Source organism: Ursus arctos, unplaced genomic scaffold (assembly GCF_023065955.2).
Source record: "Ursus arctos isolate Adak ecotype North America unplaced genomic scaffold, UrsArc2.0 scaffold_4, whole genome shotgun sequence".
Taxonomy (NCBI): Eukaryota; Metazoa; Chordata; class Mammalia; order Carnivora; family Ursidae; genus Ursus; species Ursus arctos.
The window spans coordinates 93,761,767-94,289,191 of record NW_026623056.1 but is presented as its reverse complement, the minus strand read 5'-3'; the positions used below and the strand labels follow the sequence as shown (position 1 = coordinate 94,289,191).

At 52.1% G+C, this 527,425-nt stretch overlaps 5 protein-coding genes and 1 long non-coding RNA gene across 27 annotated transcripts in view; 2 read left to right on the top strand and 4 right to left on the bottom strand.

Annotated features, from left to right (window-relative positions):
* COL6A1 (collagen type VI alpha 1 chain) overlaps positions 1-5,241 on the bottom strand; it is a 22,959-nt gene extending 17,718 nt beyond the window's left edge. Inside the window, 2 exon segments of the mRNA XM_057306677.1 lie at positions 3,020-3,123; positions 5,077-5,241. Of these exon segments, the coding sequence (XP_057162660.1) occupies positions 3,020-3,123; positions 5,077-5,241 (269 nt within the window).
* A 34,944-nt stretch (positions 5,242-40,185) lies between these two features.
* On the bottom strand, positions 40,186-310,018 carry PCBP3 (poly(rC) binding protein 3). Of its 6 annotated transcripts, none has more exons than XM_057306866.1 (16): positions 309,854-310,018; positions 222,362-222,397; positions 105,915-106,046; positions 72,141-72,295; positions 69,988-70,011; positions 69,143-69,175; positions 68,705-68,821; positions 67,590-67,721; positions 66,583-66,711; positions 63,309-63,383; positions 59,944-59,985; positions 49,348-49,426; positions 48,604-48,663; positions 45,718-45,770; positions 41,876-42,045; positions 40,186-40,939 (listed from the first exon to the last, which is right to left on the bottom strand). In XM_057306866.1, exons 3-16 carry the CDS (start codon positions 105,922-105,924, stop codon positions 40,903-40,905), a joined length of 1,116 nt encoding a protein of 371 aa, XP_057162849.1. In that variant the 5' UTR covers positions 105,925-106,046; positions 222,362-222,397; positions 309,854-310,018; the 3' UTR covers positions 40,186-40,902. The 6 variants fall into 6 exon arrangements, with proteins under 6 accessions (XP_057162849.1, XP_057162850.1, XP_057162851.1 ...); XM_057306867.1 differs by having other exon boundaries at positions 49,348-49,423; XM_057306868.1 differs by lacking the exon at positions 48,604-48,663.
* A 63,646-nt stretch (positions 310,019-373,664) lies between these two features.
* Positions 373,665-398,915, top strand: SLC19A1 (solute carrier family 19 member 1). 9 transcript variants are annotated; one of them, XM_057306863.1, is made up of 7 exons: positions 374,638-374,718; positions 379,504-379,718; positions 380,717-380,948; positions 384,594-385,332; positions 385,409-385,601; positions 388,051-388,192; positions 398,067-398,915. In XM_057306863.1, the coding sequence occupies exons 3-7, from the start codon at positions 380,760-380,762 to the stop codon at positions 398,310-398,312; spliced, it is 1,509 nt and encodes a 502-aa protein (XP_057162846.1). In that variant the 5' UTR covers positions 374,638-374,718; positions 379,504-379,718; positions 380,717-380,759; the 3' UTR covers positions 398,313-398,915. The 9 variants fall into 9 exon arrangements, with proteins under 9 accessions (XP_044241772.1, XP_048070943.1, XP_026339342.1 ...); XM_026481999.4 differs by lacking the exon at positions 374,638-374,718 and adding an exon at positions 374,782-378,476; XM_044385837.3 differs by lacking the exons at positions 374,638-374,718; positions 379,504-379,718 and adding an exon at positions 373,665-373,758.
* Positions 398,916-400,998: 2,083 nt separating this feature from the next.
* On the bottom strand, positions 400,999-489,110 carry COL18A1 (collagen type XVIII alpha 1 chain). 6 transcript variants are annotated; one of them, XM_026520494.4, is made up of 42 exons: positions 489,006-489,110; positions 488,821-488,915; positions 435,437-435,981; positions 428,077-428,163; positions 427,066-427,125; positions 424,972-425,101; positions 422,921-422,991; positions 422,498-422,608; positions 422,137-422,163; positions 420,942-421,004; positions 420,749-420,835; positions 420,340-420,393; positions 420,042-420,200; positions 419,206-419,268; positions 418,403-418,429; positions 417,231-417,362; positions 416,620-416,682; positions 415,440-415,466; positions 414,637-414,672; positions 413,946-414,017; positions 413,607-413,642; positions 413,222-413,311; positions 413,001-413,030; positions 412,893-412,919; positions 412,574-412,636; positions 412,253-412,327; positions 411,415-411,441; positions 411,141-411,194; positions 410,805-410,879; positions 409,717-409,785; positions 409,170-409,212; positions 408,615-408,677; positions 405,755-405,798; positions 405,412-405,534; positions 404,738-404,891; positions 404,580-404,653; positions 404,018-404,149; positions 403,577-403,609; positions 402,439-402,675; positions 402,009-402,206; positions 401,581-401,696; positions 400,999-401,400 (listed from the first exon to the last, which is right to left on the bottom strand). In XM_026520494.4, exons 1-42 carry the CDS (start codon positions 489,014-489,016, stop codon positions 401,187-401,189), a joined length of 3,897 nt encoding a protein of 1,298 aa, XP_026376279.2. In that variant the 5' UTR covers positions 489,017-489,110; the 3' UTR covers positions 400,999-401,186. The 6 variants fall into 6 exon arrangements, with proteins under 6 accessions (XP_026376279.2, XP_026372767.2, XP_026373407.2 ...); XM_026516982.4 differs by lacking the exons at positions 488,821-488,915; positions 489,006-489,110 and adding an exon at positions 446,852-448,256; XM_026517622.4 differs by lacking the exons at positions 488,821-488,915; positions 489,006-489,110 and adding an exon at positions 446,852-448,255 and having other exon boundaries at positions 404,018-404,146.
* LOC130542682 (uncharacterized) lies at positions 431,885-434,363 on the top strand. Its single transcript, XR_008957391.1, has 2 exons — positions 431,885-432,492; positions 433,425-434,363. It is a non-coding gene; the product is annotated as an uncharacterized LOC130542682 (long non-coding RNA).
* Positions 467,440-478,788, bottom strand: LOC113245642 (uncharacterized). Of its 4 annotated transcripts, XR_008957390.1 has the most exons (6): positions 472,095-478,788; positions 471,737-471,810; positions 470,635-470,715; positions 469,725-470,393; positions 469,277-469,442; positions 467,440-469,047 (listed from the first exon to the last, which is right to left on the bottom strand). XR_008957390.1 is itself a non-coding variant. In XM_057306871.1 (3 exons), the coding sequence occupies exon 3, from the start codon at positions 469,758-469,760 to the stop codon at positions 468,819-468,821; it is 942 nt and encodes a 313-aa protein (XP_057162854.1). In that variant the 5' UTR covers positions 469,761-470,715; positions 471,737-471,810; positions 472,095-474,808; the 3' UTR covers positions 468,029-468,818. The 4 variants fall into 4 exon arrangements, 3 of the variants coding, with proteins under 3 accessions (XP_057162854.1, XP_057162855.1, XP_057162853.1); XM_057306871.1 differs by having other exon boundaries at positions 468,029-470,715; positions 472,095-474,808; XM_057306872.1 differs by having other exon boundaries at positions 468,029-470,393; positions 470,635-474,808.
* Positions 489,111-527,425: the final 38,315 nt, after the last annotated feature.

Below are 527,425 nucleotides of genomic sequence, written 5' to 3'. Positions count from 1 at the left end.
GCTGAGAATGTGATTTTCCGGTCGGAATCAGACCAGAGGCTGGGCCTTGAGCACCATGGTTTGGAAGAAACACAGAGAAAGGGGGAAAGGGAGGGAGTGGGAGGGGGCGTCCGGACGACACTACCTGTGACGGACGCCCCGCCAGTGTCCTGGGTGGTGGAGAACCTGAGGCGTGGGGGCCGTGGGCGCCCCTTCGTGGTCCCTCGGGGGCTCCGGCGTCCTGGCAGCTCGGCCCCGCCTGGGCCTCCCTGCACAGGTGGGGGAGCCCCGGGTCAGTGGGACAGATGGTTCTAGGGGTAGTCGCCAACTGTTCTCTCCCGAGTCCCCACACCTTTTGGTGTCACAAACTTCCCAGCATCATGGTGGCCTCGTGTCTTTAGGGAGGGTGCCCCCATCCATCTGAGAAGGTCTTTCTTGGTTCTGAGTGACCTGGGGCGGGAGTGGGCGCAAGGACTCCATGGAGGACAGGCCAAGGTCGGTGGGGCTTGCCGGGGGACACGGACACGTCTGGTGGGCCCCAGGACAGGTCTCCAGGACATGGGGGGCTGGGGGACCCTGCAGGGAAGCCGGCAGACACGTGCCAAGGGCCATTGGTCGTGTGCGGGGTGGGGGCCAGATGTGGGGCCCGCGTCCGCCAGAGGCTGGGGCCCTGAGACCCAGGCCTGTGCAGGGCGCGTCTCCAGGCCACAGCCGGTCTTCCAGGCCTCAGGCAGGGCACCCACCCCAACCGACACGGGGACCCCGGCTGCGGGTCTGGATGGGTTAATCTTTTTCCAGTTACCTCATGCTGGCCTCTGCTTCCATGGAAAAAAGCAAAACATCTGGCAATGATATTTCTTTAATGGCTGTCTGAGCCGTGTGGGAGAAGGCTGGCTGCTTTCCCCAGAACCCAGTGCAGATGTGGGGAGGACCCCTGGGGGAGGGGGCTTCCCGGGAAGTGGCGACAACCCCGGGGCCACCCACCTCCAGGCCCCAGGGCCCACCCGCCGGGTCCCCATGGCCAGACCAGCCGGGGGAGGCGAGATTCCTGCGCACTTGAGTCATTTCCTGCGCTGCTGACCCTCTTGTGGGGTCCCCAAGGCACTGGGACGGCCTTGGGGCCCTGGGTTGTCCCCTGGGCAGTGGGGGTGGGGGAGTCCCAAGGCGGGTTAGGGTCACCCATGGGACCTGCATGTCCGGGGGCCTGTGCCCCCTGCCCCTCACCCCCAAGCCTCCCCAGCTCCTGCTGCCCTTGACCTCGTGAGGGGTGGGGCTCCCACTCTCACCCGCTGGGTGGGGTGCAGGACCCTGCCCCACTGGGCTGTCCTCCTCAGTGGGGTGGGGGACGAGGGAGTACCTGCAGGGTCTTCTCCCCTCCCGAGTTTCCTCAAAGGTGGAGAGCTGAAGGGACGTCAAAGCTGGGCTGGGGGGCCTTTACCCCACACTGGTCTCTAAGGCCATGACAAGGGGGCTTGCCTCAGGGCTGCCTTGGCCTGGGACTCCCCACCCCCCCAAATTATGCAGCAGCTCTGATGAGACTTGTAGGAAGGGGAGGGAGGGAGGGTGGAGCAGGGGCTCCTCACAGACCAGCAGCTCCCACCCCCTCACAGATGGCTCCCCCAGACTGCAGGACTCTGAGAAAAGAGAGCGTGCTCCCCCACTCTGCCAGGCACAGTTGACCCCACTGTGTCCCTGCGGGCCCGCCCCTCACTTCCTTCCCAGGCACTCCCCAGGACCACTGCATCTGCAAGCGGTCACTCAGTCCCTCTATCTCTGAGCCGGACCACAGCACGGGTCAGCGAAGCCCCGGGCATCCTGCCGCGGGGACCCCAGGGCCAGCCAGCCTGGGCGAGGTCCCCTGTGCACTCTGGGGAACATCTGGTGTTAGGAACACGGCTGGAGTCTGCCTGGCTCCCACTCATCCACTCGAACCCTGAAGAGAGTGCCAGGGGAATGCCACTGTTCCACGGGAGACGGTCCCTTCCAAGGGCTGGGGTTTAGAGTTTCCAGTCCCCACTGGCACCCCCACGGGCCCCGGGGTTGTGCAGCAGGCAGGGAGGGGAATGGGGTCATCCGTTCTGGGCCACAGTCTGGTCCCAGGGTTCAGCAAGGAGCTGAGGGATCTCCGTGGATGCTGACCCGCGTCCTCCCTGAACATGAGCTCCCAAGGTCCTGACTGTTGCTTCAGAGCAGAGGGAGCGTATAACACGGGACCCTCGCTCCTTCGAGCCGGGCCGGAGCTGCAGGATCTCCCCTGGGGACCCAAGGGTTGGAACACAAGCCACTCCTTCCATCTGCTCACATCCTCCACGGGCCAGGCACCCAGCCCCGGGGTCCCAGCACTGGGGGGGTCTCAGCCCCAGGATCCCAGCCCCAGGGGGTCCCGGCCCCGGGCTCGCAGCATTGGGGGGTCCCAGTCCTGGGTCGGAGGCTGTCCCCATAGTGGGAGGATAGCCCGGCTTTGATGTGAGTGTGGGACCCTGCCCCCCAGGGAGATGCAGCCCCTGTCCCTAGGGGCCCAGAGGGGTCAGTCTAGCCGGGGTACCCTCCTTCCCCTCCCTGATATCCCTGGACACCAGGACCAGAAATACCAGGGCCAGCGTTTTGGGCAGGGGTGTGTGTGGAGGGCCTCGGGCGCCCTCTGCTGCCCATGATGGGGGAAGCCCCGGAACCACGTCAACGCCCAGCCTGCCCAGAACGCAGGAGGTGGGAGAGGCTGCCAGCTGGGGACAGGCGGCTTGACCCCAGAGGCCCTGGGTCCCCAGCACGGGCGAAGAGCAGCACGGCTGGGTCGGGCACTTCCCTGAGCCCGACCAGCGCTGGCTACGCCAGGCATCCCTGGTCAGTCCTCGCCACCATACTAGACCAGAGTCAACCCAGCACCCAGCACCCTGGGCCCCACGGCCGTGGGGGGCGCTCAGGATGGGGCCCCGCCAGCCCCAGGACTGGGGTCACAGCCCAGGAGGGTGGGGGTGGGGGCTTCTGTGAGTGGGGGGTGCCGGTCAGATCGCACATCACTGTCACCACTCAGGGAACATACCCCTGACCTTCCAGCTTCACTGATGAGACGGAGACTTCCAGAAGGTCAGTGACGCCTCCAGGCCGAGCGTGGGGCCCCTCTTCTCCCACCTGGGTTCCCAGCCCCTGGCGAGGGCAGGTCAGCAAGAGGAGACCAGACCGGTCCGTCCAACCCCACAATGTGGGGGTCCTAGCCCGGATGCGATGGTTAGGAGGGGGGTCTCAGGAGGGCATTAGCGCTTGGGGGAGGAGCTCTAAGGAACGGGGTTAGCGAGAGGAATTAGTGAAAGGGGACCCCTCACCTCTCCCCCGTGAGGAACCCCCGAGAAGTCTGCAGCCCGGAAGGGGCCTCTCTGGTAGTGTGCCAGGGCAGCCCGAACAGACGAAGACCTACTGGAAATACGTGGACGGAAAGCAGTTTTTCCTTATTAGGGTTTTTAGAAGCACGTCCACACTGTCGATAGAGGCCCTGGCTGGGGTATGTGACAAGCAGTCAGCTAAGGAGGGAGGTCCGGCTCCCGCCCAGGCTCCATAAGGTACCTGTGTGTACCCTGGGAAAGGTGTGATGGCTCCGGGCCTCAGTTTACCCAGCTGTGCAATGGGTACAGTGTCTGGAAAACCAAACAGAAGAGAATACAGTGTAGGTTCTCCCACGTAATTCCTGACCCCTACCTCTGCCTCGAAAACTCCCGCACGTCGTGTCCCCATCAGAGGAGACCCCGAGCGGGGCCACTCCCACAGGTCACGCTAGGTCACACCTGGTGCCTTCCTTGCCGGAGTCAGGCCATCGTCCCGTGACCCCCACAGCCCTGCCTGGGGGCTTTACTCTGTGCTTCTCCGGGGCCCTCAGCCACGGCACTGGTGTCCCCGGACGCTGGGACATGCACCTGCCTGTCCTCCTCCCCCTCCTTTGCACACCTGCCGCCTTCCCCTGTTGTCTGCCCCCCACTCTTCAGTTAGCGTTCTTTACTTCTCTACAGAAACTTTCTAGGACACGGACCCCATCATGGAATTTCCTTGGCTGAAGGCATTAGGTGGTGCCGGGGCCTGTGGAACGCTGTTCAGATCCTGGGGGCTGGGGTTCCCCAACCTGGCCCCCTCCCTGCCCAGGACGAGCCCCCAGGAGCCCCCACCCCCACTAAGGGGCTCCCCACAGTTTACGGGCTCAAGAACAATGCAGGGAAAGCCAGCGTCTTCACACTGAAGAAGCCAGCAGTCTGAGAAGCGAGTGTTTCCGGGATGCGGTGGAGACGTGAGGTTCTGAGGTGTAGGTCTGCTCTCGGACGTTTCGTTGTCTTGTTTCTTAACTAGGACCGTAAGCGGGAAGCACTGCCAGCGTGTGTCGCCCACGGCTCCTGGTGCGTAAGGGCCTACGGACTCTGTGTTTGTTGCGGGCGTGTCTTTCTGTAAGTGCCCATCTGTCCGGACAGTCCTGTTGTTTCCCTGACCCCCTCGTGTGGTCCACGTGAGGCGCAGGACTTAGCCTCTGCGGGAGCCAGTGGCCGTGGCCGCGTTCGGGCCAGCTGGCGGGGACGTCTGTGGACGGCTGGACGGTGACTGCGGACCGCGAGCCCTTCTGAGCCCACGTGGGTGCGGCTGCATCAGGGGCTGAAGCCACCACCCCCCACTTGCTGGTTTGCCTGCAAACGTGTTCGGCACCTCTTTCTAGAAAGTGACCTTCAATGGTGCGTCTCCACCCGACAGACGATAATAAAGGAGCCATTCCACAAAATTTAGAAAATACAAGGGCAGCGGGATCTCCGTAATTGCGCCATCCAGGAAGAACACAGTGGAGCTCCTGCTCCCGGCCTCGATTTACATAAAAAGTAGGTGGCAGGAAGGCCACGTGATGACAACCAGTGGAATTCAGATTCTCCAACAGAGCGCCACGACTGAGCCCAGCTGCGCTTCCAACAGCACGCGGGCGTTTAAACGAACGCGCATCACACCGCGCGAGCTTCTCTGAAACGCGCGTGTCTCCAGAACAAGTCGTGAGCATTCTCTCGTGTTTTTGGCGGGGTGGTTTTCCCTTCCCCATGTCAGCGCTCTGCCGCTCTCCGTGCCATCACCTCCACTCACCGCCGTCGCCGCTGGGCTCCTCCCAGAGCAACTGCCATCCGGCGCCCCTGAGGCCACGTAAGAGGAAGCACAAAGGAAGCGGTCGGCGGAGCCAAAGCGGACAAGGCACACATCTGCGTGGCTGGCCTGCACCCAGCGCGGGGGCCGGCGGTCCCGGCGGGTCATGGGGTCGGTGCGTTCTCAGCTCAGCTGGAGGAACCCTCGGGATGCAGTGAGCACCAGCTGCGTTTGAGAGGAGACTTCCTGCCCCAAACAAAGTCTGGAGGGGCTGTTCTGGGACACGTATACAAATCACGGTTTCCCAGATCCTAGAAGTCAGCTCGGCCGGAACCTCCCCACATCCTGATCTCTGCAGCCCCGTTTCCCACCACGCTTTGCTCGTAATTCCTGTGTACCAGAAGAGGTTTTAACATCTCTGGAAGGAGTAAGAGAACAGGATGGCAGGAACTGGGGTCAGAAAGACAGTGGGGACCCCGACCCGTTCCCTCTGTGGCGGCCCCGGCCCCCCGGGCTGTGCGTCTCCTCTAACCACCCTGCAGGCACCCCTGAGTCCTAAAGCCCTTTGCTCCTGGTCTGCACTGCCTGCCCCTGCTCCCCAGACGCCCTGGAGCCCCAGCGAGGGTGCCTTCACCCCCGGGGGATGTACGCACTTGGAGCCTGTCGGCGCGTCGGCTTCCTACTCTGAGACGTTCTTCTCTGCTTTGAGGACGTTGTCTGCAGTATCGTTTCCTAGGGTTGCTGTGACCGATTACAGACTGGTGACCTTAAAGCAACAGAAAGTCATTCTCCCACAGTCTGGAGGCCAGAAGTCTGAGGTCCAGGTGTGGCTCTGAGGAACGGTCCCCGGGCCCCTCCAGCCCTGGTGGCGGTGGCCACAGCCCTCCGACCTTGGCCACCACCTCCCCGTGGCTGTCTTCACTGCACATCTTCTCATTCCCCGCAGTGTCCCCCAAGTCCAGTGTGACTCATTTTAACTTGATCACATCTGCAGAGACCCTATTTGGAAATAGGTCACAGTCACAGGCTCTAGGGGCTTGGCCTTCAACATGTCTCGGGGAATGTGATTCAGGCCACAACACCTGGTATCTCTGTTTTCCATCCTTTTCTTTTTTACCTTTCTGTGTCATATTTTTAGTATTTCACTTGGAAACAGCACATAGCTAGAATATTTATCCAATGTGAGAGTTTCTATTGCTTCAAGAATTAATGAATGAGTACACTTCATAAATGCAGTGAATTAACGACGTCATGAGTTTAACCTACTTCGCATGTGAGTGATTACGAGTACATTTATGCCTTCTTCCCTATCTTATTGGGTGATTTAAATTCACCATTTTTCCTTCCCCATTTACTAGTAGATTGGGCACATTTACTTTAATTCCTTCTTTTCATCAACCATTCAGAATATATAGCCCTATTTCTTTCTTGCATTTCTTCTTAATAAGATGTTTAGCCTGAGTACTCTGCCCTTCCTGAGACCCTATCTTGTTTGCTGCGTCTGTGCTTCTTTGCAGCGAGAGGAATCCAGTATGTTCCAACTTCCACCAGAGCCCCTGTCTGCGTCACCTTATCATTTTTGTCAAGAATTTTGGCTCCAAATGGAATTCTGGAATTTTTATTTTAATTTAGTTTTAGAGAGACAGGGAGAGAGAGAGAGCGAAAGTGCATGTACAAGCGGGGTGGAGGGGGTAGAGGGAGAGAGAATCCCAAGCAGACTCCATGCCCAGCATGGAGCCCCACGGGAGGCTCGATCCCACGACCCCGAGATCATGACCTGAGCCAAAATCAGGAGTCGGACGCTTCACTGATGAGCCACTGAGGCGGCCCTCCAAATGGAATTTTAAAGTATTATTTACAATTTGCAAACGAGAGTGCTCTTGTTATCATTCCTCTGCTCTAACTTACAGCCACGTTTCCCTCGTCTGCCTGTGCTTGTTTCGTAGTCTCCTGTTCTTATTTCATGGGTCTTGTTTTCCCCCTTATTTTTCTGAGGACTTAAATACTTATTTTGCGTCGTGTTCTCTGTATCCTTGGGAAGTGTTGCTCTATTTGCTGGGTGCTGAGGGCAGACTACACTGCTCGAAAACATACCACTTTGTCTATGGATTATGCAAAACTAAAGGAATGTGAAAACAGCAGGTTCCAAGACTTAAGGCAATTCTAACCCAAATCCCATCATGATTCTTTGGAATGCTGGCCTCCTGGGTATTAAGGGTTATGATGAGTCTGTGGCTCCTGATACAGTCTGCTCCGAGCAAGCAGCAAAGAGCCGGGAAGCAGATGTGAGTGCACGTGGACACCGGGATGTCTCACAAAGCAGGTCCCACCTCACACCGTGAGCAGGACCATTGCCCGAGGGAATAAGCACTTGGTGTCAGATTCCAAATGGAAAACTCAGAGGAGAAAATACTGGAGGGTACAGATAAGACCTCTGGGTAAGAAAGGGCTTTCTCAAACAAGACTCAAAAATTCACAAGCCATAAGGAAGAGATGGACAAATTGGACTCGGTGGTACAATCATCAAAAGATGCTGAAGATTTTCCTAGAGCACGCCGGAAACTGGGCAATAGAACTCCGGCACACTCAGCGGACAAATGATCAACACCCAACAAATGTAAGGAGCTCCTGAAGAGTCATGAGAAAGACAAACAATCTGGCAGAAAAACGGCAATAGCCGTGACCATGTGCTTCACTAAAAGGAAGCAGGATCCGTAGCGTAACGTAGGAAAGAGAATCGTATTTGGAGTCAGGGGATGCAGATTAAATCACAATAGGTACCACCAGAGAAGGACGATTAAAAACTCACCTAATCCCCGGGACCATGACCCACTGGTGACGGGACCAGGATTCTGCACGGCCACTTTGGGAGACAACTGGGCACGGTGCCGTTGCCTCCAGCAGGCCCACACCCTGGGCACACAGCCTCCACAGGGTCGCCGCAGGTGCGGCCCTGAGGCTGGCTGCAGGTGCGCCAGGACGGGGTCTCCCTCAGGCAGCCAGGAGGCCCCCCGGCCACAAGCGTCTTCATTCATTGTGCGTGGGGACAGTCCAAACGCTCGAATTTCTTGTGGAATATGAACCCTGTGCCTGTGCGCCAGGAGCCCCCAGAGGAATGTTTGTATCAGCAATCTTTGTAACTGCAAAAACAGAAACGCGGAACAACCCTGATTCCGTTGGCCCCGGCGCAGAGGCACGTGGCCACACCCTGGGATGCTGTCTGGCTGTGAAAATGTGTCTGTAGTGTCCTCCCACACATACAGCCACATGGAAGATGCTGGTCACAGGGAACTCCGTACGACGCTACTTGTCAACATTTAAAACTTGAAACGCTAAGCGTGGATGCCTACATGTGAGGTCAACCATAAGGGGCAAGCGGTAGAGTGATGAGCGCCAAGTTCAGGTGCGGCCCCAGCTGGCGCAGAGCACGGGCCTTCCAAGCCGCGTGGAGGGTCCTGTATGGCAGGGGCGGTGGGTTCTTTCTTCTCCATCCCTCACACTGTGCACGTACGTGAAGTGCTCTCCCTGAACGCATGAGACAGTGCATACATTTTTCTGGTATTTTAACAGCTTTATTGAGATACAATTTACATATCATGAAATTCACCCGTTTACAATGCACGGTTCAGTTGTTTCAGTCAGTACACAGCTGTGCAACTGTCTGATTTTAGAATACTTCATCACCCCCAGAAGAAACCCATTACTCGTCGGCACTGTCCCCGCAGCGCCGCCCGCTCCAACCTGGCAGCCACGAGTGCACGTTCGATTCCAAGAGCGGCCTATTCAGAGCATGTGCGTGAACGGATGCACACGGTGTGTGTGGCCTTTTGTGCCTGGCTTCTTTCCCGTTGCTCTCTGAGGCTCATCCATGTTGGAGCGTGTCTACGCACTACTCCTTTCTGTGGTCAAACAATATTCCATTGTGTGCCGTGTCACATTTCGTTTACGTGCTTAGCGGTTAAGGGACATCTGGGCTGTCTTCACACTCTGGCCGTTAGGAGTAACGCTGCCGTGACTATACGCGTGCAGGGTTGTCTGTGCACATGCTTTCACTTCGCTTGGACAGACATGAGTGGAATTACCAGGTCCTATGGAAACTGTTTCATCTTTTGAGAAGCTCTCAAACCTTTTCTCCCAGGGCCTGCACCATCTTACATTCGCACCAGCCGTGTGTGAGGACGGAACTTCTCTCCACACTCACTCACTCTCATTTCGTCTGTCATTTCATTAGAGCCGTCCTAGTGGGCGTGAAGTGGTGTTTCACTGTGGTCGTGATTTGCGTTTCCCCAATGACTGATATGTTCATTGTCTTTTCCTGTGCTTATTGGCCATTTGTTTATCTTCTTTGCAGAAATGTGTATTCAAATTATTTGCCATTTTAACATTGTTGTTTGTCTTTTTATTATTGAATTGTAAGCATTCATTATGTGTTCCAGATACAAGTCCCTTGTCATATATTCAATCTGCAAACATTGTCTCCTAGCGGACGGGTAGTCTTGACACTTTCTCAATGGTGTTCTTTGAAGCACAAAGGCTTAGTTTTGTTTAAATCCAAGCTATTGATTTTTTTCTTTTATAACACGCTCTTGTGTCATATCTAAGAAATCACTGCCTGGTCCAAGGTCACGCAAATTTACTCCTGTGTTTTCTGCTAAGAGTTTTAATCTTCCTTCTCACAATCACGTCTACTATTTATTTTGAGTTAATTTTTGTCTTTGGTGTGAGGCAGCGGTCAAAGTCGTTCTGTGTCTGGGAATACCTAGTTGATCGGCAGCACTGGTAGAAGAGACTCTCCTCTCACCCACCCAGTTATCTTGGCAGCTTTGTTGAAAGTCACTTGACAGTGAGCGTAAGGGATTTTTTCTGGACTGTCAATCCTATTGCACAGATCGGTATGTCTGTCCTTACCCCAGTGTCACATCACCATAGCTTCACAGTAAGTTTTGAAATCAGGACGCGATCCAGCTGCTTCTTCTGCTTGGCTTTAGTTTGCTCCTGTTTTTCTATTATTAGGGTGGGATGTTAGGTATTCAATTTGAGATCTTTCTTCTTTTCAAAAATATAAGTATCAGAGCTATAAATTTCCTTCTAAGTACTGCTTTTTTTTTGTATATTGTGTTTTCATTTTCATTCATCTCAAAGTATTTTCTATTTTTTCTGGTGATTCCTTCTCCGACTTGTTGATTATTTAGGACTGTGTTGCTTAGTTTCTACATATTTATGAATTTACCCAAAACTTTTTCTGTTGTTGATTTCTAATTTGATTTCACTGTGATCACAGAACATGCTTTATATGACTTCAATCTTTTTAAATTTATTGAGGTTGGTTTTATGGCCTCGCATGTGATCTATCCTGGAGAATGTTCAATGTGCCCCCAAGAAGAATGTATTCATTCTGCTGCCTGGGGAGTCTTTCTGACGTCTGTTAGGTCCAGCTGGTCTATAGTGTTGTTCAAGTTTTTGTTTATATCCTTGTTGATTTCCTACCTAGTGTTTCTATCCTTTATTGAAAGTGTGAAATTGAAGTCTCCAGCCATTATTGTTGAATTGTGTACTTCTCTCTAATTTCTTTCAGTTTATGTTGCATGTATTTTGTGGCTCTGTTATTGTTGCATGTATGTTTATAATTGTTATATCTTCTTGATAGATTGGCCTTTTATCAACATAAAGTGTCCCTCTTTATTTTTTAGTAAATTTTTGCTTTAAAGTTTATATTGTCCTATATTAGCATAGCTATTCCAGCTCCCATATATTTGCTGTTTGCATGATAAATTTTTTTCAGACTTTTACTTTTTAATTTCAACTATTTGTGTCTTTGAAGCTAATGTGTATCTCCCATAGGGAGCATCTGTTTGGGTCTTGTGTTTTATCTAGTCTGATCATCTTTGCCTTTTGATTACATTGTTTAATCCATTCACATTTAATGTTATTACTGACATGGTTGAATTTTTGCCTGCCAGTTCGTTTTTTTTTTTTTTTTCTTCATGTCTCATGTATTTTTTGGTCCTCTATTCCTACTTAGTGTATTTTTTATTGTTAACTGGATATCTTCCATTGTACCATTTACATTTATTTAATTATTTTTAGTATATATTTTAAATGATTTTCTTAGTGGTTGCTCTAGGGCTTACAATATTCACTTTAAGTTATATTCTATTTCAGATTTATATTAATTTCAGTGAGATACAGAAACTTTATTCCTTTGTAACTTTCTTCTTCTTCTTTATTTTTATACCTATTATAACTATATATGTTAAAAACCCATTAGGTTGTATATAATGTATCATTTAGAGAAACAAAGAGAAGAAAGGAAAGGAAGCAAATATGTTTATTGATTTTTTAATATTAACACAATTATTTATTATTTTTCATTCTCTCCATTTCCCCTGTGCATTTGAGGTGTTATCCAGTGTCATTTCTCTTCCAGGCGAGCTTCATTCCCACTCCTCTCCTTTGTGCTCCTGTTGTCAGACAGCATATGTATATATATGTCATAGGCCCAACAGTATAATATTGCTTTATGCAATTGATTTTTAAGTCAGTTAAGAGGAGAAAGGAGAAGAGGTATGCAACTGTACTATCTTTATAATTATGTAAACAATTACTTTTACTGGTACTCTTTGTTTTTGTGTGCGTGAATTTGAATCACTGTTTGGGGTCACATGTTTTAGCTCAAAGAAATTCCTTTAGCATTTCTAGTACAGCAGGTCGATGAGCAACAAACTGTCTCAGGTTTTGTTTACTTGCAGATATTGTTATTTCGTGTTCATTTCTGAATGATAGTTTTGCTGGCTACAAGATTCTTGGTTGACAGTTTTTTACTCTGGGTACTTCGAACAAGCCATTCAGCTGCCTTCTGACTGCCATAGCTTCTGATGAAGTCAGCTGTTCGTACTACTGGGATTCCCTTGTATGTGACAAGTCATTGTTCTCTTTTGGCTTTCAAGATTTTCTCTTTATTTTTGGACATCAGTGTTTTACTATAATGTGTCTGGATGTGTAGCTCTTTGTGTTTATTCTATTAGAAATTTGTTGAACTTCTTAAATATATAGGTTATTGTTTTTCATCAAATTTAGGATGTCTTCAGCCATTATTTCTTTGAATATTTTTTCTGCTTCCTTCTCTCCTCTCCTCTGGTAATCTTATTATGCACACATTGGTGCATTTAATGGTGTCCCACATTTCCCTGAGGCTCTTCTCCTTCTTCTCCTTTCCTTTTTATTTCAGTTCCTCAGGTTAAGTCATCTCTGTTAATGATTCAAGTTCAATGATTATTTTCTTCTGCCAGTTCAAATCTACTGCTGTGTTCCTCTAGTGAATTTTCCAATTCAATTATTACACTTTCAACTCCATTTCCAATTGTTTTTTTAATCATTTCTATTTCTTTATGTTCCCTAGTTGATGAGTCAGTGCTAATATATCTTCCTTGATTTCTTTAAACATATTTCTAGTATTTGTTTTCAGATCTTTATCTGCTAAATTCAACATCTGGGCCCCTCAGAGATAGTGTCTGATGTCTAGTTCTTTCCCTGTGTATAGGTCACATTTTTCTGTTTCTGAAAATGTCTTACATTTTTTTGTTGAAAATTGGGCATGTAGCCACTCTGGGTACTGATTCTGTGCCCTCACTTGGCTTGTCTGTCTGTTACTGACATGGTTAATTCAGTGAAGCCCATCTTCCCACAGGGTGCAGTCTCCACGTCAATACTCAGAACTCTCCTCTTGTTTTTATGTTTGAGCCTAGCTTCCCAGAAGTCATTGGTGTGTCAGCATGGCTTCACAGTCAGCCAGGATTCCTCAGAAGCTGTGGAAGCCCCAGAGCCAGCAAGGTTTAACCCTTTATTATTGGATCTGTGTTGGCTTGGAGGCTGCTCTCACAGTGTAGGCTTTGCCCCATGTTCAGCTGGGGACAACAGCTCAAAAATTCCCTCCTTGGCTGCTCCTAGAAGTACATGGCCTTAAGCATACGTGCAGTCCTATGGACGACCAGGAGTGACTGCACTTTAACCAGGGCCTCCTGACTGTCTCTTTCCTTGATTTCTCTGTGAAACTCCTGGCTGGTCTGTCTCAGTATTATGCTCAGCCATTATCTTCCATGGATTGCTAGCAATTGCTCTGGTTTTGGCAATGCCCTAGGACATAAATTCCTCCCCAGGCTGACTAAGTAAAGTCAAGTTCCTCGGGCAGGGCCGGAGTGTTACAGTGTCTGCAGCTTGCTCTGACCCCTGGCCCCAGAAGACCCTCTGTGTTTTGGAGTGGAAGTTGGGGTAAGAGTCTCGGTCTTCACCTTAGGATTCTCCCTGTGGAGCAGGGGCTATTAGTGTGGGGGAGACTAGTACCCCCACCCACACGGTACAGTTCTTCCCACAACATTTGGTGGGGAAGCAGGACCTCCCAATGTTCACTGGCTGCCATGCTGGCTTTTCCACCGGGATCTGGGGAGATGGGCATTGCCATTTACTGCCTGAGCCACAGAATATCTCCTACACAACCCAGAGCTGGCTGGTTGTATCCGTAGTGCAAATGGCCTCAATTACTCTTACTGAATTGCCATAGATTTTGTGAAATAAATGTTTTTAAATTTGTTTATTGGGCCCTTTGATTAATCTCCAAAGACTTCCCATGATTGCCTTTGCTAATTCTGACGATGATGTGCTTCTTTGGAGGGGAGCGTTGCTGAGCTCTGCACATTTCCGTTTCCGGAGTCCCCTCTACCAGTTTACACATTTTTAAAGGAAAAAAATTTTGAATTTCTTTTTTTTAAATTATTTGAATTTTAAAATGAACGTATACTGCTTAGACAGTAAAGAAGAAATAATCTCGTCTCAATGTTAGGACCTGTGGTGCTAAAGGAGTTGACCTGCTACCGCCACACTCTGCGTAACTCCACGTGGCTGGTTCCCACACCTGACAATACTTCCTCACTCCAGCCCCATTTATTTCGAGACTGGTAACGTTTACCCATAAGTTCTGTCCTCCAACCTGTTGTATTTTCCCGGGACCTCTTTGTGCCAGAAGTTGGGTCTTTCCAACACCTTCCTCCCTGGGTGGACTTGAGGCCAGGCTGACACGTCTCCACATTGTGAGGTGGCCAGTGGTAGGTGTGTCTTCCGCTCTGTGGTTGGTGCTGGGACACAAGGCCCCCTGCAGGAGGTACCCCCTGCCTTTCTGGGGTTCCCCCGAGGCACACAGTTCATCCTCAGCCTCCAAGGGAGTGCTTGGGCCCTTGGGAGTGCAGCAGTCTGTCTCTCTCACTGCATGTACGGAAGTGCCTGATGGTCACCTATTCTCTCCGTCCAGGAGGACAAAGGCAACTCCGGGCCCTCAGCGCACAGGGTCTGCCTGGCTTGGAGCTACCTGGAAATAGGAATCAGCCCCATCTGGAGGAAGCTGCCGGCAGCGTTTGGACGAGGGCAGTGCTGAGGGAGCATCAGGCTCAGGCTAGTTTGGAACCCGGTTCAGCAGTCCCTCGGCCTGTGGGAACCTGCCAGCCCAAGACCCTGTCAGGGAACAGCCCGCCTGCCCCACCTGCTCTGATCCGTCTGCAATTCACGCTTTAATTTCAGCTGTTTGTGTCAAAGTTTCTCCCCCGGGGCCTCACCGTAGGCGTTTCAACCTTGTTTATTTGAAGATCTGAAACACACCCAGGGAGCCGGGGATCCGGGAACCTCCCTTCTGTGTCAGCTCACAGATCCCCATTGTGAACTTGTGTGGCTGAAAGTGGGAGGCTGGGAGGCTGCCAAGTTTTCAAAGTCAGAACCAAATTTACACTTCGGCTGGATGTCATTTTGAATAGTCCTTAGGGCATAAATAGAAGCAAACAAAGCCCAGGAAAGCTTGTGAAAAAGGAATGCACGTGATTTGGGAATTAGAGAACTTTGTCCGGGAGCATGGTGAGTTACCCAGAAACCCCAGCAGGATTTCTACAGAAACCATGAGGTGTGCACAGCCAGGCACTCGGCGGCGACGGGCTGGAAACAAGCGGCAGAGCCCTGAGGCCTCTGTGCTGTCCCCAAGAGTCGGCGCGCTCTTCCTCTTCTGGTGTGATCTCTTCAAGGACAGGGGCTGCCCCGGCTGGACCCTAAAGCAGAGAACATTTCCACCCCCCGGGACAGAGGGGGAAAAAGGTGTTTACGTCCCCATCCTCCTTCAGGCTTTCCTGGTTTGTTGGGGCCTTCCTGCCACCTGGTGCTAGTCACAAGTCTCTGGGGGGAGTTCTGGTCATTTCCTGGGATCCAAACACTTTGGGCAGCCCCACGGAGCTATTGCCCACTCTTGCCTGCGTAGACCAAGCCCCCGACAGTCCCAGGGTGGCTGTTGGAGGAATTGAGGTGAAGTGGCCAGACCCTGTACAGCTTGACCTTTGACCCTAGCATTCTTGTCCCGGTGAGCCAGCTGTCTGTCCAGCCCTGCCACCCCTCCCTATTTGCTGTCTCTGGTGTGATGGACACATATGACGGGGGGCTGGGCAGGACAAGGTCCCGGCACGTGGAAGCTGCTCCATGCTTCTGGGGCAACCCTGGAGATGCTTCTGTGGACCCTTTACTTCCTCCTGAGTTCAGGAGGTGGTCCGGGAAATGTGGCTGGAGATTCCCTGCCTAGGGGGTTCGTGGCAGAAGGGGCTGGGACACAGCACAGAAGCTGGGGTTGTGCAGAGGGCTTGGTAATAGGCCACCGGCATAGCCCCCAGTGGCAGCCACCTGAGCAGGCGGGGCCAGAGCCCACACCCAGGGCAGGGGCTGAAGACACTGCTCCTGAGGCGCCCAGCCACCACCTGAGGTCCCCACCCCCTCGATATCAAAGGCCACTTGTCTGGGGCCAAGTGTCCGTGCTGGGAGCAAGCTCTGCATCCCCGTCTGTACGACGGGCGGATTGGCTCTGACTCTCGGGGTTGAGTGTGCGTTCGCGGGCCTGCGTGTGTCTCAGGACGGGGTTAGCACGCACTGCCCCGAAAGGGTGGGGTGCAGGTGTTTGCTCTGAAGCCTTGTGGCACCGCGGCCTGCACCCCTGCCGGCCACTGTGGGAGCAGCTGCCATCAGAGCCCCTGCTGTAATTTAGATAGGTGCTCCAGGCCATAGGAAATCCCGTAGGAGCTGCCGTCCTGGGGCCTCAAGGGCCCTTGTATGTGGGTGGGAGGACGGGAGCCAAGAGCTGGGGGACACCGTGGGCAGTGTGGCTGACCACTGTGGCCATTCCCGGAGGCAGCGGGACTGCAGCCTTGGCCTGACTCAGAGGGGTTGGGCCAGAATCCTGCCCCAGGGCCTCGCCCCCTCCGCCCACCCCAGATTTCCCATCAGAGCCCCCACGCGAGGCCTCGTCATAAGCAGTCGGGCAGCTCGGCCAAGCCTGGGCACCCTGCCCACCCAGACAGAGGCAGGGGCCGTGTCCCAGCCGCCTCTGCGCACCCTGGGCTGAGCACCCCCAAACCTTGGCACTAGCCCCACCCACCCATTGCTATTTGGGAAGAGAAGAAACAGACTTTCCTCTGACATTCTGTTCTCCTTCCTTTCCATCCCTGCCCTGGAGTGCAGGCGGTACTTGCAGGGCTGGGCATTTCCGGAGTCAGACGTGGGCCAGAGCCCAGCCGTTCTCCAGAGGCCCCTGCTGGGCGGGGGGCTGGCAGAGGTTCATGGTTTCCTCCAGGAACCTTGTCCAGGATGATGGGAAAAGCCCCTCTGGACAGTCCCAGGGGACACCGTGGCCTGTGAGGATTCCTGGCCTCCAGCCACCGTGCTGGGCGCCAGCCCTCACGCCAATACATCTCACTCCGTCCACAGTTAGACCCAGGTGGTGTGGGGCCGGACCTTCTTGCCCCCTGAACGGGCACTTTCGGGGAGCACATCTCAGGCCCCATCTCTGGGTGGCACATGGAGCCTCTTGGATGGCCCAGGCTGGCAGTAAAAATATTCAATTAGGTATCAATGTCAGTCTTCACATAAAAATTTCAATTTCCAGAAACTGGCCCTGCCAGGCCTCTGCCCTGTGAATGAGTCATTCTGAAGCTGTCCCAGTGCCTCCTGCTGCGTGACCTGAGCACGCTGGCTCCTTGTGGCCTCTGAGCCTCCCCTAAGCCGGTCAAGCCCTCTAGCGTTACAGATGTGACGCCTCCCCTCCTTCTCTGCAGGGGGTGGACTGGGCACTGCCTGCCAGACTGGGCCACCACATCCTCTGCAGTTGGCCTCAGTCACTGAGCTTGTGCCAGGCTGCACCCTCGGACGTCCAGAGGGATGGGCCCTTGAGGAAGGGTCTACCTGTGGGGCGGCTCTTGCTCCCTGGGAGTGGACAAGTGTTTCCAGGTGGTGCTGTGGCCTTTGGCCCAGGCAGAGTCTGAGGGTTGGGGATTATCAGACCAAACCTGCTCCCCCTACGGGACAGGGTAATGGGGGGGCCTCTGGCTGCAGCTGACCTGGTAAATCCGTACCCACAGGGTGAGGGCCTGGCTGGCCCAGGGACACCGGCAGAGGGGCTGCTTCCCAGGCAACAGAGGGAGCACCTGCTGGGGACATGATCTGCAGACACGCCCGCTGTACCACTGGGGCAACTTTCCACTGTGGATATGCCACAGAGCTCAGAGCTGTGGGCTAGGAACTCTCTGCCTTAAAAATCAATACTTCAGTCATTTAAACTGTGACCAGGTTGAAAATAGCAGCAGCGTCTTTGGACCTCACAAAGCGTGTGCCCTGATGATGGTCACTAGGACTTTTGTAAACTGTGGAGGGCACCTCCTCCCTGAGCCCCAGAACTTGTGATCCCCAGAGCCACGTGGCTAATTGTGCACAAGTTCCGGCTAAAGATACTCAAGGATAAGACAGATAAGCCACCTCCAGGATCACACAGTGCTGCTGGGGAAAGGGCTCGTCCCAGGAGCACTGAGCTGTGTTTCTCACAAGGGCATTTCCAAAAGGGGAGCCTTGGTTGAGACCTGCTCTGGCAGCTGCTCCTATCTTCCCTTCCCACTGATCTGGGGCAGAGTCACCATCACCCCCCCACATACAACAGAGGGTGTAGAAAGAAGTGGCCCTGGCACAGTGAGGGGAGCTGGGAAGGGGCAGATGGCCTGAAGACAGAGGATGGAGGGCGTGGGGGTGACCGGTCACAGGCAGCCAGACCCCCACACCCCGGCCTGGGTCCTTAGTTGGGATCCTGCTCCAAGGCCCGTCCCAGCTCCCAATGTATTCAATGAGGGGTCCTCTGGGCAAACGGAACCATACCTGCCCAATGTTGGGCCCCCAGCTCAGCTATGAGAACAGACGCAGTGAAAGGACCTGTCATCCTAAAGACTTGGAGCCCGAATCTGGCCTCCCTCCAGCTACACAAGTCATGGCTGCCATGGCCTCATGTCCCCAGCTGCCGGCCACAGGAGGACATGCTGACAAAGTGGGAGGAGAAGTGCCTGCTCCTTGGAGCATGGGGGTTACCCGGGCTGGGCTGCCAGTTATGGTTCCTCAGGGCAGGCCCACAGAATCCACTCGGGCCCCTGTACAGGCCTGAAGCTGTCAGTGCCAGGTGGGGACAGGTAGGGGCCAGCTAGGGCCAGGGGAGACAGTTGGCCCAAGCTCAGACACTAAGGGGGTTGCCCTCTTTCCCAGGCAGCGAGCTAAGCCAGCGTCGTTCCTGGGTTGCTTCTCCTCTCACTTAGCACCCCCACCAGGCAATGGACATACTTCTCATGTGGGGCTGGGGGGTCCCACAACTGAAAGGAGAAAGTGAAGAGGAGGAGCTAAGATGGTGGAGGAATAGGGGGACCCTGGGCTTGCCTGGTCCCTAGAACACAGCTGGACAAATCAAATCATTCTGAACATCCAGGAAATTGATCTGAGGACTGAGAGAACAGAATGCACAACTAGAGGTAGAAAAAGGGTCACCTCGTGGAGGGTAGGAACTGTGGAGAGTTGATTTGGGGGAGAGAAGAACTGTGGGTGCTGCAGAGGGGAGGGAGCCCTGATCATGGACAGAGCGAGAGAGACAGAGTGAAGCAGTACACAGGGGACTGCACAAGAAAAACTCGTCCCCAAAACCACTGACTGGGAAAAGGAGAGGAGCTGACCACCACAAGTCTTTATAAGCAGGGGGCTGCAAAGTCTGAAGTTTTGGAGGTCCGCACCATCACTGGGGTTGTGCCCGGCAGGCTTAGGGGTGACCCTGTGGGGAAGGCAGGCGGGGACCCAGAAGTGGGCAGTGTAGTCTGAGGATCCCCTGGGATCCTTCTTGGATCTTCTTGGGAACTGCATTTGGGAGACGTGACGCGCCTCTCTGGGGACAAAAGAGGTGGCAGGCACCAACGCGCTACCCTGTTCATCAGCACAGGAACAGACACACCTGCTGAAGGCTGGCTTTTTGCTGCGCTTTACCATAAGCTCTGCGCCCCCGTGCGGTCATGTGACTGCTTATTTGGGACAAACCAGCACTGCCACAGTGCAGCAAGGCCCTGCCCCAGGGGATCAGTGCAGGTCTGTGCCATGCCAGGTCCATAACATTTGGAATTTTGAAACCAAGCTGCGTGCCTAAGATAAAACACAGGAATGCTGTGGCACCTGGCAGGCAGACAGCTTGGAGGCAGACAGGGTGAGGGCAGGGATCTGACAGAAGCTGGGGACACAAGAGGGGCGATGATTTGCTCTTCTGTGAGGTCTTCCTGAAGAGCGGGAGGTGCAAACTTCCCATTCTGGGGTTGTGACAGCAGGGCAATGCCATTTCCCCCACCCCGCCCTGCCCCGATCAGCACTGGCTGAATTCAGTGAGCAACACAGTGCCCCCCAGAGAGGCCAGAGCAGCTTCCACCAGGCCCCACCTCCCTGCATCCCGCACGTGCATCTCTGCTAGGGCAAGTTCACCTGAGAATCAGCACAGCAGGCCCCTCTCCCAGAAGACCAGCACAAACCCCTCACATGCACCACATCTACTGACCATAGAGTGCCTCAAAGCTTCAGCTCTAGGGGAAATAGGATCTAGCTTCTTTCAACAAACAGACCAAAACACACTTGTTAAAACTTGCTACACACTGGACAAGGTCCAAACACTCCCCACTGCAGGTAAGGAGAAACTCTGGAGAGGACTGATCTGAGGGAAGGAGCAGCCAAAACACAACATCAGAGTGCACTCCGAAACACTTCCTGAGGCACCAGTCCCAAGACCGTATAGGACCTCTTCTGGATATAGGCATTACTCACAGGAGCAGGAAGATAACAGACTTTCCTAACGATGACACACACACACACACAATAGTGACCTAGACAAAATGACAAAATGGAGGAATTCACCCCAAAAGAAAGAACAGAAAGAAGTAATACTAGGGATTCAGTCAATACAGATATAAGTAAGATACCTGAACCAGAATTTAAAACGATGATCATAAGGATACTAACTGGGCCTCAGAAAAGCCTAGAAGACTCTAGAGAATCCCTTACTGCAGAGATAAAGGAACTAAAAACTAGTCACATACACACAAAGTGCTATAATGGAGCTGCAAATGACTGGATGCAATGACAACGAGGATAGACAAAGCAGGGGAATGAATTAGTGATATAAAAGATAAAATTATGGAAAATAATGAAGCTGAAGAGAAAAGGGAAAGAAAGGTATTGGATCACGAATGTAGACTTAGGGAACTCAGTGACTTTATAAAGTGTAATAACATTCATATCACAGGAGTCTTGGAAGAGAAGGAAAAGAGAAGGAAAAAAGGACAGAAGGTTTATTTGAGCAAATTATAGCTGAAAATGTCCCTAATCTGGGGGAAGGAAACAGACATCAAAATCCAAGAGGTGCAGAGGACTCCCATCAAAATCAACAAAAGTTGGCCAACACCAAGACATATCATACTCAAATTCACAAAATACACAGACAAGGAAAAATTCCTGAAAGTAGCAAGGGAAAAAAAGCCCTTAACCAACAAGGGAAGATCTGTCCATAGAAACTTGACATGCCAGAAGCAAGTGGCAGGAAATATTCAACATGCTGAATGGGAAATATATGCAGCCAAGAATACTTTATCCAGCAAGGCTGTCATTCAGAATAGGAGAGATAAAGAGTTTCCCAAACAAACAAAAACTAAAGGAGTTCATGACAACTAAAACAGCCCTGCAAGAAATATTAAAGGGGACCTTTAAGTGGGAAAGAAAGACCAAAAGCAACAAAGACTAGAAAGGAACAGAGAACATCACCAGAAACACCAACTTTACAGGTAATACAGTGGCACTAAATTCCTATCTATCAGTGATTGCTCTGAATATAAATGGACTAAATGCTCCAATCAAAAGATATGGGGTGTCAGATGGATTTAAAAAAAAAAAACCCAAGACCCAGCTATATGCTGTGTATGAGAGACTCATTTCAGACCTAAAGACACCTGCAGATTGAAGTGAGGGGATGGAAAACCATCTATCATGCTAATGGATGCGAAAAGAAAGCTGGAGTAGCCATCCTATCAAACAAACTAGATTTTAACCAAAGACTGTAACAAGAGATGAAGGACACTATATCATAATTAAAGGATTTATCCGTCAAGAAGATCTAACAATTGTAAATATCTATGCCCCCAACATGGAAGCATCCAAATATATAAATCAATTAATAACAAACATAAAGGAATTCATTGATAATAACACAATAATAGTAGGGGACTTTAACACCCAACTTAGAACAATGGACAGATCATCTAAGCAGAAGATCAACAAGGAAACAATGGCTTTGAATGACACACTGGACCAGATGGACTTAACAAGATATATTCAGAACATTTCATCCTAAAGCAGCAGAATACATCTTCTCGAGTGCACATGGAACATTCTCCAGAATAGATCACATACTGGGTCACAAATCAGCCCTCGACAAGTAGAAAAAAACTGAGATCACACCATGCATATTTTCAGACCACAACACTATGAAACTTGAAATCAAACACAAGAAACTATTTGGAAAGACCACAAATACATGTAGGGTAAAGAATATCTTACTAAAGAATGAATGGGCTAACCAGGCAATTAAAGAAGAAATTTAAAAAAAATACACGGAAGCAAATGAAAATGAAAACACAATAGTCCACATCCTTCAGGATGCAGCAAGGTGGTCCTAAGAGGGAAGTATATTGCAATATAAGCCTACCTCAAGAAACAAGACAAGTCTCAAATACACAACCTAATCTTACAACTAAAGGACTGGAAAAGAAACAGCAAATTAAGCCTAAAGCCAGTAGAAGATGGGAAATAATAAAGATTAGAGCAGAAATAAACAGTATAGAAATAAACAAAAAACCCTAGTAAAACAGTTCAACAAAACTGAGAGCTGATTCTTTGAAAGAATTAATAAAATTGATAAACCCCTAGCCAGACTTATCAAAAAGTAAAGAGAATGGACCCAAATAAATAAAATCAAGAATGAAATACAACCAACACCACAGAAATACAATCACAAGAGAATATTATGGAAAATTATATGGCAACAAACTGGGCATTCTGGAAGAAATGGATAAATTCCAAGAAACCTACAAACTACTAAAACTGAAACAGGAAGAAATAGAAAATTTGAAGACAACCAGCAAAGAATTGAATCAGTAATCAAAAGTCTCCCAACAAATAAAAGTCAGGACCATATGGCTTCTCAGGGGAATTCTATCAGACATTTAAAGAGTTAATACTTATTCTTCTTAAACTGTTCCAAAAATTAGAAAAGGAAGGAAAATTTCCAAACCCATTCTACGAGGCCAGCATTACCTTGATTCCAAAACCAGACAAAGACTCCACTAAAAAGGAGAATTACAGGCAAAGATCCCTGATGAACATGGATGCAAAAATTCTCAACAAGATCCCAGCAAATTGAATCCAATAGTGCATTAACAGAATTATTCACCACAATCAAGTGGGATTTATTCCTGGGCTACGGGTTGGTTCAAAGGATAAGAATCATAGGATCCTCTCCGTAGATGCAGAAAATGCAACTGACAAAATACAGAATCCTTTCTTGATAAAAACCCTCAACAAAGCAGGGATAGAAGGAACCTACTTCAACATCATAAAGAACATATACAAAAGACCCGCAGCTAATATCATCCTCAATAAGGAACAACTGAAAGCGTTTCCTCTATGGTCAGCAACAAAAGAGGGATGTCCACTCTCACCATTACTATTTAACATAGTACTGGAAGGCTTAGTCTCAGCAATCAGACAACAAAAAGAAATCAGAGGCATTCAAACCAGCAAGGAAGAAGTTAAGCTTTCACTATTTGCAGATGACATGATACTCTATATGGAAAACCCAAAAAGCTCCACCAAGAAATTGGTAGAACTGATACATGAATTCGGCAAAGTCACAGGATATAAAATCAACGTACAGAAATTTGTTGCATTTCTATACACCAATAATGAAGCAGCAGAGAAAGAAATCAAGGAATCGATCCCATTTACAATTCCATCAAAACCAGTAAGACACCAAGGAATAAACCCATCCAAAGAGGGAAAAGAATTGCATTGTGAAAACTATAGAATACTTAGGAAAGAAACTGAAGAGGACACAAAGAAATGGAAAAGCATTCCATGCTCATGGATTGGAAGAACAAATATTGTTAAAATATCTATACTACCCAAAGAAATCTATACATTTAATACAATCCCTAGCAAAATACCACCAGCATTTTTCACAGAACTGGAACAAACAATCCTAAAATTTCTATGGAACCACAAAAGACCCCAAATAGCCAAAGCGATCCTGAAAAAGAAAAGCAAAACTAGAGGCATGACGATTCTGGACTTCAAGCTGTATGACAAAGCTGTAGTCATCAAGACTGCATGGTACTGGCACAAAAACAGACACATAGATCAACAGAACAGAATAGCAAACACAGAAATGAACTCACAACTCTATGGTCAACTAATCTTCGACAAAGCAGAAAAAATAACCAATGGAAAAAGACAGTCTCTTCAACAAATGGCATTGGGAAAATTGGAGAGTCACATGCAGAAGAATGAAACTGGACCATTTTCTTAAACCATACACAAAAATAAAATCAAAATGGATGAAAGACCTAAATGTGAGACAGAAATCCATCAAAATCCCAGAGGAGAACACAGGCAGCAACCTCTTTGACCATGGCCACAGCAACTTCTCACTAGACACGTCTCCGAAGGCAAGGGAAACAAAGGCAAAAATGAACTATTGGGACTTCGTCAAAATAAAAACTTCTACATAGTGAAGGAAACAACCAACAAAACTAAAAGGCAACCTATGGAATGGAAGAAGATATTTGCAAATGACATATCAGATAAATGGTTAGTATCCCAAATATAAAAGAACTTACAAACTCAACACCCAAAAAGCACATAATCCAGTTAAGAAATGGTCAGAAGACATGAACAAACATTTCTCCAAAGAAGACATCCAGATGGCCAACAGACACATGAAAAAAATGCTAAACATAACTCAGCATCAGGGAAATGCAAATCAAAACCACAATGAGATCCCACCTCACACCAGTCAGAATTGTTAAAATTAACAAGACAGGAAACAAGTGTTGGTGAGGATATGGAGAAAGGGGATCCCTCTTACACTGTTGTGGGAATGCAAGCTGGTGCAGCCACTCTGGAAAACAGTATGGAGGCTCCTCAAAAAGTTAAAAATAGAGTTCCCCTACGACCCAGCAATTGCACTACTAGGTATTTACCGTGAAGATACAAACACAGTGATCCGAAGGGGCACCTGCACCCCAGTGTTCACAGCAACAATGTCCACAACAGCCAAAGTGTGGGAAGAGCCCAGACGTCCATCGACAGCTGAGTGGATAAAGATGTGGTGTATATATATACAATGGAATATTACTCAGTCACTAGAAAAAATGAAATCTTGCCATTTGCAATGACATGGATGGAACTAGAGGGTATTATGCTAAGTGAAATAAGTCAGAGAAAGACAAATAGTATATGATTTCACTCCTATGTGGAATTTAAGAAACAGAACAGAAGAACTTATGGAAAGAGGGGAAAAAAGAGAGAGGAAAGCAAACTCTAAGAGACTCTTAATGATGGAGAACAAACTGAGGGTTGGTGGAGGGATGTGGATGGGGGATGGGCTAGATGGATGATGGGCATTAAGGAGGGCACTTGTTGTGATGGGCATTGGGTGTTGTACGTAAGTGATGGATCATTAAATTCTACTCCTGAAACCAATTTTACCATATATGTTAACTAACTAGAATTTAAATAAAAATTTGAAAAAGAAAATGAAAGGAGAAAGCAGACGTCAGCCCCTGTCGGGGAGTTGAGGGTGTCCTGGTGTAGACACTCTGGGGTGGCCCAGGAGGGTGGGGGTTCAAAGGTCCAGCAGGGAAGGCTGCGTTCCGAACATCCCCAGCCATCCCTGGGAGTCCTTCTCATGCTGCCTGACTGCCGTCCTTCCTCTTCCTGCTCACTGTTTGTTAAAGAAAAGCACTTCTAGGGACACCAATTGTTCTGCAGGAAGCACATCTGAAAGTGGGTCACTGGTGGGGGCGTCGAACACAGGTGGAGAGGAGGTCACGATAGCTGGGGTCCGGTCAAGTGAGACAGGGAGACACTTCAGATGGTGAAGGATCTGCCACAGCTAAGATTTAGCTCCAGAACGGCAAAGCACCAGGTAATAGCGTCAAAACTCATGAGACAGAGGCCGCAGGTAAGAAGGAGCACTGAAAGGGGACGTAACAGACTGATGCCCTCTCAGTCCAAGACAGATGGAGGCAGACGCACAACTTCTAGTCAGCCCTGTGGCCGCTTAGAGCAACGAAAACCTTTGTGCACTTGGGTAATGGATTCTTTAGATCTTTATTATAAAGCATTTCATCTGAGAATTCCTTACCCTGAGAAAAAGGATATACTTTTCTCTTCAAGCATTTAAGGAGACAAGGAAACCAAGGCAAATTTAGAGACCACGTTCTCTACTTGAAGTGCAAACATTTTTAAAAAGCACTAATAATGAAAATAGGATCCCCCTCAAAAAACCCTCTCCAATAGTCACTGGATCTAAAAAGAAAGAAAGCCCCCGAAGTTTGTTGATTTGGAAAATAAGATATAAATAAAAACACTGCCCACTAGAACCTATGGGATACAGTTAAAATATCAGAAAAAAATGCATATTCGAAAATATCTACATTCCTGAAGGTGAAAAGAGCCTGCAGCATTTGCCTGTTTCTGTGATGTAAATACCTCCCCAGATGGCTGATTTCAACTCAAGAAAGTGAGGTTGCTAGAGGAGCCGTCCGGAGGGAAGGTGCATAGCTGGTCCTCACGTGGAGTGGTGCCTTGGGCACAGCACGACACACTGCTGTGTGGCACTCATGCACAGACCCAGCGACACGGACCCGCCAGGTTGTCCTTCACCCATTAGTCTGTCAAACAGAGAACGAAGACCCCGGCGCGTGCACCAGCAACAGCTCTCGGCCACCACTGCTTGGGCTAAGCCACATGCCCCCTGCTTGAGGCGTAGGAAACAAGGACCACTAAATACACAAATACAAATGTTTTGGAAAATTAACTCTTTTATCTTTTTTACTTCAGCATTTTCATTTTCTCAGTATGGAATCAATCAGACAGATCTGGGATATGGAGTATCTTCCAAGATACCTGTTCTGGAGTCGGCGTTACTTCAGGAATTACCACATGAACTACCACCTAAGTCCCAACCAACCCCTCAAGGTGCAGCTTTGCTGGGAAGACTCAAACAGCAGAGCAGAGGCTTTGAAAACTGAGCTGACATTAGGACCACCACACACAGAACATGGAGTCGGAATCGAAGCTGACTGGGTGCCGCCTAAACACAGCAACAAGGGCAACATTCTCCACAAGACTTTCACAGGACCCAGGATCTCACAACATAATCCACAATGTCCAGCATGTACCCCAAAATTACTCAACAGTGAAAGCCCCAAATGTGAAAGAGAAAAGACAGTCAACAGATGATAACTCCAAAATCACCCAGATGTTGGAATTGTCAAAGAATTTAACATAGCAGTTCTCAGTTCTAATGATCTTCTATCAGGTAAAAGCAAACACAAGAGATTAAGGGAGAGAGAGATGTCCTCAGCAGAGAAAAATAAATTATCAAAAGAAACAAATGGAAATTTTAGCAACAATACAGTATCTGGAAAAGATCTGCAAATCACATATCTGACAAAAGACTTGTATCCAGAATATATAATGAACTACTAAAACTCATCAATATGAAAATAAGCCACCCAATAAAAAAGCAAACTATTCTAATCATCACTTCACCATGGAAGACATACAGATGGCATACAAGCATAGGAAAAGGTGCTCCCCATAAAATTAGAGTAAGACGCCGCCACGTGTCTGTTGCACCGGCCAAATGCAAAACCAGCGCCTGGCCGCCCCAAGTGCAGGTGAGGGTGAGGGGAGCTGGGAGCGCACCTGCCCGCTGGTGGAAACAGAGGAGATGGGACAGCCATTCTGAAAACCCGCCTGCAAGTTTCTTCGGAACCTACACATACGCGCATCACACACCAAGACCACCGTGCTCTGGGGCATTTATCCTCAAGAATTGAAAACCCACGTCCGCAAAAAACCTGTACAGAGCTAGAAACAACCCAGGTGTCCTTCGTGGGTAAACGGTTGGAAAAACGTGCCACGAGTACTGCCCAGATTAAGGACACGGGAAAACAGCAGACCTTGGATGCATCTCAGTGGGGTCATGGAGTGAAAGCAACCAGTCTCAAAGGCTGCATGTTGTAGGACCCATTTGCAGGGCTCTCTGGCAAAGACCGGCCATGGAGAAGGACAGGCAGCTTGCAGCTGCGTGGCTGCCGTGGATTTGGAAGAGAGAAGGGTTGGACTGGAAAGGGCAGCACCAGGGAATTTTGAGGAGGTGATGAGGCTGGTTTCAATCTTGAGGGCTGGTGCATTTGTCAATACTCACAGAACTCAATGTCATGAAGGGTGGATTTAGAGTAGATAAGCTAAAAATAAAAATTTTTAAAGTCAGTGTCCCAAGGCAGGTTAGGAGAGACTAAAAGACATGTGCAATAATGTCACGTATGAACCTAGATTGCCCCCACGTGCAGCCACACTCAACGTGCTGGTGGCAAGTGGGGACAGCTGAAGATACATGAGTGCTTACCTTAAAGATAAAACGGTCAGTCATTTTACCTGCAAAATGGGCATGTTCAGGAACGGCAGAGAACTGCCGTTTGGGACGTGCAAGTCTGGCAAAACCACAGGGAGATCCAACAAAGAAGAGGGGCATAGTTTATGGGGAAGAGGGAGGAAGTTGGGAGGGGTTGTTTTGAACGAAAGTCCACGGGAGAAAAGCAAGAGTTCAGGGTGATGACGGTTTCTCATTGGCCGAGTTGCAGGGGTGGCTGATTCTTGTAGAAGATTCCGTGAACTTCCGCTGTTGGGGCCTGTCACTGGTCATTCTCTCCCGCGGAGGGTTCTTCTGTTGGGTCTGTGATTGGCCATTCTTCCCATAATTGGGGTTGAGTGTCAGGGCCCTCTTCCAGCCTCCAGACTCTGCTTGGGCAAGGTTTATCTTCATGAATTCTCACACTAGAAACTATATGAGCTTACAAATTTCTGAGAATTGTGATGAAGATTCTATGTTTTTGTTCTTCGGAGAAAAGGAGATTCACACTGAATGTGTCAGGGTGTCAAAGTATCTGCAAATTCCTTTCGAATAATGGGGGGGGAGGAGGGAATGAGAGAGAAGAGGGAGAGGGAGGGAGAGGGAGGGAGTCATAGACAGATGCAGGGACAGAACTAAAGCAAACCTGGGATGGGTGGTATGTGGGTTTTCATTATATAATTTTTTCAGATTTTCTGTATGTTTTAAAATTTTTAGTACAAAGTATATTTTTAAATGCCATGGGAAAAATAATTCTAGACAGGCCTTAATATCTGGGACTGAAATTAATTCTAAATTCCTAAGCAAAAATAATTCCACAGCATTTTCCAATCACTCCTTCCAAGCAGATGGATGTTCTCCTGGTTAATAGGCTCCACATCTGAAAAGTTCTAAAGACCAGAGCAAGAATGTGTTTTGCTTTCGGTCTTCCTTCTGTCCTCCGTGCTATGCTGCACGGGGCTGAGCAGGAAGCTGCTGCCGAGCTAGGGTCCTGGCAGCAGCGGGTCCTCAGCCTTCCCTGGGTAGAGTGCAACGGGGCAGTCTGAGATGTAAGGCCCTTTAAGGCCACGTTTAGAGGGCAGGGGAGGGCCCGTTCCCACGCTCCCCCCAACCACGTGGCAAGGTATGGCACCCCTTCCCATGGAGGGGGACCTGGGGGCTCACAGGGAAGTGAGCAAGGTGGGAACTGTTGGTTTTGACCACTGAGTTGACCACTAAGTTGACACTGAGCTGCTCGAGTCTGAGAGCCAGCAGCCCTCCTTGGCACCACCTTGCAGTTCAGCCCCCAGTCTGGCGACGGAAGGGAATGGGCAAGGGCTCTAGGAAGAGGGGTCCCGGGAGGTGAGCAGCCCCAGTCAAGGATGCACACCTGGTGAGCACCACGTCTGGGTTGGGCACACCAGCTCACGCATACAAACCACCACCCCATGCCTGTTGGGTCCCCCACGTCTGACTCCCACTGCCTCCCAAGAATCAAGAAGGGGGCACTGGTCCCATGGTGAGGAGCGCCGAGGTGAGCATTGCCCAGACAGGTTTGGGAGGCCTCCTGCCAAGACTCGCCGCCTTAGCCAGGAACCCAGGAATTTCCTGAAGATCGCAGATCCCAAGTATTGGGAAAGACAGCAAAACTAGCTGCCTTTTCCCTACTGTGCAAGCCCTGGGCTGGAATCAGCGAGGCACATTCAGAAATCTTTTCCGAATCCTTACTAAACATCGTCCATCTAGGCCACAGGGTTTAACGTTGTCTGCAAATGTTATGGTTCCCCTGACTGACGCCATTTAAGGACAGATCTTCCTTAAAGTTCCTTAAGATTTATTGCTTCTCTAGGCAAAATACACATCAGTTGATTTGACAGGGAAGTTTTAAGGTTTGTGGGCTTTCTGCAAGCTTATATATTAGCGGATGGTCTACTTTGACCAAGCACCCAAATACAGTTAAAAAGATACTGATTAGGGGCACCTGGGTGGCACAGTGGTTAAGCGTCTGCCTCCGGCTCAGGGCGTGATCCCGGCGTTATGGGATCGAGCCCCACGTCAGGCTCCTCCGCTGTGAGCCTGCTTCTTCCTCTCCCACTCCCCCTGCTTGTGTTCCCTCTCTCGCTGGCTGTCTCTATCTCTGTCAAATAAATAAATAAAATCTTTAAAAAAAAAAAAAAAGATACTGATTAAATCACAGCATATTCTTTATAAAACCCTTCTGAAATCAGCCCTTCTCTTTGGACATTTCTGCCCATCTGATGTGTTTGCCCATGTAGGTTAAATTCATGTTTCCCTCCCTATCAGCAGATCTCTCTTCTTCTTCTTCTCCATCTCCCTCTTCTCCATGAGTTTTTCTTTTAAAGCAATGATTCCTCTGCTGGGCTGAGGCAGTAGGGGCGACGTGGTGGGGCTACAGTGGGGGCTGCCCACGGGAAGGGAAGGGAAGGAGAATTACGGATGGATGAGGCAGGGAAGAAGTGCCAGGCCACAGCATCTCTGTGTGAGCTAGCAGGGAGTGTCCGGACGCCAGGAGGCCCTTTCCTTCTGGCCTGAGGACCAGCCCAGGCCTCTCACAAGCGTGGCTGTGGCTGATGGCATCTACTCAGGCTGTGTTCTCGGAGAAAGACTGGCCAGGGAGGGTGTCCCCATACCCACCCTGCTGTGCAAGGGTCCCCAAGGGCCTCCCTGCCAGGGGGTGCAAGTTACAGCCTGGGTGTGCTCTTCCTCTGAAATGGCTCCCCAAGTCCCTTGGAGCAGCAGGTCCAGCTCCTGGGCACTGCGGCTGGGTCCCAGCAGACCTACTCCTCCCTTCCTTCTCTCAGCGGGGCTGCCTGGCCATTCCATCCCACTGTGAGCTCATGGGGCCATTCCCTCGGCTGAGAAGACATGTTCCTCCCTGTGGCCTCACCGCGTGTAGCCTCTCATGGAATAGCAGCCCCCGGCAGTGATGGTCACATCCCAACAGCAGCAGGTAGAGGCTGGGTATGAGCTTGTGGGGTGAAACCACCTATGCCCATCCACGGGGCCAGCGCCCTGCACAGTGACCTTCTCCTCATTGGAGGAAGTGCCAAAAACAAACTGAATCCAAAAAGCCTTCTGGATCCAGCAGCCAGCGTGGAAGTCACGGAGGTCGGGTGTGCGGGTTTGCCACGGCCAGGAAGCGGTGACGCAGTCAGGAGTGTGTGCTGTGCTCCAGCAGACCAACCATGAAGACACGGGGCATAGGGGTCTACAGGATCAAGACTGGAGGCAGAGTGATTGCCGTCCTGCTTCCCCCCTTCCTGCATCCCAGGAAACCCTGGGTCTGGTCACCCCCCTTCGCACCCCCAGCAACATGGCGGCGCCTGGACGCCGACGCCCAGCCCAGGCTCTCAGTGCCTCTCAGGTGGAGACTAGTTAATAGCAATCCTAGACATTTTCCAAGTCTTCAGGAGACAAGAGGACGGGCCTCGGCCCTTCACACCGGCCCCCGTCCTCGTGCCAGGAGAGCCTCTCAGAGGCCCACCCCGGACCCACGTCGGGCTCCGTCTCCGGACCGTGGAGTGAAGAGAAGCGAAGGTGAGGGCAGCCAGGAGTGTTAGGGAAACGTAGGGTGCCAAATACAGGTGCTCATACTTTGCCTAATGGCGGCAAAGATCTGCTCAGGAGAGACTTGTTTTCATCTGTTGCCATGGTAACATACCCTTTAATCAACTGAACACAGCCTCCTCTTAATCCTCGCAGCGCGAGACTTCTTATTCTTGCCAAAGTAAGTCTTGCCCGAGTTTATGCTGTATGTTTGACCGTGCTGTGCGTTCTCGATCAAAGCCGCTCCCTGGGCACCACACTCCACAGTGCGGCGAGCAGGCGTCGACCTGTGTCTCACACGAAGCTGTAGTACCTGGGGCAAGCCGTGGCGCTGGTCTGTGGCCCTGACCCAACACCAGCCTGACGGCGTGGCTCCTACTGCCGTGGCTGTTCTTCCTCCCCTTGGAAGGGCACGTCTTCCCTGCCCCTCATTTTAGGTCAAGGTGAATTCAACCCAAGTTGGAGTGAATTAGGGATCGCCAGGGCAGAGAACTGTTTCTCGGCCTCTTGCCCAGGTTGACCCCCTCGGCCCAGCTCACACCGGAGCCACGTACCCTCTGTGGACCGTCCACATCTGGGGACACATCCCAGGGTTACATCGGGGACCAGTGCATGCAGCAAACACAAGCTGAAACCGAGCTATGAGTTTGGGGTGCTGCTTCCTGTCGAGCTGGGGCGTCTACCAACTTCCGTTGGTCCTGTCACTGGAAATACCTAAACGTGTGAACCGGTACTCGCGGCAAAACTCCAGCCACCCTGTCACCTCTGGGTCCGCTGGGGAATCGGGGGCTGGCCTGTGTCTGCAGTCCTCCTCTGTCCCCCCACCTTCTTGTCCTCCTTCCCACCGTGTCTACAGCTTACGAGACAGCCGGCCCCAGCAGTGTTTGGAACTGCACATTCGTCCCGAGGGAGGGCCTCCTGCCTCCTGCACAGCCTCACATAAAGGGGGCAGGCACCGACCCTGGACGGTGTCCATCTGGGTTAAGAAGACGTTCTCAACTGAGGGCCTCAGAGGGAAGGGGGGTGGGGGAATGGGATAGACCGGTGATGGGTAGTAAGGAGGGCATGTATTGCATGGTGCACTGGGTGTTATACGCAACTAATGAATCATCGAGCCTTACATCGGAAACCGGGGATGTACTGTGTGGCAACTAACATAATATAATAAAAAATCATTAAAAAAAAAAAAGAAGACGTTCTCAGACTCCTAACAAGAAGTCCACTTAAAGTCCATTTAATCCACTAAATACTAATATCTTCATTGCCCTAATTTTTTTAAAATCTAAAAATCCTGCCTCCTGAGATTTGTACATCAACCATGAAGTTCCCGAGCTGGGACAGGGCAGATCACAGGAGGCAAAACCCCACCAAGAACAATGAGAAAAACTAGATTTAAAAACAACTATCAAAGGTACTAGAGAGGTCCTGAAGTGGCCCAGCGTGGAGGGGGCTGCGGTCCCGGGGAGACGGGAAGCCTGCGGGGGGGAGGCCGGTGTTCTATGGCAGCTTCCCCTCTGGAACGAGGGGCTCAGAGAACGGGCCCCCCTTCGCCACACCGGCTCTCCCTTCAGGACATTTGCCGGCCCTCGATCCTCACACGGCAAGGGCCAGCCAGCCGCCAGAAAGCCGCTCAAACCTGGGCAGGGCCTTCCGTTGCCTGGCGGTGCTGGGGAGACAACTCAAGCTCAAAACCTTTCAGGGGGAAGGGCCTTGGTAAACAGCCGGGGCTTTCAACAGGGCCTCTGAGGTTATGCCTGCGTTGACGAGTCTCACAAAATCTGTAACCCGTCCCTTCTCTAGAGGAAAATGAAATCATCCAGCCCCTCCGAGCCTGCCACCCACCACGTTCACACGCAGCGCGTGTCTCACACTGTCAACAGCTACCGGGCACACCAAGACCTAGGACAAAGGACAGACATGAGACACAGACACGCTGGGTTTCCAGATTCTATGGTTTCCAGACAAGAACTCTAAGTGAACTGTGGTTGAAACCCATAAAAATTATCAAGTGGACATCTGAGAATTGAAAAACACAATGAATGAAGTTAAGGACTCAAAAGATCAGTGTGATGGCAGATTAGACCCCAAAAAATGAATGATTTCCAGAACGGAAGGACAGACAGAGGCTGGAAAGAGCAGAAAGAGCAGAGAGGGTGGAGGCTTGATACGCCACGTCGAACACGCTCGTCATCATGGAGATGAGGGCAGGTGTCCCTCCATCAGGCACAGAGAACCAGGAGCGAGGTGCGTGGTGTCAGGACACGTGGGGAACGCAGGAGAAGCACACTCTGAACGGTGCAGCATCTAAGCCAGTTGCTGGAAAATCCTCCCAGTCCCCAGGCGTGTAAAGGCGTGAGCTGTTCCCTGGTCCAAGGAGATGCCCTCCCCTGTCCAGAACATTCCAGAGCACAGAGCAGCAGCACGCGGGCAGCACACTGGCAGCGGTGCCGAGCGGCATGCACACGGTGAGGCCCCGGCTGACCGCAGCACGCCCGTGGCGTCTCACCCACGTGCGGTCCGTGGCTCAAGAGGACCTGAGAAGCAAATGCGCCCCGACCGGTGGTGTGAAGAGGCAAACATTTTAGCGATAAGACTCCCCACACACATCAGTTAGTGCTCGAGAACAGTCATGTGGGAGCGGACGCGACCGTGCGGCCGCAGCCCATGCAGCCGCAATTTAAAAATCGGTCTGCACTGCTCTTCATCAGGCCTTCACACGCATACACGTCAGCACGTGTATTTCCAGAATCAGTCCTCGGCTGCGGTTCCAGCCGAGGCCCACACGTCACCCAGAGAAAAAGGCTGGCGCAGGCTGCAAAACATTAGAGCTTTTCCTGTAAGAACAGGAACCAACCGCTGATGGTCAAAGACCACAGCAGTGGACGAGAACCACGGTTGCCGAGAAAATATAGAACGTTCGAATAACAAGAAGGAAGACGAAGACATTTTCTGGAAAAAGACACAAGCATGACAACAAGAGGCCCAGCCGCGTGGGCTCCGTGGGCACGGGTTCGATCTGACCGGGCTGCGCCTGCCCTGCATCCGCTCAGCGCTGGTCAGAGAAGCGTTGCACAGCGTGGAGGCTTGTGGAGTCACTGCGTTTATGCCTGGAACTAGTGTAACGTTGTGTGTCCACTGGGCTTCAACAACAACAACAACAACAATCTCAAAAAAAAGAGGTCAGCTTCATTTTACAAAACCATGATCCCAGTAATATTTTCAGAGGTTTCAACAATGGACAAATGAGATGCTTCTCAAAGAGATAATTGTAAAAAAAAAAAACAAAACTAGAAATGGTCAAACTATGTTGAGATCCCAACTGCCCGTGCTAGGTGTCCGAGGGGATGGGCTTGATCATGTCGTAGCCTTTCAGACTGAGAACCCGCACATGTCAGGTATATTCCTCAAGCAAAAGTCTCCGCTCGTCTGATGACGCACACGTCACAGATGAACGCACTGGGCGCAGAAGGAGCGGCTGGTACTAACACAAGGTGCTGTGATGGCTACATTTTAAAGAGGTTTATCTTTCGGGGGCATGATAAAAAAGTGGCAGTTTTCAAGTAATGGAAATTAGTAAACTAATTTTGAATTTGATACAATTTGTCAGAGCCCTCAGAGAAATGTAAACATGAAATAAACACTGTGATCAACTTATTCAAAACAGTTTATGAAGAATTAATCAAAAGAATGGGGAACGCCTATAACATGCAGCAAACAAAACAAACCGGGGGACTTTTGCTTCTCACCAAAACAGAATAACAAGGAATGGATTTATCCCCTGCCTGAAACAAGGAAAAAACAAATACAGAAAACAGAGAATACACGGAACAATTTTCAACACATTGGACATGGGCAGCAAAGGGGAGTGAGCCCCATCCCTGTCCCCGTTGGAGGCGTGGACAGTCTCCGGTTGGCGGTGCAGGCAGAGAGAACAAGACCTCGTCAACCGCCCGACAGACCAGGGTAGCTCGGGTCGGCAGGACAGACAGCTGGAGAGGACAGAGCTGAAGGGAGAGGCCTTGGGCCGCACAGGCCCCTCTCCCGCATTCACAGATCTGTCAGTATAGGATGTAAGAAAGGTACTCAAAGGAAAGGGAAGAACCATCTGGAAGGATTGGAGGGGAGGGCAGACTAGTTGCTCCTGTAGAAAACACGATGCACTTGAAGACACCTCTGTAAACTGTCAAAATGAAATATTCAGAGAAAAAAGAGTTAACAATAAGAAGAGCTGCAGGAAGCTGGGGACAACTCCGGGACGTCTCATAGATGTGTGACTGGAGACCCTGAGAGAGAGGAGGGTGTGGGATGGGGGCAAAAAATGTATCTGAAGAATTAATGGCTGAAAACCCCCCAATTCTTTTTTAAGATTGTATTTATTTGAGAGAGAAAGCGATCGAGCAGGTTAGGACAAAAGCAGGGGGGAGGGGCAGAGGCAGAGGGAGAAGCAGACTCCCCGCTGAGCAGGGAGCCCAACGTGGGGCTGGATCCCAGGACCCCGGGATCATGACCTGAGCTGAAGGCAGGCGCTTCACCGACTGAGCCACCCAGGTGCCCTGAAAACCCCCCCGTTTGATGAAAACCGAATCCCTGAAGGACCCGGAACACAAGCCACGTGAGAACACCACACTAGGGCACGCTGTACTGAAATGCTCAAACCCAGCGGTACAGGAAAGGCACTGACGCAGCTGGTAAAGGAAAGGGCGCCTCCCACACAGACCAAGACCAGGCTGCTTGTTTCCTGCTGCAAACAAGACGAGTGGCTGGGCAGTGGAGGACATCTGTAAAGTGTCGAACGGACCAAACCCAAACAAACCTGTCAAACTACACCTGCGAACCCAGCAGGAGTTCTCTCAGAAACAAAGATTGAGTGCAGATCTGTTTAGACATCGGATGCCTGAAGGAATTCATCGGGTGCGGGCCTGTGAGCGAGCAGTGGTCAAGGACGCCCTGTGAGCAGGACAGTGGTGCTGGGCAGAAATTGGAGTCTGTACACGGAAGAATGGTAACTATGTGCGTGGGGAAGTAGAAAAGATTTCTTCTTATATAATCTCTTTTAAAAATATAAGACATGAGTTTTCATACAAAAATAATGACCGTGTCCTGTGGAGTATACGACCTGTGTATACGTGAGACGTGTGACACAGTGTAAAGGCCGGGATGGGAGAGAAGACAGTGTGCGCCCAAGGCTCTCGTACTCCCTGTGGAGGGTCACTCGAAGGTGGGCTGCGGAAAGTCTATAAACCCGAGTTCAAAAATAACAAAATAAAGGGTGATGGCTAAGAAGCCAACAGAGGAGATACAAGGGAATCATAAAAATGTTAAGTCCAGACAAAGTCAGAAAATGAAGGGAAAAGGAACAAAGAATACGGGGGACCGATAGAAAACAAACAGCTGTGTGACAGACTTACATCTAAATACATTGATAACCACGTTGAGTGGAAATGGTCTCAGTACCGTAATGGGAGATTATCAGGTTGTATTAAAAAATCCAGACCTACAATAAATTAATTTTAAATATAAAACACAAATAGCTTAAGAGTAAAAGGATGAGGAAGATACCCCTGGGATTAGCTAACATGATGAGGAAGATACCTTAGATCAGCTAACACTAATCTAAAGAAAGCCGGAGTGGCTGTGTCAGCATCAGATAAAGCAGACCGCAGAGGCAAGGACCCTGCTAGAGATCCAGAAGGCCATTTCATAATAATAAGGCGGCCAACTGATCTGGAGGACATGACAATACTAAACATTTATGCACCCAACAACAGAGTTTCAAAACAAACAAAGCTTGGGGCGCCTGGGTGGTGCAGTCGTTAAGCGTCTGCCTTGGGCTCAGGGTGTGATCCCAGGGTCCTGGGATCGAGCCCCACATCAGGCTCCTCCGCTATGAGACTGCTTCTTCCTCTCCCACTCCCCCTGCTTGTGTTCCCTCTCTCGCTGGCTGTCTCTCTCTCTGTCGAATTAATAAATAAAATCTTTAAAAAACAAAACAAAACAAACAAAGCTAAAATGGATAGAACTTCAAGGAGAGAGAGACAAATCCACACCACACTGAGTTGCACCGGTTGTAAGATACAAGATTAACACACACAAATCCATTTTTTTCTATATACTAGCAATGAACAACTGTAAACTAATGTTAAAACATTTAAAGCAGTGTAGAAAACATGGCACACTTCAGGATAAGTCTGACAAAAGATCTGTAACCTGTACCTTGAGAACTGAAGACACGGCTGGAAGATAGTAAATGAGACACACCTAACTGGAGAGAGGTACCTGGCTCATGGGTCCAACGGCTCCATTCTGTTACGCTGTCATTGACCTTCAAATTAATCAACAAGTCCCACGCCATCCCAATCAAAACTCCAGAAGACATTTTGTGTGGAAAATTAGCAACTGATTCTAAAACTCATATGGAAATGCAGAAGGACCTAGAATAGTCAAAACAACTTTGAAAAAGAAGAAAAAGTTTGGAGGACTAACACTACCTGATTTCAAACTCGTTACAGGCCTGAAGTGATGAGGACTGTGTGGTACCGGCATGAAGATAAACACATAGATCAATGGAACAAAACAGAGAGCCCAGAAATAGACCTGCACATACACGGAGAACTGATTTTTGATAAAGGTGTAAAGGCAATTCAGTGGGGACATAAAATTACAAGACTTCTAGAAGAAGATACACAAGAAAATCACTGTGATCTTGGGCGAGTCAAGATTCCTTAGATACGACACTAAGAGCACAACCCATAGAAGGACAAAACGATAATGGGGACTGCATCAAGATTCAGCACTTGTGCAGTTCAAAGGGTGTCACTGTGAGAACAAAAAGAGCAGTCAGACTGGAAGGAGATACTCAGAGCATGTGTCCGATAAAGGACTCACACTCAGAATATGTAAAGGCTCTCAAAACCTCATCATTAAAAAAAACCACATTAATATTGGCAAAAATTTTGAACACACACTTCAGAAAGTAGGTATCGATGTCACGTGAGCACAAGAAAGGATGCAGGGCGAGCTGCCCCCCACGTGCCCTTGGATGGCTGAAGAGACCGAGATGGAGCAGCACCGCATGCTGCTGAGGACGGGGCGGACCCAGCCCTCCCACACGCTAGGGAGAGAATGTAAAATGGGACAGCCACTTTGGGAAGCAGTGTAGACATGTCTTAAACAGTTAAACATATACCTATCACACGGTCAGGTTGCTCCACTCCCAGTTCTTTATTTACTCAAGAGAAATGAAAGTATGTGTCCGCACCTCCGGAGACTCGTGGGAATGCTCACTGCAGTTGTGCGTGTGTGTGTGTGTGTGTGTGTGTGTGTCAGTGAGCCTGCCCCACTAACACCTCCTTGCTATGGTTTGGGGCCACTCCCTGGGGACCAGATCCTCACAGTGCCAGGCAACCCCTGGGTTCAGCGACACGCCAGGCACCCAGGCACCCTCTTCCTGATTCCTGGCGGGGGTCCTGCATGGAGCCCCCCACGGTGCTCCCCAAGTCACTCCTGGGCCGCTGCTTCCACGTCTCTGTGGCCTGGACTGTGCTCCCATCACAGACCTCAGAGCCCATGTCTTTAGTCACCCCCAGCCAAGTCCCAGCTGAGCTCCCATCCCTGGCCATTGCCGCAGGCCTGCCAGTCATGGATGGTGAGTCATCTTTCCAGAGCTCGGACCAAGAGCCTTCCTGCCCACTTGGACCCTCTCTTTCACAGCCCTCTTCTAATCTGTTAGCAATCCTTAGTTCTTCTTCAAGATACTTCTGGAACACGGCGCTCCCTGGCCCAAGCCCCACCTTCCGTCAGTCTCTGTAGCCTCCCATGCTCAGCGGCCCTAGAGGCTCCACTCCTGGGCCTCCTGCCCTCCTCTTTTTACCTGCACAAGCTCCAGACACCCCTTCGCTTGCTCTTCTTCGGAACGCCTCAGCTCAGGGGCCACACCTTGCCTGCCACTGTAAAACTGCACTTCTGACACTCTCCCCACCACAGCTTTCTCCTACTTCTGTGGCATCTTTTGGTTTCTAAGACATTTATTCAGCCCGTCCACGGGCCATCCACTGCCCCTGTGCTGGAGGAAGGCCTGGGTCCACCACAGACCTTGGTCCGTCCCACCAGCTCCTGGACCCTGGGCACCCACCCGCAGCCAGGCGGCCTGGGCACACAGGGCAGACAGGAAGGGCCTCCTGCTGAAAGGCAGGCATATGGCCAGGCCATCCTGGGCTACTGGATGTTTGCCCAGGGGCCTCGGGCCTTTCTTGTTTGCCCTGAGCGAGTGTGGGGGCTATCCACGGGTGGGCCTGTGTCCCACCCAGAGCTTCTGTGTCCAGAAGAGGCACAGAGGGCTTTCAAGGTGAGCACGGCGAGCAGCCCTGCGCGTTGCAAAGTGAGCAGAGCAGGAGCTCTGCAGGTGTGTGCGTGTGTGCACACGAGCCAGCGGTGCTGGGGGGGCACAGACAGGAGCCAGAGCCAGTGAGGGGCAGCGTACAACATTTATTGAACTCCAACGTGGTGCAGAGGCGCTTCCTGGCCAGCCGCCCCGGAAGACGCCTGGGGGCCCAAGTGTGCATCCCCAGCATGTGACCATTCAGTGAAGTCAGGACTCCAGCACCCCCCACCTTGCCTGCACCTTGGCCCAGGACCCTGTCCTCCATTCTCCCTCCCCGTAACAGAGGGAAAGATGCACCCTGCCCCCAGTGCAGACCTGTGTGGACACGAGGGCCGAGTGAGCACAGGCTTGGGGGGCAGAATCAGCGGGGGGTGCTGGGTGGGAGCAAACCCGTTCAAAGCAACCACAGTTCTAGGCGGTCTAGGAGAGACGGCTTGTGGGAAGTGCTGTCAAAATGTCAAACCAATTCTTAAACAGGTACACGGACACTAAGGGACAGTATTTCTAAAATGTCACAGATGGGAGCACCCCCAAAGCATTTAAAATAATTAACACTGCATGCCAATGCATGAACACGCGAGCATAAATTAATTCTGAGCGAAGTATCAGGGACAGAGCCTGGAGCCGACACAGAGATATAATATAGATTTGTTCTGTTGGTGTGTGTATGTCTATGGCATAGATAACTTCTGTTAGTAAAGAAAACCTCTATTTATATTTGTGACGAAGGGCAGGTGGGTGGTCTGTACAGAGTGTGCGAGCCGGGTGGAGATCGGGGTCATGGAGCAGAGGCCGTTGGGCAGGGTTAGAGCGCACCCATCCCAGTGACCTCAGATGTCAGCCTGGAAGACACAAAGGTACAGGGGAGACAGGTCACAACGTTCTCATAAAACGGGACCAGGAAGAAACGGCTCGCCCTATGTGCTCTCACTACCTTTGTACCCCCCTCCCTCTTGGTTATTAGATACGTGGCCATGAGTTGGAGACCAAAGTGGAGTGGAGAAAGGTAGACCCACCAGAGACCAGATTGGTGGGGTCTGCCTTCCCCGTCATCATGTCAGGGGTAGGACATTAACCACCTGGACAAGCATCGGTCACCACGACCATTTCTACGGCAGCTGCTCTGGGAGGGGCACTGGCATCACATTGCCCGCGGTGTGGAGTACAGGCTGCCTCCCCCATCCACCTGGGCCTCCCCAGAGCCCGGCTTGATATTCTGAGTTAAGGAGGAGGGTCTGGCCCCGAGTGTGTTCACACGATGTTCTCTGACACGCCCCTGGGCAGGGAAGCTGAGTTGCATGTTGAGCCCAGGACCTTCCCTGGCCCTAGGCATATCCTCCGACCCTCACACAGTTCCCAGACTCCCTGTTCGGCAAGGGTCTGGGAGGCATCGGCAGTGTCTTCACAACCGCAGAGCATGAGAGAGAGCAATGGTCTAGCAATGTGCTCTCTGAAACTCCATAACCCAAGTAACACAAGTGTGTGGCTGACCTCAGGCTATGTAACCGTGGCCTCCCTGGAAATGCTCTAGGCTGTAACCACCTCGCCCCCACCAACACACTCCAGGGTGAACGGTCAGGTGTGGACATGCAGAGCGGGTACAGGGCCCCAAGTCTGTGTGAAGACTGTCTCCACCGCATCCCAGCCTCATGCCCAGCCAGGAGAGAGCAGCCACCAGAGAGGACCGGGCAAGGTCTGGGCTCCCGCTGTGGCGAGCCAGTCCTCTGAGCATCCTATCTGGCCAGTGACACGTAGGACAGGGCCTTGTGAACACCCACCTGGCATTGATGAGGTACTGAGCAAGGCTGATGTTAGCTGGGGTCCCTGTGATGGTGATCTGGCGCTCGGATGACCCTTCTGTGGCATTGGCAATTTTGATCTGAGCTCCAGACATCTGTCGAATTTCATTGATTTTGGTCCCTTGGCGTCCAATTATGCAGCCTATTAGCTAGAAAAAGGACAGAGGACTTCCTTAGAGAAGAGCCTCCGACCCTGAGCTGAGTGTGTGCAGAGCCCCAGGGAGGCCCCAGAGGGAGGACAGCCCAGCCTTGGTGTCCACCCCACTCCACAAACCCCATCCTCCCAGAAGGATGAGGCACTGCCTCCCCCCCCCCCCCCCCGCCGCCTCCAGGAGGCAGGGCGCCAGGTAGCTTTCCTGCTGGGGGTGAGGCTGCGGATGCCCGGGCTCTGCCTGCTGCAGTGAGTCCTGACAAGTCCCAAAGGGGAGAGGCACCCGTTGCGTCACCTCCCCTGGTGTCCTTCGGGGGCCTGGGAGATGGGGAGCACTCAGGCGCCAGCACCAGGGCCCTCTTGGCCGTGTCCTTGGGGTGGAGGAATGTTTGTCTGATGCCAGAGTTTAAAGCTCTCTGCTGCCTGAAATCTGTCTTCTGATGAACTTGGGTGAAATTCCCAGGACATGTCAGATGTTCCCTATCCTTCCCACTGTGTGACCTCTGGCTGCCCTGGGCCATCTGAAGGAATGGTGGTCATCAAAAATCAAGCAGCCAGAAGGACAAGAGCCAGCGCTCCTCGGGACACAGAAGCAGCCCCGCGCAAGGCTGGACTGCAGCCCGAGTTCTAGACCTGCTCTCTGGGGCGGCCCCCCTGCTATGCGGGGACGACTCAGGCCCCAGAGAAGCCTCCACAGAAGAGGCAGCCGGCACTTCTCGATGTTCACTGTGGGCAGAACGGAGTCGCTCCCTGAGCCGGGGTTGCTGAGGTCAGCTCTGAGCACAGGGACAGAGCAGGGCAGGGCCAGTGCAGCCGGCTTCCAAGTCTGCCTCCTGTGACCCAGCGGCTAAGCAGTCAGCCGAGAGTGTCAGCAGTGCTAGGAGCACGCTTCTGTTCATGTGTCCGAGGCACTGGACAGAGGGGCTGGAGCCAGGTGCAGGAAGGAAGCCCACTGACAAAGACAGACACCTCTGGACCTGTGCTCTTGTCCCCGAGGTGACCTCTGCTTCTCAGCTCGGCTCTCCTTTCCTGGGTTAGGTCAGCTGCCTCGCTAGACCATCAGTCTCTCCAGATGTCCAGAGAAGCCTCCACCCCAGGAGACTCAGCTTCTTCCACCTCGGACCCCATCTCCCTAGGCCCCACCCCCACCACAAGGCCCCGCCCAACCTCTCAGACCCCACTCCCTTCCCCTTAGGCCCCACCCCTGACCCTACCCGCCTGGCCCTGAGGTCAGTGAGGGAGCTGCTACTGTCCCTGGCCTGGAGCCTTGACTGGTCCTTCTCTGGCAGCAGAGAAATCTTGAGGGCTGCCCGCTGACGTGGCAGGAAAGGCAGGGGACTGCTGGGCTCGGGGGCTGGCACGGGGGCAGCAGCACTGGCCCCTGATGGAGGGGGATGTGGGGCCAGCTGAGTCCCCAGAAGATGCCAGCACTCAGGAGGACCCTCACACTTCTGTGACCACTAGCAGCCCAATCTCCCTTCCAGAACCTTCCCCCTTCAGCGCGAGAACTGGCTTGTTTTCTCCTCTAATAACCCTATCCGAGGAAACCATCTCCTCTCTGGCACGCAGTCCCCACATTCCCTCAAACATCTTCCTTGTTCTGTTTTCTTACTGAGAATGTCCTCGCGCCCAGCCCTCTCTTCTTCCCTGGGGCCTCACCCCTGAGCGGCCCTGAGTTGCCCCCCAGCCGGCCTGGGGGCTCCTGAAGTCAACCCTCACTCCTTACTTATGTGGGACGTGTCCCTCTTCCAGATAAAGCTGGGAGGGTGTGGGTGCAGACACCGGGCTGAGCCCACGGCTCTCCTGCTGCCTCAGCAGCTAGAAAGGCCCCTCCGACCCGGCGGGAGTGGGGCCCTCCCAGTCCTGCTCTGCAACCCGTGGGCCATGCAGGCCCATACACTTGCCCTCCCGGGGTCTCCTGACCCCACGGGCATCCAGCCCACACCCAGCTCTCTCCTCTCACCCAGCGGGCTTCCACAGGGAGCCCAAAGGGAAGTGACAGAGACACTTTCAAGTACCATGGCCCCTCCTAACTGGACTTAGAGCTGCACCCCAGGGCTCCGTGGGGACACACCTGTCTCTCATCCCGGAGCTGCCTGTGTGGGCCCTTAGATCTCTGGGTGATTCTGGGGTTGGGCCCAGGGACGGGGCCCATGTGTGGAGTGACCACAGGCACAGGGACAGTGAGGGCCCAACGGTGACATCAGCCACAGAACCCAAGGCCAGGGGAGTCCAGAACACCACCCGAGGCAGCTCCACACATGGCTGCCGGCCCTGACCCAGCCTGGGTCCCTGTAGCCACGCTGGCAGGTGGCCGTGCTGTGGAACCTACGTGTGGTTTAGGTTACCACACGTGCCCTGCCATCCAGAAGGCCCTGCTGTGGCGACGTGCAGGTGCGGGTAGACTTCCCTTTGCACAGTGTAGCGCTGACCAGCAACACAGACGGGCGTTACGGCAGGTGCGTGTTGGAACATGGGCTCTGACACACGCACACCTCCCCTGGGGGGCCGGGGTGAGCCCGAGAAAGCCCCCTAGCAGTGCTGTCACCAAATCCTCCTCCCACGCAGGGCCCCCTCGGAGCACGCGGAGCCAAGAAGGTGGCCTCCCTCTGAGGGGCTCCCTGGGAGGAGGCGGGCGGTGCGGCGTGGCATGCGAGGCGGTGCCTGTGTGCCCCAGCGGGCCACACGAAGCAGGCGCCCTGCTTGCTCTCCAAACACGCCTCATCCTCTTCCCCTTGCTGTCTGGGCTCACCCCAGTTTTAGAATGCAGGCTGGACGAGAGAGAGACTCCTGTTGTTAGTGAAGCGGTCTCTGTAAAGGCTCCGAGGAGAAGCCCCACGGGCTCAGCATGGCACCTGCATTGACCACGTGGGTGAGGACTCGGGGGGCTGCCTGCAGCCAAGCTGCTCAAGGATCATCACGTGAGAAGACAGAGACGCAGGAGCGCGTCACCTGTAGCTGGCCGCCAGGGTCCCGATGAGGGTGGCGTCTCCTCAGGGGGGTGCGGAGGGCCCCCGCACCCCGTGCCTACGCCTCACTCCTCTCCCACCCCGCTGCTCATCCCTGTTCACACCCGGCACCGGCCATCCCCCTGAAGCCACAACTCTGCTTCTCTGAGGGAAGAGGCAGGGCCAGGACTTCCTGCCCGGCTGGTTCCGGGAGCAAAGCAGCAAAGGATCTGGAAGGCCTCAGTTCTAGGGCAGAAAAGGCCAAGTGACACGTGAGCTGGGAAGGCCATGTCGCCCAAGCAGCCACCTTCCTGTGCGAGCATGCGCCGCTGCCCCTCAAGGACTCATGGCCGACACCCGCCCTGCTGCCATGGCTTCGGATCAGAGTCAGCATCCTTAGGATAATCCCAGGGTTCAGAGGACAGGGCAGGGAGGGCTGAGCATGTGGAGAATGGCTCGTAAGGCCACTCTGTCCACTGAGTCCTGGGCAGGGACAGGCCCCGGGCACGAGATACGGGCATCCTGCTGCAGCAGACCCTCTGAGCGTTCCTGGCCCACCTGCTCTTCCAGGGCCGACCCTGAAGTCCCCTTGGCTCCTTTCCTGTCTAGTCTCTCAGGAGTGAGACATTGCATGCCTTTTATGGCCAGGATGCCCAGCTGTGGGAAGAGAGGGGAGCGGTCCCAGGCCGGTCAGGGCTGGCTGAGGGTTTGGGCATACTCACATCGTTGGGAATAGTGAGCTCGTGAGTGCTGGCCGGGGGGCTGGCGTCCAGACCTGGGCACACCAAGGGGACAAGGTTAGGCTGGCAGCAGGCTGCTCCCATTCCCCCGGCCCCGCCCACACGGCCCACATGGGTGGGGCACGTATGCCCCGGGGGCCCAGGCTCTGTGAGCTCTCAGTCTCAAACTGCAACCAATGTTTGGAGTCCCAGCTTCTCTCAAAACAAGGACAAAGAGCCTCGGCAGAATGACATTTCACGTTTTGGGCACATGGTATTTCACTCCTGTGCCACACCGTGTGATAGCTTGAGATGCCCTTCACAGACTCTGGGGGATCCCATGCTGAGCGGCCAAGAGTGCTCTTGGGCTCTTGGCCCCCTGCGCACTCCCAGTCAGGCTGCATGCCAGCTGCCCCTCCTGCCCTCTGCCCCAGAGCCAAGGGCCCCACACCGCCAGCTCCGCAGCCCAGCCCCACAGGCAGCTCTCCCACCCAGACGGCCCCGCTGATTCAACGGTCAACCAGTAAACCGCCCAGCGGAGACCGTGCGCTTCTGTGCCAAATGTGCAGACACAGGCCTAACTGGTCACCAGGCCCCCAGTTTTTATCTTTACAATTTCAGCTCGGGCCTGAGACAGCTTCTCACAGGACGAGATCTACTCTTGCTCCCGAAACAGGGACAACAGAACGTGCGGTGGGCTGCGACAGGGCCAGCAGGCTCCCCTGCCCTCAGCACCTCCGTCTCCTCATCCCAAGGCATCCCAAGCACTGAGTCCATCCACAGCAGACATCCCCATCCTCCCGGCAGGCGCCACGTGTACCTGGAACCTCCACCCACAGAACAACCATGGTAGCCCGGCTCCTACCGTCAGAATATCCCGGAGCCTGAGCCCTCTCTTCTCTCCCGCCTGGTTCCTGCCTCTCCCCTGCCCCTCGGTCTACTGTCCACAGGCCCAGAGAGGCCTAAGGAAATGCAAGTCAGAGGCCTTCAAGACTGTGTCAAACCCACCAGTGGGCTCCTGCTTCCACCGGCACCCACCCTTCCTCCCTGTGCTCCTGCCATTGGCCTCCCCACCCACCCCCTCCCCTCCCCTCTTCCTGCTTCTTCCTCCATGGCACTTGTGTCCCCAACACCAGACGCACTGCGGTCATCAGTCCCTGCCACGAGAGACCCCACCAGGGCCCGCCATGCTGGGGGGGGTTCCGTTGGCAAGTGCTGAATTAACTAATTCATCCCGAATTGTCATTTGCTTTCGCAGAGCTAAATCTAGAGTTTCTGTTCTTTATCTTCATTTCATAGAGGTATTTTCAATACAGTTACCTGGTTGTTCAACCATCTATACACATTCCACAAATAAAGACACGCAAAATGTCATCTAAGACATTGCCTCCGTCCTGTGTGCGTCCCAGACGGGAACTCCTGAACAGCCTGCTCTGGGACGGACGTAAAGCCGACAGTCCTATCCGTTCACCTTGGCAGATTCTGATGCAGGGGAGGAAAGTACTTTTCAAGAGAGTACTGAAATAAACTGCTGGTTTGGAGACCACCAGTTTGCAGCCGGCGTTCCTGTATCTGAGGACCACGTGCCCCGGTGGGGAGTCTCCCTCGCGAGATGCTGATGCCGCCCGCGCTGGGACAGGAGTCCAGCTTCGCCACGCGAGCCCGACCTGCTTTGCGAGCATCGGTGACGTGCCCCAGTCACCATGCGTTCTACCCCGCCAGCTGCTATGGTGGGACACGTGTGTGTGTGTGCATGCTCTCCCCACAGGTCCCACGGGGCCTTGGGGTGGGAGGTCATCACAGGGACGCCTGAAAGATGCCATGTGCACACATGTCCCACATCCTTGAGGCCCGCACGTGGTACCGGGAAAGCCAGGGCAGGGTCGGTGGGCGGCTGGCGGGGTGGGGGCTGTGTGTCCCGGGTAAGCCACACCCTTGGGTCCCCAGCTATCTCTGGAAGACCACTGCTGGGTAATTGTATGACATCACGTATGAAACTGCGGAGGGCTTACAGCCATTTGTGTGTTACCACCTAGATACTTTAAAAGGGTTGATACCCATTTCCATAATCAAATACATCCTATGTGTTTTTCTCTAATTTTCATTCATTAAGTTCTGCATTCACTGCATTAAAAGCTGCACTGAGACAGGACCCATCTGGGGTGCACGGAACCTCAGAGCCGGTCTGAGCCCAGGGCACACAGCTAGATTCTGGGGCCCAGAACACAGCGATGGGGTGAGAGGCAGCACCCACTGGAAGTGCTGCCCTCCTGCGTTCCCCTTCAGCTGGACACTTGCCCTTCTCCTCTGACCCCGAGTGGGACAGGAGAGCAGGCGGTGCCTCCCTCACCAGACCCGGCTCCGCCCTGCCATAAGCTCTCAAGTGGCATCACTCCCCAAACACCCAGCGTGATGGGATCTGCAGACCCGTGCCTGCCCTGCAACAGCCTAGGGGCAGATTAATGCAACCAGATGGGTGCAGACAAACTGGCCCAGGGAACTCTGCTCCTTGACCTTGTGCTGAATCTCCTACAAGACACATTTCCACAAAGCACACGTCACCATGAATTCTTCACCGCAGGCCCCCATACACCGTGCGGCCGACAACACAGATGACAGCTTGCCGCCTCTGGGCCTTCAGTGACGGGCAGCTCTGCTCCGAGCCTGCGACCTGCCACCACCTCCCAGCAGCGACCGGGGCTGACCCACAGGCCGGCCACATGGGCTCTGTCCCCTGACAGCACTGAGGCGCTCGCAGTCCCCAGGGCAGACGCGATCTGGCCTCCTTGCCCCTCCTCCCGCCAGGTCAAGTGAGCCGGAACCCGAGCAGGGGCGGGTGCACGGCCTTCTGGGCCTGCCCTCTCTCCATTTAGTGTGCTTCTGTTTTACCTGACGACTGGCCCATCAGATTTTGAGCTTCTTCGGAGGAGTGTAAAGGCAGCTTTTCTCCTGGAGAGCAAAGAAGAAACAGATTTAATGTTTTGCCCTCAAGGAGATAAGCAAGGTCACTTCAACTAGGGAAGCTCAAAATCTGACTGGCGCATGCAGGGCAGACCAGCGTGTCCAGTGTGTGGTCACCTGCACGGCTGCCGAGGCGATGCCCTGCCCTTATCAGGGAGGAACGCGTGCCCGGCTGGCCAGATGCAGCCGAGAGAAGGCCCACCCCCACCCTTGTGCCAAGTGGGGTACCGATAGTGACTGTGCCCTGGGCTGGGGGCTGGCTCATCTCAGTTCCCCCTGGGGCAGGGCCGGGTGCCGTCCTGGGCAGGTGTCACTCCTGGGCTGTGCACTGGCCTCCTATAGGAGGGCATCCCCATCTGCTTGTCTGAGCTCTTGCTCTTGGAGAGAACAGGCTTCAGGGCTGGCCAGATGGATGTGTTCAGCAGGAGGGGGCGGGGGCAGATGTCTCTTGGCAAGAAGGCCATCATGAGGTGACTAGCCTACTGCAGGAGACACGCAGACCTCCCTGCCCAGCCCCCTGCTACGTGCACACTGTGGCGTGTCTACACGGCATCCTTGGCATTCACAACTACAACTGTACCTGCTCTGCTCGCCGCCCTGAATAATGACAGTTCAGAAAGAGAGTCCCCAGGTGAGAAGAGAGGAGGTCAGAAAGGGCAGCTGGGTACGTACCGGGGAAAGCGGGGTTGGTCTGTCCGAGGGGAGGAAAGGGGGTTTGCTGCATGGCCAGCTGGTGGAGCTTGGTCAACTGCTGGGGTAGGAGGGACACGAGAGCTAAGAAGATTATTGTCATCGAGCACAAGTCACACCAAATTAAAAAGGCAGTAACAGAACGTTGTACAAATAGAGATAGAGGGGGCCATGCGGACACATGGCAGACGCAGCAGAACGCAAGGACTTGGCCTGGGAAACCAATGGGCCACTGGGAGGGAGCACCCAGTTCCTTTCCTCTCTTTGGCTCCCTGGCAGCTCACACAGGCCTGGTGGGCAGCAATCCCCAGACCGTACGAAGGCGAGAGAGGCCTGCAGAGGCCACTGGGCCCCTGGGCTCTGTGGGGAGGGTCTGAGAGCCACAGAACAGGACCCACTGGGCCCCTAGGGCCTTTGAGGTCATGCTGTCCTTACAGAATGCACACACCTTGTGAACAATGCCAACTTCTGCAAGCCTAGCCCCGCCCCAGCCCTGGCTAGGCCAGGACCTTGCCCCAGGGCCAGCCTTGCTCCCCAGCAGGGCCTCCCCAAGCTGGCCTCCAGGGACCCCCAGGATCACAGAATGTAGTGCCGGAAGGTTCTGTGGGGGCGGGAGAGCACCTCCAAGAGGCTGCGAGGGCTGTTAGAGTCTCACCTCTCCAACTGGCCGCTCTCTGTCCCCTTGTCCTCCACCTACAGTGCTTTCTCCAGTTGTCTTTATCTGGGTCTCATTTCTTTTTTCTTTCTTTTTTCTTTTCTTTTCTTTTCTTTTCTTTTCTTTTCTTTTCTTTTCTTTTTTTTTTAACTAGGCTCCACGCCCAGCCCAAGCCTGATGCGGGGAGTGAACTCACAACCCTGAGATCGTGACCCGAGCTGATATCAAGAGTCAGACACTCAACCGACTGAGCCACCAAGGGCACCCTATCTGGGCCTCATATCTTTTTTTTTTTTTTTTTTAAGATTTTATTTATTTATTCGACAGAGATAGAGACAGCCAGCGAGAGAGGGAACACAAGCAGGGGGAGTGGGAGAGGAAGAAGCAGGCTCATAGCAGAAGAGCCTGACGTGGGGCTCGATCCCAGATCGCCAGGATCACGCCCTGAGCCGAAGGCAGACGCTTAACCGCTGTGCCACCCAGGCGCCCCCTGGGCCTCATATCTTAAGTAAAAGCCCAAAATAGCAGAAGGTACAGGTAAATGTGGTGAGTCCTGGCCACGTTTTGGGAACCGAAGGCTAAGCGCTGGACACTAGGAGGGATGCCATCAGGCCTACCTCACCTGCAGGGCCTGCACCGCACACTCTGGGAAACGCACTCAGCTCCTCACCTGCTCCTGACAGCAGGCCCACGCCAAACGTGTCCCCGTGCTGCTCCAGGGCCAGCCCTGGACTCCTGTCTGGAGGTGAGGACAGGGTCCCCCTGGAGCTTCCAGGGGTCAGCGGGAGGGGCACTCAGGGAGGAGCTGGTCTCCCCATTGCAACGCAAGGATGTCAGGGAGGCGGTGGTTGTGCCCGAGGCACAGACACCCCCAGGACCCGAAGCATTCATAGATGCACCTCAAAGCAAGAGAGGAGTGGGTCACTGTGGGCCTTCAGCTACTCAGCCCCATACAAAGACAAACGCCAACCCCCTTCCCAGTGTGAGGAGGGTCACGGCTGCCCCGCCTGCCATGCCGTGGGTGCAGCTGTGGGCACAGGGGCGAGCGGCGTGTTGGCCATGCAGTCCAGCCTCTTGTCGCTCCCACAGTGGAGGTGTGTGGATCCCAGCTGCAGCTGGGAGCCACGCCATGACCAGCCTGTGGTCTCCTGGTCATCCCTTCGAGGTGGAGCCTTCGCCGTGTGAGCCCCTGGGATGTGAGGTGGGCTGCCGCAGCTGCAATGACTGCACCTGGTCTTTCCTGGCCCTCTCCTGTGACACTGCCATCACAGAGTGTCTGCTTTTCTCCCTCTGATCCTGGAGAGGGTGAGTGCCTCTAAACGCAGGCTTCCCCGTCTTCTGGGGCACTCCCTGACCTGTGGCGCACGGGCTGGGCCTGCCCAGGGAGCCTGGCCGCACGGACTCCATGAGGCCACTCGGGGTATGACTGTCTTGCCCAGGGGTCCTGAGAAGCACAGGCTAGGGGGTGTGGTGACCTGGGGTCAGATTCAGTTCTGAGAGTCCCTGATGAGGTGGTGCGTGTCAAGGTTGCACCTGGGGCTAGGAGCTGACCCTGCACGTGTCAGGTCTGCCCCATGACCTAACATCACTGAGCACAGTGTGACCCGAGCAGCCACTCGTCGAAGTCCCCCGAGGAAGCTGTCAGAAAAGCACACCCAGGAAATACTGGCACAGGGACACCCATTAAAGTCCCAGGGACAAGAGGTGATATGGGACCTGCACCCGCTGTGGCTCAGGCAAGATGACCCTGCAGGGAAGGGACTACAGGGGTCAGAGACCCTGCTGCATGGCTTGGGCAGCCCAGAAAAGGCTCCTCTTTCAGGGACAAGTAAGAAAGATGGCAAGTACCCAACGGCATCCTGGGGCATGAGGGATGAGGAGAGGGTGACGCTGTCTGTGGCTGAGGTGCTGCCTGGGGGCCGGACCACACAGACCAGGTCCCAGGAACCTGGGTCCAGCTTGATGGGACCAGGAGCCGCAGGGGCCGCAGGTGCTGTGCATAGCAAGCGCGAGTCCCAGCGGTCACCTGGCAGGGGTGTGCTCTGAACCCACCCTCAGGCTAAGGTTACAAGGCAGTAACTACGAGCTCCTAGGACGGAGGAGGAGACCCCACTTCTGGAGACAGCACATGGGAAGTTGAAGCACAAAGGCTGTGCGAGTCGGGCTCAGGGCTGCCGGGCGGTGGGGGGCTGGGCAGGCAGTGCGCTCTGACCGTCACTCAGGTTTCCATGAGACGCAGTGCTCACACAGGGACGGTGGCCTGGTGCATGACCAGCCCCTGAGGGCTCCAGCCCTTTGTCCAGGGGATGGGCCAGCAGGGAGCCTTGGGGGTGGCCCTGGTGCTGTGAGGTCTGCTGGCCCGGCTGCTCTGTGCTCCTGTCCTGCCACGTGTGCCGTCAGGTGCTTGGGCTCCTCCCGAGGGCAGGGTCCTCTCCTGTCCGTCCTGAGTCCCCAGGAACGCACAGCCGTGTGTTGCTCAGGACCGCAGGGGACAGCAGGGAAGAGCGGGGCCCTGACGGCGGGACTGGCCTGGGTCAGCTCCAGCACTGACCAGCTTATTGGAGGAGGGCTTGTCTGGTCTCCGCAGGCCTCCGTCCTGAGCTGTAGGGTAGGGGAATCAGGCGAGCAAGCAGCCGGCCACGAAGTCCACCTCCGTTGGGGAGCATCACCATCGTGAACAACCTAGGGCTTCCCTACCCACCTGTCCGCAGATCCGTTACCTCGGATGCTCCTCTGGTCTCTCTCTGTCGCCTCCCTGGCGGGTAAGCAGATGGGGTGCGTCCGGCGGGTCGGCTCCAGAGCCCAGGGCCACACACGCTACAGGCGCAGGCAGATGAAGCCTCCCCGAGGCTGGTGCACGTGGGCCGGAGAGTCGCTGCCCACAGGGAGCTTCAGCAGTCCTGGCCCTGAGCTCTCCTACTGCCAGGCATTGGCTGCTTTGTGTGAAGAAACGGCCAGCCTGGCGCTGAGTCTCCCTCATGCACGCACCATGAAGGAAAGTGATGTCTTGGGGAGACTGGCTGGGCACACGGTGGTGCCTGGATAACACCAGTCCAGGGAGCAGGTGGGCAGAGAGGCGGATGGAGGTGGATGTCAGCTGGCCTCCCTCTCGTCTTGGTTCTGTCCTTAATTAGTCCAGCATTTCATCTCCTTGGGATGCAATTTCTACATTTTTAAGGAAGGAGCAGAAAAAGTGCTAAGGGGATTCCTACTTTTTGAGATATTTTTGCCATTAAAAAATCAGACTCCCAGTACTCACAAGTGTCTCCAAATCACTGGGAGGGAGGGAGGCAGGGAGGAAGGAAAGGGAAGGCAGAGGGGGAGGGAGGGGCAGGTGTCCTGAGATGGACAGCTCTCTGTCCCTTGCCTTTTCCAGTGAATGTTGGATTGGAATAGAAAAACAGACCAATCCTAAATGCAGACAAAGGCTAAAACTCACTGAGTTCTCACCAAATGGGCGCACTGTGCACCTGCCACTCACTGTCAAGAACAGACCACCATGAGTCTCAGGATGTGTTCATGTTTCCTCTCCTGTGAAACGTTTGTGTCTTTGCCCGTTTTTCTATTGGACTGACGTTCGCTCACTCACAAAACATCCTTTTATATTTCAGATATTAATCCTATTTTAGTTGTATGTGCTGGGAAGATCTTTTCCCCACTCTCCTTTGGTGTCTTTACAGAAAGATAATTTTTTAATTTTAATGTAGTCAAATTCTTTTATATTTTCTTCATGGTTTGTGCTCACATTTTGTTTATGAAACCCTCCCCTGACTTGAGAAGAGAGAGATCTTCTCTATTTTCTTCTAAAATTGCTGTTTTCCCCTCTTGTGTTGAAGTTCTTGACACGTAAGAAGTGTTTGGTTCATTGCTCCCACGTGATGACCATGGCCACCTGTCCTTGCCCCCACCATCTGTACCTGCAGCTCCCTGGCTGGCGTGGGCAGACCCCGGGCTTTCTGGGTGGCACGGTGGCCCAGGTCACTCCTGGCGCCCAGACCCTGTGTGTCCAGCAGTATGGCTCTACAGCCAGTCCCCGCATCTGCTCGGACAGCTCTCCCAACCGTATGTGCTTTTCATGGATACCTTGATGATTCTTGGCCTTTGCTCTTCCCTATGAGTTTAAACAGCATGTGAAGTCCCCGTCAGGACTTTGATTGGAATCGAACTGCATTTGTACCTGGATCTGGGAGGAATTGACATTTTAAAGATATTTCATGTTCCTATCCATGAAATTGGTATGTCCCCCCCCCTTTTTTTTCCTTTTTGGTCTTCTTTAACTTTCAATAAAGACAAGTTCTTTATTTAAAGTCAACTTTTAGTTACTGATTTCAACTTAATTGCTTTGTGGTGAGAGAGTGTAGCCTGGAGGATATTTCTGATAGATGGTGAATTTTCTTTCTGGTGTGACGTGTGGCCCAGTGCCGTGGGCGTTTCTGGGACTCACTCGCATGTGGTGTAGAATTGTGTTCACTCTCCCTCAGTCACAGCAGAGTCATCTGCAGGCTCCCTACATGCCTGTCAAATTTTAACAAACTTTTATGGTTTGTTAGGTTTTTTTACATGTATTTGAAGATATGTTTCCAGTGCATACAAGTCTTGAATTTATATTTCTGGTGAACTGAGACTTAATCAATATATAAATGACTATAAATATAGAATTTGCCTTAAAGTCTTGTTCCCATCCCACTGATATTAATGTTGGTATATAAGGTTTCTTGCAGTTAGTCTTTTCCCAGGATAGCGTTTTCTATCCTTTCAATATTTCTGGGTCTTTCTTCTTTACGTGTGTCTCTTGGGGAAAAAAATGCTAGATTTTTTCCCTGTTTTGTTTGCTGTCTATTTGTTTAGGGTTTTTTTTTTTTCCTGTTTTTTTCTTTTTTAAAGTCTGACAGTCTTATTTTTTAACTGGAACCTTACTTTTACTTTGATCATAATTACACATATAGGGACTAATTTCTGCCATTTTGTTTTGCACCTGTAATTGTCCTGACTTTCTAAGGCTTCTTTCGTGTTTTTCACTCTTTTTCTTCTTTTGTAAGGATTAGATTCCCCCACCCCTCTCCCCTCTGCACCTCTTTTCTGTCATCAGTCACTTTGTCAATTTAACACGTACATTTAAAGTCTAAACTCCGTATCTTTGCCTCTTCTGGGACGACACAGGGACCGACAAGAAGTTCGAATTCCCGTTGGTCCACCTGAAGCATACATCTGCTATTTTTGTCCATCGTTCTGTTCTGTTAATTCCACAAATTACACAGCCTCGATGTTGACTTTACAATTTTTGCTTTCATTTACCTACATGTTTACATTTATATCAATATTTCCTTGGTCTGTTCTTATGTGGATGAAACAAGCCCCTCTTTTCTGCATCTCTAGTCTTTCCTCCGCAATCACTGTCCTCCCGAAGGGCGAAGGGCATCCATTACGAGCCTGCTGGTCACGGCTGTTTGTTTGAAAATGCTTGGATTTAGGTCCTTGGAAGATCGTCTCTTAAGATAGAAGACTGGGTTGACAATTACTTTCTTTATCATGCCATCACGTTCTAACTCCCAGGGCAGCGGGTGAGACATCCCCTCACCTTCTCTCTTGCTCCTTTGTAACATCCCTTCTCTTTCCACTTTGGAGATTTACTTTTGGTCTTGATGTTACGCAGTTTTACTTTGATATGTATAAACTGGATTTCTTTTTATTTATCTTGTTTGGGATTTGTTGGGATTCCTGAATGTGAGGATTGGCTTCTTTTATTAGTTGAAACATGCTTATCTCCTAGAATCTTCCCTCATTCCTCATTCCATGTGATGACCTCTTCTTAGGGCTTTGATGGGATGAAATCGCAGATTCTGCCTCTGAGGAGGGGCAGGCTGGGAGGAGGAAGCCAGGTCTCCGACGGCTCAGCAGGAGAGGGGGCTAACTGAGTTCACCTGGGCTGGGGGCAGGGAGACAGGGCAGATCTAAGGCAAGCTGGCCTCCTGCTTTTCCCACCCCAGGAAGTCGGTGTCCGGTGTGTGGGTACCTCCCCACCACTCCCAGCTGCAGGGTTCTGGAGGAAAGAGCGGGGCAGAGGTGATGCCCAGCAGCCGGGTGGCCTGCGAGTGCTGGCTACTCTCCCCACTGTTTCCACTGCGAGGTGCCAAGAGCAGGCTCTACGCCATCCCCACAGGGTTCTAGAAGAGGTGACTTGCGGTCATCAGGGGAGTTCCTGCACCCACAGTGACATGTGAGTGGACAGCTAGGAAACACTTTCCACGCAGGACCTAATGTGCATCTTCCCACTGATGTCTTTTACTTCTGTTACGACTCCCGTGTTACCGTCTCACTACTTACACGCTTTCTGTAACTCTGGTTACTGGGCGCCGCCGCTGGAGGCCAGCGGCTCTTTAGCTCTGGCCGTGAGCTTCTGAAGCGACCACCTCCTTGTGTGGTGGCCGTCCTGACCGCTACCCCGCAGTCAGCCCCAGGTGCAGGCGAAGAGGCAGAGGTGGCAAACCATTTGTTGTCACCTCTAACACACGGCTCAGTTTCTGCTTGCTTTCAGTGCCCCTTAAACGAGGGCATGTTACGTGAGGGAGTGACTAGGATACTCTGAAGACCAGCAAAGAAGAATGACACATGGGGGTCCGCCTGAAGCTGACTCATCCCTCCCGTGTGATCACATGGAGTAAGTGAAGAGACACAGGTACTGCGTGGGCAGGAGGACGGGGAGGTTCCCACGTCTGAGTCCCTGCTGCCTCCCCTGCCATGTCTGAAGCCACGAGGACCTGGGCAGGCTGCGTGGAGGTCAGAGGCAGCTGCCCAAGGGCTCCGGCTGTCAGGCCAGGGCTCGGGCCATCCTCCCCACACCCAGCGTCCTGGTGCCTCTCTCGGGCACGTCCAGGATTCAGGCAAAACAAGGGAGTGGCAGGCGTGACCCTGCACTGGCGACTCTCCAGGAAGGGTGAACCAGAATGCGCTCATCAATGCCAGGCACAGAAAAAACACGTACAGTTTAGTTCTAGATAAAGTAACACTCAGCTCAAGAAACATGTTTTCTCGCAGTCTGAGATTCGAATCACGGGCTGCTGGAAGACCCTGTGCTGTGTGTCAGCCCCCGTGGCTCAAGTATTTAAACTGCATTCAGTTATATCATAAAATAAAGTAGTTTTTCCTACCATTATTTTATCTGGGTTCTAAGAAACAAAGCCTTTAAAATCCCCACTGAATACTAAGCTCAGATAAAAGTTGCCTTCCTGGCCATCGCTGCCGGTGCCACCAGACAGTTGTTTTATTTTTTTGGATGGAGTATCGACATGATTGTGCAGTCTTCAACGTCATGAGCCTGCCAGCCATGCACTTCTCAGAGTTCCCAGTCCTGAGCCCCAGCAGCTGCCCGGCTCCTGGAGCCGCTCTACACAGCGGAGGGTCCCGCACAGAGAGCTGTTTCCTGAGAACAGCCGAGTATCTCAAGTCTCTACCAAACGTAACGAGGCAATTATGCAACAGTTAGTTATAAGTCAGTTTAACCAATCTGTGAAAAAAACCCGCAAAACGACCCACTTTTAAGAAGTTCTGAGAAAATCACATGGAAAGACACAACAACCAATTAATACAAAAATCAATCAGCCAGAATGACGTTCCCCAGCTTCCAACAGGTGCGCGTGCTCACAACCCTGGGAACTTCAGGCCAGAAACGCTTCTCTGTCAGCTCAGAGGCTACAGGAAGCCTCAGGTCTTTGTCAGTGGGTCTGTGGCTCCTGCCTCAACCTCAGAGCTGTTCTCTGGGGTCAAGTGCCCTTTACTAAGGGCCAGACCCCTGTGTTCCTGAGTTCCTGAGCTTTATAAGAGTCAACGAGCCGGGTTTTCTGATCTGCTCTCGCACGCATACCTGCACTTCTAGCGGCACAAGACCATCTGGCCCCACGTTAAACGAACACTGTGCCATCCCAGGAATTAGGCCTGTGACCCACTTGGCTTCCGTTCTGATTTCCCATCACTCCCACTCAGAGCCGTGTGTGAGGAGCCCTGGAGCCTACCATCGCAGTGTCCGACCCACCCCCTCGTGCGCTCACACTCTGCACGGCATTCCTACGCTGGGGACAGGCCACCCCTTCTCCCAGCCTCTAACATCTGCATCCCCTCAGTCACAGTTGGTGGTCAGCAGACATGATGAGGGACAGGGCATCACCCATCTGGAGCTACAGGGCCTGCCCCTGCCTCCTGTGGGGGGTCTTACAGACCGACCTCCACTGCTCCCTCATTTTCTTGGGCAATGCTGTCAACTTCCTTATGGCCTAAGACTTAACATGTTTTAAAGCTGCCGATGGTTCTTTCAAGAAGGCTGAGTGGGTTCACACCTTCACCACCTTCCCCACTGCTGGGATCTCTAAGAAGCTCACAGAAGAATGAAGAGCATCCCTGGTAACATGGAATGGGATGTGGGGGTCACCAGCAGAGGCCAGGCTTTGACACGTGTCTCACGGGGGAGATCGAGGTGGCTGTGGGCTCTGGTGGGCAGGCAGGGGACGGGAGTGAACAGGTGGACAGAACTGCTGTCGCCCCACCAACCAGCTGAATGCAGACAGCTGTGCCCCTGCCCGGCTTCTGTCCAACCAGGAGGTAGGGCCCTCACGGCATGTTCTGGGCAGGAGGAGAAGGACAGCTTCATGTGTGGGGGTGGCCACGGGCAGATAGGGCAACAGGTGACCGAGCGCTAAGGCCGTCACCACCTAAACCCAGGAGCCACTGGAAACGGCCTCAGGGCTGTGCCTGGTGGGGACAGCCTCCTGCTCAGCACGCTCTGCCCTTGAGGAGTTCTTCAAAAGGACACCTTGCCAGTGTGTCTCCTCTGCTCTGAGAGGTCCCTGCGACGCTAGTGAACTGAATCCCCGCGTCCCCCACACTCGTATTTAGCCTCGCTTCATTTTGAAAAGCCCTTGCCTGCTCTGCCTGTACATCTCACTGCCCACGTCCGCGCCTGCCCAGTTCAAATGTGCGGGGGTTTGCAGAAGACGCGAGCGCCCATCAGCCTGGCGGCACCTCCCAGATCCGAGTCTCAGACCACAGAGAACACAGGCAGGAAACGCTTTCTCGGGAGAGGCTGCGAAGCTCGGCAAGTTTCACACGGCTTAGAGAGCACCGAGGCTGATCCCCAGCTTGGCCTCCTTGCCCTGGCCTGCCCCCCCCCCCCCCTTGCTCTTCCCTTCCCGCATGACCAGCTCCCGCAGGCCTCCTGGCCTCTTGCCCAGCGCACGTCGAGATCCCAGTGGAGAGACACCCTTGGATCACGGCTGCTGCCCTGTAGCTGCTGCACACTGCGCCTCGGTCCCTGGGCCCCCATATGTGCATCCTGGGGTGTCCCCATCCTCAACTCTGATCCCATATTCAGACCGTGTGTGCTCAGGGATGGCTGAGCAGGCCCCCACGGCAGAGCGCGGGGCGTCAAGGCTAGAATGAAAACCAAGGCCCCTTCTGTTGGCTTTTGTCCTTGGGGGTGGGGGAGCGTGGGGGTGTTGTGTGGCTCCGGAAAGTGTAGCTTTACCGGACGTTCAAACACCCTCTCCAGCATCTCTTAGAGCACCTGTCTGATAGCGCGTCGCCTGACTTCTCAGGTGGGCGTAGGGCACCCTGCGGTCCCTGCCCGCTGGGGCGGGTGCCACGGGGAAAGCAGCCTTGTGGCCACCGCCCAAGGCCCTGTGTGTGGAGGAAAGCCCCAGAGTACAGCAACAATGAAAACAATTTGACATCAGGCCAAGTCCTCCACACGAGTAGAATTAGTACTAAGAGGTTAAAGGTTATTCAAGGTCATATGGATACGACACAGGTCAGGAACATTGAGAGAACGGTATTAATATTATTGTGTAATATTAATATTAGTAGCAAGTAACAGCAGCATGCAGGCGGGTAACAGTAATGAGAAGAGAGGCCAGGGAGGCAGAGTGGAGACTCACATCTGGGTGGGGGATGGCGTACTGTCCCTGGATCGTGTAGGCCTAGAAAGAGAGAGACACTGTCAGCTCATGAAGTGGCCAGCCACACTTGTGCCCCCTGGCAGCCCTCCCCTGGGGACAAGGGCTTTCTCAGGGCTGGGACTTCCCACGAACAGGCCCGAGGCCCCGTGGTCAGACCCTCCTCCTACAGCGCATCCCTGCTTTGGTCCCAGTAGCTTAGGGCACCGGGAGGTGCAGACTGGGGGCGTCCTGGTGCCAGGCCTCACTGGAGCCCACAGGTGGCTGGAGCTACAACCAGACGCATGAGCGGGGGAGGGGGGCGCACACCCCCCTCGCTGGACAGCTGCAGGCGCAGACACTGGCCAGTCAGCGGGGAGGGCAAGGAGGCTCCCCACTCCCTCGGGATTCTTTAAAGAAAACCCCTGCAAAGGATCACACCCTGTTATAGGGTAATTATTAACCTTTTGAAATTTTCATCAGCTTCCAGAGTCAACACTTTTTACAAAGTATTTATCCTAAGAAAACCAAACCAAAGAACCTTTAAAGGTGACTCAAAACCAATTTTGTGAAAGCAGATGAAGTAAGAAATGCGCCCAAATCAGTCACAAGAGGGATCGATTAGTATTGTAGCCTCAGAGGGCCAGGCAGCTATTCTCACAGGGGGGCTGCATGGTCACTGTACCGCTCCCGGGGGCCAGCGTGGGTCCCTGAGACTTTACCTTCAAGAACAGTGACTCAGACCAGCCACAGCGCGAGTGTGGGCCCGGTGCCTCCCCTACCCACACCCCCTCCTGCCTTGACAGTCCACCACCTACGGTGCTCCCAGAAACTCATGGCCAAAAACAAACGAACCATCACGTGTCAAAGGAGAGTAAAGACAAAGACTTGTCAGGCCTCACGTTCTCTGACATGCGATGTGCCAGACCAGCCCTGGGTAGCCGCATTTGAGGCCCCGGGCATGGGTGGCACAGGTGCAGAGGGACATTGCTTCCGGCACCTGGCCATGTGGGTTCCCATGCCACATCCTGAGTAGACACGTGATGCCCACCTGTGTCTGCACGTGTGCACCCGAGAGGGAAACCCCAGGTCAGTCCGAGTGTCACTTCCGTGGACTCCACACTGAGGAGTGGTGTCCAAGGTTCTGCCAAACCAAAGCTTTTGAATCTGCCGAGTTTTTGTCAAAAACAATCCAACCTGGGAGTTAAAGGTCAGCTAGGCACTGGACAGGGACCACTGGAGGCGAGGCCCCAGTCTGGGTCACGGTTCGCCAATGGCGTTGCATGGAGAAGTAAAGGGATCTTATCAGATGCAGCAGGGGTCCGAGTGGACCCCCCCCACCCCCGTACTTCTGTACACAGAACTTCGAGGCCTGGTCTTTAGGTTTTGTGGAGATGCCACCAGGCACGTGCTCCACTGGGTCACCACACGTAACAGCCCCCGGGACACAGGCTGCCCCACAGAGCCAGGCAGGTCTGAGTGAACGGCACACACTTCTCCATCCCAGACGCTTCTGACTTATCTTTTACTCACTTAGGTCATTCTTAGTTCTACCTGAAGTGTGTGACCGGTTTGCCGGGTTCTCCAGATAGCGGTGATAGCTAGACAGACAAAGGTTCCGTCTAGAAGAGACCTTTGCTATCTGTGACCTGCCTGAAATGCAGGGCTGGTGCTCCCTGGAGGGTCCCACAGCGAGGTCAGTCAGGGAGAGGGGCGCAGGCTCTCAGCTCTAGGTTCTGTGGCAGGTGGGGCCTGGGTTCCGAGGGGCCCCCTTGCTGCACTAACTCTCCCTCACACCCCATTTCTCAGCATGTGCTGCGGCTCCTCTGCCCCCACCCAACCAGGAAGGGCCACTGGTGAGACCAGACAGGGCCACAGGTGAGGTGCCTACAGCGAGAGAGGATGACGCAGATGGCCGGGGCTGCGCTGGGCTGGGCCTGTGTGTAACGTGCCTCCCTTCTGAATAAAGACCTGTGCTCTACCACACGGTGGCACTGTGGGTTTGTCTATGTGTCAAGGGAAAGGACGCCGTGCTCTCAACAAGGCCCCGTGTCTGGGTGTCCCCAACGGCCTCTGGCCTCGCCTTCTGACCTGTACAACGGGGGCACACCCACATTTTGGAGCTGCAATAGGAGCATACAGGGACATGAAGGGTCCAGACAAAGGGCAGCGCTACTGGGAGACTGCAGGGGTGAGGAGGGCTAGGAGCAGCGGCACGCCTAAGCCGGGCACCGTGGACAGCGGCCTGCCCTGAACCACACAGGCCCTGCAGGAGTCCCTCCCTGTGGGAGGCCGCCCACATGCTGCTCTTAGAAATGCAGGCCCCTGGCCCTCATCTAACGTGTGAAGTCAACCTGGAGGATCTGATAAGATTCCTTTAACATGTGGATAAACTTTAGTTTGCCGCTTTGTTAATGATAAAATCATGACCATTCTCGCCTGACCTGGGTCACCTCTGGGAGTTCTCTGTCTTCACTCTCCCTCGAACAAAGACACAAGTCACCGCCAACTGGACGCAAAGCTCCTCCAGGAACCACCTGCCAGGTGTCTCCCAGGGCCCCCCACCTATGCTGGTATGACCCCGAGGTGTGTGGCCCAGGTGCCCGATGGCAGGAGGTGGGCCCTTGTGGGGAAGTGGGTACAGCCCCTCTCCTGGGCTCCCTCCAGGCCTTACTAATGAACTGCTGGCCTCAGACACAAATTTCTCTGCAACCACTGGCCTCCCCAGGCTCCTTGTCGGTAAGTGAGAAAGGAGGTCAGGGGATCCGGCCACAGCAGCAGGTGTGCAAAGCAGGTGTTCTGGTCTGGCTGGTGCAGGGCCCAGCGGAGCACTAGGGCCATCACTGTGACCAGGAAGGCTCTTGCCTGGCTGGCCACCTCTGCCTTCCCTTGCTCCCAGAAACTCCTCTGTGGAAGGCCAGGAATGTGCATTTCAGGGGAAACGGGACCGTTGTTGCAGCTCCAAAGGCTTCAACCTAGAGCCACAGGGTCACCTGTAGTGCTCCTGGCCCTGCTACTCCACTTCTTAGAGACACTCAGGAGCTAGATTTGGGCGAACATTGCCTAGGCGGAACTGGAGTCCTTCTGTGCCAGGCCAGGGAGAAGATGCTTCCGGGGCCCGGCATCTGTGGACGCCTCCCGTGGCCCTGTCTGTGTGCCCGACCCTGGCCGGCCTGGCCTCTGCCTCGTGGCAGCTGCACCGGCCCTGTGCCTGGGAGTGGGCTGGGAGAGCTTTGCGTCCAGCGTGGGTGGGGTGGGAGACGTGCACGTGACAGGGGAGAAAACCTGAGTGCACTAACGGGCAGCGGCGGGGGCTGCAGTAAGAGGCTGAGGTTGGCAGTGGAGGCCGCGAGCGGGTCGGCTCTTACCTGACCACCTGCAAAAATGACAGGGGTGGAGGCGGGCTTTGGGCGGTAGGGGATGGTGGCACCTTTCGGTGGGGACTAGGAAAAGGGACAGGAGAGGGAGAGAGAGCATTAGAGCCGCTTTGCAGCGCCAGGACCTGATGACGGGGGGCCTCCTTCCCAAGCCTGCCCCCGCTGCGCCACCCACCCCGCCCTGTCCCCCAGGCTGCAGCAGCCCCGGAGGGTGGGGACCCTCCACAGGGCCACCTCTCTCCTCTGCGTAGCCACTGCCATAGATATGCCCCCATGTGGTGCCACCACCCCCGCAGGATGCGGGGAGGGAGGGCTCCATGGCAGTGTGCACTCTCAGTTCCCGACAAGCAAGGACGGAGACCGAGACCTTGCCTGCGCTGGTGGCTGCAGGCTGCGCAGATGGACAGGTGGCTGCCTGCGGACTAGGTGCTGTCGCCCCGCACTTGGGTCAGCCTGGCTGCTGTCCTCCGAGAAAATCTCCCTCCCTCTGTCCCATGTTTAGGGTAAAGCCGGGCTTTATGGGTGGCTCAGCCATGGGGGCTAATGCCCAGCGCCCCAAAGGCTTCGTGGGGCCAGGCTTGTGATGGTCAGTAGGCATCATCACAGCACAGCTAGAAACATCCCATTTCACTATGAACAAAAAGAAGCAACTTTTTAAAAAAGCTTAGAGTCCAAATTCAGTATTTTATCGTCGTGATGAGCTTTGCTATAATTTCCTTTGCTTATTCTGTGTCCAGAAGTATAGGATTTTTATCTTGGGGTGAATGATATTCTCAAGTACCAGAAGTCTGCCAGATTCTGATAGAGTCAGCCTAACTCCTTGGTCAGAGGCTATCCGGGTCCTCCCTTGTCCGGCCAGGTGGCAGTTTTCCCTGGGAGCAGAGGCCACAGGGCTGGGCCTCGGTCAGCAACACCACCAGCCAGAGGCAGAGAGCGGGGGCCAGGACGGCCTGTCCCTGCTGGGAGTTCTCAAGACCACGGCCCACTCAGGCCCAGCCCACGCCCTGGACTATGGGGTGTGACGTCATAGTGCCCCCACCTGAGAGACACATAGCAATGTGGGGCGGGCTCAGCACACTGGGTGGCGGCTTCAACTCTGCAGTCCAAGCCATGCTGTGCGATCACGGGCACACCGTGTGACCTCGACTACACGATATGACCTTGAACACATGGTTTGACCTTGACATCCTGCCTGACTTTGGGTGTGCTGTGTGACCTTGGCCAAGCTGTATGACCTTGGGAATGCTGTGCAGACTTGCGGTAAAGCAGGAAGGGCTGCTGAGGGGCCTGCGAGCTGACCCAGGTCTGGGCTGATGCTGGGCTCCCAGGGTGAGCCGGTCTTCAGTTTCTGCTATTTGTGACCAAATGCCTCCAGAATCCTCTCTGGGCAGACAGGGGTGGCTGTGGCCTCAGAGGAGACTCGGTTCACAGTGGCAGAACCATGACCAAACCAAGCTCGAGGGTGTGACGTTCTCACTGCACCAGCAGAGAGCTCAGTCCAGCTGTGCCCCGTCCCTGAGACGGGCACCTCACCCCATAGTGCCCTCTGGCCCCACTAGCCACAGCACCTGCCGTCCCAGTACCACGAGCTTGTGATTCTGGCGCTTGCTGATGTCCTCTGACAGGAGACGCCCTGTGAGCACAGCGCTCCTGGTTCCCCCTGGGGCACAGTGGGCACTGCCGGGCAGGCACTCCACGGGGCCCCATGGACATGCGTGCACCCGAGGGCAGCCCTCCCAGGGGCCATTTCAGGGTGTGGGGCCACCCCAGAGCTAAGTCTGAAAGTCCTTTAATCTTTGCTCTATTCGTGCAGCTATCCTTCACTTAGAAACGGGCCCAAACGTTTCCAGGTGCAGTGGCTGCTCCTCCTGTGGTGAGACAGCAGCTCCCCAGCCTCTGAGAGCTCCACGGCCCCAGTGAGAGGGAGGCGTCGCCTCGGCCCTGCGTCTGCCCTTCACATGTGCCACGTGCGCTTGCTTCACCGTCGAGTCTCGCGTGAGCCTCCATCTGGCGGGAACACAGCTAGTGGGGTCCACCTGTTTCTGCAGGCCACGTCTGACCACAAATGTGGTGCAGGCAATGCCACTTGGGAGGAGTCCTAGGAGACTGAGAGTTTTGTTCTAACCCTTGTGCATGGATGTGGGAGGCTATGTCCCTCCTGGCTCTGAGGGGGCCGCTGCCGCTCAAGACGCGTGCACTTTCTCGCCGCTGCAGGCACCCGCCAGTGCAAGGGAGCGCACGGCCTGCTCACTGCGTGCCCACATGGCACCTCCGGGGTCCCATCAGGAGGGGCCGGAAGGGAACACAGTGTCACCGTGACCAGTGGCTGGGGACCATCAGGACACCAATATTTAGAAAAATATTTTTGACCTCACAAAATAGTATACTTTGGGAAAATAAAACTACGCAATTTTTTTTTAAAGAGCTGGGCAGGAGTTTGAACACCAAACAAAGGACAAAAGAGGGGTGAGCCCACAGATACCGGCCGAGGCACAGTGCCTCCCTCACGGGGAGCCCAGGACCCCAGCATTGCTATTGGAGCCTTTTGTCGGAGGCCGAAGTCCTTCACTGTAGCTTGAAGACCAGCGACTGTGAGAGCTTTAGTGAATCTTGCTGTATTTGGGGTATTAGTTGAAATTTAAATCTCAGGGTTTTTTCCCCAAAAAATTTTGAGAGGCTTTTGTCTTGCTCAGCTGTATCTTCGCTTCTCCTTTGGTTTTAACCATTTTGTTTATTCCTCTCTGTCTTTACAGTTTGGGCATTCTCGTGTGCTTTTCCTCCTTTGTGCCTTGATGGGGCTCTGATGCCGGCAGGCGTGGTGAGGACAGGCCTCCTGCCTCCACTTCCTCCATGGGCCCAGGGCAGCAGGATCTGGCCCACAGCAGGCAGCGTGTCCAGCGCAGACTTGCACCGTGGGTAAGGCCCGACCCTTTACTGGATGCCTCTCCCACTGCAGACTAATGACTTCTCATCCAATTGCCTCCTGACACATCCCTTTCCCTGGCCCCCCAGACGAGATGATGGACATGCCCGAGGGGGCAGGCACCAGCAGCTGCCCCTCCCACGGCACCCGCAGGGCTTTCACTCAGGTCGCCTTGGGCCTGGGTGCAGTCTCGGGTCACGCTCCTGAAGCCTGTCCCCCATACAGCCTTGACGGTGTGAATTCTCAGGGCCCCAGCCATGTGCCACAGCCAACATGAAGAAGCCATGGCTGGTGTGGCATGAGGGGTAGGCTGGCGGTGAGCCCTGGATGCCCAGACTGTACCTCCAGCATGACCACACAGATCTGCTTGACGCACTGGATGATGGCGTCGGGGGTCCCCGAGATGGTCACTGCCCGCTCTGTGGAGTTGGGCAGCATGTCCCCGGCCACCTGGACCTGGGCACCTGTGGACTGCAGAAACAAGACATTGGAAGGGGAATGGCAGGGGAGGGGGCTGCTGGTGGTGGTGGCGGTGGCCTGGGTGCTCGGGAGGGCATCATGTCAAGGGTGCAGTGCACGGACACCAACCCCAACGGCACCATGCCCGCCTGGCACCTCAGCCCTCTGCTTGTTCCCTGGGGGCCCGTGGCAGGGCTGGTCCGCCTCAGCCCGCCGCTGCCCAGCACGGCCTGGCACAGAGACAATGACGCTGGACAAGAGGCGTCTTAACCTGCAAGTGGCATTTGCAGAGATGGAGACAGAAATGGAGTCACTTTTTTCCAGTACATGGAACTTTATCTCCCCTGTGGAGTTGTAGGTCATAAAGAAAGATGGATTCTAGAGGGGACTAAACTCCGTGGCTGTCTTTCCTTGATGGAATCATGACAGAGAAGCCGCCCTCCTTCTGGGAGAGGGAAGGATTCAGGCTTTCTTTGAGTAAAGGAACATGAACATAAAGTCTGCACCTTGCCCAGCCCTGCTGAGTCGGCTCAGGCCTGGTGGTCCCTGGAGGCACCTGCCTGGGGGCAAAGACCACAGCTTCCACAGCCTAGAGCCACATGACTGGGTGGCAGGTGCTGTCTCCCCTACCCTGTTATAGGAAGGCCCTGCCTGTGCCTGGTTGGGGTGCAGCTGCCCGGCACCTCTGCATGACACTATGAGGGGGTCTGTGCACATTCCAGGGGCTCCCACAGCCCACCCTTTGCTTTTTGGATGGTTCTCCCCTACCATAAGGTGTACGCTGCCAGGGTCTGCAGCACTGGGGCTCCCCAGACGCAGCTTGAGCTTCCCAGGGGTGGCCCTTACCCACCCAGTGGTGGGGCACCAGCAGCCAGAGAAGGTTCTGTTACCTCCCTGATCTCCTTGATCTTGGAGCCGCCTTTGCCGATAAGGGACCCACACTGGCTGGCAGGGACCACCAGCCTCAGCGTCACCGGAGGCTTGCTGGTGGCAGGGCTGTTGCTCATAGAGTTAATGATATCCTGGGGAGGGAGAAAGACACATGTGTGGGCCTGTCGTGTACACACCAGTGACTGCAAATGCCAGGCTCAGTGAGAAAGCATCTGAATGTGCTCCAAAGACTGGCGGGCCAGGGTCCCTGCCTCCAGAGGCCCACAGTCAGTGGGGGTGGGGGGGAGGACAAGTGTGGGAACTCGAATGCTCCCAGGCGGAGGTGCTTGTGAACACAGCGTGGCAAATGGCTGAGTGTCCAGAGGAAGGACACAGTGGACAGGCTGGCGGATTATAGAAGCTTGAAGGCCAGTCAAGCTCATGAAGAATATGAGAGGACAGCTGGACGGATGGAAGGGGACCCCGACATGCCAAGCACATGCAGACATGCAGGTCCATGGACGGAGGGGGGTGCAGGTGCAGACGACACCTGGACTCAGGCCCTGACCTCTGTCTTTAAGGCCTGGCGGGGCATGGAGGGGTGTGCTGGGGGAGGGCATAGTCTCAGAGTGGCACATTTTTGACAGAAAAACTTATTCCCCAGCTTGATCACCCTCTGAAAAAAAAACACTGAATACATCTCTAAATAACTTTGGCAACTTGAACGATACTGGAAACGCAGGAGAACCTTGATCTAAGTCGCTGATAGAGCACACAGACGTACCAGAGACACGTGCCTGCGTGTTTCTACGGGCCAGCACCACCGTGCCCAGGTCCGGCCCGTAGCCAAGCTCACATGCCGGGGCAGGAACCGTGGGGGGCGGCTGGGGCTCATGCTCGGAGCTGGCTCCCCGAATATGCGAGTACAGCAGCTGGCCATGACCAGGTGGCTGGCGGCCGGGGAGCCCCTGGGCAGCAGGGAGGTGACAGGGGAGAAGAAAAGTCCTCGCAGCCAAGTAGGGCAGCCCTGGTGGGCCAGGCTTGCCCACGTCCAGACACAGAGGATGTGGGGCTGGAGGACCAGCAGAGACTATGCCCTCCCCCAGCACACAGGGTCTCTGGGAGCGCATCTTACCTCCTCAAACTTGTAGGCGATCATGGCAAAGGCCTTGAAGATGGCATCTGTAGGGCCTGTGATGGTCACGATTCTTTCCGGGCAGTTCCCCTCAGAGATGTTGATCCTTGCGCCACTCTGGAAGGAGGTGAGCACACCCGGGCCAGGGTTAGAGCCTCGGGCAGTACCAGGCTGGGTTCTCCAGGTCCTGACAGCCACGGGCAAGCCTCCACACTAAGCAGTGAGGCCCCCTCCAGTGCTGTCCTTCAGAGTGCGGACAGCTGCCACACTGCACCCTCGCAGTCCCCCAAAACAGACGCCCAGACACAGGGGTGTGCAGGTCAGAGGGAAGGGGCCTGCTGCTGCTGGGAGGTGGCTGCGGCAAGGGCTCCCACAGAGCAGGACTCCTGGCCTCCCGCCTGCCCACAAACGGACGCCATTGAGGGCCGGCCAACTCACCTCTTCACGCATCTTCTTCACAGTTTCTCCTTTCTGGAACAAAGATTGAGACAACAGGCTGAGGCATCACTCCGGGCTTCTGCCGCAGGCATGCAGAGGTTTTGGTGTGGCAGCATGCGGGGTTGGGAGCACTGCCTCGTGTGCCAGGTGCCCCAGGCCAGCGAGCGGCAGCGCTCAAGGTGGGGGGGGATGAGAGCCTGACACGCCGCAGCTCCCTGAGCCACCCCCCCCAGGCTGGTGAGGGGCCCTGCAGAGGGGGCAGCCAGGGTGCTGGCCTGCTCGGCTCCTGCTCTGCGCTGGCTCTCACATCCCTCATCTTTGTCACGGGCAAAGCAGGGCCGGGTCGGGCCGGGGGGGGGGGGCACACCCCAAGGCCCTTGTGGGAAGACCTGGACTTGGACCACAGAGGTGCCCCCTGGACACCAGGGGGCCTGGAGACGGTGGGACGCCAGCCACAGGTAGGTGGCGCCCTGTCCCGGCTTCTGCCACAGGCTTTCGACTCCCAGATCCACCCTCTGTCCCCAAGGCACGCTTCTCTTACTTTGGAAGGGAGATACGAGCAACTCACCACCACTGGCCAGAGGGGAGACTGCTCTGGAGAATGCCAGTGAATCATGCTCACTGGAGCCTCACACCCGGGAAGGACAGGCCACAGGGCAGTGGGGCAGTGGGGGCAGGGCTGCCCTGGTGACCAGCTGGGGCCTTGTCAGGGCAGGGCCACAGGATTCCACTGGAATCCTTGGTGCGTGGTGGGATCCCTATGTGGCCCGCCACCCAGCGCAGGCCTGGTGGTCCTGTCACCTCCTCAGAGACCCCAGCAGAGGCAGAGTTCACTCAGTAGTTACCTTCCCGATGATGCTTCCAACTTCCTGTAGGAAAAGAATCACAGAAAGATGATGTCATGGAGCAGAAGGGGAGACGGGCTGTGACAGATACTGTGAGATCCATCTGCGCTGGGAGCGAGGACAGGGGATCAGGACAGTCAGGAGGGAGCATGGTCAGGCCACTTGTGCAAAGGCCCTGAGTCTGGGGGCTCCTGGGTCCCCGTCTGACCTCTGTGAGTCCCAGGCCCTGCTTCTGACAGACACACAGACGAACAGAGCTGGAGCCGCCGGCTCTCTACAAATAAGGCAGGAGGCACCACCTATGCTCTTAAGGCCTCAAGAAACACTGCAAGAAACAGATAAAACATAAACTCTCCCCCAATTTTGTGATGTTCAGGTAATCAAGCACTGCTACCGCTTTTTCACTTTTTAAAAAAGTAGAATATGCAAAGACACCCTTGAACACACCACCACGGCTCTGAAGCCTGGAGCCCATGGCGGTTTGGACACACACTCCTGCCTGGCTCAGACCCACACGGCACTATGAGCCAGCCCGCTTCTAGCCCCAAGAAGGACCCTCCAAAATCAAACTCATTTCCCTTATTATAGGGAAGTCCTCAGCAATTACAACATTCCCGGTGAAGGCCCTAAAAGCTGCTGGGTGGTGAGGAGGGCGTGTGCAGCCGGGGCCGCTGTGCAGCAAAGGGCAGCTGGGCATGGGGTAGTGAGCCCTCCAGTGGCCGCGGCGCCTCACCTCCTGGGGCAGTGTTGGTGCCTGTGGCTGCTGCTGCCCCAGGAGGTGAGGCTGAAGGCCAGACCTCACAGACCGCCCTCAGTGGTGCACTCCCAACTTCTGACGACCTTGAGCAAATGCCACTCACACTTGGGAGAAGCAAAGCCTGGTCGCCGTCTCTCCATCACAGAAAGGGATCTCTGGGTATGAGCCCTGCAGCACCCCCGGTGAGGGCGCTTCTCCTGCAAATCTGGGAGAAGTGGCACCGCAGGCACTGAGCGCAGGGCCCCCGCTGGCCCCGGGTCAGGAGACCACAAGGAAACCAGAAGTTGGGTTTCTCACGGCACAAATACAGGGCAGATGGAGGAGTCGGGATGAACCCTGTGCGGCTGGGCTGGAATTGGGGGGTAGGAACTCATGGGGTCCAGTCTATAAACATGGAAATAAATTTTATGCACGTGTGTATACACACATGTGATCGTATATACACATGCATACAACAAACATATGTGTAGATGTCCCCCACTCACAAGAGTCAGGGTTCTTTGGAGAAATGGCTGATTCCAGGATCGTGGCAGGGAGAGCACAAGGGAGCCACGAGAGTGTTTTGTGCCAAAAAGCGAGATAGCACTGGATGAATGACAGCTCGTGTCATGAGGACACAGGAGCCAGCTTGGAGGGGCTGCCGGTGGCCGAGTCAAGGGCAATACAAGCATCAAAACGAGTGATGACAGAATGGGAGTAGCCTGAATAAAACAGCAACTGAGTCCATGAGGACAGGCATGGACGCGCGGATGAATGAATGCCAAGGTCTGACGACAAGGGGTTCTCCCCAGTGTCCGTGGGCCCCCAGAAGCACTCTCTCACAGCAGCAGGAGAGGAACCCTGGGCGAAGGACCAAGGGCTCAGTAACGGGAAGCCCTGAAATCTGGGCCCTGATGGGAGAGCTCCTGTGACGCTCCCACCCATGGTGAGGAAACATCGGAAAAGCCGCCTTGAGGAAGGGCAGGAACTTTCAAAGGTGAAGGGCAAAGGGGGGAGCAGGGAGGTTCCTCCAGGCTGAAGACCACCAGAGACACGTCTGGGATGTGGAAGCCTGGCCGCTCCCCGCCCCCCAACCACGCATGTCCTGTTGTGAAGGGCGGGACGGGATGACTGGTGACCTGAACAGGGCCCAAGGTGAGTGGCTAGGACACCCTGGTGTTGGTATCCTGACGTGGATGGGGCACTGCGCCCTTGTTCATAGGAAATACACACTAAGGTGTTCGGTGACGGGGCATCAGGTGGGAATCAGTCACTAAGGGTTCCAGGAGAAATGTAATTTGGAGTGGGCTGCTTTGTCAGCTTGAGACGCTCAGGGTTTACAAAGCAGAGATGCCGGCATGGGCATGCCCTCCCTTGCCTCCCAGCTGGTCTGACAAAGTGGCCTTGGGCTCCATACCTTTCCATGCATCAGCAGACGGATTGTCAGGGTCACGTTCAGGCCGCCTTCTGAGACCTTCGACTCCATCTTTCTCCCAAAATGCGGCTGGGCGTAGTGGCTCAAGGTGCCGAGGGCGCCGTGAGGAAGGACAGACGGGGCCCAGATGGTGTCACCTGGAAAGGGAAGGCATAGCTGCTGCTAGCTGAGAACACTGTCAATGGCCAACACAGGTCGGGGGTGTCCTGGCCTGCAAGGACCTTTGGCCTCTGGGGGGTGGGTTGGTGTGGGGGGAGGTTGGAAGAGGGTGCTGCCTTTACTCTTGCTACTGGTGAGGCACCAAGGCTCAGGGAGGCAAAAGCTCCTGGGAGGGCAGCCCAGTCAGCAAGAAGGCGTAGCCCTGGGATGCGCCTGGTGTGACGTACTGGGGCTCGGGGCACATGGCAGTGGGAGGCATGGGTTTGGGGAAAACCCGGCAGAGACTAACTGTGTGATGCCAAGCAGGTCGTTCAAGCCCTCTGGCCTCAGCTTCTACCTCTGTAGGGAGGGAAACAGGAATGGCTTTCTCACCTGGAGAGGGAAAGGGCTCAAGTGAGCCAAGGGGTCCTTGCGTGTGGCTAGTGTCTGTTCCACTATCATGTTAGTTGATGTTAGTTCTGTGCTTTTCTACCCTCTGGCTATGACCCCTTAGCCCTTAAAAAGGCAGGACATTATAGGTCTTTTTAATGTCCCCGGCATGCTTAGAGTTAAGATTCCCTGGTAATCCCCATTTCTTCAGTGGATCTAGTGTCTATTAACTAACTGCCAAATAGCTGAGCATCCCCCCTTACAAAGTCTTTCCAGAAGATGCCTTACATACCTGTATCACTGGTCTATGTTTATTGTATAATTTCTGCAGACAATGGGTCTAGCACTTGGCCCACCAAACAAAATTAAGGCTGTACTTTATGACTTATAGGCCAAGCACGATGACAGACAGTAGACCTGACGGACCCATGGAAGAGGGACCAAACTGTCCTGGCTGTAGCCCCTTCTGGGGAGGGTCTAGGTTCTCCTCCAGGCTGGATCCTGAGGGACAGGTCACCCCACCACGGTGTACAGGGTGGCCTCCAAGACAGGCACCAGTGAGGATTAGAAGTGAAGGTCAGGTGGGGCCAGGGCTCAGGGCACAGCAAGGGGAGAGGGTAGGACCAGGAGAGGTTCCAGAACAGACGGGGGAGGGCTGCAAAGCCAGAATCTCAGGCAAGCCCAGGCCCAGATGCGGGAGGCCCTGTGGGCGCAACAGACCTGACTCCAGGCCTGGGAAGGGATGCTTCACTCTGCAGGCAACACAGGTCATAGTGGGTGGACTGTGTGGGTGGCCTTCCCAGGAGTGCCAGCAGTCAGGGCAGCAAACGGGAGCTGGAGAGCCACCAGCTTGGGTGCATGGGGATGTCTCAGGGTGCGGGGAAGTTGCTGGGTGCCAGGATCCACAAGGGTCAGAGAGGAGGGGGAATGAGGGCGGGATGGGACACGGGGCATGAGTGACCCCCCCCCGGGTGCAGAGGGTGGCCAGTCCTGGAGCGGGTGGGTAGGTAACAGGGCAGTGGTCACAGGGTCTGACAGCAGGGTGCTGCCTGGGGGACAAAGAGGGAAGGAGGCCTACTGGGGGAGATTCCAGATGACCTGGGGCCCAGGGGTTCCCAAGAGGGGAACCAGGTGGACCCTGTGGAACAGAGAATGCCACAGGCCTCCTGGAGCTGTGCATACCTGCCCAGGGGCACATCTGAGAGGTAGGTAGGGTCCTTGGGCCATGAAGGAAGGACGAGGCCTGGGGCCAACTCTGCTAGCACTCCCCACATATGACCCCATGCTTGGTCTAAGTCCCTCAAGAACAGTGAAACCTGGGCATGTCCCCTGTCTGGGGGTCTGGACACCAGCCCTTCGATGTGGCCTGTAAAGGTAAGGGAGGCTCCGTCCATATACAGGAGAGACCACAAGTTTAAAAAGCAAGATTTTCCTTTAACCTTATAGGTTTTGGGGGACAAAACTATTTCTTTTTCCTCATCAAAATATTTCTGCTGAAAAATATGCTTCAAGGAAAATACAAAAACAAAGCACAGAAACAGCACATTCTCACTATCTGCTGGTGGTTGAGGGCGTGTGCACAGATGACAGCTGCTGACACATTTCTGCATGAACAGACACGTGCGTGTGACAGCGTATCCACAGGTACCGTCAACAGCTCCAACTATTAGTCCTCATTATGGATAAGACAAGGATGCTTTTCGGGGCGCCTGGGTGGCACAGCGGTTAAGCGTCTGCCTTCGGCTCAGGGCGTGATCCCGGCGTTATAGGATCGAGCCCCACATCAGGCTCCTCTGCTGTGAGCCTGCTTCTTCCTCTCCCACTCCCCCTGCTTGTGTTCCCTCTCTCGCTGGCTGTCTCTATCTCTGTCGAATAAATAAATAAAATCTTTAAAAAAAAAAAAAAAGACAAGGATGCTTTTGAACAACAAGGATTCTGGCATGAAGCTCTAAGACCTAGCAAGGGCAAGTTTTGAAGACCACCCATACTTATTAATGTGGTCTGTCTCCACTGGCCAACGTGGGAGCCTCTGGCCACTTGTGCCTATTTACATTTGAAGTAAGAAACTCGCCAGCTGCACCGAGTGCTGAACACACAGCTCCATGCGGCTGGTGGCTGCACAGGGGAGAGCGCGGCAGAGAACACTTGTCCTGGGCGCATCTCTGCAGGACAGCGCAGGGCGCGTGAACAGGTCGGCAGGTCTGGCTGGAAGACGGTGCTCCAGAGAGAGACCCCAGGCAGGAGAGGAGACACTGGAGCTCAAGTGATTGGTGTGGCACCAAATTCACCGCGCTCCTTGTGCACAGACACCCGGCGGCAAACTGAGGTACCAGCACCAACAGAGCAGATCGGGCGCTGGCTACACTGGGATGCCAGGCCTCCTGTTTAATGAGAAACATCCCCTCCTATGTGGGGGACAGCAGGGCCCTGTGGCCGTGGTTACGTAAATGTTTCCAGCCACAGCTGAGAAAGTGGGTCAGCGAGCGCCAGGGTGCTTCAGGGTCCAGGCTGTCGACTGCCATCAGTCACACAGGCCAGCGAGCTGCCACGGAGGCCGCTGCCTGCCTTCATCACGCAGCTGAGGGCAAGCGGCACAGTGCCCTCTGTAGGCTGCTGGGGACAAGGAGCAGCCCTGGGTGGTGGTGAAGGTCACCGGCAACTCAGCGCCCTTGACCTTGAAGAACCCACCCTATGCCAGCCACTGAGGGGCACTGGGCAAGTGGCCCCCCCAGGATCACAAACTTGGGTACACAGGGCATCGTCCTCTGTCGGTCCTGCTGGGCCCTGGGACACCTGCTCATCAGGGGCAGCCCCCGAGAGTGCCTGGGCCTACTCCTACCTCGGGGCCACCCCTGCAGCAGAGTCCAGGGACAGCACTTGGGGTCACACTCACCCAAAACCAAGCTGTTGGGAAATGGTCAGAAAAGATCTCTTTCTGTGACTCACTCCTCCCTACACTTGGTGTCCCAGAAGGCAGATCTCTTGCGCCAGCAGGGACCCCACCTTCTGTTCTCTGCAGTGCTGGGAACTTAATATATTTGTAGTTCACCCAGTGGGAGGGAGAGGAGACACAGGCACGGTCCCCTGCAGGGCCGGGGAGGTGCACTCGTCAGAGGAAGCCTGCCCAGGGGGCCCTGTGCCGGTACCGTCCACGGATGTGTCTTGGCTGGAACACGGCCTGCGCCCAACTCCCACGGCCAGCCACAGCCGCCATGAGCGACCACAGCACTTCTGACCCAGTCGTCCATCTGTCTCTGCACTCCTGCTTTCCAGCTTCAGGCCCACACCTGGGACTGCAAGAGCTCCCCTCTGTGGCCCCCATTGCTGTCATTAGCAAATCCCAACACACAGATGCAGAGTTAATTAATTCATCTTCTCTAGTTTTTTACTTCTTGCCTAATAAAGGTGTTTTGTTCTATAAACTTCCTCTTGACATGGGGCTTTAGCTGCATCCTACTAATTTTGATATTTGTGTTCTTTTTGACTCATTTCAAAATACCATCAAATTTCTCTTTGTTTTTTTTATTCATGGGATATTGTGAAGTATGCTACTGAATTTTCAAATACTTAAGAGATTTTCTAGATGTCTTTCTCCCGTTGATCCGTAGTTAACTCTCTGATGGTTAGAAAACGCATCTTGTGACACCTCAGGTACGTCCCATGTCCTGAGACTTGCTTCACAAGTCTCTGCTGTCTCTGCTGAGACAGACTGTGGTCTGTCCTGGTAAACGTGCACTCCTGTGTTGGGGAGGAGTCTTCTCGCAACCTAGATGGTACCACTGCCAGTCCTCTGTGGTCTTGTCGGGTCGTGGGGGCGCCGAGGAGGGCCCTGCTCCTTACACTTCAAGCTCTGTCATCAGCATCGTACCACTGCGCTGTTGCCTCCGGCTGATGGACCGATGGACTCCTTTGTCGTCGTGAAACATTCCTCATGTCTGGCCGCATCAGCTCTGAAGTTTCTTTGTTATTAATGTAGTGACCCAGCTTTTTTCTGATTGGTGTTAGTGTGGCGTATCTCCTTCCATCTTTCATCTTGAACCTATGTGTGTCTTCATATTTAAGTGAGGTTCCTGTAGGCAGCGTACGGTTGAACCTTGCCTTTTTATCTCATTCGACAATCTGCCTTTTAATTGGGGATGTTTCGACCCTGACAGTGACTGCGGACATGGTGCAGTTTGCATCTATCGTTCTACTGCTTGTTTTCTACTTTACCATCTGTTCTTCGTTCCCGTTTTATCGTTTTCTCCTCCGCCGTCTTTTGGATGAACTGCATACCTTTGATGCTTCCACTTTACCTCCTTTGTCTGCTCATTAGTTACGACCGCTGTGATCTTAGTTACGACCTTTTGTGATCTTAGGGGTTGCTCTGTGCACACCTTCGTCTCATCACAGCACAGTGTGAGGGATCTGTCACTTAGCACAGTGTGGGAGGACCTGACATGGATGCTAACCGGGCCTCTGTTTCCCCTCTTGTCCTCTGCCCTGTTGCTGTGGTGCACTTTGGTTCTCCTAGGTTATAAACCAACATTCTTATTTCTGACATGAACAGTCAGTCATCTTCTGGAGGGACACAGATGACAAGAAAACATGTCTTTCTGCTTACCCCGTCGTGCGCAGGTAGCTTTCTGCCTGCTCTTGTTTTTCTTCTACCTGAAGAACTTCCTGAAATAATTGTTGTGGTACAAGTCTGCTGGTGATGCAGTCTCTGTTTCCGTGGGTCTGAAAGGTCTGTCTCACCTTCAGTGATGAAGGGGTCTCACCTGGCACAGAACTTCAGGTCAGCAGTGCTCTCTTTGGGTCCCGGAGAGACATGGCCCCCGAACCCTCGCCCGCGCTGCTGCCCCTGACCTCTCACCCACGCTGTTGGCATGGAGAAGCCCGCTGTGTTTGTTCTCACTTCCTTTCACCATCTGTAATGTGTCCTTTTCCACAGCACATGTAAAGGATTTCCTCCTAATCACTGGCTTTGAACAACTTACTTCAGCCTGTGCCTTGTTGCAGTTGCCTCATGACTCTTGGTGCTCATTGAGCTTCTTGGATTGGCAGCCTTAGAGTTTTCACTGAATTTGAAAATCGTGGCCACCGTTTCTCAAATACACTTCTCACCTTGCCCCTCCCCCACTCCCAGGGCCCCCGAACGCATGTATGTTCGCTGTCTTAGTTGAGCAAGCTCACTGATGCTCCGTCCACTTTCTCCCGCCTTTTGCCTCTGCATCTCACCTTGATAGGTTCTGTTTCTGCTCTGCAGCTCCCATGCTCTGGCTCATCCCACCCAGTGCACGTTTCACCTCAGACATACGTGTTCACTCTAAAAACTCAATCTGGGTATTGGTCATGTCTTCCATTGTCCCCATTTAACATGCTCCACCCTTAGCTTCTTAAACATGCCGTTTACAGTTTTGATAATGATTTCGACATCCACGTCTCGCAGGTATACAATCGTCACTTCTGAGTCTAGGTCAAGGAGGTGAACACCGAGCTGGGGGAGCACAGGCCACTGCTGACCTTGGCAAGAGCTTTTTCTCTGCGGCTCACACAGCAGGTGCTCAGCGGCCCTCCGTCAGACCTGGTCTCCCTGTGCCACACCGTCAGCAAGCTGGGAACCAAGGAGACGGAAGGCTGCCTCCCAGGAGCCCGCAGACAGGGCCACCTCTTCCAGCCTGGCCACTCCCTCTGTCCTGTGTGCAGGCGCATAGCTGGGGTGCAAGGGCAGACACAGGGCCCTACGCAGTTCCGTTTGATCCGTAATGCGACAGTCCAGATCTGAAACCCCCTGGTTTCCAAGTACACGAGAGACAGAAATCCATCTCCAACTGCTTTGTGCAGCCAGTCTGCTGGACAGCTGCAGGTCATCTGGCACTGCTGACGGGAAGCCTGAAACCAACCTTAAGGGAAGGTGTGGGGTAAGGCTGGGCTGCAGGAGCAAGAACTGGGAACTGGAGGCCTCAGCATGCTCCGTTCACTCCGGCAGAGAAAGTCTGGGGACGAGGCCACAGCAAAGGCTCCTGACACACGTCTTGTGTCTCCTGCCACCAGGCAGGAACTGACAGTTCCCATCGCAATGTCCTGAGGAAGGACTCCGGCTGTTCTGGTGTGGGTCATGGGCTGAGGTCCGAGGTGCCAGGTCATATGGCCCGAGTGCCACGTGAGACCCACTGCCCTGCGTGGAACATTTCCAGAGAAAGCGGGTGCCCTGGTTGGAGCTGGTCCCACCCCCAGGCAGGGCATCACCAGCCTTCGTGTGCGCATTCACTTGTAAGAGCTCCCCGCTTTTCAAAGATCCTTGCCCTCTAATGCCAGGCTGGAGGGAATCTGGGGGATGAAGGCGAGCACCGGGAGATGTCCTCCTCCATGTCTGGGTGAAGTCTCCAGGTGCTTAAATGTTCTTCCCGCGTGAGGCTGAGGAGCACATACAGCACGTATTTGCAGCTATCTTCAAAGTACTGCCACACGCACTGTGGGGGAGACTGGGACCCGCCCAGACAGCTCACAGTTGCGAAGCCAGTGGCAGAGTGCCAGGTCTCTCAGCACCATGGCAGGGTCTGGGACTGGGCGGGGGGGGAGAAGAACGCTGGGGCTGCTGGGAGGGACACCGGGTGAGCAGATGGAGTCCTCACGCTGCCACGCTGCCTGTTGGGACTACTGGGTAGGTCCATGCTAACAATCAGATTTTCTGCTCCTTAGCTCCTGTGAAGCCAGTCTGAAGCTGGAGGGGCCCTCTGAGTTGGGCTGCTGGAAAGCCAGATGCTCAGACCCCCACATTCATAACTGGACCACATCTTTGCAGGGGAGGCATCAGGAGGGAGGTGGACGGGAGAGTCCTTACGATTCTCAAATACACCCCAGGCTCTGGGTCACTTCCTGACCCCTCGCTAGTCAAAGGAAACACAAAGCAGAAAGTGCTGGTACCTGTACTGCAGCCCAGGCAGCCTGGGGTGGGGTGGGGGGGCTCGCACCGGACAAGAGCCCCCTCTCTGCCCTCTGCTGCCTGCAGCTCCTCTGAGCTTCTCTGTCAGACCCAGGATGGAACATTCAAGAAGCAAACATGCTAGGGTTATTTGCTATGCACACTTGATAACCATCACATGTCAGGTTCTGTCTACATATGTAAGATGCAGTCATTTGAATTTCACTTTAAATTCAGGATGGCTGTGAGAAGTCCACTTCCATGGGGGGGGGGGGTCTGTGTAGACAGCAGAGACTGCACTCAGGAGGGCCGGTGGATGGGTGACATTACACATGACGCCAAAGGCCCAGTCACCACACAGGGGACGCTGCTGCTGAGTAAGTATTTGCAACAGGGAAGGTGCCCGAGAATGCTTGCTGAGGGCCCCTGGAGACCAGCTCTGCGGAGCCACACAGCCTGTCTGCTGCTGTCGGTGTGGGCTATGCTGGAATCCAGCGGCCGCATGTGCACTGCTGATGAGCAAGGCCATCAGGATGGCCTCCCTGTGTGGGGAGTTCTGGCCTGCTGGCCCCGGCTGGACCTGTCCTCAGTGGTTGGCTCTGCTGATGCCTTTACTTCTCAACTGGGAGGTGTGGGTACCACCTGGCCCCACTTTACAGATGGAAGGACTGATGCTTTAAGAGGTAAAAGACCTGCCCAAGGGCCTGTGATAAGGGGGGCCCTGACAGCCAGCCCCAGCATCTGTGCTCTGAACTGTGATGTCTAAAAGAGGAGCATCAGGACTTCTGCTCCTGGCAAGATGGAGCAGAGGTACCTTCCCCTAAAACCAATGAAAACCTCAGGATATTCCACACAAAGCAAGCATAGGAAGATGCTGAAATGCTGAGAGGAGCAGGCAGACTAACACACCAGTGGCCCACGGAGTGACATGGTGGCGAATTTCTGGTTTTCTTTTTGCATCTTCATCAGACTTGGGGGAGGACAGCCAGCAACCTGGAAACGCCAATGGGCATAGACCAAAAAAAGCTCCAACAAAGCCCACTGCCTCCAGCCAAAGGACCAGTAAAGAGAAAGCCCAGAAAGACTGAAAACTTGAGACAATAGTGGCTCTGCTCCAGCCGGCACCATGGAAGACACTGTTAAGCCAGTCCTACCAATGCCAGCAAAGGCCCAATGGTGGGGGTGGGGGTGCCTCACCAGGCCAAAATGACACTCTCTAATCTCACACTGGGTGTTCCCAGAGAAGGCAGAGTGGGGAGCAGGAGCCTCATCCCCACCAGGGAATAAAAAGCCACTCCACCCCATAGCGTCCGGGCTGAGGAAGTATCAGTGGAGCCCCAGAGGGGAGCCACAACTGCCCCCCCCACAAGTAACGAGAAGTTCCTCAATCTCCAGACACCAACAGAGGCTGAGTGGGCAATCTGAACTCCTACCCCACCTCTAAGTAATGAGGCAGCACCCCTCCTTTCCTTGCTGGAACAGTATCAAAGGAAACCAGCTAAAGTAGGAGGTTTAAGTAATACTCAGATTCATAACATAATATCCAAAATGCCCAGGTTTCATATCAAGAACAAGAGAGATCTCAAACTAAATGAAAGATGATCAACAGACACCAACACTGAGATGACAGAGATGTTAGAATTATCTGACAAAAATTTCAAAGCAGCCATGATAAAAATGCTTCCATAAGCAATGAAGAATATTTTTAATCAAGTGAAAAAATATAAAGTCTCAGCAGAGAAACAGAATTTCTCACCAAAAAAACAGAAGATATAAAGAGCTAAATAGAAATTATAGTAGAGCTAAATAGAAATTATAGTACTGAAAAATACAGTAATGGAATGAAGGGGTCCAAGGAAAGAACCAGTGAACCTTAAGACAGAACAATTCTCATCTGAACAATAGAACAAAAATAGACTTGAAAAGAAAGAGAACAGAGCCTTAGAGACTGGTGACACTGTGACAAAAGATCTAGCATTACCTTCTTAGAGTCCCAGAGGAAGAAGAGAAAGGGGTTGGAAAAGATGCAGTATACATACACAATAGGATATTACTCAGCAATAAGAAAGAGTGAAAGCTTGTCATTTGTGACAATATGGATGGACCTTGAGAGTATTATGCTAAGTGAAATAAGTCAGAGAAAAACAAATATTGTATGATTTCGCATATATATGGAATCTAAAAAACAAAACTAATAAGCAGAAATAAACTCATACATACAGGAAACAAACTGTTGGTTACCAGAGAGGGGAGGGGTTGGTGGAGAGACCAAAATAGGTAAAAGGGATTAAAAGGGACCTTCTTTCAGTTATAAAATAAGTAAGTCATGGGGATGCAAAGTATAGCATAGGGAATAGGGTCAGCAATATTGTAATAACAGCATGGTGACAGATGGTTACTAGACTTACTGTAGGGATAATTTCATAATATACAAAAATATTAAATCTAAAAAAATTAAACCTATTAATCTAATTAAATATTAAAGCCATTTTGTACACCTGAATCCAACAGGATATTGTATATGAATTACACTTCAATTAAAATATAGACTTCAAAGCACTGCAAATTATCAGAGACAGATAAGGACATTGTATAACAGTAAAAGGATCAATCCATGAGGCAGCAACAGCAATCCTAAATGTGTATGAATCAAACACCAGAGCTGTAAAACATGTGAAACAAAAACTGATCGAACTAAAAGGAAAAATACACATATCCACAATTATAGCTGAAGATTTCAATACTGTATCTCAACAACTGAAAGAACTAGGCATAAAACCAGTAGGGATATAGAACTCACACCACTGTCAATCAATAGGACCTAGCTAACAATTATAGAATGCTACATCTGGCAACAGAAGAATACACGTTCATTTCAAGCACCCACAGAATATATACTAACACCCATCTCCTTCACCATCAAACAAACTTCAACAAGTTTAAAAGAATCAAAATTATATAGCGTGTTCTTTGATCACAATGGAATCAAACTAGAAATTAGTAACAGAGGATAACAGGAAAATCTCCAAGTACTTGGAAACTAAAACAAAATGCATCCAAACAACCCTTGGGAAAAAGAGGAAATCTCAAGGGTTATTAAAAAAAAAAATACATTGACCTGAATGAAAACAAAAATAAAAATACAACATACCAAAATTGTGGGACGCAACTGAAGCAGTGCCTACAGGAAAGTTTGTAGCACAAAATACATACATTGGAAAAAAGAAAGCCTCAAATCAATCATCTAAGCTCTAATTTTAAGATGTTAGAAAAAGAAGAACAAAATAAATACAAGCAAACAGAAGGAAAGAAATAAAAACAATCATTGATATTAGAAACAGAGGGGCACCTGAGTGGCTCAGTGAGTTATGGAGCCTCATATGGGCCTCCACGCTGGGCATGGAGCCTGCTTAAGATTCTCTCTCTCCCTCTCCTTCTGCCCCTCCCCCCTCCCTCAAAAAATAAAGAAAGAAAATAAAGAAAAAATAAAATGAAATTAGAAACAGAAAAACTAGAGAAAATCAACAAAATCAAGAGCTGATTCTTCGAAAAGATCAATAAAATTGACAAACTAATACAAAGACTGACAAAGAAAAAAGGTTAGACAGAACATTAATGTAAGGAATGAAACAGCAGCTATCACAAAGAGCTTGCAGACATCAAAGGGATGAGGAATACTAAGAGCAACTCTACACAGATAAATTGACTTAGACAAACGGACCTATTTCTGGAAAAAGACAAACTACCCCAACTCATTCAATATGAAATAGATAATTTGAATAGCCCTACATTAGTATTATGGAAATTGAATTCATAATTCTAAAACTTAAAAAAAAAAAGTCTCCAGACCCAGATGGTTTCACTGGAGAATTCTACCAACAGTTTTAAGAAGAATTAACATCAATTCTACATAATCTCCCTCAAAAAACAGAAGAAAAAAGGACACTTTGCAATTCATTTTATGAAGCCAGTATTACCCTAAAACAAAAATCAAAGTGGACAAAAGAAAAAAAAAATCCCTGCCCTTAAGAATATAGGTGCAAAAATCCTTTAAAAACATTAGCAAATAGAATTCAGCAAAATACAAGAATTATAAGCTGTGACTATTCTTCTAGTGATGCAAGGCTGGTTTACTATTTGAAAATCAATTAATGTAATCAATTATATTAATAGACTAAAGAAGAATATTTCATGATCATGTCAACACATGCAGAAAAGCATCTGACAAAAGTCAACACCCATTCATGATAAAAACTCTCAGGGAAAAAGTAGGAATAGAAGGGAATTTCCTCAACTTGATAAAGAGCTTTACAAACCCCACATCTAACATCATACTCCGGGTTGAACCCTTTCCCCTCTGAAGACAAGGAACAAGAAAAGGACATCTCCTCTCACCACTGTGATTCAACATAATGTTGGAGTTCTAGCCAGTATGACAAGGCAAGAAAAGGAAATAAAAGGCACACTGATGAAAAGGGAAGAAACAAAACTCTCTCTATTTGCAGATGACATGAAATACTTAGGTATAAACCTAACAAAACATGTGTAGGACTTACATGATGAAAACCGCAAAGTGCTTATGAAAGGAATAAAAGATCTAAATAAATGGGGAGATATACCATGTTCATGAACTGTGATTTATCACAGTAAAGATGTCAATTCTCTCCAAATTGATACATAGTTTTAACATAATTCCTATCAAAATCCAGCAATAATTTCATGGATATAGATAAGATTATTGCAAAATTTATATGAAAAAGCAAAGGAACTAGAATAGCTAAAACAATTTTGACAAAGAAAAATAAAATGGAAGGAATCAGTCTCCCCAATTTTAAGACTTACTACACAGCTACTGTAATCAAGATTGTGTGGTACTGGCAGAGGGAGAGACACACAGATCAATGGAACAGAACAGAGAACCAGAAATAGACCCACACAAATATGCCCAACTGATTTTTGACAAAGACGTAAATGCAGTTCAATGCAGGAAAGATGGCTTTTTTAACAAATCGTGCTAGGGCAATTGGATGTTCATGGGCAAAAAAATAACCTTTGACCTAAATTTCATATCTTATATAAAAATTAACTTGAAATGGATTATAGACTTACATGTAAAATGTAAAGCTGTAAAACTTCTGGGGGAAAAAAGGAAATAAATTCTAAAGATCTAGGGCAAGGCGGAATTCTTGGACTGACACTAAAAGCATGCTGTTCTCAAGGAAAAACTGATAAATCAGATGTTTTAGGAGTAAAAGCCTTTGCTTTGCAAAAAAACCATGTTTACAGGATGAAAAGATAAGCCATAGACTGGGAGAAAACATTTGCAAACCACACTTCGCGGTTTGACAAAGAGCTAACTTCTAAGATATATAAAGAATGATGACACTCAACAGTAAAAAACTAAGTAATCCAATTAGAAAATGGGCAAAAAATATGGTTATTTCGCCAAAGAAGATACATATGCAGATGGCAAATGAGCACGTGAGGTGCTCGATGTCACAGCCCTTGGGGAGATGCCCCTCAAAACCATATGGGACACCACTACACACCTGTGAGAACGGTTACAATGAACAACAGGGGTCACCCCAAAGGCTGGCGAGGATGCGGAGAAGCAGGTCACTCACACAGCTCATGGGAACGTAACAGGTGCAGCCAGCCCGGAAAACAGTCTCGTGGTTTCTTAAAAACTAAACATGAGTATTTATCCCAGAGAAATGAAAACTTACATCCTCACAAAAACTTGTATGTGATTTTCACAGCAGCTTTATTTATTTTAACTGCCCCAAACTAGAAGCACCTTCAATTGGTTGGTTAAATAGTCACAGGGCATGGGATGTGTGCCGCAGCGACAGGGAAAGAAGTCCTCAGCCATAAAGCAGAACAGATTACTGATGCACTCGACAACCTGGGTGAACCTCCAGAGAATCGGGCGGAGGGAAGTCAGTCAATCCCCGAAGATTACATACTGTGTGATTCCATTATGTAACAGTCTTGAAACGACAGAATTATAGGAGTGGAGAACAGATTGTTGGTCTCCAGGGTGAAGGAGGGGGTAGGAACAGAAGGGCAATGCCTGTGGCTCTGGGAGGACAACATGGGGATCCGTGTGGGGTACAAGGTTCTGCATCAACGCCAAGATCTTGGCGTTGGGGGGAACTGAGTAAAGGGTGCATGGAATCCCTCTGTTACTCCTTAAAACTGCATGTGAATCAACAGTTACCGCAAATACAAAATTTAATTTAAAAAAAAAGCAGCTGCTTTCACCGAGACTGTACCAGGCAACTCTCAATTCATGAAAGAGAAAGAGAAAGGGAGTCAAATATTTCCTCGAATAAGTCCAACAAAAGAACTATCCTGATGCTGTGATGAGACTGAAGTTATAACAAAATAAGCATCAGAGAGCAAAAACTCACGAGCTCCTTTTGAGGGACAGCGTTTCGACGAACCCCCTGACAGAGCAGCCACCTCATTCCTTCACCACCCACTCACTCACTCTCACACTCGCTCACACCCACACCCACTCATACTCAAGCTCACCCACACACCCACCTACTCACTCTCACCTATACACTCACTCCCCCTCACACATGCGCCCGTTTACTTGTACACACCTGCTCACACACTTGCACACATGTGGGTCTTTCCCCAGTGCCCACTTCTCCAGTCTGTGGTCCTGGGCAAGCAGGAAGTATGGCAGACACGTCCCTTGAGAACCTCTAGTACCAGCTCGGCCTTGGCTGTCCTGGGAGACGGGGTCCGGCCAGAGGACGCTGTGTGCCATCACCATGCTGCATAGCTCAGGGACCTTGGTTGTGCATGGAATGTTTGGGGCACACGGAATGTACCCAACTCTGAGAACTGCACACGGCCTGTGGTGGTGATGCGACTGTGCCTCCAAACATCACAAACAAAAGGAAAAAGGACTCCCAGCCCTTCCCATGAGGGTGCAGCCCAAGGCCCACCAGTGCAGGGCCCGTTCCACGTGCCCCTGGGAGGCACAGAGACTCTGCACCAATACCCTCCAGGGCAGGGAGAAGAGTGTGTGGACCCACTGGTCTGGACACAGTGTGCTGAGGTCACGGCCTCCTTACAGTCACGCTCTGTGGTCACTGACTGGCCCCCGGCCACGGTGCTTTCACTGGAGTATGTGGAGGATATGTCTTGCTACACATCACCAGTGACCTTCCAGAACCTCAAATCAGGCCATCATCCCCTTGCTGAAACTTGTGGGCATCTCCCCATCACCCCTGTCATTCCACCCAGGCTCCTTCCCTCCCAGAGCACTGCCCCAAGGCCTCTGGTGCCAGACTCCCTGGCCCCACTGCCTGCTTTCCTGGGACAGGCCAAGTCCGTGCGCCCGCCCTCTGGGCCTTCTGCCGAGGGCGTTCCCCGCCAGGCCTCTACCTGCACCCAGTCTCTGCTGGGCTCTGTCCTCCCCCACTGGCCTGGGCCTGTCACACTGTGGGCAGAGGACCTATTTAATGTCCTCACTCCTGAGATCTAGTTGGTGGACCGTGCCAGTCCCTACTTCTCTGCCCGTGCTGATGTTCCGTCTGCCTGTTCCACTGTTACTGACAGGGTGCGATCCAGTTGTAACTATGGCTTTGTCCTCTCTGCCTTTCCATTCTGTTTTTGTTTCGAGTACTGGAGGCCCTGCTACTCAATACACGTACATTTGGGACTGATAGGTCTTTTTGGTGAATTGGTCATTGTATATTGACACGATGTCCTTCCTTACCGCTGGTGATTTTCCTCGTCCTGAGCCCACTTCATCTGATACTAATGCAGGCTTTCCAGCTGTCTTCTGATTAGTGTTCACGTGACACACGTTCTGCCCTTTACCATCTCACGTACCGACGGTGCGGTTCATGTGGGTGTCTTCTTGACTGAACATAGATTGATCTTCTTTTTTAATACATTCTGATAATCTCTCACTTTTAATTGGTCTGTTTACACAATATTTTTATATTTGCAGACTGAATAATTGTCAATCTAATGTATATAGCGTGTGCAATTTTGAAATAATTTTAGATCCATGACTGGTTGCAAAAATAACACAGAGAGTTTCTGTGTGTCCCTCACTCCCTCGCCCTTGACCTAACTGTATGTGTGCTACCAGATGGTCACTGCCATTGGTAAGTGCTAAGGACGGTATGTACCTGTGTGCGTGTGCAGGTCTGTGAAGCCTGATCCCACGTCGGGTCTCTCTAACCACTTACAAAGCGGGAGCACCACAGAGACTCCTGGTGCTCTCCCCAACCCCAACCGCAGGCAATCACTACCATTTTGTCATTCCAAGAGCGTTGTATGAATCGAATCAAACACATGCCATCTTTGGTGATGGGTTTTCTTCCGCTCAGCATGTGGACGCGCTCGAGGGTCCCGAGTTGGGCACAGCAGCGCGTGCCCTCTTCCTGCCGCGCGGCATCCGCCACGGAGCTGCATCTCGGTTTGCGTAGCCAGTCCCCTCAAGAAGGACGTCTGCGTTGCTTCCAGGTTTTATCGATTACAAATAAAGCAGCTGGGAACAATAGCGTGCACGTTTGTGTGAAGTCAGAAGTGTGACTACTGGATCGCACGTCAAGTGTCTGTCGACCCTGATAGGAAACGGACACTGTTGGCCAAAGTGGCTGCACCACTTCCCACGCCCGCCAGCAGACAGTCCAGCTGCTCTGTGTTCTCCCCTAAACCTGGAGCTGGGGGCATTTTTACTTAAGCCACTTTCACAGGCAGTAGTGATTTAATCGGTTTTCTCTCATAGCTTCATGTACTCATTTCCCATCCACTCACCCTGTTTGGAAATGTGCCCATGTAGGTCTTTTGTCCATTTTCCATCCAGGGCCCTTGCTTTCTTGCCATGGAGTCTGAAGCACTCTTGGTACATTGTGAATTCACACCCTTTGTTGGAATGTGATTTACAAAGATTTCCTCTGAGCTCCTGATTTGTCTTCCACATCCTGACAGGGTCAGTCACAGAACAAATGGTTTTAACCGTGGCAAAGGTCAATTCTCAATTTAAGTTCTAAGGATGTGACTCTTTCTCCTAAAGAGTAGTTTTATGTTTTACATTCAGATATTTGATCCATTTTGAGTTAACTATTGTATAAGCTATGATGTTTAAGTCAAGGGTTTTTGTTTTGGGTTTAATTATTTGCATATAGATATCCAATAGTTTCAATGCCATGTCTTGCAAAGAGTACCCTTTCTGTATTAAATTGCTTTATTATCATTGTCCACACCCATGTGGGTGTGCCCTGGCCCCTGGTGTGTTTCGTTTACGTCTGTGCCTATCGACCCGCCACCTCCACATCTTGATCACCATAGCATTACCATGTCCTAAAATTACTCCAACTTGATTCTTTTTCAAAATAGTCTTGGGTTAACTAGTTCCTCTGTGTTTTCATGAAAATCTTAAAATCAACTTGTTTATATCTATAAACATTCCCACTGGGACTTTGACAGGAACGACATTAAACCTACAGACCTGCCTGGGAGACATCAACATCCTTGTTATGTTGAGTGTCCCAATATGTGAACACGATGTCTGATCTGGGTCTTCTTTGATTTCCCTCATTGGCATTTTGTAGTTTTCAGTATACAGAATCCTATGCATATTTTGTTAGATCCAGAGCAAGTATCTAACTTTTTGGAGTTCCTGTAAATGGTATTGCGTTTTGAATTCAGTTTCTGATTGCTCTTTCATGGTCTGCAGGATAGTACTGGCTTTCATATGCTGACCTTGCATTCCTAACAGGTGAACCTGCTTAGTGGTTCCAGGAGTTTCTTGTACACTTAATGGGATTTTTGATGCAGGCAATCATGTCATCTGCAAATAGAAGACGGGTTTATTTCTTCCTTCCAAATCTGTCTGCCTTTCATTTCTGTTTCCTGCCGTACTGAGCGGGCTAAAACTGGCAGCACGATGTTCAACAGAGTGGCGAGAGCAGACACCCTTGTTTTGCTAATGATTTTAGGGGGAGCATTAGTCTCTCACCATTAACTATAATGTTAGTTGGTAGCTATAGCTTATCCCACTTAAAAAAAAAAGATTTTATTTATTTATCTGAAGGAGAGAGACTGCACACAAGTCGGGGGGATGGGAAGAGGGGGAAGGAGAGGGACAATCACACTCTGCACTGAGCAGGGAGCAGGGAGCCCATGTGGGGCTCAATCTCACAATCCCAAGATCATGACCTGAGCCGAAACCAAGAGTTGGACACTTAACCGACTGAGCCACCCAGGAACCCCTCGCTTACTCCATTTTGATCAGAACCAAAACTTCATTCAATCGTTCATATTGATCAAACTGGCAAAATCTGTTTATAATCAGTACTACCTAGATAAATTCTGATAAATCACATTTTCAATCATTCTTTCTTAAAAGAATATTCAAATCAACAAAATTCTAGTAAAATAAATATCGTCAGGGGTGCCCTGGGTGGCTCAGTCAGTGAAGCGTCTGCCTTCAGCTCAGGTCATGATCTTGGGGTCCTGGGATCAAATCCCACGTTGGGATCCCTGCGGGGAGCCTGCTTTTCCCTCTTCCTCTGCCCCTTGCCCCCCACTCGTGCACACACACACACACACACACTCTCTCTCTCTCAAATAAGTAAATAAAATCTTTAAAAAAAAATACTGTCCTAGCGAGGTGCATGGCTGTAACAGCAGCAGGAGCAGTGATAGTGCCCTTATCCATGTGCTTTTACTGTGGAGACCCATCCAGTCCTCACGCTCAAGGGGCCATTCCCACCTGTTTGATGAGAAAAGCAGGAACACGACAGTGAACAACAAGCTAGTTGTAGAGCCCATGCCCCTGACCACTGGGCAGTTTTCATGCTGGTCAAATACAAAACCCAGTGATGGTGTTCGTTTCAGACATGAAGGAAAGACCGTCAATGTTTGAAAGTGGCAGGTACTCTCCCATTTGGCATGCTTGTTTCTTCAAGAGTAAATAGATTTGGATATTAAAGTAGAAGTTTTACGGCTGTCTGTGGAATTCACAGCAGCAATCCCACTCACTCAAGAGTACTACCCCGCTCTCTCCCGACATGAGACCTCTCACCCAGAGAAGGGAGCAGAAGTCCCGCCAGCAAACCTCCAGCTGAGGCTCACGCGGCTGCAGTGAGAGCCAGGGCAGGCCGACAGCCCTGCTGTGGCCACCTTAGCGGTGCTTTACCCAGGGCTCCACCCAGGGTCTCAGCTGTCTGGCGGGAGGGGACCATGGAAGGAACCTCGAGGGACAACCACAGACTTGATTTATTGTGTTTAACAGCTCAGTGCCCCGTTAGGCTGCAGGAGGCCAGGACAGCAGAAACCGACAGAGCCTATTAGCTGCTTTATGCTCCTTGAGAGACTCACAATGCAGATTATGTCCTTGAGGCCAGGAAGGGGAGGGGAGACTTCTGTAATGTAATGCTCTTGCCAGTCACAGTTAGCATTCGGCATTCGGAAGATGTTCAGCACGTATGCAACCCTGACATCAGTGAGCATTCTACACGGCCTGCGGGCTCATCACTCAGGTGTCCAGACAGACGAACCTGATGGGGCTGGGGGGCCTGCTCACCTTGCCCCCTCGCTCTAGAGGCTGCAGTGTGTTGGCCTCGTGTCCAGAACGCTGCAAAGCTTTTCTCTTTCTAGCAATGTGTGCTCTGCATCCAGGGATGCCGAGATTTCTCAGGCTTCCCTTTCGGTCCAAGGCATAGCCTACATCAGAGTGTATCTCTTACAAATGCTCCAGTTATTTCAAATATGTACTTCAAAATTTATAACATCTTTGCTGTGGAGACAGGGCAGGACTCCTGAGACCTGTGTCTGATCCTGTCTCTGACACCTCCACCCGCCCTGCACTGACAAACTGTGTGTGAACTTGACCCTCCCTGAGGCCATGGGTAACAGAGCCCTGGCTTCTGTGTGTCCAGTGTCCACGCTCAGTCTGTCTGCACATGCTTTATCTTCCCACAGACCCTGTGGCTGTGGCGGGAAGCCTATGGCGGCAGCGACCCACGACCCATGACCAGACACTCCGTTCTCACCAGGTGCTGGGCACAGGGTGTAGGATGGGGAAGCACAGTCCTTGAGTAGCTCTCAGTTTGGAGAAGAAATTGGACTATAGGCTGGGACAGCCAGCAATCCAAAAGGTTGAAATTCAACCTGCAATCCCTACCTTACCCTCCAGAGATACGTTCCAGATAGGTTAGAGATCCAAAGTTCCTCTTCTGGAAGGAAGGAAGGAAGGAAGGGAGGGCTTCTTATGGCCTCAGGGTCCAGGAGATGTGAAGAGGGAGAGGCTGGGCAATGGTCCAGTGCTTCTGCTGCAGTAGGAGGGCATGGAACGTCCCTCCTTCCTGCCCTGGCCCTGGTCAGCCTGTTCCTGGCAGACGTCTGAGACCACAGAGAGAAGCAGGCCTGGGTGAATTGGGCCCAAAGAAGCCAACAAAAGGGTAGAAACACATGTGGCCCACCTACCCGAGGGACCTGTGGACTCAGCACTCCGTAGGTGCCAGTCAAGGAACAACCCTCCTTTCCTGATGTCCTGTGACTCAGCCGCTGGACAACAGCAGGGACAGAGCTGTGTTTACTGATTCCCCTGTTCACTCACAAGGATGACAACACGACCCCGGGACCTGACCCGATCACCGAGGCGTCTGTAGTGATGTGGTGTCCCACCTGGGACATCGCAAGGAGCCAGGCATGTGGCACAGCACAGGAGCAGAGATGCCCTGTACCAGCTGGGACCTTCGGGAATGGAAGATGCTGAGTCGGGATGATCCAGGCGCTGGGATTAGTAACTTGCTTTTGTGACCTGTGCCCGCACAGCATACCTAACTATAGTTACCTCCATGGTGGGTCTGGACATCCTGAATTTTAGGGCCCCCAGTAAGTAGGTCCCCTCCAGAGCGTGCCCGGTAATACAGCGAGAGGCCAGCAAGGAGGACCGTCCACACCTTGAATGGGCACACAAAGCCCAGAATAATCTACAAATAACTTTAAGAAGGGGTAGGTGAATTTAATGGGGTGGCTACAAGCAAAAGCTAGAAAATGAATTTTTTAAAAAAAGATACCATTTACAAGAACATAAAAAAATCAGTTAGGACAAATCTAACAAAAGGTGTGTGAAATTTCTTTGTAGAAATCTGTAAAATATTACTAACAGAAATTAAAGACCCAATAGACTAAGCAGAAATTAAAGAAGACCTAATAGACTCAAACACTTAAAAATTAAGATGTTAATTCTCCCCAAACTGATTTCCAGATTTAATTCTATAGACAAGCTGGTTTCGAAATGTATGTGAAAAATTCATCAGGCCAAGAGCAGCCAAGACTTTCCCTAAGAAAAAGAACGAAGTGAAAGTCCTATTTACGAGAAAGTACTTTAGCCCGTGTGGTGGGGGCACAGGAGGAGATAAGCAGGCTGCCAGGACACAGGAGTCTGGGCACATGGACACTCAGGGAGCAGAGCGCGGTGCTCCCAACACACATGCCCAGCCGACAGCACTGGTGAGGGGAGATATGAGACCGGAGGCCCACCCCCAAATAAACTCCGGGGCCTGGGGCCCTCAATGAGAAGACCGCATAGGACACCGCCTGTACGATCGGGGGGAAGGACAGAGGCTTACGAGACATGAAGAGCTTTAGCGGGTAACACAAGGGCAACAGGATGTCAGAATCACAGTTTGTCAACTGACTGGAGAAAGGACAGTAGCCCACAACGGGGCAGAAGATCTCTGCAGCTCATGTACTCACCTGGGGCTCCCATCTGAAAAACACTTCTATGCTGCTACAGAAATGTGGGCACAGCCCAAGTGGCTAGCAACTGTGCCAGACGGCAGCGGGTGTCATCAGTGGTGAGCAAAGCGCAGACCACAGTCACAGTGCGACACCAGCCCAGCAGAAACTCCCACAACGCAACCCTGACCCTACTTCCCAGAGCTGGTGAGAGCGAGGCCGCTGGGGGCTGAGCCACTGCCCCCACAATTCACAGACGGCACACTCAGCGGGGAAGCTCGTCCCACCCGGGACGGGCGCCACGTGCCTCTGGTCAGCTAGAAATTCGAATATTCTGATCAAATATTAACAAATAGGATCAGCAACATAAGAAGACTAATAATACACAATACCCAGATGAGGTTTATTCTTGGAATGTATGTAACTCAATAGCAGGAATTCTGTTGAGAACATAAATCCAACGAGGAACTCCATAACCACACAAACAATAACAAACAGTGCCTAACACTGACGGGTGTCTCCGGGGGCAGGAGTGCAGGTACAGTCCTCCCCACAGCCCTGCAAGGAAGGTGCATCTCTAGGCTGGGCGGTGGCGGCGGGGGGCCGGGGGGGTTGTCAAGGGAGGAGCCTGCAGCTCACAGCTGGGAAGTGGGAAACAGAGCCCAAGGGCGCCCAGCTCTGCAGGTGCTGCTTCTCCGCAGGTGCGGAAAGGCCGTCAATAAGGCTCCACATGCCACGACAAGGGGAAGTAGGGACAGAAGAAACACCTCCGGTCAGGTAAAGATCATTTACCCCCCCCACAATTCAAATCTGTGTCCTCATGACCATTTTTTACTGGGGAAGAGGCAGGGCATGGAGCTCCTAATGCCAGCTTTTATTATACCAAAGTGGTAACTTACACCAAGAAGCCTGAGAATCTGGAAAGAATTTTAGATAAATACAACAAAAGAAAGGGTACGTCAAGGACCATCCTCTCCTGTCGCGTCTGAGGCTCTGAGGACTGGAGACGGTCCTACACATCGCTGTCTCCCACAGAATCCCAATGTGAGGAGAGGTCACTGTGGGGCCCCAGAGGGTCTGTCGGGGTGGCGGCTGCCCCTCATCCTTCTGAGCCTGGTTAGGGTCAGGGACACTTTGCTCACGCTGAAGCCCTGCCCTGGGATGCAGGGGTGAGGCAGACTGGCTGGCAGGGAGGGCAGAGGAGGCACCCACAAAGGGCACAGGAACAAAACCCCGAGGAGAAGCTCAGAGCCCCCTCTGCAGCCTTGGCCCTCAGGCCCCACGGAGAGGAGGGTCTTCTTACCTGAGGGGGCCCTGAGTGCAGGAGGGGCAAGCAGGCAGCCCAGGCCAGTCTCGGGCACCTGCTCTGCCAAGAGTCATCCAGAGGCCCCTTCCTCAGCAGGTGTCTTCGTGGGACACACAGGTGAAGGGTTCCCTTTATCGTGAGGGCTGGCTGCTCCATCCTAAGAGGACTGAGGGTCACCTCAGCCTCTAGAATATGAGAGCTCATGGGCACAGACCAGCCGTATGGTATGCAGATGCGATGCAGAGGCCAGAGGCAGCAAGTGGCTTGCCCTCGGTCACAGGTGTGCAGCAGGAGGGCCTGGGGCCTGGTGGACCAGCCTCGCCACCTCAGGGCCCAGAATCATGCAGCCAAATGATGGCTGTCCCCGGCCCAGCGGTCCTTGTGTAGCTGCCTGTGCAACAGGGAGCGAGTCTGTGGGGCCTGGGTGGGCCCACTCTCCTCTGCGCTAGCCCCAAGGCCCCTGTGGTCATGCTGGCAGGCCTCCTGGATGCACTGACTGATGCTGTTAGAGGATTCATCCAACAGCACAGGCAAAACCATGGATTACTCTTAACTATGTGGAAAATAAGCTAAAATCAGTTGAGTAAGTCATTTCTTTCAATGTATTAATATTTTTTTAAAGATTTAAAAAACTTTATTAATGGAGGGGGAGTGCGTGCACAAGCAGGGGTAGGGGCAGAGGCAGAGGGAGAAGCAGACTCCCTGCCAAGCAGGGAGCCTGACTCAGGGCTCAATCCCAGGACCTGGGCCGAAGGCAGACTCTTAACCAACTGAGCCACCTAGGCACCCCATCAGTGCCTTAATATTTTAATAATAACATCATTACGATGCTGAGAAGGGACATCTACTAAAAATAAAATAAAATAATTTTCAAAAAAAGATACAAGCGAAAGCAATGAAAACCATTAAGAAGACCCTTCCCAAATGAAGGGAAGGAAAATTGGGGGGGGGGGAGAGGAGGACAACACTCTATTAAAATAGAGACGACATATGTCAGTACAGGGGTATGGGAATGAAACGTGACGGAAGCCGCCAGCGCAAAGACACGAGGCGCTGACAGCAGACAAGCTCCACAGGATGAAGGAGGCCACAGCACGGAACTAAACAGTAACAAGAGTAACTCCAGGGAAAAAGCAAGGCAATTTCGATAAAAAAACAAAAAAAAGACAAAAAATTCAAGTGTAAAGTATGACTAAAACCTACAGGAAACCAGATTAAAAGCCTACGGACACCGTGACTTGGACCCTGAACCTTGCACTGCTGACGTGCCGAGGCCCAGGGAGGCGCTGGGGCCGAGGGATGAGAGTGCAAGGTGCAGCTGTGGGCACAGGGCGCAGGCGGCTGGGCACAGGCTCTGGGGAATACACACGCTCACACCGTGGTCTGGCCACTGGAGCCCACAGCCTGTGTCCCCTGCTGGGTGAGCTGCCTGCCCACGACGGAGGGCCCCCTGTGTGTCCTGGGATGAACCTGGAAGGCAGGAGGGGGATGGGTCAGGAGACAGCAAGGGGGCGTCAGTGGTGGACCTGCCCCTCCGGGCTCCTCGCTGTGCTGAGGGGTCTGCACCTGGAAGTGTGTCCCACGTGGCGGGAGCCGACATGCAGGAGGGAGCCTGAGGCACTGCCTGCGACTGCTGGGGTGGCCCCCTCCCTGTGCCAGACTGACCCTGGGGGAGAGGGAGGGAGCTGAAATGCCCCCTGGGCACCTGAGTAGTTGTGGCCCGGTGCAGGGGCCGGGGGCAGCCTCAGCAGTGGAATGGGGGGCAGTGAGGCCACGACCTCCCGGAGTCAGTGACCTCACTGACCACAGGCACCCCTCCCCCCAGCTGATGCTCCTGATGAGCTTTAATCCCCTGGACCTCAATCCCTGATGGGGCCTTAATCCTGCAAACCTGCAGCAGCCTGCCGCTGTGACATACGTGCCTCGGGCTGGGTTTGCTTTTAGTTCAGGGTGTGTCAGAGCAAGATGCGGACATGGACGACCTCTGACCTTTCCCACTTGCCAACACGCGAAGGCAGATTTATAAATCCATGCAGAGACAGCGCACAGGTGACCTGACGGAGCAGCCGGAGAAGGCTGTCCAGATCTCGAGCTTGTGTCACACGAGCTCTGTGAAGCGGGGAGTCACTGCTGCAGAGCCTAACATCTCAGGGGGCTGAGGTTCTGAGCCAGCCCACAGAGCTGACCCGGCCCCCACGGGCCCCCTGACGGGACATGCGACCCCGGTCTTCCTTCCCGCTCAGCCACAGTCTCTGCACACCTGGGGGTCACAGGATGGGGAGGGGGAGAGGGAGGGGGGCGCTGGCATTGCCCGGGGGACCAGGCGGCTGTTCGCCAGGCAGGTGCCGTGGACACAGCCAGGGGACAGGTCAGCAGGAATGCCTCCTGGCCCTGCGTCCTCCCTCCTCCAGCCCAGCCTGAGGGAGGAGCTCAGGAACAGACGCTCGGAAAGTCAAAGATACACATCGCTCGGTCACCAGGGCCAGTGGGTTTTTAAAGGTTTGATTATAACAGCAGCACACTCCTTTTTAAAACCAGTAAAAAGAGCAGAGTAAGAAGGCAAACATGCTAGCAGAGCTGGTCCAGCTGAGGTGTGCGGGCAGCAGAGCGGGCCCCGCGCTCTGAGACAAGCGGACAGGGGACAGAGCGCCCCTGACCGCCCCGCCCACCGAGGGGGATGCTCTCACCCGACCCTTTCCTTAGCATTTGCGGACACATACCGTCCTTTTGTTTTGCATAAATATCACACTACGTGTGCTCTGTGACTGGATTTTAAAATGCGGGGATAATTCACAGGCATGAAAATGCAGAGGCTGATTTTCACACATGCACTCACCCATCTGACCACCAATTCACGACACAGAACATTCCAGACCCGAGGAGAGGCGCCTCTGGCCCCGTCCTGCCGCCCCACCAGCCCACCCAGCACTGTTGGCTGGGGTCCGCACGGTGCCTTCCACTGTTACGCTCTCGCGTCCGGCTTCCCTCACACCGAACCATGTTCCCGAGAGCCGTCCGTGCTGTGCTAAGTGACAGTGGGGTTCTCTCTAGGACTCCAGGTACAAACACGGGCACTTGTGCCGGCCCTTCTCCAGTTTGAGGCTGAGGAACAAAGTCGGCGCATCGCGCACGTCTGTGTGGAGACAGGGGCCCTGCCGGGGGTGCAGGCGGGGCCGCTGCGGCTCCCGGGGTCTCGCCGCCCCCACCCGACACGTCTCCACGCAGGACGACCCGCTCACTTTCCCACCTACACGGCACCCGCCGTCCTGAGAGCAGGCACCTCCTGACCAGTGCGCACACACTGCGGTGAGACAGACCCGCCTGGCGCGGCCGGCGCACGGCCTCGCTGCCCTCCGGGCGGCCTTCCTCCGACACTCCCATCCAGGGTGCACAGTGGGAGCCGGCCTGCGTTTCTTAGAACTGGTCGTTTCTCTGCAGTTGCGGCTCCCATCCTGAGCGGTCCCCTCTACTGCGCTGCTACTGTTCCCCGGCCGGCCACTACGTGCAGGCGCGTGAGCGCGGTGCCCGGTCAGCTTTGTTGAGGATGCCCTTCCCCGGGAAAGACTGTTTTAGAAAACCCGACGCACATTTTCTGTGAATCTTCTATAGTTTTGTTACCGCCTCTCAAATACCCTAGTGTTGGGTGTAAGTCTAAATGTGGTGTTTTTAACTAGGGTGCTGATCAGCCCAACAGCATTTACTACCAGTCTATCCATTCCTACTGATTCAAACACCACTTTCATTAAAGCAAACCAAGCCCACCTCCCTGCAGCTCTGCCCCCACCCGTGACTCCCTCATTTTTTGCACCCAGTAGGATGTTTTTTACACAGATGCATTTTCTTTTTCCCCTCTTGGGTTCTTCCGGATGTTTTTAATGCTGCCCCTGCCCCTGCACACACATTAGTGCCGGCTGCCTGCTCGGGGATGGCGGCCTCAGGCAGGGAGCGGATGTGCACAGCTGGGAGCTCATCCCTTGCCCCCAGCCAGCCCCCAGAGATGCTGGACATGACAGCGACTCCTGGGGTCCCCTGGCCAGCCAGCAGACTGCCCAAGCTTACCCTGCTGCCCTGGGCTCCTGCCTCCACACCAGCCAGCGGGACCCCATTTTCCCCACGGTCCCTTCCTTTCTGGTTTTCCCGGAGTCTCAGCTCAGCAGCAGGGTCGACGGAGCACTGCTTGGTAGTGGGGTCTGCCGCACAGCAAGGCCACGGGCAGAACAGGTTCTAAGGCTCCAGCACGGTGAGGACTGACCTGCACACCAGGGTTGCACACCATATAAAACACGAAATCACCCTGAGGGGCTCCCCACAGGTGTGTCTGGTTCCTATCAGCCTGACAGATCATTAGACCTCTGTGCTCTGGAGCCCAACGGGTGCTCAGTAGGATGCTCTCAGCCTCCGATCCGGCCGTGTCCACAGACCACACGCTCCCTGCACCGGTCGTGCGTGACCACCATCCACACGTTCACTCCTGTGTGGTTGGCCCCAGTGGCTCCCACACCTACACGGCTGTCAACATCACCAGAAGGTTTGACAGATCACTGACCAGGCTCACCCAGGGTTCGGACAGATGGCCGGTGGTAGCTGAGAACCTGCCTCTCCCGGAGAATCCTTGGGTGATGGTGGTGGTGGTCTAGGACCCTCTCCAAGAACTGCACTATTCATTAAAATAACGCAGCCAGGGGGGCGCCTGGGTGGCACAGTGGTTGAGCGTCTGCCTTCGGCTCAGGGCGTGATCCCAGCGTTCTGGGATCGAGCCCCACATCAGGCTCCTCTGCTATGAGCCTGCTTCTTCCTCTCCCACTCCCCCTGCTTGTGTTCCCTCTCTTGCTGGCTGTCTCTATCCTGTCGAATAAATAAAATAAAATCTTAAAAAAAAAAAATAACGCAGCCAGGACCCAGGGAGAAGGCAACCCAGGGCTTTCCCCACAGGCACGCCACACACGCCAACTCTGCCCAAGGACGGCTCAGTGCCCTGACCTCTGAAGCCCCCACCTCAGCCAGAATGAAGATGTCTATCAAAGGCTCCTGCTGTGGGGTATGTGGGACCCTTCCTGAGGCTTCCTTGCTTCTTGGTGGTGGGCGTCTGCCTTCTTATGCAGAGCTGGGGGCTCACAGACACAGCACATGCCCTGGGCAAACCAAGCACGAAGGCCAGCCAGACCCAACACCAGTGTGGCCCTTTCAGTTTCCAGGCGAGTCAAGGGCAAAGCACTGAGTGTGCCGTTCAGAGACATCCCCTTCCCCACCGTGTGTTCTCTTCCCGGGTCAGCGGGAAAGAGAAGGCCGTGTACAGTGCGGGACCTCGTGGACGAGTTTGGAGCACCGCACCCTCTTGCTTTGTGTTAGGACACTTCTGAGAAGTACAAAGGGACATGGCCATTGCCTCTGCATTGTTATATCTATGTTATTTCTGGGAAAAAAAAATTATCTACTCCTCCAGTAAGTAAGAGAAAATAAACATCCCATAACAATGGCCGGAATGCTAGTTTTATTTCTAGAGACAACAGTTCTCATTTTCCTCCAATGGCAATAAATTGGGGGGGGCTGTTATGATTTTATAATTTCACATGAACACACATGCTTGTCATACTCGCGGATCTAGTCTCGGTCGCACCTAAGATGACCATGTGTGCACATCATCCTTGCCTTGGGGTGCGCGCCAGGCAAGGCAGGAAAGCGAGGTTGTTAAACACGGCACTGAAGTACGTGCGGCTTTCTGAGAGAAGCATTTACCACCACAGATAGTAACGACTTTGGAATTTTCTGCCCTATCTTAATGAAAAAGCAGAAATAATTTCTCTTTCTTCAAGAGTGTAAGGTGGATATTACATGTGATTTAGAAATATCACATGTGATTCTCTCAGAGGCTGCCAGTAAGGGGAGACGGGGATCACCCTCTCACGAAGGGAAGGGCTTCTTTTGCTACCGCGGGTACAACTGCTGCTTTACATCCAAACGTCAAGTAATCCATAATCCACACGTGTTTACATCTACTTCTGTGAACGTAGCCACGGGCCCATGTTTCCTGGAAAGCTACTTAAAATTCAAATTCTAAATATTGTATCTCAGAAAGGCAAAAAGCTTTTCTTCTGTAGAACACCCTCAGATCAAACACCATTATGACTTTGCTTCTGGAAGCCGACACACCCCCCCCCCCAAGCAAACCCACAGCAGAGCGTGTCTTTGTCTAAATACGGCGCCAGTGGTACCCACTGTACAGACATTGCAAACATTTTCCAGCCCGCTCATTACCTGCCAAAACAGGTCCGTCAGAAGGATACTGAGCTAACGGTATCTTAGTTCATGTATAGGACAGCAAGATCAATCAGTCTATAAAAGTTTGTTATTTATAAGCTACAAAACTCATGTTAGTTTTACAAACACTTTTAAATACACGTTCCGCATCTGCTTGGCCATGAAGGAATCACATTTGCCGGCCTTCCCACAGATAATACAGAGAACCACGTTCTTTCTCAGTAGAAGTAACAAGCCCCAACACTGCACGTTCTCTATACACAACGGCATGCGTGTGTTAACCTGGCTCCGATACACCGATTCCACGCTGCGTGCGGACTAGTGAAGCCAGGAGCTCACTTGTTTGGCGCAGAGGCTGACACTCTCACACAAAGGCGCTGGCCGCACTGACAGCACAGGGCCCCGGACTGTGGAGTGGCCAGTGTGTCTTAGGGGAGCCCTGTTCCCACCCCTCCCCAGTGTCACCGACAGAGAGCTGTAAGATTGCAATGCTCACCTTTTTACACACTAACACTTTAACACGAGAGTGGTAACAGTGGACCTTGATCCCTAAAAAGGAGCCATATTCTTAAAATAGAACTTAATGTAAGGATCTTCCTCTGAATGTCATGGAAAGTGCTGTGCCTGCCTCAGCAGGCCCTGCTAGCAGCTCCTGAGGACCCGCGCGTGCCCCACTCCTCGACACACAGCCTGTTCTCCTGGCCAGAGCGGCCTCCCCTGGCCCCAGCACCCCTTACCTCAGAACAAAGCGGCTCTGGGAGGTCAGGAAGAGCCGGCTGGATGCGGCTATCAGACAGATGGCCACCCTCCTTGTCTAGAGAAGATGAAATGCTAAAGGAGAAAAATCAGAGTGGGTTTTGTCCTAACCAAAGGAGGCTACAAATCCCATTGGCCTCAGGTTGGAAACCTCGTGACATACGACCGGGCACATGTGACCTACTTTTCGCCCAACTCCCCTCATTCCGTTGGAGGGGTGCACCCGGCACGGATGTGCTGTCATTTCAATGACTCCGTCCCCCAAACAGGGGCCAGCGCACACATCGGCATGCCTGCGGGACATGGGCCGCGGCAGCTCAGCCCTTGGACAGGAAGGCGTGGGTGGGCCCTAGTGATGGAAATGCAGCTCCTAGGGCCTGAGCTGTCACTGCTGCTGTCAGCTGTCTGCCACGGTTGGGCCTGGCACAAAGCTAGTCCTGTTGAAGCACTCGGTCCTGTAACTGCAGGATGAGGTGCCCGAAGCGGCACCAATTGCAAATTCTCCCCCTCCCCCTTTTTTTGGTGATCTAGGGCTGCTAGGTCCAGGCCTAGAAGCAAGCCGCACACACGTAAGCTTAGAAACGCATGAGCGCTGTATGTCCTTGAAAGCCATCCTGATGCAGGGCTCTGGTGTGGGCAGCGCTGATGGGAGGGCTGACGCAGCCCCGTGAGAAGTGGTGGGGAAGGCACATCTGCCACCGAGCAGGACAAAGTCGCCCTCAGTCCACCTTCTACTTAGCACTGTTAGCTCACCAGCTCACATGAAACCAGATGCAGACAAATGATAAAAACCTGTAACAGGCAGAGCTAAAAACACGGATGCAGAGAGGAATCGCTGGCTGTGAGGACAGGCTCTGGCTTTCTGGAGCCAACAAAGGAGCACAGAAAGTGGAGGCATGCAGGTGCTATTGACCAGTCAGCCTGATTGTTCATTACAGGAAAACAACTTAAAATAGCACAAATATTGGATGCTCACTGCAGAAAAAAACAGAAAATGCACTTATGAAAAAAATAACCTATATCATTATTCAGAAAGACCACCAGTGATAGTGGGGTATTTTGAGGTCCACTGAGTCAGACCTTTGTCTCGGTGGTGTGTGTCATTATATTTTTTAATAAAAATAGGAGAAACCACCCACGTTTGCCCTGTTTTTCTCATTTAACATTACATATGAAATTTTTCTATGTCAACATATTTAAACCTACATAACAATGATCAAGTTCCCCATATTTTACTATTCTTATTATGCATAAAATGTTATGCATTTTAATGTAGACAATGTAACCAAACTGCAATGCTTGTATTCCCAGGTTTTTGAGATGTTATATATTTTTTAAAAGATTTTACTTATTTATTTATTACCTGCGCCGGGGGAGGGGAGTGGCAGAGGGAGAGGAGGAAGACGACTCCCCTCTGAACAGCACGTCCAACTCAGGCTCGATCCCAGGACCCCGGGATCAGGACCTGAGCCAAAGGCAAACACTTAACTGACTGAGCCACCCAGGAGCCCTGCGTGGTTATGTCAAAGAATGTTTCCACAGCCCTCTGTGGGTGGACCTCTTCCTGCCCCTCTCTTGTTTCCTTGGAATACATATTTACAGATATCATTCCTCAGTGGAAGGATATACATGCTTGAAGCTCGGCACAAAGTGACAAAATGGCTCAGGCACTGTCACTGCCATGACAGGGGGCTGTTCCCTGTGCTCCCACAGCCTGGGCAGCTCTGTCCTCAGTGCCCGACTGAGCCCTGAGTCCTGGGGACATCAGCCGCTATTGGCCAAGCAAGGAGGAAGGTACTGAGATCTGGCCTGCAGACAGTCCTGCCATGCGTCTGGCCCTGCCGGCTACTTCCCACCTTGTAGCAGGTCTCTGTGGAGGACCCGTCCTTACTCCCGGACAGACGAGGGAAGGAGCAGCACAGTCACACATGGCTTGCTCCTGGTCATAAAGCTCGGGCCATGGAAACCCGGCTCTTGCCCACTGGGCAGCCGACAGCGTCAAGTGCTACTGAGGGCCTGGGGAGGACCAGACACTGGCTGGTGCGTCTGGCCAGCGCAGGCCTCAGCCCTCAACAGACAGGTCTGGTGCAAGGTAAGCAGGTGGTGACAGCAAGGCCAGCCATCTGGGGGGTTACCACAAGCAGATATACTGCCATGGGGCACGCCGGCCTGTTTTGTGCAGGTGGGAAGCAGAGAGAGCCTAGATGGAAAGGAAGTGGTATGAAGGAGGGACATGAAAGACCAGAGTCACCAGCCAAAAGGAAGTGGCTGAGGGTGTGGGGGCCACAAAAGAGAAGAAGGGAGTGGCCCAGAGGTCCAGAGAAACCAAGGGATGGGGGCACCCTGCGTGCCAGAGGCAGCCGAGAGAAACCACGCCTGGTGAGAACTTAGGACGTGAACTTGGGCAGTTTCTGGGTAGAGGGCGCACTGCAAATGGGGTGGGGGATCCCCGCCTGCAAGTGCCATACCACCCAGAGGTTGGCCAGCTGTGGGCACTCAGCGGCTTCAGGGTCACTGGGACATGTTGGGCTCAGTGGCCAGTCACCTCCTGGATAGCTGTGGGTTTCCTGTTCTCATGGGTTCCACCCACTGCTTCTGTAGCCATGTCCCACACCTGACATGGGGTCAGATGCCCAGACCATCAAGCACATGGGTACTTGGCAAATGCAGCCAGGCAGACGGCAGGCTAACAAGCAGTGCAGGGCTCCCCAGCATGCACCTGCCTGGGCTGGAAAAGAGGCAGAAAGCCCTGTGTGGGGTCCCCTCAGCTCCCAGCTTTGGTGAGCCGCAGCCTGGCCCAGGCTCCAGAGATACCTGAAGAATACCGGTCAGACCTGGCTCTGGTTTACATAGCTGGCCTCACTCTTGACCACAGCCTGGACACACCAGTCATGACAAAGGAGCCTTCCCATCGGCTCCCATCCAAACCCAGCAGAGTTCAAGTCCACTGTGACGAGTCACTGACATTCAGCCCAACCAGACACCTGGAAGTTGAAATGCTTTTAACCATCCTCAATGGGAGGAACAAAGAAAAGAGCGAAACAACACGGGCCCAGGCTTATGGAACTGGGTCAAGCACCACAGGATTAACACGCTGAGCTGCAATTAACAAACAAACCCAGACAGACAACATGCAGGCAGAAGAGAAGCTGCTACGGAGAACAATGAAAACATCTGGAAAGGCAGTGAGGAGCCCAGTGTCCCTTATTGTTAAGTTTTGTGACTTTTAAAAGATGCACATGTTTCTTTGACAGCCACCTGGAGGGGGGTACGTTAACTCAGAACCTATATAATATTTGTGTTGTGAATCTGGATTAATAAATTGCACAGCTTAAACATTCTCAATGGCCACCTTTGTGTCTCCAGGTGAGTAAAGCATCCTAGAATGTATTCTCAAGGACTGAGCAAAGCCTGTGTAACATAAAGACACAGATGAATAACCTACAAGCGACCTAGGGATGACCACGGCACGTGCGCCACGGAAGGAACTTGAGGCCTCAATCTGAGGCCAGAGAACGTGGGTTCTGCAGGCCCGGCAGAGAGAGTCTGGACCTCAGGGTCCCGGAGTGCACAGGGACACAGAACACACATGCTCTTGCACCTGTGCATGTCCCCACAGTCCCGTTCACAGGCACACAAACTCTGCACACGTGCACAGCCCCCCATTCCTGCACACGTGCTCCTCTATGCACGCACACACATGCCGGCCACACAGGCTCCTTCCCAGCACAGCCACACACAGCACTGCACCCTTGCACACACAGGACTGTCAGTAGGGCCAGGCTAGCAGGCTGTGCTTAGCACGAGGGCCCTGCATGAGGCTGGTGCACATTTATGGGGGACCCAATAAACAAGGTGACAGCAGACCCAGCTCTTCAGAGTCCCCATCCAGCATTCTTTGGCAAATGGTGGGAGAAGGGCCAGGAGGGGTAAAAGCAGGGAATACTTAGGGGAAAAACAGTTCTAAGGGTTCCCATCCTCTTCAAACATTCAAGGGAAAAAGCCATGGATAAACGTTCTGTCTCAGCTTAGACCTGCTTCTTCAAAGTGCACCTCGACTCCAGAATCAGCCAGGAAGGCCATTCCTACACGATCATGCACGGCGTCCACCGCCTTTCTTTGTTAAACTTCCTGGCGCTGCTCCCCAGTGGTATCACATCAGGGACAGAAGAGGGTCAAACACATGGCCTCACTGTTCTCAAGGCTGACTTTGACCTTGTTACCTATGTTCCTGGTACACAGACAAGCAAATAAAAGATACTTTGCAGTCACTCACCTTCCCCCATAAGCAGGCTCTAAGAGTCAGGGCAGGTCCATAGACAGCCAGTGTTCAGACTTATTGTGACTTAGAGCATCACAGCTGGAACTGGTGACTGACAGGGCTGACTTTGTCCAGGGGCTCACCTACCTAAAACACAGAACACAGGGTACGTGAGTGTGCACGTTCATGACCTTGCCCAGTAGGACTGAGCTTCCACAGCACTGTTTCTTGCATTCGACAGAGCAGTAGAGGCGTCTTAAGTATTCACATATAAGGCACATGCGGGATATGGAGACGAAATGCCAGTGAGAACTTGTCCTGGGAATACTGCCCTATATACCCCAAATGAGGCAGCTCTAAACGTGAGGAGGCTTCCATTTCATAAATGGGAAGTCCAAAAGAAGTTTTTTGGTGAAACTAGATCAACTTTGGAGAATGTAAATGGAACAGTCAACCTTCTACTGACATATTTAGTTCCACTCTCTCCTTCTCCCTCCCCCCTCTACTGATTTAAGAATAACAGTCATGAAATTACATATTAACTCAAATGCATTGCTGGTTTTCCACTCTCACAGGAAACGTACCCATGCTGTCCAAATACCCCACCCCATATCTTGGCACACACTCTCGTACGGGCAGACCTGCCTTCCATGTTGCCTGGTGTTTTTCCAGAGAGTGTCAGTTTTGCCTGGGTCTAAGTCTCCTGACTTTTTAGACTTTTTGAATTCACTTTGGTTGCCCAAACTGAAAATTTAATCCCTGGTCACAAGTACCTGTTTTCAAACGTTATCCTTTTTGCTGTGTTATAATTCTACTCCACAAGTGTATATTTACGATCTCTGTGAATTATTGTTACAGACACCTTAAAAGGCTTATTTACAACAGCATCTGACACTTGGAATTGTGAGGTCATAGCACCAAAAATAATTAGAAACCTATGTCCAATGTCTTTCCTTTTCCCCTAGTCAATCAGGTATCCACCTTAGGCAATAAACCACAGCACTGACTGACTTTTTTCCAAGCTAAAATGTCTTATCCATGTAATACATTGTGATTCAAAGTGAAACTAAATTGGAAAAAAACAAATTCAAGGAAATTCCATGAAAGGTACTATTGAGTAAGAACCTCCATCTTTCATATGGGCACACAATGCCTCAGTTGGGATGACAGTCACACATGAGTACAGTAAAAGGTTCAATGTGTTACTGATTGAAGGACCAGAGAGGCCCAATCTGTTGCATTAGTTCTTAAGGTCAGTCAGTGGGAACTCAACAGAAAGCACTGGAAGTATTTTGGAGAGGGATGCCATGACAATTCAATGGGGAAAGAATAGTCTTTGCAACATATGGTGTTGGGAAAACTGGACATTCACATGCAAAGAATGAACCTTACAACACATACAAACACTAAGTCAAAATGAACCAAAGACCTAGACTTAGGAGCTAAAACTACAAACGCTTATAGAAAACACTGGGAAAAATATTTATGACATTGGATTTGGCAATGAGGATTTCATGGATACAACCCCAAAAAGTATTGGCAACAACAGCAAAACACATAAAGTAGACTTAATCAAAATTAAGAACTTTTGTGCATCAAAGGGCACTAACAAGAGAGAGAAAATACAACCAGCAGAATCGGAGAAAATACTTGCAAATCATGTATCTGAGAAGGGATTAATATCCAGACCACATAGAGAACTCCTCAATAATAAAACTACTCAATAATAAAAATTTTTTTAAAATAATTTTTTATTATGTTATGTTAGTCACCATACAGTATATCCTTAGTTTTTGATGTAAAGTTCCATGATTCATTACTTGCGTATAACACCCAGTGCACCATGCAGTACGTGGCCTCCTTAATATCCATCACTGGCCTATCCCAATCCCCGACCCCCCTCCCCTTTGAAGCCCTCAGTTTGTTTCCCAGAGTCCATAGTCTCTCATGGTTCATTTCCCCTTCTGTTGATCTCTCCTTCATTCTTCCCTTCCTTCTCCTACTGATCTTCCTGCTATTTCTTATGTTCCATAAATGAGTGAAACCATATGATAATTGTCTTTCTCTGCTTGACTTATTTCGCTTAGCATAATCTCCTCCAGTCCAGTCCATGTTGCTGTAAATGTTGGGTAATTGTTCTTTCTGATGGCTGAGTAATATTCCATTGTATATATGGACCACATCTTCTTAATCCAGTCATCTGTTGAAGGGCATCTCGGCACCTTCCACAATTTAGCTATTGTGGACAATGCTGCTAGGAACATTGGGGTGCATATGGCCCTTCTCTTCACTACATCTGTATCTTTGGGGTAAATACCCAGGAGTGCAATTGCTGGATCATAGGGTAGCTCGATTTTTAACTTTTTAAGGGAACTCCACACTGATTTCCAAAGTGGCTGTACCAACTTGCATTCCCACCAACAGTGTAAGAGGGATCCCCTTTCTCCACATCCTCTCCAACATTTATTATTTCTTGCCTTGTCAATTTTTGCCATTCTAACTGGCATAAGGTGGTATCTCAATGTGGTTCTGATTTGAATTTCCCTGATGGCTAATGATTTTGAACATTTTTTCATGTGTCTGTTAGCCATTTGTATGTCTTCATTGGAAAAGTGTCTGTTCATATCTTCTGCCCATTTCTTGATTTGATTATTTGTTCTCGTGTATTGAGTTTGAGAAGTTCTTTGTAGATCTTGGATACCAGTCCTTTATCTGTAGTGTCATTTGCAAATATCTTCTCCCATTCCGTGGGCTGCCTCTTAGTTTTTTTTGACAGTTTCCTTAGCTATGCAGAAGCTTTTTATCTTGATGAAGTCTCACAAGTTCATTTTTTCTTTTGTTTCTCTTGCCTTTGGAGATGTGTCATGGAAAAAGTTGATGTGGCCGATGTCAAAGAGGTTGCAGCCTATGTTCTCCTCTATGATTTTGATGGATTCCTGTCTCACATTGAGGTCTTTCATCCATTGGAGTTTATCTTTGTGTATGGTGTGAGATAGTGGTCCCGTTTCATTCTTTTGCATATAGCTGTCCAATTTTCCCAACACCATTTACTGAGGAGACTGTCTTTTTTCCACTGGATGTTTTTTCCTGCTTTGTCAAAATTAGTTGCCCAAGCAGATCAACAGAAGTAGAAGCTGGTTCTTTGAAAGAATAAATAAGATCGATAAGACACTGGCCAGACTTATTCAAAAGAATAGAGGAAGGACCCAAATTAATAAAATTATGAATGAAAGGGGAGAGATCACAACCAGCACCAATGAAATAGGAAGGATCGTTAGAAACTTTTATCAACAGCTTTATGCCAATAAATTAAACAACCTGGAAGAAATGGATGCCTTCCTGGAAACCTATAAACTACCAAGACTGAAACAGGAAGAAATTGATTATTTAAACAGACCAATTAATTATGAAGAGATTGAAGCAGTGATCAAAAACCTCCCAAAAAACATGAGTCCAGGGCCTGACGGATTCCCCGGGGAATTCTACCAAACATTCAAAGAAGAAATAATACCTATCCTCCTTTTTTTAAATTATAATAATATTTTTTATTATATTGTTAGTAATAATATCTCCTGAAGCTGTTTCAAAAAATATAAACAGAAGAAAAACTACCAAACTCACTCTATGAGGCCAGTATTACCTTGATCCCCAAACCAGGAAAAGATCCTACCAAAAAGGAGAATTACAGACCGATATCCCTGATGAATACGGACGCCAAAATTCTCAACAAGATCCTAGCTAATAGGATCCAACAGTACATTAAAAGGATTATCCATTAAGACCAAGTGGGATTCATTTCTGGGATGCAAGGGTGATTCAACATTCGCAAATCGATCAGTGTGATAGATTATATCAACAAGAAAAGACTCAGGAGCCATATGATCCTCTCAATTGATGCAGAAAAAGCATTTGACAAAATACAGCATCCTTTCCTGATTAAAACCCTTCAGAGTGTAGGGATAGAGGGTACATTCTTCAATTTCATAAAAACCATCTATGAAAAGCCTATAGCAAATATCACTCTCAATGGGGAAAAGCTGAAAGCTTTCCCTTAAGATCAGGAACACGACAAGAATAATAGCCCACTCTCGCCACTATTATTCAACATAGTACGAGAAGTCCTCGCAACAGCAATCAGACAACAAAAAGGGATAAAAGGTATCCGAATCGGCAAAGAAAAAGTCAAACTGTCTCTCTTCGCAGATGACATGATACTCTATATGGAAAACCCAAAAGACTCCACCCCCAAATTACTAGAACTTATAGAGCAATTCAGTAATGTGGCGGGATACAAAATCAATGCTCAGAAATCAGTTGCATTTCTATACACGAACAATGAGACTGAAGAAAGAGAAATTAGGGAATCCATCCCATTTACAATAGCACCAAAAAGCATTCGTTATCTCGGAATTAACTTAACCAGAGAGGTAAAGGATCTATATTCTAGAAACTACAGATCACTCTTGAAAGACATTGAAGAAGACACAAAAAGATGGAAAAATATTCCATGCTCATGGATCAGAAGAATAAACATAGTTAAAATGTCTATGCTACCCAGAGCAATCTACACTTTCAATGCCATCCCGATCGAAATACCAATGACATTTTTCAAAGAGCTGGAACAAATAGCTCTCAAATTTGTGTGGAAACAGAAAAGGCCCTGAATCTCCAAGGAACTGTTGAAAAGGAAAAACAAAGCTGGGGGCATCACGTTGCCGGATTTCGAGCTGTACTACAAAGCTGTGATCACAAAGGCAGCATGGTACTGGCAGAAAAACAGACACATAGACCAGTGGAACAGAATAGAGAACCCAGAAATGGACCCTCGGCTCTTTGGGCAATAATACAAAAAATTTTTAAATGTGCAAAGGATTCAAATACATATTTCTCTAAGGAAGATGGACAAATGGCTAAAGCATATGAAAAAGATGCTCAACATCATTAGTCGTTAGAAAAATGCAAATGAAAACCACAATGAGACACCACTTTGTATCCACTTAGGATGGCAATAATAGTAATGACAGTAGCAACAGTGATATTGATAATAATGGGGAGGAGGGGGAGGAGGAGAAGGAAGAAGAAAAACAGAAAATTGCAGCATCAGATGGGATGTGGAGAAACCGGAACCCTCGTACACTGCTGGTGGAAATACAAAATGGCGTAGCCACTCTGTTAAACAGTCTCGCAGTTTGTCAAAAAGCTAAACATAGAGTTACCATATGACCTAGTGATCCCACTCCTAAGGATCTACACATGAGAAAACATATGTTCACACAAAAACTTGCACATCCGTGTTCATGGCAGCAATATTCACAGCAGCCAAAGAGTGGAAACAACCCAAATGCCCATCACTTAATGAAGGAATAGACAAAACGTGGTCTATTCACACAATGGAATATCATTTAGCCACATGAAAAAGGAATGAGCCTTTGAAATGCATCATGGATGAACCCGGAAAACACTGATGTGAGTGACAGAAGCCAGACACAGAAAGCCACACACTGTATGATCCCATGTAGATGAGATGCCCAGAAAGGCGAATCCACAGAGACAGGAAGTAGACTCATGGCTCCCAGGGCTGAGGAAAGGTGAACGGCGCTAGTGATGTGACTAGTGATGTAGATGGGGCTTCCTTTGGGCTGATGAAATGTCCTGTAGTCTGTAGTTAGACAGTGGTGATGGCTGCACACCTCTGTGAATATACAAGAAATTGCTAAAATGTATGCTTTAAAAGTGTGGAGTTTATGGTATATGAATTATACTCATTTAGAAAAAAACAAAGCCAGGGGCGCCTCGGTGGTTCAGCTGGTTAAGCGTCTGCCTTTGGCTCAGGTCCTGACCCCAGGCTCCTGGGATCGAGCCCTGCATCGGGCTCCCAGCTCTGCACAGAGCCGGCTTCCCCTTTTCCTTTTCCCTCTGCCCCTCCCCCGGCTCGTGCGCGCTCTCGCGCTCTCTCTCAAATAAATAAATAAATGAGATCTTTAAAAAAAAAAAGGCAATCAATACTCAAAAGTTAAAAAAAGGTAACGAAAGAAACCTCACACAAAACATGCAGAATTAACGTGTGTTTACCTCCCCTCTTACAGAAGGTGTACTTAAATCACACAAAATAAAAAGGCACAAACTCACAAGTACAAAAAGGTCAGGAGAAGAGAGAACAACCAACATGAGTCGTTAACACAATACTGGAGTCTGGCAAGTGGATGAAAACATGGTAAATAATTTGGAAAGGACAGGAAAGCTGAAACTCAAGCTTATAAGGGGAGAGGCCATCAGGAAAACAGCCAATTCTCACAAGTCTTCCAGAATGGCTGCAAAGGGAAGAGGCAGAGGCAGGTGAGTAAAAACGGGGGTAGTAATTAGAATTTTCTGTAAGGCATTAGGCCCCAGAAATCCTCTAGCTCTTTTCTTCCACGGATAACAGGAGGTTTCGTGTCTGTAGAGGGTGACTCATTCAGGATACAGACTCAACGACAAGCAGTTCTGAAGACAGTGAACTGCCAACAATAAAATGGGAGTGTAACACGGGAGAAAACAAATGGAACAATGAGAACTCCTGCCCCCCTCTCCCAAGAGGCTCTCAGAATTCCAGCAGGCAGGATTATTAGCTCAGTAAGTTACATAAAATAGAAACGGCAGAGACAGCAGTCTCTGATAACAATGCAACAAAACCAGAAATTAACGAACTTTAACCAAAGGATATTCCATTTGCAATTCATATCATTTTAGAAACATCTAAAGGGAACTAGTTTATTTAATACATATAGCCCTGATACGGCAGGAAACACAATGAGACCAGAAATCTTTAAAGCGGTGTGACAAACAGACCCATTCATGCAATGACCCACTTCTTCCAACATCACCAGCGAGTTTCGGGAGCCGGGGACACCAAGCACTCTGTGGAGTTAGACATGAGCTATGAGGAGAATCCCAGAAAGGAAATAGGCTGCCGTTCTCTTTTCAACACACAGTTGGTGTTAGGAAGGGAGGGAGACGGAGATGCAGTTGGGGACGTGATTCCTTTCCTCACCTCCACGGCCTTCCCTCGCTGTACGGCCCACTTAGCAACAACAGAAGCAGTGGTTTCAACGTCTTGCTGAACAGGCCGCCACAACAAATCAGCTTCAAAGGATGAGTCCCCAGGGACGTCATTGCCCCTTTTGGCACAGTGCAGACAAAAGCAGCCCATTCAGCTGCAAACTACACGTGTACACACATACTCATACACATGTGCGTGGGGCATAAGCAGCTCACACTGTTACCTGAGCTCAGTGAAGGGCTGGGCTTCACCAGAAGGTTTGAAACGTCAGACCACTACGAGGCCAAGTGCTCTCCTACCTGCTGTTTGCTGGGCTTCCTGCATGCTCTCCTCCTGCCAGGAGCATGAGTGCATGGGGCTTTGAGACGAAAAGAAGTGACTCAGACAAAAATGATACATCCTGATATTTTAACACAAGCAATCTGGCTCTGGTGTGGAAAACAGACTGACGGTGAAGAGGCACAGGAGCAAAGCCAGGAGAAGATTTAGGAGGCTAAGCCATAATCCAGCGCAGAGGTAACGTAACTGTCCACGGGCAGCGAAGAGGAACACAGATGCTATGAGGGCCCATCACTGGGGATTCAGTCTGAAGAGGGAACCCAGGCCAGAGCAGTGAACTGTCCATCTGAGGGGAGATGCCAACATACCTCTCAGGAACAGGCCACACAAACACAGTGAAGTCACAAGAAAGACACAGAACCCACGAATGACACCACAGATGTGGCATTGCGTGTTTGTGACATGCTGCACCTGACATTTGGAGGTACATGCTCCCCTAAAGCTCTCAGAGAACAAAACAAAAATTGGCAATATTCTAACTCAGTGCAAGTTTCAACAAATTTTGAAGACATGAAATCAACAGACTGTGCTCTCTACCCACTAGGCAATTAAATTAGAAATCATTAGCAAAAGGATAACTTTATAATCCCCCTGAACATAACATTTTTTAAAAGCTTCTGGGGGCGTCTGGGTGGCACAGTTGGTTAAGTGTCTGACTCTTGGTTTTGGGATAGGTCATGATCTCAGGGTTCTGAGATCAAGCCCCGCGGGGGCTCCCTGCTAGATGTGGACCTGCTTAAGATTCTCTCCTTCTCCCTCTGCCCCTCTCCACCCTGCTAATGCGCTCACTCTCTCTCAATAATAATAATGATAATAATAATAATAAAAACAAAAGCTTCTAAATAAGAAATGGATGGAATGACATAATGAAACTAGAAAATAACTAGACCAATAAACTTGCAACATGACAAACTTGGTGGCAAGTGGCTACAATAGAATTTGCAGAAAAACTTAGTCTTAAAAGCCTGTATTAGAAATAAAGGGAGGCCAAAAATTAGTGAGTAAAAAATCCAACTTAAGGATTTAGAAAATAACAAAGTATTCACAGAAAGTAGAGAAAAGGTAATAATAAGGAACAGATCAGAAGAAAAGACATGAGCCAGTTGAGAAAATGAACAGATATAAAATTCAGTTCTTTAACAAAGGTCTAGAAACACACAGCCCTCTGATGATAAAGGAAAATAATCAAGAAGGCACAGATGGTAATAGTGGCTATAAGGAAGACCAGGGCCTCTGGCTGTGGACACGATCCAGCAGACACGGTTCTCCCATTCGTCCTGCTAAGCACAATGAACTGGACATCAAACGTGAAGCAAACAAGGGAAAACTTGGGGAAGCAGAGAGAAGAAGGCGGACTGGCTAGCGGGCTCAGGATTTGAAGCATGCCACAGCAACGAGCTCACCACTTTGTTTTGTTTCATCTCGCTTCTCTCCTAGATATGCCATACTGGTCACTGGAAAAGCCTGCAACCTAAAAATGCTGCAGGACACAGAAAAACAAGTCTCAAGAAAAGTGTGCTCTCTCTCTAGGCCAGGAACTGGGAACAGGAAGCCTAGACAGCCAGAGAGCTTCTGACAGTGCCTGTCCTCCTGCAGGCGGCGCCCGCAGGAAACGCACACACACCTCTACCTGCCCTCATGCGGAGAGGCTGGAACGGCAGCCTAGCCTCCCACCCCTACCTGGCAGTACCAAGACACTCCCCTCCCCGCCCAGGTGTCAGGGGGATTGAGGGAGGGGCCTGGACCTCCACCCCAGTCTGCTGTGAACAAGGTGCCCCCACATGGGGTCAGCAGAGACCTGCTAAGATAGGAGATTTATAGCAGACACAGAATACCACAACACTATAACCAAAATTTCCAGGATACAAATGAAAATCACTTATCGTGCCCAAAACTAGGAAAACCTCAACATGAACAAGAAAAGAAAATCAGGGGCGCCTGGGTGGCTCAGTTGTTAAGTGTCTGCCTTCGGCTCAGGGCGTGATCCCAGAGTCCTGCGATCGAGCCCCGCACTGGGCTCCCTGCTCTACTGGGAGCCTGCTTCTCCCTCTCCCACTCCCCCTGCTTGTGTTCCCTCTCTCGCTGGCTGTCTGTCAAATAAATAAATCAAATCTTAAAAAACAAAAAAAGAAAACCAACAAATGCTGAACACTGCGATGACAGACCCGTGTGAGCCCTCTGACAAGGATCTTTAAAGCAGCCATTGCACAGACGCGTCAGTGAGCATTTAGGAACACGGTTAAAGCACATCCCTAAAAACTCACAAAGAAACAGAACCTGTGAAGAACCGTCAACAAACTACCAAAAACCAATCAACATGAAATCATCAATCTCATTATCCCTACAACCATTAAAGAAACTGAATTTGCAATAAAAAGCCATAGAAAAAGAAATCTCTGGGCCCAGATGGTTTCACCAGAGAATTTAATTTCAAAGAAGATGAACACCAACCTTAGACAACCTTTTAGAGAAGACAGATGGAGAATTCTTCCCAACTCATTTGGTGAGCCACTATCACCTTGATACCAAAACCAGAGCAATTTGCCTTATGAACATAGACACAAATAAACTAAAACAATTTTTAATTATCAAAATGAATCCAGCAATGTATAGAAGATTCATACACCATGACCACGTACGGTTCATCCAGGTATGCAAAGGTGGCTTCATATTGAAAAAATCAATCAATATAATCCACCATCATCTATAAACTAAAGCATGAAAACCACATGATCATATAAATTGATGCATAAAAAGCATTTAACAAAATTCAACACTTATTCATGAAAAAAAAAAAGCCAGTGAATTAAGGACACAGGAAAGTTACCACAACTTCTTAAACCGCATCTACAAAACCTATAGCTAACATCATAGCTAATGTTATGGGTAATGCTTTACCCTGCAGCTGGGAACAGGGCAAGGCTGTCCACAGTCGCCACTCTTAGGACACCAGAGTTTCAGTCACTGTCACAGGCAAGAAAAATGAACCAGAGACATACAGACTGGAAAAGAAGAAATAAAACTTTCTCTATTTGCAGATGATAATTTTCTACCTAGAAAACCCCAAGGAATTTATAAAACAAAACTTCTAGCCCTGATAATTGAATTCAGAAAGGTAGAATGTAAGAGTAATATACAAAAATTAACTGCATTTTTAGATGCTAACAGTGAACACACATAAACCAAAATTTAAAACACAGTATCATTTAAAATCATTCAAAATAAAATGAAATACTTATACACCTAACATATACAGGATCTGTATGCTAAAAACTGTGAAATGCTGATAAAGTAAACTTTAAAAACCTAAATAAATGGAGAGACATATCATATCCATGGATTGGAAGACTCAACATAGTGAAAATACCAATTCTCTCCAAATTGATCTAAAGGTCCAATGCAATTCCTATAAAAATCCCAGCAATGTAGGGGCGCCTGGGTGGCTCAGTACATTAAGCATCTGACTTTTGATCTCAGCTCAGGTCTGGATCTCAGGGTTGTGAGTTCAAGCCCTGTTTTGGGCTGCATACTGGGCATGGAGCCTACTTAAAAAATTAAAATTAAAAAACAAAAATCCCAGAAATGTTTTTTTGTAGGCATAAATATGCTTATTCTAAAATCTATATGGAAAGGCACAGACCCTAGAGTAGCTTTAAAAATCTTGGGGGGAAAAAAAGGACAAAGCAAAAAGAATCATTCAATTCGATAATAAGTCTTACTTTGTAACTACAGTTTTCAAGATACCATGGACCAACAGAATAGAATAAAGAACCTAGAAATAAACAACCCAAATATGACCAACTGATTTTTGAAAAGGTGGAAAAACAATTCAATGGAGAAAAAGTAGTCTTTTCAACAAATGGTTTTGGGACAACACATCAGTCGATAAAATGAACCTTGATCTAGGTCTCATACCTTACACAAACATTAAACCAAAATGGATCACAGACTTAGATATAAAACAAGAAACTAAAACTTTTAGAAAAAAACGCAAAGGAGAAAAATCTTCAGAATCTAGGCTAAGCAGAGTTCTTAGACTTAACACAGAAGGCATATTTTGTGAAAGGAAAAATCAACAGATTGGACTTAATGAAATTTAAAAACTTTTGCTAAGCAAAATCCCGTTAAGAGAGTGAAAAGACAAGCTATAAACTGGGAGAAAATATTTGCAAACCACACAGCCAACAAAAGACTAGCATATAGAATATATAAAGCATACTCAAAACTCAACAATAAAATTTTTAAAAAAAATCAATTAGAAAACAGCAGTACTGGGGAGCCCGGGTGGCTCAGTCAGTTACGCGTCTGATTCTTGATTTCAGCTCAGGTCGTGATCTCAGGGTCCTGGAATCGAATCTTGTGTTGGGCTCTGCACTCAGTGGAGAGTCTGCTTGAGGATTCTTGCTCCCTCTTCTTCTGCCCCTCCCGCCCTGCTCCGTCTCTTCCCTCTCTCTCTCAAATAAATAAATCTTTTTTAAAAAAGAAAGAAAACGGTAATATAGGCCTACCTCAAGAAGCATGAAAAGTCTCAAATAAACAACCTAACCTTGCACCTAAAGGAGTTGGAAAAAGAACAACAAATAAAACAAAACCAGCAGAAGGAAGGAAATAATTAAGATTAGAGCAGAAGCGAATGATATAGAACCTAAAAATACAGTAAAACAGATCAATGAAACCAAGAGCTGGTTCTTTGAAAAAAAAGTCAATAAAATTGATAAACCTCTAGCCATAAATACCAAGAAAAAAGAGAATAGGTTTAAATAAATAAAATCACAAATGAGAGAGGAGAAATAACAACCAACACCACAGAAATAAAAATAATCATAGGAGAATATTATGGAAGACTATATGACAACAAATTAACAACCTAGAAGAAATGGATAAATACCTAGAAACATACAAACTACCAAAACTCAAACAGGAATAGAAAATTTGAACAGATCAAAAACCAGCAAAGAAATTGAATCAATAATCAAAAATCTCCCAACAAACAAAAGTCCAGGACCAGATGGCTATACAGGCGAACTCTACCAGACATATAAAGAGTTACTACCCATTCTTTGCAAACTATTCCAAAAAACAGAAAAGGAAGGAAAACTTCCAAATTCATTCTATGAGGCCAGCATTACCTTGATTCCAAAACCAAAAACTCCACTAAAAAAGAAAACCATAGGCCAATATCCCTGATGAACGTGGATACAAAAATTCTCAACAAGGGTCATTTACTGCAATCAAATGGATTTTTAAAAAGATATCATTTATTTATTTGAGAGAGAGAGAGAGCGCGTGCAAGCATGAGCAGGGGGAGGAGTAGAGGGACGAGCAGACTCCCTGATGAGTAGGGAGCCCGAGGTGGGGCTGGATCCCAAGATCCTGAGATCATGACCTGAGCCAGAGGCAGACACTTAACAACTGAGCCACCCAGGCACCCCTCAAGTGGGATTTATTCCTGTGTTGCAAGGGTGGGTCAGTATTTGCAAATCAATCCATGTGATACACCACATCAACAAGAGAAAGGGTAAGAACCACGTGATCCTTTGAATAGACACAGAAAAAGCATTTGACAAAGTACAACATCCATTCATGATAAAAGCCCTCAACAAAGTAGGGATAGAGGGAACATACCTCAACATAATAAAGGCCATATATAAAAACCCCACAGGGAACATCATATTCAATGGTAAAAAACTGAGAGCTTTTCCCCTAAGGTTAGGGGCATGACAGGGAAGTCCATTCTCGCCACTGGTATTCAACATAGTACTAGAAGTCCTAGCCTCAGTAATCAGACAAAAAGAAATAAAAGGCATCCAAATCAGTAAGAAAGACGTAAAAAAATGTTCACTATTTTCAGATGACATGATACTGTATATAGAAAACCCAGAAGACTCCACCAAAAAATTGCTAGAACTGATAAATGAATTCAGTAAAGTTGCAGGATACAAAATCAACATACAGAAATCTATTGCATTTCTATATGCCAGTAATGAATCAGCAGAAAGAAAAATTAAGAAAACAATCCCATTTACAATTGCCTCAAAAAAATAAGATACCTAGGAATAACCCTAACCAAAGAGGTGAAAGACCCGTACCCTGAAAACTATAAAATGCTGATGAAAGAAATTGAAGAGGACACAAAGAAATGGAAAGACATTCCACACTCATGGATTGGAAGAACAAACAACATTAAAATGTCTATACTATCCAAAGCAATCTCCACATTTAATGCAATCCTTATCAAAATACCAACAGCATTTTTCACAGAACTAGAGCAAATAATCCTAAAATTTGTATGGAACCACAAAAGACCCTGAGTAACCAAAGTAATCTTGAAAAAGAAAAGCAAGGGGTATCACAATTCTGGATTTCAAGTTACATTACAAAGCTGTAATAATCAAAACAGCAGGGTATTGGCACAAAAATAGACATATAGATAAACAGAACAGAATAGAAAACCCAGAAATGAACCCACAATTAATCTTTGACCAAGTAGGAAAGAATATCCAATGGGAAAAGGACAGTCTCTTCAACAAATGTTGTTGGGAAAACTGGACAGCAGCATGCAGAATAATGAAACTGGACCACTTGCTTACACCATACACAAAAATAAATTCAAAATAGATGAAAGACCTAAATGTGAGACCTGAAACCATAAAAAATCTTAGAAGAGAACACAGGCAGTGACTTCTCTGTTATCAGTCGTAACATTTTTCTAGGTATATCTCCTGAGGCAAGAGAAATAAAAGCAAAAATAAACTACTGGGACTTCATCAAAATAAAAAGCTTCTGCCCAGAAAAGGAAACGACCAACAAAACTAAGAGGCAGACTGCACCTACAGAATGGGAGAAGATATTTGCAAATCACATACTTGATAAAAGGTTAGTATCCAAAATATATAAAGAACTTACACAATTCAACACCCAAAAACCAAATAATTTGATTAAAACATGGGCAGAAGTCATGAAGAGACATTTTTCCTAAGAAGACATCCAGATGCCAACAGACACATGAAAAGATGCTCAACACCGCTCAGCATCAGGGAAAGGCAGATCCAGACCACAATGAGACACCACCTCACACCAGTCAGAATGGCTAAAAACAAGTCAGGAAACGACAGATGTTGGCGAGGATGTGGAGAAAGGGGAGCCCTCTTATACTGCTGGTGGGAACGCAAGCTGGTGCAGCCACTGTGGAACAGTATGGAGGTTCCTCAAAAAGTTGAAAACAGAGCTACCCTATGACCCAGCGATTGCACTACTAGATATTCACCCGAATGATATAAAAATTCTGATTCGAAGGGGTACATGCATCCCTATGTTTACTGCAGCATTATTTACAATGGTCAAGATATGGAAACAGCCCAAATGTCCATCAACTGATGAATGGATAAAGAAGATGTGGTGTATACACAATGGGATATTACTCAGCCATAAAAAAAAGAAAATGAAATCTTGCCATTTGCTACAACGTGGATGGAGCTAGAGAGCATTATGCTAAGTGAAATAAGTCAGTCTGAGAATGACAAACATCATATGAGCTCACTCATATTTGTAATTTAAGGAACAAAATAAATAAGCAAAGGGAAAAAACAGAGACAGACAAAGCAAGAAACAGACTCTCAACTCTAGAAAATAAACTGATGGTCATCAGACGGAAGTTGGGTGGGGGGATGGGGGAAAGGGGTGATGGGGTTTAAAAAATCAATTAGAAAATGAGAAAAAGTCATGAACAGACATTTCCCCAAAGAAAATATATGGATGGAAAATAAGCACATGAAAATATTGTTCAACATCATTAGTTATCAGGGAAATGCAAATTAAGACCACCAGGCTACATACCTATTAGAACAGCTTTGAAAAACAGTGATAATACCAAATATTGTCAAGGACATGCAGAAATCGGATCTCTCATACATTTCCGTAGAAATGTGAAATGGTACAGCCACTCTGGAAAAATCATTTATTACAAAATGAACCATGTCCTTGCTATAGAACCCAGCAACTGTACTTTTGGCATTGATGCCAGAGAAATAAACACTTACGTCAACATGAAAACCTGTGCTTGAGCTTACACTGCAGCTTTATTCACAACAGGCAAAAATGGGAAACAACCCCGGTGTCCCTCAGTGGGCGTATGGTTTGACTGTGGTCATCCAGCACCATGGAATGAGACACAGCAGAAAAAGGAACAAACACTGATGTGCACAGCAACGGGGACGGACCTGTAGGGCCTTCCATGGAGTGAAAAAAGCCAAAGGTAAAAGGTTGCAAACTGTATGACTTCATTTCTATAACATTTTTGAAATGACATGAAGATTGAGAATTAATGACTGATTTCCAGGGGAGAGATGGGAGTGGGTGGAGGGTGACTATTTCAGGGCATTACAAGGCACTTCCTTACAGGTGATGAAGGGGGCAGTTCTGTATCTTAGACTGTGGGGGTGGTTACGCAAATCTGTGCAGGGTATAAAACTGCATAGACTCTAACTACTACTACTACTGTTACTACTATTCCTGTTATTGCTACTACCATTACAGTCCTGCTGTTACAACTTTACTACCAATGCCACGATGGCTGCTACTACTACTGCCTCTATTACTGCTGCTGCTGTCACTGCTGCTACTGTTACTACTACTATCACTACCACCACTGTTACTGCTACTCTTATACCACTGCCACTATTACTGCTACGATCACTACCACTACTACCACCATTTCCACTACTCTTGCTGCCATTATGACCGGCACCACTATTACCGCTACTGCTACTACTTCTGTTATTGCTGCTACTCTTACCACCACGGCTATTAGTACTATTGTTATTACTAATACTATTACTACTACCACCACTACTTCTGCTCCCCCTCCTACTACCACACACACACACACACACGAGTACAGGTAAAAAGTGGTAAAACTGGAATAAAGTTTGAAGTCTAATTAGCAGCACTGCACTGTATTATTTTCTGGGCTTTCATATTGTACTAAAGTTATGTAAGATGTTACCACTGGAAGAAGCTGGGTAAATGTTATAGGAGACTCTGTACTGTTCTTGCTACTCCCTATGAATCTGTGATTATTTCAGAATAAAGGTTAAAAATAATGCTACAGCAAAGTTGAAAGAAAGCACAGAGAAATTCTGAAACAAAAAGCTACAAAAGCCGGTTTCAAACTCAGCAAACACGTTTAACAACAGAACTGTGCAGAATTGAAGAGATTTTATGAGCCGAGAGCTAAGCCACAGGAGATGGTCCAAAATGTACCACCCAAAGAACCAGATGGGAAACGTGAGAGATCTCACACACACACACACACACACACACACACACACACACACACACACACGGAGCTGGCCACTGACCTACATTCACTGGGGCTCCGAGGAGAGGGCGGGGGTGGAGCAGAGGCTCTATCTACAGGGCAGAGCTGGTAAAAGACTCAGGCACCCAACCCATTGCAAGCAAGATTGACAGAGGAGCTCACACCAGAGAATCTCAAGAAAACAAAGACAAAGAAGAGATATTAAAAGCCAACAAAGAAATAAATGAGATTATTTTCAAAGGAGCAGTAGTTAGATGGAAGTCTTCCTTCCCAATAGTAACCATGCCGCGCACACAGAATGGAACGAGAGCCGTGGTGTGCTGGGAATGACCGTGCACGTAGACTTCTCTCCCGCAGATGGTCGTCCTGCACAGATGAAGGTGCATGAAGGCATTTCTGGACAATCAGAAAATGGGAACTTCTCCAGCGAACCCACTCCACAGTAGATTGTAAAGGCTATTGTTCAGGCAGAAGGAAAATGGCCACAGAAAGAAAACTGGATTTGCAGGAAGAAATGAAGAATAAAACATGTAAAAATATGAATAAAAGGAAATGAGTATCAACCATCTAGGATAATCATCATTACTTGTTATTCAGTTAACTAATTATTAAATCTCCCAGAATTTAAATATATGTAAAAATTCACTATGGTGGTCATGGAACAGGGTAGCTCTTTCTTTTAATTTTCAAAATTCCTTAAAAATCCCCAGATATGGTGACAAGATTAACAAAGAAAACCCCCCTGAGATCTCTTCAGTAGAATCAGATGTCAAGGAATCCATCAAACCCAGAGAATAGGGGTAGGTGTGGCCAAAATACAGCAGCAGGGTCCAAGTGAATCACCGAATGCACAGTGTTTATAGGAAATATTAAGTGGGGAACAGCCCTTTGAGACACAAAACTCGGAAACCCCCCAAAATAGTAATACCCCCACAAAGAAACAGGGACGCACACTAAGTGGGAATCTAGGTGAATATTCTGAGAGCAAATGGGAGAAACTCCAGGAAGTATGTGCTGAATCCAAGTCCCCAAGTTCTGGGAAAGTGAAAACAAAAGGAGAAAGAAAGGAGGAAGGGAGGGAAGGCAGGAAGGCAGGAAGGCAGGAAGGCAGGAAGGCAGGAAGGAAGGCAGGAAGGCAGGAAGGCAGGAAGGCAGGAAGGCAGGAAGGAAGGCAGGAAGGCAGGAAGGCAGGAAGGCAGGAAGGCAGGAAGGAAGGAAGGAAGGCAGGAAGGCAGGAAGGCAGGAAGGAAGGAAGGAAGGCAGGAAGGCAGGAAGGCAGGAAGGCAGGAAGGCAGGAAGGAAGGCAGGAAGGCAGGAAGGAAGGGGCAAGGAACCATTTAGGAGCTTGTAGGAAATGTAAACAGTGCCGAAGAGCTCTGAGTCCTCAGGAATCTCAAAAATATACAACAATATTCACTTTTGGAGAGAGAACCATCTGGAGAAAAAACAAACCCAACAAAAGACGAGAAACCCCATAGGAAGCTACTGGAACACAGGTTTCAGAGAAGGATGGTGGGGGGGGCAGTGGGCAGTCTCTGACTGTGCTGGCCCCGCACAGCCGATGGCTAAGGTGTGGGACAGAGCCCCTGGAGGGTGGTGTGGGAGGGGGGCATGGGAGGGGGCTGAACGCTGAGCCCTGTTCCTTTCCAGAGGGAGGAGGTCGTCCTGAAGCAGGAGTGATGCTCGCCACCAGGAAGGCCTGAGCGAGGCCACGTAAAAACTATTTCATGGCAGCAACAAAGGAGAAATCCCTGGAGCCCAAGGCTAGGAAAGTTATTCAGGCTCATTCCCAATTCCTATTCAGGTCCAGAAAACCCCTTATTTAAAATCAAGAGGCAAAGGATTATGATCGAATCCCATAAAAATATATTACCAAAAAGAAGTGAAAATAAATAACGTTGTAAAAGATGACAAAAATACACCAGAAAACTATGAACCCAAAGAAAATTATAGCCTAATTAATATGTCACATTGAACTAAAATTTGAGAAAATAATCAACATTTTAGAAGAACTTAATTTAAAATAGAATTAGAACATCTCAAAGTGACATGGCAAGAAAATAGGAGGATATAAAAAGGTGCCTAGAAAAGCTCAGGAACAAACTAGAATGTTTTTCAGAAGTGAGAAGCGGAAGAAACATAGGAGCAAAGAGACATCACAGAAGGCCCAGGAAAGCGTGTGGAGAACAGAAGTAAGGAAAGAAAATTATGAGACAGACATGCAGGAAGAAGACTCAAAAGAACATGACAGACACAACGCACGGGCAAGAGAGGGCCAACGCTCACGTACGCGTAAGTGCGACTCGCTGTACCTTCACGTGGACACGTGTGCATTCCAAAACACCTCCTGAAATAAAACACAGCCTGGATCTACACAGTGACTGGGCGCCCCGCGTTCCTGAAAAGTCAAGCCTGAGTAGTTAACAGCAAGTCATGCTTTGGGAAAATGATTAGCTGCTAGAGATGAAGTCTCCAGGGCGTCCAAAGCAAAAGGTCCCAAGTGCTTATGATGAAAAGAACATCTGAGTGAGGTCAGACTTCTCACCAGCAACGCAGAAGGAAAGCAACATTTTTAAGACACTACAGTGAAATAATATAAACTAAGGATTTTATGCAGCTTAATTACACCTGCATTGCAAAGGCTACAGATCAGAAGACGTGAACGGGCAGGAACATAGGGAATGCACGGCGAGCCTACGGCAAAGAACCTAACATAGAATGGGTCCCAGCAGGCCACAAAACAAGTGGAGGAACTTTGTCATAGGTATGGTGACAAGCATCGGATATATTTCACTCTAGAACCAGGACTAAACAACGCAGTTAATGGTGACAGAACAACAGACAAATGTTAAATGTGCTGAAGATAAACAGTTGATAAAGCTAATAAAGTGGGAGAAAAGGCAGGAGAGTAAATGAGGGGAGCCTTCTAGCTACCAAGAGGGAGTAATCATGTGGCACATGAAACAGACGCGGGGGTCTGGAGGGTCTGGAGGGACAGAAGACGCTTCCAGCCACCTGCAACACTCCCCATGGGAGCACATCAATAGACAAAAGAAAAAAAGAGGAGGGGTTTTTGTGAATTATACAGACAAATAATAGTATAAAGCCAAAAAATATATATATCTTCCCAAGAATCAAAAGAAATATGAACAAAAAGGAAATGTTTACTAAGTTAAGGAACTCATTTATACATTACACATACATATAAATGTATATATATATATATATATTTATATTTTCAAAAATATACGGAAAGATAAATTAAAAGCTACTTACTTGGGAACGGAGGGACCTGGATGGAAAGAGGGGTGGACATGAGATTTTTCTGAATAGACTGCAATAAATTTTTACTTTAGAATCATATAAATGTTTACATAATCAAAAACAAGATTTTTAAAAAATCCCTAAAAGCTTAAAAAAAAAATCTAAGTATACACGAAGTTGGTGATATAACCGCAGAGAGAAGAATTGTGGCAACTGACCTTAAAACACAGGACTCTGGCTGGATAGTCTCAGGGGTAGACAGACATGCAAGGAAATATACTAACCTTGATTAGTCATTTGTTGGCACCAATAATATTCCAAACCCATTATATGTACATTTAGGGTAAAGCACGCATGTAATAATGCTAACAAGACAAAAGAGAAACTAGTACAAAATTTAAAAATTTTAAGTTAAAACCCTGTAATCTTACATTTGGTTTAGAACTATTTCTGTGAACCCACGATTTCCCCTTCTTAACTCTCTCCACTGAAACTATGAAAGGGTGATGGCACTCCATTGCAATAAGCAGCCTCACCGCCTAGACTACGGCCTCTAAATGTTATCCCCAACTGGGGCAAAACAGGGCCCCTGAGAGAACTGGTTGATTCCAGGAGGTCTGGGAAAGCGAGGATCAAAGATGATACCGGAACATGTTACTCGACAGAGTCAAGGACACCATCAGAGACTTGTGTGGTTTTAACTGCACAGAAGCCAGCAAAATACAGAACAATTTGAATATAGAGAATAATTGTGGTGTGAACAAATTTACTGTATATATAAAACCCAAAAATTAATAATAATGCTTTAAAAAGAAAAAAAAGAATAGCAGAGAGAGAAATAAAACTCATTGGACAATGAAAAAAATGCTTAAATACAAAGAAATAAATACTTATCCTGCCTTTCTGGTAGAAACCATATTTTAGGGAACCAAATGGCCTTAGTGAATGAGAAAAGTTACTCCATATGGAATAATCCCAATGAATCCACGTGGAAAGGATCACACAGCCGTCAAGCCACCATTCAGCAGACCCTGGTCGAATAACGGATCCAGGCGGCAGTCGTCAGTGGACACCAAACCCCTGGGTGGACGGGGGGTGGGAAGCCTGGGAGAGCCCCTGTGTCCGAGGTGCTCGCAGCCCTGGCACACACAGTGCACGGCACCACCCACGACGTTTGTGTGTCTGAAAAACACAACTCAGGTGGAATAAAGCCGGGTTCTAGGAAATAGGGAGGATGGAGGAAGACGGTGAATGACCCTGCAAGGAAGCAACCGGCCGAACCCAGGACGTGGGACAGCCCACAAACCATCAGCAGTGAGAAGGCTGGGGGAACGTGCTCACATGGAAGGGGTCGCAGCACAGCATCGAGGGCCAGGCCTGGGCACTGCTTCCTGGGATTTCAACACGACGTCACAGGGGGGCCCAGATCCAAGGGCAGGGAACGCCGACGCCAATGGGAGGGAGGTGAAAGTCATGGCACAGTAGAAGCATGGGGGCTGGGGCCCTGCTGCACGAAGGCCTGGCACAGGCGGGCCTGGTGCTCCACCGTGAGGAGGCCACACCGCTGGGAGTCCCTAGTGGGGTGGGAGGGTGCGCCGAGCGGGAAGACGCCACACAAACAGGCAGGACTGTGAAGGTCGTCCTCGGCCGGGAACAGACCGATGCAGGCTAGTGACATGTGAGCAGCTACTCTTTTCCAAGGTCATTCTGGTTACTGGGAGGCTGTGATTGGTTCCATGATGGTGGCAGTCAGGACGGAGGCCGATTCAGAGGGGTGGTGTTGGGTCAGATGACAAGGAGGGAGGAGGTATCAAGAGCGACTCTGCGGCTCCATCTGATGGTATCTCCCACAGAGAACTGCCACCCGCAAGCCTGCCAGATGGCAGAAGTCAGCTCCTGGGCCAGTGCTGGCCACGGCCAGGCAGGCAGAGCTCTGGCCACGGGTGGGCAGACAGTAGCCACAGCGGGATGGAGCAGCAGGCTGCTCCGGGGGGCATGGCAACACTGCCCCTCTCCGCCCTCCCTTGCTCCTCTCAGGAACTCCTTCTAGGGTTCTGGAAGATCACACAGCTTTTTGTCTAGTGAGGTCACTGTGCCTGTGTCCGAGACTCCCTCTGTCACCCTGCTGTCCCCTCCTGTTGGACCAAAGTGCAAGTCCATCAGCTGGCTGGGGCCTGTCCTCCCAGGGCTGCCCGGGACACCGGCTCTCCACATGCTGTCCCCCCCTGGGCGGCCAGGCCCAGGCCTACCTCTCTAGGATGCCAGCACAGTCACACACAGAGCCCCGGGCCCCAGTCCATCTTCTCAGCCTTGCTGGCGGCTGTGCTGGCCCTGCCTCTGTTCTAATGCCGTTGAGCCCGGACTGGCACTGTCCAGTCCAGACAGCACGAGCTGGGGATCAGGCCACGTCCCAGTAGAGAGAGCATGGTTGCAGCCCCTGGTCACTGTGGCTCATGCGTCTGTCACCCACGAAGCCTCACACAGTGCAGTGTGGCCACACCAAGGGCCACCACACCCACAAGGAGCTCAGGACCCATCTTCCTGGACTGGAGCCCAGGAAGCATCCCTGCCTCAGGTTTCTCAGATGCACATGGAACGAAAAGAGCTGCTCCACGTTTCTCCTGGTCAGCAAGGGCGTGGCCCGGAACCTTGAGCCTGCCTGGGAAGCCACGGTGAGGAGCACTTACAGCATCTGGGCTCTGCCGTGGCATCCAAGCACATGGGCAGTGGCCTCCTCCACCACGGGGCACGATCCAGCGTGGGTGCCGTTGAAGGTCCGGTGGGGTGTCCCGCAGGAGGATCACGTGTGGGTTGGTGAGGGGCCGGAGTTGAACAGAACTCACTGGTTTGTCAAGAGGCACACTCCCGCAGCCTGCTTCAGCCCCAGCTCTGGCCACCCCACTTTGGCTGTTAGTTCTAGAAGATGCACACCTAGCTCCCATGATGACTAATTTCTCCTAAGCGTCCTTCATCAGAACATCTGCGGTGCCGAGAGTGCAGTGCAGCCCCTGGGTCCACGGAAGCCCGGGGGATGTGTGCTTCTCCCTCCGAGCCAGGCAGGCGGGGCCCATGACGGTGGACCCCGAGCTGACGTCCACGCCCCGTCTCGCCTTCTCTGTGCTGTTGCCGGCACTCTTAGCTTTCACCCGGCATTCGTTCCTTCTGGGTTTTGTTGTGAATGTGCACTTCACCATCTCCTCTCCGCCCCTCGCCAGTTCCAAGGCTGCTTTATGCCTCTTTTAAGAAATTGTTACACCATCTGTCTCTTGGCCTACACTATGAAAGACCATATCTAGTTTTTTAAAACAGGGTTTCTTTTGGAGTCTGTTAGCCCATTTTGCTCACAATTTTCTCTTTTGTCTGTGTAAAGTTTCAGCGATGCTATTATTTCAAGCTCTGTGCCCACAAGCACTCTTCCATGGCCTCTGGGACTCTGTGACCTGGGGAAGGACAGGGCTGCTGTGGTCGTTCTCTGTTGAGACGCCATCTGTAAGGTGCTGCCTTAGCAGACATGAACCGGACTGTGCTGAAGGGCCACCAAGAGCCTGGACCCAGAGCTGCCACCCCTGCCCAGCCGACGGGATTGCAGCCAATGTTGGGCAGTCTGCACGACTTGGGAGAAGGTGTCCAGCTCAACGCAGACTCTGGCTGGAAAGCAAAGACCTCTAGGTGGTGCATTTCCACCGTTATAGGTGACTCACGTACAGACTGCTAGTGAGCCACAGATCAAAGGCACCCATGCCTGGCATCATGACGCAGACACACCCAGGACGCACCAGCACCCCCAGCCCAGAGTAAGAAGCTCACGGCTGGGCCTTCACCGCTTCCCTCTGTCTTGGGGCCATGCCTTCAGGCCTCGTCAATCAGAGCCTCTGTGGCAGGACCAGGCAAAAAGGGACTGCAAGGCTCGCCAACCACAGAGAGCCAAGGACATGGGTCTGCCTCCGCACAGAGAGTGCTGACAGTCCCCACTCCCTCTGCTCACCCAACCATGTCCTGGCTCGGCTGGGCCTTCCCTGCATATGGGCTTTCATTCTGGTGACCAGACGACGTCTGTCTGACATGTGCTCACTGGTCCATGTGGTCTGAACTTGTTTCCGACATTTAAAAATCAGATTTCATATTCAAATCTCATTTTATGACTTTAAATGGGGGAGCAGAAGACCTAGCAACACTGAGTCTACAGGTCCAGGAGGCTACAAGTGCTCCCATCCCACTGAGGCGGTTTTCCGCTCATGGACAGCGGCCAGCCTGCTCCTTGATCACTGAGCCAGGCTCTGCACAGCCCTCTGTCCCTACCTGTTACGTCCACGCTGATGGCCACGCATGCCAGGCTGTGGTTGTGAATCCTCGTGAATCCTGGAGAAAGAGACTCTGCTCCTGTAAAGAGCAGCTCTGGCCCGGGGGCCTGCCTCCCTCTCCTGCGGCTCATCTAGCTCCTCAGGGCACAGCAGAACCTGACAGTCTGCTTGAAAAAGCTGCCAGAGGCCAAAGTGAAAAGTAACAAACAAAGAAAAGTACCAAATTTGGCATTTACAACAAATAGCAGTTTTCCTAGATTTTTTGAAGTTTTAAGGCTGTAGCATCAGATGGCCTGGAAAGTGACCCTCCAGGAGGCACTTCCTTCTCTATACATATGTCCCTCATCGGACCGATGATCTAAGGGTTCTTCCAGCCTTTGACTCCATGATACTAAGTATTTCACAAGAAAGTGCACAAGTGTTATGAACAGTGAAGGTAAGTGACAACTCAAGTTACATGTGATGTTAGCCATAGAAAGGCAGCTCCTGGCAGGGGGTGTGGTAGACACACTGAGGGCCTCACGAGCCCCTGGCCTCTGTCTGCAGGATGGACGGCCACTCTGACCAGCACACGCAAGGCCTGGGAGAGACCCCGGGTAGCACACGCTCAACGTGCCTGCCCCACGGTGTGCCCAGCTGGCAGTTTTTGTTAAACTCAGTCTGGCCCACTAGATTCTCATCCTGTCCCCAGAGCACTCGATGGCACCAAGGAAGCCACAGAGAGCTGGAGGGCCACAGCTCACCTTGGACTGTGACATATGCCAGGGGTGCTGGCAGGGGTCTCTGTAAGGCTGAGGCAGTTAATTCCCCAGAATCATTATGTTTCCAGGTTGTATAATAAGGTGTCATTCAGGGTGAAAAACTGACTCTCTTTAGAAAATTCTTTGATATCCATGATACTGAGAAGCAGACCCTCAATGGCTGACCCACCATCTGTATCCATAGAAAATTCTCTTATTGGCCTTAAATTAATTTTGTAAGCTAGAGAAATCAAGCAAGTTAAATTTACTAATCGGTTCTGCCAAACTCCGTGAAATGAAACATGACAGCAGAATGTTTCCAGCCTTCCCTTCTCTAAACAGATCTAAATACAAACCCTTTCTCTCCTGAAGAGCAGGGCACGCAGCACCCAGAGAGCTCATCAGCCTCACGGGCCACAGGCCACACAACATTTAACAAAAGCCAAGAGGACCAGAGGGTTGTCTGCACTCCAGAAAGGCAGAGCTGGAGCCTTGACTACCGCTTTTCTAGCAGCGGCATTAACACCCGTGGTTTGCTTTGCAGGGACGAGAGAAGAACAGGGATCACACTCTAGTGCGCCCGGACCGTGGGACACACTCCAAGACCCTGTGGGACAGGCCCAAACACGAGGAGTGCCATGCTCAGGGAGGGACCCTGCGGGAAGGCGGGGCTCTGACGGTGCAGCCCATGGCACAGGAGGATTTGTCACAAAGCGGCAAGCCCCAGCATCACCTGGACAGACTTCTTGGGTGAGGGGCCCTCCTTTCAGGGCTGAAGAGCAGTGCTAGGATGCAGGAAGGCCTTTCTGTGAAGCTTCGAGGCTGGGACAGTGCGGGGAGAAGGACCTCACTCCCAGGAGAAGACAGCGGGGAGGGGGACAAATAAGACCAGGAATACTCGCTGAGAAAAACAGCTGCTTCTTAGCGGCTGGGAGGAGGGGACCCTGGGCGTGGGCTTCTGGATGGCAGCAGGGAGGGGCTGCTTCGGAGTGAGAGAAGGCGAGGAGCCCACGCAGGGAGGGCAGAAAGCACAGAGCTACTTATGCATGTACAATGTGATGGGAGCAGATGGCAGTCATGCTCCTTGGACTCCCTTCCCTAGTGGAAAAGGCTAGTCATGGAATATTTGCAGCATCTTATAAAGTTAGCTTATAAAAGTTACTATCATGCCACACTCCCAAATTGTTAATTATCTTGTTTTATTAAAAATATGATTTACATAACTGTCAAAAGGCAGGTATTTAATTACACAAGCAGGGAGGGAACACAGTGGGCAAAGTGGAGCCGCTCCTGCCCAGTCCTGCTCTCCCTGCTCTGTCCCCTGAGACGCTCGAGCCCAGTACTGCACCCACTTCCTCACAAACCCTTCCCCTAGCTGTCCTGTTCCCGGCAGCACTGCCTGGGGGGGCTTCTGCTTCAGCCTTCCTGTCCTCTCCACCCCACGCTCTGAGCAACCTTGTTGTTGCAAGTGACCTTGAGGCATAGTGAGGAGGCTGCTTGGTGCTGCTGCAGAGGCCTTGGTAACGCTGTGTGTTCCAGAACCTTCCGGGAGAGGAGGTGCCCGGACTCCGCATGAACAAGGGGCTCTTCTGGGGCACCCTGATAAGCTGACATCACTCCAGGCACGGCTGGTGGGCCCAGGCCTACAAGGTCCCCACACAGATGCTAGGAGGCTGTGGGTAACTGGACAGGCTGTCTGTCCCCACCTAAGAGCTGATCTGAGCTCTGGGGGAAGACGTGGATCACAGCTGGGCTTCAGTGCATGCGCATCCCAGAAAGAGCCTGGGGACACAGAGATCCAGAGCTTGGGATGGTGCCTGGGGGCTGGAGCCCCCCACTTGCCCAGAGAAGCCGGCCTCTTGGAGCACAGGGGACATGGTGTTGCTGGGCAGACAGCACAGACAAGCACCCAGAGACAACAGGAGGCTGCAAACCTCCTATGAGACACCTGAGGCCACAGCTGGGGAGTCTTGACTCAATCCCAGGAGGCCTTGCTTGTTGCCTGCCCACCTAACCAATGCTTCCTACACCACGGACCTGTCTTCTCCTCTGCCGGAGCTCATGCCCGGTACATGGCTTCCTGCCCATGTCCCAAGACATGGCTCAGCTACCACTTCCCTACCCCCTGCCAGCTCTTCTCTGGGTCCCCAGCAGCCTTGCAGACTACCACCCCAGCAGTCAGCATGCAGAGCCCACTTTTCTGCTCACTTTCCCCTACCTCTAAATGTCCAGTGCATTATGTCCCCACTCCTAAAATAACTCCAAGCCTGGAGTAAAGGCATAATGCACATATGAGTGAGAATATAAGGAGATCAGGAAGCACAGAATGAGCCCTGGTGCACCCTGACAGCAGGGTGAGGCCCACACAGTGCCCCTGGCAGGCCACGGGCAGCCATGTGGCTGAGGAAGAGCCAACCTCTGGACCCTCTCATCAGGGCCCACCTGATACACCCTGGGACCCCCAGGGTGCTCTGACCCAGGCCATCACTCTCTTGGGCAGGGAGCATAAGCTGTAGAAGGGGCTGGGCCATTTCTTCTGACACCCGGAGGGAAGGCCAGAGTCAAACAGGGCTGATGATGGTCAGCAGCCTCCCCAGAGCAAGACACAAAATGCCCTGCCCAGTCCCAGTGCCCGAAACAGACACATGCAGATGACCTTCCAGCCGACAGTCCGAGGGACTGCTTGGAGGAAGTGGACAGGCCCTAAACGCAGTTCAGGGGCAGGGGAGAAAGGATGGAGGATGGAGGAAGAGGAGCCAAAGAATGATGGAAGGATTTCCTCCATGCTAAACTGACATCGCGCCTTCCAGTCAGAAGGCCCGTGTGTGCTCAACAAAGCCTCCGTCCCCCCCAGGTGCAGAGCATTTCCTATCCCACTGTGTCATGCTTGGCCATGGACTTGCTCTACCCAACCAAAGGTGAACAAAGGTGGCACATGTCACTTTTCTGTTCCAGTGACAAACATCCTAATGATGTCCAGCAGGACCGCAGCTAACCCAAGATTGACAGGTGACCCCAGCTCAGCCCAGGCCATGTTGACTGTTATGGAAGCCCCTGGGGGCCCAGGGGCCACCACAGCAGTGGGCCAGGAGTGATGTCAGAGGCTGGGATGACAAGAGAGCCCGCAAGCAATGGGCACAATTACTGTGTGCTGGAGCAGAGGCAGATGATTTCCGGAAGAGTCTGTGGCTTCAGGCAGAGAGTGAAGGGCAGCCAGGAGCAGTACTCATTCCCAGAGACTGTATTTGAGAAGGTACAGGAAAGAGAGTTAAGAAACCCAGGGACAGTGGGAGGTGGGCTGATGTGTGCACAAATGGAAAGGACAGAAGGAAGCTGACGGGACTGGCCTGGGAGGGCGGGAGGTGCAGCCACGGTCCCCACAGCCTGGAGGGAGTGGTCCTCAGCACTCTTAGCCTCAAGACTCCTTTGGTCTCATAAAAATCACTGCGGACACCAAAGTATTTTTATTTACGTGGGTCATATCTATCATTATTTACCTTATTAGAAATGAAAACTAGAACTTTAAGTATTTTATTTATTAATTCAGTTAAAAATAATAACAAGCCCATACAAGTTAACTATATTTTCCAAAACAAAAACTTAATGGGACTTGTGACACTGTTTCACATTTTCATCAGTCTCATTAACATCTGCCGAAGAGAAGACAGCTGCGCTCTCCTCTGCATTTAACCTATTACGATAATACTCATTTTGGCTGAAATGTGTGAAGTCCACTGGCCCCCCATAGACGTGCAGCTGTAAAAGGGAGAGGTATCTGCACAGCCTTTTCAGATAATTGGGGACACTCTTCTTTGTCACAACACCAAAACTCAACAGTGGTAATTGCTTAAAGATTAATTGAGAAGTGCAATCTGAACCCACAGAAGAGAACACATCAGAGAACTTCCTGAGCTCTATGAAAAACTCTATTTAAACTGAGGGCTACAGAAGGGAGGGGGGCTGGGGTAACCGGGGACGGGCATTAAGGAGGGCACGTGTGGTGATGGACACTGGGTGTTATACACAACTAATGAATCGTTGAACACGACATCAAAAACTAATGATCTACTATATGCTGGCTAACTGAACATAAAACAAAAAGGCCATTGGCCCACCCTAACTTTTGAACACATCTTTTACTCATGCATGATTTTTATATCATATAGGGGCCATTTGGAAGACACTGGTTCAGTGAGTTACGCAGATCTTCCAGATATTGACACATTTTACTATCCAACATCAAAAAAATCACATTTGTTAATATAACAACCAATCTCATCAGAAAAGTCACGTCTTAGATGTGAACAGTAGCAGATATAAATTTTGGGAAATTCTAATTTTCACTTAAGAGCTCAAAGCCCATCATTGGCAACAAACCCGTCGGTTGCTTTCCCTGAAGCGACGGGCTAATATAGTCATTTCTGAGAAAACGTCTGTCAAATACTCAGTATAAACAACTGTCCAACAGCCCACCACACGAAAGCACGAAAGCCGTCTCGTCACGAAGGCAGGCGCCTCCGGATTCCCTCTCCCCACACACAGTGTTGAAGGCTTACGGTTTGGTACAGTGAGTAACTCTGGCTTCACGATGCACATCACTGAGTGTGGCTGGCTTTTTATTTTGAGCACGAGTGAGGCAGGTTAAGAATACAGTGGCCAGCAGTAGAGCGCACCATCGCTCAAACCGCACACGTGGGAAGTCAAAGTCACAGTTCAGTGTGCTGACGAAAACAGTCATTTTTGACCTCACAGATCTCCTGAAAGGGTCTCAGGACACCACCAGGGGGCCACGGCAGTCAAGAATAAAGCTGGGAATGCCTCTGAGTAAGTGTTAAAATTCAACTAATCACCAGAATCTAATGAAGCATGGGGCCAACACACACAGTCTGTGCAGCGGCCGTAACTAAGTACCCCAGAGCGGGTGACACGACACAAGTCTATCTGTTCCCAGGGCTGGGGGCTGGACGTCCGTGGTCGGGGTGTGGGCAGGGCTGGCTCCTCCCAAGGCCTCTTTCCTGGGCTTGTAAATGGCCATCTTCTCCCTGTGTTCTCACATGGTTGTCCCTCTGTGTGTGTCTGTGTCCTGATCTCTTCTCACTGAGACACCAGTCCTACTGGATCAGGCCACCTTCTGACCTCATTTAATCCCCTTCAAGGCCCAGTCTCCAAATACGGTCACGTTGGGGGTTGGGCTTCAGCCTATGAATTTTGGGGGAAAACAATTCAGTCCACAGCACCCTGTATCCAAACTGCCGACGTGAGTAACACTTCCAGTTGGAAAGTGGGGGAAGCCGAAGGCTGGAGCTTCTCAGTGGAGCTTCGAGACTCCGGGTGCCAGCAATCCAGTCTGGAGAGAGGCGTGCCTCAGACAGCACGGTGCGGGGGGCCGGGGGGGGCGCCAGCACACAGCAGGGGCTGCGTGAGGGGCTAGGAGGCGAGTTGGCAAGGGTGCCACACTGACAAAGGGGCTGCTGAGGAGCAGTGGGTGCCAGGCCCGGGCAGGGCAGGCACAGGGGGGAACGACGCCTGGGCCCCAAGGAGCACAGGCTCCCCAGGGCCCTCCTCACCCTCTGAAGCCGGGGTCTGCAGACTATGGACGTGCAGACCCGCCCAGCACCTGCTCGCTCAAAGAAGTTTTACTGGCCTGCCTGTGCGTGCGTGTGTGCATGCCTGTGTGCGGGTGCGTGTGTCTGCGTGTGTGTGTGTGCACACGCGCAGCTCCCAGGGCTGCTTTCTCTCAACAACGCGGCTGCGGAGTACTCCACACAGCCTGGCACTGCTCACAAAGCCTAAGATATTGACCCACCCGTGTCCATTCGGGCGGAGAGGGTGGTCAGCAGCTCCTCAGGCCTCAGGACTCCTGAGCGAGAGGAGGCAGATGGAGAGCTAAGTAAGCCCGGGCTGTGGCTGGGTTGAGCATTTGGTCGTCTCCCCCGGACAGGGCTTCTTTTGCACCGGGAAAGGAGGGGAGTAAACAGTCATCGTGAGCAGAGTGGCAAACTGTGGTGGCTGTATTATCTGTCACTCCTGTCCCTGAGAGAAGACCACACTGGCCAAGCCCAGAGGTCAGGCCTGGCCACATAGTGCCTCCCGCGGGAAGCAGGTTTACAGGCCGGTGCACCACTCCCCTGCTCTCTTCCTTCCGCTACAGAGTAAGGAAAGGGTTAAGGTATAGGCAAGAGGGGAGTAGGGGGCCCCTGATTAGGTTCTGAAACCATTCCTGGCAGGCAGAAGTGCTAAGACAGAGTGAACAAGAGATAAACGAATAGACCAGACCACCTGGCCTTGGATGTTAGTGAGTATTTTTCTTTGGCGGCTACATGGTAATCACAGAAAATGACCACACCGCAAAGAAGTAAGTATTAAGGGGGTTATCGACAGACCTTGCTCAAACCAAGACAGCACAAAAATCTCAAGGCCACAAGCTTCCTGGTCACGTTTTCAATATAAGAGCAGCCCTAAAATCTCTCAGGGGCAACCCATTCGGGACCCCTCTCACTCTAGAGAGCTTTTTCTTTCCTTTCTGCTCTCATCTTCACTTAATAAACTTTCACTTCACTTCACCCTTTTGTGTCTGCGAGATTCGTTCTTTGACTCCATGGGACAAGAACCCTGCGATCCTGCAACACTCTTACATGACAATATTCCTGAGACAGGAGGCACTATTAGCCTGGGAACGGGGTGACGTCAAGACAGAAAGGGTCACAGCTGACCCAAATGACCAAAAAATAAACTGTATTTATAAGCCACTAAGATTTGAGAATCCTTTGTTACTGCAGCTCAACCAAGACCCCGAGAAGTCCCCACTGTGCTTCTCCGTGTGGTTCCTGGACCCGTAGCAGGAGCGACGCAAGCCTCAGCCCAGCCTCTCCATCCAGTCGCTCAAATTCCTTCCTTTCTCTCTGTTGGTATGACTCTGGTCATTTCCTCCACACCTTTCGTTTCAAACTTTCCGGCTCATGTATTTGAAGTGTCTTATAAAGAACATATCGTTAGACTTTAACAGGTTAATTGAGATATAAGTGGTGCACATAAAATTGCACATATTTCTGCAATTTGAGTTTTTGAAAATTGTGTTTATTGTATTTCTCGGTTCTCAAATTTCAATTTGGCACCTCACCAGAGCAGACACACAAGTGGGCAGTAAGTAAAGCTGCCCCACGTCACAGGTCACCGGGGAGCTGAAAATTAAAGCAGCGATCACACCGCTGCACACCTACGAGAACGGCCACAACCCGGAACACGGACACCGGCGAGCGCCGGCGAGGACGTGGCGCGGCAGGAGCGCTCACTCACGGCGGGTGGGAAAGCAGAGGGCGCGGCCGCCTCGGAAGGCGGTCTGGTGGTTTCTCACCACACGGAACGCGCTCTTCCCACATGACCCCGCGATCACGCTCCCCGGTGTTTCCCCAGAGGAGGTGAGAACACACGTCCACACAAAAACCTGCACACGCACGCTTATGGCAGCGTCACGCGTAACTGTCACACTCGGAAGCCACCAAGGTGCTCTTCAGTGGGTAGACAGACACCGGAACTGTCCATCCGGTCAATGGGAGAGTATCCAGGGGCGCCTGGGTGGCTCAGTCGTTAAGCGTCTGCCTTCGGCTCAGGGCGTGATCCCGGCGTTATGGGATCGAGCCCCACATCAGGCTCCTCTGCTGGGAGCCTGCTTCTTCCCCTCACACTCCACCTGCTTGTGTTCCCTCTCTCGCTGGCTGGCTGTCTCTATCTCTGTCAAATAAATAAATAAAATCTTAAAAAAAAAAAATGGGAGAGTATCCAGCGCTGAGAGGAAATGAGCCATCACGCCACGAGGAGACACGGAGGGACCGTAAGTGCGAATCGCTAAGGGACGGGAGCCGGTCTGAGAAGGCCATGTCCTGTGTGACTCCAGAGACAGGACTCTGCGGCGAAGGCACAGCTGTGGAGACGGTGACGGGTCCGTGGCTGCAGGGGTGGTGGGGAGGAGGGATGAAGAAGAGGAGCACAGGAGACTTAGAGGGCAGACTACTCTGTACGATGCCGTAGCGGTGGATGCCTGTCATTACACGGAACGCACGCTGCCAAGAGGGAACCTCACGTACACGATGGACTCTGGGTGATGGCGACGTGTCGGTGCAGGTCCATTCATGGTCACAGATGCACAACTGAGGTGCGGGATGTGGACAGTGGGGGAGGCTGTGCATGTGCGGGGACAGCAGGTATATGGGAAATCTCTGTACTTTCCTTTGAATTTTATTATGAACCTAAAAGTGCTCTGAAAAAATTGACTCTTAATAAAAAAAAATTCAATTTTGGTTCTTTCTTACAACTTCTATTTCTTTGCTGAAACTTTACAGTTTTTCATTTGTTTCAAGTATCTTTGTAATTGCCCATAAAACATTTTTATAAAGGGTTCTTTAAAAGCCTTGTCAGATCATTTTAACATCTGTGTCATCTCAGTGTTGGTGTCTGTTGATTGTATTAATTCAGTGAGAGATCTTCCTCATTCTTAGTATGTGGAATGGTTTTCAGATGAAATCTGGACACTCTGAAACTATGTTGTGAAACTCTGGATTTCACTTCAATCTTGTGTTTGCTCTAAACTTCTGACTCCATTTCGTCAAGGAAAGGGTAGGGTGCTGCCTCATTGTTGCCAGGTGAGGGCAGAAGACGTGGTTCCCCACTCGGCCTCCACTGATACCCAAGTGGGGGCCCCACTACTGCTGGGCAGGTGGGGGAGTGTGGGGCCCACACGGACACGGCAGTGGGGGTTCTTTAAGAGCCCAGAGGGATGAAAGTCCGGGATCTGCCTCCAGCCTCTCTGACATCAGCATGGCGGGGGCAGGAGTGCCTTGTTATACTCTGGCAAGGGTGGAGGCACAGTTTTGGGGGGATGTTTGGCCTGAGTAGAATGCTTCTTGTCTAAAGGCTTATCTGGCCAGGCTGGTTTGCTCAGAGAGAGCAGGGTTTATCTGGATTCTGTGTTTGACTTATTTTTGGTCTGTACTGCACCCGTGGGTGTTTCAGGTTTCTGACTTGTCCAGCACCAGTCCAGGCTATACGAGGTGAAAGGAAACTCCAGGGGCCGCACCACTGTGGCCTCCCTCGTTTCTGAGGCCCCCTGGCTGCTCTGCTTTTACCTCTCCACCTTTGAGCGTTTTATGCTTGTTTTATATGTAACGTCCAGGGTTTGGGCTGCACTCAGCGACTCTGTCTTCCAGGAAGCAGAAGTCAGCTGATCTGCTTTCTGTCCCTACAGATCAGTTTGCCCTTGTAGGAAATGTCACAGAAATGAGACGGCGGCATGTGGGTCTGCTCACGTCAGATGTGTGTGTCGGCACTTCTGTGTGCCAAGTCCAACCCTCTGCCAACGGACGATGCTTGGACTTGTCTCATTCTCATTGTTTTCTCCCTTATCTTTAGTTATATACTTTGTTTCACAGTGATTTGGGAGTAATTGTATCTTAATACTAGTGGTTAAAATAAGGAAAAAACACACTTGAATCTATTTTTCTGACAACATTAGATTGCGTACTGACGCCTCCATGTGAAATGAGGGATTCGACACACATCCCCACACCCCAAAGACAATGTCCCGTCTGCTGGAACGGCCTCACTGTTGTGCCCGACAGAGGCTGGGGGGCTACCCCCTACCCTCCCACCCCAGATGCTCAGCTGAAGCAACTCAGATGAAGTGAGGTTGGCAGTCCAAGCCTCCCCTTCTTCCAGTTCCTACCATTTCAGACTTCCCCCTGAAATCCTACCAAAACATGAAAAGAAAGGTAGACATAAAGCATGGTCTGCACAAGCCCTGAAAAGTAAGAACGGGCACCCCTACTCCCTCAAGGACCCTCAATTCCAGTGTCACTGGACTACAGTCTGGGGGACAGACCAATCACCCTCCTTGCCCCTTCTAGGATCTCCCAGCCCAGGCTGGCTGCGTGTTCAGGGCCTCAGGCCCCCCACAAGTACAGCATGCTCTGCTGACCTCCATCACCCACCAGCAGGGAAGCGAGGGTCAGTGCCCCCTCCCTTGCCACCTTTCCTCCCCCAGTCCCCTCTCCGCAAGGCCTGCTATCCACGAATCCACAAGAGCCTCTGAAACAGAGGAGGAGCTATGCTCCAAACAGCTGATGTTCCGGTCCATCTCAGACTAGACGCTGCAGCGACTGGCCCTGCTTCCACTAGAGAGTCACTGGGCTGCTCAGACGTCAGGGAGGCCGCACCAAAACCACATCAGTGAGAGTGCCGAGCAAGACCCTGGGCTCGGATCTGTAAAAACTGCTGGTGACGTATTGTGCAGCGCAGAAATGGGGGACAGGGCTGCTCTCAGGCTGTGGGGCTGAGGACTGCCGCCTGGCCTCAGGGACACTCCCAGGCACCAGAGATGCCTTCTCTTCAGTTGCCCTCCTCTGAAATGCGGGGCTTGGAGGTTTGCTAGCATTTCCCCAAGAGAAGCACATTCCCTTCCAATAAGATTGTGCCCAGATCCCAAACACACAACCCTGAGGCAGCCCCTCAGGAAGTTCTGATCGTTACTACTGAGGACAGTCTGCTCTCTTCTGATGGCCCCTAAGTCCCGCACCATTTTCTTGAGGGACCTCCTACATACCCAGGGTCATGTGTGTCCTTGCAGAAGCGACAGGCTGGACGGAAGAGAAGGACTTGGCACATGTGAAACGACAAAGCAGCAGCACCACCTGGGCGGCCAGCCCCCAACAGCTCTCAGAAAACCCCCCTCCACCCACAATGGCTGTGAAGACGAAGCCCAGGCAGGGAGGCGAGGGCTCACTGCTTGGTTGTGGAAGCAGAGTTTCACCGCACAATCCTAGGCCCCTCTGCCAATGCTTCACTGTAAATAAGCAAACCTGATTTGATTACGGGGCATGTGGAACATGACATAATGTGACCCTCTGCTTCCATGATTGGGTTTAAGAACTCTGGATGTGGCTTAATGCCCTAAGATTCTCTCAGAGAATACAAAGACTATGGAGAAAAAAGGAAACAAGAGATCCAAACAGTATAGCAAGAATCTGAGTGTTCTGAAACTCCAGATGCTTTATAAACGGATTTGCAGTTTGGATCAGTGCTCCTTAGAAATGTCTGAAGTATTTTGAGAGAAATAATGAGGGACATGGGACTGGGGGAAGGTGGAGTGAGGAGCTTGGCAAATCATCTCTCCCAAAACAATGACAAAACTAGACAAAAGTATAAAAAAAATAACCGTTTTAGGGTGCTGAAAATTAACCAATGGCATATAAAAAATTGAGAAGCATTTCTTCCAGAAAACCTATGGCACCTCGGACCCAATGGCCAAGGGCGTGACCCTTTCTGCCCCACATGCCGAGTGCAACCCTTGACCCGCCTTGGGTGGGGACAAGCTTGCCCACACTGGCCCAGTCCCAGGAAATCAGCCTTAAAAATAGAAACAAGGACACTGAGCAGAGAGCTCACGCTGTCAAGGAGACAGATTTCACAGTTTTTCAGTCAGCACAAAACTCTAAAAGGTGCAGTTGGTAAAGAAGAGTTACTGCCTTCCACTAAACCAGGCAATCCAACACAGCTCACTGGCACCGGCAGAAAGCGCCAGTGATCCTGGGTCACAGGCAGCCTGCTGACCTGTTCTGCTTTGTGTGTGTGAATGTACGTGCATGGATGTGTGCATGTGTGCAGGAGCCTGTGGCGTGTGCCCATGGTGGAGGCGTAACAGTACAACGAAACCCACAGAGACACCAGATGTGGAGAGAGCTCACTGGTGAGCTATGGCTGCTCACAGACGAGACCCCTAGGAGCAGTGACAAATCCCATCGCCTCTGAGTGATGTCACAGAGTGTGAGGCAGTGGGTTGCCAGAAAGGTGGTCCTTTTTGGTGAAAAGGATATTTCAATCTGTCAGTAGTAATCCAATGGAGGAAAAATATAAAATAAAGCAGTATTTTCAGGGAGTACCTGGCCAGGCATTTTGCTTTTACTCTGACCACTCCTGAACCCATGGACCACACGTGTGGACCCTGCAGCCTGGCCACCTCTGGCCTGGCCTCTGCTCTGCAGCAGCCTGGCCACAGCTCGGGGCTCAAGGGCTGGCTTCGCCATATGTCACTTCTGAACAGGGCTTTGCCTCAAGGCGACAGGAGCTAGAACGGACATCTAGCTTTGCCTCAAACCTAAAACCATCTTGTCAGCCCCCTTTATGCACTGGGTATGTGGAGACAGAGGTCAGTCAGTGGGGAGTAAATTCAAACTTGAAATGCCAAAATTCATATAGCTTTTGACCTTCAAAGAACAAGCAGAGAGAACCACGTACGTGTTTGGGTTGGCCAAGAACAAGAACATGGTGGGCTCTCATGAGGAAGACCTGTGCCAGTACATGGAAGCACATCATAAGAAAACGCCCCAAGCTCGCTGGGCTGTGGATCTAGAGGCTCCTGCCACCATCACTCCTGGGGAGTGGTCATCACACCCTCCCAGCCCCTGTGGGCGGCTGCCGGGCTGGCCGCTGCTTTGCAGAAGTCTGGCAGATGACAGGGCAAAGCCCTCGAGCCCTGCGGAGTACAGCATATGAAGAGCAGGGCGCGCCCTCTAGAAGGGCTGCCAGAGGGGCCCGCGCTGCGGGGAGAAGGGCCGCACCCCCGCAAGGGGCTCTGCGAAGACAGCAGACGCAATCCCAGCCGGGAGCCCAGCTGACTTCCACGCAGGCTCACTAAGTGCTGCGGTAGGTCACTTAAACAAATAAAGAGGCAATTTTTTAAAGACTGAACCTCTGTGCTCCTGGCGCAGCAGCACAGCGAGACCAGTGGAACCAATCAGAGGGCGTGCACACGCAGTGCGGGAAGGTACACGACAGTAAGCGTCCCCGGGAAGCTGAGAGATCCTTTAACAAAGGTGCTGGCACAGTTAGTTTTAGACCAAAAAGTAGAGAATTAAAGGCCGATTCTAATCTCACACACAATACCAATACAGATTTTAGCAGAAATTAAGTTTTTACCTCCGTCCTTAAGTGTGGGCTGCACACAGTGACATCCTACCAAGAGGGCAGTGCGGGAGGGCAGTGAGAAAACCTGACACCCATGACCTCAGCCAGCGGCTCAAGGTCAACATCAACAGTGATGAGCCACATTGAGAGTGTGCACCCTGGATGTGACGACCAGGGCACTTCACGTCTGTGGTCTTCCTGGAAACAACTCGTCCCCCCAGTCTCATCCAGAGACAGACATCAGGCAAATCCCAACAGAGGGACATTCTACAAAATCCCTGACCCCGTACTCCTTGAAACCTTCAATGTCATCGAAAATAAGGAGAGTCTAAGAAACTGTCCATGAAGAAGACCCTACAGAGACAGATGAATAACTGTAGTATGTGTCCTGGATGCGATTCTGAGACAGAAGGACATTAGGTAAAAACAGGAAATCTGAAGGCAGTGCGGACTATAGTTAATGATAACATCTCTTGGTTTATTAACTGTAACCAATGGACCACACTAACAGGTGTTAGTAACAGGGGCAGCTGGGTCTGGGGTGGGTGGGAAATCTCTATGCTGTCATTTAAATTTTTCTGTAAATCTAAAATGGTTCTGAAGTCTATTTTTAAAAATATATTTTCAACAAAACATAAGGGCAAATAACCTGAGAAAACATTTGCAACACAGACTTCAGGAAAGACTGTAAAGGCCTTTCGCACGCTGAAATGCCGACTGTGGAACGTGTAGCTGAGGTATGCAAGCTCACCAGAAGCAGAGGTGGGGCCAGAACCCGCGAACCTGCAGTCCGTGGGCAAGGCAGGGGGTGCACATCGTGCAGCACTGGGGCACAGGGGCTGCGTCACACCAGCAGGATCTGAGAGAGTCATCTCCTCGAAGCACCAGGGTCCGACATGCTGAAACGCTTCCCTAGGCTTTAATGGCCTTCCTGCGTCCTGCGTCCCTACTCTCAGGCTTCACATCAGCTTTCACACCTCCTCCTGGTTTGGCTGTTTAGGTTAATTATGCCATTTTAACTTTTATTGCTCTGTGAAATAGCATCACTCACAACTGTGCCTCGCTAGGTGGGGACATGGGGACTTTGTGAGTGCAAATGGCCCCACAGCAGTGCACACCCCTCCCACGGCCCTCTGGTCTGCACACAGCCCCTCCTTGACCCATGTGGGTGACACTCCACGCTGGCAGCAAGGCCTGGGAATACAGAGGGCAGGAGCCTGGGGCTGCCCCTTTCTGCTGCAGGGTGCACTGCGTGGTCAGCAGACACTGAAAACTGGGAGGGTGGGTGAGGTGCTGAGGGGTCTACAGATGGAGGCTGGCAGGGGCTAAAAAGGGCTGCTCCAGCCTGAAGCTTTGCCATGGTAGGAGGGGCCCAAGTGCTACCAGCCCTGCCACAGTGGGGTGGGGCGGGGGGCAAGCCCCTGGACGTGACACCAAAGGCAGACTCAGCTGGGGGTCTCCATCGTTGGCAGGTTGGGCACTCATCGTGCCACAGCCCAATAAGCCTGGTGAGGGGAACCCATGCCTGTCTTCAGGTCACGTAGTCCTCAAGACCACTGGGCAAGGAGTGGGGACCAGGGAAGGCTGACTGCCATCCATAGCAAAGGTCAACTGCCTGCCTCAGAACGGAAAGGCCCTCTGACCAGCATTCATGTGGACCCATCCCCAGGGGTTCTCACACATACTTCATCAATCTCCTGGTCACCAAGTTTCTGACTGTGTTGGTTCCAAGACCTGACCTCCTAGCCAAATGGCTAACAGGTGCCAATGAGTTAGCCTATCTTCTGGGTCACTGCCAATTTAGGACACTCCTTCTGTAATGGGTATTGACTGCCTATCACTTGGTCAACGCCTCGAGTTCACAGTTTGACTTTTCTGGGAGAATGTCTGGCCACACCGACATCCTTCTCTGTGTTGTGGGTTCACTTCCCGTGGCCTTGCACCAAGGGGCTGCCCCTTGAGCGGCAGCTTCACAAAACCTCCCAGGCCCCCACTTCCAGTAGCCCTGAGCCTCATCTCTTATTTCGGTCAGCCCAAATGCACGGAGATGGAAGCTCATGGTCCCAGAGTGGACCAGACAAGAGCAAGGCCCAGGCTGGCTGTGGCTTGTTCCTCCCCAAGCTCCCATGTACACTGCACCTGTGGCCTGTTCAGGCTCCTGTGTCCTTGCCAGCTCACAAGTATATTTAAAAGATAACTGCCAGCTGCCAGTCTTCCAGTTGTACAACAGCCATCACCAGTTGCCAGTCTTCCGGTTGTACAAGTCATCACCGGCTACCAGTCTTCCGGTTGTACAAGTCATCACCGGCTACCAGTCTTCCGGTTGTACAAGTCATCACCGGCTACCAGTCTTCCGGTTGTACAAGTCATCACCGGCTACCAGTCTTCCGGTTGTACAAGTCATCACCGGCTACCAGTCTTCCGGTTGTACAACAAGTCATCACAGGCTGCCAGTCTTCCGGTTGTACAAGAAGAGGGCCTGAACAAGAACCCTTTTTTCTGGACTGGTTCCATCAATGTTTTGTCCATGAAGTCAGGAAGTACCTTGCTAGTAAGGTATTGCCTTTTAAAGTTTTTCTGATACTGGACAATATTCCAGCCATCCAGATCCCCATGAGCTCAACACCAAAGGTGCTGAAGTGGTCTACTTGCCCCCAAACACAGTCTTTCTGATTTAGCCTCTAGACTGGGGGTCATTAAGGACCTTTAAGGCTCATTACACCCCATACTCTATGGAAAGGATTGTCCACGCTATGGAAAAGAACCCCACAAGAGAGAGCAGTCACGGAAGTCTAGAATGATTACACCTGTGAAGGTGCCAGTGTTGTTCTAGAAAAAGCCGTGAAAACCAGAGAGCCTGAAACTCAAATTCCTGCTGGAGGAAACCGTGTCCAGATGTGCATGACTTTGTAGGATTTATGACAGAGCCAATCAAGGAGAAATCCTAAGTGAGGTTGTAGACATGGCAAAAAAAGGTGAGGGGTGAAGGGTTTCAAGATCTGGATCTGGGAGAAATTCTGCCCCCCCAGAGGAATGAACAGAGATGAGAGCTTCTGGGCCAGTGCCAGATGACGCAGAGGAAAACACAGAAGCAGCAATGCCAGGAAACAAACCGACAGGGGACAATGACTCAGGCAGGTTCCAATTACTCAACACTATTTTTGACTTCTCTATGACATGGACGCTCCTATGATACAGGCACTGGGACTAAAGCGAACAGTGGAAGAAGGATTATCGCCATAGAGAGACATTCTTAGAGGAATGAAACAGCAAAAAAGACAGAAACAACACCGTATTTCCGTAAAGATATACCACACGCACTGCGTGTGCCGCCTCCCTTCCACGTCCTCCAGCCCTGAGACAGTGGGACCCCCTGTCCTCCTCCTCCTCAGCCTGTCACCACGAACACGACCAGGATGAGGCCTTGCATGAGGATCCACTTCCACCTAGTGACTGGTGAATAATCCTCACGCGCACAGGTAATAAATGTATCTGCTGTGTGCCTGCGAGTGTCCTCCTGTGCAAACCCCTCCACGGGACGCCAGGTACCATCTGAGACGCTTCCACCACCACCACCATCACATGAGTACTCACCCTGCAGGACGTCGTGGGCAAGACTCATGGAAGCAGACAGCCTATCCCCTACACAGCCATGACATGAGTCATATTTAACATAAAATTAATAATGCATTGGTTTTCTTAGTGTTTGATAACTTCTTTTATAACTTGCTTTCAAAGAATTCTATAACCAGGCAGTGCACCTCCCTCTCCAACTGGAGAAACTGCCCATCATCGATAGTTTTTTTAAAAAGTCACAATGTTTCCAGTGCTATATTATGGATATGACTGTAACACTGTATGCCATAAACATATTGTAACAATCTTTCATTAGTGTATAAGCGAGGCTTCTGTGAAGGCTACCATAAAGCAATCACAATGCTGAATGAATCGTTACACCTGTAAACACACACGAATGTATTTTTCACATGACCTTTCAGTTTTGATGTCTAGTGTTAGTGGTGCACATAACACCTACAGTGTTTTGTATCCTGTAAGACAATACTGACATAGGTACTGACAGCCAACTCATCTTGTGAACAGTTGGCATAAACTTATGATATCGATACAGTACAGTACCCTAAGTGTACTTTCTCTTCCTGATGATTTTCTTGATTCTGTTTTCTTTTTCCTACATTACCTCACTCTAAGAGTGCAATATATAACACACAATATGTGTGAATCGACTGTTTATGTCATCAGTAAAGCTTCCAGTCAACAGTAGGCTATTAGTAGTTAAGCTTTGGGGAGTCAAAAGCTACACGTGTATTTCTGACTGTGTGGTAGGGAGGGGATGCTAACCCCGAGTGTTCAAGGGTCAGCCGTACTCCCCATCCAGGTATCTTTTTAAAATTATTTTTTATTTTTGTTTTTTTATTGTGGTCAATTAGCCAACATATAATACATCATTAGTTTTGATATAGTGTTCAATGATTCATTAGTTGCATATAACACCCAGTGCCCATCAACACATGTGCCCTCCTTACTACCCATCACCTGGCTATACCATTCTCTCACCCCTTTCCCTCCGTAACCCTCATTTGTGTCCCCAAGTCCAGAGTCTCTCATGGTTTGTCTCCCTCTCTGATTTCTCCCCCTTCAGATTTCTCTCCCTTCCCGTTATCCTCCGCACTATTCCTTATGTTCCACATATGAGTGAAACCATATGATAATTGGCTTTCTCTGCTTGACTGATTTCACTTAGCATAATCCCCTCCAGTTCCATCCATGTCGATGCAAATGGTGGGTATTCATCCTTTCTGATGGCTGAGTAATACTCCATTGTATATATGTACCACATCTTCTTTATCCATTCATCTGCTGAAGGACATCTCAGCTTCTTCCACAGTTTGGCTATTGTCACATTGCTGCTATGAATATAGGAGTGCATGTGCCCCTTCTTTTCACTACCTCTGTGTCTATGGGGTAAATACCTAGCAGTACAATTGCTGGGTCATAAGGTAGCTCTATTTTTAACGTCTTGAGGAACCTCCATACTGTTTTCGAAAGTGGCTGCACCACCTTGCATTCTCACCAGCAGTGTAAGAGGGATCCCCTTTCTCCACATCCTCGCCAACATTTGTTGTTTCCTGTCTTGTTAATTTTTGCCATTCTAACTGGTTTGAGGTGGTATCTCATTGTGGTTTTGATTTGTATTTCCCCGATGGCTAATGATGTTGAACATTTTTTCATCTGTTAGCCACTTGTATGTCTTCTTTGGAGAGGTGTCTGTTCATGTCTTCTGCCCATTTCTTGACTGGATTGTTTGGGTGTTGAGTTTGAGAAGTTCTTTATAGATCTTGGGTATTAGCCCTTTATCTGTTAAGTCATTTACTAATATCTTCTCCCATTCTGTGGGTTGCCTCTTAGTTTTGTTGACTGTTTCCTTTGCTGTGCAAAAGCTTTTTATCTTGATGAAGTCCCAAAAGTTCATTTTTGCTTTTGTTTCCCTTGCCTTTGGAGACATGTCTTGAAAGAAGTCACTGTGGCCAGTGTCTAAGAGGTTACTGCCTATGTTCTCCTCCAGGATTTTGATGGATTCCTGTCTCACATTTAGGTCTTTCATCCATTTTGAGTTTATCTTTGTGTATGGTGTCAATTGTAAATATCTATGCCCCCAACATGGGAGCACCCAACTACCTAAACCAACTATTAACCAAATTAAAGAATCATATTGACAATAATACCTTAATAGTAGGAGACTTCAACACGCCACTCACAGCAACAGACAGATCATCTAAGCAGAAGATCAACAAAGAAACAAGACCTTTGAAGGACACACTGGACCAGATGGACTTTGTAGATATATCCAGAACATTCCATCCTAAAACAACTGAACACTCTTTCTTCTCGAGTGCACATGGAACTTTCTCCAGAATAGATCACATACTGGGTCACAAATCAGGTTTCAACTGATACCAAAAGACTGAGATTATTCCCTGCATATTTTCAGACCACAATGCATTGAAACTGGAACTGAAATACAAGGAAAATTTTGGAAAGAACACAAACATTTGGAGGTTAAAAAGAATCCTGCTAAAGAATGAATGGATCAACCAGGAAATTAAAAAGGAACTTAAACAGTTCATGAAAACCAATGAAAATGAAAACACATAGGTTCAGAACCTATGGGATACTGCAAAGGCGGTCCTTAGAGGGAAGTGCATAGCCATCCAAGCCTCTCTCAAAAAATTAGAAAAATCCCAAATGCATAAGCTAACCTTACACCTAAAGGATCTGGAGAAAGAACAGCAAATCAAGCGTAAACCAAGCAGGAGAAGAGAAATAATAAAGATTAGAGCAGAAACCCATCCAGGTATCTTAAGAAGCTTTCCAGAGGAAAGGAGCTGACCTCATGTAGGCACATCCTCACCACTGGGTGGCAGCAGACCTCAACGGTCCCACTGCAGAGCGGCAGAGAAACCTCTCCCGACCCTCAAGCAGGATGTGTTTCTGGGACCAACCCAGCCCCAGCCTATTTCTGTGGTTCAAGTTTTATGCACACGCAGCCACGCCCTCCCACTCACTGGTCTGCAGCTGGTTTTCACATGTGTTCAGGCTGAGAGGGCAGAGTGCAGTAGGTGCCACAAAGATTGCACGGCCCACAAAACTGAACCAGTTCTCACCGGTACAGAGCACGTACTGGCCCGGCTCTGATTCATGCCTGCAGGGTCTCCAAGCGTCCTAGCAACACACAGTGTCCCTCCAACCTGGCGACCAGCCATGCATGGCCAAGCGGTGTCCTGTCTGCTGCAGGTGGGTCCTCACAGCCCCCATGGGTTTCCCAGAGGAGCAGCTGAGGGAGGCGCAGGCTGTGTGTGCCTAAGGGCTGGGGCTCACCCCCCCACCCACTGGTAGGAAGCTTGCTCGGGGCAGCTTTCACCTGCAGCTCGCTGGGACAGGGAGCACTCCCCCCTGCCCCAGAGGAATCCACAGCTTCTCTACTCCTTTCAGAAAACGATGTCCCCTTAAGCCTGAACTCAGTCTCTCCTGAGTTGCCAGGAGCCACCCAGGCCTGAAGACAGAACTCCAGGCCAGCCCGAGGGGCACCCCTGAGCTGCATCAGCAGTGGACGGTGTGGAGAATGGGTGTAACTGCTGAACTGTGTCCTGGGGAAGGGGCAGGGGTCGGCCTCTGAGCACTGCTGGGGGCGGCCTGGAGCAGTGACCCCCAGAAGACAGGCCACCTTCCAGGGAAGCACAGGGGCCTAAGTGGCAGGAAGCAGGACCAGTGCAGCAAGAGTGGTTCCAGCACCATGAGTAGAGCCTGGATGATCCAAGAAGAGCCAAACGTAAATGGGGTGGGCATGCGGAACGGGGCAGTATATGGTGTTGGGTGTCCTGCCAGTGTTTCCTGAAGGCCCTTCAAGGAGGCAGTGAGGGACGAACTGGAAGCAGCAGAGCTCAATGCAGTGTTTTGTCAACCTGGCTGCAGGGGAGACACAATTCCAGGACAGCAAAGGCCAAGGGACCCCACGTGGCCAATGAGGCTAGGTGGGCAGAACTATGTAACAGGCAGCAAGGCCAGGGGCCAGCAGGGCGTGCTGACCCACAGAGCTCTAGGGCCACCATAAGTGGACTAGGGTGTGCCCAGGACAGAGGTGCCCTTGCCTTGGGCACGCTAAAGAAAACCTGTGAACTGGAAGGAGGCCGACATCACCCACTTCCAAGGAGGGTCAGGATGGCTGGCCCCAGCCTCTAGGCCCGAGCCGCCCACATGGCAGACCCCACGACGAAGGGAGACCCTGCAACAGCCTGTGGCACAGAACAGGCGTTTGCCCGACCCCAATGGACAGCGTGACAGGGTTGTGGAGAGAGAGAACCCCTAGGCCTTCTCCAGGCTGCTGGGGACCGAGCCTGAGCTCTCCTCAATTCCAGGGGATGCAAACACCGCCACAGACCCCTAGTTGACATGGCGAGTGGAACCCTGGCCCTTGTGTGTTTCAGGGGTCCCTGGGCCTGCACATGCAACTAGGGGATGTCAACCTAATCCCTGAGAGCATAATTGGGTGAGATACTTAGCAGCTGCCAGAACACCCCTTGTGGTCCCCTGGTCTTGGACACTGAAGTAGTAATGGCCAAGTGCAACTCCTCACTACCCAAGCTGGGGCAGTGTGCAGGAAAAGCTGCAGTCAGGGCCATCATGACAGACTTCAGGGTTTACAGGGTGCTGAACCCCAGAGCACCCCTTTCTACTTTCTGCCATGAAACCAGACAGACCGTGGCTGGTGACAGTGGACTGCTGTGGTCCCAGCCAAGTTGCAGCCCCAGTGCCTGTGCTATGTGGCCTCTACACTTGTGTCAATGACTTGCCTGGGACACATCTATCTCTGTCCCGTCAGGACAGAGGGTGAACTTCAGTCAGCCTTTCCAGGGAGGACAGCAGAACGCAGTCTCTTGGGGCTGCAGTAAGTCTGCTTGCTTGACCACATGTCATCTTCAGGAACCCTGGTCACATGTTAACACAGCACAGACATCATGCTGGACCATTTCTGGCTGGTGCTTCTTACATGGACACAGCAATCAGGCAACAGCAAGCTGTCTGGATGCTCTGGGAGGCACGGGGGGCAGACAGTAGAAGGTAACTTACAGGGTCTCAGGGGCCTGCGTGTCAGCACCGTGTGTAAGAGGGGCAGTTATCATGCCAGGACTTCTCCTCTCAGTGAAGGACACACTTTGTTGTGTCCCACAAGCTTGCAGAAAAGGGCATGCCTCATAGGGACCCTGTATGGGTTTTGCCGGCCACCTCTGCGGCCCTTGGGAAAACTGCTCCAACAACCACGGGTGTCCTGGAGGCTACATGCGGTACTTGCAGCCTATGACCTATGGCCACATGCCCCAAAAGAGGCACAGCTGCTGGAGGAACCTGGGGTGGATAAGCCAGCTGTGCAGAGGCCCCAGCAAGTCCCACTGACAGCGATATGGTGCCGATGGCTTGGGTGCTGGAGCAGGGCCATGCCTCCTGCAACAGAGAATCTGTCACTCTACAAAGTAGCTCCTGCTCAACTCCTGGGACAAGAAGTGAGTACGTGACAACGAACAGCTCCCTGCAGGCGTCACTATCCACCACGACCTAAGGCCCGTCACACTTGGTCCTGGACGTGCAGAGGGGCAAGGGCTCAAATAAGCTGCATGGACAGGTGGCCCAGACCCCATGTCACCCCGGAACAGGACTGATGTCTCTAATTCAACTCCCATGTCAGGACGGCTACAGAGAGCTCCTCACGGCCTGCTCCCAGAGAGGAAGCAAACTGGAGTCAGCTTGTGGGGGGAGGGGAAGGCCCTGCAGTAGGAAGGCAGGATTCTGACACCATTCCCAGTGCAGGGTTTCCCACAGCAAGCAGCCCTCCAACCCCAGTGGGGTGTCCCACATTCAACTCATTTCTGACACCATCTACCTGGGCTTAGCATCTGATCCCACAGGCTAGGAGCTCAGTTATACGAGACCGCCCTTCCCCCAAGTCTGATGTCAGTTTCAAGTACTGCTGTCCCATGTGGTTCCGACAACCAGCTATCAGTCAAGGTTCCCATGACCCCAGCCTCAGGTTCAATAAATTTGCTACAGCAGCTCAGAGATCTCAGACCATTTACGCACTAGGTCACCAGCTCATTATACAAGAATGGAACCCAGGAACAGCCAGATGAAGATGTGCAGGACCAGGGATGGGGAAGTGGTGAGGGGCTTCCACGCCCAGGGGCCACTCTCCCCACACCTCCGTGTCTTCCACAATCCAGTCCTTTGGGGTTGTTTAGGGAGGCTTTATTACATAGGTCTGACTGATGAACTCATTGGCCATTGGCAACTAATTCAACCTCCATCTCCGCTCCCTTCCCCGGAGCTCAGGGAGGTGGGACTGAAAGTTCTAATCTCTGCTCATGGGCTGGTTCCCATGGCCACCAGCCCCCTCACTTCCTCACTTCGGTGTTTTCCAAAAGTCATCTCTCTAACATAACAAAAGACACCTTTATGCTCTCCTCACTTAGGACATTCCGAAGTTAAAACTCTTGGTGTTCTGGGCCAGGAATAGGGACGAAGACCAAATATGTATTTCTTACCATAAATCACAATGTTCCGGAAGCCCCCTGTGTGTGGGGAGAAGGGCCCTGATGTACAGACACACAAATGGCGTGGGCGGCGGCAAAGGCCTGGGCTTGCTGGCCTGGCACCTGCCACAGTGAGACTGGAGAGGGCCCGTGGGAAAAGGAGGGCAGGTGGACCTCCGGGAGCAGACGCAAGTCCTGCAGGCTCTGGCCCCCCCGCCAGGCAGGCTGCTGGGCCAGAGCCTGGCCGGCTGGGACTCCCACTAGGACAGGTCTCCCCCCTGGCTTCAATCGCAGCTTCCTCTTCACTCAGCAGAGAGTGCCCTCAGTAATGGATTTTAACTTACTTTTTCTTTTTTTTTAAAGATTTTATTTATTTATTTGACAGAGATAGAGACAGCCAGCGAGAGAGGGAACACAAGCAGGGGGAGTGGGAGAGGAAGAAGCAGGCTCATAGCGGAAGAGCCTGATGTGGGGCTCGATCCCATAACGCCGGGATCACGCCCTGAGCCGAAGGCAGACACTTAACCGCTGTGCCACCCAGGCACCCCGGATTTTAACTTACTTTTAACAGGGGTGTGGACCAGGCTCCCATGTCACACAACTCCCCCGGCACACCGGCCCCCCGTCCAGCTCCTGCACCCATGCACAGCTACCCCGGGCCGGTTTACACTCAGCTTGCTTAGGCAGCTGTTCTGCCCCCATCCAGGCTGTTCCGACTCAGCCCATCAAGGCGGAGGCCTCATGGCCGCATCACACAGCAGCTTCCCTGCGAGGCGCACCCCACTGCCGCAGAGCCTCCCTTGGGTGTCAGCCTCACCACACAGCCACAGTCCCCAGGTCCCTGGAGTGGTCCCCTGCCCGCCCTGGAGAGCCCCCAGTGCTCTACACTGTGGCACAGCTCCACATCTAAATGCTCCCAGGACACCTGGTTAGGAAAAAACAATTTCTTCTAAATAGCATGTGCTCTCCCAACTCCTCCGAGCCACAGAACCCTTTCTCTGGACACAGCTCTCTGCAAACGCTCAGTACATGAAGCAGTTTGGGTGCGCTGCCCTGGCAGATGCCTGAGTGGGACCCGGAGGCCACCTCATGGCCCTGCCACACGTTCTGGAAAGCACCAGGAGAGAATCAGAGGCCCAGCACCAGCTCTGCCAACTGCGCCCCAGAAGTGGCACTGTCTCACGTGGAAAATGGGTGGAATTCCACTCTGCCACTAAAGGTCTTCAGGGAGAGCCCAGTGAGGAAAGGGATGAACACATGCTCTGAAATGAGCAAGTGCAGCATGTGCTCCTGTTCTCTCCCAGCTCATTTCAAAGAAAACATTCTGCATCAATTCAACAAGGAAATGAAACAATTATTGCAGAAACTGCTTATTGTCTGTCTTTCTTGTTCCCACTAATAATATTCAAATAAACGACACTTTTTAAAATTTTTTGTGAAAACGGTTTCCCTGAAGATGCCGGCAAAATATGCAGTCCAGCCAGTGCCTAGGACCACTGGCAGGAAGGGGTATGCCCCTGACCTCCCACACCCCTTGGCCTCAGGGCTTGGTAGCTACACAAAGCGGACATGTGGCCAGAGGCCTTGTTCACCCATCCACAGGTTGAGTGCTTTCATTCAGTGAGCTGGGATCCAGGGCCAGAGCTTGAGGCATGTCGGTGTGACAGGACCCCAGTCTAGATAGGCAGGAAAGCAGGCTGCAGGGGCCCCTCCAAGGACCCCACCAGGCTGTAGGCGGCAGATGAAAGTCCCCCTTTGGCATCGTCCTCTCTCCCAACATGGCTCTTCGAGGCTCACCAGGCTCACGGAGCCCTAGGAGGTTCAGCTCCCACCCCTGGATGGCTGCCCACAGGCATGAGGTCCTGTGTGGGCCTCACCCACGGTGCTGTGACTTCGCTGGTGCATGCCTCCACTCCCTCCCCGGCCATGACATCCACCCACTCCCAATTTCTTAAATCCAGGCACACTCAGAAGACCTCTTGTCTGTCTCTATCTTCACTTTAAAAACAGTGTCTCCCTGCAGTCGCTGAAGGCTCACAGCCCTCAGAAGCCCAGGGTGCGCCGCTGGCATATGCCTGTTCCTCGTGCACAGCGCCACGGAGCACACCAGCGACGTGAACTCCAACACACCTATTCTCTCCTAAGTCCTGTCAGAAGAAAACAGACTTCGGTACATTCCAGAATCAACAAGTGACATGTGACAGGATCCACGAGGAAGAACCCGAACGCCAGCTGAAGCCAGCCACATTCAGTTCCTGTGTGACGTCACTCAGGCCAGGAAAGCTCTGGAACTGTCATCCAGAAGCTCCACGAGGGTGCCAGCCCTTGATTTCCAGCCAGGCTGAAGACAGACACAAGCACGCACGCGGCGTGCCTCATCTGGACTGGAGAACAGACACAGACAGGAACAGAAGCCCTGCCCCCTGGCTCATAGGAAAGAAACTTCCCGACATGACCTCCTGGCACATGCTGCACCCCCCCCCCCAAGCACCAAGGGGAGTGTGAGGTCTTGACCTTTAACCAGAATTGCTGTCGGGGAACACCACCCCATGGGCCTCACTCTGCTAGACTCCATTCTGTCCGTGAGGGCCCGTGCCCTACTGCCCCAGGCACTCAGAACAGACCAGCCGTCTCCTGCAGCCAGCCGTGTGCTGAGCCGGGAGATAGGTGCATCCCTGCCTGACAACGATCTATCAAGCAGACCCTGAATGAAAGAGCATCAGACTACACGAGATTTGAAGACGGTCAGAGGGCATGGGAGAGCCGCTGCCTGGACGTGCAGGTGCTCAGAGCGCTGCACAGATGTCCGCCTCAATCCCATCCGCAGCTCACGTTCCTCTTGAAGCCTCGGGGGCTCAGGAGAACCCCTTGGAAAAACAGGACTGGCTTTCTTTCTTGTCCTGCTCAAAGTGGCGGGCAATGAGAGATGAGCAAATGCTGCGACACTTGAGGCCGTCCCTAATTCTCTCCTAGCACACTCTCCTAGCCCTCTCTGAGGATAGGTACAGAGGGCCCATGGGGCCAAACGTGGCACGACCCGCTTTCCGTTCAAAGACAGATGCTGATCCCCCAGCACAGGAGCCATGTGCACCCAGCAGCTCAGCCCAGGGCCCCAGAGCCCCTTCCAGCCAGCAGCACATGGCTTCTGCCTGCCTCCCCTCCCAGAGATGGCAGGCAAACTCTGCACAGAACACAACAACTTCCTGAAGTCATGACAATATCCAACAGCAGGCAGGTCCCTTGAAGAAGGGACCTACACTGGGCAAATTCCCCATTTTTTGTGGCTTTCAGCCTAAGGGCAGCTGACACTCAAGGAGAAAGTCCCCAACCACACTGGCTTGAGGGACCAAGGACAACAGCAGCTGGAAAGGAGAGAGCCAAGGGGGAGAGCCCCAAGTTCTGTGCATATGCTCTGCCCAAATACGGGGGGGGGGAGGTTTGCCTGTGTGCAAGGCTATGGGGGGGGCAGTCCTGGATTGCACATGTGCAAGGCTATGGGGAGGTGGGAGGGGGTCCTGGATTGCATGTGTGCAAGGCTAAGGGGGGGCGTCCTGGATTGCACATGTGCGAGGCTACGGGGGGGGGAGGAGGTCCTGGATTGCATGTGTGCAAGGCTACCGGGGGGGGGGGGGGTCCTGGATTGCACAGGTGCAAGGCTACAGGGGGTGGGAGGGGATCCCGGATTGCACGTGTGCAAGGCTACGGGGGGGGGGGGCTAGACTGCAAGTATGCAAGGCTATGGGAGGTGGGAGGGGGTCCTGGATTGCATGTATGCAAGGCTACGGGGGGGGGGGGTGTCCTGGATTGCATGTGTGCAATGCTAAACAGGTTCCAGCTGCAGCCACCACAGGAAGCACCGGGTTCACAAAGTGATGCCCACAAGGGGCCTGCCTTGGTTAAAAGAGAGCCGCCTCCCACTGTTAGGGGAAATGGGACTGCTGTGGACTGAACTGCACCTCCCCCCTCCAGGGTTCAAATGTTGGAGCCCTAACCCCCCAAGTCACTGCATTTGGAGATAGGGCCTCTGAGGAGGAGATTAAGGTTAAATGAGGTCATAGGGTAGGACCCTGATAGGACGGGATTAGTGTCCCTGGAAGAGGAAACACTAGAGAGCCAGCACTCCCCGCACCCGCCCTCCTGTCCCTGTCTCACTGCCTCTGTGTCTCTCCCCACAGGAAGGCACCGAGGAAAAGCCGTGGGAGGACACAGGGAGAAGACAGACGTCTGTGAGTCAGGAGGGGAGGCCTCACTGAAAACCAACCCCGCTGACATCTTCATCTTGGACATCCAGCCTCCAGAGCTGCGGGAGAACACGTGTCTGTGGTTCCAGCGGCCTGACCTGCAGAGGTTTGCCACGGCGACCCGGCAGCCTGAGACAGCAGTCTGACAATGTAACAGCAAAACATTCAGAAATAGAACCGAAATGACTCAGCATACAAAGAAACAGGGGAAAAAAATAGAATTGACAGATATTGACTCCAAAGCGGCCACATGTTGGAATAAACATGAATTAAACAAACAGGTTATAAAAATAAATAGACGGGGTTTTGGAAAAGCTGTTATAACTAAGTTAAGGAGGATGAGGAAAACATTCATGGAAGGAACAAAAATAGAACAAAACTCAACAAAGAAACAGAATTTTTAAAAGACCCTTATTAGCTTTCTATGGCTACTGTAACGAATCGCCACAGGCCAAGGACAAGACTCAAAGCGCCGAAGTAGAGCTTGCTTTCTCTTGGCTCTGAGAGCCGGAAGTCCACAATCAGTGCTCCTGGGCCCACGTCACGGTGGGGGCAGGACCACGCTCTCTCCGGAGGGCACAAGGGAGCATCTGTCCCTTTCCTCTTGAGCTTCCAGCACCTGCGCACTCCTCGGCTTGCAGCTGCGCGACCTTCTCGAGATCTCTCTGCCCTGTCTTCACATGGCCGTCTCTGGGTGTGAGCAAATCTGTCTCTGCCTCCTCCCGTACGGACCCTGGCGACTGCATGTGGGGCCCACGGGCAGCAGAATTCTCCCCCTCACGCGGGGCGGTGGAAGCACATCAAGGTGGGAAAGGCACTACATGGCGCCTGCCTTTTCCTGCTATCGGTGGAGCAGAGCCCAACCTCATCAGCCCCAACCCAGCAGCAACAGGGCAGGTTTCTGGGGGTGGAGCGGGGAGCAGAACCGCAACAAGAGGGGAGGAGGGTGAACAGGGACAGGGGTGGGGCAGGGGCAAGTGTTGCTGTCCTGTGCTTATCCTTGTCTAGGCCAGAGGAGCTCCGTTGGAGCTGCACACAGCCCCACCTGGACCATCGCGCCAGGGTCTCATGAGTGATAGCCAATGTGCAGGAGACAAGCAACCAAAAGCTCACCAGACTCAAACCAGGAAAATCTCTACTTGAATAAGAAAAGATCATCCATAGAAGCTAGCACTGAAATGACACAGATGTTGGAATGATCTGACACGGATTTTAAAGCAGACATAATAAAAATGCTTCAATGAGCAATGTCTACATGCTTAAAACAAATGGGGGGAAAAATCTCAGCAAAGAAATAGAAGGTAAAAAGAAGAACCAGATGGGAAACGTAGACTCTACAAAGGAGAGGGTAGTGATGTGAACGGAGGTGAGGCCTCTATTATTTACTCAAGCCAGTAAATATTGACACCATATGATGGTAAGTTACCATGTTAATATGTACAGCATAATATGTAAAGGAACCACTTAAAAATCTGTACAAAGACATACACTGAAAAACAGTATAGATAAATCAAATGGAATTCTAACAAAATGGTCGAGTAACCCAAAAGGAGGCAGGAGGAGTAAACAGAAAACAAAACCAGAAAGAACAAACACAAAACAAACAATAAGATGACAACTTTAAGCCCTAACAAAGCAAAATTATCACACTATGATATAAATGATCTGAATACACCAATTACTAGAGATTGGCAGAATGCATTAAAGAAAAAATATGTCCCAACTATATGCTGTCTAAGGTAAACATTAATTAAAAAAAAATATATCAGGAATGGCTAAATTAATACCAGATACAGCAGACTTCTGAGCACAGAAAATAATAAGCAAAGATAAAGAAGGAAAATAAATATAAAAAATAAAATGATAAAATGAAAATAACGATTTTTAAAAAGTCTCTCCATCAAAAAGCAAGCAATCCTAAATTTGTGTGGGCCAAAGACACAAAATTCATGAAGCAAAAACTGATAGAATTAACGGGGAAACAGACAATCCAAAATTATGTTTGGAGACTTGAACACACTTCTCTCAACAAATGGTAGAACAGGTAGACAGAAAATCAACAGCAACCTGGAAGAATTTAACATCGTCCATCAAAATGCAGTGTCTGACATTTGCAGAACTCTACCGGACAACAGCAGGGCATACATTCTTTATAAGCAAGGAATATTCTCCAAGATATACTGTAATCTGGGCCATGAAATTAATCTCAACAAATTTAAAAGAATTAAAATCACACAAAATGCATTCTTTGATTACAATTAAGGGCCAGTCTGCATGCCATGAAATTTAGATACCAAGCTTTTTCACCAATAAATTCTTCAGTATACATTTAATCTAGAAACAGTTTTCATAACCACCATGCAATTCTCACATATAACAAAATCAAGAAAAATTCTTTAATGCCACCTAACACCAGATGCCATTCAAATTTCCATTTACGTCAAAGTGGTCTCTTTTTACAATTGCTCTGTTTAACAATAATCCAAATAAACTTTACAGAATGACTTTTCTCTAATATTATTCTGTAACTGCTCTGTCTTTCTACATGCATTTTATCTGTTGAACATCCATGTCGTCTGTCTTAGAATCCTCCAAATTCTGCATCTGGCCGACTGCCTGCTCATGATATCTTCTCATGTCTTCTAGCCTTGAATTTCTGTAAACTGGCAGTCAACTCCGGAGTCTTGCTTGGGCCACAGGCTCAATTCCTCCCTCACAGTTGATGCTGTGGACTTCCCACGGTATCAGAGCACAAGGCGGAGCTGACCGTGGACTGTCTCACCTTCCTCGTGTGATGCTGAGGTTTACAGGCAGCCACAGTGCTGTCAGCCCGACTCCTCCACTGCGAACTTCCCTGTGAACTTTTCAGCTCATGGGGTAGCAGGCAATGATGTCATCAGGGATTCCAAAATGGTGATTTTCTAATTCTGTACTTCAATCTATAACAATTAGCTTCTATAAGTAAGAACTTTACCCCATCCACTGTTTGCTACACTGTCTGCAATACAGTCTCCATAGGAAAGGAAGGACGCAAGCTGGATTTTTCACTATTATTTACTGATGATCGAAACACAAAGTAGATTTATCCTAACAAGCTCCAGAAAAGAACGACTTACTTCTGTTCTTGTTCTTCAGACCTGGTATGACTCGTGGATTGTTACGAGTTTGCTGTCTCTCACTGCACAGTAGTACTATTACTTTTCATGTTCAAAATGTCACATCTCTGGGGCCCAGGGTCTGTCAAGGTGGACCATGTCTGACTTTGGAATTACCTCCTTAGTCCCTAATAGCTCCCTTACCTGTAGTCAAAACCAGAGGTTACAGGCTCATCTTGCACATTTCCTTGAGTGTGTAAGAAACCATTTCTCCAGGAAACCTGCCCTTCTAGTAAAATAAAATAGTACCTAGAGACCACAATCAGGGGTGTTTACAACTACTATTTTGTGACTGCTCCTAGAACTCTTCCCATTAGCTGCGCTAGAATACATTTTTTAAAGTAAATCCTATGGTCCATCCAGATAATGGGAGAATATTCAGCACTAGGAGGAAATGAGCTATCACGCCATGAGAAGACACGGAGGGACCTTGAATGCATATTACTAAGTGACAGAAGCCCATCTGAAAAGGCTGCGTACTATAGTATTATAGCCCATAAACAGATCCAGTAATTTAGGAAGACTGAAATCACACAGGGTATGTCTGTGGCCACAACAGAATTAAACTAAAAATCAATAACAAAAAGATATCCTGAACTCTCCAAATATCTGAAAATTAAACAACACATTCTACATAACTTACAGGTCAAAGAAAAAAAATTGTAAGAAAAGTTAAAAATATTTTGGTAATTAAATGATGAGAAATACCACCTGTCAGAATCTGTGAGGTGCAGCCAAAGCACAGCTTAGAGAGAAGTATATCACATTAAAAAAGAAGAAAAGTCTAAAGAATCAGTGATATAAGCTCCTACCTTAAGAATCTAGAAAAAGTAGAGCAAATTAAGTCCAAAGTAAGTAGAAGGCAGGTGTGGCAGGCAGAGTAACCCCCACCCTGGTCCCTGTGGATGTGTGACCTTACAGGGCAAAAGGCTTTGCAGACACAACAAAGGTCAGCCCTGGATATGGGGGAGGCTACCTGGGTTATATGAGTGGGTGCAGGATAACCATGTGAGTTCTGTCAGGTGGAGAGCCTTTCCAGGATAGGTTAGAGAGAAAAGTAATGGGGAGGAAGGCTTGGAGACAGACAAGTGGTGCAGAGGTGGGAGACAGAGGAAAGGGTCAGGAGCCGGGACGAGAAGCCTCTGGAAACTGGAAAAAGCAAGGAAATGGGTTGTCCCAGATCCTCCAGAAAGGAATGCAGGCCTACGACAATCTAACTGCAGCCCAGTGAGACTGTGCTGGGATTCTGCCCCACAGAACCGTTAAGATGATAACTCTGTGCTGTTTTCAGCCACTGAGTTGGTGGTAACATTTTAGGGCAGTTATAGGAAACAAATACAGCTGGAAATAATTAATATATATGGGAGTCAATGAAAACACAGACAATAAGAAAAATTAAAATAAAATTAGTAATCTGTAAATATGTAAACAAATGGAAAACCATAGATAAAGAGAAAAAGAAAGAAAACAAAAATCTGGAATAACAAATATGAAAGATCAGCTGTCAGAACAGATCCTACAGATATTAAAACAACAGTGTGGGATTATTATGATGAACAACTTCAGGCCAACATATGTATCATCTTAGATAAACTGGACCAATTTGGAGCCACAACGCTCAAAAGGGCACAAACCCTAGGGATATTGAAAAGACTGAATCTGTTGTCAAACACCTTCCCATCAAGAAGGCTCCAGGCGCTGGGAAATTCCAGCATATGCATTAAGAGGTGACAACACCAATCTCACACAAACTCCTTCAAAAAGCAGAGGAAGAGGAAGTCATTCCAAAGTCATTGTACAAGGCAAACGTAACTCTGATTTTTAAGTCTGACAAAGATAAGATAAAGACGAAAATTGCAGCCCTCTCTCGTGACTACAGGTATAAAATTCCTCACCAAAATATTAGCAAAACAAAACAAAACAAAAACCAAGAATCAAGGCCAAGGAGGAACAGTTGAACATTTGTGATGTGTGTCAATGTAATTTTACCACATTAAGAGGGTAAAGCAGAAAATGATCATTTCAATTAATGCAGGAAAAATCATTTAACAATATTCCATACCATGCATGATAAAAATCAACCAACATTATCTTTTTCTATTAAACTAAAACCTCTTGTTTTCTGATGACATCAGTCTGATTAATGACTCGCTTGATCCCTTAGCACGTAGGTTGTGACACTTAGGGTTGGGCCACAATCAGGGGAATCCACAGTAAGAGCTGGACGACAAACACAGGGCTATCATCATCAGGAAGGCAGACACTGGAGGCGAGCCCCGCATTCACCCTGCTTGCACCCTGATTCTAAAATCAGGGTGTTTTCTAGGCTGGTGTGCAGAGATTGTATTTGGGGGCTGCTAAGTCAGCTCTGGAGAAGGAAACCTAAAAATTTGTGTGAAATATTCTTCCTGTCTTTAGTGAATTCTTAAACTGTGTCTGCATAAAGTGAGACTCTGGGACTCAGGGACAGTCACCAGGTGGCAAGGGTCACACTGCTGGTTCAGGGGGAGCCAGTGTGGGCAGCTGGAGTGGAGAGACCCCAGCTGATAAGCAGGCCAGGCTTTCTGCTGAAGTCATACGAAGGTGTTTAGGAGGGAGGGCAATGGCCTGGGACTCAGGCAAAATAGAAACAGATCTGTCCTAACAGAACTGGAGCCCTGAGAAGGCCCAGTTGCCATTTCTGTCCCTGCCAGAGCACAGGGGACCCATGGAGAGTCCTGCCATGCTTCCCCCCACCCCATGATGCCCAGCCACTGCTGAGAATTCCCAGTCAGGCAGCAGAAGAGCAAAAGAAGGCTGGGCCAAGGAGACAAAGCAATGGCAGGAGCACGTGTGGAGGTGGGCCAGACAATCAGGTCAGCAGATAGAGACCTCAAAATGGCTATGACGATGATGTGACAGAAAGTGGAGGAAATGGAAGACAAAATGAACATGGACTGTCTCAACAAAGAATGAAAATTTAAAGGAAAAAAATACATCTAAAACTGAAAATTTCCAAAATATGAAAGAAGAAACTCAATGTGTGGACATAGCAGAAGCCTGGGTGGACAGAAAAGGTCCAAATGGAGCAGAGAGAGGGCAAACGGTCAGGAAAATATAAAACCCCAGAAAAGGACGAAAGATGGGGCAGATCAAAAGGATTTGCCCAAATATAAAGGCCAGTTTGAAAGCAACAGTGACCATATTATTACCAGCAGTCTACAGAGCTCCGTGACAGAGTGGCACTGCCATGCGGACAGTCACTTGCAGGGACTTATCTGTCCCATTTGGTTGCATCACCAACTTGACATTTATACATTTAGACTAATTAATTTCCATATATTTTCATTATTTAGGACTTGCTTTCTCATTTTTTTCTTGATTTATGTGTTTATTATCTAAAATCTTCACATAATTCTGTGGTCAAGATTATACAAAATTTTCACTCATAGAAATCTTCCCATTTCTGGGGCATCCGGGTGGCTCAGTCGGTTAGGTGACTGACTTGATTTCGGCTCAGGTCATGACCTCAGGGTCTTGAGATCAAGCCCCGCACTGGGCTCCACGCTCAGCATGGAGTCTGCTTGTCCCTCTCCCTCTGCTCCTCCCCCTGCTCTCTCTCTTCCTCTCATAAATAAAAATAAAATCTTAAAAAAAAAGAATTCTTCCCATTTCTGTCCCCTTTTGGTTCCTTCCTTCCTTCCAATATAAGTAACATAAGTAACCGAAAACTAGTTTCTGGTATATTCTTCCATTGTTTCTTTTAGAAAATGTAAGTGACTACATTACGTACATATACGTGTCTTTGTTGAAATCCACCTTTTTATACCAAAAGCCGTCTGTATCTTGCTTGCTTTCTTTTTTATTTACTGTGTTGTGGAGATCACTCTAAATCAGGATAGAGAGATACCCCTGTCTCTTTTCTACAGCTGCACAGTCTTCCACGGTACGAATCTACCACAATTTATTCAGCCTACAGATGAACAGATGGACCCTTTCCCATCTTCTGCTGCTGCTATAATGCTACCATGAGTACCCCCGTGTGCACCTCATTTCTGATGCTCTGGGATAGAGTCCTAGAAACAGGACTGCGGGATCCAAGGGTAAACGCAAATGAAGTTCTTCTAGACGTTGACAACCTCCCCTCCATAAATACGGTCTCAGCGCGGGCTGCTGCAACAAAACAGCACAGCCTGGGGGCTTAAACAGCAGAGATTTACTCCCTCCTGCTCCTGGAGGCGGGCCGACTGAGATCCAGGCATGGCAGGGCTGGCTCCACCTGACGCCTCTCTCCTGGGCGGGCAGGCATTGTCTCCTCCTGCGTCGTCACGTGGCCATCCCTCTGTGCATGCATGTCTGGTGTGTGTCCAAATGTCCTCTTCTTAAGGGACACCGGTCAGATTGGATTAGGGATCCTACCGGCCTCATTTTAACTTAATCACCTCATTGAAGACTATCTCCGAACGAGGCCACACTCGGAGATGCCCCCCCCAACATGAGTTTGGGGGACACCACTCAGCCTGTACTGCACTGCGTCTCTACAGCAGCGGTGTATGAGAGGGCCTGTCCGCTCACACAACCCGAGTTCCCCTCACCTTCATTTAGGTGTGTCTTCCTGAAGTGTCAGAGTTGTTTCAGTTTTCCAGATCAATCTGAGAACCTCTGCTCTGAATCTGGAGAGTTTCATGATTTCCATTTATTATCGGTAGTTATATAATCCTACTTGCCAACTTTTTCTTATATCATTTTCAGTTTTCTTAGTTACTGTTTTGGTTCATACAAAACATATTTTCACTCATATCAGGGGTACACTACTGAGCTAGGTCCTGAATATTTTATCTTCTTCAATAACTTGGAAGATACTCTCTTTCTAACTCTTATTTCTAATAGGACCTAAACTTGACACAGGATCTTTTTGCCCTTATCATCAAGAATCAGAAAAAAAAAGAAAATTTCATTGTATGTGTCCATCGGTCACCTAGCACTCACTGCTTTAACTAAGCCCATGAACCTGGACACTTTAATTACCATAATGGCTACTTTGTGACTAACAGTAGCCATAGGACTTGTTGATCTGAGAGCCAGAAAGACCCACGTGGGCCCCACACCACCCTCAGAAGCTGATCTCTTGGGAGAGGGTTCAGGGTCATTCCCAAACCTCCCCCCAAGTCTCATGCAGCCATGCAGACCATGCAAACCTCCCCATGTGGCCCGCTCTTCTCAAGGCAGACGTGCCCACTGCTAGGCTGGGACAAGGGGGTGGCGGAAGGGACTACAGGAGTGTGGCAGGACTACTGCCTTAAAGCAGCTCACTGCGGGGGGCTGGCTGTAGCATGGACAAGCCCTTAGCACAGTTCTTGGTGGCACGGGGCCTTGGCTGGGAAACAGCAGAGAATGAGTCCCATAAACATAGTTCTTGGGTCCCTGTAAACAGTCACCGGAAGGTCCTGACTCTACAGAGGACCAACAGGGGTGGCAGAAAGAGGATGGGCCATGTCCCTCAAGGCCACCTGGGGCCAGGCTGAGCTGGGAGCTCTCACTGACACAGCTATGCCCAGTGTCCCCACTCTGGCCCCTGGACCACTCGAAGCTCCATTTCTGGAATGTGCCACAATGTGCCTGAGGTGCAAGCTGGCCAGGGAAGCTTTGGGGAGGGACAAGCAGTCAGGCTTGCACAGGACATGGCAGGTCTGGGATGGTTAGGGTTGAGTGTGGGGAGCAACCTGAGACCAAAGCTGTCCTACCTGGTGTCCCACACATCACCATTCGACAGCCCTGACTACCTTGGGTGCTGAGGTCTTGAGGGAGAAGGGTGCGCAGGCAGGGATACAGAGCCAAGAGGAAACAGACAGACGACAGGAGGGAGGAAGAGGTGAGGACATTGAAAAAAACACCAAAAACCATAGGGCAGGCAGCAGAGCTCAGGCAACAACACTGTGACAGACGGCACGGAGGTCCCCAGATGGCACCCTGGCGGCAGGTTCCCCACAACAACTGCACTGAAGAAGCCACGTGTCCTTTCTGGCTCAGTGCCCCACTGGCTGGCTGCGCCCAGGGGACAGTGCCCATGGGACTGTCCTCGTGGGGGAAGGAGACCACGCAGCACAGGGAGCTGCCCCCCGGAGCTCTAAGTCCTGAAGGGCAGCCGAACTTTCTCGCTGGGGCTCTCACTCGACATCTTTTTTTTTTTTTTTTTTTTTTTAAAGATTTTATTTATTTATTTGACAGAGACAGCCAGCGAGAGAGGGAACACAGCAGGGGAGTGAGAGAGGAAGAAGCAGGCTCCCAGCGGAAGAGCCTGATGTGGGGCTCGATCCCAGAACGCCGGGATCACGCCCTGAGCCGAAGGCAGACGCTTAACGACTGCGCCACCCAGGCGCCCCTCACTCGACATCTTCTGACTGCCAAGTGACAGTGAGGCCTGTGCTGTCCCTCCACTCCCCGGACACGGGCAGTCTGCTTGTGAGACCGCCCACACGCCCCGTGCGCACCTGACAGTGAAGGCCATGTGGCCTGGAAGCAGGGGCTCACTCAGAGCCATGGTCACTGTGGAAGGCAGACAGGAAAGAAAGTGGCCACATTCTCATCTTTAAGCCTGTCGTTAGATGAAATCAAGAAATGCTCTGTAAGTAGATGTCATGTGTTCAGAAAACCAGCATCAAGGGCACGTTATGTACTTGGCCCCACTGCTGCTCGTGTTCCAGATCACGCCATCAGCTAACTCTTCACTTTATGTCAGGTGTATTAGGTAACCAGTCCCGCATAGACAGGGCATTTCTTTTTTTTTTTTTTTTCATATTGCTCAATGCCAATTTTATTTATTTATTTATTTATTTGTCTTAATGATTTTTGATTATATTATGTTAGTCACCATACAGTACATCCCCGGTTTCCGATGTAAAGTTCGATGATTCATCAGTTGCGTATAACACCCAGTGCACCATGCAATACGTGCCCTCCTTACTACCCATCACCAGTCTATCCCATTGCCCCACCCCCCTCCCCTCTGAGGCCCTCAGTTTATTTCTCATTAGACAGGGCATTTCTGAATCTCCACAGGGGAACGTGTTCACATATGTCTCCTTGTGCTTACATGCCTGCCTTTTCTCTTGTGTATGCTGAGGAGTGGGGCTGCTGGGTCACAGGGGTATGGCAGCCCTCCACCTCCCTGGACACTGCCAGGCTGCCATCCCAGGTGGAGGCCCGATCTGTCCCCCTTACCCCCCCCCCGGCTATGTCCAGGGGCCTTCAGTATCTTCAGCCCACATCTGCCAGTGAAGCCATGACCTCCCTATTCTACTTGGCTCACCTGGGGCTGAGGAAGGCTGGCCCTTCTCATGTGGTGACTGGCCAGGCAGATTTCCTGCTCTGTGGCTCTGCTGCACTCTCTGTTCCATGGCCTTCCTGATCTATGGCCTTCCCTGCACCGTCTGCATGCAGGCCAGGCCTCTAAGAGTGTGAGGCCGTGCTCGGACGACACTGAGGACCCTGGGTAGCGGTGGGATGTGGTGAGGGATAGCAGGGCAAGTGGGAAAGGGCTAGAGGTTAGTGGTTCTCATGGTCAGAAGGACAGGAGTAGGCTCTGGGATCAGGCTCCTGCAGGGTATCCAAGAAGACACTGAGGGAGGGCAGATGGCCAGATCTAGAATGGATCTGGGGAGAGAGGTCTCCCATGGAACAACGATGCCCACATCAAAAGTCAGGAGAGCAAGGAGAACAACCAAACTTTGAGACACTGCACTATTTAATGGCAGACAACAAAAAGAACCTATGTCAAGTCAGGAAAGGAACACTCCCAGAGGCTGGGAGGGCCAGGGCAGGTGTGACAACAGCCACGGGAGAAGAGGTTTTCAGGAAGGAACAGAAGAGCAGCCAAAACTTGACTGACTTTAAAAATCAGCCAGTTGTGTGTAAGCTGTGTCCCACAGCTTCAGGGCCAGGAGAGGTGGTGGTCTGGCCTCGGGGGCTGATGCACAAATACAAGCTGGGTACAACGCAAGGCTGTAGTTCAACATTATTCTAAAAATTCGGGCTATGCAGTTAGTAAATTAAAGATAACTAGAAACTGTAGATACTTAAAAAGGAAGAGCATTTAAGGTATTATTTGTGATCATATAATTCTCTACCTAATACACCCCAAATTATGAGAGCCAACAGGACATAGTTTACTATGATGGCAGATTATAAACTAAAGATGAAAAAATAAATACCTTTACTAGGTATCAGTAATAATTACATTAGAAACCAAACATATGAACTATGAAATGATCAAGGATAACCTGAATAAGGAATGTGCAATATCTATACCAAGAAAATTATAAAGTCTGACTAAATGCCCAGGATGGAATAGAAGCAGAAAGACCTGCCACATCCCCGCATGGGGAGACCTTCCCTCCCAACGTAAGTGTGTAACTTTAACAGAAGCCTGCCCCAAATGTGGACTCTAATGTTTATGTGGAAGTACAGACTATGAAATAAACCAGAGCTTTTGAGAAAAATTAGTTAGATGAGGCATAACATGGCTTTTTTGTAGGAAAAGACAAACATCCCTGAGGAGGATGTCAGAGCCCTCGAAAAGGGGGCTTCACATACACATATACAGTATATATACATATACAGTAAGTTGCCGTGATAAAGGTGGCATTTCTCATTGGTAGAAAATTTTTGATTAGCTGTAAAATGGCACTGAGACAACTGGTTAATCCCTTAAACACAAAGCACAGCAGGACAAAGCAGTAGTCACTCTAGGCACCCACATCATCTCCAGCCCCACAGAGGCTCTTGTGTGGTGTTGCGCCCAGCCTGCACCCACACTTCCAAACTTCACCTGTGCGTTGCTTCTCTTGCTGAAGAATAAATCACCATGACGTAAGGCTAAAAGCAATGCCCCTTTAGTTCCCAGGCAGAGGTGTCAACACAGGGAAACCGGTTCTCTAGGGAGAAAGGCTCACACAGTCAAGTGGCAGCCTGCTGCAACCCCCCAGAGCTGGGGCTCTCTTCCAGGTTCATTCAGGCTGTGGCTCAATGCAATTCTGTGTGGCTGTACGACTGACGTCCCAGTACCCTCTCTGGCTGTCGGCGGGGGGTGGGGAGGTTTGCTCTCAACTCCCAGGGGCCTCTGCATTCCCTGGTGCAGCACCACAGTGGAAAATCTCCCTCATCTCAAATCCTCTCATGCTTCTAATCTCGGTCTTCCCTCTAGCTCCAACTCGTAGATCCAGACTTAAAGGGCTCATGTGATTAGGTCAGGCCCACCTAGATCATCTTCCTTCTGATTCACTCAAAGCCAACTGATGAGAAGCCTTACTACATCTACAAAACCCCTTGGTCAGGTAACATAACACAATCAGGGGGCAATGTCCCATGTCCCACCCACTCTAAAGGAAGAAGTCAAGCAAGGTTTGCATACCAGTGAAAATCTGGGGGCCATTCTAGAATTCTGCCTACCACAAGTCATCACCTTACTTTTGTTAGGTTCTCCAGGAAGAGGTCTGGAGAGAGATGCAGAAGTAGAAGGGCAGACAGGCCTTCCCCCTCTTGCTCATCAGTGGGGCAGTGGGAGGAGGGAGCCGGGGCAGGGGCAGCTCTTTTTCTAAGAGTCAAGTGGAATGAAGCAGCCTTCCCAGGAGGAGGCAGACCTGGGTGTGGCAGCAACTCCATCAGCGTTGTGGCTTCCAGAGGTGCGCTGCTCTCAGACCCCAAGAGGACATCCCTGGGGTGTGGGGACTCCCCACCCTGTGATCCTGGTCCCCGGGCGGGGAGTTGGGAAGAGCTGCTCTTCAGAGAACCCTCAACTCCATGGCCTGGGCTAATCCCCATGACTCAGCTGCTCTCAGATTCAGCTCCTTATTCTAAATAGGGACCAGAAAATACCCACCTTTCAGTGTTACAAAAAGTACTCTGTAATTTGCAAAGTGCTATATACAAATGAAGAATTTTCAGCCTTATTTTCCCCGGATAATTCTAGAGTAAGAATAGGAGATAAGAGAAAGGAACAGAGAAAAGTGTGTGGAGTGCATTCACTGTATTATTTCTCCCAGCAGGAGCCCTGGGAAATAGTGCCCAGGTCCAAACAAGGCCAGGATTTGCTGATTTGCTGGTGGATTGGGAAGAAAGGCGTCTTGTGCTATGCCCTCTGGGAGACTTAGCTTCTCTGACCACTCCCTAGTGCACAAGGCCAGGAGCATGCTTTCAGCCCTGCCCCACCACGAAAATGCCACCAGACCAGCTTTGGTCACCTCTGCACCCTTTTCCACTCTGCTGCCCCAAGGGTGCCGCACCCAGATGGCCCCATCTCACTGCAGGGCACCTGCAGCAGCAGCAGGACAAGGGAGGCTCCAGGACAAGGAGCCGGCTCTGCATTTCAATGGGGACTGGCTGGGGGGCCTAACCATGGCGTCCTCTCAAAGTCCCGCTCTAGGGGAACTACCCTTACTTTTTGCTGCTCCTGCCCCTCCACTTTCTTCAAATGACTCATCTACCCTCACCCCCACTCTCTGATCCCCCAGCAACAACCTCAGTCCCACATAAAGCCTTTCTCATACAAGGAAGCCTCCAGGGCTCTCGGATCCTCTCCTACCTTGGGCACAGTTCCCTCCACCCTTTCATGCATCCATGCCAGGTCCCTGGGTGCTGGCTCCAAACCAGCACACAGAGCAAGGCTGTGTGGCTCCCAGATCCACAGCTTCCTGTCCTCAGCTCATGTTTGCACTTGAACTTCTTGGGAAAGGGTGATGGTGAGAGCACCTCACTCCCTGCACTCCCAGCACAAAACCAACACAGGCTTCTCCCTGACCTCTCCTCAGGGCCTCCCCTCATGTCTTCCCCTCAGGCCTCTCCTCAGGTCTCTTCTCATGACCTCCCTTCATGGCTTCTCCTCATGACTTCCCCTCAGGGCCTCCGCTCATGACCACCCCTCACGGTTTCCCCTCATGATCTCCCTTTGGGCCTCCCCTCAGGGCCTCCCTTTAAGACCTCCCCTCAGGCCTCCCCTCAGGCCCCTCCTCAGACTTCCCCTCAGGGCGTCTCCTCAGGGCCTCCCCTTAAGACCTTCCCTCATGACCTCCTCTCAGGGCTTCCCCTCATGACCTCCCTTTGGGCCTCCCCTCAGGCCCCTCCTCATGACCTCCCGTCATGATTTCCCCTCAGGCCTGTTCTCATGGCCTCCTCTCATAACCTCCTCTCATGTCCTCCCCTGACACATCTCCTCATGACCTCCCCTCAGGCCTCTCCCCATGACCTCCCCTCAGGGCTTCCCCTCAGGGCTTCCCCTCATGACCTCCCCTCAGGCCTCCATTCAGACTTCCCTCATGACCTCTCCTCAGGGTCTTCCCTCATGACCTCCCCTTGTGACTGCCCCTCAAGGCCTCCCCTCAGACCTCCCCTCAGGAACCCCACTTCTTCCCTAAGAAAAAAACAAGAAAAAACAACTGCTGTCCTGGTCCAAACTACTCTGAGAGGCGAAAGATAAACAAAATAAATATAAACAGAATAAAAACAAAACACACAAAATTTTAAAATAAGCAAAATTAAAAATAAGATCATTTTAAAAGCCTGTCCAGCAGCATAAGCAAAAAATACATAAACCTAACTAGCATAGTCACCACACTTCCACACACCACACACTACACACGCCGGGGGCGTGGAGACCCTCAGCCACCCCAGAGGAACAGCTCACACACAGCAAGGCAGGCAAGCCTCAGGCTGAAGGTACAGTCACCAAAGTATGAGATGAAAAATAAAAATCAGTCTATTTTTTGAAGTGGCTCTGCAAGGGATTTTCAATGATTAGCTCATTGCAGAAGATAAATAATCACAACAGAAATTTTCAAAACAAAATAAAGATTTTTGTTTTCAAATTATAATTCTGTCTGATGCAGATTTAAGTTTTCACTCTTCATTGAAAACAAGAAAAATAGTACAAAGAACTCCGGGAGTCAAGAGAAATAGTCCTTCATAAATGACGGGGCAAAGTCCTTTTCCCTGGGCAGCTATACCTGGTGTCCCTGTGGCTGGCTGACTCTGGCACTTTCAGACTTCCCTTGCTGGATTCTCTTACCTCCACCCACTTCCCAGAAGCCCTGCCCTGGGGTCCTCAGATCCTCACACCCTTCCTGTTCCCACCTCCCTGCAGGTCTCCCCTCCCTCTGAAGCCAGAGGAACATTCCAGAAGCACAAATCAGATCTGCCCTTACAAAGCCCAGGCCTCCCTCCCAGTGCTCAGGAGAAAGTGCAAGTCCTCTAGCCAAGCCCTCCCCTACCGCTCAGACCACCCACACCACTCCATCCCTTCCCCACATCTTGCTGACTACACCCTACCCTCTGGGCCTCACTTCAAGGGCCTTGTCCCTTGCCATCATAGCCCAGGGTCCATGTAGACATTTGTAAATGCAATGATCTTTCATAAATGTTAAAGCAAGAAGAGGCAAATGAAGGAAGGTTGAGCCATCAGAGCTATTTTAGGTTTTGAAATACCATCCTGACCACAGATAACTGGACCTTGGACCCCAAGGGACCAGCAAGCAGGGGCTGATGCCAGCCCAGCAGCCCCAGCAATGGAGTGATATGCCCTGATAGAGCCTGCAGACTGGACAGGAAGAGCCCCACTGTGGAGCTGCTATGAGGAGGAGGAAGGCAGTGAGAGCCAAGCAGTATCTGTGCCCCAGCTGGAAGGCACCCCAAAGAAAGGAACCTCCTCTAGCCACCCAGCTGAGAGTTCATGCTGGATCATGAAGATGCCCTTACAGAAAAGGAGGGGGAGATCCCAGAGAGCTCCCAGAGGGATGGCCAGCACCATAGGACAACTGACCAGCCTAGCAAATGTCACTGAGAGACACTGGAGGGAAGTGCAGCCATGAGAGTCACAAACACGGTTTTTATAGTGAGATGATTTTAAACTTTGTAGATGACAGAATAATCAGGTGGGCTTGCATGTTCACATACTGTTTCGCTGTTTCCCCACTGGATTATTTAACCCTGTGTTGCCGGCACAAGCTAAACATTTGCTACGTAAGCAATCAACAAAGGCAGTGACGGGCCCTGAATGGCACACACTGTCCAGAATCCTTCCAAAGAAAGCTAAGTCAAAAGCAAGAAATGTGCAAGAAGCCTAAAGCGGAGTGGGTCAAGGGCAGTCTGCTGCAATCAGTTACGGGATAAAAGGTGTGGTTTCGAAGTGATATTGTAAACAAAGTGACTAGACCAGGAAAATGCCAGATGTGATCATCTCCCGAGTGATCCGAGTGGAGAAGAGCACATGCAGGGAGGACGTGGAATGTGGAGTCTATCTGTTTGTAACCCTGACTTAGTGCCTGATCCCTTCCCCACGGTCACCTTTGCCCCTTTCATAGCGAGAGGCCCCCACAGCCAGCGCTGTGGGGGACAGAGGAGCCAGATAAGGCCAGGCCAGTGGCCCGGGGCAGCACTGAGGGTCCACACGAGGCTGGACGTCACAGATGCACCTGTCCACACAGAGGCCCCTGCAGCAGTTAGATCCGGGGTTAGAGTCCTGCAGGGCGGATGTGACAGAGACAAGGGGTAAGGAAGGCAATGCTGTGGGCAGATTTGGAGGACGTTCAGGTTCAGGCACGGGCACGACAACAAGAATGCACTAGTCTGGGGCTTCTGTATTCAGTCGCCCCATCTCCCAGAAGGACACCAGGGTGGGGATGGAGGGAAAGTCAGTTGTCATGCCCAAGGGCTCAGAGAGGTAGACCATGGGGAGAGCAGATGGCAGATGAACAGCGTGGCCTTAAAGAAGGGACTCCGTCCTGGGCAGTGGCCTGGGGGCAAGCCCATGTGGGGGGGGGGGGGCGACGAAAGGGTGCAAGTGAGGGGCCGCCAGTGAGGACGGCAAGCAGCAGAGAGCAGGGGCTGGCTGTGTGGGTGCAGTACAGGCCTGGCATAGAGGGGACCTCAAGGTTACCATCAAGCCCACATCTCCAGAAGCACCCGTGTCGGTGTGCCCAGGCCTGAGGCCTGTCTCAGAGCATCTCGTGAGCACAAAATGTACACATCAATCCCTTCATCCTTGGCCAGCTGAGGGGACAGTTCCCTCAGGTTTTGCAGGTTGCATGTTTCCTCCGTTGCCATGGCCTCTATCTGTAAAAGGAGACAACATCTCCACTGCACAGGAACCCGGTCCAAGGTCGCTGCCAGGATGCGGTCCACTGGGTTCGGAGCCCACTGGCTAATTCCTGTGTCCTGCTCTTAGTGGCCATGAGGGGTGGCCCCTGCCAGGGACTAGGTCTGCTCAGGGTGGAAGCAGAGTGCTCCAAAGGAGAAGCAGCTCTGTGTCCAGTGCCCAAGCTGCTCAGGGCTTAGCCTGAGCCCATCTCTCTTTGCCCTTTGCCCTCTGGCCTCCTAGCCACACAGCAGTCAACACTGCTTCAACCAATTCACTCTGGGTGCGTGAACCAGAAATCCACAGAGAACCATGTGGAATCAAGGCTGGTTTACACGTGACAGTGGAGAAGAGTGACCTCAGCCACTGTGAGGCACTGCACACGTGGCCAGGCCTTCCACCAGACACCAACCCAGGCCTCCTGGGCTCAGAAACCCTGATATGACTCCAAGAGGCTGCTTGTCATCCTCTTCTCATCACGTTTTTAAATATATTCTGAGGCATTTATTTGTTTTAATTAAAACTCTACTTGGAAGGAAGTATTGCGAAACTGAAACAGAGAAAGCCTGGTTCCAACATCCGGACGCTGCCCTGGGCCTCAGCTCACTTGTAAATTCCTTATCCGGCACATCCCAGCCTCAGCTGCTCCCAAAGTATGGCAGGAGATCTGTCCGGAGGAGAGGGCCATCACGTTCTCCACTGGAGATCTTACTGTACTTCTTTGACAACTTTTGATCATGACGATTCTAAACTTCAAGAAAAGTTTCATAAATTATTCCCAAGAACTTCTATACATCCTTTTGTTGTTCTGATTGCTCCCACTTTGGCCCACCTGTTCATGTCCCCATTCATTCATTCATCCAGTCATTCTCCTTATTAACCCATACCATCTGAGAGTGATTAGCAACATACTCCTTGACTGTGAATACTTTAGTGTGTATTTCCTAAAAATAACGACATCCAGATAACCACAGTACGATGACCAAAACCTGAGCATTTAACATCAACATAAGGCTACTACCTAATTCCCTGACCACCCACTCACCCAGGCCGGCCACCAGACACACTTTCACTTTATTTATTAAGCCTGTGTGTTTTAACACTTCATAAAAATAACAGAAGAGGGCATTCTAGAGCTGTGAAATTAGAAATCCAATTATAAACCACGCCTCCCTTCTCAGAAGTTCAGGAGAATGAACGTAATGTGAAGTCAAATCCCACACCAAGTGTTTTTAAAGATAAAAGAAAATAAGAAACAAAATCACAACCCTGCTAACAATAAACATATACCACAGAGACACACTAACAAAAAAAATAATCTGATATGTTGAAACTTATTAAAAGACATTAAGATGAGGGAGGAGCTGAAAAATCAATCAGAATTAGAAAAACTCAAAAATTAGGTCATAGAACTCAGGAAAGAATCAGGAATAAAAAATTATTTCAAAAAACTAAGATAAAACTAGAACACACAAGATTGAATAAACAACAGAGGAGAATAGAAGAAAACTTGTAAAAACAAAAAGGAAGACTAAGCAACCGGGCAGAAGGTGCACGCAGATGGAGCAGAGGGCAGCAGCGCGCCCTGCAGCAAGCGGCGCTCAGAGACCACTGAATGCACTGCTGGATTTCACCTGCTGACATTTTATTTATGGTACGCACATCTGTCTCCAGAAGGTAGAGCTATGTGTAGAGGATTTTTAGATTACTTGCAAAATCTGCTGATCTCATAAAATGACTTGGGGAACTTTTGACTTTTTTTCTGTGCTAGAAAACAATTTATATACTTTAAAAATTATATTTCCTTTAGGATGTGTCAGGATGTGTAGAATTGCTCTGCTGGCACATAAGTGGGGATCTCTGAGCACCATTTTGGTCACTTCCATAGTGACAAGTTATGCTGACTTATCACATCATATTGAGGCAATTTTGTTAATTTACAGTTTTTTCTAGAAGATTCATTTTATCTAGATTTTCTAATTTATTTGCACAGAGTTTAAATAGCAGTCTCTGAGAGTTTTAATAGCTTCCACGAATGCAGTGACACCTACTTTCGGTTGCCCCAGTTTGAAAGTTTTGCCTTTCTCCCCCTCGAAAGGTGCTAACAGTTTCACTGTTTCATGGACTTTTTCCAGAATTTACTACACCAAGGAGCAAATTTTCATGTTCTACTGTGGTCATCTTTCACTTCACTAATTTTTCCTATTTGGTCTAAATTATTTGATAATTCTTTCTCTAACATTTAGAGTCACGGGGCTGGTTCATTTATTTTAAATGGTTTGGTTTCCTGACACCTTCTCCAGAGAATGGCTGGCAGCACCCTTCATGTTTTGACATGTGGTGTCATCTCATCTTCAGTTCTTTGTAAACAGTTTATGCCTTATTTAAAAGCATCCCAAACTCTCCAAGTACATAACGAAATCTGGGTTATTTTTGGTTATCATCTTGTGCTTATTTCCCATTTTTACTATACTTCGTGACTTCTGCTGTTGAAAAATAAGACTTTCTTTAAAATCAAATACATGCTAAGTCTATTTGAGAATGGTCCTGGTGTGTAGAAAGCAAGGAAGGGAAGGAAGCGGGGAGGGAGGAAATATTCTGTGGTGAGAAGAGTGTGTGTAAAGAATGCAATTCAAATCCTTCATAACCAAATGAATTTTTTGTCTTCTCAGCTTCTCAAAGTTTCCCAGTACTGGATTCACCCATTTCTATTCTTAGTTTTTCCTTTATAAATTTTACAGCTATGCATTTATATACATAAAAGTTCACCAATATACCTTCTTAGAGGATTGAAACTTATCAAAATGAGGTATCTTTGTCCCATTTAGTGTGTTTTATCTTTTTCTTGAAAACAACGTTGCCAGGCCTGCTTTCCAGTGATTAGCATTTGCTTAGTACCTTCCCATTAATACATTTTCTGTTCCCATGTCATTTTTAAGACAATGTGAGTTTTGCTTTTTAATAGAGAAATTTAACATTTATTTGAACGAATCCCTATAAAATGTCTTACACCTCATATGTTTTCTATGACTTCTATTTTTAGTTTTTTCCCTTCTATTCTACCTTTTGGTGACTTAATCTGGTTTTCTTTGTTGCAGAGATTTTCCTCTACAAGACCTGAAGTTCTCCAATCTGTCCCTTGACTGGCGGCTGCTAGCACATCGTGACCTTTCTTCGATGTACATATACATCACCGTGGGGTGGGCTCAGGCAGTGCCCACATACTCCCCTGAAAGACTTAGGGTTTAGGAAACTTATACTTTTCTCCCTCTTATCACCACATAACTACATACACATGAGATTATTTTCAACTATTATTTTATTTTGCATACCAATGTGAGTCAAAAATTATTTAGAGCTGGGGCACCTGGGTGGCTCAGTTGTTAAGTGTCTGCCTTCGGCTCAGGGCTGATCCCAGCGTTCTGGGATCGAGCCCCACATCAGGCTCCTCCGCTGGGAGCCTGCTTCTTCCTCTCCCACTCCCCGTGCCTGTGTTCCCTCTCTCGCTGGCTGTCTCTCTCTGTGTCAAATAAACAAATAAAATCTTTAAAAAAAAATTATTTAGAGCTAGCTACATACACGTCACACTGGGTTATCATCATTATAGACGGTTGTCTTTTTTTCACTTTATCAGTCTTAGGGGTGAGTCTGGTAACCTCTGAGTCCTTGACTATCTGAAAGTACCTCTCCTTTGTCTTTCTATCTGAATCTAGTCTGGCTATCTCTAAAATTCCAGGTTTGGAATCATTGTTCCCAAGTACGTTGAAGATATTGATCTAATTAATTCTAGACTACAAATTGATCATTGAGAAATTCAATGCCAGTTGAAAACCAGACCTTGCCTCCTCCTCCTCACAACTTTGGGTTTTCTTCTATTTGGTGGTATCCTGGAATTTTGCCCGAATGCATCCAGGCAGTGTGGTTTCTCACTTCTCCTGCTCAACACTTCCTGTCTGATGCATTCTGGGCTCTCAGAAGTGTTCATTTCCCATTCTCCTCCCTCAGCTTTCTGTCTCTCCTTTTCAGACATCTATGAAACAGAAAATGGAGCTTCCCAAACTCACTTCAGTCTCACCTTGTTCTCTCACACTCTACTTCTCAGTCCTTGAAGTATGGATTCCACAATAGCTCAGGGTCCTCCAGATCTTTGCTCTAGAATAGCTCTCAGTCCTCCAGATCTTTGTTCCAGAATAGCTCTCAGTCCTCGAGATCTGCATTTCAGAATAGCCCTCAGTACCTAGGGATCTGTGTTCTGGAATAGCTCTGGGTCCTTTAGGTTTGCATTCTGGAATAATCCTTGGCTTATTTGTCTAATCACTCATTCTTTCTTCATTTCTGTCTGTTCTGTGATTCAAGCCATCCTGACTGTTCTACTTTGACTTTCCAAAATCTTTGGTGGTTTCTTTTGAAGGAGCAATGTCTTCTTTTAGGAGCATTCTTCTCTTTGTGCCATTAACTCTTCCCTTGTGCATCTTCTTTTGTTGTGTTTGGTGCTTTTGCTGTTGGTTTTCGGATGCACGACAGCTCTTGGCTATGCCCGCAGCCCTGCTTTGAAGAGGCTTGATTTGCCTGCTGTGGATGTTAGTTCTGTTTAGTCTGGTCTGCCTCTGGTGCTGAAGGGGTGGGACCTTTGTACTTGCCCATGCTAACATCTTGTTTTCTGGAGTGGCTCCCTGCCCCTCTCTGGAGTTGGTGGCTGGCTGGGACACACCACTGGACTGACCTGGCCCAGAGCACACACTTGCAGTGGGAATCGGGTGCTCACGTCCCTGACCTTGCTGCACACACTGCAGGGGCTACAGCTGCCTGACCCTGCTCCCCTGAAACTCCTGGTGTCCACTGATCCTGAACCGAGTGTCTGCATTCTCATTCTTCTCTGCATCAGGCCTTTCCACTTGTCTTCAGAGATGTTTGATTCCATAAGCATTACCTGTTTCTATCTCATAATAATCAATCAAAATGTCTGATCCTTTGCAGTTATCCTGGCTTCCTTTCACGTCATGAATTTCTGTGTTGCTGCTATCTTAAAATTTCTCCCTTTTGGGGGATTCTGGTACGGGGTGATAGCAACTGAGTACTCACAGGTAACCATCCTGCTCCAATCTGCACAAGACTGGTCTGTGGACTGATTTGCACTTTTTTTTTTTTTTAAATAAAGAAACCCCTATTTAGGTTTTCTTTTCATAGCTAGTTGACAAACGACCCAAAGTCTAGAAACACCGTTTGTAAAGATCTGGTTGATGAAATTATTCTCGACAGCCCTGACCTGGAGCCCTATGTGTGGTCTCCATGTACTTCCCAGCCTGGCCCCAGGAAGGGCGGCCCTCCAAGGTGAAGGCTGAGTGCTCCTGGAGGTAGGGAGGACAGGGCAAGCAGAACTCACCCCTCAGCGCCTGGAGCGAGGCCTGGCTGTGGCCGAAGAGCGGGCCCTGCCAGGGTTGGGGGGGTCTGAGGCGTAGCTCACGAGCAGCTGGGGCCGGAAATGAAGCACATGTTCACTTTCAGGAGCAGAGCCTAACCACACAGTTGCTTTGTATTTACTTAAAACTTACCCTGCAATTTCCCTGTTGTCTGTAATTACCCCATGTCACCACACAACACTTGCTGTGTATTTAAATGGCTGGCAGTTACCATGGAAACAAGTACTGTTCCCTAACTTGAAAAAGTAGTTGTATTTTTTAAAAATTTCTTCGTTGTGTTCTACTCTGGCGATTAATTTACAACTGCCACCAACTTGAAAAGAAAGTCAGCCGTGCTACCTGCTGTTTCCGCGGTCCCTGCTCCTCCCTCCGGACCCTGTCCTTCCCTTTCCCAGGTCACACCCACGCAGTCACCAGCACCTGCTCTTTCAGCGGCTCCCTCTGTCTTACTGGTTTCCTTGCCCTTGCTTGGCAAAAGCCACAACACTGTGAAGCATCACTCTGGCAACCACACTTGTCCCAGAGCAGCCACCAGTCCCTGGAGGACAACACAGAGTGCTTCGGCTCGCACCTCAGACCACACACATGGCACACACACGGCACCCTCACACTTCACTGCCCTGTGTGGCCGTGTTCCCCGATCTCCGAACGCTCCTGCATGGATCTAAGTATGTCAAACACGAATGAATACTGGCAGTTCATAGGGACAGTGGACATTTCTCAGACTCCTTTGTCTTCCAACCTCCCTAGGCTAGCCTGCCCCTCCGCAGAGGCAGCCCTCTGTCCCCGGGGCCCACCGCCCTGCCCGCCCACCCTCCGCACCTCTGCAGGAGACTCTGCCTGCGCAGAAAGCCCCAGCTTCTCCCACTGCCGAACACAGGTCCTCTTGGCCCCTCTCCCCAAGTGCTCTCAAAACTACCATCGCTGCTCCTCTTCTTCCCTATCTGCACCCACTGTGGCATTTGTGCCCCTACCCATCAACAATGTGCAAGCTGCCGGTGACCTGCAGGAGTCCCAGTCCTCCCACCCGATGGCAGCTGAAGGCAGAGGTGGCATTAGTCCTGGCTCCCCATGTGGCTGTCCTCTCAGTCTCTTGGCTTAGACCCCTGTAGTCCATCCCAGCAAGTCACGGGCAGGATGCCCAGACCCTGTCCTTGATCCTCTGCTCCCTCCCGGCACTCCCTTGTGGAGTGCTGCCTGCATGGACTCTACCCAGATCCACACCTCTAGCCGCCCTCTCCCTGCTCTAGGCTAGTCTAGCCACTCTGTGCCTACTAGTCGCCTGAATGTCAATGGTGCCCCCCTGAACCTGCCCAAGAGCCAGCACTCAGGACAGCTCCTTTTCAGCCTTCACTGTCCTTCCAGGCTGGCCTCACACCCTGTGGTCACCCCTGCTCACCTCCATCACCTGTCACTTCCCTCCACACCAGAAGGTCCCCTAGCTCTACCTTCTCCCGAGCACCACCTGCCCAGGGGTTGGGCAGCAGCAACCTCCTAACATGCCCCTGCTTCCCATCTTGGGTCCCCTGAGCACCTCTCCTCTAGCCAGAAGCCAGAATGACCCTGCAGGGCCCTAATTCTGCTTAGGTCTGTCCTCTCCCACTCAGAGCAAAGGCTCTTATGATGTCTCAGGCCATCCATCTTAACATCCGCCCCTGCTCACCAGGGCCACACTGGCCCATGGCTGTTCCCTCTGCCTGGAAGGCTCTTCTCCATCCTTCACTCACTCTCACACCTTGACTGAAGAGTCACTTTCTCAATGAGGCCAACTCTGATGCCCTACTGGTCACCAATAACCCCAACTGTGCACACTTGTACTCAGACATATAATAACCTCCAGGTGGGCACATGCATGTACACACAATAACCCTAGATCATAGACGTGTACATGCACACATAGTAACTCCAACCTTTCATACCTGTGTATGCACATACACACTGGTGTCCAATTTGGCGCATGTGTGTACTTACATGATAACTCTCAATCACACCCATGTGTATGCACTAGCACACACACAAATGCACTCGCTCACACCTGCTCTCTCTTCTCCTTTATGCCCAAAGCTCATCACCTTCCGATTTCTTAGATGTGCAGTCTACCTGTGATGTCCTTCCCTGGGGAGTGTTTGCTGATGGATCTGACCCAGTCCAGGTCAGGGCCTAGCACAGAGCATGCATTCGTCCTATCTGCTGAATGACTGTTCAATCTGTGACAGCGATTCAATTCTTCCGTCCTCATTTAGAATCACTCCTAAAATCCATTCTGATCTGAAGCTCTCATTGCCATCACTCTGTTTCTGACCTGAAGAGAACCGAACATGACCAGAGAAGGAGTACACATTCTCTGTAGATGAAGAGTAACAGTCACCGCACACTCCAGACTGCATTACTGAAAAAACAGGCTGTCTCACTACAAAGTACCCTGTTCAGGGAAGTGAACAGACTGAGAAGCCCATCTGCATCTGAGAGGCCGGTAACACCAGCAGGTGGAGCTCATCCCCGTCAGGAGGCCCTCTCCATCCGCCCGAGGCCAAGTGAGGTTAATAGGAGTCACGGTGCAATTCAAGGTTGGGAACCTCAAAAGAAATGGTCAAGCAAAGGGAGCAACCAGAAGTGAGGACAAGGCCCCGAGTCCCAGTGAGAGAAGGGAGGGTCAAGATCTGGGCTGAGGTGGGTCAACCAACAGGCACTGAGGTCAGGCGCAGGCAGGGCACAGGTGGGCAAAGCAGGCCAGGAGAGGCAGGGGTCACAGGTGAGTCATCGTCTGGAACAGGACGGGGCCGGGCAGGCAGGTCACCAGCAGGGGTAGACGAGAGAGTACCTGGGAGTGTCTCCTTCTCCCGGCCTGTGGACGCCTGTCCTGCCAGCCCACCTGCTTCCCCGAGGGTGAGGACACTGTCCATCATCTACCAAAAAGCAAGGGAAAAGCGTCACGTTACCAGACAACTCAGAAAGGCCAACATTACGGCATGCCCCCAAATCCTGCTCGACCCCAAATCCTTATCATTCTCACATGTGGGGTTCACAGACACCTTGTACACTTGGAATTTGGTTTGTGTCCATCAGTAATTCTGCAGGTCTCAGAGCTGCTCCCTGAGGAGACATCATGTGCCCTTGACTGTGGCCCCTCTTCCCCAAGGGAGCCCCCACCCCCCTTTCTACATCTGCTCTGGTCGACTCAAAGACCTTCACCCTTTACTTGCAGTGAGTGTACCCTGAACTACATCTCAAAGCTTTGACGTTTAGTGTGGCTTTTGACCCACAGTATATTGTCAGAATGGTGTACACACACCCACACTTAAAATCTGGTAACACTAAGGTGCCCTGTGTGCTGCGGGCCCTAGCCAAGCATCAATGTCCACTGTAGTGGAGCAGAGTGACTGAGAAGGCAGCCCACTCATGCATGGCCATTACCTGCCTAGCAGGTCTTCCTGGGGCTCCAACTCTACAGGCAATAATGCCCGTGCCCGCCAGCCCTCAACCCACTGGGGAGCAGCCTGGGTCTCAGAGGTTCCTCAATGAAATCCAGGCAGCAGGGAACCACTTCCAGAAAAGTCAGATGAAACTTCAAGATCTAGTCATTTTCCTAATCATACCTAATGAATTATGCTCCAGAAATAACATGCAAAATCAGGTTTACAAAACCAGATTACTAGAATACAAAAACACGCAAAGTCTTTAAAAGGACAAGAAACCGACACTTCCTCAAGCACTTTATTATTTCCAAGCACTTCTGCGTTTGCTCTGCTTCACCTAATATTTGCCAGACTAGGAAGCAGGTACTGCTAGCACCATTTTTATAGAGGATGAATCAGGATCAGAGAGGGAAAGCAGTTGCCAGGGTCGTGCGCCTAATGATTCTTACTGGGAAAATCCAGAGTCGCTCTCCCGGAATCCACTGGGGGCGGGGGGGGGGGGGGGGGCTGCTGGCCTCTCTGGGTCCTCTGCGCTCTTGTGGAGGAAGCAGGAGGTATAATTCCTTCAGAGGTATGGGTAAATTTAGGATGCGCTGCTATTTATAGCATTTTAATGACTGTGATTCTGTGTCCCTTCCATGGAGGAGCAGCAATGTTGCCAGCACACTCCCTACTCTGCTGCACTCTCCAAAGAGGGGGCCCGGGGGGTGAGTCACTTCACCTCCTGGTTCAGGCTCTTAAACTTCTAAGTCATATGCAAATACCGTGGGTTTGGAATAGGTCTGGCAATACATGTAGATTCTTTTATTAATGATAACTATTGACACTCTTCTTGGTCTTGGGTGGTTTTCATAACTCTTCAAAGCTACAGATATTTAAATATAAAGAGTAAAAATGTAAACAAACAAAGAAAAATAAGACTCCTACTATTTCTGAGCTCACAGTCACTATTAACACTCCTTGGCGGCCCATCCAGAAATTCTCTGTGCATGTGGGAGGAGGATGCACACGCTTTGTTCTACACCTGGCATATTATTCTTTACATCAATACATCCGGGAATTTTTTTGAATCAGCATGTTCAGAGGTACCTCGGCATGAGAAGTGAAATTCTGCACATTTTTAATTTCAGAGAACTTAACCAAAATCTTGTCCATACAGGGCTCTGCAAACTACACCCCATCAAATTCATGAGTGCTCTGTCTCTAGCCAGTATGCATGTGATTCACTCTCAAACCTTTGATCTTCGACAAATTGAGAGGTAAAAATAGTCCCTCATCAGTGTAATTGTTTAAGACTATAACTGGGGACATTTTCAGGGAGGCTGAGCTCTTTTTTCTATTTACTTAACTCTGTGTGTGCAAAAGACTCCCTCACGGCCTTTGTCCGTCAAGCAGAACCGGTGACTCACCAAAGACTCCGTGGAACTGCTGTATTGACGCCCCCCTCCAACAGCCCACAAGAGTTGTTATCTAGCTATTTTTAGTTTTTTACGGATAGCCCCTGACCAGTGTTCTTAAATCCCTATGCATTGATATCCTGGTCTCAGAGGGCACGATGTGCATGGACGGCGCCCCCCGTTGCCGCCTCCATCCTGCTACCTTGCCAAGCTCTGCAACACTCAAGCACTGTTCTCGCTTTCTGGAACCCCGTGCACTGGGGATCGCTACCAGTCTTTCTCTGTCTTTTTTCCCTCTGTTCCAGTTGTACTATCTGGAGTCTGGCCCTGTCACCACAAGGGTCTTTCACAGCAAGGGTTTGTGAGAATCACTTTCCCTAAGTCCTCACGTTTGAAAATGTGTTATTGAGAAATTTCTTTCTTTCCTAAAGATTTTGTATACTTTGTTATACTTTTATCTAGCATGAAAATTGCTGTGGAAACATCTGAGGCCAGCCCTTATATCTCCTTTGTAAATGATGCAGGCATAAATAGAAAAACGGGTAAAAGTTGAGAGAACCACTTCACAAAGAAGAGATCCAAATGACCGATAAGCACATGAAAGGTACTCGGTCTCGTTAGTAATCAAAGATATGCAAACTAAAACCAAAAACACATGCGAGTACGCACTCATCAGACTGTCTGAAATGCAAGTCTGGCAATACCTCACCAAGAGCCAGCACGGACGTGGAGCCGGGGGCGCTGAGACACGCAGGCTATTATTTTGTTCTGAAGCCCTTCTGCCGTAAGGGAAAAGATGTATCTGCTAAGTGTAATGGAAAATTCTGATGTATTCAATCCCAACTAAAGATAACCAAACAATTTTCACAGGTGGGAAAATACATCAAGTAAACAGGGAAAACAAACATAAAAGTAACAATCCAAAGTGAGTAAGCACTGCCGGCATTTGCACAAAATATGATGAGGGGCCGATAGTGCGCGCCAGAGGAGGACGGACCTCCAGGGGTACCGGCTGCAGGGCATCAGTGCAAGGAGGTCACTCTTTGGAGGGCACTTTCTTATTTCTGCACTATTTCTTCACCAATTTATAACCCTTTGAGAGGCTCGGGGCTGTGTGCACTCGGAGTGCATTTACAAACAGTAACAGCACAGCAAAACACCATTAGGACAAAATGACGGCTCAGCACGAGCATCCTTCAGGACACATGGCAATAGCCTCACAGTGGAACGAAGTGTGACGGGAGAGATGCCACCTCTGCGGCCTCTCTCACGAGATGTACATACACAAACTGTTGGGCGTTTGTCCAGACACCGTGGACAATGACAGTAGTTCCACATTTTCTGTGGAATATGGTAGAAAATATCATGATCAAGAAATTGCTAATAAATTACATCAATATTCATTATGGAAATACAAATTAAATCCACAATGAGATCCCTCTTGGTATGACCCGTCATGCCATCCATATATTTTCTTTGGTTAAGTGGATATTCAAATCTCTTGGTCATTTTTAATTATGTTGTTTGTTTCCTTAGCAGTGCATTTTAGGAGTTCCTCATACATTCTGAATACTTAAGATTTGCAAACGTTTTTCTCCCAGTCTATGGCTTTTCTTTCCATTCTCTTAACAATGTCTTTTGGAGAGCGGAAATTTTGAAAATTTCAAATTTTAAATTTAATTTAATAAAGTACAATTTATAAATTTCTTCATCTTAGGGGTAATGCTTCTTATATCATAATTAAGAGAACTTTGCCTAATGCAAGATCACCAAAGAATATTTCATGCTTCCTTCCTGATGTTTGGTAATTTTGAGTTTTAGATTTAGGTTTCTGATTTACTTTAATTTTATATATGATGGGAGATATGGCTCAAAGGTGATCTTTTTTTTTTGTTTTTTGCATCTGAATGTACAATTATTCTAGCACCATTTTTGACAAAACTATCCCCTTTCCCACTAAATTGCTTTGGCACTGTTGTTGAAAATTAATTGACCATATACGTGTAAGTCTATTTCTGGACTGTCTATTCTGATGCACTCATCTACTTGCCTGTGTTAGCACCAACACCACACTGTCTTGATTACTAGGGCTTGCAATAAGTCACGAAATCAAATAGCACTAGTTGTCAAATTTCTATTTAAACCCCTGGTGGAACCCTAACCGAGAGTCCATTGAGCCCTTGGATAAATCTGAGGAGAATTAACATCTTAACCATATTGAGTCTCTGAACAATGAGCCTGGTTTATCCTCCATTCATTTCTGTCTTCAATAATTCCTCTCAGCAACATTTTGCTACTGAAAATAATATTTTTTTCAATTTCTAATCATTTGTGGCTAGTTCAGAGAAATACAATAGATTTTTGTAGCTTGTATCCTGTAACCTTGCTAAACTCACCTATTCTAACTTCCTTTTTTGGATTTTTACAGGACACTCTACACAGACAATCATGTAGACTGAGAATAAAGACAGTTTTATTTCTTCCTTTGCAATTTCAGTGCCTTTAATTCTTATTGAACCTGACAGAACCTCCTGGAAAATATTCAATAGAAGAGGTAAGAGAATGTTTCCTTGGCTTCTTCCTAGCTGTAGGGGGGATACGTTCAGTTCTTTACCATTACTGGGATGTTAGCTGTGGATTTCTCATCTGAGGAGCTCCCTTCTAGTCCTAGTGTCCCGAAAGGTTTTATCTGGAACGGGTGTTAGACTTTGTCAACTGCTTTTACTGCCCATATTGAGATGACACTGTGTTTTGTGGTCAGACACATTGTTTTGTATGGTAGACTATACTGATTAATTTTAGAATGTACAAGATACTTTGCATTCCTGCGATAAATCTCAATTACGTTTTCCATATACTTTATATTCAATTTGGTAAAACTTTGCTAAGTTTTCATTTATGTTCATAAGGAATATTTGTCTATTGTTTTCTTTCCTTCTAATGTTGTTGCCTGGTTTTTTTATTAGGGTCATGTTGAGCTCATAAGCTGAGTTGGGAAGTGTTCCCTCCTTTTTAATTTTCTGGGAGAGTTTATATAGAATTGGCATTATCTCTTCTTTAAATAATTGGTAAAACTCACTAGTAAAGCCTTTGGGGTCTGGAGGTTTTTCCTGGACAAGAAAAGGAGGTTCTCAATACAAATTCAATGTCTAAACATATATAGGCCTATTGGGACAATCAATCTCTATTTGAATTAGCTTTGATTCTTTCTTCCAAAAAGTATATACATTTCATCTAAGCTACTGAATGTGCTGGCATTGGACTGATCATAGTAGATCCATTTTTTTCCCTATATCTGGCTAAAGGTTTATCAATTTTATTGATTTTCTTAAAGAACCACCATTTGCTTTCGCCCATTTTCTCCATTGATGCTTCTAGTCTATATGTCACTGATCGCCACTGTTTCCCTTACTCTGTTTACTTTAATTTGATCTTCTTTTTCTGGTTCTTTAAGGTGGAAACTGAAGTCACTGATTTGAAACATTTCGCCTTGCTAACAAAATGTTAAATGCTACTTTTCCTCAAGGTGATTCTTTAGCTGCATCCCGACTATTGTACTTTCATTTTCATTCGTTTCAAAATAGTTCTATTTGTTTCACTTTCTTCTTGAGCCATGGGTTATCTAAAAGTGCATCATTCAGTTTGCAGGTATTTGAGGATTTTCCAGATACCTTTCTCTTAGTGATTTCTAACTTAACACCCTCGCGGTCAGAGAGCAGCCTTGGTGTGATCTGAAATACTTGACATTTTTGTTATGGCCCATGATAGTCTCTGCCACAGTAAACACACTGTGCTCCTGCACGTAACTAGACCCTCTAGACCAGCACTCCACCCCATCATCCCACCCTCGCACCCCTGGTCCTGGACAAGAAGTCTGGAAGGAGGGGAAGCACCTGTGTACTCCGGGAGGCACACCTCTGTGCGTGACCACAGCAGGTCAACGAGGTGTCTTTGGGGTGAACGACTGCCACTGCTTTCCTCTCCCGGGTCAGAAGCAGAAACTCACTGGGAAGACTGTGTATCCTACAGGGATGTGAGGGAAAATATGATCTCCTCCATAAAAGTTAGACTTCCAGAGAAAATATAAAAATCAGGTCATTTTGGCATGGGGGAAGGCCTGATTGCTCCAATATCTGGGGTTTGCACTTGCCTTGATTTAGCTAATATTTGGAAACTAATGGTAACGTTAAGAGGAAAACTTCCTCCTTAGCCTAAAGCATTCAACCCTGTCAGGAAGCTAAGTGAATGGTAGAGAAGGAAATTCTGGGGCAAGTAAGCCCAGTCTCTATTATTTGGTAATTATGCCCATTTGATATATTAAACATAATGACCCCTCTCTCTCCTTAAACGACTGTCCTATTTTTTCCTCAAATATGAAACCAAATCCAAATATATTTTATCAAAGGAAATGAATATAGTGAATTTAACTGAATTTGTTATCTAAGATATTTCATATAATCACATGACCCAAGAATTGAATGGGGACCTAGGTTCACCTCACGTTTGACTACCCCTGTATCACTTCTGTCACTGGGGCATCCACAAAGCCCCTCAACCTCAGCCAGCAGCACACCGCCTCACGCCTTTCCTGACTGACCTCTGAAATCTTTCCAGTGTCTTCTATCCTGAGCCCACTCTGGATCCCTTTGCTCCTACCACAGTCCCAGTCCTGCTGCACATAGTCCCCTTCCCACTCCCACCCACACTCTGCAGGGCTTGAGCCTCATGGACTGACAACAACCTTTCACATGATTGGTGTGTGGGCCCCTCCCTCTCCTCACTGCTCCACTTGGAGACGCTGTACTAACAACTGTGGCAGGGTCTGATGGCCACACTCTTCCAGTGGCACTCACCCCCTTCCTTAGGGACAATATGCTGCTCTGCAAGTGCTCAAAACTGCCACTGACTTCCAGCCACCCTCTACATCACACCGCTAAGTAAGCTTAACGTGAACCAAAATCTCCATATCCTTACTGAACACCCACCATGTGCTTCAAATAGAAGTTGAGTGACTTCACCAACCACATCATCTACGGAACCCCATGTGGGATATTAGCCCATTGTCTTCGCCTCAAGATACATCATCTACTGGACAAAAACATGGGAAAGGCTTAATGGTACAAAATCTGAAGCCTGGTTCAAGGCAACAAGAGTAGCAGTGCTATGAGGAAGGTGCACTTCTGTCCGTGACAGCGGTGCAGACCCCTGGCTGAGCCACAAGGAAGAACAAGCACTTAAAGGGAACAGGAAGGCTGGGAAAGGCTGGCTGCTGGCCCAAGCACACCCATTTTTCTTTCTGTCTCCCAAACTTCCAACAAGTAGAGCAAAGAAATCAGAAGAACAAATTGCTCATGGCCACAAACACGGAGGCCTTTCTGCAGCTCTCATATGAGAGTACGGATGGCTGGGAGTCTTGAGGCCCCTCGAAATCCTTCCAGAGAGGAAGTGGGGCAGGGAAACACTGATGCAGCACACGGCTAGCTGGTGGAGAAGGATGGCCCCAGCAAATGGGGTGCCATGTAGGAACCAAAGGCCACAGAGCTCCCTCTCAATATCCGATGCGATGCTGGTTCCCAAAGAGATGTGAGGCCCAGCCCAACTACACCATAACCAGCTCCAAGTGCAAGGACCTAAGAGAGGATCCAGATGAGGGATGTGGGGGACTCACAGAATATGTACACACACTTTGGAGCACAAATAAGACAGAACTGACTTCTTCAAGGAGTAGCAAACAGGGAGAAAGAAACACAGAAGCCATGAAAATATCCTGCCACATAAAGAAAACACAAAAATACAGCAGGAGGGAGAGAACATATGCTCAGAAATATGTACAAAAGAAATGTAAGCAGGTTTCATCAGTCGCCTGACGTGTGCTTTCAGAGACAGGGAAGAAGATAAAACTCAGAACAAGATGTTAAAGAATGGTGAGACAGCAGTCTAAAACAGAGGAAATAAGACTATCAAGAACCACAGTTATAATAGAATTTAGAACAGCTTCAGACAAAGTAAAGTCCAGATAAATTATAAAACACTGCAGGGCTCTGGGAGCCAAGGGAGAGCCTGGAAGAGGGTATAGTGAGCCAGGCAGCCTGCACTTCACCGGGTGCCAGCGTCCCCAGCCTTTTAAGAAGGTACTAAACCATCACATGATGGGAACACACCAGCTGCCTGAGTAGGTGGCGACAAGTCCATGCAGAGGCTCCCACGGGAGGACTTGCCACCAGCCCTTCTCACAGGCCAGTCAGAGCCCACACACCCACACCTTCTGACCATGGCACGCACTGTCACCAGAACTTCGGTTCCAGGTCTGGGAGGGCACCTTCCGGCCCGAGGAGCAGCTTCTACAACACCCTCAGAAATGGAAACACACTTCCCCTAGATTCAAATCCCGAAATAACTGTGGGAGCTCAGACGGAAAAGGTGGCAGTGGCACCTGTGGTCCCAGCACCTGGTGGGCCCTGCAGCTCAGCAGGCTGCAGTCGGTGCCTAGTGAGTGAGGGGGACAATGAGGAGGGAGGGAAGGAGGCTGGGCCCACAGCTCACATCTCCCAAGCCGGGAACGCTGCCACTGGTAACACCCACCCTGAACTTCTGGAACAGCCCACGTGGCCTCTTTCAGAGCTGTGTTCACACTGGTGCCCTGGCCGGTCAGTGGAGCAGCTGTGGCCCCGCAGAGGGGAGGCGACAGAGGCACTGGTGGGACATGAGAGACGCACGTGTGCACACCCAGGTTCTCCCCAGGCCTCCACTGGCTGCTGGCTCCTCTGCTGGACGGTGGAAGGACAGACAGTCTCCAGGAGGTAAAACCAGCACCTTCTCATGCAATGTACACATCAAACAGTGTTTTGAGCAGTCTTCAATGTTTCTTTTGCTAAACAAATTTAAATCTCCACAACTTACCAAAAAAAGTCGTACAGATATATTATACTAAATCTAGTTGAATTGCCAGAAAATCATCACACAAGAAGTGATAATAATACACTGGGAATTTGAATAAATCTCCCTTTAAATGCATCTGCTTTGCAACCCCTAAGAAACCACGATTACATCCCACAGTCTGAAGCAAAGTAACAAGAATTCTGCTAATGATTTTCACTGTGTAATTGGAATGCCTTCAGCAATTTACTGTAAGTAAAAGCAAAGTCAATAACAATATTCTGAAAGTGAGCACCTCCAGTGGTGGAAATCTTCACCTTAAAGGGTTTGTGCTGAGGAGCCTGAGGGCAGTGCTGAGGGGAAACAGTGAAGGCTGCCAGAACCCCTGCCAGGGCCAGGGCAGGCCACACACAGAAGGTCCCCACAGCCCAAGCGTCTCCCCCTAAAAAGGTGAGAAGATAATCCTACCAGGGTGCGTGTCAGAGAGCAACCTGGAGAACAGAAGCTGGCGCATCCCAACAGGCGACGAGGCTGGCATGGCTCTGGCAATGCGGGTGGCAGCAGAGGCTGAAAGCTACAGGCCCACTCTCAAACCATCCAACAAAAACCAAGACTGCCAGAGGTCATCCAAACCCTGTGAGACTCCGTGCTGGGCCTCTGTTCACACTGTAGCTCCTGAAAAGGCCCAGCACGCACACCCGTCCTCTCTGAGCCCCTGTCACTGCTCCTTTGCACTGCTCTAGCTTGCAGGATGCCCAGCTGGGGTGACAGGTAAGCCTGGCAATGGCCTCCCACTGGACCAGCACAGACCCGTCTCTGTCACCCCTGAGCATATCTCTCCACCTCCCCCACACATCGGGCCCTTCATTTATTAAAATGGGGATAAGAGAATACCCCTTTGGAAGGGAACGCGGTGCAGCTACAGCGGCAGATCCTCGGGGAGTAATCACCACACGACCCAGCAATTCCACTCCGAGGGATGCACCCACAAGAAGTGGGAACTAGTGTTGAAACATGCACTCGTATGTGCGTGTTCGCAGCAGCACTATTCACATGGTCAGAAGGTAGAAAAGCCCTCTCGTCCATCAACAGAAGAACGGACAGTCAAAATGTGCGCCACCCAGACAGCGCAGCAGTATCCAACCATAAAAAGGAATGGAATTTTGCTACATGCCACACTATGGGAAAAACCCAAAAACATGCTAAATGAGGGAAGCCAGACACAAAGGCCACACATCACACGATTCAGTATGTATGCAACGTCTGCAACAGGCAAGTCTAGAGATGGCATGCAGACTGCTGGTGGCCTGGGGCTGGTGGTGGGGGAGTGCTTCACAGGGACCAATGTCCTTCTGGAGTGCTGACGGTGCTTCGAAACTAGACAGCGGGGGTGGCCGTGCAGCACTATGAATGCGCTCGATCCCACCAAGCTGTACATTTTTAAATGACTACTTTCAGGTTATGTGAATTACACCTCAATAAAAAGGGGGGAAAGTGGTCACCTCGGAGCTGCTGTCAGGATCCAAAGGGAGTGTTATGTCAGTGTGTGTGCATGTGTGCGCGCGCACGTGTGTGCATGTGTCTGGATGGGTGGATAGAGAGATAATGGGGAGGGAGGGAGGGAGATAGACAGTGCGGGACACATGGTAATGAGACTGCTTTTGTTTTTGTTGTTCCTGTTAATTATGCGTTGGCCTTCCCATTTGGTTTAAAACAGACAAAACAACGAACCAGCTGTTAATAACCCACAGGTTAGTGAGGGTGAGGCCCAAAGGGCAAGAAGTCTCTCCAGGTGCACAGAGCACTGGCAACACACCCCATTCAGGTTGACAAGAAGTCAGCCTCCCTCCCGCCTGTTCAATGGCCAAAAAGTGATCGTAACATCTGTTTGCATCTGCCGGGCCTGGACTCCGACAGGTCAGACCTTGGTCTGCTCTGGCAGCCATAACAAAACAGCACGGGCAGGCGGCTTGAAGGACAAACACTGATTTCCCACCATTCTGGAGGCCGAGAGCTTGAGGCCAGAGTGCCCGCAGTGTCAGTTGCTGGTCTGCAAACGGCCGCCTTCTCACTGTGCCCTCACTGGGGGATGGCAGAGCACTGATGTCTCCTGTTCTTACAAGGCCGCACCCTCAGGACCTCATGTAAATTCTCTCTTTAAAGGCCCCACCTCCAGATACAGTCACATGGCAGGGTAGGGCATTAACATATGAATTTGGGGTGTGCGGAGGGGGAAATCTGGCCCATAGTACCTGGTTTTCTGAGGAGGAGGAGAAGAGGTTCCATCACGATGAACCACACAAACCATTCAAGTAAGTCATTAAGGACTCCAAGTCTGGCCTCACAGCGACGCTTGCAGGGAGAGCTAGCGGCTCTCACTGCGTGGTCACCCCCAGCCCGGCTGCGAGGTTGTAGGTAACACTGCAGGCCCCGCCACGTCAGTATTAGGAGATGAGGACGTGGGGGTAGATCCTTGTAATGGTGCCATGGCATAATAGCCCTGCCCAGCACTGCTCACCACTGCCGTGAGCTACTCTTCAGCAGAGTCTCCAGGACGCACTAGAACGGTATTCTTTAGCACATTTATTAGACTGAACATACTGTCAGCTTTCCCATTCTAAGTGACATAAAGGAACAGAATCGTCCGGCCCTGTCCAGCATGAATTATTTACTTCTTACATTTTCTCTGACTCTGTAGGGGTCATACCTGCTTACTTTGGAGGTCAGTGGTCCCCATGGGAGTCCCCACAATGCAAGGCTGAAGCTGTGGCTGGGTCAGAAGTGAGGCAACCTCCCCAAACCCCCGGGGACCAGCCTGGAGGTAAGAGCCCCAACAGCTCTGGGATAGCAGACAACCAAGGAGTCACGTCGGAACACCGTCCATGAGCCCAGTGCCTCACCAGTCCATCTTCTGGCTGGGAGAGTGTGGCCACAGCTCTTCAGTGCACTTGCTGGCTTGGCTTAACCCGAGCATCTTACTTATTTTTGTGTCCTCCTATTTTCAGTTGTTGTTTCCACCAACTTCCTCATTGCAGAAACATAATTTTTCTACAACAAAAAATTCTGATCACATCATTACCTGCTTTCAACCAGCCCAAAGCTTGCCTTAGCCTGAGGATGCACTGGCGCTGCTGGAAAAGCCTTCTGGGCCCCAGCCTGGCTCCCAGCTTCCCATGGAGTGGTCACCATGAAATGCAAATACCTGGCCCACATGGGCACCAGCTCACACTGCTCCAGCTGGAACAGGCACCCCGTCCCCCACACCCCTAAAGAGCTGCCACCTCCAAGTCGACAGCTCTGCTCCAAGCGGTACCTGGCGCCAAGTGCCATCCCAGACCCCAGCAATATAAGATGGTATTTAGGCTGAAAGATGGAGAAATAACTAAGAGAGGCACAGGCTGCCCCAAGGGCAGCAGAGATCTCCAGGGCAAGGGCCGTTCTGGGTCAGGGCTGAGGGAGAGCATGTGAGAAGTGTGTGTGTGTGCATGCACGTGCATGTGTATGAGTGCAAGCATGTGTACAGGTACAGGCATGAGTGAGCTGTCCGAGCAACACACGTGCATCTCCACATGTGCTCCTGTCTTATTTCACATACCAGATACCAAGCACACACTCTTACTTCCATTTGGCATCTGGAAACTTGTCTACATCTCTAATGCTTATCAACTTGCTAAGTCACATAAAAGTTGTACACTAAATGTTTCTCTTAATTTTTCTTTAAAATGACTCCTAGAAGATGATGAGAGGCTGCTCCAGCTCTATAGTAGCTGTTCCCTGAATCCTCACACCAGCCCCTGTGGGAGGTGCAAAAAAAGCCTCCCTCTCTGAGAAGCACACTCCTGGCACTGGGAGGAGGCCCACGGGTCAAGGTCACCCAGGAAAAAGGTGGAGAAGCCGGGATCCAAACTGAGGGAACTGGCCCAAGGTTAACCAGTAACCAGACAGGGGCTAAAAGCAACTCCATTCACCTGATCAGCATTGCCCTGGATATTCTCAACATTCATCTCCACCAACGATCCGGGCAAAGCCCCCAGATCTGGGCCAGTCTCATGCTGCAGGGCACACAGGCAGGCCGACAGAGCACTAAAATGCTTCCAGGGAAAAGGTGCTCAGAGAGCTGGGGCAGAGAAGGCACCAGGGACAGCTGACTCTATGAGCCCACATGGTCCACACATGGGGCTGCTCCGCTTGAACCAAGCCAAGCCCAAGGAGACTCAGGAGAGCCTCACACGTTCCCTTGGGAGATGTTCCTGTGAGGACAGTGGCCCAGGGAGGGAAGGCAGGAGCTGCACCAAAGGTGCCCTCTGGACCAGGTTCTGCACGAGGCGTCTTCCCAAGCTGCCTGATTACTCCCACAGCCCCCAGGGCCGCTTCTTGGAAAGACTAAGCAAGTTGTTCCAATCACATGGAGTCGGTGCAGGGGCTCTGTTCAAGACCATTCCCCTCTCCCTGTGAGGCAGACCTGAGCCAGGCCACAGAGAGCTCAGCACAAGTTGGCACAGGAGCAACACACACAGAGGGCACACACCCCCCCAGCTTCTCCCCACACCCCAGGCACGAGAGGCTGCCACCCTCCAGAGCAGTGGGACGCAGCGCTGCTCTCCAACAGCAAGGCAGGCCAGGAAGCAGGAGGAAGGCCCTAGCCCAGCCCAAGTCCTTGGCCTTCCTGGGAAGCTGTCAGAGCAGGTCAGCACTGGGCCTACTGGGCCTAGATCCCTACGGCTCCCTGGACCGGGCTTTCCTGGCAGCTCCCTGTGTGCTGGGTACATGCTCCAGGCAGGGTAGACTGTGCCCATGGAGAGCAGTGAGTGCATGCTCTGCCCCAGCCCACCCTGGGCCTCCACCACCGATCCATCCCATGCAGCTCCAAGCCTGTGAGGCCCTGTTTCAGTCAATGGGGCCAAACTCCCACACCTCCTCCCTTCCTGGAGCGCAGCATCTCTGGTACAGCCCCATCCAGCTCCCAGGAAGCTCACATCTGCCTCCACACTTGTAATTAACACTTAGCAAACACAGAACGATGACACCACTCTCTCCCTCGCCAGAATGTGGCAAACAGAAACTAACATGTTAAACTCACTTTTGCGTTCTATAATTTTGTTAAATTAAAATCATGAAAACACCTTTGAGGCGGCTGGCTCCAAGTCCCCTCAAGTGCCTGCGCCCTCCCAGAAAACGGTCTCAGGGCTCTTCGTCTGCCGGGGCACATCTACATCCATTAGAAGAGGTTTTATGAGCGCCCCCCCCCCCCGTCCCCACTGGGTTTCTGAGAGGGGCTTCATGACGGCAGCAAAATGAACTAAAATAGTCAGAACGAGGTCAAAACAGCCCACACCCGAAACGCAGGCTGTACCTGGTGGACAGCAGCCTTGCTGCTGCACAACTGTATTCGTGAAAGTCTATAGAACAGAAATAATTATCTCAATAAGAAAAAAAGGGAGGAGGAACCTTATCAGCTAGAGTTTCACACTCCCACTAATAAAGCTATTTTTCCGCAGTTATTACAATAATGAAAGCCGTTATATAATTCAAAGCTAAACCAGTTGGTTGTTCAATGCAGACCAAAGCAAGTCTACCCATTTGCGAGCAAATCCTGAGTAAGGTAGGACCAGACCAAAATGAACCAGCGACCAGACTAAGACTTCCAGGAGCATAATAAACAGGGAAGGAAAGAACGAATGTCCTATAAGGAGCCATGGGGGTAGTTGTGTTGGACAGATGTGTCCCAGGTGTGCAGAGCGAGTTACCCACAGCAGACCACGTGAAGCAAATCACACGCCCAAGTTCAGGCAGTACCAAAGCAGGAGGCTGTGCGGGTGGGTGTGGGGCTGTCCCTCCTGCAGCCCTCGCCCCCCCCCCCCAGCACCATGAGGGCACTGAGCTAGGAATGCCCCTGTTCCTTCCAGTCCTCTTCTCAATCAGATTCTCTGCAGTTAATTCCCCTGGCCCTTCTACCCATTTATCCTTCAAATATTCTATGCAGGGAGAGGGCAGGGGAAGAAAAGAACCCAGAAAGGAAAGCCTTTCCGAAGGCTCTCAGCTCTCCTGACAGCACCCTCAACCCCCTCCAGGCACATGCCAGTCACAACAGCAGGGACACGGAAGTGCCTGTTCTCTCCACTGTCCCCATGCTTTCTGCAGGAAAGGAGCCACGTCAGGAGCCCTTGTGCCCAGCGCCTCCCACAGGGCCTGGTCTGTGATCAGAGCACAGTGAGAGCTGAATAAACATCAGACAAATAAACTATCATCTAATAAGTCACCTCAACCAGAAACTGGGAAATGTGATCTCACTCACTGGCGGCAACGGCCAAACCTCAGCTCCTCAAAATCTGCCCTCAGTCACAGAAATGCTCTTGCTATCTGTATTGTTTTGCCAGCTAAGCAGTTGGTCTGAGGGAGGACTGAGACCCTATTGCAGCTCAGCCTGCCCAAGACTGACCTAACTGGGAAACTTGGAAATACCAGCTAAAGCAGCTGGACACACACTACTTTTTTTTTTTTTTTTAATTAAATTACCTAGACAAAAGCCTACAGCAAGAGAAAAGACAATGCTCCATATGGGGACAAGGTGCTCAAAAACTGTAAGACATGGAAAAGCCCAGGCTGATGCTAATGCTTTGAAGGTCTGCGACGGTCTTCGGACAGTATGGAGACAGACCTCCAGCATTACTTCCTGACTCCAGACTGAGACAACACTGGAGGAGCTCCTCAATAGGACCCAGGTGGCTTCAGATATGCCTACAGGTGCTCTGATACTCCTCCCTTAAAAACTAGAGATCATTCCCCTCCCAAGAATGGATCATACTTAGCAGTGCAGTCGTACATACAGTGGGGTGGGAGGGACACTGTGTGACATCCAAGATTAGGACATAGAAGGTGCATGCCTTCCTCCTTGCTCCCTCTCTTGGGTCACTGGCTTCAAGGGGAAGTAAAGTGCCATGCTAGAAGGACACCCGAGGAGCCCTGTGCAGAGGCCTATGAGGTAGGGAACTGAGGCCTCCTGCCTGGAGCCACGTGGGGAGCAACATGGAAGCTGCCCCGGCCAGCCTTCAGGTGACGTCACTCCAGCTAACATGTGCAGCCTCATGAGAGACCCAGAGCCAGAACCACCCAGCTGGGCCACTCCTAAATCCCTGACCCACAAAAACTATGAGATAACACATATTTGTTGTTTTAAGCCACTCAGCTGTGGGTTAATGTGTTGTTACACAGCAATAGAACACAGTACAAAAAGAGAATGGATGGGGAGACATCTATGGAGAAAGAATTACAAAAAAAAAACAGAGTACAAAATGCAAGCATCTGTCAGGAATGCCAGGAGCTCCACAGAGTTCCATGGAGAAGTCAAATAGAGAAAGACCAGATACGACCTAGGAGCAGCGTCAGGGAGGTGCTGTCAGGGGTAACATCCCCAGTGGGCAGTGCAGTCTGCTCCAGGAATGCTGAGGGAGAAGAGGGACAGTGTGGCGCTGCAGGCAGTCACTGCATCCCTCACAGCAGTGACAGCACACGTCCCCACAGGACGAGCCATCACAGCAAATCACACCTAACCACGTACGCCGCAACTTCCTACCATAGTCACCAGAGACCAGCATTCTCAAAACACGAACCTCACCCACAAACAAAGAAACAATATTTGAAGAAAACTGATGTGATGAAAGAGAGACACCAAACAATATCAGAATGGTCATCTGAGAAATCCTAAAGCAAACAATAAGCATTAGTTTATACGTCCAAGGTAATAGACACGATACTCCATACTTCTAGAGAAACAAGCAGACACCTTGAGAGAAAAATACTGTCAAATAAAAACCCAAAATTACTTAAAAGGTAAATGGACACAGCTTAAAAGCAAAGTTAGATGATGAAGCCTGAGAACTTTCCAGAATGCAGGGTGAAAGGAAAAGGAAAGACAGTAGGAAGATAATAAGAAGAGTCCTTAAGTTCTAGAAGGAATGAATACAGAGGACCAATGAACAATATTCTCATTAAATTTAGAAAATTCAAAGATAGAGCTCTAAAATTTCAACAGGGCAACACTGCAATATAGAATCCAAAGAGACAATGGAATTCTGAGTGAAAATTCTTTCAATGGAACTTTTTAAAGGATCTAAATTAATATTCATAGAAATTTCTGATATGTCTGGATTTATGTACAATTTTATGTTGTGTTTTCTACTTTCCTTATATTTCTGTTTCTTTTAAATCTCCTTTCTTACCGTCTTTTCGATTTTTCCCTTCACTAGTTTATACATTTTTTTCTTTTTTACTTTTTACCCTAAAAATAATCACATGAGTCCCTAACCTAACAAAGTCTGACACCCTCACATCCACCCAAGCAACCCAAGGACCTTAAACCCTCTAATTCCACCCCCTCCCCACCGACATGACATGTATTTTAGTTCCACTCTTTGTTGTTAACCCTGGAAGACATTTGCTTCATAGCTTTATACATTCAATGTCTATTTGGATTATTTCACATGCATACAACTTTCTCTGTTTTTAATTTCTTCTTAAATCTCAGACCTTCCATATGAGACAACTTTCTTTCCTTCTAAAATAGATCCTTTAGAAATACTTTTAATAAAGGCCTATAGGTATCAAGTTATCCCAGTTTTTGTTTATATGAAAATGTGTTTATTTTACCCTTGTTCCTAAAAGATTTATTCATTAAGTATAGAATACTGGATGATTTCTTTTCTCCCACCACACGAAGATCCAACTGTCTTCCTATGTCTGTTGGTACAGTTAAAAGTCATCTGATGGCCTTAATGTTTCTTCTTTGAACAATGTCTTTTTCTCTCTTAAGATGTTTTGTCCTTAGCATTCTAGAGGTTCATCATGCTATATTTAGACACGGACAGATCTTCCTCCATTTTACCTCATTGGTATCTGTAAGGGCTCTGAAACTGCACAGTGGTGGCTTTCATCAATTCTGGAAAACTGCTAGTCATTATCTCTTCAAATATTACTTCAACCCTACTTCTCTCTCCTTTTTTTCTGGAACACCAATGAATTCTGTTATGTCTTATCAATCTCTGTCCAAGTTTCCTATCGTCTCTTTCATTGTTTAGATCTCCTTCTGTCTTTGTGCTGCATTCTGGATAATTGCTACAGATTACAGCAAAAGTCATAGAAGTATGGTGAATATTAGAAAGAAGTGACAAGAAAGGGTAAGAAAGTCTGATATGATGTAATTGGGGTTTCTGAAGAAGAGTAAAAAGTGGCAAAAGTCATATCTGAGAAGATAAATAACATGAAGTGTTAAAAAGAGCTGCTCCGGTAGAAGGGCTATGATATCAAACTGTACCTTGGATCTATGCAAAGAAATGAGGAGTCTTTACGACAATTACAGATATTGAATTCATGGTTTAGAACTCCCCAACAAACCCTATGCTCAAATGGTTTTAATGGAAAATTCTAATAAGCAATCAAGAAAGAAGACCAATTCCACACAAACACCCCCCTGAAAATAAAAAAATAAAAAAAAAGGAGGGAACACTTCCTCACTCACTTTATGAGGTCAAAATTATCTTAACAGCAAAACCACATAAAGCATCTCAAGAAAAACAAAACAAAACAAAAAACTTACAGACCAAAATCCCTCATGAATTTACATGCAAATGTCCTGAACAAAATCCCCTTTCTATAATATAGTGTAACTAAGCAGGTCTTAACCCAGCAATGTTAGTTCAACATTCAAAATTCAACCAATGTAATTTAACTGTTTTTATAGATTAAAAATGTAAAAAACCATTATTTCAATAGATGTAGAAAAGCATCTGACAAAATTCAAAAGCATTCATAATAAAAATTCTCAGCAAATTCCTTAACCTGATAAAAGGCATCTACAGCTATCATCATACTTAATGGCAAGAAACTGAATGCTTCCCTCCCCCCCCCCCCCCCGGATCAGAAACAAGGCAAGTGTATCCATTCTTACCACCTCTAACCAACATCCTACTGGAAATACTAAGTAAGTGCAATAATAGAGAAGTAAAAGCAATGAAGAGCATATAGACTAGAATTTTTTAAAAAGAGCTAATAAATTCAGTAAGGTTGCAAGATACAAGATCAATATACAAATATCAGTTATATTTACATACACTAGCAAAAAAATTCAAAATGAAATTAAGGAAACAATTACATTTACAATAGCATGGGAAATAATAAAATACTTCAGAGTATGTTTAACAAAAATGCAAGATGTACTATGAAAATTACAAAACATTGAAAGAAATTATGGAAGACCTAAACAAATGTAAAGATATCCTGTGTTCTTGGACTGAAAGACTTCCTATTTTTAACAAGGCAATCATTGCCAAATTTCTATCTGCCCTCTCTTATAGAAATGGGCAAGTTGATCCTAAAATTCATATGGAATTGCAATAAAAAAAAAATTTGCCAAACAATCTTGAAAAAGAAAAACAAAGTTGAAGGACTCACACATGCCAATTTCAAAACCTACTACAAATCTACAGGATTCAAGACCATGTGGTACTAGCAAAAGGATATACATATAGATGATAGATTAGAATTGAGAGTTCAGAAATAAACCCATATATCTATGGCCAAATGAGTCTTGACTGGGATGCTAAGACCATGCAATGAGAAAAGAACAGATTTTTTTTTTCAACAAATGGTACTGAGACTGGTGGATATCCATATGCATGTGAATGAATTTGGACCCTGGACTCACACCATATACAAAAACTAACTCCAAATGGATCAGAAACCTAAATGTAAGAGCTACAATTATAAAGCTCTTAGAAGAAAACATAGGGGAAAGCTTCATAACATTGCATTTCACAACAGCTCTTAAAGACAAATAACCAAAGAAAAAACATAAATTGGGAGTTCATAAAAACTGAAAACTTTTGTTTGTCAAAGCACACTACCAAGAAATCTGAAAAGACAATACAAAGAATGGGAGAAAATTCATATCAATTATATATCGAAGGGTCTAGTATCCAGCATACATGAAGATTCTCACAACTCAACAATAAAAATAATCCCAAAAATCAGACAAAGAATTTGAATAGATATTTCTCCAAGAAGATACACAAGTGGCCAATACAAGAAGAGGTGCCTCACATCATTAGTCATTAGAGAAATGCTAATCAACACAATGAGATACCACTTCCCACCCACTAGAATGGCTCTTACCAAAAAATCAGAAAACAGCAAGTGATAGAAATTTGAGCACCCAAACATTGCTGGTAGGAATGTAAAATGGTGTAGCCACTTTGGAAAAGTTTGGCATTTCCTCAAAAAGTTAAGCAATGAGTCACCATATGATCCCACAATTCCACTCCTAGGTATAAACCCAACATAAATTAAAACACATATTCATATAAAAAACTTATACGTGAATATTCATAACAGCCAAGAAGTGGAAACAACCTAAATGTCCATCACTTGATGAATGGATAAACAAAATGTGGCATATCCACACAATGGAATATTATTTAGCCACAAAAAAGGCATCAAATACTGACACATGCTACAGTGTAGATGGACCTTTAGAATATTATGCTAAGTGGAAGAAGCCAGACACAAAAAACAATATATTATATGATTCCATTTATATGAAATATCCAGAATAGGCAAATCCATAAGGAAGAAAATAGATTACTGGTTACCAGGGGGTAGGCAGAGGGAGGAATAGGAAGTCACAGCTAATGGGTATGGGGTTTCCTTTAAGGGTGATAAAAGTGTTCTGGAATTAGATAGTGGTGATAGTTGCACAAGTAGTGAACACATTAAAAACCACTGAATTTTACACTTCGAAATGGCGTACATTATATGAATTTTATTTCAATAAAAATAAAATATGCCAATTACCTCCAAATTGATCTATATAGATTCAGCACAATCCCAATCAAAATCCCAGAGGTCCTTTTCAGAGAAATTGACAAGCTGATTCTAAAATTTATATAGAAAGACAACTGTACCATATTTAAAAAAAAAAAAAAAAACCTCAAAATGGATCTGAGGCGGGAAAAAATGGATCAGAAGCTAAGATGTAAAACCTAAGAACTCTACGATTTTTAGGAAAAATTTTTTTAAAGATTTTATTTATTTATTCGACAGAGATAGAGACAGCCAGCGAGAGAGGGAACACAAGCAGGGGGAGTGGGAGAGGAAGGAGCAGGCCCACAGCGGAGGAGCCTGATGTGGGGCTCTATCCCAGAACGCTGGGATCACGCCCTGAGCCGAAGGCAGACACTTAACCGCTGTGCCACCCAGGCGCCCCCGATTTTTAGGAAATTTTTACAACTTTGGAGAAGGTGTAGAATTCTTGGCTAGGACACAGAGTACAAACCACAAAAGGAGAAAATTGACAAATTTTACTTTATCAATATGAAATACTTCCGCTTTTTTGAAAAACATGATTAAGAAAAATAAATATTTAAGCCACACTCCGGAAGAAAATATTTGGAAAACAAATATCTGATAAATAACTGGTATCCAGATTATATAACAAACCCTTACAGCTCAATGGTACAAAAATTTTAGTGGGCAAAATATTTGAACAGACACTTCACCAAAGAAGACATACAGATGGCAAATAAACATAAGAAAAATATTCAACATCATTACTCATCAGGAAAATGCAAAGAAAAACTACAGGATACCACCCCCCCCCCACTAGACAGAATAACACCGTAAAAACTGACATCGAGTGCTGGCCATTGCAAGAGCAACAGGTGTTCTTATATGTCGCTTAAAGGAATACAAAGTAGAGCAGTAACTTGGGATAACAACTTGGCAGGTTTTTACAAAGTCAAACATACACTTCCATGATTTAGTACCTATGAAGAGTGAGGACGTACATCCACATAAAGACCCGTATGAGAAAGCTTACAGCAAGTTTACTCATAGTCTCCGAAACCTGGGAGTCTCCAAATTTCTCTGAAACTCGGAAGTCTCCAAATTTTCACCAAGGAGTGAATGGCCAAACACACCGTGGTACATTCACGAAATAGGACTTAACGACAATATGCACACCGCTCAAGCGAAAAAACACAGACTCCAAAAGCTACATATTGTGATTCCGTTTATATGACATTCTGAGGAAGGAAAATTGCAGTTACAATAAACAGGTCAGTGTTTGGGGATTGAAGTAAAGGGAGAAGAAGAGGCATGGGGGAATTTGGGGATGTTGAAAATATTCTCTATAATGATTATGTTGATAGTTAACATCTGAATATGTTTGTCAAAACTCATAAAAGTGTATCTCTAAAAAGTGTGAATCTCTAAAACTGTATCTAAAAAGAGTGAATTCCAGACTATACAAATTATACCTCAAATAAACTTGATGTGGGGGGAAAAAAAGGACCCAAGCAGGATAAACACAGAGAAATCTACACCTAGATATATAACGGTGAAACTGGAAAACACTGAAGACCTTAAAAATAACCAGAGTTTAAAATATTCCTTAAAATGGTAATTATTTAGATCGAGAGATGGTCTCTCCACAGCACAAACACCAAAGGCGGCCATATAGAGTCCTTGCCAGAGTCCAAGAAAATAACTTTTCATCAAGACCCTTGAGAAAAATCTTTCTTAAATATTTTTAAGAATAAAGCGAAAGATCATTTTAAAGTTATTTCAAAAGACTTTTCATTTGCCTTCGGCTCAAGTGGGGAGCACTACTGGTTACTCTGTTATGGAGTTTTCAGCCACTCTACTAAACTCTAAAGTAGGATATGTTGGCAATTTCCATGTACGTTTTTATGGTACAGCAAAAAGATACAAGGTGCCATGCCAAATATAAAACTCATGAAGATTTTCAACCTGTATTAAGAAAAAAAGTGGAAATTTTAAAACATGCTGCAGAAAACCTCAGATAATTTCTAGGGGTCATAAATAGAAACACTGGCAGATTTTGGTAGATTAGCAAGCCAATGCTAAACAACCACAGAGAAAAAATTAGTCAGTGAAAAATTAATCCCCAAAACCAAAAAAATAAAAAAACAAAAACAAAACACCCCACTGGCAAAGATGCAACAAGTCAGTCAACACATTAGATTTCCAGAATACAACTGAAACATTTTCTTGGTTTTTGCACATTAACTTTTTACTGAATGCTTCACCTACTCCTATGAGATCTCTTTTCATTGTTACAGTACTATATATATATATATATATATACACACATATATGTTTAACAAGGCAAAGATGTATCATTCTTCCTGAACTTGTAAACATAGCTTCTTCTAAAGAAGTGTACATCACATGCCAATTTTTCCCATTAAAATTGATTTTCATTTTTGAAAGCAATCTTGGGTAAAACAATTTCAGCATGACTTAATACTTTTTAAACATTCAAAATAAAGTGTAGAATAAAAGTAAAAAATAAAGAAGTGTTCAGTTAAATTTTGTTTTCTATGAACACTCTCACCATGATGCGTTTCAGAGGCAACAAAATCGCAGGTACAAGAAGACATGAAGAATGAAGTGGCAGGATGTGAGTAAATCTTTCTGAAGGGCAATGACAGTATAAAATAATAAGGTTTAATGCGTGACATTAAAATACATTTGAGTCAGGAGAGGATAATCAGAGATAAAGTATTGTAAGAGTCTTGTATTGGTTGAAATGTGGCTAAGACACTAACTTTAGTCATAGATAATCAAGTATACATATAAGACAAATATGAAAATAAGAGAAACTAAAATTATGTCATGAAGAAGAAATTTAATGAAGAAAAAAATAAAAAAGTGAAGAGAAAAAATAAACAGATGTAAGAAAGTTGAGCTAAACAGAAAGTCCAAAATAAGATTGTAGTTAGAAGTCCAAATATATAAGTAATTAAAGTAAACGAAAGTAAACAAAATGTTCCCATCTTTAAAAGACAAAGACTGTCAGAGAGGAAAAACAAAATTCCATTAGATGTCATTTTGAAAGATGCATCTAAAACCTACAGATATAGTGAGACTGAAAGAAATATACACTGGGCAAATACATCAGACTTAAAATTTACTTTAAGGCAAAAAAATAAAGCATTATCAGAACTTTTTATAGATGACATTGCATAAGAGGGTTTAATATATTAGTAATACTACTATTCCACACTTATATGCACCCAAAAACAAAATTCCAACATTTTATACAAAGCAGAAATTTACGGAAATACATGAAAATAGATAAATCCACAATCGCATTGGCAGATTTAAACACAGCTATCACAATGGTTGATAAATCAGTTAAAAATATCTATAAGCACAGAAAAGATTTAAACAAGATTACCACTCTTCATCTAATGGACATACATAAAGCTTATATTCCAAGCCAGCAGAACATGTGCTACTTTGAAACATAGAACATTCATGTCGCTGGGCCACAGATGAGCCACCCTCCACAGACATCAAAGACCCTGAACATTGAGACCACCTTGTTGACAATGCAGTGAACAAAGAAATTAAAATATTTTTAAAAATACTGTCCACACGATTAAATGTATATTTTTAGCAATAATATATATATACATGTAAACTCAATGTGTTTGGAAGTGAGAAACACTTCTAAATAACTTATAAGTCAAAAAAAGAAATCAGTGGCTCAGTTAGGCATTCAGCTCTTGATTTTGGCTCAGATCATAGTCTCAGGGTCCTGGGATTGAGTCCCACATCATGCTCAGTGCTCAGCGGGGGGTCTGCTTGAGGATTTTCTCTCCCTCCCTCTCCCGTTACTCCCACACTCTCTCTCTCCCCCGCTAAAATAAATAAATAAATCTTTTTTAAAAAAGGAATCATGGAGGTCCCTTAAAAAGTTAAAAATTGAGCTACCCTATGACCCAGCCATTGCACTACTGAGTATTTACCCCAAAGATACAGACATAGTGAAGAGAAGGGCCATATGCACCCCAATGTTCATAGCAGCATTGTCCACAATAACCAAATCATGGAAGGAACCGAGATGCCCTTCAACAGATGACTGGATTAAGAAGTTGTGGTCCATATATACAATGGAATATTACTCAGCTATCAGAAAGAACGAGTTCTCAACATTTGTTGCAACATGGACGGCACTGGAGGAGATAATGCTAAGTGAAATAAGTCAAGCAGAGAAAGACAATTATCATGTGATTTCTCTCATCTATGGAACATAAGAACTAGGAAGATCGGTAGGAGAAGAAAGGGGTAAAGAAAGGGGGGATAATCAGAAGGGGGAATGAAGCATGAGAGACTATGGACTCTGGGAAACAAACTGAGGGCTTCAGAGGGGAGGGGGTGGGGAAATGGGATAGGCCGGTGATGGGTAGTAAAGAGGGCACGTATTGCATGGTGCACTGGGTGTTATACGCAACTAATGAATCATTGAATTTTACATCGGAAACCGGGGATATACTGTATGGTGACTAACATAATATAATAAAAAAAAACATTAAAATAGAAAATTTTTAAAAAAAGGAATCATAGTGGAAACAGATAACATTTTTGTATCTAAATTTGTGCACTGCAATAAGCTGTACTTCAAAGGAAAATTTTTTAAAGTTTTATTTATTTAAGCGATCTCTATGCCCAACATGGGGCTCAAGCTCATGACCTCTAGACCAACAGTTAGATGCTCTATCAACTGAGCCAGCCAGGCGCCCCTAAAACAAAATTTTTTATTTTAAATGCTCACTTATATGAAAAGAAAGGTGAGTGAGCAAACATCCAATATAAATTAGAAAAACAACAACAACAACAACAGTAAAATGAATCCCAAAAAGCAAAAAGAAGGAAGTAAGAACAGAAATTAGTGAAATAGAAACCTAAATATCCTGGGGACACCTGGGTGGCTCAGTCAGTTAGGCTTCGGCTCAGGTCATGATCCCAGGGTCCTGGGGTCGAGTCCTGCATCAGGCTCCTTGCTCATCAGGGAGCCTGCTTCTCCCTCTGCCTGTCACTCCCCCTGCTTGTGCGTGCACGTGCACGCTCTCTGACAAATAAATAAAATCCTAAAAAAAAAAAACTAAATATTCTGTAAAAAATTTCAACATATTGAAATTTTATTTTAAAAATTAATAAAAAACTAAACTATACAAGTACTAGGATAAAACAGGAGTTATTCTCTCGTTCATCTGACTGTAGGAAAGGCTTTCCCACCATGACTAAAAAATCCATATGCAATAAAACTAAAGATGGACAAATGTGACTATAAAAAATAAAAATCTTTGACATGGCAAAAATACCTTGAGAAAATATTTATGACAAGTAATAAATGGAAGAAAATATTTGCAGCTCGTATCACAGAAAAATGAAAGAATATCCTTAATGTACAAAAAACTTTTTTAAATTGAAATGAAAAAAGGCCCCCCAAATCCTAAAGAAAAACAAGAAGAACATGTCTTTAAACCTAGGAAAAGATGTTCCACTTCCCTCAAAAGAAGAGAAATGCAAATTAAAGCCACACTGAACTATTGTGGCTCTCCTACCACTCTGGCAGAAATTCACTCGCTTAACAACCCACTCTGTGTCGTGAGGAACACCGGGTAACGTATGGAAGTGTGGAATCCCTATATTCACACACCCAAAACTAATAAAACACTGTATGTTAAAGAAGGAAGGAAGGGAGGGAGGGAGGGAGGGAGGGAGGGAGGAAGGAAGGAAGGAAGGAAGGAAGGAAGGAAGGAAGGAAGGAAGGAAGGAAGGAAGGAAGGAAAGGGAGAAGGGAAGGAAGGGAAGGAGAAAGGGAGGGAAGGAGGAGAGGGAACAGGAAGGGGACCAGACGGGGAGGGGACAGGGACGGGAAGGGAAGGGAAAGTCATGATAGTGGAGTCCTTGGGATGGAGCTCATGCTCACATAACCCCAGAGAGCTCCCCTGCCCCTTCGGCCCTGTGCTGAGAGAAGGAGCCATTGACAACCCCAAAGAGGGCCCTCATCAGAGCCCTGCAGCGCCTGCACTCTGATCTGACTTCCAGCCTTGAGGAGGGGAGAGAAATTTCTGTTGTGAATAAGCCACCCACCAATGGTTCTCCTTACAGCAGCCCAAGCAGACCAGGATGGGACTAAGACAGGGAGGAGAAGGATGGGGCGCCCCACGGGGACCAGCAGTCTGCCTGGAGTGCGCCTGCTGGCCAGAGACAATGTGAGCACCCAAATCACTGAGGACTGTGAAGAACTATAAACTAGAACAGTGATAAAATAAAAAAAAAAAAAAATCCAAAAAACCAAACTGATAGTACATAGGTAAGTAAACAGAAAGAGCAGGGCGGGCTGCATATACCGCAGACAGCCCAGGGCTAACAGGCACACGTGGAGAGTGCTGGAAATGGACGGATGTCAATTTGCAACCATCACAGTGAAGACCAGTTTAGGCAGAAATCATCAACGCATACCAAATCCAGGAGAAATTTCCTCGAAGGGCAGTGTGCTGCCTGGTCTTAAAATAAAATGCCATCCTCCAGATTGCTTATGGGTTGCAAGGAGGGGAAAGAAGTTAATGATCCTGGGACATATGGGCAAGTCCGTGACCAGGCAAACAGCTTTACATCCCCAAAGGTGAGACGGACACTCTTTGTCTATCCAGACATGAGGACCTGAGAAGCTTGGCCCACCTCACACATGGAGGCTCACAGTGGAATTTCACTGTGAGGCACCAATTATCAAGGAAGAAACTTTATTTTTTGAAAAGGGCCATGCTCTTCACAAAGTCATTGTCCCAAAAGTGACAGGGATGTAGCAAAAATGTTCCAGGTTAGAGACTAGGGACACCCAGCAACAAGTGCAAATCTGCTCCAGACTGGGCCCTGTCCCTGTGTGGAGAGAACACTATGGAAGATGTGGTTGCTGAGCCATGTGGGAGGGTGGAGTGTGAGCGTGGGGAGACAGTCCTGACATCAGGACATGGTGCCTCTCCCCTCCTCTGCACGCAGACCTTCCTGCTCCTGGCTCCCAGGGCCTAGGCAGTCTTCAGTCTTCAAACCTTGTCTCTTTACTAGCTCCTTTTCAAGTGCTAAACACATTCAAACTTTCCTGTTAAAAAAAACAAACAATTCTCTCCTAGACCCACATTTTCAGAGTCAAACATTAAGCAGCCACCCCACTCCCTCCCTCTCCATCACTTCAAGCTGTCCAATACCGAGCGGAGTTTCCTTTTCAGTCCCGCCAAACCCAACGGACACTTCAGAACTCATCTTACCGTACCTCCCTCCCTTCTCCACCTGCAAAAAAAAAAAAAAAAAACACAAAACTGCATTTGGTGACAATGCACAGTGTTACCTCGGCTACACTAAAACAGGCACTCTCCAAAACTGCTTGTGGAAATGGAAACAGTCCAGTTTCCTGAATGGTGATATGGCCACGAGTACTTGAAATCTGAACTTCTTACAACTGAATAGTAATGGAGTGAAGGGATTAAGAGAAGGTTCTGGAACAGGAACTCCGAGACTGGACCCTGTGCTCTGGAGCTGACTTCAGTTTCCTCACTCATAAAGCAGGAGAATCAAAGACCTTGGAGCATTACAGGGATTGAGTGAGGGACTTCCCACTTCCATCTGGAACAAAGCAATTATTACGGAAACCATCTTTTCATATGCTCACGTATTTATTACAGGAAAGACATCAATGCCCCTCGCCCTCTTGTAGAAACTTAACCTGCCTGAACCTCCCATTCCTGCTGCCTCCCCGCTCCTGCTCTGAGACCAGGCAGGAACAGGTAAGGAGATGCAGTGTCACGGATGGACAAGCATGGCAGACAGGGACAGTGACCTAGCCAAGGTCACCGGGTGATTTGGGAAAGGAGCTGGAAGCAGAATGCAGTCGCTGGATCCCCAGGCGGGCTGATGTCACCAGCCCAGGTGGGCTCCTACCAGAAAGTTCTCCTCCTATGACTTCCACCCCTGTTCTGCCAAACTGATACAAGGGGTGACGAGGACAGCTCACTGCCATGCTCCGGTAGCAGCTGTTTCCCAGCTGCTGCCAGCCCCACGAGATCTGGCCTGAGGCCCAGGCTCTGCAGAGACAGTGCAAGTGGAAGAATTGCTGTAAGACACAGGCTCCTAGCCAGCCTGCGATGAGGTAGAGCTGGGAGGGAGACAAGTGGGTAGAGTCAAGTTCATGTACTCAGTTACAGAGTGAACCAAGCTGTGGGGTTATAGACTTGTGCCCTAAAAGAGTGTGATAGCCAGGGCACTTAGAAGAGGTAGAGGCCCACACTAAAAGCCTCTTGCCGGCTCCATGTTACTGGAAAGTATCACTGGTGGCCTGTCCTATCCAAAGACAAGGCGGCCTCCATGATACAAGTAGGAAGTGTGCACTGAATCGAATGGTGTAACTTGTGAGTGCCACTGGAGTTTCAGAGAAAGGAAAAACAAAGGCTTGAAACAAGCAGAATGAATGCGTTTAAGCAGAGAAGTAGAAGCATCCTTGGCCCCTGTGGCCACAAGTGACATTCCCCAGGGTAGGAAACATCAGGCCGCCCTTACCAGAGCAGAAGGTGGGGCACCGCTCACCACACCTGGGTGCACCTAACCCAGCCTGGCTAAAGAACAACAGTAAAGGCTCCACGTCTGTACTGAATGGAAGGTACGTTTATAAAGGAAGCGTCTGGAAAGGCTAGCTCCCACTTGTCTAAATGTGTACCTAAATGTGACTTGTCCTCCACCCCCCCCCAACGCCATCCCCGGTCACCACGGACCAGAGATAACGGCGCTCCAGATCCATCACTGCTCTGCATGCGGGGCCGCCAGACAGCCTGGCAACGCGGCAAAGAGGGAGGAATGAATGAGTCATCTTGTGAAAAACGATCGGCCCCTTCCTGCCAGGCTGCAATGATCTGAACCTCTGGGAGAACAGCACTCTCCAATATCCCCGTGAGAGGAGAAAGGCAAAGAATAAAAACCACTCAACCAAATCAGAAAGGAAAGCCAAGCAGAGGACACAACCCGAGAAACAGGTGCCTTGAGGTCTTTGCAGGCCCAGCGGGGCAACTCACACATCATCGTGGCACAGATTCTCCCTGAGAGTCCTTCAGCAAGGCGTCCCATGCCCACCTTAAATAAAGAGCAGAAAGGGAAGGCTGGCTGGAGGCCTCTGCAGCCACTGGCACTGGCCCATCGCTCACTTCTCTCCGAAAGGATGTGAAGTAGCCTTCCCCAAGGAGCCACCACCTCCTTGGTACTGTCCCTCTCCTCTGCTCCTGAGGCACATGTTTCCACAAGGAGATGGGGCCCCTCCCTGCCCCTACCCTGCACGCACTGGGACCCTGGCATCAGGGGTGGGCCTATGGACAGCGCCCTCTCTGTGAGTGTGGGAAGCACCCCCAAATCTAGCTCCCTCCTAACCCTAACAGCACATGGGCTACACATGCATCTTTTAAACAAGGAACCCACCAGCTCTGGTACAGGTGACCACAGGCTCTCTCACTCAGTCCTCATCCTTTCCGGTGGCTGACAGCTGGCTGCTCTCCCCAAATTCCTTCTCCCTCCTGTGTGACCACAACCGTGATGGAGCACAGGGCTGCCTGAGAGGGGACTGCATGGCCCAGCCTCCCTGGAAGCAGAGGCGACCACAGTGCACTAGCGGTAGACAGGGTTCTGCTTCAACACCATGAGTGTATGAGATCCTGCATAACGTGATGAAAGTCGGACTAATCTGGCCTTCAAACCCTGAGAGCGTGGTTGTTGCCCTTCGTTGTGCCCTTTCTCCTCCCCTCGAAAACACACCAGACACGTGTGCGTTTGTTTCAGCGGGAGGTCCTGACAAGATGGAGGTACACCACACGAAGAATGGCAGGCTACCTGGAACCTCTGGGGCAGGAGGCTTCCTGGAGCCCAGCCCACCCACCAGGGACCACTACATAGAGAGACAAACCTGACCTCGCCAGCTTCATCTCCCCTACTACAGCCCTGAGGATACAACTGATGCTCTGGGCACACACACTGGCATAGGGGTCCCTCAGCCCCACACCTGCCCCTCACTCTGAGTGAGGGTCCCAAAAGGCCCTGGGGCATTTCTCCCTATGGCCCAACATGGAAATTAATCTGCCCTCCAAACTCTAGGCCCTCTTCTCACCGCACCCTGTTTCCATCTCCCTGGCCCCTCAGTGTCACTCTCCCACATTCTCTGTGTGCTCCCACCACACCCCTGTAACTTGCCACGTGTCCCCCTGTATAAGGCCCTGGCTCCATGACCACCAGCCCTTGCCAAGCTCTTGTCACCACTCCTACATGGCAACCACAGCCCCACAGGCTCCTGTCCCCTGTGCCCACCCTCACTGACTCAGAGAGGCCGCATTCTCTGAGTGTGAAGCTTTAAAAGTAGAAAGTTAACAACAGAAGTACGGTGGGAGAAATCACCTACAAAATGTTAGAACAAAGCATGGAAATGACAAGCATCTGAATGATTACAGGTCACATCAAAACCAGTGGGATGGAGTTCAAAGTGTCTTGAAAGAAATCTGAGAGCCGAGATGCAGTCATTAGAAAAAAAAGGTAAATATATGAAAGCAGCATTCGAGAAATTAGAAAGATAACAGCATAACCCAAAAGAAAAAGGAACCATGCATTAAATTTGGAAATTAAATTGCAAACAAAATTATAAATGATCAGTATAACTGAAAACTATTAAAAATTAATAATAGCTAAATAAGAAATGAAGACAAGTTTGACAAATCTGACCAAAACGCTGAAACAAGCCTTAGAAATGAAGAGAAGGCAGAGAGAGACCCAGAGAAGACCAAGACCACAGGCACCTGGCGCGTGCACATGCAACCCGGGCCTGAGAGCACCCGCAGGGACTGCTTCCTCAGGAAGAAACCCATGCACACACGAGAGAGAAATGGTATTGGCTCCAAAACAGGCTCTGGGCTTAGAGGTTTTGATAGAGTTTTCTATCAAATATTAGACCAGTAATATTTGCTTTTCTACATAGAAAATAGAAAAATTAGTTATTTAAATAAAGGATAGAAAAATAGGGGAAGTTTCTCAAGTCCTGTTATGGGGGCAAGCTATCATTTAAACAAAACCCAAAAAATTTAAAAATTAGAAAATAGGAAACTTCTAGAGCAGTGTCACCCTAGTGTGAGCCCTACTCCTAACCTTTACAGTAACTCAGGACCACACAAACCCCAATCCCAGGACCAATCTTAACTCCAGACCTAACCCTACCACTAACTCTGGAATTCTCTATAGTAAGAGATGAAAGGAGAAAATCATGGGATTATCTTAATAGCAGCAATGAACACATTAAGTAAAATGCAACTTTCACTCTTGATTGTGAAAAACAACTCGATAAAAGAGCAACAGAAGGGAACTTCTGTAACCTGATGAAGAACATTGACCAGACAGCCACAGCAAGCATGCTTCCTGGTGAAAGCATTTGGATCAAGTCAGGAAGAAATCAAAAAATTCAGTGGAGAACGCTATTACAGCTAAAAGCACTTTAACACATGGCCATGTCCAAATACACGAACACTGACAGTATCCTGTACACTATTAAATACTAGCGAAGTGTAATGAGAAAATCCCAATTACCATAACCAGATAACAAAAATAAGTTGGAAAAGGGTTCAGGAGAGAAAACCTGCAGCAAGAAAGCTACATACAGCAACTGAAGGCTTAGAACAAATGAGAAAATAGAGTATCTTCCTACATTAGAAAGGGAATCGTGGTAAAAAAGCAACTGTTTTCAATTCAAATTATAGCTTTGATCTATCTGAAAAGAAATCCCAATATGATTCATTTTTTTAACTTGAAAATCTTTCTATAGTTCATCTAGAAAGTGAGTAGCCAAGAATAGTCAAAATATTTTTTTAATAATGGGGTTATTGGATAAATATACCATAAAACTAGAATAATTGAGACAGTTATACCAGTACAAGAATGAACAGATTACAGAATGCAAAAATAAACATTAATGTATACAATATTTTCATATAAGATCAATTTATAGGACAAAAGTAGCAGCACATGTCATTAGGAAAATGAAGTATTTCTCAATAAGTAGTATTTTCAATACTTGTAAGAAAAAATAACTTATACATTCACCTAATAACATACATTAAATTAAATCCCAAGTGGATTACACAAAACAATGCCAGAAAACAAAAGCAGAAAAGAAAAATTAAGTCACCACCCACTACCCAACAGGAAGAGGCTTTCCAAATGTAAGACTGCCCCACAATCCCCATGCCCAAGTGAAAGGTGAAAGGCGAATGACCCAGCGGTGGGGGGCGGGGGAAGCCCCTGCAGGACGCCTTCGCTAAGGCAGGAATGCTTCCGAAGAAGGCAGGCCAAAGCAAGCAGCGGCAGAGCTGAGCGCGGCAGCACACCGTGAGCTTCCACGCTTCTCAGGGACACGGTGCTGGTGTGATCCAGCCACCAGGGCGCAACCGGCAATTATACGTTATGCCGTATTTCTTTAAGAGTGTGCATCTCCTGTGACCTAGGCATCCTACGTGGACAAAGACTGTGATACTGCAATCCTCAAGAAGAGGAAAAGTAGATTCATGCACAAGGATGCTCACCTCACTACGACGGACATCAGTGACAGATATGAAGGAAACCCACTAAACCCATTAAACAAAAAGGGGATGACATAATAAAATAATACCTACAGTTGACTCATTCCTTTAACAACACAGGCTTGAACTACACAGGTCCACTTAGATATGAATTTTTTCTATACGTCCCATACAGTGCTGTAAATATATCTTCTCTTAGGATTTTCCTTGTAACATTTTCTTCTCTCTAGCTTACTTTATTGTAAGAATACAGTATATAACATACAAGAATGTGTGAATTGACTGTTTATGTATGACTAGGACTTCCCGTCAACAGTGGGGTGAGTTTAGGACGAGTCTAAAGTTACACGTGGATTTTCAACTGTGTGGGAGATTGGTCAGATACCTTAACCCCCATGTGTTCAAGGTCGACGGCACACCCATATAGTGGAAACCATACAAACTTTTAAAAGTAGTATTTTCAAACTAGGTAACATGGAACATTATGCAGCATACCATTCAGTTTAAAAGCAGGGCCCAGAGGTATCTTTACCTGAGGCAAAGTTTGGGAGGAAAGAGACCAAATGTGTGCTGCAGCGTGGGGGCCCCACGGCCTGGAGCACCATCAGCAGGGCCCTCTCTGGGCGCTGGGGAAGGGTCATGACAGAGGGCTCACACACAGGGGAACCATGTGCGAGGGGACGACGTACCACAGACACACGGGACCACGACAGCACAGGGTCTGGGAGCCTGGGAAAGAACACATCACAAGAAGGGGTCACTCTGCTTAAGGTACAGAGCTCAAGCTCCCCGAGGAGAAAGATTTTTTACCGGATTCAGGGAAGCAGAGGCCTCACAAGCTGGCCAAGTGGTGAGGATGAAGCCCCACTGGGGAGGACCAGATGGCCATGCCATGGAGCTGGGCCCAGGCAGGAGCAGGGACGGTTGGAGGGTGGTGCCGGGACGAGGGGGGGGGGATAGATTTCCAAATTTTTTTGGTAAAACCGTATTTGCTATATAACTTTTTAATTTTTATTCTTAACAAAATTATAAATGTACATAGTTTTAAAAGTCAAGTAAATCCACAAAGCTATCGTGAACAGTGCCCCTCCCTGTGCCTCCGTCCCACAGGCAATCTTCCTCTCTGGGTTCCTCCCCTCTTTGGTATTTATCTCCAGAGTTCAGTGATGACAGTCCTATGTACCTTCCACTAACCTCCTACTAGGACACGTGAGAATCCTCCTCCCCACCCCTCTGCTCCTTCCACCCTGCCCAAGTGCTGTCCTTCTCCTCCAGAGGCTCTGGAGCCCTTGTGCACCCCTCACGCTGCCTGCCTCCCTTCCAGTACAAGGCGTGTGCTTCCTGGAGGGAGTGAGGGCCTCGTTTGGTTGCTTGGTTTTCTGTGCATTCATTGCTAATTTGCCTCCAAACTGTCGGCCAAGGATGAATCACCTCCTGATCACTAAAACACACCAGGAAACGGCGTGGAGGACTTGCTTCTTGCTCCACTGTTAGAATGGCTGCTCCACTCACAGGCATCCAAAAGCCATCCCAGGTTCCCAGTGTTCTGGGGCCAATAGGATAGAGGCCGGGTTCACACTGCTCCATAACCCAGTTGAGCGCAGCCCCACTTTCCCTGCAGAACAGTCCCCCCACCCCCTCCCATCCTCAGGCACCTAGTTCATCCTCCAGGAGAGGAAGCCAAGCTTTAGCTGCAGGCAGGAGGGGCTTGTCAGGCTGGGGGGGAGGGGGCTGAGAACCTGGTTGCTTTCTAAACACGCTTTCTACCAATTTCCTATTTCAGCCCCATCTTTACTGCCCCCCTCATTTTCAGAGGTACATGGCAATGTCATTCCTGAAACTGGGGAGTCTGTCTACAGTGCAATCCATCTGCGTTCCAGACCCCCCAGCACAAGCGTGTGCACGCCTCCCCGCTTTCTGTTCTCAGATCTGCTATGTCCCTCTGTTTGTCCATCTGCTTTCTGAACTCCCAAATTCTGTCATCTCCTCTCAATCTCTTGGTGGCCTCTTCCTCTTAAAAATATCTCACCTGTCATTTTACTGGGTTCTTAAGAAGCAGCAGAGGTCGCTGTGAATTCAATCTGCCATTTTGGCCGAAAATCAAGGGAGGAGCTTTTGTCGTTTTAAGATGGGAGACACCGAGTCATCTTGGAGGCTAACCGAAGTGGCCTGCCAGGGAAAAGGAACCGAGACACAGAGGAGAGATGGCCTCATTGGGGCAGGAGCAAGGCCCTGCACAGCCCTAGGTGCAGGGAGACCCAGCCAAGGGGCAGGACAGCAGGATGGCAGTGTTCGGGATGGGAAAGTGAAGCATCTCTTTTCTCCCTGAACTATGACGCACGGCCATCAGCTAAGACTGAGATCTGACTAGGTTAGGAATCTGAGGAAGAAAGGCCAGACGTACAAAAACTGCCTCTGATCCAAGCAAACCTACTACGGAGGTATGGCCTGGACTGGGGCAGGCCGGGAGGCCCTCTGCAGAGTAGCCCCCCAGGCAACACACCCAAGATAGAAAGGAACCAGGGTCACCACCAAGAAGGACACAGCAGGGAAGAAGGGCCCTGATGGAGGAGTCCTCCTGGCTGTACTCATTACAGGTGAGATTTAAAGTTCTTTTTCATACTTCCCAAATCTTCCAATTCTATAGTGAGAATTGTTATCTTAAGGCAATGCAGAAAAACACCCTATAAAAATCAAATAACCAAGTCAGTATTACAGTAAATAAAAGACCTCAAAGAAAATAAAAATTTCAATAGTCTTGTTATCGTTGTCTCTTAATGTCCTGATCTTAGTGTGGCCGAAGGCCCAGTTCTGAGATGTGCAGGGAGTGGGCTCTGCCAATAAGCAGCTGTGGGAGCCCTGTCCCCTCTGCAAAAAAAGTGGGATTTCAGGGGTCTCAGCCATGTCAAAGCACAGCCATCACACAGAAGCGGCTTCACTCCAGACAACTGCCTGGCACCTCACTCTAAGGAAGTGTGGAAAGTTCTCAGAGATGTGCAAATGGAAAACCAAGTCCTTCCGAAGCTGCCACTTCCCCTGGGAAACATCCTCTGCCGACGAGCTCCGTTCTGCCTCTTCAGGAACAGGAAAGCCCTGCAGGACTCGGCTAGGATTGGAATCAGCCGTTTCTGCTTCAACCAGTCAGTGTTCCTAACAGCTCTCTCCTGACCTGCAAGAGAGGCCACAGGTGCCCTCTAAAAACCTCACTGCCTTGACTTAACCAAGCCTCTGGGAATTCCCAGAATCTGTGCTGCAACCCTCCAGAATCACAGTCTTGGCAGCCAGACTGCGCTGCTCGTCCGGCCTCTCAGCCCAGCTGCCCGGGGCCTCCTCTCCTCACTGGGCGCCTGAGGTGCTGTGCCTACGAGACAGGATGTCAGTCGGGGCCAGCCCACCCCACCTGAGCATGCTTGCTTATTTCCAGAAGTGTCAGCCAGGTTCCTCATTTGCCAGGAGAAGAAATTTGGAAGACACCAAATCTAGTGGGAAAAGAGGCCCAGCACATACAAGGCGTTGTTTATGTGCCTGAATTCCAGCGGCTCTCCCCTCGGGATGTCTGTGAGAATTAGACCCAGATTTGCACAATTACAGAGTTGGTCCCAAGCCAGTGGGGATTTGGATGTCCTCTAAGAAGCAAGTAGTATAACGGCTTTAGTTTAATGATCCAGCACGGAGAGAAAAAAGACGACCAGGCTCCCTGCTCCCACACTCGGCCCCTGTGCCCTGCAGAGTGAGAACCGACCTCAGAACAATCCTCCAGGCCCCTGATGTGCACCCTGCTGCTCTCTGACCTCATCTCCTGCCCCCTGCCCCTTACTCACGCTGCTCCAGCCACACCAGCTTCCCCGATGCTCCATGAGCATGCCAGGCACATCGCTCCCCTTGGCCTGTAGCCCTTTGTGCTCCAGCGCCCACAGGGCTCGCTCCTGCATATCCTTCAAGGGTCTGCTCAGATGCCCCTTGTAGGGTGGGCCTATTCGAACTGCAGCCAGCACTCCCACACCCCGGATCCTCCCTTCCCTCCTCCACAGCAAGCATCCCCACCAGACACACTGATGTGTTTACTTAGTATATTTATGTTTTGTAAGCCCCACATGGGTATGAGCCAAAGGAAGCTGGGATTTCAGAAGACTGGCTGGCACCTCCCAGGGACTTTGTCAATATTTGCTAGATGAATGAAAGAACAAACAAGGCCTTTGTTCAAGCAATTTGTTATTAAGAACTTCCCTCTTTCCTCTTCTAACGTCAGTCAGGACTCCAGTTACCCTCCAGCCCTAGACACCTAGTGTTGCCTGACTCCTCACCACCACCACCACCGTCTCTCCCGAGGGGTGGCTGATGAGGTCATGGCCCCTGCTGCAGGATAGAGGCTCAGGAAGCTTGGCAGGCTGTGGCTGTAGTGCTCTCGGACCAGGGTCAGCTGAGCTCAGGACTCCGGGGTGGTTACTTGGGGCTGCCATCAAGACCACCAGGAAGGGCAGACACTGACTTCAGAGCCCACATCTTATCAACAAGGCAGCTCCTGCTTATCCTACCATTGTGAAGGGACTCGGGCTCGTGAGGTCAGAGGCCTGGGCTCAAATCCTGGTCACCACTGGCAACAAGTGGTGTCATGTCGCTGAGCCTTGGAAAGTGAGCAGAACAACAGTACCTACCTCACAGGGTACTGTAAGGATGGAGTAAGGGATTAGATGGGAAGAACCCAGATTGGTAAAGCTGGCACTAATCAAGCACTTCACAAACACTAGATGGTATCATGACTACGTTAGTATGCCATGCAAGACTGCTGAAATCAAGTTTCCTGCTAAAAACTTTTAGAAAACAACATTTATAAGCTTTAGAAAAAGACGTCTTGAGGATTTGAAAGGAATCGTTTCAAGGTAGTTTTGTAAAACTGGAGTCAAGGCCCCAAGAGGCCACACAGCCTGGACTCACCACCACGGCCACATCACACACCTGTCACTGCCTGGCTGGCGTGTGCTGGTGAAGCACGGGGCAAATGCACATGTCCAGCAGCGCACACTGGCACCGGCCCTCAGGCCCCCTGCTGGACAGTCTGGTCAGGTTAAGTTGGAGGAAAATGTTTAACAGAAAAGGAGAAAATGGCTTCTTTTAAAATCTTGGTTCTACAACAGTCAGAAAGAAATCATACAAATCACTGACACTGTTGGTGCACTCTGACCTGTGACAGGTCCCTCATGAGATGTGAAACCAGGCCACAAGGAGAGGCAGCAAGACACATGGCTTCACATGCAAGCAAGACTTAAAAAATCAACTGATGTAGAAAGAATCACTCAATTTAAAGACATAACCTCTATAAAAGCATTATAAGAAGCACTACTTACATGGAACCATGTGAACATCTCTCTCTGTAGACAGTCCTGTAAATGGGTTAAAAAAATTATTATAATTGGAAATCACAGATAGAAAATAACCCAAAGAATAATCTATCACCTTAGATGCCAAATTTTATCAAACCAAAGGAATTTATTAAAAGACTGTACTCATAAATCAGTTATTTAGGAGGTCGAAGGCAGTTTCCCAGAGGAAAAAAATTCCATAAAAGAGGTTACATTCTAAACTGAGTTCAGAAGTTAAGATACAGATACATGTTTAGAGCCCAGACTCCCATAAACCCTGACCCACAGTCATAAAGCTGGGTGGAAAGTGTTGGGAAAGTTTGGGAAAGTATAGATTCTCGATCCTGTGGGCCCGTGGGGAGCTACCGGTAAGGAGAAGACTGGGGGGCGGGGAGGCTAGGTGGGACCCCTAGGGCACCATGTGGTCTCAGCTCCAAGTCTGAAGAATGCTTCACCTGGACAGGACAAGGCATCCTGCCTTTGCAAAAACTTAATGTGCATGTAAGTGGCACTGCCGAAGGCTCCTACAGGCAGCCCAAGGCCTGTATACAATGATGACTGAAGACCAGAGGACCCAAGGCCTGTATACAATGATGACTGAAGACCAGAGGAAGATTAGAAACCCCTAACAGAGGATGTCCATCCGCTTCTAGCTGAGACAGAAGAAGACAGACCAGATCGACTCTCCAGCAAAAAAAAACCAGACAAAAGACATGAGACAGGGTTTTGAGACACAGGACGATGATCCCTGAGCGAAGGAAACAAATACAATGCAACTGCCCTGCCTACAGTTTGGGGGGAGTTTTCTGGCTACAGTGCAGAAAAGAGGAACCCAGGCAAAGTCAGGCGAGTCCCGAGATGAAGAAACAGTTGAAATTCAGGGACACAGAGCAGCTAGAATTAGCAGGGCAGAGTACCCAAAAGGAGAGAGCTGCAGAGAGAAATGCTCCAGAGACCTCTGGGTGAATCACTTGAGGCTTCACCTAGACACTGATCAGCATGTGTGGGTGAGCAATCTATCTGAGGCCAAGGAAGGAGCCAACAGAAAGAGCAGAACAAACAGCAGCTGTAGCTCCCACAGCTCTAGGAATGGTTCACACTTCCAACAACCAGATGAGGAAACCTTGTCACATGGGGCCACTGGCTGAGCATTTGGAAGAGCACTGGCTCAGCAGCAGGGCCATATTATCACCAGATCAAGCTGGTGTACTAAACCAGGTACTGCCTAACAATGTCCAACAACATATCACCTTTGTGGGGATCTAAACTTTCCAAGCAACTTAAATGCAGTTCTCCAAAAAAATTTAAAATATTTTAAAGAATACAGACCCCAACAACATAAAATATACAATGTCTTTCATCCATTCAAAAATTACCAGGCATGCAAAGAAGCATGAAAATATTATCTCATAATGAGAATAGTTGATCAATTAGAAATACAAGGAAATAATTAGTGCACAAGGTCCTTAAAATACTATTACAAAGACACTGTATATATTCAAGAAGATAGAGAAAAGCACAATACGCTAAGGAGAGACATGAAAAGCATTTAAAAAAAGCCCAAGTCAAACATCTGAAATGAAAATATACTTGATGGGATTAACATCACATTAGACACTACAAAAGGAAAGATTAGTCAATGTGCAGACAAAACAATCTGAGCAGACAGAAACTATCTGAAATGAAATTTAAAGAAAGACCCCCCCAAAAAAGCAGAAATACACACACACACACACACACACACACACACAAATTATGTAAGTATAATGTAACTGAAGACCCAGAGGGGGAGGACAAGATGAGACAAAAAAAGAGATCTCAAAAAATAATGACAAAAAATGTTTGAAATTTGATGAAAATTATGAACCTATAAATACAAGAAAGTCAGCAATCCCCAAACAGAAGAAAACGTGAAGGAAATTAAACCAAGGCACATCATAATCAGCATATCTAAAGAGAAAATCTTTAAAACAACCAGACAAAAAAGAAACATTATGTACAGAAGGACAAAGACATGGTAGACAGAGGAATTCTCAGAAACAATGCAAGCCAGAAACCAGTAGAATGGTATCTCTAAAGTAAGGAAGGACAAAACTGTCAACCTGAAATACCATACGTAATGAAAATAACTTTCAAATACAAAGGCAAAATGAAGACTTTTTCCAACAAACAAAAGCTAAAATAATTCATCACCAACATACTTAAACTACAAATAATATTAAACTAAGTTCATCACACAAGAGGAAAACAATATCAAAAGGAAATCCAGATCTACAAAAAGAAATGAAAAGTACTGGAAACAAAATTCATGAATAAATATAAAAGCCTTTTTCTTAATTTTAAGATTGTTTTAAAAGATAACAGACTAAAGCAAAAATAATAACAACGTAGGATGGGGTTTATAAAATGTAGAAGTAAATGGCTTGGCAATAATAACGTAAAGGCCAAGAGAAGTGAGATGGAAGTATACTGTTATTAGGTTTTATACTCTAAGTGGAAAAGTATAATATTACTTGACAGATGGTGGTAAGGATATACTCAATGAATCTCAAACAACCTCTTAAAGAGATATCACTAAGTTGGTAAAGGTGCTAGAATTGATCACAAAAAGTACTCAGTCCAGGATGCCCGGGTGGCTCAGTTGGATGGGTGTCTGCCTCAGCTCAGGTCATGATCCCAGGGTCCTTGGATAGAGTCCTCCATCAGGCTCCTTGCTCAGCAGGGAGCCTGCTTCTCCCTCTGCCTGCCACTCCCCCTGCTTGTGCTCTCTCTCTCTCTCTGTGTCTCTGTGACAAATAAAGAAATAAAATCTTTAAAAAAATAAAAATAAAAAGTACTCAGTCCATTATAAAGCAGAAAAAGAGGACTAATAACAAATGGGACAAATAAAAAAAATGGCAAAATGATAGGTTTAAACATTATTATATCAATACCCACATTAAATATCAATGGTATAAACATGCTAATTAAAATGAAGAGATCTTAAGAGTGGATTTAAAAAACCGAGAAGCCCACTGTATGCTGTTTATAAGAAACCCACTTTAAATACAAATATACAAATAGGTTGAAAGACAAAGATTGGAAAAGATGTACCATGCTAGCCCTAATAAAAAGAAAGATGAAATGCCTATATTAACATCAGAAAAAGTAGGTCCCAGAGCAAAGCAAAGAATACTATCAGAAGTAAAAAGGGGCATTACATAATAATAAAGGGTCAAACAACTAAAACAGAAGATCAATAAAGGATATATGAGACTCAAACAACACTATCAACCAACATGACCTAATGGACATTTACAGAGCACTCTACACAACAACAACACAGTACATATTATTTTAAGTGATCATGGAATATTTTCAAAGACCATATTCTGAGCCATTTTTAAAGGTCTTAATAAACTTAAAAGATTTAAATCAGAAGTAGTGTGTTCCCTGACCACCACGGAATTCAATTAGAAATCAGTAACAGAAAAATACCACAATTATAAGTAACACATGAGTCAAAGAAGAAATCAGAGTGGAAACTAGAAAGCATTTTTACCTGAATAAAAATGAAAACACAACATATCAAACTGTGTGGGATGCAGCAAAAGCAGTATCATGAGGAATATTTATAGCACTAAAATGCCTAGATTAAGAAAAAAGAAAGTTCTCAAATCAATAGCCTAAGCTTTCACTACACAAAATTAGAAAGAAAAAGAGAGAGCAAATTAATTCCAAAGTAAGCAGAAGGAAAAAAAATTAAGAATAGAAATACATGATCTGAAAGTCAATTAAGAAAAAAATACAGGGGCGCCTGGGTGGCTCAGTCGTTAAGCATCTGCCTTCGGCTCAGGAGTGATCCCGGAGTTCTGGGATTGAGCCCCACGTCAGGCTCTTCCGCTGGGAGCCTGCTTCTTCCTCTCCCACTCCCCCTGCATGTGTTCCCTCTCTCGCTGGCTGGCTCTCTCTCTCTGTCAAATAAATAAAATCTTAAAAAAAAAAAAAAGAAAAAAATACAGAATTGTTAAATCATTATGTTGTATATCTGAAACAAATGTAACACTGTGTGTCAGATATACTTCCAATTGAAAAATAATACACAAAATTAATGAAGTAAAAAATTGGTTCTTTGAGAAGATCAATAATATTAATAAACATCTAGCCACACTCACCAGGAGAAAAAGGGAGAAGACACAGATTTACCAGTCTCAATAATGATAAATAGAATACTACTACTGATACAAAGGCCACTAAAAGATAATTAAGTCAAAACCACCATGTAGAACCATTTTACACCTACTAGGATGGCTATAATTGAAGCAGCAGAAAATAACATGTGTTAGTGAGGACATGGAGAAACAGGCACCTTGACATGTCACAGGTGTGAGTGTAAAGCTGTACAGCCTCTATGGAAGAGTTTGCCAATTCCTCAGAAAGGTAAACATAGAATTTCCATGACTCAGCAATTTCACATCAAGTTATACATCCAGAAGAACTGAAATCAGGGAATCAAACAGATACTTGCTCATAGCCTCATTATTCTACAATAGCCAAAACACAGAAACAACTCAAGAGTCCATCAATGGATGAATTGATAAACAAACTCTTAAATATCCATACAATGGAATATTCTGCAGCAATTAAGAAAAAGGAAGTACTGATCCACACTACAACTCAGATGAACTTTGAAAACATGACGCTAAATGAAAGAAGCCAGACACAAACGTTCATATACTATATGATTCCATTTAAATGAAATACCCAGAATAGGTCAATCCAAAGAGATAGAAAGCAGATTTGTGGTGTCCAGGGGACGGGGAAAGAAGAAATAGGAAGTAATTACTTAATCAGCGTGGAGCATTTCTCTGGGATGATGAAAAAGTTGTCAAAAAGTCTGAAACCGGGTGGTAGTTGCACAACCCTATGAATGCACTGAATGCCCCTGAATTGTACACTTCGGGGGTTTTTTTAAGATTTTATTTATTTATTTGACAGAGAGAGAGAGAGACAGCGAGAGAGGAAACACAAGCAGGGGGAGTGGGAGAGGGAGAAGCAGGCTTCTTCCCGTCGAGCAGGGAGCCTGATCCGACGATGAGGGGCTTGATCCCAGGGCCGTGACATCATGACCGAGCCGAAGGCAGATGTTTAACGACTGAGCCACCCAGGCGCCCTGAATTGTATACTTTAAAATGATTAATTGTATGTTATGTGAATTTCATGCCAGTCAGTCAATAAATAAAACAGAATGTAATAAGGGAATGTTAGGATCTATTGCACGGCATAAATTTAATAATATAGATGGAACAAATGCTTAGAAGAGCCAAGCTATCCAAACTCACTCAAGAAGGTTATAGATAACCCTATATGTATTCAGAAATGGAACTCAAGTTAAAAGCCTTCCCACCAAAAAAAGATGGCTTCAGTCGTGAATTCTAGCAAATATTCAAGGAAAAAAATAAGACAAATTCCTTATTAACTCATCCTGAAAATTTAAAATAAGAGAACACTTCCCAACTCATTCAATGAGGCAAGTATATTAATTTGATATCTAAACCAGAAAAATACACTAGAAGTAAAACAAACCAATATTCCTCATAAATACAGTTACAAAAATTCTTAAATTTTAGCATATCAAACCATGTAATATAAAAAAAATATGTATGACAAAGTGGATTTCAACCCAGAAATGCAATTGGTTTAATAACTTTTTAAAAATCAATATAACTGAGTTATATGGATGGGCCATACAAACAGACTTATAAAGGAAAACTATGCGATTGTCTCTATAGACGCAGAAAAAGCGTTTGACAAAATTCATTATCACTCATGAAAAACTTCTCTGCAAACCCATACTGTAAGAGCACTTTCCGTGCCTTACGAAGGAGCGCCAGCCAGAATACACAGCTAACGTCATACATAAGGGTGAGAGGCTGATGCATACGCTCAAGATCAGGAAAAAAAACTAAGGATGTCCCCTCTGAGCACTTCTACTCAACAAGAGGTCAATCGCACCAAGGTGATCTATCAATTCAGTGCAATCTCAATCAAAATCAGAACAGGCTACGTGGATTCTAAAATGCGTATGGAAATATGAAGGAAATAAAACAGCCTAAACAACTTTGAGAAAGGGAACAAAGTGGGAGAACTTACACTGCTTTATTCCAAGATTTATTATAAAGCTACAGCGGTAAGGACGGATTGACCAAAAGGAACAGGGTAGTCCAGAAACAGTCTGTACTTTGTTAATCACGTTTCTAATTTTCTGTGTTCTTATGCTTTGACATCTTTGCCTTGCTGACCCCGGAGGGATTGCCTTCCTAGAGTTAGCCAGTTCTAGATAGGATAAATAACTCACCCCAGGAGCAAACCAACCAATCCCCCACCTGCACCACCTCCTCTAAGGGGCTCTCAACCTGGGCCACCATCCCCCTGCCCTAATCACCCCAGGGCCAGGGACCAGACAACAAGGGACAGCCCCTATGCCCTAGGGCCTGCTGAAATTGTTCAAACGAGCCAAACTTAAGCCTGCAGACCCTGCCTCACCTATTCCTCCCACAGAAACCACAATAATACTCTTGCCCACATTTTCCCCTCACCGCCTCTGCCTCCTGATGGACCGTGGTGCTTCCTCGTGGGGCCCTGGGCGGCCTGCCTCCTGTTTCTTGGGACCTCTGAGCATAAACTTCCTCCTTCATGACAGTCATTTCCATGTCGGCCTTTCTTACCATTCCTGATTGAAATAAATCCCGGGTACCCTTGAAAACACACACCTATACATGGCCAAATGATTTTTGACAAAGGTTCCAAGGTGATTGAATGGGGAAAGGATAATATTTTTAACAACGGATGCTGAAACAATTAGACACCATGTACAAAAAAAAAAAAAAGGATCTTGGTATTTTCTTCCCATTCTATATAAAATTATTCAAGATAGATCATAGACTTAAATGCAATAACTGAAACTGTAAGACTTTTGAAAAAAAGAACAAGAGGAGATCTTACAGACCTCTGGTTTCACAAGCAATTCTTAAGCGATACAAAAGACATGATGTATAAAAGGAAAAAAATAGATAAGTTGGATGTTATCAAAATTTAAAACTTTTCATCAAAAGACACTGATATAAAAATGATGAGTGAAGTGGCAGACCAGGAGAACACTGCCCCATAAAGGACTGTCAGGAACACACTGAACTCTCAAAATTTAATTAGAAAACAAAAAACATCATTTTAAAATGGGCACAATACTTAACCAAATACTTCGCCAAAGTCAGCATATGGATGGCACACACACACATGGAAAGATGGTCAGGCAGGCAGAGAAAAGCAAGCCGTGCAGACCAGCCAGCACCCAGCACAGGAGTGGAGTGTGCAGGTCACATGGAGATGTTTTCCTCCAAATCCTGAATGCCATGCGAGAAGAAATTTAAAAGAGACAAACCTCCAAGAGAGAGACCTAAACATCAAAAATGGCTGCACTGTCTGCTGGACAGGGACAGGCAGCCCTGGCCGGATCAAGTGCTCCTAGAAGCCTACAGAGCACTGGCAAGAGAAAGCCTAGGACCCGGGGGATGGGGGCGGGGTGCCCTGAACACACAGTGAGGGCCTCGGGCCAGAGCACCAGCCCCCTCAGGCCTCTGGTTTCTGGGGTTGGACTGGGGGAGCTCTGCTCCTCTCTACTGACTTTCCTTCTCCAGGTGAGCCCATCCAGTCCATAACCATAAATATATTCTCCACTGGATTCCCTAAATCCAACTCCCTGCCAAGCCCTCTCCCCTGAGCTTCTGCATCAACTACCCACCTGACCAAGAAACTAGGATGTCTAGATATCAAGTCCAAGACCAATCCCTGACGATCCCAAGGTCATCGCACCTCATGTGCTCAGCCTGCTGGGACTCAGTCTAATCGTCTTCACCAACCTCCCTGACCCATCCTCCAGCAAGTCCGTCAGCTCTGCCTTAGCACAGCCTCTGACCTAGCCCTAGCACCCACCATGCCCACCATCTGCCCTCTTGCAGGCTGTAGCCTCCCAACCAAAACCACCTCCCCTGCAGCTCCGAAGCCTCGTGCTAAGAGTAACACCAGAACTTCTTAGAGGGAAGGCTGACAGCCGCCCCTATTCTCCAAAGCACATTTTCACCCACCCTTTGCTCACTGCCCTCCCATGTTGCGCTCCTACCACCCAGCCACTGCTGCAGCCACACTGTGTGTAAGCTCTGTCATGCCACCAGCTTGACCACCACCTCCTCTGAAAGGCCTCCTGGGCCACCTGGCAGGTGCTCCCAACTCCTTGCCGGTCTTCCTGCTCTGATCCACCTGCCCGGCACCACTGCATTTTTAACTTATTTCTCTTGACTCTTGTCTCTCACCCCCACCACAAGTGAGCCCCATAGTGGCAGGGACTGAACTCCGGGAAGAGAACTTGGCGGAAGGCAGGTCCTCTGTACATGTTGGACAGACGGGTGCCCGTGTGAAGAGACATAAGGACAGACAGGCAGTGCACCAAGCGGGGGCCTGCATGCAGGTCAGGGCTCCCCTCCCTGAGTGAAGGGCAAGACTCCGAAGGACAACAGGCAGAACTGTACGTGCGCTGGGAGACTCAGGATATGCATACCTCTACATCTGTGGGTATTCTCTCTTTTCTTCAAAAGAACAAAATAAAATAACACTTACTGGATGGGGGAGGGCGGACAAGAGAAGACGTACCTACCATGAGAGCCTTGCAAGTCAAAACACAGTCAGAGCAGGTCTGATCAGACGCTGTCACTTGCTCAGAGTTTAGGGCTCTGTGGTGTTCACATGGCCCAGGCGAACACTGCTGCTGACCACGCCTGGGCCACACGAGCCACAGCCCAGAGCGCAGGCTTTCCCCTTCGTCCCTGGTTTGAACATGACCCTGCAGCATCGCAAATGCAACCACACACAACCACAACAGAATTTTAGCATTAGAAACACATTTTAAAAGCACTGACTAGAAATGAGGCAAAACGAACAAGCAAAATTCTATTCTTTTCATGAATTTAGCCATAGATGCAAATAATAGTAATGTTACTGTTAGGTGCAGAGGAATTTATAGAATCTTAGTATTCCAACCAGAGCATCTACCAAAAAGAGAAGCCCTCCCTTCCTGAAGGTGGTTCTCCCACAGCCTCCTCAGACCAGAGCAGCCTACATGTTCCAATAGCCTGAAATCACTCAGCCGACAACTCAGGGAGGGAGGTGTTCTTCTGGAATCCACTGAGGCCCCCATCCCAACCCCAGAGCTTCTTGCTATTTGCCTTTTCCCTCACCCATGGCTACCCACACAAATCCACATATCTGATACCCCTGGTCGTCCTCACACTCACATGGACACTGCTGACATTTTACACCAGAATTTTAATATTCATGTTACAGACTGGCCCGGCCCATGGCTATGATGGCAGGGAGAGTCCTTGATGTCCCCCCTCACTGGGACCCCACACGTTCCATTTCTTCCAACATAGAGTTGGCTTCTGGGGCTCCCGCATCAGAGGAGGATGAGCGATCAGAGACCAGCAGAATGGGGGTAGTGGCTGTGGACCACCACGTGGAACGTTTTAGACCACCACTTCTAAAGGCTACTTAATGGAGACCTGGGGTAAGGCTGATGGATTTGCAGCAGGACACAGTTGGAAAAGCAGCTCCCAGGAAATCTGCTTATAGGTCCTATTTTTGCTAAATGGGAGCTCACACTTAGATCTCAATACAGGAAGACAAGCAAATGCCACTTTTTTACCTAAAGCCATAGCAAAGATCTGACTTCAGGAGGAAGACAGCCTTGACTCCAAATCTCTCCAGATCTGGGCGACAGAGTATCTCACTAACCTACCCCCTGCTGCAGAATGAACTTCAAGTTCTGCAGTGCCAACAAGAGTCAGGGGTAACTAGGGTTTAAAAGAGCTTCTGTAGGGGGGAGGACAGGCAAGGATGATTCAGCTTCATTTCCATCACAGAATCCACCAATGCAATTACCCTTTCTAAGTAATTATACTCTTAGTGATGGTCTCAGGAGAAAAGAAAAGGAGGTAGCCAGGGCGCTGAGCTTCTTTACTCCTCCACTTCAAAAAATAGCATGTAGAGGTCAACGCACGTGGTCAATAAGGCCAACGAACACAGACCCTGAGAGCTCCTGCATGGTGGGCCCGCCTCGCTCCCTGGCTAGGGACAGCAGGCCCTCTCATCTGGCCACACACCAGTGACTATGTGCTTCCACCGCTTAGAAGATAGGCTTGTGCCCATCTGGGGAGGATGTATTTTTTGTTTCATTTTCCCATTTAACAGATCATACTCCATGTGTGTGAATACAGACATGTACATCCATGTTTCAATATTTTTATATTATACTGATGAACTTTATTCAGTATGAACTTGCAATCATATATAAAAAGGATTTTGGTTTCGATCTCAGTTAGTACATGGGCTTATTAAATTAAAATTTTAAATTCCATTATTTTTACCTCCTTGGCTTTCTGAGGGGGTCACTCTCATTACCAGAATCAGACACAGGAGATCTGTGTGGGTTCTCATCAGGTACTAAAGTTGCCTAAGATACATCTACAAGACTTTCTGGACAACTCCCCAAATACAAGGGTTTCAATCAGTGATAGAGGGTGAGCTCTGCACACCCGTGCCCTGGAACACCTGACGAGAGAAGCTGCCCCCTGCACGGGTACCCCGCCACGCGCAGAGATTCTACCTTTATGACACCAAGTGTACATCCTGTGACAACAAAACACATGCCTACTCTTCGTACAGAAAGTTTGGGAAGTGCAGAAAAGTGCAAGAAATTTATTTAAAAGCACCTGCAACTCCCAGACAAAAACACCAACAGCAATAAACTTCTATTTTCTTCTAGACGTTTTTCATTATAACATTTACCTATATATATTTTTTTGAAGATTGATTTATTTATTTGAGAGAGAGTGAGTGCATATGCACGAGCAGGTGGGGCAGAGGGAGAGAGAGGGAGGGAGAATCTCAAACAGGTTCTGTGCTGAGCACGGAGCCCAACACCGGGCTTGATCCCATGACCGTGAGATCAGGGCCTGAGCCAAAACCAAGAGTCAGACACTTAACCAACTGCACCACCCAGGTGCTCCCTATATATTCTTTAAACAAAATGAAATAATTGTATGTGCTTTCAGAACAATGTAATATATCTGTGTCTGTAATATCTGTAGAAAATGTTCATAACAGCTTTTTTTTAGGCTTATAAATAATGTTTATTGATACCTGAAGAAATCTGTCCATAAAAACAAAACTTATCTACTATTTGAAATTACTTGCTCTTATGCTTAGAAAATCAGACCAATTTTCATATAATTATTTTCTAATTTAAAAAAACATATTATTTCTCCTATGATTATAAAAGTCATATTTGTTCTTTTAGGAAAATTTAGAAAATTCAAAAATGTGTGAACATAGGTATCAGCAGCGGTTCCAGATCTCAGAAACAGACACCATAAGCCTTTGGTTGTATCTCCTTGAGGCCTTTAAAATACACACACACACACACATACACATAGGTATAGGCACGCACAGGCACATAGCACACACACAAACCCCAATATTTCATGTCATATATACTGTTCTTGTGTGTATTTTGACTTCATATGCTGGGTACATTTTTTCATGCCATAAGTCAATCCTGTAAATGCTAACTGCTGCTTAATATTCTCTATGTTGTAGGAGAACATAACTGGTTTACTAAATCCTCTACTATTGGGCCTTCAGGCTGCTTCTACTTGTTAATTATTTAAATTAATGCTGCAATGAACATCCCCTATGGTTGTCTCCTGAAGACGAATTCTTGAGAGCAGAATTTTCAGCCAAAGTGCCTGAGAATTTCAGAGCCCCTGACACACAAGGATGAAGAGCCCCCAGGCCCCCTGCTCTGTCCAGTCACTCTCTGAGACACCAAGTAACATGTGACAGGATGGTCTCTGTGATTCTCTTCTAAAACTCTGTATTATAAGCTTTCCCAAAATATATGCCAATAAGGCGAAGAATGATGTGTGTGCATTTATCCGTTAGCGCTGAGGAGTAGCATCTTACCATGTTCGTTGGTATCTCTGTTCCTTCCATAAACTGCCTGTTCAAAATCCAGCAACAAAGTCACTGGGTGAGAATCAATGAAAACACACGAGGATAAAAAAAGGAGGATGTACATTAATTTCTGGTCAAAGGTTCAGCAAACTTAAGTAAATAGAGTATCGCAAAGTAGAAATTCAGGTGTTTTCTATATTAGATTTAAAAAACTTGATGGACCTAATAATAATCAAATTGAACTGGGAGGCACTCATCGTGAACTCAGAGTGGTAACAGGTCTGTCTTCTGTTCATTCATGAAAAGTGGAACCCTGGAGCTGAGATTTTAGCCTCTAACAGTACTTTCCACCGAAAACAAACAAATGAACAAACAAAAACAAAGCTCTTTGCCAAGCAGCTGTCTCCATGAGTGGAGGCGGAAGGCGGAGGGCCTACAATACAGAGGTGTGCCCAGAAAGCAAGGCACCCCCACACATCAGGTGGCCCTGGGCAGCAACAGGGGCCCCAGCCAGGCTGTGGGCATCAGCGCAAGAGAGAATCATTATTAGATTCTAACCTGAGACAGGAGCTCAGGCTGAACTCAAGGTCCAAATCATCTTAGACAAAAGTTGCCCAGTCTCCCAATGACCGGGTCCTGCCAGACTGCAGCTCTACTGCCGTGCTGCGGGAGGCTACCTGCCCTCTCAGAGCTGCGCAGGTAAGCTTCCAAAAAACCACTGTCAGCCTGCAGGGGGCACGGTGGTGGAGAAATGAATTAAAACTACAGCACACGTATTTTTTGAGGTTTACTATTATAGTAATAGATTTTGTAATCATTTTATTTCTGCATGCTTTTTTTTTACTGTTAATATATTTAAAATAATAATTTCTAACACTGCTTAAATTATTTTTAAAAATTATATATTTATATATACTTAACATAGTATGTCTTAAACAAAGAACAAATAACACCAAGTGTCTCTCTTCAGGCACAAAAGCGTCATGCGTGTTAAAGCCCCTCACTATTTTCACAACAGCTTATCTTTTAGTTATGGATCCAGAGGCCTGCTCTACTAACCATTGGCTAGCACATGTCCCCACCTCCTTTTACCAGCCTCTGAATTGGTATGTGGTGATCGTGCTCTACAGAAGTTTTGAAATCTGGAATTCTTGTAGTTTCCAGGTTTGGTATCATGCTGGGAGAAGTCATATCCATACTTTCTGCGGGGATTCCTCAGCTGTCTTCCCTTGGCAATCCCAGCGATGACCCCTTGCGCCACCTTGAAAATGGTGGGGGTGTCCTCTCTTATGCTGTGAACACCCAACAGCTGTCGGCGACTCACCCCACATCCACTGCGAAGCACCCCCGTCTCCCACAGCCTCCTCTCACATGGCTGACAAAACGTCCCTAATTCCGAGGCAAAGTCGACCCAACCTCATGGTGAGAAACCATGAACAGCTAGCTTGGTAACAACCGAGCAAATCCCACAAATAGGACTGTTTTGTGAGTTCATTAGGCAGGGTTTAATACCAGCCAGGTATTAAATCATCCCACGTGAATCCCCCTTTTCATAAGTGGGGCTCTAGAGTCTCTACTTTGTTCTATTGAGCTGTTTGTCTCTTTCAGCAGTAATACAAATGCTTTGATTTCTTTAGCTTTACAGAAAGTTTTGATATCAAATAGGATAAGCAGTCATGTACCGTTTTCTTTCTCAAAACTTGCTAGGTAGTCTTATATATTTTCTTTCCTTATGACATTTAGAAGTGGTTAACCAATTTCTATAAAATATCCTATTGCAATCACATTCATTGTGATTCATTTTTTGATCACAAAACATGGTAGGTAGATGGCATCACTGGGAGCAGCACAGTAATGTCTACTGGCACCTTGCTTCTCCATAAATGTAATGAGGGCAATGACCACATTTTCATAATTAACTGTTTAAGGACTCTGGGAATTAACCAAAGGCCTGCAGCAATCCAAGGATTATTTATTTATGCAAGAAAATCAACCAGATTTAGGTAAGAGCAGGAGCTTTGCCGTGCTTCTCCCAGGCCTCCTCCCTGCCCCTCCCTGAAGACCAGCCCCGTAGCCACAGCCCCACAAAGGGCAGGACTCGGCAGGAGCTCCTTCAAAGCTGTCAACACTTACATTCAAAAATGAAGAAAGATTCCAACTCAGTAACCTCAACTTCCACCAAGAAACCAGAAAAGCAAAACTAAACCAAAGGTAAGCAGAAGAAAATAACAAGCCCTAGAGCAAAAATAAGTGAGATCAAGAATGGAAAAGCAAACCAAAAATGGGTTCTTTATTTTTGTTGTTGTTTTGAAGATTTTTTATTTATTTATTTGAGAGAGAGAAAGAGGGAGTGACAGGGAGTGCTAGAGGGGGAAGGGGCAGAGGTAGAGGGAGAAGCAGAGACCCTGTTGAGCAGAGAGCCCGATGCGGGACTCAAACCCATGACTGAAATCATGATCTGAGCCAAAGGCAGATGCTTAACCAACCGAACAACCCAGGTGCCCCAAAAGTGGGTTCTTTGAAAAGACCAACAAAATCGACATGTCTTCATCTAGACTGACTCAGAAACACAGAAGAAGACTTAATTACTACAATTAAGAATGAAAGAAACATTACTGCCCAACTTACGAAATAAAAAGGATTACAAGGGAACACTAAGAACAATTTTACATCAACAAATTAGATTAGCTAGATGAAATGAACAATTTCCTGGAAATAAATACAAACTATTGAAACTGACTCAAGAAAAAAGAGAAAATCTGAGTATAGATACTGACACAGATGATATAGATGATATAGGATAGATGCTGTAAATATTTCCATGGAAAGAGAACTAAGAATCCACAAATAAACCCCTGCATTTACAGTCAATGGTTTCCGACTGAGAGTGCCAAGACAATAAACAGAGAAAGACTGTTGTCTCAACAAATGCTGCTGAGACAGCTGGACATCCACGTGTAAAAGCACAAATTTGGACCCCTTCTTCACACTATCTACAAAAATTAATTCAAAGTAGATTGAAGACCTAAACACAAGGGCTAAAACTACAAAGCTCCTAGAATCAGGTGAAATCATGACTGTTGGTTAGGCAATGGTTTCTCAAATGTCACACCAAAAGTACAAGCCACAAAACAAGAAAATAAATAAATGGGACTTAATCAAAATTGTAAAATTTTGTGCTTCAACGGACACTTCCAAAAAAGTAAAAAGACAACCCACAGAATGGGAGAAAATTTCTGCAAATCTGATAATGGAACAGTATCCAGAATATATGAAGAATCCTTACAACTCAACAATAAAAAGACAATTTTATTAAACAATGGGCAGAGGATTTGAATACACCTTTCCCCAGGGAATGTATATAAACAGCCAATAAACACTTGAAAATATTCTAAACATTATTAGTCATCAGGGAAATGCAAATCCGAATCACAGTGAGACAGCATCTCACACTCACTGGAATGGCTATGATCAAAAAGACCGACGACAAGGAGTATTAGCGAGGATGTGAAAATACTGGAGCCCTTACACTCTGCTGGTGGGAGTGTAAAACTGTACAGCCATTTTGGAAAATGCTGGCAGTTTCTTAAAAAGTGAAACATGTTACTGCCATGTGACCCAGCAATTCAACTCCTCTATAACCATGAGAATGGAAAACATACATCTACACAAAAACTAGCACACGAATGTTCATAACAGCATTATTCATAATAGCTAAAAAGTGGAAACAACCCAAATGTTCATCATGGATAAAGGGATAAACAATATGTTGTATATCCATATAATGGAATATTATTCAGCCATAAAAAGGAATAAAGTACTAATACATGCTAAAACATAGATGAAACTCGAAAACATTACACAAAGTGAAAGAAGCCAGACACAAAATGCCACATACTGTGTGATTCCATGTATCTGAAACATCCACAGTGGGTAAATCGAGAGAGACAAAAGATAGATTAATGGTATTCAGGGACTGGAGAAAGGGGAGAATGGGGAGTAATGCAAATGGTCCAGGGTTTCTTTTTAGGTAGTAGAAAATGTTCTGAAATTAGATAGTGGTGATGGCTGCAAAGCTCTGTGATATACCAAAAACATACCAAACCATTCAATTATACACTTTCATGGGGTGTTAATTTATATCTCAAATAAAAAAAATAAACATAATAGGAATCTATGTACTTACCATGAAGAAGAAAGAGTAGTCAACATTTTGCTTTATTTGCTTCATAACTCTATCAAAAATGCACACAGATATCACTAAAGCCCTAGACCCAAATGATAACCCCTCCTTCCCTATAGGTTTGTAATGACAAAATCTAAACCATCTTTACTTAATTCAGGTGTTTATACCTTTACTGGTTATGTAAATACCCAAAAAAGATACCATAATGTACCCCTACTTGCTAACTTGGCTTTTTATAGTCAACACTGTTACTGAGATTTATGCATCTTGATACACGTAGATCTAATTCATTCATTTTGATGCTGAATAATTTTTGACTGTGTGAAGAAAACAGATGCCTGGATTTCCTTACTGAGGCCAATTAGATAGTTTGCACCATTTTACTATTACAAACACAGTATGCCGATATCCTTGGCACCTGCCAACATCTTCTAGAGCAAGTACCTGAAAATGGCATTGATGAGTCATATTATGTGCACATTTTCCACTTACTTATGTAACCAAATTCATCTCCAAAGCAGTTATACCAATCAGTACTTCCAAGAGCAAGGTGTAAGAGTTCCCATTTTCCCCACACTTCACCAATATGTATTAATTGACTTCATGCTTGCCAATTTGATGAATATGAAAAGATCTCTCATTGTCTTAATCCATATATCATGGATTAATAGAAAAATCAGTTTTCACACAAGTTTATAAAAACCTTTCTGGTTTCCTCATTCTGAATTGTCAACCTTTATCCATTGTAGGCTTATTCCTTCTAGATCTCTGATATTAATCCTCTTCATGTTATGTGACTTCCAAATGTTTCCTCCTGTCTGTAGTCTCTCTTTTCATTCTATAAAAAATCTACCATACAGATGATTTTTCTATATAATATAGTCAAACAAACCAGTCTTTTTCCTTACAGTTAGGGCTTTTTGTGCCTGGTTTAAGAAATTCGTCTGCACCCAGATGTCACAGAAAGTCTTCTGTCTTCTCATCTATAAGTGTTAGTTTTGCTTTTCACACTCAGGATTTTATTCCATCTAGAATTCAGTCTCATATAGGAAGCATTTGGTAGGGATCTAATTTTATCTTTACCATAGGGTAGAAGATTATCCCAGCAATATTGACTAAAAAGTCCATCCTTTCCCCATTGACTTATAACACAACCTCGAATATTATGCATTCCCAAGTGTAAGAATGGGTGTGCATGGGGGTGTGTAGGATGTGTGGGATGTGGGGGATTTGAGTGTGGGGGGAACTGGGGGTGTAGATAGATAGGTGGTGGGTGATAATGGGGGGTGTGATGTGGGGAGTGGGGTTGTGGAGGGTGTGAGTGTGGTGGATACAGGCGGGTGGGTGTGGGTAGGGGAGTGGAGGGTGTTTGTGAGATGTGGGTATAGGAGATATGGGGTGTGTGGCGTAGGTAGGAGGCATTAGGGCATGTGAGAGGGTGTGGATATAGGGTGTGGGGGAGCTGTGAGTGGGGGAGGCATGGGGGTTTAGATAGGTAGTGGGTGGGTGTGGCATGGGGGTGTGATGTGGGGGGGTGCGAGAGGGTATGAGTATAGGGTGTGGGGGAGTATGAGGGTAGGAAGGTGTATGTTCCCTAACTCTGCTGCATGGACATATCTGTCTATCCCTGGGCCAATAACACAATTACACCTTTATAATAAGCTTTGGCATCTGAAAGGGCAAGTCTCCCAGTACTTTTTTTTTTTTTACCTGCCATTTTGGTTCCTTACTCTTCTACCTGTATTTTGGGATCAATTCTTAAAAACCCATGAGAAGCCCTGCCAGGATTTGGGTTTGCATTTAATTAACAAATGCCATCTTTAATGCTGATCGCTCACATCATTAACAAGATATAACTAACAGTGTTTACACATGTCTTCTCTTTCTAGTTTTTTATCAATCTTACCCAAGGTTTGAAAATTCTGTTTTTTTCTTTACAAAGAAGCAGCTTTTATTACTTCTATTTTTCTTTGTTTCCCATTTCACAAATTTCTGTTCTTCCCTTTACCATTTCCTTCCTTATACTTTCTTTTGCTCTCTTAACTGCATAACTTGAGCACTTATTTGATCAACTTTGAGCCTTTGTTTCAAATAGGTAACTCTAAGGATATAACCCTCCCCCCAAGCATGGTCACCCTCTACAAACCTTAATTTACATTGTTATAATCAGTCAATTCTGGAGAATTCCATTGTGACTTCCTCTGTAATTTGAATGATTTTTAGTGTTTTTTAAGTGTCAAATACATAAACTTTCCTTCTCCGTGTTTCTATGATTGATTTGTGGCTTAACTTCACTGGGTCAGAGGATAGGGTCTGAAAGAACTTGAGGTCTACTTTGTGACCAAATGCAAGGTCAGATTTGAAATGTTTCATGTGCCTCAAGAGAATATGTATTCTCCAATTGGTTATTGTTTTTTTATATGACGAAGAACTACAGCTTGTTTAAATCTTGTATACTTTTATGTACGTGTTTATATCTGACCTATCGATTCCTGAGAAAGGAACATTAAAATTGTCTATATGATAGCAGAATTATCAATTTCTCCTTGTAAATCAGCCAATTTTTCTATACATTCTGAGGTTCAGTTATTGCACATATACACACACACATTGAGTTATTTTATGTTTATGATTGTTTTCTTTTATCATCATATAGAAACATTTTACATTACAAAGCTTTTGTCGCCACATGCACTCATCTGATACTGATGGAGCTGCACCAGTTTTGCTGGCATTAATTGCCAAGTATATTTATTTCACATATATCATCAAACTCTCTCCCAGATAATGTTATCGGAAGCATGTGAGTGGATTTTGTATTGTATTGTTTAAATCCAATCTTAAGACCTGATGTTCTCACCAACTCGCTGGGTGCCCAGAATCACAAGATTTCCTGGAGGACTGAATGTAGGGTTTGAGATAAGAAGCAGAAATCAGAGAGGCTCCAAGACTTCTGGCTTAGAGCCACAGTGGAAAGCTCAAGAGCTCGGTTCAGATGTGTAAGTCTGAAATGCTTGTTTGCCTCGCGAGTGGAGATGTCAAATAGGTGACAAGACACCTGAGTCCAGAGTTGATGGGACAGGTCCAGGGAGGGAGCCATCAGAACAGAGAAAGGGTGAGAGCCCTGAAGTGGCAAGGGGCGCGGAGATGCAACCAGCCGCATCGAAGTGAACAGAGACACAGCAGGGAAGGCAGAGCATCCGACAAGGTGGAGACAGCCAGCCTGTTTGGGGTAAGAAAGCCAAAGGGCAGAAACATAAACCCATTACATTCCCCAACCCCTACGCTGAGGCAAAGTATGGACATGACCAGACTGTGAGCAAGTGGCTCTGTGCATGTCCCACTATGGGTGGCCCTGGCAAAAGGCCCCCTTCTGAGCCAAGCCAACAAGGAGAAGAACACCCACCGCGGGCAAATGAAAAAAACCAAAAACCGAAATCAGGGGTAGGGCCATGAGAGTCGTGTAGGCTCCTCCTTTGGTAAGGTTTTGGGAGGAGACCCGGAAGCAGATAAAGAACCAGATCCTGAGGACAGCAATCTGCATATGACTAAATGGGTACACGTGTGTTTGTACAAACAGGAGAAAAGCTGGGTTGAGAGGGCAAGGTTTTTCTGCTGCCCAGGTCAAGTCGGAGTCACGTGGCGGTACATCTTCACCATCCTTCTCGTGGGCATCGTTGTCTCTGAGAGCCATCTCTAAGAGCCCACAAGCTAAGACAATGCAGACCTCCATCTCCGGAGGACCCCTCTTTGAGATGGCCCGATGGGTGGCATGCGGAGAAGGGCCCCGCCTGCATTGGGCTCTCGGCACTCATCACTCGGGCTGGGCCCTCCAGAGAAGGCACAGCACAGGGAGTGAAAGGGGTGCAGCACAGCCTCGAGGGGCCCATGCTGTGTTAGGAACAGGAGATGTGGGCCCTAATGGCCACAACACCAGGTGGGCCAGCAGTCTCCCTCTGCCTCACAAAGGTAACAGTGAGCTACACGTTCAGGAAGGCACTTGTGTCCTCCTGGGTAGACAAGGGAAGCGCATGGACAGACGAGGCATGTGGGCAGGACTGGCTATGCGGAGTGTGCAGAGGGGCGGACCTGACAGATAGAAAACAAGAACAAGGTCAGGGGCTCAGTCCAGTTGGGCTGGAACAGAAGCTAAAGCAAAGGGAGAAGCGGTAAGTTGAACTAGAGAGGCAGGTTGTAGGCCAAAGCCAGAAAACCCAGAACACGCGGCTAAGGGGCTTGCTTGCTTGGGTTTGATCAGAAAGATAACAGAATGCCAAGGAAAACTTCAGAGCCATGTTGGCATATGGAAATCTGGAACTGTATTACTTTTGGAGTAATTTCCTGAAGTCTAGACAATACATTTATCCCCAAGCTCCCATGTGCTGCTGGGAGCTGACGTGCAGCTCTCGCTGAGAAAGCAGCAACACTGCAGGGCCAAGTGTACAGAAGCAACCCTGGCTAACAATGGCGCCTCATCATCAGTCCACAAATGTAGATCATGAAAACAGCTCAGGCTAAAAAAATGCTGCACAAACTAAGCTGATGCTTGTACTGTCAATGGAAGACTTGGACACAGATCATTTGGAAAAGAGAAAGTCTACTTGAAGTGTACAGGACAGTCAATCTTCAAAACTAACTCACCAAATGAAAACACAGCAAAATCTCAAATTTTGGGATTTAGGGAACTGCAAATTAAAACTAGATAAAGGGGAGCCTGGTGGCTCCGTCGGTTGAGCATCCGACTCTTGATTTTGGCTCAGGTCACAATCTCAGGGTTGTGGGATTGAGCCCCATGTTGGGCTCTGTGCTCAGTGGGGAGTCTGCTTGAGATTCTCTCTCTCCCTCTCCCTCTGTCCATTCCCCCCTCTCCCAAGTAAATAAATCCTTTAAAAAAATAAAACAAAATACAACTACATATCTATTAGAATTGTTAAAATGTTAAAAACTGACAATACTAAAGGCTGACAAGGATATGCAATAGCAGGAACTCACTCTCATTCATTTCTAGTGGGAATGAAAAATCGTGCAGCCACTTCGGAAGACAGTTTGGCAGTTTCTTACAGAACTACACACAGCCTTATACATAATCCAGCAATTGTGCTTCCCAGCATTTGCCCAAATGAACTGAAACCTTATGTCCAAACAAAAACCTGCACGTGAATGTTTAGGGCAGCTTTATTCATAACTGCCAAAAACTGGGAGCAATGAAGACATCTTTCAATAGGTGAATGGATCAACAAACCATGGTACATTCATACAATGGAATATTATTCAGCAATAAAAAGAAATGCCCCTATCAAGCTCCCCACACACACACACAGACAAATCTTAAATACAAATTGCTAAGTGACAGAAGGCACTCTGAAAAAGCTACATACTACATGATTCTAACTATGTGACATTCTGGACAAGGCAAAACTGCAGAGATGTAAAACAGATTGGTGGTTATCTGGGGCTTGGGCAAGGGGCTGAAGAGGCAGAGCCTAGGAGATTTTCAGGGCAGTGAAACCATTCTGTATCACACAGTGATGGTGACTATAATACAGTAAGCATTTGTCAAAAACCATAAAACTTTACAGCACAAAAAGTAAACCTTAATGTATGCAAATTTTTAAAAAACCATTTAGGATATTGGGGGAATCCCAGGATGGAATGTGTAATGCAATGGAAGAATCTAACTGTATTACAAATGTAGGAAACAAGCTCCCTGAAGGGAGCAGGGAATAAGGTGCTGACCTAAGTCTCTTTGCAGTTGAGTGCAGCCCATAAGGACCATACTCCAGTTGATAAGGGGCTTTCCAGGGAGTGCCAGTTAATTCTGCCACTGCTCTACACATACACAGGAACGGAGCACCTGAGTGGATGGCGGAAGGTGGGAGCCAGGTGTCTCACTAACGGAGGACGTTACGCATACGCAAGGGGAGGAGGCTGCAATGACCCATGTGGTGATGGATTCAGTAAGAACTGATGTTTAGCTTAGTGTCAATACAGATGGTTCCATATGGAAGTATTTATAGAAATGTGTGTATACACAGGCTAACATATACACACGTATCTCCTCTGCTCTGTCAGCCAAGAGCACCTCAGTGATGGCTTCTTATACCATTCTCCAATAAAAGGGACCAGGTCCTGATTCTAGGGCCAGGGGCAGGATATACACACAGTGAGCCTGGAGTGTCTCATAGCACCAGAAAGAAAAGAGGCGCTTACAAAACAAAACAAAGCAAAACAAACACATGTACACAATGATGGGGCCTACCGGAAGGACACAAGAGCCAACTGAAAGGACTCCCATCAGCCTAAGCTGAAACAATTTGAGCAACAGAGCAAATAAAGCAGCATAGGACTATAAACCAAAGTCTAGAATGAACATCCATGATCCATACTGATATGAACAAATGATTGAAAAAATATAACAAATGGGATAAGAGCAGACGAATCTCCTGAGCAGAGAGTTCTAAATAATTTCTGGAGCTACTCCATGGTCAGGGAGAGGAGCATATGCTCCCACTGCTCAAGCATGACCTGTGCATAGCAACTCTCTCCCAGAGAAGACAGTGTGGGCAGGGGGAAAGAGCAGGTGTGGACTGGAGAGAGCTGACACACACGGCCCAGCCAGATGGCTACCGTTGTGTCAACATCGACCAGTCAGTGATAGTATGTGTGTGTGTGTGTGTGTGTATACAAATTGTATACACACACACACACACACACACTCTTGATATATGATGGAAATGCCTTCATCTCTGTGGTCTTCCTCCCAAACACCTACACCCCCAGACTAATCCTGCAGAAAACATCTGATAAATTTCAATAGAGAAACATTCTACAGAATCCCTCAAGTAGCCCTCAAAACTGTTAAGGTCATCAAAAACAAGGGAAGTTTAAAAGACTGTCACAGGGGCGCCTGGGTGGCACAGCGGTTAAGCGCCTGCCTTCGGCTCAAGGCGTGATCCCGGCATTATGGGATCAAGCCCCACATCAGGCTCTTCCGCTATGAGCCTGCTTCTTCCTCTCCCACTCCCCCTGCTTGTGTTCCCTCTCTTGCTGACTGTCTCTATCTCTGTCAAATAAATAAATAAAATCTTAAAAAAAATAAAATAAAAAATAAAAAAAAATAAAAGACTGTCACAGCCAAGAAGAGACTAAAGAGATATGACAACTGAATGTTCTGTGTCCTGGGTGGGATTCTAGGAAAGAACAACAACATTAGAGAAAAACTTAAGAAATCAAAAGTATGAACTTGTATTAATATATCAATATTGGTCCATTAATTACGACAAACATACTGTACAATATTAAGCTGGCTGTGGGGTATACAGAGACTCTGTATTATCTGTATAATAATTCTGCAAATCTAAAACTGTTCTAAAATAAGAAGCTTATTTTTTAAGAAAACCAGTAACTAAAGATGAAAAAAAGACCAAGGTCACCAAGTTTTCATTAGTCTGCTTGTGGCAGGAAGACAGCAACTTTCTTACAGCATTGTCAGATTCCGAGAGATGGTCCAGTCGCTTCCGACATTGATATTGCAGAGTCACAGAAAAGGTGTTTCTGCTAGAAGGTCCCAGTTTATAGAAAATGCCCAAGATTTTATCATTTGGGCCACCACATAACTTGCAGTGTATCTAAGACAGCAAGTGTTTTCTCTCTGATTCACTTAGTTGAAATGGAAGCAGAACAGTGCCAGCTTCGCCTCAACAGTATTTCTAAATCTCACACTGAATATTCAGCATAGGACACTGAATATTCTAGAAGGCAGGCTTTCAATTCTGGACATGCTGAAACTCTCTTCTGCCTTGCTGGTCACGGCCTCAGCAGCAGCCTTCTTTACTGAGCACTGTCAACAGGCTAGACGTTGTGTATACACAACTGCTCTCCTCACACCAACTCGGCAAGACAGGGCCTATTATTTCCACTCTCCAGATGTGAACACTGAGGCCCAGAAGCTTCACAGCAAGTAAGCAGTGGAGGCAGTCTTTGAACTCCCACCCGCCAGGCACCAAAGCGGGGGCCAGCTTCTCCTTCCAGGCTGCGCTCTGCTCCAGGCCCACTGCCCTCCCTGCACACAGCCAGGTATACAACAAAGTGGCCTGCCAGCAAGGGCCTCACCCAGCAGTGAGCAGAGCTCACTGGTCAAGCGGACATTTATGTGAACAGTGCAAATGCTCCTGAGGGAACAGAGGATTCTTCCTACATGGAGAAAGATCAGAAGTCATCCTGAATCCACGCCCTTGAAACAGAGCCAGGGTCTAAAAGCTTTTACAGAACCACATGCATCACAATCATCAATATGCCATTAGATCCTGGACATTAATTCCCTAAAAGTATTTCTGAACCTTTGAAAGGATTAACCCTTTACTCTATTAAATCCCCGCCCACACACACACACATAAGCTGGAGTTGCTGGCTTTTCTTTTTTGACTCAAATGAGACACTGATTTTATTTTTCTGTTTTCATTAAGATTACTTAGATGAAACTACATTTTTTAAGTGATCCTTTTCCCTTTATTTACCCAATATTAGGAAAATCCCCATTCAGCTTCCAAAAGTTCTACAGTTCTCAAACCTGAAGCAGGAAAACAGTGATACTCCCGTCCCTGGCTTCTTGATCAACACGGGGTTTGGTGCACAGGGTTCCAAAAGTCTCGCAGGAGAACCAGAGGTGATTTTTAGAAGCCACCTAACCTAAGTGCCTTGGGCATTCTCCTACTGCCACCTCCTCCCACAAGGTGGCCCCAGCCTCTGTGGGAACACCTTCAGGTGTGGAGCCCCATCCCTCCCCCCCCCCCCAGTAATGGAGCTGTGACCCTAAGTACGCTCCTTCCACACACAACCACCATGACTGGTACTCACTGGTGAAGCACAGCCAGACTCAGCAGTCCGAGAAGCCAGGGCTGAATCCTGACACAGTCACCAGGGACAAGCCTCTTGACTTCTCTGTCTCCCTGTCTTCCACCCCTAGGGGCAGCAAGCTTCCCAGGGCTGCATGAGCAGTCACAGGCAGCACGTGTGAGTGAGTGTGCAGCACCGCGGCCTAGCAGATGGTTGTGTGTCGCCCCTCTGACACTGTACCTGTCTGCACACGCCAGTGACAGCCTTACTCTCTGATCCCCCTCTAGGAGCCTAATAGGCAGGCAGCACAGGGTGAAGCAGGACTATCACCTCCATCATTTGGATTCCATGCTCCTAATAATACAACTGTGATTGCCAACTGCCCTCCAGAATCTATCTCATTATGCCTCAGAGGATCATGTGCAATGGCCCAGAGTCTCTCAAAATGGGGCCAGAAGAGCTCACTGGGAATGCAGATTCACAGGCCTCAAACCTACTGGATCACAATATGCATTTTTTTTTAAGATTTTATTTATTTATTTGAGAGACAGAGAGAGAGAGAGCGGAGCAGGGGTAGTGGTAGAGTCAGAGGGAGAAGCAGGCTCTCCACTGAGCAGGGAGCTTGATGCGGGGCTCAACCCCAACACTCCGGGATCACGACCTGAGCTGAAGGCAGACGCTTCACCAACTGAGCCACCCAGGTGCCCCACAATCTGCATTTTTAAAATCCTAGTGGTTCATGTACACATTAAAGTTTGAGAAACACTGGCTTAGATCCCTAGAGATGAAAAAGTATATCAATTTCAAGGTTTCTAGGAGGGAATATTTCAGAGCAGAGAGCACGCTTTCTTTCCCACTCCTGCTATTAATAACACGTATGCACATTCAGTCAGCAGGAAGAGTAACAGAGACAGGCTTCAGGGGCCTAGAAATAAAAGTTGTAAAAAAAAGAAAAAAAGTAAGTGTGCTAACAAGTCTCATAACCATGAGCTTTTCTGTCATCTTTTTACCAACCTTCCCCTAAGCACTTTCTCCTCTGTTGGATCAAAGCTTGCAGAGATAAATAGTGTGTGTGTGTGTGTTTATAAACAAACATCCAATTCCTAGTTGTAAGTCCCACTGGGAACTAGAACAGTATCAAATTGAAGAAGAAAGAGAAGAGGAATTCAGTGGTGTTTTCTCACATCTTCCAAAAGCTGGTAAGCTCACCCCCATGTTCAGGGTAACTAGCCCTGCCTCTCTCCTCTGGGCTACAACTTCGTCTAAGCAGCTAAAAGGCCAGCCCATGCCATTTGGGGTTTGTGCTAACTGAACCAGCACTTGCTAATTAAGCCAAAACTTCCTCATTCTAGAGCATTTACTGCATGTGGCAGGGGGCTGGGGGAACAAAGGGGGAACTGGGTAGAAGGGTGAGGGGATTCGGGAGAGAAGGAAAAAGCCCACACTGAGCTCTTCTCACACACCGGAGTATTAGACTCTGGCTACTATGAAATCTGCCCCATCGGGCACCTAGGCAGCACACAACAGAAGGGACGAAGCATCTCCTAGATGTGACAAGGCCTGACTGCACTGCAGCGCTGCAAAAGGCCCCCAGGTGACTCTCATGTGCAGTCAGGGCGGAGAAGCACTGTTCCAGGAGAAAGGATCTGCTGAAATTCATTACAACTATTTTGCAGTAATGAGGTGGATTTTCTAAAACAGAATGCTGCTAACAAGATGGCGCAAGCGATTGTTTGGAGAGCGGGCATCCGGAATGGTGGAAGTCTTTAAGGCAGGTAGACAACATGCACACAGACAAAAGCAATGGTCGGTCCCAACACCAGAACATTCTCTGTGCCTCTCCCACTCCTAAGTGAACCAAATTAGTGGAGCTAAGGCCAAGCCGACATTTTATCTCTGCCTGCTTGGCTTATGCAGGGGTCAATAAACTACAGCCTGCCTCCTGCTTCTGTACCGCCTACGAGGTAAGAATGATTTCCATGATTTTAAAAGGTTGAAGGAGGGAGGGGCGCCTGGGTGGCACAGCGGTTAAGCGTCTGCCTTCGGCTCAGGGCGTGATCCGGGCGTTGTGGGATCGAGCCCCACATCAGGCTCCTCCGCTATGAGCCTGCTTCTTCCTCTCCCACTCCCCCTGCTTGTGTTCCCTCTCTCGCTGGCTGTCTCTCTCTCTGTTAAATAAATAAATAAATCTTTAAAAAAAAAAAAAAAGGTTGAAGGAGGGAGAAAAAGAACATACCAAAGACCACATGTAGCCCACATACCAACAATATTTCCTATATGGGATCTTTACAGAAAACACTTCCAGACTCCTGGTTTGTGGCAACCACAGGTGCCCAGGTGTCCCCAGCACAAGCCCACACTGGCAGGCACCTTCTCTGCCAACCACACAGCCCAGAAAGCTCTGAAATGCCTTGAAAGCATGAAACCAGGTGGAAGCATGTGCTCAGTCATCCTGAGAATCTAATAAAAAACACAGCCACTAACTGCCAAGCTCCCTCAGGAGCACTAAGAAATCTTTTCTCCATGTGCACAGGGGGACCGTCCAGCTGAGTGAGCTCAGGATGGGCACCACAAGCGTCCTTGGCTGAGGGGCCCTGCCTGCTATGGCCCTGGCTGGTCCCTCACCCACCATGCCTGCAGTCTGACTCCCACTGTGTCTGGTCTAACTGTGCCACTACACGGAAGCACCACGATACCCACAGCCCTTGCCCGGCTGAGCCTCCAGTCGAAGACACTCCTCGAACCAAGTGCTAACAGCAGCATCCCTGCTCGTCCCCATGGTTAACCACAGCACCTGGCTGATCACGGAAAGGGCAGCAGGAAGCAAAGTCTAGAACCGTGTCTCACAGACAGCAACAACCAGTGTTAATGACAAGTGCAGGCAGAGGCCTTGCCGCTGGGCCAGAGCACCCTCCACACCCGCCCCAGGTGGCCCTGCTGACGGACTATGCAGTCAGCTCACCAAAGCCAGAAAGAGGCACACTTCCCCAGGACGCTTCTGTGGAGGCTGAGGAGAGGGCGTTACCAGACTCCCAGGAACCGAAGGCAAGCGGTATCTGGTTATCTCCACAATCAATTGTCATAATGTATTCAGCAGATGGAGCGCTGCATCGTCTACCTGCACTGTATCACATCCCTCTGTAGGTCATTTGGCTCACAAAATTGATTTAGGAGAGATTATTCAATTCCATTTTACATTTTCATGTTTTGGAACTCTGCCAGCAGCAATTTCTGTTCTTCCAGAGGTCAGGAAGCTATGGACAAGGCAATCTCCCGCTGTTGTAAATGGAACTCCATATCCCCTTTATGAATTTCCTGTCAATCTTCAAATTACTTCAAATACGATTGCCCTTCATTCAGACAGTGTTTTATGTCTCCACGTCTACCTTCTTCCCATATCTGATGACGGCCTCGGCTGCAGACCACGCTCCCTGGGAACCGCTCTGGGCGCCTATATCGCAGGAAGTGTGGGCTGACGGGGACAGGCAGGCCCGTGCAGCAGCCAGCTGGGAGCAAGCTGGCCGACCACAGTGAACGCGAGCTAGCTCACACCGACCACCACCACGTGCCCCGATTCTCTCTGCGGGAAAACATGACCGCCATCCTCACTGTCTCCACTTGCTCCGGACAGGCTTTGCCTGCCCTTCTCCCAGCCACCAGCCATTCCATGTTGCCCCAGTCCTGCCGCCAGTGTCCTCTCAAGTGTTCCCCACATCTGACATGTGTCACCCTATCTGCCCAGGGCTCCTTTGGTTCTCTGCCACCTGACAAGCTGCTCTTCTCAGTTACTCTGAAGGAAGGGGGTCTTCTCCTTGACTTCTTGACACCAGATGGCCCAGCCTTAGTCCCAGGTCCTTGTCCTTCTGTGTCCCCTTTGGTAACCGCATCCACCCACCTAAATGCAGTTCCAAACCCCAACCCACATGAAATGGCCTGTTCCTACCTCCAATATGACATGTCCAAACAGGAACCTCCAGCCTCCTACCCTTCCCAACCTGAGGTCCCTGACGGTTTCTCCATCCCTGACCACCAAATGCCACCTTTCCAGGTATCCTTCTCATGTCACACATCTATATTTGTAAGCAAGCCCTGTGAGCTCTACCATCAACCATATCCAGCATCCGACCACTTCACAGCCCACCACTCTGGTGCATACCACCATCGCCCTTTCCTGGGTCAATGGGGTGACCTCCTAATGGGCTCCTTCTTCTGCCCTTGCGCCCTGAAAGAGCAGCAGAGTCATCCCATTAGAACCTAAATCCATTCATGTCACCATTCTGCCCAAAACCCTAAAATAGTTCCCTATTTCCCACAGAGAAGCCAAATTCTCCCACTGGCCTCCAAGGCCCATCAAGATCTGCTCACCCTCCCTGCCCCCACTGCCCTCAGCTGTCAGCCACCATTTCCTCACCCTCCACTCTGCTCCACCACACACACTCTCCTGCTGTCCCTGGCATCTGCAACTATGTCCCTGCCTCTTGGGCATTTTTCCCCAGATATCCACTCATATAACTCCCTTGCCTGCCCCAAATCTGTCCTCAGATGTCCCCGGCTGAACAAGGGCAGCCCTGCCCCCCCATGGCCAACACTCCTAATCTCTCCTAAACCGCTCTATCCCCTATCACAACATGCTCCTTTATTACAGCCCCTGAACATTGTGTCTGTCTCCCTCTGACAGGATGTAAGGCTCTTAGGAGCCGGGGTTTCTATCTGATCTGTTCACTGACAGTGCCCAAGTACCTAGAATAGGGTCTGGCACTTGAAAGGTACTCCATAAATTTGAATTTAAAAATTGTTTGTCTCAAAATGTAAGTTTCCTGGAAACCAAAGTACAAGGGGGAGTAAAATGAGTTTCAGTTTTGACTATACATTTGGTGTGTGAGGAACAGCAAGGATGCAGATGTGGTTAAACAAAGTCAGCTGGGGCAAGTGGCAGGAAGTAAGCCCTAGAGCCTGCAGAGACCAGGTCATGTGAAGCTTGGTACCACTTTGCCTTATACTATGAGGGGCACAGGGAAGACTCTGGAGAGTTTTGGACAGAGGAATGATCTAACCTATACTTTTTAATTAAACTTTTGACTTTGAGATAGCTGTAGATTCACATGTAGTTGCAGAAATAATACAGAGGTAACCCATGTACCCTTACCCCAGATCCCCCAGTGGTGACATCTTACAAAATTATAGAACAAAATCACAACCAAGATTTTGACATTGATTCAGTCAAGATGTAGAACACTTCCATCCCCACAAGGATTCCTCATATTTCTTATTTACAGCCACAACCTCCCACCCCCACCTCTTGCTGAAGCCCTGGCAACCACTAATCTGCCCTCCATTTCTATAATTTTCTTATTTCAAGAATATTATATAAATGGAATCACATAGTATGCAACCTTTTGGGACTGGCTTTTCTCAGTCACCCTAATTATCTGAAGATTCATCCAGGTTGTCCCATGTATGCAGTTCAGTCCTTTTTATTGCTAAGGAGCATTTCATGGAATGGATGTGCCACAGTTTGTTTAACTGTTCACCCACTGAAGAACATATGGGTTGCTTCCAGATTTTGGCTATTTCAAATAAACCTACTGTGAACATTTGTGAATAGCTTTTGTGTGAACATAGTTTTCATTTCTCTGGGATAAATGCCCAGGAGCTTTTATTGCTGGATTGTGTGGTAGTTACAAGTTTAATTTTATAAGAAACTGCCAAACTGTCTCCCAGAGTGCCTGTACCATTTTACATCCCCACCAACCATGTGTGAGATCCAGTTCCTCCATGTCCTCACCATGATTTCCTATTATCACTATCTGTTTTATCATAGCCACTCTGATGTGTGTGTCATAATATCTCATTGTGGTTTTAATTTGTACTTCTTGAATGGCTCATGATATTGAGTATCTTTTCATGTGCTTATCTGCCGTCTAAATCTCCTCTTCGGTGAAATTTCGTCTTCATGTCTTCTGTGCAATTTCTAGTTGAATTGTTTGGTTTTTTACTATTGAGTTTTGATAATTCTTTATATATTCCATTAACAGTCTTTTCTCAGATATGTGATTGGCAAGTATTTCTCCCAGTCTGTAGCTTGTCTTTTCATCCTCCTTTTTCTATTGCAGAGAAAAAGTTTTTAATTTTCATGAAATCCAGTTTATTACTTCTTCTCTTAAAGATGATGTTTGGTGCCAAATCTAAGTACTCTTTGCTCAACCTTTGCTCTAAAATGAAAACATTTGTTCTATTTTTTTCTAAGTCTTATATTTTTATATTTGAGGTTGTGATACATTTTAAGTTAATTTTTATATAAGCTATGAGGTCATTTATATACATTCATTTTTTGCTTGTGGATGTTTGATTGCTCCGGCACTATTTGTTGGAAAGGCTATCCCTTCTCCTTTGAATCGTTTTTTTAATTCTCAAAATCACTTGAGAAGATAATCTCTCAAAAATCATTTGGACATATTGGTGTGATTCTCTATACTACTTTCTACACTAGGTTCCCTGCACTGTTCTAGTGATCTCAGTGTCTATCTTTCTGTCAATCACATAGTTTTGGTTATGGTGGCTATAAAATCTGGAAATTAGGCAGACTGACCCCTCCCCTTCATTCTTTCTTTTCAAATTTGTTTTAGCTATTCTAGTTCCTTTATTTTCCATATGTATTTTATAATCAGCTTGTGTATCTCTATAAAAAAATTTTGCTGTGTGATTATAATAGAACTTACATTAAACCTGTATAACAATTTGGGGATAATTGTCATGTTTACTATGTTGAATTTTCCAATCCATGAACATGGTATGTCTCTCCATTTATTTAGATAGATCTACTTTTCTTTTTTCATCAGGGTTTTGTAACTTACAGTATAAAAGTTCTATAAATGTTTGTTAGATTTACACCTATGTGTTCATTTTTCAGGAACTATAATTTTGGTGTCCACATGTTCATTTATAATAACACGCAAAAATAAAGCTGATTTTTGTGTGTTTATCTTATATTATGCAACACTGCTAAACTCACTTATTAATTCTAGTTTGTTTTTGTTTTGTAAATTCCTTGGGATTTTCTACATAATCATGCCATCTGCAGACATGGACAATTTTATTTCATTCTTTATGATCTGTAAGCTTTTTATTTTTTTGTCTTGTCTTACTGCATAGTCTAGAACTCCCAGCACCATGTGGAATAAGAACAGGTATCCTTGTCCTGTTAGTGTTCTTAGGCAGAGATCATTCAGTCTTTCATTTTAAGTATGATGTTAGCTGTAGGATTTTGCAGATGCTGTTTATCAAGTTGAGTAACTTTTCTATTCCTGGTTCTCTGACAGTCTTTATATGATGTTGGATTTTGTCAAATGTTTCATTAAATTGAGTGATATGATCATTTACTTTTTCTTCTTTAGCCTGTTAATATGGTATGTTACACTGACTTTCAAATATTGAGGCAGACTTGCATCCCTGAAATTATACAATTCTTCATATATATTGCTGAACTCTGTTTGCTAATATTTTGCTATGGATTTTTGCATCTATATCCATAAAGGATGTTGGTCTGCTTTTTAATGTCTTTTTTTCTGGTTTTAATATCCAGGCAATAATAACTTTATAAGATGAATTGGTAAGTATTCTCTTCTATCTTGTGAAAAATACAATAATCATGTCATCAGAGTCCCAGAAGAAGAGGAAAGAATTGGAGTAGAGCAGTAATTGTCTAAAAGTTTTCTGTTTTGCTAGGTTGTCTCTTTCCTGGTCCTTTGGCTAAGGAAGCACGCTTCTGTTGCATTTTTTGTTTTTGTTTTTGTTTTCTGCACCCATTGGTATTTGTTACCATCTTCTCAAATTCGAGGCTAAGATATTTAAGACAAGAACACTCAGAGAATTCACTATCATGTCATTCCTTATGTTCTGAGCCCCCTAGCTAGTCTGTCTTCTCATCATCAGAGTCTGCATTTGTTTTATATATAATGTCCAAGGTCTTTAGTTTTACTTAGTGGGAGAATGGGGAAAAGCAAATCAACTCCATCTTCCCAGAAAGGGAAGTTAATCTACATTTCTAGAAAGAGCATTCTGGCCACTGTGGGGATAATCACCTGTAACTAGGCAAAAACCAAAGCAGAAGGAGACCTGTTAAAAGGCTAATGAAATTACCCAGGTGAAAGATAAAGGTAGCTTGGGCCCAGGCTGACAGCAGGAGAGGTGGTAAGAAGTAGTTAAATCCTGGATATATTGTGAAGAAAGGCCAGGCTAAATTTGCAGATATATTAGACAGGGGGCATGAGAGAAAGCAAGGAATCAAAGATGATTCCCAGAGGTTTAGCCTAACAAGTGGAAGAACAGAGTTGCCACCAACAGATAAAGAAAAAGCTGAGAAAAGAGTAAGGTAGGGGGAAAGAATGATGATTGAATTGTTTTTCAAATATGAAGTAAGAAATGCCCGTGACAGGCATCGGAGTTAAGATGGCGGAGGAGTAGGAGACACCTTTTTCAGCCGGTCCCCCGAGTCGAGCTGGATAGGTACCAGACCAGCCTAAACAACCACGGAACCAGCCTGAGACGCAGGAAGATGCATCTGGATCTCTACAAATGAACATCTCCAGCGCTGAGTATTGAGGTGCGAAGCGGGGAGCCATGAAACCGTGCACAGATATCGGAAGATAAACGGAAGGGGGAGGAAGCCGCCGCGTTCGGGCGCCGGGAAGCAAGCGCCACTTGCACGGGAGAGCGGGCGGGGCTCGCGGACGACACCAGCAAAACAGCAGACTGACACCGTGAGCCGGGTGCGCGCGCCACCAGGCATCTCGTGGAACACCGGAATCCCGGTGCACTCACTGGATCCAGACTGAGACCGGGAGCTTCCGGAGCACGCGCGGGGCGGCTGGCGGCTGGCGGCATTAGAAACACAAAGGACAGAGACGCGGCGGCCCTGGAAGTGAGGGCTGGGACGCCGGGTGTGGGGCGCACATCCCGGGACGCTGCAGGGTTGAGCAGCACCAACAGTAACAGAGTTAAAGTGGCCAGAACATCAGTGGAGAACGGGCCGCAATCCCTCTGTTCTGTGACAGAGGCTGAAATTCAGCCGCTGCTGCTCTGACTCTCAGAAGAGGCACAGCAAACCACCAGGGAAAGCCGCCAGAGAACAAAAGCCTGGAAATACGGCTCAGAGAGTGCCCATCCCCATCCCCCCTCGCAGGGGACGCGGAGACTCTACCCAAACAGGGTTGCCTGAGTATCGGTGCAGCAGGCCCCTCCCCAAGAAGGCAGGCTGAAAAATCAAGAAGCCCACAACCCGGGCGCCTGGGTGGCGCAGTCATTGAGTGCCTGTCTTCGGCTTAGGGCGTGATCCCGGCGTTCCAGAAAGGAGTCCCTCATCGGGCTCCTCCACTGGGAGCCTGCTTCTTCCTCTCCCACTCCCCTGCTTCTGTTCCCTCTCTCACTGGTTGGCTGCCACATAAATAAATAAATAAATAAAATCTTTAAAGAAGAAGCCCACATCCCTAAGATCCCTATAAAACAAGGGGCACGGCCTGGGACCCAGTCAATAATTTGGGCTCTGGACAACCCCGCAACCTCTCCTCATCAGAATGACAAGAAGGAGAAGCCCCCCCCTAGCAAAGAAAAGACAGTGAGTCTGTGGCCTCTGCCACAGAAATAATGGATATGGATGTAATCAAAGTATCAGAAATGGAATTCAGAGTAAGGATGGTCAAAATGATGAGTAGAATTGAAAAAACTATTAACGAAAAGGTTACTGAGAATATAGAATCCCTAAGGACAGAAATGAGAGCGAATCTGACAGAAATTAAAAATTCTATGAGCCAAATGCAGGCAAAACTAGAGGCTCTGACGGCCAGGGTCACAGAAGCAGAGGAACGGGTTAGTGAATTGGAGGATGGGTTAATAGAGGAAAAAACCAAAATAGAAGCTGCTCTTAAAAAAATCCAAGCCCACGAATGTAGGTTACGGGAGATTACTGACTCAATGAAACGATCCAATGTTAGAATCATCGGCATCCTCGAAGGGGTGGAGAAAAACAGAGGTCTAGAAGAGATATTTGAACAAATTGTAGCTGAAAACTTCCCTAATCTAGCGAGGGAAACAAACATTCGTGTCCAAGAGGCAGAGAGGACCCCTCCCAAGCTCAACCACGACAAACCTACGCCACGTCACGTCATAGTGCAACTCGCAAATATGAGATCCAAGGATACAGTATTGAAAGCGGCCAGGGCAAAGAAATTTCTCACGTACCAAGGCAAAGGCATCAGAATTACGTCAGACCTGTCTACACAGACCTGGAATGAGAGAAAGGGTTGGGGGAGCATATTTAAAGCTCTTTCAGAGAAAAACATGCAGCCAAGGATCCTTTATCCAGCAAGGCTGTCATTCAGAATTGATGGAGAAATAAAGACATTTCAGAATCGCCAGTCACTAACCAATTTCGTAACCACGAAACCAGCCCTACAGGAGATATTACAGGGGGTTCCATAAAAGTAAAAAGGCCCCAAGAGTGATATAGAACAGAAAGTCACAGCCAATACAAACAAAGACTTTACTGGTAACATGGCATCATTAAAATCATATCTCTCAGTACTCAGTCTTAATGTGAATGGCTTAAATGCTCCCATAAAACGCCAAAGGGTTGCAGATTGGATAAAAAGAAATGACCCATCCATTTGCTGTCTACAAGAGACTCATTTCAAACCCAAAGATGCATTCAGACTGAGAGTAAGGGGATGGAGTACCATCTTTCACGCAAATGGACCTCAAAAGAAAGCTGGGGTAGCAATTCTCATATCAGATAAATTGGATTTTAAACTACAGACTATAGTTAGAGATGCAGAAGGGCACTATATTATTCTTAAAGGAAGTATTCAACAAGTGGATATGACAATTATAAATATATATGCCCCCAACAGGGGAGCAGCAAGATACACAAGCCAACTCTTAACCAGAATAAAGAGACATATAAATAAAAATACATTAATAGTAGGGGACCTCAACACTCCACTCTCAGAAATAGACAGAACACCCTGGCAAAAACTAAGCAAAGAATCAAAGGCTTTGAATGCCATACTCGACGAGTTGGACCTCATAGATATATATAGAACACTACACCCCAGAACCAAAGAATACTCATTCTATTCTAATGCCCATGGAACATTCTCAAGAATAGACCATGTTCTGGGACACAAAACAGGTCTCAACCAATACCAAAAGATTGAAATTATCCCCTGCATATTCTCAGACCACAATGCTCTGAAATTGGAACTCAACCACAAGGAAAAATTTGGAAGAAACTCAAACACTTGGAGACTAAGAACCATCCTGCTCAGGAATGACTCAATAAACCAGGGAATCAAAAATCAAATTAAACAATTTATGGAGACCAATGAGAATGAAAATACAACAGTCCAAAACCTATGGGATACTGCAAAGGCAGTCCTAAGGGGGAAATACATAGCCATCCAAGCCTCACTCAAAAGAATAGAAAAATCTAAAATGCAGTTTTTATATTCTCACCTCAAGAAGCTGGAACAGCAACAGAGGGACAGGCCTAATCCATGCACGAGGAAGCAGCTGACCAAAATTAGAGCTGAAATCAATCAAGCAGAAACCAGAAGTACAGTAGAGCAGATCAACAGGACTAGAAGCCGGTTCTTTGAGAGAATCAATAAAATTGACAGACCACTGGCAACACTTATCCAAAAGAAAAGAGAAAGGACCCAGATTATTAAAATTATGAATGAAAAAGGAGAGGTCACGACGAACACCATTGAAATTGGAAGGATTATTAGAAATTTTTATCAACAGCTATATGCCAATAAACTAAGCAATCTGGAAGAGATGGAATCCTTCCTGGAAACCTATAAACTACCAAGATTGAAAGCAGAAGAAATTGATTTCTTAAACAGGCCAATTAATTATGAAGAAATTGAGTCAGTGATAAACAACCTTCCAAATAACAAAACTCCAGGCCCGGACGGTTTTCCTGGGGAATTCTAACAAACATTCAAAGAAGAAATAATACCTATTCTCCTAAAGCTATTTCAAAAAATAGAAACAGAAGGAAAGCTACCAAACTCATTCTATGAGGCCAATATTATCTTGATCCCCAAACCAGGCAAAGACCCCCTCAAAAAGGAGAATTACAGACCGATCTCCCTAATGAATATGGACGCCAAAATCCTCAACAAGATACTTGCTAATAGAATCCAACAGTACATTAAAAGGATTATCCATCATGATCAAGTGGGATTCATACCTGGGATGCAAGCGTGGTTCAATATTCGCAAATCAATCAGCGTGATACATCATATCAACAAGAAAAGACTCAGGAACCATATGATCCTCTCAATCGATGCCGAAAAAGCATTTGACAAAATATAGCATCCTTTCCTGATTAAAACCCTTCAGAGTGTAGGAATAGAAGGTACATTTCTCAATCTCATAAAAGCCATCTATGAAAAGCCTACTGCAAATATTATTCTCAATGGGGAAAAGCTGGAAGCCTTTCCCTTAAGATCAGGAACTCGAAAAGGATGCCCACTCTCGCCACTATTATTCAACATAGTACTAGAAGTCCTTGCAATAGCAGTCAGACGACAAAAAGGGATCAAAGGTATTCAAATCGGCAAAGAAGAAGTCAAAATGTCTCTCTTTGCAGATGACATGATACTCTATATGGAAAACCCAAAAGAGGCCACTCTCAAACTATTAGAAGTTATAGAGCAATTCAGTAACGTGGCGGGATACAAAATCAATGCTCAGAAATCAGTTGCATTTCTATACATGAATAACGAGACCGAAGAAAGAAAAATTAGGGAATCCATCCCATTTACAATAGCACCAAAAACCATACGTTACCTTGGAATTAACTTAACCAGAGACGTAAAGGACCTATATTCTAGAAACTATAAATCACTCTTGAAAGACATTGAGGAAGACATAAAAAGATGGAAAGATATTCCATGCTCATGGATCGGAAGAATTAACATAGTTAAAATGTCCATGCTACCCAGAGCAATCTACACTTTCAATGCTATCCCGATCAAAATACCAATGACATTTTTCAAAGAACTGGAACAAATAGTCCTTAAATTTGTATGGAAACAGAAAAGGCCCCGAATCTCCAAGGAACTGTTGAAAAGGAAAAACAAAGCTGGGGGCATCACAATGCCGGATTTCGAGCTGTACTACAAAGTTGTGATCACAAAGACAGCATGGTACTGGCACAAAAACAGACACATAGACCAATGGAACAGAATAGAGAGCCCAGAAATGGACCCTCGGCTCTTTGGGCAACTAATATTTGATAAAGAAGGAAAAAACACCCGGTGGGAAAAAGACAGTCTCTTCAATAAATGGTGCTGGGAAAATGGGACAGCTACATGCAAAAGAATGAAACTTGACCACTCTCTCACACCATACACAAAAATAAACTCCAAATGGATGAAAGACCTCGATGTGAGACAGGAATCCATCAAAATTCTAGAGGAGAACATAGGCAACAACCTCTACGACATCGGCCAAAGCAACCTTTTTCATGACACATCCCCAAAGGCAAGAGAAACAAAAGATAAAATGAATTTACGGGACTTCATCAAGATTAAAAGTTTCTGCACAGCCAAGGAAACAGTCAGAAAAACTAAGAGGCAGCCCACGGAATGGGAGAATATATTTGCAAATGACACTACAAATAAAGGACTGGTATCCAAGATCTACAAAGAACTTCTCAAACTCAATACACGAGAAACAAATAAACAAATCAAAAAATGGGCAGAAGATATGAACAGACACTTTTCCAACGAAGACATACAAATGGCTAACAGACACATGAAATAATGTTCAAAATCATTAGCCATCAAGGAAATTCAAATCAAAACCACACTGAGATACCACCTTACGCCAGTTAGAATGGCAAAAATAGACAAGGCAAGAAACAGCAATTGTTGGAGAGGATGTGGAGAAAGGGGATCCCTCCTACATTGTTGGTGGGAATGCAAGTTGGTACAGCCACTCTGGAAAACAGTGTGGAGGTCCCTTAAAAAGTTAAAAATTGAGCTACCCTATGATCCAGCCATTGCACTACTGGGTGTTTACCCCAAAGATACAGACGTAGTGAAGAGAAGGGCCATATGCACCCCAATGTTCATAGCAGCAATGTCCACAATAGCTAAATCGTGGAAGGAGCCGAGATGCCCTTCAATAGATGACTGGATTAAGAAGTTGTGGTCCATATATACAATGGAATATTACTCAGCTATCAGAAAGAACGAGTTCTCAACATTTGCTGCAACATGGACGGCACTGGAGGAGATAATGCTAAGTGAAATAAGTCAAGCAGAGAAAGACAACTATCATATGATTTCTCTCATCTATGGAACATAAGAACTAGGATAATCGGTAGGGGAAGAAAGGGATAAAGAAAGGGGGGTAATCAGAAGGGGGAATGAAACATGAGAGACTATGGACTATGAGAAACAAACTGAGGGCCTCAGAGGGGAGGGGGTTGGGGGAATGGGATAGGCTGGTGATGGCCAGTAAGGAGGGCACGTATTGCATGGTGCACTGGGTGTTATACACAACTAATGAATCATCGAGCCTTACATCGGAAACCGGGGATGTACTGTATGGTGACTAACATAATATAATAAAAAAATCATTAAAAAAAAAGAAAAAAAAAAGAAATGCCCATGATAGAGCCAAATGTCAGTGTTAGGTAGGCAGATGAATATGAGCCTGGAGTTTCGGGGCTGGGGTTCAGGCTGGAAAGATATACTTAAAATCTAGAGGTGGTATTTAAAGCCATGAAACCAGGTGGGATCACTAAGGGAATGAGGTAGAAAGAGACGAGTAAGCTCTGGGCTCTCCAATGAGGACTGGGATATGGGAAGGAGCCAGCAAAAACATATTGAGAAGAAGCAGTCTGAGAGCTAAGAGAAGTTAGGACAGAAGTGTGTCCTAGAAGCCAAATAAAGAAAAGTGTTTTTAGGAGGAAGGAGGAAAGAGCAAAAACCTGGATTCAAATGCTGCTGACAAGCCAGGTAAGATGAAGACTGCAACTTGACCACTGGATTTGGCAAAGTCAAAGAAGTCTTTGGTGATTCTGACAAAGCTGTTTTTGTGAAATAATAGGGAAAAATCCAGATGCGGTAGGTTCAAGAAAGAACAGGAAGGCATTAGAGACAATAAATGTAGACCTGAGACTTAGGTGAGTCACTCACTTCAACTATAATTGAGGATAATGATGCCTTTTCTTCCCTAAATTAATCTCTACTTTGGATTAGATATAGCAAAATAAGGAGATCTAGAGAATAGGACTTGTAGGGAGAGACATAAACATAATAAGTACATTGGATTTTAAGAGGAGATCATAGACAAATATATAGAATACCACAGTGGAATGGCAAATTCTATACTGGATGGGATATCAGGACATAATTCTCGGGGAGGTGATATTAAGTCTTAAAGAGGACAATCAGGAGAATCAATAAAGCTCTTTACATTAAAGTTTTTTTAAAATAAGGTCCTGCAGAAGTATATGTAACTAAGAGATAAGAATTAATGAAACTTAGGCAGTCCTGATGGTGTCACCTGCAGGGAAAAATGTAAGTTTAACTTATAAGAGAAACAGAGAATCACTGAATTCAGTGAACATACAATGTCCTTTACGCCAAAAGAATATGAGTGGGCAGTACTATAGTTTAATTCTTCATCCTTAATATTTTTAAAGAATCTTACATGAGGTTAAGTACATGTCAAGCTATGAAATAAAAACAAAATTCTATTCCCAACCAAAAAAAATAAACAAATTTAAAAAACCACACCAACATATCTTCCTCCCACTCTACCATTATCAGCTGTTGGCTTAAACATTCTGAGTATTGCAAACCATCATCTTAACATTACAAAGACCAAACGATATACCTTCCTTAAAAATAAAAGGAAGTGACATAAGCCAGTCACAAAAGAAAAATTCTGTATGATTCCATTTATATGAAGTACCTAGAGTAGCCACATTTATAGGGACAGAAAGTAGGATGGTCATTCCCATGTGTTGGGAGTGAGGGGAAAATGGGCAGCTATTATTTAATGCGTATAGAGTTTCTGTTTTGCAAGATAAAAAGAATTCTAGAGATGGATGGTGGTCATAGTTGCACAGCTCTGTGAATACACTTAATATCACTGAACCGTACACTTAAAAATAATTAAGATAGTAAATTTTGTTATGTGTATTTTATGATTTTAAAATTTTTTTTAATTTTTTTTTTTTAAAGGAAAGAGAACTTTGCTTCTCCCCATAATGAATTAACCGGGTAAGACTTACCCTCTGTCTGTGAACAATCAGAAAACTGGAAAAAAAATACATATGAAACAACTAATTTCAGACAACAGTCTGCAAAAAACTGTCAAAAGCCTTATAATTGCCTTGACTTTCTTAGTTAAAGCACTTTCCAGACTGCATGGCAAAGTGGGGAACCCAAGCAGAACATCACAGCATACTGAGTTGGTGAAAGATATCAGAGCTCAGGGAGGCTGAGGCAGTTGGAGATTATGAAGAGGAGATATGCAGAGAGGCTCTGAAGAGAAGAGCCTCTCATAAAAAGAGCTCCAAAAATCTGCATGGGAGTCCCCTTCATCTGTTGCCGAGTCCAAAGCAACACATGAAAGTCAATGAGGTGAGGGAAAACTGACCAGAGAATTATAAGCTAAACAATTCTCATTGCTCAACAAAGCATCGAGAGACATAGTTTGACCAGCCTGAGTTGAGAGCCCCAGCTGAACCACCACAGCAATAAATAGAGACTGCAGAAAGCCTGCAGCTCAATAATGGGGATAAATTAGCCCTAGAGTAAAAGATACTCTACAGTGAACCCAAAAACCTTAAAATTAAACATTAACAAATATCAAGTCAATCTACAAGTAACCCATTTGCCTGAAAGAACAAAGTACAACACTCTTGTAAAAAATGTCAAAATCCAGACACTAACTGTAATATTTATGACGTCTACCATCCAATTAAAGTTACTAGACCTACAAGGAAACAAAAAAAGCATATAAACTCAAAATGGATGAAAGACCTAAATGTGAGACCGGAATCCATCAAAATCATAGAGGAGAACATAGGCTGTAACCTCTTTGACATTGGCCACAGCAACTTCTTTCATGACACGTCTCCAAAGGCAAGGGAAACAAAAGCAAAAATGAACTTTTGAGACTTCATCAAGATAAAAAGCTGTGCATAGCAAAGGAAACAGTCAACAAAACAAAGAGGCAACCCACAGAATGGGAGAAGATATTTACAAATGACACTACAGATAAAAGGCTGGTATCCAAGATCTATACCCAAACTCAATACCCAAGAAACAAATAATCAAATAAAAAAATGGGCAGAAGATATGAAAAAAAAAAAGAAGATATGAACAGACACTTTTCCAATGAAGACATAAGAATGGCTAACAGACACATGAAAAAAATGTTCAACATCATTAGCCATCAGGGAAATTCAAACCAAAACCACATTGAGATAACACCTTATACTAGTTAGAATGGCAAAAATTAACAAGGCAAGAAACAACAAATGTTGGAGAGGATGTGGAGAAAGGGGATCCCTCTTACACTGTTGGTGGGAATACAAGTTGGTACAGCCACTTTGGAAAACAGTGGGGAAGTTCCTCAAAAAGTTAAAAATACAGCTACCCTATGACCCAGCAATTGCACTACTGGGTATTTACCCCAAAGATACAGACATAGTGAAAAGAAGGGCCATATGCACCCCAATGTTCATAGCAGCATTGTCCACAATAGCTAAACCGTGGAAGGAGCCGAGATGCCCTTCAACAGATGAATGAATAAAGAAGATGTGGTCCATATATACCATGAAATATTACTCAGCCATCAGAAAGAATGATTACCCAACATTTGCTTCAACATGAATGGAACTGGAGGAGATTATGCTAAGTGAAATAAGTCAAGCAGAGAAAGACAATTATATATGGTTTCACTCATTTGTGGAACATAAGGAATATCAGGGAGATCATTAGGAAAAGGAAGGGAAAAATGAAGGGGGGGTAAACAGAGGGGGAAATGAACCACAAGAGACTATGGACTCCAGGAAACAAACTGAGGGTTTTAGAGGGGAGGGGGGTGAGGGGATGGGCTAGCCCAGTGATGGTATTAAGGAGGGCACGTATTGCATGGAACACTGGGTGTTATATGCAAACAATGAATCATGGAACACTACATCAAAAACTAATGATGTACTGTATGGTGACTAACATATCATAATAAAAAAGAAAAAAAAGAAAACCCACTTTAAAAATAAAGACACAAATTGGGGTGCCTGGGTGGCTCAGTTGGTTGAGCATCCAACTTTTGATTTCGGCCCAGGTCATAATCTCAGGCTTATGGGATTGAGCTCCACACTGGGTTCTGCACACAGCGTAGAGTCTGCTTGTCCCTCTCCCTCTGCTCTCTCTCTCTAAAATAAGTAAATTTTTTAAATCTTAAAAAACAGATACAGACATAAATCTAGCAGAAGAAAAAGAATGGAAAAAGATATTTTTCCATCACACAAACACTAACCAGAGAGAAAGAAGGACATCTCATAATGATAAAATGTCAATCTATTAAGACACACCGATCCTACATACGGATGCACACAATAATTGACAGAATTAAAAGTAGAAATAAGGCAACACATCTCTCTGTACTATATAAAGCAAGTAGATATGAAATCAATAAGAGAATAGAAGACTTAATACCACCAATCAATTGTCCTAACTAAAACTTCTAGAACACTGCAGCCAATAACTAAAGAATACAAACTAACTTCAAGTGAACAAGAAAAAATTCGAAATAATACAAAGTATATTTTTTTAAAGATTTTATCTATTTATTTGACAGAGAGAGACAGCCAGCGAGAGAAGGAACACAAGCAAGGGGAGTGGGAGAGGAAGAAGCAGGCTCCCAGCAGAGGAGCCCGATGTGGGGCTCGATCCCAGGACTCTGGAATCACGCCCTGAGCCGAAGGCAGACACTTAAAGACTGAGCCACCCAGGCGCCCCTACAAAGTATATTTTTGACTATAAAAAAATTAAATTAGAAATCAGCAAGAGGATTATCTAGAAAAACTCTAAATATTTGTAAATAAAAGTCCACATTTCTAAAAGACCCAGGAAACAAAGAAGATATTAAAAGGAATTTAAGAAAATATTTTAAACTGACTGAAAATGAACATACAAGGCAGTAAAAATGTGGGATACTCATAAATTTCCAGTGGTAATGTAAAATGATACAGCCAATCTGGAAAACTGTTTGGCACTTCTAATTAAACCTGCAACCATCACATGATTCAGAAGTTGTACTCAGCGGCATTTGTCCCAGAAAATGAAATTTTATGTTCATACACACACACACACACACACACACACACACACACACAAACCTGTACATGAGTGTTCAAAACAGCTTTACTCTTAATAGCAATACTGGAAATAATCCAAATGCCCTTCAATGAGTAAATGGTTGAACAAAATCTGGTACATCCATACAATGTAATACTACTTAGCAATACAAGGGAATAAATGACTGATGCCTGCAGCAATCTGAAAATACTTCAAGATCATTATATTTGGGTGGGGGTAGGGGGCTAACCCCTAAAGGAGGCATATTATGTGATTCCACTTATATAACATTCTCAAAATAACAAAATGATACAGATGGAGAACAGATTAGTAGTTTCCAAGGGTTAGGGACAAGGGGTGGGATGGAGAATGAGCATGAATACAAAGAGGAAGTACAGGAAGTTTTTGTAGTGAGGAAACAGTTTTGTGTCTTGACTGTGGTAGTGACTACCCAAATCTATACAAGGAATAAAAGTTCATAAAAATGTACACACACATACACACACACACACACAGAGAAATATGCAGTTTAAAAATACGATGACAAAAAATAAATAAATAAATAAATAAATAAATAAAACAAAAAATAAAAATACGATGACAGGGCTCCTGGGTGGCTCAGTTGTTAAGCGTCTGCCTTTGGCTCAGGGCATGATCCCAGGGTCCTGGGATCAAGCCCCACATCAGGCTCCTCCGCTGGGAGCCTCCTTCTTCCTCTCCCACTCCCCCTGCTTGTGTTCCCTCTCTCGCTGGCTGTCTCTCTCTGTCAAATAAATAAATAAAATCTTTATAAAAAATACGATGAAAGTTGAATAATGCCTATGGTCTAGTAACAGTGTATCAATGTCAATATATCAATATTTCAATGTCAATTCCCTGAATTTGATATTGTGCTACAGTTATATATGATGTTGCCATTGGGAGAAAGTGCATGAAGGATACACAGGATTCTTTATATTATTTTTGCAACTTCCTATGAGTCTATAATTATTTCAAAATAAAAGTTGAAAAAATACGCAGGATGCAGCTAAACCAGTGTTTAGAGGGAAATATATAGGTCTAAATCCTAATATCAGATGAGAAAAAAATCCAAAATCAACTATCTTAGCTTCTACCTTAATAAGATAGAAAAATAACAGCAAAGTATATCCAAAGTGAGTAGAAGGAAGAAAATAATAAAGAATAAAAATCAATAAAAAGAAAAACAGACAAAACAGAAAAGTCAATAAAAGCAAAATCTATATATTTGAAAAAGTCAATATAACTGATTAACTGCTAGCTAGACTGATCAAGAAAAGAGAAAAAACACGTATTACAAATTTCAGTAGTGAAAGAGGAAACATCATTACAGATCTTTCGATAATGAAAAAGATAATTATGCAATATAAGAAGAAATTTTGTCACTGAAATTGATGACTTAGAAAAAAATCAATACCTTACAAAACATGAAATGCTAAAACTGACTCAGGACACAAAAATCTGAAAAGGTTTAAAAAGCTAAATTCTTTTTTGTTTAATGTTTCAAGTTTTCATTCAAACTCTATAGTTAGTTACTAATTAAAAATCTTCTAAGAAAACTTGAAGCCTAGATAAATTCTATCAAAAATTTAAGAAACAAATAACATAATTCAATATAAACTCTCAAAAAATAGAGGAAAAAATACCATCCAATACATTTAATGAGATCAGCTTTATCCCATCACAAAACCAGGTAAAGATAACACAAGTAAAGAAAACTGAACAATTTCCTTCTTGATTACAGATATAGAAGTCCTTTTAACAGTATTAGCAAATCAAACTCAGGAAGACAGATGGATACATACATACATACATTTTCAAAAATCCATCAGGACCAAGTAGTGTTCAACCTAGGAATGAAAATTTGTTTTAATATCCAAAAGTCACCAAATGCAATTTAAAATATTAACAGAACAAAGGAAAAATAACCTATGACTATTTCAATAAAGAAAGAAAAAGCATTTGACAAAATTCAACAAATATTCATGATAAAAATATTAAAAATTTAGGAAAGAAGAAAGAGAAGGGCATTCCCTCAAGCTGATAAAGTGATCTATGAAAAACCTACAGTTAACATTATAATTAATGGTGAGTAACTAAACACTTTACCCCTAAGTTAAAGAACAAGGCCAGAAGATCCACTCTCACCACTGCTATTCAATTTTATATTGGAGGTCCTAGACAATAAGGTGGGAAAAAATACATGAAAGGTATACATAGTGGAAATCAGTAAGTAAAACTATCTTTATTTTTTTTTTAAGATTTTATTTATTTTGACAGAGAGAGACAGCCAGCGAGAGAGGGAACACAAGCAGGGGGAGTGGGAGAGGAAGAAGCAGGCTCCCAGCGGAGGAGCCCGATGTGGGACTCGATCCTGGAACGCCAGGATCACGCCCTGAGCCGAAGGCAGCTGCCTAACAACTGCGCTACCCAGGCGCCCCAGTAAAACTATCTTTATTTGCAGATGACAAGATCATAGGGGAAAAGATTGCTAAAACTAATAAGTGACTTTACCTAAATTGTGGATAAAAGTTCAATATACAAGCAAAAAAAAAAAAAAAGAACAAAAACAAAACAAAACAAAAAAACTATACATTAGCTAACAATTGGAAATGAAAATCTCTTGGGGCACCAGGGTGTCTCAGGTGGCTAAAGTGACCTGCTCTTGATTTCACCTCAGGTCATGACCTCAGGGTCATGAAATCAAGCCCTGCATTGGCTCCACACTCAGCAGGGAGTTCGCTTGAGATTCTCTTTCTCCCTCTCCCACTGCCCCTCCCCCTGCTAACGTTCTCTCTCTCTCTCTCTCTCTCTCTCTCTCCAATAAATTATAAATAAATATTTAAAACAAACAAAAAAAGAAATGAAAATCTCCTAAAACTAACATTTATAATAGCATCCAAAACCATGAAACATTTGAGGAGATAAATTTAAGAAAATATGTGCAAGATTTGTATACTGGAAGAAAACTTCAAGATATTGCCAAAAGAAATTAAAAATTTAATAAAAGGAGAGATTATGGGGCACCTGGGTGGCACAGTTGGTTAAGCCTCCGACTCTTGGTTTTGGCTGAGGTCGTGGTCTCAGGGTCATGAGATCAGCCCCGCCTCCAGCTCCATGCTCAGCACAGAGTCTGCTTGAGTTTCTCTCTCCCTCTACCTCTCCCCCATACTCCTCCCTCTCTCTCTCTCTCAAATAAATAAATCTTAAAAAAAAATAAAAACAAATAAAAGGAGAGATTATAATTTGAATTGGTTGGCGCATTCACTATTGTTTAGGTGTCAATTCTCCTTGAATTGATACATAGGTGCGAAGTAATCTCAATCAATATCCTAGCAAAATTTTTAGAAGTTGAGAGCCTGATTCTAGAATAAAAAAAATTTAATGCAAAAACCTAGGATAGTCACAACTATTTGGAAAAAGAACAAAGTTGGAGGACTTAATTTACCTGGTTTCAGTGGCTAACTGAACATAATTTAAAAAAAAAAAGTAAGGTTCAAAAAATGTCTAAATGAACATAGCTTTAAAGAGAGCGTCAAATTAATAAAATCAGAATTTTTAAAAAGAAAAAAAAATATACCTGATTTCAAATATCCAGTAATCAGTACAGTGTGATATTATCAACATAAGAATAGGCTTATAGATGGAAGAGAATAGGGTCTAAAAATAGTCCCAAGCATGTATGATCAACTGATTTTGATAAAGTTGCCAAAGCATTTCAACAGGGAAAGGAAAGAATTTCCAACAAACTATTTCAGAAGAACCGGGTATTCACATGAAGAAAAAGAAAATGAATCTGGATTCTTAACACCATACACAACAATTAACTGAAATGTAAAAGCTAAATCCATAAAACTTCTAGACTAAAACAAAGGAGAAAATCTTTCTGACCTTGGGGTAGACTAGGATTTCTTTGATACATTTAAAAAAAAAAAGCAATATACCAATCAAAGCAGGAAAATGGTCATTTATATTCCATCAAAACTTTAAAATTCTCCTATCTGAAAGACACTTGTTACAAAATGAAAAGGCAAGTAATAGAAAAAAAAATATTTCTCAAATACATGTCTGAAAAAAAGACTAGTATTCAGAATATACAAAGAACTTTTGTACTCAATACAGAAACAACAGCCCAATTTTAAAAAATAGCAAAATATTTCAACAGACACATCACAGAAGACATACAACCAGCTAAAGGAGCATATGAAAAAGAGGCTTGCCATCATTAGTCCTCAGGAAAATAAAAACTAAAATCACAATGAAATATAATATACATCTAATAAAATGGCTAAAATAAAATGAAAATAACCAACGTAGATACAAATGGCAGTAAACTGGAACTCTCATATATGCCTAGAGGGAGTGTAAAAATCATTCAAGAACGTTAGAAAACAGTTTGGCAGATCCTTATAAAACCACTTAATATAGTACTGACCATACTACCTAGCCTCCCTATTTACCAAAGAGAAATGAAAACATATTCCCACACAAAAGACATGTACACAAGTGTTCACAGCAGCTTTATTGATAATAGTCAAAACTAGAAACAATCCAAATGTCTATCAAGAGGCAAGTAAACCAATATACCATACAACCGAATACCAGTTAGCAATAAAAAGGAACAAAACACATCCAGCACAACATGGATTAAGCTCAAAAACAGAGATGTTCAAAGAAAGAAGCCAAACACAAAAAAGAAGCCAGTACACACTGCACAATTACATGAACCTTTGGGGATGATGTTCTATATCTTGACTGTGGTGGTGGTTACATTGCAGTATACAAATGTCAAAATTCATTAAACTGTACACTTAAAATAGATGCATTTGATTTATCAAAGTGGGGGAGGGGAATTCTGCCTTCAAGTAGAATGTTGTAGGTCAGAGCAGGGCAACACTATCAATGGAACAAGCAGATTATTTTTTAAATGATAAACTGCAACAACTATTATTTCTAAACCCATCAGAACAATGAAGATTATATGAATTAAAATTCTACACAAGGAAGAGTCCTTCTAGATAAGCTAAAAATAAGCAACTAATTCTGAACATTGGCTAAGAATCGGGCTTGGTCTAAGCTAAGGGATTCTATGGGAGGAAAGGAAACCAGCAGAACTTCTTTGCAGTCACGGGGGCTTCAACAGACTCGAAACTAAGGGTCCCAAAAGACAAGGCTTGTTCCCCCCACCAAACAACTGCTGAGTTCTGGGACTGTGAAAAAGGTGACGGGACTCGGCAGCAAGATGGACTGACATCTCTTCCCATGTTTCCAGGTGTTAGAGGACAGAGTCACATGAAAGGAAAAGGGCCTTCAACAGTCCCCAGTCCATCTACCCCTCAAGTCTTGCCAGATTTTACACCACTCAGTTTATGGCAGAGCTCAAAATCTTTAGTTGGTTGAACTTTCAGGACTGAAAAGATAGGGACTTGTATCTAAATCTAGAATCCAGGAAGGCCACTCTCAAGTTCAGGGACAAACTACAGATTTCTAAACAATGGCCTTTGATTCTACCTCAAAGGAGCTTAAAACAAAAAAAGAGCAAAGTAAACTCAAAGTAAGTTGAAGGAAAGAAATAATAAAGAGTAGAAATCAACAAAATTTAAAACAGACTTGGAGAAAATAAACTAAACTGAAAGTTGGTTCTTTGAAAACATCAACAAAATATATAAATGTATAATAAACTCATGGCTAGAATGATCAAGATAAAAAAATAAAGAGAACATAAATCATCAATATCAAGAATGAAAGAATTATCTCTACAGGTCCTATAGACAATAAACGAATAATAAAAGAATATCCTAAACAACTTTAGCCAACAAATTCAACTTGGAAAGACTGGTAAAATTCCTTGAAAGACAACGATGAAAGTTCATTCAAGAAGAAACAGAGAGCCTACATGGGCTCAGATCTATTATATAAAGTCAATTCCTAGTTAAAAACACTAAGCTCAGAGGGCTACACAGGTGAATTCTTCCAAACATTCAAGAAACAAATAATACTGATTCTACACAAACTCTTCCAGAAAACAGAAGACAGAGCACTGAACTCACTTTATGAGATAATATTTTCTTGATACCAAAACCAAATGAAGACATTACGAGAAAACAAACCTACAGACCAATACTCCTCATGTAACTAGACACTAAAATCCTTAAAACATTCTCAAAGCAAACCCAGAAATATTTCAAAAAGATAAAACATCGCAACTAAATGAGGTTTATTCCAAGAACGCAAGGTTGGTTTAACATTCAAGATCATTCAATGAAATTTACCACATAAACGTAGTTCCCAAACTGGCCCCTGTATATAGATACCCAGAAGAGAAGGGGGCAAAGGATGAGGCCAACCACTCCAAATTGGTAGGTGGCAGGTATAAGAAGCAAGGGAGCTTCCTTATGAGGCCTGTCTTGGGCAGCCATAGGACAGGTAGATCTCCACGCCCGCCCGCCAGTTAAAAGTGTATATAGAGGCCTTAGCTGGATTCAGTCATATACTTGATCCAGATGGACTCAACAAGGCTATGTCCTTGGAACAGCACCCACAATGGGAACAAAGAGGCAGAGCACACATTCCAAGGACAGGGGAGGGAGTGAGGAGCGTCCGATGGATTGCCCAAGTGAAGTTCAAGGGTCAACACATGGACATGTCCTCTTGATTATCTCCTCCAACATAACAGAATAAAGAATAAAAACCAAATGATTATCTCAATAGATGCACACAAAAAAACACTGGACAAAATTCAGCAACCACTGATGATAAGAATTCTCAGATAGGAACAGATGAATTTTCTCAACCTGATAAAGGGCACTTACAAAAAACCAACAGCCAGCTTCATACTTGAAGGTGAAATATGGAATACTTTCCTCCTAAGAAAGACTAGCATATAGGCAAGGCCGTCCACTCTTACCATGGCTGTTCAACACTGTGCTAATACCCACAACATTGATGAATCTCAAAACTATCACACTGAGTGAAAGAAGCCGGAGAGAAAAAGAGTACACAGTACATGATTACATAATGCAAAACATAAACCATTCTAAAATGACAAAAAGTATATCTGTGTTTTCCTGGGACCTAGACACAGAGCAAGGCATGGACTGTAAAGGAACACAAGGAATCTTTTGGGGGTGATGAAAATGCTGTCTCACATTTGTTGTCCACAACTGTCAAAACTCACCAGTTACACACTTTAAATGGATGTAGTTTATTTTATGTAAATCATTCTTCAGTAAACTTGGTAAGAAAAAATGATTAATATGTTTTATTTTTTTTTTAAGATTTTATTTATTTATTTGACAGAGATAGAGACAGCCAGCGAGAGAGGGAACACAAGCAGGGGGAGTGGGAGAGGAAGAAGCAGGCTCATAGCGGAAGAGCCTGATGTGGGGCTCGATCCCATAATGCCGGGATCACGCCCTGAGCCGAAGGCAGACGCTTAACTGCTGCGCCACCCAGGCGCCCCTGATTAATATGTTTTAAAACAGGAAGTGGTGAACAAATGGATGAAAAGATAATTTCAACAGTCTTGGAATCTACAGAAAAGTACAAATAAAATGGACATTCTATAATTGAAGAACACAGTATCTGCAATTAAGAACTTATTTGATGTCTTAAAAGTAAAGCAGCAAGAACTGAAGACCCAATTAGGGAAACTCAGACCCAAAAGAAGATATTCAAACTGTCAGAAACATGGATCTGAAACTGAGGTTCAGGCAGAAAAAAATATAAAAAAGAATGAAAACCACTGTACAGAGCATAAAAGATATGTAGGACGGATGAGAAAGCATCACGAATGTGTAATAAGAAAGATGGGGTAAAAAACAGGGCAGTAGCAGCATTTGAATGAATAACGTCTGAGAATTTTCCAAACCTGATTAAAGACTCTACACAAGTCAAAAAGTTCCACGAACCCCAAACAGGATAAATATAAAACCCAAGCACATACACACATATGTAGGCACATGCACAGGCGCAAAGAGAAAATCTTTAAAATTCGGCAAAGAATAAAGCACATTACTTTTTATACGAACAACAATAAAACAAAAGGCTAATTTCTCAACAAGCACTATAAAAGCCAGAAGACATAAAAAACATAGTGAAAATGCTGACATATTTAGAATGTCAAAACAACAACAACCATCAACCTACAATCTATACCCAGCAAAGATATTTTTCAAAAATAAAGGCACAAAAATAATGTGTTCTCAGACAAAGGTCAAGAGAATTTACTGTGAATAGATCTGCACTATAGGAGTACTTTCATGAAGTTCTCTGGGCTAAAAGAAAATATTCCCAAATACAAGCACAGAACTACAGGAAAGAATGAAGAACACCATAAAGAATAAATATATGAACAAATACTTTAAAATATTGACTACTTAAAACAGAAATGATACCATGTTGGATCTATAACACACACAGAAGAAAAAATATATGACCAGATCAGAGTAGTCTATAACAAGTCATGATGGAATTGAAATCTCCTGAGTAACTACTAAAAAGATAACACTAGAATGAATAAATAAGAATCTGAGATAAAAACAATAGAATAAAAAATACCTGATTAAGTCAAATAAAGGGAAGAAACAGGAAATAAAAGAACAAAGAATATGCGGGACAAAAAGATAACAAACAGCAAGATGGTAGAATTAAGCCCAACATTTCAAAACTACTATAAATAAATTAAAAAAAAAAAAACAATCACAAATGGGCAAGAGACCTGAGCAGGCACTTCAGAGAAGACCTCCGAATGGACAATAACATAAAAGAAGTGCTCAACATTATCAACTGCGATACTGTGATTTATAAAAAGATATATCTATAACAATATAGATATCCTAGGTCTTCATGGCAATCCTGGTGCAAAGATCCTAAAATTCTAAATTTTCTGAAATGATGAAAGGATCAAGGTACCTTTTGTTCTGTTAATGAGGGGACTTTTGAAAAACCCCTACATCACCTAAGGAAAGGGCTGGTCACCAGGGGAACCAATTATGTGATTAGAGAGTGGGATGTTTCAATCCCACTCCCAGATCTCCTAGGAGGAAAGAGGGCCTGGAGGTTGAGTTCAATCACCAACGGCCAATGATTTAATCAACTGTGCCTAGGTAATAAAGCCTACATCAAAACCCAAAGGACAGATGTCAGAGAGCTTCCAGGTTAGTAAACATCTGAAGATGTAGTGAGAGTGGTATGCCCAGAAAGCATGCAAGCTTTGAGCCCCTTCCAACATACCCTGTCCTATGCATCTCTTCTATCTGTCTGTTCATCTAAATCCTATTTAATAGCCTTTATGATAAACTGGTACATGTAAGTAAATGTTTCTCTGAGTTCTATGAGCCATTCTAGCACACTAATTGAACCTAAGGTGGGGGGGGGGGATCCTCCAATTTATAGCCCATCAGAAGCACAAGTAATAACCTGGACTTTTGATTGGCATCTAAAGTGATGGGGGGCACTGGGCAGTCTTAACCTAGTTAAGGACTGAGCCCTTAACCTATGGGATATGATGGTATCCCCAGGTAGATGGTGTCAGGATTGAATTGAATTGTAAGACACCCAGCTGCTGTCAGAGAATTCCTTGGTGGTATGAGAAAAAAACCTATGTTATCAGTGATCAGGAAAATGCAGATAAAAACCACAATGAGATGCCACCACACAACCTGCAGAAAAGTGTGAAAAAGACAGAAACCAGCAAGTGCTGGCAAGGATGTAGAGAAATTGAATTCACACTCATCGTTGGTTAGATATGAACTGGTTCAACTACTTTGAAAAACTGTCTGGCATTTATCTACTAAAAATAAATATACCTGTGATGCAACAGGTCCACTTCTGGGTAAATATGTAAGAGAAATGTGTGAGACATCGGCCAGAAGACTACAAGGATAGTCAGAGAAGCATTAGTCTTTTTTTTAAGTTTCAATTTTAATTCCAGTTAGTTTAACATACAGTGTTACATTAGTTTCAGGTGTACAGAGAAGCTTTATTCTTAATAGCCCCAAACTGGAAACATTCCAAATACCCATCAGTGGTAGAACAGCTGAACAAACAGACACGTGTGATATATACGTGCACTGGAATACTACACAGCCGTTATATAAAAAGTCCTCTACACATCTTTTTAAAATTCTGCTCCAGCACAGATTTATTGAGAATACTCAACTGATTTTTTTTTTTACTTTTTCCTTTTAAACACTTTTTAAAACTCACAATCGGCTTGTTTCCGTACTTACAGTGTCTTATTAGTGAGACAGAGACAGAAGATGTAGCCACAGCCCATTTATTCATCAGATGTGTACTACAAACTTCTGCAAATTACATACAGAGGGTGTTTCCTCTGTTCTGTGGCAACAGAAGAGGAGGAGGCTGGACATCACCCAGCTCAGATGTCTTGGTCGCTGTGTACCAGGCACCAGGGACCTGCCTTCCCCACACACTGCTCCCCAGGAATCTTAGCATGTCATTTCGTCTGGACCTCACAAGGTAATCCCTAGAGATGTGGAAGACAACTTTTTTCTATTGCACTCATTAGAAAACAGAAGTCTCACAGGTGGAATATAAGAAACAGTACAGAGGATCACAGGGGAAGGGAGAGAAAACTGAATGGGAAGTCATCAGAGAGGGAGACAAACCATGAGAGACTCTTAACTCTAGGAAACAAAGGAGGGTTGCTGGAGGGGAGGAGGGTGAGGGGATGGGGAAAGTGGGTGATAGGCACGAAGTAGGGCAGGGGATGTGGTGAGCGCTGGGTGTTATATGCAACTGATGAATCACTGAACTCTGTGTCTGAAACTAATGATGTAATGATGTACTATATGTTAGCTAATTGAATTTAAATTAAAAAAAAAGAAAAGAAAATAGAAGTCTAGACAACAAAAGGATAGTACCTATCACTTACTGCACACCTATTGTGTGCCAGCTGGAAAGGGTGCTTTAGGGCAACAGGCTTGAACACTGGAACTATGAGTAATGTAGAAAAGCCCACAGTGACTCCAACCCCCTGGCTAAATACAAACAGGCCCATCAGGTGACCCACCTCAAAATATCCATAGGCCCTAACTAACCAATGGGCCACTTACAACCAGGCAGAGTTACCAAAAAAGGGAAAATTCCCTGCGGTCCCATACCTCCTCACCTTCCCCCTTTAAATACAGCCCCCACCCACTGCCTCTTGGCAGACAGTCAGCTTTGGTGTCCTGCCCACTGCTGCCTTGCAGTGTATTCAATAAACTTCTATCTCCTTTGTTCTGCCTCAGGTCAATTCTTTCACTGCCCGTGGGGCTGACTTCCACCTGATTGGGTCACCCCACATTTGCAGGAACCCTGTCTGATCAGGAAAGACACCACACCAGCCCCATCCTATGGTCTCCAAGATCAAGCTGAAATTGCCATCCTCTGGAAGGCCTTCTTTCATCCCTCTCTTCCCACCACTCCGAAGCCCCACAACCTTCCTTTGCTTTTCTGATAATGTGTAACAGACACTTCATGGTACTGAGGAGATATGTGTTTGTAAATTGTTCACCCCCACAACAGATTACTTGCTCCTTGGGGGTGGGGGCCATTTCTCACCCATATTTATATCCTCAGCAGCCACCAGCATACAGCTTTTCAATAAACTATTTGCTGGGTTGAATTCCTAGCATCACATCTCAGAACCTCACCTGGGAAAGCTTTCTGAAGGACAAAGGTTCAGGGCTCGCTTGATGAAAGCAAGGGCCAGCATGTGACACAGGAAAAGAAAGCACAATCTTTGTAAGGACTCCGGTCTGCTACAGTGAAAGTATCAATTCCAATGAAGCTCTTGGCCGGGAATGTGGGAGCCAAAAGGCTGATTAGCTCATTGCTGAAATGCTGGCAAGCATGCTGGTTCTTGGCCCGGCCCCAAAAGAATGTGATGTGAACATTACACGCCATTAAGCTGACTCAGAGAACAAATGACTAAGTTTCCGATAATCAAGGAGAAGATTCTGGCTTGGCCATTTTTCATTCTGATGCAACCTGAGTTTAATGCGTCGTGAGGAATGATTCTGGCCCAACCCAAAGGAAGTATCTCTGATGTGGTGTGTGTGTTTTCAGCCAGTCTTGCCTCATGGCTGGGGCGGGGTGAGGAGCATTTTACTCCCTTTCTAATGTTCTACCAGCCATTCAGAATCCTCTGTGAGCAATCTTCTTCAATATCAGGCTATAAAATAGGTGATTCTGTTTATAGGAGCTGTGCTATTTAAAGACCAGCTGGCTCATTAATGTCACCTGCCACAGCCCTGAGCTTTATGTAGCAACCCAAATATGGCCCACAAACGGAGGAAAATCTTCATACACCAAGGAAATGAAAGACATTAGAGGGTAGGGATCACCTAACCACACTTTTGAGGGCATCGGAAAATAAGTCCCCAGGCACGAGAGACCAGGGCTCTCCCAAATGACCCAAAGGCTCACAATTCCACGTCACTGTCCGCAAGTGCATTATTCCTTCATCCTAGAGATTCTGTGTGTGGTGGGATGGGAGGGTGGTTGATGATGGCATTGAGACAGTAAGCCGAAATTCAGTATGCCCTCCCTCCACTCCACCCCAGCAGAGATCTCAATTATACACCCCTCCTCCTATTGGTCTCTAACAACAACCTCATCAACACCCAGTTTCCAGAAAGAGACATAGGCATTCAAAGAGTCCAAAGGCACACACAGCTTGCCATAGTGGAGACAAGAAGCCAGGTCTCTGATTTCATTTCTACCCCCCAAGGAACGGGGAGACAGGATCCACTCACAATGACAGTGTGGCCCTGCAGGCACTTTTGCTCTGAGACAAGACATCTAAACCAGATGATCTGGAAGGAGCAGTAATCACTAACATGCTATGGTCAACAAGGCCCCAAGGCTCTGCAGATTCCTGTCTTTAGAAAGATTCAATCATATTTAACATATTCTAGGTAATAAATCAGAAACTTAATCTTACGGTTTAAATTTTTTTCTGATGATGGTCTAGAAACTGAAAGGGATATGCAGTTAATCAGAATTCCCTACTCCCCACTTCCCATTTGAAGCAGTTTACTGTTCTTTCCATAAAGAGCACTGGAAGCAGCCCGAGTTCCCACCCAGGGAGAGGTGCTGAGACAGAACAGGGAAGAGCACAGGGCACCCCCCAACCCCAGACACATGGGCCCCATGTCCCCACACTTCCTCAGGGGCAATTCCCTGTATATATAGCTCACCCAGACACAATGACCTCCCCGGTGCCTGTAGGTAGGCTTCTCTACCTTTGTTTATCCACTGGCACCCAGTAAATGTGAGTGAGCCAGCCAACAAAGCTCTGCTTCCTGACACCAGGCCACGAAGGTACATTCCTGTCCAGAGGGTCTAACCTGCCCTCCTCCTTAGCCAGCCCCACTTCCCTCTGGCACAGGGCCCTTCTACACAGCTGCCCTGTCCCCTCTGTCTATTTTCTTAGGCAGATCTCAGTTAAGATCTTGTCCTACCAACCTTCTCTCCCTCATAAATTCCTGAAAACATAAGCAAACAAACAAAAACCTGAGGATCTGAAAAACTATCTACATTACCTCTGACCTCCTTCTTAGCACCTAGCACAGAGGCGCTGACCCCCTAATAACACCAGTACTTAATACATGTTGCTGACTCACAGAACGGTTCAGGCTAAATCTCTCATTACAGAGCAGAACCTCCTATAGGGCTTTTGTCTTGAAAATCCAATTCCAATGTTAATTTCTAAAATTATTTACAATATTAAAGTTGAAATGAATCCTTCAGACAATTTCTTTCCAAAGTCAGTCCTTCTGTTGAGCCTACTTTCCTATTAATTTTTATCTAAAAACAAATAAACAACTCACAAACAAACAAACAAACAAAAAACACAACTCAGTCTTCTCCCTTATTCAGTGTTTGGGGACAGCTAAATATCTCATCAGCATTCTGAGTTCTCACCAAACCTCTTGTGTCTCTACTCAAGCAACAATATCCTATGACACTAATAGTCATTCTCAAACTTTTTGGACTCAGGACCCCTTCCCTTTCCTCAAAGTATTTTTTTTCAAAGATTTTACTTATTTATTTGACAGAGATAGAGACAGCCAGCGAGAGAGGGAACACAAGCAGGGGGAGTGGGAGAGGAAGAAGCAGGCTCATAGCGGAAGAGCCTGATGTGGGGCTCGATCCCATAACGCCGGGATCACGCCCTGAGCTGAAGGCAGACGCTTAACGACTGCGCCACCCAGGCGCCCCTCAAAGTATTTTTTAAGTGGGTTCTATCTGTTTTGATATTTACAATACATGAAATTAACACATAGAGATTTCAAGATTATTTATTCAGTAATTCATTTACAATGAATAATAAACCCATTACATAATGACAAAAATAACATTTTTTATAAAAATAACTGTATTTTTCAAAACAAAAATAAATTAGTGAGAAGAATTTCTGGAACTATTTAATGTCAAGATTAATAGAAGACAGCTGGATTTTCATATCTGTTTCTGCATTCAATCTGTTATGATACATTGTTTTGGTTAAAGTGTGTAAAGAAAACCTATCCTCACAGAGACATGTGGCTGGAAACAGGAGGAGCATTTTATAAGTTTATCGCATTACTGTGGACATTCTTCTTTGATAGAACATCAAAACTTGACAAGTGGTCATTTCTTAAGGGTTAGTTGCAATGTGAAATCTGAAACCCTATCAATAAACTTTTAGGACTATATTATATTAAAGCCCCTTATCTATCAACCTTGTGCCTCGAACAGATAGTTTGCCCATACATAATTGTTTTAACACCATGTTTTAGTCATTTTGAAAATACTGGTCCACTGGGTTATGCAGATCTCCCATTTAAATATATAAAGTAAAAAAAAAATCACATTTGTTAATATCAACCACTGAGTTCATCCAGAAACATCTTTAAGTAACAGGAAGCTGTCAAGCCCACCACGGCAGACACAAATTTTTCAAAACTCTAATTTTTGACTGAAAACTCAAATTTTATCAGTTGCAACAAATACAAACAGTTATCTCCTTTGAAGTGGCAGTCTCACTAGTTCATTTTCAGACACTGTCTGCCAAAAGCACAAGTCTGAATAACCACAGTTTGTCCATCAGTTATTCCTTAATATAAAAACAGTGTTCCGTGAGAAGAGGAGCTAGCTCAGCTCCCGATCCAAGACCTGCACTAGTGCTTCTCCTCAGAACAATCGTTGTAATTCCATCTGTAGTCATGCCTCATGCAAACTTCCAATTCTGTCTCTCAGAATATTAAAAAGATGTGCTCAAGATTTAATAAAATAATTCTTACTGCTTCGTCAAGGGCAATATTAAACGACGTTGACTTTTTAGATGCGAGTGGCGGCGGTAAAGGACACCAGGACTATTAGTAGAGTTGGCAGCCCTGCCGTGATGGTGCTCAGGCGCCGGCAGTTATACCCTCTACTGCTTTGTGTCATCAACTCAAATGTCAACACAACGAGAAAGGAAATAATGGCTCAGTACCCTTATGAAAACAGTTTTGACCTCACCAACCCCCTCAAAGGGTTTTAGAGCGTCCCAAAGGCCCACAGAACACAGATCTCAGGGGCATCCTGTAGTGCTCCAGAGCTGAGAAGAGGGCTGGAGTCCCAGGTCTGCCTTCAGGGGCAAAGCAATGAGCCTACCACAACTGGCCCTGAGCCTGACTGTTGCGGGTGTTCATAACCGAGAGCACCATGACTACTCATCAGACAATCTTGCCCTCTCACGGTGAAATTTAATCCTCTGTTCAACAGGGACTGTGACTCCCTTACAGCTCGACATTCCAACTGGTGTTCTGCCCAGTGGGTGCTGGGGCCTCATCCACTGAGCCAGGCCTGTCTGAGGGGGTATGCCCACTTGAATCAGATCTGACACCGGGCAGACAGGCCTCACCGAGCACCTCAGCCCCAGCATCAGAGAGGAGGTGGGGAGTATTCTGAGGCACCACAGTGCCTGCCCACTAAACCGACCCCACATCCCACTCCTCCCAGGCATTTACTTCTGAGCCTAAAGGAAGGAAGGCCTGAGCCAGGCTAGCCTCAGCAAATCCAGTAAAGCATAGAGCCGCACCTCAACCGTGCTCTGTTGTCCATAGGAGAATCTCTTGGGACCTTGCCACAGAGCAGCAGGCAGTAGGGACACTCTATCAGCTCCAGGGCATCACTGTTGGCCTAGGAGAAGCTATGCCCAGAAATACAATGATGCCCAGAGGAGGAGAAAAAAATGATGGGTGCCATGTGGGGCATGTCCAAGAGCAAGAGGCCCCTGGGGATCCACCTGTGTCAGGGGAAGGGGGGAATGCCACATGGGGGCTAGAGTCCAGGTTTGGGAGCTTCAGGAGGTAGGGAAGGGGGGTGGTGAAAACAAGGTCACAGATGCTCACATGGACCCTCATTCCTGGGCCCTGAGCTAAAAGCGGCTATTACATACCTTCTCTCAATATCAGCCTCCATGCTAATCCACAAGGATAACACATGCATTTGAAAAGACCATTACGCAAACAATGAACCATGGAACACTACATCAAAAACTAAGGGTGTACTGTATGGTGACTAACAAAACATAATAAAAAATTTAAAAAAAAAACCATTAAACCGAAACTTTCGGATTCCTAAGTACACCTAGAGAATTGTGGCTACCACAAGATAAACAATTTTTTAGTAAGCAATACAATCTACTTCATTATCTGTGTAATTAATGAGGTAATATATTCTAGAAAATGTACCAACAGTTTAATCAAAAGGAGTTATGAAAAACATTGGTAAGCAATGTGGTTCTGTTAAAAAATTTATTTTTTTAAAAATATCCTATGCTTAAAATTCCATAAAAACTCAAACAACTAGTGTGGGACACTAAATACAATTGACCCTTCCTTGAACAACATGGATTTGAATTGTGCAGGTCCACTTATGCACAATTTTTCTCTATAAATACAGTACAGTACTGTAAATGTATTTTCTCTTCCTAATGATTTTTTCCTTACAATTTTCTTAATCTTATAATTTTCTTTTCTCTACACTACCTTTACTGTAAGAATGCAGTGTATAATACATATAACACATACAATATGTGTTAATTAACTGCTGTGTTGGGGCACCTGGGTGGCTCAGTCAGTCTGCCTTCAGCTCAGGTCATGATCCCAGGGTCTTGGGATCGAGTCCCACATTGGGCTCCTTGCTCGGCAGAGAGCCTCCTTCTCCCTTTCCCTCTGCCCCTCTCCCTGCTTGCATACTCTCTCTCTCTGACAAATAAATAAATAAAATATATTTTTTAAAAATCTACTGCTATGTTATTGGTCAGGCTTCCAGTCACCAGTAAGCTATAAGCAGTTAAGTTTTGGGGGAGTCAAAAGTTAAACACAGATTTTTTCGCTGGCTGTCTCTCTGTCACATAAATAAAAGTTAAACACAGATTTTCAACTGCTGGGGAGGTCAGTCAGCGCCAACGCCCATGCTGTTCAGGGTTAATTGTATTATAGATAATTATTAGCTATGTCATACTACAGTTAACTATAAACCGCACTCTCTATGAAGTACTGCCCCTTTGGACCATTTCTTAATCACTTAAGGATAATTATGAAGAGCTCAGAACTCTCTGGAAAAACACCCAACTCACTGAACCTCTTCTCTCTGCAATGCTTTAAGTTTTCAAGGTTGGCTTGGGTACGTTATATTAGGAGCACTTGGCCTCAAAGGATGAACTTAGTGTGCTACATAAATTATTAATCCCACCAAAGTACTTCAGGATGAAATAATAATGCCTTATCCACCCAGAGAGTTTTACTATTAAATGTGTTTGCAGGGGCGCCTGGGTAGCGCAGTCGTTAAGCGTCTGCCTTCGGCTCAGGGCGTGATCCCGGCGTTCCGGGATCGAGTCCCACATCAGGCTCCTCGGCTGGGAGCCTGCTTCTTCCACTCCCCCTGCTTGTGTTCCCTCTCTCGCTGGCTGTCTCTCTGTCACATAAATAAAATAAAATCTTTAAAAAAAATAAATAAATGTGTTTGCATGTCAATCATCTCATTTCACTTCCACAATGGCCCCAAGAGACATATAGGCCAGGTCCTCACATCCCCCTTCTTTCAAAGCAAAAACACACTCAGAGGAAGGGAAGGGCCCCAAGGCCCTGGCTACCACAGGGCAAAGAGTGGTGCCCTTGTGATTCTTCTACATCATTGCAATTTGGATTCGAAATCATTTCTTCATCGATTTTATTTACCTTATTTATATCCCACCTTATTCCCAAAAAACTGAAGCGTCTCATTTTTCCTTCTTGTAAGAAATCAGGAAAATCTTGATTTTCCAACAAGAATACAGTTACACGCAGGAAAGATGGACTACCACACTATGCCCTTGTGATGATGGTGGACTAGAAAGTTGCCAAAAGTGTACGGCTTCATTTCCAAGTGGTCAAGAGACAGAGAAATAGAAAAGGGGTCAGATTATTCCCAAACAAAGGGTTTAGATCAGAAATCTTCCTCTTTTAAATTCTCTATCATTAAATACATATTTCAACAGAAATGAATTAAGACCGAAATGGGTTGTCTGAAGAGGGGTGATGCCATAATAAAAACAGCTGGTAATGAGGAAGCCCTGTTTCATGCATTACAACGCGTTTCCTGTGATCACCTGAAAGCAGATCACAGCTCAGGGAGAAGGAAAAAGATGGTGCCAGCAGTTGGAGTGACTGTTACCCACTTACGGGTAACATAATGTCATAATGTCACATTGCAGAAAGAGATGATCCTAGGCAAAAACTGGCCAACTTGAGAGAGACAGGAAAGCAACTAGAGGCAGTCCAAAAACATGGGGTCACCTAGTGGGAAAAGCCACCCTGTCTGCACCCAAAATGTAAGATAAAAGGTAGAAGATGTTCTGAAAAGCAAAGGCCCACAAAGACTCCTCAATTAAGAGGGCTCAGCTGTATACACAGATCAGATTATAGGGCTTCCTTCCCACCCACAGCCATGCCTTCAAGATAACCCTAAGTAGAAAGAGAGACACAGGTACAAGAAAGCAAACATATGAAGTAGTCCGGAGGATCAAGACCAGGACAAAACTCTGGATGTAGCTATTAACACATGGAACTCCCAAAAGCATGGAACAGAATTTGGAGGGACTTGTATTGCCGAAGAAAAATGAGCCTAAAATAAAATCAATGACTGTCAAACTTCAGGTCTCTAAACTTCCACGAGCAGAAAGCAAGCTATGATATCTGTGCAGCCCCCAACCTCCAGGTTAGACATCTCCCCAAAGCCCCAGGCAGATATGTCCATGGAGGACAAAGGACAAGGACAAGCCTCCCAGGGGCAGGGCAAGGAGTCCTGAAGGACAATAGCCAGAAGTTCTTCCTACCACACTCCCAGAGCAGAAGTGAGTGAATCAGACACAGGCCATAGTGGGACCAGGATGGATCATGACAAGACCTTGCCATTATCACATCAGAACAGACAAAGCATTAACCTTGTCCAAGCCAAAAAACACCCCCAAATCACTCAACCAAAGCCCAAATTCTGTAACAGGTTCTTTCTAGTACTTACCTCAAAGCCCCATGGTTCCCCATGGTGTGTGGTCCCACCTGCTCCATCATAGGTGCAAGGTGAGTTCCGGGTGGCCTTTGATTACCAGTCACTGACAGGCACTTTTTTTTTTAAGTTTTTATTTATTTATTTGAGATAGAGAGCGCGTGCACGCGCAAAAGAGCACAAGCTCCAGGGAGGAGCAGAGGGAAAGGGAGAAGCAGGCTCCCCACTGAGCAGGGAGCCTGACACGGGGCTTGACCCTAGGACCCAGAGATCACAACCTGAGCCAAAAGCAGACACTTAACCGACTAAGCCACCCATGATGCCCCATGACAGACATTTTCATAATATCTGCCCACAGGGTGTCACTCTTGCTCTGGACTAAGGACTAATGTTTATCTTCCATTCCCTCCCTTTCAAAATGGAAGGTTGTTTTAATTGCACTTGTCCCAGCTCAGCTCCACTACTGTGCAGTGTAAGCAGCAGATATGCTGTGTGTTAGTTCAGTCACCAAAACTCATGAGTCACATCTGGACTTAATTGTCTCCCTGGGAGAGTGTATAATGGTTACAAAAGTAGGATGTGCATGGGTATTTTCGTGGCCAAGGAGGATACTGAGACAAAAATGACTGTCCACCAAACAGCTGCCAACCAGGGACTATACTTGCGAATCTCACACTTTCATTTAGGTGGGGCCATGTGACCAGATGTACTCCCCATCTGCCAGCTGGACAAAAGGAAGTTCAGGTTAGGGTAGCAAATGGCAGAACCAGAACTACGGAGCCAGACCCAATCATGCAGAGGAGAGCTGATCACTGATGAGGAACATCAATAGTGGGCTGTTACTTTAAAGAGTAGTCCATTTTCTGTGCAAAGTCCCAACATTTGGGAGATGCTGAAATTACCTTAAATAATCCAAAAATTGGGGGCTAGAGGCACAAAGTAAAACCATGAATTGAACTCTCAGAAACAAGCCCTCAACTTGTATTAGAACCACAAAGGTCTAAACCCTAATGGTAAGATGTCCTGAAAAGCAAACCAGTCCTCCCAGGAACCACACCCTCATCTAAGGTTGGCCTTAGAATTAAGATGGCTCCTTTAAGACCGAAGAACCTTAGAGATAACAAGTTAAAGCTCTCCAAAAATGATACAATCATCCTAGGTCTCAAATTATCCCTCAAAATAACTCTGCAAATACAATGTCTAGCACACACAAAGAAATAAGAAACTACACGTAAGAAACAGAAGATATCACAGAAAAAAAAAAAAAACCCAAAATAAAAAACAGATCCACAAAGACATGAGAAGTTAGAATCACCTAATATAGACTATTAAAAAAACTACACCTGCAAAGGACACAAAACAAACAACACAAAACAAACAACCCCTTTAAAAATGGGCAAAAGACATGAATAGACATTTCTCTAAAGAAAATATACCAATGGACAATAAGTACATACAGAGATGTTCAACATTACTAATCATAAGGGAAATGCTAATCCAAGCGATAATGAGTATCACTTCATACCCATTAGGATGGCTAGTATCAAAGAGACAGAAATTAGCAAGTGCTGATGAGGATGTAGAGAAACTGGGTTCCTTGTGCACTGCTGATGGAAAAGTAAAATGGTGCTGCTACTGTAGACAACACCATGGTGGTTCCTCGAAAAATTAAACATAAAATTACCATATCATCCAGCATTTCCACTTCTGGGTATATCTCAAAAGATTTAAAAACAGGGTCTCGAAGAGACATTTGTATACCCATATTTATAGCACCATTATTTCAAAATGGCTAAAGCATGGAAGCAACCCAAGTGTCTACTGACAGATGAATGAATAAGAAAATTGTGGTATACACATAAATGGAATATTATTCAGAATTTAAAAAGGAAGAAATTCTAACATATGCTATGACATGTATGAACCTTAATGACATTATACTAAGTGAAATAAGCCAGTCACAAAAAGACAAATATTATATGATTCTACTTATATGAAGTACTCAGTCAAAACCACAGGGACAGAGCATAGAAAGGTGGGTGCCAAGGGCTAGGGGAGGAGAGAATGGAGGGTTAGTGTTTAATAGGAATAGAATTTCAGTTTTAGAAGAAGAAAAGAGCTACAGAGATAGATGGTGGTGATGGCTGCACAAGATTATGAATATATATAATACCACTGCACTAAACTCTACACTTAAAAATGGTTAAGATGTTAAATTTTGTTATGCATATTTTACTACAATTAAAAAATTGGAAAAAACGAACAAGCAAAAAACATGACACTTACTATGGCCAAAAACATAAATGAGAGCTAAGAAGCTTTAAAAAGTAACATAGTTCTAGATTTGTTAGAGAAAATCTAGAACTAAAAAGTAAAAAATCCTGAATGGGTTTTTAAGCAGAGTAGGTGCTACTGAAGGGAGAACTGATGAACTGGAAACTAGGTCAGAAGAAAATACTCAAACTAAAGCATGGAGAGATCAAAATCTGCGAACACAAAAGAGGGGGCATGAGAATATATTGTGAAAAATCTAATACACATTTAGAGTCCTAGCAGGAAAGAAAAGAGAAGATGAGGCAGAAACAATTATCTGAAGATAATGACAGTGAATTCTCTCGACTTACAAAAGACCTCATACCACAGATACAAGAAACCAACATATCATAGGTAGGGATACATGGAACTCAGTGAAACTACAGAAACCTAAGGTAAGAAAACCCTAAAGAAGCAATAGGAAATGCACAGATTACCTCCAGAGGCACAGCAGTTATAATGACTACTGACATCTGAACAGAAAAACAAAAGCAAGACACTGTGGAAAGATAAATCCAACATGCTGAAAGAAAATAATGCCAACATGAAATTCAATATTCAGGGATTAGTCTTTTAAGAATAAAGGTGAGAAGGTGATGTCAGTGAAAATAGCAAAATAAGTACTTCCCAAAATCCTCTTTTCCATAAAAGCAATGAAAAAATAGCAAAAATTGTCAGATTCAACTTTGTCAGAAATCTGGGAATTTAACCAAAGGCTTACAGCAATCTGGGGAGCATTTGTTAAATGATAACGGTTGAATCTCCATAAGAACAGCACATTTATAGTGTTTTAACTTTCCCTATTCTCATTTTCCCCCAATGCCACCTCAGTTCCATAGTTGTCTTAAAAACCAACAGCTTGCAATGATAGTGAAAACCAGCAGTCTGGCAGTCACAGAAAGGGACAAAACAGGATTAGAACACTTTCAAAGCCTTATTCCCAGAAAACTGTCATTATTTGACATGGCTAATAAGTTCCACTTGCAAGGATGTCTTTATTTGACCTCAATCAGAGTTAAGACCAGTGTGAAAAGCATTATCCTCAGAAGTGTATGTTAAAAAATTAGAATCAATTGTTTCATTTTGTAACTACCTGAGACAGTAGACAACAGGTGACGCAAATAATACATTAACCCAAAGTTTAATAGGGAAAGATGGAAAATGAGAGGTCTATAGGGAATTTGAAGAACTCCAACATATTCCTGGAAATCTAGAAAGTCACATGTATATGTAGAGCTATGCACATACTCAAGGTTGTGTGAATGCCCAGGAAACATCTGAGACAGCTGTAAGCACACACACTGGGCTGACTTTGAGGATCTGTACAAGTGGGAAGTAAAAGACTCAGGCAGAGCTGTAAACTGCCTGATTAAATGCTGAAGCATACCCCAATATACATACAGAGCTCCTCAGGAAAGTCTAGGAGACTTACTGATTCCTGGCATTTAAGGAAATCTCTGTCCAATCCTTAGCTGATCACAAATGAGTGGAAGTACATGTCATAGAATACAGACTTTGCAGAGTTAGTTCAAGAAAGTCATTAAACAAAACAACAAAAACTACTACAACAAGCAGAAGCACAAAAATCCCAGGGGAGAAAGGAGAATCAAATTTTCAGAGTTGCTACATGTATTATTTAAAATGTTTAGTTTTTGACAAATCATTATGAGACATACAAGACAGAGAAACAGAAAGAGACAAAGAGAGACAGAGAAAGAGAGAAGCACAGGGAAAAAGGAATCAATAGAAACTGCCCCTAAGGAAGCCCTAATGTTAGACTTACAAGAGAAAGACTATATATAACCTATTTTAAATATGTTCAAAGAACTAAAGGAAACCACATCTAAAAGATTAAGTATGACAGTGGTGTCTCATCAAGTAGAGACTACTGATAAAGAGATAGAATATAAAAAGGAGTTTAAAAAGGAGCTATACAAATTCCGGAACTAAAAAGTATAGTTACTAAAATGACAAATTCACTGGAAATATTAAACAGCATATTTGAGCAGCCAAGAACAAACTGGAGATCCTGAAGATAGGTCAATTGAAATTTCCCAGTCTGAGGAACAGAAAGTAAAAAGTAGGAAGAAAAATGAACAGAGCAGGTATTGAGCCCAATCTCTCTCCCCTATTATACAACCCATTGTATAAAGTGAATAAAGTCTTCCTTACAAAAAGGAGAAAAGAACAGAGCCTCAGAGATCTGTGAGACACCATCAAGCATACCAACATATATACAATGAAAGTTTAAGAAGGAGAAAAAAGAAAGGGGTACAAGTTTCAGGAGGAAAAAAAGAGAGAGATGGGGATATATTTGAAGAGATAATAGCTAAAAACTTACCAGATTTGGGGGGGAAAAAAAACAACATTACACATCCAAGAAACTCGACTCTAAGGATAAACTCCAAGATAACCATACCTAGACACATCATAACAAGCTATTGGAACACATAGACAAAGAGAGAATCTTGAGAGCAGCAAGAAAAGCAACTCATCATTTGAAAGAAATCCTCAATGAAAATAATAGCTGATTTCTCACTAGAAACCATGGCAATTAAGGTTGTCGGGTGACATATTCAAAATTATAAAAGACAGAGACTGTCAAACAAGAATTCTACATCCAGCAAAATTACCCTTCAAAAACAGAGGAGAAATTAAGACATCTTCAGACAACAAAAACTGACAGAATAAGTTTCTAGAAAACCTGCCTATAAGAAATACTAAATGGATTCCAGGCTAACATTACAGGAATGCTAGACAGTACCTCAAATCCAGGCGAAGAAATAAAGATCACCAGTAAAGGTAAATACTTAAGTAAATAGAACAGACAGCATAAATGTAGTATTTGCAAGTTTTTTCTCCTGTCTTAAATAAAAGATAACTACACAAGGCAATAATTATAAATCTGTGTTGAGGTGCACAGAATGTATAAAGATGTACCTTGTATGATAACACAAATACAGCACAAAGAGGGGGAGGAATGGAGATATTCAGAAGCAAAGTTTTGATGTACCATTGATATTAAATCAGTATGAATCCAAACTAAAATGTTACAAGTTGTTAATAGTAAGAAGCCCCATGTAACCCCGAAGAAAATAACTAACAAAAAATAGCAAAATAAATAACAAATCAAAAATGCACACTAAAAATATCTAGTAGTAATGAAGGACAGAAAACAAGAGATATAACATACAGGAGAAAAAAGGCAAAATGGCAGAATAAATACCACCTTACCAGAACTGTATTAAATGTAAATGGATTAAACATTCCAATTTAAAGGCAGAAATTGTGTTGATGGGTTTTTTTAAGTTTTTATTTGAATTGCAGTTAGTTAACATATAGTGTAACATTAGTTTCAGGTGTACAATGTAGTGATTCAACAATTCCATACAACACCCGGATTCATCACAAGTGCCCGCCTTAATCCCCGTCACCTATTTCTCCCAACCCCCCACCCCTCTCCCTCTGGTCACCATCAGTCATTCTGTATAGTTAAGAATCCGTTTCTTGGTTTGCCTCTTTTTTTTTTTGTCCCTTTGCTCATCTGTTTTATTACATTCCACATATGAGTGAAATCATATAGTATTTGTCTTTCCTGACTATTTCACTTAGCATAATACTCTCTAGCTCCATCCATATTGTTGCAAATGCAGGATGTCATTCTTTTTTTTAATTTATGTTTCTTTTTTTTAAGATTTTATTTATTTATTTGAGAGAGAGAGGGAGAGAAAGCACAAGCAGGGGGAGGAGTAGAGGGAAAAGCAGGCTCCCCACTGAGCAGGGAGCCTGATGCAGAGCTCAATCTCAGGACCCTGAGACCATGACCTGAGCCAAAGGCAGAAGCTTAACCAACTGGGCCACCCAGGTTCCCCAATATCATTCTTTTTTATGGCTGAGTAATATTCCATTTTGTATATATATCACATCTTCTTTATCCATTCATCAGTTGATAGACACTTGGGATGTTTTCATACTTTGGCTATTATGCTGCTTAAAACAAAAACATGATCCAGTTATACATATGCAGTATACAGGAGACACTCTTAAATTCAAAGACAAAAACAAGTTAAAACTGAAAAGATGAAAACATATATATCATCTAAACAATAACCAAAAGAGAGCTGGAGTCACTATACTAACATTAGACAAGATGGTCTTTAAGACAAAAATTGTTACTAGAGACAAAGGACATTTTATAATGACAAAAGGGTCAATTCATCAAGAAGTATAACAATTATATATACATAGACATAGACATAGACATAGACATAGACATAGACATAGACATAGACATACTGAGCCCCAGAATGTATACAACAAAAAACTAATAGAAACCAAAGGAGAATTAGATAATTCACAATAATAGTTGGAGACTTCAATATCCCATTTTCAATACAGGATGGAACAACAAGGCAGAAGATGAGCAAGGAAAGGGAAGACTTTAACAGCACTATAAAACAATTAGATCTAACTGATATCTATAGGGCACTCCATTCAAAAACCAGAAAACACATTATTTTAAAGTACACATGGAACATTATCTAGGACAGATCAGATGTTTAATCACATCAAAATTCAAAAGAATTGAAATCTGTATAAGTATGTTGTCTGATAGCAAGGAAACGAAATTAGAAGCCAACAGTAAACTTAAGAAATTCACAAATTTGTGGAAATTAAATAACATACTTCTAAATAAGCAAGGAATAAAAGAAGAAATCACAAGGGAAATGGGAAATACATTGAGTTGACTGAAAATTAAAACACAACATATCAAAACTTATGAGAGGCAGTAAAAGCAATGATTAGAGGAATGTATAGCCATGAACACCTATCTTTAAAAGGAAGAACTATCTCAAATCAATAACCGAACCTTCCACTTTAAGGAATTAGAAAGAGCAATCTAAACCCAAAGCGAACAGAAGAAAGGAAAAAACAAAGATTAGAACAAAAAGAAATGAAATAGAAAATACAAAGCAATGGAGAAAAAACAATGAAACCAAAAGATGATTCTTTGAAAAGATCAATGAAACTGACAAATCTTTATCTGAACTAAGAAAAAGAAAGAGAATACTTAAATTAATAAAAATCAGAAATGACATAAGGTGGTATCTTAGTGTGGTTTTGATTTGAATTTCCCTGTACCACCTTACGCCAGTTAGAATGGTAAAATTTGACAAGGCAAGAAACAACAATTGTTGGAGAGGATGTGGAGAAAGGGGATCCCTCCTACATTGTTGGTGGGAATGCAAATTGGTACAGCCACTCTGGAAAACAGTGTGGAGGTCCCTTAAAAAGTTAAAAATTGAGCTACCCTATGATCCAGCCATTGCACTACTGGGTATTTAGCCCAAAGATACAGACGTAGTGAAGAGAAGGGCCACATGCACCCCAATGTTCATAGCAGCTCTGTCCACAATAGCTAAATTGTGGAAGGAGCCGAGATGCCCTTCAACAGATGACTGGATTAAGAAGTTGTGGTCCATATATACAATGGAATATTAGCTATCAGAAAGAACGAGTTCTCAGCATTTGCTGCAACATGGACGGCACTGGAGGAGATAATGCTAAGTGAAATAAGTCAAGCAGAGAAAGACAATTATCATATGGTTTCTCTCATCTATGGAACATAAGAACTAGGAAGATCAGTAGGAGAAGAAAGGGATAAAGAAAGGGGGGGTAATCAGAGGGGGGAGTGAAGCATGAGAGACTATGGACTCTGAGAAACAAACTGAGGGCTTCAGAAGGGAGGGGGTGGGGGAATGGGATAGACTGGTGATGGGTAGTAAGGAGGGCACGTATTGCATGGTGCACTGGGTGTTATATGCAACTAATGAATCATCGAACTTTACATCAAAAACCAGGGATGTACTGTATGGTGACTAACGTAATATAATAAAAAAATATCAAAAAATCAGAAATGAAACTACCAACCTTACAGAAATAAAAATGGATTATAGAGAAATATTTTGAATAATTATTTGCTATCAACTTAGATAACCTAGGTGAAATGGACAAATTCCTAGAAAGACATGAACTATCAAAACTGATTCAACAAGAAACAGAAAATCTGAGTAGATCTAAACAAGCAAAGACATTGAGTTAGTAGTTGGAAACTTCCCATAAGGAAAAGTACAGGACCAGATGGTTCCACTACTGAATTCTACCAAACATTTAAGAAGAATTAACCCCAATCCCTCACAGACCCTTCCAAAAAATAGAAAAGTACATTTCTCAATTCATTCTATAAGGCCAGTATTACCCTGATATCAAAACCAAAGATATCACAAGAGGGGGGAAAAAACATAGACCAATATGCCATAAGAATACAAATGCCTTCTTTGGAAAAATGTCTAGTCATGTCTTCTACCCATTTTTTAATTAGATTATTTAATTTTGGGGTGTTGAGTTTTATGAGCTCTTCACATATTTTGGATACTAACCCTTTATCAGATATATCATTTGCAAATATCTTCTCCCATTCCATAGGCTGCTTTTTAGTTTTGTTGACTGTCTCCTTCTCTGTGCAGAAGCTTTTTATTTTGCTGTAGTCCCAACCATTTATTTTTGCTTTTGTTTCCCTTGCTTTAAGAGACATACCTAGAAAGAAGTTGTTATAGCCAATTTAAGAGACATTACTGCTTGTGCTCTTTTCCAGGATTTTTATGGTTTCAGGTCTCACATTTAGATCTTTGACCCATCTTGAATTTATTTTTGGGTTTAGTGTAAGGAAGTGGTCCAGTTTCATTCCTTTGCCTGTTGTTGTCCAGTTTTCCCAACACCACTTGTTGAAGAAACTTTTTCCCATTGAATATTCTTTCCTGCTTTGTCAAAGATCAATTGACCATATAATCGTGGGTTCATTTCTGGGTTTTCTGTTGTATTCCACTGATCTATGTACATGTCTATTTTTGTGTCAATACCATACTATTTTGATTAGTACAGCTTTGTAATATAACTTGAAGTATGGAATTGTGATGCCTCCAGCTTTGCTTTTCTTTTTCAAGGTTGCTTTGGCTACTCAGGGTCTTCTGTGGCTCTATATAAATTTTAGGACTGTTTGTTCTAGCTCCGTAAAAATGCATGGGTATTTTGATAGGGATTACATTAAATGTGTAAACTGCTTCGAGTAAAGAAGGCATACAGTCAACAGACACATGAAAAAATGATCAACATCACTCATCATAAGGGAAATGCAAATCAAAACTACAATGAGATATCACCTCACACCTGTCAGAATGAGTAAAATCAACAATACAAGAAACAACAGGTGTTGGCAAGATGTGGAGAAAGGGGAACCCTCTTGCACTGTTGATGTGAACTCAAACATGCAGCCACTGTGGAAAACAGTATGATGGAGGGAACTCAAAAAGTTAAAAATAGAACTACCCTATATTCCAGCAACAGCACTAGTAGGTATTTACCCAAAGAATAAAAAAATACTAATTCAAAGGGATACATGCACCCCAATGTTTATAGCAGCATTATCTACAACAGACAAATTATGGAAACAGCTGAAGTGGCCACTGACTGATGATGCATACAGAAGATGTGGCATATATACAATGGAATATTACTCAGCCATAAAAAAGAATGAAATCTTGCCATTTGCAATGACACAGATGGAGCTGAAGAGTATAATACTAAGCAAAATAAGTCAGAGAAAAACAAATACCATATGACTTCACTCATGTGGAATTTAAGAAACAAAAACAAATGAGCAAAGGGACAAAAAAAGAGAGAGAGAGAGAGGCAAACCAAGAAACAGACTCTTAACTATAGAGACCAAACTGATGGTAACCAGAGGGAGGTGGGTGGGTGGGTGATGGAGATTAGGAGTGCACTTGTGGTGATGACTACCAGGTGAGGTATGGAAGTACTGAATCACCACACAGTACACCTGAAACTAATATTATACTATATGTTAGGTAACTAGAATTTAAGTAAAAACTTTTTAAAAGAATACAAATGCAAAAATCCTCAACAAAATACTAACAAACTGAATCCAGCAATATATAAAAAGGATTATCCAACATAACCAACTAGAATTTATCCAAGAAATGCAAGGTTGGTTCAACATACAAATATCAATTGGTGTAATGCATAACATTGAGAAAATGACAGACAAAAAAACACATGATCATCTCAACAGAAGCAGAAAAAGCATCTGAAAATACCACTCTTTTATGATTAAAACACTTAATAGAATAAAAATAGAAGGGAATCTCCCCAAACAAACAAAGGACATCTCAAAAACCCACAGCTGACAACATACTTAATGGTGAAATACTGAAAGCTTTCCCCCTAAGATCAGGAACAAGATTAGGATGTTCACCCTTGCCAGAACAATGCAACACTGTACTAGAGATTATAACCAAGGCAATTACAAAAGAATCAGAAATAAAAGACATCCAGATTAGAAAGGAAGAAGTAAACTTATCTATATATGCAGATTATATAATCTCATATATAGAAATTCCTCAGGAATCCACTAAAAAGCTATTATAGCTAATAAATTCCATACTCATGAGCTGGAAGACTTATACTGTTAAGATGGCAATACTCTCAAACTGATCTACACATTCAATGCAATCCCTATGAAAATTCTAGCTGTCTTTCATGCAGAAATTGACAAGCTAATACTAAAAATCATACGGAAATGCAAGGGACCAGGAATAGCTAACACAACGGAAGAACAAAGTTGGAGGATTCACACTTCCCAATTTCAAGACTTACAATTCAACAATAAGACAAACATTCCAATAAAAAAAAATGGTCAAAGGATTTGAATAGACAGTTCTCCAAAGAAGACAGGCAAACAGCCAGTAAGCACACAAAAAGGTGACCAACAGCATCAGTTATTAAGGAAATGCTAATCAATACGACAATGAGATACCACTTCACACCCACAAGGATGGCTATAATCAAAAAACTGGAAAATGACAAGTGTTGGTGAAGGTATGAAGAAATTGGGACCCTCATACATTGCTGGTGAGCGTGTAAAAAGGTGCAACATCTTTGCAAAACAGTCTGGCAGTTACTCAAAAAGTTAAACATACAGTTATTATATGACCCAGCAATTCCATTCCTAAGTATATACACAAAGGAACTGAAAATATGTATGTATGCAATAACTTACATGTGCCTTTTCATAGCACATTATTCATAATAGCCAAAAAAGTAGAAACAACCCAAATGTCTACCTACTGATGAATGGAGAACTAAACTGTGATATATCCATACAATGTGATACCATTTAGCCATAAAAATGAAGTAATGATACACAATAGAACATAAATGAATCTTGAAAATATTATACTAAGTAAAAGAAGCCAGACATGAAAGGCCACATATTTACGATTCCATTTATATGAAAAGTCCCTAATAGGCAAATCCTTAGAGACAGAGAGTAGATTAATGATTGCCAGGGACTGGGACAGGGAGGAATGGGGAGTTATTGTTAATAGGTATGAGGTTTCTTTTTAAGGTGACGAAAATGTTCTGGAATTAAGTGGCAATAATGGTTGGACAACCTTGTAAATACACCAAGACCCAATGAATCAGAAACTTTATAAGGGTGAAGTTCATGGCATTCAAATTATATCCCCCCCTAAAAAATTAAGTAAATTTAAAGAATTTTTAAAATAAAAGTGAAATCAAAGTAGTTTTAGAAAGAAAACTACTAATAGCTGATCCGCAATAAAGAAATTTCTACAGAAGGCTCGCTCTTCAGGCAGAAGGGAAACGACCCCAGGATGAAGGTCAGAAATGTCAGAGAGCAATGAAAAGCAAAAAATGAACAAAGTTGTGAATAAATGTAAATGAACACTGATGGTACATTAAATAACAACACTGTTGGGGTGCCTGGGTGGCACAGCAGTTAAGCATCTGCCTTTGGCTCAGGGCGTGATCCCGGTGTTCTGGGATCGAGCCCCACATCAGGCTCCTCCGCTAGGAGCCTGCTTCTTCCTCTCCCACTCCCCCTGCTTGTGTTCCCTCTCTCGCTGGCTGTCTCTATCTCTGTCGAATGAATAAATAAAATCTTAAAAAATAAATAACAACACTGTTAATATTAATATTTCATTGAGTTTAAAAAGAGCTTATAGAATTAAAATACACGATAATAAGCACATATAAATCTGGAAAGGGTGAATGGAGTTCAAGTGCTCTATGACACTATGATCTCTGCATGGTCCAGAAGGCAGGTATAACTGCATTATCTGGATAAGTTAATAACACATTATCTAATTTACATGATAACCATGAAAAGAAAGAAAAATAAAATGTAACCTCCAACACAGTGAAGAGAATAGAAAAGTAGAATGATTTTTAAAAATCATAATATTGTTTTAAAATAAGAAAAGAGAGAAAAATAAACACAGAACATGTGGGACAAGAGAAATAAATAAGAGTATAGACTTAAATAGATTACTAATTATATTCAACATAAATGAGTTGAATGTTCTAGTTAAAAGACAAAAATTGTCAGACTAGATGAAAAACAATCTAACTGCTTATTTTGCAAGATACATACCTAAAGTTTAAGAAAATAGTATGGTTGAAAGTAAAATGATAAAAAAACAAAGATATCATGCAAATATGAGCCTAATGCAATCTGTTTTGGCTATTTTCGCATTGGCATATGATACTATAGGCAAAGATTCATTACTAGAGATAAAGAAAACCACTGTTAATAACTAAACTCTCAGTTCTTCAGGAAGACATAACAACTTTATATTTGCATGCCCCTACTAACACGGACTCAAAGCATATACATAAAAATTGACAGAACTTCAAAGAGAAATAAGATAAACCCATAATCATAATGAAACTGGGTAATTATCTTAGTAATGGATATAACCACCAGACAAAAAAATACTAAGAAAACAGAAGAAGTGAATAGTATATTATAAGTTAACTGAATGGAATGTATAGAACATTGAACCTAATTCTTTTCAAGCACACAGCAATGTGTGAGAAAACTTATAGTCCATATTCTGGGCCATAAAACACATCAGCAAATTTCAAAGAATTAAAATCATAAAGAGCAAGATTTGGGGGCAATGCAATTGTGCTGAAAAAGAATAAGAAAATATGCATATGTTTGGAAATTTTTAAATATTCCTCAAAATGACCTATAAATTAAAAAAATCATACTGGAAATTAGAAAATATAACTGCCTTAGTCTCCATGGGCTGCTGTACCAAAATACCATAGACTGAGGGGCTTACACAATGAATATTTATTTCTCACAGTTCTGGGGGCTGGGAAGTCTGAGATCGTAATGCCAGAATGGGAGAGCTCTGGTCAGGGGCCTCTTCCCAGCTTGTGGATAGCTGTCTTCCTGCTATATCCTCACATGGCAAGGAGAAAGAGAAAAAGAGCAAGTTCTCTGGTCTCTTCTAATAAGGTACTAATCCCATCACACTCATGACCTCATCTAAACCTAATTATCTCCCAAAAGCTCCATCTCTAATACCATCATATTGGGGGCTAGGGCTTCAACATATGAATTTGAGAGGGATACAATTCAGTGTATAGTATATACCAAACAATAAGGAAAATACCTTAAATCAAATTCTGTATGATGCAACTGAAGCATTATTTTATAAGGAAATGCATCACCTTAAATACACATATTAGTAGGCGAAAAAATTAATAAACCAAGTATTCATCCCAAATTGGAGAGAAAACAGCTATGGAAAAGGAAAATTATGGGCCAATTTCACTCAGGGACATGGATGCAAAAATCCCAAGCAAAACATTAGTCAGCGAAATCTAATCAATATATTCTAAGAATAAGCTAATATGAACATGTTATGTTTATACAGTGGTTATCTGTGGGTGACAGAATTAAATATTTTTATTTTGTTTTTGATACTAATCTTTATTTTATAAATTTTCTAAGTAAACACTCATTTATGAATCAGGAAAAATATTTTTGTGAAATATTTTTAAATTAATAATTTTCTGCTGATCTCTCTCTCATACTTATGAAGTCAACTAGCTCATAAATGGCAAGAAGAAAAGAGCAAGAGGTAGCTCGAAAAGCCATTGTGTCTCAGTGTCTCTATTCAGTTGAGAACAAAGAAAGGGTGGATAGGAGTAGAAATGGATTTACAGAGATAGGGATGTGATAAGAGCAATTCGTAGGCTTTTTGCCCAGGCACTAAGGGAGCGATCTCATACACAAATGTGTCTATAAATAGAATCCATACTGCACTTTAATGAATAATTTAAAAGCACTTTGCAAACAAGGTTAAGAAAACAGGAACCTAAATGCTCAAAAATCAATAGTTCTGTCCCATCCCAACCTGGTAAGTTACACAAACAGATGTTCGAGCTTTAAATCATTTTTTAGGAACACTGGAAGCTGGGGGACGCCTGGTTGGCTCAGTCAGTTAAACATCCTACTCTTGGTTTTGGCTCAGGTCGTGATCTCAGGGTTGTAGCATTGAGTCCTGCATTAGGCTCCATACTCAGCACTGAGTCTACATGAGATTCTCTCCCTCTCCCTCTTACCCTCCCCCAACTTGCACTCTCTCTCTCTAAAATAGAGTAAATAAATAAAATCTTAAAAAAAAAAAAAACATCGGAAGCTGGATGGTTAAGTATCAAAAGGTTTAAAAACATCTACAAGCTCTGACTTAAAAATTCTGCCTTTAGAAACGTATCCTTCATAAATTATCAGTGATACACATAATGATTTTGGTATAGGTTACTGATTATTGATCAAAGCATTATTTATGATGATAAATATTTCAAAGCAGCAAAAATGTCCAGCTATAGGGAAGAGGTTCAATCAATTGGGACACCCACTGGAATAGTATGCAAACATTTAAAATCATGTTTTAAGGGACGCCTGGGTGGCTCAGCCGTTAAGTGTCTGCCTTTGGCTCAGGTCATGATCCCAGGGTCCTGGGATCGAGCCCCACATGGAGGGGGGGTGAGCAGCCTGCTTCTCCCTCTCCTTCTGCCTGCTGCTCCCTCTACCTGTGCTCTCTCTCTGTCAAATAAATAAAATCTTAAAATAAAATAAAACAAAATCATATTTTAAAAGACTATGATAGGACACAAGAAATTCTCATTATGTAGTGCAGAGAAAGAAAGCTGTTCATAAAACATATGGAATGAATACCAACTTAGGATATGCATATTGTACCACATATAAAGGTAGAAAAACACAATGGCTATTCTTGTGTGGTAAGATTATGAATGTTTGTTTCATCCTTTATACTTCCTGTTTGCTTCAATTTTTCTACACAAAACATTTTTATCACTTTAAAAATAGGAAAAAATTTTTCAAAAAATAATTTTAAAAACTGATTATCTCAACTAGATTCAAGTATCCTTCATCAATCCAAATATACTTCTAGTGAGGGTAAATGGGAGGTCAGTAAAGAACTGATACATTAGTTTTCTATACCTGTATAATAAACTATCACAAACTGAGCAACTTAAAATTTACATTTATTACCTCACGGTTTCTGTGAGTTAAGAATCTGAGCAGGCTTACCTAGGTTCCCTGCCTAGGGTTTCACAAGGCTGCAATCATGGTGTTGGCCAGGCTATGTTCTCATTAGAAGGCTCAAATGGGGAAGAATTCACTTCCAAGCTCCCTTGGGTTATTGGAAGAGGTTGTTTCCTTGCTGTAGGACTGAGGGCTCCTGCTTCTTACTGGCTATCCCTGAAGGCCACCCTCAGCTTCTAGAGGTCACCTGAAGTTCTTGCCATGTGGGCTTCCCCAACATAGCTGCTTACTCAAGCCAGCAAAGAGAGTCTCTAAATGAGTTTCTAGCACAAACGAATTTTATATAATGTAACAAAATCAAGGAAGTGACATCCCATTACTTTTGCCACATTCTACTGGTTAGAAGCAAGTCCTACTTCAATAGGAAAGGATTATTCAAAGGCATGAATCATGGGGATCATGGTGGGGCCATCTTCATACACTCTGTCCACTATATCTAGTCTCCCAGGGCAGAGCCCAGGCAAAGGAGGGAAACGTGCTTAGATCTGAAGGCTCTTCTCATCAACTAACTACCCATAAACAAAACTGAACCCTGCTCTCTGTACACAGCTGGGGCAGAATGGTACTGTAAGAAGTGAAGGGAGGGTTCACCATGAGTCAGAGTTAACACAGAGAATTTAAGCAGGGAGGTGGGAACTGTGCCAGCCTTGAAGGATAGTTAAGACTTACATCACTGGAAAGGAATAAGAAAGGGAGGCTTTTCCTCTATAATAAGGAGAGGTAGAGAGACAGGAATTCCCAAGGTGGGTTCTGAAGAGAGTAAGCAGGATGGTTTGTTCACAACAAATATAAACCAACATATTGTTAGTTTCACATTCCAGTCGGTCCCCTGATGACCAACACACCTGCAGACCTTGCACACTTGTAAACCTTCAAACAAGACCTAGAGAAGGACACAGTTGAGTTTTGCAGTACTGACATCAATTAACCTCCATAGTTTGGTGAATGTTACTAATATTTGTCCTTCTGGGACATGGATGACTCCACCTCCCCACTCCATTTGAAACTAAGTATGACCAGGATGACTCCTCCTGGCCAATGAAATGTGAGAAGAATGGAAATGCAACCATTCTAAAGTGATAACTGCTGGTGTAAGAATCTCCATGTTCTAAAAGCGTCAGGATCCAGAATATTTAAGAATCAATTTTGCTAAACTTCCAAGGAACAAAAATCCCTCCCTTTCAGAAACTACTACAGGGAAGATGAAGCATCACCACGATACCAAATCTGAATAAGGGCAATATAAGAAAAGATTACTATTGATCAATACTTCTCACGAAAATATATGCCAAAATCGTAAATGAAATATTACCATACTGGATCCAATAATAATTTTTATTTTTTTTAAGATTTTATTTATTTATTTGACAGAGAGAGAGACAGCCAGCGAGAGAGGGAAGACAGGCAGGGGGAGTGGGAGAGGAAGAAGCAGGCTCCCAGCGGAGGAGCCCGATGTGGGGCTCAATCCCAGAACGCCGGGATCACGCCCTGAGCCGAAGGCAGACGCTTAACGACTGAGCCACCCAGTCGCCCCATCCAATAATAAATTTTAAAATAGTCTGTCATAACAAAGTAGTTTATCCCAAGAAATCAATGATGGCTTAAAATTAAAAGATTAAAATATTTCATCTCAGTCGCAATTTATTTATTTTCTTTTTCTTTTATGTTATTTAAAGATTTTATTTATTTATTTGACAGAGAGAGAGCACAAGCAGGGGTGAGGCAGGCAGAGAGAATGGGAGGAGCAGGCTCCCTGGAGCTGGATGCGGGCCAATCCCAAGACCGGGGGATCATGACCTGAGCCTAAGGCAGACGCTTAACCACCTGAGCCACCCAGGTGCCCCATCAGTCACAATTTAAAGAAGAAAAAACATAAAACCATCTAAGTAGGTAAAGGAAGTCATTTGTTAACATTCAAAATCTATTGTTTTTTTTTAATCTTTTATCAAACTATTAGCAGACGAGACCATCCTTAAACTAATAAAAGGAATCTACCAAAAAATAATAGCAAACTTCATATTTAAGGCTCTAAAAGTATTGCCTTGAAAGTGTAAAACAGTATTAGCACAGCTTTATCAAAACTTTTTTTTTAAAGATTTTATTTATTTATTTGACAGAGAGAGAGAGCCAGCCAGAGAGGGAACACAAGCAGGGGGAGTGGGAGAGGAAGAAGCAGGCTCCTAGCAGAGCAGGGAGCCCGATGCAGGGCTCGATCCCAGGACCCTGGGATCAGGCCCTGAGCCGATGGCAGATGCTTAACAACTGAACCACCCAGGCGCCCCCTTATCAAAATTTCTATGCAACTTTGTCTAGTGTCCAAACAGTGGAAATAAATAAATAAACAAAAAATAAATAAAAGACTTAAAGACTAGGAAGGAGGAAATGAAATTATCATTTTTTACTGGAGAAATCAGAAACAGATCCACGTATTTGTAAAATTTTGTATGTTTCAAAGGAAGCACTGCAGATCATTGGGGTAAGGATGGTATTCAATAAATAGTACTGATACAATTGGTTATGCATTTGGAAAAGTTCTAAAGTTATATCTCTACCTCACACCTCACACAAAAATAAGTTTCAAGTAGAATATAAAAAGCAAATATTCAATTTTTTAAAAATGAGGCTATCCTATGACCTTGGGGTAACAAAGAATTTCTTAAATATGGCTCAATAACCACAAACTATAAGGAAAAGATTGATAAATTTGCATCAAAATTAAACATCTGTTCATCAAAACAGCATTTTTAAAAGCATAAAAAAAATAGGGCACAAATAGAATCCAGAATATACAAAGGACTTCTAAAAAGCTATAAAAAAGGACAACCCAGGTAACCAATGGGCAAACAATACACGAATACAATTTATAGAAGAGGAAACCCAAGTGGCCACTAAATGGATAAAAAATCCTCACACTTACTAGTAATCAAGAAAATGCAAATTAAACAGTGAGATATTTCATACCTAAGTTGACTAATAACAATTAAAACATCTGAAGATACAAGGAATTAGAGAGGTTGCGAAGAAACAAACCTTTGGAAAATACTTTGACAACAGCTCCGAGGCTGGAATTGGCCCATCCTATGACCCCCACAATCCCACTTGCACATGTAAACCTAAGTGCCCAGCACAGAGGAAAGGTGGGCCAGCAGGAAGTGGCAGTAAGCAAGGGTAGAGACTAAACAGACCGCTAGGAGAAAGACTTCAGGTGGGAGTTAGGCCAGGTAAGAGTATCAAATGCCAGCCTTGCCAGAAGAAGAAACTAAGGATCAGAACTGTGCTTACCTGGGGCAACCTCCTCCCAACAGCAGCTACATCATTTTGTGTTCTACTGCCTATCTGATCATTTTATTTCCTCTTTAAACTTTGCCAGCTAAAACTTTCTAGAGCAGTCCCAACTTGTCTCCGGTTCCCGTGGCTGCTCTAACAAACGTCCACAAATTTAGTGGCTTAAAACAACAGAAATTAATTACCTTTCAATTCTAGAGGTCAGAAGTCAGACATGAGGTCTTACTGGGCTAGAATCAATGTGTAGGCAGGGCTGTGTTCCCTTCAAGAGGCTCTGGGTGAGTATCCATTTTCCCACCTTTTCCTGCTTCTAGAGCCCACCCACATTCCTTGGCTTGTAACCCCTACCATCTTCTAAGCCAGCAATGACAGGTACCTTTCCTCATTTCACATCACACTAACACTAGCTCTTTTGCCACCCTCTTCCATATTTAAAGACCCTTGTGATGAGTTTGGGCCCACCTGGGGAAATCCAGAATAATAACCTTGTTTTAAAATCAGCTGTTCAGCAGCTTTCATTCCATCTACTACCTTAAATTCTCTTTGCCATGGAACATAACATATTCATAGGTTCTGGGGATTAGGATGTGGACAGCTTTGGGAGGCCATTATTCTGCCTGCCACAGCACCTCCAGTTGACTCTCCCCCACACCTGTGAGTTCCAACACTTTCACAATGCCCTCCACACCTTCACAACCACACACTCTGTTCTCCAGTTACATCAACCTTCTAGTCTTTTCGTAATCAATTTTACACCCATCCATGCTCAATTACAATTACAATTCACCCTTTAGGTTTCAGCCCAAGGCCACCTCCTCTCTGAAGCCTTCCCTGATTCCCAGCCTAAATGAATTACCCCACTTCAACACACCAACCCAACTTTCTGTATATCCCAATTGCAGCACTTAGTGTGGCCCCCTGTAACCATCAGTTTACATGTCCTTTTGTCAGTCCAAAATGCAGTCCTTCCATGATAACTACTATGTCCCTGTGAGTTTTCAAATCACAGCACAGGGCTAGGGAAAGAGTGGACACTCAGAGAGTATTTCTGAAGCTTGGAGGATGCAGAAAGAAACTGCCCTGGGTTTCCCTCAACAAAACAGGTTATTCTTTCACAGAGTAACCTGAGTTAAATGTACAGCTGATGGAGCCAAAGAATTAGTTCAGGTGCTCACAGCAAAAACACCTTAACAAGTCACTGCTTAGTTTGATGGACAATTTACAATCATGTGGAAGAATCTCTGTACCCATTATCTCTTATTGTTAACCCATGGGGCAATTCTAAAGGAACAGACAAAATTAACCTCAAGAGAATAAAGAATTTATCTAAAATGACTTACAAATTACAGAAAAGAGAGTAGATGTTGCTCCAACATGGCCGGAATGCCTGGCAACTGACAACTGCCCAACAGCCCCACCACATACGCAGAGGGTTCTAGTCCCTCTCTGGGAAAGCTGGAAAGCACCACATGAGTGTGAGGGGTGCTACAACTGATCTTGTGTAGGGAAAAACAAATTACCTCTATGTACAAATATATGTATATATTACAATAAAGGGTACATTTTTAAGAGGGTGGTTGTTAAGGAAACAGGATCTCATTTAATTTCAATGGTTCGTTACTTGATGTCCATACTCCAGCAACAAAATTCCCACATGCTGAGAAGACGACTAAGTAAGGGAAAGGAAATGTTGAGTCGACACAATTATCCACTTGAAAAAAAGAGACAACATGACTTGAGTTTTTAAAACGTATGCTTCCATTCAGACTCAATAAAACTTCCCTGTTCAACTGTTCTACTTTTCTTTAAACGTGTAAATTTAGAAAATGATTTTATTTTTTTTATTTAAATTGAGTTAGTCAACACATAGTACATCATTAGTTACAGATGTAGTGTTCAACAATTCATCAGACGCGTATAACACCCAGTGCTCATCACCTCACGTGAACATACTCCAAAAAACCCTCTCACACTGGAAAGGAAATTTAAGACGAAGAAACTGAAATACGTGACATGTGTTCAGCACCATGGACAGTGAGCACACAAACTGCCTGTAGGAGTCCCTGCTACTAGCGCTTAGAGCTTAGAGATATTCAGGCTGCCCCCAAATCTACAATATTCATTGTAATGTTTAAGTTGGGACTGATTCCAATACATTAGAAGGTATTTTTCTTTGTTATGGCCCAAAGGACCAGCCTTCACCAAAGGGATGTACAATTCCCATCTAACCAGATCTGTTTCAGTGATCACTTTTACAGTAAAGCCCAGAGGTTTCTGTGAAAATAGGAATGACTTTGCCATTGACACATGGCAACCAGTCCAGGAACTGGCTACACCTCCAGGAATGAAACTGTTCATACTGAAACACAACATCCAGCCTTGAATGGCTAAATTGTTTCAAGGACCCCACAACACAGCATGCTCTCAGCCTCCCTCCAACAACCGGAAAAAAAGATAACTTCCTTTTAAACATCTGGCAAAATGAACCCATGTGCTGAAATTTTCACATAATTACCTAAAAAATATAGCCACAAAGTTGTATATTTTCTCCAACCCTGAGTATTAACAAAGATATCTGGAAAAGTGATATTTTGAGGTCCAGTATCACCACTGTTCAGTGCTACCTATAACAACACGTCACAAAGCCCTGAATTCTACACAGGATGCCCAATCTTTTCAGTTTTAAAGACCTCTTCCTCCTTTTACCATCAAAGTTTTTTGAAAACTTATAATAATCAGTAACTAAGAAAATAATGAAGTCATGTCAGTTCTAAAACACTTGCAATGAACTTGCGCCGTATGGACAACAGCATCTACATACAAGTGAAAAATAATAGTGCTCACAACAGCAGTGCTCAAAAACATCAGTCAGTCGGTGGGTGCACTTGCGTCTGAAGACCCCTTGGCTACTGACCGATCTCCAAGTCTGAAAACACCACCCACAACTACTCCAGCTCCTCTGATGTGAGGATCAGCGAGGTCTTTTTGGTACCTGCCCGCCATCCCTTCAGAGTGCCACTGTTTTGCAAACACTTAGACCAAAATGGGCGTCTCTGAGACATTTTAAGATGATGTGTTGTTCTCGTGCATGGAGGGGCCGGGACTCAGTTCTCTTCGGTAGGGACGCACCCTTGCACACTCCCTTTGATCCCAACATCTAAGCCAAGTTCAAAACACACACAAGGGGCAACACTTCACCCCTGAACGCAAGTTAAACTACGGAAGGACCGGTGAGGGCCTGTGCCGCAGGAACAGCTTGCCGTGGACGGTCTGCGTATCACCCCGCCTAGTCTCTAGAGGTCTCCGGTCAAAGCCCTGCTGCCCTACTATTCCTTGTGGTGAGTCACACGCCGTAAATGCCCATCAGCGACAGAGTGCTGTCAGCTCACACGCAGAACCAAAGAGGCTCAGAAGTCCGCGCTGCCGTGAAGAGAGGTAGGAAGATGAGAACGAAACCGGAGCCACTTCCAGACCAGACTTTTTGCTGACTTTCGAATTTGGCAAGCAAGCAATATACTTCAGAACAGGAAGAAACAGCAAAAAGAAAAACCAGGCGCTTTCCCCAGGCAGTACTCGCAGAGCAGGACCCTCGCGGGGGCGGTGGACAGGGGCGTGCACCTGCGCTCGGCCCTGCTCCGGCCACCGCGGCTGCGGACCCGCGCACACGCGGAGGGAGGGCCGGGACTTCGCCGCCCCCGCCCTGCGCCCGCGCCCCTGCGCCCCTGCGCCCCTGCGCCGCGGAGGCGCGCCTGCCCGCGACCCCAAGCCGCCACACCGAAGACGCTTCCCGAAGTCCAGAGCAGCGCGGCGGCAGGTGTTTGCCGACCCGCACGACCCACCTAAACTCCGCTCCCGGAAGCACCGTTCCTGCCTCTAACTTCGGGAGGTGGGGGGCGGGGGGCGAGGGCGGCCGCGGCCGGGGGTCCGCGCCCGGCTCGCCTGGCCCGCGAGTCCGCACGGCCCGGGGGCGGACGGCGGCGGAGGGCGGCCGAGGCCGTGGGCGCCCCCCGGGGCGGCGGGGCGGACGCGCGGACCCCCGGCCCCGGCCCTGCGACCCCGCCCCGCAGCCGCAGACGCGGGTCAACTTGGTGGGGCCCGGGCGGGTCTCTCGGGCCCTCCCGCTCGGCGGGCGCAAGACGAGACCTGCGCCCCCAGCCCTGGAACCCCGCCGGCAAAGTTAGCGGCCGCCCCCCGGCCCCGGCCCGGACCCTCGCTCGGGCCCCCGGCCGCGTCCCCCATCCCTGCCCCCCGACCCCCGACCCCGAGGCCCGGCCCTGACCCCCGGCTCGACCCCTGGACCCGGGCCAGGACCCCCGCCCCCGGCCCCGCCCGCGACCACTCACCTGTCCGCGGAGGAGGGCGTGCCCGCCGGCTGGCCGGGCCGGAGCCCGGGGTGGGGCCGGGACCGGGGTGGGGGGGAGCGGGTGACGACGGGGCGATCGAGGCGGCGACGGAGCCTGAGGCGACCGAGTCTGAGGCGACTGAGGCGGCTGTAGCTGCTCCTCGCGCTCCAGCCGAGGCGCTGCGCGCGGCGCGGGCCCGCCCCCTCTGCGCTGCTGACCAATCCCGCGCCGCCCGCCGCCTCTGGCCCCGCCCCCCGCCCAAGCGCTAGGCCTCGCGAAAGCGGGCGCGGCGGGCCAATCAAATGGAGGAAGGGCGACGGCTGGGGCCAATCGGAGCCCGGGAAGCTCTCTGGAAAGAAACCAATTAGCGTCGCGGGGCCGAGGTGGTGGTGAGGCGGGAGCAATGGTGATGGGGGCGTGACAGAAATTAGGGCGGGGCCCTGGCCGTGCGAGTCACTGGTCATGGGCGGGGCCGCAAGCTTGTCACTGGGCAGGGGCGGTGCCAGACTTGAGGCAGAGCCCGGGGTGGGGCGGGGCCATAAATGAAAGGGGCAGGGTCTCAGGCGACACAAGTGGGCGTGTCCCAGAACTGGGGCGAGGCCACAATTGGGGCAAAGCAAGCGGCGGGCTAGTAGCCGGGGGCGTGGCCTGGGGCCTCCGCGGTTGTAGGAGGCGAGGCAGGGCCAAGATGGGGCGGGGAGGGGATGTGTCACCGGCTGGAGGCTTGGCCTAGGGCGGTTCCTGGGCGTGGCAGAGGCCAGCTCTGGGGAGGGGCGGGGATACAGGGGGGAAGGGCAGGTTTCTGGAGCGTCGGGGGCGTGGCCTGGACTGGGACTGTGAAGATGGAGGCGGGGCAAAGATGAGGGTGGGAAGGCGGGTCCCTGGAGGGGAAAAGGGTGGGGCGTTAGCCTGGGCGCGTCCCAGGGCCAGGGGAGGGCGGGGAGGGGAGAGGGAAGGGGAGGAGCGGTAACTTCCCGTGGGCGTGACCTGGGGCGGGGACCGGTCACTAAGCGGGGAGTGGCCTAGTTGGTCTTGCGCGTGGGACGGGCCCTGTGGACCTGGACCTGGACCCTCCGCACCCGGCGCCCTCCCCCTCCTTTCCTTTCAGGTCTCGGAGCCGCTGGGCTGGGGTCCTGTAGCAGTCAGGATAGCGGGCACTCTCCTGGCCCGCGGGGCCTCATCCTGAGACCCCGCCCCTCTCGGGCCGCCGGCCTTGTCCGGGTCGCCCCGCCCCAGGCGAGCCTGCCCAGCACCTGCCCTGGCTCCTCAGTAGTTGCCCCGCTTTCCTGCCCTCCGTGGAATCCACGTGCCAGTCTGAAGGTCCAGCCGCCCAAGACGGCGGCTGCGCTTCTGTAGCGACCTTCGTAGGCGTTTGGGTCAACACACCTGCCCGCAGGTGGCCCAGGAAGGTGACCGAGACCTCCTGAAGAGCTACTAGGCTGTCCTCAGGGGACACAATGCCTCGCGTGTTTTTGTTTTATTATCCTTTCTTCCACACCTCCTGGCCTTCGTTCTGCTTTGTTTGTATTACGGTCACTTACGTGCAACTGGACCCTTGTGTCTCATCTGTGCATTTGGGGCCTATTAGCAGCATCGCACAGCAAGAGCCAGGTCACAGGCACCGCGGCGACCTCCGACGGCGCAGCAGTGACCCACGGGGCAGAGAGGCCTACAGGGGTCCTGGGACTGCCTACCCCGCACTCCTCCGAGAGCCACGGGAAGGAACTCGGCCTAGCTCGGCCTCCTTAGGCCTCCTTAGCACCGGGAGGGGTCACGGGGCTGCCAGGGCAGGGACTGTGGGATAGCCGCCCATATTGGTACCGTTTGCCCCTAGACCAGGGCAGGAGGCATTCCCCAAGCTTGTCCTCTGTGAACCCTACTCCTTCCTGGGCCACTGGAAGGTCACCATTATGACCACTTCTTTTTGTAGGATCCTCACCCCAGTTCACAAAGGACCCCTCAGGCATTCAGAGACAGGCCAGACTGGGCGACACTCAGACCCAGGGCAGCAATCCCTGCGGTGTAGGGGTGGGTCAGGAAGAGCTGTGTCTCATTTGTCTTCACATGTCACTTGTGTATCCAAAGACAACCTTTTAAAAAGAAGAGGGACTGTTGATGGGGTCCACCCGGAAGGGCAGCAGCACTGAGGAAAGCAAGAATACAAACAACATCTGGGTCGTGAGTCTTTCCAAAGAAGGGGGCCACCCCAGCAGTGTGGACAGCTGCTGTCACATGGAGCAGAGACATGCTTAACCATGTGCCCTGGGAGCACTGGTCTGGGGGTAGGAAGGCAGATGCGGAGGGGGAGGTTGGGGAGGCCCTGGCTGGGTCTCACAGTTGGGGTGATGGAGCATGGTGCTGGGAAGTGAGCAAGAAGGAACAGTGGCAGAGCAACCTGCAGGACATGGACCCAGAGACCAGGACTGCGAGGGTTTACCACGTCCTGACTCTGGCCATCGCATGGCTCTGGCTGTCTCCCTCACCTTGACTCCATGGGCAGAGAGGATGGAAGGACCCCAGGGTCTCCGCTCCCAAGGCCAGAGTGTGGGCTGGGGGCACAGGGAGAGCACCTTAGTCCACCCCCGAGATTATAGGCTGCCAGCCTCCCACTTCCCCATCCTCCCCAGGGGCCCTCGTCCCCTCAGCTGCCTTCCTTGCCTCCTGAAAGACACAGTTAGTCATTAGGGAATTAATGATAGTGTTTTCAGAACAGCATGTTGGACCCTAACAACTTTCAATTATCTCCAGTTCCTGCCAGCCCCAGGAGGAAGAAAGCAGCTCATCTCATGCCTCCGCCCTTGACACACAAGACAAGCCACGTCTGGCAGCGTATTATCATATGTTAGCAGATCTCTGAGCGCCAGACTGCAGACCACAGCAGCCGCCAGGGCCTGGGGCAGGCCTGGGCCCCTCCCCCAAGCAAGACCAGCCGGTCTCGAATACCCCACACACTGTGCTCCCTGCACGTCCCCCTTCATTAGCACCGTGTGTGTGCTGTTCACCACCCTCTCAACCGCTGTCACTGCGGTCCTTCCCGTGAGAAGTGCACCCAGGGGCCCGCATTTATAAATAACTCCATGGTGTCTTGTTGGGGGATGCAGGGAGCAGGGAGAAAAGGAGCCTTGTAATTATCATCTGCTTGGAATGATGTCAGATCAAGCCCTGGGAAGCCTGATAGTGCCCGGCCTTCCTGATTGTCACACACATCCCCACCACCGGAGAGTCGGGGGTGGCCTCGTTATCTCAGGCTGGAGCATGGCAGGTGGGGGCAAGGAGCCTTCCTGCCTCCACATCAGGTGGCTAACAGGGCCAGGAAAATAGTTGCACAGAAAGCAGTCCCAGTGGCGAACTGTGTCCGAGTCTTCCGGGGGAGTGCAGGCTCCCAAGCATGACCACACGTGGCACCCAGCACCCACAGCTACAGAGCCCCCCTCACCTGCTATGGAGAGAGGTCTGGAACCATCGATCTGAGTCTCGTGTGGAGTGCAGGACATCTGCGATCCTTCAGGAAGACTTTGCCTCCACTCTGGGCCTGCTTTCTGCAGGGAGAACTCACGTCATCACAGCCACCCATCGTGCTCAGCCTAAAACACAAGAACACAGTTTACCTGGTGACAGTTGGCAGCCTAGGGAACCAGTGTTGCTGCTAAAACCCCCTGCACAAAACGCAGAGGCAGGACCACACCCCGGGGACTGGACTCCGCAGCTGCCTGCCTGATAAAGCACAGCCCTGGGGCGGCAGGGCTGGTGCGCTGAGCTCGGAGGAGATTCTGGGATGGCCAGAGTGATGGAGTGAAAATTGGAAAGCAAGTAAACCAGCCCCTGCCCCAGCTGCCCTGGTCAGGGAAATACCCCCAGTGCTGCAGACAGAGGCTCCTCTCTTGTGATGTGGGGATCAAAGCTATGCCCCTTTCTTACCTGGCTGCTGAAGCATCTGGTTGCTATTTTATTAGGGGAGGCGATCAAGGGGGCTCCTTTTGTGCCCCCTTGCTGAAGGAGCAGCTCCTAAGCAGTCATGGGCCATGTCCCTGGCCCGGGACTGGGGCAGGGGTGGGAGGAGGTGACGTTGCACCCACACGGAAGCAAAGCTGTAGCCAACCAGACATCTGAGGTGCCCCTGCCTGGATGATGGTAAAGGCCGGAAATGTGCTCCAGAAAGAGAGGTGAGCATGCATGGAGCTTCGAAGACAGACGTGCGGGAAGAAGGAGAGAGAGCAAGAAGCACGCACGGTAACGGCGGCGCAGCCTGCCAGGACTCACAGACACGCTCTCCTTTGGGGCTGGCAAACTGACCCATGCTCTACGGCTGCCCTGCGTCCTGAGCCTCTCCGGGAACCACACGCTGTCCCGCTCTGCACTCCTGTGAGACCTGATCACCTTATAGCCGGGCACACCCCGCCAACAGCCAGCAGACTGCTCTGTGGGTGTGAGGGCAGGGGGGCAACAAAAGCTGTCCTCATGGCAGACACAGAAAGTTATCCCCATGCTGGGAAGTTGGGCTCCAACCACTCATGGCAGCCATGGCTCTGACCCCAAAGGATAAACATGTGCAGGGTGAGCAGAAGTCCTGCTTGCACCTGCCAGACACTAGCTTCCCGGTGGGGCTCCCTGCTCTTAGTCTGTACTCCATGGTCTGCTTGTGGATGGGGGCCTGAGATTCGTCCAGAGTGTTGTTATCATCCCCAGGGGACTGGAGTCAGGGGCCTGCGTCCTCTCGGCCCTTCACATGGAAAAGCAAGTGAGTCACAGCTGCCCTTGACTGCATCTCCCAGTTGAGACAGCAGGCTCTGGAGCTAATGCACCCCTACCAGCAGGGAGAGAGAGAGCCCGAGACACAGACAGAGAGAGATGGGAAGGGAGAGCCAGAGAGGGGGTCGGAGCCCGAGACAGAGAGGGGGACAGAGCCAGAGCCAGAGAGACAGAGAGAGAGACAGACAGACAGAGAGATGGGAAGGGAGAGTCAGAGAGGGGGACAGAGCCAGAGCCAGAGAGGGGGGAAAGAAACAGAGAAAGAAAGACAGAGAAAGGGAAGGAGACAGAGAGGGAGAGACAAAGGGGGAGAGAGAGACAGAGAGATAGGCTGCTCCTTGTGTGGGCTCCTGGCTGGGAATCTGGGAGCCAGCCCCCCACACACACACACTGCCAGCAGAGCAGTGCACGCGTACACCTTTTTATGGGCGAGGTCTCTAGTGTTTTCTGTGAGGACGAGAGGTGTGGCGGCCTTCCTTCTCTCTCTCACAGGAGCACAAGAGCCCGTCTACATCAGGAGAACTCCTCGCAGTGAAAGTGGCAGCAGAAATCCCACCTCTTCCCAAGGTGCCTCCACGGAAGGCTCTAGACTGAAAATTGCTGTCTGTGTTTCAGGGACTCCCCACCTCTCCACCCTGCACACCTGCTCAGCCAGCCGGAAGAGGCCGAAGGGCAAAGCAGAACTTCCAAGTCCTGGCCTGAGGGCGAGGCCGCGGCTGCATGGCTGGACACAGGGAGCTGTGGATGCCTGGCTTTGCCACAGGGATCGAATGCTGCTCAGTGGACTTCTGCAGCAGCTGTGTTTCAGTTAGGGTCCTGTGCAAGTGTTCTGTTGACGCTAATAATCTCAAATTAACACCGGTGGAGATGGATTTAAACACACAGAATATTCGTGCAATAGCAAGAGTGGCTCAGCGCTCCCCAGGCTTTATCTCCTTAGGACCCAAATTTTCTTAGGTTTTCATCCCTTGCGTCCTTCAGCAACTGCACGGCCTTCCTGCTTTATTGGTTTAGTCCCTTGCTGGAGAAGACCTCTGATGAGAACTTTAAGGTGAAATTCAAGAATGTAAGTGTTGAGAAGCCATTAAAATGTAAATTATAGGGCTCTCAGACAGCTGTCTGCAGCCCCTCTCCCAATTACCCCCTCCTCCACTGCCCCCGGTCCGGCCCTCACACATGCTACCCCAGGCCAGTGTGGAGTGGAGGGGCTGGCAGACCCATGAACAAAGGCAAAGCAACAAAGCAAATCATCGAAAGCTCTCGGGTGCACTGCACTTGCCACTCCCAGCCCCAAGATGGGGAGCCAGGGGTCTTACACGAGGCAGCGTGAGCAAAACTGAAGCAGTAGCATCTAGTAGGCGTGTTGCAGGCGCAGCTTCCTTCCTCCCCTGACCCGACGCCCAGACCAGCCTGAGGTCAGCCCCTCCTCTGGGCCATGCTTGGTGACCCAGCTCCCTCACAGACAGATGGTCCCTGTCACCAGTTCCCACTTAGCCACGGGGGGGGGGGGCATCTCTGCTTTCACGTTCCCACATCCCATGCCAGCCGCTGCCCGGGGCCGGGAGCAAGTCCACGGAGGATGGCCGCAGCACTGCCTCTAACCCCAGAACCAGCCGTGCCACCAGTGCCTTCCCTCACCACTGCTCCCGCCTGCAGAGCAGCAGACCCGACCCCGTCCCTCTTTGTCTGGAAGGCCCCAGAAGGAGCTCGTAACACTCATCCCGCTGGTGTGAACTTTAGAGCGAGTGCCTGTAAGCTGCTCAAAGCAGGGCTGGAGAGACGGTGGCTCTCGCCGGACACTGGGAGGCTTTACAGCCACCAAGTGCCAGGCAAGCAAGGTGTCATTCTCTCTCTGTCTCTCTACCCTCTACACTGGAGCTGCCACACTGAGCTTGCCAGCAGGCCACGCCCAAATCACAAAACCCCTGTGAGAAGGGGCACATCCTCACTGCCGCCTGCCCTCAGCTGCTGGCTGGGCTGAATCTCACGTCAGCCGAACCTCCCAAAATACAAATTAAAGGTGCTCAGTTGCACTGAGAACATGACAAACTCAAGTGCTAGACAAATTGCCACCGTGTCTAATGCTAGTGGGCCCACTGCTCTATGCTGCGAGTTTCCATGCAGGAGGACGTGGAGGTGGCGGTCCGGATGAAGCCAAAAAGCACTTTACATACAGTAGCACACTGCTGGACATCTGAGATGCCAAGGTGAGGGAAGAAGTGCACAGCTCCCCGCACAAACCAACTACACAGACACAGACACACATGCACGCACGTGCACATGCACACATATGCACACATACACACGGACATGCACAACACACACATGCACGCACACACGCACGCACATATACACACAGGTATGCACAATACATACACACATGCACATGCGTGCACATATACATGCAGACGTGCACAATACATACACAAACACACATGCGTGCACACGCATGCACAATACACAAACACACATGCACACACGTGTGTGCACATATACACGGACATGCACAATGCATACACAAATACACACGTGCACGCACAACCACACCTACACATGTATGCACACGGGCATGCACAATGCATATGCAAATACACGTGCACGACCACACACAAACAAGTGTGCACATATACACACATGCATACGTATACATACACACAGACACACACACACGCTCTGAAGACAGTGGCCAAAACTAAAAACAGATGTCTGCTCTCCCCAGAGCCTGTCCATGTGGGGAAAGGGTCAGGGTGGGCAGAAGTCCTAGAAGTCTCTGCCTATCAGAAGGACACTGTTTGGGACAAGAAGCTCCCCCCCACCTCTCCACCCTCTACCCAGTGGAGGAGAAGCTCCAAGACAATCACTCACTGAGGCCAGCAAGGGGGACAAGAGGGACACTGACACTTTGGAAACCACCAGCCTCCACCGGTATCCTCCCTCCGTGAGACACAGTAAGAGACTTCAGAAGGGTGGGATACTCGTCCCTGCCACGTGACACAGACCAGTGCTGGCTCTTCAGCTCCAGATCCCTGAAGGCAGGAGGTGGGCAGGAGGCGAGCAGCAGCGTGCAGACCAGCGGGACGGAACTGCCCAGGGTGCAGCATGACTGGGAAGAAAGGACGCCCCTCCGGTTCACTGAGCGCCCTCCCAGCTGCCTGAGAAAGAGCGCGGAGGGAAGGTGCAGGCCAAGCCTGACAGGAGAGAGCTGTGGTGGCAGACCAATGACCTCAAACCCCTTGGAAGAAAAATTATTCGTCCTTACAGAAGTTGATACATACTTTAGCCAGGGCTTTCCTCCCTTGTCTTCCAGCACCCCAGGGCTTAGAGCGTTCCCAATCTACTGATGTCCGTAGAAGACAAAGATGGCCACAAAGTCTTTGAAAAGGTGACATCATGCTCCTTCTCCTTGAAACTAGGTGGGTTCTCTGACGGACAGAGTAGGACAGAGGTGATGCTGTGCTAGTTTCTGGGGCTAGGCCTCGGGTGGCTTCCAGGTTTTCTCTCTTGGAATGCTTGCTCTTGGGGAAGCCAGCCAACAGGTTAGAAGGCCAACCGCCTGGATGCCCGTGCTGTGAGGGACCTTAAGCTAGCTCTGTGTGGGGGCCGAACAGAGAGAAAGATGCGTCCGCAGCCCCAGCTCTCACAGCCGTTCCGGCCAAAGGAAGAGGGCTCAAAGGTGCCAGCCTTGGGCACCATACGGCTTTGCCCACACGGAGGGGCGCACTGGGCCTGCTGACCCCTGAAAGGTGAGAGACAATTCTAAATCATGGTTCGAGCCACCACGGTTTTAAGCAGTGTATTGTACTGTATTAGACAATCAAACCAGGATCCCGCACAACATTGTTTTATACCAAGAGACCTACTTCAAAGTAAAGAAGGTATGAACATCGGCACATGACCCCAGGTTCACTGCTGTGACCCTCACCCCACCCCCAGAAGCAGCCACCTAGTGAGAATGGTGGGAAGGCGCGTTAACGGCTGAGCTAAGGTGCCAGCCCTGGGCCAGACCTCCGCAGGATTCGGTCACTGCCCCCCAGGATGCAGGGTTTGTGCTGACACGATGGTTGGTGAGTGACCCTGGGTCCCCACTACCTTGAATACAAGCTCCAGGAGCCACAGAGCAGAGCACGTTTGCCCTGTCACCACTGTTCCCATGAGCCCGTTGCACGATTAGAGCTTCCTGTCACAGCAGTACCAGCTCTGCGGGGTGGGGCGTCCTGGTTCCCTGGTGAGGGGGACATTTCTGCCAGCGTCTCCACCACACTGGAAGCCACTTCAGGCTTCCCGTGCCAGTGGCCAAGCACACAGAGAACCGACTTACTGTACTGCTAGGGGTAATCAACCCCAAATCCATGAAGGGCTATGCTTGCTGATACTCGCTGGGGATGGGAGGGAAATGTCTGGAACTGGCAGGTTCACTGGGACACTTCAGGGTCCATGTCAAGTGATGAACTATAAGTGGACAGTTGCAGCAACGGAGGCCCATCAGAGGCAAGGCAACTGAGGGACAAACAAATCAGACCAGCCAAGCTTCGAGCTGGGGGAGACCGGGCCAGAAAGGGGGGTGGAGGGAGGAGTATTTATTTCAGCCGTGGGGTCAGTAGTGGGGACCCCTGCTTGGTTTGACCACCTCTCTTCTAACCTCGTAGTAGACGGCAGTGAGATAGCATCGGAAAGGATCATGCTGGCACTGCCATCTCAGGAAATAAGGCAGGGCATCCGTCCTCGGACGGAATGCGCACGGATGCCCTGGGATGGACTCACTTGTGGGTCTTGTGAGGCCACCCGGCGGGAGCAGCTTTGACAACACCTGGCCCATCCTGCAGCCACCATAGGCCCTGTGAGCCCACTGGGGTGGCTGCTTCCAGGGCTGTGTGCCGTGTGTCAATACCCACAGGGCCTGTCCTCGAGGTCACGATGGAGGCCTCTTGCCTGCCTCCTCGGGGCTTTCTCGTTGCCTCTGAGGGAGGAGATGCATCAATGATGTCATCACCCTGCACACGCAACCTACGAGTGTGAGAGATGAAGAACCTGCCTGGGCAGTCTCACCTGTGGGCAGCAGGACCGGCGGACCCATCCCATCCTCTTCCTCTCCCCATGCAGAGGGGACTGAGTTCCAGGAGCCGGGCGGAGTCTCCCTGAAGACAGAGAATCGGCTGGTGACGCACAGGGACCTCCTGGATATCTGCTGTTCTGCCTTCCCGCCCGTGTCCCCTCCTCTCTGAGATTGCAGTCCCCAGGAAAAATGTTAGCACATAAGCCTTTGCCTGAGGCTCTACTTTCTAGGGCAACTGGGCTAAGAATAGACAACAATAATCATACAATTTTAACTATGCAGCCTTGTTCAAAAAAAGGAAGGAGAACTTTATAGTGTCCAGAAAAATGAGAAGTCAAAGGCAGAGTAGTCACGGGAGCTGATGCTGGGTCAGCCCTCAGGGAGCAAGGGACAGAAGACAGGCGTGGGGACAGGCTCATGTGTAGCTCACAAAAGAGATGGGGCCATGGGCCTGCGTTCGCTGGGCAACAGCCGCCCATTTCAGGGGGAGCCTGGAGGGCCGCCTCATCCCTGAAACAGAACTAGAGAAGTTCCACCTGCTGCTCCCAGAAATGAGCAAGGAAGTTTTCCATCTTCCCGGAGATCAAGGTGAAAAGGCTCACAGAAGAAATAGAAACTCTGGGCGTATGACATGTATGAGGTATGAATGTGTACCGGTCCTTGGTGTGTGTCTCAGGCTAAGAAATCAGAAGAGAAGTTGTATCATGTGATTGGAATCCCTGGTGCCTAGGAAGGAAAAAAATTCACGCTTTCCTGTGAGGACACTTCTGCAAACTAGAAGATGAGCTTACAGTGAGAGTCGTTCAGGTAAGAAACAACAGGACTGGCATCCCAGGAGCTAGAGATACAAGATAGATCAAAGGCAACACGAATAAATAAACAAAAATTTTAAAGAAGTCATTTAGAAACATCAGAAATGAAAAATATCACAGAAATTAGAAACTCAAGGGAAGGACTAGGAACAGACGAGAGTCAATGAGCTAGAGCACTGAGATGGGGTGTTACCCAGAAAGCAGCACAGAAAGATAAAAGATTGTTTAAATCGTAGGCCATCGAAATATATGAAAAATAGAAAGAGATGGTCGGACGTAGGCATTGAGGGGAGAGTAAGAGGCAACTCTCAGAGACAACAACAAAGAACTTTCCAGAACTTTCCAGAACATGAGTTTGCTCTGGCCTCCAGAACAAAGTGCCAGGGGTTGTGGAGCTGAACCGGCAGGGCTGGCCCCTCCCGAGGCCTCTCTCCTGGGTGAGTGGACGCCATCTCTCCCTGTGTCCTCATGTGTGTGTGTCCTCCTCTCCTCCTCTTATGAGGACAGCCGTCCTACTGGATCAGGCCATGGGATGGCCTCATTTTACCTTAATCACCTCTTTATTAAAGATGCTATCTCCCCATACTGCCACCTCCTGAGGCGCTGGGGGGTCAGAACTTCAGCGTGTGGATTTAGGGACACGATCCAGCCATGACAGGAATGACCGAAGTTGAGAAACATGCAAGCCACAATCTGGGGCTCGAGTAGAACCAAAACACACGGTCGTCACAAAGAAGAGGAACCTGGAAGGAGACTGGAGAGAGGACGTGCCCGTGTCTGGGGCAGCGCCGGCGACCGACGATGCCCGTGAGCAGAGGACGACGCTGTTGCCATCCAGGAGGAGACCCACTGCTGAGCCAGAACCCAGGCCCGAGCAACTCTCCCTCCTCAGGAAGCCCAAGTGTCTCTAGCCCAACAGACGGGGACGTCCCCGACTCCTCTGGATGCTTCAGCCTCTAGGGTGGAAAGAGGACCAGCAGGGACCAGATGCAGGCAGCAGCCGTGAGCGGAGTTAGAAGCCACGGGAAGTAAAACAGTAGTCTAGTGGCTCGCCGGGGACATCAAAGGTCAACTGGGACAAAGAGAGGGGACTCGGGCCTCCATGTGAGGTGTGGGCACCCGGGGACACCCCAAAATTGACCCCTGGAGTGTAGGAGAAACTCTGGACTTCTCTCCACAGATACCTCGTGACCCAACACCAGGAGGGCAAGCAGCTGGCCTTGGGGTGGGACTAGGCCCCTGAAGCCCCGGGGGATGGGGACAGGCGGGACTTCTGTGCTGTGGGGGTGGATAGCAGGGCTCTCGCCCTGGGCCATGGCACACCGTGGGCTGTCCCTGCCACTCCCAGGCAAGGACCCCAGCAAGCAGTACCCTGCAGGCTCCGCCCAACAGAAGGGAGCCCCTTTTATTTTGCACAAAGGAGCCCTGCTCCCTGCATCTCTCTGGGCACAGTGGGACTTATGGTGGCAGGCCCATGGCAGCCTTGAGCCTCCCAACTCCTTTCTTGTCCCATCCCCAGCGCTGTCCCACCCGGGGGCGGATGACCCAGACCTCCCAGCCAAACCTCGTTCACCACATTTTGAAAAAGAGCCACCCCTTTGCCTGCTGTAGGCCTGGGACGCACGCTGGTGACTGGGTCTGCCCTGGGGAGGCGACCAGGCCTTGGTAGCTCTCCTAGGAAGGCTGGCAGAGAATTCCAGGGCCCAGAGACCCAGGGTGTGGTCTACAAGGGCAGCGTGTGGGATCTGGGTGGAAACACTTTGGCCATGCGGCTTCTTGTACTACAGGGAGTGGCAGAGTAGGGTCTGAGAGGTTGGAGGGGATCCCCTCGATCTGGGAGGGCTACAGTTCAGGCTCCCTGTGCCCAACAGTGTGGTTACACATGATGGTTCATTTTAACAAACCAGCCCTCACAAAGGGGATACATGCTTTAGAAGTTGTGCACCCAAGCACACCCATGTGCACACACGCATCATGAATGCACACACAGCACAAAGGCACATGTGCACATGTGCCCACATATTCCATGCACACCTGCACACATACCTGCACCCACATGCATGTACACACACAACCTCCACAGATGCACACATACACACACATGCACACACACATATGCATGCACACTCACGCATACAGACCGGCATGCACATGCACTCACATGTCTACACACGCACGCACACACGCACATGCACGCACGCAGACCTGCACACACGCACACACATGCACACACACATATGCATGCACACTCACGCATACAGACCTGCATGCACATGCACTCACATGTCTACACATGCACGCACACACGCACATGCACGCACGCAGACCTGCACACATACACACACACGCACACACGCACACGCACGCACGCAGACCTGCACACATACACACACATGCACACACGCACACGCACGCACGCAGACCTGCACACATACACACACATGCACACACGCACACGCACGCACGCAGACCTGCACACATACACACACATGCACACACGCACATGCACGCACGCAGACCTGCACACATACACACACATGCACACACGCACACGCACGCACGCAGACCTGCACGCATACACACACACGCACACACATATGCATGCACACTCACGCGTACAGACCGGCATGCACATGCACTCACATGTCTACACACACATGCACACACGCACATGCACGCACGCAGACCTGCACACATACACACACACGCACACGCACATGCATGCACACTCACGCATACAGACCTGCATGCACATGCACTCACATGTCTACACACGCACGCACACACGCACATGCACGCACGCAGACCTGCACACATACACACACATGCACACACGCACATGCACGCACGCAGACCTGCACACATACACACACATGCACACACACATGCACGCACGCAGACCTGCACACATACACACACACGCACACACGCACATGCACGCACGCAGACCTGCACACATACACACACATGCACACACACATGCACGCACGCAGACCTGCACACATACACACACACGCACACACGCACATGCACGCACGCAGACCTGCACACATACACACACATGCACACACACATGCACGCACGCAGACCTGCACACATACACACACACGCACACACGCACATGCACGCACGCAGACCTGCACACATACACACACACGCACACACACATATGCATGCACACTCACGCATACAGACCGGCATGCACATGCACTCACATGTCTACACACACATGCACACACGCACATGCACGCACGCAGACCTGCACACATACACACACGCACACACACGCACATGCATGCACGCAGACCTGCACGCATACACACGCACATGCACGCACACACATGCACGTGCACACACCTCCACAGATGCATGCACGCACACACATGCGTGCACACACACAACCCCACAACGAGAAGGTAGCATCAGTAACAGGAGCCCAAGGGGGCCACGGGAAGATGTTGAGCCTGGCCTGCTCCCGCAAGCTGCTCACAGGCCGCGTCACAAGGAAAAGTAGGCTAGTGATCACGCTATTCTACTCAGGCCTGGTGGTGGAGGGCTAGCCTGTATTTTTAATAAGAAGTGAAAGAACTTATGTAACCTGTCCCTTCCAGGTGGAAGTGACGTTTTTAGTAATCAGTGAGAAAACACCTGTCCTTTGAAAGAAGCGGGTGATGTGCTCTGAAAACTGACACTTGATTAAATGTCCTGTGACTTTGTTGCCAAAACCTGTTCAAGTCGTCACCTCGAGCAGCTTTCCTATCTGCTCGTTTCTAAAATGTAGAAACCATTTTTTTCCTAATCTGTTAAGAAAAGATCTTCCAGGTAAAAAGGCTCAGTGAGTTTTGAACCCATTTGTTAAAGATACGCAAATGCAATTCTTCCGAGCTCCAGCTCATTTGCAGGACCAGTGCCGGTTCCAGGGAGGGGGGAGTCTCAGCACAAGCGTGCAGCTGGGGGCGGACTCGAGCAAGGTCCTGATTTGGGAGCGCAGCAGAGGGTGCCGTCCTCGGTGGAACTGACGTGTCCTTCTCAGGTGGTCTCTACTGCGGTGGCAGCACATACGAAAGCAAGCCCGTCGTGGATGGAGCCTTGGGGCGCCCGGCTCCAGCGCACCCGACCGAGGGCCTGGAAGTGACGGGCGTACTCGTTCCCACCAGCCGCCCTAAATACTGTTTCAGTGATTAATCCTAAATTATTTGTGATGTTAAATTGAGGGCAAAATGTTTTTTAAGAATAAATGAACATTTTGAAATGTTGTTTATTTCATTTTATCTCATCTTTTCTTTCTCATTTTCACGTATGTTTTGTAGTATGTTTAGTATTTTACTGCAGTTAATCAGGTACGTATTTTTAATTAAATAGATTACATATATTTGGGGGAATTTTGCTCAGATGCTTTTTACTGGTATGTGGGTGATTGGAAATGTTTAAAGACCACTCATCAAATCAATTTTTTCTTAAATTTTAAAGGATTGAAAGCGTACATTAAATACTGAGAGGAAAGTCGGAAACAGCAGAGAACAAAGTGTGACTGGCCAAGATTTCACGTTCCGTATCCGTTTGTTCTCGTGCTGAGGCACGGCAAGTGGACCCCTGCCTGCAGAGCAGAGGGAGATGGAGGGAGACGGCCCCTGTCTCGGGCGCCATCGTTAGTGCCCAGCGCGTGCTGTAAAGGCTGCGGTCTCGCGAGGCTGAGCCGTGGGAACCTGCCAGCGTTCAACTGCGTCCAACCTACAAACCCACACTCGCCACCGCCTGATCGTGGAGGGAGTGAGCGTGGTAGAAACGTGGCCGACGGCGTTCTCCCCGAACCCCCACGGTGCCTCCTGCCCGTGCTTTCTTCCAGAACCTGCAGCGTGCCCACGAGAGGGAGACCTGTGTCCACTCCATTTGGACCAGAGCCTGGAGGGAGGGCGTGCAAGTGACAGTGGACAGCACCCCTGCAGCAGGCATGGAGGGGAGTGCCGGGGTCCCAAGCGTGGGTGACACGGGGGGCACCTGCGATGGCTCACGCTCCCCAGAAGCACAGAGGGGATGTCAGGTGTTCAGGTCTGTGAGGTCAGGGACGGTCTCCCAGGACAGCCTGCTGGCTCCGTCCCGGTCCAGCCACCAAGGACCTCTCCTCACAGCTTCGTCCACCTTGCCCGGGGCATGGCCACAGCGTGGGTCGGTGGCTCTCTGCTGCGTCTTACTTAGAATGCGAGGAACAGCAATCCAGGCGCTGTGCCACCCGCCGTGGCTGTGCCTCTGCAGCCCTGGGAGGCAGAGTCCTAATCAGCCCCAGCGAGGACGGGTCCTCATAAGCCCTGGGATTAGCAGCTCTGTGATGTTCTGTGACACCCTCCCAGGACGGGGGCCGCCCCCTCCCCAGCCCTGCTGTCCTGCCAGACTGTGCTGCCCGCGATAACAAACGAGGCTTACTTTGGGACAAAACTCGGCATTAAAATGTTCAAGGAGAAAAAAATCTCTGGATGGTTTTGACGGGGATGAAGTGACTGATCCTTTCCGGGAGTTTATTTATCCGCATGGGGAGGGCTTTGGATTAAAACTCTCGGTCCTGGAAACATAACGCTTTGTGCTTCCCGCTGCCTGTCACTTGTCACTTGAAACCAAAGTGTTTGGCTTAAGCTTATTTTCCTCTTTAAGCGGCCCAGCACTTACTTTGCCCTGAAACTGGTTTTACAAAGCAAAGGTATTTATTTCCCGAGCTGTGGAAAAGCTGTACCCGCTCCGAGCGACCTGCTTCTGTGAGGAGTTAAGTAACAAAGCTCACGTGCGAGGCCCACCAGACGGTTCCTGCCCCAGGCACGACTGCGTGATCTGTGCCCGTGCATGGGACGGTCTGTGTGGGTCAGTCCCGAGGGGGAGGGCCGAGCGTCAGGAAGCACCCCTCCCCTGTCCCTGTCCAGGGCAGGCGTCAGCAGCGGCAGGGGCGCTAGGGGCCCACAGCCACCTCTCGCTGGCGGGGAGCCCCGGTCTCCCCCTCTTCCTGGAGATGGGGACGTCCACGCCCAGACCTGCCATGGGGCCAGCGTGGGAACCAAGGGTGTCCGTCCCCGGTTATGTGGTAGAGCCGGTGAAGGAGGGCAGAGTGTTGCCACCCCCAGAAGCAAGCTGGTCAGCCAGGCTGGTGGAGGGCGGAGTGGCTTGTCTGGGTGTGAGTGCGTCTCCAGGGCCGTGAGCGTGCGGCCGCCCTTGGCCATCCCAAAGGTGCCCAGAAGGTTCTTGAGAAATGCCCGTGACAGGATGTGAACAATGATGCAGGGGGTGGGGAGGGAGAGAGGCCAGGAGGGGCAGCTCCCTCCTCCACACCCAGCTTAGAAACTCTCCCACTAGGCCTGGCCATCCTGGGGAGGGCCCATCCTGTCACAGCCCGTGTGGGGTGTGGGTCCTCCCCACTGTTCCTGTTGCCATCTGCAGATTTCTCATCTCCTTCCAGAGTGGAAACCCATCCCCAGCCGTGTGCCCAGTGTCTGGAACATGCTGGAACATGCTGGAACGTGCCGGAACGTGCCGGAACATGCCGGAACACCGAGCCAAGTGTCCTGCTTGGTTTCTGTGGACTCAGTGAGTTAGGAGGCTGCTCTGAGGAGGCTGGCACAGGGTCACCAGCCCCCCTGGGCCTCAGTGTCCCCATATGTAACACAGTCAATGAAAGAGGTGATATTTAGGGAACCCTGGGGCCTACATTCTGAGTCTAATATTTAAAAAGAGTGAGATGAAAGTCAAGGGAGAAGCTGGTCAGGGTTAAAGACGTTTCCATGGAAATGGACCACCCTGGCTGGAGTCAGGCCACTCGTCAGCCCTGAAGTCGCAAGGAAGTTTCTGGAATTACGGCATCGAGGAGAAGTGTGCTCCCCTCAGAGCCTTGCGGCCTGCTGTACACTGACTGTTGGCCACGCAATGCTGCCTGTGTCCTGATCCCTGGAACCTATCAGTGTGACCTTGTATGTGGAGAAAGGGCTTTGCGGATGGGATTAATTGAAGATTTTGAGATGAGAGACCATCCTGGATTATCAGGATGGCGCATAATGCAATCCCACGTGTCCTTGTCCGAGAGACGCCAGGGGAGATGTGACCCTGGTGAAGCGTAGGGCCGCATGACCACAGGGGCCAAGACCGGAGTGACGGGCCACAGGCCGCGGAGGTGGGCAGCGCCGAAGCCGGAAGGGCCTCCAGGTGCGCACAGTCCTGCCGACATCTTGACGTCGTCCCAGTGATCGGACTCCTGGCTTCCAGACGTGAGAGAGGAACATCTGTGGGACTTCGTGAAGGTGGCCCCAGGAGGCTGGTGGCCGGCCACAGGAGTGGGTCTGCAGTTGCCAGGCGGGACGGTGAGCGGTGGGCTCCGTGGCTCACCCGGCGGCGAGCACACGAGACCCCAGCCCCGGGCAGCTCCCGAGGAGGAGGCAGGATGGGCCACGTGGATGCAGGCTCGCCTGGCCGGTGAGGATTGCCCGGCGCTCGGTTCCTTCTAAGTGCCTGGTTCTGCTTCACGAAGACAAATGGCCGCCAGCCACTCACACCAGTCCCCGCTGACGCCCCCGCGTGGCGATGACACGCTCTGTGTCCTGCTGCCCTTCAGCCCCGCTGGAGCCCAGATCCGCAGGAAGTGTTCCCGGAGATGAAGCTCTGGGGGTTGAGCTGGGGCCCGTTCTGAGCAGCAGCTTCTGGAGGCCCCTCCCTCCCTGGAGCCCTTGCCGGGCCTTCGAGGAGGAGCAGCCGTGTCCCCAGCCCCGTCACTGGAAGTCCTCCAGCGCCACCGCCTCCCTCACAAGCCACACGTCTGCCCGGACACTCACTCGGAAGCACCAGGCCTCACACAGACCTGCAGAGGCCGCTGGGGAGCCCAGCCCGGGGTCAGGCCCCTCTGGGAGACAGCAGGTCAGTTGGCATCCAGGAGGTGACCTTCTTGACACCACACAGCCCAGACAACCAAGCAGGGACTCGGGGTCTGGTCTCCTCTGTATGCAGCATTCTGCCATGCACAAAAGTATGATTTCCAGAAATCGAAGCTCATTCTAAGTGCCAAAACTTTAACAATGTTTTAATGGACAAAACATTAATTTAAGTATAATTTAAGCTTCTTATTTTTCTGAAATGTGTGTTAGGATGTTCTTCGTCCTTAAGTACAGTTTGACAGGCGAACAAAGCTGCGCTGCAGGGCTGGGTCCCAGGAGGGCTGCGAGGTCGGGACACGGCTCTCTGGCAGGAAGAGTCACAAGCTGGCACAGCTCAGCAGAGAAGCACCTCCTTTCCCTCCGGCAGCCGGGGAGGGCCAGGCGGGCGCGCTTACTGGCAGGCGTTGGTTCTGCAGGGGCGCCGAGGTGGGGGGAAGGCAGCCGTGTCCGCCAGGGAGGGTTTGCCCGGCCTCTCTGGGCAGGGCTGGGCGCAGTGGTGGGGACCCTGGGGTGCGGGGCGCGGGCCAGCTGGCTGGGGTGCTGGAGCTGCAGGCTTTGCGGATGGACCTGTGACGGGTGGCGGGAAACGCTAGGGGCACGTGTTCCGTGGTGAATTCTCTCACCCACACTTCACACAGCTTTGGGATGCGTGGGGATAGTCTCAGGAGCGATGCCTCAGAAGGAGCCGTCGCGCCCTGTGACGCTTTCTCGCCTCGACAAACTTGCCAAGTGTGCATCATTGTGGGCGTGCGACGGCATTGCTCGTCTGCATGTTTCACTTTTCAACTTTCACCGCAGCGTCACATGCCCACACAACAGTGCACGACGCGCCAACGCATCGCTCCAGGCCTCGGCCCAGATGCCATGGAGCCCCCACGGCATGCGAGGAGCAGAGTGTGGTCAACACCCGGAAGCTGTCCTCCCATTGCCTGCGGACCCCGAGCCCCGGGACCCCCCTGACCTGCACACCACAGCTCATTGCCCACGTGAGTGGACGTCCCAACGCTGTTGCGTGCTCCGCACCGGGGACGGTCCTGTGTGCAGCTCGCTGTTACTGCTTACGGTGCCAGGGTGTGCAACGCAGGTCTCCACGATCCACTTTACCACCCACCGACAGTCGGGATGCTTCCTGCTCTTGCGTATTTCAAATAAAGCTGCCATGAATGCTCTTGCACGTGGCCCTCTCCGTGGAGCACACGCTGAGGGACTGAACGGCCAGGTCACGGGACTGGTGGACATGTGTACCATTGGCGAGACTGCAGAAGTTTCCCCCATGGCCGGGCCAGCCTACATCCCACTAGCTGTATGGACGAGTCCTTCTTGCTTTTCATTGCCCTCAACCCCTGGCGTTGCAGTCTCTGACACGGGCGTGTGCTGGCATCTTCCTGAGGTTTGCGCCTTTCCTCCATTCACTGCCCATCAGAGTACCCCCCTCGATGTCGGGATGGTCAGCGTGTGGCCATGCTTCTGTTGCGTTGTCTGGGTCCCCCATGCTAAGGGCGACTGTCTACCCCTGTGGGGGCCGTGGGAGGTGTGGGGGCTGTGGCAGAAACCTCCCTCCACTCTGTAACTTGCTTTTCACTTTCCTAATGATGTCTTTTACATAACGGAAGGCCGTAATTCTGGGACAATCCAATTTATTTAGCGGTCGGTGTAGCCCAAGACCAAATACATGTCCTAATGGCATGCTATCCCAAGATCCGAAATACCGTTTATTATCTGGTAGAAAACTTTTTTTGTCTCTCATTTTTGGCTCCACGGTTTCCCTGGAATTGGTTTCTGCGGATGTCACGAAATGGGGGTTTTATCATTCAGCTGTTGCTGGATAACAAGCCCCCAAAATCCAGGAGTTTAGACATCAGCTGTGCACCTGGCTCTGAGTGTGGGCCTGGCCCACTGCTCTGGGCTGTCGTGGCTTCTGATCTCTGTGCCAGCAGCAGGTCACTGGCTTGGGTGACCTGCGACGCCTCCCTGGCATTCTGGGCAGGCACACTGACCAGCAGGGGACACTAGTGCCTGGGCCACATGCCTCTCATCATCCAGGGGCTGCATGGTGGCCGTGGTGGGGTTCTCGAGGCCAGCAACACGGCAAGCCCAGGGTGCAAAAGCTCTCTCATCTGCCTGTGTGTCCCGTAAGCTGCAGTCCTATTGGCCAAAGTAAATCTCAAGCCAAGACCAGGGCCTGAGGGGGACACCCGAGAAACACAGTGATGGGGCAGGGGACTCCATGGCTGTGTTTCCAATCCAACACAGTCCATCTGCTGGCCCCACGTGGTCCTTGTTCCCCCATGTGGAAAGCACACTCAGCCTCCCCAGGACCCAGGTCTCATTTGACCGTAGCCTTAGGCCCACGTCCTGGATCCTGTCCAGGCAAAGACCCAAGGAGCAAAGAGACAGCATCTGCCCCCAAACCCACACCCGTGGTCTGTCCAGCTGCTCCGTCTGCTTTAGAGGGTCAGGTTTCCGTGGGACCTTAAGATGCCCGGAGTCCTTTCACTCAGCTGAGGGTCTACTTGGCATCATCTTCGATCTTTCAAAGGGTCCTACCCTCGGTTTGACTAACCCTGAAGCCAATCATCATTTTGAGAGTTTTTGAAACATTCAAGCCGTGAGACCCAGCAGCCCGGCCTTCCTGTATTTCCTCACGATCTTGCAAACGGATGGCTCCGTAGCTTGTTTTCCTCTTCTTGCATATTATCAGAGGCAGGGGAAAGGAGATGGTTGACATTTCTCCTATTGCCCGTTCCGCGCCTCACAGAGGCCAGCAAGCTCATTAGCTGCACTTTTCACCTTCGAGCCATCCCAAGTGACAGTTCTGCCCATGGTTTGGCACGGACATAACACAGGCTGCCCGCGTGCAGCCTCCGCGTTTTCCCAGCCTCTGCCGGCCGGAGGACTGGGGCGTTTGTGACAGCAGCGTCCCCATGTCCAGGAGGCAGTTTCCGTAGCGGTCAGCTCTGCTGCATCACACACCAGAACACAGAACACAGAAGCCGCAGGCAGCAAGCACTCATGGAGCTCCCAGCCCGAGTGCTGCACCTGCCACCCCGTCCACTCCTGCACCTGCTGCCAGGCGTTTAATGCGGATACGTTCTCAGCCCCGCGCACAGTTACGAGTGTTGCTTTATGCCCACGGGTCTCTCCTCCTCATTGTCGTCCCCGTTCCTGGTGGCCCAGTGACCGTCTTCGATGGCCGCCCTTCCGTGAGGACGCCGAGCTGCGCAAGAACTCTGTTGGCTGTTTATTTGTGGGGTGTGGAAATGGCTTATTTCACTTTCCTTTTCTCTCTTTGTCCTTGATGTTCACGTCTCTGTTTTTATTTTCTTAGGTGATATTTGCTCTTGTTTTCCTGCTTGGTGTTTCTGGTGATCTTTGAATCTAGAGGTCAGTATCTTTCATCAGTTTTAGGAAATGATCAGCCGTTGTGTCTTCAAGTACCTCCTTGGCTATTACTCTCTTTCCGCCCGTCTTCCGTAGTTTCCAGGGTTTGTCCACGCTTCCCTCTGCTGTCCTCCAAACAGTCGTCCACAGCGTGCATTAAATCTAGGAAGAGGTATACCCTACGGTCCACGAGCTGCTGACTGGCCCCCAGGAGACCTGAGGTGCATCACCACACGTTGAAGGAGAGGGCCCAGCCGGGTGTCGTCACCCCCCGCTCACCTCAGTGGGCGTGGGGTCTCCCGACACACGGAGCTGCCAGTCTGCACACTGAGTTTCTTTCTCATGGTGGAAGATTAAATATAGGGGAAAAACTCTGCTGTTTGCACACGTTGCAGCTCCCTGACGGGCATGCTCACATCCTCAGGAAGGGGTCTTCCACTCCCCCCATGTCCAGTGGGAGACAGTCTCAGTCAGATCCCAAGAGGTGCACAGGGACGTCTGTCCAGATGAATGAGGAACAAAGCGCGTTCTCTCCGCAGCTCCGACAGCACCGCTGGGGAGCGCAAGCAGAGCTGTTTGAAGACTTCTGGCGTACATCTTATTTCTGCCCTAAGATGTTTTAGGAGACAGCCTCTGTCAGACTGAATTTGAGTCACTTCTGGGCTTATTTAAAATTTGATGTTCTCGGTGCAAGTTCTCAGCGAATCGCTGTCTGGTCTGAAGAGTGGAGTCATCTGTCCCATCTGAGCAAGCCTCCGACCTGCCCCCACTGCCTGGAGGAGCAGCCTGCAGCCAGCTCGCCTTGGCGCACGGACACGCACCACCGTCTCTAGGCTGCTCCCGACACAAACACCTCAGGGGCCGGCTGCCAGGCGCTGTCCTCTCCCTCACGCCACCCTGGAGGCTCTGTCATTCCAGGCTTGGCTGCTCTCAGCTTCCGGTCTGCTCCTCCCCGGGGTCTAACGAGGAGCCTGCCCCCCGCCCCCAACACAGTCCCAACCTCACGCCACTGCAGAGAGAAGAGGCAGCGAGGCCAGCGGGCCCTCAGGGGTGCGGACAAGCAGGGGGACAGCCCCCAGGGGCTAAGAAAGAGAGCAGATTACATGAAGGAGAGTAGGAGGAAGGAGGTTACGGAGAGCAGAAATCATGTGACAGAACAGATGTGTAACCAAGAAAACATCAACAAGCTGAAACTTGGTTCTGGTAAATGATCAATAAAATTGACAAAGGAAAAGAGACACCAACACAAGTTGATGACTGCTCTCAGGAGTGGAAGCGTGAGTGCCCTTGCAGACCCCACACGTTAGACCTGACCGTTAGCAAAACCAGGCCACGCAAATGGACAAAGTCCTTGAAAAACGGGACCTCCCAAAATTGACACAAGCAGATATAAAAACCCTGAAATGTCCTGAATGTCTTGCAGAAATTGAGCCTGTAATCAGACACCCTCCCACGAAGAAAAGTGCAGGCCCTGAGGGGTCCCTGGTGAACCTCCCTTTAGGGAAAGATGAATATACTCCTGCTCTTGCTTCTGCAAAAAAAAGAAAAAAAAAAAGAGACACCCAACTCACTTATCAAAACCCATGGGCCGGTGGTCCCCATGAACATCACACAAAATCTTAGACACGGTTCTAGCAAGTCGAATTCAGTGACTGAGAGGAGCTATGCCAGCAATGCCGCTTGTTTAAACATTCAAAATCAATCAAGGTGATTGACAGGACAGAGGAGAAAAACCATAGGATCAACCCAATAGGTGCAGAAAAAAATGATAAAGTTCAGCCTGTTTGTGATTTTTTTAAGAACTATGTGCAAGCTGGAAACAGAGTCCCGGTCTGATAAAGTCATCTGCAGAAACCCTGCAGGTGAGGTCGTGCCTGATGAAGGACCGTCAGGCTTTGCATGGGCACTGGAGATAGAAACACTTTCAGTCCTCGGCACTGCGGCATCTGGCGTCCATGTGGACGTAAGGAATGGTGGTCTTTGTGTTACGGCACACAGGGCCTGACTCGAAACGGATCACAGACCGAGAAACATGGGGGAGCGACGCACACATGATCGAGCTTCAGGAGGAAACCGCGGAAGAAGGGCTTCTGACCTGGGCGCTGCTGAGGGCTTCTCGGGCAGAATGATAAAGCACACACTGTAAAATAAAAATATCGATAATTGGACTTCATCAAAATTACACACTTCTGCTCATCAAAAGACAGCATTCAGAAAATGAAAAAGGAAACTGAAGTCCGGTGAAAATATCTGTGATACGTGGGACAAGGGACTTCAACCCAGAACACACGGAGAACAAGAAGTGATAAGAAAGACGAACACCCCAGCCAAGACTTGGCCAAGACGTGAGCGGACCCTGTGCGGAAGAGGGCGTCTGCGTGGCCAGTAAGCCTCTGAGACAGTGGACAGTGTCATCACTGGACGGAGATAAGACGCCACCGCACACCCACCAGGATGTCTACGGCGAAACGCACAACAGCACCCGGTATGGGCAAGGGTGCAGATCCGCAGGGACGCTCATCCACGGCTGGAGGGAGTGCTGGCCACACAACCACTCTGGAACACAATCTGATGGTTTCTAGAAAGGCTGAGCATGCGTCCACCGCAGGGCCCAGCGACTCTCCTTCTGGGCATGTACCCAGAAGAGACGGGCGCCTCTGTCCACCGAGACTGGGACAGGGATGAGTACAGCAGCCTCGTTTATGACACCCTGACCTGGAAACAGTCAGCAAGCGGAGAATGGACACAACTCACGGTCCATCCGGGGTGGGAGCAGCCCGCCATGGAAATTTGGAGTACTGTGCTGTGTGTGACCCCATGCATGGCTCTGAAAGATTAGGTTGAGTGGGAGAAGTCAGACCGACAGGGGACAACTGCAGGATTCCATTCAACTGGAAGTTCCGGAAAGGCCAAGGGAACATGCGGTGGGGGAACCAGAAAGTCTGTGCCTGTGCGTGGAGGAGGGGCTGATGCCTGGCAGGAGGCAGGGGAGGGCTGCTGCGTCCTTCCCCGGGGGGCGGTCACATGAGCGTGTGCAAGCGTAAAACTGATTGTACTAAGATTCGTGCATCTTACTCTGTATAAGTTAATTTTAAAAAATTAATTAAGAACAAACAAACCAAGAACCTTTCAAAATACAAACTGACATTGGTAGTGAATCAGTGGGGCGTGAGAGGTGAGGCAGGGTCAAGGCGCGGCTGCGGCAACCGGTGAGTGACTGTCCCAGGGGGGCTGCTGAGGGATGCCCGCCACCCCAGCCCTGGGAACGACACCCAGTCCCCAAGTCGAGCAGAAGACGCCGACCTTCTTCTAAGCGCAAGGACATTTTATAAAGAGATTATCTTTGCATCAACGTGTTTGCTGTTTGTCCCCCTTCAGCTTGACAAGACATCGCCGCCATGTGACACGCCGCATGTCTTCAAGGACACGGCTTGTTGAGTTTTGACACGCGTGTGCAACCCTGTCCACAGCCCAGACAACGAGCCACGCCCCTGCCGCTGGGCGGTCGCTCCGCCTCCCTGCACGCACAGGCGGGCCCTGGTTCCCATGTTGACGGGCTGGTCTGCGTTTCCTGGGACTTCATCTGGTGGACTCACGCTGCCCACGCCCTCACCCGGCACGCTGTTTCGAGCCTTGTCCGTGGGCTGCATCCCTGCCCTCACCCCTGTCCGCTGCCGGCAGCGTTCCGGCCCCGGGCACTTTGCAAGTTGTGCACCCACTCACTTGTCAGTGAGTGACTGGTGGCTTTGGTTTGGGGTTACCATGAGTAAGGGCGCTGAGAATATTCTTGTACGCATCTTTCTGTGGAAAGACACCTAACCGGGAGTGGGTGGGGATCATAGCCGGTCCCAGGCCGGGTGCGTGCTTAACTTGCCAGGAAAATGCCTAAGTGTTTTCCAAAGTGGCTGCTTGGTTTCCATTCCGACCAGCGTCATGCACAGCTCCCGCTTCTCCGTGTCCTTGCCCTCCCTGGACACGGTTCTAGTGTGAATGTCACGGGGCCACGTCCTGCTCTCCCCTAACCACTAATGAAGTCAAGGACCGCCACTGGCGATCTCATTTCCAGCCTCTGCTGGGTGGGCTGCTTCGGGGAAGTGTGACTGGAGAAATTTGCTTGGGGAGGAGCGGAGCCTTGAGGGCGGGCGGTCTGACGCGCTGTGCTGAGCCCCCACAGGGTTTCCAGGCGTCAAAGCTGGGGCTCCGGCTAGAGTCCCAGGCTGCCTGCACCCAGTGGGCGAAAGGAAGATGGAGGGAAACATTTCTGGGCGGGCGTTTCATGGCTTCTCACCACCTTACTGGCACCCCATCGCTTTGGGGGTGCACGGCTAGCCTGGAAGGGGACCCCGGGGAGGAGCTGTGCATGCGCAAGGCACTGGCAGAGGGCTGGGGTGGCCGAGGACTCTCATGCTCTCCCAGGTCCCCGGGAAGGGGCAGAGAAGGTTCCACATAACGGGACACTGAGAACCAGGCCGGTCGGGGAGTGGGGCTGGCCGCTCAGCCATGCGTCTTCAGCCCGATGCTAATGAAACCACAGCACGTCTGGCGGGGAAGGGGGACGTGAAGTGGGTCTGGCGGACAGGGAGGCATGAGCACCAGCCATTGCCTCACGGCGGGCCACAGATGCGAAGACTGACGTTCCTAATGATACTGCTTCCTGTGGTGTTCCGTGTGCACCCACAGAGCTGCTGGGGGTCCCTTCCTCCTCCCCCGTGCTCCCCACTGTTGCATTTAGGGTGCATCCCAGGGCAGCAGATAATGAGGTAGATCTCGGTGGAGCCAGCAGGGAAGGCACGCCACCCGGAGCCCCGGACTTGAAGCGGCCCTGGCTGGGGAGGGGGCGCCTTCTCAGGTGTATGACGAGGACGGTAGTGGGTCAGGTCGGGGGCCGGGGGGAGGCCGGCAGGCCTGGGCTTAGCCCTCTTCCTGCATGAGGGGAACTCCCGAGCTCTGGAGGCTGAGCCAGACCAATCCCAGGGCTCCCTGCCCCTCTCTCCCACACGGTCCTCTGATGCATCGTCCCGGCAAAGCCCGGTGGCCAGGAGCACGGGGCTCCTCGGAGGGGCTGCTGTGTTGCAAGCACACGGCAGCGCACGCCCGCCCCACGTCGAAGCGCTGTTACGATTGCCCGTCGTGAGCAACACAGACACTCAGACTCGCCTGCGGTTCTGGGCGCTGCTGGCCCATTGTCAGAAATGAAACCGGTTTGAGGAGAAAAACACACCATTTTGTCTCCCAAAATTTGTTCTCTTTCCCCTAATCGGGACTTTGTTCTCCACGCAGAGCCGCGGCTATGACATAGCTGTGAAGTCAAACCTTTGATGTCCACTTGGGAGGCAAACGATGACATTAGTGCTTCCGGATGTGCCCTGTTCGTGGATTCCAAGCCCGATGGTCTCCGGGGTGAGCCTCCTGAGATCCGGGTGGACGCCCCATGTCTGACAGCAGGGGGCGGCGTGGAGGCCGTTGTGTGAGGACTTGGGGACAGCGGGGTTGGACAGGACGGGTCACATGTCCCCCACAGAGACATCTCCACGAAGCCCAGCCAACAGAAGCCACACGTGGGGTGCTCGCTGCCACATTCCTCCACGAACGTCCAGAAAACGAACCAGTGGCCAGTTTCCGAGGCCTGCAGCGTTCCGCCAGCCTGACGGGAACGAGGGCGCTTCAGGGCCGGGGGGCACCTTGATGCTTTATTCACTCGTGTCTTAAATATTTCATGGGCCCTCCTCCCCCCAAGGCTTCAGAGGAAATGCACAGCGTGTCCTTGTCAGCTGCCTGGACCTCCTTCAGAGCGGGATGCGGCGGCCTCCACTCAGATCAGAATGATCTGTCCTGTCAAGCAGAAGCTCGTTGTAAGGTTTTCCATTTTTAAAGTATTGCCTGAAAATGAAGTTCAGTGAGTGCTCGGCCAGCGTGGCAGGAGAGCCCGGAGGGATGTGACGTCTGGGCGCGTGTGGGGTGCTGAGCCCTCTGTGCAGGCCCCAGGATGTCCAGGGCGAGGAGGGCACACCTCCCCGCAGGTCTGTAGCAAAGACCCCGGCCTGCACCTGCCCAGCAGGCCCAGCCAACAGCGGGGCGGGGGGGGGTGTCTCCCCAAATCGAGACTTACTCCCTGCTTGCTGTACATCTGCTCCAACGTGTCTGCCGGAGTCTCTGGTCCCTGGGGGCCTGGTGGGCATCTGCCCAGGTGGGCTGAAGTGCCCAAGCCCTGCGGCTAACCAGGACAGCCACGGACTTCCTCCTTGTCTCCCGGAGGGGACCACCTGCCCTGTCCACTTGTGCTCAGAAGTCTGCGGACCGGATCTCCAAGAGCTGACTGGGCACACGGGTGCTGCTGCAGTGTCTCAGGAGAGGGGGCAGGGCAGAGAGCAGCAGAGCTGCCGAGAGACACATCAGACCGTGTGCACAGAAACACAGACACGCACGCCATGCACACGTGCATGCACGCACATGTACACACATGTGGACACACATGCACACGCAGACACAGTGCACACACAGACACACATGCACACAGACACGTGTACACACACAAACATAATACACATGCGACACGCATGTGCGTGCACACACATGTACACACATGCAGGCACAGTGCACAGGCACACATGCACACAGACACATGTGCACACACCAACACAGTGCACATGCACACACACACACATGTGCACATGCCCACATGCACGCAGACACACATGCACTCACACGGATGAAAGGGAGTGCTTCAGGAGGAGGAAAAATGACCCCAGATGCAAGCTGGGGATCAAGGAAGGAGTGGAGCAAGAGAGAAATGGCAAATACATACATAGAAGAAAACACTATTGTAAAAATAGTGATAATGATGACTCCCAGGGTTTAAAATGTATGTAGAATTTTAAATATAAGAACGGTAATGCAAAGGGTGGGGTAGAGTGGAATCAGGCCTTTCTGAGTCCTCGTGTGTGGGCTGAGAGGTGGCAGGACTGATTTACACTGGACTCGAACAAGCCAAAGACAATCGCAGCCCCGAGGTGGCTACTGGAGGCAGCAGGCAAGTGACTGGAGAATGACCATGGAGTAGGCGTAACCAGTCTGACAGAGCCAGGAGAAGAGAAGGAGCAGGGAGCATGGGGAGGGACAAACAGTAAAGGGTCCATCTAAACCCAGGTAATTGGACCAAATGCAAAAGAACCTAATATTTCAGCTAATGGGTGAAGCTTGTCAGACTGGATGCGATGGGACCCTAAACACGAGGACATGAGAAGATCAACATAAGAGCAGGGGGAGCAGGCACACACGGGGGGTGGGGCGGAGGGCCAGTTGCACACGCCGGGGGAGGGAGAGCAGGTGCACACATGGCAGGGGGGCAGGTGACACATGGGGGGCCAGGCGCACATGGGGGGGCCAGGCGCACATGGGGGAGGGCCAGGCGCACATGCCCAGAAGAAGGCGGCGTGGCGTGTGGACGTGTGGTCTGTGGGCGTGGTACTTGCAGTGAGGCAGGAGGCTCGAGACACCAGGGGTGTCCTGGCGGTAAGATGTGGCTCTCATCTGCGCCGCTAACTCTTCCAGATCAAGAAAGCAGAGTCGAGGGCAGAACGGATCAGAGTACTGGAGCCATCCGTCCTCCCACCCTGTAGCAGGTCGGGCAGAGAGAACCACCAGGACAGAGGGCTGGCGTGAAACCACTCCTGGTGGACATGCGAAGCACGGCCCAGCGCCCCTCACAGCATGGACACGGCCAGACCCTGCAAAACGGTGCAGCAGGCAGTCCGCGCACGAACTGTCCGAGGGGATCTCCGGGGTTCCTGCACTCGTGGGACACCTGACCGCAGGTGTTCCTTTAAAACCATCGTCAGAGTCCTGTAACCAATTTTAATTTTACATTTTCGCACTCTTGTTCATGAGCAATGGTGGCCAATGATTTTCTTTTGCTGTTGACCGTATCCCATACGTGATAAAGCGTCTACCCCAAAGCGGCTTCACCAGGGCTTTACTTGTGGGTGGCCGCGAGCGTGCACACGCTGAGAAGCACGGCTGTGGGAGGGACGCATGTGCGCCGCGTCTCCGCTCAAACGTCTGCGGGTCAGAGCAGGAGCAGGGCTGCCGGCTCGCAGGGGGAGAGCCCTGCGGGTCAGGCCGAGCTGTGGAGGCAGAGCAGAGGACTTCGGGATAACCCCACACCCAGAAGGAAGGCCGGCCGCCCCCTGGGCAGCAGAACCAGAAGTACAAGGACGGGGTACCCCAGTGGGCTGGGGCCTGAGGTGTGCAGGACTGATACCACCTCCCCGGCCCCCACCACGCGTGGCCAGAGATCTGACCGCGGAAGGAACTGAAGCCAGCCCACGGTGGTCCCTGGGTCTCTGTGAGGCCACCAAGGAGACACATGGGCAGCAAGACACCAAGGGGGGACAAAGGGAGGAGGCCTTGTCCAAATGCACCATTTGTGTGAAGACAGCTGGTCCTGGGACTTGCTCCCATCTGAGCAGCTCCTGCCCCGGACACATCTTCATCCTGGCGCTCTGGAACCTCATGCCTGCCACCTCCTGCCCGGCCTCGGACCCCTCCCCGCTGCTGGCCACCTCCATGCTCCCTGGCCCATCAGCCCAGAGCTCTGAGCCTGGCAAACAGCCCGCGCTCAGCGTGGCGCCCGGAGACCTTGCCCTCCCCCACACCCGGTCTCTCACGCCCGAACCCAAGCCATCAAATATCTGCTTGCCTCCACCCTCACAGCTTCCCCACACCCTATCCTCCCCAACGCCTTCTCCTGCACCCCCTCCGAGCCCCCATCATGGTTTCCAGATTATTCTCAGAGCCTCCTAAGTGGTTGCCCTCTGCCCCTGGCCACCACCCCACCCTGCAGTCTGCCTCTAATATAGTCGCCAGAAACACTGTTCTGAGAATTTAAGCCAGACAACGCCCTTCTGCCCAAATCCTCATCCTCCCATTCTCTGAGTTGAAGCCTCCATCCTGCCCATGGCCACAGGCCCCCCTCCCCTGCTCCAGCCACACTGGCCCAACGGTCTGCTGCCTGTTTGCACTGCGTCAGCCCCACACAGGGAGACCCAGGCCACCCCAGCCTGTCCTGCCCACAGAACCCTTGGCAAGCCAAGGTCTCCTCTCCAGCTGAGCCCTGGCCGGCTTTCTCTCTGCTTCCCCCACATGGGCAGCCATCACCCTGGAGCAGCTGGTGGCCCAGCAGACTACAGTGAAGGACTGAACCGAGCGTGGTTGCTGGCCACACTCCTGGGCCTCCTGGACCCTGGCCCTGGCCTTGACCCTGGCCCTGACCCTGACCCTGACCCTGACCCTGGTCCTGGCCCTGACCCTGGCCCTGACCCTGGTCCTGGCTCTGGCCCCACCCTGGCCGTGACCCTGACCCTCGCCCTGACCCTGACCCTGGCCCTGACCCTGAGCCTGGCCTGACCCTGGTCCTGGCCCTGGCCCTGATCTGACCCTGGCCCTGACCCTCGCCCTGACCCTGACGCTGACCCTCGCCCTGGCCCTGACCCTGACCCTGAGCCCACTGCAGTGCAGGGAGCAACTTCCTGTCCCCCACCTGTCCTCACCCTATCTGGCTGGACCTGGGCTGTAGGAGGTGCACTGACCCTTTGGTGGCTTCTGTGAGTGGTGGTGGTCCCAGTCCCGGAAAGGTGGACTCTGTGGCCAGGGCATTGGGGTGAGAGTGTGGGCGGTGTCAGCAAGACAGCTCTGTGCCAGGGGTAACATCCTTGGACCTTGGTGAAGATCCTTGGGCTGTGCGCTAGGTGGTGAGGAATCACTGACCAAGCAGGACCCTGGGTTGGAGGGGGCTGCTGTCCCTCCCCAGCAGGTAGCCCAGAGCTGAGGAGGCAGAAGACCACCCTAGGGACTAGGGAGCTTGAGCTATATCGCCTCCACCAGCCGCCAGCTGTCCTCATGGGCTTTTTCCTGCTCAAGGCTCCCTGAAGGCTGCTGTTAGCATGGCCTCCCCACCCCTGAGCCTGCTTCTCAGGGGCCTAGGTGCTTTCCCAGTGTGATGGGAGTGGAGACCCTCCTGCAGCCCTGTCCCACCCTGGCTGTGCTGGGGCATGAATATTGATCAAGCTGTGCGGACATACCAAGCTGCATTTGCAGCCAGGACGAAGACAGGTGGAAGGAAAGAACGAGCATTTGTCTTGGCAAAAATCCCCACTGCCTTCTGCTGAAGAAGCAGGTGGAGGCACCTGGGGGGCTTCAGTGGGTGTGGGGAAGTGGACTTCGTTCTGAAACCCAGATAGAACGTGACATCCCAGAAAGGGTTGCAGCCTCCAGAGGTCGGGAGGGCCCCATGAGAACCGGGCAGGTGTCCCCACCACAGCCTGTCCCAGGATAGCCTTGGTCATGGCTGCACGAGCAGGGGACACTGGCTGTGCGGCTGGACACTGAACCAAAGTGGACGGGGCCCTAAGGCCCATAGCAGGTATGGTTTCAGCTCCCCTGTCACACCACCTGCTCCATGCAGCAAGATAGTGAATACGAGACCCTCTGGATGGCCTGTACACAGCTGGGTGACCAGGGCCACTGCTTAGCCTCACAAGCCTCACTTTCCCCATGTGACCAGTGGGTGCAGAGCACCTGTGGAAAAGTCCACTCAGGCTCCCCAGCAGCAGTCCCCTCTCCAGAGCAGCAAATGCCCCTTCCCTCTGTCTCTATGAAGGGACAGTGGGGGATGGAACAAGGACATTTTCCAGGAAGACAAGTCCCTGCTGCTCCTATTGAAGGGTCCCTGTCCTGTACACAATACCTGAACATCTTTGCAGTATCTTCAAAGCCCAGCTGTGCTGGCCACAAAGAAGGGAAACAGTAGAAAGAGAGCTCACTGGGGTCAGTGAGTCCTTGTGACCTGGAGCCCCGGCAGGGAAAGGCTGCGACCAGGAAGGCAAGCCCAGAGTCTCGGAGACCAGACAGAGACCCCACATAACACGGGGTCCCCCACAGAACCACACACTCAGAGGGAAAATCTGGACCCTCGGGAGGACCTACTGGAACAAGAAAAGAAAAATAAATAAAAGAATAAAAGGGAAAAAGAGGTTTGCCCTGGAAACTCCCCGTGTGAAGCCCAGCTCACATGAGTGCCAGCCAGCAGCCACGTTCCCTCATGGAGAACCAAGAAACCCAAGACAAAAACGTGGTTCAGCATGGGCCTGGTTGGTGGGAACTTGATTCATATGCTTGAGGAAATCAGAGAAGGTATTGAAAATAGATGGACAACAGATGATCAAAACTGAGGAGGCAGATATGAAAAAAGTATGGAGAAATAAAAAAGGATAAATGAAGTAGTTAACTCAGTGAACAGATTAGGCAGCAAATTAGACACTGTTGTATAGAAAATTAGTGAACTGGAGGACATCCTTGAAGAAGTCACTGGGCTCAGCATGGAGAAACATAGGATGGGACGCAGTCTCCCTTTAGCTCCACTGCACACAGAGCCTCATCAGGGCTCCATACAAGAGAAAGAGATAATGTGTGGCAAGGTGGCAGTTAGGGACAGTGAATAAAAAAGACCCCATTTGCCAGATTCTAATGGGTTGATGGACCTTTGCAGGGTAAACAGGAAGGTGCACCCAGGGAGAGTGTGCCCGCACTGGACAGCTTCCAAGACAGAGAGAAGATTACAAATGCAGCTAGAGAGAAAAAGAAAGAGTAACTCAATTAAGCTGACATCTTCGCAGCAACCGTGGAAGCCATGAGACAGTAATATTTTCAAAGGCCTGAGAGAAAGGAACTCAACCAAGAATTGTTCATCCCACGCAATTATCTTTCAAGAATGAGGGTAAAACAGAAACACTTGTAGTTAAACAAAAACCGAGGCTTCCACCTTTAGCTATGGTGGAATAACGAGGTCCAGATTTACTCTCCCACCTTAAATAACTAGAAAACTGGACAAAATGTGAAAATCTGTTCCTCAGACATTGGTCAGGAGGCAGGACTGGGTGATCTCTGGGACGTAGGAAACCGCGGAGCCCACTTCCTGCCTTGTGAGTCGGGGGCAGAGTCAGGAGGTTGGGGAGAGCAAAGTGACTGGAATTGGCAGAGCTGAGCTCCAGAGAGGAGGATGCGGTGAGACGCGGGGCTGCTGGGAGTGCCCCGGGGTCCGGGACTGAGTGCCGGCTTACGCGTGCTTGTGCAGAAAACACCTGTGGCCAGGAAGGAACCACCAGGAGGGAGCTGACAGAACACGCCTGGGAGCTCGTGTGAGGCTGGGATCGTTCATGTCCCACAAGGCAGGGTGGGAAGCCCTCCTGGTTCATGCAGCATCAGTGGGATCTTCTGAAACTTCCCTCAGCAACGGGGCCAAATGTGTCCTAGATGAGAGGACCCACAATGTCCAGTATTCAACTGAAAATTACCACATGAGGAAAGAAGCAGGAAAATATGATCTATACCAGGATTGAAGTGAATCCGTGAAAACAGAACCAGACAAGACACAGGTGACAGAACTAGTACACGAGGCCATTAAACCGGTTGTTACAACCAGAGTCCGGATGTTCGGGGAGGCAGAGGGACACCTGAGCACGAAGCTCTGGGAACAGTTCGAAGACACGCTGGCCGCCTAGGGGATCAGAAAAACCCATCTAGTCGTCCGGAAGAGTCGTTTGAATTAACAGAAGACGGTGGGCACATTCCTCCCTTCCACACAGGCGTGGGGGGCACAGCAGCACCTGGAGCGGTGGCTCTTGCCGGAGCCGCGTGGAACTGGGTCATGTCCGCCACGGCCCACCCGCTGCTTACTTGTCCCCTTCAGGATGTAACGGTACTTTAATTACACAAAGTTGGGGAAAAGAGGGACACGAATCTCACTCACAGGCTTGTATTCACTCTTCAGATGGGTAAACCCCAGGCTCCGCGACCCAGACGGTATGATTTGAGAGCAACCCGGTGAGCAGCCCAGTAAACACTGCCCGAGTTGCTGTCAGAGAGGCCAGAGCTCAGAGGCAGGAAGTCAAGGGAGGCTGCATGGAGGAAGCAGAGCGTTCACATGGGGTGTACATGCATGTGCGTGTGTGGCGTGTGCATGCGGGAGCGTTCACATGGGGTGCACATGCATGTGCGTGTGTGGCGTGTGCATGCGGGAGCGTTCACATGGGGTGCACATGCATGTGCGTGTGTGGCGTGTGCATGCGGGAGCGTTCACATGGGGTGCACATGCATGTGCGTGTGTGGCGTGTGCATGCGGGAGCGTTCACATGGGGTGCACATGCATGTGCGTGTGTGGCGTGTGCATGCGGGAGCGTTCACATGGGGTGCACATGCATGTGCGTGTGTGGCGTGTGCATGCGGGAGCGTTCACATGGGGTGCACATGCATGTGCGTGTGTGGCGTGTGCATGCGGGAGCGTTCACATGGGGTGCACATGCATGTGCGTGTGTGGCGTGGCTCAATGATGGAATCACAAGTCCACCATCACAACAAGAGTTTCATGCATCTTCCTTAGCAACAAGCCAACAACAGCCACAAGTTAAAAGGCTGTAAAAGAACAGGCTGGGTCTGTTTGGAAACATCTCCGCACTGCGTTATTTACCCCGGCGGTCGTGATGCAGAGCGGTACTGCAGAGCGCGACGTCAGCGACGTTTTACATTCGTAGGCGTGCGCGCAGTCCCGCAGCCTCTGTCTGCCCTGGGGGACCACACGTGCTGCAGCCGTGGGGACGAACGCCATCGGTGAGGGGGACGGAGAGAAACGTGCAGCCCCACCTGCATTCCCCGCACTGTGTTTGTTTCATCAGACACACACACACACACACACACACACACACACACACAAGCTCGATGCCAACGTAAAAGGAAAAACCGGCAGAAGGAGGAAGGGAGAAGCCATCAGTTTAGGAATCTGGTTTGCTTTCCCTGCAAAACGTGCCTGTTGCTTCCCAGTTGCTGCATGAGACAGCGTCAGTGACGAAATGAGGCACTGTGAGCCTGTTTCCGCGGACAGAAGAAACGGCACTTAGACATCGATCCATTTATTATGAAAGCTGACCTGTGTGCCAGAACACAACAGACCTCACCGGGAGAAGCTGGTGTGAACACTCTGCCTTTCCTTACAGACCTCCTCACCCCTGAGAGGCCTCTGTTCTCCAGGTCAGCCTCGCCTGTTACTGTGCAGGGGCTCCGGCCTGGCCATGGGGAGGGTGGTGCCGGTCACCAGGGGCTCCGTCTCCGTTGAGCTGGAGCGGGACCGGCCCAGTCCCTGCAGTGCCCACCAACAGTCCGAGCCGTGCTGGCTGCAGGACGAAGCCCCTGCCATGTCTCGGGTTTGGAAGGAGGGGATCATTCTTGTCACTGGACGCCTCTCAGAGGGTCGCCCCCTCCCCAGGACCAGCTACCCCACTGTCATGGGAAAATATAAGTGAGCCAAAGAACACGCAGACCCTGGGAAGCCCCCCACTATGCTTGCTCTGCTCCCTGTCAGAGTCCCTGTCCTGGGTTCCCTCGCTGTATAACACATGACCCTGTAACTTGGGGACTTACTGGGGGGACAGTTTCACACACCATCTTGAGGCTTGGCTAGGCAAAAAGGTCCACTACTTTTTTTTTTAAGATTTTATTTATTTATTTGATAGAGAGCCCAAGCGGAGTGGAGAGGCAGAGGGAGAAGCAGGCTTCCCGCTCAGCAGGGAGCCCGACGCGGGACTTGATCCCAGGACCCTGAGATCATGACCTGAGCCGAAGGCAGATGCTTCACCGACTAAGCCACCCAGGTGCCCCAAGAAGGTCCACTTCTAAGGTGACGTCTGTCTTGTTTGCCCAATGTCCCTCCTGGGCGCCCTCCCTACAGGGAGGCTTCCCCTCCAGGCCTCTCGGGCTGCTCGGTGTTCTGGCAGCGTGGGCCACATGCCACGTGGGTTTCCAGAATGTCTGCCAGCAAGACCTCCCACCTAACACCCAGGTTCTCCACGTTTGGCAGGAGCCAAGAGGCATGTGTGGAGCAGAATTTCTCCAATTCTTGTTGAGCTGATTTCAGGAACGGCTTTCTGATTCCAAGCAGTCCCCTGTGGGATGAGGCCGCAGCTGCCCCTTCTTGCCGTAGAAAGGTGCAAATCAGTCCCTGGTCCAGGGGGAGGGAGGTGGGTGCAGCTGGAGGGGTCCAGAGCCAGGAGCCTTGGAACAGAGCTGGAAGGCAGGTGCCCGGGCTCCCCCAGGCCTCTCGGTGGCAGGGGGTGCCGGAAGGAGTGGGGAACAGCTAATGAGCAGGGGCACAACTGCACCAAGGCTGACCCTGTGGGGAGTGTCCCCAGGAGATAGCCAAGCGTGGCCCCAGAGGGCCAACCAGGGCAGGCGGGCTCCCGCCCTGCTGGGAGGGGTGCTCTCTGACACAGGCCTATGCTAACGAGCCTGCCCTTACAGCCCTGATTCTTGGGCAGCCTGGACAGCAGCAGCACGGGGCTTTTACCCCCGCCTCTGTTCCCCGTGGCCGGCACTGGGCAGGGGGAGGACAGTCGTCCTGGAGAGTTGTGAACGCAACAGACGTTTCTGCATTTACTCACATACAGAATGCTTTATTTGCGACACTTCTGACCCCACCTATCTGGGTTCTCTCTGGCCCAGCTGGGTGTCCTACAATTTGTCTGTGATGCCGTGGACCTGGAGGCCGCGTCAGAGCCCACAGACCTCCGCGAGGCGGTCCTGCCCTCACCTCAGATGCCGTCACAATCCAGTTGTCAACCGAGCTTCCGACCACCGGCTACAAATCCGGGTCCCACGACCCCCCCTCGGGTCCGACGAATTTGCTGGAGCGACTCACAGATCTCAAGAACACACGCTTACGGTTGTTACGTAATAAGGGATGTGATAAAGGGTGCAGGAGAACAGCCAGAGGGGGAGACACATGGGGCGGGTCCGGGAGGGCCTCGCGCACGGGAGCTCCTGTCTGTGGAGTGGGGGTGCGTCACCCTCTCCGTGTGGACGTGCGCACACACCGGGAAGCTCTCCGGACCCCGTACTGTCGGGATTTACGGGGGCTTCCTCACCTAGGCCTGCGATGGCTCCTTGACTCCATTCCCAGCCCCTCCCCCTCCCTGCAGAACTGGGGGGGGCGCGGGGGGGCCTGAAAGTTCTGAGCGTCCAGTCACTGCTGCTCTTTCTGGGGACCAGCCCCCACCCGGAGCCGTCCAGGAGCCCACCTGAGTCACCTCGTTAGGACAGAAGATGCTCCGCGTGCTCGTGTCCTGTGGGGAAGGAGGACTGTGCCGGCCGCAGGGGCGGGGACCAGAACGGACGTTCTCTGTGATCCACACCAGGCTGCACTAGGCCTGATTCCCAAGAAGTTGCCTCTCACGTGAGGCCCTGGCCTGAGCTCTGGGGGACACACGGGGGGTCTCAGTGCCCCAGGGAGGCTGACCAGCCCCATCGGGAGGCACAGAGGGGCCTGTCCCCCAGCCCTGCTACCCTGGTCCCAATAAAACTACTCAGTCGTCCACGACCCACGAGAACCAGGGAGCTTCCTCGTTGTCTCAGAGACCCCAGCTCAGCCGCCCCTCCATCTGCACCGTCCTCAGGCCTGCAGCCCCCAGGCCTCCCCCAGGCCCCGAGGGCCTCCGCACTGTTGCACTGTAACAGCTGAGCTCTGCCTCCTGGGTGGGGATGGAGCTGGGGTCCCCAGGGATGGGGGTGCTTTCCTGGAGCCAACAAAAGGAGGACAGAACAGGGGACAAAAGATGTAAAGACAGGGAGACGGGGTTACTTGTGCCAACTTCCACTCCCCAGGACGGAAGGACAATCCCAGAGGCAATCAGCTAATGGGGTGACAACACTAACACAGCATGGTCGCCGGTCGCTGGGGAAGCTCTGTGTTTGAATATCAATCAGCCACGAAAAACATGTGGCTGGTGGCAGAGAGACCAGCAATGGCCCCAGAGCCCCACTCACAGTGCCGGCCACAGGACTGCCTGGACAGATGGGTGGACAGCCAGGCTCTCCTGGGACGCACCCAGGCGGAGGCCACAGGAAGTCCCCGCTCATATCACCTGCTGCAGGCCTGGGAGTGACAGGCAACCCCACTTCCCTCCCTCTCCTAGGGCCCCTCCAGGGATGCCCCCCCAGCCCCACCTTTGCCCCCATCCTAGCTGCGTGGGCCAGAGACACGCAGGTAGACCAGGGGCCCTCAGCACAACCGTGCAGATCCAGGGGCCCGGCCTGGGTGGGGAAGTCCCCTGCCCTCCATGGCTGGGGGCCAGGGTGACCAGAAGGATTCACTCCCACCACCAAACACACCCAGCGAAACGTCAAGGTCCTGGCTTGGCTGTGTTTGACACTGATGTCCCTGCAGAGCTCACTCGGCCCCCTGTGGGCCCTTGAGAGGCCAGCGGTGGGCCCCAGACCCAAAGGGGCTGCACAGCCAGGGCTTCCGTCAGGGGTGGGGCAGGTCCAGAGGGCCCACAAGCAAGGGCAGCACCCAGGGGCTCTTTCGGGAGGGGCCGTGCAGCCTCGTTCCCTGCAGAGGGTGGCTCCCACAGGTATACCCCAAACAGGACCCCACAGGGGTCTGTCCCCTGCAGTGGCTGTCGGGCCCCGTCTCTGCAGGGGTTCACTGGGGTGTTCTCATGCTGCTGGGGGCCATGGGGGTGTCTGCCTGCCTCGGGGGGACATCAAGGTCAGAAGACGGGGCTCTGGTCCTGGCAGGTGTGTCTGAGTGACCTTCGGTGACCAAGAGTCCACGCGTTCACAGACCACAGGAGCCAGAACCAGACCCCAGGTGCACCCCCAGTGCAAGCCTGGCCCAGAGGATGGCTGGGTGGCTCTGCATGGCAGGCTCCTGGGCCCTCGGGCGGGGAGTCGGGGTCCAGGCCTGGAGCCTGCCTTGTTCACAAGCCCCCTGGGGCTCACCCACTTTGTAGAGGAGGCTGTGGGGTGGACAGGGATGCCAGGCCCTGCTGCTGGGGCTCAGGGCCCTTCAAGAGACACGGGTTCTCTGGGAGCCACTCGGAAAAGGGCCGAGATTTACCTGCACGCCCACGCATTCACAGAGATGCCTTCTTTTCGTCAGCTCAGGGTCAGAGAGTCCAAATACTGGAAAGTGGATGGGCCAGCGTGGCATTCGTGCCTTGGCAGTGCAGGCCAAACCCCCCAAGGGGCAGGACATGGGGGACCCTTGTGGGGGACCCAGGGGAGGGGAGTAGGGGGCTGATTGGAAACGGCTCTGTTCCTTGCTTTGGATGGCGGATACACACACGTGCGGGCAGTTTCCAAACTCGGAAGCGAACACTTAAGAGCTGAGCGTTTTAGCGTTGACTTATTAATTTCAATTACATATATTTACATAAAATACTGTGAAGGAGACTTCCACCTGCCTCTTATAAGAAATTCATGACCCTGTCTTTGCCACCAGGTGTCGTTTGGAAGTGGATCCCCACCTGCGTGCACAGGTGTGTGTGTGTGTGTGTGTGTGTGTGTGTGTGTGTGTGTGTGTGTGCACGCTTGTCCTGATGAGGAAGGAGCTCGTTGCTTCTCTGAGGGCCCTGCGGGCACAATGTGGGTGCGAGGGGACCGCTGGCACAGAGGGAAAGTGCTGGGAATTTCCACACACGTCCAGCACCCTGTGTCTTCCTGGAGCAGTTCACACCTTGGGGCCCGCTGTGAGCACCTGGAGCCCTTCTCTGTTGTCCTTACTTAGAGATGACTGCCCGGGCTGGGGAAGGTTCCAGGGGCATAAGCATAGGGCGATTATGATGACATTATAAAATCCATCACTGTGCTCTGCACCAGCCCAGAAGTTCTGAGCATTTCCTAGGATTCCAGGCCCCTGCTCCACCTGTGCCCATATCACCCTGCCCCCCCCCATAAGGCCTCCGTCAAGGCCATGTCCTGCCTGGGTCGCCTCCTCCCGGGACAGGGCTTTGCCCACGTGGCACCCAGCAGCTGTCCCATGAGTGCCCCGATGTCTCCAGGCAGCCCCTGACCTGAGGGTCCCCCGAGCTTGTGAAATGCTTCCAGGAGCAGCCACTGTGTGCACGGGGCTAACCAACTGGCCTGACCTCAGAGCCCGCCCCAAAGCAGACCACCAGCTGCCCTCCCTGGACACCGACTTCCCAGCAGGACACACTGGGAGGGTTGGGACCCTTGCAAGCCCCTGCTCTGGCCTCAGGGAGATCCTGGCTCTGGACCCCCACACATGTGTGACCTCCCTAGGACCCAGCGTCCTTTCTCGGAAGTGTCTGGATGGTAGAAGTGAGCTGTGCCCCCATCCCGAGAGGACAGAGAATACTGGTCCCCCCTCAGCTTTGGGACGGACAGAATGTTTGCGGGGCCCAAGTGGCCCAACTCAGAAGCCACTGAGGGCTGGAGGTCGGTTCAGATAGGAAGGGTTTGTGTTTCTCTGTAAGAATGGAGGATTGGGGCGTCAGGCCACTGTGTGGGCTGTGCAGGCTTGGGGAGACAGGTGCAGACCTGGAAGGTCAGGAGGCAGGAGGTGTAGATGCCTACACTGCACTGTGCGGAGCGGGCTGGAGAGGCTGACCCCACAGGCCGGGAACACGGGGAGCTCCCGTCTGCATTGGAACAAGCACCAGGCATTCTGGTTTTCTCTCTCTCAGAAAAGGATGGAAGGAAAGGGTTGTTCTCAGAAAGACAGCAGGACCTCCCCACGCCTTCTGGCAGAGACGAACGTGGCGTACTGACCACGCGCACAGCCGGGCGCATGGAGACTGCCGTAGACGTGAGCTGACCGTGTGCTGGGGGACCTGGCGGCAGCACCCACCACCTCCCACACCCCCCACGCCTGACTCCGCGGTCAGGACCTCTGCCGCCCACTCCGGACTCCAGAGCGGAGCCCGCCCCGTGGGAAGGCGTCGTCTGCGGGCACAGGGGCCAGAGGTGCGGGCTGTCTGGGGCCTGGGAGACCACCATGGGACAGGGCCGGTGGCCTGGGATCCCCTCCCTTCCTTCATGCTGCCCTGGGAGGACGTGCTGGGCAGGGCGCTCCCCCCACGGGGCCAGCAGGAGCTGCTGTGTTGGGAGAAGCAAACGGGGAAACAGAAGAGGCAGAGAATTCCCTGAGGAGCCAGAGGAGCCCTCCAGAGGTCTCTCCACCCGGGCAGGCACAGCTGACCCACCTGAAAGCCCTGGGCTGCAGGAAACAGAACTGTGGTGTCCCCAGCAGGGACAGGGAAGGTGAGCTGGCATGAAACCTTCACAGAGAGAGAAGGAGGGAGGGGGGGAGGGAGGGAGGGAGAGAAAAGGGAGAGAGAGGGGAGAGGTAAGGAAGGGGGGAAGGCAGGAAGGCAGGAAGGAGGGAAGAAGGAAGGAAGGAAGGAAGGAAGGAAGGAAGGAAGGAAGGAAGGAAGGAAGGAAGGAGGGAGAGGTGGAGCGGGTGTGAGCGGAGACACCCAAGTGCAGGGCCCCGCGTGTGGCGGGGGTGCAGGCTCCACGCACACGACGCGCCCGATGCGCAGGAAAGAAAGGGGTGCATGAGGGGTGCGTTCCTACACAAGGAAGGGCGGTAGATATTTCTGCGGAATAAACAAACCATTTAAATGGCAGAAGCGCAGGGGAAGGGCAGACCTGGGAATGCGCCCAGGCTGCGGAAGACGCTGGTGAGGCACATGGACCGCGGCCCGCGCAGCTCTCTCGCGTCCCGGAAAGAAGCACAGACGCCTCCCGGAGCGCATCTAGATTCCAGAACTTCCGAACACTTCCCGTGTGCTTCCAGGAAGAAAGTCGGGAGGACACAGAGCTCATCCGGGGAGCGAACGTCAGCCTGGGGTGCCGCGTGCTTTGTGTGAGTCCGCGGGCCGCCAGGGCGCCCGGCAGGGTCAGCGGCACGTGCACCCTCCCCCCGCCCCTCCCGGTGGCAGGTGTCCCAGCGGCTTCTCCAGGCCTGCGCCCCTCCTCAGGCGGGTCATCCCAGCTCCGGCCGCACGATGGCGCTGGGAAGACCCGGGAGTCGCTGCCTGTGCTGGCCCGTCCCTCAGCGCAGCTGCCTCCCCGGGGGCTTCCTACACTCCTGCTCAGTGTGCCACCGAGCCCTGCAAAACCAATGTCCGCGACCTAGGAGAGCAACGCACTCTGCAGTTCCGGAAAACGTACTTCCCGGTGCTCTCGTGGGGGGGAGACCCCTATGTGTCAAGAAACAGAATGCCCAACTCAGACCAGCTTAAACACGAACTTGTTAATAGATCTTGTCTCTTGTAAGGAAACAGTCAGAGCCGGGCAGGGTCCCACCTCCACTCGTCTCTGCTGACACAGCCCACCCACCACCCATAGGTCCTAGCCTCAGGGTGGCTTCCCTCTTGATGTCAAAGTAGCTGCGAGTTCCTGCCTTCACGACCGCAGGCCACGAGCAGAGAGGGAGAGCGGGAGCACAGGCTACTACTATCCCAGACATCCTGACAAAGGCCACGGAAGTGCCCTGTGGTCGTCCCGGCCCCTCCCACACCGAGGGTAACGCTGATTCAGCTAATCAGAGCACCAACCTCACTATGGAGGGGTGGGGTGCGTGTCCCCATCACGGGCTGCTCGGGGGGCCGTGGACGCCCAGCCAAAATCAGCACAGTTACCAAATGAGGGGGGAAGGTGGTTGGGCCGGCAAGCCCAGACTGCAGGCAGTGCAGCCCCCTCCCCAGGTAGGGTGGGGGGCGCGCAGCGGGACCCTGGCTCCAGGGCTCGGGGCGGGGCCACGCATCTTCCAGCTCTGCATCCCGCCTGTGTCCCGGACCAGGACTGACGAACCGCATCCCTTACGCCCAGAGTTCAAGTGAAATCTCCTGGGTCTGCTGGAAACAGACCCCCTGCCACGCTGTTCGGCTGTGTGCCAAATGGCTGAGCTTTGACCTTTGACCTTTGACGGGGTTGCACAATTCCTGTCAGGAAAGGTTCTACTTGTTTTCCCTGGAAGCAAAGCTGAGGACTCACGAAGCCCGTCAGCCTCGTCGGGGTCTTTCGCCATCCTTACCGCTGTCACGCCATCCTTCTGCACCGAATCAGGGTCCAAAGAGCCCCAGAGGGTTGGACTAGATGGCTCCCCCGCAGGGAAGAGACGCTCAGGCCAGAGAGGGTACTGTTCCCTCTCAAGGTCAGGGCAGCAGGGCAGAGCCGGGTCTCACCCCAAACAAATCCCCTAACTCGGGCCTGCAGCACAGAGCCGTCCCCGGGTCAGCGCGTTCTCTGTGCACACCGCGGCGTTCGCACACTGACATGGGGAAGAATCTTGTGCTTCTAAAGAGGGGTGCGTCCGGAGTAAAGGGGGCGCCTGGGAGGCACAGTCGGTTAAGCGTCTGACTCTTCGGCTCAGGGCGTGAGGACGGAGCCCCGCGTCAGGCTCCCTGCTCAGCGGGAAGTCTGCTTGCGATTCTCTCTCCCTCTGCCCCTCCCCCACTCTTTCTCTCTAAAATAAATAAATCTTAAAAAAAAAAAGAAGAAGAGGGGTGCATCTGGGCTGCCTCACATTCGCTCAGCACAAACCGGGCAGGCACAATCCCCAGTCAAAGCACCCCGGGAGTCCGTCAGCCCTCGACTCTCGCTGGTCCTGGTTTCCGGGCCGAGGCGTCTGGAGACAGCAACGAGGATGGAATACGGGGTCTGGTCTTCACAGAGGCTGAAATGCCGCCCCGAGGACGCTCGCCAGCTCTCGCCTTGGCAGCGGCGTGAACCTGGCAACCGGAGCGAGAGAGGCCCATTTAACAAATTAAAGACATGAGGAAGGACAAAAGTCTCTGGAAATTTCCATCCCAGGGCTGGGGACTGCATCTGGTCACCCCCCGTCAGGACAGCAACGCAGGAGGCTCTCTGCCTGCCAAGACGCTCAGCAGGGCATGTTTCCACTCGGCTTGCGAAGGAAACGTCAACTCTTAGCTCAGCGCTCTTTTCTAAACAGGAGACCCGTTCAAAGGCAGAATCCAGGAGACATGTTTGTCTTGGAACCTCGACATCCTCGGTCCAGGCTGCCTGCTGTGCAGGGAATGGGGTGGGATTGAATCAGGTCCGACGACACCGCTCTCTCGAGTGGACCAGTTTAAGTTAGTATTCGTGTCTGCAGATTTGGGCATTTCCAAGTACAACGATCATTGTAAAATCCAGAGAGAACTTGAGCGCAAACTCGAGGTCCGTGGGAGAGGCAGGGCTGTGGTCTGTGGCCTCCCCACCCCCAGCCCCTTGCCCGGAACACCAGCAATTCACAGCCGTTCCCACAAACCCACAGTTCCGGTTTCTTGGGTGGCTTTGTGGTTTTCCTTGCAGCTCTCCTGGGAACTCAAATGAACTGCACGTACTTGAGGTGAGCAATCTGATACGTACGTACGTAGGAAACCATCACGAAAATCAGGATCGTGAATGTACTCACCCCACAGCTTCTTCCTGCCCCTTGGTAATCTCCCGTCCCCAGGCAACGGCCCACCTGCTCTGTCACTTAGGATTAATCCGCATTTCCCAGAACTTTGTAGGGAGGGAGAGGTCCGTGTGCACACTCTGTAGGCTTCAGACCGTGTGCAGAACCCGTGTGCGGCTCCCCTGGCCGTGGGCTGTCCTGGCTCGCGGCACCGTCCCCACCGCGCGCTCGGCTGCACATACACCTGGTGCTGGACCCGCGGTTAGTTCAGTCTGGGGGATTGTACGTAAAGCTGCTCTGCATGTGTACTTTCGCTTCTCTTGGGTAAACACGGAGCAGTGGGATAACTGGGCCATAGGAAAGGTGTGTCTGTAACTTTAAAGAAAATGCCGGCCCCTGTGTGGTGTTGCGTCCCCACGGCAGCACCTGGCAGGTCCAGACTCGCTGTTTACCCCCAGCACCTGTTGCTCAGTCCCCCTGATGTGAGCCGTCCCAGTGGGCACACCTCACATGGGGATGGTACATTTGCTACAATTAACACACCAATATTAACACATTATTATTAATTAAGCTTCCGATTTCCTCCGTTTCCCCTAATATCCCTCTTCTGTCCCAGGATCCCATCCAGGACGCCATGTGACATTGATCATGTCCCTTTACATCTCCTCTTGGCTGTGACAGTTTCTCTGATAACCTGACCATTTGGAGGAGGACCGGTCAGGCATTTGGGGGGATGCCCCTCGTTGGGATAGCATGATGGTTTCTCATGAGTGGACTGGGGTCAGGAGTTGCTGGGGGGAAGACCACAGAGGGAAGTGCCCGTGCATCCCGTCCGGCCCAGGTGCCTGCCGTCAACACGACCTGTCACTGCTCACATTGGCCGTGGTCACCTGGAGGTTGGTCTGCCTGGTGTCCCCACCCCACGTGGCTCCTTCCCTTTCCCGCACTGTCCCCTGGGGAAGGGAGTTGCCACGCACAGCCCACCTAAGGAGTGGGGAGGTGCGCTCTGCTCCCCGAGGACGGCGCAGCAGTGCAGACGTTGTGGGATTCTCCTTCGGAGGAGGAGATCAATACCGTTTCTGTATCAGTGCATGAGTGAATCACTTACGGATGTCAGTATGGACTCACGGTATCTATCTTATAGTGTGGGCTATAGTCCAACACGACTCCACTCTGTTGCTGGGACCGGTCCAGCTCCGGCCACCGGGAGCCCCTGCAGCTGGCTCCTGTGTCCCTCTGACATGCCCATCAAGGTGGGGGCTGTGCTTTGGTTTTGAGCCCCTCCTTCCTTGGCCCACCGTGGGCACGTCCTGCCCGGCCCCAGACTCAGCGTTTCTGCAGGGAGCCCTGGTCCCTCTCACTGGAGAAAGGTGTTACCAGCCAAGACCTGGGCCTGGACATGCTCACGGCTGCCAGGCTGTCTCAGCCGGTGAAGAGGGAGATCTGTGAATGCATATTAGCCTGTGTATACACACGTTTCTATAAATACTTCCATATGGAACCATCTGTATTGACACTAAGCTAAACATCAGTTCTTACTGAATCCATCACCACATGGGTCATTGCAGCCTCCTCCCCTTGCGTATGCGTAACGTCCTCCGTTAGTGAGACACCTGGCTCCCACCTTCCGCCATCCACTCAGGTGCTCCGTTCCTGTGTATGTGTACAGCAGTGGCAGAATTAACTGGCACCCCCTGGAAAGCCCCCTTATCAACTGGAGTACGGTCCTCACAGGCTGCACTCAACTGCAGAGTGGGTCCGTCCTGTGTGGGTCGGCAGCTCACCCTCCGTTTGTACCCTGCGTACGTTTGTAACACAGCGAGACGTCTGTCACCTCCTGGAGTCTGTCCCAACACCCCAACCTTCTAAAGTGTTTCTTAATGGGCCTTTCTGACCGGATGTGGCTCCTGCTGGCGAGTCTTCCACTGATGAATGTCTGAAAAAGCGTTTCAGTCCAGTTCTACAGACCATTTCTTGGGTGTGGACGTGTAGGTTGAGTTTCTCTGAGCACCTTAACGACGTTGCCCCACACGTCCTCACGTGCATCCTCTCAGGGACGAGCCTGCGGCCACTCTCACCTCAGCTTCTCTGCCGAGTGCTTTCCTCTCTTCTGCTGGTTTTACAATTTTTCTCTTTGTCTCTCTTTCTGAGCGGCTGATTGCGACGGGCCTTAGCCTGGGGGTTTGTTGGGAGTCTTGGCTCTGTGGGTTTATGTGAACTGTTTATCTTGCCTGCCTCTGTGGACTTGTCCGTAGCGCCCTGTTCTCTGTGCAGGTAAAGTGTGTGCTCACTGTATGTGGCTTCTGTGGCTGTGTCTTCAAGTTCACTAATCTGTTTTCTGCGATGTCTAATCTGTTATTCATCCCATAAAGTCTGTTTTCTCTTAGGGCGTTGAAATTTTCGTCTCTACAAGTTTGATTTGGGCTTTCTGTATCTTCCGTGTCTCTTTATCAAGCTCACTCTCTCTCTACCCTCTGGAATGTAAACATGTACTTATAATAATTGCTTTAGTGGCCCCGTGCACTTAATCTGTCTTCTTTGTCATTTCTGGATCTACTTCTATTGATTGATTTTTATCCTCATGTTTAGTCATAGTTTTCTGCTCTTGCAGGCCTGGTAATTTTCAATTGGATGCCAGAATTATGGTTTTATGATGTTGCATAATGGATATTTTTGCATTCCTATAAATATTCTTGAGCTTTGTTCTGGAATGCACTTAAGTTACTTGGAAACAGTTTGTTTCTCTCAAGGCTTGCTTTCAACTCTTAAGATCAGAGCCGCTTGCAGCCCAGGGGTGGTTTTTCCCTCCTGCCGAGGCAAACCCTGTGAGGACTCTACTCAGGGCCCCATGAATTCTGAGGTTTCCCCAGCCTGGGGGAGCAGGCATTATTCCTGCCCTGCATGCACCCTGGGGATGGGGTTTCTGCCTCTTCCCCTCTTGGGGTTCCTTCCCTGGCCTTGAGGGTTTGCTCACACACACACACTGACCACCACTCACCAGAATACTGAGTGGGGAGCTGCTGCAGATTTCTGCAGTGTCCTCAGGGCAGCTCTTCTCTCTGTGGGACTCTGTCCTGTGATCCCTGCAGCCCTCCCTCTCCGATTCTTGATTCTCGATGTGGGAAACCAGCAGGCTCTGCCTGGTCTCCCCTCCCCTGCACTGCAGGGGGAGCTCGGTTCTCACGCCTCAGGGAACACTGTCCCATCCTTCCTGGTGTCCCGTGTCAGGAGCTGTCACCTCTTAGATTGGTGTAGTTTTAGTTGCTCCGTGTGGGGGACAAAGTCTGGGCTCTGTGACTCAGCCTCAGCTGGGATTGGAGCTGGCCTCCTGAAGAACTCCCCAGAGGCCACCCCATATCTTAAATAGTTCTTGGGGCTTGCTTCCCTCTAAGATGTGTGTGTGGTACACGTGTGGCGAGCATGCAAGGGCTGGTACGGGTGTCCGTGTGCTGCACGTGTGCTGAGGGCTGATTGCACATCATGTGTCTCAGAAATAGTTCAGGCCTGAGCTCTCCGACTGGTCACTTGTTCTAGATTAGGAAGAAAATCAAGCCCATTTAGTGTGTGTTTCTGGAAGTTCAATCTTCCCGTGCTGCCCAGGCTTCCCCACCCCCGGTTTAGCAGTGCCCAGACCCTCAGCTGCGTCCACTGGGCCAAGCGTGGGGACAAGCAAGGTGCTCCGTGTTCCAACTCACCAACTACAATCCTGATCAAGAGGATCCTGCAAAATCAGCGTTCGGGTATCATCAGGAAGGACGAAGGTCGTGCTGTGCTAACCCGACAGAAATTTGCTTTTACTACAAATGGACGGCAAGCTATTAAAACAGAACACCTGCATTTTTATATTATACTTTGTTATTTTTAGCACAAATGTAAAGTTTTTTTTGTTCCTTATTTTTGCCTCAGTCACGATTATCAGAAGTCATTTGCCCAAAGCTGTGCATCCTTCAGACCTCATGCTCCCTGATCTGACCAGCATGACCCTGGGTGAGGGGCACCTGGGTGGCTCAGTCGGTTAAGCGTCTGCCTTCAGCTCACGTCATGATTCCAGGTCCTGGGATCGAGGCCCACCTTGGGCTCCCTGCTCAGCGGGAAGTCTGCTTCTCCCTCTCCCCCTGCCTGCCGTTCCCCCTGCTTGTGCTCTCTCTCTGTCAAATAAGTAAATAAAATCTTTCCAAAAAAAAGAAAAGACACTGGGTGAGTTCACCATCTCCAAGTATAGGCTGGGCTGGCAGACAGATGCCACGTGGTTCGTGTGGCCTGTGAAGTGGACTGTGTTCAATTATGCATTCTTTCCTTTTTATGTGATCTTATACCATGAGTGGATGAGAAATGGCCAGATTTGAAAGTACAGGGAATAACCCCAATGGTGACGGAACTCCGGTGGGGCTGCTGTGTCCTGAGCACCAGCCCTTCCCTCTCCACCATGACCAGCGGCCTGCAGGGTGTGCGGGCTGTCACCACCTCTATCACGAAGGAAGCAGAGTCTCAGAGGAGCACACACGTGCCCCACAGGGACACCGGCAACTCCCGATGACATGTGACACCACTCTGTTCTCCTTTCTCTCCTGTTCCGCCCCACCCAGAGCTGAGGTCCTGAGGTCGTCCTCCCCTGCTCCAGGATCACTGACCCTGGCCTCTTCGGAGCCCCTCTGGCCTCTGTCTGTTCCTTCCCTCGTCCCCACCTCTGACTCCTCCCCACCGTGGACCGCCGTCCTAACCAGTGGGTCCTGTCTAGAACGTGTCCTGTTTTGTGCACCTCCTGCCTTAAGTTTCGTAGGTGGTGTGGGGTCGGCACACGTCCTGTCCCTTAGGTTGGGTTTCTAAGGTCCATCCCTGCCGTGGAGCTGGTTAACTGCCGCTGGGGTGCTGCGCTAAGTACCCAGCTCCGCTGCCACCTCCTTCTCCAGGTGGGGCCCCACGTGTGGGCGCATCCTGGTATGTGGCCCCTGTGGCTCCAGGACAGGAGGCCTCGGGGACACGGATGTGGGGCCACAGTGTCCCTGGGCTTCATTTGACCCGTGCGGGATGGCTGCGCAGTTCACATCGACGGTACCCGAGGGGTCCCAGCCCCCCACACGGCGGCCACTCCTGGCCCGCTTGGTTTCCCACGTTTGCCGGTCAGCCGGGTGCCATGTGCTGCTTTGCCTGAGCTCTGACTCCCCGAGTCTTCTTGAACGGCCTGCTCACACACGCATCTGTCCACCGGGCTGGCCCCTTCCACTCAGGTGCAGGTGTGCACACACAGCCGTGCGTGAGGGCTGTTTGCTCCTCGTCGGCACCAGAACTGGGTGTTGTGGTTTAAAAATTTTCTGCGTGGCGCCCTGCTCCCCACCCCATTCACGGCATAACCTTTGGTATTTTTTGACATCTGAATTATGCCAATACACTACCTGTTCGAGAAATGAAAGACAAAAAACAATTTTTAAAAATTTATTAAAAATATTTCTGGAAATTGGATTGTCAAAACATGGCGCTCCCGTGATTTTAACGTGACCTTTCAGGTCTCACTCTGAGCAGCTGTCACTTATATCTCTTTTCAACGTCTGTGCTCATCGTGCCTTTGTTGGTACAACCCTTCACCAAACATGGAAATGTGCAAATATGTGCAAACGTGCTTGGTGTGCGAGGACCCCAACCTGGACTTGGCCTGTGCTGCAAGCCCTCTCACACTCGGCTGGAAGACGTTTTCAGTTGAGGGTGAGCGTGCCGACGGTCTTCTCCTTTAGGATTTCCGCCTTTGTCATCCTCTAATTTATCTGGTTACTGACTTTTACACTAAACTCCGGCTTTCGTGGCATTGTCTTCCTCTGCGCTGTGAAATCTGCGTCTAACCGTGTCTGGTTCGAGTGCCCACGTGGCCCAGCACTACCCCCTCCCTGTGGACTCCAGGCCCCTCCAGCCCCCCCAGCCCCCCCAGGACACTCCTTAACTACAGCTGGTCTTCCTCGAACAAACAAGAATTCTATTATCACACATTTATTCTTAGAGATGAGTTTGGACTCAATTTTCCAAGTTGAAAAAACCACACATACTGTGTTCTGCTTAACGTGTTCACGGTACAGATCCAGTAGCGGGGGAGACGAGACTCGGCCCCGTGGAGCCTCCCCGTGGGGCTTGTGGCCTGTCTTCCCGCTTCCCAAATGTCCGGCTGACAAGTCTGCTGTTCCCCAAGATGTTCCCCACACGCACGTGTGTACTTTTGAACCGGCTGCTGTACCCCATTCTCCTATGCTTCTGACATTTCTGGCACTTCCTTCGGCTCTCGTGGGTCTCCTGAATCCGTAGCCACTGAGGGTGAGTGGCTCCTGTGCGGGCCACGGGACTCTGAGCCCCTTACCGTGTTCTGCCCTACCATACTGGGGACAGCTTCAGCCCCCCTTCACGCCGACCGTGATGGGACCTCTCCCCCTGCCCCCCGCCCCCCGCCTGTCCACGGGCTGTGGGTGGAGGGAGGAGCAGCTGCCAGCACTGGGTGGGGGCGGGGCCCGCAGACACTGACCGCTGCGGCCAAAGGCAGGGACATGGCTCCTTGTCCTCTTTCTCCCCACGTCCCCACGGTCAGCCCTGCCGTGTTCTCATCTCCTGCCATGCATGGCTGGGGCGTGGGGGTAGACCTGAATGTGGGCACTGGGGCGGCTGGTGTGGCCCGAGCCTTGAGGGAGCGTGTCAGGACCGCTGGGGGGGGCACTCGGGTGGGTGCTGCCCACACAGCTCTCTGAGGCGCCGGACGCAGCCTACGGGGCGGGAGACCACCAGGCCGGACAGCATAGATCTCAGAGAAGGCGAGGGGAGCCCTGAACATCTGGGTGACCAAGGCAGGACCATGGTCAGTGGAGTCTGGCCCGAGCTGGTTTGAGCTGATGGCAGAACATCTTCTGGGTGCAGAATTCCCCAGGAGCAGGACGAACGGGGGAGAGTTCTCCACATCCCGGTTGCACTGGGGGCCTGCGTTGCTCCCCCTCTGTCTTAGGCTATGACCAGGGCGCCAGGGGACTGTGGCTGGTCAGCAGTGGATGGCCAAAGCTTGCCCTCAGTCTCCGGAGGCCCGGCACCTTTCCCAGGATCTCCATGTCTCCGGCTGGCCCGTGCACAGGCCCCATCAAGGTGTGGCTTTGGGGCCACGACATGCAGGGCAGCTTCCGTGTCTGAGCAGATGACAGGCTGTGTAGCCTGCTTGGGTCGACAGCGGGACTGCCACCGGCACAAAGGGCTCGGGGCTGGAGGAGGGAGACGTCAGGCACAGAGGCTCCACTCCACCCGCAGCCCTTCACTGTGTGAACCGTGGCCACGTGCACGTGTGACGTTGGCAAATGCACTCAGAGGTCTGAGAGGGAAAGGAAAGCGCCCTGACCCATGGCAGGGCTCACAGGCCTCAGCTTTTCAGTGGCCTCTGCAGCAGCATGGGCCTGTGCGGTGCTGTGGTGCCCCGAGACAGCCCCCGGGCCCCCCAGGAGTGCCCTGGCCAGACAGGGCAGACCAGCATCCTAGCAGGACAGTTAAGCCCACAGCCGCCCCATCTCAGGGCACAGTGTCCTGTGTTGGGACCTGGGGAGCTCAAGGCAAGTGGATGCAGGGCCTTGCCCACGCCCAACTAAACAGCTCGCACCCTCCATGACCAGGTCCCCGGTGAGAAGTGTCCAGGCTGGTGGGAGAACACGAAGCGAGAGGAGTGAGGCCAGCACCAGCTGCAATGGTCCCATTCTGCCAGAAATCCGCCCAGTGCGACCTCCCCCGCCCCGCCCCCCCCACAACACGTGGGCCACATGCAGAGAGAAGACATCCTCTGTCCTGGGCGTGCTGCACAGCTCCCTCACTGCCCCCCTGGGGTCCTCAGGGGCCCCCACCCGTGAACAGCTGGGTAAGCCCCTCCCCGCCCTGCCAGGCACACTGGAGGACCAGTCCCACTGAGGGCCGGGGAGGCTCAGCCTGGCCCTGCCACGTGGCCCGGGCCTCCTGGGATGCCATCGGCTCTGCAGGCTGGCGGACGCTCTCAGACCCCTCAGCCGGCACAGTAGGGAATCACCAGCCAACCGCTAAGCCAGGGCAGGAACCGTGGGCCCTGCAGCCGCATCTGGAAAGCATAGCCCTAAAAATATCCTGGAATAGGAAGCCTCCCCGCATGCCCCCGAGGAGGCGGTGAGCCCCTCCCCGCTCTGCAGGGCAGGCAGGCGAGGTCACGGCCGGGGCTCCCAGGGGACCGAAGCCAGGGGCTGGGGGTGCAGTCGCTGCCGAGTCGACTTCCCCCCACTCTAGGGTCTGCTTGTGCTGAGCGTCCGTGTTGCTGCCCAAACCGTGGCCCCTTACGGGAGCTGTGATGAGCAACTCCGTCTTGTCTCCGAGCATCACGGGCAGCCCTGAGGGCGGCAAGGGCGAAGGGCAGAGAGGACAGCCTTCCGCAGGACCCTGGCACCTCCCAAGCTGGGAAGCCTGTTCCCACCTGCTGCCTGACTCCATCCTGCAACTGCGGTCTCTGTGGGCCACAGCGGGGTGGTCAGACCTGAGACCCAGCCTCAAAGCGGCCTCTCAGGTGGGGAGACACGACTCCAGCTCTCCCAGCCAGAATCTGGATTTACCCCGCAGTGACCCCATGGGGCCCCAAGGCCCTGGGCGTGAGGCAGGGGAATACAGTAGAGCAGTGGGTGCAGAGGGGGCTAGGGGGAGGGGTGCACATGGGGGAGGGATGAGGAGGGGGCATGGACGGGGCAGCCCATGTCCTGCTGCACTGATTACACATGACCCCTCGGGGCTGGGCCACTCGGAGCCCCTGCGCCTGGTATGGGGTGGACTTGACTCCAAGCCCTTCCCCCCGACAGGACGTGGACAGCATGGGCCCAGGCCTGGCTCTCCCTCGCGCGTCCTGGGCCGCCTCGTGCAGCGCGTGGGACACAGAGGGCTGGGGCGTAGGCCATGGCCCCAGACCCTGGCCTGTGGGGGCTGCTTGGTCTGCAGAAGAGGCCTGACTGGGGAGAATGCTGCCCCCTGAACAGGATCTCCCCCCCGCTGCACATCGCCCCCTGGCAGCCACTCGCGGTAACGCCAAGAAGACCCCAGGACCAGGGAGCCAGGCTGGTGGCCTCGGTTGATGTCCTGATGTCCTTGGGTGTGGCAGGAGCAGGTCAGTGACGGCCGCGCCCAAACCACGGGCTCCCAGGCGCTCAGGCAGCAGAGCCGCGTTGGGAGGGATCGTCTGCACAGTTTCGAAAAGAACTCCATTAGCTTTAATTAGTGCAAATGTAATCAATTTTAATTAGTTTTAGCTAATTTTAAACCTTTAATTAGTTAAAAACCAGGGTGTTCACACAAAAATGTCAAACTTCAGCCTTCTTTTGAGAGGTTGGCAGCCCCAGCAACACCAGCCCACCTCCCAGTGGGGGAGAGGTCAGCTGAGCCGGACAGAGGCCAGATGGGATGGGGCGGGGCCTGAGGGAGATGGTGGACGGTGGGGGGTCACGGGGCGGATGGGAGACACTGGGGGGAGATGGGGGTCTGGGGGTCTGGGGAGCCCTGGGGAGTGGGGGACTGTGAGGGTTCCTGGGGGAGATCAGGGACCCTAGTTCCCCAGGCCCCATCCAAACCCCTGCCTCCCGGTTTCCTGTCGTCCCTACATCTGGGGAGCCAAAGTCTTGGGTGGGGCCCATTATTTCCATCTGGGGTGGTTCCATGTGCTCTATCTGGGCAGTACCCCCACAGACCAAGGGCCATGAGGGCCCCCCCAGCTGACCCCCCAGTGGCAGCAGCCGCCCTCTTCTGGGGACACTCGTCACACTCCCTCTCTTCAGGGAAGCATGGCTCAGGCCTGAAGGTTGGCTGCTGATGGCCACCGGGGTCCACACGCCCCTCTCTCCACGTCTCTGTGTCCCGTCGCTCAGCAGCACCTCGTGCTTTGGGCTCTCACGACCTGTGCCGCTGCCCTTGGACACGGGGCCCCTGCCCACACGAGAACAGAAGCACCAGAGTTCCCTGATTCACAGGGAAACACACTTGTTTCCCGTCTGCCCCCAAACAGCAGAGGGGCAGCGCGGAAGGGTCAACCGCCCCCCCGCCCCCCGCCCGGGGCTGGCCAGGCTCCGCAGGGCTCCCTGGAGGCGGGCAGAGGTGGGGCGGAAGGGGAACTGCACCCTTGCCTGGCTTTCTGTCCCTCCCTGACGTCTTTCCCTTCCCCCAACCTGGCCTTGCCAAGGTCAGGGGGTGCAGTGACCCTCAGAGTCAGCAGAAGGAGCCTTAGAAACTGCCGTCTCGGGAGTCAGTGTGTGGCCTGGTCCCAAGCTGGACACCCTCACCGTCAGGGCCACACTGCCTGGCCCGTCCACTCAGTCAGCCCGGGGGCCCTGAAGGACAGGAGGCTGGTCAGTGTCGGTCCCAGAGCTGGTGGGCAGGTGAGGACAGGTGAGGGCCATGGGGGACTCTGGGCTGTGCCTTTCCAGTCTCACCTCTCCCTGAAAAACCTGCTACCCAATGGTCCCTCCACCAACAGAGCCCAGCCAGTGGCCACTGCCACCAGGCTCTAGCCTAAGGTCTGTGACCCCCACGGCTGGGCGCCTGCCCGGGGGCACAAACCCAGCCAGAGCCCACGGGGGTGCCGGCCCTGCACGCGTGTAGCCGCCTGTCGGAGTGGTGTGAACCCAATCCGCTCTCCTCCCCACACTCGGGGAGGGACCTGGCGCGGGCCCCTCAGCTGGCAGAGCGTTTCCTGCTGGTCACTCCATGCGACCTCCCACCCTTGATGAGCCCACACTAAAACTCAGGGAGGGGCGTGGTCATGTGCCCTCAGGGCCCTGCGAGCTCGCCTCTTCCCACCCCCATGCCCGGCCCCACCTGCCCACCCATTTGCTGGACCGGAGACGGTCAGGGTGGGCTCTCTGGCCTCCGAATCCAGTCCCAGCTCTCAGGATCCAAACGGCAGCACCATGTTGTTGCCAAGGAAGTGGGACACGACGCCAGGAGCCGCCTGCCACCTGGTGGCCACGTACCCCACCCAGGCACATCGCCACGGCATTGCCTCCAGAAGGAGTGAAAGAACAGCGTCTGCAGGCCAGGACAGTGCCACTGAAAAATGTAAAACGAGTCAAATAACAGGATACGACATTTTGGGAACATAAAACCACGGAGCAGCCCTATAAACCCTGAATTAGTGATGAGGGTCCTTCTGGGTAGAGGGGGCTGGACCAGCGGTGCTGGCTCCCTTGGTTTCCCGTCAGAAAAGTGGAAACAGGGCATAACGTTGGGGCTTGATAAATCTGGATGGTAGGTTAAAAGTAAAATAAAAGGATAAAGGAAAAATACCCGAAACACTAAGAAAAACGTTCACCTACCCTGTCGTCTGTTAGCGGTACCATAGTAGTAAAACAATCGCTTAGCACCGGCAGCAGCCGAAAGGCGGGAGAAGCCAGCGCGGGGACCAAGTGCGCTCCCGTGGCGCAATGGGGTCTGTTCAGCCCTGCGCGGGAAGGAAATCCCGGCCCCTGCTACAGCCTGGACGTCATGCTCAGTGACCCAGGCCGGACACAGAAGGGCAAATCTTGTGTGATTCCACTTCTGCGAGGCCCCTGGGGCCCACAGCTGCAGAGGCCGTGAGCAGGGGGTGGGCGCCAGGGCTGGGGGGTGCGGGGGGCTGTGCTCTGGGGAGACGGAAAACCCGGATGGTTCCCAACAGCGTGAGTGGACTTTGTGCCACTGAGCCGCACCCTTAGAAGCGGCTGGCTGGGTAAATCTCATGGTGTGTGTATTGTGCCATAATTTATAAAATGCTAATAGCGAGGCCCAGGTTGTGGATGTGAAGGTGGCCCCGCCTACCGCGGGGGGTAAGGGGTGGGGACAGGGGGTGCACGGCCCGGGGGCAGCCCGGGAGCAGCTCCTGGGGACATCCTCGTGGGCGAACAGGAGGGCTCGCCACACATTCTTACAACCTGACACGGCACCTGTCACACGGACGGATCCGAAGTGGGTAGTGTCCCTTGTCCTCATACACCGCAGGATGAATGGGGACACCCTCCGAAGGAACGGACCCACCGCCGGGGGGAACGGCCCCAAGCCCCCTCTTGGGGAAGCAGCACCCACTTGCGGGAGGCCCCCTGCCCTCCAACCAGGAGAGCCGCAGCCTCCGGTGCCAGTAACTGTAAGTTTGGGAGAGCCGGCTTGGTTTTTCTGGGAGGAAAAGAGCTTTTGCTGTTGGGGGTCTTGAGTATCTTGTGTATTTTGCGACCCAGACCCAGGAGCAGGGCAGGCGGAGGGGCAGACGCCACGGCTTCACCAGGCTGCGCCCCACGGGCGGGGACGTGCCCAGCCCAGGCCTGGCTCCGAGGGCAGAGCAGGGCCGCACACAGGGCTCGGCAAGGGGCCGGGGAGAGGTGCCTGTGGCTCTGGCTCCGGCCGGCTGGGCTCCTCGCGCTGCTCTGGGCAAGGCACATCCTCGTGTCCCCACCCAGGACCCTCAGGAGGGCCTGCCTGCATGGGCCAGGTCTCCGCACAGCCCGGGCCCAACTCCAGGCAGGAGGCCTGTCCTCCCCGGCTGGGCGCCCTGGGTGGCCGTGACAGCCTGCGTCCAAGTGAGGACTAACAGCCGCGTGAAAGCGCGGTGCGCATGAGCTCACGAGCCAACTCTGCACGGCTCTAGAGTTGGGTTGTCTGTGGTGGTCGCCGTGAGCTACACGCGGTATTCAAATCAGAATCCGGTGAGGTTAAGCACGCAGTTGTCAGCTGCATTTCCAGCGCTCAGGCGCCGCGGGAGGCCGGCCGGCAGCATCTCCGTCATCGCCCACACTGCTGCACTGGCTGAAAACGGGAGAAAAATTTCCCAACCTCGGGGCGGGCAAATACTTCTCAGGAAACATCAAGCAACACTCACAAAAGGGAAAGTGGACACACTGGGCTTCATCAAAGCCAAACCCGCTCTGCCGGTCTCCGGGCAGACGGAAGGACCACGCGCGGGAGGAAACGTGCCTTCCGAGCCGCCAGCAGAGGACTTGTGTCAGAATCCGTAGCTAACTTTACAACTCACGGAAAAGAAGACCAATAACCCAGTTTTTAAAATATGCCAAAGATTTGAGCAGACATGGAACAAAGACTTACAAACAAGGAATGAGTGCAGGAGGACACGCTCGATGTCGGGGTCATCTGTCATCGAGGCGGGAGACGCCCTGTCGCTCCCACGCGGAAGGCTAAGGTTCAAAGAGCTGACGATACCGGGTGTTGGTGAGGACGTGGACCGTCCGATGGTCCGATCTTGGAAAACAGTCGGGCAGCGCCCTGCAAAGTTAAACGCGTGCACGGGTGGACCCTGCAGTCCGTTCCTGGGCAGCTCCTCACGGGAAGTGATAACTTACGTTCACACACGAACTCAGGCACAGGTGCTTGTCGCATTTTCATTTATAATCGCTGAAACTGGCAACGGCCCAAACGTCCATCAAGGAATGAAGGATAAATGTGTGGTATCCATCATGGAAACTGCTCGAAGAACAGGAGAGAACCGCCCAGGGAGGCTGAGCCCATCCTGCGTGACTCCCTCTACCAGAACGCCGTCCTGGGAGGACGCCTTGGAGCACGTGCCTGAGGCCCAGCGGGAGGCCGGGCTGGGAGGGCCAGGGGCTCTCCAGGTGGCGATGTGTGTGTCTAGACGGCATGCAGGTGAAGGGGTGTGCTGTCCAGACATACTGAGCTGCAGACGTTCTATGAGTGCAATTTATTGCACGTGAATTGCACCCCCAATGAAATGGATTTTTTGAAAGCTGCGGTGCTGCGAGTGGGAAAAGGCAGGTTGAGAGCGTGGCCCTCCCCCACCCCCTCCCTCCTGTCCTGCTCTGGTGCTGCAGGTGGGGGAGGGGTTCCCAGAGAACAAGAGGCTGGGGCAGAGGCCATGGGTGTCAGGGAGGGGCTGCCCAAGCCTTCCCTGCTGGGAAGGAGATGAAGTGGACAGAGCACGGCCTCTGGCCCTTGGTCACAGGTCAGACACAGTGCCCTGGAGCCGTGAGGTGGTGACACAGGTCAGGTGTGCTCTGGGCCGGGGCACACCCATGGCCACACAGGCCTCCATGTGACTTGCTCACATCTCCCCAGAGACCCCCTCCCTGGCTGCAGACCCCCCATGCCTCCTGCACTTCGGGGTCTGTGTCTCCCCGGGCCCCGGATGATGATGCACTTGGACCAGTAATGGCTAGAGTGACCAGCACCCAACCGAGACCTGTCCCCCCTGGCTACCCTCCCGGCTCCTGGACCCTACGAATCCCCTCTCAGTTCCCCTCTGGCCCTCCTGGCACCAGGCCACAGCTCCTCCTGGTCTGAGACACCTCCTGGTGGCTGCCTTCCCGCACAGAGACGTGGCTCCTGGATCCCACCCAAGTGGCCACCAGGGGCCATCCAGCCTCCCGCGTGCCGGACCCCACTGTTAACCGTTACTGTCCCGTAGAAGGGACACTTCTGGATATGAAGGGTGGTTTCTCGTTGGAATTTCCCTCACTACTTCATCTTATTTCGTCTCAAAAATGAACTTGAAAACTTACTGGCCAAGTTTCAAAAAACCAAAAGCTCCCCGAGGCCTGGGGCAGAATTGCAGTAAACAGGGGGCTGAGGGGCGGGGTGCAGATCTGAGCAGCACTGACCTCTTAGCTATCTGAGGGTTCCCCAAGGGCCGCGAGGAGCCCCCCCGGGTCAGGGGCACGGGGGTGGCGGTCCCCAGACCCCCCAGACGGTGAGTGCCTCCCTCAGTGCTCACCAGGGACCCCACATTCATTGTATTTCATGTACTTGCTGAGAGCATTCTCTATACCATGTTTTTTTAATTTTTATTTTTTGAGGAACCAAATTTTGGATTTTAAAAGAAGTCAAGTTTCATTTGCTTTCCAATGAATGCATTTTCTCTTCTCTCCCACCGCTCCATTTTGTTTCACTTTCTCTTGTTCACCCTGTTGTTCCATTCTGGTTTCTGAGTGAACCTCTACGTTGCTTTAATTTTAATAATAGAACCAAGAAAAAATAAAACAAAAGCATCCCACAGTGAGTTTTCCTCTGAGGCCTCGGGCTAGGTCCCGTGGGAGTCTGTGACGTGTCCCCGGGGCCACTGGTCTATAAATAGGAGCGGCGCTAGTTCCGACGTCCTCTCTGACTCATGGGAAAGAGAGGCTGCTGACTCGTACTGGTCGGGTCCTCGTGCACCTTTCGTCTCACTAACATTTGGTTTTATAGGACGAAGCCGAGAGAATGCCGCCCAAGGGATTTTTCATTTTTGAAATCATTTCCAGCTTCAATTTGCACTTTGGTTTTGGGTCATCTTTTACATTTCTTCATGGGGCTGGGGGGGATGTGTAGTCTCTCTATGCATACTGCGTTTTACTAAAAGAAACATTAAAAACAAAATTCGACTGAGTGAATTTGAAGATCTAACTGGCTTTATTTAACAGTTCATGACTTGGGCAGCATCCCATCCAGCAGATGGAAGGGAGCTCCAAGAAGTTGTACAAGAAGGGTTTTTATAGGCAAAGCGGAGGGGTGGGGGGATGGGGGCGGGGGTGAGGAAGTTGAATTGGGGGGAACGAGAAAATTAAGGGTGGATTGTTTCAGGCAAGTCACCTTCCCTTAGGGAAGCAGGGGTCTTATCAGGCAGATTACCTTTTACCTTATCAGGAAGATTAGTGCTGACCAGGAAATTCCGAACCAATTGGTTTAAAATTCCACTCCCGGGAGAGGCTGAAACTACAATTAGGTCAGGTGTTAAGTGTTGGTGGCGCTTAACACAAGTGATTCCATCTGGGGCCTGTTTCTTTTTAACAATAAAATCTGAATCACCGAGAGTGGGATTTAAGTCTCCACTATCGCCATCAAGCATTCTCTGCGGCGGATCCAATTTTGCCACAAAAGGACCGGCACGCCCCCATGGCACGTTCTCCTTGCACACCCACAGACTCTGTGTCTCAGTGCAATGCCGCATGACTCTCGGAACGGCTCTGTGGATGTGACACGCTCTCCTGGCCCACTCTCCTTCCTCGCCTGGAATTCACTTTCTTGGGCGTTAGTGTTATGACACGCCCGCTCGTGCCTCGCCTGCACCCCTCACGCTCACGTTCCCATCACTGTGCTGCAGGGAGTCCCTGGTGGATTCTGCTTTTCCACATGAAGGCAGTCCAGCCCGTTTTACTGACCACTGTCCCAGCCAGCTCTGCCCAGGTCACTCCTCGAGGCAGCTGTGGCTTCCCTGGACGAGTCTGCTGCGTCGGCCCTGGACAGCACCTCCTGACCAGAGCTTGGCCGCACAGCTTTAGGACCTGAGCCATCCCGGGCTTAGGCGAGCCCCAGAGAGTGGAGCATGTCAGTGGCAGGACACCCAAGGCCCCCCTCCTTCCCCCTCCTGGAAGGAGGCCCAACCAGCAAACCTGAGCGGATTCTCTCACCCACCCACCCACCTGCTGCCTGGACGGGCTCAGGCAGCTCCCAAAGCCTGGGGGCTCCACCACACCCCTTTCCTCAAGCTCTGAGACTAGTCAGCTGGTGCATTTCCTTCTTAGCAGGTGTTTTCCCTGTAAATTTTAAGGCTGGTAATGTCCTGCCCGTGGTCTTGCGCTGTAACAGCATTATGTCACCACTGGGGGAAACTGGGCGAAGGGGATAGTGACTCTCTAGTGTTATTTCTTACAACTGCATATGCATCGACAATGATCTAAAAAAAAAAAAAAATTGACCACAAAAAAGAAGGCTGATAGAATCTGTAATTAAAGAAATAGCTACGCAGAAGCTAAGAAGTTAGAATACGCAGTGGAGGGTACTCTATCTTGCTGCATGCAGGGAAACCATCCTTAGAGAAGCCCTGAACCGGGAGCTCTCACGCACTGCCCCTCCCTGCACACCCTCACTGGACCAGCCCAGCCGCGGGAAGAGCCTCTCCTACCCCGGCAACCAATCAGACAACAGAAATGCTCACAGCCCAGCCAATCAGAAACCAGCGCCGCCGCGCACTCACTTTCCTCCAATGGCTTTTCCTTCAAAGCCGCCCCTCCCACCTTCCTCCTTTTTCTCTGGAAAGCAGCTCTCCTATGTTCTCTGGACCTGCCTGTGGTTTTGTCATAAACCGCGGGTTCTGAATTTCAATTTTTCTGCTATTCTCAAATAAACCCATTTTGCTGGGGAAGAAACTGGCCGTAGTTGCCACTTCGTTACAGTGCTTTTGTAACAAACGCCCCAAGCTCAGTAGTCAGCAGCAGAAAGCCTTCTTTCCTGTCCACCCATCAGAGGGGGGCCTGGAGAGGGGCCAGTCCAGGGGGGCTCTGGGCTGCAGTGGGGTCCTATTCCTCGCTAAAGGCTCTCGTCCTCCTTGGACCAGTGGCCACCATGCCACCTTCTCAGAGTGAGCGGCGATGGGCCTGCCATGAGGTGCAAGTGGGGGAGTGGGGAGGGGCACTGGCAGTCACTGCCCCACATCTGGCACCTGCTGCTCCCTTCCGGGGAGTGGATCCCACGGGGTGGCTGCCAGGTCCTTGGGCATGACTCCCCTTCTGCTATCCAGGCAGACCTCTTGGTCATTTCTTTGTCTTCGCGTCCCCCTATATGGATGAGGTCTAGGTCCTGCCCTTGGGTATTGGACCCCACCCCCCACCCCTGGGGCCTCTCTGGGGGGCTGGTTGGCAGCCTCTACCCTCCCCTCCCCCATGAAAGTTAAAGGTAAACCTCACCCAAGCAGAGTCTGGAGGCTGGAAGGGGGCCCTGCCACTCAACCCCAATTATGGGAAGAATGGCCAAACACAGACCCAACAGAAGAACCCTCCGCGGGAGAGGATGACCAGTGACAGGCCCCAACAGCGGAAGTTCACGGAATCTTCTACAAGAATCAGCCACCCCTGCAACTCGGCCAGTGAGAAACGGACATCACCCTGAGCTGTGGACTTTCGTTCAAAACAACCCCTCCCAACTTCCTCCTTCTTCCCCATTAACTACGCCCCTCTTCTTTGTTGGATCTCCCTGTGGTTTTGCCAGACTTGCACGTCCCTTCAAAGGGCAGTTCTCTCCATTCCCAGATCAACTCATGTGTGCTGATAAAATAACTGGCTGTTTTCTGTTTAGGGTTAACACCTCCTTTCTGCATGCTTCCTGTGGGCCGTGGGAACTGCAACTTCCTGTCCCCCTTAGTTTTCCTTCGTGGGAGCCCAGGATGGGTAGAGGAAGGTGGGAACCAGGGGGCCAGACCTGACCTCCCTTCCACCCTCCTCCCTGCCCTCCCCCCTCCTCCCTGCCCTCCCCCCTCCTCCCCTGCCCATGCAGTTTTCTGACTTCCTCCCCACCCCCCAACCAGAGCATGGCTGGTTCTTCCTCAGTCTTGAGAGCTGACTGGGGGGACCCAGGGAAGCACCCCTGGGACTCAGGCACTGGCTGCATTTGGGTAGGGGGCTTTCTGTGACCCCAAGAGCAGGTCACTGTGCCTTGTTGTTGTGACAGGCAGCCACCAGACCAAATGTGGGTCAGGGTGAATTCTTTAGGCTGGCGCTGTGTGGGGGGAGGGGAAAGTTCGTCAAAACCCCAACAGATGTGTCCTGCTTGGCACAGTGATCAATGTCCCTGGCTTAAGCTTGCGGGTTAGCCAGAAAAGGAACGTTTAAAATGAGCCAAAAAGAAAAAGCACATGAACTTCTAGCTTGGGATGGCAGGGGGGGTAAGCCCCAGCAGGGGTCAAGGGGCCGGCTCTCCTCCGAGAGGCGGTTGCCGCTGGTAAGGGGGTAGGAGTGCCTCCCTCCAGGACTTCTGCGAGCTGCAGCCAGGGCCTGTAGGTGTGGGTAGGTTCCAGTGGGCTCTGGAAGGGGCCTCCCAGTGGGGGCTGCATGAGGGGGTGGTCCAGTGGGGGTTCTGGGAGGAGTGGTTCAGTGGTGGCTTCAGGGGGGCGGGGGGGAGGGGACAGGGGAACAGATCAGAGGGAAGGGGTCGGTCCAATGGGGGCTGGGGGGATGCGGTCTGGTATGGGGTGCATGGGTATGCGGGAGCAGGGGGAGGTGCAGGCCGGTGGGGGCTGCAGGGGGTGAGATAGGGGGCCAGAGGGACGGCCCAGAAGAGGCTGCTGCGAGGGAGGGGATGGTCCAGTGGGGGCTGCATTGGGGCGGGGCAGGGGGACAGTCCAGCGGAGGCTGCGGGCTAAGGAGGGGCAAGGGGATGGTCCATAAGGCGCTGCGGAGCGGGGGTGGGGTGGGGGGTGGGGTGGGGGGTGGCAGGGGGACTGTCCGGTGGGGGCTACAGCTCGGGGGTGGGGGAGGCGGTCCAGTGGGGGCTGCATGGGGGGCTGGAGGGGGAGCGAGGGACAGTCCAGTGGGCCTGCGGACCTAGCGGTAGGGCAGATGGACTACCCAGCGGGGGGCTGGGGCGTGGCGGGGGTGGGGAAATGGTCCAGAGAGGGGCTGCATAGGGGCCGGTATCTGGAGGGAAGGTCCGGGGAGCGCTGAAGCCGGACGGGATGCTCCCGGGGTGCGCCAGGCCCCTCACTGCGGCGCCCCCGCCTGCGCCACAAGGCTGCCGCGTGACGGCGGGGGGGGGGGGGGGGGGAGGGCGGTGACGGGGCGGAGCGAGCGCGGGCCGTGTACCTCCTGCTCCGGCGGGGGCGGGGTTGGGGGCGGGGCTCCGCCGCCTTTCCCGGCAGCGCCCGCGGCCACGGGTCACTGTGCGCCGGGACGGCGCGTGCGCCGGGTCTGGTGGGTCCCCGGCCCCCGCCGCCCACGCGCCCCGAGGAGCGGACGCCGGCCGCCCAGGTACTCGGTGAGGCACGCGCGGGGGGGCTGCGGGGTGAGTGCGAGGTCACGGGCCGGGGCTGGGCGGTGAATGCATAGGGCGTGGGCACTGTCCGCCCGTGCAGGACGCGCCCTGGGCGCACGGTGACCCGTTCCTCCCAGCGGTGGCCGTGGGTCCCGCGTGCAGCGCCCCATCCTCGCCTCCGCCCGTGTAGGGAGGTACTCGGGCTTCGCCCGCCAGCCGCTTGCTGTCCCCGACCGCATTTCTCCCTGGTGCTCCCCGTGCGCGCACGCTCACAACCCCTGGAGCGCCGGACTCACCTCCTGTCACTTCCGCACAGTCCGGCTGGTTGGGCTCTGAGCGGCGCCCCGACCCTCTCCCGTCACCCTCGGACTCCGGGTCCCTTACGCGGGATGGATAGGACCGCGTGGATTCGGTGCTGGCGCCCGGGTACCGTGCACCGGCGGAACCACCCTGGTGCACGTGTTCCTCCGGCGGGAAGGCGGGGCTGCGGGGGATCCCCGGCCCACCCACCCGACCGGAAGGCCCTTGGCGCGCTTCCCAGTCCCGTGCCAGCCCATCGTCAGTCTCCCAGCCCAGAACTGTGTGGGTGTCCATGGACTTCCTTTTCGGAGGAGCGGTTGGAGCAGAGTGCTGGAGATTGCCTGGGAACCTGGGCACTGTGCTTGCAGTCCTTTCCTGAGTGGACCCAACATCTCTGCGAGAGGAAGCTAACCCCAAAGGCCCTGTCTGCTTTCCCCCGCTGAACGCTTGTCCCGGGGAGTCCAGGGTTGTGGCGCAGGCATGCATGGTGTGTTCATGGGGTTCTTTACTATCTCGGGGTGTCCAGCCCCAGCCTGCCAGGTCTCAGAGTACAAGTTAGAATCTGAGCCAGCTCAGAAATCGGAATGCATCTAGAAAAAGCCGTTTTCCATTCTGCTCAAAGTGCGGTCGGATTTCAGAGCTGCCTCCCGGTGCTCTGCAAAGTGGCAGGTGTTTCTTCAGGGATCCTGGAGGGCCCTCTTGTAGCCCAGATGGAATCAGCAGAGCCTGGACTCTCTGGCCTCAGGGGAACTGCCTCCCTCTGCCGGTCTGGGAGCCCATCCCTGAGGGCTCCGGGGTGGTGTCTCCCCCTGCTGCCTCGGGCTGGACTGCATTGCTCATTTTTTGCATTCTCCTGACTTGGGGTTAGGAACTCCTCTCTTTCTGAGGGGCTTTGGTTGATGTAAGTCCAGATGCTGCCATTGCTGGTGCTGGGCAGAGGTCAGCAGCACCGCCCCGGTGTTTAAACTCGTGGGCCGAGTGTCTATAGCAGTGATGGTCAGGGGGCTTAGTTTTACTCTTTGGAACAGGGATTTGGGGGGAGGGTGTAAGGGTTTCTCATTTTCACTAAGAATGTAATGAACTTCCCTTGTTAACCTGGGAGAGTAGTACCCAAAACAAGACAGGCGGTGTTTGGTTTGGTTTTGGGTCTCCAGGCTAACTAGGTCCTGGAGGGACGGAGCAGCGGCTGGTGCTCCATACCACCCCCCCCAGGACAGGTGCTGGAGGGCTGTGAGGAGGGGTCCCCGTGGGAACTGTTAAAACCTTCTCTGGGAGGCACGTGATGGGGTCCTCTGTTCTCTCCTGTGACTCTCCTGGTCGGCCCGTATTCCCTCTGCTTGCCCTGAGGAGGCCTGAGGTTGCACAGTGTTGGCTGGGGTCAGCACACCTGCAGTCCCGGCCAGTCCTCCCTCCAGCCACCTGTTCTGAGCATGGGCACCTCATGTGCCTTCTGGGCTGTTTCTGCACCTGTGAGCGTGTGATGGGGTCTCTCCGCCTTCCCTTCCTGGAGTGTGAGCCTGGGAAGGGCCTCCGTGTTTAAAAGAGCAGTCTGTTTTTGAGAGAGGACTTTGAGTCATAGCCGTGGTGGCTGGCCGCCTGTCAGGGTTGGTGATTACACCCCGCTCAGGTGAGTCGAATAAACTGAGCCTAGGCAGACGAAGTCCACTCGGAATGCAGCCTTGCTGGCTGGGACAGCTGGCTTCTGGGTCCGCCAGCCCTTTCCTTTGAACCTGAGTCCCTGGCGCGGTGGCCTCTCCCGGGGAAGCTGAGTAAGAGGCCTCGAGGCTGCCCTGGGCTCACGAACACTGGTCCCGGGGTGCTGCACACTCTCTCCATAGTGGCTGCTGTTAAAAATGGATTTCAAATCAGACTCTGGAGTTTGGGTGCCTGTTTCTGTGTGGCAGCCGGTGCTCCAGGGATGGGGCCAAGCTCCTCCCTGTGACCTTGTCCTGCCCGGCTCAGTGCAGTGACCTGCTGTCCAGCCTGTTTCAGAAGTCTTTGAAAGTGCGCGTGCAACGCTGTTGACAGAAGCCTGGCAGATGCGCCTCCAAGATGCACATTCCAGAGTGGACACGGGTCTCGTGTCTCCAGGGTGTCTGGTCGTGCGGATCGAGTTTATCTCACCTCACCTGGCGGCTCGTGCTGTGCCTGCAGTGCTGGCCCCTCAGGGACTGCCCTTCCTTTCTTCTGGGAGACAAGCTGGGGCACTTGAGCTGGGAGGGGTGACCAGAGGTCCGCTTTGCCACCTGTGCCCTGCCGCGGGACCTCTCATCTTGGGAATCCCGGAGCTGCCTGTGAAGGGGAGGGCCAGGACGGTGATTTCCTCCCCCCCTGGAGTTGGAGGAGGGGCAGGTTTTCCAAACCACATTCAGGAAGAATGTCTGAAGCAGAAATGCGGGTGCCCAGTTCTGAAGGGACGCTCTCGAGGGAAGGTCTGGTACCTTCTGCGCGTCTCAGCGTTTTCTCTGCCGTTTCTGCTGTGGGGCTGGCTGAGGCTGGGCCAGCAGTGGGGCAGTGAACATGCTCTTTGTCCAGGGTGAGCATCTCTGCTCCTGACCTTGGAGAGCGGGTCCCCGGCGCCCAGGCTGAGGAGAGCGTGAGTTCCCCTCTCTAGTGCTCGCACTGTGGGTGGGAGGCCACCTGCACTCCTGCGGGGACTCCTGCTGGGAGCTGGACACCTTTGGCTGGGGAGCCCCAGGCCAGCTAATGGGCCCGAGTGTAGAGCGAGCACAGTGCAGTCCCCAGAGGGGAGACGTGAGTGTAGGACGTGGAGCCCAGGGCTCAGTGAGCTGTGGGGACACAGGGGCCCTTAGCATCATGTGATCAAAGAAGAGGTGGCCGCAGAGGCTTGGGCTTCTCCCCAGCAGCGGTGGGAGGCCTCTCCCATGGGGAGGAAGCTGGGGAGCTGGGTCATCCAGCTTTTGCGCCCTGCACTGGGCAGTGTTCCCAGATTGCAGGGATGGAGCTGGGGGGTGGGCTGGGAGTTCAGGGGCTCCCTGAGACAGTCTCTGCAGACACTCCCCCACCCTGCGAGCTCCCTGGCCAGCACCTGGGGCGGCTCCTTGCATTGCCCGTTCTTCTGAGGTTTGAGGCTGGAGGACTCCTGGCGGCCCTTCCGAGCAGTGGTTGGGGGCCGGCTTACTACGCTCCCTGGGAGTGCGGGCTGGGGCTCTGCGTGTCCAGCCAGAAATTCCGAGGCAGTGTCCCCTGGGGGTGCTGTGCTCGTTCACCCGCTCAGGCATGCCTGTGGGACGTGTTAGGTGCAGAGTCCTGGGCCGTGACCCAGACCTTCAGATAGCTGCACAGGGCAGAGCCCAGAGCTGGGCTTTCTGACACTTCTCGCTGGAGCTCCTCGGATTCGGAAGCTGTAGGGGTCCAGGGTACGGAACAGAAAACATGAGTGTGTTTGGGGCTGGTGCTTGAAGCCATTGCCCCAGGACTCGGGGGACACCAGGTAAGGGAAGCCCCCACAGCTTCTGGAGGTAACAGCTTCTGAACAGCAGGGCCAAGTCCTCAGGGCTCTGAGCCCCTGCGGGATGGGGAAGGGACCCACTCCTGGGGGCCCTGAGCTTAGGTGGGTTCTTGGCTGCTCACCCTTTGCCGGAGAGCTGAGCTGGGTGGTATGGGGCTGCTCTGGTGTCCAGGGAGTGTACCTGCGAGCGGGAAAGTGACCTTGAGGGGGGTCTTAGGGCTGGGGGTGCACCCTGAGGTGTGCGCGGTTCTGCCTCTCCCTCCCATCTGCTTGTGCAAGCTCCCGGTGGGTTTGGAAGAGTGAGTGACAGAGTCTGTCCTCAGAAGCGCTTGGCCCGCATCCCTGATGCAACCGTTTCCTGCGATGCCAGTGGGGCAGTGGGGGAGGGGGAGGGGAAGTTGCGGCTCCCGGCCCAGCTGATGGTTTCCTGTGGCCTCCTGGAAGCTTGAAGGGTTGTCCCAGGACCTTGTAACTGCTGGGACCACCCTCTGTCCCACATTCACCTCTCCCTTTGAAACTCTGGCATCCTTGCAGCTCTGCCTCACCCCTGCCCTGCCATTCCTTGTCGCCCCACAAGCAGACCCACAGCCTGGCTTCTTCAGGGGTTCACTGCTGTCCCCCTTGTTGTCCCTGTGTCGCAGAAATAAGCATGGGTGCTTAGAAGTGGGAACAGTCCCAAGCGTCAGCCACAGTTCGCTTTGCTGAGGCCCTGGGCCTGCTGTGAGGACTCTGCTGTGAGGACTCTGTGGTCCTGGGTGGGGAGGAGGTCCTTTGCAGTCCCTTGGCTTTTCTGGGACTCATCCTGGGAGGAGTGTGGGGGCCCTTCCTGCTTGGACGGTCTCCCGCATGTGCTGGGAATCTGGTGGCTTTTCCTTGGGGTCCGTGGACCCCCCCCCCCAAGCCCCGCAGAGCTGGCCCCACATCTTGGGAACTTCTTGTGCCCACCGCTGGGAATTGGAGGGCGTTTCTCCACGGATCCAGACCCTCTACAATCACCCTCCTTGAACAGCCATGCAGGAATGAGCACAGAGCTGCCGCTCTGCCTTCAGGGCGCCCCTGCCTCACCTGAGCCACACGTTCCCTTGGCACCGGCGCCCCTCTTCACCTGACAATCCATGGCTGCTTACTTTTGACTTCCTCATTGAGAAGGGAATTTGATATCAATGCCATAAATGCAAAACCAACATCACTGGACTTACAGAAACGTAGTAACAAAGATAAACCGTGAGTAGGTCTGATTCTCTGCTCCTCTCTGTTAGAGTAGCTTTGGTGGGTTTTGGAGGGGTGCCGTTCACACCTGCACTGAAGGGAGCCCTCTGGATGGAGAGTTCTCCCCGTGTGACCTGGTGGTCTAACTACTGCTGCTTCTAGCTCTACCCAAAGTGCCCCTGGGTGAGGCTGCCTGTGGGGGACACGGGGCTGGACGGGGCCACCTGGCAGCCCACGCCTCTGGCTGCTTCTGTTTAGTGGAGCCTCCAGCTGCCAGGGTCACGAGCCTTAAGGTCTGGGCCTCTGTCCCATGTGGTCCCGTCTGTCACCTTGTCACACACACACCCCTGCCCCAGCTCCCCTGGCCCCAGAGGCTCCTGCGTCTCCCTTTGTTCTCCTCACCCACCCCATCTGCCACATCCCCCAGTCTTGTGCATGGAGTCTCACCACCAGAGACTGACGGGACAGCACTCCCAGGCTGCATTTGGGGCCACCAGCCACCCTCGCTGTGGCCAGCTGTGTACCTGGCGTCCCAGCAGGACTCTTCCAGCCCATACGCCCTGAGCCATCTTGGGGCCAGGTGATACTCCCATAACTCTAGCTGGGAGCTGTGACGTCAGCTGCACCCCTGGGACCTCTCCCGGGGAGGGATTCGTGCCCAGCCCCTACCTACAGCCGCCCGCCGGGACCTCTTGAGATGAGTCTGGTGTGCCTGAAAGACTACACTCTAAGTTGTATTTGGTTTGAGTTGATATTTAAGGAGCCCCCGTGGTGGAGAGGTGTGGGGTGCAGCAACGCCTCTGGCTCCCGGAGGTGGTGACAGCCTGGCTGGGTGGGCCTGTTGTCTGGCTCGTTACAAGCTCCGGGCGGTTCTCAGGTCTGGGGCCTGTGGGCCCCCTCCCCACGTGGGCATTGAATGCTGACAACGTGAGAGAGCGCTGGAGTTTCTGGGGAGGTGGGGTGGGGTCCGAGGCTGTTGGGGGAGCTGCTCTGACCCTGGGCTCATCTTCCAGGAACGGTATCGTCTTGTCCGGGGCTGCCGGGGGCCTGGGCAGCATGGTGCCCTCCAGCCAGGCGATGGAGAAGGGCGTGCCTGTGGAGCCGGGGCCGGACCTCGAGCTTAAGTCCTGGAGGTGCCTGGTGTTCTATCTGTGTTTCTATGGCTTCATGGCGCAGTTGCGGCCCGGGGAGAGCTTCATCACACCCTACCTCTTGGGCCCGGAGAAGAACTTCACGCGGGAACAGGTGCGTGGTCACGGCATGCGGGGAAGGCGTGGGCAGGGGCGCTCCGGGCCGGGAGCAGCTGAGCCTGCAAGGTCAGGTGGCCGTGTGGTGTGAGGGGTCCTGCCCCCTGCCCCCCAAGGGGCACCTGCACACCAAGGGCCTGACTCTGACTTCCTGCGCAGGCCAGTTAAAGAGTGATGGCAGGGGGCAGAAGTGTCCGCATCTGCTGGGGTCTGAGGGAAGGGTGCGGGGAGGGGGCACCCGCTCCCCCACCCACGTGGGCTCACCTGGTGGGAGGGTTTGCTTCCCGCAGAGACCTAACAGCCATGTGCCTGAAGAGAGGACGGAGGAATTTACAGCGGCAGGACAAAGATGTCCTCGCTGAAACTTGACTAATAACTTGTACCCTGGGGCCGTAGAGGAGTGAGAGCAGCCGGGCTTTATCCCTGCTGCTTCCTTATCTGAAGAACGAAAGAGCCGCGGGGCTGTTGGTAGATAAAGTGCATGGTCAGGCCTTCTGTCCGGGGCTTCTGTCCGAGCTCAGGTCCCCACCCTGCTCGACCTGCCCCAGAGCCTGGTCCCGGGCTGGCTCTGCGCTGTGCTCCCTGGTCCAGCTCAGCCCCCGCCCTCAGCCTCCGTCCCCTCCTGCGTGTCTGCCAGCCCCTCCGCCCTGTGTCACTGTTGCTGGACTGCTGGGTCCCACTGAGCTGCTGGATTTCTCTGGGAGGCCCTGCCTTTCTCCCTGACTGAGACCCTGACCCCTTCCCCTGCAGACCTTGGAATTCTTTCAGTCACGTGGAGTCTCTGTCCAAATGAGGCCTGACCCCCAGAGTGGCCACACGGTCGAGCCAGGCCCACAGGTGCTGGTGCTGTGGCCTCGCTGGCTTGTCTGACACGTGCAGGCGAGTGGGGTCAAAGATGACCTCTGCAGTATCCCCCCGCCAGGCTGACCGAGGACACCTGTCTGCACACGTGCTGGCTGGCCTGACCTCCGCGCACTCTAGCGGTTGAACTACAGAGGGTCCCCCTAGTGCTTAGATGGCATCCAGTTTGTCACCCCCGAGGGAGATGCTGCTGCAGGTGTCCTGGGCACAGCCCTGCGCAGGCCTGGTGTTCGGGCCTGGTGTCACCGGCACGGACACCCGGTCCTGCCGCACGTGCGGCTGGCTTCCCGTTTCCCTCACCAGCAGCGGTTTGGCCCCGCTGAGTCTCTGCCCATCTGATAGCCCTGGAGAGCAGCTTGCTGTCGGCTTGTATTCCTTTGGTCTGCACGGCAGCCCCGGGCCTGGCTGTCACCTGGCTGTCACCGTGCTCGCTGGGCCAGCCTCCACATCTTCCTGTGGGGCCATCTGCCTCCTGGTTGCCCTGGGGGATCTGACTGCCTGTGTCTCACCTGTTTCTCTGTCTGGGCTGGTTCCCTCACTTTGCTCATAGTGTCCTGTCATGCGGGGGTTTTAAGTTTTAGTCCCGCCAGACTGTCCTTCGCGCTCCTTGCTGTGGGACGCCGTCTCCCTGCCTTAGTGAGGGCCTTGGGGAGGGGTAGGAGGCTTGCTCCGTCCCTTCATGCCTCTGCCGCCCTTACCTCAAGCTGCCTGTGGCAGAGTCCTGTGGCGCCATGCCCACGGGGAGCCCGTCCAGGACCTCTCACAATAGTCCTCCTCACGGGGCTGGCCCCACCTGTCCCCCGTCAGTCCTGGGGTTTAGGAAGGCCCTGGTCCTGCCCCTCCCTCAGGCGGTACTCAGCTCCCATCCGGGTGCCACCAGGGATCGGGCTCTCGCGCTTCCTCCCGGCGTCTGGGTCCCCTCGTCCCGCTCCTGAGAACCCCCTGTTCTGCATCCTTTGCGTCCTTCCTGCCCTTCCCTTGGCTCTGGCCCCCACCCCCACTTGTCCTGGCTGCTTTGGGGCCCAGCCGAGCCTGCCCATCCAGAGAAGCAGCCGCCCTGAAGCCACCTGGATCCAGATCCGGGCATGGGTTCCTGTGTTTGGCCCGTCAGCCTGGACCTGGCCCGTCCACACTAGGCTCTTGGGAAGGTGTCCAGGCAGCTAGGCTCAGGCCAGTAGGAGGCTGTCCTGTGCCAGTGCCGGGCCACTTGACAGCTGCCACCTGCCCCAGGGACTCCGTGGGCACCCACTCCCCTAGTACCTTCCAAGTGTGACAGGTCAGCTGCCTCTGCCGGCCTGTTTGCCTGCCAAGCCCAAGGAGAGCCCATTGAGGATGCGGGGTGGGAGGGGGAGGAGGGAGGAGGGAGGAGGAAGGGAGGAAGGGGGTGGAGGAAGGGAGAAAGGGGGAGGAGGAGGAGAGAAAGGAGGAGGAAGAGGGGAGGAAGGAGGAAGAGGAGGGTAAGAAGGGGGTGGGAGGAGGGGAGGAAGGGGGAGGAGGGGGGTGTAGTTGGTTCTCCTAAGTCTCTGGCCCCTGGGCTCTGGTGGCTAGCCGTTTGTCCAGAGATGTCATAACCGAGGGGCTGTTTGGTGTTCCTGGACACCACATCGACTGTCTAGACTTCTGGAGCTGGGTCCCGTGGCTCTTGGTGACACAGTGCGGGATAGTCTTTCCCCTGGGACTGACCTGCACTCAGTCTCAATGTCCTGGGGGCCTTTAGTACACGGTGCTGTGGGGACCACAGCCTTTGGGGTCATCGTTGGCTTTCCCATGAGGGTGTGGGATGAGGAGGCCACCAGGTGGGGGATCCTCGGTCAGGGGAGGGGATCCAACAGCGTCCCTCAAAGTCCCTGAGGCTTGTCCATGTGGGGCTGAGTCTGGGGTCCGGGGCACAAGCCGAGAAAGGCCGTTCCACATTTGTCCGGGGCACCTGTGGCCAGCGCAGCCCATCCTGTGGCACCCCCTGGGTGGGCAGGGCTACAGACACCCCTGGGTGAATTGGCTGAGGCGCCCGGGTCCACCCAGCTGCCCAGAGGCTGGTAGGTGGCGGACACAGCACAGCCCCAATGCTGACCCAAGGCTCCACGATGGGCCCTCGGTTTCCTTATGTGGGGCCTTGGAGCCTGCTGGCTCTTGGGGCTTGGGGCGGCCGGGGCTGGCTCGGGTTGTTCTGTGGCCCGAGTCAGGGGTGGGTAGTGCCCTGAGTCAGTGGGTCCCCAGAGAGGACGTGACCTCTGAGGGCCCAGCTGTGCCTGTCCCAGTGAATCCGAGCCATGGCCAGAGCCCCTTGGCGGGTCCCGGTGAGGTCAGGTACAGGGCTCCCTCGCAGCGTCCCTGTGCCCTGGGACCGCGTGAGGCTGGCGGCAGGCGCCCTCCCTCTGCAGACAGGCATGGCCCTACTGTGGCCTCTCCTCTCCTGTTCCCTTTTCTTTCTGGTTTCCTCCCTCCCTCTGCTCTGTGAAACCTGTTGCCGGAGGCCTTTCCTCCCAGGGCTGTGTTGGCCTGAGTGTAAGTTGGTCCCGTTGTCAACAACAAGGAGAAACCAGTTTTCATCTCCTGAAAGCACACAGACCTAGGTCCGCACACTACCGCGGCGTTTGCGGCCGTCCCCGAGGTCGTCTTGCGCTGCACCGGGAGGCGGGCGGGCGGGACGCGCCGGACCATCGCCGCGGCTGTGTGCGCAGGGCCCAGTGGCGCGGGAGGGCGCGGGAGGGCGCGGGAGGGCGCGGGAGGGCGCGGGAGGGCGCGGGGCGCGGCGGCCGTGTCCCACGCCTGCGCTCCGCAGGTCACCAACGAGATCACGCCGGTGCTGTCCTACTCCTACCTGGCCGTGCTGGTGCCCGTGTTCCTGCTGACCGACTACCTGCGTTACAAGCCGGTGCTGGTGCTGCAGGGCCTGAGCTACGTGTCCGTGTGGCTGCTGCTGCTGCTCGGCCGCTCCGTGCTGCACATGCAGCTCATGGAGCTCTTCTTCAGCGTCACCATGGCCGCGCGCATCGCCTACTCCTCCTACATCTTCTCGCTCGTGCGGCCCGCGCGCTACCAGCGCATGGCCGGCTACTCGCGCGCTGCCACGCTGCTGGGCGTCTTCACCAGCTCCGTGCTGGGCCAGCTGCTCGTCACCGTGGGCGGGCTCCCGTTCTCCACGCTCAACTACATCTCGCTCGTGCTCCTCGCCTTCAGCCTGGTCCTCGCCCTCTTCCTGAAGCGCCCCAAGCGCAGCCTCTTCTTCAACCGCGGCGGCCCCGTGCGCCGCGGGGCCTCGCCCTCCGAGCTGGACCGCATGAACCCGGACGCCGAGCCGGGCGCCTGGCGGGACTGGACGCTGGTGCGCATGCTCCGGGAGCTGGGGGACAACCTGCGCTCGCCGCAGCTGCGCCTCTGGTCGCTCTGGTGGGTCTTCAACTCGGCCGCCTATTACCTCATCGTCTACTACGTGCACATCCTGTGGAACGTGGTCCACCCCACCACGGACACCACCGCGGTCTACAACGGTGGGGCGGACGCCGCCTCCACCCTGCTCGGTAGGCCCGCCGCGCCACTGGCCACGCCCGCCCCGCCCGCCCCCCGGGTCGGCGGTGACCCGTCCTGTCTCCCCAGGTGCCATCACCTCCTTCTCCGCCGGCTTTGTGAAGATCCGCTGGGCGCTGTGGGCGAAGCTGGTCATCGCGGGCGTGACGGCGGTGCAGGCCGTGCTGGTCTTCCTCATGTACAGCACGAACAGCATCTGGCTCTGCTACGTGGCCTTTGTGCTCTTCCGTGGCGCCTACCAGTTCCTGGTGCCCATTGCCACGTGAGTTGACCTGAGTTGGGTGGCTGTGAGGCCACGGTCTGGGTGGCCACTGAAGTGCCAGCTCCCAGAGCCTGGGCCACTGGCGGGTGGCTGGAGGGCACACACCTTTCTCCTGCCAGTTGGGGGTGGACAGGCCGTCTGCATATGTAAAGAGGTCTCCCTTCCAGAATGTTCCATGGGGAGCGGAAGGAGTGTGTGTGGGCAGCACCGAGCCCATTCCGTGGTGTGCGCTCAATCGTGTCGGGGAGAACAGTGAACCCAGGGTGCTCTCGGTTGGCTCAGTGTCCGTTTGTCCACAGCACAGCCTGTCCTGGCTTCTGTGACCCTGAGCTTGGCGCAGAGCCTGGTCCACGTGGCGTCCCCTCTGCTTCTCCCGTGGACGGTACTTAGCGTTTACAGTACCAGCTCTTGTGAAGTCCTTCCCAGCTCCCTTCCCTGTCTTCAAGGCCCCAAGCACTGCTCTGGGCCTGTCTGCAGAGCACGAGGCCCTTGTCCCCTTCCACCACAGGGCAGTGATGCACGGCCAGGGAGTGACCAGGTGGCCCAGCTCGCCCTCCGCCCAGGGCTCTCCTGGTGCCCTCGCATTCCTCACGCCCCTGGGGACTCCCCTCTATCTGCCCAGGGGTGTCCCCAGAGCTGCCCTCCGGCCACTTGTGCCTTCAGAACCTTCTCCCGCCCGCGTCCAGCTTGCTGAGATCCTCTCTGTGCTCCTTCGAACTGACCCTTTCACGAAGCTGATGCCACTCGTGCTCACGTCACACGCGCCCATGTTACATGCACGTGGGAGCCTCCCTCCCTGTGCCCCCTGCCCCCGGCGGGTGGGCCTGCATCTGTTATCAGCTCCGCTGCTGCTTGGCCCTGGTTCCCCTCTGGGCCTCACCCCTCAGGGGAGGGCGGGGGGCCCTCCTGGTCACCCCGAGTGAGAGCATCTGTCCCCACTGCTTCTTGAGCTCAAGCAGCATCTGCGGGCTCCTGGTGTCTTGGGCTGCCTCACGGAAGTGCTGGCCGCTGCCTACCTGCTCGCCGTGGCCGGGCCTGGTCTTCCTGCTTCCCACCACACCTCACCCTCCGTCACAGCAGATGTCCCGGGAGCGTTTCCTTGGCAGGCGCCCCCTGTCCTGTCACCAGCAGCACTTGGGGAGGGCTCCAGGTCATCTGCTGTGACGACCGTCCACTTGCTCCTGGAATGTTTTTCTTGGTTGTAAAAACGGCAGGAGAGCTCAGCCGCGATGCAGGCAGGTGTAGAGGAGGGAACAGGTGCCTCCTCCTCCCACCTGGGGTCTGGCCGCTGGCGTTCGGGTGTCTGGTCTGACGTGGGCTGGAGCTCGGCCCTCTGCCCCCTGCCCTGCGCACTTTGCTGTGTGGTTCAGCGTCTCTGAGGCACACGTAATCCGGCTCCTGCCGATGCCCTGCAGCGGGGCCCCGGTTGACGGGGGTGGCGCGTGCTGTATTTTCCCACGACAGCCCTGAGATCAACATCCTCTACCCGTGTTTGTTTCTCCAAGTCGGGACGGTGGCCGCAGCTGGGTCCCCGCAGGGGACCGGCCGGGCAGGGCTTGTGCTTCGGAAAGGGGGTGTCAGTAGGTACCCGGCAAGTGCGTGGCGGCCTTTCCATAGGGACAGTGGGGCTGGCTCCTCCCTGGTGTGAGTGGCCTGCTTGTTCTGGCCTCAGCTGGATTCTCTGCTGCACTTGGGCCAACCGAATGTGGTGGAGATTTCCGCCGCGTGCCACTGGCACAGCTCGGTTTGCTCCTGCTCAGGATTGTGGAGACCGCGGGGGACACGTGCAGGGGTGGCGTGGCGTTCTGCCGTGCTGGGGACGTGGCCCGGTGTGGGTTTCCCTGGGACCTCTGCCTGACGCGCTCTTTCTCTCGCTCCGCGTGCTGGCACCCCGCTGCTCGTCCTGGCCCGGCGGGTCTGTCTTGCTCCCACCCCAGACCGCAGCACAGCGGAGCCCCTCGGCCTCTGTCATCCTCTTGAAGGGCTTCTCGGGTATGTTTGCTCCTTCCCTTTTCAGAGCTCTAGAGTATTTCCTCTCCAGTTACTCGTTCTTAGAGGCACTTTGGGGATTTTAACGGGAAGTACCTTCAAATGTCTTTTTCTGCAGAGGACCGGGAGCCGAATGCATGTGCGTTCTCTGCTTTCCTCGTTTGTCTTACTGTCCTGTTCCTAACGTATCAAGTCCTTAACAATGAATGACCGTGCTTCCAGGAGCTCATGACATTCTGCCCGTGCTCATGTGGGTGACCATTTCTGCCCCAGAATTACCGGGAGATTTTCTGAACGTCCTCCTGGGGGTGCATCTTGTCCTTGGTCTGGGATTCTCAGAGCCCGGGGCACGTGCCTGGGAGCGGCGGGTGGCCTGGGTGCCGGGCTGGACTTGCCAAGTCCCCTTTGGACTGTGGGCGCTTCTCGCGCGGAGTCTGACCTTGGCCGCTTTCTCGTTCAGTTTTCAGATCGCGTCTTCTCTCTCTAAAGAGCTTTGTGCCCTGGTCTTCGGAGTCAATACATTCCTCGCCACCGTCCTCAAGACCGTCATCACCCTCGTTGTTTCTGACAAGCGGGGTCTGGGTCTCCCAGTCCACTCACAGGTGAGCCCGTCTCGGCCTCGCTGCCTGGAAGTGTCTGGCCAGTGCATCTCCCACTCTGTGGGTCTGGGACTATAGGTCCGCTTCTGGGGGAGGGAGGTTGTGCGCAGGTGGGCTGGGCGTTTCCGGCCAGGCACACAGACTGGAGCGGAGCAGGAAGCAAGAAGCCCCAAGCAGGGAGGGAAGGGCAGCTGGATGCCCTCTGACCTCTGAGGCCAGCCCAGGTGCAGTCCTTTCTGGAGGAGCTCTGACCAGCCCCCGTCCTCCCCCATGCTGGCTGATGTCCCAGGAAGGATGGAGGCATGGCCGTGAGCCCTTTCCTTGTGGGTCACAGCTCACTGCCCTCATTTTAGATCTCTGCCCTTCATGTCAACACCTGTCAGACCTGGGCCCTGGCTCATGCCAGCTGTCTGTCTGCCATACACAAGACAGCAAAGTGGAGCTGGTGGGGGTGACATCGGTGCGTGCTGAAGGGACCTCTCCGGTCCCTTCCCTCATCCAACCCTGAGCGGGTTCTTGGTGCTTCTGAGAGCTTGAAAGTTCCTGTTCCCTGTGAGGTTGCGGAACGCTCACACGTGTGACTGTGGGTGGTCTCAGCCAAGGCAGGACCTGTCCGGGCCGGCTGGAATTAGCCAGAGGATGGGCATGCAGGAGGGACGGTAACCGGGCCCCGGGATCAGTGGCCTCAGCCTGGGGGCTTGCAGCCGCCATCTGCCCGAGCCCGGACATCCCTGGGCTTGGTGGGCTCCACAGAGAAGTTCCGAGCTCTGAGGGGGTGAGCTGGCCCTGGGAGGAGGTGCTGGGCAGGGGCAGACCCTCCTGTTTAGAAACTGGCCTGTGGGGCTTGGACATGCCCTTGGGGAGAAGAAGGTCTGAACCACTCGCTCATGTCTGCAGGCTTCTGCAGGGCCCCCCAGGCTGAGCACTGGGACTGTGCAGCCCGAGCGGGATTGGCAGAGCCCCCCACGGTGCGTGAGCCGGACTCAGGTCCACAGGCGTGTGCACCTGCACCTAGGGGTGGGCAGGAGGGGCTGGGGGGTGCGCCCTGTGCCCAGGGATGGGCAGGTTGGGAGCCTCACCAGACGGCAGCAGCCTTTGCAGGGGAGCAGCCTTGGCCCCAGAACTTTCCACGGAGCCTTGCCCGGCAGCAGCTCCCAGGAGGAGCCCCCAGTTGATCCCCTCTGGGCAGCGGGGTTGTTAGTGTGGATGGACGGAGGCTCATCTCAGTTCCCAGAGGGCACAGTGGACCCAGCCACATGGCGGCTCCGACCTGCCTATGGACACTGACGTCAGGTCACTACCCCTGTTGATGGCCCTGTTCAGCCTGGGGGGCCAGGGGCGGTGTGCCTAGAAGCCGGGCTGTGCCCTGGGGCCCACAGCTGGGAGGGGGGCTGGGGGTTCTTCTCCAGGGGCTGGGCCTTCCCATGTGGTGGCTCCTGGCTGCGTTGGGTCAGATGGAGAGAAAAATACGTTGGATTTTCTCCGGCACGTTTCCTTTCCCAGTTAGCTAAATGTAGAAGGGGGGCGGTTAGTTCATGATTGGAAGCGGCGCTGGGGTCCACGGGGAGAGTAACCCATGCCCCTCTTGCTCACTTTCCCTCTTTACGGCCCGTGTGTATCTTCACGTCATCCCAAGTGGGCTTGGCCTGAAAATGAAAACAGCAAAAATGGGCTTATTTGGGAATAACAAAGAATTGCAATTCAGGACAGAAGTCCTTTGGGGGAAAAGCAGGAAATCAGGGTGATGACGGTTTCTCAGTTTCTCGTTGGCCGAGTTGCAGGGGTGGCTGATTCTTGTAGAAGATTCCGTGAACTTCCGCTGTTGGGGCCTGTCACTGGTCATTCTCTCCCGTGGAGGGTTCTTCTGTTGGGTCTGTGATTGGCCATTCTTCCTGTAATCGGGGTTGAGTGGCAGGGCCCCCTTCCAGCCTCCAGACTCGGCTTGGGTGAGGTTTACCTTTGTGAATTCTCACAGTGTTGAGAGCGAGCCAGCTGCAGGCTGGAGACTTGTGGGAACCAGGGCCCAGCAAGTGGGGAGCTGGCCCTCGTTGGCTTGAGTTTTGTTAGACTTTTTATTTTTGGATAACCGTACATTCATATGCAGTGTTAGAGGTAATGCACCGGACATGCCCCGCAGGGCAGCGTCCCTGTCGGCGGCTGACCTCACACAGGCAAGACCCAGAAGGCTCCTGCCCCTCAGGGCCCCGCAGCGCCGGTTCCCGGCCACACCCCTGGCCCCAGCCCTACAGTCCCTCCACCATTTCTGTATCTTCTCCTTTCAAGAATGTCACTTGAGTGGAGTTGGGGTCTGTCACCTGTGGGATGGGCTTTCTCAGCCCGCCCCCCTTGAGGTCCGGTGGGTCCGTAGCTGTGCCCTGTTGGGTTGGCGGTACAGCTGGTATACCTGCTCCCCGTGAATGACTGGGTCGTTCCCCGGTTTCGGCTGTTGTGAGTCAAGGTGCTTTGCACATTGAACGTAGGTTTTCATTTGCCTGGGATGAGGGCCCAGAGGCGCCATTGCTGACTCCCGGTAGTCGTGTGGGTTTAAGGAGCTGCCGCGCTCTTCTCCCGGTGGCTGCTCTGTTCTGTGTTTCTGCCGGCGGGTACGAGAGAGAGAGCCCGTTTCCCCACATCCTCGGGAGCGCTGCGTGTCGCCCGTTTTCCATGGAGCGTCTAGCGTGGGGTGATGCTGGTTTGTGGTTCTGTTTGCGTCTCCCTGATGGCGCAAGCCATGCTCTGCCCTCATGTGCCGCCCGCACGTCCTCTGGAGAGGCGGTCCTTCGCTCCCTGTTTCCTGATTGGACGGCTTGTTTTTTGTTTTTGTTTTTTTTAAAGATTTTATTTATTTATGTGACAGAGAGACAGCCAGCGAGAGAGGGAACACAAGCAGGGGGAGTGGGAGAGGAAGAAGCAAGCTCCTAGCGGAGGAGCCTGATGTGGGGCTCAATCCCAGAACACCGGGATCACGCCCTGAGCCGAAGGCAGATGCTTAACAACTGCACCACCCAGGCGCCCTGGATGGCTTGTTTTTTCACTCTTGAGTTTTGAGCATTGCTTGTACCTATTGCTGTAGGTGGATATAGACCGGACCCTCGACAGCGTGCTGTGAACTGCCTGGGTCCACGTGGACATAGACTTTTTTCAATAGATGTGGTGATACAGATGCGTTTTCTTTTTTTTTTTTTTTTTTTAAAGATTTTATTTATTTATGTGAAAGAGAGACAGCCAGCGAGAGAGGGAACAGAGCAGGCGAGTGAGAGAGGAAGAAGCAGGCTCCTAGCAGAGGAGCCCGATGTGGGACTCGATCCCAGAACGCCGGGATCACGCCCTGAGCCGAAGGCAGACGCTTTTAACGACTGTGCTACCCAGGCGCCCCTACAGATGCGTTTTCTTCATGGTTTTCTTAGTATTCTCTGTAGCTTCCCGTATGGTAAGAACAGGGCGTGTAACATACGGGTACACGTGTACCGTGTTAGTGGTGTTACCGGTAAGAACAGTGTGTGTATGGGGCGCCTGGGTGGCTCAGTCGTTAAGCGTCTGCCTTCGGCTCAGGGCGTGATCCCAGCGTTCCGGGATCGAGTCCCACATCAGGCTCCTCCGCTGGGAGCCTGCTTCTTCCTCTTCCACTCCCCCTGCTTGTGTTCCCTCTCTCACTGGCTGTCTCTCTGTCACATAAATAAATAAAATCTTAAAAAAAAAAAAAAAAAAAGAACAGTGTGTGTAACGTACGCCTTCGCACGTACGGTGTTAGTGGTGTTACTGGTAGAGCTTCCAGTCAACGGTAAGTCACCAGCAGGTCAGTTTTGGGGGAGTCAGAAGTTACACGTGGCACCTCTAACCCCTGCTTTTTTCAAGGGTCAACTGTAATGGTTCGTACGCCTTCCCCATAGCTGTAGCTTGTCTTTCTATCCTGACAGGGTTTTGCAGAGCAAAACTTAATTTTGGTGAAGTCCGATTCATCGGTTTCTCCCTTTATGGATCTGGGTTTTGGTGCCAAGTGTAAGAACTTTTTGCATAACCCAGGCTCTTGCAGATTTTCCCCAATATCTTTTTAAAAGTTTTATAGTTTGGGGGCACCCAGCTGGCTCAGTCAGAAGAGCATGCAAACTCTTGATCTGGGGGTTGTGAGTTCGAGCCCCACATTGGGTGTAGAGATTACTAAAATAATAATTAAAAAAAGTAAATGGGGCGCCTGGGTGGCTCAGGCGGTAAAGCATCCAACTCTTGATTTCGGCTCAGGTCATGGTCTCAGGGTTGTGAGATGGAGCCCTGCACTGGGCTCCACGATGGGTGTGGGGCCTGCTTAAGGTTCTCTCTCCCTCTCCCCCTCCCTCTCTTCAAATACAAAAAATAAAAGAAACAAAATTTTGTAGTTTTACATGGAAGTCTGTGATCCGTTCTGAGGTGATACCTGTATGAGGTGTGAGGTTTCCATCAAGGCTGCTCTGTAGACGTCCGGTCACCAAGACTCTCGTTGAAAAGACTGTCTTTTCTCTGTCGGATTGCTGCTGAACCCGTGTCGGACCTGAGTGGCGCATGTCCGCGCGAGTCCGTTTCTGGCTTCTCTGTCTGTCCCTGAACTGCACTCCTGCCCTTCCACGGTCACTGCGGCGTCCTGCTTTCCGGCCACATGGGAAGTTCTGAAATTGGGCACGCTGGTTTTTCCAGCTTTGAAATGGTTTCTCAGAATTGTTTCAGCTGTTATACTTTCTTTGCCTTTCCACGTAAATTTTAGAGTAATTTTGTCTACCTACAGAAATTCCTGCTGGGATTTTGCTAGGAGTTGCAGGAAGCCTGAGTCATTTCTGGGAGAATGGACATCTTTACTCTGTTGAGTCTTGCAGTCTGTGAACATGGTGCATCTCGCCATTTATTTAGAACTTTCTTGATTTCTTTCAGCATTTTGTAGAAGTACAAGTATTGTACCTGCTATGTTACATTTATACCTGAGTATTTTGTTGTTTTTTCAGCAATTGTGAATGATACTGTGTTTTTAATTTTCGTGTCTATTTGTCTGCTAGGGCCGCCATATCAGAATACCAGAGACCCAGTGGCTTAAACAGAATTTATTTCTTGCAGTCCTGGAAGCTAGCAGTCTGAAATCAAGGTGTGAGCAGGGCTGGTTCCTCCTGAGGAACTCATTGGCATGTAGACGTCGTCCTCTCTGTCCTCACGTGGCCTTTTCTGTGTGTGCGTGCATGTCTGGTGTCTTTCTCTCCTTCTGAGGACACCGGTCCTGTTGGAGTAGGGCCTACTGTTAGGACCCCTTTTGACCTTAATCACCACCTTGAAGACCTTGTCTCCAACGACAGTCACACTGGGGGTGGGGTTTTCACAAGTGAATTTTGGAGGGACACAGTTCGTTTCATAGCAGTATCTATGTGTCTGTCGTGAACATATAGAAATACAGTTGGATACTTGAGTGTTAGTCTTTTACAGTCTCGCTGAGGCCATTTATTAGTTCTAGGAGGTTTTGTTCTTCATATGCTTTTTATTTCCTGGTCTTGTCTTCCTGTAGCTGGCTGGAACTTTGTCTTTATTATTTCCTTCTACTTGGTTTACATTTATATTGTTCCTCTTTTTGTAGGTTCCTGAGATGGGAGCTTAGATTAATGACAAGACTTCTTTTCTGACATCTGCATTTAGTGCTATGCATTTCCCTCCCAGTACTGCTTTAGCTGCATCCCACAGATTGGTATGCTGCATTTTCATTTTTGTTCATCCAGTGTATTTTCTGAGCTTTCTTCAGACTTTCTCTTTGACCTTTTAATTTTTTCAAAGGGTTTTTGTTTAGTTGCCAGGTGTTTTGCGATTTTCCTGGGGTTTTCTTTGTTACCGATTTCTATTTTCATTCCATTTTGTGATCAGCGAACACAGCGTATCTGATTTCAGTCCTTCTAAATTTGTTGAGGTTTATTTTATGGCCCAGGATGTGGTCTGTCTTGTTGTATGTTATGTGGACCCTCGAAAGGGCTGTGAATCCTGCTGTTGTTGGGTAGAGTGTTTTATAAATTCCAGTTAGATCCTGCTGTTGATGGTGTCAATTTGTTCTCTATCCTTGTGATTTTTGTCTCGTTCCGTTGTGGAGAGAGGGCTGTTGGCACCTGCATCTTGAACTGTGGATTTGGCTGTTTCTCCTTTCAGCTCTGTCACATTTTCGCTTCACGTTCGTAGCTCTTTTGTTGGTTGCGTGTGCTTGGGAATTGCTGTGTGTGTTTCGATGGATTGAACTTCTGATCATTACGGAATGGAATGTCCTTCTCTGCCTCTGGTCATTTTCTTTTCTCTGAAGTCTGCTTTACCTGATATCAATATAATCTCTCCTGTTTTCCTTTCATTAACGTTTGCGCAATATATTCTTTTCTTCCCCTTTACTTGTTATCTGACTGTATGGTTCTCTTTGAAGTGAGTTTCTTACAGACCACGTATGATTGAGTCCCGTTTTTAGTCTGTTTTGCCAACATCTGTCTTAATAAGTGGCGAATTTAGAGCATTTATGGTTAGTGTAACTGTCGCTGTATTAAGAGTTGATGCTGCCGTACCATTTTTGCTTTTCTTCACTGCTTTTTATTTTTTGGCCTTCCTACGGATTGTTTGCACATTCTTTAGAATTTCATTTTAGGTTATCTGTTGTGTTTTTTTAGTATATCTCTTAGTACAGTTTTTTTGATAGTGGCTTTGTGTGTTAAATGACCAGTTTGAGTCAAATATGGAATCTTACCTCCTACTATGTCATTCTACCGTCCACTGTTAGTAGTACAGTTGTCTGAAGTACTTTCCTCTGTGTACCAGGACAGCGACATGAGATAGGGTTCTAACTTTTGCTTTAACTATCAAACATGTAGACAATTCTAGAGGAGAAGGAAAGTCTTCTATTTACCCATGATTTGACTCACTGTGTTCTTTCTCTTCCCTGTTAGTCCAGGGATTCTTCCTCATGATTTCCTTTTGTTTAGAGCATCTCCTTTAAGCCATTCTTTCAGGGTAGGTCTGCTGGTGACAAATTTTCTCCTAGTTTTTCCTTCTTCTGAGAGTGTCTTGATTTACTTTTCATTTCTAAAGATTATCACTGGATATAGGCCTCTACGTTGATAGCTTTTTCTTTTAACTTTGAAAAATGTGTCCATTCCTTGTGGTCTTCATGGCTTCTGATGAAGAATCCACTTTTTCTCTTACCACGATTTTTTCCTTTTTCTTTGCCTTTTGCTTTCAGAAGTTTAAATATGGTGTGTTGTTTTAGTTTTCTTAGTGTTTGTCTGGTTTGTGATTCCCTCGGTGTCTCAAATCTGTTGGTTTATGTCTCTTACCAAATTTGGGGAGTTTTCAGCCACTATTTCCTCAAGTACTTTTCCAGCCCTATCCTCATTCTTTTTGTGGGATTCCCATGACACAGCATCACATCTTCTGTAATTAAAGGGAATGAGGCTCTGCTTATGACTTTTTTAGTCTGTTTTCTTTCTGTTCGAATTTGGTGGTTTCTGTCATCCCATCTTCTAGTTCACGGCTTGTTTTCTTTGTTCCATCTGCTCTGCTGTTGAGACCATTCATTGAGCTTTTAGTTTGGTTGTGGCATTTTCGGGTCTAACTGTTCTTTATCTCTTCTATTTCTTTTCTTAGACGTTTTCATCTGTTCTAGTGTGTTACTACTTGTTGAAGCATTTGTACTGTGGCTGCTTTAAAGTCTTTCTCCAATAATGTCAACATCTGTGTCATCTCAGTGTCCCTGTCCGTTGACTGTATCATTCAGTTAGAGGTCTTTGTGGTTCTAAGTATGCTGAGTGATCGGACCTGGACATTTTGGATATTATGAGATCTGGATCTTACTGAAACCTTCCACCGTAACTGGCTTCCCCTGACACTGGCCTAGCAGAGGAAGTTGGGAACCTGTGCCTTGTTACAGCCAGATAACAGGCCCCCACTCAGCCCTCCTGACCGAGGGGTGGATGGGGGGCCTCCTTATTACTGCTGGGTGGGGATGGGAGTTCCAGCTCCCCACCTGGCCTCCAGCCTCCCGCAGTTAGGGGCATGGGTGCCTTGTTACCGCTTCCCACGTGGCCTCTAGTGACACCAGGGGACGGGGTGGATGGATGGGGTGTTCTTGCTGCTGCTGGGTGATGGTGAGAGTCCTCACTCTGCAGGGCAGGGAGTTGGGGGTTTTTACCACCTGGGGAGAGTGAAAGTCCAGGCTTTCTGTGTGGTCTCTCCTGGGGTGAATTTTCCAGCTTCCCACTGTGCCTTGACCACCACCACCGGCAGGGGCGTGGTGCCTGGCAAGAGTCTGGGTAATGAGGGTGGAGTCCGGCTGGAGTCTGGACGGTGGGGGTGGGGTCTGGCTGGAGTCTGGGTAATGAGGGTGGGGTCCGGCTGGAGTCTGGATGGTGGGGGTGGGGTCGGGTTAGAGTCTGGACAGTGGGGGTGGGGTCCGGCTGGAGTCTGGACAGTGAGGGTGGGGTCGGGTTAGAGTCTGGACGGTGATGGTGGGGTCTGGCTGGAGTCTGGACGGTGAGGGTGGGTTCTGGCTGGAGTCTGGACGGTGAGGGTGGGGTCTGGTCTGGCTGCAGTCTGGACGGTGGGGGTGGGGCCTGGCTGGAGTCTGGATGGTGGGGGTGGGGTCTGGCTAGAGTTTGGACGGTGAGGGTGGGGTCAGTTTAGAGTCTGGACGGTGAGGGTGGGGTCCGGCTGGAGGCTTGACAATGGGGGTAGGGTCTGGCTAGAGTCTAGGTAATGGGGGTGGGGTCTGGCTGGAGTCCAGTGGTTCCCCTCTGTCAGGTCCCTGTCCTGGGTTGTCCCTCTCCTTGTACTTTGACCGGAAAGAACAGCTTTTGTTGTGGTTTTTTTCCTTCATCAGCTGGCTTTTCTGGATTGCTGGTTTCTTCAGATCTAAAAATAAGCACAGTGCAAAGTTTAAAAAGCTCAGGGGACATATTGCCGTGTTCTTCTCGGCCTGCAGCGCCCCTGGCTGGTGTAGCGCCCTCCGGCTCTCTCAGTTACCGCCTTGTGTGTTCTGTGTGTAGTGTCCAGGGTTCTAGCTGTCGTCGGGGGAGGAACAGGGAAGACACTCAGCTCCATCCCCCCGGAAGCAAAGCCCGTGACGGTTCGATTCCCAGTGTTGCTTGTAAAGATGAGCTTTCCTGGAAGGGCACCAGAGAGGAGCCCGTGGGGAGCAGAGCGCCACGGTCTCGGGCAGGACTCACGCCGGTCTGGCCCACGGATGCGGGAGACCGCCCAGCACCGCCTGCCCCGGTGGTCGTGAGATAAGGAGGGACGTGTGCAGCTGCACCTGTCCCTGGGGCGGGAGCCGGCACGGTGCTCGGAGCTGTGCAGCAGGGCCTCGGTGCCTCGGGCTCCTCTTCTGGACCGGGCTCTGCGCACACACGTCCGCGAGCCCTCGGCAGCCGTGGGAACGTGGCCCACAAAGGGAAGCACGTGTTTGTTGTCACAGAGCGGGCAGAGCGCCTTGGGGTGGGTCACAAAGGCCACGCAGCTGCAGGAAACGTGCCAGGGTTCTGTGGGAACGTGGTGGGAGCCCCCTGGGGCTGCGTGGGCCGTGGCCTGGAGGAGGGCAGGGGTGGGCCTTGCCCCCTGTGGGTTGTCCCCTGACCCCTGAGCACCCGCCCCCACCGCTACTGTGTTCCCTTGGCCTCTGCGGTCCCCGCCCGCTGCTCACCTGCCCCCCCCCCGCCAGGCTGAGCCCCCACACCCCCCCCGCCAGACTGAGCCCCCCCCTCGCCAGGCTGAGCCCCCACCCCCCCGCCAGGCTGAGCCCCCACCCCCCCCCACCAGGCTGAGCCCCCCCCAGCCAGGCTGAGCCCCCACCCCCCCCGCCAGGCTGAGCCCCCCCACCCCGCCAGGCTGAGCCCCCCCCCCTCTGTTGCAGTTCCTCGTCTACTTCGTGTACTTCCTGGTGCTGTTTGGTGTCTACCTGTCGGGGGCCATGCTGGTGGTCCTGCGGCACTTCCGGGACAGCCACCATGCGCCCCAGCCGCCGGAGCTGAGGAGCCCGGCCGAGGAGAAGGCCGTGCCGATGCTGAGTGTCCAGGACGGCGGCCTCAGCAGCCTGCAGCCCGGCCCCCCGCCACTGACCTCCCAGGAGCAGAACCAGCGGCCCGAGGCCAAAGCCTGACCCTCCGACGCCAGAGGCCGCCCGCCAGCACCCTCCCGTTCCCGGGGCCTTGGCGTCTCCGAGTGGACGCTCCCTCTGCGCCCCTGCAGGTGGCCCGCCCCTTGGTGTCAGCAGTCCAGGTTTCTGGCCTCGTCCACATTCCAGGGGTGAGAGTGTGGAGCCAGCGACCAGCAGGGACGCTCCCTGGTACCTCCCTGTGATCTGCGCCTCAGGGGCTGCCTGCCTCAGGAGGGGCCTTGGCTTGCCCTGCGGTGGCCCAAGGACAGTGCCCCTCTGCCCTGCTTGGTGCTCTGGTCCTGTCCCCTCGCCTGTGGGGGACACTCAGGCAGCTGCTGGGACATTGAGGGCTGAACTGTCCCCACCCACACGTGGTGGACAGTGGGGGTTCACGTGCCCACCAGGCCTCTGTACCATCATTCCCCCCCACCCCCAGTGGCAGGCCCTGCTTGTCCCTGGGGACCAGTGACTGGGATGGGGACTTGGCCCCTGCAGTGCGAGGCTGGGAGCCCTGGTTCCTGTGGCCTGTGGCTCCGGTGTCCAGGTACTTGTTTTAGACAATGCTCTTCTTTTTTAAAAAAAAAAAAAAAATGACCTAAATAGAAACCTTAATGGGTTCCTGTTTCTGTGGGAGAAGCTGGACATTGACCAGTGGCAGGCCCTTCTACCAGGTGGACACGGGGATGCTGGGGCCCCTGGAGCCGCACTTCCCCCCATGCCCACCAGTGTCCTGCCCGCTCCCGAAGTGGGTTAACACTGACCTTCCTCACGGGTGACTGCTGGCGGCTTGGGGCGCACGGACCAGCCCAGACGGGACCCGCCCGGAGCGCACCACCTCAGGGTCTGAGGGCCCGTTGCGTCCCTTCCGAGATGCAAGACGTCTGCTCTCCCTGAAGGGGTTCGACCACAAGCCCCGAGCGTGGAGGGGCTCCTGATGCTGCCCCAGCCTGGCCTGGGGGATGGGGGTGGGAGGAGGTGGTCAGGAGGCCAAGGAAGGGGTGGCAGCCCCTTTCCCCCGCCACAAGCAGGCACCCACTCCAGGCCCACACGTCCTTGACCCGTTGTCTGGAGCAGTGCCCGCGCTCCGTGGGACCCGAGGGGAGGGGGCTGCTGGAGCCACCGTGGCAGGGAGAGGCTGCAAGGACACACTGGCCACAGAGGGGCTGCTGGAGCCTGCTGCACCCAGGGGTCCCCGGAGGTCTGCCCCGAGGATGGGGGGGGTGCTGTGGGGGGAGGGTTGGGCATCCACACGCACTCACCCTGGCACCCCGTGGACCCTGTGGGGGAGGGGCAGCGCTTGGCCCGTCGGAGTTCAGAGCTCCAGCAGGACCCGGTGGGCGGCGGGGTGTCTCACCTCTGGTCACTGCGCACATGATGCAGGGCTCTGCTGTGCGCCCTGGGACTGCCCGGCCCGGCCCCGCCAACCCTCCCATCTGTGGCCGCCCAGCTCCCTGGCTTCACAGCCGGGTCTGCGTGCCACAGCAGGTTTGGGGGGAGCACGGGTGCGGGGCACAGACCACCGACGCGGCCTTGGAGTAAGAGCCTGTGAGGGCTGCTGGCCACCCCGGGAGGCTCCTCACTCAGAGAACGGTCTGGGGCCCCGGCGGCATCCGTCTGCGTCTGCGAGCACCTGTGCTCCCGCAGCACGAGCCTCCGGCTGGGATGAAGGCTCCCGGGGGTCTGACTCCTGTCACGAAGGCCGCGTGCAAATCGAGTGCGAGTAAAAGGCCGTCTTTATTTGAAGCCTGTTTGGATCCGCTCCTATGGTTACAGCTTCAGGCCGCAGAGCTGACTCAGTGGGGTCCTTGCCCACCACCCTTCCAGCACAGCTGCCGGGGCGGGGGGGGGACCCTGCCATCTCCCCCAGAGATCGTCAGCTGCACCTCAGAATGTCCCCTGCAGAGCCGCCTCCACGCGGCCTCCTCCATGGGGCCCAGTGAGGCAGACCCCATGGCAGCGGAGTCCCAGCGGGGGCAGGCGTGGCCGTCCTATCTGCATCTGAATTTTTTTTTTTTAAGGTTTTATTTTATTTGAGAGAGAACAAGAGCGAGGTGGGGCTGGGGCAGACGGAGAGGGAGAAGCAGGCTCCCCACCGAGCAGGGGGCCCGACACAACTCAGGACTCGAGCCCCACCTTGGGGGTAGAGATTACTTAAGAAAAACTCCGTGAAGGCCGTGGGGGGGCTGAGCGCCACGCTGGGCGTGATCTCATGGGTCCCTTGGGAAGCCAGTGGGACCCAGAGCTGAAGGTGGGCCCCATGTGCAGGGCTGGGGAGGGAGCCACCAGCCTGTAGTGGTACTGGGATGAGGGCCAGAGCCTGGGGGGCCCCGAGGAGCCTGGGGTCAGCTGTGGGGGGAGGCGCTGATTTTGGAAACTGCCCTGGCCTGGGCGTGGCTGAGTGGTGGCCCATACTGTGCCCATGGCCTGAGCCCCCGGACAGTCCTGGGGGAGGGAGGGCCCATTACCGCTTGTGCAGCCCCTGGGCCAGGTCCAGAGAGGAAGGGAGGCCAGCAGGAAGCCGAGTCAGCACCTGCGGGGGCCACAGAGGGCCCCAGGGGCATGCACCCCCCCCGGGGTAGTGAGTGCCCTTGCCATGGATGGGGTCTACCCCCTGGTCTGACTGGGGCCAAGCGGGAAGGGGGCAGGGCCCTGTGGGGGGGGGGGGGCGCAAGGAGTCCTGGCACCAGGCTTTGTTTTAAACTTTTTAAAAAATACACTCTTTGGCTTCCTTTTATTTCTTGAGGGTTACATTAAATGTGAACCATACAGGAAAGTGTCCCAGCCAGGGGCCCCCCCCAGGGGTGTGGGCAGATGCTCCTGCCTCCTGGCCTCCCCTCTGGCCATCTGTCCGCCTGTCCTTCTGAGCCGGCAGAGCCCCTACTTGGAGAAGGAGGTCATGAAGCTGTTCTCGACGCAGAGCACGATGAAGGCGTTGTGGCAGCTCGCGGCGTTCTGCCCCAGCAGCCTGCCGGCCAGCAGCGACGAAGCCTGACCCGTGGCTGCCGCAGCCTCCGTCCGCCACGTCTCACAGTAGCTGTCGGTCAGCCGGCGCCCGCCGGGGTCTGAGCCGTGCCACACGCTCTTCTGGGGCCTGCAAGACGCAGCGGCCGTCAGCCTCAGACCGGGGCCTGGCCACTCCGGGCAGAGGCCATGTTGGCTGGATGTGGGGCCAGTGCGAGGGCGGGGAGTCGGGCGTCCTTGGTCCCTGGGGCTCCACCTCCCAGACCACACCCCCTGCTGCCTCTGCTCCGACACAGCCCGGGGAGCCTACCAGGCGGGGTGCTGCAGGACGTCTCTGCCGTCGAAAGAGAAGATGCGGGCCCCGGGCTTCAGCTGGCCCTCGGAGCCCGAGAATAAGGCCTCCCAGCTGGGGAACAGCACCTCGTCCTGCGGAGGGAAGTACAGTGGGGCTCATTCCCTCCCCGGAAATGTGCCGCCAGAGGGTGGGCCGGCTCGCTGGGCCCCCTCCCTAGCCCCAGACCCAGTCTGGCCCTGAGGAGCACACGATGGTGGGCGGGAGGTGCGGGGGCCACGAGGCCCCGCATCGACGTTTTCCAGTGCGAGCTCCGAGGCGGCAGCTGCCCGTGAGGGCCTGGCCCCGCGTCGAGAACCTGAAGGCGCTCCTTGTGACACACCGGGACCCCTGGCAGGTGGCTCAGGGGCTGGGGGCCCACCCGACCCAGGAGCGGCTGCACCCACCCTGAGGTTAACGACGGGCACACCCGTGCGGTCGGCGCGGCGCACGACGCTGTAGAGGTCCTGCAGCCGTGAGGACAAGAAGGCGCGGAAGGTCCCGGCCAGCCCCACGGCGCGCGCCTGCTGGAAGCACTGGAAGTCCGCCCCGCGGATGCCTCGCATGCCGCCCGGCTGGGGGCTGTTCAGCGCCACCAGGTGCAGCTGCGGGAGAGCCGCCTCGGGGTCAGCCACCAGCCCCAGCGGGGGGGAGGGGGGGTCTGGAGCAGCCACCATTGGGCCACCACCCCCGCCCAGCTCCTGGGCAAGTCCCAGTCCTCAGGCTCTGCCTGCCATCTCTCCCAGGGGCTCCCGCTTCTCGGAGACCACCGGAGGGCAAGTCCCAGGCCCAGAGAGCCCTCCCCGCAGCCCCGGGAGTCCACAGGGGGTTGCTCACCACCGGCTGGTAGTCCTGGTGGGTGTGGGTGTGGGTGGGCCCGCTAGTGGGGCGAGCCGGCTGGAAGTGCAGGTAGGAGCCGTGGTGTGGGGCTCCGGGGTAGGGCTGGGGGTCCGGCAGACGCGGGGGGTTGGCCAGGATGTCGTCTGCCCGCCAGGGCCGCGCTGTGGAGTGGGTGAGCTCCCGCCGGGGGTACGGGTTGCCCACGGGGGGCTGCAAGGCGGCCACCTCGTTGTCCTGCAGACGGAGAGGCAGGCGGTGGCAGGGGCCACTCCCGCACCAATGGGCTGACTGCTGGCAGCCTATCCAGACGCCCCCTTCATCTGCACCCCCCGCGTGTGCTCCAGCTCCCCAGCCCCAGGCCATCCGCTGACCCTGGGGTGCCCCAGAGGGTTAGGGCGGGAGCCCTGCCAGCCTGATGCCTTCAGGGGTCGCCTGGCCCTGTGCTCGAGCACTACCCCCCAAGCTCAGGACCCCTGACCTTCCAGCCCCTCCTCACTGCCGCACAGACACCCACGCTCTCCGCTCCTTAGGCCTTGCTGCACCGCACCTCAGGGAGGCGACCTGCAGCCCATCCAATTCCCAACAGCACGGAACGCCTTCCGACGTGCCTCGTGCTTTGCGTCTGCCTGTATCCCTGTGCCCTATTCCCAGGTTCCTGCTGTTAATAATCTGGAATAAAATGGAGTGCCTGTTGTCCATCATCTCTGCCACCTGTGCCCGTCCGTGAGCTCCACGGGGCAGGGGCCTCGCGTGTCCCTGCCTGAAACGGTGCCTGCCACATGGGAGCGGCCTGAGATGAATGAATGAATAAACGAATGAATGAGAGAGGGGACCCACTGGGCTCCATGAGCGGACAGACTCGCGGAACCTGGGACACGCCACCTAATGCAGCCTCGGTCCCGGGCGGTTTGAGAAGTCATGACTACGCTCGAGAGAGCCACAGCAGTGGGAAGTCCAGGTGTTTTGCACCCCCCCCCCCGTCCGTCCATCTCTGTGCCAGACACTCTCAGAGGGCGGTGAGCGTGACCTGAAGGAGGCAACCTTGTGGTCTGCGCACCCCCTCCCACACCCCGTGCCCCAGCACCCCGGGCCGTCCTCCGTCCTCTCGGCTGCGGAGCGGAAGATGGCTCCTTACCGTCCCTCGTGGGAGTGGCGTCCGCGCCTCCAGCTGGAAGAAAACGCAGGGGTTACCCCAGCGACCCCTGATACCAGGCACCCTGCCCTCCCCGGTGGGAGCCAGCATGGCAGCGCCGGGCACGCAGCACCTTACATGCATTTACTTTGAAAAGTGGGAGATGGGGTGCCTGGGTGGCTCCGTCAGTGAAGTGTCTGCCTTTGGCTCGTCCTGGGATCGAGCCCCACGTCGGGCCCCCTGCTCAGCAGGAGCCTGCTTCTCCCTCTCCGCCCCCCCCCCCGCCCACTCATGCCCATTCTCTCACTCACCCCGAAGGCGTATGCGGCTTAGGCCCCCCCTGGGTGGCTGGGTGCGGGCCCCCCCATGCGCTCTCCCGAGCCCTACCGCACTGCAAGTGAGCCGGGGAAGCTCTCTGGCCCCTTGCATGTGCCGAGGACTCACCAGGACCTTCCGGAGCCCATTGCGGACGCGGACATACAGCTCCTCCCTCTCTGCCACGAAGATGAGCCAGCCCTCCGGCACCTCCGGCACCTTGTCCAGCATGGTCTGGTACGTGGCCCAGATCCTCACCTGCTGGAAGCCCGACCTAGTGGGTCCCCATCACACACAGGCAGCATCTGGGCTCATGGGGGAGGGACCGTCCTGCAGGCTTGAGTGGGTCCCTTTCTCCATCAGGCCGGTCCCTGAGGACGCTCTGCGGCGCCTGGGGCGGGGGGCACCCGCGGGGAGGGCTGGACGGCAAGTCCCCACGCTCCCTGTAAGCACTGCTGCGGGCCCTTCTTACTGGCTGTCCTCCCTTGCCCTCCCCTGCCCACCTGCGTCCCCCGGCCGCCCCTCGGCCCCCACCTCTGTTTTGGGGACCATGTCTCAAGGCAGTCGTGCACTTGCTGCAAAGCCGGGCCTGGCACCGGCGTTCTCTGACACAGCCCCCACGGTCTCCAAAGGGAAGGGTGGCCGGCCAGGCCAGGGCATCTGACCAGACAGGCGCAGGGGGGACTCTTACCCCTGAGGAGGTGCCCATGGTTCCAGGTGGCCCAGGGGGCCCCGGTGGGCCTGGGGGGCCAGGAACACTGATGGCTATAGGAGAGAAAACAGAGATGGGAACGCATGGCCCTGGCTGGACCGGCGGGAGCCCAGGCCCCCACCCCCTGCTGGACTTACTCTGCCTATAAGGGCCAGGGAAGGAAGGGGGCCCTGGTGGACCAGGGGGTCCAGGGGGCCCAGGAGGTCCCTGACGCCCCTCATGGCCGATGCCAGGGGGTCCCTGAGGTCCAGGTGGGCCGGGCTGGCCCCGGATGCTCTCTCCCTTGGGACCCTGGTGGGGGGGGGCACAACAAAACAGGAAGCGGGAAATCCTGAGGGGCCAGGCTGCATCTGCACCAAGAGGCCTGCAGGGAGCAGCTCAGAGCGCCCCCACCTCCCTCCCCGCCGCCTCCCTCCCCACACCACAGGGCCTGGGAAACCTGGCCCCCCACACCGTGCACTCTTTGTTGGGATGGGATCCCAGAACAGAGGTGCAGCCCCCGAGAGTCCTCCTTCCCCCTCCATCCCCCAGGCAGAAGCTGGGCTGGGCTCCCTGGAGTCTTTTAGGGCAGCTGGTCTCCCCGAGGAAAGAACAGCGCCAGCAGGAGAGCAGGCGTGAAGGGCTGGGTGAGGGCCCTTCGTGTCCCCTTCTCCCCCGGCTGGCTGGAGGCACCCCCAGGCCATGCACCCCCACCCCGAGAGTGGGGGTGAGAACTGGAGGGGAGAGCTCCTGGGCACAGCCTGTAGGCCTTGCATGTGTCCACGGCTGGGCTGCACCTGCCCCAGCCCCGGCCCAGGGATCCCAGACTTACCGGAATCCCAGGGTAGCCTGGTGGGCCGGGGGGGCCAGGCACACTTGAGCCAAAGAATCCGCCACCCCCGGGCTCACCCCGTTCGCCCTTCTGCCCGGTGTCCCCTCGGTCACCCTTCTCCCCCTGTGGACGGAAACGGTGGTCTGAGAGCGCTGCTCCCGCTGCTGGTGCGGTGGGGAGGGCTGACCCCCAGCTCTGGGTGGGCAGGGTGAGGCAGCGAAGCTTCTGGAGCCCAGGTCTGGCAGGCCCGGTGGGACAGGCTCAGCTCCCCACTTTCCTGCACTGCCAGAGCCCCGGAGAAACTGAGGGTGGGGTGGGTGTTGGGGACGTGGGTGTCACCCACCTTCATTTCAGCTCCCAGCTGGAGGAGGTCGAACGGGAACTGCCCTGCAGGAGAGAATCATAGGGGCGGCTCGGTGAGCCCCTGGGCAGCGCCCCCCCCCCCCCCACTTTCTTCTTCCTTCCTCGCCTTCTGGAATTTGTTTCTGGGTGGATTCCTGCTGGCGCAGCCTGGGTGCCGGGAACCCCCGCCTGCCTCTGGGAGCCATGGGTCTGATCCCCCTCTCTAAATGGCACCTTTTTAGAATTTCCTTTTGTTTAGGACAGGTCGTTGGTTTCTGTAAACGGCCCTCCTGACATCAGTAATGGACTAATTGTGGCGGTTTATCTGTACGTCCTTCCAGGTGTTGGACGTTCAGACACGAGATGTCTGTAAAATGGAAGTTTTATTTCTCCCTCTCCACAAATACCCAGCAGGTATCTCCCTCCCCCGCCCCGCTCTGGGTCAGGGAGTCCGAGGGTCAGACCGCAGGGCTCCTTCCGCTCTCAATCCAGCAGGGGGCGCGCCAGGATCACCAGTCCTTCCCAAGCTCGCTGACCCGCACGTGTCCCATTCACTTCTGTACCATGTCTTCTCTTTTCTTCAAGGTAAATCTGCTGTTTGTTTTCTGACTTCTTGAGCTGGGTGCTTAGAAATGTGTGCTGTGTGAGGCTGGGAACAGCCCCGCTGCTGCAGGGAGCCCCTCTGGGGGTCCTGCTGCCCGGGGGCCACGGCGGCCGCAGACAGAAGGTGGCGAGCGCCTCACCGCCTTCCGCAGCCCCCTGGATTCTCTGTATCTGGACCTGCTGTGTGGTCACTTCCCAGGTACGGCTCTGATGCAGACCTCCTGTGCACTTTCTGCCCCGTGTGGGCCCGTGTGGTGCAGACCGGGCCCCAGAGCTCCAGGTGGTCACCTCGTGGTCACCTGCCGGCAGCTCTCCATCCCCCACCTGAGCTGTTCTTTCCTGTGCAGGTCCCATCACTTGCTGAGAGCCCGCCACACCCCCACGATGACTGCGGTTTTCCTTCGGTCCTGCCCATCCCTGCTCTTCACCTCGTGAAGCTGTTGTTAGCTGCACAGAGTTTAGAACTGCTGTATTTTCCTGGTCGGTTTACCCTTTATCATTATGAACAGTTTTTTTTAGAATTTCTGGCAATGTTTCCTGCCTTAGGATAGACTTGTGTGACCTCTCTCTGTGACACACACGCATTTGTACACACGTGCACACAGGGGTACACTCAGGCGCACACAGGCGCACACACGTTTGTACACACACAGGTGCACTCACAGGCACGCACAGGTGCACATACACACACACACACACACTGGCGTGCTTTGCCCTCCCCACTCCTTTCCCAGTAGAGTGACTTCCCTGTCCTTCCACGTTCAGCGTGTGTGTCCTCACGTTTGCGAAACGTCTCTTGTAAGCGGCATATGGTTTTGTTTTCACCCAGCTGACAGTGTTTATCTTGGAATTGGAGTACTCAGCGTACTCACGTTCAGTGCACTGACTGACAGATTTCACGTTAAACCAACTCTTCTCCCGCCCACTTTCTACGTGTCCCATCTGCTGTGCTCCTTCTCTCCTTTCTGGCCTCCTCCTGGGTCCAGGTGTTGCCGTGGCATTCTTCCTGCGTCTTAGCTTTAGTTGCACGCTCCTGCTCCGATCTGGGCTCATCCCTGAGCGGGCAAGGTGCGTCCCGACTTGAAGCCGGACGTGAGTGAGGGCTACCCGCTTCAGAGCGGGCCTGGTGGGGGCTCTTCCCCCCGCGACATGTACCACCAGCATCACCTCCTCTCCCGGAAGGGCCCCCTCCATCCCATCAGGGCTGCTCCTGGGATGGCCTCGTGGCTGCTGCTTCTTTGCTCCGAAGAGCATCTCGCAGGTTAGCAGACACTGTCTTTCCACTTCCCAAAGCCCCTTTTCTGGCGTCTGTCTTCCCGGTAGAGGAGTCCGGTCTCGATCGGTTGTGTGAAGGACTCCTTGAGTCTCTCCACAGTCTTGGAAAATCCTTGGCTGTTAGGCCTTCAAATCCTCTCCTGCTGGTGTGCCCCGCCCCAGCCGTGGCCCGTCCGCCCTGCGCGGACCTCCCCTCGCACCCTTCCCCGACTCATCAGCCTAGCCTCACGGAGACTGCTCGGCCACAGCTCTCCATTCCAGGATGGAACCGTTTCTTCCCACGGGTCCCAGCTCCCCGCGGACGCCCTCACCCCTCCCTTACTGCAGCACTTTGTCACTTGTCTCTGCCTTAGCTGGGTCTCCCGCCAGCCTGGCTTACCCGCCATATGCTCTCCCTCTCGCGTTCCCGTCTGCTCTGGCCATTTTGTTCACCTGCTCAGCCTAAGTCCTAGGTGCTCCAGGGGCTCGAGCAGCCCTTAGGGGAAACGCAGGGTTTCACCCTGACCTGCCCTCGCTCTGGGCTGCAGCCCTCCGCTCTCCGGGCTTCCGCTCTGCTAGCTCCCCGACATTCACACTGCTGTTCTCTTGTATCTCACGTAGCGGTGGAAGAATTCGGTGGAGAAGTCTCACCATCCAAGAGACCTTCCGAGGGCTTGGAGTTCACGCCCCTCCCCGGGAATCTGGCCCGATGAAGGCTCTGGCACAAGCTGTGGGAAGGGAGGGCCCGTCCCGAGACCCCCAACACACCGGGCCAGCCTACCCCTCAGCCCTGCTGCCAGGGACACCTGTCCTTGAAGCCCTGGGCCCAAGAGTTGTGGGGCCACCCAGGTGTCTCAAACACAGTCCCAGCTGCACGGGTCCTGTCCAGGCCCCCTGAGCCTGGGAGGGGCTTCCTTCCTCCAGGAGGGCAGCCAGGTCACCACAGACGCAGCAGTGTCGAGGACCCCCGCCCCCCAGGCCAGGGCCGCCCAGAGCTCCCTCACCTGGTGGTCCTGGAGGGCCCACGTCTCCTTTGTCACCCTTGGGTCCAGAAGGCCCCTGGAGCCCTGGAGGGACAGAGACGCCGGCGCCCGTCATCAAGTGTGCAACAAAGCCCTCCGGCCCGCACGCCGGACCCTGCGGCCTGCTGCGTGCACTGCACCGCACGGGGGAGGGGCATCACAGGAATTTGGGGAACCTCGGAGCCAGAGCTCTTGCCAAGCAGAAGCGCTCGGTGGTCCCGCCCCGGAGGCTGCCCCAGGGACGGCGTCACTCCCGCGAGTGTGCGCGAGCCGACAGAGCGGACAGGGCCAGGGAGCCAGATCTAAATAGTGGATGGCCAGTGCTGGCCGCGTCGAGCTCACTGCTGTCTACAAGCTGCCTGGTAGGCCGCGCCGGGAGGAGCCGGGACGCCCGGCAAGGGGCGGTGACCGATCTGGAGTAGTGTGCACGGGGCGCCAAGAGTTCCTGACGCCCTGGGAGCGGGGGGTTCCCGGGAGCTCTAGCATCCCTTCGAGAGGCCGCCGCCCCGCCCTCCCTGAGGCCCCAGGCGTCCTCACCTGGCAATCCTGGAGGTCCAGGGCGGCCAGACTCCATAAATGCCTGCAAAGAGGGGATGCTCTGAGAGAGGAGCCGGCACCTATGTGGGGCCCCCGGAGCCCAGAGGCCCAGCCCCTCCACACAGATATCCCCCCGGGGGTGCAGGGAGGGGAAGGGAGAGGAAACAGGGCTTTGGGGTCAGGAGCTCTGCTCGTGATGGGATCTGCCCCTCATGGGTCACTTCATGTGGCTAAACCTCATTAAAGAGGGGCGTGTGCCCCTCCAGGACCCCAGGGCTGGACCCTCAGGCTCCCAGACCCAGAGAGCTCTCCCTTCTCCAGCCCTCACTGCCCCAGGGAGGGGCCTGCTTTCTAACAGAATACCTGCCAGGTGGGCCTACCAGGCAGGTGGGCCTGGGTCCCAACCAGCGAACCCCCTGCCGGAAATTGGGCTGGCCCCTCTGGGGGTTGGCCCCTCCTGGGGGTCAGCCCCTCCCTGACGGTGGGCGTCGGGTAGGGCCTGTGAGGAGGAGGGTGGGGAGGGAACTTGGCAAGTGGGGGGACTTACGTTGCTGTCATAGACGGGAGTCCCGGGAGGGCCTGGGGGCCCTGGAGGCCCTGGGGGACCGGGTGGACCCTGCATGGGGAGGACAGCAAGCTCTGTCAGTCACATTCATAGCCAGGCCATGGACGTGACCGGGGCGGCAGGTACGGGCAGGAGCCTTTCTAAGTCTCAGATCAGAAAACTGAACTCGCGGAAAGCACAGAATCAGGAAGCATCCCGTTGACTCGTCCCTGAGGGCAGGGCTGCCCCTTTCGGAACGTCCCTTGGGAGCCGTGGGGAACAGGACTGGACGGGGGCGTGGACGCCGAGCCGGAGTCTGGGTGTTTCCAGGTTACAGGGACAGCCCCGGAGGCCCGTGCCAGCAGAGCTTGCGTGTGAACTTCACTTATTCACCGCAAGGGAGCAAAGCGCCGACCCGGGCAGCGTGCCAAGGGCTTCTTTTGGAAGTGACCTGCGTCCTGGACCCACGCGCAAAAGGAATCCAAGAGCCCGTCTTCCTTCTCTGTGACCCTGACCCAGCGTTCTCTCGCTACCTCAGAACTCCAGGGGATGTGGCCTCTACTTCTTGATCCTTCACAAGGCAGCAGCCACGTTTAGGCCACGGGAGGATGGAGGCCACAGTGATGGCAAAACCAGAAAGGCGGGGATTGCCTGAGTCGCTGGCCTCAGGACCCCTGTGCCCCCGCGTGGGGGCTGGGCCTCCAGGAGCAAAGTCACCGAGTGGGCCAGGCGGCTGGCAGGGCCCCCGGCCGCGGGGTCGCGAGCAGGTCCTGCCTCTGGAGGGCACCTCTCAGGGAGACACGATTAAAAATGCCCAAGCTACCAAATAAAGCCCCGCACGGAGGCCGGCAGATGCGCTGAGTCCCGCCGTGGTGCCGACGGAAGGGTTGCCGCCGTGGGCAGGGAGGGCACGTCGGGAAGTGGCCATGCCCTTCCGACAGAGCCATGCGGCATCTCGGGCCCGGCGGCTTGGGCTGATGTGTGCGTGCGTGCACGGGTGTGGGGTCCTCGTGTCAGCGTGGTCACAATGCAGGGACCCCCCGTGCCCCTGGGTGTCCCAGCCTTGCCATCGCCCCTTGGGGGACACTCACCCTCACACCAAAGCCGACGCTGGCGTGTCCTGGCTCCCCTTTCTCCCCCTTCAATCCGTTCATCCCTGGGCGACCCTGGGGCAGAGCACAGGCGTGGGGGCTGCTGCTGCCGCCGGCTCACACCCAGCCTCGCCCGCTCTCGGTCCCCACCCAGGGTCTCCCCAGGTGCCAGCCCCTCCAGCCCCAGCCGCCCCAGAGCTGGGCATCCCTGGACTTCGTCCTGGAGACAGCTGTCCTCACGCAGGGACGGTCCCGGGGGCAGGGCAACGGGAGGGACTGGCGTCCACTCCCCTCCCCCATGCTGCCCACGCGCGGCATGAGACGCCAGGTCCTTACCGGCCGCCCGGGGAAGCCGATCTCTCCCTTGTGCCCCGGCCGTCCGTAGGGACCCTGCAGAAAGGAGGAGCCATCTTTCAGGTGAGCAGAGACCAGCCCCAGCGGTGGCCTCCCACCCACCACCCGCCTCCCTGTTTGAAAGGTGCAGCCGTGGTGCTCTCGGGCCACCCGCGCCCACTCAGCAGCCGGGCCGTGACAGGCGCCTGCAGCGGCTCGGCGTGTCGTTTCACACTGCACACGAGCGTTCACTGTGGGGAGCTGTGGGCCTACTCACCGGGGGTCCTCGGAAGCCAGGCTCTCCCTGCACAGAAAACCAGAGGCACCGTCAGATGGCCGCAGGTCACGCCCACCAGGCAGCGCCCGAGGGGCTCTGACAATACCAGGAGGGGAGGCCATGGCAGCAGGGAGCACGCTCTGGATTGGGGTTTTTGTTCCAGGGGTGCATGGATGAGGCCCACCGTGGCGCCCCCCCCCCCCGACCTCAGGGCTGGCAGAGTTCTCTGGGCCTGGAGATCCAAAGTCCCACGGCCCACCCCCAAACAACCCAGGGAGCCTTCGGGGCCCCTACAGGACTGTCCCCCACGGCCACCGAATCCGGGTCCAGCTCCTCCCCAGACCCTCCCAGAGCCTGTCTGGGGGTGGGGGACCTGGGGCACAGTCCCCTCGACCCACTCCTGAGCCTCCTAAGGGAGGACGGCTGGGACCCCACCCCAGCGGCAACCCCCAGAGGCTGAGGGCCAGCAGCATCCTCAGGGTGGGGCAGCTTCTGCAGGCAAGGCCTGTGCTGGACCCCACTCCCACCCCCGAGAGCCCCCAGCCCGTCTGCAGGGTGGGCTCAGATGACAGGCAGGGGAGAACCAGGGGCCGGTCGGTGGTGGCTGGGCTGGGCATGCAGAGTTCTGTAGGACCTCGAGGTCCTTCCCAGTGTGACTGTGACCGAGGGACAGATAGGAAAGGGCCAGGGGTCCAGGCTACAGAAGTTTCCGGAACCCTGCTCAGGAGCAGCTCTCACGCTTGGGCAGGAACTGGCCTCTCTCAGGGCCCCCCACAGCCCCTGGAAATGCCCCTCCCCGGCCTGGACAAAGGTGAGCTGTCCCAGGCACCCGACTCACCTTGGCCCCTTTCTGGGCGGGGGCCAGCATGCTGCCATCAGGGCTGAAGACCGGGCCCGGCTCGCCCTTCTCGCCCTGGAACAGCGCAGGGGGCAGGCATGAGGCTGGCTCTGGGGAAGGGGGGTCCTTGACCCCCATGCCCTAGAGCGTGGTGAGTGGGGGCCTCCCCTCCTGGGCTCTGAGGTAGGGGCATCTCTGCGAGGCCTCCATGGGCCACAGTGAGTCAGAATCAGTCCCGTGCTCCTGGCCACGGCTCACGTGTCCACCCCCCAGGGTCATGGAGGGGGTGGTCCCTGGGCAGATGGCGCCCGAGCCTCTCACCTTGGGTCCCGGGAGGCCCCGCTGGCCTTTAGAGCCCAGATCTCCCTTTGGCCCGGCCGGTCCCTGTGGGGAGACAGGCAGGAATGAGGGCCACGTGAGGGGCCCTGTCCCCCCCACGGCTGCCTCCTGGTCCCGACCCGTGTCAGGTGGAGGAGGGCCCGGGACACTTTGCCCTGAGACCCCCACCCCAAGACTCCGCCCTGGTCCCGGGGGGCTTCTGCTCAGGACCCGGGAGGTTCCTCGGCTTTGCGGGCACCCTCCGGCACTGGGCTTGCCAGGGGCTCCCGGCCGGTGCAGGACGGGCTGAGCGGCCACTTACAGGAAAGCCCGCGTACCCCGGCCGGCCCTGCGGGAGAGAGGGGCGGGTCAGTTCAGGGCGGCGCGTAGACGCGGGCTGTGGTTCTCACGGGGGACGGCTCCCACCTACCTCGGGTCCCGGCACGCTTGCCAGCGCTCTCTGTCGGCACCGGAGAAACACAGAACCGAGGAAGGAAGCAAAAGACAACACGTTAAGACGAAAATCCAGCTCCTCGGGCAGGATCCACAAAACCGCGCAAAACTAACTGCGAGAAAGCTGGGCCTGCACCCCCCGGCCAGTGCTGGGGGCAGGGCGGGCAGAGCGCCTGCCCGGCCATGCGGTGTCCTTACATCCTGCTCCGACACGTAGACGACAGGCCCCGGGGGCCCGGGGGGTCCAGGGAGGCCAGGCTGCCCCACTCCGTCCCTCCCTGGGTCGCCCTGGAAGAGAAAGCCGGTGTCCGGAACTCACATTGCTTGCGGGGGCCTCTGGATTGTCAGGGCAGCTCTGGAAGGGACCCCCAAGCCCACCCAGGCCTTGGAAGGGGTTCCTGGAGCCCACAGGGTGTGAGGAGGTGCCCGGGGCTGAGGACGGCAGCCCTGAGAGCCCCCCCATCCCAGCAAGGCAGGTTCCAAGCCAGCACCCCAGACTTGAGAGTCTCCGAGGCCACGCAGGCGGCCCCCGAGGACTGGCCATGCACCTGCCCTGCCTGGGGATCCTGAGCCCCCAACTCACTTTCTCTCCCTGGGTCCCTTTTTCTCCTTTGGGTCCCTGCAGAGATGGAAAGGAAACAGATCACCTTAAACAGAACCTGAGCCCCCTCCCCAGAAACCCCACCCACCAGCACCAGCTCTGAGTGAAGATGTGGAGAGCTCTTCCTTCCTGGGGAAGACGGGGCGAGCCAGGCAGTTGCACCCCCAGCCCATGTCCCATGGAGCCAGGGTCTCTGAGCCCCTCGGGGTACAGAGAACTTGTCAGGAACCCCCAGAGACCACACCAAGGTGCCGGCTTCATCAGAGCCGCTCCTGGGGGGTGGTCCACCCCCGCCCCCCGCAGTCCTAGGGAGACACTCACCTGGGCTCCAGCCGTCCCCTCTCTGCCAGGGAGGCCGGGGAACCCGGGAGGTCCATCGGCCCCGACTTCTCCCTGTACCCAACACACGGAGAGACGAGTGTCAGCCCACTGCCCAGCGAACCCTGGTGTCCGGGGGGCTGGGCAGGCCAGGCTTTCTGGGGGTCACCCGCTCACACCCCTGAGGGCTATTCAGCCCAGTCGCCTCCAGCCTCCCCCTTAGGAGCCCCAAGGGGCAGAGAAGGAGGGGGGCATGTTTGGACAGACCCCTGTGGTTCCCAACATTCACACCCTGGAGCCGGAAGGAAGTCTGTCCTGGGGACTGGGGTAGGGGCGTGTACTGGGGTGGGAACGTCCTGGGGGTGAGTGCCCGGGGGGGTGTCAGGGGCAGGTGTCCTGGGGTGGGGACGTCCTGGGGGGGTCAGTGTCCTGGGGGTGTCCTGGGAGTTGCCCTGGGGGTGGGTGCCCTTGGGACAATCTTGGACTCTAAGGAATGAAGGCTGAGGCCAACAGCACAAGGAAGCACCAGAGGGAGAATGACCCCGGTCTGGCATTGAGGTCACTCACAACCTCATCCTTAGTCGCTGTGGCTCCAGGGGGATGGGCGATGGGGCCGATGGGGCCCCTCCCTGCTCCTGACTGGGGCTGGTAAAGATCCCTGATTTCCTGAACCCGAGAAAAGGCTCTTTCTTACCTTGGCGCCCGGTGGTCCGGTTACTCCAGGATCCCCCTAGAGTGGGAGAAGGGGCCCCATGAGTGCGGAGCGTGGCAGCCCACCCCCACGCGGTGTCCACCCTCCTTCTCCTCCAGGAGGAAGGAAGGGAGGGCTAATGATGCGGGTGGCCCCTCAGGGTCCCGGGACGGCGTGGGGGGGGGGCTATGTGGCGACAGTGGGGCTAGCACGGGCAGCCTACACCGTTCTGGAAGCCACCCCATCCGTCTGCTCCAAGGAGCGGCTGCACCAGATGTCTCCACTCGTAAGAAAGCAGCAAACATGTCTTTCTAAAACGCAACCTTCCCGACGTACAAATCAAAGCAAAACCTTCTAAAACAACATTCATCAAAGGAACTTCCTAAAACACCCTTCGGTGGACCCTGCACGCCCTCGAACCCATGTGTCTGTGGGGGCATGGCGTGCCCAAGGGGGTCTCCTGGGAGCCCCTCCCCCCAGCCACCTCCGGGGAGGGGTGGGCGCTGGTGTCCTCCAGGGACAGGGCTCGGGAGCAGAGAGCAAAGCAGGGAGGTGGGAGGAGTCCCGGGGCGCCACCCCGCTGCCCCAGAGCCTGGGAAGCGTGGCAGGGGGCAGGTTCCTCTGTCTCCCCAGGTCAGATGCATGAAGGCAGGGACCACTCAGCTTTAGAACGGTGCCCCCCAACACGGAAGCTCGGGACGGGCGGTGCGTGATTGTCGTTCCCGCTAGGGTTTTCCGTAGTTCACAAACTGCCCAGTGAACTGCTAACCGTCTAGCGGGGGGTGGGGGGGGGTGCGCTCACTGACCTTGACCCCGGGCGGGCCGGCCGGTCCCTGTGGGGCAGAGAAGGAACAGAGCCTGAGACCCTGCAGGGAGGGCCTTCCTTCCGCAGGCGCCAGCAGCCCCGCGCAGTCGCAGTCGCAGGAGGGGTTGTCTGTCCTCGGCGCCCCCCGGACCCCTCAGGCAGCACACGGCCCGGCCGCAGGGGCAGGCACGCCTGGTGCTCACCGCCGGGTCGGCCGCCATTCGACAGGACTGGAGGGTAAGTGCATTTGAGCAGACCGACTGCCGCCCTCGGTCCTGCTTTGGGCACCGGCGGCCGCAGCTTTGCTGTGACGCCCGAGGGTCTCCATCACCTCCACGGTCATAAAACAGTCCTGCCGACCCTTCTAGGGTCAAGGGGCTTTGGATCTGTTTATCTGGGTCTAGGACCCGAAAAGAGGGATGGGACTCGTGCTCCTGAGACCTCACTGCCACCTCCCACCCGGTTCCTCGCCCTCAGGTCACAGCAAGAATGACCTGTCACAGGTCACAGCCCACGGGATGTCTGGGCAGCTAACTGCTACCGCTAAAGACCAGGATTTCTAGTATGTGAAAGGAAAGACACGAAATGAAACAGCATGTAACTTATCAGGGGATTCGTTTCTGCCCGAGATAAGATTCTCATTAACGTTGCCGGTGGCTCGCCCTCACCAGGTGGACGGACGGGGGCCACAGCAGATGCTGGCTGAAGGGCGTCCCGCGTGTCCAGTGGCGGCGACAGAGGCACTGCCCCCCCAGGACGTGCCCCCCACCTGTCCTCAGGCCTGGGCACTCCTGGGTGTCGGCGGCTCCGGCTAAACCCAGTCCTGACCCGCACAGGCGTTAACAGCAGAACGAAATGGGTTTCACAGGAATGTGCCCGTTTTTACTTTAAAAATTCTACTCAGGTCAAAAGTTTATTATGTCCCCAAATCGGAGCCATAGAGAGACTGGAGGACTGCTACTTTCCAGAAAGACCCGTCTTTAAGGGCTCATCGTGCCCCCCTCCCCCGGTCCACTCGCTGTACCACCAGCAGCACGTCCCCCATGCAGGGTCCACTCCTGTCCTGAAGGCCCCGAGGGTGGACGGTGCCCGGAGTCAGCGGCCTTGCTGGTTCCCACTCAGGGGCTGATCCCAGGGACGCCCCCTCCCTGAGAGCAGAGCAAGCCCCACGAGGGCAGTACCTGTGGCCCGCTGGCTCCTTGAGCCGTCGACCAGAAGGGTCCCCCGGAGCCTTCCATGTCATCCTGCAGAGATCACAGGAGGGCCGCTTAGGCTGGTGTCTCTTATGGGAAGAGACCCCTTCTCGAGCCAGGGATTGGCGTGGACTCAGCCGTAGCTGAGCGGGACGGGCTCCAAGGGCCGAGGTCACCTGGAAGCAGGCATCCTTGGCCCAAGGATAAGAAGCAGGGACCCTGCTGGGCCCGGGCAGCCCTCCTGAGTGTAGGTTATTGTGGCTGGAGCACGTGTTGGGGGCCTGGCTGTCTGACAGTGTCTGGTTTCTGCTTTTGTCCCGGGGAGCGGCCTTCGCCCAGCACGCAGCAGACACGGTCCTGAGCAGTGACCGCTTGAGGAAATGGGCAGCTGCTCCTTCCCACGGCCCACGGTTCCACCAAGTGGCACTGTCCAGGCGCCGACACGGTTGGGAGTCAGGCAGGGCTGTGAGTACCGAGTTCAGTGAGCTTGTGGCTCGGACGGGAGCTCGGACGCGGGCTCCACCGTGGGGCTGGGGAGACCGCCAGTCAGTGTGGGGTGCCCAGAGCTGGCCGGGGAGACGGCAGCAACTGGTACTTACAAACCCCGCGGCAAGTCCTGGTCCTGGTGGCCCGGGGGGTCCGGGGGGCCCTGGTGGTCCAGCTGGTCCGGGGGCTCCTGCCAAGCCGATCTCCCCAGGAGCACCAGCGGGGCCGGGGTCACCCTTGCTTCCCTGCACAGGAGGGGAGAGAGGATGTCCCCACTTCTGGCTAAGCCCTGAGAAGCCACCGCATCCCCCGTGCACCCACTTTCCTCGTATGCTTTTTAACAAATCTGCAAAGCCAGCGAGAGAAACGACGTGGCACAAAGCAAACCCAACAGCCGCTGTTCTGACTCTCGGAGATGCTTGTAGCCACTTTAAAAACAAAACGACGAAGGGGACCAGAAGGACGGACGAGGAGACCTCTGGCTCTCTACCAGAAGCCATTATTCTCCGCGGGCACAGCGACTCTCTCCCGTACCCCCTGCCAATCTGGGCGTGGCTGTACCACCGCGGGTTCTCCCACGTCACGTGAGCGACCCACGGGTGGTACAGCGCGAGGCGGAAGGAGCCGACAGCCCCGAATCACAGCAATGAAAGAGAGCCACATCCCTGACCCGAGTACCTGCCCAGGGCTGTTAGCCAAGCAAGAAATACATTATTCTGCTGAGTCAGGAAAATAAAATAAAAATAAAAACAAAACAATGTTGGGAGACCCCCAGAGCACGCGCTTGAGACGTTCCTTCCAGGTCTGCAAGGTGTGTGCAGAGCACATTGCTGGGGGGGGGGGGAGGAGCTGTGGCGGGCGGGCGAGGGGGGTGGCAAACGGGGGCACAGAGCACGTCTGGGGGTGGGGCCTGAGGGTCCAGGACGCCTCTGACAGCGCCGGGGTCCCACAGGCCAGGTGCCAGCCGGCGTGTGAGCAGGGCAGGGGAGTAGGGATCTGAGCCCGTGGACAGCTGGACTCGGGGCAGGGTCCGTCCTGAGGCCGGATCCACCGCAGTCTGGCCCACTTGACCTGAGGGCTAATTTTAGTGGAAGCTTAAATTTTACTTTCTCGGTTTTAATCTTGCTGCCTTTTCGTCACATTAAAAAAGCCCCTCCAATAACGTTCGATCTTTGAAAAGCTCCTATATAAACGTCTGTGCTCTGGAACCCCGTCTGGGCTGATATTTTGTGTTTATTTTTTCCGGTCTCCCACTCAGCCGACAGCGAGGCTGCCTTGTCCGTACCTTAGGTCCTGGGGCGCCCACCTCACCCTGCAGGGAGGAGAGAAGAGTCACTCTCAAAGCCGACGACGTGCACCCCGCGAGGGAAAAGCGAACAGTTTCACTCGTTTTATCCGGGCCCACGAGGCCACTGCTGGTCTCTGATGCTGATCCGGTCCTGTCGCGGGAGCCTGGTGCCCGCGCGCCGCTCCCGGGAGACGCACGTCTAGAGCTCCGGGCGTGTCCTCCCGGCCCCCCACACCTGTGGGCTGTTGCCGCCCCCACCCCGTTCCAGGCGGGACCGAGTCTGGCAGGGGACTGACCGGCTGCCGACGCCCCCGGGAGGAGAGCCCCTCTACCCCAGCCGTCCCCACGGTGAGGGCCCTGAACACTGTGGGTTCGCGGACAGCGCGCTCTTGTTCAGCCCCGTACAGCCGGGCTCTCCCCGGAAGGATCGCACGGGATGGCCCGCATCTCCAGCCTAGGAACCACAGACCCCGGCTGTAACCAGAATTAAAACTTGAGCTAACTTCCAAATCAAGTGTCAGTATTACTCAAAATCCCTTAGTCCACTCGTCACCGTGAAGAGACACTAGTCACAGAGTCCTGAATTTTCGCATGGTTCTCAGCCAACTCCAGACGCCGCTGCACCCCTCCCCCCCCACGGTCAGACCCTGACGGCTTTGGCGGATGGCGGACGGTGGCCGCACCCTGCAGTAAGGCCACCTCCTCCGTGTGACCGCCTTCATGGCATTTCCTGTGCGCGGCGGTCACCGGGCCGCGCCCCCGCCTGCCCATGGCGCTGCGGCCGGCCCTCCCAGACTTACGGGGCTGCCTTTCTGTCCCGTCTTCCCTGGTCCTCCATCTTTTCCTGGAGGACCTGGCGGACCCTGGGGGACAGAAAAGCAAGTATGGGGCCAGATGGAATTCAGGCGCTGAGAAAAATTTATGGGTTAGCGGACAATTATCTGGGCGTGTGCACTTCTGGAGAATCCAGGCCGCTGGAATGTTCCCTGGACGGGCCGGAGTTGTGGCTCACCAGATACCCTGCCCACGGCTTACGGGGCACAGACGCTCTGCTCAGTTGTAAAGTTTCTTTCCTTTCCTCTACTTTTGAGTTGATCAGAGAGGGGGGATGAGAGGTTGGTCACCCACACAGAGCGGCGTGCCGGCCACGGGAGGACGCCCCGTGTGCTGAGTTACACGTCCAGAGCGTGCTGCCAAGCAAACCATGTAACGCGCACCTGGTTCACGTGGCCCAACTCTAAGAGCGCCGTGTGTGGCCCCACGAGGCCCCCGAGCCCCCCGGTGCCAGGAGCAGGGGGCCGCGGGGTTCTCACGACCCCACGAATGGTGAGTCACAAACTTGGGCTCCTCACGGCCCCTGGGCCTGCAGGAAGGGGCCCGCCCGACCCCAGAAGAATCACTCCTGGCGATGGCCCCTGGGAGCTCAGCTGACCCGCTGGACACCACGGAGGCGAATGGTGTCACATGAGCCCCACAGCGGGTCAGCTGCTCAGGCCCCTCCCCCTGGGGACCAGAGACAGGAGCCGCCTCCCTACGAGGAGCTGGGCAGTACGGGGTGGGGCTTGGTGTTCACCCCCCACTCCAGGCCAAACCCGGATGGGGACAAGGACATCGAGGGGCAGTGAGGAGGCCTTACCGGGGTGCCAGGAAGTCCAGGGGACCCGTCCCGCCCGGGCACACCAGGAAGGCCGGCAGGTCCTGGGACGTCTGAGCTGTTCACCCCAAAGCGTCCTGGCTCTCCGGGCAGGCCTGGGACGCCTGGGGGCCCCGGGGGGCCGGGGAAGCCTCTGGGGCCCTATACACGGAGAGCCATGGATGGTTACAGCACGTCAGGTAGCACCTGCTGAGGGACGGCCCCTCCCCCGCTTGGCCACCACCACCGCCCCCTCGGGAGCCACACGCACACAGAGCCGGCAGGACCCAGGGACACTCACTCGGAGGCTCTCCAGGTCACCGCCGAACCCGGACCCCTCCATGTCAATGAAGGTCTGAGGGGAAGAGCCCACAGCCATGTCACTGGGAGCCCAGGCCTGCCCACCCGGCCCTCCCCTGGCCTGAGGTCAGCGGGTGGGGGCTACCCCCCCATGCTCATCTGCAGCACCGCCCACACGGCCCCCACAGTTGGGAGGTTTCCAGCAAGAAGCCACAAGCAGGCAGGGCGCACGGCCCCCACGCCCTGTGGCCCAGAAGGCAGGGGCCGACCCCCGGGCCCCAACACCCTCTTGGGAAGGCGGGTCTGAGTCTGAAGAAGGAGGCATGAGGAAGCCAAACCAGAGACGGGGGTCCCTCCTCCTGCGGCAGCAGGTGGGCCCCGTGCTGGAAGAAGTCACAGCCGCGACTCACCAGCTTGTCATGTCTGAAGGAGGGTCCTGGTGGCCCTGGAGGCCCTTGGGGTCCTGGGGGTCCTCTTGGCCCGACCCCAGGGTCCCCCTGGGGATATAAGACACCGGTTACATCAGGGTGCGTGGCCCCCGCTGCAGTTGGGTTGGAGAGGGTAATGTGCACAGCCCGCGGCCCACACAGCTTAGACGCTCACCTTCTCGCCCTTGGGGCCCACATCTCCTGGGGTCCCGGGGAAGCCCTGCGGTCCAGGGTCACCCTGGAAGACAAACACCAGCAGCTTGGTCAGGGAGAAGACACCTTTGTTCCGTCGCCACCCACGCGGCTGCAGACATGTGGCCGGGGCTCACAGCCGAGCCCGGGTGGAGCCGCCGGAGGCCGTCAGGTAGGACTGGAGGCAGACGCTGCGCCGACCTGGGACGTGCCTGAGGATCGCCACACCGACGGCCCTACACAGAGCGCCTCGGTGCATCTGCACAGGTGTGCCCCGTGGCCTGCCCGTGACACCAGCGCTCTGCCCTGCTCATGCGTGTGCGTGGCAGGGGCAACGAGGACAGAGGGCCTGCACGTCTGCACCTGGCGGGGGAGGGAGGTGTCCGCGTGCTCGCGTGTCCGCCTGCACCTGGATGAGGCCGCAGGGATCGTCAGACTCGAGATTCTGGCACGTTCAACCAGAGCGAGGGGTCCCTGGACCCCCCACGCCCTGCTCGGTCCGTCCCTGCCGGCTGAGCTCTGGCTTTCCTCAGGCGCCGTCCTGTTCCTGCAGGGGACCGATGTTCCTGCAGGGGACTCCCCCACTGGGCGAACTCAGGGCTGGCTGCCGTCAGCAGGAACCTTTTCCACACGGATGGTGTCTGGGGTTAGGGTGGCTCCCCTCCCGGCCTCCCCTGACCCACGTGCTGGCTGTGTTATTTCCCAAATCTTCACGGGCGACCTGCTTGTGTCACATGCGTCTGGGGAACGTTTGCTCATTTTCAGCTCTCCCAATGACGGTTTACAGATCGGAGCTCCGGTCCGTTGTGATTGCTGGTTGATCGCACGGCCCGCGGCCCCCACGTCTCCGCTCCCTGCCCTGCCCCTGCCCCGACCCATGACCTTGTCGTCTGTCATATGTTTTTTCCTCGAAGAATTTGGAAGCTATACCTTTTACGTCTTCCTTTTCCTTTCTGCCCTGGTAGTTGGCCTGAACTGCTCAGTACGTATGTGTAACTTTGTATTTTTCTATCAATAGTTGGACTTGTATTTTCTCAACAAAAGTTAAGCTGCATTTTCAAAATGGCTTCATTTTGAATCTCTGTGCTGAGTTGCGTTGACGGAGTGTCACAGGGTAAGAAGCCTGAGGGTCTCACACAAACGTGACCGCTAAGGTTCTGGAAGAAGAGCCAACTTACCGGTCTCCCATCCTCGCCGGGATCCCCCTAGAACGTGCGAGAGAACCGTTAGTGACAGAGTGTTGCACCCCGCGTCCCCGCCCCGATCTGAACACGGACCCGGCACCCCGCACGCCAAGCCCCACGGAGGAGCTGGGGGGGAGATGGAGAGCCTCCCTCCTGGCGCGCTGCGGGCCGGCCCTGCCTGTGGCCTCCCTGACCGCCGACCACCCTCCCCCTCCCAGAGTGGGGGGGACACAGCCTCGCAGTGCGCCGTCCCGAGGTCTCCGTCCCGGGACCTGCTGCTCTGCCGCATCAACCCCACCCGCCCCCTCCTGCCCAAGCCCCGCACCCCGGCCCGGCCCAGGCAAGGTGGACGCACCGGCTCGCCGTCCCTTCCGGGGGCCCCATCCTTCCCCGGCGGCCCTGGGGGGCCAGGGGGGCCCTGTGGCCCGGGCACAGGCCGTGCATCGGGGCTCCGCTCTGCAGGACCCTGGAGGAAGAGGCGAGGGCACGGGCTGGGGGGCCGGTGCTGCACCCTCCCGAGTCCCAGGCTGGGCTTCACAGGGGGCATCACAGGGGGCATCACAGGGGCATCACATGCACAGTGGCCATGACACACAGCGGGTGCTGGCGCCAACAGGCCAGCCACAGGCTCCCGGTGCCGCGAGGGGCCGCCAGTGCCCCCTGGGTGTGGGCCCAGAAGGAGCGCAGAGGAAACGGTGCAGCCCCAGGAGTGTACCCAGGTCACCCATGTGTGGACAAGAAGCACTGACCGTCCTGGGGCCAGGGGAGGGGGCCTCACCTCTTCTAGGCGGTCCCCAAAGCTCCGAACGCTCTCTGCGGTGACCGTATCCAAGCCGGGGAGGGTCCGAGCTGGGGGAGGCAGAAGCGGCCGTCATACCCTGGAGCATGGCCCAGGTTGCACTCTGGGCTCGCCACCCGACCCCAGGCTGCCTGCGGTCCCAGCACTCAGCCTGCCTGGAGCCCAGCCGTGTCCCCAGACACACGCACGCACAGGCACACACGTGCACACACGCATGAACACATGCACAGGCACACACATGTGCACAGGCACACACGTGCACGCACACACGTGCACGCACACGCACGCACACACATCATTCCTCTCGCTGAGCCCCTGACGTTTGCCGTGTTTGTCACAACCCTCCCTCAAGAATGCCACACGTCCCCCAGTGCGAGGACCCTTTCTGATGGTCACAGAACATTGCGTCCTGTTTTAACGGTGACTGAACACATAGCTCAGATTCAAGGGTCTCCACTGGCCCAACACTGTCCTCTGTAGCTTCTCCTGGGGGTGGTTGATGGTGGAGGTTCCAGGACCCCAGGAAATGTCCTGCCCGTGGGCCAAGTCTGGCCGAATCAGCCGCTGGCCTGCCTCTGCAGGGCCCGGAGCTGTGGACGTTCCCACAGAGCTTTGGGGCAACAGGACAACACAGACAAGAAACCACAGAGCACAGGCGTCCAAAATACTGGCCGCCGGCCCGCCCTGGTCATCCCAGGACAGGGGTCAGGATGGGCACCTTCCCCTTTGTGACCGACAAGTAATTTGGGGGATTCAGTAAGGCTGCTCCCCAAACCTTCACCCACCGGGGTCAGCACGGCCAAGCCGTTGGAAGACCCGGGGCTCACACGGCAGTGAGGCTCGTTTGCTGAGGGAGGTTGGGAGGAATCTCTCCCGTTGGGGGGCAATGAGCGCTCTGGCAGTGTTGGGGGGTCCACGGGGACCGCATGGGATCTGAGGCCCTTTAGCTAACCAGGGACGGGTGCTCATGCTGTCCAGGGCTGTACCCGCCTCCCTCACTGGCACAGCTCCTCAGGACCCTGTCCCGCATCCAGAAGAAATTGGAGCCATGTCTACACTCCACGGTGTAGGATGCCGGCCACTGCCCTGGACCACAGCCCTTGACCCCACCAGAGCCTCCTGGATGCCCCGGAGCCCAGCAGACTTGCAGTCAGACACCAGGCACCAGGGACCCAGCGGCGCTGTGAGAGCACTCCGGAGGGGTCACTGAGCTACGGAGGAGCTGACTTACGGTAGGGTAGGGAGACGAACAACCGGGCAGTCACACGAGCCCCAGAACTGTAGAGGGAGGCCAGAGAGCTGAGGACGGAGGAGAGGCTCGAGAGAGTCGAAGCATGAGGAGGACGCCGCCTGGCGTGGCCGCTTCAAGATGCCCAGGTGGCCGGGCGGCCCCTAGAACCTACGACTGCTCCCTGGGGAACCTCCAGCCCCTAGCTGCAGGGACCTGAGCTCTGCCAAGAACCTGAATGAGCAGGAAGCGGGTCCTCCGTGGGGGCCTCTAGGAGAGGACGCAGCCCTGGCACCGCACCCTCCCGAGCAGCCACGGTCGTGGCGTTCCGCTCACAGTGACAGATAGCTGACACGCAAAGACGCCACGTCATCCTCTGTGCACCCGCGGCACCGCAGCCCGGCCTCCGGCGGGGCCCCCCCTGCAGCCCCACCCCCACTCCGACCAGCTGACCCCCACAGCCACCAGGGGAAGTCCCCGACCCCAAATGCCAACCCGGGGCAGGCTTAGCTCACGGAGGTCCCAGGCAGAGGCCAATCTGTCCAACGATTTGTGCCCCTTCGAAGCCAGCTCCCGGGTCCTGGCGAGCCCGCAGCACCCTCGGGACGGCCCCACAAACCCCACCAGCAACAGCAACACGAGAGTTGAACCACAAAGACAACGCCAGGCCCCGCAGCGGCTCTGCGCTGACTCTCCTGCAGCCACAGGGGACCAGGCGGGCGCTGCCCCCTCCCCTGCTGGGCATGTGTCCGCGGCGGTTGGGAGCCCCTCGCCACCCACGCACGCCACCGAACAGTTTTACCTCCCAACGAAGACACCGTGGTTTCTTCCTCAATTTCTTCAGTTCTGGAATCTTGCACATCCCTGCCTGCAGCCAAGGGCGGAGAAGTGACCGGGGGAGCCTCGGGGAGGCTGGGTTTGGGGGACGGACCCTGGCAAGGTGAGAGCGGGAGAAACAGCTCCGTTATCTGGCAAACGTGGATGTCCTGCGGACGCGTATCAATAAATCTGTCAGGTTACGTGGTTTGTGAGATAGGATCTTCACAGATTCTCACAGAAAGACGAGAACGAAACACCAGGGGCTTCATCTTAGGGAGACGCTCCAGGGCTCCCCATAGCTGTCTCCTCCTGAACAGCCCGTCAGGACGGGGTTCCCCCAACGCCCCTAGCTGGAGGTCTTCCTGTGTGCCAGGGAGGCATGTGCCCGCTCAGGCCCCGGGACAGCCCCTCGGTGACACTCGAGGGCCCAGCTCCTCCCCGAGGTCAGGGACCCGCCTGGTGAGGGGCCTCAGATGCCTGTGGAGGGCGGGACCTCTGGCATTTCACCGCAAGATGGCACGTGGCCGCGACTTGTCCTCAGCAGGGGCCACGACCGGGCACTTCACGGCCAGGGCCGGGTGACTGACATCCCCCCTTGAGGCGACCAGGCCAGCTCTGCTCTGAAACCCCGTCTTCCTGGTTCCCCCAGGCCCACCGGAGCCTCCAGGATGTGGGAACCCGCACACAGATGTTCAAATACGTAGTCAGGACGCTTCCTGCCACTGCCAGACCCCCGTTAGGCACGAGCTCTCTGGGACACTGTGCGGGTCAAGGCCCTCGGTGACGGTCATTCCCGTGAGGCCAGGCTGAGGGCCTGTCTGAGGGCAAGCAGGGGCTGGAGCTGGACACCACGCCTCCCCCTGCAGCCACGGCCCCACTGATGCAGTGGAAGGTGTCCTGGGACCCCCGAGCCCCCAGCTGGCCACCGACATCCCAGAGCCTCTGAGAAGGATGGCACGGAGGGCCAGGCCTGGCCGTGGAGAGCAGGCGAGCAGCACTCGGAGGCCACGTGTGCCCTGGGCTGGCCTGCCTATCCCCCAGTCCTCGGCGCTCCAGGAAGCTACCACCAGCGGGTCGGCGGCCGGACTTCCCAAACAGGAGCCTGGCTCCCAGGAGCTGGGTTCCTGCTCGAGCCCTGCAGGGCATGGGGCGGAGGATGAAAGCGTGTGACCGGTTCTGGGTCCTCGACTCCTCTCACCCACTAAGAGAGGCCACAAAGCCATGGCACTTCACGCCGCGGCCCTGGCAGAGCTCGGACCCCCCATTTCCATGGGGGCTCTGCATTCTCAATGCTCTGGTTTGCACCAGGGAGCCCTGGGGAGACGGGAGCTCGGTGGGTGAAGCGGCAAGTGACTAAATCCAAGCTGCATCTGTGAGGAACCCACAGGCTGTCTGACGCGGGCAGGGGCCGTCACGGGCACCACACACGGATGCCGCGTCCAGGGGACCTGCCGGGCGCCCTTCCCGTGCTGCTCCGACCAGTGCAAGGCCAAGGGGTCCCCAGAGCCCCCTGTGTGGGTGGAGCTCAGCACCCTGACTGTCCTGGGCCCTCGGTGCGCAAGCCCTGGGACGGGGCAACGGGAGGCGGGCTGATGGTAAGGGCAGAGGCAACATGTTTGTGCAAATGGAAAAAAAGGCCACCTTTTCCCTACTGCACGATATTCAGGTGGTGGAAGCTGGGTGAGCTCTGACTCGGCCTCCGGAACTTTCCTCCCCGTAACGCCCGCCTACGTTCCCGTCTCATCTGAGCTATGAACCCACTAGCACTTTGTGGTCCCTACAAGTTAACGCAGAGGCGTAAACAGAACATTGAGGTCACCCCACAGACCCAAGGAGGGTTTAGAATCAGAAACTGAATTTTAAATCCCTCGTGACAGAGATAAGAAGGCATATCTCCTGGAGGGGCCATCTGAGTCCCAGCGTTCCCGTGTCCATCTGGGAGTGTGTCCTCAGGTCCCAGGGAGCCCAAGCAAGTCTCCCGCGCATGTGCTCGCACGGCCACACTGCTGGGTGGGGTCCCGGGCAGACGGTCCCCACCAGAACCCCGGGACGGCAGCCTCCGCTTCACAGCACTCACCGGCGGCTCCCTGAGAGGCTCCTGGGTCTCCTCTAGCCCGCTCCCGAAGTCTCCGGACACCTGAGGGCACGCAGGAAAGGAGGGAGCCAGTGACCAAACGGCATCCCCGTGGGGACAGCCTGGCCGCCGGGGGGCACGCCCGTCAGACCCACACAGAACCGGGAAGAAAACGTTCCTCTCTTCTGACTGGTCGTCCTGTTCCTGGGACACTGCGCTGGGAAACAGCCAGAGGACGGAGGCCCTGCAGAGGGGGCTCCGGGCACGGACCTGTCAGCACGAAGGCCACGTGTGGACGGCCTGAAGGTGCTGAACAGAGTGGCCTGCAGCCGCGGGACATGGGACCTGTCCTTTCATCCCTGCGCTGATCACGCACACGGCTGATGCCCTCGCTCTGTTCATGGCCATGGGGTCACTGCGGGCATTTTCAGCTCCGGATTCTTCCCAGGAACACCAGCTTTCCCCGCTTTGTCCCTCATAATCCGAGAATTGGATTATCTTCTTTAGACCCATGCATGCACACACGTGCACACATGCTTGCACACATGCATTCACACACATGCACAGTGCTTTCACACATGTGTACAATGGTTTCTCACACATGCACAAAGCTTTCTCACACATGCACACATGCTTGCACACACACTTTCACACATGCACACACGTGCACACATGCTTTCAAATGCGTGCACGTTTTCAGACACATGCACACACGTGCATCTGGCCACAGGGACTGCTAGCGCCCATAGCACCCAACTGGCTCTTCTAGGGATCGTTTTAACGCTCACTCTGTATTTGGTATGAGTTTTCAAGCAGAAAGTTCTAGGCAGGGAAGGCTCTTTCTGATGTTATGGGTAAGTGAAAATGTGGTCCCAGGTTCTTGGTACCCAGATGGCATCTTTCAAAGGAGACCTTTCCAATCCCACCACTTTGGGGTTCCTGGTAACTACGTGCCCTGGGCCCTCTGCCCTCGGGTAGAAGTGGGTGGGGTGGGGAGGGAGCCCCTTCACTCACCCCGCCGCTGTCCTCATCGTCCTCCTCCAGACAGTGCATGGGGCTCACCTGGGGGTCCCCATGCACCCTCAGCTCCGCGATCATCCCCTAAAGACAGAGGAAGAGAGGGGTCCCCGTGGGTCCCGAGGCAGGTAGTGCAGACAGGCCGGCACCCAGCGCGGAGCCCAGTGCCCCGAGGCTGACTCAGTGGGGACATGGAGCAGAGCAAGAAGGTCCAGGATGAAGCCGTCTCAGAGAATGGAGCGAGCTCAGGGGGGCTCCCAAAGCACCTGGCGGGACGTGGAACGCAGGCGTGCTCCCGGAGATTGCTGCGTGAAGCAGGCACCACGGGCCCCAGGGCTCACCAGTACATGCATCTCCCCCAAACCAAGGGAGTGGTGACGGGGGAGGGGGAGCTGCGTGTGGCCCCGGCTACTTTGGGGACCCCTGGAGTCCATGACTGAAAACCAGCAGGTGTGCCCCAGGGCGCGGGTGTGGGGCTCCTGCGGCAGGCGGCTCGGACTGCCCAGGTGGGGTCAGAGGGGTGATCCCCGGGGACGCGCCTTCCAGGCTGAGCCCTTGCCGTCAGGCCACGGGGCCACCAGGCGTCTTGTGACACTTGCTGCAAGGTTTCCCTGCCTGGAAACGGTGAGTGTCTACACGTGTGTTGTCTAGTGTTTTCTTTGTTCCTCAACATGCCAACCCCGGGGACGTACGCCGGTGCACTTCTCCCAAATAGAAGCTGCCTGGGTCAGTCCGAGAGGCGCGTCTGAACCACCCCGGTGATCGAAAGGCCTGGGTCAGGGGCCGGCTGGTGAACACTCAGGTGTCCGTCCCGACTGCGGTGCGTCGTGCTGGGGTCGACCCCAGCAGGACACGAAGGGCTGAGCGTGGCGGTGCCCAGCGCTACGCACACCGGAATGTCATCCGTGTAACCTTCACGTGTCGCGGGAACCGCCTGACATCCCCAGCCACGTCCGCATGCAGGAGCCCTTCTCGCCGGCGGTCGGATGTGTCGGCAGGCCGCATGGTGGCCCCACCTACGTTATTCTGCTTATTCTTTCAAATGACCTTCAGACTCCCTGCATCAGCTGACCCTCGACCCCATGCCCTTCCTGCTCCCCACCAACAAGAGCATGTGACAACCAACCAGCAACACCCCACCATGACCCAGCTGAGCCCTGCCTGAGCGCTCTACTTGCTTCCCAAGGCTGCCTCCTCCAGGAAGCACTCCTGGATCCCTACCCAGGACGGTTCACACTTCAGCGGCCAGTTCTGCCTGACTCTATATGCCCTCTCCACCCCCCAGCTGCTGACAGTGAGGCCTGTGGAGCCACATCCTGTCTCCCTCTGTGTGTGTCACACATGCACACGGATGTGTGTTATACACAGCATCTGTCTGTGCTTACATGTGTGTGATTTGCACACGCATGCTCGTTCAGCCACATACCCCTGCTCCTGTGAGGCCAAGGAGAATGGCTGGACCCAGGCGGGACTCAAGGGGAGGAAGGTGCTTGGCACCCCACAATGACCATGAGGTCCTCATTTTCCCAACGCACTTGCAGCCGGGCCAGTGCCCCAACTTGCAGGGGAAGGAGGTGGCTGAGGACACAGGCGGGAAGCAGTCAAATGCAGGTGAACGATCTCCACTCTGCGCGGCACGAGCAGCCTCGTCCCTCGCAGGTGCGCACACAGGGCCGGCCTCACGGGCAGCTGGCACAGCTGGGGTTGCCAAAGTGGCCGCCGGCTCATAAGCTGGGGTGGGGCTGCGCCAAGCTGCACACGGTCACTTCCGGTCGCTGGGCTGACTTCTGAAGGGGGGAAGATGGTGGCCACGGGCGGGACCACGTACCTCGCCGTCACTGTTGTCCCCACCTAACCACAGTGTGTTCCAGATCAGAGGCAGGAATTGCCTGTGGCTCCGTGGTCCACACCGTGGACCGTGGCTCCAGGAGGAAGCTGCACTGGTTCTCCTTCGGACCCAGGATGGTCATCGGTTCCAGAAGTCTCTTCCGGGCAGCCGGGTGATGTCCAGGCGTCGTGGCACTCCAAGGGAAGCTGACAGACAGCGGCCAGACCGTGGGGCTGGGGGAGTCAGGGGCGGGGGCAGGGTGGCCGTCCGTGGGCCTGTCCCTGCGCTGGTGGGTGGCCACATTGCAGGGGGTGGCGGTGGCAGGCTTCTGGAAGCGTGCAGCTGAGAACTCCATCTCTTTAAGGAAAAAAGCGACCAGGCATGGACAGCCCTGTCTCCAGTGGCCAGAGAATCGGCCCCGATGTTTCAACCAGACCAGCGGTGGCCTGTGTGTGACCCTGAGCCCAGCAGGCCCCTCCTCTCAGATCCAGAGCCAGCCTCACCGCTCCCTGCCTCCTCCTGCACCGGCCCCGGGAGCAATGCTGCCCTGAAGCAGCCCCACAAAGTGCACGGTCAGAGTGGGGCCCAGCCCTCCTCACAGTGGTCGCCGGGGAGCCCACCACAGAGCCATCAGTGGGACTTAGGGAGGGCCTGGCTGACCGCCTGGGACTCGTGCTGACAGCTCCTCTGGGGGCTCGGGCCCCGAGCGCCCGTGAGCCGCAGCGGGGAGGGGAGAGGCAGCATGGGGACTGGCTGCAGACAGGCCCTGCCGGGGCTGGGGCTCCAGGATGACGGGGAGACAGTCCACGCCCTGGTGGGGGGAGTCGGCTGCGGGCAGCGGTTGGTATATTTGAGAAACTAGTGACCTTCCTTCAAATTCTGGGATGCCACAAGCACCATGGGGGCAGCCAAGCTGTGTGGGAGAAGTGTGTGAGCACGTGTCTGAGAGCCATGTGTGGATGCATTATGTGCAAACGTGTTCACATGTGCATGCAGTGAGAGAATAACCTAGGTAGGGCCAGCACACAGCCCGTGGACGTATCCAGCACGTGTGTGCCTGTGGGCACGCGTGTGCATGTGAACAAGTATGCACCTGTGTGCATGTGAGTGCATGTGTGCATGCAGTGAGAGCACGTGTGTCAGCATGTGTGTGCACACGTGTGCATGTGGACAAGTGCGCCAGTGTGCATGTGAGCACACATGTGCGGTGACTGCATGTGTGCATGTGGTGAGAGTGTGTGGATGAGTGCACGTGTGCGCGTGTGCCCGTGTCAGCATGTGTGTGCACGTGCGTGCGTGTGGACAAGTATGACCTGTGTGCAGTGAGAGCATGTATGTGTGAATGAGAGCACATGTGTGTGTGCATGTGAGCAGTGTGGGTCCATGAGCATGTGCGTGCAGACCAGGGGCAGGGGACACACACACAGGCGCCCTTCACTGTCCAGGTTCCTGGGGGCACCATCGTCCACAGGAAACATAGGCCATCCTGGACTTACAAATGCAGGGGTCAGCTCAGGGGTCAGCAGCAGCATCGTGCTCCCTGTTGAAGGAGGGACAGGGTGGCCCAGGTGACATGGGTCACCATGTTTGAAAACGCAGGGACAGCACAGGGCAGATGTTAAATTCTAGAAGGTCGAGCTTTCCACGGGGCAGCACGGGTGCCCCTGGGGGTGGCAGCGATGGAGGGAGGGCATGGGCACTTCTGGCAGGTGGGGTCAGGGGGCCAGACGTCCTGCCATGACGGTCCCCACAGACCCCGCCCTTGGAGGCTCTGAGCTTCCGATAGACCAGGCTTAGCACCAGCGCGGGACCTGAGGTTCTCCCCAAGTTACCCGCGCAGAGGGAGAGCCAGGCGCACTGGCTCGGGATGCCGCAGTCCCCCAGGGACACATTTAGTGGGGAAGACGTCAGCCAAGCAAAAGTCACAGGACCCACTACAAATACTGGACAGACTCCGAAGCAAACGCAAGATCTGGAGACGTCGCCCTGTGTTAGCAAAGGCCATTTAAACACGTCCTGCGCGACCATGCTGTGGGCTGCAGGGCGTAGTTGTGGAGACAATGAGAACTCTGTGCTTTGCAAGAGAGTCTGAGGTCACTGGTGTGGGTGCCTCCCCGGGACCCCCACTCCCGGGGCCGCAGGACTGTCTGGGGTGGGCTCTGACCCAGGAAGGGCCGTGTCCTGGCTGTGGGTGGGGCTGAGTGCGGCTGCATGGGGGGCGCGGCACGCGGCGCTCCCGGGCCTGACCACCCCTGCCTCCACTCAGCTGCTCCGTCCTCTGCTGGCCCACCCCCAGGTCGGCCTGGTCCCTTGTCACCCACCGCAGCTGCAGCTGGGTGGCCCCCCCACCCCGTGGCCTCGCGCTCCTTGCGCCAGTGGCTTCTGACCACCAGCTTGCGTCAAGCCTTGAGTGTTGGCATGAGAGCATCTGGCTTCCTCGCGGCTCCTTCTCGCGGGGTCACGTCCGGGCAAGTCATTCCATCAGAGACAACTGGGCCTGTCTCTCCCTCGGCGAAGGCAGGAAATGGCAGGAATGCCGTGGCCTCGTGCCTCGGCCCTCCCCCCGCTGTGCGTCGTCACTTCAGGTGAGTAAAAGGGACGGAAGCGCCTGTCCTAGCTGGTGTTGGGGGGGGGGGGTGGGCGTGACCGCGGCGCCCCGGTTCTGCCTTGGTCCGGAGCGGCGGGTCTGGGCACCCCAACCCCGCGTCCCCGGGCTGATCCGCGCGGTCCCCGGCATCCCGCCTGCCCGGGGCTGGAGGACAACCTCCCGGCTTCGGTGGACCGGGCGCGGGTTTCTTCTATAACGTGGCCCACTCGGCCGTGGGCTGAGGAGAGTCACCGCCTGCCGCGGGTTCGCCATTGGACAGAGGAAGTGACCGGTGGGCGCGAGGTGCCAGCGCCGGGGCCAGCCTTCGGGAGGGCAGGGCCGCGTCCCGCCCCGTCTGGCACTGGGGTGTCTGTGGGCGCTCTGTGTGCAGAAGCCGCCACCAGCGGCAGAGAGCCGCCAGAGAAGCCCGAGGCCGCGAGGAAGGGTCTACACAGACGCAAGCCCACGGAGAGCGGGCCGGGGCTCCTCCGCAGAGGGAGTCCATCAAGGGACACGCGGCCTAAGAGCCTTAGAAAGGGTTAAGAACGTTAGAAAGGCACAGGACCACTGAGCAAGAGCTGGGAAGGGCACTTTCAGCAAAGCGCTGCAATGACCGGCCGGAGCACGTCACTTCCCAGGAGACACTTGTCCCCACACGTGACTCGGGAGGAATAAAGCTGCAGAGACCAGTGTTGGTGACCAGAGACAATCACGGCTCTGTGGGGCCGCCTGGCGTGGGGCCGTGGGGCGGGGCGCCCCACTCGGGCGGGGCGGGAGGGGACGCCCAGCCTCCTCCCGGCAGCCCCAGCCCCGCGCTCACTTCTGCCAACTCTTACAGATCACGTGACGGGAGTGACTCTTCCCCGGGAACCTCAATTCAGAAAGTCTGGAAAGGCCTGCGCTAAACTGATCTGTCTTCTGTCCTCCCAGCCTCTCCGCTCCGCCAGCTGGACTCTGGTCAAACACCCACACAGAAAATTCCTGAAGCCTCCAGTCTGCGGGGACGCCAGGAGCCAGACCACTCTCGGCTCAGGTGGACGTGGCCCCAGTGAAGGCAGCTGAAGTCAAGCAGCCACCCAGGGCAGGCGGCCCGCAGCCCAGCACCAACGGGGGAGCCGACACCTCGCCCCGTTCCTGTCTTCCCTACCTTCAGAGGCTTGGCCGCCATTGTACCCTCCGCGGGCGTCTTCCATAGGAATACTTCAAATATGTCAATGGTTTAAGGTAGAAAGTGACACCATAAAAAGGCAAAAGGCAATTTGGAGATAAAATTTACAGTGGGCAAAACAAAGGAGCAGGTCCTTTCATATATAAAGAGCTTGTATAAATCAATAAGAAATAATTGAACCCATCAAAACAAAAATGCAAAGAACATAAACAGGCTAGTCATAAAAGAAGAAATTCAAACAGCCAAAAATCATGTGAAAAAACGAAAATCTGTCTACACTAACCACCAAGACATGCACATTAAAACACCCAGACACCGTTGCCTGTTTTGACAGGTGACTGTGTTCTGCGTACGTGACACAGAACCATGACAAGGCCCAGGGAGGAGGCGCTGGGCGTCCTCGTCCACGGCGGTGGTGACCTCCAGCACGCCATGACACGGGCGACCCCGTCCCCACCCGCACACATGCAGCCTGTCTGCAGAATGTTACAGACGTGGGGAGCGGGCACCCGGGAGGCCCAGGCGGTGACGCGTCTGCCTGTGGCTCAGGTCAGGGTCCTGGGATCGAGTCCCCGCATTGGGCTCCCTGCTCAACGGGGAGCCTGCTTCTCCCTCCCTCTCTGCCTGCTGCTCCCCCCGCTTGTGCTCTCTCTCTCTCAAATAAACCTTTTTAAAGAAAAAAAAAGCAAAAAAGAAAACAAGACGAGGGGAACATCTGGGACGCCAGCCGTGGACACAGCCCCTCCCTCGACGGGACAGCTCTGTCTGACCCCTTCCAGTTAATCATGTTGGAGGATCAAAACGAAAACACAAAGGGGCCCAGTTTGGTATCAAAGTCCTGCTGGCTCCCAGACGCCAGGGGTTAAAGTTCCTGCCGGAGGTGAAAGGTCAGCTGTCAGCCCCCGAGTCACCAGGGCTTAGAACAACGTCCATCAGGGGGCCTTTGTCTGGGCAATAATTAACTTTCTGTCCCGGGGACACCGCCCCCTTGGGCTCACACAGGGACCCTGTGTGACCAGGGCGCAGGGGCGTCCCAGCTGCCGCGGCTCCAGGGTCAGGGCTGGGGCTCGGGAATCAGCACCCGCGAGGGTGGGAGGCCAGGGCCCAGGAGAAAGAGCCCACCCAGGTTCTGGGAAGGCCAAGGCCAGGCGTGAGGCGAGGGGGGCTTCCCTGAGACCAGGGTCCCTGGGGCCCTTCTGCCCTTGCTGCCCTGAGGCTGAGCAGAGCCGGGGCTGCGCGGTTGGTGAAAATGAGGATAATCAGCAGGGCTGACGTGGGTGGGTGATGGGAGCCCCCAGCCCAGCCCAGCAGGAGCGCGGCCTTCACGGGGCGGCGCCCAGGCTCGGGGCTACGTAGGAGCTGCTGTTACCGTCTTGAAAGCCCCCGGTTCTCATTGTGCACGAGTCACGTGGGCCGGGACACGACCCTGCTCAGCCAGGGGGGCCCTGGGGTCACTGCAGGCACCATACACACAGTGGGGGCTCCTGCCATGGCAGGGATGGGGGTCCAGGTAGGAAGGTGGTCCCACAGGGCCTCCTGGGCTGGGAGGGTCAAGGGGCTAGAACACTAGGGCAGTAGGTGGCATACGGGAGCCCGACGGAGCCAGGACCCCCAGAGCTGCCCTCCAGTGGGGCTGACGGCTCTGCCCAGAGGGCGGTCCTCTCCCGGGGGACGGCGGCACAAGGCAGGACACTGCTGTTGTCCTTGTCCCCAGCGGCCGGATGGACCCCCACCCCCAGGGCCAGTCCCCAGAGCACAGTGGCCATCAGGTTACCTGGAACTTATCAGGATCTGCTCCTCCGGCCTGGGCCACGAAGAGGCCAGCGCCGGGCTCCAGCTCCAGGCCCCGTGGGGAGCGCGCCAAGGGCACCCTCTGGAACAAATCGCAGTCCACAAACAGTGCCACAGTCGCACCGTCCACGCTGAGTGCAAAGCGCGTCCACTGGCCGGTGAAGGCGGGCAGGCGGAAACTGGCGGCTATGTGGGTCCGCGTGGCCCCGGGCTCAGTGTACAGGAGCTGGATGTGCTGGTGCCCATCACGCACGCCCGACAACTTCACGCCCACGGAGACCACTGCCTGGGCCGCGTCCGTGATGGCAAACAACACCCCCGCGTCCTCGGTGGCAGGCCGGACGTGGAAGTGCAGCGAGAAGTCACGAAAGAACGGGCTGGGGAAGTGGTACCGGGCCACCTGGCCGCTGTTGGCATCCGGGCCAAAGACGTAGGCTGGTCCGACGTCGGGGTCGTCCACCTGAGTAACCTGCTGGGGCGGGGGCTCTCTAAGCAGCTGCAGGAGCCCCACCTCCGTGCCCAGGCTTTCTGCAAAGAGGAGAAAGAACCCGGTGAGGGTGTGCTTGGGGGGGACAAAGCAGTCAGGGTGCCAGGGGGACACTGAGTCACGAGCGGCTCCCCACCTGCCTGGCACCTGCCCCGTTTCTCCAGGCCCCTCACAGGGCCAGGAGTTGTGGCCACAAGCCACTGCTCCGCTCCCTCCATGGGCTCACGGGCCCCAGGGGGACGCAACAGGAACCGTCCCAACCAGGGGGATAGAGTGAGCAAGGATGTGGCCGAGCACGGCGTCCCCAGCGGGGCCAGCAGCCTGCCGTGGGGGCTGGGCCCCGCACCCTCACCCTATGACCCACATCCCCACCCTCAGCCACCAGGAACTGGGCTCCAGCCCCAGCCCCGGAGCGCTGGCCTGAACGGCATCCGTTACAAAAGAGAGAAACCCGTCCAGCCCACAGTTCCCTGCACTTTCATCTACATTACCAACCCGCCTGGAGACTAAGCCCCCGGGGGTAGAAAAACAGAAAAGGGGGGGCTGTTCCTTGGAGGATCCGTCTTAGTTTGAGCCCGTCCTTGGGGTTCGGGCCTGCGCTCACACTCGTAATACAGCCAATCCTACCCAAGTGCCCCCGCGTTGTCGGGGGCTTCCTCGGGGCCCCCTCCCACCGTGTCCACGCTGGGCCGCCACAGCCACCCTGACCTGCAGTGGCAGAGGACAGACCCCGGTTCCTTCACCGACCGATGCTCACACTGGGTGGCCCCACCTTCCTCTCCAACACCCCTTGGAGTCCCAGCCCCACTGGTTCAGTCTCTCAGGAGCCCCCGTCTGCCCTCCTCCCCCGTGTCCTCCCACCAGCTGGAGGTGGCTCGAGTCTAGGCCGGGGACACAGCCATGGTGCCCCGTGTTCTATCTCATCTCTTGTCCTTCCAGGTGGGACCAGAGGCTGCTGTGGGAGGGACACAGGCCCTGCTCTCCATGACGCTGGTCCTGGGCCCCAGCAGGGCCTGACTTGACCACGCATGGGACCTGCCTCGGGTGTAGCACGGAGGAGAGCGCTTCCCGGGCACGCGGAGGCCACCGGCAGCCTTACGATCTTGGCCAGGAGGGTCAGCTGCTGGGGCAGAGGGCAGGGTCTACCTCTCTGTCCAGGGAGTGCAGTCGCTACTGGACACAGGATGGGGCAACCACCAAGTCAAGGACAGACCGGTACTTGGTGATTTCCTGTGTGGACACCCAGTTTACAAGCTGGAGCCGGGACTTTGGGGCCACAGTCCAGCCAAAGGCCCCAACCCAAAGCCTCTTCTCTCAAGACCCCCACCTGCAGTCTGGCTGTGATCTATCTCCAAGGTGAGAATTACATGGGAGGAGACGCTCTTCTGGGAAGGGGCTGCCGACGAGCGGGTGTCCTGAGCAAGGTGGTGACTGTGTGTATGAATGTGTGAGACTGTGGCAGTGAGTGTGAATGTGGGGGGGAAGGGGGAGTACCTGGGGTCTGGCCCTGAGCAGCAGGCCAGGTCAGAGCAGAGGGAAGCGAAGCCAAACCCCAACTTCCTAAGGCAAGTTTTGTCTTTCAAAGAGCTCTTTGAGAACAAAAAATGAAAACGGAGGAGAGACAGAAGCCACCCACACGAGGACAGGCACTTCGGGTACCCCCCAGGGCTGGTTCCCTTGGGGCAGCGGTGGGCATCTCAGCTCTGCATGGCCCTGACTTCCCACCCTGTAGGCAGCACCACCAGCAAGCCAGGGCTCCCCCATCCCTTGCAGGTAAGACCCTCATGCAGATGGGAAGTGGGGAGCAGCCAAGTGCAGTGCCGACAGCGGCCTCGTTGCAACAATAGCCTGGCCTCAGTGCTAGGGAGCAGAGGGACCTAGAAGATGTAAGCTCTGGGAAGATGGTGGTTACCTGATGCTCAAAGACAGACACTGCTACGTGTCCACCAAGACAGTAGCTGCTATGACGGTCCCTTCATATCAGAAGTTCCCAGGGCCTGAGAGTACACCTAGGGAGATGCTCTAAGATTAGAAAACCGGACTCTCACCTCCATGTCAGTGGCCCTGCTGTCCTGACTTAGCTTTCCCCAAAGTGAAACATGGATATGCCCACCACTGCCCTTCCTCCCAGGCAGCTAGAAGTTTTCCAGATTAATTTAGAATGCAAGAGGCAGCAGCCATTGATGTCCTGGGCTGAAAGACAACAGCATGGTCCAAGGGCAGGCCCAGGGACCCCAGTGAAGCACAGGCAGCCCCTTCCTCTCCATGATATTTCTCATGGTTCCCATTGGGAGTAAGCCTCCAAATGCCATGGTCCTAAAATCACCGGTCCATTCTCCAGTTACAGGCACCGAGTGGAGGATGGGGTCACCTCCCTGTAGACCTTCTGGCAGCTGCTGCACTAGAGACACTGGCCCAGCTGTCATGGGCAGGAAATCAAGATCTCTCCAAAAAGCAAATGCCCATGCCATGCTCTGAGAGTTTAGAAAAATACCTTCATGGGAACATAGCGGGTGACATCTTTGTTGTCCACACTTGTTGGTCCACACTCACCTTGGATTAAGGAATCAGGGGACTTGCCTAGCTGAAGTCAGTTTCCCTTTCACCAAACAGGCCAGCCATGACCAAGTGGAATTTATCCTAGGTACGTAAGGCTAGTTCAATATTCAAAACTCAATTAATGGATTCCATCTCGTCAACACACTAACCAAAAAGAATAACGAAATCATATCAATAGATGATGAAAAAGCATTCGACAAAATCCAACACTCATTCATGGTAAAAACTCTCAGTAAACTAGGAATAAAACAGAATTTCCTCCATTTGATGAAGGAACAAAACACCCCTACAACTCATATCACACTTAGTGGTGAGAAACGTGAAGCCTTCACGCTAAGATCAGGTACGAGGTAAGGATGTCTTTCTCATCACTCCTTTTCAGCATCCATGCTAGAGGTTCTCACTAATGCAATAAGGCAAGAACAGGAAATAAAAGTACACAGATTGGGAAGAAAAAGATAAAACTATTTGTAGATGACATGATCATCTATGTAGCAAATACAAAAGAATTGACAAAAACAAAACAAAACAAAAACCTCCTGGAACAATTAAGTCATTATAGCAAGGTTGTAGGATGCAAGGTTAATACACAAAATTCAATCACTTTCCTATACACCAGTAACGAACAAGCAGAATTTGAAATTAAGAACACAATACCATTTACATTAGCGTTCCCACAAACTAATTATTTAGGTATAAATATAACGAATACATGTACAATACCTATATGAGGAAAACTGCAAAACTCTGCTGAAATAAATCAAAGGACTAAATAAATGCAGGGATAGTCCATGTTCATGGATAGAAAGACTCAATATTGTCAAAATGTCAGTTCTTCCTACCTTGGTCTGTAGATTCAGTGCAGTTCCAGTCAAATCCCACCAAGTTATTTTGTGGATATTGACAAACTGATTCTAAAGTTTATGTGAGAGGGAAAAGACCCAGAGTAGCCAACACAAAGTTGGAAAAGAACAAAGTTGGAGGACCGACACTATCCGACTTCAGGAGTCACTATAAAGCGACAGTGATCAATAGAGTGTGGTATTGGAAAAGGAACAGAAAAACAGATAAATGGAACAGAACAGAGAGCCCAGAAATAGAGCCACATAAACAGAGTTAATGGATCCTTGTCAAAGGAGCAAGGCGATCAATGGAGCAAAGATCGTCTCGTCAACCAGTGGGGCTGGAACAACGGGACGTCCACAGGCAAAAAGTTAACCTAACACAGACCTTACACGCTTCACAATTAACTCACAATGGATCACACGCTAAGTGCAAAACTGTACAACTTGTAGAAGACAACAGAGAAGAAATCCTAGGGGACCCTGGATAGGACGATGACTTTTTAGATACAGCACCAAAGATACAATCCAAGAAAGAAGGAACTGATGAGCTGGATTTTGTTAAAACTTGAACATGGTGTTCTGTGAAACACCATGTCAGGAGAGTGAGAAGACAAGCCACAGACTGGGAGGAAACATTTGCAAAAGACGCCTCTGATCAAGGACAGTTATCTACAATATATGAAGAACTCTGAAAACTCAACAATAAAACACAAGCCATCTTTTTAAAAATGGACCAAAGGCCTGAACAGAGCAGACACACAAGTGGGCAGTAAGTAAAGCTGCCCCACGTCACAGGTCACCGGGGAGCTGAAAATTAAAGCAGCGATGACACCGCTGCACACCTACGAGAACGGCCACAACCCGGAACATGGACACCGGCGAGTGCCGGCGAGGACGTGGCGCGGCAGGAGCGCTCACTCACGGCGGCTGGGAAAGCAGAGGGCGCGGCCGCCTCGGAAGGCGGTCTGGTGGTTTCTCACCACACGGAACACGCTCTTCCACGCGACCCCGCGATCACGCTCCCCGGTGTTTCCCCAGAGGAGGTGAGAACACACGTCCACACAAAAACCTGCACACGCACGCTTACGGCAGCGTCACGCGTAACTGTCATACTCGGAAGCCACCAAGGTGCTCTTCAGCGGGTGGACGGACACCGGAACTGTCCATCCGGTCAACGGGAGAGTATCCAGCGCTGAGAGGAAATGAGCCATCACGCCACAAGGAGACACGGAGGGACCGTAAGCGCGAATTGCTAAGGGACGGGAGCCGGTCTGGGAAGGCCGCGTCCTGTGTGACTCCAGCGACAGGACTCTGCGGCGAAGGCACGGCTGTGGAGACGGTGACGGGTCCGTGGCTGCAGGGGTGGTGGGGAGGAGGGATGAAGAGGAGGAGCACAGGAGACTTAGAGGGCAGACTACTCTGTACGATGCCGTAGCGGTGGATGCCTGTCATTACACGGAACGCACACCGCCGAGAGGGAACCTCACGTACACGATGGACTCTGGGTGATGGCGACGTGTCGGTGCAGGTCCATTCATGGTCACAGATGCACAACTGAGGTGCGGGATGTGGACAGTGGGGGAGGCTGTGCATGGGTGGGGGGAAGGGGCAAGTGGGACAAGGAGGTGATGCTTTTTGACAGCTCACTGAGATGTGACGAGCCAGGTATCAGCCACATGCACCCAACAATGGTGCCCCCAATACACACATCAAAAAGTGGAGAAGGTCCTCATTCGTGTTGCAGACCACGAGACACTGTCTCATCCCAGTCTCCTGCTAGAATAGAACACAACACCTTCAGTGAGACAGATGTGCAGAGACTTCTTGAACCTAATAAAGTGTTTGAAGAAAGCTCTGCACCTGTCCCTTTATTACATAGAGTCACAACCAAAAAGTAAAAAATGTCCGGGGTGAGTGGAGAACCTAATGTTGATATCAGAAAAGAAAATATACTGAGAACATTTTAAGAAACATCTCGGGGCACCTGGGTGGCTCAGTTGGTTGAGTGTCCAACTCTTGGTTTCAAGCTTAGGTCCTGATCTCAGGGTCCTAGAATTGAGCCCCACATCAAGCTCTGTGCTCAGCATGGAGTCTGCTTGAGGATTCTCTCCCTCTCCCCCTGCCACTCCACCCACATGTGTGGTCTTTCTCTCTCTCTAAAATAAATAAATCTTCATCCTTCGGTGGAGGTTTAACACACCAAGGCCAAGTCCAAACACTGCTGTCACCTGGAGCCCAAATCAAGGCCTGCAGGGACAGGACAAACAGGTCGAGAAGATGGGAACTATGGCATCATGTGTTACAAGAGGCTGCAAACACCTGAAGGTCTGCCTTTGAGGAGGGACGGAGGACAAACCAGAACCACACGAGAAAGAGGGTCTCCCATAGTGACACTGAACATTTCTGAGACCCGTTCCCAAAGAAAAGAGGGACTTTTGGGTACACAGAATGTGAGCCCATGTATGCAAAGCAAGGATCAAGAGTGTGCGTGCATGAGGACACACACAGGCACACGCACGCACACACCGTGGTAAGCAGGAGACACGCCCGGCATGTCCATTCCGCAATGTCTAGAACCTGCAAATGGTACTTCGCAGATGCAATTAATGTTAGGGCTCCAGATGGGGAGGTTAACCAAATCTAATGACATACATCCTCAAAAGCATGTGTGTCTCCCAGCCAAGGACACACTGGCGGCCCCCAGAAGCTAGAAAAGGCGGGGGCACTCTTTCCTGCAGCCCCCAGAAGGAACACAGCCTTGCAGACAAACATCTTAATTTTAGCCCAGTGAGACTGATTTCGGACTTCTGACCTCTAGAACTGTAAGGTTACACATCTGTATTATTTTAAGCCACTACTTTTGTGGTCATTTGTCACAGCAGCCACAGGAAACTCACATCCACACATTCATGCAAAGCCACAGAGGGAACGGGAAAGATGCCCCATCCCAGCAGTGAGGGGGGCTTGGACGCTGTGTTCAGCCCTCTCTTGCAAAGCTCTGATCTCGATGCCTATGCATTCACGAGCTAGTTCTGGGGTAAAAATGTAACCCAGGAGAGAAGCGGCAGAGGACAAGATGATGGGGCAGAGTGGTCCTCAGGGATGAGAGTGGCAGGCAAAGGCAGTCCCCCCAGGGCCAGAATTTGTGGGTTTGGGGAAGGAAGATTCACTCTAAGCACTGGCTGCTCTGCACACTCTCTCCTCCACAGAACTGAGGCCACATGTCTGCAGAACCTGGTCCTTCCAAGTGGGGCTGCCCACAGATGGCTGGCAAAGGAGCAGTGTATGGAGGCAGGGGTCCCTGAGCAGTTTTACATACTTCGAAGGCATGGTGGGGCCCCTGGAACACTGGCCATGTAGCTTGGAGTGGACGAGGCAGTGCCCACAGCGCAGCCTTCCCAGTCACGAGGCAAGCCTCTCTGGGTGCATGGCCATAGGAGAAGGAGTGGCTACTGAGCCTTCCATGTACTCCAAGAATCAGGAGATCAGAAAAAGAACTTCAAGGGAAACCAGCATGGCAGTGGGGGAGAGGCTGGACCAGACCTCAGGACGGGAAATGATCACAAACAAGATCCTACACCGGAATCCCTGACACACAAAACTCAACAGTGCAAAGCTGAGCCTCTGCCTCTACCACTGGTTGGTGGGTCCTCTCCAGACACGTTTCGAGACAAGACAAAAACAAACCACATATTACATGTGACAATCACATTCTAACACGGTAAACCTGATCCAATATCCAGATGGGTAGGTGGATAGGTGGATGGATGGATGGATGGATGGATGGATGGATGGATGGATGTGTGGATGGATGGATGCTTGGATCTGTGGATAGATGGATGGATGAATGGATGGATGCTGGGTGAGTGGATGGATGGATGGATCTGTGGATGGATGGATGGATGGATAGATGGATGGATGGATGGAAGGACGGGGATGGATGGATGGATGGATGGAAGGACGGGGGATGGGTGGATAGATGGTTGGATGGATGGAAGGATGGGGGATGGGTGGATAGATGGTTGGATGGATGGAAGGATGGGGGATGGGTGGATGGATGGATGGAAGTTTGGGTGGATGGATGGATGGATGGATGGAAGGAGGGAAGGATGGATGGGTGGGTGGATGGATGAAGGAGGCTGGGTGGGCTAGCTTCTCACATGATATATAATAGTAACAGCAGTTTAAGACTTGATTTCTCAATTGAAACTGAAAGCTGTCAAAGATGACTTTCCTGTGGCAGAATGAACAGCTCCTTCACCAAGGCGAAGCAGACTGTCAGGGAGATGGCTCCCACGTGGAAAGTCCAACCTGCCACTGCACGGGCATAATCACAGCCACCATCTTGCTCCTCCTCAGTGAGGCCGAAGGTGAGCTCTTGTCTGCACGATGTCCCACGTCAGCCTTCCTCAGAGCAGGAAGGAATAATCACTAGAGACAATGGTGAGCTGGATGCTGACGGGGAGTATGGTCAAGGAAACCCCATTCCAAGGCCGTGTGTCTCCTTACCTGCAGACAATCTCATCCGCTGCTCTGGACACCTGACATCCCAGCGAGAAAGCCGAAGCCAGCTGGCGCCTTGGTAAGAGCTCAGCCCGTGTCCTCAGATAGTACTTGTAGGTTGCCAAGCGGTGGGAGGCAAGCCTAAGTACCTTCCCATGAAGGTGGTCTCACCTTCTCACATCAGAGTGAGGCGGAAACCTCGTCACTGAAGTATTGCAACAACATTTACTGTTTCTGAATTCACAGTTCATTCAAGGCGGTAGATGGAAACCCAGCGGCTGGGAAGCATGAGCGCTCGGCGGGTGCATGACGGACGGGCTGGGCATCCTCCCCAGAAGACAGGGCCGGCCTCAGAACCATCACAGTGACGAGACCCCACCAGCCAGCCAGGGTCCCCACGGCCTGGGGCTCTGCTTGTCCGGCATTCGTGGGGCACTTACGTCCAGGCCCGGAGCTAGACTGCCCACGTCCACCTCCTGGCTCCCTCTTGCTAGCCATGAGGCCCACACGTCTTTACCCCCACTAGACCTCAGTTTCTCCCCTGCAGACAGAAATAACACCTGCTCCCAGGCCCAGACCATGATCTGCCTTCACCGTCCTTCCCAGGGACATCAGGAAATGTGCATAGAAAGCAAAGCCCAGGCTGCCCATCACTGTCCCCCACTTGGTGCCCCCTTCCCCAGGGGGACAGTCCCCCTGCTGGCTGACCCTCCCCTGTGTAAGGGCCCTACTTGCTTTTCTCTGGGGCCTGAGGGACAAGCCCCCACATAGAGATGGCACCGGGTCCCCAGCAGCGTGCTAACCCGTGGCTGGCTCCAGGAGCAGCATGGGGGTTCCCCTAGCAGCCCTCTCCTCTTGACCACCTCCCTGGCCGCAACCAGTGGCTGCACTGCCCCCCTGCCCAGGGCCACGTCAGCCCCTCCCCCACCCACTCTCCCTGTGTGGACAGGAGGGAAGCAGGTAAGGAAGGGCACGTCCAGCAGGCTGGACAAAGCTGCGGCCTTACCAGTGACCTGTCCACACCCCACTGACCCAGTGTGAGGGGAGCGGGCGCCATCTCCACCCTGGAGCCTGGGGCCCCCGTGCAGGACACCCTCGACCGAAGGGTCAGAAATGGTGCTGCCTTGGCAGGAAGCCTCTGTGGGCAGCTCTGGCTGGGTCCAGGGAAGGAAGCAGCACGGCCCTTTGGGCCTCCTTCCCCTACAGAGAACCTGACCCCTCCATTACCTCCCCACTCCCAGCTTCCCAATACCCAGGCAGCCCAAGGCCCTCGCTCAGCCCAGACACGCACACTCGTCACCGGGGACAAGTCACCAACATGGAGGAGGGGCTGGGGTGCCCTCACCCCTTCCCTCCTGATCAGGGCCTCCCCTGCCCTGCCGCCCCCATCAGGTGGGGATGGAAAGGCCCAGGGGCCTAGCAGCGGGGATTCCCCAGCTGAGAGGCCAGAGGATGGATAATGCTCCCAGCCCCCAGCCCTGGCTCCCCTGGGACCCTCCCCAGCCAGGCCGCACCCAGGAAGGATCCTCGGTGTGATGAATGCCTGACCCCCACCTGTGGCCTGAGGGGGCGTGGGCAGTTAGCACTGACAGAAGGGTCCCCCAGGGCTCTGCCGGGAACACGGCTTCCCTGACAGCCTGGGGACCCCGCCAATGTGTGCAGATGTCCAGTAAGAACTCCCTCTCAGGCCACTCGGCTGAGCAAGGCAGCTGTGGTTAGAGAGAGTCCACACCCCACACCACCCTGCCTGGGCCGCATGAGAACCACTCTGCACCAGCTCCCAGACCGCATCCAGGGTGGCCGAGCCCCCAACCCGAGGAGACATGCTAGACCCAACAGCAGGACCCCCGTGCGTACAGGCCCTGGGTGGGCAAGACACGTGGGCAGGCCTGGCCCTCCCCGACCCCCGTGGAGGAGGTGGGCTCTGCTCGAGCTGCCCCGGGCCCTGCTGGCGGGAGCCCCCGCCCCACACACTTAGTGGACGCAGCACAGACCCTCGAGGAGGCCCTGCTAGCCCAGCATCAGGTGTTCTGGGCGCCCAGCAAGCGTGCAAACAAACAGCTCACAGAGGCTGCCACGGCCCCATGGATGACGTCGAGCCCACTGCACCAACAGCCCTGGGTGCGGGCCCTGCCTCCCCACTGGGCCCCAGCTCCCAGCCCCCCGGCTCTGCGCACCGGGACTCCCAGAGCCGCCCCGTGTGGGCTGCCACATGACCTTCTGGCCACTCCCCGTTGGCCTGACTGCAGCAACCATAGCCCCTTCCCTCCATCCCCTCCCATTCCTTTCCTCCGTGGAGCTGGGCACAGGGCCCGGAACTCACGCATGCACATCCCCCAGGGGCCCAGCAGGTGACACTCCCATCTTGGGGTCCACCCCCAGCAGCCCAGCTCCAAAGCCCAATGACCCTAGGGACTGAAGCAGGTTGAGGGGAGGGGAGGGAAGAAGAGGGGAGGGGAGGGGAGCAGGACACACAGACCCACTGGAATGGGGCTGAGACCTGGAATGCGGTGGGAACAGGCACACAGCTCAGAGGCCCACCCGGTGACGTAGAGGCAGCTGGCGGGGCCGCTCTTAGGCTACGGCCCTGCCCTGTCCCCTGCCTACCAGATGGCGACGGGGGCACAGTTCAGGCTGGGGGTGAGGCCCAGGAGTGGCCCCCAGAGCTCACAGACAGGTCAGGTCACCGCTCCATGCCTCAGCCTGCCCTCCTGACTGTGGGTGTAATGGGCTATCTCAGAGCCGTGTGCAGGACTGAAGGAGCCACAAGGCTCAGGAGGGTTGCTGCTGAGAGCTGGCCATCGTCACGCACAGAGCCAGGGTCTCGAGCCCTCACCCCACTGCGGAGCTCAGCCTTCCCCCTGTGAAGGCAGCATCACGCCCCCTCTGCCTCCCGCTCAGCGTCGCAGGGGGGCGGGGGCCTCTGTGCCGGGTTCACAGCAGCCCGGCCGAGCTCACCTGGCAGGACAGAGGGACAGGGCAGGGAGGAGGGCCTGCCAGTTACCTGCACCCGGCCCAATGAACACGCAGAAGCCGTCCTCCTGGGCCGGGAGCGAGGCGCAGGTGACCGGCAGCCCGCCCCCGTCCAGGTGGCTCCAGCACGCGTCCTCCAGGGCCTCGCAGAACTGGCGGCAGGGAGGAGGTGCGGGCGGCGGGCGGGCGCCGCAGGGCGGAGCCAGCAGCAGGCAGAAGAACCAGGCGAGGAAGCGGTGGCAGTGCGTCTGGAGGAGGCCCCCCCACGCCCGGGCGGCAGCCCGCACCTCCTCACTGGTCCCGTGGTGCAGGTGGTTGGGCAGCCAGGAGTGCCTGATGCCCAGGTGGCTGCAGACCGGCAGGGAGGGAGACAGGGGCAGGCAGCGGCCAGCGGCGTGGACGGGCTGCCCGGCGGGGGTCAGCGGGTCCGCCCCAAGCAGTGCAGAGTTGTTAGCGAGACCAGGCCCCACAGAGTCAGCCACGGGAGCAGACCAAGCACCCCTGTCCCCCGTTATAGCTGAGAGTGGGATCCGGGACACCAGGGTGGGGGGGCCAGAGGAGAGAGCTGAGGGGGCAGCGAGGGCACCCAGGGGACCCGTCACCAGGGGAAGCAGATGTGGCGTGCGCCTGAGGATGTCAGGGAGCTGGTGCTGCTGGCCCGGACGGGCTGCTGCGGCCGGGAGTCCTCCGCTGTCCAGATCCCGGGGCCGCCCCGGGGACCGCTGGCTGCCCCAGGGAGGGGCCCCACCTGGCGCAGAGGACAGAGCAGCTCTACCTGGAGATGGTGGTGGCACCGAGGGCCCGCCCGGGAAGTGAGGCGGCTGGGTGGGCACTGGCTGGGTGCCGGCCTCGATCCTCTGGGAGCCCCAAGAGCTCAGGGTCCCACTGCCCAGCCAGAGAGCGGTCCCGTTCTCCGGGGGGGGGCTGGAGGGCCCGGGCAGGGTGAGGGGGGCCGTGGGGGTCGTAGGGGCTGCCGTCTCTGCCCCGGGGGAGTTCGTGGTGGGAGTGCTGTCATCCCACAGCTGGACAAAGCTCCGGATGCCCTGAGCCACATTCAGGATCTTGGCTCCCACGCCGGCGATGTTCTCCTCCTTCAAGTCCGGGCCCGTGGCGGAGGCCCTGCCCTGGCTAGTCTCCAGCCTCTCCACGGGGAGCTCGGAGCTGGCAGGGGCCCTCCCCTGCTCCGTGGGGCCATGCTGCAGGGCCACATGTGTGGTGGTGTCCTCTCTGGGCTGCACATGTGGGCTCCCTGGGGACTCAGAGACCAGTCCGGCTGTGGGCCCGTCGGTCCCAGTGGACCACAGCCAGTTCAAGTTCAGAAGGTTGGCCTGGGCGGCCGCGAGGCAATACACGAGCAGCAGCAACGGGCCGAGGCGGCTGCCGGGGTGGCGAGCCATCAGTGCTGTGTGCTCACAGAGCCGGGCGGTGTCTGCGTCCTGTCCCGTCCTGGGGCGGGCCAGCCTGGCTCCGCCCTCCCCGCCCACAGGCCCTCAGCCGCTCCCCCTCTCCTGTTGCCCGAAGGCTCTTTCCTCCACCTTCCTGTTCTCACCAAAGGGAAAAGACACAAACCTCTAGATCAGGTGACAGGCAGTACCCCCCACCCCTGTGTTTGCAGCAGCCACAGACTGCAAGAGGGAGACGGTCCCTGCTTCTGCGCACTGCCCCCTCCCTCCGCTGACCCCCACGCCGGGCTCCTCCAGGAGCTGCGGTCGAGAGAAAGCCCCTGACCCGTGCCCTAGGGCAGGTGCCTGCTTGGGGCAGGGCAGGGCAGGGCTGGGCACTGCGGGCCGCTGCGGGCAGCCCTGGCCCACTTGCTCTCGGAGACCCTGCAGCGGAGAACAGCCCTGAAGAGCCTGGCCCGGGGCCACCAATCTGTGGCAAAACCAGACTTAAAAAGGCTCACCATTCCAATTCTTGTGGAACAAGCGTTGCCTCTGGACATTCACCAGCCGAGACCCTGACGCTGGGTGGTCCACACAGCCCCGGGGCCAGGCTCCCACCTGCACGGACACACGGCGCCGCGGCACGCCCCTCTCTCCCTCTGGCCGGAGCCCGCATGCTGGGTGCCAGTCACGCTCCACACGGGCCTGAGGGTTTCCAGGTTCACGCCAGAGCTGCTGAAGGGACAGAACGCCGCAGCGGCTGGGGTCCGTGAAGGCAGGGGAGGGTGACGGGGCTAATCGACACCGGAGCTGCCACCGGCAGCCGCAGGATCCAGGCAGACAGGGGTCTCCCCAGCACCCCCGCCCCACAGCCCGGACCGTGTGTAGAGCGGACGCTCTGCGCTCCTGGGCACACGGGGAGGGGCTGGGTGCTGGGGCCTCTTCCAGGGCGGGTCCCCGGGCCGCAGGGGTGCAGGTGCATGGGCTTCCCCACCCCCACGAGGACCCCGAGGGCCTTCCCTCCCGTCCTGAACACCCCAATGGGGCCATCTATAAAGCTCAGCCAGCACAGCCCGCCAAACACGGGCCAGCGCTCTGCCTTTACCCCACGAACCTCGCGGGACACAGCCGCCAGCTCGCTTACGAATGAACAACTGAGGCACAGAGACTGTGCCTGGCTCACGGCGGACAGCCCAGAGGAGGCAGAGCCAGAAGGCATCCAGCACACCCACAGACACCCCGGCTGGTCCGCGCACGCTCACGTCCACTCACACCATCATGCACACTCGTTTCACCAACACATTCTACACCAGCTCCCACGTCCCCTCAACACCCGTCGTCCCCAGGCTCTGGCAAGGGTCTCAGCCCAACCCCACCCCGGGGCTGGGTTCAGCAGTGTAGCCACTATGACGTGTCCCCAACTGTCCCCAGCTCGGAGCACTGAGGATGCAATCACTCAGCTACGTCCAAAGGGCAGGGCCCGGCTGTTCGGGTCAGAACTCGGGTTTCAGGGAAGAGGAACACTGTGTCCCCTCTGCAAAGGGGGGCATTCCATATGCAAACATCTGTGCCTCAGCTAGGCCTCGTTCCCAGCGTTAATCCCTGCAATGCTCAGAATTCTTAGAAATGCCCAGAGAATCGTCTCTTTGCTTGAAAATTCACTAATATGATTTTATGCTTAAAAGTGTCTCTGGAAATCTCAGGACAGAAGTCCCAAAGGCCCCCTCCCTTCTCCCGTGCACCTGGGTGAGTCTGTCCGAGGGTGGCTCCCTTGTCCCTCCAGGTGGCCCCGGGCCCTCAGCTACTCCCTGGCGCCACTCGCCGGTGCGGCCGGTCCTGTACCCCCTGGCTCGGCCTCCCACGCCGAGCCAGGAGCAGGGACCAAGGCTGCACGAGGAGGGACAGCAGCTGCCCCCACATTCGTGCCCACAGCGCAACCCAGCAGGGCACCCCTCCACCCTCCACGCCCCACCCACACCCTCCTACTCCAGACCTCGCCCGTCCTGCCACCTTCCAGAGGCTTCCATCACCTCCAGGAACTGCTGATGCATCAGACCGTCTACCGGTTCGGAACACGCTGGTGCGGCTCAGCCCCCGGGACTCCGCTCCCCCTGGGAGCAACCCGCCATGGCGCTGCCATGCGAGCCTCCTCCACACGCATCTCACGCACTCAGGCCTACGCGTGCACATGCGTGCACGATCCCGTGCACACATACATGCTCACTCACGCACACTCACATACGTGTGCATGCGTGTGCACACAATTTACACTCACACTCGCACATGCATGCTCATGCAATGTTCATATGCAAACTCACATGTGTACGTACGTCCCCGCACACACACATGCGTGCTCATACACAGACAACAGCCCTCAGAAAGCACCACGGTGTGGATCAGCTTCCCCTTGACCGCTCCTCCGGCCGTGGTTACAACAGGCCCCTTCCCCAGCCCAGCTCCTGGGGGACACACGCTGCAGGGTCTGCACCCTGGGGCTCCGATGGGAGCTCCGTGTCAAGGGTCCTGTCTGGCTCGTGCCACTGGAGTCGGGACTTGTTGCGGAAGTTGGACAATCACCCCATGTCGCCCATGGGGACAGAGAAGCCAGGGACACCCATCTAAAATCACTGGGGCAGCTGCTACATTTCCTTGGTCCCCGAGGCCCCAAGCCCAAAGCCGCTCCTTACGGTCCATGCAAACCGCCTCATCTAATCAACGCTGGGTCCGGGTCACAGAATCCAGCCTCTGCAGCCACGGCAGTGCCCAGGCCCGAACGCCCCATCGGGGCTGAGTCAGGCCAGGAGGTCCAATGACTTAACCTGGGCAGCTCCAACCAGAGCCTCGGGGAGCAGCTGTTGGCCCCCCAACTTGGTGATACTGTCAGGACTCTGGGCATCTATGAGCACCGAGGCTCCATCCCAGCAGCCCAGCACCGTCCGCAGCCCCCTACCCCCAGCACCAACTTTCAATGAGGCACCGACCAACACACGGGTCTCCTGCTGGTGGCATGACCCAGGTCGCGCCCTGTGACCCAACCTGTGTTTCCCAGGACTGAAACCTGAAAGTCTACAAGAAAAAGCAGCCCCTCTCTCACCCAGCACCTCAGTGCCCCCCAGGAATGGCTCAGCGCTCGGGTCAGTGTGGCCGGACGAAGCCCCCCAGGGCAGCAGGGCGCTGTGTGCAGAGCAGCCCCCTGGATCAACGGTCAAGAAGGCCGACGGGAGGAATCGGGACAGACCCGGAGGTCAGGGTGCACAGGCTGGGGGAGACCTGAGGAGGCGCACTGACCCGTCCCCGCGGTGACCTGGCTCCTCACTCCCCACTGTGCACCCGGCCATCACAGAGGCACTTCCTGCACGCCGCCAGAACGTTTCCCAGGGCCCGGGGCCACCCCCAGAAGCCCAGAGCACGCTGCGCACTCTGCCCTCCCCTCCCCTCCACGAGCAGGCTGGGCGGGTTCGGGGTGTCCGTGCCGCTGCTGAGGCCCCGTGTGGGACGGGCCACCTCACGCCCCTTCCGGATGGAGAGCACGCGTGGCCCCCGCCGGATCGCAGGGCCTCTGACGAGGTGCCCCGCGGCGACGAGACGCACCCCTGCCTCCCGCCCTGCCTCCGCCAGGGTTTGTTCCGTCTTGTCGGCCCGTCTGGTTTGGATTCCTGAATAATGCGGTCTTTTATTTTCATTTTTGAAAAAGCACAAACACCCACACGTGAACCGAGAAAATCAGCTCTCTGAGGAGCGAGAAGATGACGCTGCCTCGAAGCCCCGTCTGAGCTTCAGAGCACGGCTTTCGGGCTCTCGGGTGCGCTCACCTGTCAGAAACCCTCCCACCACGGCCTCCGCCACCTTCACGCTGAGGCCCGAGTCCCCCCCAGCCGGGCCTCCCGGGGCTGCCCACAGTGGGGCCCAACGGCAGCAGCACCGGGGGCCGGCACCCCCTCCTCCATGGTCCTGCCCCTCAGACTGTCTCCCCAAGCCGCTGCTGGCTCAGGGAGCCCTGGGGTCCTCTTTCCTGCTCCTCCCTCAGGGACCGGGGACCGCCCAAGCCGTGGCATGCGTCCCCGAGCCTCCAAGGAGCAGACCTGGGCGCCCAAGCTCCCCGCACCCACTGCCCGGGGACACGCTCCCAGGCGGCCAGATCCCTACACTGGGGACACATTTCCAGCTCTTTCGAAATGAAAACAGGACTTTCCATCTTCCTGTGATGCAACTGGTTTATAATCGCTTAACGCACCGAAATGCCCTGCCTGAACTGCGTTTCATGGGGCTTTTTTGAGCACGATGATAAAAGACACAGCTCTTGAGATGCCCGTTGAAGGCTCCGCTGCTGGGGAGGGACTGACCGGCGAGCACCCAGCAGACCCCCGGCCGGGCCACTGCTCTGGCCTCTCCCAGCCACGGCCCGTCCTCAGGGCTGCCATCCAGTTGAAGGGGCATGAGGTGTCCGGGCAGCCAGGCCCAGGTCAGGCCCACAGGCACCTGCCCTCTCTGGTGGGTGCTCGGTCACCCGAGGACCCCGCCTGGCTCCACTGCCCTGTGGGAGCTGAGCACACAAACCCCAAAACCAAAGTCGACGGCAGTAACATTGCAACACCCCATGTGATTTCTAACCACCAGGACGTCCGGTCCACCTTCTCCAACTCAGTCCTTGGAGTGTGGTTCAAACTCTGCTCCGCCCCAGTGTGCGGAAAGCAGAGACTCCATATTCATGCCCCCATGTGACGTGGCCGCGGCCGACACAGCCTAGCATTTCCAAGGCTCTGGGGTCCCTGCTGCCAGGGAGGGAGGGGCTGCCGGCCACCGGGTGGGAAGAACCGTCCCCCCACCTGCAAACCCAGTCCCTCTGCGGGTGGCAGTGAAGCCCAAGAGAACCCTATCGGCTCTGCAGGCAGCGCCAAGCCCTGCCCAACACAGGGCTGGCCTGAGGGTGACAGGAACATACCGGAGACCCTGGGCCTCCCGGGGGGTCTGTGCAGCCCCAGCCTCACAGAGCCCGCCCTTGGAAGCGACCCTGGCCAGTGCAAGGCAACCACTGGGAAGGATGGTCAGCGGATGTGAGATGCGGTCGGAGAGCAGAGATTCACCCGGTGTCAAGGGTCACGGGGAAAACGCGCCCTGTCCGCTCAGCTGGTTGCAGCGACCATCACGTCCACGCCTCCTGCCTCCAGATGGAAGGCCCCGGGAGCGCACTCGCCAGAGCCTGAATCCAACCATGGGGAAGCAGCTGGAGAAGTCAGACTGGGGGCAGCTGGCTGGACCCCCCACAGATGTCCACTTGGGGAAAGAGAAGGCGGGAGGGGGAATGGCCCAGGTGTGCAGGCGGCGGAGCCAGCCACCAGGTGCAGCGTGAGGCCTCGACCTTCCAAGCCGCTGGCTCCGTGAAGGACAGCATGGGGACACGAGCACATCTGAGAACGGACCGACGTCACTGGGCACGTCTTCACTTTAGGAGATAAACGGAAGTGCCCGGGCAACGGTCAGGGTGCTGCAACTTCCACAAGAAGCGTCCATGTGTGTGCACGTGGGGCGTGGGGCGTGCACACATGGACGTGTGATGGGTGTGCTCTACGCGGATGTTCCTGTGCGTGGACGTACGTGTCTGGGCACGCAGACGTGGACAGCGGAGAGCTGGAAACGTGGCGAATGTTAGCAGCCAGCACAGCGCGGGGCAGGGGTGCGTGAGTGAGCACCGCACTTGCCTCCCCTCCTCTGCTCATTTGAAATGCAAATAGAGATTTCTTTCTGCGGCGTCTTGGGTGCCCTCTGTGGGCTTCACCTCAGGAAATCGGGCGGCCCTGTGGGTGTTTGTCCCCCCAGTCGTCACACGCTGAATGTGCTCGCTAGATCCACGGGACTCGCCCCAGCGCCTCCGAAACAGCACGTGTTTTTACAGACTCCAGACCCAAGGGGCGCCTCCCGCTTCGTTCCTTTTTGAGGCTGTTTGGGCCCTGCTGGTGCCTTGAAGTTCCATATATCAGTCAGCTTGCCGGTTCCAGCGGGACGTCGGCGGGGTCCCCGGCAGGGTCGGCTACGCGGACCATTCGGGAGTGATGCCATCTGAACCGTGGGGAGCCTTCCGAGTCACGAACACAGAGTGTTTTCCCATTTATCAGCTCCTCCTCCACTTCCCTCAACACTGTTTTCAACTTCCAGAGTATAAGTCCTGCACTCCTTTTGTTAAATTCAGTCCTAAGTATTTTACTTTTTCTGTGGTTTTTTTTTTTTAAGATTTTATTTATTTATTTGACAGACAGAGACAGCCAGCGAGAGAGGGAACACAAGCAGGGGGAGTGGGAGAGGAAGAAGCAGGCTCATAGCGGAGGAGCCTGATGTGGGGCTTGATCCCAGAACACCGGGATCACGCCCTGAGCCGAAGGCAGACGCTTAACGACTGAGCCACCCAGGCACCCCATGTTTTTGTGCTTTTGTAAATGGATTTTTTTACCTAATTTCATTTTTGGATCATTCACGGCAAGCGTATAGAAATTCTACTGGTTTTCCGCATCGATCGTGTATCCGAGCTTGCTGACCTTACCCCGTAGCTGTAACCGCTTTTTCGTGGACTTCCCAGCGCTCTGCATCTCTGCGAGCATGTGGTCTGTGAACGGAGTACAATGCTGACTGGAAGTGGGGAGTGGGGCATCCTTGTCTCATTCGCGGTCTTGGGGGGACACACCCGGCTTCCCACCTGTGGGCAGGATGGCAGCTGTGGCTCTAGCGGGTGCCTTTCACGGGGTTCAGGAGGCCCCCCTCTAGTCCTAGTTCCTTGAGCGTTCTCATCACAAGAGGCACTGGATCTCATGAAATGCCTTTTCTGTGTTACTAAGACGACCACATCATCTTACTCTTTACCCCGCGGACATAGGCGTTGAACCAGCCTCGCACGTCTGGGATAGAACCCGCTGGTCATGGTGTACGGTCGCTTTTCTTCGCTGCCGGGTTTGCTTTGCTGGTCCTTACGGATGTTTGTGTCCACATTTACAACTGGTACTGGACCACAGTTTTCTTTCTTGGGACGTCTGTGTCTGGCTTTGGGGTCCAAGTGGCACAGGCCTCATAAAATCAGCTGGGAACTGTTTCCCCTTCTTATTTTTTAAAAGAGTTTCTGAATATCTGGTTTTAGTTCTTTAACTGTTTGGTAGAATTCAGCCACAAAGCTGGGCTTTTCTTTATGGGTAGTTTTGGATTATTAAATCAATCTCTTTTAACGGTTACAGACCTATTCAAATTGTCTATTTCTCGTGAAGTCTCAATACCTTGGGTCTTTCTAGGAATTTGCCAATTCCCTCTCAGGTCTCCAGTTTGCCGACACAACTGTTCGTCATCGGGTTAGAGCATCGTACAGGGCGCAAACAGAGCCGGAGGACCCACACTTCCGATTTTCAAATCTTACCACGAGGCTACGGGAAGCGAGGCCGTGTAGTGCCGGCCCAGGCTGGACGTGTGGGGCAGCGGAACGACGCACACATCGCTGGTCAAGAAGGCCAAGATCATTCCGCGGAAGAAGAGTGTTCGCACAAACGGTGCTGGAACAACTGCACGTCCACAGGCAAGAGAATGAAGTGGACCCCTACCTCACATCATATACGAATATTAGCTTCCTGTGGACCAAAGGCCTAAACTAAGCACTACAAGGATAAAACACAGGGATAAATCTCCCTGACCTTGGACTTAGCCAAGGAGTCTTACACGGGATGCCAAAAGCCTAAGCAACAAGGGAAAAAAATAAATCGGACTAGATCAAACTTTAGAATTTTCGTGCTCCAAAGGACACCATCTAGAGGGTGAAAAGACAGCCCACAAAACGGAAGAAGATATTTGCAAACCATCTGTCTGATAAGGGACCCTGTATCTGGGACATGTTGAGACCGCCTACAATCCAAGAAGAAGACACGTCGTCCAGTCAAACACTTGGCCAAGGACCTGAACAGACACTTCTCCGAGGAAGACCTACAAACAGCCGGCAGGCACGTGAAGAGTCACCAGGGAAATGCGGAGTGAGGCCACGTGGGACACACTTCACACCCAGCAGGACGGCTGGAGTCAGAGACGGAGCGTCCGCGGGGGGGCGGGGAGCGAAGTCAGACCTCATACCTGCTGGCGGGAAGGTCCGCTAGCACAACCCGAGGAAGGGGTCCGGTCCTCACATCACGAAACACAGAGCTAGCCTGTGTCCAAAACTCCCACTTGGGAAGCAGACCCAAGAGAAACGACAGCATGTGCCCGCAGGGACGTGCACACGAACGTTTACAGCCGCATCATCGTGAGGGTCCGAGGCGGAAACGACCCCGTCCGTGCGATGAGCATCGCTCCCCCCTGAGGAGGAGCGTGACACCTGCTACCACAGACGGCCCGGGGCCATCCCGCTGAGCGTGAGCACTCCATCCCACGCCCAGAGCGCGGGAACCCGCCAACTCCTGGTTGTTCGGGCTGCAGGGAGGGTGACGGGGTCGCCGCCAGGCCACCCTGACGAGAGCGGCGTCTGCACGATAGTCATCAGTGAACCGTGTGGCGCTGTGTCAACTACGCCCAGATGAAGGTGTTTGGGGAAAGAAGGAAGGGCGTTCGGGTCGTGTCTCGAAACCCCAGTCTTAAGTCAGATGCTGTGTGATCTCTCTGTATTTGTGAGATGACTGGTTTCTCCACACACCGATGACAGCGTTTCCTTCCTAAATTCCCGCACACCTTCCCTCGGTTTCCGAAGGGAGTATCTACCACTTTTTAAAACCAGGGACGTGGAGCCTGGGTCACCTCCGCCACTAAGATGATCTCCACGTTCGCTCCTGGCCTCTGTCGAGACACACGTTCCTTCCAGTGAATTAAGCCTCCTCCCGGTTCCGTCTGCGCGCCCTGGCGCCTCGTGCGTCCTCAATGCCCGTGGGCCCGGAGAGCCACGCTCCCGTCTGTTCTTGTGTGTTCGCGGCCGCCCGGCGAGGGGTGCTCACTCGACGGGAGGCACTGGGATCCTGTCCACGTCCTAGTGCGCGTGAGACTCCCAGCCTGCTACGGCCACGTGTGCTTCACAATCGGGAAACCCACAGCGGCGGTAGGGACCCTCGCGCGGGGGCCCCGCACGCCCTGTGCATTAAACCTTCACCTCCTAGGGACATATTTCTTTTCACTCATTCATCAAACACACACGGAGCTCCTCCTGGGCATCCAGCCCCACTCTGGGCATGGACGATGCATCAGCTACGGTACGGAAAGGTCCACGGCAAAGTGGACACGGAGGCCGCACGGGTGACTGCTGCGGGTGAGGGTGTGGGACACAGGGAAGACAACACAAGCACGTTCACCGCGGAGGGACACCAAATTCTTGCGGGCTGATTCTAGCTCAGCTGTCCGGACGGGACGGGCAGCCTCCTCCAGCCCGCGGAAGGACAGTCCCGCTCTGGGAGTCGTGAGGGTCGAGCAACACCAGTGTCACCACAGGCCTGTTTTGCATGTTATTTACCAAGAGCAGAGTCCCCCCAAGCCGGCTGTTGAAGTGTTTTTCTGGGAATGGGGCCACACGGCCGGTGTTTCACACAAAGGCTCTTGACCCAGAAGTTAATGTTTGACTAGTCTTTTTGCCGGAGCTTCGGGGGGCCTGGCGTCCAGAACATCACATCACGGCTTTGTTCCTCGGCGGCGTGCAGAGACAGAGACTCATCCCCACAACCCCAAATACGGGCACAGCACAGCGCCCGACCCCGGATCCCCAGGACCCCGGGGGACGCCCTGGGAGGACCTGGTGCCCCGGCCGGGGAAGGGCGGCAGGAGGGAGGTCTCGGCACCTCAGGGCAGGGTTGTGGGGGGCAAAAAGGGAGACAGTGTGGAGAAACTGTAGGACCTTTTAAGCCGTGAAAGTCCGATTAGTTTTTAAGGGTTTGGTGGGTTGCACATTAACTTGATTTTTAATGGAGGCCGGAGTGCAGACTCACGAGGCCAGGTTCCCATGGGGAGGTGGCGGGGACGTGGCTGACCTGTTCAGCCCCCTGATCCGTGAGGACCACACTCCAGTCTGACTGGGTGATGGGTCAAGCCCCTCCTATGTGCCAACACCCCAAACCCACCAATACCCTCGAGGTCCCACACTGTGACCCCAGCCCCTGTGCCTAGCCAGGACCATGCGGCTGACGAGGGCAGGCTGGACCGGGAGGTAGTTGGGGGTCCCCAGACCCACTCCTGACCACGGGCCCCCACGAGGACGGTACCGGGGCTGCTCCCAGCCCTGATCTCCACACGCAGCAAGCATCCAGAAATAGCCACGTCACAGAGGAACACAGGGGGCATGGGGGTGTTCACCCAGCACATGACAGTGTTTCTGCCATGGACATGGGGGGTGGGGGGCTGTGTCAGCAAACCACCCCTGAACCCCAGCACCGACCTGACCCGGCAGACCCACCGGCGCCCCACACCGGGCTCACACCACCACAGCCAAGGCAGGAAGCCCGCTGGCCACAGCTGCCCCGTCTCGATTCCACGTCCACCCGAGTGGCCGGATGCTCCACGGAGCGCTTCCTCCACGGCGGGACTCGCTCAGTCCACAAGGCCACGCCCTCAGGAAGCGAAGGACCTGCCGGGTTGGGGCCCAGCCCGTGTCTGCCTCCCACCCTCCCAGCTTGGGCGTGCTCGTCAGCAGGAGAATGGACAGCAGCGCCGCCCGCTGCAGGACAACGGGCTGGAGGCCACGGAGGATGAGGGTGGGAGAGCTCCAGGCAGGGGGACACAGGCAAGGACGTGCTCCAGGAGCAGGGGCGTTCCCGTGGCTGTGTGAGCACATTCGCTGAAAGCAGAAGGTAAATTTTGTCCTTGTCATACTGGGGTTTTCTAGCTTTGGGTTTTGGGGTGGTTTTTTTTTGGTAGTTATAAAAACAAAACTCAAACAAGAATAAAGGAGAAAAAGAGCAAGGGCCAGGGACTGAGAAACCCAGGGGTTCTGCTTCAGCCGTGTCCAAGCAGTGCTGGGTGGGCAGTGTCCAGCGGCAGCCCCGAGGTGGCCTGGAGGCGCCCGGCGAGGGTCCGGCCCGTGCTAGCGTGCCAGAGTCCACAGGATTTCGCAGATGAGCGTGTGCGCCTTTCTGGGATGGCCCGGTGTTCAGGCACCGCCAGAACTAGCCTTGGGTGGGGCCCTCCTTGGGCCTGGAAAGGTCCTCCAGGTCAGCGTTGGCCCAGTCACCCCCCGCCTGGACCCTGCACGTCCTCCTCAGGAGTGGCTTCCAGCTGGGGTCGAGGGCCGGCCCCACAGGGCTCTGGAGGGTGGTGAGCAGGGGAGGGCGGTGGCCAGGCCAGGGCGCTGGGATTGCCAAGCTCTCCCGGGAGGACCTGCTGGGTGTCCTTCCTGCACGGCTGGGTCACAGGCTGACATCCACATCATATCATGGGAGGCCCACGGGTGGTGGGAGAGGCAAAGCCTCAGAGATTCCACAGCAGGTCGGAAGGCGGCCTCAAAAATACGCCTAAAGCCTCACGGAGCCTGTGACTGCCATTGCTGGGGCGAAGGTGCAGGTGAGATGAGTTAGGGACCTCAAGGAGACCGTCCTGGACTAGGATGGGCTAAATCCAATGACAGGGTGCTTACGAGGGACAGAAGAGGAGACAAACGCAGAGCGGAAGCCGCATGAAGGTGGAGGCAGAGACGGGAGGGATGTGGCCACAAGCCAGGGACACCTGGGGCCCGAGAATCTGGACGAGGCAGGAAGGACCCTCCCCTGGAGCCTCTGGGGGGAGTGCAGCTCTGGGGCACCTTGACCTCCAACCTCTGGCCTCCACACTGGGAGAGATCGAATTTCTGTTGTTGTAGGGCCTGGTGTGTGTAATTCATGACAGGAGCCCCAGGACTCACACCAACTCCTAAGGATCTGAGGGGAACAGTACAGGGGCCGGGGTCAGGCTGGGGGTCAGGGAGTAGCAACCCCCCCCCCCCCCCGCCCAGAGCAAGCCTGAGTAGTTCGGGGCCCTTGTCTGCTGTGGAAATGGCTCCTGGCTGGGGTGGGTGTGCTGCCCGAGGGGAACACAGCATAAACTGGTGGAAGACGCCCACGGAGCCCCCGCCCAGCCCCACCAAGCATGTCCACGGAGCACGTGGCACTCGGCTGGCCTCCGGCTGGCCTCTTTTGGCAAAGTCACAAAAGAGAATTGGACGCCTTGCCCAGGCTGCCCAGGCCCCTGGACAAAGCAGGGAGAGGCTCCTGTCACCACTGCCTCAGGACCCTGGCTCTATCCTACGCGGACCTTGGCCAGGAGTGACCTGTGGTCTCAGCCTGGCCGCGGCCACCCACTGGGGGTCAAGGCAATGTGCCCTATGCTCCACTCTGGCCTCTCCCACTGGGTCCGGATCCCGGCCCTGCTGGAAAGCAGGGGAAACGCAGGCCCCGGGCCCCACAGACACAGGCTGCAGCGAGTCCCCCTCTCTCCAGCCACGAGAAGCTGGCAGGTACACGGGTGACAGGTGCCCCAGGAGCTGGCTGGGACCCCAGTGCTGGCTTCTCCTGTCCCAGCTCTGATTTTAGAGGCAGAAAAGGGAAGCAGAGGGCAGGCGTGCCCACCACTCCGGGAAGATGTGGGAACCTGCAGACACCCAGGCTCCGTGCTTTGTTTTTAACCCTAGAAACGCCACAGCAGCCCTCCCGCCGTCTGTGCCCTGCGGCTGTCTCCCGGCCGCGTCCGTCCCGACCCCGGGCTGACATCTGCCCTCCTCCTGCACCTGCACGGAGTTCACCTCCTGGGCTGTGGCTGTTTCCATCTCTTGTCTGTATTTATTTCCCATCTTTACTCAAATAAGCTGGTGTTTTCTGACAGGAAGGCAAGAGAAACAGAATCCCACGCGGGCCACACGGCGGGGCCCTGCCTCAGCCGGCATGGTACTAACGTGACCATGTGACCCCAGATTCTAGCCGCCCGCTCTTCATCGCCGGCCGAGGCGGGCGGCCTGGGTCCCAGCGCCAAGGCCAGCGCTCTCCCCGTGCCCCGCCAACACCCGCCTCCGGAGCACTGTTTGCAGAAGAAGGCATCCCCAGAGGGTGGAGGGAACTGCAGGAAACGGCTCTCTCCAGAAGGAAGGCTGCTCCCCTGCATCCCAGCCCCGGGCAGGAGACTGTGTGCTTCTCACACCGGCCCCCGTGTGGGGCACGCAGAGGGGGCTCTGCCCTTCTGCTCACACCACACACGTGCAACACACCGAGCTCTGCCCGGGACCTGCAGGGGAGGCCAGGCCACCGTCTGCGGGCACCACCCCCCCGAGAAGAAGAAGACCGTTTTTGTTTCACGTGATAAACCAGGTGAGGTGACAGGAAGGGAGATGCATCCAAGGACACAGAGGGGAGAGGGGCATGCGACGGCACGGGGCCAGGAGGAAGGGGGGAGGCGGAGGCTGGCTGTGGTCCCCAGCCTGGGGACTCTACTGGCCCCTTGCACAGAGAGCAGGCGGCCTGCCCGGGGCCACCATGCGGGCGCCCTCCGCAGGCCATGGAGCCACGGGTCACCATCCCCCATCACGACCAGTGGCTGGCTTCCGGCGGCCTCGCTAAGCCCGCGTGTAAGGGCACAGCTGGGACCACGCAATCAGTCACACCCAGAACTCAGGGAACATAACTAGGACAGAAGCTGGGGCCACAACAGTCATGGAGCAGACAGCTGTGCTTGGAGCCCCACGTCTGTGTCTCTGCCTCGCGGGAGGTCCGGGAAACCTGACGCGGCCATCTGCCAGCACCACCCCTACGAGCGCCTGCCTCCTGCCCGCTCACCGCCGCTGGCCACACAGAGCACGTGGAAAGAGTGCCACGTGGAAAGGGCAGGGTCAGAGGGCCACCAGCAAGCCCGCGAGGTCTGTTTGAGTTTGCACAGGGAAGCAGCCCAGACACCCTTGTCTACCCTGCTAGGATTTTCACGCTGGCTGAACACGGCGGGGCCTGCAAGCGCCTCCACAGGCCGGTACCCAGAGCCAGGGGGTTGTGTTTACCGCGCGTGGGCACCCTTCAAGGGGTCACCCCCGGGCAGTGCTGCCCCTCCACATCCTGAGCCCCACATGCTTCACGCGCCCCAAACCGGCCAACGTGGCAGCAGCTGGAGGAAATCATGCCCTGTTCATGGACGGGCTGGAAACCCCTCAGGCGTCTACACTGGGATCCGCCCTGTGCCTGAAGACCCAGCCCCGCGTCCGAGGCAGGCTGTCAAACTCCACTGACCAGCAGGGGGAGCCACATACCACACAGACCTCAGGCTCTTTCCATCGGGAGCTTGCGTTCAGCAGAAACTCCCTTTTCAGGGCATCAGGTTTTCTTAAATTATACAGGTGATTTACCTACTTTAAGAGATAAAGGCCTGGGAAGTAAAAGTTAACCCCTCCTCACACTTGGCTCTCCTCTGCCCACAGGCACACAGAATGCCAAGGTGCTCCCCTCGTGTCTGGACTCACCTGCACCGCCCCCCCCCCCCCCCCCCCCCCGCCACCGCAGAGCTGACGCATGTGCGTGACGGGGGAGGAGCTCAGACAGTGCTCCCGGCATATCTGGACCCGCCTGCACCGGGCCCCCCGCAGAGCTGACGCATGTGCGTGACGGGGGAGGAGCTCAGACAGTGCTCCCTGCATATCTGGACCCGCCTGCACCGGGCCCCCGCAGAGCTGACACGTGTGCGTGACGGGGGAGGAGCTCAGACAGTGCTCCCGGCATATCTGGACCCGCCTGCACCGGGCCCCCCGCAGAGCTGACACGTGTGCGTGACGGGGGAGGAGCTCAGACAGTGCTCCCTGCATATCTGGACCCGCCTGCACCGGGCCCCCCGCAGAGCTGACGCGTGTGCGTGATGGGGGAGGAGCTCAGACAGTGCTCCCGGCATATCTGGACCCGCCTGCACCGGGCCCCCCGCAGAGCTGACACGTGTGCGTGACGGGGGAGGAGCTCAGACAGTGCTCCCTGCATATCTGGACCCGCCTGCACCGGGCCCCCCGCAGAGCTGACACGTGTGCGTGACGGGGGAGGAGCTCAGACAGTGCTCCCGGCATATCTGGACCCGCCTGCACCGGGCCCCCCGCAGAGCTGACACGTGTGCGTGACGGGGGAGGAGCTCAGACAGTGCTCCCTGCATATCTGGACCCGCCTGCACCGGGCCCCCCGCAGAGCTGACGCGTGTGCGTGACGGGGGAGGAGCTAACACCCGCTCTGGCCACTCCACGCTGGCACACACAGCCCTGCTGCCCTGTGGGTCTCATCTGGTTTGGCCGCTCTGAGTGATGCTGGACTGATGTCCTGCCAGGTGGGGGCCCTAGTCTGTGGAGAACAGACTTCCAAAAATGGGAGTGCTGGGTCACAGAGAAGATCCTAGAATTCAAGTACCAGGAGGGCCGGGTCCTTCCAAGGAGAACGCACGCACCTGCTGCCCCAGCAGCATGGAGGCCGCCCCTCTCACGGCCACTCTGACGGACGGGAAGAGGGAAGGCTTCCCTGTTTCCTCCGTCCGTGTGGCCGCAGGACTCGCGTCCCCTCGGCACGTCCTGTCTGCTCTGACGGGGCCCCCCTGCTCCCGGCCCCGCTCTCCGGGGCTCCTCTGTCATCAGAGGCACGCGCCACCTCCCGTCTCCGTGCAGCAGACACCTTCTTCTCCGTTCTCGTTTTCCTTCCGCAGTTTTCCCTCACTTTCATGTGTTCGGGCCTCTGCTCGTGCCTCTTGTCTTCGGAGGGTCCTGTCGTGCTTGCGTCCCCACCACGAGGCCACAGGATTGTTCTCCTAAATGCCAGCCTGATGTGTTCAGAGCTGCCTTTGTAACACCTGGACCTTTAGATACTCGCTTCTCAAACTCCAGGCAAGGACTAGCGCTTCCCCCAAGCTGTCCTGGCAAAGACTTTTATAAAATACAATAAAAATGTCACCATGATGCCAAATTGCTATGAACATTCCTAAACAGGTACTGTCACTTTCTTGGGCTTTTTCCTGTCCCGATACCGTACCGGTCACCTGCAGGACTGTGCCCCTCCCGGTGGGCTCCAGGAAGGGGCCACCCCGCACCGGCTCCCGGCTGGGGGGAGAAGGTCTTGGCCTAGCCATCCAGGGTCGCGGATATGGAGTTTGAAGGGGCAGGTCTGGCCTTTCCTGGGTCAGCATGGGGTGTCCAGGTAGGGGCACAGGTGGGGCCAAGCGCCCAAGCTCTCTGCCCGTCTGCCAGCCCCGCTGTGACTGCGAGCTGTGTGGGCAAGGGCAGGACACGCAGACGGACAGACGCGGGAGCACGCGTCTCAGCACCCTGCACTGCGGCTTTGTGGACCTCCCCCCCCACACACACACACGTGGACATGGAGGCTGGGCGGCTCTCAGGAGCGCTGGGTCAGCCGTCTGGAATTTATGTCTGGTCACACGTGGGGGCGTCTGTTTTCTGCAGCTGCATGGACCCCTGCTGGTGCCACGTAAGAAGACACCAGTCTTCCCACAAGAAGAACAGCGCCACTTCCCCCACTAAACACACGTCACCGCGGAGCCAGGCTGGGCCGGGCGCCCCGCCGTCCCGAGCAGTCGTGCACACCGCCCGCGACGGCCAGCGGAAGGCCCGGGGCTGAGAGGGAGCGGGTGGGTGCGTGGCTGACAGGCTCCCCACCTCCGGAACTCGACGAGGGAACAAGCCCAAAGCTCGGAGCAGACAAGCCGGGGTGGACTCCTTCAGTTCCAACTACCTTCCTGTCTGCAGCCTGGACAGTGGCCTCCGCCCACAGCTTCAGCCCCGCTGGTGTCCAACCACGGCCACCTTGCTGGCCGATTAAAGGCCCTTCTCCTTCCGGATGAAGCTGGAAATGGATATTCCATTCAGCTTTTAAAGTCACAAGAACTGTCCACGGGAAGTTGTAAACTTGAGCATAGGTCCATCTGAAGGCGGGGCGCTGGGTATGCACCCTCTTCACACCCCCACCCATGGCTCCCACGGCCAGCCCCCCAACGCGGCTGCACACGGCTGCCACGTCTCCCCTGGGGCCTTCCTGACGACGTGGCTCTCCGTCGCGGCCCCACGCACGGCACAGGGAAACCGACGGCCAGAATCAGCACCCAAGCTGATCCTTCAGAGCAGGATTTTGGGTGAATTCCCTTTGAAAACATTCTTTCTCAGCAAGGGCCCCAATTGTCCTGGACTTAGTGTCCCCTCGGAGAAGAGCCAGGGGCCCCAGTGTGCCTCTCACTGGGGACCCAAGGGGACCCGCTGCCCCGGACCAGAACCGACCCTTCACCCCACGGGACCTCCTCCGTGGTGTCAGCCCCTGACACTCAAGCTCACACCTCACGCTCCCTGTTCCCACCTCCAGACCCTGCCCACCCCACCGGGCTCACCGGTACCCAAAGCCCCACCAGATGTCCCTCCCACACCTAGGCTGCCGGGTCCTGCCTGCAGCACCCGCCTATGGTGTGGCTCGGTCAGGGGCAGGGCTGTGGGCCTCACCCCTGCATCCTGCCTGGCACTCGGGTCCACACTGACGCCCCCTCTGCAGGACAGGGAGCACCCCAGCCCCCCACACTCACCAAGGATGGGGCCGGCCTTCCCACACGGCCCTGTGGCCACAGTTGAACTCTGGATGCGTGTCCAACAGCTGGGCTTCTGTGCCCAGCCTGACCACGCAGCCACAGACCTGGCCACGGACCAAACTGCCCAGGCTGGGGGTGCTGGGGAGGGGCTACTGCCAAACCTGTGGGGGGGCTCTCTGGCTCGAAGTGGCCCCCAATCCCTGGACACAGGGCCGCCGAGGAGACATGTCCACCACTTTCCTCTCCCTCCTACCCTCCTGCAGCTCCACCCCACTTCCTAGAACCCTCACCTGCTAGTCCACGTGCTCGGCGCCCTCCACTCTGGGTGTGCATGAGCTCCTCCCCCACCTTGTGCCCAACAGGGAAGGGGCAGCGGGCGCTCCAGAGACAAACCCCACTGCCCACATCCCTCCAGAACACCACATGTGCTGGACACCCCCTCCTCGATGTACTCCTCCCCCACCTTGTGCCCAACAGGGAAGGGGCAGCGGGCGCTCCAGAGACAAACCCCACTGCCCACATCCCTCCAGAACACCACATGTGCTGGACACCCCCTCCTCGATGTACTCCCCTCCCCTGATGAGAGTTTTTATGCCTCAAGCTCTTCTCAAACTGCAGCCTGTCTGCATAACATGAACCATGACAAGAGCAAAGCTTCAGACTCCAGAATGGGCTGTTCAAAGGCCCTGGGGTCAACCCAGTCCAGAGCAGCTCCAGCACTTCCTGATGGGGACAATGAGATGAACTGAGCGTGTGCAGGAGACAACTCCAGGGGCCAACCCTCCGGGCCCCCGGCCAGGATGAGGCCCCCATCTCCTCCCCAGCAGCCAGCCTGTGCCTCGGACATGCCCCAAACCCCCCGCATGGAAACAACCAACTGGTACGAATGAGTTCAAGTTCTGTCTCCCGCTCCCTCTGCGTTTCTTCTCCATGTTGACTTTAAATGTCCTGACAGCCCTTCTGTCAAAGCCACCATGCAAAGGCCAGAGCGGCCGTGGTCCCCGGGGGACATGAGGAAGCCGGTGTGGCCGCAGGGCAGGCTGACAGAGGAGCCGACCCCGAGCACGTCAACTGTGGCTTGGAGCTGACTGGAGCAGCTCTGCCTTCAGTGTGAGATCAGACGTGTTGGGGTGGCACCCCCATCCCCGCGTGGGGACACGCTGCCGTCCTGCCCTCCAAGGCCTGGCGTCAAAGGGCAGAAGCCCTCCCTGTTTCCACGACACTCACCTGTGGGACTGGGGGGCTCTGGAGAGGCGCCCACCACCAGCTAAATGCTTCTCAGCGCCATCCGGACCCCCACGTGGCCCTCCGGCAGCCAGCGCCTCCGTGAGCCCGTCCGCAGTGGGGGAAACGGCGGCACAGAGGAGACGCCGCGTCCCTGAGTCACAAGGCCAAAGAGGGGCCCGTCAACCCGCGGAGTAGAACACAGGACTGAGGTGCCCCCAGACGCTGCCAGCGCCCTTGGCCCCTCAGACAGCCACCCCAAGCCTGTTCTCGCAGACAGAGGCCTCTCGTGAGGACAAACGGACGGGAGGTCATGAAGGCCTCGATGAATGGGCGTCCTTGCGGCGTGGGACGGGGCGGGGTCGGTCTGCTGTCTGATGAGCCGGCCTAGGCCCCAGGGCTTCCACTGCCCCTCCCTGGGAGGGGCCTTGGCAGCCGGGCTCCCACCCGTGAGAACCGCGACGGCGCAGCCCCACGCAGCAGGCAGCCCCGTCCCGGTGGTTTTAAGTCTGCTAAGAAAACACTTACAAAAGTGAAGGGTTGTTTTTATTTATAGAAACGGACTGAAATGTTCTTAGGGACATCTGAACACACTGTCCGTGCTTCTCTCCTTGTTCTTCCAGGACCCTTGAGGGTGAACAGAGACGGACATTCAGGAGAGTCTGACCCCTTCAAAATGAATGGCGTTTTCCCACAGGTCGTCACGGCGAAGTGGACGGGTGCCCTCCAGGAGGCGCATCCCAGGCAGGCTCCACGGCACGTTCGGCAAAACTTTGGAAGTCCGGCGGGCAGTGGCGGGGTCGTCCTGATGTCCGCCCATGGAGCAGTGGGCGGGCTCCGGGCAGAGGGGACGAGACGGCTCCCTCCCGGCGGCCCCCTCAGAAGTCCCAAGTCACGTCTCCACACGGGCGCAGAGACAGGGACCTCAGCCCGGCAACCGCGGGTGGCGGATTGAGTACAGGAGCACGGACCCCAGAGCCTCCGCGGGCTGTCGGAAGGAGCCCCCCCACAGATCCCACTGCTCAGCCCTTGACACAGGCCGGTCCTTGAACAAGCTCACAGGCGGCGGCTTTGGGGTCCCTCCCCCCATACCTGGTGCTTCTCCCAGGGCTGACCCGTCCCCCTCGCCTGGGGCTCCCCACCCTATAAGACGCCCTCCCACCTGGAGGCTGTGACCCTCAGCACAGGGGCCCAGGTCCAGAAAGCAGAGGGGGCATCCCGGCCCCTGGTATTGCCCCATTCACAGCTGCCAGCAAGCTGACTGGGGCATCCCCCCAAAGACATGAAGGGTGGGGCCCCCTAGGCCTCTGATGAAGGCCTCCTGCCACGGACCCAGAGTCCAGAGTCAGCCAGGCATTGCGGGATGGCCTAGCATGCCACCTTCCTCGACGTCCAGCTTTGCTCGCTCCCAGCCGGCTCCCCCCCACACTCCGTCCGAAAGCCTCACAGAGCCGGCTGGGGGTCTGCTGGGGTGGGGGGCGTCGGGGAGAACTCTGTAGGGTCTGGAAAAGCATCGGCACAACTCCTGGGGCCTTGATCACATCACCATGCTCTGGGGCGTCAGGAACCCCCATCAGAATGAATCCCCCTCCCCCATGCCATCAGCGCGAGGCCCGCTGTGTGGGGTGGGTCCCGCCTCCTCCGGGCTGTGAGCAATGGCGGCTGAGTCTGCACACAGCAGGCGCTCACTCGAGGTCTTTGCAAACACCTCCTGCTGCCTTGGACCCCAGCATGCAGGAACTTGAGAGAGGAGAGCTCTGTTCTGTCTCAGACCCCCTCCCAGGCCTGCCTGACAGCCCAGATAAGCTGCTATGAATGGAATGTGACCTCCTCCTGGGACATCGGCCCCCAGCCTAGCAAATAAATCACCTGGAAGCAAAACGGCCAGGCTCCTGCAGGACGGAGCGGTCATGCGCGGTTACAGACGGTGCACAGTGGAGGTGTGGCCGTCCCCCCACATCCTGCTTCTGCCTTGGTCCCCCACCACCCAGCAGACCCGCCACGTGCACTCTTGACGCGGGGCAGGGCCCCGTGATCGCGGCCGGCCAGCCAGTGCCCCTGACAGGCTGCCTGATGAAAGCGCTCAGGGCCGGGGGCGTCTGCCAGGCCATAAAAGGTCTCTCGGTGTGGTCTTTGCCTAGAAATAAAAGCAAATTCACCCCAAGACCACAAGACCTGAGACCAAGATGAGCCCTCTCCACATTCTTGGGCTTCCAGGGGCTTAGGCAGCCACCCACGTTCTCCATCTGCCTTTGTAACCAGACCCGGGTTCACCACCAGTGACCCCAAGCCCGCCCTGTGCAGACCAGCCCCCTCCTCCGCAGCCCACGCAGGCTCAGGGAGGGCAGAAGCCCCGGGTGCCCCACCTGGGACCCTTGCGGAGCAGCTGGGCAAGTGGCTGAGGGCCCCTCCTTCTGCCACATTAGTGGATTCGGGACATCTGTGCCCCAGGAGGGCAAACCAACAGGAGCTGGGAGGACCTTCCACCGGCTCCGAACTTGAGCTCAGAGTCACCATGGAGCGTGGAGAGTCCTGGTACATGCAGGGACACAACCAAGGCCCCAGTCCACACCTCACTCCATGCTGGGCAGCCAGCAGCCCTTCCGCGGGAGCAGGGAGCCAACCCCAGGAGTGATGGGCCCGGGGAGGTGGGGAGGGACACCAGCGGCTGAGTGTCACACGGCTCCCAAGGGACCCCACTGACGGGGAACGGAGTGGTGGGAAGACACGCCCCGCAGTCTCTCTGGCCATACGGAGGAACCGCCAGCTAGAGGGCCACAGACGGTAACAGGAAGCACATGCTTCTGTCCGCACCTGTCCCTCACCATGTCGGTGGGTCTCGGTGCCCATGGCCTGTGCATCCGTCAGAATTTGAACCTGGAAGAAGACGCCTCCAGCCCCCCCACGGGACCACAGGGAGGGGAAAGGGGGAGAGGGGACCCAGGAACCAGCCTTCCTGGGACACAGCTGTCAGCGGGGGAGCCTGTCTGCGCACAGACGAAGGAACACGCCCCACGAACACCCAGCCCAGCGCGCGGGGTGCACACACGTCCCTTCTGCGCCAGCAGCGACCCTCCTTCCAGCACCTGCCGCGCCCCTGACCTCTGCCCAGCTCTGCGATGGCGGGCCAGAGAGAAGCACTCCGCATCCTCACCTCCCGACGGGCCCTCGCCTCAGTCCTGGGAGGTGCTGCCGACATGCTCCTCCACGGGCCACGCGGGAGAAGGGCTCACAGACGCACCCTGGGCCACGGTGAAGGAAAGCCACAGTACTCGCTCCGGAGACATTTCAGCGGCAGGCAACGTGCTGCCCACGTACGCATCTACGGAGCGTACCCTTCGTCCACAGAAAGGGATGTGGCTCCGGCACACGCTGCCACGTGGACAGGCCCGGAAGGACCTGGAGCATGTCATGCTCAGCGGGAGAAGCCAGATGCCACAGGACACAGGACACAGGACACAGGATCCCAGCCACGCGGCATGCCTGGAGAGGGCAAACCGCAGACGGAGGGCAGCTGCGGCAGCCGGGCGCGGAGCGCGGGGGTGGGGAGCGACTGCCATGGACGGGGCAGGGGGGCTCCCTCCTGAGAACGTTCCAGAACCAGACACGTGACAGCTGTATGACATTGTGACTAAATGTCCCTAAATCATTGGCTTTAAATGGTTAACTTTGTGCTATGTGAAATTTACCCCCCAAAAATGGTAAGAATCCGATTGTTTCCAACCTGCAGAGGTTAAAGCTCCTGACGTGTGGAGATGGCCCACCTCGTGTCCTGGGGTCTCCTGACCTCCGTCCTGGTCCCTACCTGTGCCAATGGGCCAAGGTCAGCTGCCTTCCTCACAGGCTGCCAGCCCTCATCGGTAGGCCGCCCAACCACGCAGCCCATCCAAGCACATGGCCTCATCCCCCACCTGCTCCCCAAGCTCCAAGGGCCCTGCCCAGACCCCGCACAACAGGGCGAGACGTGCCCTCAGCGGTGCTCGTGGAGGGACGGGGTGGGGGACGGCCAGGAGGGCTGCATGGGGGAGGTGGTGTGAACGGTGTCCTGGGCTCCCAAGACGAAGCTGGGAAGCAGCCTGTGCCGCGGAGGCCCTGGGGCCATGAGTCACTGTGCCTCATTAGTCAGACCTGAGCTCATGGCCCAGGTGTGAGCCCGTATCCCCGAGGCCTCGGATTCCTGAGGCCTCACCCCCTCTGCACCCAGCCACGGGCCCAGCGCTCCCCAAGTCAGAGCGAACTGTCTGCTGGGCGACGGAAATCCGACCCCGGAGCCTGGCAGGACTCCAAGCAGCCAGCAGCGCTGGAGGGTCAGGGCCTGAGGCAACAACCCCACAATAAGACGGCAAATTCGAATGCTGTCGACTCAGGGCAACTCACCCCGCGTCAGCCCCAAACCCCTAGCAGGCCTCCCGGAGCCTCCCGCCAAGCACAGGTGGGCTGTCCCGACACGCAGGCAGACGGGTGAGGTCACGGCCGGGATGGGCGAGGGGCAAGAGGGGGCCTGCCCAGGAGAGGCGGTGCACGGCCCACGGGCTCGACACCCTTGCCAAGCAGGTCCCAGCCAGCGCCCGGGTGGGGTCAGGGGTCTGGGGCCACGGGAGCCATCAGGCCGGGGAACAAAAAGCCGCTTGGGCCGCTGGTGGGTGAGGGGGTCCTGACCCGCCTCCTGGGGTCCACACCTGGAAGTGAGTGGAGGTCACGGGCAGGGAAGGGTCGGGAGGCTTTGGAAAGTTTGTGCACCCTTAGGAGGAAGGGCGGCAGCCGGGAGGGGACGTGGCATTTCAATGTGAGCCCCACAGGGTCCAGGTGCGTCACCAGCCTCTTACCAGCAGCTTACACATGCTCCGGAGAAACCCTGGTTTCAAACATGCACAACGGCTCACAGGCGCACGCGCAGTCCCTGAAAAGCGGTGCATGATGTTGGGGACGCGCTGTTCTGTCAGACCCATGGGCAGCAGCGCCCAGTGCCCTGCCTGCTGGGAACAGCACCCTCTCAGCTCTGCGAGGGCAGCTCCCTTCCCCTGCATTCCCAGGTCCCAGCGGGGCCCCAAGGTCCAGTCCTCCTGCTCCCCAGCCGTGAGCCCTTGCAAGGAGGAGGGCCCTGCGCGTGTCTGCGGGGCGGCCAGGGAGGGCTCCACACCGGGGAAGAAGGCGACCTTACGTCCAGGATGCTGGAGTCCTCACCAAAAGGCAATTGCCCATGGGCAGCAGGCAAAGCAAGGGACGTGTACAAGCCACACAGACCAGGAGCTGGGGGCCCTTGCTCAGCACCGAGCTGCTGCAGACACGGTCCTCAAAGTTGCAAGCCTGGGTGCACTCGAGGCGTCCTCCGACAAGCACCTGCAGGGAACCAGGCTGCAGCGGCCACCCTGCCGCTCCCGGGGGCCTGCAGGGTGGAAGGGAAAGCCACTGCCCCCTCTGCGTGGTCATGGGCCCGTCCCATGCAGGGCCCTAACGGCTAGTGCTCGGCAGTTTGCTTCAGCAGAAGAGGCGCCCCCAAGCCTGCTGCTGCCCTCCCCTCACCCTGTCCTCACATACTGTCCACAGATGGGCCAGCCAAGCTCGGGGCACAGGAGGCAACACTGCGTCCCCCCAGCCCCTGGGGGTCACAGACGCCCCTCACCAGAGAATACAGCCCGAGTTCCAGCACTCGCGTGGGGCCTGAGCCTCAGGCCGCGAGCTGAGCTGGGCCAGCCGGGTTCCCAGCCTGTCGCTGGCCGCCCCAGGAGCTTAGCTGCAGCCGGACCGCCACCCCCCTCCCGCCCCACGGGAGCCGCCCTGCAAAGTACAGCGGGCAAAAAGACAAGTGGCTTAAAGCCCTTGCTCCGGGCTCCCGCCTGTGTGAGGCGTCTGCACCCACACGGTTCTCCCCGGGGTCCCGATAGCCAAGAGCGGCGCCCGCGAGCACTGAGAGAGCAAAGGTCCACCACCCTGCGACCATGTGCAGACACAAGTTCAGGCTCGATGAGGAGGCCTAAGTATCCACCGAGCACCAGCCTGCCGTCGTCCCTCCTCTCCTCCCCGTCCTGCTCCCGCCGTCAATGTCATTAGGGCCCAAATCAAACAGAACCAAGTTCCCATCGGGGCCCAGCTACATCCACCGGGGCCCAGGAAGAGCCCTCAGCCCCTACATCTGTTCTGTAAAACCACGAGCCCTCTGGCCGCCTGGGGAGCACCCCACAGTCCCCCCCCCACGCTGAGCCTCAGGAGGGCCATTCCCGTCCAGGCACCAAGTCTGGATCCCCGGGCTCTGCGCCTTCCCGAGCGGCTGGGAAAGGCAGGGAGGCAGGACACACCCAGGGGACCTGGGGCTTCAGGACCAGGAGCGTGGGGAGCAGCCAAGCCTCTCCTGCCAGGCTCCGCCCCCCCAGGATGCCCTCTCTCCCTCCAAGAGGCGCGCAGAAGGCGCTGGGCGAGCTGTGGCGTCCGCTGTGGGATCCGTACAAGGACAACGTGCGGCTGAGAAACCAAGAAGTCACAGGGCCAGGGTCACACACCATGATGTCTGTGGGCTGAGTCACACACTCTAAACCCTTCCCAAAGGGACCCTAAGACCAAGAGCCTCCAGCGGCAGCCTCTGGCATCTGTGGAAAGTTCCAGCACAGAGCCCCTGACCTGCTTCCGTGCGCCAGCCGCTGTGGGGGCTGCGGGCCCTGCCCTGTGACCCTCAGGGATGCCCCAGAACTGAGCAGCACTCGATACCCTGATGGCCGCCTCCTCCTGGGGGCCCCCCGAGACCCTCTGGGGAGCCTGGTGCTGTGGGCGGCACCCAAAGGGGTGGTCACAAGGCGGGAAGGGGGACGGACAGCCTCCGCGGCCTCGGCAGGGCTCCGTGGGAGGCAAGCCACGTCCCTGAGCCATCAGCCCTGGGACCCTCCCCCACAGGGAACGGCTCTTCCGGAACTGGGCGGGGTGGCTCCCTTTCTTCCAAACTGTGGGCAGAAACCACGAGAATCTGGCCACAGCCGCCTGAGCTCTGAATTCAGGGGCACAGTCCACACCGCGGGCCCGTTTCAGAGGCCAGCCTTGGAGACAGGGCCCACCTCCCCCACCATCTCACCCCTGCACTGTCTGGGCCAGGACCCCAAGAGACACGGGGCCGCTCCCCCGACACAAGGGGACGCTCTCTGCAGGGGACCCCGGGCCATCCCCTCCCCAGGGTCCCGCAGCTAACACAGGGCAGAGCTGGTACAGGTGTGCTCACCTGGGGCCCCGCCCCCCTCCCCACCTGCTTCACTGCTTCTCAGCGAGAGGGGCCTTCTGTCTGCTCCCCGGGTCTGAGCTGCAGCCTTCTGGGCAGCACGGACGGGCTCCCGCTGCAGAGCCCACACAGAGGGCGCCGCGAACATGGATTTGATCGACTTGCTCCTCGGACGCCCTGCAAACGGCCATGAGGAGCTCGTTGTGCTGCTACGCACGTCCGACCAGACGCCTGGGCGCAGAGGCGGCCTGCCTGGCCCCTCAGGGGTTGTCCCTCCCCCCTGGCTGCCCACTGTCCCTGGCCTAGGTGCCTCCGCAGACGGCTGGCCAGGCTCCCTGGCCTGCACACCCTGGCGGGGGCGCTCTCCTCATCCACTCCAGTCCTGCTCACACTGTCCCACCTTAGATCCCAGCTCAAAGTCTGGGAGACCTGGACTGTCCAGCCACGAACCGCGGGGACAACGCCGCAGAGCTGGTCCCAAGACGGCCCCAAGGCTGTGGCTCCAGCTCCGGACCACGCAGCCAGAGGGAAGGAACCTCCCGGCCACGTGTCCACAACACATCTGGGCGAAGACGGAGCTTTTCTTCCAAGGGGGGGTGCCCTGTCGGGCCTGATGTGTTAATGTTTGACCATGTCCCAGATAATTAACTCAGCGCTAACCTGGGTGACTCAGGGGCCACCGGGGGGGGGGGGGGGGTATCTGTGCCGTCGACCTGGGCCGACCCTGCAGAGACGGGGACTCAGAGGTCCACCGTCCTGAAGGAAGTCAGAAGTCCACACAGCACCCCAATGGAGGCGGGAGGCCCCCGGGGTCCCGTCCGCCTGGGAAGCACCTGCGGGTGGAGGCTCCCACATCCTTCTCTCTTCGAGTCATGTGAGCAGTTCCTGGAGGAGTGGGGGGTGACCGGAGCTCCCACAGGCCCCCACACCCAGCAAGGGGACTCAGGGGCCTGGGGACCCCCAGACGAAAGCAGCCACCCTCAAACCTCCACACCCTGGGACCGATTTCCAAACGGGGCCTGCCCCTGGGGTAAGGGAACCGTAGCAGGGCCGTGGAACCCTTGAGCCTCCAGAACCCACACGCAGCGGGCCCAGGAGGCCACGGCCCAGGGACAATGCCGCCTCTCCCCTGGGCGGGGGCAGGGAGCCCATGAGCGGTCCCTCTGCCCCGAGACACAACCCTGTGGGAGCGTGGGGGCACGTATGTGAGCGTGTTGGGTGGGAGGGAGTGAGGGCCCCCCCAGAATGCGACACGCCTCGGGAACGGGGGGGAGGGGCGGCACAACCTGAATGACCGGTGGGCTCAGGGCAGACACCGCTGAGCACGTACCAGTGAAAGCCTTGGGGATTCCAGAGGCGCGGTCACCCTGAGCGGGCCGCCACTACCCCTGCGCCTGTGGGAGACGGTTATCTGCGCGGCGTCTGCTATGTCCTGTGAAACCAGGTCCCTGGCCCGCGGGCGGCGAGGACCAGCAGCCTGCTTCCCGCGAGCTGCTGGGAGGGAGGGTCTCCTAGCAAGAGGGCACCACGCGCAGCTGACGGCAAAACGGTGCGAGCTCCGCTCACCTGGGAGCCTGGACGCAGCCTCCGGGATCTGGCCCCGATGACCCTTGCAGGCGCATCGGGAGCGTTTGCTCATCCGACAGACGCGGGTCTTGCAGACGCAGAGCCGGAGCCGCGGCCCAAATCCCCCCAGTGCGCTGGGCCTGCACCAAACGGCCTCGCTTTCAGGAAGGGGGGTGCGCCCAGGGAACATCCCCCCATCCCACCGCGCCTCCGGGCTGCGCCGAACAAGGGGGGTGTGGGGGGCGCACCAGCCCACGGAGGCCCCAAGCCGACCGCCCGCCGGTGGAGGGGATGACTTGTTACCGCTGCTTTGCCACCCCCATGCGGGGGACACCCCCACGTTCTGTGCAGCGGGGCTCCTCCACTACGACAAACCCGGCCTGGTGACCGTCCCGCTGCACAGCCTGCCCGGACTCCTGCTTCCCGGGCCAGCTGCCGCCACGTCCCGGGGCCCCTCGATGCGCGGCCCTCGGCTCCGCCAGGACGCGGGCCCTCTGCACGCGGTACGGGATCTACAATCTCAGGGAGGGTGCCTGGGCGGCTCCATCGGTGGGGCGTCTGCCTTCAGCTCAGACCAGGCTCCCAGGGTCCTGGGATCGAGTCCCGGGTCGCACTCCTTGCTGGGCGGGGAGTTGGCTTCTCCCTCTGATCCACGCCGCCCCCCCCCCGCTATACTTTCTCTGTCTCTCTCAAATAACATCTTTAAAATAACAATAATAGAATTTCAGTGAGGATGGGACCTAAGGGCTGCAAACACTTCCTGGGACGACGTCCAGCCTGCCCGGAGCCTGTCTGTCCATCTGTCCTCAGGGCAGGCCTCGGAGGGGGCTGAGCAGCCCATGCACGGATGCATGGGTACCAACTAGCCCAGGACAGAGCAGGAACCAGCGTGGATCCCCGGGGCTTGTGGGGAGCTGTAGAGGCCAGTCCCGCAGTGCGAGGGGTGCACGTGAGAAGCAGGACGGGTCATCATCGAGGTGCCTCTGCCCTTCCAAGAGAAAGGCAGGACCGTGCACGTGGCACAGCAGGACCCAGGCCACGGGAGCAGGGCCTGCATGTGGCCACGCCCAGCTTCCAGATGAAAATGTGGCTCCCCCAGTCCCTGGGTCCCAGGAGCCGTGGCCCCTTCTCCCTGAGTCCTGCACCACTGGCTCCCGGTGGCCAGCTGGGAGGGCAGGTAGCCTGTTCCACGCGGCCCCCATGCCATTCCCCACCGCTGGCCCCAGAAGGTTCCAGGGGGCGGCAGGAGTGGGCCCTGGGGAATGCCATCCCCGCCAGCCCTAATCCTGTTGCTGGGATACTCGCAGAAGAGGCACCTCGAGCGTGCTGGATTGGCGTCCGCCAGCACGACCTTCCCCCTCCTTCCCAGATGTGCTGGGGACCCAAATCACCCGGAGTCCTCGGCTGAGCCGGAATCAAGGCGGGAGCTGTCCCAGTGCCCCGTGGGGACAGTCCTGCGGCACAAGGGCCATCCACGGTCTGCTCCTGGGCCCGGAGGAGCTCAGGCCCTCGTGCCTTCCTTAGCCCTCTCACACAGGCGACGCGGGTGATGTGGGCGGATGTGCGCCCTGAGTGCAGCTCTGGCGACCCAGGACGGGGCCCGTCTGGCTTCGGCTGCCAGCCTGACCTGACGGTGACGTAAACAGAGGAGACGGGACGCTTGGGGGACCCCGCTGTCCTCATGCATCTCTGATGGAAGACGAGAGAACGCAGCTCTGTGCCCAGAGCAGACACCCATTCCCCAGGAGGACAGCGGGAAATCCTCCAAAAGCAGCGTCTGGGATCCCCAAGGTCATCTGTCCAGCCGTTCATGGAGACAACAGTGCCGAGCAGGCCCAACCTGGCGCGTGGCCCTGGGGGTCCAGGGTCTCTTAAGGGACTGGACGCCAGACCCCAGGACCCCAGGGCCCGTCCGCGTCTGGCCCCTGTTCATGCGAGCGCTGCCGGCTGTCAGGACTGAAGGTCACTGTTACTGGGAGGTGGAGGGGGTGTCCAGAGCAGAGCCACATGGCTGTGGACATGCACGGGGCTGTCGCGTGGCGTCCCATGGTGGGGACACGTGCAGGACGTGGACGGGCCGTGGCGCATCCACCATCTCCTCTCCTTGTGCAGAGAGTTCCCCGGGTGCCCATCAGCACTTCACGGAGCACCCTCCTACCCTGGTCCCTGAGTGTGACGCGTCCCGCGGGTAGCCCAGCCTCACCTGGCCCTGCGGGACGGAGACGACATGCCCCCAGCTCCTGGGTGAAGTCCAGTGAAGCCTGCAGGAGCACGGCAGCATACGTGACCCCCGGAAAGGGCCTCGAAGCCACGGCGGACAGCAGGAGCGTCCCCCAGACACTCAGGTGCCACGGACGGGAGGCGCAGGCCTGGCGGGACCCGGCGCTCTGCTGCCTCCCAAGGGGACCCAAGGACGGGCAGGCACACACAGCAGGGAGCTCGCACACCTGGAGGAGACCCCGTGACCCAAGGCCCCGGCTCACGGAGGGGAGCTCACAGACACAGGACAGACCGAGGGGCGGCCGGCCGCGGAGGCAGGAGGAAGACAGGACATCGGACGATCTAGCTGAATAGGAAGGGAGCCGCGTGCGGCCGCAGGAGGGTCTCCGAGGACCCCACCTCATCTCGGTGCCCTGCCTGGTCTTCTGGAAGCTCAGACTCACGGAGAAAAGAAATCGCAGCCCGCGGGGTCTCAGCGCGGCCTCTCAGTGACCCCGCGCACACAGTCCTGATCGCCTACGGAGCCCCCGGGGAAGCGCATCAAGGAGCTAGAACGTTCGTTAAAAAGACAAGGGTGAAGGTCGAATGAGGGGCTTCTAAATACCTAAAAACCCACAAAGGGAGTAAATCCCGCAGCCCTGCTCCAACCACCTCGTGAGCAGAGGGGTGCCGCCCGTCAGTCAACCGAGTCCGTGAGGCGAAGGGGGAGACCGAGGCAGAAGACGTTTCTCCGGGAGGCCGCCGTAGGACTTCCAGTCGAGCCGCAGGTCTGCACGGCAGGGTTCGACGGTAAGTGTTACTAGCTAGTTAGGACTCGAAAACCAGTATAACCAACACCTAGACCGCGGAGCACAGGTCCGAGGCTAGGACCAGACCACAGCAGAGTGGTTTCCCACTGTACGAAGCAATGCCGCCCCACCCCCACCCCGCGACCCAGCTTCACGCCCTCACCCGTGCCCCTGTCCCCTGGCCTCTCCTCACCGGAGTGGGGCCTGCAGACCTGCACAGAGGCCCGAAGAGGCCTCTCCGCTTCTGAGAGCCCGAGGACGGCAACTTTTCACCCCCAAGTCCGCGGCCCAGCCCCCAGTCCTTCCCCAGTTGGGGCAGCCCACAGCACTGCCCACGGGACACAGAGCCACGCCTGGGGGACCCTTCGACCTGCCTGGATGTCCCCCACATCTGCTCCACATGTGAGGTCCCAGAAAAGGCCGCTGTGCCAAAGAGTGGGTCAAGGTCGCCCATACACAGAAGCAAACAAAAGCATAATTAGGGGTGAGGCCAGCGTGGCCCTTTCCGTGAGCAGACCAGTCTCCACTCGCACCACCCACCAGGTCTCCGGGCGCTCCTGCTGCGGCATCCAGATGGCCACGGCACATGAGCGTCAAGTGCTTCCAGACAGCTCAGCACACGTCTGGTCAGCCTTCTTTCTGCGGGAGGCTGGGGTGGTGCCAGATGGGGTCCCCAGTCCTCTGCCCTGGGTCAGACCGCCTCCCTCCCCCGCTCAAGCTTCCCACCCCTCCATGCACACTGCACCCCTGGGCCCCCTGGTCGGCCGTTCCTGGGCGTGCCCAAGCCCCAGTGCTGGGACAGGAGCGTCCCCTGAGCTCTGAAAGGCTGCTAGGACAGACCCACTGTGGGTGTCTCTGTGGGGCGCCCACGCTCAGGGGTGCAGGTGTGCAGGGCAGGGGAGCTGGCCGTCAGGACCTGAGGGGCAGGAAGCACATCCCAGGGGCCCTGCACAGGTGGTGGACCGGGGTCTCACCCCGACATAGCACGCTGCAGGTGAGAGGCCTTTGCAGGGACCACGACCCCAGTCCTTCCCGTGACCTAATGCTGGGCTGGGCAGTGTCCCGCAGCTGCCATGACAAATCGCCACAAAGCTCGAGGCGCAGAACAGGACACGTTTACTCCTCACAGAGCTAGAGGTCGGGAGTCCAAAACCCACGTGTCAGCGAGACCGGGCTCCTTGCCGGGGGCTCTAGCAGAGACACTCTTCCTGCGTCTCCAGCCTCCAGGAGCACCTGCACTCCCTGGCTCGCTGTCCCTCGCTCCCCCGATGGCGGCTCCCTGGCCCCCGACTCTGCCTTTCCTGCCTCCCCCCTCCTTGTTAGGCTGCTGGGATCACAGGGAGGCCCCCGTACCCAGCTTGCCGGCTCAAGGGGCTTCATCGCATCTGCAAGGCCCCTCCCACCACGTAAGGCAGCTTTTCACACGTCCTGTGGACTGGCACGTGGATATCTCTGGGGGCTGTCATTCAGGACCACATTCGCCATGAGGGATTTGTGTCTAGATTCTTAAGTGTGGGGACGTTAGGCATCCAGAATGCCGGCGTGCCATCTGCCCTCTCACGGGCAGGTGGGACTGTTATCAGGACGGGGAAGCGGGTTCTGCGCCCAGAGCGAGGGGCCATCCACAGGCGGCCAGGCCAGCGGCGGGGTGTAGAAAGGGGGCCCAAGTCTGTTTAAAATGTCAGATTTCCAGGCGCCTGGGTGGCGCAGTCGTTAAGTGTCTGCCTTTGGCTCAGGACGTGATCCCGGCGTTCTGGGATCGAGCCCCACATCGGGCTCCTCCGCTGCGAGCCTGCTTCTTCCTCTCCCACTCCCCCTGTCTGTGTTCCCTTCTCGCTAGCTGTATTTCTGTCACACAAATAAATAAAATCTTTAAAAAAAAATGTCAGATTTCCCCATAATGACGAGAAAGGTTGTGTTGGGATGGCTTCTTTTTCCTTTCTGGGTCCAAACCTCCAGTGGCATTCTTAATTATTTTCACAGTAAAAGGTTATGAATGAGCAACACAGCGGTTCAGAGCCAGCCGGCTAAGCCGGATGCCCTGGGGAGCAGGCCCATTTCAGCCAGAAAACAGGAAGATCCTGGCTGCCCCGAGGTGGGTCCCCCTCCATGCCCAAGACAACCAGAGGTCATTGCCAACACTGCCTGCTGCCGTGGGCACACGGTGACCCCACAGATGACAAGGGTCAGCCTTGAGACCAGAGAAGGGGAGCCAAGCAGCAGCCAGGACCTTGTCTGGGGCCGGAGGGCCTGGGGCCCGGGGCCCAGGAGGGGCGTCTGATCGCAGAAGGGCCCCCTCCTCCCAGGGGCCGAGAGGCTGAAAGGGGTTCAGCACCAGGTGCAGACTTGCTTAGGGGGACAGGATGCTGTTTGGCTGAAATCATTACTTACGTTAGAAAACCCTCTCCCAGCTCCATTGACAGCTGGCTCCAAGGGGCACCTGCCGGCCTGCGATCCTGTCCTAGAGGGTTTCCCAGGGCACTGCAGGTGAGGGGAAGGTGTGTGACCGAGGGCCTGCAGGGCAGCGTCCGGGAGGCCCCAGGGCTAGAGGGGCCTTCACCCTCCTCAGGACCTAGGGCAGGGGGGAGGGCCCGGAAGGTGAGGGCAGGCCAAGATGACAGATGACTGAAGGGGGCCCAATGTTCTTCTTGAGCCCTCCCCAGACGGCTCCACGTCGGGTGGGGTCCAGATTCACAAGCAGGGACCGGCCTGGGTCCAGGAAGCTCCTGGCTTGCTCGCCGGCTTGCAGAGAACAAGAGACTTTCTCAGCGGGAGAATTTTGTTTAAATACAGCAGCCTAGTAACAAGAGCCAACAAGCAGAAGCAGGTCCATGGCCCTGATGCCTCCAAAGGGACATGGGGGTGGGCGTGGCTGGCCCAGCGGGGCGAGAACCCCCGGAGGACTGGGGGCACGGCGGTGAGTGGGTGGCTTTCTCTAATAGAAACCATCCTTTGAGCAGGCAGAGCCCACCGCCAAGTAAGAAATGCGAAACCACGTCCTGCTCCTGGAGTGCCCCTGTCCCTCCTCCCAGGCCCTGACCAGCCAGCTAGGTGGAAGCCATCCCCATCACGGTCCCCGGGGCTCGGCAAGGCGTGACCAGGACCCACCCCGGAAAGCTAACGTGCGATGTGCACTCCCTGAAGGAATGTCCCATGAAATCCCACAGAGCCCCACTGTCTGCCCCATTTCACAGCTCACACACAGAGGCACAGAGAGGGTGAGTCACCGGCTCAGGGTCACACAGCGCTCGGGAGCAGCCCTGGGATTCACACATGGGGCCTGGGCTCCTACCCACCCATGCATGCGGAGTGGACTGCCAGGCCACCGGCCAGCTGCAACAGTCCTCCACGGAGGGACTGCAACTGCGCTTTCCAAGGACTACCCCGCATCCCGCACGCACAGGCAGAGTGAAGGTGTTAGCAGCTAACACGAAGCTCGTGGCCTCCCATGTGCCCTGCTCACCCGCACAACCCTCACTAACTCCTGTCCTGCCATGCGGTCGGGCCCCGGTGTGGTCCCTGCACCGGGCCTGGCACTCGGGTCCACCTCTGAGGGAATAGGTTGTAAAAATTAGGGAAAAAATAACTCGGTGCCTTGAGAAATAGTCCCGCCGCAGGAAGGGCTGTCCACACGGTAGGAAGTGTGCGAGATGCACCCCTGCAGCGGCAGCTCAAGGCGGCGAAGCCATGAGGACGACGCGCGGTCGAACGCGGATGCCGGAAGCAGGGGGTGGGGGGTGCGATTCGGCCTGTCTGGGCTCCCGCGTGTTCGCCCCGCTGGCCATCGAAAACTTACCAAGGAGAAAGAACATGAAAGAATTTTTTTCCCCACTTGTCACATTAGCCAGATTTTCAAAGTGACGGTGCTCGCCCGGCGGCTTGGGCCGGAAGGCGCACAGTCACTAACGCCGCCCACCGGGACGGACGCCCTCCCCGCCCGAGGGCCCCAGCCACAGCCCCACACTCGGCCCCCACACCGGCCGGCCGGGGGCTCTGGGGACAGACGTGTGACATTACCGGCCTGAGGGAGGCTCTCACCAGCCTGGGAGACAGACGTCCCCACCGCAAGGCACACGCGGTTTCACCTTCCCGTCTTTCTCAGCAGGCAGGGTGCCTTGCTCATAGAAGGTGCTCAAGAACGCACATAGGAAACAGGATGTCCATGGATGAGTGGACAAAGAGCCCAGGTGGCTGGTCACCCCAAGGGACCCAGCAGAGTGACCAGGGAGGCCTCGGCACTCGTGGCCTCCCAGCCCTGCACCAGCCAGGGGCGAAAGTAAGCTTTCCGAGGTCCGAACAAACGCCAGCCCCCACCTGCCCTCAGCCCCCAGGCCCCCAGCCGGGAAGCAGCCCAGACACTTGGCTCCAGGGGTCAACTATCCGGTGCAGGACAAGAGGCCCACCTCAGCCTCTTTCCTCCCCCAAGCCCACTGGGTGGGTTAGGTCTCTGCCACCCAGCTGGCCCACTGGGGGTCCAGGATGCTACCCCCTCTCTCCCTGCATGCCCCTGCCCCTCCCAACAGCACAGGGTGGGGACCACACTGTCCACCGGACACTGAATCCATGATCCTTCCAAGATGAGGTCTCTGGTTGTCTAAGTGGAAACATGGAAAAAAGGTCTCCGTTCATCCTGGAGGCGTAGGGCATCTGGACTCAGGCCCCCGCAGAGGTGCGCCCAGCCTGCGGCTCCGAGCAGATGGACAGCAGCTCCACGAGCCCATCACGTTGCCGGGACAGGGACGTCCGCTTTGCACAGGTGGGCGCCAAGAGGCGGTGAACCCGCTGCTGAGCCGCGCCCTCCCTGCCCCGCCTTCACCCCGAAATAGAGGGCCGCCTCCCCCATTCCGCGAGAACAGCCGTGTTAGCAGGCTCTCCGCAGACAGAGGACACCCACCTGTCAAGGGCCAGCACCGTCTCGAGGATTCCCAAACTCGGGTTCAAAACAGAGGATGCCAAATTGTGACTAATTTTGAATCTACTCAAAGGAGCAGCGCAACATGTAAAACCAAGTACCACAGGCCAGAATCAAACAAATGCGTGAATAAAATATATACATAAGCAGCACGTGTTGCTGCAGGTCGAGCCCAGGCCCCGCCCTATAGGCGCCACCAAGCTCCCACGGCACAGGCTTCCTGTCCATCACCTGAGCCTCGGCTCCGGCCGGCCGTCCTCTCCCAGGAAACGCCCTGCGGAGGCCAGCCTGGCCCGCGGGCAGTGCTCTCGCCCACCCCAAGACCGCCTGGTCCTCAGAAGCCAGGCGTGACCGCGAGCCCCGGCACCACCCAGCTCCGCGCTGGGAGCCCGTGCCCTGCCTCATCTGGGGATCAGCCCGGAGGGACCCGTCTGCCGGCATGAAATCCCAAAGAGAGGTACATGCCCGCGAACAGGTTCTCCTTCCGGGGCTCGGGCTGCAGACAGCCAGCAAGGCCGTGCTCGGGCTTGTTCACGCCGGTGGTGCTGGAGAGGCAGGATGCGCTCCTGCAGGCCGGCGGGCGGAGCACACCCCTGCCCTGCAGCCCCCACATTTCATCTGACTCAGCGCATCCGTGATCTAAAGCTCCTTCTGACAGCCATCCTGCTGTGGCCCAGACCCCTGACCCAAACCACGATTGGCCCGTCGTCCAGCCAGCCACGAAGCCTCCACGCCCCTGCCGACCCCGGGCTGGGCCGGGGCGGGGGAGCAGAGCAGAAAGGGCCCCCATGTGGACGTACAACGTGCAGCATAAAAACACGACGTGTGGTGTGTGCAGTGTGTGGCCTAAGGACATGTGCAAAATGACCACCTGCTGCTCAGCGTCCCGGGTCTTCCCGCCACAGGGGAGGGGAGGGAGCCACGGCGGGGAGGTGCGAAGCAGGGTCTGCACACACCGGCAGGAGGGTGGGGAGGGTGCCCGGAGGCACCCTTGGGAAGGAACCAGGGCCTGGGAGAGGGCTAGTCCCAGACCCCGAGCCCCCAGGGAGGGGAGGCGTGTGTCCAGAGGAGCCAGGCCACAGAGCCCTGGAGGCCACAGAGCACACTGTTCTCATTTTTTGGCGCCATTCCTGTCAAAATGTACCAAATTTAATAATCTCATAAGCACACCAAGCATACATTTTAATTTTCCTAATATTTTACTGCCCTGCCTCAAGAACAGCCTCAAGCTTCTGGGGGTTTCACACGTCGAGCCCCGTGATGCCCCCTCTCCGGGCTGAGGCCAGAAGCGAGGACGGCTGGTGCTCAGCCAGCTGTGTTCTCTGCAGAGCGGCTGCCACCTTGGGGCACGTGGTCCACTCACTCCCGGAGAACAGTGACCCAGAGCCTCAGGAGAGGGAGACCAGAGTGCGACACCTGTGACTGGCCACACAGGCACGGGGTGGCCGCACCTGACCAGAGGGGCAGATGGGCCCGTGCCGCGGGCAGCGACCAGCCCACTGCAGATGGAGCCGGGGCTGGGGGCTGGTCATCAGCAAGACCGGCTCCTCCACGCCACACCCTCGTCTGACCCCTGAGAGCTGGCAGGCCCCCGTACCCACTCCCCACCCTGGAGACCACCCCTCAGCGGCTCAGCCCTTCCCAGCAGGCCTCAGGCCATGAGAGAGGGGGAGGCTCACTGGACATCATATCAGAAGAGGGTTTTGCCCCATTCAGCCCGTCATCGACTGTGAGGTTCTGGGGAGGCTCAGGGCTCCCCTGGCAGGTGCGGGGTGAGCAAGGGTCTCCAACACAGGCCCCTCGCCAGGCCCTGGCAGGTCTCCGTGGGCCCTGACCTCGGCAGCATGGAGCATCCGATGGCTCCCCTTTTTGGGGGGAGGGTGGACAGCAGCTTACTGAAGAGAAGCAGGTAGGCCACCCCCAGCCCTGGATGGAGAAGTGGGGCATGGAGAACCCCTCTGGGCTACACACAGACGACAGCTCCCCGTCCCAGCCTGGCCGCCCTCTGGGGCCCTGAGGCTGTTCTCGGCGCAGTCGCTGCCCACACCAGAGAAGGAGGGGGCTACACACCCCACCCAGGGCCCCCCCACCTCTCCCAAGGGCCCAGAGAGCCAAGCCTTTTCAACAATTTGGATGAAGGGAACTAAGCACTTTTGGTGGAGAGACAGCATGGATGTGTGCGTGCATGTGCGTGTACATGTGTGTGCACATGCGTGCACGTAAGCGTGTTGGCCTATACCTCCGTGTGCGTGCCTGTGCGTGCACGTGCGTGCATGTATGTGTGTGCATGCACACACGCATGTAAGCACGTGCACACGTGCATCCAGTGAGACGCAGTGAACATGGGGGGCAGGGCTCTCCGGATGGGCTCAGTGTCGCTCCTTCTAGGTTTCCCCGCACAGGACGTTCCCCTCTCCTCCTTCTTTTGAAGGAAAACAGGAGTACCCTGAAAAACGAGTTTTGCTGAAATTCAAAACTATCTTATGAAGTCCCGCACCCGAACCCTGAGACGCCCCTGCAGCTGGGCCACAGCTTCACCGAGAACAGGCCCTAGACCTTGGATGAGTGTTTCCCATCTGCTTCGGTCCAGCATTACTGGGGTGCTGCGCCCCAGGATGACAGACACCCACAGACACGGGGGCCCCTAGGATTGGGGCTGTCTCTCATTCAAACCCAGGCCCCTTGGAGCCCCAGTGAGGGACCCTGAGCTTCCTGCGGGAGGCCGAGTGGTGACAAGGGGTGGGCGCCACGGGCCCAGGGGCGGGGGGCTGACAGAGACAGGCCAGAGACAAGATGACTGGGATGGAGACCAGGGTCCTAGGCATCCTGCAAATGCCCACCACACTCGGTCCTTCTGCCACAGCCCGGCGCTGACGTACCGCTCGCAAACACATCCAGGGCGTCCGCAGCCACGCTAACCCACACGCTTCCACCAAGACAGCGGGCCTGCAGGCAGTCCTGAGCTCTGAGGTCATAAACAGGCTCGGCCCATGGACCCCCGCAGGCGTCCAGTTACAGGGAGGGGGTGGGGAAGGCACGAGCTCCGTTTATGACCATCAGAGCCACAGTGACCAATCCTTACACAAAACAGCAAAAGACTTTCTTCTTTTTGGCGGGGGGCGGGGGGGGGGGGGTCAGGTGCAACACAGACAGAAATGTGGAAAAATGCATCATTTTTAGTCAGAAAAAAATGTGCAAATCAGCAAACTGGGCCTCAAACCTTTAATTGCCAAGGATGATTTTTAAGGGTTTCTAGAAGAAATTGAGCCTCTGCTAAGTTAGGATTTCACACACATTAAGTCTTCTCCAGTAACACCTAGAGGGGCAATTATTATCCCATTTCAAGGGGACTTAGCCCCAGCAGGGGTGAGCCTCGTGCTCCCCACCGAGCCTGCTTCCTGCATTCCACCAGGGGCCCTCCTTCCTTCCCAGAGGACCCGAGACCATGGCAGCTCCTGTGCAGCCCCCATAGTGGTCGGGACGCTGAGCACCCACGGTGTTTCCCATCGGCACTACGCCCCCTCCAGAAATCCACTGTAAATCCAACACCCTACCCCCAGATCTCAAGATTGCCTCTCACCAAAGCTTACTGACATAACATTGTATTGTTTCCACTCTGTGGCTAAAAGCCATCAGCCCTGATTTCCTCCCCTTTGATTACAAAGTTTCATAAACCAGGGTCAGATTAGAGAGGAGGCGTCAGGCTTACAAATTCCAGCACCTGCAGCCCTGGGCTGGTCCTTGTGCACATCAGCAAAGCCCAGGCAGCCGCAGGGAGGGACCCTGAAGCCAGGACTAACAGCCCCAAGCGGCCCTGGGCGGTTGGTAAGAGCTCAGGGGACACAACAACGTATAAGGACAAACGTGTTCCCCAAACGCCCCTGGAGTTAACTCATAGAAGAGGAAACAAACAGGTGCTTCCGGCAAATCTAGTGATGAGGCAGTTACTTTTTAAAAAGGTCTAGGCTGCTGTCAAGCTGGTGTCTACACCTACTGGAAACAATGAAACAAGTTACTATTTCTCTCTCTCTCTCAAGTCCTGTCCCTCCTTCCTGGCCAGCTGTGGCCAGCAGGTGTGTTGCTGCTGGGGTGACCAGTCAACACTCTCCCACGTTCACTCCAGCCTGCAGAAAAGGGCTGTCGGGGACAAATGTCCACACAGTATTGCAGCTTTACCTGTGACAAAACTCCAGACTCCCATGGGGTGAGGGGTTCCCTTCCATGACTGGCATGCCCGGCAGGCCACCCCCGCCAAGGCCTTTGTTGGGCCAGTTGGGAAGACTACCCAGCGGGCCGCGTGTTTGGGGCCGGGGTCTCAGGAGCTGGCACAGGAAGTCTGAGCGCGGCTGGGACGGCGGCCCTGCGCACAGAGTGCGGCCCACGCGGTTAAAGCCGTGGGTGCCGGCCAAACAGCCGGCTTCTGAGCATTGTTCCCGGCTGCCGGCCTGGCGCTCAGGCCGCATCAAAGGGGACCGCGCGCAACCCGACACCCTGGCGGGCGCGGGGACACAGGCCTGGCGGCCCGGGCGGCGCACAAAGGCTGGCCCTGGGAAGCCCGGCAGTTTAGCCTCAACAGGTTGGAAACGCAACGAGGGCGCTCCGCGCTGCACCGTCTGCCCGGAGACCTGCCAGGGCCCGCGCGCGGTCACTCCCGGGCCCGGAGGCGCGACCCACTGAGGCCATTCAGGCCCCGGGAGGGACGAGCCGGGTGACGCTGACACAGGCCCTGCGGGCCGGCGGCTGATGACCTGCGTCTCCGCAGCCCCTGCGCGTGGAACGGCCGCCGCCACCACCACAGCCCTGGCCCCTCGTTGGCCCTCCGCCCGCAGCGCGTCCGCCAGGCGCGCCAACTTCCCCGCGGAGTCGCCGAAGTTTGGTCACGACGCAAGGGTCTCAGGAAGTGGAAGGTCCCCACTATCCCTCGGCCCAGCCGGGTCTCTGACCCTGCGGCGGGCAGGGGTGGCGCGAAGCCCCGCAGCCTAAGAATGAATGGCCGGCTCGGGACACTGGGGACACTTGGCTTCGGCCCGACCCCGTTCCCCTCCGCTCGCCCGCCGCGGCCACCTGCGCGCGTGGGCAGAGCCGGGAAGCCTCCCGGGACCGAAGCCGAGATGGGCTGGGGTTAAGGCCGCCGCCGCCTGGACCGGCCGGAGACCAGAACCAAGCGCGGCTGGCAGGGGGCCGGCCTGGCGAGCCAACCTTCGCGTCCCCTCCCGGTCTTACCTGGCTCGGCGGAGGCCGCGCGGACTCCGAGCAGCAGGACCAGCGGGGCGAGCACGTCCAGGAGGCTCCACGGCCGCGGCCGCAGCCAGGGCCACCTGCGGGCGACAGGCCACAGACCACAGGTTAGAGCGCCGCGCGCGTCCACTGCCCGCCCGCGCGACCCGCTGCCCCTGCCCGCCCCGCACCTCGGCGCCATGCTCGTCGGGCCCGACAGTCAGCGCCGCGGATGCTGCGCGCTCCGCAGCGGTGCGCCCTCGGCCAGCAGCGCTCCGGCCGCGGGGTCGAACGGGGGCGGGACTGGGCGGGGCGGTGGGCCGGGGGCTCAGGGACGGGCCGAGGCGGGGCGGGGCGCGGGGGCGGGGCGCAGGGCCCAGCCGGGACGAGGCGGGGACCGAGAGGGGCGGAGCTAAGGGCGGCCGGGGGCCACGGGACGCGCAGAGGAGGAGCGGAGGCCCGGCGGGGCGGGGCGGTGGGCGGCCGGGAGCGCCCAGACCCGCAGGGGAGGAGCCCGGACCCCGCGGGGTGCAGGGCCTCGGCCGCCCGCCGGGTTGGACCAGGGTGGTGGACGGGGGGGGATGGGGGTGGGGGGGTAGTCCGCGGGGACAAACAGGGCTCGGAATGGGATGCAAGCCCGGAACCGGGTGACCCGCCGCTCCCCCGGGTCCTGGCTGTTTCTCCCCGCTCCCGCCCTCTGTCCCCTGCGCTCGTGGCCCGCCCGCGCCCCCGCCCCCGAGGGAGCTGCCTCCCGCCGCTGCCCGAGACTGCACGTGGGGTCCCGGCCTCCAAACCCGACAGGTCCGAGGGTACTCAATGTGTCCAGCAGGCGTTTATTCGGGGAGGCGGGCGGGTTGAACAAAGACCTTTCTTGCTGGGGGACAGCGGATGGAGGAGGAGGAAGCTGAGCTCCTCCTGCCCAGCCTGGTGGGCGCAGTAGCCGCGTCGTGGCTGCCCCTCAGCCTCGCTGCCTCCGCGGGCGCGGGCCCGGGACAGTAGTGCTCGCCCAGGCCCCACTGCCGGCCTCCTGCGGCGGCCCTGGGTGGATGGGCCCTACTCCCCACGCAGCCCCACGGTGCCCACCACCCCTGTGGGGTCCTGCCCCCACTTTACAGAGGGTCGTGAGAGGTCCGGGAGGGGCAGTGAGAAGGCCACCCCGCTCTGCCCTGGTGCACTCCTGCCCCAGAAGCTGGCCTAGAACGCCCCTTTCCTCTCTGGGGTCCAGTTGCCCCTCACCAGCGCCTTCTCGGCCCCCTCCCAGAGTTATGTCTGCTCCTCTGGCCACTTCCTCAGGCCAGAGCTCGAGAACCCCGCCTGACTGCAGGCCGCCAGCTCCTTCTGGCTCAACTGTGCCTCTGGGGTCCTGCCCCCAGAGCCTTCCAAGGCCCCTGCACTCAAGCGGGGCGCCTCATATCCGACCTCCCCACATAAAATGGCATTTCCCTGGACTGGCCTTCTCTCAGTTTGCAGAGAATGGAGCCCCCAGTGCCATTGCTTTTGGCTTAGTAACTTTTAGCTTAAAGTTCTGGATTCACCCTCCTCCATCCCTACTGGGTCCTCTCTCCAGGTAGGGTGAAAAAGGGCGCTGGTGGTCCCTGGCAAGGACAGAAATCAATTAGAGGTTGTGACCCACTTTTTTAAACATGAAAGAGAACAGCACAGAGGAGAAATGATTAGCACACACTCTTTTACAAAATTTTTGTTTCACGTGCGGACAGAGAGGTGGACTGGGAGTCCACCGGGCGTGTGTCTGTGTCTGATGGGCACTGGGGCAGCGGGGGTGTGTGTGTTGGTGTGTTCATGCGTGTGGTGGACATGAGCACGTCCTGGGTCCAATGGCTATCCCTTCCTGTGGCTCACGGTCCATCTGTCCATCTGCCGGTCCACCCTTCCTTCTGTCTGCGGGTCAGAAGCCCCACTTCAGGGCAGGGTCTGAAGTGTAGCATCTCACCTCTTCCAGCTCACCTGCCCTGCAGGCTGGTCCTGCTCCCACCCAGCCCAACCCATTCTTCTTTTATTTTTTTTAATGTATTTAAATTCAATTAATTAACATATAGTGTATTATTAGTGTCAGCGGTAGAGCTCAGTGATTCAACCATTGTAATAACAGCCAGCACTCATCACATCCCGTGCCCTCCTTAATGTCCAGCACCCCAGGTACCCCATCCCCCCCTCCAGCAGCCCTCAGTTTGTTCCCTAGCGTTAAGAGGTTTGTCTTATGGTTTGTCTCCCTCTCTGATGACTTCCCATTCAGTTTTCCCTCCCTTCCCCTATGATCCTCTGCACTGTTTCTTAAATTCCACATAGGAGTGAAACCATATGATTATTGTCTTTCTCTGATTGACTTATTTCACTTAGCTTAATCCCTTCCACTTCCATCCACGTCATTGCAAATGGCAAGATTTCATTTTTTTGATGGCTGAGTAATATTCCATTTTATATATGAACCACATCTTCTTTATCCATTTAGCTGTGCATGGACAGCTGGACTCTTTCCACAGTGTGGCTGTTGTGGACGTTGCTGCTGTGAACATTGGGGTACAGGTGCCCCTTCAGATCGCTCCATGTGTACCTTTGGGGTAAATACCCAGTAGTGCAATTGCTGGGTTGTAAGGCAGCTCTATTTTTAATGTCTTGAGGAAGCTCCATACTGTTTTCCAGAGAAGCTGCACCAGTTTGCATTCCCACCAGCAGTGCTCGAGGGCTCCCCTTTCTCCACATCCTCACCGACTTCTGTTTCCTGACTTGTTGATTGTAGCCATTCTGACTGCTGTGAGGTGGGATCTCATCGTGGTCTTGATCTGTATTTCCCTGATGATGAGTGATCAGCCCAACCCATTCTTACATCTTCAAATCAACCCATCAGCCCTTGTCACAATCTCAGTGCCCTTAGTGTTTGTTGGTCTTCGTGCTTGCTGCCAACACAGCCAGCTCCCTACCTGCACTCAGCAGCGCACCACGGCGGGCCCCACCATTCTCTGCTTATATCTGCTGCTCCTGGGGGGATGCCTGCCTCTGTAAATGCCTGACAAGGGAAAGACCAGGCGCGCCAACTGCCTTTCGCACCTGCGCGTCTCCAGCCTGCCCGCTCAGCCTTGACCGGGGATGGCCGCCCCGCTGGACTGGAGCCTCTGACCAGCTGAAAACCCCGGGCAGACGGGCAGGCAGCTGATAGAACCAGTTGGTCATGGGGGATTTTTCCTAGCAGAATTTGGGAACAGCGGGTGAATGAGGAGACATCCACCAAATGCAATATCATGTCCCCCGAAGAAATCTAATGAAATAAGAAGGGCTCATGCAGACACGCTTTGCCCAGCACCACCCATGCAGTGGGCTGCTGTGGCATCAAAGGTGCGCGTGAGGAAGGGGAGGAACCCAGCTGTTGGTCGCCATTGGCTCTGAGCGCTAGAATTACAGGAGACCTTTTGGCTGCTCTCTGTTCTTTTCCACATCGCCAAAGCTTCATACAATAAACATTTATATTAATTTTAGAGTGGGCCATTTCCTCATTTCACTGGTGCAAGGAAATGTCTCAGCTCATGTTGAGTCATCGGAGGGGAAGGGAGGGGTCCTCGAACTCTCAAGTGTATCATCTCCAACCTGGAACATTCTAGTTCCCAGGACCGCCTTGTCCCCATAGAGACCGCATTGGGGTGCACCAGCACGAAGGGAAACACACCATCCTTTGTATTTGCAGGTGCTGCCAACACACGCGGCTGGAAGGAAGGAGTCCAGGTGATTCCCGTTTCCTGCCAGCCTGGCAGCCTTCCACCGCAAACAACACAGCCTCGCCCCCTTTCCTTCCTTGATAAACAGTCAGCTGTGCAAAGCCCCCCTCGGGCAAGTTGACTTCAGTGTTGCTCCCACTCCACTCCTGCTCATCCCCTGAGATAAGCCAGGATCCCTGCTCGGTGCAGAACAATCCCAGCTATGCAGGCAGCGTCCACCACCCCACACACACCTCAGGATCAGTGCTAACGGATTTCCAACCCCTATCCCAGCCCACCCGACGATGCGTTGTGGCCTTTGCCCTCCGTGCCCATCCCCACCCTCTCCACCCTCCCTGCTTTGTGCTTAAGTCCATGACGTCACCCCACTCCATCTTCCTGCAGAGCCCCCATTGCTACCTCATGTTCTTGTTCCTTCGTTTGCTCATTTTTTCAGGTATTTGCTTATGCCCATCTCACTTCCCTGCAGGAGAGTTCAGGCCCCCAAAGGACAGTCCCTTTGCTTTGTTCACAACTGAACAGAAGGAAGGGGGGACAGAGCAAATGCGAACATGTTAAAGCTGAGGCAGGCATTTCGAGGTGCTCCTCACCAGGAAGCCCAGCGGAGACCTTCAGGGCAGGACTGGTCTGCACCTGCGACAACCCCCACCTTCCTTTACCCGTCACCTTATGTGCAGGTCATTTGTGCACACCTCCCCACTCACTCTCACCCCCAAAATGTGAGTCATTTGAACATATAAAACTAGCATGTGCTATAACTCATTATAAAAATCCCTAAACACTACTGATAAAGCTCCAGTCCTGCTTGACCTGCGTCTTCATCTCAGTCTCCTGACAAGATAGTCCTTGTTATTATAACGCTTCTGCTGGTTAGTTTAAAATGCATTTTCTAGATGTGTGTTACTCTAGAAATGTAGAAATGTAAAAAGTTGTTTCATGAAAATCTTAGAACATACAGGAGATAATACTCATGGTTCTAGAGACTTGCTTTATCAATGCAATATATGTTGTACCTTTTCTCATGTCGGTATGGATGCATGTATTTAAATGATTGCACACATGTTCCATGGTATGAAAACAGTGTTCTCGGTGGTCCCACCATTACTGAGACTTAGGCTGTTTTGAATTCTTTGCTTAAAATAATATACTGCCTTGAAAAGAGATGGAAAGCATGACAAAGAATGAAACAGAAGAGCCAAATGTGGAAAGCACAGCAAAAGGTGAACAATGGTTAGACAGGCTCATCGGTGAGCTCTATTTAGCTGAGGAGAGAGCCAGGAATCTGAAAACAGCTCTACAGAAAACTCCACATTGAGACACAAAGAGAAGACAGAAGGGTGTGGAAGATAGAGCTGTGCTCTCAGAAGCAGAAGAACTCTTTGAAGAAAAATGGCTGAAATTTTTCCAAAATTAATGACAGGCACCAAACCATAGATCAAAGCTCAGAGAACATGCATCAGGATAAATGCTCAAAAAAAAAAAAAAAAGTAAAACAAACAAACAAACAAAACAAAACAAAACAAAAATTCCATATGCATGACATATTCAAGCTGCTGGGGAAAAAGACATAGAAAAAATCTCTAAGGCAACCAGAGTACAAACACAGAAACATTATGTGCAGAGAAGCAAAGATAAGAATTATGGCACAATTCTCTTCAGAAACTGTGTAAACTGGATGACAATAGCCCGAAAGAGACAAAAAGTGTTGATTCAATAGTCTATATCAGTGAAAATATATGTTAAAAATTAAGGATTAAAAAAAAGACTATCTCAGACCAACAAGGAAATTTATTGCTGGCAAACTGTAAGAAATGATAACTATGTTCATCAATCAGAAAGAATGGTATCAGTCCCCTACTGGATCTTCAGGATGAAAGGAACAGCACCAGAAATGGAAGAAACGAAGATAAGATAAAGATAAACCTTTTTCTCCCTTTGTTTGTAATTGCTATAAATGGTAGCTGCTATCTACAGGAACGACAGTGACCATGTATTGCGTTGAGGGCAGACATAAAAATGAAACGTATAATACTATCATGAAGGATGGGAGGAAGGGATTGGAAGAATATTGTTTGTAAGCTCCCTACACTACATATGAGGTAGGTCTAATACTATTTAAAGGTAATTAAATTACTCAGAGTAATTTAAGTAACTTAAGATTTATATTATAAACCCTAGGGCAAACACTAAAAAAATTGTAAAGCAGTGTAAGTAATAAATCAAGAGGACATAAAACAAAATGATTTTTAAAAGTGCTCAATTGGGTGCCTGGGGGGCTCATTTGGTTAAGTATCTGCCTTCTGCTCAGGTCATGATCCTGGGGTCCTGGGATTGAGTCCCGCATAAGCCTCCCTGCTCAGCTCCCTCCCACTCCCCCTGCTTGTGCTCTCTCTTTCTGTCGAATAAGTAAATAAAATCTTTTTAAAAAAGTGCTCAATTAACCAAAAGAAGGCAGAAAAAGAGTAAAAAAAAAAAGAGAGAAAGAAAAAAAGAAACAAAAACAGATGGAACAAATAGAAGACACCAAGCAAAATTATGATTTTAATCCAATCTTATGAATAATCACATTAAATGTGAATGGTCTAAATGCACTAGTTAAAAGGTAAGGATGGTCTGATTGGATTAAAAAAAAAAAGCAAGACTCAACTATATTATGTCTGTAAGAAATCCACATTAAATATAAAACATATAGATTTAAAGTGTAAAGATGAAAAGAGATACACCACTCAATCACTGGCCAAAAGAAAACCCGAGTAGCTAACTTGACAGCAGACAGACTTTTTTTTTTTTTAAAGATTTATTTATTTGACAGAGACAGCCAGCGAGAGAGGGAACACAAGCAGGGGGAGTGGGAGAGGAAGAAGCAGGCTTCCAGCGGAGGAGCCTGATGTGGGGCTCGATCCCATAACGCCGGGATCATGCCCTGAGCCGAAAGCAGACGCTTAACGACTGTGCTACCCAGGCGCCCTCCAGCAGACAGACTTTTGAGGAAGAAATATTATTACACATCAAGAAGGACATTACGTAATGTAGCGTTAATTCTCCAAGAGGACACAACAGTCATACATGAAGATACAGCTAAACAACAGGCCTCAAACTATATGAAGCAGAAACTGACTAGACCGAAAGGAGAAATAGATCCCAAATTACAGTTGAGCATTCAGGGCTCTACTCTTAGTAATTGTTAAAACCAGTGGACCACAACATAAATAAGGGCCCAGAAGACATGAATGTCATCAGCTACCTGGACCTCATCGGCATCTGTAGACCACTCCGCCCACCAGGGAACAAGAAGAAGAATATACTCGTCTCACGTGCACCTCGATATCACCAGGATACGCTTTTTTCTGAGCCACAAGATCTATCTCAGCAAACTGAAAAGAATATAAATCCTAAAGTGTGCTTTCAAGTCATGACAGAATGAGAAATCAAAAAGATATCCGTCCTAAAATATTTAGGAATCTTAACACAATTCTAAGTAAGCCAAAGGTCAAAGAGACATCTGACGGAAATACAAAAACATTTCAAATTAATTAAAAACGAAAATACAACATCTCAAAATTTGTGGAAAGAGGCTGAAGCAGTGCTTAGTAGGAAATTGATAGCACTAAATACCCGTATTTAAAAAAGAAGAAAGATCTCGAAGAAAAGATCTCAGCTTCCATCATACAAAACTGGGGGCTGGGGAAGGGGGTGCAATTAAGCACAGAGGAAGGAGAAGAAAGGGAATAATACAGACCAGAACAGAAAAAAACGCAATGAAAATTACTGAAACCAAAATCTGGCTGTTTTTTGTTTGTTTTGGTTTGCTTTGGTTTGGTTTTCAAGCTCTGGCCAGACTGATCATGAGGAAAAGAGTCCTGAGGTCACTCACCAACGCCAAGAATGAAAGCATGGACATCACTACAGATCCTGCAGCTTTTCAGAAGTAATGAAGGAACGTCACAAACAATCGAGTTTTATGCTAATCTGCTCTGTAGCTTAGACAAAATACACAAATTCCTTGAAAGACACAGATTGTCTGCCCTGATACAAAAAGAAATTTTAAAAGTCCAAATGGCTCTATATCTGTTGAAGAGATGGAACCCATAACTAAAAGCCTTCCTGGAAAACAAACCCCTAACCAAATAGTTTTGTTGGTGAATATTTTAAAATATTTAGTGAAGAAATAACTGCCAGCCTGCTTAAGCTTTTTCAGAAAATGGAGAAGGGAACAGTTGCAGTTTTTTTTTTTTTCATGAGGCCTGTATTACCCTGGTGCCAAAGACACCACCAGAAAAGAAAACTGCGGACTTCATGAGCAGTATGCAGAAATTTTTAATAAAATGTTAGCAAATAAAACTTGGTAATATGTAAAAAAGATAGTTCATCATGACCATGTAGGACTGATTGCTGGAATGCAAGGCTGGCTTAACATTAACAATCCAGTGTAGGGGCGCCTGGGTGGCTCAGTCCATGACACGTCTGCCTTCAGCTCAGGTCACGATCCCAGGATCCTGCGTTCAAGTCCCGCATCGGGCTCCCTGCTCAGCGGGGAGCCTGCTTCTCCCTCTGCCGCTCCCCCTGTTTGTGCTTTCTCTCTCTGTCAAATAAATAAATAAAATCTTTTTTAATATATCCAATGTAATTCACTGTATTAATAGAAAAATGGAGAAAAATCATAGGAACATCTCCCCAAATGCAGAAAATGAATATGACAAATTAAATACCCATTCTAGAAATAGAAAGGAACTCCTCAGCCTGATAAGGGACATCTACAAAAAGCTTCCTGATAACACTGTACTTCATGTTGAAAAACTGAATGCTTTCTCCCTACAATAAAGAACACAACAAAACAGAAAAAACGTTGTTATTCAATATTATTCTGGAAATCGTAGACAAGAAAGTCTTTAGCTGAGAAAGAGATGAAGAATGTACAGATTGGAAAGGAGGAAATAAAAATGCCTATTAGCATATGAGATGATCATTTATAGGAAGTCCTAAGGAATCTACCTATAAGCTATCAGAATTAATAAGGGGGTGTAGCAAGGTTGTAAGATGTAAGGACAATACAAAAAATTGATTTATTTCTATATACTAGCAATGAACTATTGGAAATTGAAATTTGAAATAATACTTAAACCAGGGATGAATGTAATAAAATCTATGCAAGATTTGTGTGCTAAACACTATAAAACACCACTGAGAGATGTTAAAGGAGTTCTGAATATAAAGTTAGTTATGCCATGTGTTTGTATCAGAAGACTCAATATTGTTAAGATGCCAGTTCTCCCTAAAGCGACCTATAAGTATAACATGATACCAAGATGAAACCCACCAGTGTTTTTGGTAATATTAGCAAGCTGCTCTTAAAATTTATATAAAAATGCAAAGGTCCAAGAATAGTCAAAAGAATGTTGAAAAGAAAAACTAGTTGGAAAACGTACCCTACCTGATTTTGATAATTTATTATAAAGCTACAGTAATTAAAACGGTGCAGTATTAGCCAAAGGATACATATATAGATCAATAGATCTGAACAGAAAATCAAAAAATAGACCCGTGTGTATATGGTCAATGAATTTCAGCAGAGGCGCCTGATACTCTATATTCCCCTTCCCTGTCAAGTGGCAGCTCAGATGTGAAAGAGCAAGACCCATGGGGATGGGTAAAGCCATCCTGGCTTAAAAGCTCCATTTCCCAAATACAGCTCAGGAAAGATTGGCACAACATCCAGCAAGAAGTATGCCCAGTTACGGGATTTGCTTTGAGAGGAGTTCAAATCAATGGCACGCCCACCGGGTATTTCTAGAGCATGCACAGACCGGCGAGTCCAGGTGCAGTGTGCCAATCGTTGGTCATTTTTATCATCAGCATTGTCCCCGTGTGATGTTCCGCCTTTATCAGATTTCCAGAGGAACAGACCTAGAAAGCTAAACCGATATCAAGCCCGTCCACAGAGATGATAAAGGAGTGTGCCAATCCTTTACTCACCCACCAGAATTGGCTGAATAGAGCAGGACAGACAATACCGTGTTTCAGAGAAGATAAGCAACTGGAGTGTTCATTACACCGCTGGTGGGAGCATAAGCCTGCCAATCACTTTTAAAAACTAGCTGTATCAAGTCAAGTGAAACTTGCACATATCCTGATCCAGCAGCTCCTCTGCTGAGAATATACCCAACAAATACAGTTGCATATGTTCCCTAGAAGACATGCCAGAGTGTCCTAATAGCGAAAACTGGACACAACCCAAATGTCCATCAATAGTTGTATTAAATTAACACAATAAGATACTATTCAGCAATGATGAATAGGCGGTGTGCAACAACGTGGATGAAACTCAGAAATACTACTGTTTTATGGAAGAAGCCAGACATAAATGAGTACGTATTTTAAGATTCCACGTACACTAAGTTCTTACTGTTTCATGGTCTATAATATTACAAGTCATTATGGATCCTAAGAACATTGAGACATTTTCCAATTCATTACACAAGAGGAGTGTAACCCCCAGAATTACATCAGACAAAGACGGTGCAGGTGTCACACACTTGCTAACGACCCGCCCCCTTACACATACAGAAGCATCGAGTGTGCCCGAGGAAATCCACCTGTGCACTTGCTGAACGTTAGCCTGTCTCGGGAATATAAGGGCGGGTCACTGTCAGAACATCTGATGCTGCAGGAGCCCGCTTTGTAGGTCAAAAGACAAACGCCAAGGGATTATGTACACAAATTCCATGGTGTTTAATACAATTCGATACTTGATGATAAAACTTTTTGGATATCTTTAGACATCTAACATTAATTTTGAAATATTATACATTCCTTTTAAAATGAGCAAGAAGAAGATGATAAAAATTTGATAAGAATAAACATTAAATTGTTCTTGTGATAGGTCAAGGAAAGAAATTAAGACTAAATACTGGAACTGAGCATTTGCAGACGACAGCATTGCTCATTTAGGAATTGCAGGATCAGTCAGAACACTGCAGACACATCAGAATAAATAAAAGTTGAGAACGGTAGTCAGAGACAAGGTAAACAATAGTTTTCTTACAAATGAATAATAAATTTTAATATGATGGGAAAATGTGTTAAAATAGTGACAAAACACATGAAATGTCTAACAGTGAACGTAGTAGGATGTGCATACAACTTGATGAAAATGAGTTAAACTTGTATCAGGGGATTGAAAAGGAGACCTTCATAAATGTGAGGCCCCTCCCCATTCTGGAAATAGTAAAGCCTAATGGTTGAGAGAAGACCTTCCAATGTCAGAGAGAGGATTAAGCACCACATGGGGACCCAGGTCGGCCAGCTCAGGAGCACACCCTGTGAACACCCCCCTCCCCCACCCACACACGCACACTCCCCCTCCTGACCCTGCATCACAGTGTAAAGTGTTTGCACTTTACCTTTCATTTCAGGCCCTGTGTGCAGGGGAACCAGCCAGGACAGCCAACAAATTCATGGCTAAGGGTTCACACCAAGGGCCAGGAGAATGGACAGGCAAGAGTGCACCCTCTTAGCCAACTGGCCCACACCTGCTCTCCAGTGTGGACCTTGGCAAGCATTATCCATGAAATGGTGGCAACAACATGGTTTGCAGAATGCCATCATCCTCTTGGCACTCCCTGTCTTGGGGAATGGTGCCCCGCCCAGTCCAGTTATGTGGGACCCTCTGTGTCACCCTTCTCTCTTCCCTGCATCCCACTCAGCTCTATCTATCGTGTCTCTTGAGTGCATATGCATCTCAATCTCTACCACTATCACTCTAGTCTGAAGAAGAGTGGTCACAAAGCCATTCCATGCTCTCTTTCCTATTCCAATCTGTCCTCCACCCTGAAAACAAAAGGACAATTTCGCTGCTACTAGAGAGCCAATGGTGGCTTCATCACCCTTATGGTTTGGTGCAATGGCCTGCAGACCGTGGCTGCTGGGCCCTGCCTCTTTCTCCAGCTTCATCTTGAACCTCCCTTCATCCATCTCCTGCTTGATTTCCACTCCTCATTCTGGCCATGCTCCCTCCCACTCTGCGCCTTCGTTCATGCTGTTCCCTGTGCTAGGATGCCTATCCTCTTCTTTCATGAGTTTAGTGTTCTGGGTCCTCAGGCCCATCCGTGGAGCCCTCTTGTTCCCTCATGGCACCATAATCCCGTCCTGACTTGGATGTGGACCCCCGTATCCCCAGTGCCTGGCACAGGCCAGCCCGTCTTGGCTGCTCCGTGGCAGGGAGGTCCTTCTTGTCTTCTCTCTGTGGCCCTTCATGCACCTGGATTTTACTCCTGAGTTGTAGATTCTAGAAAACTCAAAGACAGTTGTTTAGTCACAGTTCTCTCACGTTTGGCGATGTGCGCCGGTTGCCTTAATATCTGAGTGCCAACGTGGCTCAGCGTTGGGTGTGCGCTAAGTGTATTTACGATCCGGCCTTGGTGGCGCGCCTTCCTTGTTACTGTGTGCCTTCAGCGTGCCAGCCTCCGGAAGCTCCCGGAGATTTCCAAAAGCACAGCCTCTCGTTGAGAGCTTTATTGCAGAGACGGGTATCACCACGTCCCTGCATGTCCGCCTGCGTCTGTGCTCCTGAGACAGTGGAGACGCGTGGGCTTCAGTTCAGCCTCTCCCTGGGACTTTCATCCCCGTGCAGAGAGCCGTCCCCTGGCAGCAGCCCGGTTCAGACGGCGTCACACCCGCGCTCAGTAACGTAGGTCTGGCCCAGAGGCGGTGGGGTGGGGAGGAAGACACCACCCAGGGTCATGAGGAATGGGGCGCTGACTCACCTTTTACCTGAGGGCCTGGCTGTCTGGCTGACAGCTTTATGCAACACACAACAACCAGAAGCGTGTGCGAGAGAGGAGTCAATGCAAGTAAGGAGCAGGGCCCGCGGGTCTCCATTCTTCTGACTCTGTCTGTGTCTGAGCACCGTGCCCACCGGGCTTCACGGGCTCCTGTCTTTAAGAATTTAACCAAACGTGGGGACCGGTCCTCTCCCCCTTCGGCGGGACTCAGGGTGAGGGCGAGGAGCTGGATGCCCTGTGCGGCTTAGGCCGGGCCCACACCTCCCCTCTTTCTCCACTCAGCGGCCCCCCGACCCAGGTGGCCACAACCTTCCTTGCTGCAGAGATCCCTGTCTGGGTGCAGGGGCCCTGGCTCTGCACGGACAGCTCAGATGTCATGTCTGTCCAGCAGCTTCGGGGAACCCCCACAGGTGAGGAGTGACAGCTGAGGACAGGAACACTCTGCAGCCAAGGGCGGTGGGGCCTGCCGCTCACGGGTTCAGGCGCTCCTGGAGGATCCCTGCCCTGACTCTGGGACTCACCCGGTCTGTGACGTAGCAAAGTCTCTTAACCTCTCTGTGCTGAGTCTCACTGGGGACGAGGGGAACAAAGGATGTCTGCTGGGGCTCTGGAGAAGACCGGGCAATTCCGTGGGCAGACAGAGGTGGCCACTGATCAGCCCCACCAGTCAGCAAGGTGACGCCAGCCACGACCCCAGGGAGACACCCTGCACACCTGTTAGAATGGCTAATGGCTAAAGACCGACCACACCCAGTGTTAGTGAGGGTGTGGAGGAACCCAGACTCTTGCTACTAATCATGGAGTGGGGATCTGCCCCGACTTAGGTGGTTACGACCGATAAACCCATCGTCAATTGAAAACACCGTATCTAGTACAGCCAGCCTTCGGCACATCGCAGCCCAGCTGGCCGGCCTTCAGCTGCCGAGAACACTTCGTTCGCCTCCAGCTGGGTGTGGACTCGCACACGGCCTGTCTTCTGACAGAGGGTCGAATAGCTCTGTAACTGACTGAACACTGTACCCAGAGTGACCAACAGAATGGCTGTCAGTGTGTCTGTTGGTCGTTGACCCTCGGGACCGCCAGCTGCCCAGCATCGCGAGAGAGGGTTGTACCGCAGGGTCGCCGGCCCAGGGAAAGATCCATATTCGAAATCTGAAGTACGGTCTCCACTGAATGCATCATCACTTTCACCCCATTATAAGCTCAAAATATTGTAAGTCAAACCAGCATAAGTTGGGGACCGTCTGTATAAAATGGAACAGACACTTTTGAAGACAGTTTGGCAGTTTCTTAAAAAGTGAAACGAGCCCCTGCCGTGTGGTCCAGACGTTCCCGCCCTCGGTGTTGACCCAGGAGAAAGGCAAGCAAGTGTCCACGCAGAGGCTCGTGCCCACATGCGCAGGACGGCTTCAGAAAACACGTGTCCATCAGGAGGTGGACGGAGAAGCCAACTGGAATTTCCCTGCAGCGGAATGCCGCTCAGCAGCGGAGGGGCTGGGTGACGGATGCACGCTTCACCAGGGGAACTACCCACACACCGGGCTGCGCGACGGAGCCAGGCCGAGACAGCACACCGTCCGATCACAGGTGTATGGCAGCCCAGGACCCGCGAGCCGACCCGTGGAGCAGCCCAGGTGCATGGACCACCAGGAACGGCAGGTGGCAGAGGGGCTGCCCAGGAAACGCAGGCCACACGGGGATGTGTCCGCTACGTGGACGGTGCCGGTGGATTCCCGGGTGCATACAGGTTGTCAAACCGTCCCCTCGAATGTCAACGACATGTCAGTGAAGCTGCTGAGAAAGATATTAGAAATAGTTCAGGTATTATTTAACCTCGAGCGGTTAGCTGCCCCGGCTGGGAGCGCTGGGTACAGCCCTGCATCGGCGGCGGCGGTGGCGGTGGCGGCGGTCAAAATTAGTAAACTTTATTTAAGCGTCAAAGGGTCAAGTAATAAGCCAAAGGCAATGTCAGCTTTGTTCTTTCCGAGGAGCGGCCGTCAGGACCCAGAGCAGGAAGTACCTTCAGAGTTCAAATGCCCCCAGTCAAGCCGCGGGGAGCGATAGCCGCCGTGGGGCAGGGCGGAGAAAGCAGCTTGCAGACAAGACACACAGAAGGACCCCTTGGAAAAGGGACGCCGAGCTTTGGTGGGGGACTTTGTCACGAGAGCATTACCTGGGATGGTTGTTCTCTGCCCCTGGCTCCTGGCAGAGCTTCTCAACCCCTGGGATGGGAGTCACCTCTGTTACTCATCACAAGTCCCTCTAACCCCACCTGAGTTTCTGCTAAGAGGGTGACTCTTGCAGGACGGATGGGGCTGGTTGCTGGGGGAGCCCGTGGTGAGGCCTCCCGGAGCTGAGGGGATGGAGGGCGAGTTAGCCACCAACGGCTAGTGATTTAACCTATCCCGCCTCCGTAATCAATCCCACAAAACCCTCAGCGGAAGGGTTCAGAAAGTGAGCATCCCCGCCCTGGCCGGTGCACGCCCCAGCTCCGGGGTCCCTCCCACACTCTCCCTGTGCACCTCTTCCTCTGCCTGTCCGTCTATCCTTCCTACTGTCTGTTACAACAGACCAGTAACAGTCAGTGAAGTGCTTTCTTGAGTTCTGTGAACTATTCCAGCAAATTATTGAAACTGAAGAAGGATTCGGGGAGCCTCCTGTTTGTGGCCAGTCGGACAGAAGAGTGGGTGACCGGGGCCCCACCACTCTCCACTAGCATCTGAAACCAGGCAGACTTGAGGGACGGAGGCCTCAGGCTGGGGGTGTGCACGGACTCTGGGTAGTTAGTGTCCGAGTTTCCTGGTGTGGAGCCCACACGTGTGGTGTCAGAAGTGTTTTAAGTGTGGAGAACGGCTATCCTTCACACCCCACAGGGAGGCGGGAGGGCCACAGAGGCTGCCTTCGCCCCAGCCCAAGGCCCACTCCCTGCTGGGTCCTCATTACGACCCTCCAGGCTGATGGCTGGCTGATGGTGAGGGGACTGGGACTGGGCAAGCCAGGGGGCTGGCAGGTAAGGACGTGGGGAGGCTGGGGTACACGCAGGAGAGTTGGTGGGTGTTTTAAGGGGGTTGGACAGCAGCGGGGGCTGCTCAGTATGTGGTTAGGACCAGGTAAGCAGCTGGGAGGTGTGTGGGCTCATCGGGTGGGTGGAGCATGGGATGGAGAAGCCAGGGAGCAGGGGGGAGGGAAGGTAACAGGGACTCTGGGGCAGGACACTTTGCTGAGCAGCTGGGAGACATGGCAGCACCTGGAGGGGATGTGTGGGCTTGGGCACCTGAGGAGTGCTGGGGGGACCCTAGGAGATCAGGCCGAGAGTGACCCAGGCTGAAGCCACCGGCATGTGGAGCACCACTGGGTCATCCCGGGTCATTCTGCTCCTGGCACCGGGCCCCAGGACCCATAGGCCGGGATGCGACGGGCCAACGGAGGCTCCTCCCAGGCTCCTGGGTACGAAGCCAAAGCACATGCTGGTGGGTCTGCAGCCCCCAAGCCGGGCGGGCATGGTGGTGGGATGTCCATGCCGTACATGACTTCTTCACTTTCAGCAGGCCTCAGAGCCTGTTGACCCAGCACAGTGTTCTCAGACATCCCCTTCGCGGCCACTGTCCCCGTGCACAGCCACTTCTGTGAGCACATCTTCTTCTTCTCCAAAGGAGTGTTCCATGAACAGGCCATTAGCCTGGAGGTTGGTGCCATGCTGGGCAAAGGCCATCAGGTGGCTGCAACGGGTCTTGGTATCACAAGAGAGCCCAGTGCCGGTCATGGATGCAGGAACCACCAGGGGGATGACGAGGCCCAGCCCTTGCACCAGAGCCTGCCGTGCAGCTCCAAGAAGAAACCAAAATGCCAGTCGCTGCCTTCCCTTCCTCCTCAAACCAGAGTAAGCAGAGCCCACCCCACCCCCCAAAACTGCCAGCCTTCCGGAACAATCCTGAATCATGCTGGGACACCAATGACAGGGCCATGTCCGGGAGGGGCCCCTTGGGCTGCACCCATGAGAGTCCACAGGGTCAGGCCAGGCTCCAGCTCCTCACGCCTGCTTTCTCTGGAGCAAGTGTACGGTGGCAGCCCATCCCACCGTGTGACCGCAGTAGACCCCGGCAGACCCCATCCTGCCTCAGGCTCGGGCCCCACACAGCAATGAAGACAAATCAGCTCTGGTGAGGCACAGCCACCCCAACTGTGTGAAGTTCCCGTGCTGCTGTGACAAAGGGCCATGGACCAGTGACTTAGCAGAAATCTGTTGTCCCACAGTCCGGAGGCTGGACCCCTGAGGTTCAGGTATGGGCAGGGCTGACTCCTCCAACGGCTGGGAGGGGATCCTTTCCAGGCTTCTTGCTGCTTCTGCTGGTTCCCAGTGATCCTGGGTGTTCGCAGGCTTGTAGAAACATTACTCCAATCCCTGCCTCTGTCTTTACACGGCTATCCTCTCCTCATGTCTGTCTCTTCCCTTCTTCTTATGAGGACACCAGTCATTGGATTTAGGGTCCACCCGCTCCAGTCTGCCCTCATCTTACCTCATTACATCTGCCAAGACCCTCTTCCCAAATCAGACCACACACTAAGATTCAGGGAAGGACCTGGATTTTGTAGACACACCACACAGCCCGGTGCAGCAAGCACTGGAGGGCAGAGCAATGGCGGACAAATAAAAGGACGACTGTTTCCTAGAAGGCCACCTTGAAAATGTGATGAATGACATGTTTGATTTGTGTCCCCATGTGAAAAAATGAAAAGTTCATTGCAGAAAATGAGAGGGCTTGGAACAAGTGGGTTTTCTTGCAGGTCCAGGAATGCCTTACTAAAATCCAGTTCCTTACACGTAGCAGGAACTGTGGTGTCCTCACATCCCCTCCACTCAGCCCAGGTCACTCCACTTCAATGTCAGCTTCTACATCCCCCGGCCAGAGCCAGGCTGGAGTGCAGAGGAACGTTTCCACCCTCACCACCACCCCATGGGCTGCCCCCAAGCTGTAGGACGCCCCCAGCAGATGCCTTTCTGCTGGAGGGAGACACCACACTCATGAATAGGGAGACCATATCTTTGTAAAGATGTCTACCATCTCCAAATTGATGTTCAGCTTCAATGTAACTCAAATAAAATGACTAAGGGGTTTTGTAGGACCTCACAAAGTGAATCTAAGATTTGTATGAAAGAACACATGTCCAAGAATTGTTAAGACATCCCAGAAGAACCAGGTGGGGAGTTCGCCCTGCTAACTCAAGTTATGTTAAAGCTACAATAATTGGGGTGCCTGGTGACTCAGGCAGTTCAGCATGTGACTCTCGATCTCCACTCAGGTCTTGACCTCAGGGTCGTGAGTTTGAGCCCCACATTGGGCTCCACACTAGGTATGAAGACTACATAAAAAATAGAAATAAAAGCTACAATAATTAAGACAGTGTAGTGTGGGCAGAGAAATAGACAACGAGATTAACCAAACAGAGTAAAAAGCCCCCAGACACACCCTCACAGAGGTGGAAACACACCAGGCACTTATAGCTCTTCCGAAAGGAGAGGCCTTCCAAATGGTGCAGAGTGATTCGCACCCATGGGGTTAAGAAGGAAATTGAATCTCTACTTCAGATTCTGATTCAGAAATAGTAATGAATTCCAAACAAATTAAAGAAATGTAAATGTACAAGGAAAAATGTTTTAAACTGAATATAGAGAAGAATATTTTATGATCACAAGAGAAGGAAGGATTTCTTAAAGCACAAAACTTTCATCCATAAATGACAATCACATTGAAGTAAAGGACTGTTAATAAAAAGACACAAAAAGGAAAGTGAATATCAGGCTGCCAACTGAGAAAAGCCATTTGCCACAAAGGATTAGTACCCTGAATATATAGACAACATCTATAAATTAAAAAATGAAAAAGTCAGGGGCTCCCAGGAGGCTCAGTCAGTTGAGCATCTCAGCTCAGGTCTTGATCTCAGGGTCATGAGTTCAAGCCTTGTGTTGGGCTCCATGCCCAGCCTACTTAAAAAAAGAGGAGGGGCACCTGGGTGACTCAGTTAAGCATCTGCCTTTGGCTCAGGTCATGATCTCAGGGTTCTGGGATCGAGTCCCACATCAGGCTCTCTGCTCACTGGGGAGCCTGCTTCTCCCTCTCACTCTCTTTCTGTGCTCTCCCTCCCTCTCTCTCAAATAAATGAATAAAATCTTTAAAAAAAAAAAGAAAAATCAAATGACATGAAAGATGATGGACTTATGAAATGTCACAGAAACTATGTAGGAATGTCAAGTATGGAAATGAAAAGTTGCTGTCCCTCATCAGTAAGCAGTGCAAACTGAGACCCAAGGTGAGGTTGCTTGCACACTCACCAGATGTTGGCAAGGGTGCAGAGTGATGGGGCTTTTCCACATGGCCAGTGGGTCTGTAGAGCAATCCTGCTTTGCAAAAATACTTGTTTCCTTGTAAAATTCAAGATAAGCACACCCAATGATACCACTAAGCCGTTCCTAGATATGCACCCTGGAGCAGAGTTTTTCAAAGTTTTGAACTGTATCCATTAGGGAGTAAGTCAAGTTAGTGGGACACAAGAAGTGATGATGATGATGATGATGGCGATGATGATGATGATGGTGATGATGATGATGACGCTGGTGATGACAATGGTGATGACGATGGTGGTAATGATGGTGATGATGATGGTGGTGATGGTGATGATGATGATGGTGGTGATGGCGATGACGATGATGATGGTGATGATGGTGATGGTGATGATGATGATGGTGATGATGATGATGGTAATGATGATGGTGATGATGATGATGGTGGTGATGGCGATGATGATGATGATGGTAATGATGATGGTGATGATGATGGTGGTGATGGCGATGATGATGATGATGATGGTAATGATGATGGTGATGATGATGATGGTGGTGATGGTGATGATGATGATGATGGTGATGATGATGGTAGTGATGGCGATGATGATGATGATGATGGTAATGATGATGGTGATGATGATGATGGTGGTGATGGTGATGATGATGATGATGGTGATGATGATGGTAGTGATGGCGATGATGATGATGATGATGGTAATGATGATGGTGATGATGGTGGTGATGGCGATGATGATGATGATGGTAATGATGATGGTGATGATGGTGGTGATGGCGATGATGATGATGGTGGTGATGGCGATGATGATGATGATGGTAATGATGATGGTGATGATGGTGGTGATGGCGATGATGATGATGGTAATGATGATGGTGGTGATGATGATGGTGGTGATGATGGTGATGACGATGACGATGATGACGGTGATGATGGTGGTGATGGTGATGATGGAGATGATGGTGATGATGATGGTGGTGATGATGATGGTGGTGATGATGATGGTGGTGATGATGGAGATGATGGTGGTGATGATGGTGGTGATGATGATGGTGGTGATGATGATGACGATGGTGATGATGATGGTGGTGATGACAATGGTGATGATGATGATGGTGATGATGGAGGTGATGGTGATGACGATGGTGATGATGATGATGGTAATGATGATGGTGATGATGATGGTGGTGATGGTGGTCATGGTGATGGTGATGATGACGGTGATGATGATGGTGATGACGGTGGTGATGACAGCAGTGATAAGAAATAGAATGGCACATACTAGCAAGCACTGCACTCTCTAGAGGTAGGGTTGCTTCAGAACTGCTGTCCTAACTGTGTGTGTGTGTGTGTGTGTGTGTGCATACCCTGGGTCAAAAAGTTTGGAAACACTGTCTAGAGAAACACTTGCATACAAGCAAACCAGATGACATACACAAGGTTTGTGGGAGAAAAAAACAACTGAACAAATGGTCAGGCCTGGAACACCACGCAGGTGTGAACATGAACTACACACACATGGCTGGTTGCACTCAGACCCACTCCCCAACCTTCCTGCACTGACTCTGACCTGCACCCAAAACCTGCATCTCCCAGCCTCCTGTCAACAGGCTGTCAGCAAGCTTCAGCCAACGGGAGGTGCTGGCAAGAGGCTGGAAGCTGGGAGGAGGGAGAAGCCAGGGCATTTCTCCCACCAATCTTGCTCCAGGGGGCGTGTCAGCGGTGTGTCCCCTCCATGTCCCAGCCCCCACCCAGAAGTGTACCTTGGCTCCTGGCATGTGGCCTCCTCCCCTGCTCCCTCCAGCTGGGGGACAGAGTGGTTTCCTGTCATTGCCTCAGTTCGCCTGTCTGATATCTCGGTCCTCACCGTGCCTTCAGCTCCCCACATTTGGTTCCTTCTCCCGACCTCGGTGTGGATTGTTTTCCTTATGCATCCTGAGCGACACAGGAGGGTGCATCAGTATATGGGCCTCAAAAATATAATCTTGTGGGAGAAGTTAGCAGAAGAAGACATACAGGGTAATTCTTCATAAAACTCAAAAAGCAAAAGAAAATGACATAGAAGTGTCCATGCACATGGGGTAAAATTGTGATGAAGAGTAACAGAGAGGCTCATGGGAACGGGAAGGTCTGTTTCTCAAGGTGGGTCATGCAGCAGATGCCGTTGCAGCCCCACCCAAACACCCAGGGTCTGGCCAGTTCAGGGCACAACCTGGACGAATGAGCATCTGCTCTCTGCCCAGGGGCTTCCAGATGCACCCCACAAACCAGAGTGGCACAGCTCCTTTGCCTGTCAGGTGGGCTAGCTCTGAGCCACGGGTCTACCAGATGTCTGCCCCCAGTGGCAACTGGTTTCTCCCAGGCCCTTTGATGGCTGATTCCCGCCACAAGTCATTCCTCCAGGTCCTGCCCCTGTCTCCAGGGATCATCTCTTTGCCTGGAATCCTTGTCTCAGACGGGCTTCTGGAGCAGTCTGAAGGCACAGTGGTGTGTTTGGAGTTGTTTTTATGTTACCACTCTTTGAACTCTGCACATGCAGCACACACGCACTTCTGACACATGTTGTCTCCTACAATAAAAGTAAATTAAAAACCATAAGACCAGAATTACAAATGTGAATGCATTTTTGTGATAGAACATAGCCCCTCCGGGAAAACTCTCGGGTGAAGAGGGGCATCCAGACCAGGTCCCCTCCTGTGCCGTCAGGAGCCGTGTGGGACCTGGGAGCCCTCCTGGCCCTGGATCCAGAAGCACTGGTGAGAGGGGCTGGTGGGACGGAGCTCAGGAGGGCGGCTGGCCCCCACCCCCACCCCTCCCTCCCTCCGTCCCCTGTCCATTGTCCCCCCTTCCTCTGAGCTCCCACAGGCTCCCCTATCTCTCCCCCCTTTCCTGTTTTCTGTCAGCGCCTCAGCCTCCCTTTCAGAGGTTTTGTAGACGAAGGAAGGAAAAGGGCAGACACAAGGCTGGTGGGCGGAGGGGAGACCAACGGCCCGCCATGCCCTTTGCCCAAGGCCTGCAGATCGCTGGGCTCGGCACTTCCTCCCAGCCAGCTTTGCTTTGGACTTGCCGGGGCTCTGTGTCAAGGTTCTAGAAGAATTCTTGCATTCGTGCCAATGTCGCTGCTATGCCCAGACACGGCGTGTGAAGCAGCAATGCTAGCAGCAGCGCTCTCTGCCGAGGGCGAGCTGGTGCAAAGGTCCCCTTAGAGATGCCCCCAGGTCACCTCAATTTCATTATGGCAGAAGGAAAAGGGAGCCGGCCCCAAGTCACAGGCTGAGAGCTACAGAAATTCGGTGACAGGGAGCTGGCTGGGGTCCCCTGGGCAGTGCCTGCACCCTGCACCCGTGGCTGGCCGGCCACGTTTGGAAGGTATGAGCTTCTCTGGGTCCACTCTCCTTGCTGTTGGGGTGTCTGGGCACCACCCCTTGTGCTGGTGACAAAGGCACCTCCCTCCCTCTTTCCTTCCTTCTTTCCTTCCTTCCTTCCTTCCCTCCTCCTTTATTTCAAGAATAAATTGGTAACATATGTTAGGAGCCGTAGGAATGTTCGGATCCTCTGACTCTGTAGCCTCATTCCTGGGGCTGAGTCGTAAGGAAGCGATTCAGATGCCCCCTGAGATGTGTGCAGAATAGGTTCAGAGTGACATCATCCACACACACAGCTGGAGAAACTTGGATTACCCACTATTGCTTGGGTAAGTCAGCAAATGGGACACTAGGCAACATTGAAAGCGTCCTCGGGTGTGTGGGAAATGTCTTCTGTATTAAATACAACGGGACGCAGACGGGAACACACCATATGGCCGATGTCACAGCAACGTGTGGACCCGGAATCTCCGGGGGTCCTGACCCGCACCCGCCACAGCATCCTCTCTGCTCCTGCTGCCTCCATGCCCTCCATTGCTGCTCACCGCACCCCTACTCTCACAGGGAGGAGGGAAGCATTCTCTAGAGAGTTATATCTGGCATTTCAACCGTTCTTCAGCAAATAGCTGCCGAGTGTCGTGATGCCTACGCCACCGTGACTGGGAATAAAACCATAACCTGAGTCCCCGTCTCCAGGAGCTTCCGGTCTGTTAGGACAAACTCACACACAACTTCAGAACAGAACGGCAAGTATTAGATAAAGTCATAAATAGGTAGGGGGACCGTGAGACTCACCATCGAAGCTGAGACACCGGGACAGAAGATGCACCAGGAGCTGTCCCAGGAGACCCAGGGCCCTCAGGCGTCGCCATGCAGACACTGCAGAGCGTGGAAGGGCAGCAGCTCCCTGGCGGGGGTGGGGAAGTCTCCACCCAGGAGTCATGCTTGATCGGGGGCTCAGAGAACACAGTGCCCTCACCGGGCGGTCTGGGGAGAGAAGACCCTCCGGAGAGAAGGAAACATGTCAGGAAGGGCAGAGGCACGTGGCGCGGGGGACGTTCGTGCAGCTCAGGCCAGAGCTGATGTAAACTACCTCCCACCTGGTCTACACACACAGGTGCCACCAGACAGGGCCTGCTGAGGGTGAGGATGTCCTCGAGCCCACCTGTGTCTTTATTTCCTATGTGTCTGATGCTTTGGCATCTGGGCCTGGAGGGATTGCCAGTTCTAGATAGGATAAATAACTCACCCCAGGAGCAAACCAACCAATCCCCCACCTGCACCACCTCCTCTAAGGGGCTCTCAACCTGGGCCACCATCCCCCTGCCCTAATCACCCCAGGGCCAGGGACCAGACAACAAGGGACAGCCCCTATGCCCTAGGGCCTGCTGAAATTGTTCAAACGAGCCAAACTTAAGCCTGCAGACCCTGCCTCACCTATTCCTCCCACAGAAACCACAATAATACTCTTGCCCACATTTTCCCCTCACCGCCTCTGCCTCCTGATGGACCGTGGTGCTTCCTCGTGGGGCCCTGGGCGGCCTGCCTCCTGTTTCTTGGGACCTCTGAGCATAAACTTCCTCCTTCATGACAGTCATTTCCATGTCGGCCTTTCTTACCATTCCTGATTGAAATGCACCCCAGGAACCGTTAAAACCACATGTATCTTGGATGCCTGCCTGGTGTGAGGCAGACAGACTGAAGCCCGGGCTGCAGACCAGTGCACAGCCAGCTTTCACAGAATTTCATGGCCCCTGCTGAGAAGTTTGGGTTTAATTCTGACTGGGACCCACTGAAGAGATCTACACTTTTGGTGGAGCAAGGTCATTCCCATGACTGTGAGGAGGTTTGACCGCCCTGCGTGAGACGCACAGGGGCCCCAACCTCTTCCTTGTTAACCACTTGCTCTTACTTTCCTTGGGTTTATTCTGTTCCTCTCTTAGGAACTTCTGCTGTTGAACGCTTACTCATTTATCTTCATTCATTCTTATTTAATAACCAAAGCATTTGGTGGCATGAATTGCCCTTTGAGCATGGCTGGGGCACCACACAAATGGGATATGAAGCGTTCTTGTTCTACTTACTTCACACGTCATGTGCAGTTGTAGTTTTTTTAATAAACTTTTTTATCGAAGTCTTCATGCGTATAAAAATGTACACAAATTCTAAGTGTTTAGCCCTATGAATCTTCACAGAGTAAATACACCTGTGTAACCGAGGTCAGGAGACAGAATGTTACCAGGAACCTCACATCCCTCCCGAGTCACCAGCCTCTACCAAGGTGACCGACTTTCCTCGCTTCAGACTTGATGTCTCCTCTCGGTGCACAGGATTGGGTTTTCTTGATGCTTGCACTATGTTTGGACTACAGGTGGCAGCTGAGTGTGGCTGAGAACCCTCCAGAAACTCGAGTCTCGAGGTCAGGGTGTACCTGAAGTCTCATTGGCCAACCAGGACTTCCTGATGTTGATGGATGTGGAGACCCGCACCTCCAGCCTTTCAGCTGCAGACCTGGGTCCTAAAGCTCTCAGACAAGATGGTTCCCCTGCAGAAGCATCGAGAGGAGGGCTGTGGAAAGTCAGCTGTGCTGTTCCCAGACTGAATTCCTCTGCTTGTCCCTCCTTGAGCTTGCCTGGAATCCTCTGCCAGCTCTCCAAAAATCTCCTTCTTACAGGCAAGCAAGAGCCGTACTTACACCGTTGGCTCAATGTTGCAAATTCTCACTCAGCAGTCTGTGGGGCTGAGCCTGTCAGCTTGCCACAGGATGACCCCACAGGTGATTCCAAGCAGGGGTCAAATCCTGACCATAAGAACACCTATGGGTGTTGTTTTTAGAAATACAGATTCCTGGGCTCTTCCAAGACCATGTGGGGTCAGAATCTGCAGAGACAAGGCCCAGCTGGGTGGTCGTTGCAGTCCTATGGGGTCTTGTGTGGTTCTGATGATGGGTCATTCTGAGGAAGAGCTCCCAGGCAGGGCAGATTGTTTGGGACACTGGATGCCCAGCCTGCACGCTGAGGCTGCAAGAGAAGAGGGAGGTATAAATGTCATAAGCCCTGTGGAGTATGTCTCAAGCTGGGCCATGGGGCTCAGGGTGCAAGAAGGTACAGAAACCCTCCACTCCATCCTGCAGTTTGAGCAGACTGGGAATTTGTGAGCCAGGTAGTAAGCAGGCTGACCCAAACACTTCCAGTTTCTGAATATTGGACTTGGAGAACCACTGCCACCAGGCCAAGGCCCCTGGGGGAAAGAAGTAAACTGGGATCTCAAAACAGGGAAGTTGGAAGTCACTTTGGTGTCATTTAGACCTGCCTCACCTTGCGCTCCAGGTCCTTCCATGTGAATTTTAAATCTGCCACCCTGTAACTATCTCATTTGGTGTGATACCATCAAGGATTGAAAAAGAGGAAGAAAAGCTGCCATATTTTCTGGTGCTATAATTGTTTACATTAAACCCCCAAAGAGTCTGCAGACATAAATAAAAGAAGAGCTCAGTGAAGTAGCTAGATCTAAGATTAATATACAATAGTCCGTTGGATTTCTGCATACCACTTACAAACAATCCTCAAAAAAGGAAAGGGAAAGCGCATTTACAGTAGAGTCACAGAATATCAAGTATTTAAGAATAAATCTAACAAAAGATGTATAAGACCTCTGCAGTAGAAATTATAAAATTTCATTAAGATAATTTTTTCAAAAACAGATAGAATGGCATACCATATTCATGGATAGGGACACTTATTATAAAGATGAGAATTCTCCCCAAATGGATGACTAGATTTAATGCATTTTTAGTCAAAATCTCAACAACGTATTTCATGGAACATGTTGGGATTGCTCTAAAATGTACACAGAAAAATAAAATACCGGGAATAAACAGGACATTTCTTAAGAGGGAAGGGAGTTTCCCTACTGCATGCCGTGGAAGAGCCGTGTGAGTCAAAGGACACCGTAAAGAAAGTTGAGAGACAGGTGGTAACAGGGAGAAGATGTTCTCAACTCCCACACCCGAAGGAGGGTTGTGACACGGGTGCCTCAAGCACATCTGCTGATGGACAGAGGGGTCAGGCATCCCAGCAAACAGTCAGGAAGACAGGTGCAGAGACATCATACAGGAGACTTGTGTGCAAAGCCCATGAAACGCTCAACGGTGAGCATGGTCTGGGAAAGCAGGGCCATTTCATGCCAGCACAGCACCTTGGGGAAACCCCTGAATTTGAGCCCAGGCCCCACACTCCACTCTGACTACATCCTTGTTTTGTAACAGGGACATGCATGTGTTCATAGCAACAAAAGCCCAAGAATGACCCAAGCAAGAACCTTTAAGATAACTCCATGCTAGAATAGTGCTCAGCCATCCAGACAGCCAACACAGGGACGCCAGCCACATGGGCACAGCACAGCTATGCGACACATAAGAAGAAAAACTCCTAGGCCACAGACAGCATGATACCATTTCTATGTGGTTAAAAACAACTAAAACAGAATAATCTTTTTTTAAAAATGCACAATATGCAATACAACCACGTAGGAAGGAAGGCAAGTGCGTGGAGCCACGTGCCCTGAGAGTATCCGTGGTGGGGAGCAGGAACCGCAGCGGGACCTGGGGGCCAGGAGATGCTCCCACGGTCCCCACTGATGCCTGGGGTACTTGTTACATTGCTTAAAACAGCGAGGTAACAGACACGCCCAGCGGCAGCCGTGTGCAGGCGATGGGAGGGAGTGTCCAGGTCCCAGGACTGTGGTGAACTCCACTCTGTGCCTGCAGCACGAGAGGAAGGGCAGCCAGGGACAGCTTACACACTTTTACACACTCCCTGCGAGGTTCCTGGGCTCCAGTGGCTCCTCCACTCCCCACAGCTACACGGTAGGACAGGGCATTAAAATGTGGACCCTGGCTCCTTCCTGTCCCGGGACAATCCTGCCTGTCTCAGCTGGGCTGCCCCAGGAAGGGTCCAGAATTCCTCATAGCCAGAGAAAGCCATGACCTCGAGCAAAGGAGACCTTTGGGGACAAGACAATGCTCCTAGGGCCTGGATTCCTGCCTCCGGCTCCAGCTTGGGATTCCCAAGACAGGGGTCACCAGAGAGGCTCCTTTTAAGGACAACCAGCTGAGCTTGGAGGACGGATGTGCTTTGATGGGGACAAGGCTGGCCCAGCTGGCCCATGGTCAGGAAGCTGGGAGGCTGCATGTGGCCTGGACATCCCTCTTCCCTGGGGTCGAGGGACAGTGTCCAGGGGACAGGGGGAGGGCAGAAGTGGGCAGACGTAACCAGCTCTTGGCATGACCCATGGCCGGCCCCCGTCACTGTCCGCAGGTGTTTTCCATCCGCTCAGAGGCCTCACCGTTCTCAGAACACACCCTGTGCTCCTGAGAGCCATAATTTGACATGTACACGCTTTCTCTGGCCCAGAGGAGGGGTACATTTCTCATTTCATTTCCCTTTGTGCTCAGTCTGATTTGGTGAGCACGGCAGTCTTTGCTCTAGAACTTTCCAGCATAAACAAGGAGCCCACATATGCTTGGAGGTGCCCATGGCATGCTCGCCTGCCCCGGTGTCTGTGTCTCAGTGTGGACACACCCACAAACTCACTCACCCACACACAGAAGCCCCCATGTGGGGCATGCCCCTACTCCCCGTTGACGCAGCCATGGGTGTCTTCCGTGTGGTCCGGGCACCCCGGAGCCCCAAAGGCAGACCCCGTCGGACCTCTGCTTCAGGGCACCTGGTGAGTGGGAAAAGCGCTGCTGAGCATGGAGAGTTCGAGCTGCTGGACGCCGGTCTGTGGAGCTTACAGACGTCCTAGGCACAGTTGGTGTAGTCATCTTGGGTCCGTGTTCCAGAAAGTCGTCTCCAGCACTGAATTAGAGAATACAGGACCGTCACTCCTGGGGGAATACGGGGTCAGGCTGCCAGGAGCCTCGGTCACATTCGTGTGGGGAAGGGACAGCCTGGCTATGGTGTGTCTGCTTGAAGACATCTTACTGAGCACACGTGGTTGGCTCATGGCCACGGAACCGAGCTGCTAGCACGGGACCCGCACCTCTGACACACGCATGTGCTCCTGAGGCACCTTGCCACCTTCTTGCCCCGCAGGCCCTGCACGCACCTCCGCACCACGCCTGGGCGCCGCTTGAAACGGAGCCATCAGCAAACATGCAGAGAGCCCGGCAGGAAGCAGACTGTGCGGAGGACACGTTCCGGAACAGGAAGGCAGCACGTTGGGGTGTGGCCTCCGCAGGGAGCCGCTGGGGGTGACCGAGCTCCCATCACTCCGCACACGTCCAGGGATGACCGGGGAAGCACCACAGGGACCCCATCTGTGGTCACAAGGACATTTTAGCAGATTTGCAATGCAGAACTTGCCAATAATGAGACTTGGTGGTATTTTTCTTGAAGGAAAACTTAGCGATCAGAGATAATATGGGCATGACATTCAGAAAAGCGTCAGAATGTTTCTCCTGACCTTATGCCAAGTCAGCACCTGCTGTGACCCTCTCCGTTTCTTTCTTTCTTTTTTTAAAGATTTTATTTATTTATTTGACAGAGATAGAGACAGCCAGCGAGAGAGGGAACACAAGCAGGGGGAGTGGGAGAGGAAGAAGCAGGCTCATTGCGGAAGAGCCTGATGTGGGGCTCGAACCCATAACGCTGGGATCACGCCCTGAGTTGAAGGCAGACGCCTAACCGCTGTGCCACCCAGGCGCCCCCCTCCCCATTTCTGATGCAGAAATCGGGTGGCCGAGGGGCTCCTGGTGCTGCAGCCACTGCTCCAATGATGCACACGCCTTCGTTGAGGTTCTCCGGACATGGCTCCCCAGCTCCGCCTCGCCCTGCGGAGGACGACGGGGGTCTGGGGTTGGCCCTGGGCAAGAGCCCTCAGCATCCTCCTCCAGTAGGCGTCTCATGCAAGTTGGGGCGAGTCTCCCCCGGGCGACACGTCACTGGTGGCGCTGAGCTCAAGCTCACCCAGGCCCCCCGCCTCAAGGCTGCATGATCCCAGATGGTGGGGTCAGAGGAACAGAAAGGGAAGATTTGTCACAATGAATCATCTGCCACTTGCCCTTGGGACAGCTAATTTTAAAATAGCTGGGACTTTTTCAGGGTCACGGTGACCGGGCTATTTTAGCACAAGTTTAGATGGGAGAGATAGAGAGCACACGGGGCCTCCGCGGAGCCAGTCTGTGAGGACCTCCAGCTCTCTGCACGGCCAGGGTCCACACGCTCAGGTGGCCCGTGCCTGCAGTGTCCTTGGCAGCAGGTCTTATCTGCGGGGTCCTTGCTAGAGCTGCTGTGTGCATCCAAGACAGAAACGTCGAATGTTTCACCTTCCTGTGAAAGCGGCCGTGAGGATGGCCCAGGTGTGCCCCCTACCCAGCACCTGCTGGGCCTGATGCAGCCGTGAGCCTGGAGGTGAGGGTCCACCAAGGTGGCCGCCCCCAGCTGCACGCCCGGCCGCATGGAAGCTCACACGGCCTCTCCCAGCCCCGACTTGCCGGCTGGGGAATTCCTTCTGAGAGGGACGCGCCTGACCTGTGGTGCTGTTCTCAGAGAAAGCCAACCCACTGCCTGTGGGGGACTCCACAGGACGGGATTCCTCGCATAGCCCAGGATCCCGGGGTGGGCGGGGGCCCAGAGCCGGGCCAGTGCTGAAATTTGGCTTTCGTGGAACTAATCGCTCCTGGGAGGACACTTTTGTGCATTTTAAACTTGCCCCTGCACCATGGGTCTTGGACTCCTCCCCGCCACAGGGCTGGCTGTCGGGGTCCACAGCAATGGATGAAAAAAGAGACTAAATCTGGGGAATTAGCCTCTATGTAGGAAATAGTCCCTTGACTTTTGTTTCCGATTTTTAAAATAAAACTGTCCTTTTCAATTGATAGAAAAAGAGCATAGCCCACGCACAGACCCGTTTGTCGGCATCTGAGTCAGCATGGACGGGCTGTCAGCTCAGTCACCATCAGTCTCCGATGCCCACAGAACCATCTGGAACTACCCCTCCCCAGCAAGGCCTCATGGTGCATCCACAGGCTCCTCTAGGGACAGGCATGGCTTCTCCAGGCACTGCCCACCCCGAGTGGCACATCGGACCAGGGGTCCTTCAAGAGCATGGAGATGGGGATGGAGACGAGATGGGGCTGAAGATGAGATGAGGAGTGGCCTTGGACGCCCCTGGGCCTTAAGTAGCTACAGCCACAGAGAGGCTGAGGACAAAGCCTGCTGCTTTACAGTTTAGATGAGCTCCAGCTAGTACAACAGCCTAAAAGCATCCGTACTCACAGGCAGGGTCCTGAATTAGAACAATGGTCCATATCTGCTCCCCTCCATCCTGCCTCCCTGTAATACCCACTCTCGTGGGGCAGAGGCAGATCCTCTGGTTTCATCTGCACTTGTCTTTGCCCTGCATTGATCCATGGCTCTATCTCTATCCCAGTCTTATCTCCATCCCATGCCCATCTCATCCCCTTCTCCATTTCAATCCACATCCATATATCCATCCCAACATGTATCCATCCCCAGCCTCATCTCCTTCCCCATCTCCATCACCATCCAATCCCCATCTCCATCCCCATCTCTATCCCCATCTCCAACCCATCTGCATCACCATCCCCATCTCCATCTCTATCCCTATCTCTAACCCCATCTCCATCCCCATCCCCATTTCCATCCTCATCTCCATCTCCAGCCCCAACTCATTCTCCATTCCCACCTCCATCCCTATTCCCACCTCCATCCCTATCCCCACCTCCATCCCCATTCCCATATCCATCCCCATCCCTTCTCCACCTCCATCCTCATTGCCATCCCCATCCCCATTTCCAACCCCATCTCCATCCCCATCCACATCTCCATCCCCTTCCACATCTCCAACCCCATCGCATCTCCGGCCCCATCTCCATCCCCATCTCCATCTCCTTCCCATCTTCATCTTCTTCCGCATCTCCATCCCCGCCTCCATCTCCAACCCATCCCCACCTCCATCTCCATCCTCATTTTCATCTCCATCCCCATCCCCATCCCCATCTCCATCCTCACCTCCACCCTCATCTCCATGTCCATCCCCATCCCCATCTCCATCCCCATCCCTGTCCTCATCTCCATCCCCACCTCTGTCCCAATCCCCATCCCCATCTCCATCTCAGCCTGCATCCCCATCCCCATTTCCTCTCTGTCATCATCTCCATCCTCATCTCCTCAATCTGCATCTTATCTTCATCTCATCTCACTTTATCTCCACTTCCCTCTCTTTCCCTGGTTCTAGCTGGATCTTTAGCTCTTTCCAGGTATCTTTATCAAGCTTTGAGTGGCCTCAGAAGTGTTCACACACCCTTCTGAGCTGGCAGACCCTGTAAATGGTCTATGTGGCCAACCTAGTCTGCACACGGGGAAACTGAGTCCTATGACCATGACTTGGTCACAGTCACCAAACACTTAAAGGGGCAGAGTCTAGTCCAATCCCCAGTCTCCTGACTACCACTTCCACTGCCCATCCCTGCTGACTTTTGTAGCTCCCTCCATGGCCCAAAGGCTGTGCACAGAGGGGCAGACAAATGGTAGGTTGTTCTAGTGAAAGCCTTTGGTGAAGAAGAAATGAACACGGGCCCGGTTTCCTACAGGAGTTGGACATGCTGGTGGCTGGTTGATGGAAAGTGCTCTTGCCCTGGTGATGCTGGTCTCCCCCCAGCTCGTGACTCCCTGAAGGCAGGGCTTCTTGGGCTCAGCTGAAAGGAGCGCTTGGCAAATAAGGGGCACTGTTTTCCTCCTTTTTGGAGTCATGTGTGTTTCAGAAGCTCCATTTCCCTTTGTCTTTACTAAGAAAGCACATTTTGTTATGGGAAAATGAAACCAGAGAATGCATTCAACCAGGAGCTGTAGGCAGATAAACAAGACAACACACCAGCCCATCCTGGGACCACAGGATAGTACCTCATCTCCCTGAACACCCCACACCTGCCATTTATCTAGAGTGTCCAGCAATCCCAGGCCAACCGCACCAGAAGTGAGAAAGCCCCTCTACTTTCCCCACCATCCAGCTTATCCGGGCTTTCTAATGTCTGTATATTAGCCATGTTTCTCTTGGCGCTGCTGTCAGCTCAGTTAGAGAAATCAGACACCTCTGCTTCAGTGATAGAGATTTCTGACCCCTGTCAGGTCTCCTGTTTTAATTCAACTAAGAACATTGCCTCTAAGGCATGAAAAGAGCTGCTTTGATTCTTGGAATTTCCATCACATGCTGGGGTGGACTCCAGCTCACTGACCCTCCTGGGAACTCTGAGAGGGGTCGCCCACCCTCACCAATGAAGCGATGGCGTGTGGGAGGCTAAGACCTCCATCCAGGCAAGGCAACGGGGTGCTAGGCCCGTGCCCCCTCTGCGGTGTTGCACCCCTCCCAGGGCAGGACCCTCACCTGACGACTGTTCATAAAGTTCTTTCCTGAAGCCTAGAGCCAGTTTGGCACGGTGCTCAGGCGCAGTGTCACCATGGTAGGTGGGCGCCGAAGACCCACCGAGTCCCGTGGATGCTGGCGCACCTGCAGGGCAGGGGCCCTGGGGTGTCCGACGAGGTGCTGACTGTGCGGCCAGGCCTGCGGACCCTGGACCAGGGGTAGTGCACCCGAACGTGGTGCCGGCTGAGGGAAGGTCACCTCCCCCGGGATGGAGCGATCAACGCCCCCATGAGGCCCAGCCCAGATGTGGGGAAGGACCAAGTCAAGCTTCCCCTCAGATAACACAGTCCCTACTGTAGGGGCTCATTGCCCACTGTTTCATTGGCTAAGTGGATTCTTCAGAATTCACTCCTGGGGGTGCCATCGAAGGGACTATCCGGCATTCATTTCCATGGAGCGACCAGTGACAAGTCCACCGTTTCTGCCGACTCTCTCACAAGGACCGGGGCATGTGTGGGGCGTGCCACACTGAGCAATGCCCTTTGGAGGGATACCCGTTGGCACCTCACTTTCTGCAGAGAGCAGGTCAAGCTGTCCCGGTTTAGCAGGGACGGAACTCGTCCAGCAGACGGGAGGCTGTAACAGGGTGAACACACTGGACCGTCTCATGAGCCACATCAGCTCCTTGGGCACTTGGTCATGGAGAGCCCCAGTGGCCCCTCCTGTGGCCACCATCACTGTGGCTCCCAGGCCTGGGTGTCCTGGCCTTTCAGAGCCCTGGGGACCCCTGCCCCCACCAGCAGAGCAGCAGCTGGGGAGTCTGGATTTGCAAAGGGCAGTGTAATCCCCTGTGAGGGTGAACGTGATGTGGAGGATGGGGATAGAGCGGTGGTGCAGGGAGCACACCCCCACCGTGGGCCCCCAGCCAGGGTCCCCACGCAGTGAGTCAGTGTGACGGACACTGTGCCACTGGGCACCACGCTGTCCGTGTTTTCTTGAGTTGTGCCCCACCCTCACCCAGCCCACTTCCCCTTCCCCATCTTCCTGCCACGGATGCTCCCCGGGACGGGCCAGGGAGGCAGAGGTGGGCACAGCAGAGAGAAAGGGGCCACAGCGACGTGTCTGATGGAAGGAGGAGATGGGGAGGTGAGGAGCAGCGGGACCTCAGGGGAGTCTGGGACCCCAGGGGCTGAACAGTTGAGAACACGCGGAGAGGACCAGCGCATCTGGCCACCGTCCCCCTGTCCTCCTTCCTGTCAAATATATTTCTCGGCATCGCAGAGCCTGCGCTTGGCAGGAAACGCAGGGAGAGCCCACTCGCTTCCCGAGTCACAGCTCGGGGAGGGTGGAGAGAGGACGTGTGTGAGTGTGCGCGTGCAGGTAAACAAGGAAAGATGACAGAAAGGCAGGCAGACAGATGGATCACAGAGGCACAGACGGACGGATGGACAGTAGATGCAGGGAGAGGTTAGGCTGGCATTGAGCCTGAGGCCTGGGGGGCATGATGACCCTGAAGGAGAAACAGCAGCAGAAGAATGGGGAGTCCCTGGAGGGGCAGCCTGCCCATGCCTGGAGCCCGTGGTGCTGGTTTGGTGGCTGCGGAGTGAGCCCGCCCCCTCAGCCATGGCTCCGTGCTCGCCAGGGGGTCGGGCTCCCCAGGGCATTCTCGGGGCTCCCTGGGGCATCCTTGGGGCCCTTTTCAGCTCCTGTGCCTCTGTCTGCTCACCTCGTCTCCCTCATGGGGTGTCAGGCATGAGGGGTGGGACGTGCCGGCGATGTGAGGTCAGGACAAGGCAGACCTGGGGCTCGAGGTCGGAGGCAAGGGTTCAGCATGGGTCTGTGAGGTCTGAAGGGCTGGACGGTGGCGTTGTGGATGTGGGGGACCAAGCTGTGGCGGCAAGCGTCCTGGGGCAGGAGGCCAAGTCGAGGCCGCAGCCATAGCACCTCTCCACCGCCTGCTGTGGGCGACCCACAGGACCGGGGCATTGACAGGGCATCTCTCTGCACACAGAGGTCGCGGGGACTGGGCCATGAGGTCTTCGCGGCTCCCTCTGTCGTCCCGGGGAAAGCATGGGGACCCTGGATCTGACGCCCCGGGACCCAAGGACATGGAAACCGCGAACTGGCTTGGGATTCTCCGCATGGTCTGTCCGATTCTCCGTGTTGGGCTTTGGGGCTGACGCATTTGTTTGGTGGTGAAGATTATTTTTTCCTTGTGGGTCTTTGAAGGAGGCTCGAGGAGACTCTGGGGTTTGCAGGCGTTCTCCTGCACAGAGCCTGCTGGGGGCTTGCCTTTAAAGTCCCCTTCCTGGAGTATTTCCTGGAATGTGGCTTTTATTTTGTCACAAAGCAAATGTTTTGTTTGTTTTCCCTCAACAAGTCAGGGAAAGACTACAATAATAAACCGAGTATTCATGATTAATGGGGGGAGGAAAATGCCCCCCTTCCTTCTTCAAAAGTAGGTCCTGAGGTGGGATTTTCCAGGGAAGTCACAAATCTCAGGACTTTCTCTCCCCTCCACCACCGGCCCTTCAGAACTTGGGCGAGTTTCCCAGTCTTTACTTCTGAGGGTGAGCTGTCTCCAACCTGGAGTGGCCCTGTTCCAAAGCCCTCGATCTGCTGCTTCCCTCCTGGAGGACAGGAGCTGGACCCCCGCCACACGCCAGCAGCGCCTGACGTCGCCTCTGTCTTCAAAAGTATGAGACCAGCTTGTTGAGCCCCAACCCCTGGGGTCCTCCCCAGTGGTCCCCATCGGAGCAGGGGGTCCAAGACTTTGGGCTCCATCCCCATGGACGGGTCACTTCCGCTGAGGGTGAGTGGCAGCCACACAGAGCAGCCGGGGTCCCACAGCCCCACTGTCCACACACTCACACAAGTGCACACTCACATGCAAGTACACATTCTCACACATGTGCATACATGCACTCACACACAAGTGCACACTCACAAACGTGTGTGCACACATGCACACACGTGCACTCGCATACAAGTACACACACAAGTGCACATTCTCTCATATGCGTGCGCACACTCACACAAGTGCACACTCACAAACATGCATGCCCACGCAAGTGCACCCACACGCACACAAGTGCACGTTCGCACAAGTGCACACTCACACAAATGCACATGCACACGCACATGCTCCACCCTTGTCTTCCGCTTTCCTGCTCACTGCACCATTGTCACGAGAATCTGGGGTTGGTGGAGAGCCAGGTTGTGTGGTGGGAAAGAACAACACGGCCCCCAGACTCATCACCGTCCACAGCTGAGCAGGGCTCCACGGCAGTGAACGCGGCCAAGGGTTCCAGAAGATAGCTCGGTCCCTTGGAGCCGAGAGGATGTAGCGAGGAGCAGAGACACAGACGAAAGGACGCCTGGCCGCCACCGTAAGAAAGGCAGTCTACAGGACGGGGATGTTACACACATGCACCACCACTCTCCATGCGGGGCAGCCGCTGCCGCCAGCTCTCTTCCTGGAAAGAAACGCAGCGGTAGAAGTGCCTACATGTGACCCTGTGTGTGAACACCTTCGGCCTCCCGTGGTCAGATGGGGTCTCCAGGACCCTCCCGGGGGCTTCTGCTGTTCAGGTGTGCCTGGGGGGGCAGGAGAGGGCAGCCCCCTGGAGGATGGATGCTCTGTGTCGGGGCCACTGTTCCCGTTTCCCTTCAGCAAAGCTACGGTTGTGGAGTGTGCTGGTGCTTCTGGATGACACCCACGTCTAGGGGTCCCTTCTGCTGAGGCTGGTCCTGGGAGCCTCCTGGTGGGAGGGAGTCTCCCCCTCCCCCCCCGCTGGGGCTGGGGGATCTGCTCTGGGGTGACGCCACCCTCCTGGGCTTCTTCACATTCCTCCAAAGCTGCCCAGTCCTGCCCCCCTTCCCGCCTAAGGCTGAATTTGATGTTGCACCCCAAGGACATGTGCCCCCACCCTGGGCTGGATGGCCTGCAGGAGGTGTGGAGCCTGGAGCAGTGGGGGCAAAGTGCATGGGTGATCTGGGGCTGACGGATGCCCTCATCCCATGTGAGGCCAGGCCTTGGGCTCTGGAGCACCTGGCTGTGGATCCCCAGCCTCCTAGATTCTGCAAGCTTCTCTGGCTTCAGCCTGTGGGGGCTTGTCACTTACTCCCCACTTACCCACAAGCACCAACCCTGAGTTCCTCTTCCAACAGGAGGGACTCCCTTGGGGAGGGGTCCACAGCCAAACCCAGCTCCAAGGGCTGTGCCCCAGGACCGGCCCAGGCCAGGTGGGGACAATGAACACAGAACTGGGGGGGGGGGGTTGGAAGGAGCCTCATCCCTTTTCAGATCCTGCTGACCCTGCCCTGCAGGCCCACAGACTCTTGGCCAGCGAGGGGGTTGCTTCCCCGGGGGGCAGAGGTCCCACTCATTGCTGTCAGTGTCTGAGTTTGAGAAGGGACTGCGGAAGTGGGAGTGAAGGGCATGTTACTCCTGGACTTGGATGAAGGGGGGGGCCCCTTCTCAATTGGCCAGCTTGGGTGTGTCTCACACAGGGCTATGGGGCAGGGGCACCCATCTGCTAAGCTCGTGGAAGAGTGTGGTGGCTGACGGAGCAGCCCTGGGGCTGGACTGCTGGGTCCTGGCTCTGCTCCAAACTGGAGTGTGCCGTGGGCCACGTGACCTAACTTCTCCATATAATGGGGACGTTTAGTAACACCTGCTCCCCTGGGGCTATGAGGATGAAGGGCCCAGAACAGCCCTTGCACCCAACCAGCCGAAATGAATAGTTGTCATTTGTGAGTTCCTTGACACCCAGGGTCTGTTGTGGGAAGCAGTGGACGGGCTTCTCACTGGCTGAGAGCCAGGGTATGGATAGAAGTGACGGCTTACCCTCACCCACCCTGGATCCCCACCTCGGCTGTGTGACTTGGGGTCCCTCATGTGATGCTGGCTGGGCCATGCGACTCTCTGGCCAGTAGCGTGTCCGCAAGCATGCTGCCAGCACAGGCTGGACGTTTCCGTCTGGGGCCTCTGCCAGCACGGTTACAACCTGCGTGGGCTATTCTGATGGAGGAGGGGGGCCTGCACGGTGGGCTGAGTCCCCAGCCAGCTGACCCCTGCACGTCACTGAGTGGACAAGATCGAGGCAAATATGAAGAAATCACACCCGCACACATCAGAGCCAGACCCGAAAACCAAGCATGAAGAGAAAAATCTTAAAAGCAGGAGAAAAGACTTCCTTCTTTCAAAGGAAAAGCAAGACTTTCAGCTAACTTTCCTAAGGACACAATGCAAGACAGAAGGCAATGGAAATGTGCCTTAAATTGCCAAGGAAAAGTAAGTTCCACCAAGGGTTGTCCAAGTTTGAATTTATTTACCCGACTTTCTATTTTGAGGTCACTTTGGACTTCATTGGTAAGATTATGCTCCAGGTGCCTCAAGGGTCAGCAGGTTACACAACCGCAATGCAAGGGTCCAAACTAAGAATACGCATTGACACAATGCTAGGAACTTCACAACAGACGGGTGGGACCCCGCTGGGGTGTCGCTCACACCATTTCCCTGACCCGGGACCACACACTGCATCGTGGCCGGGCCTCCTAGGCCTCCCCATGGGGGACAGTGTCTCTGTCTCCCCTTCATGACCTTGACGCTTGAAGAGTACCTGCCAGGTGTTTTGTGGACCGGTCCTCGGTTGGGCCTTGTGCGATGTTTGCGCACGATTACGATGGGCTCCTGGGCTTCTGGAAAGTGCCCTCAGCAGCACATCCTCTCTGGGAACAGGGTGACTGTGATGTTAGCCTGGGTCCCCCAGCTGAGGGGGTGGGTTTCCCCAACACAGAGACGCAGTTCCCTCCGCACACCGTCTGTCGGAAGAGAGCCGCCGAGTCCCTCCGCGCTCCGTCTCCCAGACAGAGCAGCGTACGCGGATGTGTGCCTCTCACCCAAACCACCTCCGTACTTGCTACTTCGAGCTACACGAGCTGTTCGCCCCCGGATTTTAGCATTTCTCAGTGGTCTCGGCTACAGC

What these genes read in the sequence shown, in the direction of transcription:
- PCBP3 (XM_057306866.1), bottom strand. An exon ending in TGAAGAAGATGCGTGAAGAG is followed by an intron (nt 68,822 to 69,142) that starts GTGAGTTGGCCG and finishes ACCTCCTTCCAG; the next exon opens with AGTGGCGCAAGGATCAACAT. An exon ending in TCATTTTTGCAGGTGGTCAG is followed by an intron (nt 59,986 to 63,308) that starts GTAAGAGCCGAC and finishes CTCTCTTTCTAG; the next exon opens with GCCTACACGATCCAGGGACA.
- SLC19A1 (XM_044385837.3), top strand. Translation starts at nt 380,760, where the DNA reads ATGGTGCCCTCCAGCCAGGCGATGGAGAAGGGCGTGCCTGTGGAGCCG. An exon ending in CGCCGCCTCCACCCTGCTCG is followed by an intron (nt 385,333 to 385,408) that starts GTAGGCCCGCCG and finishes CTGTCTCCCCAG; the next exon opens with GTGCCATCACCTCCTTCTCC. An exon ending in GTCTCCCAGTCCACTCACAG is followed by an intron (nt 388,193 to 398,066) that starts GTGAGCCCGTCT and finishes CCTCTGTTGCAG; the next exon opens with TTCCTCGTCTACTTCGTGTA.
- COL18A1 (XM_026516982.4), bottom strand. Translation starts at nt 448,217, where the DNA reads ATGGCTCGCCACCCCGGCAGCCGCCTCGGCCCGTTGCTGCTGCTCGTG. An exon ending in ACGATGAGGACAGCGGCGGG is followed by an intron (nt 427,126 to 428,076) that starts GTGAGTGAAGGG and finishes GCGTGCCCTCAG; the next exon opens with GTGTCCGGAGACTTCGGGAG. An exon ending in CGGGACAGAAAGGCAGCCCC is followed by an intron (nt 418,430 to 419,205) that starts GTAAGTCTGGGA and finishes TCCTCCCTGCAG; the next exon opens with GGTGAGGTGGGCGCCCCAGG.
- LOC113245642 (XM_057306872.1), bottom strand. Translation starts at nt 469,760, where the DNA reads ATGGGCACCGAGACCCACCGACATGGTGAGGGACAGGTGCGGACAGAA.